This window comes from Dama dama, chromosome 26 (genome assembly GCF_033118175.1).
Source record: "Dama dama isolate Ldn47 chromosome 26, ASM3311817v1, whole genome shotgun sequence".
NCBI lineage: Eukaryota > Metazoa > Chordata > Mammalia > Artiodactyla > Cervidae > Dama > Dama dama.
This window is the reverse complement of record NC_083706.1, coordinates 34,906,006-35,401,934: the sequence shown is the minus strand read 5'-3', so window position 1 is coordinate 35,401,934 and position 495,929 is coordinate 34,906,006. Positions and strand designations below refer to the sequence as shown.

Genomic DNA, 495,929 nt, shown 5'->3' with positions numbered 1-495,929 from the left:
AGATGATTCCAGGTGATAACTTTCTGATGATCAGCAGTCTATCCTTACAAAGTCACATCTGTTCAGTCTCAAAATTTCCTTGTATGAAATCCTAGGTTAATTTTGCTGGAAGAGATGCATGCTCTATTACACACACATTCACTCATTTTCCAAAATACAGTTTTCCACCATCCTATTAGAAATTATATCATTATATTCTGACAAATTTTGAAAAGAAGTATGTGTTCTCTCTATTTTCACTTCAGTTCAGTCGCTCAGTCGTGTCTGACTCTTTGCGACCCCATGAACCACAGCACGCCAGGCCTCCCTGTAAATCACCAACTCCTGGAATCCACCCAAACCCATGTCCATTGAGCCGGTGATGCCATCCAACCATCTCATCCTCTGTCGTCCCCTTCTCCTCCTGCCCTCAATCTTGCCCAGCATCAGGGTCTTTTCAAATGAGTCAGCTCTCCACATCAGGTGGCCAAAGTATTGGAGTTTCAGCTTCAGCATCAGTCCTTCCAATGAACAACCAGGACTGATCTCCTTTAAGATGGACTGGTTGGATCTCCTTGCAGTCCAAGGGACTCTCAAGAGTCTTCTCCAACACCACAGTTCAAAGCATCAATTCTTTGGTGCTCAGCTTTCTTCACAGTCCAACTCTCACATCCATACATGACTACTGGAAAAACCATAGCCTTGACTAGACAGGCCTTTGTTGGCAAAGTAATGTCTTCGCTTTTTATTACGCTCTCTAGGTTGGTCATAATTTTCCTTCCAAGGAGCAAACGTCTTTTAATTTCATGGCTGCAATCACCATCAGCAGTGATTTTGGAGCCCAGAAAAATAAAGTCAGCCACTGTTTCCCCATTTATTTGCCATGGAGTGATGGGACCGGATGCCATGATCTTAGTTTTCTGAATGTTGAGCTTTAAGCCAACTTTTCCACTCTCCTCTTTCAGTTTCATCAAGGGGCTCTTTAGTTCTTCACTTTCTACCATAAGGCATATCTGAGATTATTGATATTTCTCCTGGCAATCTTCATTCCAGCTTCTGCTTCCTCCAGCCCAGTGTTTCTCATGATGCACTCTGCATATAAATTAAATAAGCAGGGTGACAATATACAGCCTTGATGGACTCCTTTTCCTATTTGGAACCAGTCTGTTGTTCCATGTCCAGTTCTAACTGTTGCTTCCTGACCTGTATACAGGTTTCTCAAGAGGCTGGTCAGGTGGTCTGATATTCCCATCTCTTTCAGAATTTTCCACAGTTTGTTGTGATCCACACAGTCAAAGGCTTTGGCATAGTCAATAAAGCAGAAATCGATGTTTTTCTGGAACTCTCTTGCTTTTTTGATGATCTAGCGGATGTTGACAATTTGATCTGTGGTTCCTCTGCCTTTTCTAAAACCAGCTTGAACATCTGGAAGTTCACAGTTCACATATTTCTGAAGCCTGGCTTGGAGAATTTTGAGCATTACTTTATTAGCGTGTGAGATGAGTGCAATTGTGTGGTAGCTTGAGCATTCTTTGGCATTACCTTTGGGATTGGGATGAAAACTGACCTTTTCCAGTCCTGTGGCCACTGCTGAGTTTTCCAAATGTGCTGGCATATTGAGTGCAGCACTTTCACAGCATCATCTTTCAGGATTTGAAATTACATCATTATATTCTGACAAATTTTGGAAAGAAGTATGTGTTCTCCTCTCTACTTTGACATCTGCTTTGGTCTGTTTTTTTTTTTTTTTTTTTTTTTTTAATGTATTCTAGGCATAGATTCCCTAGCAGTTGGCTTCAGCCCTAACCTTAGAAGAGACATTACAATTCATTTTCTACCTTCTCCTATTTAGCTATAGGTTATATGTTGAAGGACCATAAAAGAACATAAATGATGCTACTGAAAATACATTTTAGATAATGATGATACAATTAATTTCTTTCTGTCCTAGTTACCCATATAAAAAACTACATACATACTAGAACAATGAATTGTTTCTTTTTAGAAGGAAATGATATTTTTCTAAACAAGTAAGTTAATGCATCAATTGCTTGTTAAAAAAATGAAACTTGAAAACCAGTGTAATCTCCAAAAATAACAACAAAAATGCTATGGGACAAATAATAGCTGTAAAGTATTAACTCGATAAAACCATATTTTACTAAAATATTTTATTGTAATAAGATTCACTGTGCTCAAAATCAATACAAAGTAAGTTATAGTTATTTACATACAAATAAATGAACCTATGTACAGTAGTTAATAATAGCTGAGTAAAGAGCATCAAGACAATGTTGGCCTCTAAATCAGTATGTAGTTTCCTAATGATTGTTAACAACGGTAAAGAAAAAAATTGCTGATCATAGTTGTTCCTTCTTCTTTTTGGCCGTGTTACGGCATGCAGGATTGTAGATTCCCTAACCAGGGAACAGGGATTGAACCCGTGCCCCCTGCAGGGGAGCATGGAGCCTTAACCACTAGACCACCAGGGAAGTCCTAATCCTAGTTGTTAAATTAACTGATTTCTATTGAAAAAGAAAGTTCTCAACCAGGTATATTTAAGACGAAGTCTTTATCCCTTTGAAGATTAACTGGAGAAAAGTCTGATTCTCTCCTGTATACTGCAGTCCAGTGAACTTTAAGTCTGGTGAACTTTAAATAGCATTTTTTCCAAACTTTATATCTACTTCCCAAACAGATTTTACCTCAGTATTAATGTCGAAGAATAAAGTATTTACATTATTTGACTTGGAACTAATATCCATGATGTAACAAATTATTAACAAGTCTGATATTTGCACTGTATACACTCAGATATGCCCACAAAAACCAGTCTGTTGATGGCTTTAAAAAAATATATTAAGATGCCAAATAAATCTATTTTATTATGAAGACTTTGATTAAGAATATATTTTTATTAGACATTATGGTAACAAATCATTACCCTATATATAGTTGATTTATTCAGTGCATTTTTTTAAAAAAGTAACTGAATCCCATTGTAGCTGTTCTTGAAGGAAAAAAACCAATCATTTCTCCAGTTGTTGAGGAGTACTAAAAGCCTCGTACACATTAGCAGCAAAGTCTTTCACTTGCTCCATCATTAACAGATCCTAGCAAAGACGAGAATAAAACATTACAGTTTGTAAACAGAACAGATAATCTGAATTCATTTCTGCAATCAAGCAACAAATTTAGCTCAAAGTTTTGTGGCATTAAGGCCAAAAAGAAAACCATTTAATGAAAGTAGTTTCTTTTATAATAAATTCCTGGAGATATTTATGAAGTTCTTGTATGAGAGACAGTGGGTATGATAAGCATTCAAGCGTGGCTTGGCAACATGAATCGCTTACTGACGAAGGCAGAGACTTTTATGAAAATGGACAAAGATAAAGTATAAATGCCAGAACTCACAACTTTTCCCCCTCACACTAAGAAGATCCAAAATAGTCTTCAAATGGATCTGCGTGTGAGTGTCAAATGCTGGATAAGAATCTGTTGAATAAATGATTACAACAATATATACACACATACATAACCAACCACACAAATATACCTGAGAACAGGGGTTCTTAAGGGATTTGTTAATGTAGATAAAGAAAAAATTACATCTTTCTTTCATTAACCTTTAACTGAAATCTAGCATTCCTTTCAGTTGTGTATGTAAGCAACAGACAGCAGAATAGAACCTGTGAGTTGGCCTTTAGCAGAATTCAGACATTTTTATATCATAGATAGGTAAGTTGCAGAAGTTCCATCAACTGTCATTTTAAAAAGTATTTTGAAACTGTATGCAGTTGGTTTTCGTTAAAACCTACATATTTTACAGTATACACTTACAGGCATTATTCTGAGGTGTCCACAGGCTTTCCCAGAGAGTGAGGACCCATGGCAACAGAAACCATTATGTGGTTCACGCTGCCTGGTGAGCGGCAGAGAAACAGGAAGTGAACCTATCCTTGATGTTCTTTCTTAAGCATCCGAAAATCCAGGTGAGCTTAGCAAGTTTTCATCTCACAAATTCATAGCTACATTCTCTGAATACTACATGGTACTTTAACCCACAGAAATCATAATTAAAAAATTTGGTGGAAGGCTTGTCAATTAATGGTCTAGTATATAAACAATCTACATGCAATGATACTAAGAAAATGTATTAATACTAAGCACTAGTATCAATGATGTTTGTACCTTTTATTTTCATCCTCAATTATAGACTTTAATATAGTATGTAAATTATTTTAGCACCAAAGCTGGTGTTGTACTGTGTGTGTTAGTCACTCAGTCACGTCCAACTCTGAGATCCCATGGACTGTGGCCCACCAGGCTTTTCTGTCTGTGGAATTCTCCAGGCAAGCATACTGGAGTGGGTAGCCATTCCCTTCTCCAGGTGATCTTCCTGACCCAGGGACTGAACTTGGGTCTCTTGCACGGCAGGCAGATTCTTTACCATCTGAGGCACCATGAAAGCCCTGGTGTATATATTATGCTACTCATCAAGATGAACAGCTTACTGATGAAGCCAGAGATTTTTATGAAAATGGAGAAAGGTAAAGTTAAGATTTAAATGCCAGAAGTTACAACTATTTTTTTTTCTTACACTAATATGCACATAAAAATGAAAAGAAAAAATATTTAAAACTTAAGTGTTCAAAAAATTTTGAGCTAAAATTAAACTTAAAATTAAATTAAGTCACATGTGAAGGACAAACCAATGACACTATACAAGAGAAAGGAAGAATTAGAACCCATAGCCTCATAGCTCTTCACGCTCTCAAGCAGAAAACCATAGAGATACTCTAATTTGAGATAAATATTACTGAGAAGATACTATCTTTACACTAGGCCTAGAGTCTCTCTCTTCTCACTGCACATTATGGCAGTAGTTTGGAATTGAGGTGTATTGCGAGTAATTTATTGCTGGTTATACAGTTTCCAAGTTTGCAAATAACTTGGGAAAAAAGTTTGGATTCAAAGCTGTTCTTTAAGTAAAATCGGTCTTATTCAATGTATTCTATTATAAAATGCTTTCCTAAGAAAGGAGATGGAGTTATAGGGAGACGAGTGAAAAATTTAAATACCCTACTGAGTATGCAGCTTTTAATGAACAGATTATTGGTGCACTATTAACAATTATACTTATTAACTATTTAAATGCTTTACTTTCCTACAAAAATGTTTCATTTTTCCTCAAAATCTGAGGGACTGGTTCACTGATTTGCCTCAAGGCACAGCTTAATGCAAAACATTACCACTGTAAATTCAACTGACCACTAGAATATATCTGGACTAAAATGCAGTCTGTCTAACATGTGTTGTACTATAACATGGAGAAAGGTATTCCCAACCTCGTAAAAGTGCCATGATATTATACTCTCATGGGGCACTCTACTGTACTCTACATGTGGCTTCAAGTTTTTGGTTTCTTTGAACAAATATCATAGAAGAGAAATGTAATTTTATGTTAGACAAACAGGACCACAACCAAAAATACAGTCTGTTTTTAATAATAACCCAAGCGCTCCTCTTACCTGAACAAAATGACTAGGCGTTTCACTGCAAACTGAATGGATCTGTCCATTTATTATGGGAATTATCTTAGCTAAAGGCAGGCTGACACTGGAAAGACTGAAAAATCATCACAGTAATAATTACTTTCTGAAATTATCTTATAGGAATTTAATGTTTAATTATGAAAGAAATAGTCATTGAAAAATACTTGAAAATAAAGACCAAACATAATTTTACCATCTAGAAATAACAATTATAACTGACATCATAGTTAATTTCTTCCAGTAATTTTTTTATACATATCTATACTTTTTGGGTGTTTTTAACACCCAGCTATAACCTCCCAAGCAACACTGTTTTGAATTTTTATTCACATGCTATAATCATTCTTTCCATCTCATTAAAAGTTCTTCCAAAGTATTTGTCTGTTTTTTAATAACTATATAGTAATACATCCTCTAGCTGTGACAACTTATATCATCAGCTCCCTATGGTTGGGCATTGAGTTTTTGCCTAATTTTCCTTAATATAAATAACTCTGTATTTACAGTGAATTAATGAGTCGAAGGGTACGAATGCTTTTAAGCTTTAAAATGTATATTGCCAAATTCCCTCTGCTTCTCTAACAGTATGAGAGGATACCTGCTCTATCATGACTCCTTTCTACATCAAGCATTTCTTAACTCTTCATGTGTCTGATAGCTAAAGATGATTATCTCACAGTTTTTGGTATGTATTTCTCTTAATTACTAGCAACGTCAAATAGTTAAGTATAATAAACACTTGAGTCCTACAGGAGTGATCATGAGTACGACAGGAATTAAGAAAAGATTAAAATGGCTGATACAACTGCAACATAATTTTTCTAATTCTCTAGTGTACAAGATCAAGTATTTATTTTATATAAAAATTCTTATCACCATTCAGTAAATAACTAATACTTTTGCTAGATAGAGATTATAGTGAAATTTTGTTGACTGGAGCACCTTAACTTAAGAGAACTTACTGAGGCTGAATTTTTTTTGAGAATTTAAAGAATTGCTATAAAAGATTTTAGGATGACATTTAAATTGCTTCTGAAAATAAACTTTATGACCCTAAGCATTCCAAATCCTCAATGTTAACTGCAAATTATTCCTTTTTGTATAATAAAGAGTGGTCCCAGAGAAATGGGCAAATAACCTCTTGCTCTATGTATCTGAGAATTAAAACAGGCATTGCACATACATACTGCGTATCAGTTACTGTTATCCCCAATTTTAACAGATAAGTTTATAGTCGGTTAACATTGATTTAGTACCTATTATTTTCTGAATTTAATACAAAAAAACTGTAAAAGAGTGTAAATCCTAATAGATTCAAGGTGCTCATGCTGAGATAATAAGAATAAAATAAAGCCATATGCTATCTTTTGGCAGAGTGAATCCATGACTTAGTAATTATGATTAAAATCACTATCATCTGTACTATCTAAACATTCCTAATCCTACAAAATGGGCTACAGAACTAGGAGATTATTCATCAAATGGGAACCTAGAACAAGAATGTCTGGTTGAATTATGAAGGCCAATTATAGCTTATAGTACTGGAATAATGTAAGAGAAAACGTTAAAACTTAAATAACGTTTTCACGAAGTTTTGTATTCTACAGTGTTAAATTAAAAAAGCCTCAATAAGTGAAACTGGCCTATGGAAAAGTAGTTTCACAAGGTAAGTACTTGTGTATAGTGGCAAAATTTTAGAACAAATAAACATTTTAATACTGAATACTGAAAGAGCTCCTCCTAATGAAGGAGTCATTGGTTTAACAGAGTTTAATTTGTTGAAAAAATAAACATTCACATTTGTCGTCTGAGATTTTTCTTTCTGTTACCTGGAACAAAAAATAAACATATCCAAAAGCACTGTTTTATCAGAAGTCCTTAGACTGGTGACATTCTTACATGTCTTCTCACCTGTTCATGGAGCTACCATGCTGCAGGTCTTGTTCAGTAGGTCGAAAGAACTCTGCCATGTTGTCTAGCAGTCTGCTGAACCCTCGGTTCAGACAGGTATTCAAAACTGTACTAAAATCTGGACTACATAAAACAAGATGATAAATTACCTTTTAGATTTTCAATGGAAAAGGACAAAACTTTAATAACCATGTGGCCACCTTTGACAGCCGTACCACCATTTCTAGTCACAATTTTATAAACTAAAACATTATAAAAATATATCAAGGAGTCCATCTTAAAAGTTAGGCATAAAAAGAGGGCTAATTATGTAACACAACACAGTGAGGATATTTGCCCATTTTGCTAGATTTTCTTACATTATTGGCACTTCATAAACATACTTTTATAAACATCAGTAATCATTACTTCTCTTGAGGAAACTCTTAAAAAGGAATCTTCTTCTAATCACTTTTATACTCTATCCTATCATCCTAATGAGACAGAATATTTTGTTAATGTGTACAGGTGAGGAACTGGACACTTGATGCATGAAGAAATTTGTCCTAAGATATGTAACTAGTAAATATAGAAGCCAGAATTTGAACCCAGGCCTTTCTGACCTTAAAGGTCAAGCTCTTTTTGCTATATTATTACCTCACAGAAACTCTTTGATACAAAGAGTGATTTATATGCTATCAGAGTTAGAAACTGCCTAGTTGAACAGCTTAGTTCTGTCTCTGATGTGTAGAAATCTCAACTCAATGCCTGGCAGCGTGGCTGTGGGGGGCTAGGGCTATAAGTTTGGGAATTATTAACATACAAACAGTAAAGTAATGGGAGTAAATAAAATTGCTTGGGGCAGTTGAGGATGAAAAAAGAACAAATACCAGAGAAACATTAGTATTTAAAGGAAAGATAGGCATAGAGGAACCTAAGAAGGAATGATCTGAGAACTGGGGAAAAAATTGGGAGTCTGTCAAGGCAGCCATAAGAGAAAGAATTTCAAGAAAGCCTTGATTAATAGCGTTATCAGAGAAAGGTCAAGAAAGATGAACGCTACAGGTTGACTGGATTTGACAAAAGGACACTGATGACCTTCTTCTAGGGTTTCATGAAGTGATCTGAATAAGAAAAGAAGTGGAGATCGATATTGTAGAAAGTCAAAGGACTAGAACTTGATGAATTCAGATAATAGCTGAATTAACCTAAAAATTTGCTGGTTTTCCTCAAGATGATGAAAAAAATATTAACAGAGGATATGACCTGCCCAGAAAACAAAACTAGAGAAAATGATCTTAAATTATCTTTAATTAAAAAAAAAATACTGATACTTTAATCACTTAAGATAAAAGAAGATGAACACTAAGATTTCACAATGATAAAACTGCCTCAAAGAGTGTAAGTGGCTCAACCAAGGCTGACCAGCTGATAAACAGCAGGGCCAACCCTGAATCTAGGTCCTCTCATCTTCTAATAGGAGAAGGCAATGGCACCCCACTCCAGTACTCTTGCCTGGAAAATCCCAAGGATGGAGGACCCTGGTAGGCTGCAGTCCATGGGGTCGCTAAGGGTTGGAAAGACTGAGCGACTTCACTTTCACTTTTCACTTTCATGCATTGGAGAAGGAAACGGCAACCCACTCCAGTGTTCTTGCCTGGAGAATCCCAGGGATGGGGGAGCCTAGTGGGCTGCCGTCTATGGGGTCGCACAGAGTCAGACACGACTGAAGCGACTTAGCAGCAGCAGCAGCATCTTCTAATACATAATCTGGGGCTTTCCTCATTTGTAACATTCTGGCTGTCTTCTGGGTAATTTTAAAAAGTTGATACTCTATTGAAGGCAGATGTGAGTTTTTATCACTCAAAGATTTAGTAACATTAGAGGTGAACCCGAAAGGGTTAGGGGAAGTAGTTCTCATAACTGAGTATGTGTGTGTGCATACACATTAGCACGTGTGCACATGTGTGTATACCTGAAGACTAGCTCTGGCTGGCAAAAGCACCTCTTCCCAAGTCAGCACTGAGTGACATCAGGTTGAGAGTCAGCAGAGTCAGCGCTGCTGTGGCTGCAATTTTAGTTTTCGTTTTTTTTTTTCTTTACAGGGCTGGTTGTTAAACATATATCAGAATACTCTGGGCATATAAGAATCACCGTTTAAAGCTTTCCTCAAAATATAAATGCTAACTATCTTCCAGTCCCTTAACTAGTATATCAGAATCTCTAGGCTAGGAAAACAGGTAGAGGCAATCCTGGGTATCTTGGAAAAAAAATCTCTGCTTACCTCCCTACCCTAATAAGACAAGCACGAGCGTAGGTAGGAAATCCTACTAAAAGCAGGGGAATATACTTAAAATTTAATTTTAACAAAATATTACGTTCACTATTTGGTCAAGAAGAACTATAAAATGGTCATGAATACATTTAAAACGGAAGCACATGTTCCTGTTACATGCAGTGTACATACCTTTCCAACATGTCTCTAGTTTCATTGAGTAATTTAATAGTGGTAACATCTCTAGGAGAAAGTCCGCAGGCCTGTGAAATTAAAATGCCACACTTCAGGGTTTCAAATATTAGCATAGGGTTATGATGAAACAAACTCAAGAGTTCAGGAAATCTCAAAGTCTATGGTCTATCAACAATAAAAAAATGTTCAACTCAAAAAAACTATACAGGTTGATGTGCACAGCGAGTAGCATTTAAAACATGAGTCACAACAGGATCTTTATAAGATCTTTATTTACCTGAAGGACATATTAACAAAGAAAAATTAGTCTTCCAGGTTGCAGAGGCCAGAGATATTTTTTTCTATTATTGTTAAGGCATTTTATTAGGATATGTATGTGTCTTTTCTCATCAATCTAGTTTAGTCTGAGGGTTCCAGAGGCTTAAATTCAATCCAGGTAAGATTTGGTCCATCATCCCTCTCATTACCTGTTCTGTTGAATTATTTTCTTTTTAAGTCCACTGTTGAATTTTAAAATTTGGAAATTGCTTTATCATTCCAGAAAGCTTTAAAAATACTATTACTGCATCTCCTTGAGATTCTAATTTTTCTTTTTTTGGAACTGCGCGCAGCGCGGGGCGCGCTCCATATGGAGCGGCCGAGATTCTAATTTTTAAGTAAGTTTTCTCCTGTTTCTCTTGTTAATTCTGACAGGTCTGTTCTGTTCATTCAGTTCAGCTTCCATCCTGCAGGGGTCCATGGGGTTCTCTTAAGTGGGTTACAATATATCTCTGGAGCCTCCGGGGGAGCGGGAGGCAGGCAATGAAAAACATGGTCATCTTTGTTCTAACAGGGCCTTTAGGCTGAGGTGTGGCACAAGGGCCTCTTTGGTCCAAGACTTCTCCAGTTGTGAAGTGAGAAAGATCCTTCTCTCAACTGCAAAGAATGGATGCAATCTGCTTACATGTTAATAAACAGCAATTATTTTAAAAGAGGCCCGTAACCTGTAATCCTTGGTATTTTTATTATTCTTAATCAGTGAGTAACGTAGATCACAACTGTCTGGGACACACCAGGGTATAGCAACACCACGGTTGATAACTGTTAGAACTGGCCTTTGTTTCTCAACTGGATGACTACAACCTCCTTGAGTGCACTCTGATACTGTCATCACTGATTTATCTTCAAAAGCAAACATGATCGTGGTACTGACCTGATCAAAATTCACCTTTGTCTAGAACTAGAAGTTTAGACTCTTTATCTAGGCATACAAAGCTCTTTATGATACTGTCCCCAACTACCAGCTTTATCTTCTGTTACTTGATCTCATACAAATATGCTTTAGCCACTGGAACTGAATTTGTCTTCCAAATTCCCCAGGTTTACTGAGCATGCTTATTCATTTTATATCCCAATCATACATTATAGTGTCTGTCTTATAACTAATATTCAATAAAATCTTGCTGAATATCTAAAATGCTTTCTAACTAGAAATCAATCACATTTATAGTTTGTTTTCTAAATTAATGAGGTTTTATTTAAGTTATTGAAATATATGTCTTTCAATCACTTACCTTTCAAGAGACTCAGAAATCTAAATTTTAAGACATAATGAAAAAAACATTAAAAACAAAGAGCAACTGGTTTGGTTAAATAGCTTTGAATTAAGTACCTGAACTGCTAATGGAGTTTCTTCATCTGGCATCATATAATGGCATAATAAAGATTTGGATCCATCGTTATTAATCCAAGAAGAAGATTTATGCTGCTCAACGAGATCTCTGATTTCTTTTAGTTTTTGCTCCAAGTCCAAAAGGGACAAAGAATGTTTAAGAGAAACACTAGAAACAGAGAAAAGAAAACTGGGATAAAGTGAAACTATACAACACGTCCTATTAATACTCTTTTCCTAACAGGTTACTACTGGAGATCCTGTTTCATCCAGTCAAACCTGAAACTACTGACTATGAAATCATTAGAGGAGATTAAGAAATCAGCCACTGGTTTGTGGCCAAGAAAAACCTTGTTGCAGATTTCACAAGAAAATTCCCACTGTAATTAAAGATACTGCCTGTATGAACAGGAGTTAAAAGCCTCAGAGGCAGATTTTTAAAAGCAGGTCTTCTGTCTCATGACCCAAATATTTTTGGTTTGTTTTGAAATCAATCAATAAACAATGAAACATTAAAGCTTTCCCCTTAGTATCAAAAGGTTGATACTGATGAAGAAAACGGATTCCACAATGTAATACCCCAGGGCTGGGTCTGTATTAGGTTAAAAGAGTTTTGCAGACCACCATTTGTCAAGTCACTAGCTTCATCAGAACTATGCTAATTTTTCTTTTATTCATCAGAATCAGGAAGTTAAGAAAAGGCAAAGCAAAATGCCTTACCTTCCTAAAATCTTTTGCACAGCCTGTTTAATGACAGTGATCAATTCTGTCAGGCCTATAAAAACAAAAATAAATGTAAAAGCCTTATTTACATTTTCAATTCCTCAATAATACAAATGAATGAATTAGAATTTACAGATCATAAATAAGAATCTTACCATCTCCAAGGAGGTGCTGAATACTTGATAAATATTGCTGTTGGACATCTGGGGGGGCAAGAACTGTCTGTATAAAATAGATAGAAGGTACTCAATATTATTAATAAATAATAATGTTTTCATTATAACTTAAGCTGAGATTCTAGGACCTAGAACAATAGGAAACACTACTCTTCAACATAACAAAAAGTCTAGTTTCAAAGTATGAAGAAAAATAATGATTAAAATTTACAATCCCATGAAATATAAAGATATTTATTCTATATAAATTATCATGATAAATAATATTTGGTTACATTTTGAATCTCTTGAAAGATAAGGCAGTATCAATTTAAGTCTATTAAACTTACGGTGCCATTTTTGCCAACTGCTGCATTATCCAAATAAATATATCCACCGATTATGTTTAACTGGACTCGCAAAAGAACCACCAGCATGCAAGTACTGTATACAGCTACGATACTTCTTGTGAAACCTTGGCAGAGAAAAGAAAACCTCTTGGTACTAATTATTAAAACACAAACAAATGTGTAAAATCACAAACCATCCCTATGTTATTTTTTCATAAGACAACTTAAAATATACATTTATAATTATTTCAAGTACAAAAATGTATCAATTCAAAATATTTCATAGTTTATCTGCTTAAAAAATATTTATTGTCAATTAGGAATGATCTCTTAATTGAAACAATAACCAATACAGATAATAATAAATATATTCAGTGAAGAGTTAAAGGACTGGGAAGCATTCAGTTGTAGCCTCAGAACTCTGAGCTGTCCAGGGAGCTCGTTCAGAATCAGAGAAGAGGGCTGAGCATGAAGAGCTCCAGCTGTCATTGGCAGGTAAAAGAAGATAAAGGATAAGCTCACACAGGGATGGAGGAAGGTCGGCTTCACAGGTGCTTAGGACAGTGTTCAAAACAGAGGTAAGAGAAAGGTGTTGACTCTTGCTGAAAGGTCCAATAGGAGGAAAATGTCCAGTGGATTTAGCAACACTACTGATCTTGCGATACCCGCCTGGAGATACAGGAGTGGAAAGCAGGCTCCAGGTGTGCCAGAGAGTGATGGGGAGTGCAGGAGAAAAGAGAGAGGATGTAGTGTTGCACAAGGGGGATGAGAGAGTGCAACAGCTGGAAGGAGATACAGGGCCCTACACACGTTCATTTCATTTTCAAACAGGCGAAGCTTGAGCATGATTTGTGCTTCCCTGGTGGCTCAGTGGTGAAGAATCCACCTGCTAAGCAGCGGACACGGGTTCAATCCCTGGGTCGGGAAGATCCCCTGGAGAAGGAAATGGCAACCCACTCCAGCATTCTTGCCTGGGAAATTCCATGGACAGAGGAGCCTGGGAAGGTGTAGTCCATGGGGTCACAAAGAGTCAGACATGACCAAACAACAACAAGCATGATTCAGTTGATAAGGATTAGCTGAATGGATAGGAAAACACAAGAAAGAGTATGAAGTTCTGAGACATGGAGATACATATATCTATCTGTCCTAGGGAAGCTTTTTGTTTGAAATTTTTATCACTAATGACAGTTTACATACAATATCAAAGTAAAATTACTATTTAGGCTGGAGTAAAAACTTCCTTTATTGTAGCTATCAGTACCTAATATACACACATGTAGTCTAGGATAGGTTTATGTATTATTATAACAAAAATACCACCACCACCACCACTAACATTACTCAGTAGCTTCTACGACCAGACATCAATCTACTTGCTTCGTGAGAATTATTTAATCCTGACGACAACTCCATGTGGTAGGTAAAGAAGAGTCACCCACATAACAGAATACAACAATTTCCCATTAAAAATATTTTAAGGCTATGACTTGAAATATGTAGGCTTACTTATTATCTTCAGATCCTCCCATATTTCTAGCTTGTTTGAAGGCCTAAAGAAAAATATCAGAAAATATGAAAATAATAATCTAGATAATTTAATAGAAAACTTTGAACTTTGCAGTTCAATATTTAATTATATTTTATCACAAGATAACTATAACTGTAGAGACAAAGCCCATAAGCTATACTAAAAAATGACTATAATTTCAGTAACTGATGACAACACCCATTTTCATAAGAGTCAGAGACACGACTTAGCGACTAAACGACTACCATCCCCATTACCTGTGAATGTCCTTCCAGTCTTTCTCCTCCTTCTGAGCACATGCATATGTGTACTACAAAATCATATAGGAAAAGCAGGAATAATATTTATCTTTCCCTTATTTACTATTTTACAAATAATGAAGTAGGTCTATAATCCTTCAATGGTAAGTAATTTTTTTTAATATTATTACAAACACAGGCATTTAAATGTATATTTGATGTGTTTCTAGCCACTGTAGTTGTTACCCTTATTGATGTTCAAACTGCCCATCTTTGACTATTGTGGGGCTATCCAGGTTACTCCCTAAGTTCTTCTGACATGAACCCTTTAGTCTTTGATAGCTTCCTTGCTTTTGGACACAAAAGGTGTCTGGGTTCATTCTGTTCAATTTTTGCTGCAAGCCTGAAATCATCCATTTCTCTGAGAGTCCTGGTTTCCAGTAGCACAAAATGCTAGTCTGAAACTGCAAACTTAATCTAAGGACTTTGATTAAGGATTCACTACCTATGGGGCAGGTCATTATTTCTAAGCCTTTTCAGAAGACTCAGCTAGTATACTATATGTGTGTATTTATTTATTTATATGAACATATATTAAAGGATAAAGTACATCATGAATTCATATTTATACTTCAAATTCAAAATTAGGATCACTTTTTTTTTAATAATCTCATTAATCTTATATCTGTATTTCTTTCTGCCTGCACAAGAAATCAGTGAAACCAATATAATTACAATTTGCCTCATCCCTCACTCTGTGGACAACAGTCTCAGAATAGCAATACTGAAAAGAGTTTAAGTTTTTTGTTTTTTCAATTTTGTATGCTCTAAGAGTATATATCCCACTAAAAATACACAATCAAATTTCCATTTTAAAGTCACTTGGCATAGTTTCTGTTGGGTTTCCCTGATGACTCAGTGGGTGAAGAATCTGCCTGCAATACAGGAGACACAGGAGACATGGGTTTGACTCCTGGGTCGGCAGGGTCCCCTGGTGAAGGGAATGGCGATCTGCTCCAGTATTCTTGCCTGGAAAACCCCATGGACAGAGGAGCCTGGCAGGATCACAAAGAATTGGACATGACTAAGCACGCATGTACAGCACAATTTCTGTTTTTGTGATTGCGACACCAACTAGATACACATTTAGGTTATTTCATTTATTTTACTATCACTTTAGACATTGCTTTTCAAACACTAAACATAATTTATGTTTAGACAACTGGTGAAAAGTGAAAGTGAAGTCGCTCAGTCGTGTCCAATTCTTTGTGACCCCATGGGCTGTAACCTGCTAGGCTCCTCCAACCATGGGATTTTCCAGGCAAGAATACTGGAGTGGGTTGCCATTTCCTTCTCCAGAGGATCTTCCCCACCTAGGGATCGAACCCTGGTCCCCGCACCGCAGGCAGACTCTTTACTGTCTGAGCCACCATAGCATACTATATACACCTTTCCTTTAACTTTTTAAAACTTACAACAGTATATCCTGGAGATCATTCCATAATAGTATATAGATAACAGCCATCATTTTTTTTTTTTTAAACCACAGCATAGGACTCCACTGTACTATGTGGATGGAGTTCACTGCTGTTCAAATCACCTTCACGGTAGAACCAGTATTTTTGGTCTCATATTTCCAATCTGTCACAGATGAACACTTTTGTAAAATACAATAAAAATAAATTGCAAGAAAAATGAAATTTAAAAAATGACAAAAATACAATCCCATATTCTTTATTATTATCATCAGGCATAAATTTACATTTCAATAAGAAGTTGAACTACCATTACAACTGTGGGGTATTACTAGTTTCTTATCTTTCTTTGCCACTGGAGGGACTGCAGAGCTTCAGGTAACCTTTTACTAGATGGCACAAGTTTGATAGCTACATGGAGAAAATCCTACCGGGGCCCTACTGCAGCCTTAGCTACCATTCAAGGCTTGTTGTGGAATACCATATTTTAGTCCTAAATTAAACTGGGAATCAACCATAATTCAAGGATTAGGTATTTTAATGCAGTTAAATCACATCTCTTGAATGTTGCCTAAGATAAATCTCAAAGTGATTCTTACCGAAATTCTAAATGAAATAAGGAAATAGCCGTTCCAAAATTTTAATAAAGTAAGTACTCAACAGCAGCTGGCTATGGAAAGGCAAATTAAGGTTTTCTGTCTTGAAACTGTACTTAGCTGGCACGATTTTGGTGGGACAGGACAGAATTACAGCCGCACAGGACATTTCTTCCTTTTGACATTCACTGCTAACAGACTTAAAAGTAGATTTAGGTGAAAGTGAAATCGGTAGTTACTCAGTCGTGTCCGACTCTGTGAGACCACATGGACTGGAGCCCACCAGGCTCCTCTGTCCGTGGGATTCTCCAGGCAAGAATACTGGAGTGGGTTGCCATGCCCTTCTCCAGGGGATCTTCCTGACCCAGGGATTGCACTCAGGTCTCCCACATTGAGGGCAGATTCTTTACCATTTGAGCTGCCCAGGAAGATTTAATTGAGATGAGACCTAAAGTACAGCATGGTAAATACAGTTAACAATGCTTTTGTATACTTGGAATTTCCTGAGAAGAGATCTTAGGTGTTCTCACCACACGTTAAAAAAATGGTAACCACGTGAAGTGACAGATATATCAACTAGCTTGATGGTGGTGATCATTTTTAATGTATGCGTTTACAAAAAATAAAAAAAAAATTCACCTTATCTTTTTAAAAGATTTTAATTCTGAACCTATGTAACGGGTACTTTCTATGCCAAGATTCCTATCAAATAATTTGTCTAATGGAAATCAACTCCAAGTTAATATGACCAGGCTCTTTAATGTTACCAAAATATATTACCAAATTAAGAATTAAGCTAATCCTTTCTAAGTGTTCTGCCTCTCTTGTGATGAAGGATGTTTAAGATTCTCTGCCACTGAAACTTCATTGCCACCAACTGAATATAACAATTTCAAATCAAAAGAAAGGTAAGAAAAAATAACATGAAAATATTTAAAGAGGAAACAGGCAATGATGAGAACTGTTGTCCATCTTATCCTTCCAAGAATTCTCCTCTCTGTGTGTAAAGAAAAGAGGGCTCATGCCTTTTCTTTAAAGCTGCCCAGGTTTACCCATCAAAATTAATCCCTTTGTTCTCTAGCCTCTCACATTTTCTTCCCACATTTTGCTTTTACTTTTTAACACAGATTAACCACAATAATAGAGATTTGCCAAGAAAACGCACCGGTCACAGCAAACACCTTCTTCAAACAGCACAAGAGAAGACTCTACACACGGACATCACCAGGTGGTTAACAGTGAAATCAGACTGATTATATTCTTTGCAGCCAAAGATGGAGAAGCTCTATACAGTCAGCAAAAACAAGACCGGGAGCTGACTGTGGCTCAGATCATGAACTCCTTATTGCCAAATTCAGACTTAAATTGAAGAAAGTAGGGAAAACCACTAGACCATTCAGGTATGACCTAAATCAAATCCCTTATGACTATACAGTGGAAGTGAGAAATAGATTTAAGGGACTAGATGTGATGGAGTGCCTGATGAACTATGGGTGGAGGTTCGTGACATTGTACAGGAGACAGGGATCAAGACCATCCCCATGGAAAAGAAATGCAAAAAGGCAAAATGGCTGTCTGAGGAGGCCTTACAAATAGCTGTGAAAAGAAGAGAAGTGAAAAGCAAAGGAGAAAAGGAAAGATATACCCATTTGAATGCAGAGTTCCAAAGAATAGCAAGGAGAGATAAGAAAGTCTTCCTCAGAGATCAATGCAAAGAAATAGAGGAAAACAAAAGAATGTGAAAGACTAGAGATCTCTTTAAGAAAATTAGAGTTACCAAGGGAACATTTCATGCAAAGATGGGTTCGATAAAGGACAGAAATGGTATGGACCTAACAGAAGCAGAAGATATTAAGAAGAGGTGGCAAGAAAACACAGAAGAAATGTACAAAAAAGATCTTCATGACCCAGATAATCACAATGGTGTGATCACTCACCTAGAGCCAGACATCCTGGAATGTGAAGTCAAGTGGGCCTTAGAAAGCATCACTACGAGCAAAGCTAGTGGAGGTGATGGAATTCCAGTTGAGCTATTTCAAATCCTGAAAGATGATGCTGTGAAAGTGCTGCACTCAATATGCCAGCAAATTTGGAAAACTCAGCAGTGGCCACAGGACTGGAAAAGGTCAGTTTTCATTCCAATCCCTAAGAAAGGCAATGCCAAAGAATGCTCAAACTACTGCACAATTGCACTCATCTCATACGCTAATAAAGTAATGCTCAAAATTCTCCAAGCCAGGCTTCAGCAATACGTGAATCGTGAAATTTCAGATGTTCAAGCTGGTTTTAGGAAAGGCAGAGGAACCAGAGATCAAATTGCCAACATCCGCTGGATCATCGAAAAAGCAAGAGAGTTCCAGAAAAACATCGATTTCTGCTTTATTGACTATGCCAAAGCCTTTGACTGTGTGGATCACAACAAACTGTGGAAAATTCTGAAGGAGATGGGAATACCAGACCAACTGACCTGCCTCTTGAGAAAGCTGTATGCAGGTCAGGAAGCAACAGCTAGAACTGGACATGGAACAACAGGCTGGTTCCAAATAGGAAAAGGAGTACGTCAAGGCTGTATATTGTCACCCTGCTTATTTAACTTATACGCAGAGTACATCATGAGAAATGCTGGGCTGGAAGAAGCACAAGCTGGAATCAAGACTGCCAGGAGAAATATCAATAACCTCAGATATGCAGATGACACCACCCTTATGGCAGAAAGTGAAGAGGAACTAAAAAGCCTCTTGATGAAAGTGAAAGAGGAGAGTGAAAAAGTTGACTTAAAGCTCAACATTCAGAAAGCTAAGATCATGGCATCTGGTCCCATCACTTCATAGGAAATAGATGGGGAAACAGTGGAAACTGTGTCAGACTTTATTTTTTTGGGCTCCAAAATCACTGCAGATGGTGACTGCAGCCATGAAACTAAAAGACGCTCACTCCTTGGAAGGAAAGTTATGACCAACCTAGACAGCATATTAAAAAGCAGAGACATTACTTTGCCAACAAAGGTCCATCTAGTCAAGGCTATGGTTTTTCCAGTGGTCATGTATGGATGTGAGAGTTGGACTGTGAAGAAAGCTGAGTGCCGAAAAAGTGATGCTTTTGAACTGTGGTGTTGGAGAAGACTCTTGAGAGTCCCTTGGACTGCAAGGAGATCCAACCAGTCCATCCTAAAGGAGATCAGTCCTAGGTGTTCATTGGAAGGACTGATGCTGAAGCTGAAACTCCAGTACTTTGGCCACCTCATGCAAAGATCTGACTCATTGGAAAAGACCCTGATGTTGGGAGGGATTGGGGGAAGGAGGAGAAGGGGACGACAGAGGATGAGATGGCTGGATGGCATCACCAACTCGATGAGCATGAGTTTGAGTAAAGTCCGGGAGTTGGTGATGGACAGGGAGACCTGGTGTGCTGCGATTCATGGGGTCACAAAGAGTCGGACATGACTGAGCGACTGAACTGAACCACAGTAAGTCTTGAATTAAGACAATTTATTTTATCTAATTCCTCCTTTGGATGACAAGGTCTTAAAGGGACAAAGACCTTCTCTTAATTACCTTGAATCCTATGTTTAATCACCAAAAAAGAGTGCTACTGTGTTTGTTGCTACACTTACTGGGTTTGTTGCTACTGATATGCTGCTTTTAATAAAGCGTATTCACTTATTTCATTTGTCTTGTCTTCCCAATAAGACTAAAATTTAAGTCAATTAAAGCCTATTTTTTTCATCTCTACCTTATGTGCATACAGGCAATTAAGTATTTATTTTACTGGGAGCAATCTGCTTGTATGCTTCTTCTTTATATGATTATATGAACTAATTTATAAATTAAACCCTACATCCGTAAGTAGTAAAAGTGTGTCAATCTCTAAGAATCACGAAGTTAGGGAAAAAATTCTTATTGTTAGCATTATACTTTAATCAGATTAAACAATCTGATCAATTGGTTGAAGGAAAGAAGATCCAGGTTCTACCTTTTCTAAAACAGTTAACTCTCAGAACTGTCGGCATGATGTTGATGAGTAGAATCGTAACTCTGCATGGACTATGGATAGTCAATAATATGTACTTAGTTGCACTATTGCAAAATGGGTGTATTATCCAGGTACTCACACTTTTTTGAGGGGATATATTTTCTTTTATTGTTACTTGATTTTTAAACTTTGTTTTAACCCTTTAAAAACTGCTTATGACATAATTTGTCTTAAATCCATTCTAAGCTGTGTATGTTTTCCAATTAAAAAATTATAATTTACACTCTCCAAAAACACTATACAAATCTATTGTATACAAATCCATTTGTGTACCTGAGTACACAAATCCATTGTTATTTTGGAAGGTATGACTTGATTATAGAAAATGTTTTCAAAGGACCTTTCCAGCTTGCTGTATCATCTGCCTGAACACTAAATTCCTATTTGCAAAGTGCAGATGATAGATACTATCTGCCTCACAAGGATATTGCAGAAATTAACTGGGAGTAATGTATCCAGCACAGGGCCCGGCACAGAGAGACACCCCAGAAAGAGCACTTTCTATCCCCTGCCTACTGAAGGATGGTTACAAGGCAGGTGAATATTTTTTGCTAAGGCCCCAATGATTAAAATACATTCAGTGAAACCTTTCTTCACTCCTCGCCCCTACCTTCTTCTTGTCCATTAAAGGAAGAAGCATTTCCTTCTGGAAATCTTTTTAAATTAACACAGCATCACACTAAATTACAGTATTCCAGTACACACTACGGGCTTCCCAGGTGGCTCAGTGGTAATCTGTCTGCCAATGCAGGAGACGTGGGTGTGATCCCTGGATCGGGAAGATTCATGGAGAAGGAAATGGCAACCCGCTCCAGGATTCTTGCCCAGGAAGTCCCATAGAGGGGAGCCTGGTGGACTGCAGTCATGTGGTTGCAAACGAGCCAGATACAAGTTAGCAACTAAACAAAAATAATACACATTATGCTCCATATATAAGGGCCTCTGTGTGAAAGTGTACACAGTACACTGTCGCGGTATGATAAATCATTATCATACGCTCATGTTTTATTTGTACTTCGTCTTACTAATCATATAAGATGTAAGCTCATATGCCTTATTTATTTAAAATGCATGTTCACATGCTGTATCTATTACACCATAAACTCTTTAAGAGACACAATATTTAATGTAACTGGCAGCTTCACAATACCTGGTTCAGCAACACATTCAGTAAGTACTCAAAATTATATTTCTGAATAAGTATCAAAGTGACAGAAGACCTCTTCACGTGAAAACTAGATGCATACAAATACCGTCACCCTAGATACTTTGCACATCAAGGCAGAGCATAAACAAATGGACAAAATATGAATTCAACGATATTGTTAGTAAATATTTTTTCTAAATGTGCCTATTTATCCTAAGCTTTAATTAGACAGAAAAATAAGGAAATTAAAGACTTTTGAAAAGTATTTCAGGTTCAGTCTATAAACTCTCAGCATGCTGCATAAATGAGAATTGCTGTAACTTGCGTTTACCTGGTTTTCAGCAGAGCTGTAAGGCTCTCAGAGTTGAGCTGCTGCATCAAGGCTTCTCTCAGTGTTGGGAGCATGGACAGCACTGTAATACAAACAGAAAATGAGAAAGTTCATGAGTGACAGGACTGCCTTCCCTGAGAAATGCACATTGTTTTGGGCTACATGACAGAGCTAGCAAATAATGAGTGTCAGGAGGGAAGGTGAAGGCTGGAGCTTTCAAATAAATTTTTAATAATAAAAACTAGTTACACACTAATAAATCACTTATCTGCTCACAAGAAGCAAAATTATGCATATACCTATTATGATCACAAGTACATACAGAAAAAAAAATGGAAAGAATTAATTCCCAAATCTTAACAGTGTTGGTCTTTGACCTATGGACTATGGATAATTCTTTATTTTTGCAGATCTTTTTAAAAAAATGTTTATTTCTGGTTTAATAAAATGATATTTTATCTTTAGCTAATCCTTTTGCTTCACATTTTATTTATAATTTTAGAAAACATTTAGTTATTAAAGTTACTACACAGCAATGGGCTTCCCTGGTGGCTCAGTTGGTAAAGAATCTGCCTGCAATGCAGGAGAGAGCTTGCAATGCAGGATACCTGAGTTCGATCCCTGGGTCAGGAAGATCCCCTGGAGAAAGCAATGGCAACCCACTCCAGTATTCTTGCCTGGAAAATCCCATGGGCAGAGGAGACTGGCGGGCTACAGTCCATGGGGTCACAAGAGTTGGACATGACTTAGCGACTAAACCACCAACCACCACCACAAAGCACAGGCATTTGATATAACCTAGACAAAAGTGCATCAGGCTATTAACAGAAACTAAGAACTGCTGAGCTGTAGTTTTGGTTTTGACAATGGCTACTGCCTGTAACTCTGAATACCAACATGAAGATAAAATAAGATGTAATACTCAATGAAAAGAGACTGCATGTAATCTGTGCAAGTTACTTTATTTATGGCTCTATGCATGGTATAAGAAATGTTGTAGAAGTGTAAACACATAAATTTAAAGTGAATGTCTAACACTAAAGAAGCAATGATAACAATATGAAAAAATATCAGAGATTATAAATGCCGTATTCTAAAAGGGAAAACTTTAGTGTATGATTTTTACTTCTGGACTAGGCAGGACGTTAACTATAAAATCCATGTTACTTTTTTTTTCTATAGAAGTTCAGCTTCTGACCTACTCTAATCCTTTACCTCAGCACTGCACTGTGTTGCTTCAGCATGTGTCCTCAAGGCACATGATTAAATCACCTAAGTTGCTGAGACCACTAGCGATAGCAGGAGCTCAGAGTCAATGTAAAATGTGGATTCTTAGTGTCCATGGTATATATATATCTAGCCTAAACATGATATTTTATCCTACCAAGAAAGAGCAGTGCTAGAGTCTTACATTTAGGAAATGTGGTTAGTAAGGAACTTTAAAGATTATGTGGTATGATGACATGATTTAAGAGAAATCTCTTTAGTAATTCTCTCATCTCAGGAGAGATAAGAGCTCCTGACTTTCCACTTGAGCATATTCAACTGAAGACAAGGCTATTCTTCTCTTTCAGCCATCTGTACTAACACTGAACAAATATGTTTCTGTATTGAGTTGAATACAGCTTTCATGTCTTGTTCTAGGCATCTGCCTCCATGATAAACACCCCTAGTGCAACCACAAATCACAGGACAAGCCTTCTCCCGCCTTGAATCTGTGTGACCTTGAGCAAATCATTTAACCCCATGCCTCAGTTTCCTCATCTGTAAACTGAGGGAGACCGTGGATCGACCTTACAGGACTGTGTAAGGGTTAAGGACAAAAGGCATTTAGAACACTGCTTCTTTACACGTGGAAGTGCTCAGTAACTGTTAGCCCTTTTTAATATTAAACTTATTTGGCTTCTTCTGACACATTCCAGTTTGTATCTTCTTAACATGTGAGAGGCAGAAATGGACTTGTGCTCTGACTACCACAGAGCATGTTGTAACTACCTTTTAGTTGAACCACAGACTTTACTACTGCAGTCTAAGATTAAATTAATATTTCCAGAAGTCATATCCTACTCTGTTCATAATAAGCTTATGCTCACCTAGAAGTCCCAGTCTCTTCTCATACATCCTGCTTCTAAGCAAGTTTGGATAATCCTGACTCAGTACAATTCACTTTTAATGCAGAACAATTCTTTTATCCCAGTCTATCACTTAAATGGGACTAGACTATTCTGTATTCCAAAACTTCATTTGTAGTGTCAGTTACACATCCAAGCATTGTGTCATGTATAAATTTAATAGGCACTCTTTCCAAATCTTTAATAAAGATCATGAACATGATAAAGTCAATGGGCAGGGCACAGAGGCATTCCACTAGATGCTATCTTTCAAACTAGGACCAACTTCTTATGTTAAAAAACTAATTATATTTACCTAAAAGCACTAACTTTTTCTAGTATGGTCATTACCTCTTACTCAAAAGAATAGAAATTTAATTATACGATTTGTAACCCCATTATCAATATACACCAGAAAGCTAATTTGGAAATTTTTTCAGTGAAGCTCTATTTTGGCTTTTAGCAACATATTTTAGCTTTAGCTGCCTTGTATCAGCTATTTATTCATCTGAGGGGTGTGATGGTCACGGAAATGTGCTATCCACACACTTTCTGCTGGGAGGAGCCATAAGTGACTGACAGCTCTAGCTGCCACGTCTCGGGGGTCTCCACTGCTCCCAGGGGACAGTTCCTTAGTGAGGACACAAAAGCAGGCCCACTTCTGAGGGACTCCTCTACCAGAACTCTTAGGATCCAGGACTCCTGATTGGCCTGCCAAGATTTCTGAGAACGGGGCTGTAGTCAGAGTCTCTCTCACCCGACCCTCCTTCCTTTGCCCCTTCTAGTCACAGCGTCACAGCTGCACCGCGGGCTGAAGGCGCTCCTGGGGAGCTCTGCTCCCTGCCTTATTCTGCGGGGTGTCCTCCCGGTCAGTCTTCTGTACAGCTAACTGCATCTGAGCTGTGCTTCTCAGAGCACTTAAACTGACACAAGGGTCTGTGTCAAACTGAGATGAATTTTCAGACCCCAGAGGTTAGCTTTTTCCAGTTTTTAAAAATTGGAGTAATAACTAGAAATGAACTATTCTTAAATTAGTCATTACCAGGGGAGAGAGGGAAGAGCAGGAGGGACATTATAACAGTGGAGGGGGGGTGGAAAGGGGAGGGTTATTATGGGATTATATGAAATTATGTGTGTGACCCAGGAAACCAGGTCTGAAAGAGACACGTGTAATCCAATGTTCATTGCAGCACTGTTTATAATAGCCAGGACATGGAAGCAACCTAGATGCCCATCAGCAGATGAATGGATAAGAAAGCTGTGGTACATATACTCAATGGAATATTACTCAGTCATTAAAAAGAATACATTTGAATCAGTTCTAATGAGATGTATGAAACTGGAGCCCATTATACAGAGTGAAGTAAGCCAGAAAGATAAACACCAATACAGTATACTAACACATATATATGGAATTTAGAAAGATGGTAACGATAACCCTATATGCAAGACAGAAAAAGAGACACAGATGTACAGAACAGAATTTTGGATTCTATGGGAGAAGGTGAGGGTGGGATGATCTGAGAGAATAGCATTGAAACATGTATATTATCAAGTGTGAAATAGATCGCCAGCCCAGGTTTGATGCATGAGACAAGTGCTCGGGGCTGGTGCACTGGGAAGACCCAGAGGGATGGGATGGGGAGGGAGGCGGGAGGGGGGATCGGGATGGGGAACACATGTAAATCCATGGCTGATCCATGTCAATGTATGGCAAAAACCACTACAATATTGTAAAGTAATTAGCCTCCAACTAATAAAAATAAACGGAAAAAAAAAAAGAAATTATATGTGTGAAACTTCTGAAAATTGTAAAACACTACAGAATTTAAAGAATCTCTCAGGGACATCCCTGGTGGTCCAGTGGTTAAGACTTCGCCTTCCATTGCAGGGGGTATGGGTTTGATCCCTCGTCGGGGAGCTAGGATCCCACATGCCACGGGGCAACTAAGCCCACAGGCCATAACAAAGACCCAGTACAGCCGAAAATAAAATAAAAATTAAAAAAAAAAAAAAAGAATCTCTCATTCAAGAGATGAGATTTTTTTCCTTAAAAAAAGGAAAGGAAAAACAGACTGTTCTTATTCTCTAAAAATTCATTAAAATGCCCTTGGGAGCACCACTATGTTGAAAGCTAAATACTGATTCAAAGAAACATGTAATTTTAAAAAAGTTGTTCGTTACTGAGCATTTATTACATATCAAGCACTTTATATAAATTATCGCTTCCTCATAAAATATTTATGAAGTGGGTTTTATGACGATCATTTTATAGAGAAAGAACTACAGTTAGATTTGCCTAAAGACACACAGACATCACAAGCAAACCCAGGGATGGAACCAGAACTGCCTCCACCTCGAACCTGTGCTCTCACTTACTTCTTATCTGAGTTGCCATTCTATATAGCATTTATGATTAATTTCTTCTCTACAGACTGAAGTATTATTATTTCAAACATTAAAAACCATTCTATGGCCACAACTAAATGTGTCTCTTAACCTTCTTCATTCCAATCTCTTTATCTATCAAGTGAGACTAAACTAAAAATAAAGTTCTTCCAACCTTGAAAAAAAAAATTCTACTTTTAAATTTTACTTTTGTTAGAACAAAAAGAACCTACCTTTATAAATTTTTTCTTAATTAGTTGTTCTTGAAAGAAAAGGAAGAAAAGGATTAAACTTCAAACAGCAGAAAAAGAAAATCAAGTTTGACAAGAATTTGAGGACTAATTCTTCAAGGAGTTAAGAAAAATTTATCACAACACCTTGCCTCCCTCAAATAGGGGCAGCTGAGTTTGTTACAGCATCCTTCCAGGAGGTTTCTAGCTCTGGAGATTAAAGTATTACCACTGATCCACACTGGTTGAATGTATACTACTGTGCTAGACGGACAGTTCTGCAGATGCCTCAGTAAGTGTAAGAAACTTAGGACTCTTTACCATGGCCCACATGGCCAGAGGGCATCAGGGCACTCCTGCAACCTTATCTCCTATCACACTTCTTCCATTGCTCATGCTCCTCCAGCCACATAGCCTTTCTGCTGTTTCTCAAATATGGGAACAGCCAGGTGTGTTTCCCCCTCAGGCATTCTGCAGGGCTCTCTCCATTGTCCCACTGAATTTCTCCTCAGAGGCAGAGGCCTGATTCTACTGGCTGCCCGACCTTAAACAGCATCCCCACCTCTCACACGGCTCATTCTTCTTATCAACAGTTATCACTGCTTAAAGCTATTTACCTGGTGTTTATCATCATTTTCTCCCACTAGCACATAAACTCTGAATGTCAGGTCTTTTTTTTCCTTCAACTGCTCACCTTATGCTTCTCCAGTCCTGAGTATTTGCTGGATGAATAAAGAAAATGAATAAACTAGCAGTTATGTGGCCTTATTAATTTACATTGATTTTAAAATCCACATTAAATGATGTGTTTCAGTTAAATCATGTAATCACTTGCTAGATTTGTCATTTTTGCCTCTTCCTCTAACTTTGCTCCTGGAGATATGTATATTAATATAAATCATCAAGCAACTTCATACATGTATAAATATTTCTCTGTCTCACCTGTCATGTTGCAAGTCCTCTGGTTACTTTCAAAATGATACTGTCGTCGCGCTTGGGCAATGTATTCCGCAGCCTCCCTTTCTTGTATTTCTCTGATTTTCTTCTGTCCATATTTCCCCAGGATATATACTCCTAAAATTATTTTCAAAAACAAGTTAGTATACTAATCCAGTTTATTAGAGTGTTAAAAATTCCAAACAGTATTTTTAACCCAAGTTTTCCAAATACAGGGCTTATATTAGTGAAAAGCTAAAAATCACAACTTTTAAAAACCTAAATTAAAGAATTATATAAGAATTGCAACCTAAAGAAAAGGAGATTGGCATTTTAAAAGTCAATGGCAGATGGGTACATAAGGATGAAGTCTGAATAAACAGAAAGGAATTAAGCCTACAAAGTCAGGCGATCCCTTTAATAGTGAACTGGGGATATTCTAAGTGTCCCACAAAAGGGAACTGTTTAAATACATTACGGCCTAGCCATACAATGAAATCTTATAGCTATTAAAAACCACATTGCTAAATAGTTCATGACTCAAGGAAATATCCATGTTATATTGTTAGATAATAAAATAAGATCCTGAAAGTTTTGCTTTTTAATGTAAGTAGACATATATGTAACAGATGGATTTTAATTTCTAACATATATTAAACAATGATCACTGCTGAAGAGTGGGATAGTGGGTGATTTTTTTCCTTCTGCTTGCTTCTCTATGGTTTCCATATTTTCTTCAATCAAAATACAGTATTTTTAAAAATATAATAAAAAATGTAAAAGGAAGACTAAAAGAAAGGTAGGTAGTCAGGCAGACATGGAAAACTAGACGAAAAGGGAGGGGGAAGAGGGTACAGAAATTCCTAACTTATAATAGTATAAAAATATAGGTGGGGTCGTGTGCCTGTAATTTACTTTAACACATTTTAGTATAGACAGTGCAACATAAATGGGCACATTTTAGTCATACCCTGTGGGCAATCAATTGTCCTGGCTGGTAAAGTGAACACTGGCATGGTTAGTTAGCATTTGGTCAAAAGCCACATTTCAAGGTGTAAGTACTTTAACTTTTATCAAGCAGAATAAATATCAGAAATGGCTTTTTACAGATTAAATGTTTAAGATACTGGGTTAGCTAAAACATTTTAGTAATATTCATTTGAACAAGAACACACTAACCTAGCAAGTCCTTCACCTTTTAGGGATAGTTCAAAGGATTCTTAGACAAGAGAGTTAACCAAAAGGCCAACAGAATCCTACATCAAGAATATTGTTGCATTTGCTTCCAGTAAATCTTTTACCTGTGGTTCTGCTGCTGCACCAAGAAAGGACACTGGAATTTCAATGAACTTAAAGAACAAGTAATGATACTGTTTTAATCTATGCTTGCTAACAGATGTTTTAACATGTGCCAAGTTTGTTTCATAATAACTTGACAACAAGGTTGCAGGAAGTAACTAATCCTCACCTACCTCCAATTGTCTGTAGCCTTCACTAGGACAAGAAGAACATGAGGATTGTATGTGAGCTCAATAAATGGATTTGATCTGTTTGTCATCAGTGGGGAAGAGAGAGTCCTCTAGGAACATCAAAGTGAATACATATCCTGAATTCTTTTCACTAATGTAAGCAATACAGATGAACTGATATATGTCTTAGAAGTCATAGTTCAGTGAAAGAGTATGTGCTACAAATAATTAGAAACAAAGTGTGATTGCTTTTGTTTGTATGCAAATAAATGTATTATACTCATCTGTAAAGAATAAATAAAAATTCACATAAATGGCTCCAGAGCTACCCTTCTCATAATCCAGCCTCAATAAACTGAGGACAGTGCCCTAGTACTAACAGAATGAAAAAACTGATTTATGTTTCACAAAGTAACTCTTTGACAGGCAACTCTTACATAACAACTTCTCAGTGAATTGCTTTTATTTGCCTGATGGCTAAAAATTTTGTGCAAAATGATTATTATTCCTCAAACAATAATAGTATAAAATGAAATGTTGCAATGACACAACTTGAATAGTTAAGAATTTTCTGGAGTAACAATAAATTTGATTGGTCTATGTGCTTTCCTGAGGAGAAGGTCCACTGCTTTCATTAAAATTTCAAGAGTGTCTGTTAAAAGTCCTTTAGGGACTACAGTTGACCTTTCAACATCTCCAGCATTAGGAGTGCAGAACACTCCCTCCAGAAGTAGAAAATCTGCATGCAACTTTACAGTGGGCCCACTGCAATTCTGCGCCCTTGGATTCAACCAGCTGAGGATCTGCAGTGCTGCACTTCAGTCCAGATCAGCTGCTCACTCGTGTCCGACTCTTTGCGACCCCGTGAACCGCAGCATGCCAGGCCTCCCTGTCTGTGACCAACTCCCGGAGTCCACCCAAAACCATGTCCATGGCGTCAGTGATGCCATCCAACCATCTCATCCTCTGTCGTCCCCTTTTCCTCCTGCCCTCAATCCCTCCCAGCATCAGGGTCTTTTCCAATGAGTCAGTTCTTCACATCAGGTGGCCAAAGTACTGGAGTTTCAGCGTCAGCCTCAGTCCTTCCAATGAACACCCAGGACTGATCTCCTTTAGGATGGACTGGTTGGATCTCCTTGCAGTCCCAGGGACTCTCAAGAGTCTTCTCCAACACCACAGTTCAAAAGCATCAATTCTTCTGCACTCAGCTTTCTTTATAGTCCAACTCTCATATCCATACGTGACCACTGAAAAAACCATAGCCTTGACTAGATGGACCTTTGTTGACAAAGTAATGTCTCTGCTTTTTAATATGCTGTCTAGGTTGGTCATAACCTTTCTTCCAAGGAGTAAGCGTCTTTTAATTTCATGGCTGCAGTCACCATCTGCAGTGATTTTGGAGCCCAGAAAAATAAAGTCAGCCACCATTTCCACTGTTTCCCCATCTATTTGCCATGAAGGGATGGGACCTGGATGCTAGTATTTACTGAAAAAAGTCTGCATGTAAGTGTCCTGCCTGTGTGCATGCATGTTCACTCACTTCAGCTGTGTTTGACACTTTGCGACCCCACGGACCGTAGCCCACCAGGCTCCTCTGTCCATGGTATTTTTCCAGCAAGAATAACACAGTGGGTTGCCATTTCCTTCTCCAGGGGACCTTCCCGACCCAAGGACTGAACCTGTGTCTCCTGCATTGCAGGAGGATTCTTTACTGCTGAGTCACCAGGGAAGCTCCCTATAAAAAGTCTAGCACAGTTCAAACCTGTATTGTTCAAGTTCAGCTAACTGTACTGTCTATTTGGTAACTGTAGTATATGATTACTAAAGATAAAAGAATGAGTTATTATGGATTGAAGAGTGTCCTACCCCAAATTAACACGTTGAAGCCCCAGTATTTCAGGAAATGACACTATTTGGAGATAGGGTCTTTGTAGCGATAATCAAGTGAGAAGGTCATTAGATGGGCCTGATCCAGCATGACTGGTGTTCTTATAAAAGGGGGAAGTCTGGACAGACGTGTGTAGAGGGACAATGGCATGAAGGCACAGGGGGGAGAGAGTTATCTATGAGCCAAGGAGACGGGCCTGAGACAGAGCCTTCTCTTACAGCCCTTAGATGGACTAAACTCTGGCCTCCAGAGCTGTGAGGCAGTAAGTTTCTCTTGCTTAAGCCACTCAGTATGTGGTACACTCTGTTATGGCAGCCCTGGCAAACTAGCACACGGTGTTAGGGTAAAATTCCATAATCCATTCTTTTCCTTGAATTAGCATTAAAGTAAGTTTCTACACAAGGACTAGTTTATCCAGCTTCTCATTCTCAAAATCCATAAATTCTGGGGTTTTTTGGTCAGATTTGGCTCCCTAGGGAAATAAGAATGAAGGCAGAGAATTCATTGCCTAAAATATGCAGCTCAGGATCTATATACCTGACTTGCTGCTCGAATTCTGGTCTGAAAGAGAACAGACACTGATAGCTGAGGCATCAACTAGGTAGGAAACTTTTAAGCATGTGCCATCTTTCTGGGTTTAAATTTCTTCATAAAAATGAAAGGTTGGGATTATAGGAGCTTTAAAATTTCTTCTTTAGTTATGACTTAGTTATAAATAATGAGAAGTCATTAAATATCTCAAAAAATAAATGTAAAATGTTTGGAGGTTTCCTTTCAGAACATGGATGGCAAAGCAAAATGTCTTCTAGTCTTTCTATATCATGAAGTCAAGTGAAAGTCTCTCAGTTGTGTCTGACTCTTTGTGATCCTGTGGACTATACAGTCCATGGAATTCTCCAGGCCAGAATACTGGAGTGGGTAGCCTTTCCCTTCTCCAGGGGATCTTCTTAACCCAGGGATTGAACCCAGGTCTCCCGCATTGCAGGCAGATTCTTTACCAGCTGAGTCACAAGGGAAGCCCTTCTATATCATAAACTTGGCTTTCTAAAATCATTGCTTAGTGTCTTCATGGATGAAAATTCTGCAATATAACTATTTTATTAGGTTAATAATTTCTGTAAGAGTTTGCAAATAATCTGTTAACTTTACTCCCATCCAAAAGACCAGCAAATCCTGCTATTGATTCTTCTCAGAAATAGTTTCTAAATTTTGCCACTTTAGTCCACCCTTGTACCATTATTTTCATTCAGACCCAATCATTAATGCTCTTGAACTGGTTTAACAGTTTCCTAATTCTACTCTTTTGTTTCTGGTCTCTCACCTTTTCAACCCAGGTTTTATAGGCAAAGTGACTTGCTAAAAGTTAAATTTGACTATTCAATTCCCATGTTTAGAATTCTTCAACACCCTGCCATCATTTCTTAATGTGGTTCCCTGTTCCACTTACATCAGAATTACTTATAAGGAAGTTCCTTGAAAACATCCCCAAATGTTTTGTCTTCATAACGACACCCCAATATATAACATTGGTACACAATTGATGCTCAATACATATTTGCTGCTGAACATCCCCTTTCCCGTGTTCCCTTCTCCTTTGTAGCTGTGACTCCAGCTGATTCTTCAGTGGGGCTTGCTGAACACGACTCTCTCTCTATGCTCCCAGACACTCCTCTACCATGGAACTCTGATACTATGACTGCACTACTTTTGTTTATTTCCACTTCTGCTTTCTGGACGCACCATGAGTTCCTCAAAGTCAAAAACTGAGTCTTATTTCTCTGTCACCTGAGTTGAAAACAGGGAGACTAGTCACTCTCATTCAAACATTTGTTGAATGAATGGATGAATAAATGAAAAACTAAAGAGACCAAGAGATTACAGGGATTAAGATAATAAATTACAAATCAACACTTTGATATTTTTATAAATCAGCAAGTGAATACATATGAATTTGGTTGTTTTCTGCAACACTTTCGCTAGCATTAAAGAGAAAAAAGAGAAAGTGCTATTCGCTCAGGCGTGTCTGACTCTTTGGGTTCCCATGGACTGTAGCCCATCAAGCTCCTCTATCTATGGGATTTCCAGGCAAGAATACTGGGGTGGGTTGCCATTTCCTTCTCCAGGGCATCTTCCCAATCCAGGAATCAAACCTGTGTCTCCTGCACTGCAGGTGAATTCTTTATTGTCTGAGTCACCTAGCACAGAGGTTTTCAAAGTATGGCTTGGGCACTCCTGCAGGTGTACAATAACCTTTTGGGGCATCTGTGAGTAAAAATTATTTCTGTAATAACACAAATGCTCTTTGTCTTTTTCACTCTCCTTCTCATATAAGTGAGTGTACAGTGGAGTTTTCTAAAGACTACAGGACAAGTGCGTATTGCAGCTGACTAAATGTGGACAGAGTTATAAGCCACACAGTAAAGAGATCTGTAAAAATGCAAAACAATGCTACTTTTCTCACTTGTTTTCTGAAAATAATATTTATGTTAATATGTGACAGATTTACTATTGTCATTTTAAAATAATTACTATTTCAAAAATACTCTGGTTTTAAATTTTTAATATGGAAACAATTATTATTAGACATACATTTTATAGAGCTCTTTATAGAGTCCTTAAGTGTAAAGGAGACCTCAGGCCAAAAAAAGTTTGAGAAGCACTGCTCTAGTCTTAAGACTGATCAAATTGTACGACTTTCTCTAAAGCAGTTAGTCATCCAAATTCCTACTTAAGAAGGCCCATAACTCAGTTTTTATTGAGTTTGTTCTCCCCCACCATTGGATGGACAAGCTTCTTGCGCAGGAATGTTGATATCTTACCTAATTTGCAAGTCTATCAAAATGTGCCACTTCTTCCATGAAGCCTTTTCCTAACTTTTTTTCCCAACTGCACATGCTATTTGCCAGTTTGATATAATTTTTTCAGCTCTTACTGTTTTGCATACTTGTTGCTATGGCTTGAATGTTTCTATCTCCTCTACATTCATCTGTGGAAATTCTAAGGCCCTATTCCCTGGTGTTGGGAGGATAGAATCTTTAGGAAGTGCTTAGGGCTTGGGTGTGTAGCCCTTAAGAATGAGATTAATGTACTTATTAAAGGGACTTCACTGAGATCCCTAGACCCTTCTGCCATGTGAGGATCTAACTCAGGAGCAGGCCCTCACCAAGCCACGTTTGCTCCCTGATCTTAAGACTTCCAGGCTCCAGAACTGTCAGAAATAAATTTCTGTTATTTATAAGCCAACCAGGCTGTGATATCTTGTTATACCAGCTGGAACAAACTAAGTCATTTGTTTTCATTCCTCTCAGACCATAAAGTTCATGAAGACAGAATGACACAGTGTAGAAAGAGAATGTGCTCTGGATCTAACACATTGGGGTTTGAGTTCTAGCTTCCCTGTTACTAACTCTGGGATCCTTGGCAAGTTTCTTATATTCTTAGCAGTCTGGTTCCCATGTTTTTGAATGCAGATAACAATAGCTATCCTGCCATCATCCCCACTCAACAGAACTTCATATAGGGCCCTCTGGGCACCCCCAAAATGGTAGCTATTACTATTAAAAAATCTCTGTGAATCTTGTATTTCCAATCATATTACTTTCAACACTATGGTAGTGGTTTAGTCAGTAAGTCATGTCCGACTCTTGCAACCCTATGGACTGCAGTCCGCCAGGTTCCTCAGCCCATGGGATTCTCCAGGGAAGAACACTGGAGTGGGTTGCCATTTCCTTCTCCAGGGTATCTTTCTAACCCAGGGATCAAACCCGGAGGTAGATCTTTACTGACTGAGCTACCAGGGAAGCCCTTCAACACTAAAGGCAAGGGATAAATATTTCTTAAATTAGATTAATTGATATGTACCATGTTATAAAACCAACCCTTGAAGCAGAAAAACTATGAGGCTCAAAGAAATGCCAGTCACGGTCATCTACTCTTTTTTCCTTTTAAACTGACATCCCTTTTTGCTATAAAATATTAGGATTACTTTCTTTTCCTGTTCCTCTGAACTTTCCCCCCGCCCCCCACCCTCACTCGCCTTTCTCTTTCCTCTTAATCTGTACCTGTAAAGCTCTTGACAGATTAAAAAAAAAAAAGTATCTTAAATGTACTCTTTTGCTTCTCTTATGATTATTTCTAATACACCATTAGGTTGTTCCACAAATCTGAAGGAGTATGCTATTTTTTCTTAGGTTCTAAAGATACCTTCAGTCATGGCAAAAATATTCTATTTATACTTCTTCCATCACACACAAATCATTAGCTTCTACAAATAAGTGGACTCAGTAGTTTTAGCACAGTTTAAATATACATTAGATATCAGTGGATAAAAACACTGAAAAATACATTTTTATCTGTAAAGAATTTTTCAAATGCCATAAAATTTATACTTGATCATTATTGATTTGTGATAGACCTCAGACAAAAGGAAAACACTCTCCTTGCCTCATTAACAAGAAGCCTGTTTCAAATTTTCAAGAATCAATAGAGCTGAATCACTGATGCTACAGTACTGTCAATTTCAAATTGTTTGGGAGCCATAAAATAGAATCAATAGTAAGAGAAAAACAGCCGAATTCTTTGGGAAACTTTTGCTTTTGCTTCTTACTACTTCTGTAACCAAAGTATGTAGTGACAATATTTCTCAAAACACCCAAATGCTAAAAATCCCCTCTTAACATTCCTGCATTTCTTTCTCCTGTATCATCCAAGACATTTTGTTCTTTCCTTTAGATCTCCACTCATTAGGACATGACTGTCTTATGAGGAAAAGGCTCTCAAGATTGTTATCTGATCTGTTTCTAAATCTCCTCTCAGCCTGGGTAACTTAATTATGTGAATTAGGTGGGAATTCATCCCAGTCTTGAAGATCCTGCTTGCCCAGCATCCTGCAACTACTTTCTTCCTACCTAGTTTACTACATAGTTTGTGTTCTACAAGAGCAGGAATAGAGCTAAAATATTGATCTGTGTTTCTTTGTCTAGCATATACCTTCTAGCACAGTCCTTCAATACAACTGTGCTGTTTTAAAATAAATTCGAATTCACTTTAAACAAGACTCGAAGTGCAAGCTTTAGTTTACTCTCCTCGAATGTTGTGAAACTTCTGTGAAGGATGAACGCCAAATCAAGCACTGGGAGTGGCAAATCTCATGGGAAAACAAGAGAAGACAATAAGAAAAAAAATGTGTAAGAGAACGGTGTCTTGAAACAGAAGAGGAAAAAAAAGAAAGAGAGAAAAGAACCCAAGGAGCAAACAACCCCCTACCCCCCACCAAACACTGAGGTGGGTTATCCCAAAGGCAGTGAGTAAAAGGCGAAAAACACAGAGTAAGGGGCAGTGCCAGGGCAAAGGGCACACATTTCACAACTGCAGAGATGTAAAGAGCCTTGGAGAAGGAAATGGCAACCCACTCCAGTACTCTTGCCTGCAAAACCCCATGGATGGAGGAGGCTGGTAGGGAACAGTCCATGGGGTCGCAAAGGATCGGACACGACTGAGCGACTTCACTTTCTTTCTTTAAAGAGCCTTGGAAGTTTGTCACCCCATACCCCGTATCATGGTTGATCGAATCCTGGGCTGTGGTTTCTCCGCCTCTATTTTAGAAGACAGACATCCCTCTCCCACCCCCTTCTTCCAATGCGCCTTGCCAAGAACGCTGTCACCCACCTCCGAGGACCGTGCCCAGGAAGATGCATTTCTTTTTGTGACGTTTCAGAAAATTCCACGTAGATCTAAGCATTTTCAGGCCCCCGGGGTGCGGGCTGTCTAGAGGGAAGGGATGATGGTCCACCAGGAAATCCTTTTTTTGTCGCCTGGCACGGACGACCGGGCTGGACGGCCGAGTCCTGCTCGGTGCTCTCCAGAAATCACAAAGGCGACTTTCCGCAGACACTGTTACCGGAGCGGGAAGGGGGCGTGGACTAAAGCTGAGCAGTTGCCCTTTTCTGTTGCTGCCGCAGCTCACTGGTCCGGGGCGCCCAGGTCCGTCCAGAATTCACTCCCGAGTGCCTCACCATTCGATTCCCCCGGAAACGACAGCCCGCATCCGCCGCGTTCCGTGGCCTGTGCTCCTATTTCCCCGCGGCCTCTGTAGCTGAGCGAGGCGGACCGGGTGCAGTATGGAGGTGAAGGCGGGGTCCACGGCGGGTACCGATGGCGCGTACTCGGTGTCTGCGGAGGAGACCGAAAAGTGGATGGAGCAGGCGATGCAAATGGTGAGGGGGCCGGGGCGTGGACGCATGGGGTCGGAACTTTCCCCGGCTTATCCCGACCGAACATTTGAGTAAAGGTCCCCGGGGTGCTTTCTGGGTCTCAGTAATCTCGGTGGTGCTCACAATCTCTGGGTAAACAGCTGGTTTTTACTGTCCTGAAATGTTCTTTAGTCCATTCTCACAGTGGCTGTGAGGGAAGGAAGAGAGGAAATACAGAAATTGTTTCTTTTTCACTGGTTTGAAGTAAGCGTCAACATCCCTATTCGGGGCTGCTGGCACGTGCGTGCTGCGTCCCCTTCTTTCCTGCGGACACTGGCAGATCCGCGAGTTTCCATTATTTTGTCTGTATGACCCCTTGAACCTATCTAGGAGAAGGAAGGAGGCTGAGGATGTTTCTGGTAGAGAGCAGGATAAAAACAGCCCCCTGAGCAGATTCCACCATTCATTCATTCATTCGTCCATCCGTCCGCTTGACCTTTGCCCTTTAACTTTCTTCGCTCACTCCCTTCAGGACTCTGATTAAGGAGGGCTCTGATAAGCTTTGTGTACAACCCAAACTTTACCCGTACTTATGTGTGCCAGCGAACTCTTTAATAGGGATAAAAGTGTATTTGGCGTATATGTATAGGTATATAAATCATACACGCACATTTATGCATATTTTTAAAAACTTGTTTCTCATACTTTTTTGAAAGTGGTGGTGGTGGTTTAGTCGCTAAGTCGGGTCCGACTCTTGCGATCCCTTAAACTGTAAGTGACTCACAGTTTAAAAAAAAAAAAATCTATTTTGTGTTACATTCCAGTAAACGCCCAGTATACACATAGGTATAATTGAGACAAAAGTTTTAGAAAATGATGCTTAACCTTCCTAAGCACAGTTTTCCTGGTATTTCTCTTTCATTGCATTTTGGAAAAACAAATGCTGGTCATCATACCTGATTTGATTTCATGATGCAGTCTTTCAGCCCACTTCAAAATTTATTCTCCCCATTAAACTTATAGGACACATAACTTTTTGTTTGATACTTTAATGTTGAAATATGCTTTAAATAATTAATTCCTGAACTCGTTTTATGTTACTAAATTCTTCCAGCTGGAAAAAAGGAGTTTTCATGTGATATCAAAATTTCTCTCCTTCCCCCAAATGATTTCAATAATACATGCTGGGCGGCATAAGTCGTGAGGATGATAGTAAATGCACGTGAAGGTTGAAATGTCTCAAATTAAGCTGCATTTACATCTTTCTATGGATAAGAGACCCGGAGGTCAGGGGATGTGGGAATGCTGAAAAGTTTTGGTCTCTTCCATTTATTTTCATTTGCTCCAGGAACTCTCCTCAGAATATTTATGGGGAGCTTGCATAGATGAAATTTTGAGAGATCCTACCATAGAGGACTCAATAGTGGTTTTAGAAATAGCTAAGTTTATTCAGCCATTGAACTTTTCCCCTTTGTGTATCAGACATGTGTTTTCTTTCTCTCCTTTCGTATCCTCTACACTATTCTCTAGACTTCTGGACTGAACATTTGAGTCTTTTTACTACCTTTTAAAAAAAATTAAACTTTTAATTTTGTATTGGAATATAACCGATTAAGAATGTCATTATTTTAAAAAAAAAAAAAGAATGTCCTGGTAGTTTAGGTGGACAGCAAAGAAACTTAGCCAAAAAAATATATGTATCCTTTCTCCCCCAAACTCCCTCTTATCCAGGCTTCCACATAACATTGAACAGAGTTCCCTGTGCTATACAATAGATCCTTGTTGGTTAACCATTTTAAATGTAGCAGTGTGTACCTATTTGATATGACCTTGGGCAAGTCACTTTATCCCCCTAGAGTATTGCCTCTTACTCTATTAAATGGGATGGTTGAACTCCTAGTAGTCTCTAGGATCTCTCTGGCCTTGACATTTTTGTCTCTTAAAGTATAGTGAAGTCACTCAGTCGTGTCCAACTCTTTGCCATCCCATGGACTGTAGCCTACTAGGCTCCTCCATCCATAGGATTTTCCAGGCAAGAGTCCTGGAGTGGGTTGCCATTTCCTTGTCCAGGGGATCATCCCTACTCAGGGATTGAACCCAGGTCTTCTGCATTGCAGGCAGACGCTTTACCATCTGAGCCACAATTGGACTATAAACTCCTAAGAGTGTGATTACCTAGTTTATCTACACAGGGTCAAGGAGGTCCTTAGTTTGCACTTTTTTCTTTTTGGCCAGTAGTATATGTTTGTTTCCACTCCAGAATTCTTGCCTGGAGAATCCCATGGACAGAGGAGCCTGGCGGGCTACAGTCCACAGGGTCGCAGAGTTGGATACGACTGAGCGACTCACACACACACACACACACACACATGTTTCTTCCAGGTCTTAAACAAAGGGAAAAGAATGCTTGTGATAAATCTTGGACTTTGTCCAACCATCCCCCCCCGCCCCGCCCCACCACCTCCACTAAAGGAACTTCAAATCTTAAACTACTTTGAAGACTTGCTGAAGTAATAGAAAGTGTCCTGTGTACTTCTGAGAAGAGTTTACGATCAGACCAGAAGCATAGCTAGTACCAGATTTTAGAGGTAGCTAATGTGTTCTGAGGAATTTGAAAGTGAGGTGTCCGGTATACATATAATAATAGGGAGGATACTAGCATTCTTGCAGCACCCAGACAGAGTAGACTTATTTATGTGACCGATTCAAGGGGCTAAGTGTTTGTTGGGCGAAGGCCTGGAGGAATTGGAATGGAGATGGATTCTTTAAAGTATATGATGAAAGGCAGAAAACATAAAAGAAGAATGAATTGGTTTTAGTTATATAAATATTGAAGATTTCTACACAGTAAAAAAGTAAGATACAAAGTAACAAAGCAAAGGACAGAGGGAAAATATTTGCAACATAAATAAAAGGACAGGTTTGATATAACCTTGATATATAAAGAAGCTTGGCAAAGAGATATACACCCTAATGTTGCAAAAGTCAAAGGATATGAATGAACATGCTATTTTTAAAAGAAACACAGATAATGAACAAGTTAACAAATGTGTGGTTTCACTAGTGATAGATTACATTCAAATTAAAAAAGAGATATAATTTTTCAGTATTCTTGCCTGGAACGTCACGTGGACAGAGGATCCTGGCAAGCTATGGTCCATAGGGTTACACAGTCAGGCCTGACTGAAGCGACTTAGCATAATTTTTCAGCTGTTAAATTAGCAAAGGTCAAAAACTTGTAATGCTTGTTGTAGATAAGGATGTGTGTGTGAGGAGTTGGTTAGTTGGTTGCTGAAATTGGGGCATCTTTTCTAGAAGGCAACTTTGTTATATACGTATAAAAAAGCCTTAAAACAGCTTTTCCTTTGACCCACTAATATCTTTATGGTATTTTTTTTCCCAAATGAAAATATTTTAATGTTTTCTTTTTCTGATTATATAGATAATTCATAGTCATAATAAATTTATTTTTATAAATTTATTGACATATTTACTTTTATATAAATGGAATTACATATTCTCTTCATGATTTTAAGTATCCTTTTTTCCTAGGTGTAATTATTTCTTATTTTGGTTTATTTTCCTCTCACCCCCATCCCATAGTTCTTTTATTGCTCTGGAATGAATTACCGAACATGGGACATAGGATGTATGTATTTTAAAGCCATTTATCTAGATGTTTTTAGATTGCCTTCTAGAACTATACTGCCTCATGTAGTAGCCACTAGCATTTGTGGCTAGTTATTTCATGAATAAGATGAAATTAAATATTCAGTTCCTCAGTTACGTTAGCCGCTTTTCAAGTGCTCAGTAGCCACACATGGCGAGTGGCAACCATATTGGACAGCACAGATCAAAGGATGTTTCCATTACCATCGACAGTTCTGTTGGATAGCACTGGTCTGAAATGGTCCCAGATCCATCCCCAGTGTATGAGAATGTTCTGTCCTACCCCTGTTCCCACCATCCCTGGAATTATCATGACTGAACATTTGGCAGTGTTTTAGGTGAGAAGTAATATCAGTGTTACATTTCTTGTTGTTCTTTGGTGAAGTTATCAAACTTTAAAAAAAGTTCTCTATATTTTATTATTGTTTTGTAAAATCGCTATTTTTCATGACAGTTTTCTTTTGGAGAGATAGCATATAATAAAGGTCATTGTTTTAATCATCACAGCATATAATTCTAAGGGTGTAGGCTTAGAATCAAATAAAAAAATAATAGCATTGCACTCTTACATCCCAGACACATTGCCATGGGCTGTGTTTCATACTGGCCATATGTATAAGGGCCACAGTAGTTCTGCTCTATGGTGGTTATTATTCAGTCACCACTAGGTCATGTCCAATTCTTTGTGACCCCATGGACTGCAGCATGCCAGGCTCCTCTGCCCTCCACTATCTCTTGGAGTTTGCTCGAATTCATGTCCATTGAGTCAGTGATGCTATCTAACCATCTCATCCTCCATCATCCCCTTCTCCTGCCCTCAATCTTTTCCAGCATCAGGGTCTTTTCCAGTGAGTTGACTCTGCATCAGATGGCCAAAGGATTGGAGCTTCAGCTTCACAACAGTCCTTCCAATGAATATTCAAAGTTGATTTCCTTTAAAAATGAGTGGTTTGATCTCCTTGCTGAACAAGGGACTGCTGAACAAGAGTTTTTTCTAACACCACCATTTGAAAGCATATCAGGTGTGTATTATTACTGTCCTCATTTTCAGATGTGGACATCGAGGTTTAGAGTTAAGTAAGCGTCCCGCAGTTAGGGAACTGGTAAGGACAGAGATATGATTTGAGCCCAGCCACCTGGCTTCACCCCCAGTTTGTCCCGATCTGTGTCTGTTTGTCCACTGCTCCCCGTTGTACTCTGTCGGACCCCTCTGCCTATTTACTTCATTCCCATTGACGACCATGCATTGGGAATCCTAATTAGACATTTGGACTTTTTTCCTCTGTGAATTGCCTAGGTATATTCTCTTTTGCCTAATTTTATTATTAGTTTTACTTTTAAAAAACCACATTGTAGGTGGTCCAGTGGCTAGGACATCTTGCTCCCAGTGCCGGGAGGCTGGATTTGATCCCTGGTCAGGGAACTAGTAAGTAGGTCAAGAAGCAACAGTTAGAACTCGACATGGAACAACTGAGTGGTTCAAAATTGGGAAAGGAGGTATGACAAGGCTTTATATTATCACTCTGCTTATTTAACTTATATGCAGAGTTAGTGACATGGCTCAGTCGTGTCTGACTCTTTGCGACCCCACGGACTGTAGCCTACCAGACTCCTCCGTCCGTGGGATTTTCCAGGCAAGAATACTGGAGTGGGTTGCCATTTCCTTCTCCAGGAGATCTTCCCAACCCAGGGATTGAACCCAGGTCTGGGCAGACGCTTTACCATCTGAGCCACCATGGAAGTCCAACATGCAGAGTACGCCATGTAAAATGCTGGACTGGATGAAGCACAAGCTGAAATCAAGATTGCCCGGAGAAATTTCAACAACCTCAGATGTGCAGATGATACCAGCCTAATGGTAGAAAGTGAAGAGGAATTAAAGAACCTCATGATGAGGGTGAAAGTTGAGAGTGAAAAAGCTAGCTTAAAACTCAACATTAAAAAAACTGAGACCGTGTCATCCAGTCCCATCACTTCATAATAAATAGAAGGGGAAAAAGTGAAAGCACTGACCGATTTTATATTCCTGGGCTCCAAAATCACTGTGGACAGTGACTGCAACTATGAAATTAAAAGACACTTACTCCTTGGAAGAAAAGCTATGACAAACCTAGACAGTGTATTCAAAAGCAGAGACATCACTTTGACAACAACCGTCCCTATAAGCAAAGCTATGGTTTTTCCAGTAGTCCTATATGGATGTGAGAGTTGGATCATAAAGAAGGCTGAGCACCGAGGAGCTGATGCTTTCAAACTGTGGTGCTGGAGGAGACTCTTGAGAGTCGCTTGAACAGCACGGAGATCCAACCAGTCAATCCTAGAGGAAATCAACTCCGAATATTCATTGGAAGGACTGATGCTAAAGCTGAAGCTCCAATACTTTGGCCACCTGATGCAAAGGGCCGACTCATTGGAAAAGACCCTAATGCTGGGAAAAATTGAAGGCAAAAGGAGAAGGGAGCGGCAGAGCATGAGATGGTTAGATGGCATCCCCGACTCAGTGGACATGAATTTGAGCAAACTCCAGGAGGTAGTGGAGGACAGGGGAGCCTGGCATGCTGCAGTCCACGGGGTTGGGAAGAGTCAGACACGACTTAGCGACTCAACAGCAGCAACAACATGGAAGTAGATCCCACGTGCTACAGCTAAACATCCTGTGTGCTGCAGATAAGACCTGGCACTGCCAAATAAGTAAATATTAAAAAAAAATTCTGGTGTGCCTTAAAAAAAAGAAGAATGGTTGAGAACGCTTCATTCTAAAAAAAAAAAAAAAATTACTTTGTAGGAACCCCTTGTATTTTATAGCTATTTCTAGGAATAATTCATAAGGAATCAGTGGAGATATACAGGGAAGTTCTCCATTTGTTTAGAATAGTGAGGAATTTGAAAAATAGCCACATGTGCTAGTCAAACAATAGGGGACCAATTAAGAGAATCATAAATATTCATGCAGAGAAGCACTATGTAGCCTTAAAAGAATCATGTGCTGCGAAAATATTACTCAGCATAGGGAAATGTTTATAATATGTTTCTAGATGAAAAAAGGCAGACTGCTAACGGTATATATAGTGTAAATCTATTTGGCTTTTTAGAAAGCTACAAATATGTATATGCAGGCATAGGAAAAAACCTGAAAAATTTCCTTTACAGAATAATACCAGTGGTCATATTTTGTAGTGTTGGGATTATGAGTGGTTTTTATTTTTTGATGTGTGAATTTTTTTTACCCCCAAGTTTTCTGCCTTGAACATAGTTAGTTTACACTTAGGAAAAAAGAAAGATTGAGTATATAGATATATCATCAGAGAGTCAGAGGGAGGAAAGTTGCAAGGTTTCTGGAATAAATCATGTATTATAGTTGCTTTTTCTGGGCACCTAGTATTAGTATAAGATTATGGCATGTCTGAGGGAAATTCATAAATCAAGCACAGACACATCCATTGTATCAAATGTAGTGTGATTAAATGTGTCTTTGTGTTAGGCCTTGTGCTATGTACTTGGCCTGCAAAGGTGAGCAGAACAGGTTTGCTAGTGCTTGGATCTAGTGCTTCCCCCCAGGAGCATGCTGTTTAATTGATGAAATTAAGCCATGCACAAATGAATAAGTTAATAGTAGCAAGTCCAGGGTCCAAAATAAGAGGCAGACATAAAATGCTATCAGATAATAGGTGACAAAGTCCTGAGCAAGTTAGTTGAGTGAAATTACATGATGCTTTCTTAACTTGAAAAAGGGAAATAGGATGTAGGTGAGTGGAAAAGAAGAGACGGGTTCTCAAGGGGAGGAATCATCAAGATGAACCCAAGGAGTCATCCTTGGGTTGGAGGAATCACCAACCTAAGACTTGGTCTTGGGTTAGGAGGGGATCCACTTATCTGTCTGGAACAGGACTTCCTAACCAGGGCTCAAGTTTTAGGAGGAATCTATAAACTCTGATGCTGTGTGTAAAAATGTCACCTGCTTGTGCCTTTTTCATGGGAGTGTCCGTAACTTTCACCAGATTCTCAGAGGGGCTCCAAGAAGTTTAAGGTCAAAGGACCTGGAAGGATAATGAAAGGTTCGGCTGACTCAGTTGGCTGGTGGGGAGCATGGGTGATGGCTGGGAGGCTCTTGGTGCCAGGTGGAGAAGTTTAGTGTGTTACAGGAGAACAGAGCTTCTCAGAGTTATGAGCAGTAATAGCTCTAGTGTCCTTTGACCTTTTGAACATTATCATTTTCTACCTAAGAGTTGTCCTGGCCAAATTGTCTTTTCCTCCAATTTTCTTTTTTCTTTTGTAGGAGATATACTTGGGTACTCTTCAAGAGTCTATGCCCTCTGACCCCCTCTCCCCTCCTGTTAACCGCCGCATCACTAGGAAGTAGTTTGTAGGAAGGATGGCTTTAGAGAAACTGCAGAGTCTCTTCCGTCCTAGAGTTGTCTTTATCTGTAGCAGGTGGACCCTGCCTAGAGTGCAGGAGATGACATATGAAGAGCAAAAGAAATGACATCAAAGACACTTGGAGTAGGGACCAGTGTTTGAGCCAGTGAGAAGAGAGATTTCATTCTTCAGTTTTGAACCTTGGTAACTTATTAACTTATGAAAGACAAAATCACCATTTTAAATAGTAACTGAGCCTCTCAAAAAAGATGAGGTGGTTGAAAACCTACATAGGTACAATTCAGAGCCGTTTTGCCTAATCTTTTGTGCATTTATAATAAAACGATCAGACTTGGCAGAAGAGGTGGTGGGAATGTTGGAACATACAAGATGGGAGGGATTAAAAAGTCTTTTCAGTGTAATTAAATCTATTTTGAACTTGGCAGCAAAGCAAATATATGTATTTGATATATGCGTATATACACGTGGCTCGGTTCCGTGGGGTTTTGAGGTTGCTCTCACCACCTCCTCGCTCATTCACCATTCCACCTGCTCACCCCACCCCTCACCTTCAGCTTAGGCCATTCCTCATCAACAGCATTATTTGCCCTCTTCAAGTCCTTCTGTCACTCATGCTTTCTCTCTAATTGGGACAGCAGTGGAAGGCATTTTCACTAAAACGAAACAGGAAGATAGCATAGAGTGGGAAGTAGAGTTAAAAGCAGATCATTTTCTTGGAGGAAATGAGAAAATCCGAAGGAAAGAATGAAAGGCCCAAGTCTCATCCCCTCTCTGGGGGCCTGAGTGTGGCCCTGGCTGTTTTCCAGGTGAATAAGTCAGGATGTGGCAGGAACGCCACCGGGCAGCTTGGGTTTGCCTCTGCCTGCCACCTTCTCCCTCCTTCCCTCGGCTCTTGGATCCTCTCCTGCATGTTTGAAATGAACAAGTAGCCTCACGTAGAGAGCTCTTCTGCAGATAGGTTTACAGATAATCTTTGTCACGTGGCCCCCGTGTTTGTTTACTTTGTTTTTCTTTGAACTTTCTATGTCTCACTCTCCTGCTAAACGTCCCCTTTCCTTTAGTCCCTTGAACTAGCGCTGCTAAGAACCCAAGCACCAGTAAAGTAGCTGGTCAGTGGTGACCGGAGTAGACATTAGAGGCAGAGCTGCGGCTAAGAACCCAGGAACCAGGCAGGTGCCCCAGAGAGGTTTGTTGAACAAGTGAGTGGATGGATCCAGATTGCCTGGGCTCTAGGCCCAGCCTCGCACAGGGACTGATCCCGTAACCTTCCCATGGCTCAGTCTCCTCATCTGTAAAATGGGGAAATCACAAACCAGTCGCACAGGGTTATAAAGTACATGAATGAATAAGGTGCCTGAACTAGTCCTACATCAGGGGGAGCTTTTCAACCAGCTCTCAGCTCTTTATTATTTGCAAGCTCAGAATCAGAACACTTGACATACAGACACACCAGTCTGTTGTAATAGAAACTAGAAATGTCACTTACACATAAGCCCCTCTTCAGGCCACTGGTTTTCATTTCCTCCACCCCACCCAAACTGACCCTTCCTTCTTGGCCCAGTATTTTCCTTGGATCTCCTATAACCCCAGACACTCCTGGTTTTCCTCCTGCCTCAGTAGGCATCTCTCCTTAATTGCCCTTGTAAGAACCTTCTGGTTTATTCCACCTTTTCTTTTTTTTTAATGTTTCATTTTAAAATAATTACAAATTCACAGAAAGTTGCAACACAGTATACAGAGAAGGCCCCAATTCCCTTCCCCTAGTTTCCTCTAGTGGTAACATATTGCATAACTGTAGTGAAATATCACAGCCAGGAATATAACATTAACCCAGTCTGCAGCGCTTGTTCACATTTCGTCAGCTTTATGTATGTACACCTGTGTGTGCATCTGTGTATGCATAGTTGAGTGCAGTTTTGTTACCTATTTTGTTTGATCACCACTAGAACTTCTCCATCACCACAAGGCTCCCTTATGCTACCCCTTTATGGTCACCATCCTTTCCACACCCTAAACCCCAGCAGTCACTAATCTGTTCTCCATACCTATACTTTGGTCATTTGGGAATAAGGTATAATTGAATATGTCACCTTTTGGGATTTTTTTTCCCCCACTCAACATAATTTCCTTGAGTCAATTAATAGCTGATTTCTTTTCATTGCTGTGTAGTTTTCCATGGGTGAATGTAATGCACTTTGTTTAACCACACCACCCTTGAAGGGCATTTGGGTCATTTCCAGTTTTGGGCTAAGAGTAAAATTTCATTGAACATTCATGTCTATATATGAAATTGTGTTATTGTATGAACATAAGATTTCATTTCCCTGGGTAAACAAATGCCCAGAGTACAATCATTGGGTCATATGTTAAGTGCATGTTTAGCTCTTTAAGGAACTGCCAAACCATCTCCCAGGGTGGCTCTAACAATTTTACATTCCTGCCAGCAATATATGAGATCCTGTTTCTCTGCTTCACTGGCATCTGTTGTTAATACTTTTTCTTTTAGCCATTCTGGTAAGTGTGTAGTGATATCTCATTGTGGTTTTAATTTGCATTCCCTAATGGTTAATGATGTATCCATCTTTTCATATACTTATTTGCCATCTGTATGCCATCTTTGATAAAATGCTTTTTAATATCTTTTGCCCATTTTCTAACAATTTTTTTAAACTGTTGAATTTTGAGCATTTTTTTTTCATAATCCAGATCTAGACTGTTATTGAATATGTTGTTATTCAGTCACTAAATTGTGTCCGACTCTTTGTGACCCAGCCATGAAATTAAAAGACGCTTGCTCCTTGGAAGAAAAGCTATGACCAGCCTAGAGAGCATATTAAAAAGTAGAGACATTACTTTGCCAACAAAAGTCCGTCTAGTTAAAGCTATGGTTTTTCCAGTACTCACGTATGGATGTGAGAGCTGGACTATAAAGAAAGCTGAGCGCTGAAGAATTGATGCTTTTGAACTGTGGTGTTGGAGAAGATTCTTGAGAGTCCTTTGGACTGCAAGGAGATCCAACCATTCAGTCCTAAAGAAAATCAGTCCTGAATATTCATTGGAAGGACTGATGGTGAAGCTGAAACTCCAATACTTTGGCCACCTGATGCGAAGAACTGACTCATTTGAAAAGACACTGATGCTGGGAAAGACTGAAGGCAGGAGGAGAAGGGGATGACAGAGGATGAGATGGTTGGATGGCATCACTGACTCAGTGGACATGAGTTTGAGTAAACTCCTGGAGTTGGTGATGGACAGGGAAGCCTGGCGTGCTGCAGTCAATGGGGTCGCAAAGAGTCAGACGCAACTGAGCGACTGAACTGAACTTTGTGACTCCGTGGGCTGCCGCACACCAGCCTCCTCTGTCCTTCACTATCTCCTGAAGTTTGCTCAAATTCATGTTACTTGAGTCAGTGATACTATCTAACCAGCTCATCCTCTGTCACTCCCCTTTCCCTTTTGCCTTCAGTCTTTCCCAGCATGCGGGTCTTTTCCGACGAGTGGCCTCTTTGCTTCAGGTGGCCAAAGTATTGGAGCTTCAGCTTCAGCATCAGTCCTTCCAGTGAATATTAGGGTTGATTTCCTTTAGGGTTGACAGGTTTGCTCTCGCTGTCCAAGGGACTCTCAAGAGTCCCCTTAAATATGTGGTTTATAAATACTTTCTTCCTGTTTTAGCTTATCTTTTCTTCCTCTTAACAGGATGTATTAGTTTTCTCTGGCTTCGGTAACAAATGCCCGCACACTTGGTGGCTTAGAGCAGCATAGGTTTATTCTCCTATGGTTCTAGAGGCCAGAAGCCCACTCTTGTTTCACTGCCCCCCAAACCAATGTGTCAGCAGGGCTGTGCGCCTTCTGGAGGCCCTAGAGGAGAATATATTTCCTTGCTTTTTCCAGCTTCTAATGTGACAGTCCTTGCTTGGTTCATGGCTCCTTCCCCCATCTTCAAAGCCAACAGCGTAGCATCTTCAAATCTCTCTGCTTCCATTGTCCCATTGCTTTCTACTTTATGTGTCAAATCTCTCTCCACGTCTCTCATAAGGACAGTTATGATTGCACTTGGGGCCACCTAATAATCCAGGATAACTTTCCTATCTCAAGACCCTCGAGAGATATTTGATGGATGAGCACATGATTTGTCTCTCTTGTGCACCCCAGCTTATGTGTCATCCTGAACTTATTTTAACTTTCATTCTCTGTGTGACGATTGTCTTAACTGTGCTGGTTCTTGCTGTCTCCTCCCTCCCCACATGTCAGTCCTCCTCCCAGCTTTTCTTCCTGTAGTAACCTATGGTGCATTCGTATATTTATTTGTATATATGCACCAAACCTTGGAACTCTGCAGTCATTCAAACTTTGCACAAACTGGGTATGCTTTAACTGTTTTTACAGAACTGGGACAGAACTAGCCCATGGGTAGTACATGACCCAGTTCTGAAGAACGTGGTCTTCCGGCTTCAGATACTGTCTCCTTCCGTCTCTCCTGGCCCCAGCTTTATCCCACTACTTCGGATGCAAGAGAAGTATCACATGCTCCCACAACGTGCCTCTCCTTTCACCACTGTTGGCCAAGTGAAAAGTGTCAGTTGAACATGTTTGAAGCAGCTAAGGAACCCACGCTAGCCCCATGATAGGGTTATTGCTGGGAGCAGGAGGCTAGTGCAGGAGACAGAACACACTGTTTTCAGCAAAGCCTTCAGCTTGGCACTTTATATGCCCTGTGGTAAATGCCTCTGCTTCAATAGGAATGTAGGCTTCTAGGGTGTCTTCCAGGCTGCCCAAACAGGAAATGCTATGCCTTTCTAGAAACAGCTATACTTGGGCTCTTTAAACCATAGTGAGCTGGAAATGACTGCACACTAGTCCATGTTTCAGTTTCTCTCTCACCTGTGGTGTCAGGGCATCCCGAAAGTAACCTGTCTGTTTTTGCTCTCTGCCTGAAGAAGTATTCCTTAGCGGTCCTGGGCCCCAGAACTGCTGGAGCTCCTTCAGCCACCAATGGTGGTTTAATCGCTAAGTCATGTCTGACTCTTTGTGACTCCATGGACTGTAGCCCACCAGGCTCCTCTGCCCATGGGATTCTCCAGGCAAGAATACCAGAGTGGGTTGCCATTTTCATCTCCAGGGGATCTTCCCGACCCAGGAATCAAACCCGCATCTCCTGCATTGCAGGCAGATTCTTTTACTGCTGAGACGGCAGGGAAGCCCATTCCCTCAACCATAGGGCTGGAAGAAAAATGGACAGCTGGTGATGAAGGGGTGACTCTGCAACTATAATGATTGGTTTACCATCCCTGGGATGGTGGCAGAACTGTGCCTAAACTTACTTTTCTCATTTGTATTTTTCAGTTGAGATATATCTCACATGGGTTTCCCTTGTGCCTCAGCAGTAAAGAACCCACTTGCAGTGCGGGAGCCGCGGGTTTGATCCCTGGGTCAGGAAGATCCCCTGGAGGACAGCATGGCAACCCACTCCAGTGTTCTTGCCTGGAGAATCCCATGAACAGAGGAGCCTGGCAGGCTACAGTCCATGGGGTCACACAGAGTCAAACACGACTGAAGTGACTTAGCATGCATGCACGCATACTTCACATACAGTGAGATGCACAGGTCTTAAATGTATTGTTCATTCAGTTCTGAATGATGCAGACATCTATATAAGCCACACCCTTATCACGATAAAGTTTTCACCTCCCCAGATTTCCTTGTGTCCCTTTCCAATCAAGCTACACATCCCTGTTCATGATGGAACCACTGTTGCAATTACTTTCATCATAGTTTAGTGTGTTCTAGTCCTTCCCTTGAAGGGAATCATATAGTGTGTGCGCTTTTGTGTTTGATTTCTTTTACCTTAGCATGTCTGAGATTCATCCACGTTGTTGTCTGTATCAGTAGTTTGTTTCTCTTTCATTGCTGAGTAGTATTCCATGGTTTGTTTACAGTTCTTTTGTTGATGGACATCTCTGCTATTTCCTGTGTTTGGCTATTATGAATCAAGCTGTTATGAACATTCTTTTACAAGGTTTGTTTGTCTCTTTTTGCTGGACACATTCTCTTAAGTAAATACTTAGGAGTGGAATAAACTAGATGTTCATAGGCTCTATGTAGGTTTACTTCTTGGGGTTTTCTAGGTGGTAAACAACCTGCCCACTAGTGCAGGAGATATAAGAGATGCATGTTTGATCCCTGGGTCGGAAAGATCCCATGGAGAAGGAAATAGCAACCCACTCCACTATTCTTGCCCGGAGAATCCCGTGGACTGAGGAGCCTGGAAGGCCATGGTCCATAGGGTTGCAAAGGGTCAGACACGACTGAGGCGACTTTAGCACACATGTGTGTTTACTTCTTAAAGAAACTTCTAAAATGTTTTCCAAAATGGTTGTGCCAGTTTTGTATAGAGTGCTCCAAAGCCATTATTATCTCACTTAGAACAGAGATTGTGGGCACAGGGAGATATGCGGTCTGGTCACCCTGATGCTGTTGGAACTCCAGGGGATGTTTTCTGTGATTTTTAAAGCATCAAAAAGATTAAGCAAGTGGAATTTCAACAAAGAAAGAATTTTAATAAAAGACTTATAAATGTTACTAATTCTTCTACCTGTTTACAAATACATATGTGCTGAGCTGTGCTGATTCGCTTCAGTCATGTCTGACTCTTTGTGACCCTATAGCCCATTAGGCTCCTCTGTCCATGGGGTCCTCCAGGCAAGAATACTGGAGTGAATTGCCATGCCCTCTTCGAGAGGATCTTTCCAACCGAGGGATTGAACCCGCATCTCCTGCATTGGTTGGCAGGCAGCTTCTTTACCACTGTGTCACCTGAGAAGCCTGTACTCTGTCAGAAAAAAGTGCATAGTTCAGTTCAGTTCAATAGCTCAGTCATGTCTGACTCTTTGTGACCCCATGGACTGCAGCACGCCAGGCTTCCCTGTCCATCACCAACTCCCAGAGCTTGCTCAAACTCATGTCCTTTGAGTCAGTGATGCCATCCAACCATCTCATCCTCTGTTGTCCCCTTCTCCTCCTGCCTTCAGTCTTTCCCAGCATCAGGGTCTTTTCCAATGAGCCAGTTCTTCACATCAGGTGGCCAAAGGATTGGAGTTTCAGCTTCAGCATCAGTCCTTCCAATGAATATCTAGAACTGATTTCCTTTAGGATTGACTGGTTTGATCTCCTTGCTGTTCAAGGGACTCTCAAGAGCCTTCTCCAACACCCCTGGCAATAGAAGAACAAGGGTCAAAAGTAGTCTTTGATCAGTTCTGCTTCCAATAAAAGAAAAATTCAGGGAGCTCAGGACCTATGATGGGGATTTGTTCTTGAGTCTCTCTCAATACAGACACAACAGAGAAGAAAGGCACTGAATACTGAAGTATGTTTTAGAAAAGGGAAAACTGAGCTGCGTTTCCTTGCTCTGATGTTTGTTCATGTGTGTACTCCTCAGGCTGCCTGTTTCTCTTGTCTTTTCGAGTATTGAACATCACATGTTAGATTTTCCACTTTGTCTTTCAGGCCAAAGATGCCCTAGACAATACTGAAGTTCCTGTTGGCTGCCTTATGGTCTACAACAATGAAGTTGTGGGGAAGGGGAGAAATGAAGTTAATCAAACCAAAAATGTATGTGAGTTGAATAGTATAATTGCAAACATATGACAGTGATGGTAGACGTGGAATGGATTTCTCGTGGTTAGTGGCAAGATGAATTTGTGTAGAGTTCGGTGACCATCAGTGGAAGGACAGTTTCCTGAAACCTTTTAAAATGTCTTTTTTTTTCTGATTATAAAAAGTGATCCATACTGACTTTCAAATTTTTGGATAATTCAGAAAAATGTAATGAAGCAGTAAATTCTTTGGGTCTGATTTTCCATTTCATAGAGCTTTACTTTAACACGAGTAAAACCCAAGAGGGGTTTTATTACATCAGAGTGTCCATCTCTGATGGACATGAGAAGAAATGAGTCCATCTCCATTTTAAGAAAATGTAATATCTGGAAATTCTACTTTATAAGACATATCAATTTAGCTCATATTGTATCCTTCAGTGAGGCTTCCCTGGTAGCTTAGTTGGTAAAGAATCTGCCTGCAATGCAGGAGACCCCGGTTTGATTCCTGGGTTGGGGTGATCTGCTGGAGAAGGGATAGGCTACCCACTCCAGTATTCTTGGGTGTGTAGTACCTTTAATTATTGTGTTCCTCCTAGTCAATTAAAAAGTCACCCTCAATTGATAGCTGTGGAGATATAAAAGGATTGTATAAAGAAAGCTATTCCTATATCAGGTAATTTGGTGGAGTACAGTCTCCACCACCTGCTGTCTCTGAACCTACAGGTACACGTTAAAAGCTTTCGTGACTTTATTGTGGCTAGGTTGAGAAGTTATGAATTGAGGAAACACTTGTTGAATTGTGGTATCACCACAGCGTGTTACAGTGAGTAGAAATGAAATCTTAAGTTTTAGGATTATAAGAAGTGCCCAGGGGACTCAAGGATAGCTTATAATCTTAACACCTCTCACGTTGACTTTGATCTTACTTGGGAGCCAGAGAACAAGCTGGGGATGCTATGAGGACTCTCAAGTTCATTCATCACACCTATCAACAAGAAAACTCAGATTGAGTGAAACACAAGCAAAACAGGAACCCAAATTTACAAAACAATTGTTAGGTGGACATCAAGATGCCCGTAAGATATGTAATAAGCCATGTTTGTGTATGTGTGTTAGTCACTCAGTCGTTTCCAACTCTTTACAACTGCATGGAATGTAGCCTGCCAGGCTCCTCTATCCATGGAATTCTCCAGGCAAGAATACTGGAGTGAATTGCCCTTTACTTCTCCAGGGGATCTTCCTGACCCAGGGGTCAAACCTGGGTCTCCTGCATTGCTGGCAGATTCTTTACCGTCTGAGCCACGTGGAAAGCCCAATAAGCCATAGTACACCAATTAGTGAATCTACAGATACTTATTCGGGAGTAGAATTTTGTGCTTTAAATAATTGTCGTATCTCCCTATTTTTTCAGTACAGTATCTTTAACATGAGAAAGTCGGATGTCCTAGCAACATCTGTCTAAACCCCCAGTGACCTGAGTTTCTTCCACATCTTGAAATTAACCTGGATTTATTTTTTGTATTCTGTGCTCTATAGAAGGTTACCCTACAATCAGAGTATAGAAAGACTCTTGACCCCAAAAGAGAAGACAAGTCCTACTTTTGGCTCTGCTACCACTAACCTGCCGTCACCACCGCCATCACCTCACCCAGCTGTGTGTCTTTAGTAACCTCCTAACATACCTTACTTAGCTTCTGGTTCTTCAGCAGTAAAAGAGTTGATTGAGATGATTTAGGTCAGTGATTATTTCTTGAGAACTATGAGGACATTTGATTCAGTAATTCTGAACCTGATTTCTAAAAAGCACCCGAGTTGGAGGAACTTTGCTTTATTTTTAAGCTCCCCAGTTCGTTCTGGTATGCAGTCAGGTGGGGGAACCTCTTTGGCAAAGAACCTTCCAGCTCTGAGTTTATCATTCTGGGCCAGCAGGGTTCCCATCTGCCTCTGGCTTCCATGGCCCCTTGGCCACTGTGCCAGCACTTCCCACAGGTAAATGAACACCTTTCTGTTTGCCCCACTGCATTTTATGCTTCTGGAGGACAGAGACTTTTTTCCCCACAGAGTTTAGTTCAGTGGCTTGTACATAGTCGCCACTAAGTGTAAGTTTATTGATAAACATGATTATCATGAATACTATAAATAGTTGCCACATAGCAGAGTACATTTATAGTGTTATGTGTGACTGTGCTGCATATAATTCATATCACTTTATGAGATGTAGATATCAGAATTACATTTGGGGAAACTAAGGCTTGGAAAAGCTATGTAACTTGCCCAAAGCTATACAATTAGTAATGTCACAGTCGGGATTTAGACTGAAGTATGGTTGATTTCAAATTTTATGCATTTCTCCTATACTCTACTGCTCCCATAAGGTATCTGAAACTGACACCAAACCTCTGCTTCTCTCTAGAATCTGCCAGTATATAAGATTTTATCCCAGAGAAAATGTTAAGTGATGATATCCCAGTGATGACATTCTAAATATAGATTTGTTTAGAGTAAGGTGAGTGACAGTCTTGAAAACATATTTGAACCTAAAGCACGTGCTTATGAAAATTTCAGATTCCTTGGAAATATTCAGGAACCACAGACATCTTTTTTTATTTGAGACTTATCTCTCTGGTATTTTAATTGAAAGAGTGTCCCCTAAAGTACTTAGCTACTTAACTAAAAATAGAGCACTAATTCCTGTGACATCTCAGATTAGGTATCTTTTGTCGGCAAGGCTCTGGTACTTGAACTAGGAAATACACTGTCAGCTGCTAAGGGTGTCCTGAAACCTTTATTTGCTGAAATGTTTGCAGAAACCATAGGCCGGCCTCTCATATTTACTTTGGAATATTTGTCAAATACTGTTACATGTAGCCAAGGAGGTCAGTGCAGGCAGCTCTCTTTCCAGGCGACTCGACACGCCGAAATGGTGGCCATTGATCAGGCCCTAGACTGGTGCCGTCGACGCGGCAAGAGTCCTTCCGAAGTGTTTGAACACACGGTGCTGTACGTCACCGTGGAGCCGTGTATCATGTGCGCGGCTGCTCTCCGCCTGATGAGTATCCTTTGACTTCGTACTCGTCTCGGGCTCCCACCAGGGGGCGGAGCTTATATGTATACATCTGAGGGGCGGGAGGGAGGCTCCTCCCACCAGGGGGCGGAGCTTATATGCATACATATAGCTGATTCACGGTGTTGTACGGCAGAAACCACCACAGCCTTATAAAGCAATTATAGTTCAATTAAAAAAAAAAGTCAAAGGCATCAGTGTAAAACAAAAAAGTCCAGACAATGTCAAAAACCAAAAAAGATTCTACTATGTGAACACAGAATTAGGAAACAACTTTTGGAATTTGTACTTTACACAATACAGTGTTCCTTGGCCAAAACATTTTTTAAGAAAGGTTTTTGAATAATGAAGTCTTTTTTTTTTTAATATCAATAAACTATAACAAGTAAGTGAGAGCAAGAAACGCTTCAAGCTAACTTAAACTGTCAGGTAAAGACAGAACATAAATCAGACTCTTTAACAGTGTACATAAGAAAAGACCTGAAGAACACGCACCTATTTTGCCTTTGGTGAACAGATTACAGGTGACTTAAAAATTTCTCTTTCTCTGTTTATAAGTTTTTATTGTTTATTTTTGCCATGAATACCTATTATGTAGAAGGCTTGAAAAATTGTAAGTCAGAAGTAAATACAAAGTGAAAGTACTTATGATACTATGTTGCTGTTCAGTGGCTCAGTCGTGTCTGACTCTTTGAGGCCCCATGGACTGCAGCACGCCAGGCTTCCCTGTCCTTCACTGTCTCCCGGAGTTTGCTCAGACTCTTGTCTGTTGAGTCATTGGTGCCATCCAACCATCTCACCCTCTGTCATCCCCTTCTCCTCCTGCCCTCAATCTTTCCCAGTATCAAGGTCTTTTCTAGTGAGTTAGCTATTCACATCAGGTGGCCAAAGTATTGGAGTTTCAGCTTCACCATCAATTCTTCCAATGAATATTCAGGGTTGGTTTCCTTTAGAATTGACAGATTTGATCGCCTTGCAGTCCAAGGGACTCTCAAAAGGCTTCTCCAGCACCACACTTTGAAAGCATCAATTCTTTGGCGCTCAACCTTCCTTATGGTCCAACTCTCACCTCCATACATGACTATTGGAAAAACCATAGCTTTGATTATATGGACCTTTGACAGCAAAGTGATGTCTCTGTTTTTTAATATGTTGTCTAGGTTCATCATAGCTTTTCTTCCAAGTAGCAAGTGTCTTTTAATTTCATGACTGCAGTCACCATCCGCAGTGATGTTGGACCCCAAGAACTGTAAACGGTTAAATGGGAAGTTGATACAGTTATAGCTCTTCAAATTGTGTCTTTCACAAAATAAGTGACACAAATACTGAATATAGCAAGTTAGCCTCTACAGATCTTTTTAAAACTTGTTTGATAATTCAGCAATTAGCTGTTGACTCTCATGCTAGCATATTCTTATGTATTTATTTTGGTTGTTGCTGTTACGTCACTCAGTCGTGTCTGATTCTTTACGACCCCATGGACTGCAGCACGCCAGGCTTCCCTGTCCTTCACCATCTCCCGGAACTTGCTCAAACTCATGTCCATTTTGGTATGTGGGTGTGAATCATTTAATCACTAAAAATAATAGAGAGGGCTTTGAGTGTGATAGAGTTTCCACTTTGTAAACTCTCTGCCCATCGTGCCATCCAGAGTGGCTCCGTTTTAGTCTGGTTTATTCTGGGCCACTGGAGAAGGAAATGGCAACCCACTCCAGTATTCTTGCCTGGAAAATCCCATGGATGGAGGAGCCTGGTGGACTATAGTCCAAGGGGTCGCAAAGAAACGGACACGACTGAGCGACTTCACTTTCACTCTCATTCTGGGCCACAGTTATATTTGCTTGAGGAAAGAACAGAGGAAAAATCTGTTATTTTGAAGAGGTGAAAATCTCTGGATTAAATTCCTGCCTCCCTTCTGGCTCCAATTCTCTAGTGATTCCAAAATACCTCCTTTAGGAGAGGCCAGAGAGAGCACCAGGCTGCGAGCATTTAGCAAATACACATTCAGTCTCCACTCCATTTGCAGTTGTGAGATGTTAATTTTTAAATCCTTTAAACCTCTTTCTTTTGTGTAACTAGATTGCAAAGTGAAGTGAAAGTTGCTCAGTTGTGTCCAACTCTGTGACCCCATGGACTATCCAGTCCATGGAATTCTCCAGGCCAGAATTCTGGAGTGGGTAGTCTTTCCCTTCTCCAGGGGATCTTCCCAACCCAGGGATTGAACCCAGGTCTCCCACATTGCAGGTGGATTCTTTACCAGATGAGCCACAAGGGAAGTCCAGAATACTGGAGTGGATAGCCTATCCATTCTCCAGCAGATCTTCCCGACCCAGGAATCGAAGCAGGGTCTCCTGCATTGCAGGCAGATTCTTTACCAACTGAGCTATCGGGGAAGCCTAAAACTAAGTTATATTCTAGAAGGAAATTCCTGAATTAAAGGGTGCTTAGACCTAGAGGAAAACCTCTGGTCTGGCATTGGTGAAATTTGAACCCATGACTCTGAAGAGACTGGAGCCTAAATCCAGCACATTAGACTGCTCGGCCACGCTACTTGATTGCAAAACTGAATTTTTAAGACTAAGCCCAAGTTTAATTATTTTTAAGGGTAGCGTGGGTTTCCTCTCTAGGATAGCTGTTATAACCCACCCTGGTTTCGCCACAATATGCACTTGAACTGCCTGTTCTCTGTAGAACCTTAATTCTTTCTCAGGAATCCCGCTGGTTGTCTATGGCTGCCAGAATGAAAGATTTGGTGGTTGTGGCTCTGTTCTGGATATTGCCTCTGCTGATCTACCGAGTACTGGGAAACCATTTCAGGTAACATGAACTGTTATACTTTCTCTTTCTTTCTAATTACTCGTATCTCACCTACGGGCTTGCGGGTAATTAGTGTGTTGTCATTATACCAAGGACCCATGACTAAACCAGGTGGGTGCTGGGAGCCTCTGGTCAAGGTCATGGATGCCTCAGTGTAAGATGCAGGTAATCATTTCCAGGTGGGTACTCAGCTGTGTTAATGAACAGAATCCCTCCAGAAGGAGAGTTCCAGCCTTCCAAGCTCTCCTCTGACAGTCTTCACCAGCATCATTAGCTGTGTGTAAGGACCCTACCACTATGGGCCTCTCCCCTCCACAGGTGTGCCTGGCTCCATGCTGTACCAAATTTGCATGATGCTTCGGCTGTGCTGCTGACTATAGCAGCCATTTACAGTGAATGCACAATATTTTTCACAAAGTCAGTTGTTTTGCTTGATTGCCCTGTACTAATTTTGGCGTCTAACAATCAATACCTGATTTCATTTTTTTTCCCCCTGCCTTTTTGATGTTGAAATTTCCCCCAGGCCCAAGAATCCACTTAGAAATTCTACTTTCTCTTTAACTTTGACGCTTCTCCCAGAGTTTTCATGTTTAAGGCTATGAGCAGAAGGAAGTTGAAATGAGTTTGGTCTCTAGACAAATACCAGTTCTCATAAATTGGTTTGATTTTTTTTCTATCTAAGATATAAGGTTAATCTTAAAAGTATTATGCTTTAAAAAGAAAAGGACTTAACAAATGCTGGACATGGTGGGTAGTTAACAAAGACCTTAGATATTCTTGGGAGAATATTAAGTACCTATGAAGGGCTAAATTTGGTTGAATCCCAATGAGAACAAGTTTTGGAAAACATTCTATTTTGAGTTTTCCCAGCTGAACATTGGCTTTCTCAACAAGCCCTGCACTTTTGAGAACAGATGACTTTTAACATCACATCAGAAAAGAAATCGTCATAGGATGGAGAGTAAGCAGTACAGTTAGCTTGATCATTAAAACAATCTGCAAAGTGATTTGCCTTCTTCCAGTCGCTTCTATCAGTAACTCAGATTTTGCTTACATAACTCTTTGCAAGTGAATTGCTGACTCTGTACTTCGTTTATGAGAAAGATTTGAAGAATTCCTCAAAACTTCTGCGCTGAACAAAGATGAGCCGTTAGATATCAGACATGGGTGGAACATTTCTGTCCAATGTGCCAGTGATGTTGCCAGTGACATTACCAGTGACTGCATCACGTTGTGCACCTTTGAAGGGTCTGCATCAAGTCCAGACTCCTTCAAAGGCCTGTATATTTTGACTTCATTTTATTGCTTTCTTTCCTTGTACTCCCTTAATAATCACCCCACCACTATCAGCTGGTTGTCTTACAACCTAAGCTTATTCCTGCTCTTTTCCTGAGATGATCTGCTCAGTCTCTCTAAATATTCTCTAACATTAAGTTTCATCCTCCTACTGTTATCCCAATTTCTTATTCTTTCACATGTTGATCTTTTCTCTGAAAGAATCAAAGGTAGAAGAAACTGAACACTTAAAAAAAATCCTCTGTAGTAAGGTTCGACTAGTTTTTTCTGTAAAAAGCCTGAGAGGAAATATTTTAGCTTTTGTGAGCCACTAATATCTTTGTCACATTTTTGTTTTAAACCCTTTAAAATATGAAAACCATTCTTAGCTGACCATTTCTAGCTGTGGACTGCCAACGCTAACCCTATAGAATCAAACACTAAATGGGCCCCCTGGTAAAGAACAGCAGATAAAAATAGTGCCCAGTGAGCCCTCACAATATGCCCGGTGTTTTAATTAACAGGGGTTATGTTATCTAATCTCATTTTGTTGTTGTCAGACTTCCCTGTCCTTCACTATCTCCCAGAGCTTGTTCAAACTCATGTCCACTGAATCAGTGATGCCATCCAAGCATCTCATCCTCTGTTGCCCCTTTCTCCTGCCTTCGGTCTTTCCCAGCATCAGGGTCTTTTCCAGTGAGTCATCAGGTAGCGAAAATATTGGAGCTTCAGCTTCAGCATCTGTTCTTCCAATGAATTTATTCAGGGTTGGTTTCCTTTAGGGTTGACTGGTTTGATCTCCTTGCTGTCCAAGGGACTCTCAAGAGTCTTCTCCAGCACCACAGTTCCATAAGATCAGTTCTTCAGTGCCCAGCCTTCTTTATGGTCCAACTCTCACATCTGTACATGACTACTGGAAAAACCATACCTTTGACTATCTAATCTCATTTAATTTTCACAAAATCCTTTTGGGTTAATTGCTATATTTACCTATATTTTACATATGAGGGAACTGAGGCATAGAAAGTTGAAGTATCTTACCCAAGATCCCATAACTAGTAGGTGTACTGGGATCACACAGTTAGTTGATTGAAAAATAATAATGAGTTGGTTAGAGTGATGTTTAATTGAGGTCTTTTTTTTTGAAATATACTTCCTTACTGATTTTCCTAATATCCAGGAGGTGCATTAACATTATCTGAACTATGTTTACATAATGATGTATGTGTTGTCGTTTTTATGGAATACAGCACACATTTTCCTTGGCCTTTGTTCATTCTTAGCTTTCTTATTTCATCAGTGCACCCCTGGATATCGGGCTGAGGAGGCGGTGGAGATGTTAAAAACCTTCTACAAACAAGAAAATCCAAATGGTCAGTTTTCCCCTGCTGTGTGCACGTACTTAATCGGTATGAAGCAAGTCTGCGTGGGCCTACCTCTTCATTTTCTCTTTCTTTTCTATTCTTTTCACAGCACCAAAATCAAAGGTTCGAAAAAAGGAATGTCACAAATCCTGAACTTGTTCTAATGAAAGACTCATGCCCCTGGGACGACATTCTTGGACAGAAAGCTGTTGACATCGTTGAAGCATATGTTTATATATTGTCCATAATTCACAGGAAAATGTTTTCTCATCATTTGCTCTGTTAAGGGAACAAATGAGCACTTTTTAAAAGTCTGACAGTTGCAAACAACTCCCAGATTTTCTACAAGCTGAAAGACCATTTTTAAGAAGGGGAAAAGTTAAAGATTGAGGTTTTAGAAATTAGTAAGCAGTGCCTGTTCTTCATGCCAAAATCATTATGCCTGGTCCAGGAATGCACTGACTTTCAGAGGATGTGTATCCAGACTCAGTTACTTGCTATGTCTGCCTGGAGAGCATCACCCTACACACACTTGCTCCAGGCCTTTCAGACTTGGGCCCTTTGTTCTTGGCAGCCTCCATGTTCTCCCAGGTTGTGTGTGTGTGTGGGAGGGAGACTTCCTTGGAAGTTGTATTAATATATGAATCATATACATATTGGACCATGATTTTGTGGTCCTTAGAAGAGATTTTTGCTTTTATAAAGCATTTAGAGAAAATGCATACTTTTAAAACACATGTTCGTCATTTAACAGCATACTGCTATCATAAAACCTTATTCATGCCTTCTTTGAGGATGAATAGTCTTAAAAATAAAAGAAATGCCTAAGTGGATGACTCTTTCTTTGTTATTGAGCAACTCTACTGTGCCAGGCTCTGTTTGTTCACTGAAGTGAAAGTTACTTGGTCGTGTTCGACTTTGCAACCCCATGGACTGTAGCCCTACAGGCTTCTCTGTCCATGGAATTCTCCAGGCAAGAATACTGGAGTGGGTTGCCATTAGCAAAATGAAGTATCCTGCCCTCAAGGGGCTCCTAGTCTAACAGGAGGAGACAGACAATGATCATAATAGATTATACAGTATGTTCAGTTCAGTTCAGTCGCTCAGTCTTGTCTGACTCTTTGCGACCCCATGAATTGCAGCACGCCAGGCCTCCCTGTCCAGCACCAACTCCCTGAGTTTACTCAAACTCATGTCCATCAAGTCAGTGATGCCATCCAGCCATCTCATCCTCTGTTGTCCCCTTCTCCTCCTGCCCCCAATCCCTCCCAGCATCAGGGTCTTTTCCAATGAGTCAACTCTTCTCATGAGGTGGCCAAAGTACTGGAGTTTCAGCTTTAGCATCAGTCCTTCCTTCCAGTGAACACCCAGGACTGATCTCCTTTAGGATGGACTGGTTGGATCTCCTTGCAGTCCAAGGGACTCTCAAGAGTCTTCTCCAACACCACAGTTCAAAAGCATCACTTTTTCGGCACTCAGCTTTCTTCACAGTCCAACTCTCACATCCATACATGACCACTGGAAAAACCATAGCCTTGACCAGACGGACCTTTGTTGGCAAAGTAATGTCTCTGCTTTTTAATATGCTATCTAGGTTGGTCATAACTTTCCTTCCAAGGAGTAAACGTCTTTTAATTTCATGGCTGCAATCACCATCTGCAGTGATTTTGGAGCCCCCCAAAATAAAGTCTGACACTGTTTCCACTGTTTCCCCATCTATTTGCCATGAAGTGATGGGACCAGATGCCATGATCTTAGTTTTCTGAATGTTGAGCTTTGAGCCAACTTTTTCACTCTCCTCCTTCACTTTCATCAAGAGGCTTTTTAGTTCCTCTTCACTTTCTGCCATAAGGGTGATGTCATCTGCATATCTGAGGTTATTGATATTTCTCCCGGCAATTTTGATTCCAGCTTGTGCTTCTTCCAGCCCAGCGTTTCTTATGATGTACTCTGCATATAAGTTAAATAAGCAGGGTGACAATATACAGCCTTGATGTACTCCTTTTCCTATTTGGAACTAGTCTGTTGTTCCATGTCCAGTTCTAACTGTTGCTTCCTGACCTGCATACAGGTTTCTCAAGAGGCATGAGGGTGATAAGAATTATGGCAAAAAGTAAAAGAACAAGGCAAAGGGGGTGGGCATGCCACTCAGTAGGAGGAATGGTTGCAGAATTAAATAGAATGATTCATTATATCTGAAATCAAGCACAGCTATTTCTCTATGAAAATCCAGATTTAGAATTTAAAATCTAGAATGTAAAAGTGACTTCCCTGGCAATCCAGTGGTTAAGATTCTGAGTTTCCACTGCAGGTAGCAAGGGTCCATCCCTGGTTGGGAAACTAAGATCCCACATGCCATGCAGCATGGCCAAAAGAAAAAAAAAAAAAAATCTGAAATGTCAAAGTGTGAGCACAGCCCTAGAAAGGGTATCCACAACAGGAAGTTCGGATACTCACCTTCCTGACTGTAGCAGGGGTTGCCACTATGAACCTCAGCTTTGCAGAGCCTCTTGGGGATGCTCTGTGTCTGCCCAGAAGGGGGCCTCGCTGTTCCATCAGAAACCCGGCTCCAAGCCTTGGAGGGCAGCTCCTCCTTGGTTGCATTTCTTCAGTGGATTCATTTCTTTGATGCAAAGCATCTGTATTTGTTGGTTCTGCCATTTGAGTGATGCCTCTGACTTGTTTGTTTTGAATTACATTACAGGCTGGAATGTAATTGTGGTGAAAGGATTTTTATATTGCCGAGAGTAGCAGCTAATCACAGTTACATGCTACAGAGGGTTTGTAATGGCATGGTTTTGTACGTGTGTGTTTTTAACTGCATTTGAGAAGTTTTATGGAGAAGAATATGCATGACTTTTAAAATCTGTAATAATTTTGCGTGTACCTTCCATTCAATTTCAGCTACTTTAAAAATGATCTTCTCATTAAATTTTAGTGCTTTGACTAGTTTATACATTTTTGCCATTGGTCATGATTCATTTCTGCTTCTTAGGCTTTTCTGCAAGTGGATTTCATTGTACTTATTGTCTTCATGTCATTTTCTTGGGGATTATTTGCAGACAAAAAACCTGAGAGCTGTTTTTCTGGGGAGTAGCACCCCGTAAGTTCAGCCACACATCTTATGTCAAGTAAGTTCATGGTGTTAGTCCCTCAGTCGTGGCTGACTCTTTGTGACCCCATGGACTGTAGCCTACCAGGCTCCTCTGTCCGTGGAATTCTCCAGGCAAGGATAGTGGCATGGGTTGCCATTTCCTTCTCCAGGGCATCTTCCCTACCCAGAGAGTGAACCTGGATCTCCAGCGTTGCAGGCAGACTCTTTACCGACGGAGCCACCAGGGAAGCTTGAAACCTCTAAGTTATTGGTAAACATTATTAGATAAAATTACTGACTGAAATTTGGGGGAAAATGAATAGTGAGAGTATCTGGGATACAAAGCCAAAGCCGAAAATAGTATCTGGATATTTTAACCCAGAGATAGTCACTACTAAAAGGATCAAGAAAATAATAAAACTATAAATAGGGAAGGATACAAAAGACTTATCAATATACGTATGTTCTTTGCTGTTTTGAAGAATGTATACGTATTCCAAGTTCCTAAGCATCGCTGGAAATTTTAATTTTGGTTATTATCTTTTTGATTCTTTCTCTACCAGCTGAGTTATAGAGTAGTCTCTTCTAAATATTTGGTCTTAGGCATTGCTTTGACCAACAATCAGTTTTAATAACCTACTGAAGATTGGACGTGGGCACCTCCAGCTCCCCCAGCACCACTGTGGGCTCACAGACATGAAGGTTGTGGGATTTTGACAGCAGTTAAGCGGTGATCGTGAGGATGTGTGATAAGGTGGTCCTGCTTCCTCAGTCGCCACACATTCTCTAGCTACATAGACATGGCTTAAAGTATTATTCCATTTCAAAAGATTGAATCTAACTGATTGATACTGATGGAGCATGTCTAAGAGGCCAGCTGAGAGGTTTGCTTTGTGTATGAGATAATTCTGCAAGTTGTGGGATGCAGAAAGGTTTTAGAATCACAGCCTTGTTTAGAGAAATTAGTGGGAAATGTTTGCATCTGAGTTGCTAGAGTATCCAATGGTTACTGCTCCGTACACTGGACTCTGGACACTGGGTGGTGTGTAATGCTTTGGCAGGCTTCAATCACTGATAAAAGATCATGTTAAAATATCTTTGTGCTTTCTTGTGACTTGGCACAAGCATCCCTTTCTGTGTTGTATTTGGAACATCATGGAGAGAAAACAGATAGCCAAAAACTCGAATGTAGGCTAGAACCGTTAATTTTTCTTTAAATGCTATTTGGAAATAATTTCAAACTTAGAGGAAAGTTGTAAAAGTAGCTATATGTCCCTTATTCTTTAAACCTATTAACATTTTGTACTTTTAGCTTTATCATTTGATTTCTATTTTTCTCTTTATAAATATATATATATAATATATAAAACATATATATATAAAACAATATATGTATATATATTTTTTCTGAACCATTTAGTAGAAAGTTACATATATCATATTGATAGACTCCTCTATTGCTTAGCGCTTATTTGCTTTGCTCGGTCATGTCTGACTCTCTGTGACCCCATGGACTGTAGTCTGTCAGGCTCCTGTGTCCATGAAATTTTCCAGGCAAGAATACTGGAGTGGGTTGCCATCTCCTCCTCCAGGGGATCTTCCCCATCCAGGGACTGAACCCACCTCTCTCACGTCTCCTGCATTGGCAGGTGGATTCTTTACCACTGGTGCCACCTGGGAAGCTATATAAAAACTTCTTTTATATATACACTCATATAGTTCTTATATAATCATGGTATAGTTATTGACTTCTGTAAGTTTAACATTGATATAATATTTTTATCTAATATACTATTTGTATTCCAGATTTGGCAGTTGACACCTTAACATTCTTTAGAGACTCTTCCCCACTCCCCTGCAATATCAGATCCATTCTAAGGTCAGATGTTGCATTTGATTGTCAAGTATCTTTAGCTTCTTTTATTCTAGAACCTTCCCACAGCCTTCATCTCTCGTGACATTAAAAAAAAATAATACAGCCCTTCTGCCCCCTACCTCCTTTTTATTTTTTAATATTGGTGTTTCCTCATGATTAGATACAGGTTATGCGTTCTAGGTGATAAGATGTTCTTCTCAGAGTGTCACATCTGGAGGTCCCCAAAGGCCATCTGTCCCTCACTGGTGATGTTAATTTTAGCCACTGGGTGAAAGTGTTATCTGATTTCTTTGCTATATAATTACTCCTCCCCCCAACACACTCCCTTGCAAGGAATATGCAGTCTGGGGAGAGGAACTATTACATTTTTTAAAAGAAAATGTATTTGACACTGATGGAAAGAAAATTAATAATATATATTTCAAAGCAACTGTTAAAATTATTTGATTGTGTTCTTCCTCTTTTAGTATGTCTGCCAAAATTTGTAAAATTCTTCACAAAATTCTTTTCCTAATAGTATTTAAATAGGGATGTCTTAAAAATCAAAAGGCAACCTCAGAAATAAGTTCTTTCCTAATCTTTTCCTCAGCAGAACAAATAGTTCTGTCAATTTAATTCTATATCTGATAAGACCAGACTCTTGGAAAAATAGGTCTAAGATGTTACTGGCTTCACAGATGGCCTACAATGGTCCAAGAGGATCTAGGTAGGTAGCTGTTTGGTCATAAAATGTGAGTTCTCTTGGGTTTCCATAGAGATATCTAGACTTAAAATGTTTTAAGCATTGCTACTTTCAAAATGACTATCAGTAAAAATAGCAAAAGCCAAGGCTCTTTTTGAAAAAAAAAAAAAAAATTAAACATTTTTTAAAGTAGTGAGTTTCCTGTTTAAAAATCCGTGTTGAAGCCAAAGCTTGTCCTTCCCAGTTGTTCTGCCTCAACTGGTCTTGAACAGCCCTGGGGAGACGAGGCATCGGGAATTGCTCTCCCTGCCTTTTGGCAAGGAAATGAGACTACACTGACCTCATCTATGAAGAAAACTGCCAACTATTTTCTTCCTCCGAAAATCGTTAATTGTGTGGTGAGGAAAGGGGTGGTGGGTGACGTTGTTATTTTTGTGGTAAGACTGGCATATGTTCCGGTGAAAGTTTGACATCTTCAGGATCTTTGTTTTTTCAAGTCGAGTTAATAAAAGCAGGCTCATGGGATTATTTCTCACCTTATTTTTAAGTGATCTTTGGGCTCCATACCACGTATCCATGACTACCACTGAGACCTCGTGATGTGGTTGAGGAAGCATGAACTTGGGAGTCTAGAGCAGGAGCCGGAAAACTCAGCCTGCTGTCTGTTTGGGTACCACTCACAAGTCAGAAATGGTTTTAAGTTTTTAAATGGTTGAAATAAAATCAAAAGGAGATTTTAGTGACCCATCAACATATGAAATTCAAATGTCAGTGACCATAAATTCAGTTTTGTTGGGACAGAGTCACACCCATTTGTTTCTCTATTGTCTTGGGCTGCCTCTGTGTGATAGTGGCAGAGTTGAGTAGCTGTGATGGAGACCTGTGGCTCCCACGTCTAAAATATTGTTTCTGGCCCTTTAAAAAAATGTATCCTACCCCCCCTGGTCTAGAGAATATAAAATGTTGAGATTGGATTTCTAGGGTGCTTATTCAAGTTCTGTGACTTTGGAACTGAATCACATGGTTCATTGCACAGCTGTGGTGAATTGCTTCAGTACTGTGATTCATTCTTTTAGTCGGTTTATAAATATGAAAGAGAGATCCAAGACACTAAAGTATAAAATATTTATCTTGGCTTAGAATATTTTGTTTCCTTACATACACTTTAAGAGAGTGTCAAGGAGAAAAGATACTTTATCGTTTTATTTGGGTTTAGAATAAAAAATACATTTTATTCATCATTGTCTTATTAAAAATGTTAGCAAATATTTGTCACGTTTAAGAACTGTGACTATAATTTCAGAAATCTCTTGGACCCTTTTAAAAAGCAAGATTTAAACAAAAGCTATCTCCATACCATTCCCATCACTGCGCTTTCCCTAATTTTCTTGGGGAACAAGCTTGATAGCCCTTTGCTGCTAGAATCTCATATATAGTTTGAGGAAAAGACAAAGTACAAATATTTATTAGGTATTGTGTGTGCATGTTTTGTTTTTACCTAGCTTTGAGTTCAGGACAAAGTCTTATGCATAATAGATGTGTGTATGTGCTCAGTTGCTCACTTGTCTCAGACTCTTTGTGACCCCATGGACTAAAGCCCACCAGGATCCTCTGTCCATGGGATTCTCCCAGCAAGAATACTGGAGTGGGTTGCCATTTCCTCCTCTAGCGGATCTTCCTGACGGGGTCACCAGGGATTGACCCCGCGTCTCCTGTTTTGCAGGCAAATCCTTTAACACTGCGCCCCCTGAGACTCCCAATAGACAGAAACGATGTCAATTCTAAATTGCACAGTGAAGAAGTATTTGAGGCAGACTTCATGGAGAAGGAGGGACACTGACTGTACCCTGAAAGGCAAGTAGGGTTTGAGAACGCAGGGGAGAGGGCGAAGGGCAGCATGTGCAGTATCAGAGTAAGGAAGAGATGGTGGTGTGACAACCCAGGCAAGGGCTGTTTGGACCAAGTTACAAAGGCCCCTACTTGTGAGAAGGAGTTGTTTTTCATTCTGTCTCTGATGCGAGTGATTCCGTGCTCCTTCCTGAGTACGTGTGGTTGGGGGAGATTCTGACCCTCCTGTCCCTGAGGTAAAGCCACTGGACTCTCACATCATGAGGCAAGATCTGAACTGTGGGGATTCAATGTGTCGGAAACAGCTGCTGACGTTTACCTCAAGTATGTGTCAGGCTCTTTTCACATGTTACCTCAGTAAACCTCACATCAACCCTAAGCATTGGTACGGTGATCATCTGCATTTACACCCAGGAAACCAAGGCATGGGGAGGTTCAGACACAGAGCTCTGAGTATTTGTATTGGTCAGAATAGGCTAGTTTATGCCACGGGAACAGCCCTCACATTTCAGTGGCTTAAAGCAAATATTTAACTCTCTCCTGCTTTACTTCAGGTCAGGCCAAGGCCTTGGGCCACCATCTAGGACATGGTCAGTCATGGTGGCAGGGAGATGAGAGGCTGGCAAGCAGTGAAGCAGGGCTTCCCCCTCGACTGTGCATGCGCACAGCCTGGGGAGCTCGTTAATGGCTCACGGTGAATCTGCACTCCTAGCAAGCTTCCGGGTGATCCTCTGCTGCTGGACCGTGGGCCACTCTTGAGTGAGGAGGGCTTACTGGCTTTTGCCCAGAAGAGTCTCATCTCTTCTCACATAGGAGTTAAAGTCACACAGACACACCCAGCTTCAGGGTGGCAGTAAATGTAATCCATCTATCTCAGGAGGAGGAGAATGGTAATATTTGTGAACAGCCCTCATGAAGAATGGGAAGATGTGAAGCTAGGATTTGAGTTCCTGCAGGCTGTCTCCAGAGTGCATGCTTTTTCTTTTCTTTTTTAAAAAAGGCTTCTGTTTTCATGTTTACTTTCCCTGATTTTATCTTACATTTTTTAACCATTTAAAAAAATTGAAGAGTAGTAAATTTACAAGGTTGTGTTAGTTTCAGGTGTATAGCAAAGCGATTCAGATGTATCTATATATCTATTCTTTCCAGATTCTTTATCATTATAGGTTATTACCAGGTATTGAATATAGTTCCCTTTACTGTACAGGATGTCCTCGTTGTTTCCCTGTTTCGTATACAGTAGTGCGTGCTCTTGGTCATCACTCCATATAATCACAGGTGTCGATCCATTCGCTATGGAGAAAGCGCAGAACGGTGGCGGGCGGCCAGGTGGGGCAGCCCTCAAGACCGATCAGTTGCCGTCTACTTGTGTGACAAGTGTCGGGTGTCCCAGGCAGCCTCGTGTCAAAGGCTGCGGCTCTCAAGGTGGTGTCGCAACTCTGTGAAACGTTTCAATCCATTTTTCTTTTCCTTCATAGTGTGCTGACATCTCTGAATTATTTTTGTTCAAAGCATACCTTAGAATGGATGCAAGCCTTTCTTGATGACACTGTCTGTCATCTAATATTCTGCTGTGCTTTCTTGTTTTGGAGAAGGGGTGGGGTTAAAGCCAGCATTCAGGGAATTGTACACGAGCCTGGGAATGCCCACGGGGGTGTGTTCACACACCATTCATCATGTGTGTTTGTGCAAAGTGCTCTGGAGTTGCCGGTCTGGAGGAGTCCTGGGCTTGGGGTCAGCACGACAAATTCAGTTTCCATCTGATGGTGGCTGAGAAGCAGCCTGTCTGAGCCTGCAACCTACCCCCATGCCTAGAAACTTCTGAGATGGTCCTTAAAAATTGGAAATTGTGGGAGTGAGTGGTGGATACCAGCCCACGTTACAGTCTTTATTATTTTTCTTGGTAATCTCCCCATCATTTTTTTAAAAAATTATTTATTTTTAATTGGAGGATAATTGCTTTACAATGGTGTGTTGGTTTCTGCCATACATCAACATGAATCAGCCATAGGGATACATATGTCCCCTCCCTCTTGAACCTCCTCCCTCTCACCTCCCACCCTCTAGGCTGTACCAGAGCACCAGTTTGAGCTGCCTGCATCACACAGCAAATTCCCACTGACTGTCTGCTTTATGTATGGTGATGTATATGTTTCAGTGCTTTTCTCTCAGTGTCCCACTCGCTCCTTCCCCTACTGTGTCCATGAGTCTGTCTCTATTGCTGCCTTGCAAATAGGTTAATCAGTACCATTTTTCTGGACTCCACATACATGCATTAATACATATTTGTTTTTCTAACTTACTTCACTTCACTCTGTGTAACAGGCTCTAGGCTCATCCACCTCATTATAACTCTCTTTGAATGGGGCAAAGAGACCTGGGTTCCTTATGGCACAGAACTGAGTGAACATCACCCCTCCTTTGACCTTCCAGAAAGATCACAGAAAGCCCAGCTCTCATTCCCGCTGCAGCCCAGTTTGCAATCATCTCCCAGGCTGAAGCAGAGATGAACTCTTCAGAAACATCGGTTTCTGCAAGGCCCTGACCACCTTATGGAAAACCTGACCTGCATATGATACTTGTTTCTTCCATCCTCTAATATTGCATATGCTGCCCTTCACCCGCTTCCCTGCTGTCCCAGATCCTACTTGCCTTTCAGAATACAGCCAGTGTCCCTCCTTTTCCATGAAGTCTGCCTCAAATAAAATTTGAACCCCCCCCCAACAAAGGAGATAGAGGTGCATATCAGTTTTATATAATAATTAGAGATGAGATTTCAGAATTAACCCATTACGCTAGTTGATTTCAATCAGCCATCTGAGACAATGGGCCTTGACAGTCTTTCTTTTGGAAAATCAAAATTGCCATGTTGAAAAATGCTTTCACCTCTGCCCACTTTATCTGTCGTTAATCATGGGAAGAACTGAAGGAAGCAGATTGCTTCTCCAGAGGCACCTTTTTCATGTAATGCATGTAGTTCAATTAAAATATGCAGATGAATGCAAAGTTAATAATTAAGGGAACGGAAGAAACAAAGTCTTGCTATTTTTATTAATTACTTAGGCTGAAACCTACAGTATGACTTTTTAAAATTAATGGAACAGAATTCTACTGCTCGATCATTCTAATCCTAGTCCTAAAATGTACTATCAATCATCTTTCTCAGCTGTTAGTGCCCTTTGGCAAAAGGCATATCCCTCCATCAGCTGGAGCTTTCCAGATGGCTCAAAGGTAAAGAATTCACCTGCTGATGAAGGAGATGCAGGAGATGAGGTTTGATCCCTGGATCAAGAAGAGCCCCTTGGAGGAGGAAATGGCAGCCTACTCTAGTATCCTTGCCAAGAAAATCCCATGGACAGAGGAGCCTGGCAGGCTACAGTCCATAGGGGCGCAAAGAGTTGGACAGGCCTGAGTGGCAGAGTGCACACACACTCCTTCAGTAAGGCTGACTTCCCAGGGAAGTCCTTTCAACTTTCAATCTAGTCTCAGCTGACATTGCTAGAAAGCCATTTCTTTCAATGACATTTCTATATTGGAGGCCTCAGTAAGTTAAGGATGTCAGCTTGATTTTTATATTGGCAATGTCCACCATTCTGATTCAACGGCTAAACCATTTCAGGAAAGATGGAACTTCTTCCTGACCTGAGAGGAATTCCATTTTCTTGGTGATGAGCTCTGTGGCCAGAATGGCCCAGGGAACCTTGCAGGCCTGCCACCTTCGCGGTGGGATTTCCTCCTCAGTTGAGCCTGAGACTCCACACAGAGGGTTTTTTTTTTTTCCCCAACCCTCAGCACATTTTATCAACTTCATAATCCTCAAGCATGACTGTACTCTTCCCTTCAAAGTCTTGCAGGCTCCGTGAACGCTTTTCCAACGACTCCAGCCCACAATCACCGTTTTGTTCAAACTCCGATTTAGTGTCACGTAGTTTAATAGTCAATTGACCTCTAATTACAGTAATTAGATTGTAAGCTCCTCAAAAGCAAGGATTTAGCCCGATGCTAGGCCCAGAGGCGGTTTCGGTCAGTGCTGACTGACTGATGGATTTGCAGTTCTGGATGGTTTCCAGCCAGCAGGAAAAAACGGGTGAATTAGCACAGCCGAGAGCGCCCTGTCGGCAGGCTGAGCGCACCCTCCATCTTTTTTGTGCTTTGCCAGAGGCCACTGGTCACTGCCAGGCAGCCCAGAGAGCATCACCTAGAGCCCTGGTGATTTCTTCCAGATCCTTTCTTCTCATTTAGAAACCTACATTTTGAGCTGGGGCTTGCCATTTCCCATTCCCTGTTCTGAGAAGTCAGGAAGAAGCAGCGGGAGAGAGGGGCAGAGAGGTAAACATTTTAAATCTGTTTTGCTAGAACCTTACTTTCCTGTGCAGGCATCACAAATAAAATGAGGACATGTTGCACATTTCAGAGTGAGGAAAATGCTGTGCAGAGATTGATTTATACAATTTTTTTTTTTTTTTGCAAGATTAGTCCAGAAGTTGGATTAATATTTTAATCGTATTCTCTTGAGAGGAAAAGGCAGCTGGTGAAATTGTTGGAGGTGACATGCCAATCTACATAGAAACCAAGTGTGGTTTGGAGACCACCATGGAAATAATAACTTCAGTCATTAAGTGGAGAATGAAAGGAAGAAAGAAACCAGATAAGTTTTCCAGGATCAAGAAGTTATTTTTATTATAAACTAACCTTAAGGAGACCATAGGCTTTATTATTATTTTAACATTTAAATTCAAATACTGATGGCTTTATCTTTTCACTGCTGATTACTCTTGGCAGAGTAAGCCATGGGGGCTATAGAAAATCTTTCATCTTTTTCTTTTTAAGTTACCATTTTAATTGTGTATATAAGCTCAGTTGTGCAGGCAAAGCCTGGCAGGGAGCACAGAGTGTCACAATTTGTGTCTTGATATAGAATTTCTCTCCTCCTATGAACTTGGCTTCCCAAGGCCTGAATTCTAACAGTTGGTACAACTGCACTGGCATCCTGAAATCTGAAGGAAGAGGCCTTTCTCTCTGTCTTTTTGTTTGTCTGTTTGTTTTCTTACAGACTTGGGTAACACAAAATTTTTACAATTGTCTGTAGCTGGCATTAGAACTAAGTGTCTGGAATGTAACGTGTTGGGCTCTGGGAAATGCAGTCTTTTGCTTGGGAACTGCCCTCAGTTGGAAATTGATGTTTAGATTAATACTGGGAATTTGTCTGTGCTTTCGAAATTCATGAAATTAAGGCTGGTACTGTGGTACTGTGATGTTCGGGTGTGTTTTGTTGACTCTTAGATACTTCAGAAAAGAAGAAAATGAGAGCCTTAGGGTTGAAATGATCAAACTTTGAAGGTGTTAAGGCTCTCCTCCAATTACCCTGGCAGATGGCCCAGGGGGCAGCTGGTAACAAAGGATCGCAGATTCCACCCAAAGGCCTGAATACCATCTCTGCTGCCTGGAACTGAGTCAGTAAAAGGAAATAGGGTTGGGCAGAATTTTGGACTGAGATTTCTCTGTAGCAGCAACAGATTGAACTGATAATAGGAGAAAGTTTGTATTGTTAACTTTTACAAGGTGGCAGTCAATTTCGGGAATTTTACAGTGCTGGCATATTGTTTGGGCCGTATTTTCATCTGGTGCTTATTGTCCACCCTGCTTGCTTAGATAGCATAGCTGAGCAGGACCCAAGAGGAGAGAGAATTGAGGCTAACTGTGGCATTGGGGCTAATGCAGTTAATGCCCTGATTGTTTCAGCAGCTTTTGGGGCCACAATGGAGAGGCATTCATAAAATCCCCGAAGAAATAACGTGGCCTACTCTTTGACTCCTGGAGGATACAGAAGAAGAGAATTTAGGAGCCGACGTGGAGGAAGTAGCTCCATGAAGGAGAAGGTAAGCCTTTTTTCGGTTTCCGTCCTGATCTCTCCTTTCCTGTGGAGGTCAGTAACTCTCAGAGTAGACTGTGGCTCCCACGGTTAATTTCACTGGATTAGTAAGAGAAATAGCAAAAAAAAAAAAAAAGGAAGAATGTTGATGTCTAAAAGAAGGTGAGTCACTTGTCTATTCATGTTACTGGTTGGTTAGGCGAAGGGCATTTGATTTGTCTTTGTGCTAATGGACATAGTTATAGGGCAAAGTTAGAAGTCACTTTGGACTCTTTCTCAAAACTCTGAAGGAAGCTAGGTGAGATGGAATGGGACCCGCTGAGAAGCATCAGTGGCTTCAGCCACACTCATGGAAGAGAAGAAGATACAAGTTCTGGAGGTGTGCTCAGTTGTGTTAGACTGTTTGTGACCCAAGGACTGTAGCCCGCCCTCTGTCCCCAGAATTCTTCAGGCAAGAATACTAGAGTGGGGTGCTGTTTCCTACTCCAGGGGATTTTCCTGACCCAGGGAGATTGAACCCAAGTTGCTTGCATCTCCTGCATTGGCAGGCATATTCTTTGCCACGAGCACCACCTGAGAAGCCCCTGTTTACACAGAGTTCAATACTACTATTTTATATCCAGGCCTATTAGGCTCACCTGACTCAGATAGTAGTGTTCTCTGCAATCCAGCCTAGTTAGAAATGGAGCTGACAGAACACAGACTCATCTGTTAGAATAACCAGTGATTGCTGATATTTATTGTCTTTATCATGTGCCGGGCACGGCTGTGAGAGGCTTTGCAGCTATTTTGTGATTCTTGCAGCAACCTTGAAGGTTACTATTCTTTTTCCCACTTAAGGAGTGAGTGAATTTAATGTGCTCAAGATCACAGGGCTAGCAAGGGGCAGAACCAGAATTTAAACTCGAGAGCTCCATTTCCTCACCATCACATTGAACTATTTCAAGAAGATTACCCGAATAGGAAAAGAACCAAAAGGATGAGGATTGTTCATCCTTGCCCAGCCCTCTGCTGGAACAAAAATCTCATAACTCGAGTTTATTCATGAGCCTAGACTTTGGCTTCTGTCAGTAGGTTGTGAATATGAATGTCTTTCCCTACTCTGTGTGTGGGGTTTTTTTTTGTTTGTTTTGTTTTATGTTTTTTAAAAATTTAACAAAGTAAATCTTGTAGAAAGAAAAGAACTGTTTTACTTATAAGAACAGATTTCAGGATACTTACAAGCTTAAAAAATAAAACTGCCTGGTTCTTTGGAAGAAACGACTGGAAGTAAAAACTGGAAGTAAAATTGCATGATTTTGTAAAAAAATTTTTCAATGAGACAGGTTGTGTTCAGGGGGGCTTCCCTGGTAGCTCAGCTGGTAAAGAATCCGCCTGCAATGCAGGAAACCCCGGTTCCATTCCTGAGTCAGGAAGGTCCCCTGAAGAAGGGATAGGCTACCCACTCCAGTATTCTTGGACTTCCCTGGTAAAGCTGGTAAAGAATCCGCCTTCAATGTGGGAGACCTGGGTTTAATCCCTGGGTTGGGAAGATCCCCTGCAGAAGGAAATGGCTACCCACTCCAGTATTCTGGCCTGGAGGATACTTACAAGCTTAAAAAATAAAATTGCCTCGCTCTTTGAAAACTGGAAATAAAATTGCACGATTTTATAAAAAAAACTTTTCAACGCAATAGGTTGTGTTCAGGATCCACAGATGAACTGCCAATACCTTTGCATATTCTGTAACTGTTTCTCCAAAGTAACAATACACATTATTATTTTTATTGTTAGAATCATCATTAGGTTCTGTACTAAGTGATTTACATGTATGTTCTCACATTGACATGTATGTGATAGGTACCCCCATTATGTGTCAGTTGTCTATTGTCACAGCAATGTTATGTAACAAAACCCCACAAAACCTCAGTGGCATATGTAAATAGTTATTTATTGCTTATACTTGCAGGGTGGCAGGGTGACTGGTTAAATCGATCTGCCACCCTTGACTGGACTGGCTCATGACCTGTACGATTTGATTCAGTGAAGACAGATCTAGCCTGACGTTGGCTGGGATAAGTGGGGGCAATTCAGTTCCTCCATTCGCATCCCTTCTTCAGAAGTCTTGGACTGGGTGTGTTCTGTTGTTAACTGCAGAGTGCCAGCTCTGAAAAAGCCTAATTGCATAAGTCCCTTTCAATCTTCTTGCAGCATGTCTGTTAATATCTCATTGGTCAAAACAAGTCACATAGCGTAAGGATGTGGAATAATGCCCTCCATCCCTTTAAAGAGCATTGGAAAACAGCATGGCAAAGTGTACAGACACAGGAAATGCTGAACAACTGGGCCCATTTTTGCAGTCTATTACATATTCTCTTTTTACAAATGGAGAACCTGACAGATAGTAAGTGTCTTGCTTAGGGTCACATAGACATATTAAGTGACAGAGCTTGAATTTAAACCTAGGTTTGTCTTTTCACAAAGCTGGAGCTCTTAATGATGTCAGTTCAGTTCAGTCGCTCAGTCGTGTCCAGCTCTGTGACCCCACGGACTGCACAGGCTTCCCTCTCCATCACTAACTCCCGGAGCTTGCTCAAACTCATGTCCATCAAGTTGGTGATGCCATCTAATCATTTCATCTGTTGTACCCTTCTCCTCCTGCCTTCAATCTTTCCCAGCATCAGGGTCTTTTCCAATTAGTCAGTTCTTCTCATCAGGTGGCCAAAGTATTGGAGTTTCAGCTTCAACATCAGTCCTCCAATGAACACCCAGGACTGATTTCCTTTAGGATGGACTGGTTTGATCTCCTTACAGTCCAAGAGACTCTCAAGAGTCTTCTCCAACACCACAGTTCAAAATGATGTATTATACTATACTTAATGATGTATTATACTATAAATGCAAGATTTAGAATCTATCCCTGCCTCCAACTCCTTTACAGATCTTTTAACTCCATTATTACACATCTTAATCAATGAAGACAAAATGCAGCTGTTGATAATATATCATGAGAATGCTGTGAGGAGTAATAAATGTTAGCAGATTCAATGAAAAAGTACTGGGTATTATGATCAAAGAAATATGCAGACTTTTAAATCACTGCCTGACCTCATTTTACATTTTGTAGTCTTTCAGATCTCTCTCACCAGCCACAGTTGAGAAACACAGTGAGTATAAAATTTCTTAATATTCTCACTCCTACCTCTGTCAAATCATCCTACAAATGCCTCATTCTGCCTATATTGGCAGTAATTATACATGGAAATTATACCCTATACAAATTTATTTTTCAAAGTAATTTGATCGTAATATCTTTAAGATGGTCCAGAAAGTTGTATGTTTTAACACTTGATGAATGTGGACTGTTAACTGATAGAAAATTTAGTTTTTCCATCAACTGCCCTTTTAACAGACATCTCCTAGCCTAGTTTTGCTTTGTAACTTGCGGCTACTGTTGTTATTCTTTTTATTAAGTCAATTTTACAGCAAATGTTTTGAAGAAAGTTGAAAATTTTTATCTACTTCTGTTGACCCTAAAAGCAAACCAGCAGAAGGGCACATTCAGGTGCACTGCTTGCTAACAATGCATTCCTGAAAGAGAAATTTCATGGCATGCACTTTGGCTCTTGGTCTTCTGGTCCTATCCTGGACCACTGACAATATAACAGAGACAACTTTCGGCTTCTCAGAAAAGAAATTTTTTTTTTTTAACAGAGCTCTGAAGACCACTGAGGATCTGTCAGGGTCTTTGTGAGTGCCCTGTGGATCAGAAAGATTTTGAGGATCACCATGGAAATAAAGAATTAGGAGGAGAGACTAGAAAGAAAAGGGAAGTTTTGAAGAGAGGTGATACTCTAAAGATGATGGGATACTGGTTCTGGAGTGAGGGGAATAAGCAAAGCTGATGGGTTGCAATCAATATACAGATGATTAGGGGAGACTGAGAAGTTCAATTCAAATTCTTTGTGAACATAAAAACTTGAGGAACTTGTGTATGGGCTGTATCTCCTCCTTCTAGAACTTACAATATATATGACACTCCCCTGCTCTCCCACAAGACCATAGACTTAGTGAAGGCAGGACTGTGTATGTCCTGAGTGGTGTAATCACAGGATAGCCCAATGCATCGCAATGAGCTTACACTCCACAAATATTTGTTAGTCAGATGTCCCAGAGTCAGCTAGTACTTCTGTTGTTTTCCTCTAGCAAAACATCAAGAACTGCCTTTATCTTGTGTAACAGAAGAATAACCCATGAGTTGGATGTAATGTGGGAATTAAAGAAAACATAATACCAGTCTTTAATTGTGTCCTGAAGGAAATGTTTCTCACTGTGGAAGAGAGAGAAAGAAGGAACATATTGTAAATCCAGAGACCTGTGTTCTCCTGGTAGCTCTGGTCTTGATCTTGGTCACATGACACATCGGCAGCTTTACCGTTTATAAAATAGAAATAACAAATGATGTGTTATGCTTGGAAACATTTCAGAACTGAAAGTAGCAAATCGATACGAGGTACTATCATTGGGTAACACACAGTTTAAACTGGAAAGAAGAACTCCAGATGCATAAGCCGTGTCTTTTGTCTTTTTCATCTTGCACACAACTGCAGGGCCTAATGTGGTTCATGGTCGATAACTGGCACTTGGGCTGTGTTTATGGAATTAACGAATGATCCTAAACTGCAACAAAGAATCATAAAGATGATTTCAGATAGTTATTCTTATTTCTTTGTGCATAGATAGGGATTTTTCACATATGAGTAGTATCATGCAGTTGAATTATTAAAAACTTATGTAAGACATATAGAGTTGTAAGGTGGAGTTTCTGCCCTCAGAAAACTTCCTATCTCATTGGTACACAAGATTTAATTAGTTACTCTTTCCTCAAATTAAACAGTAATGAAAAACAATGGGAGGGACTTCTGGTGGTCCAGTGGTTAAGAATCTGCCTTGCGGTACAGGGGACGGGGATTCCATTCCTGGTTGGGGAACTGAGATCTCACATGCTGCAGAGCAACTACAGCTCACGTTCTGGAGCCCGCCTGCCACAACTAGAGTCCATGTGCTGCAGTGAAAACTCTTGCGTGATGCAGCGAAGATCACAAGTGCCGCAACTAAGACCCATCACAGCCAAATAAATAAATATTTTTTTAGAAAGGCAGTGGGAGAATCCTAGTTAAGTGTGTTTGGATGTAGGGAGCAACATTTACTCTGGTCAAGTGAAGAGAAAAAAAGAGCATGGCTCACAGAAATGAAGAAATTGTGTAAGAACCACACTCAGGAAGACCACATCCTGTACCTCCCAGGATCTAAGGGGTGGGGTTAGGACACAGGTTCAGCAGGATGCTGCAGTCAGGATGGTTTACTTCTATCCACTTTCTCCTTTGGTCACTCCATTCAGGATTCCTATTCCTGGGAGAGAGAATCCAGTTGGCATGATTAGGGAAAGACGCTCACTCCCTGGCCAAGAAAGAGCTGCTGGGCAAGACTGCATGAAGTATGCACTGGGTAGTCCCCCAAACCATCATTTGGGGGCACCTCCGAAATGGAGTGGATCCTGATGGCAGTATTGCAAGAGTTCAGAGAAGGGGGATTCTGGCGAGACTTCGCAGATGAAGAGGGGTTCAAGTGGGACTTTTAAGGATAGGTAGGAATGACAGAAATGAAGAGGAGGGAAGGTTTCAGGTGGGGCTGCCATAGGGCAAAGGTTTAGAGTTAGGACTGAGCCTGTGTGTTCACCAAAGTCAGACATGGCAAGGACAGAGAAGACACAAGTTACTAAAAAGTTCTTGGCTTTGTCTCAGTAGAAAAGTGAGGATAGATGCCAGGTGTAAAGTATAAATCAATGATTTCTGCAGGGAAACATAAGTGTAGCCCTTCTGGGAAAGCATAAGGGAAGACTTTTTTTTCTTTTAAGTTCTCTTGAGGTCCATTTTTGAAGTCTTTATTGAATTTGTTATAATATTGCTTCTGTTTTATGTTTTGATTTTTTTTGGCCCCCGCGGTAGATGGGATCTTAACTCCCCAACCAGGGATCAAACCCCCGACCCCTCCATTGGAAGGTGATGTCTTAACCAATGGATTGCCAGGGAAGTCCCAAAGACTATGGATTTTTGACGGAAAATCAGAAAAATAAATGATACGTTGGAAAGAGCTTTTGGGTATGAGATTGAGAATCCAAATCAAGGGGCGAGTCCTGGAGAAGGAAATTTACTGAGCAGAGGCTGGAGGATAGGAAAGGGCTGGATAAGAATGGAAGTAACAGCACAACGATTTAGATGACACTTGCTCTAAACAGACCAGATCTTAGCACCGTAAGGTAGAGGTCACTGCTGAGTGAAGGGAGCAGTGTTGGATGAGGAGTCAAAGACAAAGATGCTTTGGAATATCCAATATGGTCAGAGTTCTCAGGAATCAACAAGAAGTCAGGGAAAGATTACAGACAGTTAAGCCTCAGTTAGGGTTTTTGAAGTGTCTCCACCTGCCAAAGCAGGAGACCCAGGTTTGATCCCTGGGTTAGGAAGATCCACTGGAGTAGGAAATGGAATATTCCATGGACAGGGGAGCCTGGTGGGCTACAGTCCATGGGGTGGCAAAGTCAGACATGACTGAACACACACACACACACACACACAAGCCTTAGTTAAGGTTAGCATGAATTTGAGTTGCGTTTCCAAATGACTGGCTGGAAATTCTTTGGGGTTAATATTCAAAAGTCAGGGTTTCCAAAACTTTGGGGTTGATTTTAAAGATAAGAAACTTCATTCAGGAATGTTACCTTTGTTCTTAACCTTAAAGGGTTGTTGGAAATATTTGGAAGATAGCAGATTGACATATTTTGTTTGTGGTGGTTTCCCTTGTTTATATAGGGAATAGTTGCCACAGAAGTCTCTTGGTCTTCTATCCTTTTCATAAAATAAATGTATCACTAGCAACACCAGACATTTTCATGTTTGACTTAGCACTGAAACAGCACCAAATAGAATCTGTTTAGCCATTTTCAACCTTCTTCTGTGCTTGCCCACTATTTATGCTGGAGTTATCTCAAAAAAATGGATTAAAGGAGACAGCATGAACCTACAAGCAATCTTGAACCTCAAATATTTGATCTATGTCATCACATTTAAGTAGTTCAGAATCTGCTTAGAAAAGACAAACCGGGGGTCTGGCTTCTCTTCACCTCTTTGAAAGAGCCAACATTTAGGACTTATTAGTGAGCTAGGTTCTCCCCATGCCCAAGTCACCCTGTGGTGGCCTTTTCCCCGTCTGCTTAAGGAAATGTGCCAATAATTGCTTTGTGTCATACATCTAGTTTTACAAAATTAAAAGTAAACCAAAAGCTATTTGCTCCAAAAGAGGCCTAAGAATCATGTTTTGATAAAAAAAAAAAAAAAAAAACACTTTTTATTTATCTATTTTGTCAGTTAAAAAATGTATCTGTGTGTGCTAAGTCACTTCATTGTGTCCAACTCTTTGCCGCCCTACTCTTTGTGACCCTAAGGACTGGAGCCCATCAGGCTCCTTTTTCCATGGGATTCTCCAGACAAGAATACTGGAGTGGGTTGCCATGCCCTCCTCCAAGGAATCTTCCCAACCCAAGAATTGAACCCGTGTCTCCTCCATTGGCAGATGGATTCTTTACCACTAGTGCCACCTGGGAAGCCCCCACAAAATGTATCTACTTGGTCTTAAAGGAGCCCTTTTAGTATACTCAGTGTAATTCTTCACAAGGAATAACCTACTCATTAATATGGCTAACCCTGGGACTTCTCTGGTGGTCCAGTGGTTGAGAATCAGGGGACACAGGTTCAACCCCTCATTGGGAAACTAAAGTCCCACATGCCGAGGGCCTGCTGAGCCTGCCCCCCCTACAATGAAAGATCTTGCATGGCACAGCGAAGACCTGATGCAGCCAAGTAAATAAATAACTAAAAATATATGGCTAATCCTAACAACCATAGTCGCAACTACTGGGACTCCTATTGATTGAGTTTGTACTAAAATTGTTTACAAATACAGTCTATTGAATATCAATAATCATAATGTAGATTGGTATACAGATAATTGCAGCTATGAAATCAGAAGAGATTGTTTCCTAGCAGGAAAGCTATGACAAACCTAGTGTGTTGAAAAACAGAGACATTCCTCTGCTGACAAAGGTCCATATAGTCAAGGCTATGGTCTTCCCAGTGGTCACGTACAGTTGTGAGAGATGGACCATAAAGAAGGTCCATCTTTGGCACCTTTGATGCCAAACAATTGATCCCTTTGAACTGTGGTGCTGGAGAAGACTCCTGAAAGTCCTTTGGACAGCAAGGAGATCAAACCAGTCAATCTTAAGGGAAATCAACCCGAATACTCATTGGAAGGACTGATGCTGAAGCTGAAGCTCCAATATTTTGGTAATCTGATGCGAACAACTGATTCTTTGGAAAAGTCCCTGATGCTGGGAAAGATTGAGGGCAGAAGGAGAAGAGGGCATTAGAGGATGAGATGGCTGGATGTCATTACCAATGCAATCGACATGAACTTGGGCAAACTTCGGGAGATGGTGAGAGACAGGGAAGTCTAGCGTACTGCAGTCCATAGCATCACAAAGAGTCTGACATGACTTAGTGACTGAACAACAACAACAACACAGATCATCATATGAAGTTGGTATTATTATGATGACTCATTAAGATAAATGCCTAATGTGGAAACTGAAGCTTAGGAAGATCAGGTAACTAGGCTAGCATCACACAGTAACTAACAAGGCCAGACTTGAGCACACATCTGGATGGTTCTGAAGCCTACCCTTTCACTATGCATCATAGTTTCTTTACTTAACAAATGTCCCCCTGCGTGACATTATGCTTGGTTCTTGACCAGAAACCTGTGCCCTTACTTGTTTGGCTTTAATATATTTTTAATTAAAAAACTTCAAACTTTTCCTTTTAAGTTAATTTTAGACTTATAAAAAGTTGTACACATGGTATAAAAATTCCTGCATATCCAGATTCCTCAAAAGTTAATCTTGCCTAATACAGTACAATGATCAAAATCAGGAAATTAACATTGATACCATTCTGTTATATAATCTACAGACCTTATTCAAATTTCACCAGCTTTCCCACAACTGTCTAGGATCTAAACCGGGATGACATGTTGTATTTAGTTGTCACATTTCATTGGTTTCCTTCAAGGCCAACCCTGCACTCACACGACCCTGGGAGTGAGTGTCTATGGATTTTGTACTCTAGTTGCATTGCTCGCTTCATCCCAGTCCCTTGAATCTAGAATAGTTCTTCATCTTTCTTTGTTTTTCATACCCTTAACCCTTTAAAAAGTCACTGGACAGTTATTTCTGTTTCAACATTCTTTGGCATTGCCTTTCTTTGGGATTGGAATGCAGACTGATCTTTTCCAAGCCTGTGACCACTGCTGAGATCAAATTGCCAACATCTGTTGGATTATCAAAAAAGCAAGAGAGTTCCAGAAAAACATCTAGTTCTGCTTTATTGACTACACCAAAGCCTTTGACTGTGTGGATCACAACGAACTGTGGAAAATTCTTTAAGAGGTGGGAATACCAGACCACCTTATCTGCCTCCTGAGAAATATGTACGCAGGTCAAGAAGCAACTGGACATGGAAAAACAGACTGGTTCCAAATTGGGAAAGGAGTACATCAAGGCTGTGTATTGTCACCCTACTTATTTAACTTATATGCAGAGTATATCATGAGAAATGCTGGGCTGGATGAAGCACAAGCTGGAATCAAGATTGCCGGGAGAAATATCAATAACCTCAGATATGCAGATGACACCACCCTTATGGCAGGAAGAGAAGAAGAACTAAAGAGCCTCTTGAAAGTGAAAGAGGAGAGTGAAAAATGTGGTTTAAAACTCAACACGCGAAAAACAAAGATCATGGCCTCTGGTCTCATCACTTCATGGCAAATAGATGGGGAAACAATGAGAGACTTTATTTTTTTTGGCTCCAAAATCACTGCAGGTGGTGACTGCAGCCATGAAATTAAAAGACACTTGCTCCTTGGAAGAAAAACTATGACCAACTTAGCATATTAAAAAGCAGAGACATTACTTTGCCAACAAAGTCCTGTCTAGTCAAAGCTATGGTTTTTCCAGTGGTCATGAATGGATGTGAGTGTTGGATCATAAAGAAAGCTGAGTGCCAAAGAATTGATGCTTTTGAACTGTGGTGTTGGAGAAGACTCTTGAGAGTCCCTTGGACTGCAAGGAGATCCAACCAGTCCATCCTGAGGGAGATCAGTCCTGGGTGTTCATTGGAAGGACTGATGCTGAAGCTGAAACTCCAATCCTTTGGCCACCTGATGCGAAGAACTGGCTCATTGGAAAAGACCCTGATGCTGGGAGGGATTGGAGGCAGGAGGAGAAGGGGACAACAGAGGATGAGATAGTTGGATGGCATCACTGACTCAATGGACATGAGTTTGAGCAAGCTCCGGGAGTTGGTGATGGACAGGGAAGCCTGGTGTGCTGCAGTCCATGGAGTTGTAAAGAGTCAGACATGACTGAGCGACTGAACTGAACTGAACTGAACTATTTCTGTAGGTTCCTCAGTTTGGGTTTGTCTGCTGTTTCTTCATGAATAAATTGGTATTGTGCACTAACTGCTATAGAAGTTATGTTTTATCCCTCTTGATGCATCCTACCAAGAGTCATGTTATGTTGATTTGTCACATTGCTTGTGATACTAACTTTGATCATTTGGTTAAGGTAGTATCTGCTAGATTTCCCCACTGTAAACTTACTGTTTTTCCTTTGCTATCAGTAATTGTTTTGCAGGGGAGCTACTTTAAGACTATATAAATGTCCTGTTTCTCATAGTACTTTTGCCACTAATTTTTATCTTTTATTGATCATTCTTGTCTAAGTCAAAGATTATGATGGTGTTTAAAAGTGGTGACATCCTGTTTCCATCACTCTTGTTGTTGTTCAGTCACTAAGTTTTGTCCGACTCACTGCGACCTCATGGACTGCAGCACACCAGGCTTCCCTGTCCTTCACTGTCTCCCGGAGTTTGCTCAAACTCATGTCCATTAAGTCAGTGGTGATATCCAACAGTCTCAGCCTCTGTTGCCCCCTTCTTCTCCTGCCTTCAGTCTTACCCACCATCAGGATCTTTTCCAGTGTCAGCTCTTTACATCAGGTGGCCAAAGTATTGGAGCTTCAGCTTTGGTATTAGTCCTTCCAATGAATCTTCAGGATTGAGTTCCTTTAGGATTGACTGGTTTGATTGCCTTCCATAATTATGTCTACATTTTACATTGGAATTTTATTGTAAGGAAGAGCTTTCTCTGTTTTCTTTTTTTTTTTTTTCAATTATTTACTTATATTAGTATGGATTGATGGATTCTTATTATGTTCTGTGGTTTATAGTCTATTACTTTCATCATTTATTTTGTTTGTTCAAATTTGGCCCAAAACCCCCCTTCATTTTGGCTTCTATATCCTTTTGATGTGTTCCCATCATTTGTTTGAAGTACTTAACTTCTGGACCCCAGGTTGTTTGTTCCAGGCCCATCTTGTGCTTTTGCTGCCCAGCCATGGCCTGAGACATTATTCTAAGGAAGCCTGGTTCCTTCAGTTGGAGATTGGTATTCAGAAACCAAGATCTGGGCAGTATGTGTACCTACTGCTGCTGGAGTATCATTGCTTCTAGTTGCCCTCAGTGGAGAGAGCTAGAAATATATGAGCATACACACACATCTGTATCTATTTGTATATTTGTCTTTCTACATATATATATAATAAAAAATACATATATATATAATAAAATCATCACTTCATAGTGATACCTCCAATTCCATTTGATCACCACAAGGTTTATCCTAAACACTCTATTTATAACCCCTGTCTCTTATTTGCTCTATATTAGAATTCACAGAAAGTAATTTCCCACACCCCGTGAGTACATCTGTGCATGTACTCACAGGGGTGAGTTTTAGTTTTTTATCTTTAGTTGTAGTGAGCATAGTAAAAGCACTTTTTCGAAGTTGGTTGTTTTTTCTCCTTCACTTTTTGTGTGGCTATGTTTTTCATTTGTTATTACTCTGTTAGGTTTATTTCTTGGTTTGTTTTCTCTACCAGTTATCAATTTATTGCTCTTCAGCTCCAAAGTCTCCCTTCATTACTTACTCGACTGTGATGGAGATGGATCCATTAAGCATTTCTGCTTTGCGGTGAGCACCGTGTTCTGAGTTGCCAGTCAAAGGCACCGGGGGGACACTGTAGAGAAAGGGGCTTCCCCTCCTGGCTTCAGGGTGCTGCTCCTTTGTCACCTTCCCACTCCCATCACATGGCCGCGAGGGGCGGGTGGGAGACTCCAGTGCTGCCATCCAGACCACATGGTCCCCGTGAGCTCATCGCCCTGGCACTGGTCCAGTGCCCACCTCACTGTAGCCCTTCCAGCATGGACATCACACTGGGCCTCCTGCTGCTCTGCTGGTGAGAAGGCTTCCGATGACCCAACTCCTTCTGTGTGCCTGTCTGCTAGTCTTGGCCACTTGGACTCCAGAAGACAGCTTTTGGTTTGCTGGCCCTGGCTGCACTTTCCTTCTGCCAGTCTGGCTTGCCTGCACCCCAGAGGGTTATTTCCTGTTTGCCTGGTGACTGTGGGGCAGCTCTGGTCCAAGCAATTCACTAATTTTTAGCATTCACTGACTGTCTCCATCTATCGCACCCGCTCTGATAGGTTCTGAATCTCTTCTTTGGGAAGGAGCCCCTTCCAAGTGTATTCATTCCTTATACTCTCTCTCAGAGTATTTTTGTTGTTGTTGTTAGAGTACTGTTTACACTTTTATGGGGTTACCCTGTGGCTCAGACAGTAAAGAATCTGCCTGCAATGTGGAAGACCTGAGTTTGATCCCTGAGTTGGGAAGCTCCCCTGAAGTAGGAAATAGCAACCCACTCCAGTATTCCTGTGGAAAATTCCATGGACAGAGGAGCCTGACAGGCTATAGTCCATGGGGTTGCAAAGAGTCAGACATGACTGGGCGTGCACGCAAGCATACTATCCCAGCTCACAGAAATCCTATCCCTCTTTTACAGTTGCGTAGTTCTCCATTGTCGGTACTACAGTTTGTTCAGCCGCTCTTTTCTGCATGGTTATTTCAATATGGCTGTTTAACATGCTTATTTTTTTAAGAGCATGGTTGTTTTCAAATAATATTATAATAAATCATCTGCATAAATATATTTTTTTGTATTTTTGGAGCTGTATCTTCAGAATCGGTTCCTAGAAGTGGGATTGCTCGGTTGAGAAGTACCTGAGTCGTTTAGCTAGTCAAGGCCACAAGATCCCCTCTTACAGGTCTGTGCCACTTTGTGTTCCCACCAGCAGTGAGTGAGAACGCCTGTTTTCCTCTTACCTTGCCAACAGGATGTGTTGTGATGCTTTTACATTTTTGCTTATCTGATAACTGAGAGATGGTAGAGTTCTAACTTGCATTTCTTTAATGATAAGTTGTTTGAATATCTTTTCATATGTTTAAATGACATATGTTTTAAAATAAATTTTATGTTCCTACGTTCTTTCTGTTTTTCCTATTGACTTTAGTAATTTCTGCCTCTTAAAGAATTCTTTAAATATTGAGTGTGTTAGCCCCTTGTCTCTGGTACACGTTACAAATATTTTCCCCAGCATGTCAACAGCCTTTTGACTTTGCATGAGGTACTTTTGCCATACAAGTCAATCTATTATTTTCTTTCCTGGATAATGAGTCATGGTTAGAAAGACTTTCCCTGTACCAAAGTTACAGAAGAATGTACCCATGTTTTTTCTTATTCTTGTATAGTTTCAATGTCTATATTCAGATTCATGATTCATTTAGAGTTTATTCTTGTGTTTAGTGTAGATACAGATGATCTTTTTCCAGTTTCCCCTACCCAATTTCCCCTACCGTTGCCCCAGCAATTTGAGATGGCCTTTGTCACACACCAAATTTCCATATGTACTTAAGTCTCTTCAGGGACTTTTTATTCTATTCTACTGATCTGTTTACCTAATCATATGCCAGTACCCAACTGTTTCAGAGATAAAGGCTTCATAGCAGATTTAGAGTTCAGAAAGCCAATTTCCTTTACTGCTGGTTTTTAAAAATTGATCTCCTGACTCTTCTTGTGAATTGATTTTTCCATACTAACATTAATATCAACTTGTCCTTGACATTAATATGATTCAATTATGTGATGCTAAACAGAGGAAGCAGTTCAGGAACTCAGAGGTACATCTGCAACAGCAGTGAATAATTCAGCCAGTGGGAATCAATGACAGAAGAGTTTGGCCCTGGAAGAAGATTGAGGACTATCAGTAGCCTAGATGGAGTGAGAAAAGTCATAAAGGGAGGAGTCAGACCCCAGGTAAGATCCATATCCTGGAAGTCACGGTTGGCTAGAGCATCCAATCAGAAGTTCAGAAGCAGTGGCCAAGCCCAGAAGAAGTTGGGGAATTACAGCCTTACCCAACTGTGGTAAAGAGCCAGCAGGCTCAATGTGGGGGCCTCGAATTCTGAGTTCACGGGTGAAGTGAAGTTAAATGACCCATTGGGTAGGAAAATTCTCAATTCTCTATTCAATTGGCCAACAATGTGGCTTTAGAGTTTCGTTTAAAGGTATTTATGCCTGACATATTTCTGGAGTAAGCTTTATTTCATTTTGTTCCTGGGAAGTCTAAGTTCCTTCTTGCAGAGCTCGATAATTTGAAACTGAAAGTTTTTAAATGCGTCTTAAACAGCCACTTTCCCTCCCCTACCCACACATTTACCAAAATAAACAAGGCCACCCTACAAGCCGCTGTCTGATTTGCATAGCAGTGAGAGCTGATGCAAGTTCTCACATTTGGGGCTATTTCAGTTTCTGGAGATGGAAAGGGTTCCTTTCCTTAAATAATCTTGAGCATGGTATCCTTTCTAAAGCATGGTTACTGTAAAGCGAAAGCATTTGAGGAAATAAAGTGTTCATGATAAAAGAAAAACTTTGGATGGTGTCAGGTTTGATTTTTGCAGTAAGAACACACCACGTGGCCGAGTGGAGAGTTAGAGGTTGGAGACTGCAGGTTGGCTGTGTCTGTGTCTTCCCTCTCACCTGCTCCTTGCCACAGCGGGCTACACCAGTCCTGTCCCACACACACACACGTCACTTCTTCCCTCCCAGAAAAAAGCAGGAACTGAAGCCCTTTTGCAGCCTCTTCTACGTCTTCTCTAAAGCATACAAATGCTACTTGCTGTGTTTCCCTTTTTCCTAAAGTAAATTCAAGAATTGTGTCTTTTTAGCTTAATGCTTGTCAAGAATCCAGCAGGTTGTAGGCTCATAAACAGGTGGAACAGCAAGCCCTGATTTATGCCCCCTGGTGATGAGACTGTGCAGTGAGCTCAGCTTGTCACATCCTCACCCCTTTCTCACACGGCACCGTTTCATCCTGCCCTACTGCCTGGGGCAGCCCACTGTCCCCGGTTCTGTGTTCCCGTTTGTGAATATCATTTTCACACGGGTGGATAATGGCAAATTAACTGTTAAAGTGAATTGGAGGAAAAGGGGAGGGAATTAATATCTATAGAGCCTCTATTTTGGCCAAGGCAAAGTGCTCCAAGTAGCTTGTTTCATCTAATTATTACAGTTCCCCGTGAAGTGGGCAAAAATGAAGCCTCATTTTTCACTGTCATTCATGAGCCAGATTTTCTCTCACCTCTGCCTGACCCAGAGCCAGTGCAGAGTTACAGTGCCTCCTTTTTTTTTTCCAGACTTATTTATTTATAATTTATGTGGCTCTGCCCGGTCTTGGTATCAGCATGCGGGCTGTCTTAGTTGTGGCATACAGGATCTAGTTCCCTGACCAGGGATCGAACCTAGATCCCCTGCATTGGAAGCACAGAGTCTTAGACACTGGACCACCGTTTATGATGCTTTCTGATATACTCAGTGCCTGGGACAGTGTCTGCTGCATTGCAGATACTCTAGAATCTTGAGCTTATTTGTAGCTTAATCGTGGACTTTCAAAGGTTCAAAGCCTGACCCCCTCCCCCCAGTCATTACTTTCAAAGTCATAGGTGCTAGGGAGGCTGCTTTGGAAAATGAAGGTCTTTCCAGTATTATTCTTTCATCTCAGCCACGCTGCTTAGCACACACTGCCTTGTTTGACTTTGAATACAGTTTCTCTAACTCTGATTCTGTATTCTCTTTGTTGTGCCTTTGGCTGACCCCAAATTTAGAAAACCTCATAACATAATTTGGCCCTCTGGATTTTCTGAAAAGTTAAATCTGTACCTAATGACTGATCTTACTCTATTCTGCTAAACTGCCAGCAGGGTCTGACCTCAAAAGTGCTGAGTCTGCTTCTTCCCAACGGAGAATGTCATTCACATGTCTTTTCAAGATTCTTCCCAGCACAGGAAGATACTTCTACTTGCAGTCAAATACATATAACCAGTAAACAAATGTAAACATGCTTGACTCCACTAACCATTGGGGAAATGCTAATTTAGAGAAGGCATTTTTTTTTTTTCCAGCCAGCAGATTATCATGAATTTAAAAGATTGAAAACATCCAAAGTCAGCATAGATGTGGGAAAACTTTCATATATTTTGATGGGAGTGAATATTGAATGGGGCTTCCCAGGTGGCTCAGTGGTAAAGATTCCGCCTGCCAATGCGGGAACCGTGGGAGACCTGGGTTGGGAAGGTCCCCTGGAATAGGAAATGGCAACCCACTCCAGTATTCTTGCCTGGATAATCCTGTGGACAGAGAAGCCTGGCGGGCTACAATCCATGGGGTCACGGAAGTGACTGAGCTTGCATGCATGCATGATTATTAGATATCTTTTGATGTCCAATTAACAGTGTTGATTAAATTTTAAAATGTGCATATTTGCCACTCAGTGTATTTGATTATTTTCTGTTATTTGCCAATTGTTTTTTGAAAATTTTTCTCTCTCTCTTTTTTTTCCTGTGTTAGTCAGGGTTTTCCAGAGAAACAGGGAAACAGGTAGGTAGGTAAGTAGGTAGGTAGGTAGATAAAAGGAAAAAAGAATTGATGAGTTACAGCTATAAATAAGGGAGAAGGTTTATTATAGAAATTTGCTCACACGATTTTGGAGGCCAAGAAATCCCACTATTTGCCATCTGCAAGATGAAGGACCAGCCCTGCCAGTGTAGTTCACATTATGCCTGAAGGCCTGAGAAGCAGGGGTGACAATGATGTAGAATCCATTCCAGGTCTGAAGACCGGAAAACTGGGTACCCTGAGGGCAGGAGGAGACGACTGTCCCATCTCAAGCAAGAAGGGCAAATTGCTTTTTTCTGTCTTTTTGTTCTTCAAAAAGAACAAAAATCTGTTGAAGGCCTTCAACAGATTGAGTGAAGCCCATCCACACTGATGAAGGCAATCTTCTTTACCCAGTCTACAGTCTCAAATACCAATTTCTTCCAGAAACACTCTCACAAAACACTCAGAAAGAATGTTTTACCGGCTATCCGTGCATCCCTTAGCTCGATCATATTGACACTAAAATTAACACATACAGTTTCTTCTTCCTTCCTTCCTTTCTTTTTTTAAAGAAATCTTGCCGAATGATATTTGCTTCCTTAGAAGAGTTTTCTTGTGATGTGTGTCCTTCACTTGATTTCCCCTATGTTCCTTTTATCCTTGATTGTTCAGAGAGAGGAAAGCAGCTGTAACTGGGCTGCTTTTTCCTTAAAGGACTTGGCTGAGAGTCACCCTCATTCTTGGAGGTCAGAAGTAAACGTGAGCTATGTCTTCAAGGAAAGGAGTGAGCAGATATAGGGAGATACCTCAAGCACGGGCCAACTCCTAACCATTCTAGGGGGCGGACCTGGGTTCTACTGGGATTTTCTCCTCATCATCTGTAGTCTGTCCAGCTTCCAGATTTCTTTTCTCTAACTGAAGACCCACTACTGTCACCAGCCCACATGGGGCCCAGTGTGAATTACAAGGAGGCATCATTCTTAGGTCGATGCCTGCCAGCCAATGCTTGGTGAATAGACGCTGTCTTTGGGTGATTTGGGGAAAGGATTTAGCTCTGCTTGCAGGATAGAGCAGGTAAGCAATTGCAGTCCCCTCCCTTCATCCTCTGGACCAGGCATCCTTTTTCAGGGCCCTGTCTGCACAACCTTACCTGAGGCCTTGTGAAGGATGCTGGCTTTGTCTTTCAGATCAAAAGAACATAGGAAAGTACAAGAACCCAAGATGACTGGGAAAGATTTTGCTGGCACAAAAGACAAAGGGAAAAAAAGTGTTTTTGAACAGTACCATATAAGTTTAACAATCTAAATACCTCAGATGTGACATTTGTATGTCACAAGTATGACACGTACTTCAGATCTGACATTTAGGAAACAGGCATTTTACCTGAGCTCTAGAGATACAGACCCCAGCCTCCTTCCCACCTCAGTCAAGGCTTTAGAGTTTGGGGCAGTATGTTCGGCAGTTTTGTTTGGGGCAAGGTCATTTCTTTGTTTCCACAAAGGCAGAGTTTTCTTCTGTGAGTTTTAAGAAAAGAAAGTAAAATAAAATCCCTGCTTCTTCTACCATGTCAACCAGAAGTTTAATTTCAGAAGTTTCACAGTATAACTTATTTGAAATTGTCTTTCATTTTACACTCCTTTTCAGCACTCATTCATAATTTGCTTGTGTTAGTCATGTATACGCTTTGCAGAGAGAATAAGTACTTAGATGGCTAAACTTATACAGTACTGTTCAAAAACTCTTTTTTTCCCTCTACTTTTGTGCCAGCAAAATCTTTCCCAGCCATCCTGGGTTCTTGCACTCTCCTGGGTTCTTTGGCAGTTTTCCGAAGAACACAGCTGTCTGGGAAGGCACACCAAAGGGGTCAGCACTTAGATCATGGAATAATTCACCCATATCCAATAATCAGCACCAAACTGCGCATTAACTGGTTTCAGAATTCCAGTTCACTATGATGGTCATTTTAGCTAAACTCTCAGCTGCTGGCAGGATTGGTGGAATGGTCTGAGTGAGGCTGTGGCTGTAAGTCCACATCAGGCACGGGGAGGAAGGGGAAAAAACAGCTATTTGATTTAGAAAAGCTAGTCTTGGTGAGGATTTTTTTTTTTTTCTTGTTTAAAATTTTTATTTTCCTGGGTTATTCAGTCCAACTGGAAAAAGACCAGTTTACAGTTGTCCAGATGGGAAAAAAGTTGGGTGTGGAAATCCAAATTACCTGGGGCCATAGTTTTTCCTAACTGATTCTGATATCTTAGGGACTGCCACCCTGGGCCACTGGTTTTTTTTTGTTTTTTTTTTGTGGGCAGCCACTTATAAGGAGAGCTCTTGGGCATCTCTTTTTCTCTCCTAAACACTGTATTTTTAGCTTTAGAATAATTACTGGGGTGCACACGATCCTCCTGTGAGTCCACGCCAGTAGGCAGCACCGTGGCTCCTTCTGTTATCCATGGAAGTGTCTCCTACATACTTCCATGTTGTGACCCAGACTCCAGGGTTTGAACAGAATCCCTGTTTGTAAATAGCTTCAAGAGAACAATTCAGTGTCCCCAAGGTTATATTGAGCCATTTCCCCCGCCCCCCCCCCCCCACCCCATTTTGTAACTTTGGTAAGAGGTAGGTTCAGTTCAGTTCAGTTCAATCGCTGAGTCGTGTCCGACTCTTTGCGACCCCATGAATTGCAGCACTCCAGGCCTCCCTGTCCATCACCAATTCCCGGAGTTTACTCAAACTCATGCCCATCGAGTTGGTGATGCCATCCAGCCATCTCATCCTCTGTTGTCCCCTTCTCCTCCTGCCCCCAATCCCTCCCAGCATCAAGGTCTTTTCCAATGAGTCAACTCTTCGCATGAGGTGGCCAAAGTATTGGAGTTTCAGCTTCAGCATCAGTCCTTCCAATGAACACCCAGGACTGATCTCCTTTAGGATGGACTGGTTGGATGTCCTTGCAGGTTAGGGGTAGGGTAATATTTTCCTTGAAAGAGAGTCTTTTCTTATGAAGATTCTTTGTTTTAAAAATAGTATTCTTTGGTTTCCAGTTTGCTTTTTATGAGGAGAAACCATAAAAACATATCCATTTAATTTTCTTTTTTGGGGGGCTGTACTGGGTCTTCATTGCTGGGTGTGGTCTTTCTCTAGTTGCCGAGAGCAGGGGCTACTCTCTAGTTGCGATGCATGGGCTTCTCACTGTGGCGGTTTCTCTTGTTGTGAAGCACAGGGTCTAGACACATGGGCTCAGCAGTTGTGGCTCAAGGACTTAGTTGCTCTGTGGCATGAGGCATCTTCCCAGATCAGAGATCAAACCCGGGTCCCCTGCTTTGGCAGGTGAATTCTTTACCGCTAGACCACCTGGGAAGTTCAACATACTCACTTCTAAGGAAGCATGGCATAAAAGAAATGCATACTTTGACAAAACAGCTGTGACAATGCCTTCTTAGAATCTGCATGCTTCAGCACATTATTTAAAAAAAACAAAAAATCCAGATAGCAAACAAACTACCCTTCAAGGGGGGATGTTGAGAGCAGTGTGTTCAGAAGGTGTCTGGTTTAGGTAGTTAATGTAGAAGAACCAACCTCCCAGTCAGGATTAGTTAATTATTGTGGATAAACCCAGCACTGAGATGGACATCACCTCAAAATGATGTCCTCCCAGGTTGTCCGTAATTTGCACTGAGGTGTAATTGAAGCTATTTTCCAAGATGATCAACGTCTCCTTAGTGTAAAAATCAGGAATACCAGGTGAACTCCTTGGCTGGCTGGGGCTGGATGTTCAGGGCAGGCTGAAGAGAAGAGAATTGAGCTTTGGGGGCATCTGGACTCCTGGGGATCATACACAGCGGAAGAGTTCTGTGTCTTTATATCTTTCAAACAATGCAATCTTAACAGTTACTGCATGTTACATCATAGTCTCTATAGTCTTGCTAAAATTATCGCATTCTTCCTTTTCTTTTTCAAAGCATGATGAATAAGACTTCTTTTTTTTTTTTTTTCTGTTTAAATCAGGAATAGCTTTAAAGCATTGATCGCTGTTCAAGCTGTTGGCAGAATTGGTTCCAGGGCCCATAGGGGCTTGTGAGATCATCCTTTTGAATACTGTGTCTGCTTTTGGTGGGTGTTGGTGCTGTTTACTGTTTTACGGTCTGGGACACCTTCTCAGCACCATCAGGGTCTGGCCTGCCACTGCTGACCCATAGGAGCATCTCTTTCCTTTCCTTCCTTGCTGCTCCCAGGCTTCTGGGCACTGACAAACCCCTCAAACAAGCTTGTCAAAATTGTTAAACCGGACTCTGAGACACCAGCCAAAGCCTGAGAGGACTCAGCCAGCACTACCCTTAGTGTGGACAGAAGAGAGCTGTTTTTGCCTAAAGGTGCCTTTCTTGATTACTTCTAATGTCTGGCTGTTTTGTGTAGATCAGGGTTTGGGGTGGTGGTATAATTCAAGATAGGTTAGGAATCTCTGTGATTCGAAGGAAAAGGGTGAATAAAAGTAGGGTAAAGTTCATATTGTATTTGGAGATTTTGTTCTGACCTCACCACGTTAAGATAGAATCCCCTACAACTGCTTTGACACCCTGTGGCTGAGCCCTAGATGGGTTGTCAGCGAGCCTAGACGATTGAAGAGATTGTAAAACAGAAAAGTGGCTCTGGGTGAATTTTGCAGAAGGAAATGTGACTTCCTGACCTGGTTCTGTTGCTGCTTTGGAAAATTAACTGGCTCTATTTAGGGCTTCCCTGGTGGCGCAGACCCTAACATGCATTGGAAGGACTGATGCTGAAGCTCCAATGCTTTGGCTACCAGATGTGAAGAGCCGACTCACTGGAAGAGACCTTGAAGCTGGGAAGGATTGAAGGCGGAAGGAGAAGGGGATGACAGGATGAGATGGTTGGATGGCATCACTGATTCAACGGACACGAGTTTGAGCAAACTCCAGGAGATGGTGAAGGACAGGGAACCTGGCATGCTGCAGTTCATGGAATCACGAAAAGTCAGACAAGACTCAGTGTCTGAACAACAAATAGATCTTTTTCCTTAATTGTAAGTTGAAAGATTTAAAACTGAAAATAAGAGTCTTCTAGCTTAACATTCTGAGTTACATGTGTATTTCTATTTAAAGTCCTTTAAAATACAGGACCCATGGCAGATGGCCAAATAGTAAGTATCAATCTAGTGCCATTCTGAGATTAGCTATCAGGACAAGAGCAACAGAACACATTACCTGGGTCTCTCTTATCAACCTTGACTTGACAGAACAAGGCAGGCAAGATTGGAGACAGCAACCACTTTTCTGCACGATAACCTTTTAACCAGCATCCATCAGACAATGGAGAACAGGGTGGCTTTTCTGCTGGGGCCCCGGAGGCATCCAGTTGATAAATAAGAATAATTCTGACAAACTCTTGGTTGGTGTTTGCTGAGCTGTCTGAATTTTAAAATCCTCTTCCTTTCTCTAAAAATGTTAAATCTTATTCTGTATATTCCAAGATGATCTTCTTGAATGTTTTTCTACCCCTTTAAAACTTGCTATGTAAAAAAAAAAACAAAACAAAAAAAAACTTGCTATGTATATGCTGATGGGTGAAGAGATATCTCATTTTGAAAGTCTCAAGCAACTTTTGATTTTAACATAACTGCAAAATTCATACATTTTATAAGGAAGGAAAGAGGGGTGGGGAGGCATGTTTTCCTCTCAACGTGTTGTCAGAAATGAGTGAGCTGCAATCTGGAGACAAAATCTTGGCTATGAACTGATGACAAGACACCCATGACTGTGATCTGTCCCAGTGATGAGAACAGACAGATTGGTTCTTCCTGAGGGTCCCGGGGGCTTCCTGAGAATGGCAGCAGGTCTGGAATAAGAGCTGAGATTTCCCCCTCTTGTTTTCAGATTGTGTTTGCAGCATGCTCACAAGACATGTCACAAGACATGGAATCTGGGAAGAGCCGCTGTGAATACTGGACCCAGCCTGTAGAATTCACTGTCTTTTAAATGTGGATATCACTGGGCTTCCCTGGTGGCTCAGCTGGTAAAGAACCTGCCTGCCAGCGCAGGAGGCAGAAGAGATGTGGGTTCGATTCCTGGGTGGGAAAGATCCCCTGGAGGAGGAAATGGCAATCTGCTCCAATTTTCTTGCCTGGAGAATTCCATGGACAGAGGAGCCTGGTGGGCTACCATCCACAGGCTTGGGTCGAGAAGAGTCTGACATGACTGAGCACACATGCACATGTACACACACACACACATGCTTAGGAAATGGAGTATTCATATGTTATTCAGATGCCCATGGTCCAGTATGAATAGCTGTGAAAAGGTACCTGTGTAAGGTATTAGAGTCTCTTATAAAGTCCAAAAGATCTTGTGTGGATCTGTCGACTTTATAGACCCCATGGACACCTCTGATCTCTGGTAAGTCATCCATTCACCCACATCCTCAGTGCTCTGAGAGGTTCTGGGGTTGCCTCAGTCCAGTTCAGTGGCTCAGTTGTGTCCGACTCTTTGCAACCCCATGGACTGCATCATGCCAGGCCTCCCTGTCCATCACCAGCTCCTGAAGCCTGCTCAAACTCATGTCCATCGAGTCAGTGATGCCATCCAACCCATTGCATCCTCTGTTGTCCCCTTCTCCTCCTACCTTCAATCTTTCCCAGCATCAGGGACTTTTCCAGTGAGTCAGCTCTTCGCATCAGGTGGCCAAAGTATTGGAGTTTCAGCTTCAGCATCAGTCCTTCCAATGAATATTCAGGACTGGTTTCCTTTAGGATTGACTGGTATGATCTCCTTGCCATCCAAGGAACTCTCAAGAGTCTTTTCCAACACCACAGTTCAAAGGCATCACTTCTTTGGTGCTCAGCTTTCTTTCTTTACCTAATTGCCTGCTAGGGTCTAATTCACATACTGCATTTACATGTTGAATTATAAGCCTACTGTACCTAAATTCCTGCCTCATTTCCCTACTTGCTATAACAGGAAAGTCAAATTCTTGCTTGAGTTCCAAGGCCCTTCTGATGTGGCCCACACCTGCTACCTCTGCTCCTGTCACTGTCCTGCCCACTCCCTCTCCTTCTCAGCTGCCCTGGACTTCTTCCTGTTCTGAGAGCCCCAGTCTCATTTCCTCAGGGCCGTCACGCTTGCTGCTCTCTCTGCCTGGAATGCACGTCTCACTCTACAAGGCTGGCTCCTGCTTCTTGACATTTATTTAGCTCCCTGACCAAATGCTCAACCTCCTGCATCAAAGGCTCCTCCCTCTCCATCACTTCATCACGTGAGGGTTTTGTTTTTCTTGTCACTCTGAGAATTGATCTGTTTATCCACTTGCTATCTGCCTGTCTCCCAGGCGAGAGGGTGAGCTCCATGGCAGCAGAGACATTGCCAGTGTGGTTTGAGGCCCCCGGGCAGCCCCGAGAAGCAGGCTTGGCCCAGAGGGGAGGCTGGCTCCAAACGTGGGCACTCCACTGGGGGCAGAGTGCCTGCTGTGTCGCTTCAGTCATGTCCACTCTTTGAGACCCCATGGACTGTAACCCACCAGGCTCCTCTGTCCATGGAATTCTCCAGGCAAGAATACTGGAGTAGGTTGCCATTTCCATCTCTAGGGGATCTTCCTGATCCAGGTGTCGAACCCATGGCTCTTAAATCTCCTGAACTGGCAGGTAGGTTCTTTACCACTGAGCCCCCTGGGCTAAGCCCTGCAGAGTGAGGCTCAATGTTCTGAGAGTCAGAACAACAACAACAAACTAAACTAAGAAAATATAAGTTCTTCACAACAGTTGTCCTGACTACGTCATAAATCTGCATTTCCTGTTGGATTGACATCGCTTGCCTTTTTGGACAAATGAAGAAGTACAGTTCTATTACCCCAGAGACTTGTTGTCTGCATCCACCCCTGGCTCCGTGGAACTCACTTGCGCTGCCGGCCACGCTCCCCTGTCTCCTCGAAGGCTGGATTCGCAGCTCCTACTCTAAGGACACCCCTCTCTCCCTCCGCCTGCCTTCTCCCTCCCCGGCACGCCTCAGGCGCTCTTACGTTCACAGGTGTTCTGTGTAAATTCACATTCACCGATATTCTTTTCTAGAAATGGTACTTTATCTTTTGGTGTAGAGGTAACAGGGAGAGAACAGGCAAGGATCCTCTGTAATTCTAATTTCAGTTACTTGAAAGTAAACATTTTTTATTTTTTTTCCCCCCTTTCAAAATTTTTTCCTATGCTATCAACTCATACCAGAAGCGGCCTGGGTCTTCTGGGTTATCATTACCATCTTTCTAAATTCCATATATATGTGTTAGTATGCTGTAATGTTCTGGGTCTTCTGTTAAATGGACCTCCTGTCCTCTTCAGAAAGGGAGTTCATTGCCTGAGAGAAACAATAAAGGCGTGCTTGTCTAAAATTTGCAACACCCAACCTGAGTGTATCCAGTCAGAACGGTCTCCTCCTGTCCGCTGATGACCACGTGTCCATGGTCCCTGACAGCAGGACGGGATGAAGAGCACTCGGTCCTGTGAATCATGGATGGCAGGATTTTGGAGTGTCTGCTCCCCGCCCGGGACAGACTCTGTGAAGCCATCCAGAGCTGTAGGAAAGCCAACAAGTAACGAGGTTACTCATCTCGTCCTCTCTCCTGCCTCAGGGCAGCAACAAAGTGAAGCCACCCTAGTCAAACAGAGGGCTTTTACAGGATTCGCGCACACATTTTCTCTTCAGTGTTTCCAAAGACAAAGCTTCAGTGTGGGGTGTGAAGTGACAACGCAGGAAGTCGGTGGTGGGACCAGAGCAACAGATGGCTCAGTTCTCTCTCCCGGACTCAGAGACCGGCGGCCTTCCCGCGGTTTCCGTGGAGCCGAAACGCTGGTGTGGGTTGTCACCTCCAGGAGGAGCTGCTCATGAGGGGACGGCCATGTCCTTCACGGGTGCCCGGGGGTAAATCCAGTGACTTCACAGCGCAGGGCTGTCCCCCCTCCGCCAGTCTTGACCTGATTTTCTGAACCTTCAAGTTTCATAACTCAACCTGACTCGGAGTGAGGTGTTATTTAATGATGTGATAAAAGAAAGATATGTATTTTACCATGTAGTTATATTGTGAACGACAAAAAAAAAAAAAAAACGTAGGAAAAGAGAAAGGGCCACAGAAATCCTATACATCATTTTCATTTCTCACCACCCCTTTTCCTAAGATTAATTAATGAATGAATTCGGGGCTGGGCTGGGTCTTTGCTCCTGCGCGGGTCTTTCTCTAGTTGCTGTGTGGGGGCTTCTCACTGTGCTGGCTTCTCCTATTGTGGAGCCTGGGCTCTAGGGCATGGGGGCTCAGTTCCTGGGTTCTAGGGCACAAGCTCAATAGTGATGGAGCACGGGCTCATTTACTCCGAGGCATACGGATCCTCCCGGATCAGGGATCGAACCCATGTCTCTTGCACTGGCAGGCAGATTCTTCACACCGAACCACCAGGGGAGCCCACCATCCCGGTTGCTGATACCCAAGCCTTTGTTTCTTCTACCATTTTCTTCTCACTGAGTCCTTACAGCTCAAGTAGAAAACACGGGAAAGAACCCATGGGCAAGATTAAGGAAAAGCATTTCCTGGGCAGTAGGGAACAAGAACAGCTCAGACCTCCTGTGTTGGTCCCACGGGGGCCTCGTGGCTTCTGTCTGGTGGGAATACACCCAGTGCTGGTCTGTAGCTCACATCTGGGAGGATTCACATCCCGAGTCCTCCCCCCGGGATTGGTGGGTCTGTGCGCACGTTGAGTATGTGTGCATGTGTGCTTGTTCAAGGAGCAGCCTGGTGGGATGGGGAAGGTGTGAAAAAGCCTCGAAACATCAGCCTCCAAAGAGGAGTTTTTTTTTTTTCCATGACATTTTTTTTTTTTTTTTCCAGTGGGTTTTGTCATACATTGATATGAATCAGCTATGGATTTACATGTATTCCCAATCCCGATCCCCCCTCCCACCTCCCTCTCCACCCGATTCCTCTGGGTCTTCCCAGTGCACCAGGCCGGAGCACTTGTCTCGTGCATCCCACCTGGGCTGGTGATCTGTTTCACCATAGATAGTATACATGCTGTTCTTTTGAAATATCCCACCCTCACATTCTCCCACAAAGTTCAAAAGTCTGTTCTGTATTTCTGTGTCTCTTTTTCTGTTCTGCATATAGGGTTATCGTTATCACCTTTCTAAATTCCAAAGAGGAGTTTTAAGGGAGTCGCCGCTAAAGAAATCTAGTACAAAGCTAGAGACAAAGGCATCCTGTATCAGAACATATTACCAAGAAACATGTCAAATGCTTATACTTTTCATTCGAACTTAAAGTCAAGTCACACTTAACAGGCCCTTCTAGACTGTTAACAAAAGATCCCAGCCAGGACAATGGGAGGGGAGTTTGGGGGAGAATAGCTACGTGTATATGTATGGCTGAGTCCTTTCGCTATTCACCTAAAACTATCACAACACAGTTAATCAGCTATACCCCGATACAAAATAAAAAGTTTTTTTTTTTTTTTGGAAAAAGATCCCAGCCAGGACAGAATTATCTTGAGCTCCACAAAATTCTTCCATGTGCTGCCTGTCACTGGCTTTAACAAGCCTGGTTCTGCTGATGGTACCATGTCCTGCCTGTCTTTCTGAACTTGTTACAGCCCACGTTTATATTGTCTCTCCATCCCCGTCCCCAAGCAGTTATTGAATCTGAACAGTCCCTCCTGTCTCTTCCTTACAGACAGAAAAGAAGGAGGTATCACCAGTATCCCTTGATGGAGTGTCACAGAATCGTGGCTGTGACATCTTATTAGCTGCACTCCATGACAGGGACAAAGTGGTCCCTGCCTTGCTAAATGACAGGTCAGGATGGGGCACAAGAATGGCTTGCTCTCACCTTCCAGCTGGTCTGTACTTTAATGCATTCTTATTCAGATTACTCAGAATTATTAACATTTTATAGCAGACTAGAAGAGTGATGCCAGGTCATTTTCTGAAGTCTGAGTCTTCCTGCATTTTTCTCAGCTCAGGTTTTGAGCTGGTAGCATAAAACCCTCTCAGTTTTTCCCATTTGAGAAGAGGGGTGAATGAACTGGACCTTCAATGTGCGTTCAAGAAGACATGATTTTTTAAAATATTTTAAAACATTTTTTTCTTATTTGGAGGATAATTGCTTTGCAATATTGTGCTGGCTTCTGCCATACAGCAGTGTGAATCAGCCACAAGTACAGATCTATCCCTTCCCTCTTTTTGAGCCTCTCTGCCGACTCGTCACCTCATCCCACCCCTCTCTGTTGTCGCAGAGTACCATGCTGAGTTCCCTGTGTGATGCAGCAACTTCCCCCTAGTTATCTACTTTACAAATGGTAACATGTTTCAATACTACTGTCAGTTTGCCCCACCCTCTCTTTCCCCCAAGAGGTCCAAAGTCTGTTTTCTATGCCTCAGTCTCCATTGCTGCTCTGCAAATAGGTATTCATTGGTATTTCTTTCTGGAGTCCATATATATGTGTTAATATATGATATTTATTTTTCTTTTTCTGACTTACTTCACTCGGTATAACAGGCTCTGCAGAACAGATTCATCCACCTCACTACAACTGATTTCAAGTACATCCCTTTTTATGGTCAATATTCCATTATATATACGTACCACAGTTTCTCTATCTATTCATCTGTTGATAGATATACAGGTTGCTTCCATGTCCTAGCTACTGTAAATAGTGCTGCTATGAACATTGGGGTGCATGTCTCTTTTTCAATTATGGTTTTCTCAGGGGATATGCCCAGGAGTGGGATTGCTGGGTCATAAGGTAGCTTCATTCCTAGCTTTTTAAAGGATTCTCCATACTGTTTTCCATGATGGCTATATTGACTTACATTCCCACCAACAGTGCAAGAGGGTTCCCTTTTCCCCACACCCTCTCCAGCATTTGTTTATAGATTTTTTTGATGAAAGCCATTCTGACCGGTGTGAGGTGATACCTCACTATAGTTTTCATTTTCATTTCTCTAATAATGAGCTATGTTAAGCATCGTTTCATGTGTTTGTTGGCCATCTGTATAGAAGACATGATTTTTAAAGTCACTTTGAACAGTTAAGAAATGCCCATGATTGTTTCCTTCTATCTCTTGGTTGGTTAGTAGAGAAAAGGATTTCTCCAACCGAGAACTTCTAGAACAGTCATGAGCTCTCTGACTCTGGAGGATGTCTCTCAGTTGTTATTTTTTAAATAAATCTTTAAAAATATTTATTTTTATTTATTTGACTGTGTCAGATCTCAGTTGCAGCACATGGGATCTTTACTGTCACATGTGGGATCTGGTTTACCGAACAAGGGTAGAACCTGGGCCCCTTGCTTTGGGAGCGTGGAGTCTTGGCTACTGGACCACCAGGGAAGTCCCTCAAGGCTAGCTTTAACAGGCAACTCAGGTCTGGGTTGGGATGGATGGCTAAGCCCCACCTTAATTTGCACATGGAACATCATCAAGTCAACAGACATGAATTTGAGCAAACTCTGGAAGATAGTGGAGAACAGAGGGGCCTGGTGTGCTGCTTTCCATGGGGCCACAAAGAGGCAGACACAACTTAGTGACTGAACAACAACAACAATTGTAACATGGAGTTCAAATTACAGCTCCATCACATAGATGTGACCTTGGTCAGTATCTTAACACCATTACAGAGCACAGTGATAAATAACATTGTTACATTATCAGTGGGGCTAACAAAAAATAGCTACTTCATAGGATTATTGTAAGGGTTAAATGAGCCCAACCATTTAGTTATTATTCTGGTGAATAGCAATTGTAGGGTAGAGAGAACAGATTTATTAATCACTGAGAAATTGGGAGCATGAACAGTTTAATGAAATTCAAAAGCTATTGGAAGAAGGCAATTACTTGGTGGAATTAGCATCACATTTGATTTTACAAAATCCCTTTGTGGTTCTTGTAAATGGAGGCAAGTCTCACTATCCTGCCACCTCTGTCACCCCTTGGCTAGACCAAAGGAACATCTCCAAGGACTATAATTTTGTTATTTTAAAATTAAAATGGGGGTCACTTTCACCATATTTAGAACCAACTTAACCCATCTTTGATCTCTTGGATTAAACGTTCATGCATACTAAGTCACTTCAGTTGTTTTCATCTCTTTGCAGTATCATGGACTATAGCCCACCAGTCCAATCAGGACTGAATTGCTGAAGTGAATTGCTATGCCCTCCACCAGAAGATCTTCCTGGCCCTGGGACTGAACTTGCATTTCTTACATCTCTTGAATTGGTAGGCAAGTTTTTTACCACTAGCACCCCCTGGGAAGCCCTGGATAACACTTAACTATTTTCAAAAGCTGAGGGGAAGTTCTTACCCAAAAGGCCTGGCGAATTCTAGAATTACAGAAATTTCTTCCCAAAGTACATCCAAAGAACCCATCATACAGACTGTCAGTTACAAGGTGAATAAAATCTGAAGGTCTAATGTGTAACATGATGACTATAATTGATAACACTGTTATATAATCGAAATTTGCCAAAAGAATAGAACCAAGATGTTCTCACACACACACAAAAGATAAATATGTGAGGTGATGAATGTGGTCATTAACTTCATAGCGGGAATCTTCTCCCAATGAATGTATGTGTGTGTGGGTTGCTCAGTCCCGTCTGATTCTTTGCAACCCCATGGACTGTAGCCCGCCAGGCTCCTCTGTCCATAGAATTCTCCAGGCAAGAATACTGGAGTGGGTTGCCATTCCCTTCTCCAGGGGATCTTCCCAACCCAGAGATAGAACCTGGGTCTCTCACATTGTGGACATATTCTTTACTGTCTGAGCCACCAGACAGTAGACCCTCACAATGGATATGTATGTAAAATCATCAAGTTGTACACTTTGGATTATTCTATAGTTTTATTTGTCAATTATGCTTCCCTGATAGCTCAGTTGGTAAAGAATCCACCTTCAATGCAGGAGACTCCGGTTCAATTCCTGAGTTGGGAAGATCCGCTGGAGAAGGGATAGGCTACCCACTCCAGTATTCTGGCCTGGAGAATTCCATGGGGTCACAAAGAGTTGGACACAACTGAGCAACTTTCACTTTCATACCTCAATAAACCTGGATAGGTAGATAGGTAACAAATAGTTCCACCTCACCTCAATAAGACAAAGATTTTTTCTGGCCAAGAGGAGGGAACTATTTTTTTAGCCTCTCTTCCCAACTCTCAGTTCAGTTCTGTTCAGTTGCTTAGTCCTGTCCGACTCTTTGTGACCACATGGACTGCAGCACACCAGGTTTCCCTGTCCATCACCAGCTCCCAGAGTTTACTCAAACTCATGTCCATTGAGTCGGTGATGCCATCCAACTATCTCATCCTCTGTCATCCCCTTCTCCTGTCCTCAATCTTTCCCAGCATCAGGGTCTTTTCAAATGAGTCAGTTCTTCACATCAGGTGGCCAAAGTATTAGAGTTTCAGCTTCAACATCAGTCTTTCCAATGAATATTCAGGACTGATTTCCTTTAGGATGGACTGGTTGGATCTCCTTGCAGTCCAAGGGACTCTCAAGAGTCTTCTCCAACACCACAGTTCAAAAGCATCAATTCTTTGGCACTCAGCTTTCTTTAAAGTCCAACTCTCACATCCATACATGACCACTGGAAAAACCATAGCCTTGACCAGATGGACCTTTGTTGGCAAAGTAATGTCTCTGCTTTTCATTATGCTGTCTAGGTTGGTCATAACTTTTCTTCCAAGGAGTAAGCATCTTCTAATTTCATGGCTGCAGTCACCATCTGCAGTGATTTTGGAGCCCCTCAAAATAAAGTCTGTCACTATTTCTACTGTTTTCCCATCTATTTGCCATAAAGTGATGGGACCAGATGCCATGATCTTAGTTTTCTGAATGTTGAGCTTCAAGCCAACTTTTTCACTCTCCTCTTTCACTTTCATCAAGAGGCTCTTTAGTTCTTCTTCACTTTCTGTCATAAGGGTGGTGTCATCTGCATATATGAGGTTATTGATATTTCTCCCGGTAATTTTGATTCCAGCTTGTGCTTCTTCCAGCCCAGCGCTTCTCATGATGTACTCTGCATATAAGTTAAATAAGCAGGGTGACAATATACAGCCTTGATGTACTCCTTTTCCTATTTGGAACAAGTCTGTTGTTCCATGTCCAGTTCTAACTGTTGCTTCCTGACCTGCATACAGATTTCTAAAGAGGCAGGTCAGGTGGTCTGGTATTTGCATCTCTTTAAGAATTTTCCACAGTTTGTGGTGGTGCACACAGTTAAAGGCTCTGGCATAGTCAATAAAGCAGAAATAGATGTTTTTCTCGAACTCTCTTGCTTTTTCAACAATCCAACAGATGTTGGCAATTTGATCTCTGCCTTTTCTAAAGTCAGCTTGAACATCATTCATGGTTCACATACTGTTGAAGCCTGGTGTGGAGAATTTTGGGCATTACTTTACTAGCGTGTGAGATGAATGCAATTGTGCAGTAGTTTGAGTATTCTTTGGCATTGCCTTTCTTTGGGATTGGAATGAAAACTGACCTTTTCCATTCCTGTGGCCAATGCTGAGTTTTCCAAATTTGCTGGTATATTGAGTGCAGCACTTTCACAGCATCTTTTAGGATTTGAAAGAGCTCAGCTGGAATTCCATCACCTCCACTAGCTTTGGTAGTGATGCTTCCTAAGGCCCGCTTGACTTTGCATTCCAGGATGTCTGGCTCTAGGAGAGTGATCATACCATCATGATGATCTGGGTAGTGAAGATCTTTTTTATATAGTTCTTCTGTGTATTCTTGCCACCTCTTCTTCATATCTTCTGCTTCTGTTAGATCCATGCCATTTCTGTCCTTTATTGAGCCCATTTTTGCATGAAATGTTCCTTTGGTATCTCTAATTTTCTTGAAGAGATCTCTAGTCTTTCCCTTTCTATTGTTTTCCTCTATTTCTTTGCACTGATCACTGAGGAAGGCTTTCTTATCTCTCCTTGCTATTTTTTGGAACTCTGCATTCAAATGGGCATATCTTTCCTTTTCTCCTTTGCTTTTCACTTCTCTTCTTTTCGCAGCTATTTGTAAGGCCTCCTCAGACAGCCATTTTGCTTTTTTGCATTTCTTTTTCTTGGAGATGGTATTGATCCCTATCTCCTATACAACATCAGGAACCTCCCTCCATAGTTTTTCAGGCACTCTGTCTATCAGATCTAATCCCTTGAATCTATTTCTCACTTCCACAGTATAATCGTAAGAGATTTGATTTAGGTCATACCTGAGTGGTCTAGTGGATTTCCCTACGTTCTTCAATTTAAGTCTGAATTTGGCAATAAGGAGTCGTGATATGAGCCACGGTCAGCTCCCAGTCTTGATTTTGCTGACTGTATAGAGCTTCTCCATCTTTGGCTGCAAAGAATATAATCAATCTGATTTCAGTGTTGACCATCTGGTGATGTCCATGTTTAGAGTCTTCTCTTGTGTTGTTGGAAGAGGGTGTTTGCTATGACCAGTGTTCTCTTGACAAAATTCTATTAGCTTTTGCCCTGCTTTATTCTGTACTCCAAGGCCAAATTTGCCTGTTACTCCAGGTATCTCTTGACTTCCTACTTTTGCATTCCAGTCCCTTATAATGACAAGGACATCTTTTTGGGGTGTTACTTCTAGACGGTCTTGTAGGTCTTCTTAGAACCGTTCAACTTCAGCTTCTTCAGCATTAGTGGTTGGGGCATAGACTTGAATTACCGTGATATTGAATGGTTTGCCTTGGAAATGAACAGAGATCATTCCATCATTTTTGAGATTGCATCCAAGTACTGCATTTCAGACTCTTTTGTTGACTGTGATGGCTACTCCATTTCTTCTAAGGAATTCTTGCCCACAGTAGTACATATAATGGTCATCTGAGTTAAATTCACCCATTCCAGTCCATTTTAGTTCGCTGATTCCTGAAATGTTGACGTTCACTCTTGCCATCTCCTATTTGACCACTTCCAATTTGCCTTGATTCATGAACCTAGCATTCCAGGTTCCTATGCAATATTGCTCTTTACAGCATTGGACTTTTCTTCTATCACCAGTCACATCCACAACTGGGTGTTGTTTTTGCTTTGGCTCTGTCTCTTCATTCTTTCTGGAGTTATTTCTCCACTGATCTCCAGTAGTATATTGAGCACCTACCGACCTGGGGAGTTCGTCTTTCTGTGTCCTATTTTTTTGCCTTTTCATACCATTCACGGGGTTCTCAAGGCAAGAATACTGAAGTGGTTTGCATTCCCTTCTCCAGTGGACCACATTTTGTCAGAACTCAATGCAACCCCAAATCAAGATTATTTAAATTCTCAATTTTACTTAACAGAATAGTCTTCCAAAGTTATAACCAGTCATGCTTCTGTGTTGAAATACAGCCATCACTTTTTGTTTGCCCATTATTGAGCTTCTTTCTCCTCAATCCCTTCAAAAGATGAGAATGAAGTGGGGAACAATGTACCTGCCTGTGAGTTCCCCCATGTCCAAGTTCAGTAGAGGGATGGAAATCTGAGACTTGTCCTGGGGGGCAAAGATGTGAATGTCTCAGCTTGTAGGAAGGTGGTCTGCAGCCCAGAGGAGACAGAGGGTGGTACTGACGTTTTCCTGGCCCTGAGATGGGGGCCAGTGCTTCTTGCTTGCATCATCATGCAGGCTCCAGGAGTGGGCCTGGCCCTGGTACGCTTGCCCTTGCTGTAACTGCCCTTCCTGCACCGCGTTCTCCTCCACATCCCCCTAACCTGGGCTGCCTTCTCTTTCTCCAGTGTGCCCCCTTCTGCCCAGTGGTGACCTTTCTCTCTGCCCTCAATGCAGAAGGGGTAGCACCAGCCTGGTGGTGGGGGTGAACTCAGGACAGGCTTCTCCCCATAATTCTGAATTTCCCAGGTTTTGTCGGTGTAAGCCAGACTCTTAATGCTATTTTAATGCAGTTGTTTTGTGTGTGAATAATATGCTCCTTTTGCCAAACCTCAAGCCTTGGAACTAAGAGCTCATAAAAATGCCTAGAGTCCAAAGCTAATAGCTGTTAGTCAGCTGTTATGGGGTAAGGCAGAAAAAGTTTCAGATGAGTGTTATCCTCACCAGTGCAGTGAGTGATACAAAACTATTGTCGGGGAGGGGGCGGGGGCGGCCAGGGTGAGGCTCCAGATGTCGGGGGTGTTAGAAGTGATGTGTCCCACTGGGATGTCCCTGTTCTTCCCCTCTGCAGCCCTCGTAAGAGCTTCTGCCATTGTGATCCTCAACTCAGTGAATAGCCTCACCTCCCACCCAAGCTGAAAGTTCTGGAAATCACCTTATACCTGTCCCCAACCTCTGTTACATACCGTGCACATCTGATCATCACCAACGTTCACTCATCAGGTACTTATTGGGGGTCTGCTGCATACCTGGCGCTCTGCCGGGTGGGATGATGAATTGATGTCTTGCTTGTAGAGGAAAGGGTGGGTGGGTGCTTAGCCTCTCAGTCGTGTCCAACTCTTTGTGATCCCATGGACTGTAGCCTGCCAGGCTCCTCTGTCCATGGGATTCTCCAGGCAAGAATACTGGAGTGGGTTGCCATGCTCTCCTCCAGGGGAATCTCCCCGACCCAGTGATTGAACCCAGGTCTCCTGTATTGCAGGCACATTCTTTATCATCTGAACCACCAGAGGAGAGTGTAGGGTCATGTTTAAGAGTGTGAACTCTATTGGGAGATATGGGAGACATATATACACTATTGATACTATGTACAAATGGAGAACTAATGAGAACCTACTGTATAGCAGAGAACTCTACTCAAAACTCTGCGGTGACCTAGTGAGTGAGTGATTGTTGCTTAGTGGTGTCTGAGTCTTAGCGACCCCATGGACTGTAGCCTGCCAGGCTCCTCTGTCCATAGAATTCTCCAGGCAAGAATACTGGAGTGGGTTGCCATTTCCTTCTCCAGGGGTGGTAACCTAATTGGAAAGGAAATCCAAAAAAGAGAGGTTATATGTATATGTAGAGCTGATTCACTTCCCTGCGCAGCAGAAACTAACAAAGCGTTGCAAAACAACTATACTTCAATACATTTTTTTTTTTTAAAGAATATAGACTCTGAAGCCAGAGGTCATGGGCTGGCTCTGCCACCATTAGCTCTGTGACCTTGGGCAAGGTCCTTCTGTCTCCCTGTGTAAAATGGGAACCATAATAGCATCTTCATGGTTATTTTTTGACACCTAAATGAATGATAATTTCTAATGCATTCAGTGCCTGGTACATGGTCAAGACCACATAAGCGTTTGCAAAATACAATAATGGGGGAGAGATTGCTATCAAGCCTTCACACAAACAAGTGAAGTGGCAGGTAGGGGAGGGTGGTGGCTCTGCGAGATCCGAAGAGTCCAGGTTGGGATGTGAAGGACGGGTGAGCATCAAAATCCCGTGGGCTCCATCTCCTGCCACTATCCTCGTTCGAGCTACAGTCACCTGTCTCCTGGACCGCAGAAACGTCCCTGTTAAATGGTTTTCTTTCCTGCTCCTCTCCTCCCCAGACCATGGCTAGTGGGTTTTAAAAAAAATCTTAAGTCTGATCGTCTGGTTTCCTAAATGGCTTCAGAGACTCCCAACCCCCCTCAGGTCTATATCCAAGTATCCTCTGTGGGCCTACAAAGCCTCACATCATTTCCCTTCCAGCATCATCTCGGTCCCCTTTCCCTCATCCCTTTAGCCCCTAAGATGCACCCTCACATGCTATACTTCAATCCTGCCGAGTTTCTTTTAGTTCTCTCTGCCGGCCATAGTCCTTCTCCCCTTTGGGCTTTGGCTCTTTAAAAAAAAAATTTTTTTTAATTTATTCATTTGTCTGTACTGGGTCTTCAGTTGCAGCATGTGAGATCTAGTTCCTTGACCAGGGATTGAATCCCTGCATTGGGAGCATGGAGTCTTAGCCACTGGACCACCAGGGGAGTTCCCCTGGGCCTTGGCTCTTTAAGCACCGCCCCCTGGCACACCTCTCTGCTCAGCCCTGCCTTCCCCTGGCAAGCTGCGATCATCCTCCAGACTCAGCCTCAGCTTCTCCTCAGGGAGCAGGCTTCCCCAGTCTTCAGAGCCAGGCCCGGGCTCCTCCTGTGATTTCCCATGGCCTCTCCTAGGGCCCTGTTGCAATGCTGATCACTTTGTCTACTGTGTAACTTTTTCCCTTTAATCTCTGTTTTCCCACCAAGCTCTGGGAGGGTAGAAATTGCCCTTCTTGTTCAAATGTGTCCCCTGAATTCATCACAGTGCAGGGACATGGTAGGCTCATGATACAGGTTATGAGTTGAATTGTGTCCTCCCCCAAATTCACATTTAAAAAAAAAAATTTTTTTTTTGATGTGGACCATTTTTAAAGTCTTATTGAATTTATTACAGTATTATCTTTCGGGTTTTTGGCTGTGAGGCATGTAGGATCTTAGCTCCCTGACCAGAGATCAAACCCACACCCTTTGCGTTAGAAGGTGAAGTCTTAACCACTGGGCCACCGGGGAAATCCCCCCAATTCAACACCAGGTGCTGGTGTTCTAACCTCCAGCCCCTCAGAATGTGACCTTACTTGGAAATAGTGTTGCAGATATAACTAACTAAAACGAGGTCATACTGGTGAAGGGTGGGACTTCCCAAGAACATGCTTACCAATGCAGGAAGCACAAGAGACTTGGGTTTGATCCCTGGGTCCCAGAGGAGGAAATGGCGGCCCACTCTACTATTCTTGCCTAAAAAAAAATCCCATGGACAGAGGAGCCTGGTGGGTTACAGTCCACGGGGTCGTAAGAGTCAGACACAACTGATAGACTGAACACATCGGTGAAGAGAGAGCCCCTGACCCCATCTGGCTGGTGTCCTTAAAAACAAAACCACATGAAGAGAAGGACACATATGTACAGGGAAAATAATGTGAAGATAATCCAGGGAGAGGACATTCACCTGCAAGCCAAGAAAAGCGGCCTGGAGCTGATCCCTCCCTCACAGCCATGAGAAGGAACCACTCCTGCAGAAACCTCGGTCTCGGGCTCTTAGCCTCTGGATCTGAGAGACAAGAAACTGAGTGTGGAAAACACTCAGTGTGTGGCATTTTCATGGCAGCCCTAAAAAACAAAGACAACGTGTTTCTTCACAGACTGGATTCCCGACACTTGTCAGCATGCCCCTGTAAGTAAAGCCTTCGCGTGTGCACAAATATCTCCTAAACAGCTCCGTGTTCCGCAAATAGACGGGTCCACGAGAATGGCAGGCCCAGGTGGCTGTTAGTCATCACAGCAAACAGCCAATTTTAGCGTCCAACGACCCCCCTCTCCCTGGGTATTCCAAGATTTTCACTCTGCTGGCAGGGGAGGCGCCCCCTCTCGGCAAGCCCCCCACAGCAGGGGACATGGGTGCTGACGGGCAGGCAGGTGCTGGTTTTGCTCACCCGCCAGCAGCAGCTGAGAAAGAAGCAGGCTGAGCAAAGCGCAGGGGAGCCGAGAAATGAGAGTAGGCTTGTGGAGCCAGAGCTGGCTCATTCTGGGCTCCAGAACCACACCACCGCCAGGGCAGTGCTGTGTGTAGGCCAGAATGTCAGGGAGGAATTTCCCCCCTTTATAAAGTTCTCCTTCTCCAATTTGATTGCAGCCTCTAATAAGCAATTCTTTCAAATTTCTTCTGACTTAAGAAGTTCAGAGTACGTGGAACTAAAGAAACACCAGGATCCTAATTATGGTTATTATAGGGAGTTGTTGTATGCCCATCACCACAGCATCTGGCTGTAATCACATGCTTAATGGAATGCAAGATGATCCGCTGCTCATAATGGGCACTTTCGGAGCCAGGCAGCCACTCGCGCCCACCCTCCCACTTGGAGGCCCCACAGAACAGATGTTTGTGGAAAGAGAGGAGGCTTGTGCTTGTCTGGAGGGACAGTGAACTCGGGGCCGGGCTCAGGGAGACACATTCCATAACCAGGTCTTGGTTCCGATCAGCCATCAGAGCAATAAGCGGGTTCTCCCCTAACTCTGGGTAGTGGGGAGCTGTTGGGGTCCTGATGGTCATCTTCGATCGAATCTCAGAGATGGTGGAGGGCTGAGACTATGGGAGGTAGACTCATAGTTGCTCCTGGCAACCCCAAGTTCCTGTCCCCATTCTTTAGCAACCAGGATGCCCCAACACACTGAAAAGGCAGAATAACAATCCCTCGAGGCAAATAATTCCTGAGGCATAATCATCTTAGTCGGCCCTGGCTGCCATAATAAAATACCATCGAGTGGGTGGCTTAGATAACAGCATTTGTTTCTCAGGATTCTGGAGATTAGGAAGTCCAAGGTTGAGGTGCTGGCGGATACATGAGTCTTTGTTTCTGGCTTGCAATTGGCCATCTTTGCCTTTTCTCTGGGGCTTTGTTAGTGGTGAAGAACCCGCCTACCAATGCAGGAGACATAAGAGATGCTGCATCGATCCCTGGGTCAGGAAGATCCCCTGGAGAAGGGCATGGTAACCCACTCCAGTATCACTGCCTGGAAAATCGCATGGACAGAGGAGCCTGGCAGCCTACAGTCCATAGGGTCGCAAAGAGGAAAATGCAACTGAAGTGATGTAGCATGCACCTGCCTTCTCCTTATACCCTCTCATGGCAGAGAGAGAGGCTCTGTTGAGTCCTCTTATAAGAATACCCATCCCATCATAGGGGCTCCACCCTCATGAACTCATTTAAACCTCATCACCTTCCCAATACCCCACTTCCTAATGCCATCGCCTTAGGAGTTAGGGCTTCAACATATGAATTTTGGGAGGACAGTCATGTTTTGTCTATGACAATAGTTAAACTTGCTCTCTCTCTTTCATTTGTATGTGTGTTTGCCTCCCCTTTCTTTCTTCACACCTCAGTTTTGAGAGCCAAGAAACCCAGAGGCATATGTCTCTGAGTCAGCCTCAACCCTACATATTGGCCTCTGACTCCTTTTGGCCTCACCCGGCCCCAGCCTACCAGTTCCCCATCCTGGTTGTACCAGGTTTGACTACAGTGTAGTCTCAACTCTTGTCTTCAGGAGGCCTACAGATTGTAGCCTGCCAGGCTCCTCTGTCCATGGGATTCTCCAGTCAAGAATACTAGAGTAGGTTACCATGCCCTCCTCCAGGGGATCTTTCCAACCCAGGGATCAAACCTGCATATCTGATGTCTCCACATTGGCAGGCGGGTTCTTTACTACTAGCGCCACCTGGAAAGTCCAGGAGTCCCTTTAGATGGGTGCTATTAGAAATCCCAAGGCCACTTGATTGTACTGCGCCACACATTCTGGGTCTATTTCATTAACTTCTGCAAACATAAAATTCTATGGTCATTTAGCCTCTCCAATATCTACATGCATCCTACCTACCCCTGTAAGCATATGTCTCTGCTATAGATGAGTTCAGTTGGTGATATCACCTCCTACCCTACTGACTACCCTTCTCCTTCACCCAGCATCCTACCTATCAAATCCTACAGGTTTACTTTCAAAATACTGCATATGTCAGAATAGGAGCCACCATCGTTTCAAACAGAGCCCCCTGGCTTTTTCAGTTGGAAGATAATCTTATCTCAATCATTTTTTTTGAGGGGGAAAATTGAATCAATAGTCAAATGTCTATATTTAAATTATTAATTTAACTACATATACATATTTAAAATAGTACTCAAGATATTAGATATTAATTTAGAAATTAACATCCTTACTCATATTTCCTGAAGGAGTTTTATTCAAGCTTCTCATGTGCAATTTTGACATCAGAGTTTCTTTCATGGCTGGAACCACCTGTAGAAATAACATAGTTTTCTAGAGCAAATCATGGTCAATTCTGTGGTGTTTGAGACACAGCACTTTCAGAATCCAAATGTCTCTGGAAACATTTCCTAAAGTCTCAAGAACCCATCAAACAGCAGGGTTTTTTTCCAACTGTGCATTGTAATCTACAGTATGTAATCACTTAATATATTCATTTGGAAGTAATCTTTCAAACCCTTGTTTATAACACCATGTAACATGTGATTGTGAGGTCATAATCCCAGGAAAAATTACTATTACTGCAGTTTAATTAATTGTCTTTGCTTTTTTCTGACTGAGTAAGTCAGGAGACCTCTCTAACACCCTGGACCAGCACTGATTCAAACCATTTCAGGCCAGTGTGGCTTCTCCAAACATGGGGCTACCATATGTCCAGTTTGGCTGGGAACAGGCCTGTTATCCCTGTGTAACTTTCAATGGGGCCATCTCAGAAGTGTCCCAGTTTGATCATTAATCATATCATCAAGTACTGGTTTGTTGTTCCAACTAAAGTAATTGAAAGAACTCCCTAATAAGGATTTATGAAAATTCGAACATAAAGTTCATTTATCTTTTTTTTTTTTTACATAGGATTATGTGGGAATGGGAAGCATTTTGTCTAGTATTCAGGCATAAGTGGTGTTTCTCATTAACTCTCACTGTAGCTTCCCTGGTAGTTTTTCCACTTTCAGTGAGTCCCCCACAGTCCAGCTTCTACACTGTGTAATGTCTGCCCAGTTTATGACTCCTCACCAACTACGGGATTAGAGTCAAGCTTCTCATGTGGCTTACGACATCCTCTTTCTCTGGATTCCCTTTTGCTTCCTAGATCTCATTTCCCACTTTTCCCTGTGGGATAGACTGAATCATAGCCTCCCAAGTATGTTCACATCCTAATCTGGAAACTGTCAGCATTACCTTACAAAAAGGGACTTTGCAGCTGTGATTACATTGCATCTTGAAATGGGGAGATTGTCCTAAAATTATTTGGGTGGACCTAATCTGCTTACAATGGTCCTCACACGGGGAGGTGAGAAGGTCAATGAGGAAGCCGTGATTGGGAGAGAAGAATCACAGGAAAAGGTAACATGATGACAAAAGCAGAGACTGGAATCATTCACTCTGAGGTGGATGAAGGTGGAGCCACAAGCCAAGGAATGCAGACCAACAGCAGAAGATGAAAAAGACAAAGAAGCAGGTTTTCTCCTAGAGCTTCCGGGAGGGATCAGCCCTGCCAACATCTAGACATTAGCCCTGTGATACTGAGTGTGGACTTCTGACCTCCAAAGTTGTAAAGAGAACACGTCTATGTGGTTTTAAGCCCCTGTGTTTGCGGTGATGTGTCACAGCAGCCACAGGAAAGACTCCATCCTACGATGTTCTAGCAACTCCAGTCTGATGCTCACCACCCACATCCTGCTCTTTATAGCCTCTGCTATTCTGCTGCCATCCCTCCTTCCTGGAATACCCTCCCCCGTGTTTCTTTCTCGCTCCAGCCCCCATTTTCTTGGTCAAATACTATTTCCCATATGATTCAGTGTGGGCAGTCTATCACTGACTTGCATCCACCTAGGTGGGGGTCACTACTCTTCCTCTGGCTCCCATGATTCATTCACATTCCCCTAGCATTTATATTCCCATAGATCCTTAAAATTGCATATCTGATTGTCATCTCCAGCACTTCCAAGAAGAGGACATTGGAAGGGAGTGTATCTTATTTGTTTTTCTATCTCCATGCTTAGTAGGTACTCAATAATTGTTTGGTGAATAATTGGGAAAAAAAGAATTTTATGAATGTAATAACAAATATTTCTTATAAGAAATATTGGATTATCCTTTGCTAGTTTATAAGTGATGTGAGGAAGAGTCACCTATGTTCAATATTCCATTAGGTATCATCTTAGAAGAAACTGTGATTGCTCCCAATTGGGGAGATCCAAGGATTCAAAATGGAAGAGTTCTAGGTCTCTTTAATCCCTCACAGAGATGGCTTTCTGGAATCCTGACTCAAGGTTAGATGTTTAGGGTATCAGAGAAAGTTTCTCCTCAGATGAACCCCTTATCAGGGTTCAGGGGTCCAGGCTCTAAGCTTCACTGGGTAACGAGTGCTTCAGTTCAAGGGGCTGTGTGCTGAAATAATCTCCTCCCACACTTTAGCCCAGAGAGACTGTGCTTCTCCTCAGACAAATCTTTCTTTGCTAAAAAAATTTTTGATTGGAGTATGATTGCTTTACAATGATGTGTTAGTCTCTGCTGTAGACAAAGTGAGCAAGCTATAAGCATACACCTCCTCCCTCGGGGACTTCCCTCCCGTCCCCTCCACCCCCGTCCCACCCTTGTAGGTCATCACCAGGCACCAAGCTGAGCTCCTGGTGCTATATAGCAGGTTCCCGCTAGCTGTCTATTTCACACATGGTAGTGTATATCTATCAATCCTAACCTCCCAATTCATGCCCCCTCTCCTTCCCCTGCTGTGTCCACAGGCCCGTTCTCTATGCCTGCGTCTCTATTCCTGCTCTGCAGATAGGGTCATCAGTATCATCTGTCTAGATTCCACACATATGCATTAATATAAAATATTTGTTTTTCTCTTTCTGACTTACTGCACTCTGTATGGCAGATTTGAGGCTCATCCACATCACTACAAATGACTCAATTTCATGCCTTTTTATGGCTAAGTTACATTCTACTGTATGTATGTCCCACATCTTATTGATTCATTCACCCAGACAGGTCTTTCTGTCTCTACAGGTTTGCCCATCCTTTTTCCTCCTCTTATTAATAGAATGCTCTTCTCTCTCACATTCCATGTTTCCATATTTCAGCCTGCTCATCCATTGAAATTTAGCTTCTAAAATGATTTCCACTCCTACTTGGCCATTTCACAGTTCAGATGAGAGAACATGAATAATTCAGCCCAATCCATCACTACCAAAAAAAGTTGAAGATCAAGTTTCTCCAAGATAGGGTCAACAGCATCTTTCTTTACCAAGGAGAACACATTTTCAGAGGAAAGCAAGCATATCTTTTGAATGGTGGTGAGATCTGCCATCTAGGCCTCTGAGCATCATCATGTGTAGATTTTGTGGCCCATTATGGTAATTTCCTCTCCTCTTTACCTTCCTTCTAACTGAGTGATTATACTGCAGATCCCTGGGTACTATAATTTGCATTGCAATATGAGGCTTCATTTGATGCTTGCAAATTATGGGCCCAGGACTGAAGCTCTGATGTGGGAGTCGCTTCCACATAAGTCAGAAGAAGTTATGTATACATGAGTGCAGCTCTGGGAATAAAGAACCTTTTTTCATAATCACAATTTCATATTTAAAAATAAAATCTCGGTTACAGAAAAATAATAGGAACAGGCCCACCATAAAAGGAAAAGGAGAACTGAAAAGAAGTGCGCTCATAAAAATTTCATAAAATACAACCACACACATACTACACACTTGGGAGAAATGCCATAAAATTTCTCCACACGAAGAGGCAATGTTCCCTCGATCTCCTTTCCTGTTCAACAAGGATTTTGTTCTGAATTCTGAAGTCCCTGCAGGTGAGTGTTCACAGGCATCACAGCATTTCAGAGGAAAAAAGTTATAATCACTGGGTTGGGAAGATGGGAAAAGTGAAACGAGCTCTATCCAGGGAAATCACAGCGTACTGGTATCAGAGGACAAGAATTTTCATATAGATGTGTTCTTCCTAATTCAGCTTTCTCAATAAAACATAGTTCCTGTTTTCATTGAATTCAGGAGAAAGACAGCATGGGGCATTGAGGAAGAGCAGTGTCCCTCATGGTAAGAAGACCTAAGTTCTAGTCTCATTTCATCTCCTAACCCTTTGCAAGACCTTAGTTTCTTCTTCACTTCATCATGGTGACTGAATAAGGATATCTTCAAGGTTCCTTCGACTGTAATATTTTAGTTCTTCTCTTTGAATATTCTATTTCTGTCACTTAGTGCTCACTGGTGTGTGAGGACTAGTTTGGTGAGGGTCACAGTTTATAGCCACCAAGGCAAAATCTTTACCTGGAGAATATTTTTCTAGCATTTATCTACATGAAGGACTTAGTGAGACAGCAGATCCAGAGTCTGTTAATTGACCCTTGTTGGTTTTGTTGGTCTGAGCAAAATGCATTCTCTTCTGCGCCAAAAATCTTCCATGGAGAGTTAATTTCTCTGTAGAAGATGTGTGTGTCTGTCTGTCTGGGAGAGAGATAGAGACAGAGAGAAACAGAGCAAAGAGAGATAGAGTTATGTTCTGGGAAGCACAGTGTTAAAAAAAAAAAAAAAAAAACAACATGCACACCAGTGTTCACTGCAGCCTTATTTACAATAGCCAAGACATGGGAACAAACTAAATGGTCATCAACAGATGAATGGATAAAGAAGATATGATATATATATATATAATGGAATCTAACTCAGCCATTAAAAATAGTGAAATAACGCTATTTGAAGCAACACAGATGGACCTGGAGATTATCATACTAAGGGAAGTAAATCAGACAGAGAAAGAGAAATACCATATGATGTCGCTTATATGCAAAATCTTAAAAAAAATAATGCAAATGAACTTATTTACAAAACAGACTCAAACTTTTAGAGAATGAACTAACAATTCTTTTCCAAAACAGAACTTTCCAAGTCAATATTTACTTATTTAACAATACTTTCAGTCTCTCCTCTCCTTAAAGGAGTAACAAGCCAAAGTAAATTTTGCTTTATTGCCATTTGCTTTCTGTATCATGAACACTCTGGAACTCAAAGAGGTATCTTGAGTTTTACTTTGGTCAATGTTTTCATTATTTATAATAAGAGTTCAAAGACTTCCTGAATGACATTTCACAATAGCGTTACTCCTGAATTTACCTGCCTCCGTGAGGGTCAGAATTGCCATCAATGCTTCAAAAAGTCAATCTCAGCTAAGGACATCTCTCTATCCACCAGCAGACATCCATTCATCAGCAGAAGATCCAAATATTTTATAGAACATGAGCTTTATTTTTTATTATGTAGGACCAAATAGAAAATTTTATTATTAACATTTAAGCTATTTTTTTCCAGCCCAAGATAATGAACTTTATGGGAAGAAAAAAAGGCATGTGGGCTCTAAAATGTTTTAATAGGAAATTATTTGTTTACTGAGTGCCTACTGTGTCCCAGAGTGTAAGTATTGTTGGTGCAAAGACAATTAGCTATATTCTATGCCCTTAAGGAGTGCAGAGTCTAGTGGAATAGACAAGGCTAACTGTGTTAGGGCTAAAGGAATAATTTCCTTCTGAGTATAGTGGACTTTTTTGGACCTCCTTGGAGGAAGGAAGGCCCTCCTTGCTTGTTCTGGTCGGATGGGCACTGTGGGAGGGACCAGACATCCATCCTTGAGGGAGATGGACCAGACATTGAGACTCAAGAGAGGCATTTCCTTACCCACCCTACCTCCCTCTCTCCCTTCCTTCTCTCCTTCCTTTCTCACAAAATATCTCCTCTGCCTACTGCCAAGACTTTCTCCCCATCTGCCCACAGCTGTCTACTCTTTATTTCCTTTCACAAGGGAGGAAAGACTTTTTGTTGGATATTTCGTCCCCAAAGGGAAAGAAAAAGATACCCAAAGTCTCTCTGCTTCTTTAAGGCATTTGGTCTCAAAAGCATTTTTACAACAGCCCTTCCAAGGGCCACTCCTCTGTCTGCTGAAGTTAGGTGATGCTCTGGAGTCAAGATCCCTTTCTTTGCTACAAAAGGGAAGGGGATTGATTGGGCTGAAGGCAGCCCTTCATGCACTTGGAAGGCTGCCATTATGTTTGTTGAGTTTATTGCAAGCCTGCTTCAGGGTGCTGTTGGCTCATTAAACTCAGTTTCTTAATGTACAAGAAACTTGATAAGACCTGATAAGACCATCTGGACTATACTAGGGGCAATGCTAGCTCTTTATACCTCCAAATTACCTACACTTTAAAATAAAATGTTCAGTTTCACTCTGACAAATTAAATCTTATCTCCACCAGGAAATAGGCAGAAGGATTTCTTAGTAGTTTCCTGATCTCCTTTTGTATTGTTTGACTTGAAACATGATAGTATAGATTTTTACATCATATTTTTATACAAAGTAAATTAAATTATGGGCTTCCCTGGTGTCTCACATGGTAAAGAATCTGCCTGCAATGAGAGAGACCGAGGTTCGATCCCTGGGTCGGGAAGATCCCCTGAAGAAGGGATTGACCAGCCACATGGCCAGGAGAATGGCTATTTTTGCCTGGAGAGTTCCATGGACAGAGGAGCCTGGCGATCTACAGTCTATGGGGTTGCAAAGAGTCGGACATAACTGTTAATAAAATCAACCATATACCGATTATCTGGTTTGAGCCATTAGTACATTCTTAACACACTACTGTCATTTTAAACACATCGTTTTCATTTCAAACTACAATCGTGCAAGACAGCTAGTATTGTTCAGTTCAGTTCAGTTCAGTCACTCAGTCGTGTCCGACTCTTTGCGACCCCATGAATCACAGCACGCCAGGCCTCCCTGCCAGCACCAACTCCTGGAGTTTACTCAAACCCATGTCCATCGAGTCAGTGATGCCATCTAACTATCTCATCCTCTGTCGTCCCCTTCTCCTCCAGCCTTCAATCCCTCCCAGCATCAGGGTCTTTTCAAATGAGTCAACTCTTCTCATAAGGTGGCCAAAATACTGGAGTTTCAGCTTCTGCATCAGTCCTTCCAATGAACACCCAGGACTGATCTGCTTTAGGATGGACTGGTTGGATCTCCTTGCAGTCCAAGGGACTCTCAAGAGTCTTCTCCAACACCACAGTTCAAAAGCATCACTTTTTCGGCACTCAGCTTTCTTCACAGTCCAACTCTTACATCCATACATGACCACTGGAAAAAGCATAGCCTTGACCAGACGGACCTTTGTTGGCAAAGTAATGTCTCTGCTTTTTAACATGCTATCTAGGTTGGTCATAACTTTCCTTCCAAGGAGTAAGTGTCTTTTAATTTCATGGCTGCAATCACCATCTGCAGTGATTTTGGAGCCCCCAAAAATAAAGTCTGACACTGTTTCCACTGTCTCCCCATCTATTTCCCATGAAGTTTTGGGGCCAGATGCATGATCTTAGTTTTCTTACTATTTATCAAATGAAAACAAAACAAAACCGAGCATCAGAAAGGTTAAGTATCTTTTCCAAAGTCACTCAGCTAGTAAATGACAAAGCCAAGATTTAAGCATGGATGTGTATAGTCACACTACAAAATGTATTTATTTACATGTCAGTAAATTATATGCTAAATTACCCTCAAGCTGATTTTTTTCAAGAATAGTTGTAATTCAGATACAAGCTTTTCCTTTTCCACCTTAAAAGCTGGTTTTGGGAAAGGTGATGACAGTTGATAATAGATGTCAACAATTTTTAGAACTGAGAAAGGAGGTTAGTTTTATTGGTCATAAAATGTGAATCCTTGATTTTTAATTAATAACAATGTAATAAAACTAGACTAGGATTATAGGAGATAGGCAATATTTGGAGAATTAGAAGTTGTAAGTGTAAGAGGCCTAATTCCTCATTGCCCATAGTAGGAAATCAATAGAAACAAAAATGGGGATATCAAGAGAAAAAAGTTTAAACCTGTGTTAGAAACATGGAGATAAACATCAGAAGACACAGGCAAAAGAGTTGAAAGTAGTCCCTCATGTAGCAGGAGCTGAGAATGCGGAGGACTGGAGCCTTATAGTATACTTGACTTTTAAAATTAAAGTCAAGTCTTATCCTGTTGCAAAATAAAATTAAACAAATGCATTCACACTGTAGCCCTGGAGGAAGGTATGGTAACCCACTCCTGTGTTCCTGCCTGGAGAATCTCACGGACAGAGGAGCTTGGCAGGCTACAGTCCATGGGGTCACAAAGAGTGGGACAGAACTGAAGCCACTTAGCATGCATGCATGCACATTGTAGTTGACTTAGAAAATATACATTAATATAAGAAGAACAAAGATTGTCTCTGAATAATTTCACCACCCAAAGTTAGCCATTAACAGCATGTTGTCCTTCAGCAACTTTTTTTTGTTATAAACTAAATATATTTAAGTATGTTCACACACATATTAAGGAGAATTGTGTTTTTTAATTGTTTTTTGGTTGCACTTGGTCTTCGTGGCTGCGAGTGGGCAGTCTCTGGTTGTGGTGAGTGAGGGCTACTCTTTGTTGCCTAATAAGGTGATAAGGCTTCTTATTACCGTGGCCTCTTTTGTTGCAGTGCACTGGTTCTAGGCACACAGACCTCAGTAGTTGTTGCCGGCAGGCTCCATGGTTGTGGCTCCTGGGCTTTTGAGTGCAGGCTCAGAAGTGGTGGCACATAAGCTTAGTTGCTTTGTAGCATGTAGAATCTTCCTGGACCAGGGATCAAACTCATGACCCCTGTATTGGCAGGTGGAGTCTTTATGCACTGCACCACCAGGGAAATCCAAGAATTGTGCTTTTTAAAGTACTTAATATGAGAGGTAGTCTCTTATTTAATTAAAATTTTTTTGAATTTTTTACATAATATTCAATTATTTGAACTTTATGTAATTAGCCATTTTCTTGCTGTTGAACATTTGGCCTTTAAAATATATTACTTCATTTAGTCATTACTATAGCATTTTGAGTTACTTCTTATTATGTATGCTAAGTGGCTTCAGTCACGCCTGACTCTGCGACCCTATGGACTGCCACCTGCCAGCCTCCTCTGTCCAGGGGATTCTCCAGGCAAGAATACTGGAGTGCGTTGCTGTGCCCTCCTCCAGGGGATCTTCCCGCCCCAGGGATGGAACCCCCATCTCTTATGTGAGGCAGGTTCTTCGCCACTAGTGCCACCTGGGAAGCCCTCTTCTTATTATAATCCTTTTAATTTATAAAAAAAAAAAAGACCTTGAAAAGGTTACATAATGTTAGGTAGACATCTTAACCCTCAGTACCTCAGAATGTGACTGTATTTGGAGATATGGCCTTTAATGAGGTAATCAAATTAAGATGAAGTCACTAGGGTAGGCTCTAGTCCAATATGACTAGTGTCTTTATAAAAGGAAATTAGGACACGAACAGGTGCAGAGGGAAGATGCAGGGAGACACAGGGAGAAGAAGAATCATCATGTGAATACCTCATTCAGAAGAAACCAACTCTGATGACACTTTTTGGGAAATTGATTTTTATTGGGGTTTAGTTGCTTTACAATGCAGTTTGTTTCTGCCCTGAGGCAAAGTCCATTAGCTTTATGCATACATATATCCTCTCTTTTTTGGATTTTCTTTCCAGTTAGGTCACCACAGAGTATTGAGTAGAGTTCCTGTGCTATCCAGTAGGTTCTCATTAGTTATCTATTTTATACATGGTAGTGTATATAGAGGGCTTTCCCTGGTAGCTCCGCTGGTAAAAAAATCCGCCTGCAATGCAGGAGACCCCGGTTCAATTCCTGGGTCAGGGAGATCCCCTGGAGAAGGGATAGGCTACCCACTCCAGTATTCTTGGGCTTCGCTGGTGGCTCAGACAGTAAAGAATCCACCTGCCACGAGGGAGACCTGGGTTTGATCCCTGGGTTGGGAAGATCCCCTGGAGGAGGGCATGGCAACCCACTCCAGTATTCTTGCCTGGAGAATCCGCATGGACAGAAGAGCCTGGTGGGCTGCGGTCCCTGGGGTCACAAAGAGTCGGACACGACTGAGCCAGTGAGCACAGCACAGCAGCAGTGTATCTATGTCAATCCCGACCTCCCAGTTCATCCCACCCCCTTTCCCCACTTGGTGTCCATGGTTTGTTCTCTACATCGGTGTCTCTATTTCCTCTTTGCAAATAAGTTCATCTGTACCGTTTTTCTAGGTTGCACCTATAAGTGTTAAAATACGATATTTGTTTTTCTCTGACTTACTTTACCCTGTATGATAATCTCTAGGTCCATCCACATCTCTGCAAATGCCACAATTTTGCTCCTTTTTAAGCTGAGTAATATTCCATTGTGTATATGTACCATATCTGATGACACTTTCATCTTGGACTTCTAGCCTTTCAGAGCTGTAAGAAAATGCACATACCTGGTTGGTTTGGCTGCCCAGTCTGTGGTGCTTCAGTTTGGCAGCCCTAACAAACACAGATACCTGGGGTACCTATGGTGCCTATGGCCATGTCATCAGAGAAGGTGTTTTGAATCCAAATTTCAGATCACAAGCTCTCTCCTTCATACTCTGCGCGCGTGCACGCACACACACACACACAACTCGTGAACACACATGCATTTGGCTTCCCTGAAAGGCAGGATGTATCTCATTGCACACAAGTTGACGCTGCCATCTCCTCCCTTTGCTATTATTTCCATTCTTCTCTTTGTCTTCTCTTTGTCTCTTCTTATAACATGTCTATTTCATTCTTCTACCTCTTTCCCCTTCTGCTACTCTTTCCATGGAAGTGCATGGGCTGTTTTTCTCACCATAAACATCTGTTTTGGAATAGTTACAGATCTATTTTTTATATCCTGACTTGTAGGTCTGCAATCATCTTACATTCTGTTTCCTTAAATTATTCTTCAAGGCACATCTGGTTGAGAACATGATGTCACCAAAGGCTCTCAGGTGTGAATTGGGATTGATAGAGAAACAAACTCCATGGCATGATGTAATTTGTAACATGAATTGAGATTTGATGTGATCAAAGAAAAAGAATATAGTCATTGGCTTGGGATATTTTTGATTTGCAACTGCCAGGGTTTTTCATAGTTTATCCTTGTCATACTCTCAGGAAATTATTCCGCCCCCCTCTAAAATCCCACCTTCTCCAGGATCCTAAGATCAATGAAAATAAGCAACACTTTTTGTTTAGAGCTATTCTTGTCTTTATTTGAGCAGGTGCTAAATAATTATAAACACGCTTAACATTTAAAGGGTGTGTTTCCTTTTAAGTCCTTAAAGCACATGTTCACATTCATGTTTCCAATCTAGAAAGAAATTTCAAAGAGAAGTAACAAAGAGAACAATAAGATTTGAAACTCTCGAATCTCGACTAGTTCTGGTAAATAGAAATGGGACAAGTAGTTCTACTGTCCAAATCAATATTTCATTTTTGAGAGAATGGAAGTCATTCTGGCTTAGAACCCCTTCAGAAATGATGAGGGCTTTGAGCTCTTCTTTTTTTTCACTGTGCAGATATGAGTTATGTGTATTTTCTGAGGAGTCACAATTGGTAAATGTGTTGACATCCAGAGATTAGTTGTGTCATGCCTCTATTTTCCAAGGCTCACAGATTTAAAATATCTTGACAGTGACAATGAGAGTTGATGATGTAGGTTGCCAGACACTGACTTTTTTGGGAGTTATTGTTTTTATGTCCTAGAATCTACTTTCTTGAGAGTCTTAAAAAATTTGATAACATCTCATATTTCTCCTCTTCTGCCTAAAGGCAGAGAAATAAATTAAGGTGGCCTCTCAAGTCTCCTTTGAGCCCTAACCAGTCGGCATTTGCCACCTGTCCTGCAGGCTGCCAGATGGTGTTAACCATTAACCACAGGAAGCTCTATGGCCCCATGAAAATAGTAACTAATGAGAGGCATACTTAAAGTTGTTACGGGATCTGTTCACCTTTTTTTCCTCAGATGCCTTAAATGTGTTAGAATCAAGTTGAAGGATGTCTATAATATACAGAGAATGGATCTAGCAAAGCTCTAATTAAAGAGGATGTCATTGTTTCTTCATCTCTTCAGTTGTACAATTTCTAGCGAGGGTAAGTCTGTGAAAACTCATTGATGTGGTCTAGAGAGCTATAATTGCAAGAACTTAAACTTCTTTAATGTTGAATTTGAGTGAAAAGCCATCACCAATTTAGAAGAGTGCAATTCTCCTTTTATCTGTGCAGACGAAATGTAACCCAGTAGAATTTCCCTTGGAATACATGTGGATGCCCAGGAAAATATGAAACACCCAAAATGTGCATGGATATATAAAATAATGAACAAGTTTTGATGTATTTCAATTAAATTTTTTCACTCCATGTGTGTGAAAGTAAGATCTGACATAGAAAATATTTCTGGATTGTATTTTCTTTTTTCTGGATTGGTTTTTTTCCTTTTCTGTTAAAGCTCTATCTTTTAAAAAATATGCAACTGTATAAAGACACAGAGAACTGAAATTTGCATTGCAGTAAAATCTGAGCAATTGTATGATTAAACAGTTTCCTCCTTCCCTAAAGACATGTGGATAATAAAAATAGCCCCTGGAATCATTTAATGGAACTTTTTTCCATTCAAGCATTCAGTTGTGGATGAGTTTGCCTTGTTAAAAAATTAGTTATGTTATCCTAATTTTACTGTCACTTTTAACTTCTAAGTATTATATAAAGAATTAAAAGGGTATGGAAGTACTATTAATGAAGTTTGAAGCAAACATCTCTCTTCTAACATTTTTTTTTTCCTTCAATAAAACACTAAGTTGTGTTTCCCAGGTGGTGCTAGTGGTGAAGAACCCACCTGCCAATTTTTAGGAGATGTAAGAGACTCAGGTTCAATCCCTGGGTTGGGAAAATCCCCTGGAGGAGGAAATGGTAACCCACTCCAGTATTCTTGCATTGAGAATCTCATAGGCGGAGGAGCCTGGTGGGCTATGGTCCACAGGGTCGCAAAGAGTGGGATGTGACTGAAGTGACTTACACACACACAAAGTTGTAATAGTTTAATATTTATTCTCTTGTTGCTCTGTTTGCTTTTATTTTTATCCACATGACTTCAAGTCCATGCTGTGTGGGTAAAAGGTAATTCAACATCCTAGGACATTCTGTTTTTGATTTCATATCAGAATGCCAAGGGGGGATATGACGATGTTTAAAGTCCTCTGAAAGTGAAAGTGAAGTCGTGTCTGACTCTTTGTGACCCCATGGACTGTAGCCTACCAGGCTCCTTCATCCATGGGATTTTCCAGGCAAGAATACTGGAGTGGGTTGCCATTTCCTTCTCCCGGAGATCTTCCGGGCCCAGGGATTGAACCTGTGTCTCTCCTGCATTGTAGGCAGACGCTTTACCATCTGAGCCACCAGGGAAGTCATTTTAGAGCCCTCTAGTGCTTATCAACTGCCCAAAATTAATTTTATTCTGAATGTTGTTGGTTTGGATATATTGAGTTTTCAGTTGCCAAAAAAGTGTTGGTAATACTGAAGGTTTTACATTTTTCCATCTCGTCTGATCCAGTTTAGGAAATGGAAGCCTCATAAGTGGAGATGCAGAAGCCTTCAGCTGCTTCTATGTTACTGACACTTTGAGGTAAAACAGCATATATTCTGCCTTTGGTTATGTCCTTTTAAACCCTTGTGTTTCATGTCTGTCAAGCCTTGCCCTCTCCATTGCACTGGAGCATTTGAGGTCAGAGCTCTGCCTCCTATTTCTTTTGTGTTCTCTCTGAGTCCCTAAAGTGAAAGTAAAGTCACTCAGTCATGTCTGACTCCTTGTAGTCCCATAGACTGTAGCCTACAGGCTTCTCCATCCATGGGATTTTCCAGGCAAGAGTACCGGAGTGGGTTGCCATTTCCTTCTCCAGGGGATCTTCCAGACCCAGGGATTGAACCCAGGTCTCCCGCATTGTGGGCAGACGCTTTACCCTCTGAGTCCCTAATTAGTGTCCAAAAATACTTAAGTGAAATGAACTGTTAATGTTTGATGGTAATTACCATTGCCAAACAGTTTGGTATTATAGTTTATGTCATTTCTTTCTTTTTTTTTTTCTTAATTCTTAGAATCAGGATCTACATAAGGTTTATTGCAACTCGTTGATATTTACCTTTTTAAAAATAATTATCTATTTGGCTGCCTTAGGTCTTAGCTGCAGCATGTGGGATCTAGCTCCGTGACCAAGGATTGAACCCGGGTTCCCTGGCACTGGGAGCACAGTCTCAGCCACTGCACTACCAGAGAAGTTCCGTCACTAAGTCATCTCAACCATCTGTATTTCTCCAAAGCAGTTTCTAAAGCCCCAGTGAATTATTTCATGTGGTAAGGCAATTCATTCAGTTGTCCTCAACCACTCACTTTTAGTTTTCTTAATTCAAGTAGAACCTACATTGGTCGTATTTTCTCCTTGCTCACAATTCTTCCCAAACATCTGTCTGTATCTTTGTATACTTCTGTATCTTCCCAAACTTCTCTATCTCAATCTTCTCTGTCTTCCCAAACACCTGAATCTTTGACCTTCAGAAGGTGTTGCCTTCATTCCTCCAAAACAGTACTGTGTGGGTACTGTCTGGCTCATTTGTCTGGGGCTCTTGACCACGGTGAAGCCATTTGCATTTGTTTTGATTGCCCAGCTGCCCAGATATCCATGATTATTACATCTATTCCCACCTGAGTATGGCTTGCTGGGGTGGTGGGAATTGGGAGACCATACAAGTCCTTATGTGTATTCAGTTAAGTCAGAGAAATCACTCCTATACTTAGCCTAACCAAAAAGGAGAAATTATTGACAAAACTCAAGGTGGTTCTCAGAGGAAGAGCTGTGTAAACCAGGAGTCAGGTCAGCTCCTTGAACATGAGGGCTAAGTAACATCAGGTACCCTTTCTTTCCTACATTCCCCCCCATTTCCCTTCTACATCAGTTTAAGTCTTTCCTCCAACATATAGGCTTTTGAGATGTAGTAAAAACACGTGTTAAAAATATGACTGTTCCAGGTTCATATCCTTCCAGTTGTATAAAATAAAAGCCAAGATCTGTTTTTTTTTTTTCCCCTTTAAAGTCAAAACCCAGAGAGGGGGAACTCTAATGACTGAACTTGACCTAGTTGTTCATCTCTGTTCTAATTAGTAGAGTCAGAGGGATGGGTTCTCTCCTAGGCCCTGCCTGGGTCATGTGTTTGTGGTGGGAGAGATTAGTGAGGGAGTGGGAGTTGGTGACGTAGAGGGAGATAAAATTAGAGAGAAGAAGTATAAAATGAAATTAGAGGCTGAAATGAGCTCTTTGAATACTGCGCTAGCCTTCGGTGCCCGCGGGTACACATGGGGGCTGGTTTGCCGGAGCTCTAGCCCAGGGGTTGCAGAACAGCCACCCGCTTCCCCTACCCCTTCACTCACCACTACTTTATTCAAAAGGAAATTCGGGTTAAACAAAATCATCTTCTACACATGTCCATGTGAAATTTCTCTTATCACCCGGTGTTTCTGTTCTGTTAAACTTTTCATCTTTAAAAGATGTCTATAGTTGTTACACTTATTTAAAAATATCTGCTTCTTAACTCTCTGCAGCATAGCTTCTCCCCTTCTCCCTCTGAAACCATCTTGCCAGTCTTTACGATGGCCTCCTAATTATGAATTAGTATGGTTCCTTCTCTAGCTGATCTTCCTTTCATCATCCTTTCTAAGATTTCACACGCTGACTCTTTCCACATTTTTGAAACTCCCTCTTCCTCTGGATTCTGATTAATCACTTTTTTTCGTGGTCCTCTCTCTCTGTGCCTTTGCTGACTCCTTCCTTTTTCCTCTGTTTCCTACAAATATGGACATTGCCAAAGGTCTTCTTGACCTTTCTCCTCTGACATTCTTTAGACTCTACTTGAATAAACTCACCTTCACTCTTTTTAAAAAAATTATTTATTTTTAATTGGAGGATAATTGCTGTATACTATCGTGTTGGTTTCCGCTGTATATCAACGTGAATTAGCCATAGGTATATGTATGTCCCCTCCCTCACACCTCTCAGTCATCTTTACTCTTAAATCACAGTGGTTTCCAAGTATTCACCTCTAGCATATTTCTTGCTTCTGCTCTTCAGACCCATTGTCTTCAACAACCATTATACAGCTCCAATTTTATAGTCTCAAAATGCCTGAAACGCAACATAAGCCAAGCCAAGTGCTTTCTCTTGGTCCCCATTTCTTCCTTCTTTACTCTCTGGCTCAGTGATAGCATCATCAGAGATCAGCTGGAGCAAATCTGCTGTTGTGGCCCGTTGTCTGCTCTGCCCTCCTTCCATAGAAATACAATCCATATTTCTAGCTGACTAGTGGCCACTCAGAATAAAGGCTACTTTCCCAATCTCTCTGTAGCTAAGTTTTGGCCAAAGGAAAATGCACACTGGTGTGCCATGGGGCGGCTTTTGAAAATATCACTAGCATCCTTCCTTTGCCTTTATTTTCTTTATTCCTTCCTCCATCCTGCTGCTGGGAATGTGAGTGTGATGACTGGAGCTTGAGCTGCCATCCTGGACCACAAGGCTGAGGTCACGCCCCGGAAATACTGCATTTTGTGCTGGAAGGAACCTGAGTCTCTGAGGGCTTCAGGGAGCACAGCTGTTCTAATCCTACTTTGCCAACTTCTGGACTTATGCACAAGAAATTAAGCATCAATTTTCTCTAGACTTTGCTATTTTTGTCTTTATTACTCACAGCCAAACCTAGTCCTAACTGATATATCAGCCAAACCAAAACCCTAGAGTAACGTTAGACTGTCCCCTCTTCTCCAAGACCCACATCCAATCAGTCATCAAGTCCTATTGAATCTACCACTCTGGGATCTTTCTTCTTTTAAGCCTTTATTTTTCCAATCCTGTCCTTCATCCTTATCCAATATATGCTCCATACTGCCCTTGGAATGATCTTAGCATTAATCTTTCCTGATTAATTTCCTGCAATTATTGCAGTTATCCCACTGTCTATGATTCTCAGTATGCAAAACTCTTCGTGATCTGTATGTCTCACAATTCATTTCCCACTGCCCCACCATATTTATCATCTCCAAACTACTTACAGGGCTGGACTATTCCACCCCATTTCATACCTCTGTGATTTTACATGTGCTTGTTCTACCATTGGGCATGTCTAGATCTTTTTCTTCTCAACATTCATCTAGAACTTTTATTAAAATTAAAAAAAAAAAACACCACCATTCCTAATTTCCAAAGAGAAGAGGCCTGAGTGCTTCTCTCTGTGTCAGGGCTGAGGCTTTCATGTACATCTGTATGCAGTATTTACTCTCTTCTGTAATTACTTGTTTATGTGTCTCTTTTAGTCTATGTGCTTTTTGATGATAGGAACTATATGTTTTATCTTTTTATCATCAGTACTTAACCCAGTGTCTGGCACATGGTAAGTGCCCAGTGATTAAACTGTCTTTGCTTCCACCTTCACACCCCATCTTTATTAGTTTCTGACTGCCACTCTAACAAATTAGCACAAGTTTAGTGGCTTCGCACAATACAAATTTAATGATCTCATGTTTCTGGAGATGAGAAGTCTAAAATGTGTTGGAAGGCTCCTTGCCCTCTCTAGCTTCTGAGCTGCCGGAATTTCTTGACTCATGAGCCCCTTCCATTTTCAAAGCCAGCAATGACGGTTGCATCTTTGACGTTGCCTCAGTCTTGACTCTGACTATCCTGCCTCCCTCTTCCACTTAAAAGAAGAGCCCTGTGGTTACATGGGGGCACACCCAGATAATCCAGGATAATCTCCCTATTTCTCCCCAGCTGACTAGCAGCCTTAGTTCCATTTGCAACCTGAATTCTCTATTGCCATGTAATATAGCATATTCGAAGTTTCCAAGGATAAGGACATGGACATTACTGGACTTCCCACACCATGTCAACTCTAGTCTTATGACAGCAACCTCAGAGTGGTCAATTAAAAACATATGTTAGATAACATCACAGCTCTGCCTGCAATCAGCCAAAAACTTCTGATCTCATCTGGGTTCCAGGTCTCTGTGATAATACCTCTTGTGTCTTACATCATCTGGCCTTCTTCTTTCTCCCTGATCTCTGGCTTGCTCTGCGCCAGCCAAACCCAGACACACCAAAGAAAAGCTTATCCTGGAGCCTTTTCCTCAGATATCCACATGGCTAACACCCCAACTAACTGCAGAAATCTGATCAGATCTGTTCAGTGAATTTCTTGACAAAATTATATATGATGGCAACTCCCCCTGCTCTGACAATTCCATCACCTGTTCTATTTGATTTTTCCTACAGTCCTTATCTTTACCTACCTATTTACTGCTGTTCTTTTTAATTTTCTGTCTTACCCATGTCAGCTAGGGTGAGAGTAGGATTTGTTGTTGTTGCTCAATGTTACATCTCCAGTTCCTAGAAAAGTACCTGGCACAGAGAGAACTATCATCAATATTTTGTGAATGAAATCAATGGGTGCCTGCATGAAGCTCTCTTATTCTATCCAGGGCTGGAGGGGGTTTATGAGGTGAAGGAAAATGGAAGATCAATGTTAAGGAGAATGCCTGGATTTATCACACATCAATTTATTTATTTATTTGTGTGCCGTGTGACTTGCAGGATCTTAGTTCCCTAACCAAGAATTGAACCTTGGCACTGCAGTGAAAGCTCCAAGTCCAAACCACTGGACTGCCAGGAAATTCCCACAAATTTATTTTATAATGAAAGGAATTCTCTTATTTTTATCTTTAAACAAAGAGGCCCATATCAACCTCTAAGGACAGTCCCTAAATCAACATGACTAGTTTTTGGGGGAGTAGTAAGAATTTGCTCTAAAAATACTTTAGAAGACGAGAGTGTTCTGCAGCACGCAGTATCCTCACGGATGCTCTGCAGAGTTGGGGCCTCAGGGGCCCCACAGACACACTCTGGGAGCCTCAGAGCAAAGACAAGAGAGAACCGTGTCTTAATACTGATAGGTAGGTGTTCCCCCCCTCCCCCACTAGATGGCATGTAGGACCTTGGTTCCCCAACTATGGCTCGAACCCAGGCCCCCTGCACTGGCAGCTCAGTCTTAACACTGGACTGCCAGGGAAATCCCAAATTGATACATTTTAAATGCTCCCCCAATAACTTTTTTTGAACCATTTTCCTTCTTTTTCCTTGAAATCTTGAAAATGGCTTACCTCCCTGGATTAGCACAATAATGTTCCTGACAGAAATCCTATGGAATGCAAGCATTTAAGCGGTAAAATCTATACAATGAAAAAAAACCACAAGAAAGTTTATTGAGAAAATCTTAATCTCAAGTGAAATTCCCAGGGACAATAGGATTTTCCAAGTGTAAGCCTGAGTGAGTGAGTGTTAGTAGCTCAGTCATGTCTGACTCTTTCCAACCCCATGGACTGTAGCCCACCAGGCTCCTCTATCCATGGGATTTCCCCAGTAAGAATACTGGACTGGCTTGCTGTTCCGTTCTCCAGGGGAACTTCCTGACACAAGGATCGAACCCAGGTCTTCTACATTGAAAGTAGATTCTTTACCATCTGAGCCGTCATTTTTTGAAAGTAGTCTGAATTTCATACACGACATGTCTCGAGTTGGTTGACAGCTCTTTCTGGAGGCACAGCGAAGACCCTGGTGCAAAGACTTCCTCTGACTTTTCTGGGCCCCAAGTCATTTCTATATCTGAATCTATCTTATTTCCATCCCTTCTAGAACTTTTACCTCAGCTGTAAGAATCTTTATATAATGTTGAAATTGGAAAGGAAAAAACCCCCAAACACCAAAAAGACGAAAAAGGTGTAAAGTTTTGTTTTTCTGCATTTTTATCCTTGAAGCAGAAAAAGAAACAGCTGATGCAATCTAGTGTCTTTTCATGTTTATGCAGCATCTGTTTTTCAGGTGTGCTAATTTTATGTATAATTTTCAGAGGGTGGATGTGCACACTTTCTTATTATGGTCATGGTTTCAAGGTAGATGCAAATGTCAAAACATCAAAATGTACACTTTTTAGGCATATGCAATTTATTTATTTTTACCAATTATACCTCAATAATGGTATTTAAAAATGTTTTTTAAATGCACACACAGTCATGCATGCATGCTCATACAGTTCTACTTCTAAAGCTACACTTCCAAGAAACCCCTGTGACTATTTCAGTTAAGTAAATTGGAAAAATTTGCAATGCAGGAGACCCGGGTTCCATCCTTGGGTCAGGATGATCCCCTGGAGAAGGAAATGGCAACCCACTCCAGTATTCTTGCCTGGAGAATTCCATGGACAGAAGCGCCTGATGGGCTACAATCCATGGGGTTGCAAAGAGTTGGACATGATCGAGCAACTAACACACAAATTGGAAAAGAATTAGAAATTCAATTCCTTAGTTGTGCTAGCCATATTTCAAGTGCTCAAAAGCCATATATAGCCAGTAGCTCCCACACAAGACAGTGTCAGTGTAAAATACTGCCATCATGGCAGAAAGTTCTACTGGACAGCATTGTTTTAAAGCATTTTCCCAGCCACCCCTCTTTCTCATGCCCACGCCCCACATTTCCGGAGCAGAGGTCTTCTGCTTCTCAGTCTCCACATTGAAACAGGGCCATCTTTCAGAAATGCAAGTCTGCTTGCTACTCTCCTGCTCAAACTTTCTAGACAAAGGGAGTGAGGGAATAAATGTTTTTTGAGGCCTGGCAGATAAAAAGGGAGAAGGAGAGGGCAGGAAATGAAGACGGAGGGTCTTTCTAGAGCTGGATCTGCCAGCACCTTGATCTTAGACTACCCAGCTTCCAGAATTATGAGAAATACATGTTTGCAGATTAAGCCATCCTATCTCTGGTATTTGCTAAAGCAGCCTGAATAAGGTAATTGTGGAGAGAGGTACATGGGGTTGACTAAGACAGTTTATCTATGTACAATGCACTTGCAAGCATGCACACATATGCACACACACACAACTATTGATCCCAAATCTTGAGACACTCCTCTTCCACCATTCATCTTCCTATTTGACTCCCAGAGCACTGGTAGTTAGGCCTTCAGGCAGGAGTTCGAAAGACTCTTCTCAGGGCATCTAATCAGTCAGTGAAGAAAGATCTACAGATGGTGAAACTGGATAGCATCAGGCTGTCCAGATAAAACCTCTAATGGGAAGTGTTGGCTTGATAACCCCTCCCACCTTCTTAGAGACCCAAATTGATTTTTTAGCATCTCTCTTTTAAACATGAATAAACAACCCCAAACTCCCTTGCTTCTGGGGAAAGCTCTAAAGTGGCAGAGAGACACCCAAATAAAAAAAATCAGCAACATGAATCCTCAACATGAGGATTCATGTTGAGGTTTGATAGAAAACAACAAAATTCTATAAAGCAATTATCCTTCAATTAAAAAATAAATTTAAAAAATCAACAAATACAGTGTGTAGTCAACAAAAGCTATGTAGAAAAGGGATAATATATTTAAAACATTAAGAGGCTCAAGAAATGAGAGGAGATTGCATCTAGAAAATAAAAAATAGGATGCTATAAAATAGAAACATATAGCGAGCATAAAAGAGCTTTTGGAAATTAAAAACATGTTCACGTTTGAAAAGCTCAATTGAAGGGCTAGAAGACAAAATGAGGAAATTCCCAAGAAAGCAGAGCAAATAAAAACGCAAAGAGATAAATGATTAGAGAAAAGATTGATGAATTATAGGACCAGTCCAGACTGTCTAACATCTGAATAACAGGATTTCCAGACACAAAGAACAGAGAAAAATGAAGGGAATAAATTACTGATAAATAATTCACAATATTTTCTAGGCCTGAAAAACATTAATCTTTTGATTAAAAGCAACTATCCATGAGAGTTGTCTAAGATAAGGGGGCTGAAGAGCATCGTCATGGCCCTCTTCATAGTGATCTTACTCAGAGCTTCTTCCAATTTTCCCTTTGATAGGATTCCCATAGCCATTAGGGCAGAAGGCTAAGATTCAGGCCAAGTTCAATTGTAGTCACAGACGTTGTCCTGCAAAACCATCTGTAGTTTTCCACTATCTCAGAACTTTAAGGTTAGGAAAGACAGGATGGGAATGGCTGTACATAGGCAGTTTTGATTTCTTAAAGTTAAGCAAACGTTGTGTCCTTTTTAGCATCTCTAATACCTTCCTCGGGGTTTACAAATTTCTCTTGTCTCTTATAATGGCCATTGTCTATAACATCAATCTTTTCCTCAATTATATTTTTACTTATTTTTTTCTTTGTATTTTTGTTTCTTTGATTAGATTGTGAGTTCCTGAAGGGCAGCAAATAGCTGCCACTACTAATGAGTTCTTTAGTTTCTACATTGCATTGAAGAGTAGGACTGTCTTCCCTTCTTGAATCCTTATTATAAGCTAGGTTGAGCCCATTATAACTGTCTGACTGCTCATGTATAGCAGCTCAGTGAGGAAGGGTAGATTATTATCTCCACCCTACAGATGAGAACACTGAGGCTTAGAGAGCTGAATAAAGAGGCCCCCCAGGGGCTTCCCTGGAGGCTCAGATGGGAAGGAATCTGCCTGCAATGCAGGAGACCCAGGTTTGATCCCTGGGGGAAGATCCCCTGGAGGAGGAAATGGCAACCCACTCCAGTATTCTTGCCTGGAGAATCCCATGGACAGAGGAGCCTGGTGGGCTACAGTCCATGGGTTGCAAACAGTCGGACACTGAGCAACTAACATTTTCACTTTTCAGTGGGGCAATGGCCCAGATGGGAACTAAAGCCACGCCTGTCCGATTCTGCAGCTTGAGAGCCCAGGCTTTGCGCGATTGGAGCTCACCATTCATTTCTTTTTTGTTTCAAACAGAATAGTTTCCTTTCAGCCTCAGGAAGGTAAACTCGGGAATTTGTCACAAAAGACCATGAATGCTTTTCTGCCCTTTCTTGTCTGTTACAAGTGTTCCTTTTCACTCACTGAAGGGGCTGTGGAGGGGGCAGTAACAGAATGAGGGGCCACTGAAGGATCTTGGGGAGATCCAGAGTTTGGGGTCTGTGGTAACAATCAATATGCTAATCGCCTAAAAATCCCCAAACAATTTAACAGGAGTACTTCCAGTGTCCTGGGACCCACACTTTCCACTTCTATTCCTACATGGTGGGGGACACAAAGGCACTCTGTTTAGGTTAGCAGGGGGCCTGGCAGAGTTCCAGCCCAGTTCTCCCCACGTCCACACCCTTGTCTCAGGCCCCCCTGCCTGTCATTTCTCTGGATAAAAGGACCAAGCCCTCCAGCGGTGGGGAATGCCCACCACTCCCAGAGGAGGTTATGAAATCTGCTGCCCCAAGCAAGGAGACAGAACGAAAGTTGTTGGAGAGAGGGGCAGGAATGAAGAGAAGGGGCTGAAGGCTGATAAATGGGCAGAAATAATGAGATAAGAAACTGCCTGGCTAGCAAATGGTCAGAAATCTGGGAGAAGGAGGAGGAGGGGTCCCTGTGCAGAATGGGGGCCGTCAGGGGGAGGAAAGGGAGAGGGAATCCATCACAACCATTTCCAAATTATTCTTCCTGTGTCATCATTTTAAATGTCTATATAGTTGATGCCTACCAAAGAGTATGTATGTATCCAAGGTTATTTTAAAGCCATTAGAATGTTTAAATAAAGAGTGAGAAAGCACACAGTAAGTAAAACAGTTTCCCTTTCTGGAAGGCAATGCAAGAAAGGGAGATAATGTCTTTATCGCCACTTACTAGAGTGGAGCATTTAAAAACTGCCCCTTGACTGCTAGAAATAATATACTGCAGGTAAAAAAAAATTATTTTTAGGGAAGTGAACCGCTTTGCCCTGTTTCAGAGCTGTCATTCATATCCCCAACACAGCTGGACTGGAAGAGGATTTACACTGAAACTCTCCTGCAGGGAAACAGTCTTTTCTCTTAGTCGTAGTCTTAACTGATGTTAAAATAAGAGAGCACTCTATGCCCTAAGTAACTCTTCTGAAAGTTAGATGATGTAGCAAGAGGTTAACTCTGGGATATTATTTGCAAAAATCCAGTAACCCCAAAGCTTCAAAGGGCATCTGTCAAGAGTGATCTGCCTGAAAAAGAGCCTGACTAGGATTTAGTCCCACCAGTGGAACCTCATGAATGACAACCCAAGAGTTTTCTGCTTCTGTTTATTGGATTTCTTCTCCTGATTAAGGGACTCCTTGCTCCAGCCCAGATAATGAGGATGGAAGTATGCAGGAAACAGAATAAGAACGTCAAGATCTGGGACTTGCCTGGTGGCTCAGTGGAAAAGAATCCTCCCGCCAGTGCAGGAGACAAGGGTTCAATCCCTGATCAGGGAAGATCCCACATGTCACAGAGCAGCTAAGCCCATGGGTCACAGCTACTGAACCTGTGTTCTACAGCCTGGGAGCCACAACTCCCGAGCCCACGTCCTGCAACTACTGAAGCCTGTGCACCCTAATGCCCATGCTCCGAAACAAGAGAAGGCCACCTCAATGAGAAACCTGTGGACTGCAACTAGAGAATAGCTCCCACTTATCAAAACTGGAGAAAAGCCTATGTAGCAACAAAGACCCAGGACATGCATGTATGCTCAGTTGCCTTAGGGTGGGTCCTCGAGAATGTTCCTGGTCTTCTCTGAGCCTCAGTTCTGGAAGGAGGCGTAGTAAGTACATGGTCATAACTCAGTCTATCTCCAGGACCAGGGCTTTTTCTGTTTCAGGAAGTTCTGTCACCCAGACCCTGTGCCTGACACAGAATACTTTCATGAATGGACATTTACTTTTGCTCAAATTCTTTTCCTGCCTCTATTGAGATTATCATGCCATTTTCTCTTCTATTCAGCTAATATGCTGAATTGATGGCTTTTCATAATGCTAAACAAACCTTGTATTATTGAGATAAACTCCAGTTAATTGTGATGGATTATCTTTTTTACAATTGCTGGATTCAATTTGCTAATGTTCTGTTAAGAATTCTGAGATCTTTAAGATCTTGAGGGATATCATCTGTAGGCTTCTTTTCTGTATGATGCACTTGGTTTGGTATTCGCTAGACTGTGTGAGGCTCCAGGCAATTTTTTTTTTGCCAGGTCTTTGTCTATATAAATAATTTGATTAAAAATGTATTACAAAATCCATGAGTCTATGTGATGCATAGGTAGAAAAGAGATGTTCATGTATTTGTTTATTGTCTTATGGGTGCACAGAAAGTGTCCTTTCTATTATCCAGCTCTTTGAATTTAAGTCCAGGAACCGTTTCTTCCAGTTCTTTATTATCAGACGAGATCGGGCGCATTCAGGGTGGTATGGCCGTAGACTGGTTCTTTATTATCAAATGCATCATTTCTGGTTTATGTCTTGCCTCACTACCAGAAATGAAATAGCAATGCTAGTATTACTCATAAAGCTGGAACCTGTTCGCACTGTTTGCAGAATTACCCCTGCAATTCTATACTACTACCTTTTATTTAATGATGACCACACCATTAACTCACAATGTCACATGACCCATCTACCACCCATGAATACCGGCTTCCAGTGAGACACAATAACAGTTGTTACTATACTTTGTGGATGATGACCACAAATGCAAGTCTCACCCCAAGTATGCAGGGAAATGTGAATGATCTTTCTTTTCTCAGTCGTGCTCAATGTAGGGTTCGGAATTTCAGAGCCTAGATGTAGAAGTCTTTAGACTGTAATCAGTGCATTTTTAGAATGTAATCTTTCCCAGTGTTGACCACACTGCTGTTTTCCAGACATTGCCACTAGCCGGGAAGAGACGTGGGAGCCTGCGGGCAAAGCAAGAAAGGCCATCCCTTGTTGTACAAGGAATGTTCCCTGATTATCTGGCAGGACTAAACCCAGGGGCAGCAGGGCCACACCAGTCAGAGGTGAGAGGGAGAAATCAATCAGAAAGGCAATGGGTGTGCTGAGCAATGATTTCCAAACCCCCAGAGGAGACAGGAGACAGGCACAACCACTTCCAGAGGACTGCCTGTCACATGAAGCCTGCAGAAAGGAGTGGGTGACCAACCCCAAGGCTCGAGAGGGGAGGGCGAGGGGTAGAGAATTCTGCCACCACAGGGCGAGGACACCTGCTTCCTTCAGGGGCTGGACTCGTGAACGACTCAGTTGTCAGAATGTAGGTGGGTGAAAGTCGAGGCATTGGTCCAAATATGCGGCTCAAACCCAAGGGTTGGCAGTGAACTCTTAGTAGCCCAGAGACCTAAACTTGCTATGTGTCTGACATGTGTGCATGCTAAGTCACTTTAGTCGTGACCGACTCTGTGCGACCCCATGGACTGTGGCCCACCAGGCTCCTCTGTCCATGGGATTCTCCAGGCAAGAATGCTGGAGAGGGTTGCCATGCCCACCTCTAAGGGGATCTTCCCGACCCAGGGATCCAATGGGAGTCTCTTGGTTCTTTATCACCAGCGCCACCTGGGAAGCCCGACGTGTCTGACATAAGTCACTCAAAATCAGCATATCAAGGAGCTTCCTGGCGGTCCAGTGGGTAAGACTCCATGCTTCTAATGCACGGGGCATGGGTTCAATCCCTGATTGGGGGAACAAGATGTCACAAGCACAGCCAGAAAAAAATTAGCATATCAGGTCCATTCTGGAGGCCCAATATTTCACGACCCCTCAAAAGCAATATTGTATTAGAAAAGAAGAGCAATCTGCTTGCCAGTCCTCCTTCCTGGAATTGGAACCTTGCCACGGGCTCTTGGAACCTTGCCACGGGCTCTTGGGTTGACCCTATAGGTATGAATCCCATGTGCAAATTTGGCATGTGATTGAGCCCAGGTGAATGGTAGAGAGTCAGGTAAAAAAAAAAACATTGGACCAGGACTTACGAGGGTCCAGGCTCAAGGCACTCTGCCTAGGTGGCACTGCTAGCCTCAACTGATCCCAGACACCAGGGGACTTAGAAAATCTTGAGGAGTGCCCTCCCCTCCCAAAGTGTGGGGCTTCCTGAAGCTTCAGAGCCCAGAGCAAAGACCTGCTTGCTGGCATCTAAGGGCAGTACTGGATGTCAGGGTGATGCTTGCCTACAAGAACGAGATGGTTCCTCCTTCCTCTGTGATCTATAAGTGTTTATACAGGATTGCTATTCTTCTTTAAATGTTTCCTCCCAGTTTTATTGATATATATAATTTTTATATAACATTGTATTAGTTCAAGGTGTATAGTATAATGATGTATGTATATACTGCAGAATAATTAGCATAATAAGTTAATATCCATCATCTCACAGAGTTACAATTTATTTTCTTGTGATAAGAATTTTTAAGATTTACTTTCTCTCAAGCACACAATAGAGCATTGTTAACTACAGTTACAATGTGGTACATTACATTGCCCAGTCTGATTTATCTGATAATTGGAAGTTGGCAACTTTTGACCACTTTCACTCATTTCCTCCATCTTCCACTCCCCACTTCTGGCAATCCCCATTCTGTGAGATCTTGATAGCGGAGATTGTATTATTTCTTAAATGTTTCACATTATTTTCTAGTAAAGAATTAAAGCCTCCTGGGCCTGGAATTATCTTGGTGAGAATTGAATCAGGAATTAAATTTATTCAATTTTTATAGGATATTCAGGTTTTCCATTTCTTCTTGAGTCCATTTGGTAATTTTTGCTTTTCAAGAAATTTGTCTCTTTTACCTCAATTTAAATTATTGGCATAAATTTGCTCATAATATTCTCTAATTACTTTTTTAATGTCTGTATGTTTCCAGTGTAGTGCAAGATTTCCCCCTTTTCACTCCTAATGCTGGTTAATGTTTGTCTTATTTTATTGATCAGTTTATCTAGAAGGTTATCAATTTTACTGATATTTTCAAAGAATCATTTTTTAGTTTCTTTGAATTTCTCTATGCTTGTTCATTTCCTGTTTTGTTCATTTTTTTTCTTCATAGTTCCTTCTGTCTTAGACTTTAGGCTTGTTTTGATTTCTTCTTTTACCTCTTAAGGCAGAATATTAGAGCATTGACTTTAGAACTTTTTTTCCTAAAATAATTATCTGTAGATATGCATTTTCTTCTAAGCACTATTTTAGCTGTAGCACACCTGGGAAGCTTCTATATCCTTACTGATACCTTATTTAACTGTCCTATCAATTACTGAGAGTATTGACATATCCAACTATAATTATGAATTTGCTGATTTATTTTTCAAAACTATGAGGCTTTACCTTACATTTTAAAACAATTGTTAGTTGCACACACATTTACGATTGTTATGTCTTTTTGACGAATTAGCTCTTTTATCATTACATGTTCTGCTTTATTCTTGTTAGTGTTCTTTGTTATGAAGTTTATTTTGTTAGTTATTAATTAAGCTACTTCAGCTTTCTTAGGACTAGTGGTTATTAATTAAGCTACTTCAGCTTTCTTAGGACTAGTGGTGCATGGTGTATCTTTTTAATCCTTTTATTTTTAACCTGTAACTTTATTTTAAAAATTAATTTCTTGTAGGCAGAATATAGTTTGGTCTTACCATGTCTCTCAGTCAGAAGATTCCTATCTCTTATAGAAATACTTAGATTCATGAAATTATTGAAAGGTTGGGTTTAAACCTATAATCTTATTATTTATTTTCTATTTATCCCATCTATTTTATGCTTCTCCCATTTTCTTGTTTTCCATTAGGTTATTTTTATTAACTTTACTGAGAAATGATTTATGTATGATAAACTACATTCTCTGAAAATGTGAATTTGAGCTTTAATACTTGCATACACGTAATGATTCATCCCTACAATCAAGATAAAGAACAGTTTGATAACTGGGCTTTTTAGTATTCCATTTTATCCTTAGGGGCTTCCCTGGTGGCTCAGATGGTAAAGAATCTGCCTGCAATGCAGGAGACCCGGGTTCAATTACCGGAGGGAAGATCCCCTGGAGAAGGGAATGGCAACCCACTCTAGTATTCTTGCCTGGAGAATTCCATGGACAGAGGAGCCTGGCTGGCTTTAGTCCATGAGGTCGCAAAGAGTCAGACACAGTTGAACAACTAACATTTATCCCCACAATTGGATTATTAGCCATGTCTCCCTTTTTTTTTAGCAGTTACCTTCAAATTGCATTTTTAACTGAGAGAGTTTGTCTTCAAAAACACTATACTGATTTCTGAATAATGGAAGCGTCTTACAAAGGTTCCTTGTCCCATCCCTTGTGCTACAAGTTTTCATACATTTTACTACTACATGTGCTTTAAACACCACAACATACTGATTAAAAACGGACTATCTTTTAAAGAGATAATAATATGAGAAAATGGTATTTAACCACAAATTTGTGGCATTTAACCGCAAATTTGCCATTTTTAATGTTTTTCATCCAGTGTGGACACCCAGACTCTCATCTGGTATCACTTGCCTTCTGCCTACACTGCCAGTATAGTGTTGATGGCAGATTTTTTTCAATTTTTGTCTCAAAAATTTTTTTATTTTGCCTTAACTTTGGAAATGTATCTGTCTGGATATGTAACTCTAGGCTGACAATTATTTTCTCTCAGCACTTTAATGATGTTCTTCCATTTCTCTGCACTTGCATAATTTGTGAGAAGAAATCTGTGATTCTTAGATGTAATCTTTCTATGTGATTTGACTTTTTTCTATGGACGGTTTTAAGATTTTCTGTTTATGATATGCTTTCAGTAACACGACTATTATTTCTCTTGATGTGATTTTTTTTTTTTAATCCAGCAAGGGATTTGTTGAGCTTAGATTTGTGACTTTATAGTTTTCAACAAAACTGGAAAATTTTCTGTTATTATTTACTCAAGTATTATTTTCTGCTTCCTCCCCATCTCTTCTTTTCTTCTTTTTTAAAATAAAATTTCAATTATATATTGTTCCACAAGTCACTGAGACTGTTCACCAGCCTCCCCCCCCCACCTTCCTGTTCTCTGCGCTTCAGGATGTAGCATTTCTACTGCGATGCCTTCACATTCACAGATCCTTTTCCTCATACATTCTCTAATCTTCTGTTAATCCCATTCAGTATATTTTTCATACATAAAAGCTTTGCTTTTTTTTTTTTTTGCATCTTCCCTTTGTCTCCCAGTTATGTCAAATTTCTATGTGACTTCTTGACAGATAGAGTATATTTATAATTATGATAAATTTTGTTTGGATTTTTGTTTGTTTCACTCTTGGTTAAAGAGTATTGTGCTTTTTCTCTCAGGCAGTAAAGTTTCTGAGTTTAATAATTTTGAAGTTACTTTTAACACTTTTAAAGAGTGGGACTTGAATAAAATTTATTCAAGGTCTGTGACTCAACCTGACCCCTCAAGCCCCTTCTGTTCAATGAGGTCTATTTGCTCTGGCTAGTGTGAGTACGAATTAGTCCTGGCCTTACACGAGCTCTTGGATTTATTCAGGTTATGTGTCTGTGTGCTCAGTCGCTTCAGTCAAGTCCAACTCTTTGTGACTCTACGGACTATAGCTGCCAGGATCCTCTGTCCATGGGATTCTCCGGGCAAGAATACTAGAGTGGGTTGCCATGGCCTCCTTCAGAGAATCTTCCTGACCCAGGGACTGAACTCACGTCTCTTGCGTCTCCTGCATTGGCAGGTGGGTTCTTTACCACTAGCACCACCTGGGAAGCCCCTATTCAGCTTACAGTTCCTCATTAATTGTTCTTTTTCTCAAACTGTAGAACTTCATTGTGTTCATGTGAAGATTGATGCTCAGTCAAAGACCAGAGGAAACTCTACGCAGATTCCTCGAGCCCCTTCTTTTCAGAGCTCTCTTACGTCCAATACTCTTTCCACAAATTCGAGCCACCTCAGTCTCCTTGAACCCTGGGCTCCTTAGCTTAGTGAGACCGCTGGACTTTGGTTGAGATTCCCCCTCCCAATGCTATAATCTGGGAACTGCCTCCAGGCAGAAAGCCAAGGCTGTCATAGGGCACATATAGTTAATTTCCCTTTCTTTAGGGATCATAGCCTTCAGCAGCTCTGTTCACCAATGTCCGAAAATCAGTACTTTTATTATATTTTAACAATCTTTTCTGGTTTATAGTTGTGGGGGAGATAATTCCAGATGCTATCACTTCCTCATGGCAGGAAGTGCAAATTCCCCAGACACAGCACATTTTCTTTCAACTTTGCCTTAATTTCCTACTTTAAGTGCAGAATATATGCTGCAGATTGCCAGTTTCTCTCACAAGTGCAAACTCTGTTTTTGGACTTCCTCCCTTTATCCCTACCATGCTCAATTCTCAGAAACTTTTATCCTGGACTGTCAACTCGATTCTCAAAATCAGTATAGGACCTCCTAAATTATAATTTAACTACTGCCAAGATTAGAGTCTCAAGTTGAGCGAGTTTAAATGGAAAACTCACAGCCACAATGTTATAGGGGATCTGTCTGTGGAAAACCATTTTGTAATAAAAATTCCAAAATGACGGTGACCATAATACAAAATTTATATATATAAAGAGAGTGGTAAAATGGTGATGAAGGACATTTGTGCTTCCCTGGTAATGCCAACCAGAATCCATGGTTCAAGATAAAACCTGCCAAATGTCTCACCTTTTGAGAACTGCCTTCTTGATGCCAGTCCCACATTTCGAGCTTTGCTGACAGAAGGCCTCCAACAGAATCAAGTTTCTTAGACTCCACTTCTTTGGTCTTTATAGAATAAAGGACACAGGGTGGTCAGGGGTATTAGGTCATCTGAAGGAAGGTTCCTGCAGTGTCAACAATGTCTTTTCCTTCTTTCCCTTACTGGAGAAGCTGGGAGACAGGAAGCAGGGAAATTTCTATTTATTCCTCCCTCTTCTGATGAAATCTGTGTTTCCCAAGTTCCCTTCACCCTCAGCACGAGCAGTGGGGTTGGAGGCAGGGTGGAGTGTCAGAGCATTTGCTGCTTCTGGAGCAGGACAACCTGGGCCCCCACCTTGGCTTGGCCGGTATTGAAGAATGCCTGCCATGGGAGGCAGCTGGGGCGGGACAGAAGCAGAACTTCTGGGTGGGTTGCTTGTCGCCTTGGGACTAGGGGAGCAGAGGACAGAGAACTGGGTGAGGGTGGGCCCTTGCAGAGCCCCCTAAAGGGCTAAGAGTTTCATCGCCACTCAAAGCCCTTAAGCCCCTTGGTGTTAGACTAAGAGGCACAGCAGAGACTTGCCAGCTCTGCTGTCATTTGCTACATAAGCAGAGCCCCTTTCACTCTCCCCCAGCCACAGGGAAAGGCAGGGAGAGAAGTTTTGACTGGATTTCAAAAAGCACAGGATTAAATATTAAACCTCAATAGGACGAAGAAATAAGGTGTCTGGTTCAGGCAGGATAGAGGGTTGAGGGCCCAGGACATTTAGTGCTGCTTGAAAATGAATGAATTTCCTTCTTGCAAATGTCTATGTTGAGACAATTCTATCAAACTTATTAATATGCTTGTGCATGTATATAAAACCAGAGATAGCATTTTAAAAGCTTTTACATTGGGTTTGATTGCACAAGCTTGCAAAATTCCCTTGAAAGAATATTACTGCATGGATTGATTTGACTGAGGCTTTAAAAAAGGTGTATTTTCTTTTCTTTCTTTTTTTCTATTGGCCACGCCATACAGCATGTGGGATCTTAATGTCCCAACCAGGGATAGAACCCGCACCCCCTGCATTGGAAGCATGGAGTCTTAACCACTGGACCACCAGGGAAGTCCTTCAAAATGTACATTTTCAGTGAAGCTTGGACATAAGATGGCTACCTCTCTTCCTGGCAAAACTCCCTGTTGCAAACATAGACATGTGTTACTACTCCAAAATCCTTTGAATTATACTGGAAATCAGGGTCATCTGTCTCAAAAATTTTGCATTGTTTAGTTGATGGGGAGGCAAAGTGTCCAAATGTCTTTGGATGTTTCCATGGGGACGTCTTCAATGTTCCTCAGCATTTCCATTTCAATAAATCAGAGTCTGCATGACTCTGATGGGCTTGTCAGCACTGGGAAATTGGCTTGGCTTAGTGAAGGACAACAGTGTTGGTCATTCAATGATTAGAAAGTCACAAATATGAGTTCTAGCTATTACCATGTGGCTATGACTCTGTGTGGAGAAGGCAATGGCACCCTACTCCAGTACTCTTGCCTGGAAAATCCCATGGATGGAGGAGCCTGGTGGGCTGCAGTCCATGGGGTCGCTAAGAGTCGGACATGACTGGACGACTTCATTTTCACTTTTCACTTTCATACATTGGAGAAGGAAATGGCAACCCACTCCAGTGTTCTTGCCTGGAGAATCCCAGGGACGGGGGAGCCTGGTGGGCTGCCGTCTATGGGGTCGCACAGAGTCGGACATGACTCAAGTGACTTAGTAGCAGCATGACTCTGTGTGTGTGTTTAGCATTGCAAGACTAGCCCACAAAAACATACTAAAGTGCTTAATGATAACATATGATTCTTATAGCTGTTATAAAAAATTATCACAACTTAAATTTACTACCTCACAGTTCTGGAGGTCAGAAGTCCAAAAGTAAAGGTGCTAATAAGGTGGTGGGGAGTGTCTGGGGAAGAGTTTGTTTCCTTGCCTTTTCAAAGCTCCAGAGGCTACCTGTAATCTCTGGCTTGTGGCCCCTTCCTCTCATTACTCCAACTTCTGACACCATCCATGGTCAGATGTCTTGCAGTCACTGTGAGCCTCCTTCCCTCTTACAAGGACTTTTGTAATTACACAAGATACACTGGATAATGGGCTTCCCAGGTGGTGCGAGTGGTAAAGAACCCACCTGCCTATGCAGGAATGCAGAAGACCTGGGTTTGATCCCTGGGTTGGGAAGATCCCCTGGAGGAGGGCATGGCAATCCACTCCAGCATTCTTGCCTGGAGAATTCCATGGACAGAGGAGCCCCAAGGGTTACAGTCTATAGGGTCGCAAAGGGTTGGACATCACTGAAGCGACTTCGATTGCACACACACTAGATAATCCAGGGTATCCCCCGCATCTCAAAATCCTTACCTTGATTTTATGTCAAAGTCCCTTTTGCCATGAAAGGTAAGATATTGAAAGACTCTGGTGATTAGAGGATGTGGATATCTTGGGAGAATGTTATTACTATGTCATATTAACTAAAAAAGCAAAAAATCATATGATCTCATGCACCTGTAAAATGTTAAATTCAAAGTTAATCTATGATCATGACTTCCTATCTATTGCCCTCATTTCCCTGCCTTCCAACCTTATTGAGACTGCCAATTTCTGGGCCACTTTCTGTGTCCCAAAATTGGTCTTTGCTCTTTCTTTCTTCCTCAGTTCCTTCTAGACTCCATGGGTCATCCTTCCAACCATCCTTGCCGATGTTCTTAGCTCTTACCTGCTTGTTTTTTTTTTGTGATACCTTCTCTTCTAAACCAAACTTTTAACTTCTTTATGATGCCTGGCCTGTTGAGGTCTCTTGGAGGAAATTCCCAAACGGTCCTTGTTATCACTAAGGTAAATTCATGATCTTCGGGGGCCCTCAGCGTGGGCTCAAAAGCTTTCTATGTTTTCATAGTCTAGGCCACTCTTTTAGGGTATGTTACAAACTCCAACCCCATTCTCAGTTCTCTCCCTCTCTTCAGACAATTCTTTGAGGAAAAAAATTGCAGCCGTTAAAGCCACTAAAAAGAAGTCCGTGCATTTTGCCCTTGTCCTACAAACTCACTTCCAAGGCCTTTTGTCTCTTATTTTCTCCTAAGGCAATCCTGAATATTCACAAACCAGGAATATCCACAATTGATCTGTATCCCCCTTGTAGACTGTGTTCTATTCAAAATGGCATTCTGGGGAACTCCCTAGTGGTCCAGTAGTTAGGGCTCCATACTTTCACTGCAGGAGGTACAGGTTCAATCCCTAGTCATAAAGGCCCCCAGGGTGGCACCCCAGGCTTCAGGGTATAGCAAAAACAAACAAACAAAAAACGGGGGAGGGGGTCATTCTGTAATTGCTAGCTCTACTTCTTTACCATCCATTAACGTCAATGATTCCTCAAATCTCTGGAATCTAGATTCTGTCCCTACAATTTCACTAAACGAGCACCTGACTTACATACAGAAAAATCCAAAGTCAAGTTCATCACCAAACCCATTCCAGCCTAGCTCACCTCCATGCTTCTTATTTAAGGAAATGGTGCTCTTATTATCCTGATCTCATCTTGGTAAATCTCTCAACTGCCCCACAGTATATCAGCTATGAGACCTGAAGATTCAATTTCTTAATGTATATGTTATATTCAATTTCTTCATATATATGTAATAATCAATTTCCTAAATACATAAATACATTATTGTACATATAATATACATATCATATATAATATATACATACTTTCCCCCATCTCTATTATAGGATCAACTGTTCATATATATTTTCTTATATTTTTATACTTGTTACACTTCATTACTTTATCTGAAATTGTATGTGTTTATGTTTTATGTGTGTTTTTTAAGAGAGAAATCTAGCTTTTTCTTTTTTTTACCAAATAGTTATTCATTTGTTGCAGCACCTTTCAACCATTTATTATGCCCTTCCTGCTTTGAAATGCTACCTTTATTATTTATTAAATGTATATATATATATATATGTATATATATATATATATATACTAGGACCTGTTTCGGGGTTTGCTTTCTGTTTTATTTTTCTCTCTATTCTTGAGCCATACCATGCTGTTTTAATTACTGCATTTTTATAATAATGTTTTAATAGCACACATATGCTTTAAGTATCCTCTTAAAGGTTTTTCAGTGTTTACTTAAGTATTCTTCTGCTAAATGAAAAAAAAAAAAAAAAACTTTGTCAAATTTAGAATGGAGTTACATTGAACTTGAGCATCCCTGGTGGCCCAGTGAACTTATGAATTATTCAGACAAAAAATAATCTTTTTTAAGAATGAAGTCTTCTTTTCCAGAATTTAGTGTATCTTTCCATTTTTACTTGTGTTTTTTTAAAAAGCCCCTCAGGAGAAAAATATACATTATTTTGTCATGAAAAATTATTACTTTACTACAGTAATTATTAGATTTAGGCTGCTAGTATTTTATCTATGATAAGCCAAATTTTGCGCTCTTTTGGTTTATTTTGAGGGGTATATTAAGTCTGAAAAATAATTTGAGAAGCTTTTCATTGTGGTGCATCTTTGGCACAATTTCTTGTTAAGTGTTTACCTATTGATTTGCATTAATTAATTATTATTTCTTGTTTCAGAAGTGGAGCTAAAAGCACATCACTCCTCCCTGCTCCCTCAAGAACATGGATGGCAGATTTGTCTTTAAAAGGCATGCAGGGAAGAAGGTGAAGCATGAAAATCCTTTTGAGCACTGGTGGGGTTAGTTAAGCCATGGATCCAACCAAAGAGAGAAATCACAGGTAATAATTTTTTTCTTCCACTTGGTGATTAGTAGAGCAACTAGTCGAGTCATCCTGATGGATTCTGCTCCAGGGCAAGCCTGAGGTTTCTGTGGAGGGTCAGTGGGTGCACTGGCAGCAACTGGGCTGGGTGGGAGGGTTTTAGCGAATCCCCTGTCTTGGTACAGACAGCCCTGGGCATCCTGCCAGAAGTGTGGCCAGAGTTCAGGGCCTGAGGTTCCCAAAGCAAAAATGATCCACCATGGGAAAACCAAACTTCACCGCAAATCTGATCACAGAATCACATTTCAAACCTGAAAGCGGTGTGTGAATTCAGCGTGCTGCAGAGAAATGAGTTGTATCAGCTTTAGGTCTAAAGCCCCGCAGGTGTCAATTTCTTTAGGTGTGGTTTTGGTGGCAATAGTAGGAAAGTGCTATTTGTTAGAGAAGAGGCATAGTAACAGGGTCCCAGAGGAATTGCCCCAGAAAGCCCTGAGAAGTATTCCGTTCCTTGAGGTTTCTTCATTCTGAGTCAACTGGAGAAATAATTTCTTCTGGTGGTTTTGCTCCTTTCCTGCCTCCTGTTGAACGATATTTAATTTTCCTTTCTGTTAATAATATCAATTCTATAGTTATATAAGCCGTTTTTTAAAAACAAAACTTTTTCACTTTAGGTCAAAATATAACTTTTTTGATGCTGGATGTAGCTCACACAAACATCTCAGAAAAATAACAGTAACACTGTCATGGATATCTTTATCTGGTTTCTGACCTTAAAAGGGAATTTGAGATGACTATTGCTTCTCATAATATGAAATATTTTTATATTACTAATGGTATTATCAGAAAAGGTAAAATTTCTCAACTGCCTCAGAGCAACTATGGAGAGAATCATATGAGTTTTTCCTTTGTGTACTATTGAGACAATTTTTTTTTAAACAAAAATCATAGTATTAAGCCATCCTTGAATTTTTAGAATAAACCTCAGTATTGAAAAATGATTTCTATAAGTGTTGGGTTTATGTTGCTGATATTTTTGTTAAAGCAAGGAAAAAAAATTTCCTTTTGCTATGTTGGCTTTGAGGGTTTTATTAATTTTGAAAAATAATTTGGGAAGTGTTTCATCATTTTGTAACCTTGGAACAATTTAATAAACATGAGAATTGTTACTTGAAAGTTCTTAAGAACTTGCTCATAAAATACTCTGGACCTAATTCCTTTTTTGGAGATAGTTAACTGAACATTAAAAAGAGATCCTTCATGAATTTCAATCCATTACAGCTTTCTAATTCTTATTGAATCCATTTTCCTTGAAAATTGTACATTTCATGGGTTCTAAGAATTTGTTGCCATAGAACTTTAAAACGTATTTTTATAATTAAAAATTTGTTCACATCTGTGCTTATTTTGCCAAGTATTTTGTGTTTCTTTCTTTTCAGTTAGCGTATAAGTAGTTTGCATATTTTAATCCTATTTGTATAGATGAGATACTGCATTTATTAATATATTTATCAGTTCCACTTTGTTTCCTGCTGCCTTACTTAATTTTTGCTTTTATTTTTATTCATTCCTTGCTTATGTTTCTCTAAGATTTAATGTGTTTTCTGCTACCTATTTGGCGTATTATTTAAAAATCATTATGGTCAAAGATTTCTTAAGTTAGCTTTCTTTTTCATGAGTTAGCTTTTTTCTTTTTTGGGTTTATCAGAAAGATCCACATTTTTAAAACAAACGAACAAAAATTATAGGAACTCGAGCTTTCCCGATGGCTCAGTAGATAAAGAATCCAAGTCTCCTGCAATGCAGGAGACACAAGAAATGCAGGTTTGTTCCTGGGTTGGGAAGATGCCCTGAAGAAGGAAATGGTAAGCCACTCCAGTATTCTTGCCTGGAAAATCCCATGGACAGAGGAGCCTGGTGGGTTAGAGTCCAAAGGGTCACAAAGGGTCAGATACGACTGATGACTCAGCACAGCAGATGCTCAGTAAACCCATTTTTCGTGAAGTATTAATAATAGAAACAAAATCGGAAAAGAAACACCAGTGTTGCTAGGGGTTTTGAGATGCACTGTGTAGACACTGGGCTAAGGGTTACTTGCTGTTTATTCAAGTTATAGCTTGCATCTAGGAAATGTTCACAAGGTTAAATCATGAGATCCAAGTACACTCAGGGTTTTCACTAAATCAATGCAATTATTACTAATATTGCCTGTTTAAGGCAATCGTGACATTATTGCAATAGGGAACATCGGCCCCATTTCCTCCAGGCTTATGCTTACGTTACTCAGTATAGGAAAAAAATAAATACACAAATGTCTTGCTTCACATCAGCCCCTTTGATTTTCACATATTTTTCAACAAGAAACACAATAGGATTCTTTTCTTCCTTGAATAAATGGAATTACAATTGCAAAAATTAAAATCCAATGACCAACTTTAGTTGTAAAAACTAGAAGAGTCAGAAAAAAAAAGATGCTATCATCAATAATGATTTTGGAAAGAATTCTTTAAAACACAATTGAGGGGAAGTTATTTTGGAAATATCCATATTCTATTCTTACACATATGTCTCCATAAAAGGTGTTCCCTTCCTTTGGGGCAGGGAGGCAGAGGCTGGTTCCACCATTTTCTTTGAAGCTTCCTCTCCTCCATCAGCGATGCCCAGGGGGTAATGAGTCTTCAGTCGTAGCTCCATTCTGCTCTTCTGTTTAGATTTAGATCTCATTGCAGTTTAGGTTTCTCTTTCTCCTCTTCCATGCCTGGAAATACAGGCAAAGTACTTTATGTGGACATCAGATTCAGCAGGAGTAGGTTTAAAAGAACTCTCATCTCACCACGCTTCTTCCCACCCACCCTTCATGTCCATCCCTTTTCTCCTAGCTAAGAAGGAAAGTCGCTCACAACTTTCTCCAGAAATTTCCTCAGTGACCTCCCTCTCCTTCCTTCCCCCCAAATTGGGACATAACATCTTTGTGGCACACCCAGCTCTTACGGCCTCTGGGAGTCAGGAACACAAGTTCTTGACTCGTTGAGTTTGCACAGAAATCCCAATCGGACTGCCTTGTAACCAGCTTCTAGTAACAGGAGGTGTGGCGCTGATGAGTTTCAGAGACCTCATTTATTTTTATTTTACTCATGACTCTTACCAAAGCAAGGACTCTGGATTTTCAAAAGTCAAATAATTTTTTTGTTTGTTTTGTTTTATTTTTATAAGCTCTCATAGAGAGCTTATTAGCCACAAGAACGATTTATTTCCAGACCCACATGTCCTTAAACTCGAGTTCTCCCTTTATTCAACCCAAGCCTGGTAGAACTATGTTTTTCTTCCTGAGAGACTCATACGTACCGGATTGGTAAGACCTCGCCAGTGGTCTGTAATGAATAGTTAGTGATATTTCATTTTCCTGGAGATGAACATGTTTAGGTCATTCTCATAAATTAAAGTTAAATCTGGCAAATGCTCCCCACTTTTTTTCTTTTTGCTTCTACTTAAACACTTTTCTCCTAACATCAAATTCTCGGAGCCTTTTTACTGGAACAAAAGAACCCCATCTATTGCAGGTTCTGTTGGTATTCTTTTTTTTAAAAAAAAAAAATTGATTTATTTGGCTGCACTGGGTCTTAGTTGTGGCACGTAGGATCTTTTAGGTATGGCCTGTGGGATCCAGTTCCCTGACCAGGGATAGAACCCAGGCCCCCCTGTGTTGGGAGCATGGAGTCTTTCCCGCTGAACCACCAGGCAAGTTCCTGGTATTCTTTTAAGAGTTGCAAGTTCTCTGAGGGCAGAGCACATTATTTTGTTCCTGATTATATCCTGAGCACCTAACACAGTGTCTATCTCATGGTAGGAGCTCAAGTAGCCTTTATGAGATAAGTTAGTACACAATGACTATAGAGACGGTCGAACTAGGGGAAAAGCAGTAGGAGGGAGCCCGGCGGGTGATCACGATGGGGCTTGGACAGGAGAGACACCCCCACCCCTTCTCCCAGCCCCCAGCTGCTAGCGCCACCTGCTTGGGGTCAGGGCGGTAGCGGTGGAATGCGGGTAACATGCTCAGAACAGGTGTCCCGAGACGGTCTTTAAGGTTTGGTTTTCATGACTAAGGACCTGGCAGAGATCTGTAGCACTCTTTCCAAAGTACTTCTCAGAAATCATATTAAGGAAAACTTCAAGTTGAAGAGTAAGGACGTGTGAAGGGAGGAGGGGTCGGGCTGAGGGGGGAGAAGGCAGGAGATGGCTTGGTTGTTGTTGGGTAACCAAGGCAGAGGCAGGAAAACACAGCGCAGATTCTGTTCAAAGAGCGCACATGATTTGGGTCCCGACTCTGTCCCATGCTCCCGCTCCCGTGGAGAAGCTAATCACTGCTTGCTTTTCTTTTCAAAGTCTCTTTCCTCCTAAGTGTTCTCCTGCAGATGGGTTGAGTTGGCAGCAACAGTGGAATCTTCAAAAGCGGGGGTGGAGAACAGGGGCTGTTCATTGACCCAGACGGGGAAAATGGCTCCCCACCTACTTTAGTTTGGCAGCTTTGAGGTGGAGGGAAAAAATTAGACAGCTGTAAATAATATTTGGAAGAAGCAGAGGTATAATTTCCACACAACCAGCAGAAAGAAACCTGTCACGAAGCTGAGGCAGGATGTTCTGTCAGAAACGGAGCGGAAGAGCTGATTGACCTTGAGAGAGTCAGTCACATGTGGTTCCCCCAGGCTGGGAGAGGGGCCCGGAGGGCAGCGGGACCGACCTGGAGGTCTGTGTGGGCCTGTGGGGACATGAGTAGGGTGGAAAACTGGTGGGGGGCGAGGCGGACAAGGTGGCGGTTTCTGTCCCATGGGCCTGGCTCTGACCTCCTCTCCCTTCTCCTCTTGGCCTGCTTTCTCCTCCTTCACCCCAAACTTTCACTTCTGGACATTTTCATTTCTGGTCGTAAAAATTTGACTTTAATAAGACTGGTCACTCCAGTCAGATGCACTGAAATTAAAAGAAAGTTTTAGCTTAAGCACAGAATATTTCAACTGTTGCAGGCTATACTGTGTCCCCCCTCAGATTCCTATGTGGAAGTCCTAAAGCCCAGGACCTCAGAATGTGAGAGAAGGCCAAGCTTGTGTCTGGACAACCATCTGCTAAAGAGATGAGGCATGTGAGTCATGGATCCAATGTACCATTTCAGCAGAAGCCAGGAAAGACCTGTGGGGGACCCTCCTGTCTGATGATTTGGACCCTCATGAAATTACATGGGAGAATTTTGTGTCAGCAGAAACACAGCGAGTCTGGACTGAAAGGGACAGAGACAAGATGAAATGAAGGCTGAATGACTCTGAAGGTGGTTCAGGGGTTCACTCCTCCTTGGCCCAAGAGGGCTGCCTGAGAGGGTGGGGCCACACTCCCCTTCTGATGAGTCCTGAGGATACAGCTTTCAGCCAAAGAGTATTCTCAGGCCTTAAACTCGAATGGAATTTGTCCTGCTACTTTCAAACCTGGTTGAGAACTGCGACCCCCTTTTTCCTTATGATCTTCTTTTTGGAAAGGGGATACATGCTCGATGCCTGTTCCACCACTATATTTTGAAAGTAGATAAATTTCTGTCTGGTTTCACAGGTTCACAGCTGGATAGCAATTTTGCTTCAGGATGAACCATAACCCAGGTCTTACCCATACCTGACATAGATGATATTTAAGATGAGATTTTGGACTTTTAAGAGTTGATGCTGGAAATACTTTGGAGGCTACTAGGAATGCATTTTGCATGAATAAAGGACATGAATTTTGGGGGGCAGAAAGTAGAATGTTATGGGCTGAATTGTGTCTCCCCAAACTTAAACCTTCATATCTCAGGATGTGATTCTATCTGTCGATAGAGATTTTTCTAACATAAAATGAAGTTGTCAGGGTGGCCCTAATCAAATATGGCCAATGTTTTTGTAAAAAGGGAAAATCTGGAGACAGCGCATATAAGGGAAAATGCCATGTGAACATGAAGACAGCCATCTGCAAGTCAAAGAGAGGGGCCTGGGACAGATCCCTCCCTCAGACGCCTCAGAAGCAACCAACCCTACCAATACCTTGATTCTGGACTTCTGGCTTCCAGAACTGTGGGATATTACATTTCTACTGTTTAAGCTGACCAGTCAGTGGTCCTTTGTTGCAGCTGCCCTAGCAAACCAATATAACATCCACAAAGCCACTTTGAGTTATTAATATTTTCTTTTGAAAAGAGCAAAATGTTTCATTGTTAATTTAGCCTGTTTTAAGGGATTTTTTTTCACAGTTCATATCAGTTTTGATCTATTTGTTATTCTGTAAGCTAGGTCCATGATTCTGAGTGAAGTTTCTGAGCTCTCCTGTGTCTGGGTCTCCAGTGGTGACATTCTGATGGTTCTCTAGACAGGAGCACTTGGATTGAATGGTGTTGACTCTGCTATCATCTATTGTGGTGGGTCACTTATTTCTGGGCTCAGCTGCCTCTTAGTTAAAAATAAGATTGGTTTAGATGATTTCTAATCTGATTTTAATTCTAAGACTCTGTAATAATGCAATTTTTATTTTGTAGTTGAAACCAACATAACCAAGTGGAGGAAGCTGACCCATTAAAAATCCCTAATGACGGATCCAAGGAAGGGGGTTCAAATTTGGCATTCTTGCTCCTTGGGGGATTTTGTCTGGGGTGGAGTAAATGCAATCAGGATTGCAACACTGTACTTGATTGTACTCAATTCCTTCTAACACACACACACAGACACACACATGCGTGACTGCTTTTAATCAGCAATTTCAAATTCAACTACCTACAGAACCAGGCAGCTACCATGAAGGAGCAAAACGGCCAGGTGAGAACTAGGGAAAACTTAACAGCCATTGGAAAGGGGGCAACTGATACCCAATTCTAATCCATTGCTGCCAGCAGAGAACAGTGGCCTTGGAGTTGCCAGATCTTAAAATACTTGATTAGCTGAGAAAGCTGGACTTTATGTGAAATCTCCCAACTTTTAAATACTGCTTCAAAAACAAAAATTCTGTGTAGGCCTAACAAAACTTTTTGGCAGGTAAAATTTGGAGGAGGCCATCAGTTTGCAATTGCTTGCATAAACAAAAAAAGATGCCCACTTGACTCAAAACATCTGCCTTTGGGGAATTAACTGGATGGTTCCACGTAGGTAAAATTAATCTCTACATCTGAAATGAGTTACAAAATGTTAGTTGACCTTAACTTGTATCGCTTAAGAGAACAGCACAAATTAAACTGGACAGATCATTAAAAAACAACAACAAAAAAAACCCCTTAGCTTCACTATTTATTTTTCATGTCTAACTCAAAGCTGCTAAAGTGCAATATTCTATTAATCTAGGCTGGCTTCTTTCTCTCCTGGTTTTCAGACCATCCTCTTTTTGAAATAGTAGAACAATGACCAAATGAAGATGGGACTCGAGCTAACAGAGGAGAAGCTGGAACAGAAAGAAGTACTTTCTGAATAACACAGATTGGACACGTTAGCTTAAATTTAAATGTAGCCTTTCTCTCAAGAAGCTGAGAAAAGTTTATATTTTATTCTCAAAATATTTTTGTAAGTTAACTAAATACTTTTATAAGTTATCTAATAGAGAAAGATTACAATTCCCATTGAACAGAGAAGAAAATTATTAAAAGATTAATTTCTGGTCCACCAAGCTGTAGCCTGAACTGAATCCAAATATTTGGCACTTTTCCTAATAGAACACTGCCTAAAATCAAGCCAGCTGCTGAGAAAGGAAACCCTCAAATTCCTCTGGGCCATTTAACACTGGCCAACACCTTGACACATGCAATCTTAGAAGATCCACACACAAAAGAAGTCCAATTCAATGACATGCAATGAATGGGTTTTATTTGTCTAATTAGATCAACCTCTTGGCATAGTATTTGGCACAAAGCAGGAGGCCCGATGTTTGTGGAACAGGGATCATTTACAGGTGACATCTACAATGCTGTGACTGTGTCGGAAGAGCTGCCCAGAGCTCTCTAAGGTCCTCAAACCATCTTCCCTGTGGATGTATTTTCATGCAGGACTCAAATCACTACATCCTGTGCTGTGACTTTTTCCACCTTCCCATTTTTACGTTATCTGACATAGACTTAGGACCAGTTTTGCACAGCTGGGGTAAGGTTACGTGTCTTGCCAAGATGGAGGCTCTGCCATAAACAGAAACAAAAGAGAAATCAAATCATAGGTTAAGAAGGTTTCTGCAGCCATGAAGTATTACCCTTTACTGCCCATTCTTCTCTGCCACCTTCAAGTCTTGAATATGACAGTCACTGTGAATCATTCTTGCCAGAGGCATTCCGGTGCTGCCCAGAGTTTTAGCAGAATGGTGGCAAGACCTCTCGGCAGCCACTGCACCCACGCAGACAATGACGCAAAAAGTGGAGATCTGGGTGATTTCTAATGAGACTGTTTGGTTACATTTAATAATTTATCTATTTCATCGGGGTAGTGGGGAGTCCTTTTAGCTAAGGCAGTATTTTGTTAATCAGAATGAATTTTCTAATTTTCTTTTTCGGCAAACACTACATTTCTCCCTATAAAATTTTATAGACGTGCTTCTTTTCTTTTAGATCTGGATGTTTTACTAGCGAAAATGACACAGTGAGTAATAAACCTTTCAGGTAACTGCCAGCAGCTCTTAAATTAATATTGAAGTTATAAAAATGAAACTCTTCATAAGGGATCCTGTGCTACAGTGGAATTTTCCATCTGTCTCGGCAGCAGTTCTTTTGTTTTATGCCCCCCTGAACAATACTTACTTCTCTGTGTATCCCAGATATAGCTGTTCAGAACTTCTCCCAGCAGGTACAAGAAGTTCATTAAGATGGTTGTAGACCCGAAGAAGAGGATTCTGGCTCCTGGGCCAATGTGTTCCAGGAAAGGGTACACCCACATCCCGGTTACATGATGCACCCAACATACCCTGTAGTGGAGTCGGAAAGGAGACCGAGACAGAAGTTACTCTGATGTCAGATTTCAGAGCTGCCGCTATGGCAAACACAGACCCCCAACTCCAAACAGTCGTTGGCAATATCAGTTGCACCTGACTCTCAGCAGCTACCAGAAACTTTGCTGTTGTTATTTGTTTTGTTTTACTTTTTATTCTAAAATACCGGGTTGGCCAAAAAGTTCACTCTGATTTTTCTATAAGATGTAATGGAAAAAACTGAATGAACATTTTGGCCAACCCAAGAATTTTAGACTCACGGGAAGAGTTGTAAATATGCTACCCAGAGTTCCAGTATGCCCTTCCCTCAGCTTCCCTGCATCTTAGCATCTTATCTAACCATAGGCTTCCCTGTTGGTTCATAGTAAAGAACCCACCTGCCAATGCAGGAGACTCTGTGTTGCTAAGATCCCCTGGAGAAAGAAATGGCAACCCACTCCAGTATTCCTGTCTGGGAAATCTCATGGACAGAGGAGCCTGGTGGGGTACAGTCCATGGGGTTGCAGAAGAGTCAGACATGACTTAGTGACTAAATAACAGGTAACTACGGTACAGTTGCTAAAATGAAGTAATTAACCTGTAGACCTCACTTGAAACTCCCCAGTCTTCCCACCAATGTCCCTTATTGGTCCAGGATCCCATGTTGTTTTTAGCAGTCGTCTCTTTAGTTGCCTCCAATCTTGCACTTTCCCATTCTCTCCTTGCCTCTCCTGACACTTGAAGGGTCTGGTCAAGTGTCTGAAACTGTTATTTTTTTTAAACACAGTTACATAATCGCCTTAATCTCTTCTTTATGCCATGAAACAATACAGCATTAGGCAACCACACTATGGTAACACCCAGGCGAGAATGTTCCAGGAACTCTGCCATGCTGCCTTCCAACTAGGTACCAACAGGCATCCCGTGTGCTGACGGGCCATCCAGTAACCTCGCTGACATCTGGCTTCCCAGCACCTGACCTCTGGAGCACTTTTTGTTTATCTCTTTTTTCACCCTGTTTTACATAATCCTTGCTTGTAATTATTCTACTTGTGTTCTGGAGATATTTTAGGCTCACTGGGAATATATCATTAATCTCCCTTGTTTTTAAAAGTTTAGTAAGAATATCTGCTTCGTTGGTTTAGTCCTGACACAACTGCTGAGAGCTATTTTCCAAAACAGTCTTGGGTTCATTACTTTATCAACCGTTGTTAATTCTGAAGACTAAATAGGATACAGATTACTTTATTGCATGGGTAATAAAAATCACTTGAAACATTTATGTGTTTGGGGGTCATCTTCCATATCATCAATCGCTTCACTCCTCTTTGAGCAGTTGATCTATGTGTATATTGCCTATCTATAAACCTCATCTGAGACAAGAAACCTGCCTTTACCTTAGAGCTTGCAATCTCAATGAGGGTGATGTTACTCCCACCTCAAGGAAGTAAAAATTGGTTCTAGGAAGGTAGCAAAGAAATATTACTCTTTCAATGCACAAAGTAGAGATACATACATACATACATACATATATATATGTATATATATACATATATATATATATATACACATATATATATATATATACTGAACATCAACAGATATAGTTTATCTGTGGTATTAAAGTTTCATAGGCTCAGAAATTCCACTCTGAGGTATATATCTAAAGGAACTGAAGCAGGATACAAAAAGATATTTGGATACCAATGTTTACAGCAGCATTATTCAAAATAGTCAAAAGGTGGAAACATCCCAAGTGTCCATCAGCAGATTAATGGGTGAATAAAATGTACACACACACAATGGAATATTACTCAGCTACAAAGGGGGATAAAATTTTGATGCATGCTACAACATGGATGAACCTTGAAAACACAATGCTAAGTGAAATAAGCCAGACACAGAAGGGCACATATTGTATGATTTCATGTATATGAGATACTAGAATAAGCAAATTTGTAGAGACGGAATGTATGATAGAGGTTACCAGGGACTGGGGGGGTGTTGGATGGGGGGGGGATTATATATGGTACAGAGTTTAAGTTGGGAATAATGAAAATACTTTGGGTGTGGCTAGTGGTGATGATTATGTAACATCATGAATGAATTCAATGACACTCAACGGTACACCTACAGATGGTTAAAATGATAAATATTACATTGTGCATGCTTGCTCAGCCATGTCTGACTCTTTGTGACCCCATGGACTGCTGCTCAAGCTCCTCTGTCCATGGAATTCTCTAGGCAAGCATACTGGTGTGGATTGCCATTCCCTTCTGCAGGGGATCTTCCCAACCCAGGGATTGAAACCATGTCTCCTGCACTGCAGGCAGATTCTTTACTGTCTGGGCCACCAGTGAAGCCCTTCGTCCTCATCTACGGACGTAAAAATCAGAGTTTTTGGAGTAAAATGGGGATATGTCAGAACTGACAATGGAAATGTAAAGTTCTCCAGTTAGGGAAGTGGAGAGCTATTCTGAGAATGGTGCTCTGATATGTAAGCCACTTTATTTAACCATCCCATGAGGTAGAATCATCCCCTTTTTACAAAGAAACAGAGACTGGATTAAACAACTTGTCTTTAAAAATGGCAAAGCCAGGAAAGGAATGTACATCTGATTTCTTTTCTCCTGTGTGGACTTGCTTCCCTGTATGAGATACTCAGAACTGTCTCCAAAGGAAGAGAAGGTTTTCTTTTTTTTTAAACTGGTTTTGACTTAGTAGGTCATCATACTTTCTCAGATATAGAAGTCCTGTCGTGTGGGGCTTCACCTGAATTGGTGTGAATGATGCAGACACTTGTCTTAACAGGTCGTGTGCTTTCACCATTTGTTCCCTTGACATAATCAGGGCTCGTTTTTTCTGCACAAAAACGACTCACGACCTTGCTCATCCATTGGTGGAGAGTTCTCAGTTTTTGGTTGACTTTCCATTTCTATCTCACTTTAAGGCCTTCCTGAACTAGTGCCCAAACAGCTTCTGCTTAAGGTAATGATGCCAATTTGAATTTTAATCTAAACAAATTGATGACAACAGTTTGTGTGTGTGTGTGTGTGTGTGTGAGCGAGTGTGTGCCTGTGCATACATATATATGCATATGCTGTAGTATCACAAGACTTCTGGGATTGACTATTAAATGTCCCTCCAATTTCATTCACTTGAATGTGCAATTAAGAATGACAATTTATTAATGCCTCCTATTTGAGCTGTGTTGCACACCAGGAATACAGAAGCAAAACGAGGCAAAGGTGAGTCTTGTCCCCATGCAATGCAGTCTAACGAGGAATAGAGATACTCATGGAAAAATGACAAGTGTAGTCAGAATTAGGGTAAGTGGAGGTGTGTCATGGGTGCCCATTCTCTGCTTTTTTCGGAACCTGACAGTCACCATCAGGCTTTTTTTCTCTTATGTATTCACCTTTCTTTCAAACTAATTTTTTCATAGCTGATGAATACGCTCACATGCTTTCCATTCAAACACAGTCAAAAAGTTTCCATCAGCTTCATAAGTACTGCTCTGTATCTTTCCTTCTCATCAAAGACAATCTGCTCCACTGAGTTTACATTCATTGACTCTAGCTCCGTACATTGCGCTCTTCTTCCACCAGCAGTCTGGCTTCTTTCCTTGATACTCCACTAAAACACACTGGCTCTTTGACCTCAATCTCTCCTGTTTGCTCTCTATGTTTCTGACTGCTCTTTTTGGTTTTCTTTCTAAGTTCACCCTTTACTCCAGCCATTCAATGTTGAATTTCCTTAGGGGTTGGTTTTTAAACCTTCCTCTCATATCATGTCTTCTTGGCTGATGAGTTTTTTCATGTTCAATGCTGCATGTCTACTACCTACACAGACACTCCACAAATCTATGGAGTCCAGAACAGGTTTCTCCTCTGTTCCGGAACAGTTTATCAAACAGTCCTCAAAACATCTCATTTTACATATCTTAAAGCTACCTCGAAGTCGATTTAGCTACACCCAGAGTCATGCTTTTTCTCCCAGCAAACCTGGTCCTTCTCTGGTATTCCCTTCTGCGAATGGCACTCTCCCTCATTCAGTTTTGTAACTCAAGCCTGGGGGGTCATCTGTGCTGTGTCCATCTCTTTCACCACATGTAGTCAGTCCATTACCTTGTCCTGTCAAGGTTATCTCACACATCTCTCTACTATTATCTCCATGACCAGCATCTGAATTTGTGTTATGCTCATCTCTGCCTGGAGTGGTGTAATGGTTTCTAATTTGTCTCCACATCTACTTCTGCCTCCTTCCAATTTATCCTCACAATTGCCATAGTGAGTGTTTCAAACCAGAAATCTGAACACATTGCATTCCTGCTTCAAACACATCAGTGGCCTTCCAATGTGTTATTTTAAAAAGACTTTGGTTTTTAACAAAGTCTAGAGTGCCGTTCATAGAGTTGGCTTCTACCTGTCTCATACCCCCACCGCCTACCCTGCTTCTCTTACGCTGGCTTTCATTTGGTTCCTTGGTTTTACCACATTCCCTCATGCCACGTGGATTTACACGTGCTTCTGTTTCTGTCTACTGTGTTAGTTACCTGCCCCTTAGACTCATTGTTATATTTCTCCTCTATATCTTATCTCAACTATTATAGCTAACTAGCCATGATGCAGGAAAGTTTTCCTTGATCTACTAGAATAGGTCAGATTTTATTCATTCTTAGAGAACCATGAATCTCTTTTATTTTTAAGCTTTTCTTTTATTAGTATTTAAATCTGAATATCTTTATTTGCATAACATTTCTTCCCCTCTAGCACATCTGAGTTCTGTGAGGTGAGGGACTGTTTCTATTGCTTCATATCATCGCATCCTCAGCACTTACCATAATGCCTGACACATGGTTGGAGAAGGAATAACTGAATAATGTAGCACTGAAGCTGTGATGGGAAGGATGAGTAAGAGTTAGCTGAACAAAGATGGGAGACAAGAATTTTCTAGCCAAATGGAACAGTATGTTCAAAGTCATGAAAACAACAGAGAATTCCCAGATGTTCAAGAAGAAACCATTCTTATTGAAATCAAAGGAGGGGGCATGAGGGGCAGGCAGTTGCCAAACTGTGGGTGGTTTTTTAAGCCAAGGTAAGAATTGTAGACTCTGTCCTAGTGTAGACAACAGGAAGTCTTTGAAGGGTATTAAATAAATGTGAAACAAATCAGATTAACCTGGAAACCAATTGTATCAGAAATGGTGGTAAGCCAGAACTGGAGTGGTCGCGTTGGGAATGAAAATTAGTTAGTAGATTTAAGAGCTATTTAGGCCAGTATCCATCAAAAATGGTAGGTCATAAGCAATTGCATGCTGTATATGGTCAGGAGAGCAGATACTTTAGGATGTTTGCAAGTTTGTCAATTGGTGGCTTAAATTCAACCATGGTGGGAGTAGTCATACTGAAAACTGCCAAGTGCTACACATCAGGGTCCCCTGTGCTTGCCTCCAGAAGAGCTGGTTGTTAAACACTTGCCCGTAACCCACTAGTTACCAGCATTTTAAAAAGCAACAACAGAAGAAAACATAACAGAAAACATTAGAAAGTTGGGCATATAATGACAATGAAAATTGTTTTGTGAAACTTCTGTTCCACTTGTGTGTGTATGTGTGTGTGTGTCTATGGTGAGTGTGTGATTCTGCGTGCTGGTTGGGTCATGATGCAGAAGATGTTTCATTTATTTACAGTAAGATTAGTTTGAAAGGCACTGATGTAGGAAATAGAATTAAGAGAACTTGGTGATGGATTGGATTTAGACAATGAGGGAACTGAGATGAGTTAAGGATTAATCATAGATTCCTGGCTTGATTAACTGGGTGGAGAGTACTGCCATTCCCGGAGATAGGGAACGCTGTCAGGGAGCTGGTTTGAGGGGATAGTGAGTTCAGTTTGGATACGCTGAATCTGAGGCATCTGTAAGACATCCAAGTGGAGATATCCTGAAGGCAGTTACAGGGGTTTGGACTGCAGAGAAAGGACTGATGTGGCAATACAGATATTGGGTTCATTGGCAAAAAGATGGTGGTTGAGGCCATCAGAACAGATTAAGGCAAAATACACAGATGATGGAAGTAAGTCCATAAGAGAGTTCTCAAAAGGATCAGGATTTAAGGGGTAGTTTGAGGAGGATGCAGCTTTTTAAAAAGGATACCAAAAACAGGTAAGCTAGAGACATGGAAGAAAGACAGGAGTGTAGTGTCTTGAAGTCAATGGACAAGTGGTTCTAGAGTTTTTATTGTTTAGTTGCTAAGTTGTGTCCAATTCTTTGTGACCCCATGGACTGCAGCATGCCAGGCTTCCCTGTCCTTCAGTATCTCCCAGAGCTTTCTCAAACTCATGTCCATTGAGTAGGTGATGCCATCCAACTATCTTAGTCTCTGTCGCCCCCTTCTCCTCCTGCCCTCAATCTTGCTCAGCAATAGGATCTTTCTAATTGGTTTTTCTCTTTCCATCAGGTGGCCAAAGTATTGGAACTTCAGCTTCAGCATCAGTCTTTCCAATGAATATTCAGGGTTGATTTCCTTTAGGATGGACTGGGTTGATCTCCTTGCTGTCCAAGGGACTCTCAAGAGTCTTTTCCAATGCCACAGTTTGAAAGCATCAATGTTTCAGCACTCAGCCTTCTTTGGAGAAGGAAATGGCAACCCACTCCAGTATTCTTGCCTGAAAAACCTTGAGAGGGTCAAGAAGCAGAGAAGCAGAGATCCCCACCTGAGCAGTTTAGCTCCTAGCCTGTATGCCAGCACTCTTTGAGTGTTCTGAAGGCTAGGATGCAATGGATGGGAACAGCTGGTAATGTGCTCAGAACCAAAAAAATGACCCCACTTAGAAATTTCTGCATAAATCTTTTTTCTTTTTTTCCCCCCCATTGACTATAAAAGCAACTCAAGTTCAGTGTAGAAAATATGTGAGACACAGACATTTTACAAGAAGTAAGATAAATCAGTTTTGGTGAAGCTTTATCCCCTGGAGATGGAAATGCAACCCATTCCAGTATTCTTGCCTGGGAAATCCCATGGACAGAGGAGCCTGGCAGGCTACAGTCCATGGCGTCACAAAGAACTGGACACGACTTAAGAGACTGAACAACAACAATAATAACACAAGACTGAGTCTCTTAAAAAACTCAGAAATTGAATTTTACAACTTCTCCCAAGGAGAGAAAAGCCACTGCAGGGATAAAGTGATAAACACTTCCTTCAGAGAAGGTTTTGACTTACCCCTTAAGAAAGAGTCACATCACATGTGTAGTTAGCCTACTGGAATTTATGACTGCTTTGCAGGCAATGAGCATGCGCCCCGAGGTGGGGTGAGACAAAGGATGTGCATCAGCTTTTTGCCTAGTGGGTTTCTGTGCCTCTCATGTGGTACCTCCAACCTCATGCTTCTGAAGGACTTTTCAAGGGCAGTTTTGACCTTTGGCTCAAATGCTGACTTTAGAGCTAGGCTCTCTTTAGACCTAACTATCTCATATAGGGTCATTCTAAAGGCCCTTTGGATATCTCCTGAGTATTGACTGCATGGAGACTGGTTCCTGCTACATTTCTGAGAATCTAGATTTCTGAAGGGTTTTGGAGTTTGTGTACTCATTTATCCAACAAAGATTTCTTGAGTCTCTACTGTGTGCCAGTTGGGGTGAGCAGTCATGAGGGTGCAAAGGTGTGCCCTTGAGGAGATCAGGGCGGAATGGGTGCCGAATTTCCCACTGAAAAGGCTGTACATGCCAGGGGACATGACAAAGGTCATACGTTTAGGCGAGAACAGGGCTCGGAAAATGGGGCTCAAAAAACTCTCCTTGGTGATGTGTATGGTAGTGCTAGAGAATTCATGTATCAATTCACAGGCAAATGCCAAATGGAGGCATCTCATTCCAGCAGCATGGAAACATCCTCTCACTCAGTTAACAGAGAGAATTTTAGATGCTAGAGATATAATTAGATAATTCTTCATTTACTGTGGGTTTAAAAGAGCATTCTTAAGACAGTCTTTTAAGGTATAATAAAAATTTAAGACTCATCAAAGTCTTTTCAATTTTCTTATCAGGGCTAGCCTAAATTTACAGGATGTATCTCTACATGGGGCTTCCCTGGAGGCTCAGTGGTAAAGAATCTGCCTGACAATGCAGAAGATGTGGGTTCGATCCCTGGACGGGGAAGATCCCCTGGAAAAGGGAATGGCAACCCACTCCAGTATTCTTGCCTGGAGAATCCCAAGGATAAAGGAGCCTGATGGGCTATAGTCCATGGGCAAGAGAGTCAGACACAACTGAGTGACTAAGCAACAACAACAGTCTCTACATGGGGCAAATTCATGGGTGCAGTCACATGGTGACCTGTGCTCAGAAGGGCCTCACGGTGGGCTTAAGGCTCTGCTGTCACCATCTTGAAAGTCATAATAATTTTTGAACAAGGAGCTCCATGTTTTTATTTTGACCTGGGCCCCACAAATTATATAGCAGGTCCTGTCTATGCAGGTGCGTCATCGAGGTGCATGCGTGCTAAGTTGCCTCAGTCGTGTCCAACTCTTTGCCACCCTATGGATGGTAGCCTGCCAGACTCCTCTGTCCATGGGATTCTCCAGTCAAGAATACTGGAGTGGGTTGTCATGCCCTCCTCCAGGACACCTTCCTGACCCAGGGATTAACTCCGTATCTCGTGTCTCCTGCACTGGAAGGCTGGTTCTTTACCACTAGCACCACCTGGGAAGCCCTACGTCATCTATTCTGCAGATCAACATCCAGTTCATCCACATGGTAGTTAGGTCACCTTGGATATTATTGACAGTATTGCTTCCTTTAGCGATGTAGTCATCAGGTAACATAAAGTTCTCAGAACAGTCAACTTACGTTAGACAAAAAAACAAGCAAACAAAACAAACAAGAAAGCTTTTCACTGTTTCTCTTTAGGCAGAGATGTATAATATTTTCCTGTACTTCTCATACACAAAGATGTTTTCAAGGTTACTTAGTCCCTCCACCCATCTCTAGGGAAAGAGGCAAACTGTGCATGCCTCCCAAAATGAATTTCTGTAATGAGGTAATGAGAGGGTGTGCTTTCTTCCTGATTCTAAATGACAAATATCAGAGCAATTTATCCACAAAAGCAGGCCAATAATCAACTTCAGAATATTCCTTCCACACACAGGTCCTGGCACACGTGTAAACTGGTTTCAAATGACTGGCTTCCTCTGGGTCCCACACTCGACAGCCTACCTGGTCTTATGGTGATGTTTCCCTGAAGAGAATTCAATGTGACTTTCTCTTAATGAAATTCATGAGTGGTTTTGCTTCAGTTGAATCATTTGGACCTTCTCAAAGCATCAAGGTGCCAAACATCAAGTTGACATGCTTCTGAGCACTGTAGGGAACATGTGTTTTTTTCTGGAGGGAGGTGGGGAGTGTGGTCAGCAAGGGATTGTTGTGGCCCAAGCAATCATCAGAATTTGCTGCGGGAGTGAGAAACTTGTGCATTTAAACTGCTGCCTCTGGAAAAGGAGGAGGAAGAACATCCTAAATCCCACAACCGAAAAGCACAGGTTTCCAGGTTTTGCAGACGTGATCTCTAGTGTCTCTCTAGTGCATTTCATGCATCTCTATTTACTAGATTCTTGTTTTTAGGATTACAGACAATGTTCGGGTTATCCCTGCCATGATTACGTCTTCTTTAATCCCATGACCTCCTTGGACCGCCAGTCTCTCTAATTGCCAACTTTCTTTAATAAACAGTAACACTTCCAGACATTTCTTTTTCCCTAAAGAATATCTTTTTACATTTCTTCTAGGTCAGGTTTGCAGACAATGAATTCCCTTAGTTTTTTTTTTTTTTTTTTTTTGGTCTGAGAAAATTTTTATTCTCCCTTTATGTTTGAAGGATAATTTTGCTGGATAAAGAATTCTAGGTTGATGGTTTTTCCTTTCAACAGTTTGTAAACTAAATTAACTCTAAATGAAGCAATAGAAACTATAGATAGGACTTCCCTGGTGGTCCAGTGGTTAAGAATCCACCTGCCAATGCAGAGGACACGGGTTCGATCCTTGGTCTGGGAAGATGCCATGTGCCTTGGAGCAACTAAACCTGTGCACCACAACTACGGAACCTGCGCACTGGAGTCCCAGAGCCACAACTACTGAGCCCATGTGACTAGAACCAGCGAGCTGCAGCAAGAGAGGCCACTGCCTGGAGAAGCCCAAGCACCACAACTAGAGAGTCGCCCCTGCTCGTTGCAGCCAGAGAAAGTCTATGCACAGCAATGAAGACCCAGTACAGTCAAAAATAAAGAAATACATTTGAAAAAGAAACTATAGAAAATGAACACTGACCTCAAAATTTCTTCCATTACAAGACCTTAACTGCCTGCCCCAGCTGCTTCTCCTTCTGGTATTCAGTTTGTTCCCCAGTTTCCAGTCCTGCTGACTCTGACTCTCTCCCTTGACCTCACTCTGGTCTGACCATTGGGAAAGCCCACCTCTCTTCTATCATCCATCCAACTTGTCAAAAGGTCAAAGGATGCCTCCCAACAACTTCAAGCTGGAAACCTTCAGTCCTTGATTGAGCTTAAATTTCTTCTATCTTGATCCTGGGTCCTTTCTATTTCTGTCTTACCAGCTACACTCTTATTTCCTAGTAATTCCTGCTCTCCATCTATCTCATGGAAGTTTTCTTTTTAAAGTATTTTAAAATATATTTAATATCCAACATAATTTTAATGCCTCCATGTATGTTACACTTAACATGAGCCATTTATGATGAAGACGAGAACTACAAGGGAAAGTCTTACAATGCACTGTGGAGATTTCATGGATTAAAGCAGATAAAATTGAAGCACTGAAGTCTTACCAGTTCGTAAACATTTTTGGATCTCCTAGCCTCTGGGAAGGAGAAAAGTGAATTAAATTAAAAGTTACAGTTTTTACTCTCTCCTGAGTAAGTGGCAGAAATGATGTTTGAGGAGGACTGAATAGAAAAATAATGGTAAGGCATAGTAAATTCTGCTTGAATGACTGAGGACCAGTTGACTTCTCTGGGGGTCTCTGTTAGAACAAGCCAGACTGCATCACAGAGCGCTCTTGCTGCTGTGAGCTCCAATAACTGATTCACAACCAATGGGAATGACACTTCCCAGGAACATCTATTTTTCAACAACAGAGACAATGGGAAAATCCAGGTGTTGAGTCCCTACGAAGATGAATACCTACACAAACGCGGCAAAAATCTGAAAGGATTTTCTTTCCTCAATGTTATGCTTTATATGTTAAAAGTTAATTTTTTCATGTTTATTCCAATTTCCAACACAACATTTTCATGGTGGAGGATTCAACTTAATAGGATATCAGTACAGATATATGTCAGTGAAGTATACTTTTTAATGAAAAATTTGGGGGAATTAAAAGATAATTGCTTTTAAAAAACATTTATTTTTTTCTTTCCTAGTTTCACATTGCACTCTTTTTAGGCACAATCACAAACTTGTCTTTTTAAGATTCAGTGATGACTATCCTAGTCATCACTTAAGCTCTATTTGTCTCTAGAGCAATGATATGTGGCCACTGAAGGTCATTAATAGCACAAAGTCCCACTTCTTGGACAGCTGCTTAAAAGAAACCCTGTCCTCCTTGGGTATCACACCCAAAGACCAGCTTCCTGCTCTGCCAGCATTATCAATATTCTATTTCTTTTCATTAAGCAGTGACACGGTGAGTATCTGGTTACTGTCTATATTACAAATGGGAATAACAAAAGAAGGACTGCTACCATGGAAACCCACCTGATGGCCTTTGTGGTGAGCTCCTTGCTACTTGAATACAAGCAAACGCCGCACAATAAAGGGCTGATCAACATTAGGCATAGAGCTTCTATGCAAGAGCACTGATTATTAACTTTAATGAATGCCTTGAACATTGCAATCCAAGGCAGCATTATTCTTGTCCAACCTCATTATTAGAAAAGCACAGGGGAACTTGCATCAAGATATACTTTGGATTGCAAAGCAAGAGTCAATTTAAGGCCATCTCCTACTATTTGTCTCTTGGAAAAACAAGCTACATAGTTTAAAGATGCACGCACTCAGGAATAAACTATTAAAAGCAAACTAAGAAGGTGGACTGTTGCCAGCTATATCTCAATAGATCAATCTCACTTAATTTCTATGTGTCAGATATTGCTTCCTCTATGCAGTGCCTTCCTCAAAGGAAATTAATTCAAAGGCTCTGAGCATACAGTGTTTTAAATGTAGCTATAATTTATATGGGTAGATAAATTTTTTCAAAAGTTCAGGATTTCTTTCTAGTTCATATTTACTATTTTTGGCTGTCCTGGGTCTTTTTTTTTTTTTTTTTTTGCTTCATGAAGGCTTTCTCTAGCTGCAGCAAGTGGGGGCTACTCTCTAGTTGTGATGTATGGAAGTCTCATTGTTGTGGAGCACAGGTTTTAGGTGAGAAGGCTTTAGCAACTACAGCATGCAGGCCCAAGAGCTTGGGCTCAGTAGTTGTCACACGTGTCCGGCCACCCTGAGGCCTGTGGAATTCTCCCAGAACAGGTATCGAACCCGTGTGACCCACATTGGCAGATGGACGCCCAACCACTGGACAACCAGGGAAGTCCTTGGGTAGATATTTTAAAGATGGGTTTCTTTGGCTAAGTTCAGGGAACCCCTATTAACTCAATATGTTAGTAAAATGCTTTATTTTCCATTACTAAAAAAAAAATTAATATCTTGGGGGGAGTATACGTAGTGAAGGGCTTCCCAGGTGGCACAGTGCTAAAGAATCTGCCTGCCAATGCAGGAGACGCAAGAGACACAGGTTTGATCCCTGGGTTGGGAAGATCTCCTGGAGTAGGAGATGGCAACCCACTTCAGTATTCTTGCCTGGAGAATTCCATTGACAAAGAAGCCTGGTGGGCTACAGCCCAGGGGTCACAAAGAGTTGGACATGACTAAGTGAACGTGTGTGAGCATAATAGTGAAAGTTTAACTGAGTTAACCAGAAGAATACAAAATTTGAGTTAACAGAATTGATCGCAGTTGTGGGGGAGCATATCACTAGCAGTTTTCTTTTTCTAGCTTTTATTTGGCCGCACTGCACAGCTTGCCCGATCTTAGGTCCTCTACCAGGGACTTTCCTGGCCCCGGCACTGAAAGCATTGAGTCCTAACCACTAGATCGCCAGGGAATTCCCAGTTTTCTTTCTTTTCAAAAAAGCACTTTCACTCTCTCCAATGTCAGTTAAGAGTATAGTACTCTAATGCCAGATTACATTTGAAATCCCAGCTAGTTTCCTATTCTTTTTACCTGTTTCCACCAGAGAGAATAGCTTCTTGCCACTTTTGATTTATATTCTAGAAACCTTCATTCAAGAATGGAATACCAAAGGTGGACAGAAAGAAAATGGGAGAATCAATGGGCTAATACCGCTAGAGAATTTATTTTCAGCTTTGATGGAAGGCTCGTTCAGAAACACAAAGAAATATTAATCACTCTAGTTCTCACTTATTAAGAGTGCGAAAATTTATCTCTGAGGAATTGCAACCACCAATGTGTTGGAAAGACAGGCACATTACTATCCTGCTCAGATTCTCAGCCTCTTTGACCCTCATGAGTTGATGGTTTTGCACGTATGCATCACTCATTCATTCATTTATTCCTTCAAAATGTATTGAGCCCTGATTAGACACATGTATTGTCTCAGGCACTGGGGGATCACACAGAGAATGTCCTAGTAATTACTGCCCATCAGCCTGGCAGGGATGGAGGGAAGGGACTGCAGGGCAGCACAATATGTGCTTTGATGGGTGATTGGGGGATGCTATGGGAGAACTGGAAAGGGCTGGAAAGTGGCACCATCAGCAACCTAGAGGGTCAGGGATGGCTTCCTGGAGGAAGTGATGTCTGATCTGAGACTCAAAGATATAGTTCTGTATCAGTCTTGTATCTTATGAATTTTATAACATTGTAATCTGTTTATTAAAAAATTTTTAAAAAGATAGAATGGATGAGTGAATGAAGCCTGGAAGAAAATGGTCCCCAGGGAGAGAATGCTGTGAATGCCAGAGGTGAGAGAGACCAAGGGAGGTTCACGGAGCTACAAAAGGTTAGTAGAGCTGGTGTGTGCAGTTCCAGAGAAGAGGCAGAACTCATGTTCAAAGGGTTTTGTAGGCCATAAGATTACATGCCCACACAGAATTATTTTTGGTCTCAATTCAAATGGGCCTTCTCTGTGGCCTGATATCTTTCAGCTTCTTTGTCACCTCTTTTCCCTTTAACTATGTGGATACATTATACCTTTAAACTTCCATCTTCAGCCCCAAAAGTGGAAACAATCCGAAGACGTCCATCAATTGATGCGCGAATAAATGATGTGTGGATAAACGAACTACAGTATACCCAGGCAATGACATGTTATTTGACAATAGGAATGGTTGACGTATCAATTCATATTACACTATGGATGAACCTTGAAATCATGATGATAAGTGAAAGAAGCCAGAATAAAAAGCCATACATTGTATGATTCCATTTACATGAAATATCCAGAATAGGCAATGCATATAGATGGAAAGTGGATGAGCCACTTCCAGGGGCTGGGGGAAGACCGACTGCTTGAAGGTGCAGGGATTCTTCTGGGGGTGATAAAAAATGTTCTGGAATTAGACAGGATAATGCTTGAGCAACTTTGTGTATATGTTAAAAACCACTGAATTGTACACTTTAAAAGGGTGAATGCTATGATATACAAGTTATATCTCTCTCTAAAAAAACAAGGTAGAGGTATAGATGAAACAAGTTTGGCAATATATTGATAACTGTTGGTGCTAAGTGAGGGATGAGGGGGTGTATTTGCTGTTGTTTAGTCACTAAGTTGTGCCTTACTCTTTTTTTGACCCCACAGACTGTAGCCCGCCCCACACCCCGTCCCCTCAGGCTCCTCTGTCCATGGGATTTCCCAGGCAAGAATACTTGAATGCGTTGCCATTTCCTTCTCCAGGGGAATCATCCTGACCCAGGGATTGAACCCAATTTCCTGTAGTGCAGGCGGATTCTTTACCGCTGCACCATGAAGGAAGCCCCCACATGTCACATTATTCTTTCTTAAAAAAATCCAAAAACAAAAAACCCTTTCCACATCACCCATCTTCCTCCTTGCAGTCAGGCAATTTTCTGTCACAAAGAAGATAGAAACCAAGGGCTAACTTAGCTTGTGGTCACCAAACCTTAACATTTGCTTACAGCCGTTCCTCATTCATTCATTTCTGAGTTTGACAAATGCTTTGCACAAACATCCTGCTAGGAGGTGGGGATACAGCAATTAACAGAAGAGGAGTAGTTTTCACCCTCTGGATATCCCCGTTAGGAAGGAAAGCCAGACATGTAAGGAGGTATACCAAATAAGCAAGAAGCAGGAAGAAGAACCAGGGCAGACCTAAACTAGATGGGAATCAGGGAAGATTTCTTGGATGAAGTAATGTTTAACACAAAAAATTGAGGGCAGAAGTTCAGTAGGTACCTATGTTTGGTTTAAACTTCAGTATATCTGGTTGGAGATATTGTGCAACCAAGGAGGCAAGAGGTAGTGTGTCTATGGAAGGGAGTTGGCCTGATCTGATGGTTCTTCAGCCAACTGACAATTTCTCTTGAGCTGTTCATCCCTCCGGGGCCTGATGAGATCTAAACAGAGCCTTAACAATGATTTCTGGATTTCTCTAGAGGCTGGCAAGAATTTATGAATGAACTGTGACTTCTTTCTCGCAGTCTCCCATTACAGCTAAGAACCAGAGCTAATTCCAGCCTTCAGACTCCATTTTCTTTCGTATCCAATGTTTTTCCAGCAGAATATCACGGGGCTAAATTACTCACTCTAGTCACAAAACGATTTGTATTTGTACCTGCAAATTTATGCATTGTTTTAATTTACGTAAGATTTCTGTACGTAATTCTCAGCTTTTAAGGATGACTTAGACATCCTGTTTTTCTACTCTCAGGTGAGAATATCATGGCCCAAGGATACGTCATGGTTGAAGGAAAAATAAAAGTGCTACCAAAAAAGAAAAAAAAAATCCCCCCCCCCCCCCAAATTGGAAACAAAAACAAACTACTGAAGAGTTTTAAACAGGAGGATTGGCAGGATCAGATTTGCATTTTAAAATAATCTCTGGCCAGGAAGCAGAAAGTGGACAAGGAGGCAGCTGAAGAAAGCTTGTTCAGAGGGCTTGAGAGTTAGGGAGCGAGGAGCTGAACAGGGCTGCCAGGGAGGCTGAGAAGGAGAAGCCAAAGAGAGCCTGGCATCTTAGGAAACTGACTGATCGATCGATCAGACAACCAACCAAACAGACAAAAATCCAACTCAGCGAAGAATGCTGTGGAGAGGCAAAATAAAAGCAGTTTTGGTAGGGAGAGGAGAGGTAGCAATTGGAGCTGGGAAAATGTCGATGGTTCCAGGTACACTGACCTATCACTGCTTGACTGTGATTTGCTCTTTCTTGCCTCTAGACTGTCTCCTTGCTCTGCAGGAGACCCCCTTACTTGGGACCTTCTTATGGCTAATTTTTATTCATCCTTCTCAAGGGCCAGCTTACCTGTCACTTCCTTAGGGAAGCCTTCCATGAACCTGTAAGTTTGGGGTAGGGTATGTTCCTGTGGGGGCTTCCCAGGTGGTCCAAGATGGCTAATTTTTATTCATCCTTCTCAAGGGCCAGCTTACCTGTCACTTCCTCAGGGAAGCCTTCCATGAACCTGTAAGTTTGGGGCAGGGTATGTTCCTGTGGGGGCTTCCCAAGTGGTCCAAGTGGTAAGGAACACTCCTGCCAATGCAGGAGACACAAGAAACCTGGTTTTGATCCCTGGGTCAGGAAGATCCCCTGGAGGAGGAAAGGGCAACCCACTGCAGTATTCTTGCCTGGAGAATCCCATGGACAGATGAGCCTGGTCTCTGGTGGGCTACAGTCCATAGGATCACACAGAGTCAGACACGACTGAAGTGCCTTAGCGTACATGAATGCAGGCGTGTTCCTCTGGACTCTGAGAGCTGCTGTATTTCTTCTATTAGGGCCCTTTTAAACTATAGGGCAACTGCTTTTTTTTAAGATTTTTTTTTTAACCTGAATCATTTCTTAGAAATCTTTATTGAATTTGTTACAATATTGCTTCTGTTGTTTATGTTCTGGTTTTCTGGCTGAGAGGTATGTGGGATTTTAACTCCCCAACTAGGGAGTGAACCTGAACTCCCTGCATTGGAAGGCAAAGTCTGAACCACTGGACCACCAGGGAAGTCCCAGGTAATTGCTTTTTAATTTTCCTCTATCCTCTAACAAACCATATGCTCCTGAGAGCAGAGCTGAGATTTATACACTGCTCACCTCCTACACTTAACACGGTGCCTGACACATGGGAGGGACTCAAGAAATACTTGTCTGTGAGAGCTAAGGAGCTTCCTCCCGAATCAACACGGACCTGATGCTTTCAGAACAGAGGAGAAGTAAAGTATGATAATAATAACCAAGATAGTTCCTTCTCTTACTTTGAAAATTATTAAGGAAATAGGTCTACCTTAATGTATAAAGACAGAGTTCTAAACTTTTTTTCAGCAAAAAAAAGTTTTTCGGCTCTTTTTAGCAAATTTGGAAAACACAGCAGTGGCCATGGGACTAGAAAAGGACAGTTTTCACTGTCCCAAAGAAGGGCAATGCCAAAGAATGTTCAAACCACCACACAATTGCACTCATTTCACACGCTAGCAAGGTGATGCTCAGTCCTTCAAGCTAGGCTTCAACAGTATGTGAACCAAGAACTTCCAGACATACAAGCTGGATTCAGGAAAGGCAGAGGAACCACAGATCAAATTGCCAACATCCGTTGGATCAAAGAAAAGCAAGGGAATTCTAGAAAAACATCTACTTCTGCTTCATTGACTATGTTAAAGCCTTTGACTGTGTGGTTCATAACAAACTGCTAAAGAAAACTCTTATAGAGATGGAAATACCAGACCACCTTACCTGCCTCCTGATAAATCTGTATGCAGGTAAGGAAGCAAAAGTTAGAACTGGATATGGAACAACAAACTGGTTCCAAGTTGGGAAAGGAGTACATCAAGGCTGTATACTGTCACCCTGCTTATTTAACTTATATGCAGAATATATCATGTGAAATGCTGGGCTGGATGAAGCTCAAGTTGGAATCAAGGTTGCCAGGAGAAATATCAATAACCTCAGATACACAGATGACACCACCCTTATGGCAGAAAGCAAAGAAGAACTAAAGAGATTCTTGATGAAGGTAAAAGAGGAGAGTGAAAAAGCTGACTTAAAACTCAACATTCAAAAAACGAATATCATGGCATCCAGTCTCATCACTCCATGACAAATAGATGGGGAAAATATGGAAACAGTGACGGGTTTTATTTTCTTGTGCTCCAAAACATTGCAGATGGTGACTGCAGTCATGAAATTAAAAGACGCTTGCTCCTTGGAAGAAAAGCTATGACCAAGCTAAAGTCATTACTTTGCCAACAAAGATCCACAGAGTCAAAGCTATGATTTTTCCAGTATGGATATGAGAGTTGGACCATAAAGAAGGCTGAGCACCAAAGAATTGATGCTTTTGAACTGTGGTGTTGGAGAAGACTCTTGAGAGTCTGTTGGACTGCAAGGTGATCAAATCAATCAATCCTAAAGAAAATCAGTCCTGAATATTCACTGGAAGGACTGATACTAAAGTTGAAGCTCCAATCCTTTGAAAATCTGATGCGAAGAGCCTACTCCCTTGAAAAGACCCTGATGCTGGGAAAGACTGAGGGCAAGAGAAGGGACAGAGGCTGAGATGGTTGGATGGCATCATCGACTCAATGGATATGAGTTTGAGCAAAGTCTGGGAGATAGTGAAGGACAGGGAAGCCTGGCGAGCTGCAGTCCAAGGGGTCACAAAGAGTCAGACACGACTGAGCAACTGAACAACAACAATTTTAGACCAAGTTTTTCTTGATATTTTCATTCTATCTCAAACAAAAGGTCTTTGGGGTTGTAAACTTCTTCGGACTCTTGGGGTATAAGCTCAACTCTGGTGCACATATCTCTTTATCTAATTCATTTATTTTTCAGTTGGTTTTACTTCGTGTTTCCTGGGAGCCCAGTACTGCTGGGTGCTGTGGGAGACCCAGTGTCTGTTTGTTGAGAGCTCGGGAAACTGTGTGCTGAAGACGGGACTGGGCAGGACTGGAATCACCGTAAAGAGATTCACATAATCCCATCCTCGCAGAATATATTCTGAGCCTTCAAAATATTCTCACATTCTCAAAGACATCAAGAAGGCTCTCCTCAGGAAAAGGAGAGGCTATACTTTGGCTTAAAAATGGATCTTTCCTCTTCCTGAAAGTTTTGTATTGCCTGAACTGGGTCATTTCCCTTATAGGATGTCACTCTGGCAAGAAGCACAGTCTGTGAGCTTCTTCCTACAAGTCTATCAGCTTCAGGTGGCAATTTTTTGGTTTATTCATTTTTGCCACACCTCACAGTTTGGGGGTTCCCTGACCAGGGACTGAACCTCCCCTACCTGCAGAGGAAGCACCAGAGTCCTAACCACTGAACCACCAAGGATGTCCTTACAGGTGGCAATTTAAATGAGCCAGGCAGGTGGGAGAAGAGGCAATAAAGCTGAAACTCAACATCAGAGGAAAAGATGGAAAGAGTATTGTAAACACTTTATATGGTTTTTATTGATCTAAGTGTATGATATTGAGCTTACCCTACACTTAGCTCAATAATACTTAAGAGTGTAGCTCAGTTGGTAAAGAATCCAGGTGCAATGCAGGAGACTGGAGACTGCCTGCAATGCCGGAGATCTAGGTTGGATCCCTGGGTTGGGAAGATCCCCTGGAGAAGGAAATAGCAACCCACTTCAATATTCTTGCCTGGAAAATTCCATGGACAGAGGAGTCTAGTAGGCTACAGTCCATGGAGTTGCAAAAGTTGGACATGAATTAGCAAATATAATTTAAAATATTTTCTTACTTTATCTGCTTGTATTTAAAACTCACACACTATCCCAATTTTTCTTATTAAGCAATCGATCTTAAGAATGGCTTCTCTGACACTTTGATTGGCATAATATCTAAAGAGAATGGGTCTGCATAAATCCTTAGAAAACTGTAGATGAGGAAGCACTTTTTATTTTCTTTAAGCCCATTTCAACTGCTTCTTTCTCTTGCTCTTGATAGTGAGAGGAGATCTGGGTAACAGACTTTGAAAAAAAATTAACCAAACAACCACATATCTACAACTGTTTTCCCCTTCCTGGGTAGAAATGAACAGGTGTCTACAATAGAGTACCACGGAGGGGCTGACCCAAGCCTTGGCAATCAGAGAAGGCCTCCCTGAAAAAGAGTTTCACACTGCTGCAAAAGTTCCAGGGCCCACAACTGATTTCCCAACCTTGGGGTCTGGCAGAGTGTCAGAGAATCCCCAGGGAATCTGACTTTGAAGGCCATTTGATTACAGAACTTGCACAGAACTGGGGAAACAGACTCTTGGAGGGCACAAACAAAACTTTGCGTGCACCTGGACCCAGGAGAAAGGAGCAGTGACCTCACAAGAGACTGAGCCAGACGTGCCTGTGAGTGACCTGGAGTCCCCAGCAAAGGCAGGGGTTGACAGTGGTCTACCATGGGGCCAGGGACACTGAATACAACAGCCCTGGGACAAGTCCTTTTGAAGAAGGTGGCCATTACCACCATTACTCCAGGCCACACGACAGGGAGTGAACACAGCCCCACCCATCAACAGAAAATTGGATTAAAGATTCACTGAGCACGGCTCTACCTATCGGAGCAACACCCAGATTCCCCCATAGCCAGTCCCTCCCATCAGGAAGCTGCCACAAGCCTCTTATCCTTATCCATCAGAGGGCAGACAGAATGGAAACCACAATTACAGAAAACTAACCAAACTGATCAACTGGATCACAGCCTTGTCTTACTCAGTGCAACTATGAGCCATGCCGAGTAGGGCCATCCAAGACAGACAGGTCATGGTGGACAGTTCTGACAACACATGGTCCACTGGAGAAGGGAATGGCAAACCACATCAGTACTCTTGCCTTGAGAATCCCATGAACAGTATGAAAAGCAAAAAGATAGGACACTGAAAGATGAACTCTCCAGGTTGGTAGGTGCCCAATATGCTACTGGAGAAGTGTGTGGAGAAACAGTGCCAGAAAGAATGAAGAGGCTGAGCCAAAGCGAAAACAAAGTCCAGTTGTGGATGTGACTGGTGATGGAAGTAAGTCCAATGCTATAAAGAACAATATTTCATAGAAATCTGGAATGTTAGGTCCATGAATCAAGGTAAATTAGAAGTGGTCAAACAGGAGATGGCAAGAGTGAACATTGACATTTTAGGAATCAGGGAACTAAAATGGACCGGAATGGGTGAATTTAATTTAGATAACCATTATATCTACTACTGTGGGCAAGAATCCCTTAGAAGAAATGGAGTAGCCCTCACAGTCAATAAAAGAGTCAGAAATGCAGTACTTGGGTGCACTCTCAAAAATGACAGAATGATCTCTGTTCATTTCCAAGGCAAACTATTCAATATCACAGTAATCCAAGTCTATGCTCCCTCCACTATAGCCGAAGAAGCTGAAGTTGAACGGCTCTATGAAGACCTATAAGACCTTCTAGAACTAACACACCAAAATAATATCCTTTTCATCATAGGGGATTGGAATGCAAAAGTAGGAAGTCAAGAGATACCTGGAGTAACAGGCAAGTTTGGCCTTGGAGTACAAAATGAAGCAGGGAAAAGACTAACAGAACTTTGCCAAGAGAACGTACTGGTTATAGCAAACACCCTCTTCCAAGAACACAAGAGAAAACTCTAAACATGGACATCACCAGATAGTCAACACCGAAATCAGATTGATTATATTCTTTGCAGCCTAAGATGGAGAAGCTCTATACAGTCAACAAAAACAAGACCAGGAGCTGACTGTGGCTCAGATCATGAACTCCTTATTGCAAAATTCAGACTTAAATTGAAGAAAGTAGGGAAAACCACTAGACCACTCAAGTATGACTGAAATACAATCCCTTAAGATTCTGCAGTGGAAGTGACAAATAGATTAAAGGGATCAGATCTGATACACAGACTGCCTGAAGAACTATGTATGGCAGTTTGTAACACTGTATAGAAGGTGGTGATCAAAACCATCCCCAAGAAGAAGAAATGCAAAAAGGCAAAGTGGTTGTCTGAGGAGGCCTTACAAATAGCTGAGAAAACAAGAGAAGTGAAAGGCAAAGGAGAAAAGGAAAGATAAATCCAACTGAATGCAGAGTACCAAAGAACAGCAAGGAGAGGTAAGAAAGCCTTCCTCAGTGATCAATGCAAAGAAATAGAGGAAAACAACAGAATGGGAAAGACTAGAGATCTCTTCGAGAAAATTAGGATACCAAGGGAATATTTCATGCAAAGATGGGCACAATAAAGGATGAAAATGCAATGGAACTAGCAGAAGCAGAAGATATTAACAAGAGGTGGTAAGAAAACACAGAAGAACTATAAGAACTAAATAAAAAAGATCTTCATGAACCAGATAACCACCCAGATAGTGTGATCACTCACCTAGAGCCAGACATCCTGGAGTGCAAAGTCAAATGGGCCTTAGGAAGCATCACTACGAGCAAAGCTAGTGGAGGTGATGGAATTCCAGCTGAGCTCTTTCAAATCCAAAAAGATGATGCTGTCGAAGTGTTCCACTCAATATGCCAGCACATTTGGAAAACTCAGCAGTGGCCACAGGACTGGAAAAGGTCAGTTTTCATTCTAATCCCAAAGAAAGGCAATGGCAAAGAATGTTCAAGCTACTGCACAATTGCACTCATCTCATATGCCAGCAAAGTAATGCTCAAAATTCTCCAAGCTAGTCTTCAACAGTACAGGAACTGAAAACTTCCAGATGTTCACGCTGCATTAAGAAAAGCCAGAGGAACCAGAGATCAAATTGCCAACATCTTTTGGATCATAGAAAAAGCAAGAGAATTCCAGAAAAACATCTGCTTCACTGACTACGTTAAAGCCTTTGACTGTGTGGATCACAACAAACTGGAAAATTCTGAAAGAGGTGGGAATACCAGACTACCTTACCTGCCTCCTGAGAAATCTGTATGCAGGTCAAGAAGGAACAGTTAGAACTGGACATGGAACAATGGACTGATTCCAAACTGGGAAAGGAAAACATCAAGGCTGTATATTATCACCTTGCTTACTTAATATATATGCAGAGTAATGCATGCAAAATGCTGGGCTGGATGAAGCACAAGGTGGAATCAAGATTGCCGGGAGAAATATCAATAATCTCAGACATGCAGATGATGCCACCCTTATGGCAGAAAGTGAAGAGGAACTAAAGAGCCTCTTGATGAAGGAAAGAGGAGAGGGAAAAAGCTGGCTTAAAGCTCAACATTCAAAGAACTAAGAACTCAACATTCAAAGAACTCAACATTCAAAGCTCAATATTCAAAGAACATTCAACATGGCATCCAGTCCCATCACTTCATGGCAAATAGATGGGGAAACAATGGAAATAGTGAGAGACTTTATTTTCTTGGGCTCCAAAATCACTGTGATGGTGACCCCAGCCATGAAATTAAAAGACACTTGCTCCTTGGAAGAAAAATATGACAAACCTAGACAGCATATTAAAAAGCAGAGACATTACTTTGTCAACAAAGGTCTGTCTAGTCAAGGCTATGGTTTTTCCAGTAGTCATGTATGGATGTGAGAGTTAGACTATAAAGAAGTCTGAGTGTTGAAGAATTGATGCTTTTGAACTGTGGTGCTGGAGAGGACTCTTGAGAGTCCCTTGGACAGCAAAGAGATCAAACCAGTCCATCCTAAAGAAAATCAGTCCTGTATATTCACTGGAAGGACTGATGCTGAAGCTGAAACTCCAATCCTTTGGCCACCTGATGGAAGAACTGACTCATTGGAAAAGACCCTGATGGTGGGAAAGATTGAAGGCAGGAGGAGAAGGGGATGACAGAGGATGAGATGGTTGGATGGCATCACTGACTCTATGGACATGGGTTTGAGCAAGCTCTGGAAGTTGGTGATGGACAGGGGGTCTGGTGTGCTCCAGTCCATGTGGTTGCAAAGTGTTGGACATGACTGAGCGACTCACCTGAGCTGAACTGAGACAGAGAGATCCATGACAGATAAGTAAGATCTGGAACTAATATTTATGGGAGACATAACTGAGGGGAGGGTGGGGTTGGATGGGGGTGTGGGGAGTGAAAGCTTTGAAGCTGATAGGTGCATATTGCCCTTGACAATTGGTGTGAAGATCACCATGGCTGGAGCTAAGCAAAGTGAAAGAGAAGGAGGATGAAGATACAGAGGTCAATGGAATCAAACAATGCAGGTCCCCTAGGCCATGTAAAGGAATTTTGGAATTTATCCCTAGACACAATGGGAAGTCATCCACATTCTCTGAGCAATTGAGTGGCATGATCACATGTGTTTTAACAAAAGAACTGAGGCATCCTATATACAGACGAGTAGAGGTGAGGAAATGCCAGCTCTTTGCAGTAGCTCAGGAGAGAGATAATTGCAGCTTGGACCACAATGTTGGCAATGGAGAGGGATCAAAGTGTAAGGATTCTAAAAGGACTTTGGAGGCACAGAAGACAAAAACTGGTGGATGATTCTTTGTAGTGGGTCCAAGAGAGATGGGCAGAGGAGGTTTCATAGTTTTGGGGCATGAAAAACTGAGTGGGTGGCAACGCTCAGGGGATAGAGACTTGGGGGTGTGATTGGGAAAGCACATGAATTAGGTGTGCAGCTGCTAAAGGGGAGAGGTTTGGGAGCAAACATCAAGAGAGAGCTCTGAGCTGGAGATCTGAGACAGTGGCTGCAAAAATGGTGTGTGAGGTAGGTTGTTTCAGTCGTGTCGGGCTTCCCTGGAAGCTGAGACTGTGAAGAATCTGCCTGTAGTGCAGGAGACCCGGGTTCAATCTGGGGTCAGGAAGATCCCCTGAGAAAGGAATAGCAACCCAGTCCATTATTCTTGCCTGGAGAATCCCATGGACAGAGGTCCTGGTGAACTATGGTCCATGGGGTCGCAAAGAGCCGGACATGACTAAGTAACTAACACTAACTATGCACACTAATGATGGGCTTACCTATTGATAAGAGGTGGTTTTAAAAAAAAGAGAGAGAGACCAGGACTTCTCTAGGGGTCCAGTGGTTAAGAATCTACCTTGCAATGCAGGGGACACAGGTTCAATTCCTGGTTGGAGAGCTAGATCCCACATGCCTCAGAGCAAGTAAGCCTGCATGTTGCAACTACAGAGCCAGGGCACCCTGGAGCCTGCACGCTGCAACTAGAGAGTCCTTGTGCCTCAACGAAAGATCCTGTGTCCCACAACGAAGACCTGAGGCAGCCAAATAAATAAAAAAAATATTTTAAAAAAGGAGGACCTACATTACAAGAGTAGATCTCAAGTTAGGTATTCTTGCCATGAAAAAAAATTTAAATAATAAATAAAAAGAGAAGAATACCTGAGTTTCAAAGGACTCCAGCACTGGGTAGAGTGGGAAGAGCCAGTCAGTGATGCTGAGAGAGCAGGGAGGAAATTAGGGTGGTTGTTACATCATCTAAGTCAGGGAGGAGGGTGATTCAGGAAGTGGGGGGATATTTTAGTATCAGAACTGCTGACATGTCAGTTGAGAAGAGGTCTATAAAGCATCCAGTGGGTTTATCAAAATAGAAGTTTCTGGTGACATTAGCAAAGGTTTAACCAAAGTAATGAAGTTTAAGCCACACTGGAGTGGCTTATAATCCCATTCACATAGTACACTCTGTGTTAGATACTGGCCTATAGGCGTCACACGTACTAAAAATTAATCTTTCTTTAGTTATCACAGCAACCTTAGGAGGTAGGCTACTCTTCTTATACCATTCTACAGATGAGGACATGAAGACACAGGGACGCCATGTGATTTGCCCAAGGTCATATGACAGAAGTGGAATCTAGGCTCAGGCAGCCTGCCTCAAAAAAATCCATTTTCTGACGGCTTCCCTCTCCTGTTTCCTAAGTGTGTAAATGGGCCTAGAGACAGTGTAGACAATTCTTTGGTGGGATAGCATGACCGACTCAATGGACATGAACTGAGGCAAACTCCAGGAGATGGTGAGGGCCGGGGGGCCGGGCATGCTGCAGTCCATGGGGTCGCCAAGAACTGGACACAGCTTGGCAACTAAACAACAACAACAGACAACTCTTTGGGGAAACTGGGCTGCAAGTAGGGAGGTAGTACAGTTCAGTCCAGTCCAGTTCAGTTCAGTCACTCAGTCATGTCCGACTCTTTGTGACCCCATGGACTGCAACACACCAGGCTTCCCTGTCCATCACCAACTCCCGGAGTTTACCCAAACTCATGTCCATTGAGTCGATGATGCCATCCAACCATCTCATCCTCTGTCATCCCCTTCTCCTCCAGCCTTCAATCTTTCCCAGCATCAGGGTCTTTTCAAATAAGTCAGTTCTTCGCATCAGGTGGCCAAAGTATTGGAGTTTCAGCGTCAACATCAGTCCTTCCAATGATAGTGCGGTGAAAGTGAAAGTGAAGTCGCTCAGTGGTGTACGGCTCTTTGCGACCCCATGGACTGTAGCCCACCAGGCTCCTCCGTCCATGGGATTCTCCAGGCAAGAATACTGGAGTGGGCTGCCATTTCCTTCTCCAGGGGATCTTCCCAACCCAGGGATCAAACCCGGATTTCCCCTATTGCAGGCAGACACTTTAACCTCTGAGCCACCGATAGTGCGGTAGCTAGGTATAAAAGGGGTTGGGCCAAGAATAATAATTATTTCTTTTTTAGGGTGGAGACAAGGACAGGAATCTGTTCAAGCATTGATGGGAAGGCTCTGGTAGTGAGGCTGGAGTTATAGGAGAAAGAAGTGATGGAGGAAGGGTAGAGAGCTGGGAGGGGATGCAGCCAGAGTACAGAGGGAGGGGCTACTGGTTAGAAGCTGTGGAAACGCTTCCCCCACGGGCATAGGAGACACAGGAAAGGGAGGGTACAGAAAGGATGTTTGCAGGAAGAACTCAAGAGTTCCTGTTCAAAGTTTTTTACTTTCCGTGTGAAATTAAAGACCGGGCCATCTGCCTAGAGAGGAAAGGGCAGAGTGAGAGGGAGGTGGAGGGGGATGGGCAGAGCAGGCTGGAGAAATACAAAGGAAACTTGCCAACAGCATCAAAGGCATGAACAGCGTCCAAATGGTGATTCTGGAAGACGGCAGGGAAAAGAAGTCGTGTTGGTTTGGATGGAGAGTAGGGATGTTGAGGAGTGTGGGAAGGGTCATGACCACATATAAAATGGTCTTGATGAGGGGCCTGCTTAATACATATGGAGAATTCTGGCTCTTCATGTGTATGTCCGAGAACCAGCTGTTGGGGGTAAGAAAAGATGAAACTCAGAATAACAAACACTAAACACTGGGAACTGAGATGGATAATACACAGAAGCCTGTTCTGTCCAGGTGCTGATCTAAAACTCTGATGCTACCAGGACCCACATGGACATTGGAGGAGCCCTGTGCAAGCCACACTCTCACATAGCAAATCCTCAACGTCTACAAAGACTTCTCCTTAGAGGATAAGAAAACAGTAACTACCACTACACGAGGTGTTCATAAAAAACAAATAGATGAGGATAATGGGAAAGCAATGACGCTTTCAATTCTCAGGGGAAAAGCAGAGCTTGGGAAATAACTTAGTATATGAAACATAAGAAATTTTCAGAACACTCTTTGGCCTTCTTAATAGAAGGAGACATAAAACCCATGAGGTGGGCCCAAAATTCTTAACAAGAGCAGAGAATAAAATGAAAATAAGGATGGTGGGGAAAAGAGGAAGAGAGAGAAATGAGAACTTTCCACTGAGACTCAGATACTCAGGACTTTAGTCAACTGGGAAGAAGGAAAGATACTATCATTTCTTGAATGACCAGTATGCTCATTCATTTCTAACGAGAGAGAACATGCAGGCAATGTCTCCTATTTTAAATGTGATAAAAATGAAGCTATGAGATGGTAAGTAATTTGCTCAAAGCTCCTAAGAAGAGGGGATCTGAACAAGGACTGTCTGATTTCAAGGATGCGGACCTCCACCTCGCAGAGTAGCATGACAGGTTAATGAGGGAAAATACATGCAGAAAGGGGCTGAGGGGCTCCCTAAGGACTGAGTGTCCTCGGTGTAAACACAGAACAACAACAATGGGGGCCAGACAGAGTGCCAGTCGCGTGGCAGGCACTTCGTACCCAGTGGCCTTAATGACTAGACACGGCTGCTTCTGATGCACTGCTGCAGAACGGAAGGAAAACTGAAAACCCACTTAGTTCGTTCACCCATAGAGTCACTCTTCACACAGTAACAGGGAGTGGAGAGTAAGGTTCAAGCAGAGACTCTGCAGCCACACCCCAGTGCCTGTACTGGACAGTTGACCCCTCAACAACATGGGTTTGAACTTCGATGGTTCCTTTGTTTATTTAGACACAGATTTTTTTTTTTTCTTGGCTGTGCTGGGTATCTGCTGCGGTTCTTGGGCTTCCCCAGTCGCCGGGTGCAGACTTTGTTGCCTCGGGGCACGTGGCATCTTAGAGCCCCAGCTGGGAACATGCACCCCCTATACTGGAAGGCAGATTCTTAGCCACTGGACAATCAGAAAAACCCCCAGGTTTTCTTTTCAATGCTCACAACGGTACCTGAGATTGGTATATAATCTGAAATTGGGTGAATCTACAGATGTGGAATCTCAGGTACAAAGGAATTGCAGGTAGAGGAGAACCACGTATACGGAGCTGACTGTACAATTACACTCAGATCTACCATTGCAGAGAGGGTTGGCACCCCTCATCCACAGTGTTCAAGGGTCAACAGCAGGTCTGGCAACAACAAAATACAGTCTCTTTTCCTTGGGTTAGCCATATCATCTCTCTCAAGTTTGGTTTCCTAATCTGTAAAACGAGCCAGATAGTGCTTATCTCAAAGGGTTATTTGGGGAACTAAATATGATAATACTTTAAATTGCTTGGCACAGCAGTCAAAATAATGGCATTCATTACATTTCCTGATAATTACAGCTGCATTAGAAACCAAAGGGACTTTTGGTGCTGTGTCCTGCATAAGGGGAAAGGCATGATCTTATTTATTAGGGGGAATTCTCAGTGAGGTGCAGAGAAATGCATGGAGGAGTGATGGTGGAGGTGAGGTGTGAAGAGAGGGAGTTAAGAGCCCACCACCAATGGTCAGGGGATGTCTCTGTCCCAGACTCCTGGGTAAGTGGAAAGACAGGTGGAGATGGGTATGGGAAGGGTCTGGGATGACTTCAGATGCTAAGCCTGGGTTAGACTGAGATGGGGGCTGGGAAATGGAGTCACTGAGTGTGGCTCACTCCATGAGGGAAAGCTCCAATACCCTCTCACTTTCTCAACTCTCAAGATCCAAATCTAGAAAGACTGCAGATTCAGATGGGGAGGGAGACTTGTGAGAACGAGCAGCAAGCTATAATCAGAGCTGAGCAGACAGAGAGGCTGGCCAGGAGCCTTGGACGTATAGCTTCAGCTCAACCACACAGAGGACTGTCAGGGAGATCTGCTTTATAAGTAGCATGTGACAAGAAGAATGGTTTCTTATATTTTGGCACGAGGCTCTGGAATGTCCAGTTCTAACCCTGGTATGCTGTCAAAAGATTTCATATCCTGAACCTTTCGCTGCTGTGTCACTGGTATGTCGTATCTGAGATAGTCTGGGAAGAAGCAAAAGCCAGTACCTTCTGCGATAACAATTAAAATTCTTGGATTTATATAATGTGATATGATGTGAGGGGCATTGTTGAGCTCTTGGCACAGCTATGAATGCCTAAGGCAGAACACCAGAGGAAAAAGTCGACTCTGAGAGCATTCTCAGAACATATCTGGAAGAGTCTTCTGGTTAATGCAGATACGTGTCCAAACAAGCACTGGTTTGCTCAGGAAAGATGCATAGCTGGCAAGTCTCCCTTGGCATGCAGAGCGTGAGTAATGCTTCATTTTAATGAGGGATCTTGGGGGTCTATAATAAAGACTATGTGGTATTTCCCACGTGTCTCTTTGGAATGTGGACTGATTGTACCCGCGGTGGAAGAAAAACCATCAGAAAGTATGCAGTTCCTAAAACCTCTGGGGTGCTACAAGATTCACATAATTTAATGGCATCTAAATGAATTCACAGAAATACACTCAGCATTCCCCAGAGTAAAAATCTTCTCTTACCATAGGTAAGTAAATATGAGCACAAAGTAATGAGACTGTTGGTGGGGGATGGGAGATGGGAAGGGTATTTGATTTTTAAACTAAAGCTATAGGCAGTTCCAGATGAACTGTAAACACTGTAACATCTCTGGAATAACTCTTAGCTTTCTATCATGACTCTTCTGAAAGATAAGATGACCTGGATGGGTGGGATCGGGGCGGGTGGGAGGGAGGTCAAAGCAGGAGGGGAATGTATGTATTACATACAGCTGATTCACTTCATTATACAGCAGAGACTAATACAACATTGTAAAGTAATTATACTCCAATTAAAAAAAAAAAGTCATCTGAACATCAAGTTCCTATGTATAAAGCACATAATCTTCATTTTTAAGACATTATTTCAGAGTCACACTTTAACCTGCGAGTCCAGATCATTTGAACTTTTTCTTTCAGAGAAAGCCAATACTTAATGTTTTGGTTGGAAACAAAACCAACCGACAAAGTGACTAGGAAAACAAACGCTCCCCAGTCCTGAACAGTGAGTGGTCAATGAAGGGGTCCATGGAGCATGACCACATGTTTGTTCTAGGGTCTACTGTCTGGATATCCCCTTAGATCCAGTCATAGGGTGCGCGTGACTTCCCAACAGCAAAGCCCCTTTTGGTTCAGATGTGGAGCCTTATTCAGGCAAAGTATGTGAAGTACTGTACTGACCTTTATTTAATATTTCTGGACTGGCTGGAGCAAAATGCTTCACGAGGACTGGACCTCCCAAAGTGCTCCAGGATCCTGGTGGGATTAAGTACAGTTCTGGGGTGTTTGAAAGGACATGACTCAGTCCCAAAAGTTTACAGGAGGGGATGGTGACCCAGAACTCAGGACAAGAGAGTCCCAAGAGACGGAAGTGCTAGGGGCAGAGACCTCTTTGGCATAGGCTAATATATTAAAGAGGACTTGGAATTACACAGAGAAATAAGAAATTCTCTATGTTAAATAATTTTGAAATGTTAACACATGGTTAGAACTGAAATTAAAGTGAAATAAACTCATCAGGCAAAAAGTCTTACATCAGATAAATGTTGCCACCTCCCACTTGGGATTTATTCATGCCCAGTAGACCAAGTGGAGATTTCCTGTCATTTATTTACCCCAGTTTTTCAAAACAAAGCCATTAAATGCATGCTCAAGGTGACAGTCAGGCTTTAAACTGAATCAGGAAAATGTACATTTTCACTTGTTTCACTTAGAGGGTGGAAGTCACTCCTGGAAGAGGTCATTCCTTCTGTCCTCATTTGCATTTGCTGCAACTCCCTCACTCCCAACAAAAGCAACAACAACAAGAACAACAACAACAACAAAAAACCAAGCAAAAAAAGCAATAAAACTGATGTCCAAGAAAAACATTTAGTTTGAAAAAGTTGAAAAATGCAGCCTTGGGAGAAGAGCTGCTTACATGGGATTGTTCAACAAATTCCTGTTGTGTGAGGTTTGGCATATACTTTCTAAAAATATAAGCATCTGGGGAAATGAGACAGAGCCCAGGTCCTGGACCAAATGAGGCACACAGTGTGAATCTGTTAGTGATTATATCCATAATGAAATATGTGCCCAAATTTAGCAGCACAAAATCTAATACAATACGAAAGCCCAGCAGGCACCATCCTTACCATAATATATAGCCAACAGAGAAGGTACATATGGCGGCCAGTCCGCTGCTCCTGCTGGGATACGCATGGTGTGATGTCCTCATCTCGATTAATATAAAGGGCAACACCGTTGTGTGCTGAAAAAGAACAGAGAGCAGGTGACACAGGTTCTTATCATCACCCCTCAGCAGCTGTTTTGCCATCACTAGGAGAAAGGGTAGTGTCATTTCCAAGCAAAAGTGCCTCAGCAGAGACCAGTATATGGTCTAAGTGGTAGAATGGACATGAACACATGTAGTCCATCAATTGCTCCCCTGTTTTTCCTTCTGTATCATAGTTTTTAAAACTGTATTTTCTTTATTCTCATTACAGGAAATTATAGAAAGATGTAAAGGGAACATTTTAGACTATAATAAAGGAATAAAAACAAGCACTGTTAATATTTTACTATACGTCCTCCCCCCTCTCAACTTTTTGTTCATATTATTTATACACAGTTAAGCTCATACTGTGCCGGCCATTTTATTTGGAATGACAGCATGAGAATTTTTGATTTTCAATTTTCGAAATTCTTTTAGAATATAAACCCTGACCAGAGCTGCTGAAAACTCCGTTTTATGGATGTATCAACATTTATCTATTTATCCATCCATTTATTTTTGACTTTACTCCATGGCTTGCAGGATCTTAGTTTTCTGACAAGGGATGGAACCCAGGCCCCAGGAGTGAAAGCGCTGAGTCCTAACCATTGGATCACCAGGGAATTCTCTATACCAACACTTATTTAACTGATTTTTATTCTTGGTCATTAAGGCGTATAAGGTTTTTCAACTTTTACTTGAATAATTCTAATTTAAATAATTTTAAAGATATTCATTTTAAATTAATATCTTCTGTAGAAATCCTTGTTAAATTACTTTTTAACTGATGTATTGATGATTTACAATATGTTATATTGGTGTCAGGTGTACAACACAGTGATTTATATTATTTTCTTACAGTCAAGTGTTATGATTTTAAGGCTGTTGATACATAATGCCAAATTATGTGTGAACCAGCAGCAGGTTAGAAAAGGAGGCCAAATTAGCTTGCAGAAAGGATGTTCTGGTTTGTACCAGCAGTGCATGGATTTAGATACGATGTTGGACTAGACACTCCAAAGAAGTTGCGTGGAATATTTCCACTTGTTTTTTGAAGCCAGCGGCCACTCTTGATTCTCAGTACAGTGGGCCAGGATAGGGATAAAACTTATCCCCTCCATATGGTAAGAAGAAAGGAAGGTCAAGTACTCCTGACATTGAAATTTGGTGGAAAGATATAAGGGAAAAAGAGCTTCTTAGGTAAAACTGACTCAGGATATAAATTTACCTTCCATCACTGGAGAGTTTTCCAAGAGTAAGAAGATGGTGGAACCGAGAACTGAACCACTAGCAGCTGTGAATTCTATTAAGGATACTCCTTAATGGTCATGAAAGAGTACTTCTTCTGCTCTTGCTGTATAGTTTGCATGTTCCAGGAAAAGGCAGGAAACTGTATGTTATGATTTTCAAACTCTAATAAGTACTGTCACAAAATGGAATCAGGTGACAGGTAGACGGGCAGGAAAAGACACGGTAGGGATAGCGAAGGGAACATCTTTGGAGTAACTTACTGTTTATATTCATAGAAAAAATAGGATATTGTAAGAAATGATAAGACACTGGCAATTCTTTGCTTTAAACTTTCTCTTCTACATAATTATTCCAACTGCCAATACATGGCAATTAGACTATGGTATGCCTATAATGTCAGGTGGGTGACTCCATAGTTGGGTAGCTTTATATTTCCTTATCCTTTGCTTCTCTGTTATTGTTTTAAATAATTAGTATGATTAGCTCTAAAGGGAACCACACAAAATGTACACATGTGTTAATACAGAGATGGTATGTATTTTAAAGACCTATTTCATTGTTGTTGTTTTTTTTCCCCACTATAATTTAGTCACCTCAGATAATGTTGGCCTGGAATTTCACCAACAATTTGAGATGCCAAAAATAGTTCTGCAATAGTGACTTCATGTAAAAAGTCATATATATAGTTAGCAATAAGGCTAAGACTTCTCAGATCCCACATAGAAGAAAAATCCCTGCAAATCAAATATTTGTGCATCAAATATTTGTGATGCACAAGTATCTGTGAATCAAATATTCAGTGCAAATCACCACTGAAGATAATGGTGACTCTAATAGCCTGTGTTGGTTATAAAATGATATTATTTTTGACTTTTTAATATTAAGATATATCTAAGCTCTACTTCTTACTCCATTGTACCACACCGAGTAAAAATTCACTCATTTTTCTATAAATTTGTATAAGTTCCAACAACTAATCTGAATATCTTTACCCAGTTAACATTATTTTACCAACCCTATTTGCTGATCATCAGATGTCAAACCTGGAAAGGTTAGGATGTCCTTTGGTGATGCCAGGCAATTAAAAAAAAAAAAAAATCTCTTTGAAAAACGAAAATCTCTCCAGGTCACTTCATTTCTGGCATCATCGCCACTAAAAAGGAGCTATCTGTTCCATCAGCAAGGACAAAAGATCTTTCTGCGGATAGCTGGGCCCATGCCAGCTTTGACCAGGGGCAAATTCTATATGAGAGTAGGAACAGCTTATTATGTAGAGTTTTCAGGCACTAAAGAATGTATGTCCTCTTTTCTAAAATTTTATAATGCAAATTATGTTTACTGATAAACATTACATATTAACAAAAGTAAAAACAGTGCAAAATATTTACAGCAAATATAAATGTTTCTCTGCATGTAGCTAAAGTCTTATGACTAAAAAAAAGATTTAAAAAAATCTATGAAAGGCCTTGTTGAATCTCTAAGTTACCTTTGGCAGCTAATTGTGACTCAAAATCTGTAGCAGCAAGAGGGGCAATGACTTCAGAACTAGGGGTACAAGAAATTCAGTTCTAATCCACTCCCAGGCAATACTGTTTCAATGACTTAAGAACCAGGAAAGAAATATTCAGCTCCATTTAAGACCAAAGCTGCGCAAGAGTGGTAAGCTTACATTTTGTTCACTGTGGTATTTGGAGCACTTAAAAAAGAGCCTAGCGCACAGGAGGGGCTCAATAAATATTTGTGGAGATCATTTAATCTTTGAAACAACATCCTAAGTGGGAGTTACTAACTTTTTTCTGTAGATGGGATTAACAAAGACTCGGAAAAAGTAACTGTCTTATTAAAAATTATTTATTTATTTGTTGCTTTTGGTTGTGCTGGGTCTTCCTTGCTGTGTGCAGGCTTTATTGAGTTGCAGCGAGCAGGAGCTACGCTCTAGTTATGGTGCGTGGGCTTCTTAACTGCAGTAGCTTCTCCTGTCGCAGAGTACCAACTCTAGAGTGTGTGGGCTTCAGTAGTGGTGGGCCACCAGTTCAGTGGCCATCCCCAACCCCCCACCTCCCGGCAGATGGAATCTTCCTGAACCAGGATCAAACCTGTGTCCCCTGCATTGGCAGGTGAATTCTTAAGCGCTAGACCACCAGAGGAATCCAAAGGCAATAACTGTCGGGCCCTACTAAGTAAGTCTACCGAGTGTTCAAGACCAGTTCTGTCTCCAAATTTCATGCTGTTTCATATATTAGAATTATGTCTTTAAAAGATATCAGAGATAAATCATGTTTGACTCAATAAGCTTCTGGCAGTACATGATTTAAGTTTACTTATGTTGTCTCTCAACAAACCAGAACTATTTTTTTGGTTAAGCCTCAAAATAAACAAAAAGATTTCACTGTGAAAAAACACATTTTACTAAATGAGTTCTTTCCTATGACATTTAGGCACCAGAACAGTATCATGGAGGAAGGACACAAATACAAAGTGCCTACAAAAGTCAAAAGTCCTAATTCAGAGCTGTCGCAGGCTATGTGAGTTTTTAAATAACTTTTTTAGTCAATTCACTGTTTTTTTCTTAAATAAATACATTTAAAGGAAAACTTATGAGGCTTATAAACTCTCCTAAATGGAATATGTTAATAGAAGATAACCACAAAAACAAATACAATGGAAACTAATTGATCTTGATAAATATTCAACAGATGGTTTGCTCGTTTGATTCGGAAGCCTGCTCTATATGTGTTAAGTAGGGGTGTTAGAATTAGAGGGGCCTTAAAGACACGCACATAGAGCTAGACACAACTGAGTGACTTAGTATGCATGTACAAAGACAGGCTAGAATGAAATAGAGACCCTTCTAAATGAAATCAGAAGGACTGAAAGATAATTGAGAGAGAACTACCTTTCCACCAGGTAATTCTATACTATTTAATGCCAGGGCCCCGTGCCCCTAAGTTATCTCAAATACCATCTGAGCCACACATCTATGCTCTGGAACAGATTATCTATAAATTGTACCTGTACCTTCTAAGTGCTGAATTATTTGATTTATGAACAGGTGTGCTTTTGCCAGAAAAAATGGAGAGACAGATGAGTAGGAAGTTTAGGTATGGATGGAGGAACTTAATGGTATTTAACAAGATTTAAAAAATGGATTTATACTATACAAGAAGGGTTTGGACTTGCTATGGGAAAAATACATTCATTATTTGTGATGGCATTTGGTAATCTATAAACTAAAGGGAAGTTTTATAATAAACTTTCTTGCAGAATAAATAGAAGGATTAAAATATATGCTGTGTGATGGTACAAAAGTAGAGCATATGAATTAGGAGACTGCTCAAGATTAAAGTTCTAGCATCTGTGGTTATAGTCAGGATGTGTAATACATAAAATATTAAATGAAATTTGAAGACTTTCACCATCCATTTCTTTGGCCTTTCTCTTGCTTTCCAAAATATATACATATTTAAAGTGAACATTTAAAAAATATTTATTTATTTGGCTGCTCTGGATCTTAGCTGCAGCATACGGGATCCAGTTTTCTGATCAGGGATCCAATCCAGTGCCCCCCTGCATGGGGACCACAGAGTCTTAGCCCACTAGACTACCAAGGAAGTCTCCAAAATATTTTTTTAAATAGAAAGGTACTGCTTCCATACCATATAACACGGATTAAAAATCATTTCAATGGACGTTGAGGTACATTTATCTTTTCAAATAACTAGGACATAGAAACAACTTAAATGTCCATTGATGGAGGAATGGATAAAGAAAATGTGATACGTATATATTATATATACTATGGAATATTGTGCTATGCTTTGCTTAGTCACTCAGTCGTGTCCAACTCTTTCTGACCCCATGGACTTAGCCTGCCAGGCTCCTCTGTCCCTGGGGATTCTCCAGGCAAGACTACTGGAGTGGGTAGCCATTCCCTTCTCCAGGGGATCTTCCAACCCAGGGATTGAACCCAGGTCTCCTGCACTGCAGGTGGATTCTTTACCAGCTAAGCCATCAGGGAAGCCCAAGAATACCAGAGTGGATAACCTATCCCTTCTTCAGGGGAACTTCCTGACCCAGAAATTGAATTGGGGTGTTCTGCATTGCAGGCGGATTCTTTACCAGCTGAGCTACCAGGAAAGTCCATCGCTTAAATATTAGATCTTTAAAAAAAAATGGTACAAATGAACCTATTTACAAAACAGAAATAGAGTCACAGATATAGAAAAAAAACAAAAAACTTATGGTTACCAAAGGGGAAGGGTGAACAGGGATAAACTGGGAGATTGGGATTGACATATACACACTGCTGTGTATAAGACAACTGAGCGACGTGTATAAAACAAATAACTAATAAGACCCTACTGTATGGCACAGGGAACTCTACACAATACTCTGTAATGACCTACATGGGAACAGAATCTAAAAAACTGTGGATATATGTATATGTATTGACATAACTGACTCACTTTGTTGTATACTGGCACAGGACTGGAAAAGGTCAGTGTTCATTCCAATCCCAAAGAAAGGCAGTGCCAAAGAATGCTCAAACTACCACACAGCTGCACTCATCTCACAAGCTAGCAAAGTAATGCTCAAAATTCTCCAAGCCAGGCTTCAACAGTATGTGAACCATGAACTTGCAGATGTTCAAGCTGGATTGAGAATGGGCAGAGGAATCAGAGATCAAATTGCCAACATTCGCTGGATCGTCGAAAAAGCACGAGAGTTCCAGGAAAACATCTAATTCTGCTTTACTGACTATGCCAAAGCCTTTGACTGTATGGATCACAACAAACTGTGGAAAATTCTGAAAGAGATGGGAATACCAGACCACCTTACCTGCCTTTTGAGAAATCTGAATGCAGGTCAAGAAGGAACAGTTAGAACTGGACATGGAAAAACAGACTGGTTCCAAATCAGGAAAGGAGTATATCAAGGCTGTATATTGTCACCTTGCTTATTTAACTTATATGCAGAGTACATCATGGGAAATGCTGGGCTGCATGAAGCACAAGCTGGAATCAAGATTGCTGGGGGATATATCAATAACCTCAGATATGCAGATGACACTACCCTTATGGCAGAAAGCAAAGAAGAACTAAACAGCCTCTTGATGAAAGTGAAAGAGGAGAGTGAAAAAGTTGGCTTGAAGCTCAACATTCAGAAAACTAAGATCATGGCATCTGGTCCCATCACTTCATGGCAACAGATGAGGAAACAATGAAAACAGTGAGAGACTTTCTTATTTGGGACTCCAAAATCACTGCAGTTGGTGACTGCAGCCATGAAATTAAAAGATACTTGCTTCTTGGAAGAAAAGCTATGACCAACCTAGACAGCATATTAAAAAGCAGAGACATTACTTTGTCAACAAAGGTCCGTCTAGTTAAGGCTATGGTTTGTCCAGTAGTCATATATGGATGTGAGAATTGGACTACAAAGAAAGCTGAGAAACCAAGAATTGATGCTTTTGAACTGTGGTGTTGGTGAAGACTCTTGAGAGTCCCTTGGACTGCAAGGAGATCCAACCAGTACATCCTAAAGGAAGTCAGTCCTGAATATTCATTGGAAGGACTGATGCTGAAGCTGAAACTCCAATCCTTTGGCCACCTGATGGGAAGAACTGACTCATTGGAAAAGACCGTGATGCTGGAAAAGATTGATGGCAGGAGGGAAAGGGGATGACAGAGGATGAGATGGTTGGATGGCATCACTGACTCTATGGACATGAGTTCGAGTAAGCTCCGGGAGTTGGTGATGGACAAGGAAGCCTGGTGTGCTGCAGTCCATGGGGTTGCAAAGAGTTGGACATGACTGAATGACTGAACTGATGATGATGCAGAAACCAACACAACATTGTAAATCAACTACATGTCAATATAAGTTTTAAAAAAGATAAAAAGAATAAAAAGGTTTTCTTTCTTGGAAGCCAAAACAGCTTTTGAACATGAGGCATGCCAGACTATCCCCTGCCTACCTGGATAATGAGAGAGCTGGACATCCTCTGTCCACTGATTTGCATCAGTAGGGCACAGGCAGGGGATGTTCTCAAGGTAATGGATACATTAAATCGCCATCTGAGCTAGCTAAAAATGAGACTGCTGGGCATAGCTCCTGGGGATGTCTGGCTTGCTGGATTCCAGTGGAGTAGTGCTCATGGTGGTCCCCGCGTAAGTAGACCACATTTCTTGCCTTCATCACTGTCAGGATAGGTTTTCTTATATTCTATAATAAATTTTGATCATAAAAAAAATTGAAGGATGGTGCGTGCACATGCGTGTGTATGTGTGTGTATGTGGGTGTATTTGGAGCACCTGCATTCTTGTGGGTACTTGGCTGCAGGCAGGGTGAGAGATGTGACCAGACTTGCCTGGGACCATGGGGTGAGGGACAGTCCTTATGATATCCTAGCAATTGGTTGCTTTGGCTATTTAGTCACTCTCTCATGTCTGACTCTGTGACTCCATGGACTGTACCCTGCCCGGCTCTTCTGTCTATGGAATATTCCAAGGCAAGAATACTGGAGTGGGTTGCTATTTCCTACTCCAGGGGATCTTCCCCATCCAGGAATTGAACCTGCATCTCTTGTGTCTCCTGTATTAGCAGACAGATTGTTTACCACTGAACCATCAGGGAAGCCCTCATAAATTATAAATAAAAACAATATAGAAAACAGCTCTAGGATACAGAAAAGCATACACTCCATATTTTAACATGAATATTTTGTTCCTTTGCTCTGCCATCCCTGAACCAGAGCTGGGATTAAAAGTAGAAATTTCTGTGTTGTCATAAAGCAACAAGGAATTTCCAAGTTTGAAGTTAAAGCCCATTGTGTTAGTAAAACATGATCTAAAACGATAGGAAGGGTGATATGAGAAAGACTGGCCAAAAAAAAAAATCAGAAAACACTGACAGATTCTAACCTTTGCAAAGCTTCTGGGCTCTCCAAATAAGGCAAACGTTTGATGAATGCAGAGAAAAGCAGCGCTGGGTGGGGCATGTGCAGAACTGGGGTGGGGCTGCCCCTGGAGCAACCATAAATTCAGAGTCAGTGGATGTCAAACCGGGCCGCTTGGAAACAAAGCTGAGGCAGGCTCTAAAAAACCTGAATTTTAAACTCTGAAAACCCAACCAAATGCTTTCTCCTGCCACCAAAACCTGTCATTATTAACTTTATTAACTGGTCAGCTCAAAATCTGCCACCTTCCCTCACTCTCTTCACAATGGGGATATTTTGGTGTTTTTTTTTTAATCCTCAGTAGTTTCCAGTCTCTAGGAGTCAAATGGAACTTCCTTGTGTCAGGGGCCTCCCTCTCCTGAGAGTTGAGGTGCTGGCTTTAATGTGGTCACACCAGTACAATATGACACAGAATCTCCCCAGAAACACCAGAGCCTTTGAAATTGTGCCTTTTCTGTGTGGAGCTAGATACCTGTCACCACTGGCTCTCAAACTGTCCGAGATACGCTTACACAGGCTTCTCAGAATGAGGTTAGACATGTGACCCAGGGTCAGAAACGTAGATTCAGATGGAACCAATATTTAAGTGTCAGTATGTTCCAGGCACTTCTAAAATGCTTTATGGACTCAATACTAAATTTGGGACTCATCCAGTTCTAACATTAGCCCCAGCAGCTCTTAGGATATGGTTTTAATAATTAGGGCAAATAAACAAAACAGAGTCATGCATTGAACCAAGACACGCGTATCTTTGCAATTAAAAGCAAATGATGCATCACAGAAACAATTAACACGGGGACAGTGGTACCATTTACCAGGCCATGATTTCTGCATTTAAAAAGCACTTTTAATATGACTCGAGGGAAGTTAGTATCTCCTGCTGAGTCTTGCTAGTGAAGGTATCCACAAGGAGCCGAGGCTCTGTGGCATTATTGGGAAGCTCCAGAGTGGTGCCTTCTGTTCAGCCCAGCAGCCTGTGGGCCACTAAAAGGAATTTTGTGAATGTGGTTCCAGAAATAACCCACGTTGTATCTTAAAAGGTAAGAGTGACTTGAAAGTGACCCCAGAGTCACTTGTTCCATGAACATTTCACAATTAGTATCTGTGGTTCGGACAGAATAGCACAGTGAGGATGACTGGTCTGAGACAATCAAGCGATTACAACATCATGCACTACATGCAGATGTGCACACTCTGGACGGTGCAATGATTGGGGTGACCTGGTCTGCTGGGGTGGGTCGAGGGAAAGCTTCACACACCAGGAGACATTTCAATTGGGTGTTAAACTCCAATACTTTGGCCACCTCATGCGAAGAGTTGACTCTTTGGAAAAGACCCTGATGCTGGGAGGGATTGGGGGCAGGAGGAGAAGGGGACGACAGAGGATGAGATGGCTGGATGGCATCGCTGACTCGATGGACATGAGTTTGAGTAAACTCCGGGAGTTGGTGATGGACAGGGAGGCCTGGCGTGCTGCGATTCATAGGGTTGCAAAGAGTCCCACGGACACGACTGAGCGACTGAACTGAACTGAGGGCTTCACAAGTAGAAGAAAGGGCACAGGTAGAAGTTCATTTACTAACCCAAGAAGAAGAAATGATGTAAAGGCACTGTACAGACCACTAAGGAACCATCACCGTGTCACAGGACACAAAAGAGCATGAAGAATGACGTCTGGACAGCTGAGGTGGGCAGAAGCCAAATCATGCAGTATTTTTATATGGACTCTGTTTTGTAAGAAGCAGAGGTAGCTCTGCTTAAACTCCTCAATATAGTTGAAAGTACACAGACGTAGGAGAAGCATATTTGGGTATTGATAGTAGAAAGGGCAATATACTTTGGCCACCTGATCCAAAGAGCTGACTCATTGGAAAAGACCCTGATGCTGGGAAAGATTTGAAGGTAAAAGGAGAAGGGGGTGGCAGTGAATGAGATGGTCAGATGGCATCACCAACTCAATGGACATGCATTTGAGCAAACTCTGGGAGATATTGAAGGACAGGGGAGCCTGGCAGGGTCTCAAAGAGTTGGACATGACTCAGCGACTGAACAGTAATAAAGTAGAAAGGGTGAGCTGGAGGCAGGATGGAGGACAGACTGGACAGAGGAGAGATTTGTCTACAGACACAGTCCTTTCTCCTGCCTTCCCTTTGTCCTGCCCACTCTTTCCTCAAGGCAGGAACCTGACTATCTCCATGACTTTCTTCTAGGTCTTCCTCAGCCTCCTCTCTCCTCTACCTCTCTAGAGCCTCCTCACCTACAATTTCCCCCTCTTTACTTCTCTTTTACTTTAATTATTACTGTACTACTGGAAAACAGTACAGGGGAAAGACTAAAAAAGAAATCTGGTCTTAATTTTATTATTATTTTATTGGAGTGAAATTGTTTTATAAAGTTGTGTTAGTTTCTAATGTGCGTTGAAAAATTCTGGCAAACATATATGATAGGTTAAACAAGCCAATGACTTCATTCATCTGTCTTACGTTGCTTCCCCATCATTCATTATGTGCAGAAACACTGCATATACAGTAATAAGAATGTTTACCGTTTCCTAAGCTTCTAATATAAACTCAATTTTATACACTAAACATTTCCAGTCAGCATTGTATTTAATTCTTAGAGCAACTCTAATGAAACAGATATTTTCATGTCCATTTTATAAATGAAGAAGTGGAGGAACAGAGGGATGAACTTGTCAGAGGTTACGCAGAAGTAGGCAATGGTGTAGCCAGCCTTAGACCTCAGATCTGTGAGTGTGAAAGTCTCTCAGTCATGTCTGACTCTTCGTGACCTCTTGGACTGTAGCCTGCCAGGCTCCTCTGTCCATGGAATTCTCCAGGCAAGAATACTGGCATGGGTAGCCGTTCCCTTCTCCAGGGTATCTTCCCAACTCAGGGATTGAACCCAGGTCTCCTGCATTGCAGGTGGATTCTTTACCAGCTGAGATACCAGGGAAGGTAGTAGACCTCAGATCTACTAGACTCCAAACCTGTGTTTTCTTCCTGAGTGACACACACTGCTCCCCAAACTAGCCTGTTTGTTCATTCACTCAATAAAAGCTTATTGTACTCCTGCCACGTGCAACTCACGATTTCATGTATTTAAATATATTCCAGGATAGAGCAGACAAAGACCATTGCCCCAGTGGATGGCTGTTCTCGGGAATGCATTTCAATTTTGTTGTTGTTCAGTTGCTAAGCTGTGTCTGATTTTTGTGATCTCATGGACCGTATCGCACCAGGCATTTCAATTAGGCAAATACAAATGTGGAGTCTCTCAGCTCAGAAAAGACCAAAGTCATTAGGACTGCATAAGTATTATATGAGATTCTGTAGTAAAAGTGACTTATACAGTACATGCAAAAATAACTGAGAGGGATTTGGGGAGATATTTCACTTAAGACAAATTGCTAAATGATATTGTCTAATATCTACTGCATGCCAGTCCTCTACCTGGATTCAGTTCAGTCGCTCAGTCGTGTCCAACTCTTTGCAACCCCATGGGCTGCAGCACATTAGGCTTCCCTGTCCATCACCAACTCCCAGAGTTTGCTCAAACTCATGTCCGAAGTCATTTATATCTTACAGTGATCCTCTCGGGCATATGTTTACATCAATTCTGTTTTACAAAAATCAAGGCACAGGGAAGTTGATGAAGTTGCTCTGGGTTCACCAACTGGAAGGTGGTGGGTTTGGGCTTAGACTTGGGCAGTTTGGCTTTCAGACTTATTCTTGAACTGTGATGCTCTACTGCCTGTGAAGCCCTTGGGAAAACCTGAGAATTGAGGATGGTCAGTGGAAAAATGGAGACAAGGAAGTGATGCTCTTGGTCTCATGACTGTGCCTGGGAGGAGGAGCCTGGCCCTTCCCTCACCCACCCATTCACCTCAAGGGGCTTCAAGGGCTAAAGGATGAGGGGCCTCTACACCAAGGTTAAAAGGGAGACTATCATAACAGACTTCCCATTCATGTTTGGGGGTAAATCTCACGGGTACCAAGAGCCTCAGGTAGGCAGAGAGACAGGAATAAGAATAACTGCAGTCCACTGACATAGGCAGGCACTGAGATGCTACAGGTGGCTGTTTTTTGTCTTTTCTTTGGCCTCAGTTCAGTTCAGTTCAGTTGCTCAGTTGTGTCCGACTCTTTGTGACCCCATGAACCGCAGCACGCCAGGCCTCCCTGTCCATCACCAACTCCTGGAGCTTACCCAAACTCATGCCCATCGAGTCAGTGATGCCAACCAACCATCTCATCCTCTGTCATCCCCTTCTCTTCCTGCCCTCAATCTTTCCCAGCATCAGGGTCTTTTCAAATGAGTCAGCTCTTCGCATCAGGTGGCCAAAGTATTGGAGTTTCAGCTTCAATATCAGTCTTTCCAATGAACACCCAGGACTGATCTCCTTTAGGATGGACTGGTTGGATAAATGCATTTGGAAAGCATTTTAGTGGCTGGGTTGAAGAGGAATGGAAGGAAGAGTAATGCGAGACATATCAGAGGTAGAAGGCAAGGGAAAGGAGATTTAATCAGGTGTTCCCGTCATCAGGAAAATTTCCAGCACTCTTAAAGCTCATGACACATTGTCAAGCTCAGGGAGCAGGTAGAGAAAAATGAAACTCATTGTGAGGAGCACTCTGAAATTAAAAAGAACAGGCAAAATAGGAAAGTAGGACTTTAATGTCATTCATATGCTTCTCTAAAATTATTTTGAGCTCCAGAGAAATATGCATCCAAGTCCATCAGCATCCTCTACTATTAGGGTTTTATTCTACTATTAGGGTTTGATTCCCTTCTCTGAAACCTTCACACTCTCTTCAGAACAAAGTCCAAGTTTCTTACCACTGCCTTCAGAGACACATCCCATCTACTGGACTCAGCGGGCTTTTCTAGACTAGTCTCACACATTTTGTACTGGCAACTTTACTGTTCCACCAAAAGACCATGGCCAGGCCTTTGCTCCTGCTCTCTTCTCTGATTATAATCCTCTGATATTTGGGAGCTTCTCCTTAGTCCACACTGAAGGCATGGTCATTTTCTGCTTATCAGAGAATCAGCCCTCACAGATCTCTGCTGCTTCACAGTTAAGTCGTGCAGTGGCACTAGTTCTGGTCAATAGGCTATTATTAATGAGAGTGATGTGGACACTTCTAGGTTGATGCTGGTGTGAAGATTCTGAGTATCAATAGGCCACAGGATGCTACAGTCAACACGAAGGAAAGGGAGCACCGTGAGGCATGGGGAACTTCTTTAGGGAGAAGGGACAAGCTTTACTGACCATTGTAGACTTAGCCCCCTCCTCTGTACAGGCAATTTAACAGTGTCTCAACAAACCTTTGTTCGAGGACCATGAAAATATGACTTTCCCCTAGGAATGCCCTGTTTTCCATTAGTTTTAATATTAAAAAGACCTGGCAATTTAAGATGAATAAAAAATAAATTCCTAGATGCCGTACATAAGTGAATTAAAAATACCTTCATCTTGAAGGGACAAAAAATAAAGTTTTCTATTACAGAGAAGAACGGGACTACTTTGCCCCAAATCATATTCATCTGGGACTAAATCGCCTAACTAAAGATAAAGCTGAATAGTCACAAAATACAGAGAGGCATTAATTTTTTGAAGTGAGAAAATAGTAACACATTTCCATCAACTTTGGTAATTTCCCCGCTTTCCTCCATTGCAATGCATAAGCAGATTTCAACCATCCCAAAGAAGCTTCTTCACCAAGTCTTCAAATACAATGATTTCAAATGGTTTTCATTTAGCCTTGTTTATGATAAAATAAATGTTATTCTGATTGATTGGCAAATGTCTACCAGCAGCAATAGGAGCAATTATGTTTGACATGAAGACGTTATAAAATCTATAACCCAAACCTTTAAAGCCTGATTTGAAATGTCAAATTTGACTTATGAGAACCAGTTATAATCCAGCTTCACGCAAAAAGCATTAAGTTAATGCTGGAGCAAAGTACTGTGGCCAAGTGTGCGCTGGCATAATTAATCAGGGATGTTTCAGAAAAGAATCATCTCCAAGAGGTTATTGATTTACTGTCACGACACGTTTTTCTTACGGCTGCGCTGGTGCTCTGGAGCCGGGATGCACTGGCATGCATTTTTCAGTGACTAAGCCTTGATCTGTCCTCCTGGAATCCTGCCATCCTCACTGACATCTGCAAACACTCACATTTGACAGCCTCATGCCTGAGCCTGGTGGCTTCCAAGTTGATTAGGATTAGTTCAGAGGGGTTTTGGACTAGACTGAGTGTAATCGAAAGCAGAGAGCCGTGATTCTCCAGAGGGTGACATGCACCCTGCCAAAGGCATCATGTTAATAGAGACTCTGCATATGCATGCACACACACAAATGCACACACACACATATGCACACACCATAAGGCATATGCAAACCCATCCATGAATACACACATGCATATACCCACACATACCTGCACGCACGCACATACACACACACCCCCATACGAATACACATGCAAAAGCACAGACACAACAACATACTTAAGGAATGGGGAAGATTTCAGTTTTAATCTTTAAATTTATCTCTATTTAAAAAATATATATATTTATTTATTTGGTCGCACCAGGCCTCAGTTGCAGCATGTGGGATCTAGTTTCCTGACCAAGGATCAAACCTGAGCCCCCTGCATTGGGAGCACGGAGTCTTAGCCACTGGACCACCAGGGAAGTCTGGAAATTTGTTTCTATGACCTATTAAACTAAATTCAAGCTTTTGCAGAAGCACTATTTAACAAGTAGCTGTGACTTAGCTCTTTTTCACAATCATTCCATGACATAAGGTAATACTGTCAGAGGAGACTTTACAGCATCAAGTATTTAAACATTCTCCCAAAGATTACAAGGGAAAGTCAAGGGAGAAAGAGGCAATTTAGCTCAGAGCACAAAACGTTTTCTCTGTAGCCTCCTAATTTGACTTTGCAACAGAAAAGGACACACTTTCTACTCAAAGCAATGCTGGTTGTTACAGACTTGTGGGTGGTCAGACAATAGGTACTAGCGGGGAGGGAGGCCTCGAGGAAATGGATAACATCTCTGTTACCCTGGGCGCACAGTACATCAAGTTCACTGCTCCTTCTAGGCCTTTGTTCAAGCAGTCATGCCCTGCACATTCTCGTCTTGCTCAGGCTGTACTGATGATTAAGTAGCCAGCACTGAATCCAGACTAGAGTGGATGCACAGGCTCTGCTTGCTGTGCAGAGATGGAGAGAAGGCAGGACCAGGAAGCCAATCACCAGTAGAGGGCTACATAACTTTGAGCCGACTGGGGTCCCTCTGGACCCCAGGCTCTTCATCTGTAAGAGCCTGCGGCAGTTGAGAGCAGGGATCCTGCGCAGGTCAGGTTCCCTGTGGAGCAGACTCTTGGAGATGGGAACTGGTGTGCAGAGGTTTATTTGGGAGTTTCCGAGGGTCAGTGCCTACAGGCGGAAAAGAAGGGCAATAAGGCAGAGGGTGAGGTATGCTCGTGACGCTCAATGAGGGTCTTGACTGACTCCACTAGGAGATCTGAAGCTGGGTTGGCCTTCAGTGCTGTCCCAAACTGGGGTAAACAGGCCAGGTCTTTACCCCAAGCATGGACTAGTGATGGGATGTGGCTGTCTGGGGAAGGGGGCCTGATCTTTAGCAAGACGGCTCAGTTCAGGTGGGAGTGGCTCCCTGAGAGAACCTCCAGTGAGGGGCTGAAGGGACAGGACCTCCAGCTGCTGGGGAAGTAAGTCCTTTGTTCCCCAAAAGCGACACACCCAGGACATCACAGCACCAGGAGAGCATGCCCATAGTCATTGCGCAGCCAGGTCTAATCTCTGCGTGTGATACTCATCAAGGGAACACAGCAATATATCAATACACTGATGGGTGGTTTTCTGTGCTCTGTTGTGTCTGGCTCTTTGTGACCCTACAAGCTGCAGTCTGCCAGGTTTCTCTGTCCATGGGATTTTCCAAGCAAGAATACTGGAGTGGGTTGCCACTTCTTTCTCCAAGGAAGAGTCCCAGCCCAGGGATCGAACTCACGTCTCTTGCATCTCCTGCATTGACAGGTGGATTCTTCACTACTGCACCACCTGCATGACAGCTCACAATTCACTCCAAGACTATGACTCCCCTGACATCATATGACTGACTGATTTAGGAGACAAGAAACTGGTCCATCTACAGTAAATTCCTCACTCTTGCCTAGTTTGGGATCTATAAAGGCAGCTACCATAATTTCACACATGGTCATGCATGAGTAACAAGCCTCCTTGACATATAACTGGGTTTCTTATTAACCGAGGCACGGCTGGCACTTAATGCTCTTTAAAACTTGCCATCCATCTGTAGCTATACAACAACCTATTCCGCTGAGTAAGGCTGAATCAGGCGCATGCTAGACCATGTAGCTTTGGTCCCTGTGAATCTGAGGCTCCAGGAACAATGCCAGTCATACAGATGTTGTAAAGCTCTAATTCCCCTGTGAGACAGTGTGTTTGGGAAGGGCTGCTGGAGGAAGAAGAATCTTCATGCTCCATATCTAGATCACACAAAAGATCTTCAGTTTTATTTTTCCTTGTGGCCTTAGGTCCTGTTAGTTGCACCCACCGACCAATATTTTAAATGATTTTATCTGCCAAGATGTATATATTCAAGTCCTAATCCTCTCCCATTTTTATATAATTAATCAAAGACGTATTTTTTGGCCAGCTTCAGATCAGTATGAGATCAATGGTATTGCCTACCCAGTGCTCACAGTTCAGCCAAATCAAAGAAACCTGAAGTGTTCATTAGCCTCTCCAGACTAATTAAGGGGAGAGGAACATTTTTGCAAGCTTACACACAGCTTGCGGACTCTTCCCCACGCCTACTTTTGTGGACCCTGTTAAGAGTCAGGTCCCCATTCTGCAAATATCTTAGGTAAATAGAAAAATCCCCAGTGTCTGCAGTGGTGAGTGGAATTTACAACTCTTCACCCAGAGCCTTCCTCATTAGTGGGGAGTGGACTTTTAAGAGCTATTCATCACTTTTTGTCCACAGGTCAATTCCTTGTTCCAGCCAACGTATCTTCCTGACCCAATATTCCTCTCACTTTGATAGCCATAAATCTCAGCTTTATGGGAGCTACTAAAGAAGGAAGCTGGATGAGGTCAGAGCTCACTCGGAGCCTTGAGAATCTTTTCCGTCTCAAGAACTGAAGAGGATGAAGGGAGAACGGATGAGAGAAAGACTGTTCAAAAGGTATCAAATGAGGACCGTTACACGTTGTGTGAACTGGATATGACAGCCAGTTCCCAGAATACTGGGGCTAGGAATAAAGCGGACTGAGGAATATAAAAAGCTGTGTGCTGAACTGTATGAGGAGAAGCAGCTTCTGGGTTATGAAAGTGGAGCGGACTGAAAGTATAAATCGATTCAGTACGTGCTCTGGTAAATTTATGAGTATGATCAATGAAAAATGGATTACTAGGAAAGGCTAGGGTGCGTTAAGAATATCAAGTGTCTTTACAGTTGAAGACAAATACATCCTTCTCCAATATGGCCTCAGGGGACCCTGTCCTCTGGCCTTAACTGACCTGGGGTCTGACCCTTGATGCGGATTGCTTCCATCCAGGGAAACAAGATGGCCCCCAGTGTTTGAGCAAAGATGTTGGAATCCATTAGAATCTTGAGCAGGAAATGTTTTGCAAACGTAGGTGAGGGACAGGGAAGGGAAGGAGAGATAGGCAGGATACTGGCAAGGGTTGGGGCTACGTTTATGAGTCATGTGCATATTGTTTTCTTTTTAATTTTTATTTATTTTATTTTTGGCTGCGTTGGGTCTTTGTTGCTGCACAGGGGCTTTCTTTATTTGAGGTGAGCAGGGGCTATTCTCCAGCTGTTGTGTGTGGGCTTCTCACTGTGGGGGCTTCTTTTGTTGGGGAGCATGGGCTCCAGGATGTGGGCTCAGAAGCTGTGGTACATGGGCTTAGCTGCTCTGCTGCTTGTGGGATCTTCCCAACCCAGGGATCGAACCTGTGTCCCCTGCACTGGCAGGTGGATTCTTAAACACCGGACCGCCAGGGCAGCCCATGCCCATGGTCTGTGAGATCAACTCCTTTGGTTCTAATTGCGCCGGCTCTTGATCATATTATTGTCTTTGATCAGTTCTTGAGATCATCTCTGGTGATTTCCCTTTTAACGCCTGCCATGAATGGGCCAGGGCTTCCCTGACAGCTCAGTTGATAAAGAATCCACCTGTGCAGGTGAACCCAGTTCCATTCTGGGGTCAGGAAGATCTGCTGTAGAAGGGATAGGCTACTCACTCCAGTATTCTTGGGCTTCCCTTCTGATTCAGCTGGGAAAGAATCCACCTGCAATGTGGGAGACCTGGGCTTGATCCCTGGGTTGGGAAGATACCCTGGAGACGGGAAAGGCTACCCACTCCAGTATTCTGGCCTGGAGAATTCCATGGACTGTATAGTTCATGGGGTTGCAAAGAGTTGGACACGACTGAGCGACTTAGGATAGGATGAATGGACCATGTCTTATCTTTAATTCCCTTGAATTTCTCAACCAAGGAGCATTACAGATAAACAGGATTCTGAATCAGAGCAATTAAATGTCACTGGATGATATCTGGATGCCCCTGGTGCAGCTTTAAGGGCTAGAAATGAAGCCAACGCAGTACAGACTGTAAGAAGCTCTGACTTAACAGAAGCCTTGTAGGGACAGCCGGAAAGGAACATGCACACAGGGTTTTCGCATAGTAGGTGCCGAAGCCATTTTTGTGGAATGAGGGAATGGGTAAAGGATTCTGCAGAAATCCTGTGGATGCTGAAGGCATGACCTGGTTACTTTCTGTCATTGAAAGTTTACAGGGAGGATGAAGGGGTCTTTCCGTAAGGGTCTCTCTCACAAAAGCGGTCTCCTCTGAGGTATCCTGTGTCCAGCACTTGCCAAACTTAAATTGCATCCATGTTAAAGAGGAAAAAAGGCTTTAGCACATTCCTTTGGGGGAATGGAAACAATTTATTTTGTTTGTTTCTAATGGAGAGGGTTTGCTCCAGAATCTTACTGTGAGGTCTGAGAATCTGGGTTGAGGACCGCCAGGCAGCCAGAGGCAGGGGGGAGAGGGAGAGAAAGAGTCCCCCAGACCTTATCAGGTGATTGAAACAGCTGGGCTAGCCAATTATAAAGGCAACCCATAAAATGGAGCTCCTGGATCTAGGTTAGGAATACACCTTTAGCTAAGTATTAGATAAACTGGTGTTCTTTCATAATTCTTTATTTTAGTTTTCCTTAAAAATACTTGTTGTGTTTTAAAATTAAAACCTTCCTCTGTTGGTTAGCACAAGCAACTACAGTATCTTTTTGGGGGAGGGGGTGGTGGTGAGGACGGTTTCTGTTTGCTTTCCCCCCTTGATATTCAGAAAATGAAATTGTCAGGCTTCCAGTTCACCCTCCTCGGGAGCAAGAAAGTGGACGGCATGAAAGTGACCTGGATGATAACAAGTCAGGAGCTTTTGGAGAGATTCTCAGATTTCCCAACATCAACTGGATGATGAGAAACACAAACACAATTTCTCATCTGCTGGTGTTCCCTGAAAGCTTATTTTATAATAGAATTTATTTCCAAAGGGTGGACTTAGTCTCCTAACAAGAGTAGAGCATTGTCATTGCCAAGCTGCAAGTGTCAGAACACAGCCTCAAGGTTAACATGGGTGGCATAAATAACAAGGACAACACATCCTCCTCAGAGTTCCCAAGCCTGTAATAAGACCGCTGGCGTGTTCAGTGATATATGAGCTCTTTTTATTTTCAGCAGAGAGCAGTACGCTTTGGGTCTTCGAGATGCTGTTTGATTGCTTTGCAGAAACCAATCAATAACACACAGGTAAAGTTTTCTGCAAGGCACATAAATCCTAGCATGGGGAGACCAGCTGTTGTGAGGGTCTGGATTGGTGCCAGTTTCCAACTGGGGAGTCTCAAGGAAATGATCCTGAATCTGGGGCTTTGTTTGGATTTCAATGGAACATAATCGGGCGACATCTGGTCCCCCACCTTGTGCTGGCTTGGCCACACTCCCTCCACTGTGGCTCTGGGCACCTCCTGCAGGGCTTCCTGTGAGTGCCAAGCACCAGTGCCCTGCCCGTCACCAGCTGCCAATCAGTTTTTCACAGTGGGGGACAGAAAAAGAACCTGGGGCCTCGAAAACGCCTGCTGAGAACGACTCATAAAAATGATCTTAAAATGCAATTTGGGTCCCACTGCCCCACAAGTTACTGGACACGAGACAAAAGAGAATTACAGAATTAACTTTGGGGTTGGAAAAGCGAGCAGAAGGGACTGAGGATAAGCATAAGAAATTAGCATGTGGCTACAAGGTGATGGAAAGAGAAAGAAGGGGTGAAAGACCTAATGCATAAGGGTTAATAATAAGCAAATTCATGGAAATGCATGTACCCTTACTAATAAGCAGTTTCATTCAAAAGAAAACCATTTTCATATATTAAATTAGCAAATCTTTCTTTTAAAATAAGAATACCTAATGTTGCAAGAAGGAGGTGAATAACACACACTCATGAACGCTGGACAAAGAACACATTGCAAATACTGTTTTGAAAGCAAACTGACCTTGTTATCAAGGGCTCCAAACCCTTTCCCAAAGACCGTAATTGAGCTTCTAAGATCTATGCCAAAGAAATAATAATTACCCTGAATAAAACAAATAAACACACCCTTCCGTGGCTTAGTAAAAAAAGACATTTTCCCAAACACTACTTACAATAGTAAAATAATTAAAATATATCTTAATGATCTAAAATGAGGGAACGGTTTTTAAACTAAGCTATAGCTACTCAATGGAATATTATGTAGCCATTAAAACACATTAAGAAAAACACTTACATTATCATATTTAGACATCAAAGAAAATCAAAGACTACCTATACTATCAAACATAGTTTTAGAAAATCTTGTTCATAAAACAATCTAAAAAGAACACATTGCAATGTTAATGGGGACTTCCTTTGAAGAACCAAGAGTCATCTTTCTTGTTTCTACATTTTTCCATTTTTTCAAATGTTCTAATTTTTCAAATGTTCTTTCAAATGTTCTTTCTTGTTTCTACATTTTTCTATTTTTTCAAATGTTCTTTAAATATTTTACTTTACTATTAAAGATAACTTCATTTAAATGTTGAAAAGGATACATTAAAGAGAATGTGACATATGTACAGGAAAATATTAGAATATAGCATTAAAAAAAAGAATTACAAGGGAACAAGGCATGGTTTATAGTATAAAAGCTGTGAAGATGAACAGGAGAAAGGACAAATGAGCAAGTTTCAGATACCAGATATAAAACACAGTGAGGAGGAAGGAGAAACTTCAGTGAGTGATAAGAAAGGAAGAAAACCTGGCAAAAGACCAGGTCACAGAAAAGGAGAAGGAAAAGGTATCAGATAAAAACTGTAGAGGTGAATGGTAGAACCCTTTTGCTTGACTAGAGGACCATTTAAAAATGCTTGCTCACCGTAAGTAACACTGACTTTACAAACAGAAAAGTCAAAGATGGTTGGGCCAAGTGAAGGAGAGGTACTAAGCTGATTTTCCTTGTACACAGTCATGGCCAAGAGTCATGGTGTCTTAGGTTTTCAAGTTTTCAAGTAAGTCTGCTGGGGTCGAAGTGTCCTAACAAATATTCCTGGGGATTAATAACCCCCTGTTTATCTCTGGTGTTAATTTTATGTATAATATTTCAGGATGGCTAAGCAGATTTGTTTGAGGAGGAATGTAAAGGGGACAATATTAGAAAGGATTGCAGTAACAATGCACATTGGAAACTTCTGAAAAACGGACCACGATGTTTAGGCAGAAAAGTGTAAATTGCATGACTCTCATTTGTGGTCCCCCTAATGATTTTCTGTCCCTGGACTGGCCCCCTGGGACATTGGACAGGACAGCATAATTCTACGATCTTCCACTTGCCAGATTGTAAACCTTAAAGAAAAAAATAGCCCTCAGTTTTTAGTTTGTTTGATGTATATTGGCTGCCTCTATCTTTTTCTAATTCTGCATAAAATCCCTTCCTTCATTCTAGAAATCCTTAAGAATCCTATTTCTTAAAACCCACATATGATCAAGTAGTACATTAATGTGATTCTTGGCAGCAGTTTCCTCCATTTGAAAGCCATGGATTCCCAGAATTTCCTTATTTTCTCTACCCCTGCTCCCCTTTTTATGTTGTAGCTTGGAAATATGGTGAGATAAGACAGGACAGTTCTTGTTTTCCAGTGCTACCATAAACTTTAGGCAGGGCTGTTGAGTATGTTAGACTTTCTGCCACAGTGAGTAATTCTTCCAACCTGTTACTGGTGGATGGAGCCTTCTATTTCCTAGAGAAAAAAGTGCCTTGCCAATGATGTCACCCTGTTTTAATAACATAAAGTATTTAATATTTCCTATGCTACTTGGATTATATAAACCCATTTCCCTTCCCCTGGTACAGTTTAAATTTGCAAGTAGGTTTAACATAGAGATGTTTTTGCTAAGCCATAGTATAAAAACACTTCCTTCTGCAAATTCTTAGACTGCCTTCGGTTATTTATTTCACTGACATATCCATGGCTGAGCACAGCAACTGCTGAAAGCCTTTTAGCAGCAGCATCTAGAACCTGTCATCCAATTCTCTTTTCAACAGCAGGGTGAATTAGGTACTCTTACTCTCTCTCATAACTCACATGTTTTCTGAAAGATAATCATTGAGAGCAATTTACCATAAACTAACCATTTGCTTTTCCCAGAGCCCAAGGATTACCAGACAACTTAAATTTGCGCACTAACATCAAGGAGAGAAAATAACTTCAAGAAGTTCCTCAAATTATTGTGAGATTACAGACTTAGAGAGTGAATTTATGGTTCCTGGGGGCAAGGATGGGGGCAGGTGATAGTAAGGGAGTTTGGGATGGACACATACACACTGCTATATTTAAAACGGATAACCAACAAGGATCTACTGTATAGCACATGGAACTCTGCTCAATGTTATTTGGCAGCCTGGGTGCGAGGGGAGTTTGAGGGGAAAAAGGATACATGTATATATACGACTGCTCACTGGAAACTATCACATCGTTAATCAGCTACACCCCAATACAAAATAAAAAGTAAAAAAAAAAAAAATCATTGTGAGGTTAGAGCTGTTTGCTTAGCTCATTGCTCTCTTGGAGATCTTCTGAATTAGATTTCTTTTCTTTTCAGAAGGTTATGATGATTCTAAGTTAATGGAGTTTTCTTTAACTTCCCATTTTTGTGAACTCAACCCACTGTGGGATTAGTTTGGTGGTGATTCTATTTCTCCAGCTGTGTTGAAAAACCTGAGACTCAAGCATTAAAAAAATTTTTTTATATGAAGCAAAGTTAAGGGTTACAATTTGCCTATGTTATTTCATTAGCTTTATTCCCTGCCTCCCACCCCCATTAATTCCGACATTTAACCAAAACTGCTTTTCAGGGGGAAACTTGTCTGCTTAGGTCAAGGCCGCCAGGAGTCACAGTAGACACCCTAGAATCCAGCCTTGCATGAGCTGCAAGATGCCAACTTGAAGAGTAACCCATGCTTTCCTTCATCTTTTTCTGTTTCTCTGCACATGATCCTCCCGGTTTGGATATAGTTAAGATTCTCAGGTCATCTCCAGGGGACTCTCATTTTTAATTTTTCTTCCCTGCCCCTTCAACTAAAGAGAAGTTAAAGAGAAAGGCATGCTTTTTGTTTGTGTGTTAACTTTAATGAGCAAAAGGAAGAATGAGCCAATGGTGGACTTCCTTATGCAAAGTATACCAGTTAGTGAATTAGACGCTTTTGCAAGTGTGGGATGAAAAGTGTAGTGGTTAAGGGAAGTGCTCTCAAGTGAGACCAGGGTGAAATTCTAGCTTTTCACTCACTAGCTTTGTGACCTTGGGGCAGACAGTTAACTTATTTAAACCTCAGTTCACACATCTCTAAAATGGGGTTAAAGAGAATAACTAAATGGTGTTGTGCAGGAGTAAATCTGACAATGTATATATAAGGTACTGTACCTGGCATATTATAAGCACTCAATTAATGTTTGTGTTCAGTTCAGTTCAGTCGCTCAGTCATGTCCGACTCTTTGCGACCCCATGAACCACAGCATGCCAGGCCTCCCTGTCCATCATCAACTCCCGGAATTTACCCAAACTCACGTCCACTGAGTCAGTGATGCCATCCAACCATCTCATCCTCTGTCATCCCCTTCTCCTCCTGACCTCAATCGTTCCCAGCATCACAGTCTTTTCAAATGAGTCAGCTCTTCACATCAGGTGGCCAAAGTATTGGAGTTTCAGCTTCAACATCAGTCCTTCCAATGAACACCTAGGACTGATCTCCTTTAGGATGGACTGGTTGGATCTCCTTGCAGTCCAAGGGACTCTCAAGAGTCTTCTCCAACACCACAGCTCAAAAGCATCAATTCTTCTGCATTCAGCTTTCTTTGTGTTATTGTTATTTAATTGTTCTTGCTATAGTCCTTCCTTGACTATATTCTCCCTTGTGATCACAGTATCCCAAAGGTTTCAGAGTGAACTTGGAATAAAGTGAACTTAACTTGCCCATCCAGATAATCTGTGGCCCTGGATGAATGAATGAACAAATGAATGGTTAAGTTTACTGGTCCCCAAAGATAAGCAGAGGACAGAAGTAAATTCCAACTAATAAACACTGAGTATAATTAAGTATATTGAACTGAAGTATCAGGTGGGGAGAGCTGTCTTTAAGAAGTAGAAGACTCTGTCTCCATTTATTCCCTTCTTCAATATAATTTTGGCCCACATTTATTCTACACAAATTGTTCAGTTGGCCTCCAGGGCACTATATCCAAACTTTACAGAAGTGAAACTTGCTGAAAAGCAGCCAATCCAAAATTAAATTCATCACCAGTCATTTTGCCATGTCATTGCTCTTCTAGAGTTCCCTGTCCATTATACAAACAACAGTGCAAAAAAGACACTGTGTTCGTTCCCAACTTTGGCCATGAGCATGTTAGACAAGAGGAATCTTTACGATGTTCAGGTTCACATGGGTTTAGAGCTTGGAAAAGAATCCTTATTAGCTAGGTGGCAGGTGAAGTTACTGTGTAGACAAGCTCACTTAAGAGAAAGGTATGTATTAAGACCAGAAGAGGGCCTGAGAACAAGTCTGGAAGAACTCCATGCTTGAAGCTGGACGGCACAAGATGAGTCTGCAATGCCTAGTAGAGGAAGGAGCCAGAGAGAGAAAAGGAAAGCCAGAAAAGGTATCATGGAAGCCAAGGGAAGGAAAATAAGAGGATGGAACAGTCAGTTCCATTCAATTCCTCTGAGAAGGCAAAATAGGACCAAAAATGTCCACCAATGTCCTGGAAAATGGATCAGCAGAGACATTAGTAAAGCCGGTGTCAGCAGTTGGTGGGGACAGAAGACAAAAGTGCAGTAGATCCTGAAAACTCATATCATCCAATCTAAGCTCTTGGTTCTAGAATTTAAGACCTTTCCTTCATTGCTCCTCAAATTGTTTTCTTTTCTTTTTAACTAAACTTTATATTGATTTATTTTTTAAAGTAAGAAACTCACTTTATTTTAAAAAATTTTTAATTTGAGAATAATTGCTTTACAACATTCTGTTGGTTTTTGCCCTACAACAACACAAATCAGCCATAATTATATATATATATATATATATTATACATAACCTCCCTCTTGAGTCTCCCTCCCATCCCCCCATTCTACTCCTTTAGGTCATCACAGGGCGCTAGACTGGGCTCCCTAAGAAAACTATTAACTGAAAAAGACACTTGTAACCCAATGTTCACTTTATTTTTTTAAAAAATTTATTTATTTTTCTGACTGAGCTGTGGGGCAAGCAGGATCTTATTTCCCCGGCCAGGGATCAAACCTGTGCCCCCTGCAGTGGAAGCACAGAGTCTTAACCACTGGACCACCAGGGAAGTTCCAAGTTATTTTCAATTTAACCTTTCATTTATAATTTCCAAAGTGTTTCTTTGCCTCAGCTATGCCATTCCCTCTGCAGGTTTCCTTTTTCATTCTGTTTACACGTCCATCTTTGATTCTCTCTGCCAATTACGTCTATGAAATACCTTCATTAGCTAAGAGAGGCTGCAGGGTAAGAAGCATTTGAGAGAAGCAAAATCTTTAAACAAAAGTTTAATGAATTTTGCAAAAGGGTGTGTGCGGAAATGGAATGTTTGATGTTAACAATGTCAAAGAAGAAAACTTTGATGGGGTGACAGGTAATTCAGCATTGCTGAGTCAGCATGAACATTAAGGCTATTGATGACTTGAGTCATAATTTGCCGGTGGTTGTTCATGATTCATGAAGAGGCTGCATGAACACAAACTCATCTGAATTTATTCAGTGTGTTCAATATGCTCCCATTTTGTGACAGATTAAACAAAGGGGAAGACTTTTGTCCTTATTTTCCTGGTGAGGAAACTGAGGGCTTCTCTAGTAATTATATAGAAATGGTTCAGTCTAGTGGGAAACATCTGCCCTTTGACCTTGGAGAAACTTAGATTCAAATATTGTTGATATCAGGGATTAAGCTGGAGGACCTTGGACATCTACCTGGCTTTTCTGACTTGTTAAATGGGAACAGCACAACACTGTCATGAAGATTAGATTATAATAAACCCATAGCTGGCCATAAACAGGCATTCAACAGTTACTCGTTTTCTTTTCCTTCCCTCCTTAATTTTCAAAATCTCCATAGAAAAAGCACCACCAGCAGCACACGGTCATGCTTAATCTTGAGGGCTGGCAGAAAGTGATGATCGGTAAGAGGAACTCAGCCTCTCACCAAAATGTATGCTTTCGGAACTATGTCTCCATCTTTCAGAGACACCACTGGACACAAGTGAAAATTAGAAGTCATGAAGAGGTTATCCTGGCCTATTGGACTGTCTGAGTTTGTGGAGTCAAGGCAGAGGGTGCAGATGTGAGGAGAAGGCCTGAGGCGTATTTCTGTGTCCTCCTGGCCCCTAGCACAGTTCAGAACCTACCAGATTACACTAAGAAATAGAGGGTGGTGTGTTCGCTAGTTAAACCAGCAGATTAAAAAAACATCCTGGCTGAAAAAAGATCTCAATTTAGTTTTGACACAAACTCTGCATGACTTAGGGGCAAATTACATAAAACACTGCAAACTTTTTTCTTTGCCCAGCCATTTAGAGCCAAAATGTTGTGAGAACCAAAACAAAACAAAAAACCCAACCCGAAAGAAACCAAACCAAAGCAAACCAAACTAAACCAAATACAAACAAACAAACAAAAACCAAAAAAGCAAGCATAAAACTTTCTGTCAAAATATAAATGCATAACTATAACATTTCAACACATACATACATGCACGGATTCAGTATGCATTTCCACCGAAAACTCCAAAGATTCACAAGTGTTGCATCTGTACTAATTTCAGAAGTTAATTTGCTTTTTAAGAAACATTTCCTTAAATCTTTGTGAAGGTCAGTGAATGAAGCTTATTAAAAATATTTTTAATTTAAAAATTGGGAATATTCAAACTCTAATAGTAAACAGCCCATTTCAAAGTTCATTTTATTTTAGCAATTCAGGTGTTACTGACTCCAGGAAAGGATGGATGGGACCCCAGGAGCTTGGAGCGCTCCCTAAAAGCCATCAGGCATGGATCAAGGCAGTGAGTTACCAGATGTCTTTGATACTGACACAGTGACTTCAGCAAAAATGACCTGGGGGCTGTGAAGATTCTTTCCAAAATAGCCATTCACCAGAAAGTCATAGGACATCTTATATATTTAGTTTCTATGACTCCAGATGCATGCTTTAGAAGCAAATGAGACCAAAGGTTGAAGATGTTTCCAAAGCCAGTTATATGATGTAGGATTTCCAATCTCCTTCCACCATCACTGTCCTAAATGAGGAAAGGGAAGTGGGTATCACCTTAATTTTCCCATCCACTACTGACATTTTTACAAGAGGTTGCTGTCAGAGGAAAATAACTATGTCCCAGCTGATTAAAAAAAAAAAGACAACTGGGAACATAATTTTCTTTGTTTCTTATAATATTTTAATATAGAGAGAGAATTAAGAAAAGAAAGAAATAATCTGCTCTGGACAGTTGATGAACTGGGAATTCCAAATAGAGCAGACCTGGGATTAGGGAAATATCATATTGATAATACATTTTTTATTTCAGCAGGGCCCCCCACCCCCCCCTTTTTATTTTCTCTCTCAGCTATAAGCTCCATTTTTGTCCATTTGGCATCCATGGAAGATTTTGTCTGGATTTAAAGTTTCCACAAGTGAAAAAAAAAATTGAATACCACTGGGCAAGAAAAATGTCTAAACCTATTAAAATTAAACTAACTGATGGCAAATGAAAATCCAAAGTTCAAGTTTAAAAAGTCGGTGGCACGTATAGTCAATAAAAATAGCCCCAGACATCAACATATGATGGGACCCACATAAAGGTGAAGGCCTATGGGAGAGGGAGAGAAGGCACTGGCTAGGGATAACTATTGGAGTATCAGTCATATCCATTTTCTATTTAAAAAATTCTAATTTCGTAGGTTTTTATCATAGGGCCTATATCCCTACTACTGGTTTTCATGGCTTTCCTCTGCATATTACATAGGCATAAACAACACTGGGGCTTCTCAGGTGCTGCTAGTGGTAAAGAACCCACTTGCCAATGCAGGTAGATGTAAGAGACGCAGGTTTGATCCCTGGGTCAGAAAGATCCCCTGGAGGAGAGCATGGCAACCCACTCCAGTACTCTTGCCTGGAGAATCCCACAGACAGAGGAGCCTGGTGGGCTACAGTCCATGGGGTCGCAAAGAATCAGACATGACTGAAGCAACTTAGCACACACAAACAATACTGCCTACAACTGGGAAGTTCAGCTCTATTTATTTTTGCAGTACTATTCCTATGTCCTAAATTCATAATTGCTTTTTAATTGCTATTTTCTTTAACTTTCTCAGTTGTTTATTTGATTTATAAAACTACATATTTTTCTTAAGCACCTAAGCCATCATTTACAAAAAAAGACACTCTAAGCTGGTCGGTACTGAAAAAATGCAACATCATCATTTTAGTCATCTCAGCAGAATAAGAAAACATGTTCTCCCTAACCTTTCGACAGAGTTAACGATTCATAGCCAAATAAGAATATCTCAAAATCTAGGAAGAATGAAACAACAGGGCTAACAGAATCACAGAATCTTTGTGAAGGATTAGCATATATCATCCCAACTAGAAAAATAATTAGGGAAGTTGATGAAAAGCCGTGTGTCCTATTAGCATTCTTTGAAATTCCCAAGAAAAGCGTGAACTTTCTCCCCAGAAAAAAGCCACAAACACACACACACACAGTTTTCACAAGCTATTTATGACTTCCAATCCACCTATGGACATTACTGGTAACCACATGCTATGGACTGAATTAAGTTCTCCCAAAATTCCCATGTTGAAACCCCAACCCCCATTGTGACTACTTGAAGACAGGATCTTTAAAGAAGTAACTGAGGTTAAATGAAATCATAAGGGTGGAGCCCTAAACCAATAGGACTAGTGTCCGTGTAAGCAGAAGAGACACCAGGGGTGTGATCACAAAAGAGAAAAAGCTATGTGAGGTCACAGTGAGAAGGCAGCCATGAAGAGGCCTCAGGAGAAACCAACCCTGTCAACACCTTGATTGGACTTCCAGCCTCTAGGACTGTGAGTAATAAGTTTCTGGTGTTTAAACTATTCAGTCCATGGTATTTTGTTATGGCAGTCCTAGCACATTAATAGACCCCATGACCAGATATGAAGGAAAATGTGGTTTGATCAGTGTTCTAACTACAGGCCACTGCGGTTTAATGCTGGGACTGTTCTGTATCAGGCAGCAATTTAAGGAGGTATTCTACGTCACTGTGGCTGATGCTCCTACTGATAGTTCACCTAAGATCACATAATCAGAGACTTCTAGAATGGGAAGGACTTACTTTTTAAGTGTCTTACAAGCTATCACAACTCTAGTAGCACCTTCCTGAGAAAACAAAACAGAAACTACTTCATCAGGGTTAAAATTGTACATATGCAAGTCAGCGACTTAAATTGGACAAAATAAAAAAAAGCACAAGCAGAATCAACCCATAACTAGTCCATGAACTCCTGAGTCAATATCTCAGAAAAAGAATAATTCTCAAGAATTTTCAGCTTCAGTGTGTGTTTCCAGATGGAACAAGATGTCCAGGTCATTGTCTCCTGACAGGGTCTAACTGGTAAATGTGTCTCGGGAAGATTCTCATTGAGATAAGTGAAGGTGCTTTAAATTTGGATTTTCCTATGTATGACATCTCTGGAAAGTCCACCTGGGCCAAAATCCCCACCAAAGGATGGGCCACTTTAAACGCCCATCCCCTGCTTCATGCCAACTACAGAAGCTGCAGCACAGCAGAGAATAAGGCATGTTAAATACTTCCTCCTCCAAGTAATACTGCAGAGTGGCTTTCCTTCCACTTCCCCATTTTCTCCTGCTGCTTATTATTATTTTTGTTTATTGCCACTTACACCAACTCACTCACATAAGGCAGGAACCCACTATTTTCAAAGGGCATTTTCTCCCTGCACGGAAGGGAAGAAGCCTTTGAAGAGGAAACAGGGTCAGTGGGAGCTGAGTTCAAAGCACCCCCAATGGCTAAGAAGCAAGAGAAGACTTCAAACAGGGAGAAGGCCAGTCTTTGATGAAGTTGAAAATTCAAAAGAAATTCTTCTGCTGATCTAATGGGGAGAGTCTTCCACCTTGAGCTTCAGGCCGAGGAGGTGGCATCGTTACTAACCCATGAGATTCAGTGTAAACAAACCATGACCAGGAACTTCAGCCTAGGGGCTTCAGTATTGCTTCGGTGGAAGTTTTTGTTTAGTCTAAAGAATATAAAAATGATTTGAAATGCTTTCTTGAATGATACTTTTTGAAAGTCTTTGAAAATGATTTGCTCTCCCTGTTGGAAATGTTCAGATTTTCCATACAAATATTAAGGATGTCAGAGAATGAGTACACCGTAAATGATATATTTATGGTGTACATACATTTACACTGTAAATGTGTCATTGATTATCAGCTTATGGATAAATATTTTGCTTGGGGATCATCTGTTCATATACATAGTGTGAAATACTTGATGAGTTCCTGATGGCAGACGTATAGAACTTCTAACCTCCCTACACGGCTATGCTAAAGATCTGCTAATTGGAGAATTTGTCCCAACACCCCAACCTGACATTTGGAAAGCATATTCTCATGGAATAACAACGGCACAAATAAAATGTAGGTTATTGTAGTTTGGTTAGTGTGCTACTTGGCCCACTCTGAGTAAAATGGCCCTTACCTGGAGGTAAGCCCAGGAATCTAACTCCCTTGTTTCTGTAAGGAAATCCTACTGAATTCTTAGTTCCAGCCAAAAGAAACCAATTTTTGGAACATGACCTTTTCAGAATACTTAAGGAATGTCTATGGTACTTATCAGAAGTGGCAGACAGATTCAAAGATGTCTTTTCATGTCTACGCCCTTGTTGGAAGGTAGGCACTGATTTGCCTTAACCTACAGTATCTGATACAGGTGATGACTGATCACTTCTATGATTTGTTTACATAAGACTGTGAGTTCTGTTTTGCTAGCAGGCTACTTCTCTTGCTGGCTTTGATGAGCCACAGAGCTATGCTGGGGAGGCCCACATGACAAGACCTAAGGGAGCATCCTCGGGCCAACAGCCAGCTAGAAACTGAGGCTCTGAGTCTAGCAGTCAGTGAATAACTGAATCCTGCCAAGAGTCACGCTCTTTGCAAGAGCTCGTTCCCCACTAAGTTCTTCTACTAAGACCCCAGCCCTGGCTGATGATTTGCATCTTGTGAGAAGCCTTTTAGCAAAAGACCCAGCTAAACCACGTGTGGACTGCTGACCTTCAAAAGCTGTGAGATGATAACCGAGTGCCCTTTTAGGTTGCTAAGTTTGTAGTAATTTGCTATTGAGCAATAGGAAAAAAAAAACTAAGAAACCAAGTGTAGATTCATCTAACTATTCTGACCTTCCCATCCAAGTTCAGACTAGCCCACCACCATTTCAACTGGGCCTTCACTGTTGTTTCAAAATAATTTTATTTACCTTCTTAACTTCCTAGCACATTAAGGGTTTTATTACAAAATTTCTCTATGTTTGTTGAAACTCCCAAATTTCTGTTTATTCAATTATCCACTATTTCTTGGGTTCCTATCCTGTAAGTTGTCCCTAAAAGATGCAGTAAGAGAAAGATGAAGTGAATGGTCTGGCAGAAGAGATGGTATTCTCATAAATATATGGTTTCCAAACAGAAATAAGTGATATAGAAAAGGGATAAGGTGGCATGAAAGTTCCAAAGAGGAGAAAGTTCTGTCAGGGGGAGGGGGTGGGTAAACAGAGTTTGATTAAGCTTGAGAGATGGACAGCAGAAATGGAAAGAAGATACATAGGCATGACTCAGATATACTGGCTGTTTGATTCTAGATAACAGTGCAAATACCACAGTAAACTGAGTCACATGCAGTTTTTGGTTTCCCAGTGCAAATTAAAGCTATGTTTACACTGTACTGTAGCCTATTAAGGGTGCAACAGCATTATGTCTAAAAATGTACACACCTTAATTAAAAAATACTTCACTGCTAAAAATGCTATCACCTCAGTCTTCAATGAGTCATAAAAGTAACATCAAAGATGACTGATGGCAGATTACCAAAAAAATACAATAATAATGAAAAAGTCTGAAATACTGTGCAAGTTACAAACACAATAATAAAGAAAAAGCCTGAAATATGACACAGAGACATGAAGTGAGCAAGTGTTGTTAGGAAAATGGAGCCAACAGACTTGTTCAATTTGTCACAAACCTTCAATTTGCAAAAAAAAAAAAAAAAAAAAAAAAAGCATAGTATCTGCACAGGGCAATAAAGCAAAATGCAATAAAACAAGGTCTGTTTGTAATGAGGTTTATTTCAGAAACAATAGTTTGCTTGATTTAAAGGAAACAAAAAGAAGGGCAAGATGTCTTTCTTATCCAGAGTGTCTATGTGGTGCTGAAAAGAAGAACAGTGGAAAGAACTGCAAAAGGCCAGGGGCCAGATTGGGATGAAACAAATGGCTAGAAAAGTCCCATCTTTAAATTGCAGAGCCATCTGAGGTCAGAGGAGTCATCTGGATGCACAGAACCAGTAAAAAATGGATTAGAAGGAAGCCAGAGAATGGTTCGTTTATTCAACAAATAACGCACCTCGAATGAGCACTCTAGTCCTACTCTCACCAAACTTGCAGACCAGCTGCCTCAGCAGACCTAGCTGAGGAGCTATCCTGAACCTACCTCAGGTCACAATCCACTCTAGTTTGCAAACCAATAACTAAGACAGGTCAGCTCTCAAGAAATTCTGGAGGCTTCCATGGAACATTTAAGACAGTATATGTATTAGATTCCTAGGGCTTCTACAAAGAGTACCATAAACTGGATAATTTAAAACAACCGAAGTTTATTTCCTCACAGTCCTAGAGGCTAGAAATCTGAAATGAAAGTGTCGGCAGGGATGCAGTGCTACTAAAGGCTCTGGGGGGCTCTTCCCTTGCTTCTTCCACATCTTAAAGTTGCTGGTATTCCTTGGCTTGTGGCCACATCACTCCAATCTCCACCTCCACGGGCCTGCGGCCACCTCCTCTTCTGTGTTCTGTCTTACCTCCCACTGCCTTTCTCACACAAGGACTCTCACGATCCAGCATAAGCTTCTCCCTTCGGGTCCTTAACTAATCACATCATTTTGCCATAAAAGTTAACAATCATTCTTTTGCCATAATAGGTGGTATTCACAGGTTCTGGAGATTAAGATGTAGACATGTTATTATTATTATTATTTGGTCAAAAATGTTTGCATTTCAACCTAAACTACTCATGGAACTCTTCTGAGATGTACAACTTCCCTAATGTTTGCTGTTCTAGTTAGCCCACACTCAAACCAGAGTAATTAGCAGGAAAGCACTGAAAACAGACAAACCACGTGGTTCTTTCAGGGACAGAGAGGAAGGGAGGAAGACTATAAAGAGCTGCTTCCTATTGGAGAGCTAGCCTGGATGGGAAAGAAGACACAGAGAATCACATTCATGCAGAAGAGCAACTGAACCCCCGGGCTTGAGCTCAGGGCACACAGAGAGCTGGGCCCAAAAGGGGACTGGCCGGGGGCTCAACCAGAGGGATGCAGATGTGACGTGCCTTGTCCTGGAAGTCACAGGGCTTTTGGAGAAGTCCCACCATGCCTGCCATGCTCACAGTTCCCTTTTCCTCAGGGATTTATTATGCAGAGCTTGTCATGCTGTATATCCCATGATTCTCCTTTCCTGGTCAAAGGCAGCTAGATGAAGAACCAGTGGTTGATCCCAAGCCAGCCTTCTGCAGGCAGTCCATTGACCCTTATGGTGACTCGCTTGCTGTGATGTATACCCAATGGAGGTGCATCACATGGGATCATGACTGCTGACCCATCTGTCTTTTAGAGGCTTTAAATGGGAGACACTGAGAGCATCAAGAAACAGTAGGATGGGCTGAAGCCAGAGACACAGGAGGAAGGCAAGAGGCAGAAGCCATAAGAGAGTAGAAGCTCTGTGTAAACAGAAGTGATGGAATGGGAAGGTCACTGGTAGGAGCAGCAGAAACCACAGCTGGCCAGGGAATAGGAAGTCCAACCTGGCAGAGACAGGAGCAGAGATGGAAGAGCTGAGTATTGAACTTGGGAAGCTATTAGAGTTGCTGTCGAGTTTCTAGAACCACCTGCAGATGAAGGAGCTACTGTCCAATCCTGGCCTTAACAGTGACCCATATTCGCTTCTCTGGGAGGCTGCCCACCTGGTTTTATGTCTTCCCTCACTTCTCCATGTAGCCTCCTACCACATCTCTGTGAACTTCAGCAAAAGAACTTGAAACCCAGCCTACATGTCCCACTGGCGTCAACAAATACTTAATAACTAATTATTTCGTCAGGGTGATACTGACAGTGCACTGAGGAAATAGCTTCAAACCAACCCTTGTCCCCAAGAAGGGACGTGAGTCAAAGGACATTTTCATGCCTGGCAGTGGCTTTAGGCTTTCATTCAGTTGTAGGCATTAACATCCAGTGTGAAAACACTTAAAAAAATGGCAATGTATTTGTAAATGACAATTAAATTACTTTGTGGTACACTTGCCCTAATTTTAAAAATATGCACTACTATATAATTAAGGGCTTAACTTTCAATTAACACTAACAGCCCCTCTTACAAACCAAAATTAAATTAAGTGGGGATTGGTCATTTCCCTTCCCTGTAAAGAATGAACCTGCTTTAAATGCTAAAAATGAATATTAGATGATAGATTGCCCTGTTTCATATATTTTGCAAATTTAAGTTTTTCAATGGTGGCATCCTTTTAGCTCTATTACGCTCTTGACATTTGTTGAGCCTAAGAATCTCTGTGGAACTCTAAATTTTTTTAAATTAATTTATTTAGTTTTGGCTGTGCAGGGTCTTCACTGCTTTCATTGCTGTGTGGGCTTTTCTTTAGTTGTGGCGACCAGGGGCTACTCTCTAGTTGCGCTGTGAGGGCTTCTCCCTGCAGGGGCTTCTCTTGTTCCAGAGCACTGGCTCTAGGGAGTATGGGCTCAGTAGTTGTGGCTCCTGGGCTCTAGGGCACAGGGATCAAACCCATGTCCCCTCCACGGGCAGGTGGGTTCTTTACTACTGGGCCACCAGGGAAGTCCTGGAACTTTAAATACATATTGTTGTTGATGTCTTACCCTGGGAGATTCGGATTAATGAGGAATCCAACTAACTGATGGGAATTGTAGGAAGTGGGGGTGGGTTACATGTACTTTTTGCCTTGATTCAAGTTCAATCGACTGAACGCACGTAGCTTGACCCGTAGCCTGGTGACGAGCGGGCCATATACATCACCAAGGTTGACATCGCTGGGTGGGAGAGGCCCGCCCCTTTGGTTTTCATCAGGGATCCCTTTGTTTGCGGTGGTTACTCAGAAAAGCCTTCTCTGAGGGTGATGGGAGTATGGCTGTCCTCCCACTGCTCCCCTCAAAACCCTTCAGGCCTGACAAGCAACTGAGATAGGGTTTGAGAGGAATACGCTTTAGCCTGGGATGTGTAACTACATCCTAAATTTCAGAGTGCTGGAGACATCAAACCGTGACTTGAAGAATACATGAGGAAGCATGCTCTTACATGTGCCACTGTGATGCATATATGCAAACAGGTGGCCCTAGCCCAACTTTCATGAAGACACTCATAGCATATGACTAAAACACCTTCCCTTGGCTTTTCTTACATGTGTATATGGGTCAGTTGGTAAAGAATCTCCTGCCATGCAGGAGACCCAGGTTTGATCCCTGGGTAGGGAAGATCCCCTGAAGAAGGAAATGGCTACCCATTCCAATATTCTTGCCTTGGAAATCCTATGGACAGAGGAGCCTGGTGAGCTACCATCCATGGGGTCACAAAGAATTAGCCTGTAGAAATAACACAGAATTATTAGCTCCATAGATTATATTATTTTTAGGGCTCATAAAAACTCCATTGACTCTTAATAGTCATAAGAGAGTCCCAGGAAACCACGAAGGTGCACTGTCCTCTGAGCCAAGCACTGATGTTCATCACATCTTTATGTACCAGAGAAAGAACCCAGAGAAGGGTGCTAGCAACTTCACCTGCTTTCAGGGGTATAAAAAGCCAAAGAAGAGTCTTTTAGATGGTGGTCAGTGGGGTTCTCATGTTTTTGCAAGGAAAAGTCAGAGGGACATAGAGAGACCAAGAACTTTTGAATCAGACCCACCTAAGTTCAAATTTAAATCCTACCATCTATCAGCAGTCTGATCTCAGTAGTCAGGGAACACAGCAGCAGGCAGTAAGGGGTAATGTTTACAGATTCCAGGGAGAGACTGCCTAGATTTGAATCCTGGCTCAAGTTTCTTAACCTCCCTCCACTTCAGTTTCTTCATCTATGAGATGGAAATACTCACAATGAAGAATAAATCTACCCAAAGAGAGGTCTGGTCTTTGCTCTCAGCTACTAAGAGGTGCTCTCTAGACCCCTGGGATATCCTACCTCTCGGGGAGTGTCTTTGCCTGGGAGCTTTGGCCACCAGCCAATCTAAGAATGTGATTTTATGATGATGGCTTTGGCTCAGTTCAGTTCAGTTCAGTCACTCAGTCGTGTCCGACTCTTTGCGACCCCATGAATCGCAGCATGCCAGGCCTCCCTGTTCATCACCAACTCCCGGAGTTTACTCAAACTCATGCCCATCGAGTCGGTGATGCCATCCAGCCATCTCATCCTCTGTCATCCCCTTCTTCTCCTGCCCCCAAGCCCTCCCAGAATCAGGGTCTTTTCCAATGAATCAACTCTTCACATGAGGTGGCCAAAGTACTGGAGTTTCAGCTTCAGCATCAGTCCTTCCAATGAACACCCAGGACTGATCTCCTTCCAATGAACACCCAGGACTGATCTCCTTTAGGCTTTGGCTCACATGGTAGCAATTCTGTCCCGGGGAAGGACTGGAGACTGAAGGTCAGCCGTGCAGGCAGCATGTGATTTAAGCCCCAGTAAAACTCTGGACACCGAAGGCTCCGGGGAGCTTCCCTGGTTGGCTGTACATTGTGCACAGGGTCACACACCCTCATCAGGAGGAATGAATGCTGTTCAACTGGAAACCACTTGTGGATCTGTCCTGGTCTCCGTTCCCGTGGTCTACCTATTCCCATGGCTGATTTTTATCCCTATCTTATTCCTATGATAAATCATAAGGATGAGCACAGCATCATTCAGTGAGTTCTGTGAGTCCTTCTAGTGGATTTTTGAACCTGAGGATGATTTTGAGGACCCCTGAACTTGCAACTTATGCCAGTAGTGAGGCTAGTCTGGTGTAATCTTGTAGTTGGCTAACTCTCACATGGGCTGACACTTCTGCAATCCCTCCTTTGCATGAGTTTTGACATGCAAAACACGTAGGACAATACATGAAAGTGTAAGTAAGTGAAAGTATTAGTCACTAAGTTGTGTTCGACTCTTGCAACCCTATGGACTGTAGCCTGCCAAGCTCCTCTGTCCATGGGAATTCTCCAGGCAAGAATACTGGAGTGGGTTGCCATTTCCTCCTCCAGGGGATCTTCCAGACCCAGGGATTTAACCCACATCTCCTGTATCTCTTGCACTGGCAGGCGGAATCTTTACCACTGATAAGTTGCTCTGTAAATGCTGGCTATTATTTTATAAACTTTACACACATTTACAAATCATTTTTAAAATGAACACATGCTATAAGCCTGTTTCTGTGTTGAATGGCTCAAGTGGATCATCTCATTTATTACCCAACTAACTCTATGAGGAAACTGAATGACACTTACCTAAGTTAATTCAGTGAGCAGAAGCCAGGACTTAAACCCAGACCTTTGTGCCTTGAGCACAGACCCAGATTTCATGAAAGTCTACCTTACTGGCTGATAGGCTAAACTGCCCCATAAGATACCTCTGTTGAGGGTATTCATGGACTGCATTGCTAGGATTATAGATGATGTTTGCAAGTCCCCAAGCAGACTGATCGAGTGGGACTCATAGCCATCAAGTTCCCACAGTTTGTCCTTCCTGCATAGAAACACACAAATAGTTCTGCAGGAAAAATCTGGAAGAAGAGCCACACTTTTGAAATTGTTTCATTGGCCAACAGCAGAGAATAGCACCCTCATCCCAAACTTGTTATTTCTTTTCCAAGCAATTATCATTTTGTATATTTGTAGCTCTGGGAGGGGCAATCTCTATTCTTGATTGGATTTTGTACTGTCATATGAAATGAACAAACATTTTAAGTTTCTGAATTAGAGTGTATCAAATTCCATTATAGTATCAATAAAATGAAAGAAGCAATAAATTTAGTGTAGAAGCCTCGGGGGAAAATCTAATCACTATGAAATTCTACACACTTAAAATCTCTGGAAGCCGTGTTTCTCTTTCTCACTCCTTTTTTTTAAAACTACTTTTGTATAACTAGATGCCATTTCAGTACACTTTGCTGCTGCATATATCCAAATGTTGTCTAGAAAAAGAACTGGAACTGACAACAAACGCTGCAGCTTCTCTCCTTTCATGGGTCATACGGATGATACATTCACTATTTCACCTCTTCTTGGCAACTAGAACCCTGCCTCTTTCGCCTTTCCAGTCTTGTCCATTTCAACTTCCTTTTTCTTCAGTTTCTTAAAAATTTGACTTTGTTTTTCTTGCTTTCCAAGGTACACTCTGTGCTTATGAAAATGTACTATTAATAGCAATGTTTCAAATTGGGATAATTCCTCAAATTGCATGTTGCCAGGTTGCTGTGGGACCCAGTTTTTTTAATTAGATTCACTTGGTTCATCTTTTGGGTGCCTACTCACCTCGAAAAGTGTTAAAGTGCTCTTAAAAACCCAGGGTAATCCTCCTACGATTTAACTGGTATGGGGTGGGAAAGGACCAATATACCTAACTGTCCCCAAGTTCTCACTGAAGATAATTATTCAATCCTCTGTTTCATTCTGTTTATATACGTATTTGGTAAAAAAAAAATTCAGACCTAGGATAATGGCAATACTTATACTAAAATAAGCTTAATACCTTTCCATCCACCTTAAATGCCATTCAAGGCTGTGTGATAAATGCCATTGTGAGCGTTGAATGATATAACGTGTATCAGAGAAAAGTCCTTTGCCAACTGTCCTTTATAAATGTAGGAGATTATTATAACATTAACTTGGGTAATGAGGCCCGGCTATTCAATATTTTGACAAATAAACTGAAAGCTTTGTTCATTAACTGGATTTTGAGAGGTGTGAACCCCAACTAAATTGATAATGCTTGCTGATCCTTAACGCTGTTAATTTAGTCATAACAATGTTACAGACTGTGTCTTCTTTCAAGGTTGAACTATTTGGCAGATTAATGGCTGAGCATATTTCCTCTATAGTATTTATTTAAATATAATTACTTCTCGGAGAATGAACCTAAGTTTAAGAAAAGGCTTTAGTGGGAACACATGCTATGAGCTTGTGAACCCAAAGCAAATTTATGTATTTGTCAAAAAAAAGAATTAATCTGATCATGTAAAATATCATAAAAGCACTTGAGGAGATGTCCAGGATGCCCAAGCTGTTCACATTTCCCAGCTTGCACAGGAAGTACATTTTCACAATTAAACCCACTCTCCAAGTCAGGACCCCTCGGTGCACAGCGTTCGGTTTGCGGACTTCAGACGGAACTGAGAGTGAAAGCCTTCCTTCCCTTGTGTCTTCTGCCCCTAGAGCATGGTGCATTCTTAGCAGTGATGTTGTGAGTACATGCTCACGTGACATGAGCCTGCAAATGCAAGCTACTCAGTCTGCGCTGAATTCATGGAGCCCTTGTAATAATTCTATGGTCCCCAAGGGGGCCACGTGCTGCAAACTGGAAACTTTCTGCAAGAAAAGTCCTCGACATCTTACTTGGCAATTGGGGAGGGACGGCTCCTGACCTGTGGCTGCCTCCACCCCCACAGCCTTGCCATTCCCCCCACTCGGACCCGAGTGTCACAGATGAAGCTATTCAGAGACCCCCCCCCCCCCCCCCCCCCGTGCCTATCCCATCTCCTGGGAACTGAACTCTCCTCCTTTCTGTCTGACTCATGTTCCTTTCCTCAGGGAAACACCCCGTTAGTTACAGACAGTTACTCTTCCTTCTGTGTTGCCACAACATTGAAATATAATTCTATCATTTCATCTCAAAACACTATAGGTCCCTCCCTGCTGCCAGACCTGTTTCCTGTAACAGCCCGTGAGCTGTCTGAGGTCGGGTGCCATGTTCTCTTCATGTCTGCATCACCACTGTGTGTATGCTCAGTTGCTCAGTCTCGTCCGACTCTTTGTGACCTTATGGACTGTAGCCTGGCAGGCTTCTCTGTCCATGGGATTTTCCTGCTGAGAGTACTGGAGTGGGTTGCCATCTCTCCAGGAGATCTTCCCGACCTAGGGACAGAACCCATGCGCCTTGCGTCTCCTGCATTGCAGGCAGATTCTCTACTGCTGAGCTACTGGGGAAGCTGACCGAGAAAGTAAACAGCCTTCAAGTGCCAGCTGTCACGGCACGAGAGGATCTGCCTGGAGCACTGAGGTGTGGAGGACTGTGATGCCAAATCCTGGCTCGGCAGGAAGAGTGCTATGATTGATTAGCTATGTCTGTGCTGAGAGCAGGCGGGGAGAGCTAAGAGCTTTCCCATAGAGGCGTGAGCGCGACAATGTCTGCGGCATGCATGGAGAATGCTTTCTGGTTCAAACTCAGTAGATATCCAGTCACAGATAAACCTGGCAAGAACAGATGACAAATACTTGTTTATCCCTCTCTTAACCTCAACTCTCTGCGGGAAATCTCCATTTATTGACTCTTCCCCGCCCCCACACCTTCCACCAGCAATTTCTCTTCCTACTTCACCCTCAGTGATAGTATGGCACTGAAAGTGAAAGTTGCTCTGTCATGTCCAACTCTTTGCGACCCCATAGACTCTACAGTCCATGGAATTCTCCAGGCCAGAACACTGGAGTGGGTAGCCTTTCCCTTCTCCAGGGGATTTTCCCAACCCAGGGATCGAACCCGGGTCTCCCACATTGCAGGCGGATTCTTTACCAGCTGAGCCACAAGGGAAGCCCAAGAATACTAGAGTGGGTAGCCTATCCCTTCTGCAGTGGATCTTCCCAACCCAGGAATCGATCCAGGGTGTCCTGCATTGCAGGCGGATTCTTTACCAACTAAGCTAATACTTCTGAACTATAGCCAGGTGGAAATAAGAAAATTACTTCCCTTCTTCAACAAGCTATAGGAAGTCTCCGTCCTTCACTGTCCTGCACCAGTACTTTAATAATACCTATGTCATCAAGTAAAAGGTACAGGTTGATCTGGGGTGACTTAACATCAGACACCTTGAAAGATGAGACTTCACCTGGTCAAAAGATTCCTGGTATTTTGGAATCTAGGATACTTTATCTGGTTATTTATAACTGGGGGTCATTCAAAGAGAGAGAAGACTAAGGCACCAAGCAAGTATATAATTATTAGGATGTACCCTGTCAATTCCAAAAGTGCATGAGCTTTCTTTCTTTCTTTTTGAAATGCCTATCAGTGCTGTTTACACAATTTCACTTGGCATTCTGAGAACATCACTCCTGATGACCCATTCTGGAATGATTTGGCTTTTATTACCTTCTTGAATTGCTTTAGATAAACCATGAGTGTCCAAGCTAGAATTCCAGTTCTGCAGTCAGTAAGGCTTTAGCATCTACGTATGTGACTGTGAATGTTCCCACACAATCAACTGATTGTTTATCACAAAGACTGAGAAGAAGCTGGAATGAAGATTTCTGTAAACGGAAGGGAATAAATTTATACAAGCCCCACGGGGTAATGAAAACACCCACTAGTCTGGTCTCAGGGACCAACTCTATCTGCCAACAAACTCTATGTAGATCTAGGATGGAAATAACCTTGGCAGAACCCCAGACCTCCAGTGGGTCACCCATCCAGGGCATCAGATTGGAGTCAGGCTCAGTAACGCTTCACCTTCCACAGACCACACACGACCCTGTGGAGGGATAGGAGACAGATTCCCCTCGGAGTTTCCATGAGGTTGTTGGGGGCACAAATTCGCAGCCATTGTGTGGGATATTCCTCTTGCTAGGGGCCTAAGATGTTCCACTTCTAGGAAACAGAAGTGTTCTGTCTCCAGTTAATGGGGGGCTATGCTTATCTTTCATGGATTTTTCCAACTGAAAACAAGCAAGCCACTGGTTTAGATTTATCTTCTGAGACGTGGACACACAATGACTACGCAGACAGTGCTGGGAGTCCTCCGCTCCATCCGTCCATGGCATGGGGGGGGTCATGAAATCTGGCAGTGTGGCTGAGCAACAGCAACCTATGATTTGGAGTCAATATATAACCAGAGAGAAATTCTGACCCTACCAGTCAGTAGCTGTGAGAATAACAGCACGTGATTGTATCTCTTTTTCCCTTTATCAACTTTTGCATCTGAAAAATGGGCATAATGCTGTTTTTCTCATAGGACTGCAAAATTAAACAGAGTTACCTACGTAACTTGCCACATAGTGGAGATTCAAAATAGCTAACGCATATGTGGAATCTAGAAAATATATGATCTTATTTGCAAAGCAGAAAACAGAGACACAGACATAGAGAACAAATATATGGATAACAGAGGGGAAAGGGGGAGTGGAAGGAATTGGGTTATTGGAATTGGAATATCAGTGACACATATACACTATTGATACTATGTATAAAATAGATAATAATGAGAATATAATGTAGAGCACAGAAAACCCTACTTAATGCCCTGTGGCGACATAAACAGGAAGGAAGTCCAAAAGGAAGGGATATATGTATCTGTACAGCTGATTCATTTTCTTGTATAGTTGAGACTAACAGCACTGCAAAGCAACTATACTCCAAAATAATAATAATAATAATAACTTAAAAACAAAAAGAAAAACCAAAACAGCATAGCCATTTTCTTATTACCGTTATTGCTACAGATGTATCACCATGTCTTTGATGTGAGCTTGGTTATGATATACATGTGATTTTGGTGCTACTTTCTCATGTTACATCCCAACCCTGCCACTCAGACAAAAGTTTGTTTTCCCTTACAGTGACTAGAATCCCTTTTTGTTATTTCTGAGACATGGCTGCTTTCTCATGCCAGAAGCCTTGTTTCTCCTGGATGGGGCTCACTTCTTCTCACGCTGCTATTACACCCACTTGTTCTAAACTCTCCCCTCTACTTTCCTTCTTGGGCTTCCCTGGTGCCTCAGTGATAAAGAACCTGTCTGCCAAGGCAGGAAACTCAGGCTTGAGCCCTAGGTCTGGAAGATGCCCTGGAGAAGGAAATGGCAACCCACGCTGGTACTCTTGCCTGGGAAATACCATGGATAGAGGAACCTGGCGGGCCATAGTCCCTGCGGTCACAAAGAGTTGGACATGACTAGTGACTAACGACACTTTCCTTTTTACCCTTGATGAGGAGATTCACTGATGTGGATAAAAACCTGACTGTGTGACTTTGAGATATTGCTTAAATGACCTGTGCTTTAGTTCCCTCATTTATAAAATAGGGAGGATGGCAGAACCTCCCTCGTAAGATTGTTTTCAGGAATTTGTTTGCAAATTCCTTAGAATAGGGCCTGAAACACAGTAAGTGCACTGAAAATATTTGTTACACAAAAATAGAAGGAAACGAAATAGAAAGTGGAAATCCTGATAGGAGGTGTAACTGCAGGGCTGCATGGGAATAAGCTCTCTCTACCTGGCTCCTCTCTTTCTGTTTGTCTTTTAACACCCCCATCCCAGAAGTGGGAAGATGGGGACAGCCAAATTTGAGTTTGGACTCAAAGCAAGTTTGACTTGAGTCAGGGGGTACAGGCTGTGAGGTAAACGGTGCCACATAGCCCTCATCTGGCTCAGTCTCACTCCTAAGGACTGGGCTTCATGGGGGATTTGCATTAATTCAGAGTTAAGATGGTCAAGAATCTGCGTCCAGTGCAGGAGACCCAGGTTTGATCCCTGGATCGGAAGGACCCCCTGGAGAAGGGAATGGCAATCCACTCCAGTATCCTTGCCTGGAGAATCTCACAGACAGAGGAGCCCGGTGGGCGATAGTCTGTGAGGTCGCAGAAGAGCTGGACATGACTGAGCAACTAAGCAGGAAGGAAAAATAAAGGACCTAAAGCAGGGTTTCTGAGGACGCCTGTCTCTTTCAGCAGCTCTCCTGAACCTGCTAAACATGACTTTACCTTGTTCCTAGCACAGGCAACTGTAGAGTTTGTGGGGTTCTTGTCTTTGCTTTCTTTCAGATCATTTTTTTCATGGCCTGTGAGGATGGACAGAAGTTCTCTGGGTGGCCTTGACAACATCAGGTCAATCAATGTATGTATAGGAAAATCTAGAGATCTAAGGGATGTTGCCGTGAAGAGCAAACAGAACATAAAACATTTCCACCCAAAGAATAACTAGATCCTCATGGAAGTTCTTTCAACCAGACACTCAGAATGAGGTCTCTGGACCAATGGTGGCTGTTGGTATGGATCCACAGAGATGTAAGCACCAACAAAAACAAGCGCCACACTAGGGAGAAAGGCATGTTCTCCTATGGTTTCCTTTCTGCTCGAGACACAATTATAAGAAAATAATTCTGGAAACAATAGGAACTATCCTGTAACCACAAGGCACCAACTTTCAAGGCCAACATAGTAAGGGCGGCAGTTCAGAAACTTAGAAGGAAACGAGGTCCTTGCTGACATCATTGAGCAACTGAAATAACATCAGAAACACTCCTTCTTTGGCCTCTTTATGTGAAAAAATAAATTCCTAATTTTTCAAGTCATTGGTCATGTTTTCTGTTACTTGAAGTGAAAAGTTTTCTGATTAATTTACTTCTTGACGTTTTTTTTCCTGCTTTTCTCACGAATCTAGACTTACCCCTTTTTTCTTTCCTCACAATTCTAAACCCTAGCTTTCCTGCTAGGGAAAAGGAGTTCAGTCAGAGGAGAGATTCTTTTTCCAGAGCTAAAGGTAACCTTACCTTGTCTCTCGTTAATAGATGAAGGAATCAAGGGAGGGAGAAGTTCAAAGATTTTGCCAGAACATATAGCGACTGGGTGTCGACACCTAGTTCTTCTGATTCCTAATCCTGGAGTTGTAACTCCCTGAGAATTCTGATATATGGGAAATAACTCTGAGTGAAATACATTGAGGGATCATATAATTTTTTATTTTATAGGCCCAGTCACTAGCACAGTGACTAAACACCAGTTCTTACAAAGGTTTGTTAAATAAATAAATGCAGCCCCAACTATATCATAAGCTCCATGAGATGACTTCTCCATAATTGGCTCCTCAGGAACCAGGATGGTGCATGGCACACAGCAGATGCTCAATAAAATATTTGAGGAGATGAATGAAATTGCTAATAAACGTGATGCCGTCTTTAAGGAGTGAGGCAGGACTTCCCTGGTGGTTCAGTAGTAAAGAATCCGCCTGCCAAACAGGGGACATGAGTTTGATCCCTGGTCTGGGAAGATCCCACATGCCCTGGAGCGACTAAGCCCATGCACCACAATGACTCAGCCTGGGAACTGCAACTGTGGAGCCCACGTACGGCAACTACTGAAGCTGTATGCTCCAGAGCCCGTACTCCGCAACAAGAGAAACCACTGCAATGAGCAGGTCATGCACGGAAATGAAGCCCCAGCATAGCCAGAAATAAATAACATAAAATAAAAACAGAGTGAGGGATTAACTAGTCAAAGGCACTGAAATTCAAAGCATTAGATACTTAATACCAAGAACGGGGCAGTGCACACAGAAAGTTAAACTCTTGCACTCAGGAGCTAGTGGGTGGGGTTTAGATTTCAGCATGGTCATTAACTAGCAGAAGAACAGTCACGGACAAGTTACTTCACCTGTCTGAGCCCCAATTTCCTTACAGGCAGACGCAGAAATAGGAACAGTACCTCTTTCATGTTATTTATTTATTTTTTCCTGAGGATAAAATGGAATCATGTAGACCTGAAAGATGTAGCACGGTGCCTGGTATGTAGAAAACATACATTCACTATTATTATTGTCTATGCTTTTGGTGCAAATAATATTTTTTAAAGAGGTGCGAGAAAGGAATACAGTTTAGTTACAGACAAAACAGTACCATCCCTTGACTTGATGTAAATGGGTTATAATGACGGGGTGCTATTTTGGTGTAGGTAGCTCATTTTATTTACAGTTTGAAGAGGGAGAAAGCTAAGCAGATGGCCTGGTGACACAAAGGGCTGCAGCCTACTGTTGCTGGAGCTTGTAGAAATGGAACCCCATGGCTGCCAGCTTGGACGAACTTCAAACAAGTCCCACAAAAAGCGTAACTCACCCACGAGGGGGTAGGAACTTGGTATGAGGCTCTCGAAAGTGCAAAGAACACGATCATTACGCTCGTGGCAGCTTGACTCAGCGCTGGGGTCTGGCCCGAGGCCGGATGGGAAGCTGGTGTCAGAAAACCACAGTCAGACAGCCAGTGCACCCCGTGGAGGGACTCCAGGGATGGAAGTCTTTGAAAACCCCTGACTCCAGAATAACGACAAATTACCAACAGATGGCGTGAGTCACGGAAGCGGAGTCCTAGTGGAGCATCTGCAAGCTCACGGCCAAGGTCCTGCCCTCCTGGGCTGAATGGGCAGACGCGGGTCCCGGCCCAGATGGCCACGAAGGTCACCGGGAGGGACACCAGCCGTCGGGAGGGAGCTGGTTCAGCCTGCAAGGCCCACAGAAGCTTACCAGGGTCAAACACACCCAAATATCCTGGCCAGGTAAACCTGACAGTTTGGGGGGTACTTACTGGTTCAAGAAAAGAAAAATGTATCAGGGGAGGAAGGAAGGAAGATGGAGAGTCTGGGGAGGCATTTAGCAGGAAAAAAAAGCTCCTGGTCATCATTCTGGGAGCTTATGGGAGACACTTTGTTTCTCATACACAGGTTTAGCTTCCAATCAGAATCGTCTTATGGATATGTCTATTTCCTTCTTATTTTCCCTGCCATTATTTTATAAAATAAAACCAAGTGCAAAACCCTATGCAAAAGTATCCAAGTAAATCAGGAGAATTTTTCTCTTTCCAACAACATAGAAACGCATAACGTGTGCCCGGACACAGACATGCAATGATGAAAAGAAAATACGAAATTCTATTTTAAAAAACTCTTGCATGGAATAAAGTCCTCACGGAATTCCATCTGACGACAAAGCCCGTCTTCTGGGGTTCCACCTTGTACATGTTCTACTCCCTTACCTTGTCTGTGACCATTCCCTAACCCACTTCTGCTACTTGAATTTCAGCTCCTCTAAAGTCAGCATCAAACACCACCTACCTAATGTTTAGTGGGTCTTCAATTAGTGACTGATGAGTGAATGGACAAATGCATGCACACAGCACAATGGAGTAATCATTAACTTATTTCCCCAGGAACGGCAGTGCCGTTTTTAAAAGTTTTAACTGGAGGGTAAATGCTTTACAATGTTGTGACAGTTTCTGCCACACATCAACATGAATCAGCCACAGGTTTATGTAAGTCCCCTCCCTCTTGAACCTCCTTCCCACCTCCCTCCCCACCCCACCCCGCTAGGTGGTCATAGGGCACCGGCCTTGGGCTCCCAGCATCATATAGCAAATTCCCACTGGCTATCCATACATATACATGTGTTAATGTATACGTTTCAATGCTATGCTCTCAAATCACCCCACCCTCTCCTTTCCCCACTGTGTTCAAAAGTCTGTGTCTCCTTCGCTGCCCTGCAGATAGAATCATCAGTGTCATCTTTCTAGACTCCACATATTACGCATTAATAATTACACAAGTCTTCCTCTTTCTGACTCACTTCACTATATAACAGGCTCCAGGTTCATCCACCTCATTAGAACTGATGCAAATACATTCCTTTTTATAGCTGAGTAATATTCCATTGTGTATATGTACCACAACTTCTTTATCCATAAATCTGTCGATGGACATCTAAGTTGTTTCCATGTCCTAGCTATTGTAAATAGTGCTGCAGTGAACATTGGGGCACATGTGTCTTTTTCAATGATGGTTTCCTTGGGGTATAAGGGTAGTGCTTTTGAGCTCAGCATGGAATAATCCTTTTCCCAGTTCTCAGCCAATCTGATGGCAACTAATTTCATTTTTATCCCTCAACTATTAAAAGTTTTTGCTGTATGTATCACAGAATACTCACCCCCTGGAGCGAAAGGCCACTTTCCAAATTCACAGTTCAAGTTTTTCTGTTCCACCCTGTTATCACTGGTGTTGGTTTAGGCTCTTGAGTCTAGTTTGGTCTATTCTTCCTTGATTAAAGGATCTTAATTGGGATTTATCTGAGGAATCCTCACTCACCCCAATCAAAAAAGAACATGTGAAAACCTACCTTAAGAGAAAGGAGGATCCTGAGAGGTGACACTAGTTGGATTAATCCTTTTTTTGCCTTCCTGTTATATTTCGCTAGCAATTAATATTCCCCCTCCCCCACCATATAATGGAGAAGGAAATGGTAAACCACTCCAGTATCCTTGCGTGGAAAACCCCATGGAATGAGGAGCCTGGTGGACTGGAGTCCATGGGATCACAAAGAGTCAGGCATGACTGAACAATTATCAGCCCACCAGTTCAGTTCAGTTCAGTCACTCAGCCGTGTCTGACTCTTTGCGACCCCATGGACTGCAGAACGCCAGGCCTCCCTGTCCATTACCAGCTCCCAGAGTTTGCTCAAACTCATGTCCATTGAGTCGATGCAACCATCTCATCCTCTGTCATCCCCTCCTCCTCCAGCCTTCAATTGTTCCCAGCATCAGGGTCTTTTCAAATGAGTCAGTTCTTTGCATCAGGTGGCCAAAGTATTGCAGTTTCAGCTTCAGCATCAGTCCTTCCAATGAATATTCAGGACTGATTTCCTTTAGGATTGACTGGTTGGATCTCTTTACAATCCAACGGACTCTCAAGAGTCTTCTCTAACAACACAGTTCAACACAGTTCAATTCTTCAGCGCTCAGCTTTCTTTATAGTCCAACTGTCATAGCCATACATGACTACTGGAAAAACCACAGCTTTGACTAGATGGACATTTGTTGGCATAGTAATGTCTCTGCTTTTTAATATGCTGTCTAGGGTGGTCATAGCTTTTCTTCCAAGGAGCAAGAGTCTTTTCATTTCATGGCTGCAGCCACCATCTGCAGTGATTTTGGAGCCCCAAAAAATAAAGTCTGTCACTGTTTCCACTGTTTCCCCATCTATTTGCCAAGAAGTGATGGGACCAGATGCTATGATCTTTGTCTTCTGAATGTTGAACTTTAAGCCAACTTTTTCACTCTCCTCTTTCACTTTCATCAAGAGGCTCTTTAGTTCTTCGCTTTCTGCTATAAGGGTGGTGTCATCTGCATATCTGAGGTTATTTCTCCTGGAAACCTTGATTCCAGCTTGTGCTTCATCCAGCATTTTGCATGATGTACTCTGCATGTAAGCTAAATAAGCAGGGTGACAATATACAGCCCTGATGTACTCCTTTTCCAATTTGGAAACAGTCTGTTGTTCCATGTCCAGTTCTAACTTTTGCTTCCTGACCTGCATACAGATTTCTCAGGAGGCAGCAGACGACATGATCCTCTACATAGAAAACCCTAAAGACTCTACCAGAAAACTACTACAGCTAATCAATGAATACAGTAATGTTGCAGGATATAAAATTAACACACAGAAATCCCTTGCATTCCTATATGCTAACAATGAAAAAAACAGAAAGAGAAATTAAGGAAACAATACAATTCACCATTGCAACAAAAAGAATAAAATACTTAGGAGTATATCTACCTAAAGAAATGAAAGACCTATATACAGAAAACTATAAAACACTGATGAAAGAAATCAAAGAGGACACAAATAGATGGAAAAATATACTGTGTTCATGGATTGGAAGACTCAATATTGTGAAAATGGCTATACTACCCAAAGCAATCTACAGATTTCTCAGAAGGCAGATCATTTGGTCTGGTATTCCCATCTCTTGAAAAATTTTCCACAGTTTGTTGTGATCCACACAGTCAAAGGCTTGGGCATAGTCAATAAAGCAGAAGTAGATGTTTTTTCTGGAACTCTCTTGCTTTTTCAATGATCTATCACCACCCCCCCACCCCATATAAAGACAAAACCTCCAGGTCAGCACTCAATCAATATTTTCTTCTCTTTTGAGACAAAGTTCCTGAAAGGTCTCAGAGGCTCCAAAGGAAGTAGGAAAATCTCAAGGATTTTCTCTTTTTTGGGGAGAAACTCCCTTAAGAATACCCACCTGATGATCACTAATCACTCTAATCACCTTTGTAAGAAGACAGTAGTTGACAAAACAACAGGAGTAGCGCGCATGCAGTTTTCTAAAACAGAACTACTCTTTCTTCTTTTTATGAGTGAGCAGAATGTGTGAAGAGATCATAAGGGGGGAGGAGCCAAGATGGCGGAGGAGTAGGACGGGGAGACCACTTTCTCTCCTACAAATTCATCAAAAGAATAACTGAACACAGAGCAAACTTCGCAAAACAACTTCTGATCGCTAGCTGAGGTCATCAGGCGCCCAGAAAAGCAGCCCATTGTCTTCGAAAGGAGGTAGGACAAAATATAAAAGATAAAAAGTGAGACAAAAGAGCTAAGGACGGAGATCCGTCCCGGGAGCTCTTAGGCGGCATTGCTTGGGGTAGGGTCCGGGCCTGAGTGCCCTGAGGACAATCGGAGGGAGCTTCTGTGAGTTGCCAACATGAACTGTGGGAGACCAAAAGAGAGAGAGTAAATTAACCGGCCCGAACACACTGCCGGCCGTTCGCAGAACAAAGAGACCGAGAGGGTCCAGAGAGGAGCTCGCAGGCTGCGGACCGGCCCAGCCCCGCCGGAGGCAGGAGGCAGGGGGGAGGGGAAGGTCGCGGCGAGACGCAGGGCGCAGGCACCCGACCGGCGTGGGCGGGGACTGGGGCTGGGGACGCGGAGGGCAGAAGGCGCGCGCACCCGACTGGCGCCAGCGGAAACTGAGACTGGGTCCGCGGAAGGGAGGGGGCGCGCCACACCCGGGGAGAGTGCGCCCACCAAGCCCCTCGCTGCCTGGACTGCTCTGACGGGGAAGGCACAGAGAGCAGGCGCAGCTTTTCCTTCCACGCTTTTGTGGAACACCCGAGGGCTGGAACCTCGCGCAGCGCGGGGCGCGCTCCATATAGAACAGCCGGGAGCCTGAGCGGCGCAGACGGAGAGGGCAGCGTCGGCCCCTCCCGGCAGCGCCAGCCCGTCCCCGCGGCGCCAGCCCCTCTTCGCAGCACGACGGAACTAGCTACCTGAATAAGAGTCCACCTCCGCCCGCCTGTGTCAGGGCGGAAATGAGGCTCTGAAGAGACCGGCAAACAGAAGCCAAATAAACAAAGGGAACCGCTTCAGAAGGGACTGGTGCAACAGATTAAAATCCCTCTAGGAAACATTGACTACACCGGAGGAGCCTGTAGATATCGAGAAGCGTAAGCTGGAACGAGGAGCTATCTGAAACTGAGCCGAACCCACACTGACCGCAACAGCTCCAGAGAAACTCCTAGATATAATTTTACTTTTTTCTCTTTTTTATTTTTTTTAATTTTTTTTCTTTTTTCTTTTTTCTCTTTTATTTTCCTTTAAAATCCCCTATTACTCCCCCATTACTCCTTAACTTTCATTTCCATAGACTTTTACGATTTTTTAATTAGGGGGAAAAAAAAATTTTTTTTTTTCTTTTTCTTTCTTTTTTTTTTTCTCTTTTTTTTCCTTTTCTTTCTTTTTTTTTTTCTTTCCTTTTTCTCTTCTATTTTCTATTTTTCTTTTTCTCTTATTTCTTTTAAAGTCCTCTAGTACTCCTCTACTACTCCTTAATTTTCATTTTCAATACACTATAACCTTACAAAAAAAAAAAAAAAGAAGAGAAGCCCTATTTTTAAACCTAAGATTATTCTCTCCCAATCTTGACTCTCTGTTTTCTACCTCAGAACACCTCTATTTCCTCCTTTCCCCTTCTCTTCCCAATCCAATTCTGTGAATCTTTGTAGGTGACTGGGCTACGGAGAACATTCTGGGAACAGACAGCTGCGTAGATCTGTCTCTCTCCTCTTGAGTCCCCCTTTTTCTCCTCCTGTTCATCTCTATCTCCCTCCTCCCTCTCCTCTTCTTCATGTGACTCTGTGAACCTCTCTGGGTGTCCCTAACGGGGGAGAATCTTTTAGCCATTAACCTAGAAGTTTTCTTATCAGGGCTGTATAGTTGGAGAAGTCCTGAGACTACAGGAAGAATAAAACTGAAATCCAGAGGCAGGAGACTTAAGCCCAAAACCTGAGAACACCAGAAAACTCCTGACTACAAGGAACTTTAAGTAATAAGTGACTGTCCAAAAGCCTCCATACCTACACTGAAACCAACCACCACACAAGAGCCAATAAGTTTTAGAGCAAGACATACCACGCAAATTCTCCAGCAACGCAGGAACATAGCCCTGAACATCAACATACAGGCTGCCCAAGGTCACACCTAACACATAGACCCATCTCAAAACTCATTACTGGGCACTCCATTGCTCTCCAAAGAGAAGAAATCAAGTTCCATGCACCAGAACACTGACGCAAGCTTCCCTAACCAGGAAATCTCGGCAAGCCAATCGTCTAACCCCACCCACTGGGTTAATCCTCCACAACAAAAAGGAACCACAGACCTCCAGAATACAGAAAGCCCACTCCAGATACAGCAATCTAAACAAGATGAAAAGGCAAAGAAATACCCAACAGGTAAAGGAACATGAAAAATGCCCACCAAGTCAAACAAAAGAGGAGGAGATAGGGAATCTACCTGAAAAAGAATTTAGAATAATGATAATAAAAATGATCCAAAATCTTGAAAACAAAATGGAGTTACAGATAAATAGCCTGGAAACAAAGATTGAAAAGATTCAAGAACTGTTTAATAAAGACCTAGAAGAAATAAAAAAGAGTCAATTACAAATGAATAATGCAATGAATGAGATAAAAAACACTTTGGAGGGAACCAAGAGTAGAATAACGGAGGCAGAAGATAGGATAAGTGAGGTAGAAGATAAAATGGTGGAAATAAATGAAGCAGAGAGGAAAAAAGAAAAAAGGATCAAAAGAAATGAGGACAACCTCAGGGACCTCTGGGACACTGTGAAACGCCCCAACATTCGAATCATAGGAGTTCCAGAAGAAGAAGACAAAAAGAAAGGCCATGAGAAAATACTCGAGGAGATAATAGCTGGAAACTTCCCTAAAATGGGGAAGGAAATAGCCACCCAAGTCCAAGAAACCCAGAGAGTCCCAAACAGGATAAACCCAAGGCGAAACACCCCAAGACACATATTAATCAAATTAACAAAGATCAAACACAAAGAACAAATATTAAAAGCAGCAAGGGAAAAACAACAAATAACACACAAAGGGATTCCCATAAGGATAACAGCTGATCTATCAATAGAAACCCTCCAGGCCAGAAGGGAATGGCAGGACGTACTGAAAGTAATGAAAGAGAATAACCTACAACCTAGATTACTGTATCCAGCAAGGATCTCATTCAGATATGAAGGAGAATTCAAAAGCTTTACAGATAAGCAAAAGCTGAGAGAATTCAGCACCACCAAACCAGCTCTTCAACAAATGCTAAAGGATCTTCTCTAGACAGGAAATGCAGAAAGGTTGTATAAACGTGAACCCAAAACAACAAAGTAAATGGCAACGGGACCACACCTATCAATAATTACCCTAAATGTAAATGGGTTGAATGCCCCAACCAAAAGACAAAGATTGGCTGAATGGATACAAAAACAAGACCCCTATATATGCTGTCTACAAGAGACCCACCTCAAAACAAGAGACACATACAGACTAAAAGTGAAGGGCTGGAAAAAAATATTTCATGCAAACGGAGACCAAAAGAAAGCAGGAGTTGCAATACTCATATCAGATAAAATAGACTTTCAAATAAAGGAAGTGAAAAGAGACAAAGAAGGACACTACATAATGATCAAAGGATCAATCAAAAAAGAAGATATAACAATTATAAATATATATGCACCCAACATAGGAGCACCGCAATATGTACGGCAAACACTAACGAGTATGAAAGAGGAAATTAATAGTAACACAATAATAGTGGGAGACTTTAATACCCCACTCACAACTATGGATAGATCAACTAAACAGAAAATTAACAAGGAAACACAAACCTTAAATGACACAATGGACCAGCTAGACCTAATTGATATCTATAGGACATTTCACCCCAAAACAATCAACTTCACCTTTTTCTCAAGTGCACACGGAACCTTCTCCAGAATAGATCACATCCTGGGCCATAAATCTGGTCTTGGAAAATTCAAAAAAATTGAAATCATTCCAGTCATCTTTTCTGACCACAGTGCAGTAAGATTAGATCTCAATTACAGGGAAAAAATTGTTAAAACTTCAAACATATGGAGGCTAAATAACATGCTTCTGAATAACCAACAAATCATAGAAGAAATCAAAAAAGAAATCAAAATATGTATAGAAATGAATGAAAATGAAAACACAACAACCCAAAACCTATGGGACACTGTAAAAGCAGTGCTAAGGGGAAGGTTCATAGCATTACAGGCTTACATCAAGAAACAGGAAAAAAACCAATTAAATAACCTAACTCTACACCTAAAGCAATTGGAGAAGGAAGAAATGAAGAACCCCAGAGTTAGCAGAAGGAAAGAAATCTTAAAAATCAGGGCAGAAATAAATGCAAAAGAAACTAAAGAGACCATAGCAAAAATCAACAAAGCTAAAAGCTGGTCTTTTGAAAAAATAAACAAAATTGACAAACCATTAGCAAGACTCATTAAGAAACAGAGAGAAAAACCAAATTAACAAAATTAGAAATGAAAATGGAGAGATCACAACAGACAACACTGAAACACAAAGGATCATAAGAGACTACTACCAGCAGCTCTATGCCAATAAAATGGACAACTTGGATGAAATGGACAAATTCTTAGAAAAGTATAACTTTCCAAAACTGAACCAGGAAGAAATAGAAGATCTTAACAGACCCATCACAAGCAAGGAAATCGAAACTGTCATCAAAAATCTTCCAGCAAACAAAAGCCCAGGACCAGATGGCTTCACAGCTGAATTCTACCAAAAATTTAGAGAAGAGCTAACACCTATCTTACTCAAACTCTTCCAGAAAATTGCAGAAGAAGGTAAGCTTCCAAACTCATTCTATGAGGCCACCATCACCCTAATTCCAAAACCAGACAAAGATGCCACAAAAAAAGAAAACTACAGGCCAATATCACTGATGAACATAGATGCAAAAATCCTTAACAAAATTCTAGCAAACAGAATCCAACAACATATTAAAAAAATCATACACCATGACCAAGTGGGCTTTATCCCAGGAATGCAAGGATTCTTTAATATCCGCAAATCAATCAATGTAATACACCAAATTAACAAATTGAAAGATAAAAACCATATGATTATCTCAATAGATGCAGAGAAAGCCTTTGACAAAATTCAACACTCATTTATGATTAAAACTCTCCAAAAAGCAGGAATAGAAGGAACATACCTCAACATAATAAAAGCTATATATGACAAACCCACAGCAAGCATCACCCTCAATGGTGAAAAATTGAAGGCATTTCCCCTGAAATCAGGAACAAGACAAGGGTGCCCACTCTCACCACTACTATTCAACATAGTGTTGGAAGTTCTGGCCACAGCAATCAGAGCAGAAAAAGAAGTAAAAGGAATCCAGATAGGAAAAGAAGAAGTAAAACTCTCACTGTTTGCAGATGACATGATCCTCTACATAGAAAACCCTAAAGACTCTACCAGAAAATTACTAGAGCTAATCAATGAATATAGTAAAGTTGCAGGATATAAAATTAACACACAGAAATCCCTTGCATTCCTATATACTAACAATGAAAAAACAGAAAGAGAAATTAAGGAAACAATACCATTCACCATTGCAACAAAAAGAATAAAATACTTAGGAGTATATCTACCTAAAGAAACAAAGGACCTATACATAGAAAACTATAAAACACTGATGAAAGAAATCAAAGAGGACACAAACAGATGGAGAAACATACCATGTTCATGGATTGGAAGAATTAATATTGTCAAAATGGCTATTCTACCCAAAGCAGTCTATAGATTCAATGCAATCCCTATCAAGCTACCAACGGTATTTTTCACAGAACTAGACCAAAGAATTTCACAATTTGTATGGAAATACAAAAAGCCTCGAATAGCCAAAGTAATCTTGAGAAAGAAGAATGGAGCTGGAGGAATCAACCTGCCTGACTTCAGACTCTACTACAAAGCCACAGTCATCAAGACAGTATGGTACTGGCACAAAGACAGAAATATAGATCAATGGAACAGAATAGAAAGCCCAGAGATAAATCCACGAACCTATGGACACCTTATCTTTGACAAAGGAGGCAAGGATATACAATGGAAAAAAGACAACCTCTTTAACAAGTGGTGCTGGGAAAACTGGTCAACCACTTGTAAAAGAATGAAACTAGAACACTTTCTAACACCATACACAAAAATAAACTCAAAATGGATTAAAGATCTAAATGTAAGACCAGAAACTATAAAACTCCTAGAGGAGAACATAGGCAAAACACTCTCCGACATAAATCAAAGCAAGATCCTCTATGACCCACCTCCCAGAATATTGGAAATAAAAGCAAAACTAAACAAATGGGACCTAATGAAACTTAAAAGCTTTTGCACTACAAAGGAAACTATAAGTAAGGTGAAAAGACAGCCCTCAGATTGGGAGAAAATAATAGCAAATGAAGACACAGACAAAGGATTAATCTCAAAAATATACAAGCAACTCCTGCAGCTCAATTCCAGAAAAATAAATGACCCAATCAAAAAATGGGCCAAAGAACTAAACAGACATTTCTCCAAAGAAGACATACAGATGGCTAACAAACACATGAAAAGATGCTCAACATCACTCATTATTAGAGAAATGCAAATCAAAACCACAATGAGGTACCATTACACGCCAGTCAGGATGGCTGCTATCCAAAAGTCTACAAGCAATAAATGCTGGAGAGGGTGTGGAGAAAAGGGAACCCTCTTACACTGTTGGTGGGAATGCAAACTAGTACAGCCGCTATGGAAAACAGTGTGGAGATTCCTTAAAAAACTGGAAATAGAACTGCCATATGACCCAGCAATCCCACTTCTGGGCATACACACTGAGGAAACCAGATCTGAAAGAGACATGTGCACCCCAATGTTCATCGCAGCACTGTTTATAATAGCCAGGACATGGAAGCAACCTAGATGCCCATCAGCAGATGAATGGATAAGGAAGCTGTGGTACATATACACCATGGAATATTACTCAGCCATTAAAAAGAATTCATTTGAACCAGTCCTAATGAGATGGATGAAGCTGGAGCCCATTATACAGAGTGAAGTAGGCCAGAAAGATAAAGAACATTACAGCATACTGACACATGTATATGGAATTTAGAAAGGTGATAATGATAACCCTATATGCAGAACAGAAAAAGAGACACAGAAATACAGAACAGACTTTTGAACTTTGTGGGAGAATGTGAGGGTGGGATATTTCAAAAGAACAGCATGTATGCTATCTATGGTGAAACAGATCACCAGCCCAGGTGGGATGCACGAGACAAGTGCTCCGGCCTGGTGCACTGGGAAGACCCAGAGGAATCGGGTGGAGAGGGAGGTGGGAGGGGGGATCGGGATTGGGAATACATGTAAATCCATGGCTGATTCATATCAATGTATGACAAAACCCACTGGGAAAAAAAAAATAAATTAAAAAAAAAAAAAAAGGAAAAAAAAAAAAAGACCTACAAGACCCTATGTGGCCTTGTATGACCTGTTCTAGAGAAATCCATGTCCCAATAGCTATGAGAATGAAGCAAAAATAAATGCAAATATCATTCCCTATCAAAAAAAAAAAAAAAGAGATCATAAAAAGAAATCTTTTACCTTTAAAAAGGGGTATTTCCTAGTGTTTTATTTAAGGTAGGAAAGAAAAACTGTCACCTTCACAGCCCAGGTTTTCCTCTCCTCCCTGTTACCCACTTCCACTAAGGCCCTGGCCACACCAGTCCCACAGGACTGGGCAGAGGTGTGTTCTAGGAGGGCTTTGTTGTTGTCAGAACATCATCCCTGTTGCTTGAGCACCATGGACAGATGCCAGGCAGGCAATGGAGCTGGCCTCCAAGCGCATCCAACTCAAAATGCAGATTGTTAGAAAAAGCCTTTTCCAATGATTTACTGACTTAACAAACCATGGATATGATAAGCAACAGCAGTTACTCACAACTGGTCTGGCAAGGCTGAAGAGGTTCCCCAAGTACCTAAACAGGGTTCACTCCCCTCTTCTTCTGTATTATCTCCTCAATTTACTTATCACTCCTCAATTTCTGGGGCTCTCATTTGAGCAAAATTAATCAACCACAGTCATGTAATCCAAGGCCTTGGATTTGAAATTTAAGAAGCTGTACATGTTAAAATTTAGGTTTAAAATACAAGATTTGAGAAACAGCTGCAGTGTCCTGCAGAGTCATTGCTATGGTCCAAACCCCAAGGTGTTATACTGAATGGAGTCAGGCAGACAGAGAAAGACAAATACCATGTGGAATCTAGAAATGGGTACAAATGAACTTACCTACAAATCAAGAATAGAGTGACATTTGTGGATAACAGATTTATGATTACGAGGGGTGGACTGCTGTGCATGCTAAGTCACTACAGTCGTGTCTGACTCCTTTTAACCTCATGGACTGTAGCCCACTAGGCTCCTCTGTCCATGGAATTCTCCAGGCAAGAGTACTTTAGTGGGTTGCCATTTCCTTCTCCAGGGAATCCTCCCCACCCAGGGACTGAACCTGGGTCTCTGGCATTGCAGGCAGACTCTTTACCGACTGAGCCACTAGGGGAGCTGTGGACATGAGGGATCCTTTAAAGGATTTTAAACCTGGAAGTGACACAATCAGGTTGACATTTTAGACTTCCAGAAGCTGATCTTCTAGCCTGAGGGGGAAAGGAAGGATGGGTAGTGGGATGGGGACTCTAGCAAACAGTAAGTTAAGAGAAGTTATGTGAGTTTGGAACCACATTTTTAATTACCTTTAAATAAAATAGACACTAAGTTCATGAAATGTCACGTAGAATCTGATGTAATATCATTTTCTACCTCTGAATGAGGCCCTGTAAATGGGGGCAGGCTGCATATGAATTAGTACCACAATAAGCCAGCAAAGTTCTTCCATGACTATAGTCAAAAGTCATTTTCTTCTGGGAATGCCAATCCCAGAAGCATCCAAATAATGAAACTGTTATAAAAAGATTAAGAAAAAATTAATCAGTGGCATTGGCTTGATCATCTTCTGTGGAGGGTGGTTTGCAGAGATGGTGCTATCTGCTGAAACAAGAATGAAAAGTTGGCAAGGCCATGGTGGCCCAGGCCCTGTGAGCAACCCAATCATTGGCACCATAGCAGTCTCTCTGTGAGACAGGGGTGGTGGGACCGGTGGTCATCTATGTGTTCTGGTGGATTTTAAGGTGCTAACTTGCAAAAGTGAAAGGTATATTACATCACACAATATCTTTTTTCCAACTGCCAACAAGCACCACCTATGTATTTGGGGTAGAACTGCAGAGATGGTGGAAGAGAACTGACACCAGGTTGTGGGAATGCTTTGGTGGGATTCCCAACCTGGGAAACATGACTTGTGGAATGTCTCTTTCGCAGAAAGAGAAAACAAGAGGTGAGGCAAGTGGAACTCAGTTACACCACAAGCAGGTGCCAGTTTGCCGGAGTTAGAACCGGAGTCTCTTCAGACTTGCTCTGTTCTGGAGGCAAAGGTCTTCAAATGTGAGTAGTTAAGTACCAATAGTTTTTAAGCACTTTGTTCAAATTGCAGGAAATAGAGCTGCTGTCTTCACAGCACCTTCTTGCCAAGTCCGAGGGCACTCCTGGAGTCGGGCCTTCACTCCGCTGGAGGTGCTGGGCCCATGGAGGGCCATGTCCAGCTTCCTCTGGCTGAGATCACAGTTCCTCCCCCCTGGTTCCAACCTGGTGTTGGTGTGATCCAACCGCCAGAAATATCTCAGCCTGGTATCCTTTAAAGTAGTGGCCCATGGGGCCACAAAAGCAACTTTTGACTTTTTCCCAGGAATAAGAATTGAACTCTTAAGTTGAGAATGAGTTGGTGTTTTTATACTTGACATGAACACATTTTAAAAAGCTGGCTCCATACCTATACAAAGAGGCAGATGAAAAGTTACCTTTGTTTTTTTTTCACTGCTCCCCAGACCACACCCATCAATTTGGTGACAATCTTTTCTTTATTGGTTTTGAGTTTCCAACAGTTCCCTGAATCCAGAGCCCTCTGAGTCTCTCATCTGTGTAAGGAAACGAGGTTCAGATCCCCGTGATGGCTGCCCAGATTCTTTAGGGTTCCTTAGCTCTTCTTGCCTTCGTGGTGGCCAGTGACTGTTCAATGTTTCCGCCTTCCCACATAATCTGCTGGTTTGGGTGCCAGCAAGACTCCACCCACACCGTGCACTAGAGCGCAGTCATGGTGCCCGCTACACACACAGTCCCTGCCCAGGGCCACCATCTCATCCATCCTTGGTTGGAGGGACAGACCCTCATAGCCACATTTTGCACCACTTAACACCACCCATACCTTGGCCTCAACTGATTGGTTCAAGGATGACCACTTCATTCTAGAACAGTCTGTTCTGTAAATAGGCCTAGTGCAAAAAGTCTTGATACAGCCTATTAGATTCTCTCTTGGGGACCTACAGTGGTTATATTAGGTGATGGGGAAAATTAAACGACGGGACCTAAGGATGGGGGGAGGTCTTAGTGGGAGGGACCACGCCCACACCCACTTTATTTGGAGTATTTCCACTCTCATCAGCTTTAAACACAAGATGCTACTTGCAGACAAGAAAGGTTTTTACTGCTTAAAAGTGTTAGCAAAATCATAAAGAAGAGAAAAAAATAGAACCAAAGAAGCTTAAGGAAGTTAGAAAAGAGTTATCTAACAGGTGAAAGAGGAGGTGGTAGGTCCTGGGAGAAAGACAGAGTCCCATTAATGTAGACCACCGACTCAAGACCCATGCACTTCTGTTTTTCTGGGAACCCCCCAGCTCTGCCTGGATGCCCTGGGGCCCATGCATGTGTATATTTACAGTAAACAGCCATGCCCCCCCTCCACCACTCCCCTACTATCCAATCCCTTCAGGCAGCTGAGTGTTTGATTCTGCATCTGAAGGGCTGTTAAAAGAACCCCTAAAAACCCAAGAGGGTGGTCCACAATGAAAAAGATTTTAACTCAAAGAGATCACAGCTCTTGGCCTATACTTAAAAGGACTTGCTCTCTGCATCATTTTTCAGGTATTTTAGGCCCTAAAGTTGGCCTATTTTTTGTTTTTGTTTTGCTTTTTGTTTGTTTTATTTTACTCCCATAATCTCTTAGGTCAAAAAATTTAGAAGTCTCCAGATCCCAGACTGGAGGAAGCTGATCAGATACCTCTCAGTGTTGCTTTTTAAAGTTCTCCTCCTGATGCCAGGATGGAATAGGACGGAGGTGAAGGAAGGGCCTGGGGCAGAGGTACAGATACTGCCGTGACAGCTCCTTTCCACTAGTCAGCAAGCTCCATGCGACAGGGCAGAGCCTGGCTTCCCTCTGTATGCCAAAACCTAGCTCAGCGCCTGGCATATGGCAAGTACTGAATATATATTTACTGACAGGCTGGCTGACTAATACACATTTACTGACAGGCTGATTGACTGACTGACTCCAGGTAAGATTCCTGCTTTCTGGGACAACCCTCATCCCTCTGAGAAGTAAGTCTATATTATCTTTCTTCAAGAGTCTTAATTCAATGGCAGAAATTCAGACAGTTATTTTTCCATAGGGCACTAGGTTATCTTTGGAAATAGGATGCTTGGTGGCCTGTCCTAATATCCCAGAGTCTCCTCAGAGAGAATGTGAATTAACCACCCCTCTGTAATTCCATTAACTTTTTAATGGTTACCTAAGTTAAGTAGTTTCCACATAATTTTCATAAAATTATGCAAATTCTGAGGCCTAAGCATTTCAAATTCAATGAAAGTTAACTGCCTGTATTTTCATTTCTGAAAACTCACACTGAGATAAAAGTATTGGGTAAAAATATTCACAGCAGTTGGCAGAATTACGTGAGCAATTATTTAATGCAAAGAAAAGGATCTTGAATTAAAAAGTTAATGGAGAATGGAATCGAGAACTGTCATTTTAAGGTAAGCTTGTACAGGTGTGACTTTTTTTTTCACTACACCAGAACACTTTTGAGAGTCAAACAAGTGGATAAATATCAGAATAGAAGTCAAAAACTATGACTGAGCTCCTGTTACCACCATTCCAAGGGGTCTATTTTCAGACAAGCTACTTTTTCTTAAAGAGAATGTGAACAGAAATTAAAAAAAATTTTTTTTGGTGGATAAAACCAATTCTTTCCATTCTTTTAACTACAGATACATGCTTTTATTGACTATAAAATAGTTATACAAACAAATATGCCAAAAGAGACAGTAAAGCCACCTTACCTCAGAGTAGATAAACATTTGCTTCCCAAATTGGGACAGAACAAGGAAAAAGCAAGACAAAACTGTCCCACATATTTTGGAGTGAGGCAGTCAAGAAGATTGATTTTAAGCATTTTACAATGTCCAAGTTGTAAGCAGATACCTGACTTTTACAATATGTATGTGTAAAATTTCCTTCTTTGGCCAAAAGTTTAAAAAAAGTCAAATAATCTCTTTCTGGGCCAATGAGACTAAACGAATCAGTGCGAAGAGTCAGGGGAAAATTATGTGCAGTTTTAGAGTCATTACTGTTACAGACTTAATGGTTTTAATCTCCCAGTTCTTAAAAAAATAGCAAAGTCAATGGGAATCTCTGCCATATCATTTAAGGAACTTTTGATTCACTGAGGAGGCAGTGGCATTATTTAGTTATTGGCAGGGCAAAAGTGACTTTCATTCAGTCACTTATTCATTCAAGTGCATTTACTGAGTTCCTCTTCTGTGCAGATCATCTAAGGGAAAGTAGTCTGAACCAGATATAGCTGCTGCCTCCTCTCCCCGCCCCCTATGTGGGATGCCTAAGGCAGAAACCTTCAATAGAGACAGAAAGCATCTGAGGCTCTAAAATAGAAGGAGCCTGGAAGCAGAGGCATGAGGGAAGACTGGGCAGTTGGAAGATGGTCGGGTTTGCCAAGAACCTGGTATAAATAAAGGATGGTGCTTGGGATTAAGTCTGAACAAACAGACTGGACCCCAAACAGGAAGGCTCTTCAATGCCATGCTGGGGAGTTCTACCTCCATTAGGTGGGCTGTGGGGAAGTTGTTACAGGGTCTTGAGGCAGAGAATGGTTTAAGAGAGGCAGTTCGAGAAGATTCACCTAGCAAAAACAGTATATAGAACACAGCAGAGGGGAGAAACGCCAATCAAGACAGCATTACTATTCTCAGAGACAGGGACCGAGGACAGCTGAGGATACAAGTGAAGGCAGATCCAGAAAACACAGAAGGAAAACGATGGGACGACGGGGAGGGCAAGGGAGTTAGTATTTATAGGGGACACACCACGTGCTACTCTAACACCTAATAACAACACATGACACAGATGAACACGTGTCCTGTTCTTCTTGGCACAGTCTGAGTTTATGCCTTTCTTTCTTTCTCTCTTCATTCTTTCCTTCCCTTCCTCCCTCCTTCTTTCTTTCTTCCCTTCCTACCCTTCCTCCCTCTTTCTTTCTCTCTCATGGAATAATTATTAACAATGGCTTCTTTCATTGTCAATATGTTCTGGTTTGGATGATATGTTACACAACCACGTTTCATATACTTTCCCTTCTTGATTCCTCAAAAGAATTCTCCGGTTTACACATGAAGAAGCTGAAGATTTGAGGAGCTGCCCAAAGGCATGGAGCCAAAAAGTGGTAGAGCCTGGATTTGAACTCAGATCTACACAGTCCCCAAACCCTTGAACTTTCTCCAGTGTCACAAGTTTCCTGCCCCCAACTTGTGACAGGCAGCAGAGGGCAGGGCAGGGGGAGGGGGAGGTTGATTAAAACAAACAGGGACACCAGAAAGAGTCAAAGTCAGGTAAAAGATGACGTGTTCTGGTTTGGCTGTGTGGTCTGTTAGGTCTTTAAGGTGCTGGAAGGATATGGAAGCAGTTGGAGGTATTGGCTGAAATCTGGGAACAAAATCACACTCCAGTTACAGATCTGTGAGCTTTCCAAATCAACAGATGCAGGGCCCTGGGATTGCATGACGTCGCCAAGCAGGAGACTGTGGAGGACAAAGGTCACAGCTCAGATGCCTGCAGGGGCCAGGCAGGTAACACGTGTGAGTGAGGCGGCAGTGGCAGAAAGAGGCATTTGTGAGGATTATTTTAATTTCTTCCAGAAAGTATTTGCAATTTTATAGAAATAATACGATCCTTAAAACAGTAGTCCATTTCTTCATTGAAGTTGGCAACTAGAGCAATTTCTAGTACTTTCATTAAAATCACAATTTATTTATAAAAAAACCAGTAATTTTGTTAACCATAAGACAGAACAGAAAACTATCAATTGTAGTCATTCAATTTTTGTCCACAGTTTTATGCTAGGAGAGGCCTTAAATGAGAGGGTTTTGTTTTTTTTTAAGTGTAGTTAGTTCTTTATCAGAATCACGAGCTACATGCAAGTATGTTAAAACAAACTGCAGTGCATTTTTACCATCCTAAGTAATATAGGAACCTGTGAGTGGGGGTTGGCAAGAGGGAAGAGGAAGATGGGGAGAGAAGAGGGGTGGGGGTAAAGAGTAGAGTGCATTTCAAAAAGCGATATGCCAAGGTTTTCAATTTACATACCAGTTCATTTATATTAGAAAAAGAATGATTAATAAGAAGTTACCAGTCTTGTTATTGCTTCATACCCTTAATTCAAAGCTAACAAGCCCTGTAGCCTTCATGGGCCTCACCCGTGGTTCTCAAACTCTTCCTAGCATGAGATTTCCCTGGACTTGTTTACTGGGAGGACTCATTACAACACAGACTGCTGGGCCACCTCTGAGGATTTCCTGATTCAGTAGCTCTGGGATGGGTCATGAGAGTTTGCATCATGACCAGCTGCAAGGGGATGGTGATGCTGCTGGTCCGAGGACCACACTTTGAGAACCTCCGGTCTGCATACCAGTGAATGTGCTAGACAGAGACTGGCTGGCTTCTGCCCTCTTCAGAATTACCGTGGAGCACAAACATGCACTCAGGCTGTGTTTCTCATGGCACTCTGGAAAATGATTCAACGACATGGCTTCAAACAGAGGTCCAACTTTTTGCCTCATTGTCTGTGTTCTGAATCCAACCTAGTTTAATATTTTGGAAAATGTTACCCTTTTCTGTACTGAGCAAAGTAAATATTTTGTCAGTTGTTAAGGATGAGCTGCAGAGTAAGACCTAAAGATGTATCCAAATTCAGCAGGAAGGCTTGGAGCTGGTTCGGAACTTTCTCCAGATTGTGATTTGTAATGTATTTCAGAAGCCAGCAGAAATACCAACCACTCGATCTATTAAGAAAAGGCTGAATGAACCTTTTCACAGCACATTTTTTTTTTCTTCCACACCAACTCTCATTATGCTTGGCAAAGAAAGGAGAAGGAGAGACAAATGCTTTTCTGCCCATAGGATTTCATCTGAGTATTGTTCTCATATAAAGAACTTTGTAGCAGAGTTTTAGAATTAGAAGAAATTTTTAACAATCCCTTTGCGAAGGTTGAAATAACTAAAGCCCAGGAAACGTAAATGCCATTTGCCCAAGGATCAGACAGCGGTAGAACTGGAGCTGGAATTAAATTCAAAGGCTCTTGATTCCTGGGCCAGCACTTTTCTTATGACAACATGCCACCTCCATGCAGAAGAGTTGTTAAGAAACTGATTTCAAAAACACAATACTACCAATAATGTGTTTTGCACTGCACTTTCCCTGACAACTCCTAAACCAAGTGGTTACTGATGGCTTCACTTATGGTGAGAGGGCTCGGGGGCAGACAGAGGACACCTTGGAGGGTGCTCTTCTCACCTTCCTGAATAAGGATTTCCAGAAGCATCTACCATTACAGTGCTTCCCTGGTAGCTCAGCTGGTAAAGAATCTGCCTGCAATGCAGGAGACCCTGGTTCGATCCCTAGGTCGGGAAGATCCCCTGGAGAAGGGATAGGCTACCCACTCATTTTCTTGGGCTTCCTTGGTGGCTCAGAAGATAAAGAACCTGCCTGCAATGAGGGAGACCTGGGTTTGATTCCTGGTTTGGGAAGATTCTCTGGAAAAGGGAATAGCTACCCACTCCAGTATTCTTGCCTGGAGAATTCCAAGGACAGAGGAGTCTGGCAGGCTACAGTTCATGGGTTTGCAAAGAGTCGGACATGACTGAGTGACTTTCACTTTCATGGCCTAAGAGGGTAGAAATATAGCCATTAACATGGTGACATTCACATTTTGACAAAGAAATATGTTGGGGGAGGGTTACAGAGGGCAAGGGATCTTAGAGATCATCAGGGTCACATATCTCATGTGTAGATGTGAAATCAAAACTCTCAGAACTTGAGGAACTTGCCTGGGTGCTCAGTCTATTAAGCAGCACAGCTACGACTTCCCTGGAGGTCCACTGGTTAAGAGTCCACCTTGCAATGCAGGAGATGAAGGTTCGATCCCTGGTGGGGCAACTAAGATCCCACAGGCTGCCAAGCCACTAAGCCCTCGCGCCACAACTAGAGAATCCATGTGCTGCAATGTCAGACTCCATGGGCTGCAATCAAGACTGGATGTGGCCAAAAAAAAAAAAAAAAAAAAAAGGTACAGCTAACGCCTGACCCCAGATCCCATGCCCTGCATCATGTTGCTATTTCTACTATCAACCTGTCTACTGTGGTACGATGTTTTGATTTAAGTCAGAAAAACATATTCTTCACTGTGAGCCTAGATTCCAAAATACTAAATCTACTCAGGACTAACAAAGGAATATGGTAATTATAATAGCTAACATTTCTACAATGTTATTAGCTATGCCAGGCACTGTTTTGAGAACTTTACATGGATTATTGCATCTAATCAGTCATGTCATTGAGGAAGTTAGAATACCATAGGGTAAGGAATGGAAATGAAGGATGAAATGAAGTAATGAATGTGAAGCAGTTAGCACAGGACCTATGCTGTTTTCCCAGGACACGTGACTGTCTATTAAACGCAATAATCCGAGGTAGGGATTTAGAACAGCTCTTGGCTCACAGAGCACACTAATACTAGCTGCTATTATCACATTTTCTCCTATTTCTTCATATGGAACAGACCAAAGAAATCGGATCTAGATGAAAGTTATGAGCCACGCAAGACTCAAGCACAGGTAATATCCCTGCGAACCAGTTGCCACCAGTGAAGACCACAGAGACCACAGTATAGCTTGGACCAAAATGCTCCTGAAGGCCAAATACTGAAGCCAGAGACCACAAAAGAACAGAATTAAACAGGTTTGCATTGGGCACTGGTTTCAAAGAGTTCAGAGGGTTTACCGCCCACCTCCTCATCAATCTTAACCACACTCAAGTTGGAAGGGAAAGTGAACATAGGATGAAAACCTCTTTCATAGGAAGGCAGTTGCAAAGACAAGATGAATCACTCAAAGCTGGTGGGAAGGACCCAGTTTCCTTAATAAGAATGTACTGATCTACCGGTGAAGGATAAGAATATCACCATTCATTAAGATGAAACAACACTACTCATTAAAGCACTCATGGCAGGTAAGCTGCCTTGTTAATTGCCCACTTGAGAGTGTCTGACATACCAGGTGCTTGTACACTGGCGAGAAACGGAGGGAAATCCAGACAGAGTCCAACTACTGCTACCTACTTCTCTCCACCCTGGCAACCAGAAAGGATATGCATCTGGCTTTGTTACAGAGGGATAAACGAGGATTAGTGAATGGAAGCTGCATGTAGGCAGATTTTAGCTCAAGATAAAAGAGAGAACTTTAAAAAAAAATCCCGAAAAGCATCCAACAATGATCATGCTGCCTGCCGAGGAGGTGTGTGCTCTGTGGGTGACTAAGGGGAGGGAGGCCCAGGAGACACTCACAGGGTGTACTGCTATTGGGACCACAATTTCTTTTGTCCTCGTGATCATTATCTTGTCAGCATGTAGATAAGGGCACTGATTAGAGCCGAAAACGTTTCCACCAAGAGAGGCCAAAAAACAGGTGAGTTGTTCTTGGGCCAAATTTGAGTCTGAACCCAGGTTCTGTTTTTTACTATTAATAAATAGTTATGTGGGTTAATATTATGTGGTTAATTAACCACTTCTGGTTAATTAATTTTGAACAACAATATAGGATCTATATTCAGTGCTTTGCAGTTCACAGAGGTTTCCTCAGAACCCAAAAAGGTGTCCGTTAGGTTGAGGAGTGAAATTTGAGGGAATAAGATTAAAGTAGCAACTTCTGAAAAGATTTTTAAAAGGCTGAATTCCTCTTTCTACCTGAGAAAAAACAAGAACTGACATTGGTAAAAGAGTAAACAGAATCAGGGGTCAGAAAGCACTAGTGGTTTAGGAAAACCAGGAAAGACGTGATTTGCAAAATACTGAGAATGAAAAAGGGATCCTTCAGAACACCTATTTTATAGGAATGACTCCCTGGTGTAAAGGGAACAGTTTATGCCCTGTTTAGACTCAAGTTTTGGTACGCAGAGGGACTACCTGGCTACTTTAAAACACTGGAGGCAGGTTTAGCAGAAGTCAGAAATCTGCAAAGATTTGTAAAGACATGCGTCAGACACCTCCTTCAAGGGCAGGAAGTTGCGCGGGAGAGATGAACTGTGCATGCGGTGAAGTGACTGAGTCACTTCAGTCGTGTCCGAGTCCGTGAGCCTATGGACTGTAGCCTGCCAGGCTCCTCTGTCCATGGAATTCTCCAGGCTAGAATACTGGAGTGGATTGCCATGCCTCCTCCAGGGGATCTTCCTGAGGCATCCCCATAAGAGATCAAACCCACGTCTCTTATGTCTCTTGAATAAGCAAGCAGGTTCTTTACCGTTAGTGCCATCTGGGAAGTCCGGAGATGGGTCAAATAGAGGCACATTTCCTAGCTGGAAGAGGACAGTAACATTGGGAAAACATATTTTATTCCACTTTTGACCATGGAAAGCAACACTGGGATGTAAGAAAAGGTAATTTAAGGTGTGTCCTGGATTGGCTGACAGCAGTCATGGATACAATAGAGGATGAGATGGTTGGATGGCATCATCGACTCAATGGACAAGAGTTTGAGTAAACTCTGGGAATTGGTGATGGACAGGGAGGCCTGGCATGCTGTGGTCCATGGAGTCGCAAAGAATCAGATACGATTGAGTGACTGAACTGAATTGAACTGAGTCAGTTAATGCTGACAGCGAAGGCAAGATGACAAGAAAAGGCTCACAGGCTGCAAATTTTAGAGCTCAAGGTACTCTCAGAAGAAGGCAAATAGGTTCAAAGGAAAGTAAGGATGTTCCAAAAAAGAATCCCACAACTGCATGGAAAGAAAAACATAAAAAGTGAGAAAAGTGAGAACAATACTAAATAGTAAATATGTTACTATCTTCACTCTATATAGAGTTCCTTCAAGTGGCTAAAGTCAGTGAATTCAGAACAAGAAAATGCAATTAGTGAAGACACATGTGAGAAAACGTTCACACTAAAATCACTGTACTTTTGCTGAATGAGTGCTGACAAGGGCGTAGTGAAACTGTGATCTCACACATCACAGGGGGCACTGTAAATCAATACAGCCCTTCTAGAAGAAAAGCACTTTGGCAATGTACCGAGCCATAAACATGGTCATACCATGTGGCTAGTAATCCCGCCCTGGAAATCTCTCTTACATTAAAAAAATATGTGAAAAGCTATATCTGTAAAGGTGTTTGTTGGAATAGTGTTTAAAAACATTACAAACTTAGAATGGGCAAAGGGTTTTAATTCAACAAATTATAACTAAATACTTCTAAGTAGCTGGGTATAATGAAGCGGAATTTCTTCCCTCTAGAGCCTATGATACAGAGTGAAGTGAGTCAAAAGAGAAATATAAATATCGTATACTGATCCATACATATGGAATCTAGAAAGATGGCAATGAAGAATTTATTTGCAGGGCAGCAATGGAGAAACTGACATAGAGAACAGACTTATGGACACGGAGGGAGGGGAGGAGGGAGAAAGGGAGATATATGGAGAGAGTAACATGGAAACTTACATTACCATATGTAAGATAGACAGCCAATGGGAATTTGCTCTATGTCTCAGGGAACTCAGACAGGGGCTCTGTGACAATCTAGAGGGGTGGGATGGAGAGGGAGATGGGAGAGAGGTTCCGGAGGGCTGGGTCTTAGGTGTACCTATGGCTGATTCTTATTGATGTATGAGAGAAAACCACAAAACTCTGTAAAGGAAAAGTCCTTCAATTAAAAAAGTAAAATGGAAACAAAAAAAGAAAAAATATTCACAATCACAACTTAATGCCAAATGTGCGTGATATATTAAAGTTGAGAAGTTGTACACCAGCATTATATTTACCACAATGTTTAGGAGGAAAAAAGCAAATGAAAAAGCCAAGAAGGAAATAAACTAAAATGGGAACAATGATGGAATAATGGGTTTTCTTTTTCTTGACTCTAATGTGGCTATAAAGGACAATTATAAACGAGAAGAGAAACAGAAAAATAAGGTGATGAGTGACTAAAGATGAAGATTAATGAAAAAAAAGTACTAAGTACAGTCAAGAATTTTTATTTATTTAAAAACTGCTTTTAGTTGTACATCTTTAGCAGTTATTAGCACTAATGATTTGTTAGTTCAATAAACTGTTTTATTTTAGTAGAAAAATTATGAGGATTCTAAATCAGGGATTTACGGAATCTTACTCATGGAGGTCTTCAGAATCTCACATAAATAAAAAGTTACTATGAGGCACAAGATAACAAAATTCTGCTACCTAAAAAAACGAGAGGCCAAAATTCACTCCAAAGTGAAGAACAGATAAGATTCTGGTGTCCTAACCAAGGTGGGAGAGGTGGATTTCTCCTGGCAAAAGCTCCTGCAGGCAATGTGGCAGACCAAGGAGGAGAAGCCATGTCTAAGGGTGATGGAGGCTCATGGGGGCAGGGGTCTCCCAAGCATTCTGAGTCCCCAAATAACTGCTCTAGTTCCTTGGGCTCTGTTCTTTCCAGGACTTGAACACACTGAATTCAACTAACACTGTGATTCAAGCCCCACGGCATCAGAACTTGTGGGAATTAAAAAAAAAAAAAAAAAAAAAAAGCTCTGATCTGAGGCTCCAGAAAAATCTTTTTCCATGGCTACTAAAAATTCTTGGATTTTTCTTGAACTTGATTCAAGTCGATTTGGATTTGCACCCAGCATTCTACTTCTCACCTCATGGCCCCTGAACCTGTCAGATCCATTCTGCTCTCCTATGACAATAATAATCCAAAAACTTGCCTTCTCTCCATCACCTGATGCCAGCTGCTCAGGTGAGCGTAGGTGCATTTAATTCATGCCCTGGCCACCGGGTGCCATGAGCTATCGGAATCACATTCCTGTTATCACCCAGGACTTCTCTGCATTTTACCTAATCTAGGTTAGATAAGCAGTTCCCAATTCTTCCTGTTTCCTGAATGCTTCCTGAACCCCACTCCCAGGATCCATTTCCATATCAACCATAGTTCTGGATTGCAGGCAGTTGAAACTGACTCTGATCATCATTAACCGAACAACAACAAAAAGCAATTTTTGGAAGATAATCAGGGGCTCACAGGACTAAATGGAATCTGAAGAATTAGGCTTGTAAAGTGCCAAGAACAAGAGGTCTAGATATGCATGTGGTCACAGGAACGAAGTAAGATCTCACTGACGAGCTGGTTCAAGTTCTATGTTAGAAAGAAATTATGAAAAATTAGTGAAAAGTGTAAAAAGATCTTAGTTAAACATGTGTGAAGTGAAGTGAAAGTAGCTTAATCGTGTCCGACTCCTTGTGACTCCTTGGACTATACAGTCCATGGAATTCTCCAGGCCAGAATACTGGAGTGGGTAGCCATTTCCTTCTCCAGGGGATCTTCCCAACCCAGGGATCAAATCCAGGTCTCCCGCATTGCAGGCAGATTCTTTACCAGCTGAGCCACAAGGGAAGCCCAAGAATACTGGAGTCGATAGCCAGTCTCTTCTCCAGCAGATCTTCCCGACCCAGGAATCAAACTGGGGTCTCCTGCATTGCAGGTGGATTCTTTACCAAATGAGCTATCAGGGAAGGCCATAAATATGTGTAGTATGGTATAATGAAAAAGTCCACTGTTGATGAGTAATTGTGCTGTTCCCACTAATTAGCTGTGTAACACTGCATGAGTTACTTTACATTTCTAGGCCTAATATCATCCTATGCAAAATAAAGAACCAGGTTAGAGGTGGTTTAAACTATGGCTTCCTTCTAGCTTTCATGATCCTTGAGTATATTTCAAGAGAAAGAACTTGTCTGAGCCCCTCCTCTCCTGCTCCCATGCACCTGAGGAGAACCAGTATCAGGGAGGAAGCAGAGACCACTGCTACTAAAACACCAAACAGCCACAGAATCCTTCTCAACACTGCAGACGTCTACTACCCACAGGGTGGAGTCTGCATGGAAGGGAAAATCAATCTGCCATTCCTGGTCTGTAGTATATTGTTCTGCTTTCACAGGGTGAGCTAACCCAGAAAAACCAAGATATCCTAAGAACATCAGACAAAGTCTTTGCTCAAAAGAATCTTCAAGACCAGCTCTTGTCCTGCTGCTAAACATCAGTTCGGCTTGTACGATCTCCCTGGTAACCAAGTATAATACGGTATCATCCTGTCAGCCTGAAAGTTTTGTTGTGTACTTCAAACGTACTTTAGGAGCGCTCAGCACGACATTCCTCATTCAATTCCTATAGGAATTGTCTTGTCCTCCGTTCTCCCTGTCCACACACCTGATGACTGTCCATTTTTATTCCGCTGGAATCCTCTAAATGGAACATAATAAAATTGAGGGAAACCCAGAAAAGCCCTGAGTCCAATTCAGTTGGTCTTTTTAAAAAAAAAATTTTTTTGACTGCACCGCCTGGCATGTGAGATCTTAGTTCCCTGACCAGAGATTGAACCCACGCCCCACCCCCCCACCCCATACTAGAAGTGAGGAGTCTTAACCACTGGACTGCCAGGGAAGTCCCCAGCTGGTCTTAATAATCAAAAGAGTATGGAAACAGCAATGTCAGAACTTTATATAATTCAATCAGGGGAAGGGAATGGAGAAAGTCTTCTGAAAGAAAACATTAGGAAAAAAAAAAATGAAACAAGGGTCATGGCAATTTCTTCCCTCCAAATCAAATGTTTCATCTCACCCAACAGGATGTATTAGTTAAGGTTAGATTTGGCTACACATATCATAAAGACTCAACATCTCAGTGCCTCAGAGCAGGGATTAGCAAGCTCCAATCTATCTAATTGTGTAAACTAGAATTTTATTTGAAGACAGCCACTCATCTGTTGGTGTGTTGTCTAAGGCTGCCCTGGCACTCCAACGGCAAAAGTCAAGCAGCTGTGACAGAGGTTACACGGGCCACAAAACCTAAAACACTTACTATCTGTCCCTTCACAGAAAATGTGTGCCGCCCACTGCTTGCCAGCGTCAATTTAGTTCTCTCTCATGAAAAGAAGCCCACAGGCCAGGGCAGTAGATTAACAGTGTCTTCAGAGAACAAGCCCACTCATGCGAAGAGATGACTCATTGGAAAAGACCCTGATGCTAGGGAAGATTGATGGCAAAAGGGGAAGAAGGCGGCAGAGGATGAGATGGCTGGATGGCATCATCGACTCAATGGACATGAGTTTGAATAAACTCCAGGAGACGGTGAAGGATAGGGAAGCCTGGTTGCAGCCCATGGGGTTTCAAAGGGTTGGACACGACTTAGCCGCTGAACAACAGAGAATGGAGTCTTTCTACCTTTCTACTCTGACAACCTAACTTACATTGTCAAGTGCACCTCATGACCCAAATGGCTTCTGAGACTCTCATGACCATTTCTAAAGTTCAGGCCAGAAGAAAAAGGACAAGCAGAAGGTCAAGGGAGACCCCCTTCCCCTGGTGAGTCACCCCTTATTAAGAATCCTTCCTGGAAGTTCCACGAAACACTTCTGCTTTCATCTTATTTGTCAGAACCTCACCATGTGTCTTATCTAGCTGTAAAGAAGACGGGGAAATAAAGGTTTTGTGCTTTTTAAAAATTTCTGGTGGCCCTGTGTGCAGCTAAAAATAAGAGTATTGGAAAAAAGTGAGAGTGGATGCTTGGACCAACAATGTCCCAAGCATGTTGTGAGGCAATGGCCAAGTGTGATGGTCCCTGGTCCCTGCCTTTGAAAAGTCTGAGTCAGCAAGGGAGACGGATAAGCTCATGGACAGTAGTATTTAAGGGAGAGAAACTTACTAGGGAGGTAGATAATGGCATATCATGAAAAGCACAAGGGAAGGTGTTAAGACTTGAGCTGGATGTTGAGGAACTCACTGGAAGGAATTTGTCAGTGAAGAAGCAGGGTCAAGGGCATTCCCACATGAGGGAGCAGCATGTGTAAAGACATGGAGGAGAGAGAATGAGCATGGTGAGCCTGGCTGAGCAAGGGTGTGCCAGGGGCCAAAGAGGTCAGCTGGGGAGATGGGCACACCTCACCCCCAGAGCAGAAGGGACCTGGGCTCCAAGGTGCTGGGTTTCCTCTGGACAGTGATGAGGAGACACCTTAGGTGTATCATTTAGGAGAGTGATATGATCCTTCTGTGTTTCATAAGATCATTTTGGTCATAGTGAGGATAGATCGGGGTGGGGTGAGGAGGTAGGAAGAGGCAGAAGGCTTCCATTTACATATTTTGTAATTATGCTAGAGTATAATCTTGAATTGATGCATGAGAAGATCCATTCACCCAAAAGCTAATTAATAGATATAGTGGCTAAAAATAAGCCTGTATTTCATTGAGTCCTCGCAGTCCTCCTGTAAAGCCCCACCTTACACAGGAGGTACCTGAGGGTCAGAAAGGTTAACTGGCTTATCTGAAATCTCGGCAGATAGTAAGCAGCAGAGTGGGCCCGGCAGTAAGGACCCAAGTTTAGCGCTCTTTTTACTGCATGTTGAGAGCAACAAGCATTCCAGACTCAACCTGTCACCCCTAAATCCAGGCCAGGCAGAGCTATTTGCATATCTTGGCAGTAACATATCTTAGTGGCATTAAATGTATGAAGACATGGAGGCATTTCCCTTCAGTTACTTTATGAGGCAAGATATCAAGAGGATTTTATTAGGTTTTGGCAAATTCTCTTAATAGGAAAAATCAACTGTATATTTTATTATTCTTTGTTCAGTGCTGTGGCAATTATTCAAACACTCATGAAAGAGCTATGTTGCTCTACAGTTCCAACTTTCTATTTGATTATACCCCATCTTTCCTCATTTATGTGGGGAGCTGTAAGCATTCTTAAAAAAGACTTGTTTAAAGTCTTGAATCAACAAAATTAAACAATTATTTTTGTTTTTTAAATCTGTCTTCTCAGAAGGAATTTTCCAGATACTCTTCTCATACCACACTCTGTCAAGACACTAAAATTCTGCATTGGGACAAGTTTCCTTGTCTTTTTCTCCACTAGACAACAAGAGCCTTGAGATTAGCAACAGGGTATTTATTTTTATGTCTCCAGGCAAGGTAATTGGCACTTGATAGCTCACAATAACTGTTTGTAGATTAATAAAGTAGAGCAATAATGTAATTAAACACATACAATTATATTTAAACTGTATTCTACTACAGTAGAATACTGAGGATCTTAAAAAGATCTATCTTCACTATAATTTTACTGCAAGAAATCAAAAGCTCTAGGCAACACTTCAGGGGTATGGAATTCAGAGGGGATATTTAGGGGGTCTATTTTGCTATTTGTTAAGACTTAGGATCACAGTGCCTTTTAAAAAATTGACCTGGAGATGGCTGCTTCCGGGTTCCTTCCCCCAGACCCTCTATCACACCATCCACACGAAGCCTTGGCTTTACAGATTAAGGCTGCTTTTCTTGGTTTAAAAGCAAAGTCTTTCTGCTTTCTCGAGGTGCTGTCTTAGGAGACCAGATGTTATGATGGGCATATATGCCTTTAAAATTCACTTTAATTTCTATTCTCTGTCTGCTCTCCATGTTGGTACTCTACAGTAGGGAGCCTCTGAAGTTTTGGTCCAAATGGGAGCTAAATCCAAGGAACCTCTTGTCCTAGATGTGTGAGCTCTTCTTCACTCACACAGAGTACCTTCTTTCCACAAGAGCCATAGGGTCCCACGCTTTCATTTCACAATTGAGTTTTGCGGAATGAATAGGTGTAATGGCAAAGTAATGAGGCATTTTCATCAACAGATCACAATTCATCTTCTGGTCGGCCCTTTGCTCGGCACACGCCTGGAAGCCTTCTTTCAGAACTGTGTCAGACCCCGTTCATCTCTGTACCTTCAACCAGCCTCTAACTTTAGAATGGTTCCTTCCATCCGGACCTTTCTCTTTTCCTTCCATTTGCTTTGTTAACCTCATGCTAAGCCGCTTAAGCTGTGCCTGACTCTTTGTGACTCTGTGGACTGCAGGCCTCCAGGCTCCTCTATCCATGGGATTCTCCGTGGCAAGAGTGGGTTGCCATGCCCTCTTCCAGGTGATCTTACCAACCCAGGGATCAAACCCATGACTCTTACATCTCCTGCATTGGCAGATGGCTTCTCTACCACCAGTGCCAACTGGGAAGCCCCAAAGTGCCTCACTGTATAATTAATTTTATCTTTAAAACAGAATTCATAAAGTCTCAGATTTGTTTTTCCCCACCCGGAAGGGAAGAATCACCCTCCAGAGAATGCCAGGAAATACAAAGAACTTCAAAGAGACTAGAATTACATTCACACTTTCTGTGAAAGTAGCCATGATGAGCACTCATTTTTTTTTCATATATGCCAAATTAGGTTACTTCTTGAGGCATGTTGCCCAGTAAAAACCAATGAAACTGGTATCCAACTGCAAGCTATTTTTCCTTTCCTTTTCTCAAAAATTGTTAACCTCAGTTTTCCTATTTTCTTCTGCTCTTGAGCCCTCAAGCATGCACACCTTCAGAACTCAGGGAGGCAGAGGGGAGAGTCTGTGGGGCAGAGTGAGGAGGAAACCCCAAATCAAGCCTTGAGTGGAGCACTGGGGAGCTGAGGGCAGGCTGACCGCCCTCGGTGATGAGGGCCTTCCCATCCTCAGGCAGCAGGTGTGGAGGCTGGGGGATGGCCGGATATAAGAAATGTAACTGCTGAGCTTCTCAGACTGTCCAGGGTTGCTGAGAAGTGACGGTGGTGAGGGGAATGGCCAAAACACTCAGCCAGATAGCTGGTCTTCAAGGACTGGTGGGATCTGAATTACCAGTGCTTCTCAGAAGTGAAGTGAAAGTCGCTCAGTCGTGTCCAACTCTTTGCCACCCCATGGACTATACAGTCCATGGAATTCTCCTGGCCAGAATAGTGGAGTGGGGAGCCTTTCCCTTCTCCAGGGTATCTTCTCAACCCACGTCTCCCGCATTGCAGGCAGATTCTTTACCAGCTGAGCCACAAGGGAAGTCCAAGAATACTACCGATGCTTCTCACCCAGGGCTCTTTCGCTCTCCAGGGGACATTCAGTGATGTCTGAAGACGTTTTTGGTTATCACACTTGGGGGTGGGAGGGGTCATTGCTAAGCATCTGACACAGCACCCCCTCCCCCACAGCCAAGAACTATCTGCCTCAAATATTCAATACTGCTGAGGCTGAGAAACCCTGACCTAGACAAAAGACATTCAGAGGACGTGTCATACTGTAAGAAGGGGGAAAAAAAAAGGTAGAGAATTAACTTACTGTTGGAATTATAAAAAAAATCACTCAGTGTATAAAGTTTACATAAATTTATATAACATGAATGTAAATTGCTAAGAATGTATTTGACTTGCACATTCCTTAATAATCTATTTTCCTTCAAAGAAAAAAAAAAACCCCACAGAGTATCTGCGAAGTGCGATAAAATGAGGCAAACTTGTAAAAAAGAAATCATTCAGATCACATCTCATCCTCCACCTCACCTAACATTTGCAGACGAGGCACTTACAGAGATTTTTTCATTACAAATATTCATTTGCTCTTGGTACAGAGTGTTACTGGCAACCTGCAGTGGATGGCCCCTGGTGCTCCGGGAACTGGGTCTGTCTGCCCTGGTGTTCACGCCTCGGCTTGCTGTGTGGTGGTCTCCTTCACTGGGGATATGCCTCTCCTCCTACAGGGTAAGTCACGTGAGGCCAGGGGCTGATATTTGCCTGTCTATCCCAGGACCCAGCCCAGTGTCTGGTGGGGAGGGTGGGCTGAGGGGCAGCCAAGGAGTGGTCTGGACTCTCAGCTAAGAAAGTGGACTGCCTGGGCTGAAACCCATGCTCCACCACTAACTCACTGTCTGACCCACTTTTGCAAAGACCTTGTCTATAGAAACAGGGCTTCCCAGGTGGGTCAGCTGGTGAAGAATTCGCCTGCAATGCGGGAGATCTGGGTTTGATCCCTGGGTTGGGAAGACCCCCTGGAGAAGGAAATGGCTACCCACTTCAGTATTCTGGCCTGGAGAATTCCATGGACTATAAAGTCCATAGGGTCACAAAGAGTTGGACACGACTGAGTGACTTTCATAGAAAGAGGGATACATGGTACCCACCTCATAGGCAGAATTAAATAATTTAATATTTATGTTAAGTATTAAATCATTTAATATTGAAATCTGACGTTTAAGTGCAGAGTGATTAATATTTATTGATGGGTGAAGCAACAAAAACAAAGATAGGGTTAAAAATCTGCCTGCAGGGTGGGTGGGGGAAGGAGTAAATTAGGAGTTTGGGGTTAAAATATACACATTACTATAGATAAAAAAGATAACCAACAAGTACCTACTCTATAGAATAGGGAACTATACTGAATATCTTATAATAACTTATAATGGAAGAGGATGTAAAAAAGAATATATATATAAATATATCTGTATTTATTTATATATATATACACATGTGGATGGCTCAGATGGTAAAGAATCTGCCTGCAATGCGGGAGACCTGGGTTCAATTCTTGGGTCAGTAAGATTCCCTGGAGAAGGGAACAGTTACCCTCTCCAGTATTCTTGCCTGGACAATTCCATGGACAGAGGAGGCTGGCGGGCTACAGCGCATGGGGTCACAAGAGAGTCGGACATGAATGAGCGACTAATACTTTCACTTTTCATGGTTCAACTGAATCACTGTGCTGTAGACCTAAAACCAACACAATATTGTAAATCAACTACATTTCAATAAAAATTTAAAACAAAGATGTGCCTACAAACCACTAATGAAGAAGATGAAGAAAAGCACATAAAACACCATGGCTTTTATTTTCGGGAGCTTTTAAATGTGAGGTTTTTCTTTTTTGTGATGCAACAAACATGGAACGCACTTTGTTAATATTTACAGGCAAAGGCAGTGAAAGCCTCAGCAGGATATACATTTTTGACATATTGATTTTATTTCACAATGAATGTTCTATCCAGTTTCTCTGCCACATCTAGTTTTTTTTTTTTTTTCACTGTATTTATTGCCATAGGTTAATTTCATTTTCTATTGTCTCCTGATAAAAACTGATTTATAGCACTTTGGTAAGTCAGTCTCGGAAAGGGTTTTAACAGTTTTCTGCGGTTGAACACCACCAGTCTTCTTCCTGTATAAATGCTGCTTCTTTCGACAGTCTTACATTCTTCTGTAACATGGGACTCTCTCCAAACACAGAGGATTTAAATCTTAATTGTTTTGAAATTGATATTTTCTGCTCTCCACATCTACTCTTCCTCTGGGTGTCTGATCCCTCACTACTCTTCAGTTTTCCTTGGTTATTTCTTATGTATGTATCTTGCAGAAGCTCCAGAGAGAGGCATGATTTCTAAGCATCTTTTATATATGCAATCATTCACCAGACACTCAGGAAGCATTTATGGAGCGCCAGTGTATTCCAAGTCCTGCGCTCAGCCTCCTGAGTACAGCTGGGCCAGATAGGCCAGAACACATAGGCCACACCCTGTCCTCCTAGAGGGTACATTCTTGAGCATGAAAGGAGACCAAGAGAAAACAAAGAAGCAAATACAAAAGGTAATTTATGACACAATATAAAGGAAATCAACAGCATAATTGCACTAGTTCTCTATGCCTTCTATAGCAAATTACCATAAACTTGGTGGCTTAAAACAACACAAATTTATTATCTTATAGTTCAGGAGGTCAGAAGTCTGACATGAGTCTCGATGGGCTAAAATCTAGATGTCGTCAGACTGCTGTTCTTCTGAAGGCTCTAGGGGAGAATCTATTTTCTTGCCTTTTCCAGAATCTAGAAGAGGCCCACATTCCTTGGCAGGTGACCCCTTGCTCCATCTTCAGAGTCAGCAGTGGCCAGTTAAGCCTTTCTGAAATCATCTCTCTCTCTGACATTCACTTTTCTGTTTCCCTCTTCCACATTTAAAGGACATTTGCATCTACCTGGATAAACCAAGATAATCTCTTTACCTTAAAGTCCACCAATTAGCCATCTGCACTCTATCTCTATCTACTCTCTTTAACTCTCCACTCTAACATATTCATAGGTTTCTGGGACTAGGATATAGCCTTTTTTTGGGGGGGGCACTAGTGTGCTTAGCATAACCGTATAAGGAGGGACTATAATTTCCATATCCTCTTTTATATCTACATAGAATAGCTGTTTAACAAATTCAATACTTAGTAAATGAATCATAACTATACAAGTTTATTTTTTGTTAAATGAACACAAGACCTGTGTATTCTGTGCTGCAGGACTGAGACATGAGCTGTGTTTTTGGTTTTACTGAATTGAGGTATTGCAGAGGTGAAGGGTGGGTGGTTTCAGTCAACCTTCCGGGTTACCCCAAAGTTATCTCAATGCAGAGAGAGGCTTAGGGGCCCCTGCTACATCAGACACTGGAGGAGAAGCTCCCTCTGCACTTTCCTCACTCTCCTTTGGGGCTTGCCCCTCCTGCATCACTAGTGCAGGACCCCGGGTGGTGATCTTCCTCTCCTCCCAGGGGCCTTCCTTTCTGAAGTTTCCTGAGAGCTCCACCACTTTTATTTCTGTTGGCTGTGGCAATTTTCCTGAATTATAAAATGCATTTTTTTTTTAAAGGATCCTAGGATTCAGTTCCAGGTAAGGAAACTGAATTTTAGAACAGCTGGGGAAAAATCTAAAATGATTTAGAGGGATGTCCCTGGGGAAGCCTGGTGTGCTGCAGTCCATAGGGTCACAAAGAGTAGGACATGACTTAGCGACTGAACAACCACCCTGGTCGTTCAGTGGTTAATACTTCGCCTTCCCATGTAGAGGGTGTGGGTTCAATTCCTGGTTAGGGAGCTAGGAACTGGCCACACACCCTGTGGCCAAAGAAACAAAACAGAAGCAATACTGCAACAAATTCAATAAAGACATTAAAAATGGCTCACATGAAAAAAAATCTTAAAAAAAAATGATTTAGAAAGACTTTTGCTTGGTGGCTGTGAGATGAGACAGTTTTAAGGGTTTGCTTTCAGGCAGAATGGATATGGTGAGTTTAATTTTTAATTTCTGCAGAGTTACTGATTTTATGATGCCACTATTTTGCTGGATGAAGCCAAGGCATGCAATTCTTCCTCCTCACTAAATTATAGCCTTCATTCCTCCAAATGTCTCATAAGAATTAAGCCTTGACAACCTAACAAGACCGTGCATCAGTGACCCTTCCTGCCCCCTGATTATATAACATAGTTGGCTGAACATGTGTCACTTTGATTCTTTTCTTTGTATCCATCTATTTTACTCTGGATTCATGGCTGTATTCTCCATGCAACTGTAAGGTCTCAGCAGGAAGGGAGGAAGTGGTGCATTGCTCTTATTTTGCTTGTCCTTCTACACAACGGCTGCAGAGTTCTGTGGCCAAAAGTTGCTATGGATCATTTTAGTAAAGAGCACTGCTTGAAAATGCTGCAGAAAAATACTAATTTTATTTCCCAGCTAGGTTTTTACCTGTAGAACTGAACACAGGCCACATCTATCAGAAAGATTCTGGAATTCATTCTTCAGAGAAAATCTGTAACGCCAAGCCACATTTGGACACTTTGAGGCCAACCCAACTCCCGTGAAGATAAAAACTCAGCAGTGACTTTCTTAGCATCATTTCTCTAAATGTTCTCATGTCATTTCATGCCGAGTGAGACAGAATTAGAAATGACCATTCATACAGACATTTTTATTTCTCTATAGAACAGTCACTGAAATCCCTGACCTAGAAGATAGTAAAGCAAATGTGGAGTCTCCTAAATTAAAGATATGGTTCTACCAACTGAAAGCCTGACAGCAAAACACCTTTTAGGCAAAATAAATATCATAAGGTTTATGCTGAGCAAAATGAGCTGTGGAAATCAGAATTTTTTTCTTTGTTTCCTATTTTTTATTTTCCTTAAATCTACTCTAATGCTTAAATATCAATGCAAACTCATTTATTTTATATTCTACTCCCACTGAGAATAGAGAGCAGGGAAGAATCCCCCTTGCCATTCAGAATGGCAATCGACCTTTCATTCTGTTACAGAAACCCAAAGAACTAGTTACATCTCAATTGCATGGACAAGAGAATTTAGCCAATTATACTGTGTTTATAACATAAATTGGAAAGTGTGTGTGTGTGTGTGTGTGTGTGTGTGTGTGTGTGTGTGTGTGCTGTAATGGTTTTAGGAAATCTAAACTGAAACTTTGCTACATGGAGCTATAGTGTTCACTTAGACAACTGCTTTTTTGTAAACATAGTTTCTTGCAAAATCTTAGCTCGCTGCTATGGAAGCAATGACATTAACAGAAATAACAGTGGTGCCACAAATCTTCGGGGATTTTTTTTTAATGGAAAGGAAAATTCTAAAACTAAAAATACACTTTTTATTTGCAACTATGGGAATACAAACACCAGAAAAACACAAGAGGACTTTATAATTGGGACATGGGAGGCACTCAATCTGGTGGTTTTAGGGAAAGGACAGTCATGGGATGGAATCTATGTCTTAGGTCGTTACAATTTGGGCAATAGAGAAAAAAAAAATCTGCATTAACCAAAGAGATGACATCTAGAAGGGAGTGACAGTTTCTCCACTCTCCTCTTGCACCACTTTACAGAGTAGGGGAATCCTGCCACAGCGTCTTCTGGGTTTATATTACTTACGACATCCTGAGCCCTGTCCCTTGGAATGTAGTTTTTAAACCCAGATAATCACTCACCAGAGGGGTTCCCTAGTGGCTCAGACGGTGAAGAATCTGCCTGCAGTGCGGGAGATTTGGATTCGGTCCCTGGGTTGGGAAGATCCCCTGGAGGAGAGCATGGCAACCCACTCCAGTATTCTTGCCTGGAGAATCCCCATGGACAGAGGAGCCTGGCGGATTACAGTCCACGGGATCGCAAAGAGTTGGACACGACTGAGCAACGAAGCAGAAGCACAATCACTCACCACAGAGATACCGTCCCCTACTTTAATTTTTAATTCTCCATCTAAATTGATATCTTACAGAATCAACTGCATAAAAAAGTCCAGGTCTAAAAGTATACAAATATAAGAGAAATACTCTCTTCTTTATTTCAGCTATGACCATCAACGGCAGTTGGACTTGTAGGCGTGTTAAGACCAGTGATCTACCTCATTTCAATTGGCTTCTATTAGCACTATTAGCAAACAGCAGGATGGTTTCTGCATGCTTGAACTTAATGATCTTATGATCATATCTGCAAATTATTCGTATCAAAGTGCTGATTCATAAAACTTGCTTACATAAAAACTGTCTTTCCGTTAGGGAGCAAACATACTTTTCCTCATTGGTTTGTTTTCACATTGTTTGCTTTTGTGTGGATCTTAAAAAATTTTAGGGGGTTAAAATGAGGGATAATACCTTCTGTGTTTTACATATGCTGTAAGGCTAGAATAGGTTAACACTAAAAAAGCAAACCTTGCTGTGTTTCTCTTAACAAATTAAATTTGGAAATGATGTGTGTGTGTGTGTGTGTGTGTGTGTGCCCATGCATACGTGCGTGTGCTCACTCGTGGCTGATTCTTTGCGACCCCATGGACCCTAGCCCACCAGGTTCCTCGGTCCATGGGATTCTCCAGGCGAGAATACTGGAGTGGGTTGCCATCTCTTCCTCCAGGGGAAACAACAAAACCCCGGGGTCAAACAAAAGAGCAGAGTTGGATTTATGCCCTCTGTTACAGGCAGGATGCAGCAGCATCTTTATTTATAAAGTGGAAGATATTGTATCTAGAATATTTTTATTCAGTTAAATTTTACTTCAGTTAATTGATTTAGAAAAATACTATTCCAGATTTTTGTGATAAGAAAATATGATAACGACTGAAAACTACCTTGAGAAAGAAAAAGATAGTTGTTACTTATAATAGGTACAGAATGACTCCATGCCAGAGTTACATCAGCTCTGCAGTGAAGAAAGCTGCCTGCTAGCTATTTACAATGAACAGTGAAGAATTCCATTCTAATTTTTGCATTTTGAGCTCTGTTGAACATGTGGCTATGTCAAGTCCTCACTGAAGTTTTGGATCCAACAATAAGGATTATACAAACACTTGAGCAAGTGGAAACATAAAAATAAAGAGAAGTTGTGGAACAATGTAGTCAGATATTTGGGTCATTTAAAAACACATGCAATAAATGAATAGATATAGATAATGTCTAATGATTTAGAGGAATGAAATTATATAACAATTACACTGTATTTCCATTGGCAAGTCCACCAAAAGTTGATTCTTCAAGCACTTTTGCTACCCATAAATTCTCAAGGTTGATTTTTTCTTTTGCCCTGCAATCTGTATTTTATTAAAAACTTTAGTTTGGGGAATTCTTTACTGCTGGCTAAAAGAACTCATGCATGCCTTAGGGTGTTGTAATAACACATTAATGCAATATTACATTAATCAATGGCACCAGAGACATATACTATTTTAAAAAGAAAGCAACAGCAAAATCCACATGTGTGTTGTCTGGGCAAGTGAGATACTGACTTGGCAAAATATTACATTCCAAATTCAGCTATCCTGAAACAAATCCAGTTTGTGGACTTGAACATCAACAACAGCAAACACTGACTGAGCAAAGGTAATGTATTTATGCATCCATCATTTATCACCGGAATATATAATGCGAAAAGAATGAGACACGATGCCAAAGAGAAATACTCCTTTAAAATTAATTAGCAAGCTTCTTAAAAAACTTATTAAAAGGTTACATACAAGCAGACCTGCATCAAACAACCCAATCCAACTGCTGTGTGCATACAATAGGAGCCAAGCCACGACCACTCCCGCTTTGAATACCTGCCAGAATGTCACCCTCATGTGGCTCTGCTCTTTGTCTAGAAGGGGCTTGGTAGAGATTATCTGGATAATTTGTAGAGAGCAGATTTCATGTTTTGTTACACGAGCCTGGGTTCACGGCTAGTCTGCTCTATCCCTTAATAGTGGACTGGGAAGGAAGCCCCAGATGGGCTCGCTTTCCAGGGAGACCAATCTACCTGTCTCACAGCCCTGGACCACAGCAGACTTTGGTGTGTTGGATGAAGATCAATGAAAACATGAGCCCCGAATCCTGCAGTTGGTGGCTTCAGATAGAAGTGTCTGTGATACATGCTTAGTAAAACCAGTGAAGATAAATTACGAGAATGAGGAAACAACCCAGAGGTAATATACAGAGACGGTGGGTGGAAGGTGTCATCTCCATTATGTGAAACTCCTCTTCAACTAGATGGCCTTGGCTTACTTGAATTCCCTGAGAAAAACTCCTTCTACCATCTTGTTTCCATCTCAGAGTTTCTATCTCCATGCCCTGGAATGCTTTTTTTTTTTTTTTAATTTTTTCTTAAACTAATTTTTATTGGACTACAGTTGCTTTGCAATGTTGGTAGTTTCTACTGTACAGCAAAATGAATCAGCCATATGCTCCCTGGAACCCTTATTTCTGGTCCTTGTCACCAAGGCAGACATGTCCCCCTGCTATTCCAAGGAGAACCCTTTCACTTTTGCTGTCAGCTTGAACTCCCCACATGGTTCAGAATACTGAGTCATTTTCTCTATGAGAGATGAAAGAAGGCTATAAATGTTTTTACTATTCCTCTCATTGAGAGGTGGCAGGAAGATCCTTTCCCCTTGAGTATGACCTGGCCTTAGGAACGTGACCGAACAATAGGATACAGCAGAAGGTGATGCTTTAGGCTCCTGGGGCTAGGCTGTAAGAGACCTTGTAGTTTTACCTGGACTTCTGAGAACACTTCTCTGGGAGCATGGAACTGCCATATAAGAAGCTGGACTACCCAGAGACTACGAGGTCATATGCAAATGCCTTTGTCAACAGTCCCAGCAGAACACAGCCTTCCAGCCATCCCTGCCAGGACACAAGACCCGGCCAACTGAATACCACTGAGTGACCTCTGTGCATTCCATGTAGACCAGAAAAACCACCCAACTGAGCGCTGCCTCAATCCCAGAGCTACAAAATCCCAAGATAGAGCATGGTGGTTGTTTAAAGCCACCAAGTTTAGGGGTACTATGCAGCTGCAGATACTAGAACAGAACTTTTAACTTGGAAGTTTTTCATGTTTACCAGTTCATTACCTTCTCCAAGAAACCTGCTCAGTTCTTCCAGTGTTAAAATCTTCCCTCAATCCTATCAGATCATACAATAAAGCGCTGCTTCCCTAAATGGGAACCAGTTCCAAAAGACCAGTCTACTGCTTCCTTGTCCTCTTCCCACTCTTTAAATATACAGCAATCTGGTGATCACAATCTCCATTCTAAAATGGCAAGATTCCAAAGTTGGAAGGGACCTTCAAGACTGCATCAACTGGCCATATGTTCTCTACTGAATTCCCTTCCATAAGCTCCCGTCCTAGCAGTAGGCCTCGTGTTGATGCGCTAACATCTCAAGGGACGTGGTGCCTGGTGACACTCAAGGATTCTCCTTCTGTCCTTGGGTAGCTGAGATTACAAGGAAGTTCCCAGATTCTGCACAGAATTCTGTCTCTTTAGAAGTTTTCACCCAATTTCTAGTTCTCTTGCTCCTCATTATATACAAAAAGCCTCATATCTCTAGTCTGGAGGCACTGGGCAAGCACCAAGGTGAACACATGGATTAGGTAGCAGAGATGGAGAGGACAGTGTGTCTTACACCTCTTCCATCTTAGCATTTATGAAAACGTGTATACATCTCAAAACTGATGTCTAACATCACAGGGTGAGTGTTACAATCACCCTTCAGGTTTCTATCATGTAACTTAATGTAGGTCTTGAGTCATTATTCCACTGAGTTATGGTAAACCTGTAGATAGTACAGAATGATACAGCATAGATACTGGCAGAATCCTGACTGCAGTTCTTTCTTATCTATGTGACCTTGAGTAATTCAGCTACTAAAACCATGGCCACTTCTAGGGATACTCAGTCATGTTCACTTATGTCAATCAGATTCAGAACTTACAGTCAAATTAGGGTTCTGCCCTTCCTTCTCTTTTTCCCTGGGCTAGCATCTACATTCTAAGAAGGCTCATAAGTGCCATGGCATCAAGGAAGAGACATCCAACCCATTAGTTTCCCCCCACCCATCCCTAATCCTGCTAATCTTTCCCCCCACCTCTCCCCACCAACCCCCCACCCAATCCCACCAACTCTGCTAATCTTTTCCTGGGACTCTTCAACCCACAATGCTTCTGCTGTTGATGTTGCTTCTGTTTCCACAGACTCTGAAACGTGGAATCTGCATCAAATATGCTCATTGGTGTTCCTTCCATAAGACACCAAGGCCTTTTGGATCCCCTCCCAGGGAAACCTCCAGGGACACAGGAAATTTTAAGATACTTTCCATGTTGCATGGAGTCTCAACCAGCTGCATCTTCCCCTCCACCACTGTACTGCTGCAAGAGATGCTAATAGGTGTGACTCCCCCTGGAGAGTACATCATGAGAAATGCTGGATTGGATGAAGCATATGCTGGAATCAAGACTGCGAGGAGAAATATCAATAACCTCAGATATACAGATGATACCACCCTTAGGGCAGACAGCAAAGAAGAACTAAAGAGACTCTTGATGACAGTGAAAGAGGAGAGTGAAAAAGTTGGCTTAAAACTCAGCATTCAGAAAATGAAGATCATGGCATCTGGTCCTATCACTTTCTGGCAAATAGATGGGGAAACAGTGGAAACAGTGAGAGACTTTACTTTTTGGGACTCCAAAATCACTACAGGTGGTGACTTGAGCCATGAAATTAAAAGACACTTGCTCCTTGGTGTCTTTTAATATGCTCCTAGACAGCATATTAAAAAGCAGACATTACTTTGCCAACAAAGGTTCATCTAGTCAAAGCTATGGTTTTATAGTAGTCATGTACGGATGTAAGAGTTGGACTCTAAAGAAAGCTGAGTGCCAAAGAATTGATGCTTTTGAACTGTGGTGTTGGAGGAGACTCTTGAGAGCCCCTTGGACTGCAAGGAGATCCAACCAGTCTATCCTAAAGGAAATCAGTCCTGAATATTCATTGGAAGGACTGATGCTGAAGCTGAAACTCCAATACTTTGGCCACCTGATGCAAAGAACTGAGTCATTGGAAAAGAGCCTGATGCTGGGAAAGATGGAAGGCTGAAGGAGAAGGGGATGATAGAGGATGAGATGGTTGGATGGCATCACCGACTTGATGGACATGAGTTTGAGTAAACTCCGGAGTCGGTGATGGACAGGGAGGCCTGGCGTGCTGCAGTCCATGGGGTCAGAAAGGGTCAGACACGACTGAGCAACTGAACTGAACTGAACCCCCTGGAAGGATGGCTGGGATCTCAGCCGGCGCTCTTGTACTGTGGGATTCCCCCAAGTGCTCCTAGGACTCCATTATCTCCCATCTCCAGAGCCACTGGAGTGTGGATCACCTTCTAAGGGTCCTTCAGCATCTCAACTGCAGATTCCTCTCCTGCTAACAACTAAAATGTTATCTCCACTGGGGCACGAAGGTTCTCAGACACCATTCTTTATTCTCTGCAAGCTACCAAATTGTCAGACTTTGGCTCTTGACATGCAAAGCAAACCTTGAAGACATTTTGTTTTGAAGTTTACCTTAAAAAAATTCCATCTTGTAATTAAACAAAACTATCCGTTATGAATATCAAAACTATCCTTTATGAATCAAAAGGCCCAATCTTAGAATTCAGTCACCAAGAATTTGTTTCTTTGTTTTCTGCAATTAGTTTGTGTATGAGGTAAGATGGAATTACCAAGAAGAAAAAAAAATTGGTTAGGCTTTTAAAAGATAATCCTACTACAATAACACTTGATTTGGTAGTGCTTACTTTATTCCTGAAAACTGATATTAAATTAAGATGACAGTATAGTTTACATCAATGGCCATGATACGAATGAGGGGGACATGTAATTCAGAGGTAGTTTAGTTTCTTTGCAGTTTGGTATAACAGAGTGGTTAAGAGGATGCAAGCTTCCGTGATGCTCTAGAAGGGTGGGATGGGGGTGGTGGGAAGGAGGTCCAAGAAGGAGGGGATATATGTATACATATAGATGATTCACTTCGTTGTATAGCAGAAGCTAACACAGCATTGTAAAACAATTACACTCCAATTAAAAAAAAGAGGGTGCAGTTGGAGTCGAATATCCTGAATGTAAGTCCTGGAGTCACATTAGCTGGGTGTCCTTAAGTGATGTATTAAGTTCCTATGCCTCAATTTTCTTATATATTAAACAGTTATAACAATGACAACTAGCTTCTAGGCTGCTGTGAAGATGAGATGAGTTCATACATGTAAAACACTGGCACAGTGTCTGGCACAAAAGAAATACTCAAGGAGTCTTATTTATTGTTACAGGTTGGATGTGGAGGGAGGTGTAGGAAAGAGGTCAGGAAAACTCTACTAACCAGATTTACAACTAATTTTCTAGTCCTGAAGCTGGAATTAGAAGGTTCTCTTTCCTGCAAATGACTGTGCTTTTCCACAGAGAACCTGGAATCATAAAGCAAAGATAAAAAGAAGCTGCGTTTAAGTCCATCTTCTCAAGCCTTAGGTGGGAAAGAGAGAAAAGTGTCCCCAGTTCTTCACCATAGAGGATTAGAGTTACTGTTTTTTACCCCTTGGGGCAGAATAAAGGGTGGTGAAGAGGTCCACAGCCTGCCGATTTCTACTCTGGTTGAGAGAAAGGCATCTCTTGGATGCTTGTCGGGTCCTAGCTACTTATGGAACCCCCTGGGACCAGTCCTGACTAACCAAGTGAGGTCAGCTCAGGGAGCTTGGATGCCCAGTATAAGTAGCCCACGAAATCCTTTAAAATATGTAACTTAAAGTCAGCCACAAGCTTAAAGTTAAACCTAGCACTGGTGCCTGAATCAAACTGCTGTGTTACAATGAAGCTATGTGAGAAAGCTTTATTTTTTTATAGTTTACACACTTTCACTATTTTAGGGAACAGTCTGGGGATCAAAGGGCATTTCATAAAGAGATCGTGTTTGCTTGGGCTTCCTGGTGGAATTGTCCTGTGGATATTATGCAGAAAACGATTCACTTTACCTGCTCGGACAGCAAAGTAGATGGTGGTGATACTGAGATGTACAACAGGTCTGGGAGGGAGGGAGGGGTCCATATTTCAGTCTCAATCTGTTGTGTATAAAACATCTATGAGAAATCCGAGTGGAGATATGAGGTAGGTGTAGGACTCAGATGAGATACCTATGTGAGAGCCTTGCCGATTTTTGGTAAGTAAAACGATGGAACAGGAAGAAACCTCTTTAGGAGAGACTGTAGGAAGAAAAGAGACTTCAGCGTTGGTCCCAAGGCACCAAAATACATAAATGTTCTGGAGAGGAGGTGCAGAAAATGAGAAGCAGCAGCCAAGAGAAAACCAGGGGCCAAGAAGAGAGAGGAAGAGGGAGTGGCTAGTTCAGCCCAAAACTGCTCAGAGAGTCAAGGAAAGTGAGGAGGAAAAGATGTCGGTGGACCTGGTGAATCCAGAGGTGACCGCAAACCCTCTGTGTGGAACTGAAAACGGTTTCAGCAGAGCGGAGCAGCAGGCTCTGGGTTAAAGGGTACATGGAAGTCAGGGATGCAGACATCCTGCGGGGACAACTCTTTGGAGAAGCTTAGACTAAAGGAAAGCAGAGAGATTAAGTAGAGATAAGTGGGCTCTGGGAGGGTGAGAAAGTGCTGAGAACTCAACGGGTGGGAGGGTGCCAGGGGAAGAGGGATAGAGAGGAAGGACACAGATCGTGTTACACCAGAGGCTCATTTTGATTTTGTATCAACTGAAATCATCATGTAGTTTTCACAGCGATGTTGCTGACACAATCACCATCCTTTACTCTAATGAACTAGTCTTTGAAAAAAACATCTTTTTTGCCTGCTCTCTTCAGCAATAAAGTCATTATCTATCCACAGTTTCAACTATCCATTTATTCAGCTGACTACCCCACAAAACCCTCTGTGTACCCCAACACTGTATTTGAAGATAGACACCCAGCATCTCATCAGGGTCTTGAAGACAACATGCAAGCGTGTTCACATCACTTCAGTCTTGTCCAACTCTTTGTGGCCCCGTGAACTATAGCCTGCCAGACGCCTCCATCCATGAGATTCTCCAGGCAAGAATACTGGAGTGGGTTTCCATGCCCTTCTCCAGGGGATCTTCCCAACCCAGGGATCGAACCCACATTTCTTGTGTCTCCTGCCTTTGCAGGCAGGTTCTTTACCACTAGAACCACCTGGGAAGCTCCTCAAAGATAACATGGCTCTATAAAGAACATAAATTTTCTCAGCCAGGTCCTCTTTACTCCCTGATTTCCTTTAATGGGATAGCCAGATACTCAACATTCAAAACTTATATTTCTGTCTTTCCTGTCACCAGGGAACCATCTCACCATCTCTGGCTTGGAGCCTTTCTCTTGGTGGTCCCCTGCCCAGACCATTCTACCCACCACTCCCATCTGCCAAAAGTTTACTCTTGTCTTTAAAGCTTATGATAGCTGATTCAGGAAACTTTAGCCAATCTATCCAAGTTGGTGTGACCACCTAACTTTTAAACCTCTTTGAATACTTCTCTTAAATTAGATTTATCTGAGAGACTGTCTTATCTGCTCAATTAGACTTTAAACTCATGGGCTTTACCTTATTCATTATTGCGTTCCTTGTGTTACTAGATGCAGCAGGCACTCGCCAGAGTTTTGTTTAATTGGCTCAAATTATTAATGAATTCTTTCAATGAAGTGAATTTTTCCAGTTGCATGCATGCAAAATAAATAATAATTCACTGAAAACTTAAGAGTGTACTTAACTGAAGTACAGAAATGAGCTCATATATGAATATCCGGGCACGGCCAAAAACTGCTTTTCTTTCCTGGAACAAGTATTTATTTAACTTTTTATTGTGGTATGGAATATTTCAAATATACATAAAAGTAGAAAGAATAGCATAATGAACCCCCATGAACCCATCATCCAGCTTCAACAACTCATAACATTTTCCCAATCTAATTTCATCTATTCATCAAACTTACTACCATTTATTTTTCCTGGAGTATTTTAAAGCAAACTCCAGACATCATACCATTTCACTTATATATTATTCCACTTATATATCTCTAGCAGATGAGGTTTTGCTTTATAATTCAACCACATGTCAGACCTAATGAAATTCTAATTACCTCACATGATTAACAGCTAGTCTTTGTTCATATGTCCTCCATTTGTTGCAATCATTTGATTCAAAGAATGCTTGATTTAATAGTTATAGCCTATTTTAAACAACTTAGTGCAAGACATTAGCTCTCGATTCTTTTAGCATATGTGCTGGAAGAGGTTAAGGAGGGAGGAGACATTCAATTTCTGAACTATACTTCGTTTGCTTGATTCACTTCCTTCCCTTTTCCAGCCACTGCTGTTTTGGATCCTTCTCATTAGCATGTGTGTCGAAGACTGGGAAAGGAAAGGAGGTGGGGCAAAAGCTGTGACTTGTCCCCTCAAGCTCCTGTCCCTTTTTTCTGTAAGAAAAGAAGCCCTGGCACAAGGCTAAGCCCTTAGGGATGGCATTTCCTAGACTCTCTTGCAGTCCGATCACCATGAGACCAGGCGACTTTTTGAGCAAAAGTGATGTGTGCCATTTCTGGGTCAAACCTTTAACTGGAAACTTGTGCGCGCTCTCCTCTCTTATACCCACTTCTTAAGGGCTTAGATTCAGATGCTGTGTGGTAAACCATGTGCCACCAAGTCAATGAAGAAAAACCCTAGAAGATCCCAAGGCAAGCAGGTGAAAGAGCCTGGGGCCCGAGTTGACCTCATGAGGGACAGCTGGCCTGCCAACTTCCAGACCATCAGCTTTATACTATGGTTATTTTGGTATCTGTTACAATAGCAATTCTGATATCTTAATTAGATAGAAGGTAAAATTCAACAACGTCAGTATTATAATTTTCTAAAAATCTAATGAGAGTTTCTACTGCCAACATCACAGATAATCCAGTATTCTTTGCGTATGTTTTCAATTATTACTAGCTGTCTGTCTTGGAGTATGATGATCGACTGACACTAGTTAACTGAATATACACCATGAAAGTCCAGTGTGGCTGGATTTTGGTTCCAGAGAAACTTTTATTTGAATCCTCCTTGGCTTCTCCCTACCTATAAAGACATTGTTAAAACTATGTGACACTTTTTAAAATGAGAATAACAGAGTTCCCTAGAAGATGAATTATGGCGAATAAATAATGTATATTAAAGGAACGAACGTAGTACTTGGCACACAGAAGTTTCCAGAAAAGGTTAATTCGATTTCTTTTTGTTCTCTGTGCTCATAAGTCAGAAGGATCTAACGATGTTTTGGAATTCTCTATGGCTGCAGCCATTCAGATTGCCAGAACTTGTTCAAAACAGCAAAGTTATCACTGGACACTAATTAGAAACCCTACAACAGTGGAAGAAGTTGTAGGAAAAACTTGTGGATGAAAAATCAAGGATTCTATGAATGCTGAGAAGAAATGTTGATTAGCAGCATGTTAAGAGTAACACGAGCTGATCTAGGACACAAACCTCACATCTCAGAGGGTCTGTCTCCTCTCCAATGGATGTTTCTGGTTGGCAGGGAGGCTCTGCTCCATCTAGTTATTCAATGGGCCAGATTGGCAGAGTCATCAACCAGCCTGATAACAAGTGATGGAAAATAAGGGGGAGGTACTTATGGACCACATCTGGAAGCTGATATATATGATTTGAAGTTGATATATGATTTCTACTGCCCCAAGAGTCTTATGGTCAGACTTAACTGCAGGGGGTGCTGGAAAATGTAGTTGGCTGAGCACCCAGGAAGAAGAGAAATGAATGTGGGGATCAGCCAGCAGCATCTACCATCAGCAGCAGTTAGCCTGAAAGATGATTTACTGAGCTATTATGTTTAGCTTCAACTTAAGTAGTGGGAGAATATCCTTGGAAAATCTTACTCAACACCTCTATTAACAGCGTCTCACAAAAACCCTTCTATGATGTAAGAAACTAATTTAGGAAAGATAGTATTTTAAAGAATTTATCAGAAAAAAAATTTCCTGAAACGTCCAAGGGACTTCAGTAAGTAATAAATATTACTTTAAAAAGTTTTAATGTCAGAAACACTAAATTATTTTAGTTAGAAAAAGACTCAAGCCCTGGATCATTCTCCTTGAGGAAAAAATAAGCACTTTTGTTTAGGGAAGCATTTAAACTTTCAAAGTATTCTCAGAGTCATTAACTTCAAGTTGTCTTTTCCTAAACAATGATGTCCTAGTTACTGAGTCAACAGCACACAGGTGGCCCAGAAACCACACACACATTCATCAGAGCCACTGTCAGAATCTCTGAGATATGTGGTGACACTTGCTAAGAGGCTGCAAACTATTGTGTTTCACGATAATGATCTTTCCAGAAATAAAGGGGATTACACATTAATAGAGCAATGAAACTATGCAGGTAACGATGACAATGGCTGCAAATTCAATAATATTTTATACTCCTGGAAAGTTTTTTTTTTTTCTTTTATTGCCAGAAAGATTAGGGAAATTATGAGAAAGAACTGAAAAGCATTTATGTCTCATCTGAACTATCATACCTCCAAGGATGTCATGGGTATGCTCAGCTCATTCTAACATCAACTTCACAGCAACCTGAAATGCCCCTCCTGGTTCACGACTGCATATTTATCTTGAGAAACGGACAAAGCAAGGAGTCTTAAGTTCAATGTCTTCAAATGACACTGGTCAGCAAACTGTGTCTCCAATTCAGGTCCAATTTTATCTATTTTTTAAAATACATTTCTCATTTTGAATTCTCAGTGAAACAAATGGCTTATCTCTAGTCTTCTGTCCACGGAAATGTCTGAAGGTTGTTAAATATCTGAGTCAAATTTCAGAATATTTTAAAGAAAGACATATAATCTAAATCATTCATCCTTCCAATTAATCAAATTAAGTTTTTGTTTTTCTGGTTTCTGATGTGTTGACAACTGAAACATCACAAATGGGAAGGATTAGAGTTTCTCTTCCCCACCTCTCAAGAAGTGCACAAAACTAGAAAATTCTTTTCATCAAAGGTTCCCATATTCTCCTATGATTCATTCTTATTATGTGTATATATTTTGTACACCTTATTATGTATATACTAGGTGGCGCTAGTGGTCAAGACCCTGCTTGCCAATGCAGGAGATGTAAGAGACGCGGGTTTGATCCCTGGGTCGGGAAGATCCCCTAGAGGAGGAAATGGCTTCCCGCTCCAGTATTCTTCCCTGGAGAATCCCATGGACAGAGGAACCTGGCAGGCATCCACAGGGTCGCCAAGAGTTGGACATAACTGAAGCGACTTAGCATGCATGTATAGATTAACATTGAGATCAATATAGAAAAAACGCTCTGGATGACAATACATTAAGTGGTAGACAAAGACACCAAAAGCCATCATCCTCTAGCTGGGAAAACTGACCCTGCGGTGGGGTCAGAAATAGCACCTCTTTCACCCGGAGGAAGTGGAGGCTCACAACAAGGTGAGGCCAGGAATGGAAAAACTATCTACTCAAATGCTGATCTGCCCTTATTTCTGGCTCCAGAGGAAGACAAAGTGATCCAGCTTCCCTCGCCTAAAGAAATGCTACATGGATAAAAAATGTTTACTGCCTTTTGCATTTCAGGCAGGCTCCTCTTATCTCCATCCTTTGTCCCCTCGTGATCGTTTTGCCACTGTCAGCACCCGTGTGGTTGCTGTCCTTGTCTGATGAGACCTCCATGTGGCCCAGGATGCTGCCCACCTATCATCTCAGGAAGTGCCCGGCAACATCCTGGAAGTGCTTGCCTCTCTTGGTTCTTCATCTCCACCTTCTCCCAGAACTCTCCCTCCACCTCTGTGATGGTGCCTTCTCAGCTTTTCCCCAGTGTGGTGTGGGCATTGGTCAAAGCTCCACTCTCTCTTCTCACCTCCTAAATGCAGGCTGTCCCAATCAATTCTTCTCCCTCAACCCCAAAGAAGGAAGTAACTCCCTGACTCCACTTTCCCTCTGAAATCCTTCAGCCACTCCCCAAAGCCATCAGGATCAAGTTCAGCCTCCTAGGCCAGGGCAGCTGGTGTTTCTGGCTTGGCCCTGGGGGAACTCCTTGCACCTTTTCTGCAGTCAGATTACTCTGCGTGTATCAACATAAGGTGGCATTTCCTGCCTCTGCTGTTCCTCTCGATCAGACACCCTTCCTTTCTTTTCTCATCTTTCCAATGCGTAAACCAAATCATTTTCCTCATGTAAAACTTTGCCCTGCTTCTTGTTTCCTAAGAGATAAAACCAAAACTAGTGTTTGCCCACAACCGAGTCCCTGCTTATTTCTCTAACCAAAGCTCCAGTTATGCCCATATTTTTGACATCACTTTCAAACACATCCAATTACTTCGAGTTCCCGAAGCTCAGCATGAAAGGAAATTTTCCCCAAATCACGGCATCTACTTTCAATGTCAGCTCCTGAAAAGTGGTCCCTGGATCTCTTTCATTCTCCATCCTTTCTTGGAGCTTCAGTTTTTTTCCCATGATTGGCTGCATTCTTTCTCAAGAAGAACAAAATCAGTGCTCAGGACAGTCCCAGGCAACAGAGTGTTGAGCAAATACTCATGAATGGGTTCACCTCTGACTTCTCCTCATTCCCTGAGGAAGCCCCAATAATCCTGCCTCTCCCTCTTTCCAGTGTTTCTTTGTCCTTCTGCTATGAAGCTCCACAGAGGTCCCTGAGGACCTGAGCTGCTGCTCCGGGGGCAAGAATGACTGCAAGAGTCTTGGGGTCACTACCCAGGAGATAAAGAGATCAAGCACCTTTCAGTTTCTCCAGGGATGCTGAGGTGACAGCAGACCTGGGGGCCCATAGAAAAGCAAGAACCAGCCCAGAAGGATACAGAAGACCTTAAGGTTTCTGTCCCTACATTAAACTATATAACTTGAAGCTATCCAAATAAATAAGTGGGTAAAAGAAATTTCTAAGATCAGCATCCCACCAAGTTATGATCTCCTGAGAAGAGAATGTCTCATATATAAAAACAGCCATCTGCACGTGACTTCTTCCTCCCCCAGGGTTAATAGAGCATGGGATGGGTGGTAAGAATAATTCTCTTCTAAATCACATTTCTTCCCGGCCTTCTACATTTGACTGGTCATGCGAGCATGCTAAGTCACCTCTGTCGTGTCTGACTCTTTGCGACCCTATGAACAGTAGCCCGCCAGGCTCCTCTGTCCATGGGATTCTCCAGGCAAGAATACTGGAGTGGTTTGCCATGCCCTCCTCCAGGGGATCTTCCCGACCCAGGGATCAAACCTGTATTTCTTCAGTCTACCTGCCTCAGCAGGTGGGATCTTTAATACTAGTGCCGCCTGGGAAACCCCTGACTGATCATATCTGAAGCAATTTATTGATATTTATCTTATATAATCCTTTCTTCTTCCCCACTCTTTTCTCCCATCTCTTGCTGAATTATCAGGAGAAAGGTTATTTCCCTGTTACCCATTTAAATTCTATAGTCCTCAGTCTCTCCTATAAAATGGGAATAATGATAAAGTTGGGAGGATTGAGTAGACAATATCTATAAAGTGCTCAGCACAGTAGGAGTGGGATGAACACTGGCTGTGATCATTGTCCTTTATATTCCATTTATGAGTGACAAACACAAGACAATGCAGAGACAAGTCTCTATTAAGAAAAGTTAACATATATGGCCACAGCCATCAACTTCTTCAACCTCTTTAAAATAGCCAGAGCTGTCCTTAGGAATTGCTATGATCAGTTAACAACGAATCAACACTTATTTCTCACTCCTAAGTGCAAGGCCCTATTCCAAGTCATGTAGAGGATACCAAAAAAAAAAAAAAAAAAAAAAAAGAAAGAAAAAAGAGCAGTGAGGAATTACAGAAGTCATAACTATTTCTTTTCATTTTGTGTTTCTCAGAAGGACAAGGCAGCTTGCAATGAAACACTCAGGGTGGTGGAAATCCACAGCCGATAAAGAATGAGACAAAAATACAGTGGGAAAAGAGAGAAAACCATCCTGGAAGCCACAGGTGAGCTGGCTAGGGCATGAGAACACAAAGTGTGGCATCAGAGAAGTGGAAATGGCTCACATTAATGAAAAGCACCAGGACAGACAGCACTGTTTCCATTATTAAATTCTAGGAGGGAGATTATTGCAGGGATACCTATATAAAAAATACTGAGTTGAATAATAGGAAATATCTCCAGAGTTATTTTGCAGAACAGGCAGCTGAGACTGATATAAAGTGCCTGCAGTCAGACAGACTTGGTTTGCATCCAGGCTCAGCTGCAGCGCGTCCTACCCTCCTTGACACATTAGCTTCTCTGAATCTCAGAGATGGTGATAATGATCCCTGCCCTTCAGGATCACTCTAGATGAGACAGCGCCAGTAAGTGGCTGGTCCATGGCAAGTATGTGACAAAGATTTATGTTCCCCACCCCCTCTACAGGTATACCCAATATGAGTCATCATTCCTTATAAATATGTATAGACTTCAAAGCTCATATATAAATCTTCATAAAAACAGGTGAATCAAAAGTCATCTATTTGAAAACTTATCTGTCTCTCCTAATAGATTACAAGCTCCACAAGAAAAGAGGTACTTGCTATTTCTTCTTCTGGCACAAGTGGTAAGTATTTAAGCACATACAAATATGTGGTCCACTAGTATTTGCTGCTTCCCTGATAGCTTAACTTCCCTGATGGTTTAGACAGTAAAGTGTCTGCCTGTAATGCAGGATACCTGGGTTCAATCCCTGGGTCAGGAAGATCCCCTGGAGAAGGAAATGGCAACCCACTCCAGTACTCTTGCCTGGAAAATTCCACGGGCTGAGGAGCTTGGTATGCTACAGTCCATGGGGTCGCAAAGAGTCAGACAGGACTGAGTGACTTCACTTTTCACTTTCTGATAGCTTAGTTGGTAAAGAATTCACCTGCAATGCAGGAGATCCCAGTTAAGATCCCTGGGTCAGGAATATCCCCTGGTGAAGAGATAGGCTACCCACTCCCAAGTATTCTTGGGCTTCCTTTATGGCTCAGCTGGTAAAGAATCCGCCTGCAATGTGGGAGACCTGGGTTAGATCCCTAGGTTGGGAAGATCCCCTGGAGAAAGGAAAGACTACCCACTCCAGTATTTTGGCCTGGAGAAGTCCATGGACTGTATGGTCCATGGGATCACAAAGTCAGATATGACTGAGTGACTTTCACTTTCAATATTTGCTACAGGAAGGGAAGAAGGTGTTTTTAGTGAGAATTTACTAATAAGGTCTAACGTGTTGGGTTTTGGTGGAGTATGCGTGGCTGCAGAGACCCTCAAGAGAGAATGATTTCTGCTCCTTTGACTGTCACTCTCAAATATCCATGTTAAATGTTCTGAACATGCTCTTGCTCCTCCAGCTAAACCTGTTTTCCCTATAGCATCAATCAACATTCAAGTGAAAAGCAAAGGCAATTGATTTCATTGCTTTTAAGTTCTTTAGCTGTACATGTTTCCAACAGTATAGCTGACTATTTATTACTGGGAATGCAAAATCAATCAGTTTTCAAACAGAACAAGGAGAGTTTATGAGCTAGCTACAAAAATGAGTTACCACTTATAGAACAAAATCTTCATGTGAAAATATGTTCCCAGTTTCAAATGACTAGCTCATGAATAAACTTCTGAAACCCAAACCCAATTGTACTTCAGGTGGTCTGATAGATACTATGAAAGTTTCACCTGTATAATGCCATGAAATTAAAAAAAGTAATCTAAAATAAAGTATTTTGTACCTTTCCTTCTTTTTCTCCTTCCTCCCTCCATCCCCTCCTTACTTTTTCCATGTTTCCCAAACACAACTCTAAAAAAAATTCCCATATTCCAAGCAGAATTGGCAGAAGCTCCAAAAAAAGTGTTAAGACAGTGTGACTCACCTCATTGTAATTCTCCTTGTAGGATTTATGGGAAAGGAGTGAAATCCAAGAGAATAAAATAAAACTTAAAAAAAATCCCACTGACAAGTAAAAATCCATTTTGTAGGAAATAGAGTTATATAAAAGATTTATATTTTGTTTCATAAAATTCAAAGGAAACTAATATCCCCCGTTAACTGCCATCTCTAATTAGTTACAGACCATTTAACTCCATAAATATTTTCAAGGATTAATGATAATTGACATGTATTATGCTTTTAATCTTTTAAGTAACATTAATATCGGTTCATTTTTCTTAGAATCTTGGGGTGGTGCCAACCGAGGCACCTTGTGACCAATCCATAATGGTTAAGTTGATCCAGTTATGCACGTTTACCTAGGTTTGTCTCTTTGCTATGCCCTCTACTCAGCTCAGCTCCAGTCATCATCACGGTGACGTTTGTCTTTATGTTCTTCCATCAACCACTTTCATCAAGTCCCCAAAAAGCCTAGAGACCCATGGATTCAAGGGTTCTCAAACTTGGCTGTGCCTTGAAACCATCTGCTGCTGCTGCTGCTGCTGCTAAGTCGCTTCAGTTGTGTCCGACCCTGTGCGACCCCACAGACGGCAGCCCACCAGGCTCCCCTTTCCCTGAGATTTTCCAGGCAAGAACACTGGAGTGGGTTGCCATTGCCTTCTCCACAAAACCATGTGAGGGTGCATCAAAAGAAAAAAAAAAAAAATTCAGATGGTGCACATGTCCCACTGCAGACTGAATCAATCAGCATTGACTGGTTGCTCTCTGAGCCTGAGATCTGAGCCAACCTGGTTGACCAACTTTAATGCAATTTTGATGACATGGAAAGAAGGAAGCATTACTCAGACCTCTACACATGGAGTTGTTTCTAAGGGGAAAGAGGAATTTTCAGTGGGGGATCTGTAATGGTTAATTTCATGGGTCAACTTGACTGGATCACAGGGTGTTCAGGTATTTAGTTAAACATTTTTCTGTGTCTGGAGGATGTTTCTTGATGAAATTAACACCAGAAGGCTGAGTAAAGCAGATTACCCTCCCCAGTGGGGGTGGGCCTCATCCAAATCCACTGAAGGCCCAAATGGCCTGGCAGGCTGCAGTCCGTGGGGTCTCAAAGAGGTAGATATGACTGAGCATGCACACATGCACAGAATAAAAGGCTGAATAGGGGAGAACTGGTGCTCTCTGCCTATCTGTCTTCTGGCTGGGACCTTGGTCTTCTCCTGCCTTTGGACTCAGACTTGGACTAGAACCTACACCACCTGCTTTTCGGGTTCTCAAGCCTCTGGATTTGGACTGAAATGATTAATAAATGACTAGCTCTCCTGGGTTTCCAGCTTGTTGACCTCAGATCTTGGGACTCCTCACCCTCCAAAGTTGCGCGAGCCAATTCCTTATTACATTGTTGTTGTTATTTTAGTTGCCAAGTTGTATCTGACTCTTTTGTGACGCCATGGACTGTAGCCCACCAGGCCCACCTGCCCATAGGATTTCCCAGGCAAGAGTACTGGAATGGGTTGCCATTTCCTTCTCCAGGGGCTCTTCCCGACCCAGGGATTGAACTCCATCTCCTGCTGCATTGCAGGTGAATTCTTCACCACTGAGCTACAGAGAAATCCTCTTTATTACATACACACATCCTATTGATTCTGTGTCTCTGAAGAACCCTGGCCAACACAGGATCATAGTTCTTTCAACTGTGTATCCTAGTATAAATATACATGAAGGTACACCAAAAATATTTGAGAGAGATTTTGCAATGAGCACTAAGTGCTCGTTTTTTTTCTTTGTGCAATGAACACAGAGGACAAAGCGCCATCACGTTAGAATAAAGGTTATGAAAATCCCTACCTTCGGAGCAAAGGCCCCTGTTCAACTGAAGGGAGCTATGAGAGAATGCAGAATAAATCAATAAATTTTTCATAAGAAAACTCATTATATTCTATTCACATACACATAAATAATCTCATTTGATGCTAAAAGATAGGATGGTGAGATTGTGAATATAGCTTAAAGGTGAAGGTATTGTCTGACTATATTGAATAATGATAAGCTCCTACTTCCTCAGATCTAAAATGTTTACTGAAAAGATAAATGAAAAATATCATCAGGAGGAGAACAGCAGAGCTGCGTGCTGAATTCAGCAAGACAACAAGGACACAAGATTTCTTAGGGTCAAAAGCTCTTTGGCCTTGACCTTCTCTTTTTAATTCTGGCTCTCTGTCCCTATGGTCTGCGATCTATGATGTGGAATGCCAGAAGTCACAGTGTTCCTTACATTTGATGTTCCCTGCTGCACTTCCCTTTACTTTTATCATTCCTCCTTCAGTCCTTTATTCATTTTTGTCATCCCTACTTTATGTAAGAAGTTGAGAGATGTTTTAGGAAGCACATTAAAAATCAGTCATGTTAATATGAGACAGCATAGGGGTGAGGGCTATTTGGAAAATGATATTCTTTATTTAAAAACTTTGAAAAGTGAAAAAAAAAGTGTAGTAGTTGCAATTTAAAGCAAACTGTTCTAAACACAGACAGATAAAGAAAACAGGATAAGATAATGGAATCTTTCTAAGTTTCCTATGCCAGAACTTTTCAAGCTAACTTTCCAAATACAGGCAACTGGGGAGAAAAAAAAATTCACAAGCAAATAATTTAGCATATGACACTAAGCAAAATCTAATGAAAAATCACCAAACATTGATTTCAATATAAACTGAAATGCAAAAACTGTTTTGCAAATATATTTCTGGTTTTAACATTAGCTGCTGTATAAGATATGTTGCAACTGTTATATTCTATAATTTCCTTTTAGCTCAGTTGCATGGCTTACTTATGTAACTCAACAAAATGATGAGTCTGGAAGGTTTGAGCTTATAAGGAAAAAATGCCTTCATTTTAGTGATTCCAGTTTACACTTGCAGAAATATCAAATTACTTATTGAAAAATCCCAGATGAAGTAAGAAGGAATGTTCTGGGAAGTTGCTGTTGACAGTATGTTGCCCTGATCTTATAGATGTATGTTTCCCAGGATTACTTAGTGAGGATTAGCAGCATTTTAAAAATGAGACTGGCCAGAGGTTTTTTACCATCTCCTCCGAGCATTCTAAAGGAGTTGAATTGATGGTCTTTTCTTCTTTTTTCTTTTTTTTTTTTTTATAGAAATGTAGAATCTGATTTTGCATGAAAGTCTGAGAGCTGACTTCAGAGAAGTCATGAAGAATTAAGAGCATTAATTAACAATGCGTTAAGAGAAATGACTTGTTCCCCAATGCCCTTCCAACAGCCCATCTTGACTGCCCTGCCTTTCGACCGTCCCAACTGTCCCCCGCTGAAGTGAGGTCACAAGAGGAGAAGCTGAAGGGGACCTTTCCAAGTTGTACCCACACAGCAGCTTGATCACTGACTTCCAAATAAGGCGAAAGCACAGCTTCATTTTCCAGATCTGAAATGTCAGCCAACTGCACCAGCATGAGAAGCGCCATCTAGAGACACTGGGCACTAAGATAAACAGATCATTCAGTAAAACAGAAACCATATAGTAACAACTGATGTCAGCATCAGGGACATTTTCAAACAACTACAACAGATGACTATACGGATGTGCACTGAGATCAGAGAAATGCTCCCTGTCTGGAGTCTAAATGCAATGAAATGAAATCCTATCAACTGCGCAGTTTTCAAGCACACAGTTACTTCTTCCTACTGTCTTTTCTCTATTCACCACCTGCATCTTCACCCTTGTTTGCAGGTTATCCTCCATTTTAAGCTCCCATCTCCCTACTTACAATTGGACCTTTTGAGCATCTCCTTTCCTTCAGCAAGTGTTTGAAAGGAAAAAAAAACACCTAAGAAAAACAACAGTAGGAAGCTGATTCTCAACATTACCTAATTTTTCCAACCTGTTACAAACTGCAACTAATAAAATCAAGAGGGAGTATTATTCCTTAAACACTCAGGGTAAACCAATACCAAGTGAAAGGGCCAGGTTTTGACAATGCAGTGAAGACCCTTCTGGAAATGGCTGGTGAAATGGCACTCCTTGAAGGCCCATATTTCACTAACTTGGCAAAACTTCGTTTCAAGGTCATTTCCAAATGTTTGTCTTGTGCAGAGCAGCATGCGTGGAGCTACACTCGCGTGGCACCAGGTCAATCCATTAGTCATTGCTGGAGTGAGCCTTCTGTGGAGAGGCAGCCTGCTTCCCAGTCAGACGGGCTTCGGAAGTGCATGCCAAGAAAACTTTAAGATTTGAAATGTTACAGAAAAGAAGGTCGCAGCATCTTTTAATTGCCTACTATCTGTGCAGACGGTGGCTTTTCATATTTTTATGCAAAGATTACACATTACCCAGTGTGAAAACCGGGTTAAAAAATGTGGTAAGTGAGTCTGTGCATATGTCTTCAATTGAGTACAGTGCTGAGTGCCAAACTTTGACCAAGCTGATCAGACTGGAGGTCTGTGTGAGAGCCTGAAGTGGTGGAATCTAGTTGCTATAGCTGCAAATTAAACAAATAAATGAGACACCGTGGAATGCAGCAAAATAGCTGTGGTCTGATGAGTTCATATTTGCCATATGTGTGAATATTAGCAGTCACATTCTGAGTTTCAGCAAAGTTCTTTTCAAGAAGTGCAACAGAGGGCACATGCTTTAAAATAAAGAAAGAAGACCTGAAGCCTATGTCCAAAGATAAATATTTTACATTTTGTAGGAGCTATTAAGACATATCATTAACTTTTTAGGTTAGGAGTATATACAAATTCTGTGTTGCTATAAATACAAGATTTCCACCCAGGCACTTTCCCTGGAAGCTTTAGATAAAGCTTGACACTAACTTGTTATGTAGCATTTGATAATGAATTAAGATCATTAGCTAAAGAATATTTTCATTTTAATATTTTATCTTATCCCATCCTATTTTTATTTTTTAATTGGAGCATAATTGCTTTACAACGTGACATTACAAGGTGAAGCAGCTACACGTATACATATGTCCCCTCCCTTTTGAGCCTTCCTCCCATTTCACCGGACTTCCCTTGTGGCTCATCCATCAAGAATCTGCCTGCAGTGCAGGAGACCCAGGTTCGAGCCCTGTGTCAGGAAGACACCCTGGAGGAGGGAATGGCTACTCACTCTACACGCCCCCCATCCTTCCCCTCAAAGTCATCACAGAGCACCAAGCTGAGTTCCCTGTGTCATGCAGAACTTCCTGCCAGCCATGTATTTCACATGTGGTAACGTATCTCTCTCAATCTGTCCCACCCTCTCCTTCCCCAACTACGTCCACAAGTCTGCTCCCTACTTCTGCATCTCTTTTCCGGCCCTGAAAATAGGTTCATCAGTACCATTTTTTCTAGATTCCATATATATGCATTAATAAAGAATAGCTTTCCAACTTATTTCACTCTGTATGATAGGCTCTAGGTTCATTCACATCACTACAAATGACCAAATTTTGTTCCTCTTCATGGCTGAGTAATATTCCATCACGTATGTGTACCACATCTCCTTTATCCTCCATCCTGTTTTAGAGGACTTGCATTTGTTTGGCCTGCTGTGTGGTAGGCACTGGGGCTCTTTACTTCCATGGCTACCATCTTATGAATTCCCACAATAAGTTAAACATTCCCTACGAGTGGAACTCAGCAGAGGAATACAGACAGACTGTTGAGCAGAGAATTCTATTCTGACTAGCCTCTTACATTATGTACACTACACTGCAGTGACACTTCTGCATAGTCAAAGCTATGGTTTTCCCAGGAGTTGTGTATGGATGTGAGAGTCAGACCACAGAGAAGGCTGAGTGCTGAACTGATGCCTTCGAACTGTGGTGTTGGAGAAGACTCTTGAGAGTCCCTTTACTGCAAGGAGATCAAACCAGTCCATCCTAAAGGAAATCAACTCTGAATATTCACTGGAAGGACTGATGCTGAAGCTGAAGCTCCAATATTTTGGCCGCCTGATGTGAAGAGCCGACTCATTGGAAAAGACCCTGATTTTGGGAAAGATTGAGGGCAGGAGGAGAACGGAGTGACAGAGGATGAGACAGCTGGATGGCATCACCGACTCAATCACTGACATTTCAATGGACATTTTGAGTTGGTGATGCCATCCAGCCATCTCACATCAGGTGGCAAAAGTTCTGGAGCTTCAGCTTCAGCATCAGTCCTTCCAATGAATATTCAGAGTTGATAAAAGGAATTGATAGAAGGATTGATAAAAGGAATGTTGATAAAACAAATTGATAAAAGGAATGATGATAAAAGGAATTGATAAAAAGATTGATAAAAGGCCTGTTTATCAATCTTTTCACCCCACATATATAGATAGTGCCAATGTGAACAGCAGCACTTGGACATACAAGATAATTAGATCTATTACCAGGTCACATGAATTAATGTATTTGATAAGGATGAAAAAGTTTGCATTAAAAGGAAACGTTTCCACCAACCAGGGCTAATCTTTACACTTGGGTTAAAACATACCTTAATTGGATCATTAATTACAAGCTTCTTCTCTGAATATGGATATGGCAGAACAATGGGGAAAAAAAACACTCTTGCTCGGATGAAAAGGAAAATAATTTAAAATGCTAGATATGTTTACCAGTGTCTTGATGTTTGTGAGCTATAATGACAATGCATGTTGAAAGGCATCTCTTTAACTTGATGTTGACGCTCCATGGGGAGAGGCTCTGGGGCCAGGAAGTGCCATGGGGTCAGGCAGCTCAGCATTCTACCCTCAGCTAGTCCACTCACCAGCGGGGTGAGCTTGGACAAGTGGACATTAATTTCAGTAACAGTTACTGCGGCCTGCTCTTTCATTCTGCCACAGGTATGGCAATTTCATTTAAATAGCTGTCTTGACCTTGGGAATCAACCATTCTCTCCAAGCACAGTTACAATGTGGTTACAATTTACTGCTCTGAAAAATCAATTGCTTTGTTACTGACTGTACTCAGAGTGTTGTCTCCAAGGCAGCTTCAATACAATGGCACAAACTTAGGCACTGCAACTCAGAACGAAGATTCCATCATTTTATTAACTCCCACTATGTCCATTCAATGATCCTCAAGTTCTTAGCCCTGTAGCCTCCCCTATCCTATAGTCATACTGCATTTAACAATAATAACTTTAAATCTTAGCTTAATCACACAGAAGTCAGGTAAGAATGATGTGGAAGTTTTAGTGTAGAGTATACAGTGAAACTGGGCTTCTCTGGTAGCTCAGCGGAAAAGAAGCCACCTGACAATGCAGGTTTGATCCCTGGGTCGGGAAGATCCCCTGGAGAAGGAAATGGCAACCTACTCCAGTACCTGCCTGGGAAATCCCATGGACAGAGGAGCCTGGCAGGTTACAATCCATGGGGCTGCAAAATGGTGGGACACAACTTAGGGACTAAACAACAACAGCAGCAGTGAAACTGCCAAAAAAGTTAATGGAAGCATGGACAACACTACTAAAGGACTCACACGCAAGCACTTGCCAACTCATATAAAACTGTCAAAACAAATGTGGACAAGCAGCAGCCTGGTCAGGGAAGACAGCGTGATAAAGGGCTTGTGTACCTCAATAAACATTAGTTACTGAGTGTGCCCTTCACCTCAGAGCCTATGCGAGATTTTGGAGGAAAGGATGAAATAAAAAAGCTGCTGTCCTTTTTGGCCTCATAGCTCATTGGAGGAGTAAATAAGTAAGTGAACAGTAATCACACAATGTGATGAGAGAAACCACAGGTGTAGGGACAAGTGTTACAAGTACAGTCAGAAGACCCACACAGATGCCAAGCAGCCTCTGGACCACTTCACTCATAGGTGATGTCTGAGAAAGAAATGTATAAAGGGGCTGCAGAAGCTCAGTTCTTCTAGAAAATTAACAATATGGAGAGAGGTGTGGGGAGGAGACAGTGGGGAGGCAGAGAGATGAATTGAGCTCGATGCCTCAGTTCAGCTGATTTGATGATGATGCCTTGAACTAAAGGAAGGATGGTGGAAGCGAGGAGGCTAGAGCAGACTCAGCAGCTTCTTTGGAGGTACGGATGACCCGGCTTGCCAACCTCGTGTGGGGGGTGTGGTAGAAAGAGGAATTTTAGATGCATCTTGCCATTGTTGAGAAGGCAATGCAAGATGCATTACAAGATTTAAAGGAAGGGTTACATGAGGTTGTTTCAACATATTCATTGGTTTAACATAATATATTAATACATTTTTCTCAAGGTCCTCATGTCAAATGCAGAGTGTCATCCCCAATGAGAAGTTGGACCAGGAAGTACAGACTTGGGAACAATCCATGTAGGGCACAGACTGAAGTCATGAGGGACAATGAGATCCTCATGAAAGAGAACACGAGGAGAACAGACAGGACTGGTGTTTCAATCTTGAATAATGGATGAAGGGACTGGGCAGACTGGTACTTGAAAAGAACTGAGTACCTTATGAGAGTTTTTCCTAGGCTGAAGACCCCAGGGTCTTGGTCCATTGTTGAAGTTTCATCACTGGAGATGCTCAAGCAGAGGCTGAATCTGCCAGGTTATTGTTCAAGTGATTTAAATATCACATGCAGTATGGACCAGATGATCTTTACAGTCACTTTCCCCCAAGTCTAAGATTATGGAATTCTGTGCCTCTGTGATAGAAAATGCAGCTTTTTTCCACTTCACTTTCTTTGGCAGCCATCACTGATGCTTGCTGAGGTTGGAGCTTCAATTAAAAGGGAACTGGAAAGGATATAGGGATGGACTTCTGCCAAGGAGTTAGGTCTGTGGCTAATGAATGATCTGTCTGTGGTAGTGAAGAAGGAAGCCAGTTCCTAGGACAATACCTTTCTGCCTGTCTCCACCCCTCCCCCAACAATGAAGCGCTAAGGGCAAATGAATGGGAAACACATGAATGAAGTTTACTTTGAAATATCTATGGATTTAGGGATTAGGGGTAAAAACACTTGAGTAAACCACACGTTGGGTTTTGCTGACCCCAAAATATCTGAATATAATTTATAGACCTTTTGATGAACTCGCACTACTGCTGGGCCTGCTCATCTATTAAAAGTAGCAAGGAAAAGAGTAGGGTATAAGCCAAGTAATATTAGCCTTGCATTCTACCCTTGCATGGAAAATCAGTTCTACAAAGGAATTTGTGATGGCAGGAAGTTGCTTTAAAAAGCATGATCTGACTATTACCCTAGAGAAAAAATAACCAGCACCCAGATAAAAAAGTCAATATATGGAAGAGCTTTTCAATACATTTGATCCAAGCTATTATTTAACTGGCTTATAGCTCTTAAATGTTCCAAAGACCCATGATATGTTCTTCAGACATCAATTCTCCTTTTTCAGGCAGGAGGAACAATATATGTACAACCAACAAGACCCTTGGGGGGAGAGCAGGCCATGCACATAAGATCTGGCTGCAGTGAAAATGAATTTGAAAAGTGAAGTGAAATACAAGTTAGGAATAAAGTAAATGGTTTGGAATCACACTCTGCCAACAATTAAGGAAGGGAAAAGAAAAAGAGTGGGATAAAAGAGAATAAGAGAAAGCATGGACATAGAATATTGATAAAGTTGATTCATTTATGCAACAAATCAGGCACTGTTCTAGGGGCCTGGGATAAACCAGTCCCTGAAACAAAGATCCCTGCCTTTATGGAAATTACATTCTAGCAGAGGGAGACAGACAATAAGCCATAAATACAACAAATAACAAAACCATATAATATGTCAAAAACATTTAATGCCATGAAGGGAATAAACAGCAAGGTTAGGAGGTTCCGGGGGGTTGGGGGCAATTGCAGTGCCTAATAGGCTGCTCAGAGTAAGCCTTACTGAGAAAGTGAGACTGGGCAAAGATTTGAGGGAGGCGAAGAAGTGAGTCAAGCAGATCTCCAAGGGAGAGCATTCTAAGACAAGAAGGGTGTCTGGTGTGTTCAAGGAACAGAACAGAGGCCAGCTCAAACTACCAACATCTGTTGATTCATCAGATGATTGTTGAGTACCTATATTATGCCATGGTGTTGGAGAAGACTCTTGAGAGTCCCTTGGACTGCAAGGAGATCCAACCAGTCCATCCTAAAGGAGATCAGTCTTGGGTGTTCATTGGAAGGACTGATGCTGAAGCTGAAACTCCAGTACTTTGGCCACCTCATGCAAAGAGTTGACTCATTGAAAAGAGCCCTGATGCTGGGAGGGATTGGGGGCAGGAGAAGAAGGGGATGACAGAGGATGAGATGGTTGGATGGCATCACCGACTCGATGGACATGGGTTTGAGAAAACTCCGGGAGTTGGTGATGGACAGGGAGGCCTGGCGTGCTGCGATTCATGGGGTCGCAAAGAGTCGGACACGACTGAGCGACTGAAGTGAACTGAACTGATACTACGCCAAGGGCTATGCCAAGTACTGCAGAGAGAACAATTAATCCCGAAATTCAGAAGCTATGAAGGAGACATGGTATAAAAAACCATGTGATTTGGCCTTGCCACCGTGCCTTCTTTACCTGAGGGTATTTTTAACCCCCTTTCCTGTCTTCCTCTTTCTCATTTCCTTTCTCCATGGCCCCCTTTTCTGCAGCCATTTCTCAGTCACGATGCCCCCTCCTTTCTTTTCTCTTCTCCCTATTCTGCCCCTTCCTCATCCTAGCCTCTGTCTCCTCCTTTCCACTTCTTTCTTGCTTCTTTCAGGATTTTTTTTTTCTTTATCTTTGATTTTCTGTAGTTTAACAATGATACTCCTAGGCATAGTTTTCTTGGCATTTATCCTGCTTAGTGTTCTCTGGGCTTCCTGGATTTGTGGTTTAAGGTCTGAATTTAATTTGAGGGAACTTCTCCATCATATTTCTTCTGTTTCTTTCTCTTTCTTCTCCTTTTGGTAATCCCACCATGCATCTGTTATACCGTTAGTCATTATCCCACAGTCCCTGGACATCTGTTTTTTCAGTCTTTGTTCTCTTGACTTTTTGGTTTCTGGGGATTCTATTGCTACGTCTTCTAGGTCACAGGTTCTTTCCTCAGCTGTGTCTAGTCTACTAATAAGCCCATCAAAAGCATTCTTCATTTCTGTTACAGTGTTTTTATTGCTAGCACTTCTTCTTGGCTCTTTCTGAGGATTTTCATCTCTTGGTTTACACTGCCCATCTGTTCTTGCATGATGCCTACTTTATCCATTAGAATCCTTAGCATATTAATCATAGTTGCTTATTTATTTATTTTAAAATATTCATTCAGCTGTGCTAGGCTTTCGCTGTGGCACCTGGGATCTCCAGGCTTCACTGAAGCATATGGGATCTTTAGTTGGGCATGCAAACTCTTAGGTGTGGCATATGGAATCTTCAAGCTTCACTGCAGCATATGGGATCTTCAGCTAGGCATGTGAACTCATAGTTACGGCATGTGGGATGTAGTTCCCTGACCAGAGATTGAACCTGGGCCCCCTGCCTTGGGAGTGTGGAGTCCACTGGATCACTGGGGAAGTCCCATCATAGTTGTTCTAAATTCCCAGCCTGATAATCTCAATTTCCTTGCCATGTCTGGCTCTGACCCTTGCTTTGTCTCTTCTAATTGTGCTTGTTGTCTTTTGGTATGCTTTGCAATCTTTTTTTTTTTTTTTCTTGATAGGTGAACATGATGTACTGAATAAAAGGAACTGCTTTATAAAAGGCCTTTAGTAATATGGTGGTGAGATGTCAGGGGAGGAGAAATGCTCTATAGCCCTATGATTAGGACTATAGAACACTTCAATCTGTCAGAGAGACTGTGCTTCTGGATCATGAACTTCCCAAGCGTTTCTCAGGCTTCTCCCCTCCTTCCCATAGGCAGGACAAGAAGGCTGCAGCCAGCTGGAGTTGGTTATGGCCCTCCTCCCAGGTCAGTTAGGTTCTGACAATACCCCAGCAGGTTAGTCTCTGGCTAACTAGTTTCCCTGGAGGTCAGACCTTGTCAAGAGCTGAGTGTTCCGGTGTAACTCACAATAGTTCCTTTTCTTTTCCCTCTGCTGGAAGCATGAAGGGATGATTCTCTGAAATTTACCGTGGGAATCTGGTTGAGCTCCTGCTGGTAAATCTCACAATATTGTGGGAACCTCTCTGTGCCCAGGCCACCCTGGATTTTTCCACTCTCAGGTTATCCTCACTGAGCCCCCAGCAATCCATCAACTAGAGCTCAGGTTTTCCTCCCATGGTACCGGTTCCTCTGGTGGTCTCCCCTCAGGGACTCTGCTCCAGTTTATCTGTTATTCTCCGTATCCGATGGTGGTCTCTCTAACCTCGGGGCAGCAGCTGGCTCTATGCTCTTCACTCTCACAAGGATCCAAGAGGAGCTGATGATTTCTCAATCTGTTCAGCTTTTTACTTGTTATGATGGAGTTGCAAATCCCAAGTTCCTCATGCATGGAACCAGAAAAACCTCTGTCTCTCTAACTCACAAACTTGTTTAATGGTCTCAAATATGATTTAAAAGAAGACATTATTCTCAATTTACAATATTTCTGATTGAAATGATACATAATAAAAATAATGACAAAAGCTAAAATTAAATATCTTAAAATCCATTGATGATTGAAAGAGATGGAATAATCAAATCTTCAAGCCAAAATTTAGACTGACAACATCTGACACCCCAAGTCCAATGGCCTGGCAGAACTAATGATCACAAATGAAATTCACAGTGGAAAAAGCTAAAGTCAGTAAAATTGGTTATGAAAAAAGCTTACACACAAAAACAGAATTTAGTAATTCTGTGCCTCTCCTTGCTCTTTGGGGTCTTCATTGTTTTCTTTGGGAGGCCCACTGGGAGCTGTAGAAAGAGGTTCCCAAGAAATTTCTAACCTCTGCTTCAGGTCCCACTGTTATTTTTGAAAATTTCCAGATATCTTCTAGTTACTTTAGAGCATATTGGGAAAATTGAGAAAGGTCAGTTTTTTCATATGAAAAAGAAGGTATTCTTTCAATCAACAACTTATTTTATGAAATATACAATGTCAGGGTGGCAGACTCTATGGGCAATGAAATGCATAATCTTTGTATCCTAGAAATGGAAAATTTCCATAAGCTTTATTATTTACCAAAAGATGAACATCAAATCTGAGTTTCTACAAAACCAATGATCATCCAAGCAGTATTTAATGCTTTCTCTTCTGGGAAAGACAGATGTACAAGAACTTTAGTAATTACTAAATGTCAAAATAATATTGAACAGAATAAACATTTGCCTAAATTAAGGTTCTCTTGAGGATCAGTTACATATAACAAGGACGACTGACAAATCAAGCATGATTCTGTCTCCTGATAAATTATATAGGGAATGAATAACTCCTGCTGTGATGATAAGAGCTTCGAGGTCATGTCTGCTTAAAGATCTGCGGGATAACAATAATATCCCAAACTTTTGCAGTGCTTGACATTCTCAAAGCACTTTATAAACATTAACTAGGTCTTCCATAAGCTAGGAGACTCTCTTATTGTTGCTTTTTCCTATTATAGCATCACTGAGAGTCTGCAATCTTTCTAGAGTTTAAATATTTATTTATTGCTTTTAATGTATATTTGCTCCATTGACAATGCTTTAAAATTGTACTCAGCAAGAGAGAAAGGTTCACGGTTCTACTTTTGCAACCAAGAAATAAGCCAGAATAACAATAGTGCTTCTCCTAGTGTGAGTGAACACAACCTATTGGGGATGCTCTGTTGGTCTGAGAAATGGTTTTCTTCCTTATTAATAAATACCTTCATCCACTTCAAACATGGCTTTCCCATTCTTTAAAATTACATGTGTTTTTCTCATCCGGTAACTACACAGTGCCTACCAGGGTGCTTTGCATGTGGAAAGTTTTCAAATAAATGCTAGCTAGATGGAATTAAACCAAAGACCAGCCATGAAGATCCTACCACAACTGTCTGTGACCACTCTCATTACATTTTGGAAACTCTGATTCATTTGCTGATATCACTTCTGTTTTCTCTTTGTCTGATTATCAGTGGACTGAGAATAAAAGGTGATAGAAAGAAATAAATGTAAACTTGACATTCTTCTAAGTTTCAAAAGCAAATAGACAAACATCTTTTTTATTATTGACACTAAGTGAAGGTCTAATAGGCACTGTGTGCTGTTTGAATTGCTGGGAATTCAAAGGTAAATAGGGTTGCAAGGACAGAAACATTTTTTGATTTTGGATATTGAGATGACTCTATTTAAAAGTGCCATACTTTATATGTTTGTATTTTCAGTTGTAATAAATTAAAATTCTTTGTGTGGTGTGCATGTGTGTGTGCATATACTACTATTTAAATGGGCCTGGAGATAACCTAGTGTTTGCACAGCAAGGGTATATTACCCTTCCAGTCAGCCATTTCCTCTTCTCTTCTGCAAATAAATTCTAGGATTGCTGAGAGCAAACAGAAAGACAATGGAAAGAAAGAGAGAGGATATTTTCCTTTAGTTCTAATCATGTCTAACTTCTGGCAACTTCAGTGAAAATCAAAATTGAAACCCCTGTGAATTTCAGACCCTGTGAGTATTCTCTTATGCCTATTTGAATGCTGCAAATTCGAGACTGACTTGATTCTCCTGAAATGATGCCATGATAGACTTATACACTGCATCTCAGTTCTGTAGTATAGCACTCTGGATCCCTAGAAATGACATTGAGATCCTTCAAACAATGAATGTGATTCTGTCTGTAAGAACACAGTACATTTTTCTCTTGGAATTCTTATAGTTATAACAACCCAAGCAGGCAATAATAGCAAACAGGCCTAGAGGGCTGTGAGCCATTTGCAGAAATATGTGAAAGTTACAAATTAAACTTAGAAAGTATTAAACAAAATATATTCTATCCTCCAACATGATTAGGTATATTTTTTGTAAAACAAAATTGAAAAATATGGTTGCGTAGTAAAATTTAATAATTATAAATATAAATATTCAATGTAGTGCAAATATCCCAAATTTTGTTTTCTTGCTTTTATTTCAGCAAATTTCTGCATGTGTGCTAAGTCACTTCTGTCATGTCCAGCCCTCCGTGACCCCATGGACTGTAGCCCGCCATCCTCTGTCCATAGGATTCTCCAGGCAAGAACACTGGAGGGGGTTGCCATGCCCTTCTTTTTATAATGGAAATTCTCACAAAAGTTGAGCTCTACTGATAGTATTAACAAAACCATCAATTAAAAATAGAATATAACTGTAACTAAAGTGTATACAATTTGAATGTTTTCATCAAAATATGAGCACTAAATAAATGTAAAAATTGTAATGAATTATTTTCATATTTTTATAATTAGATATTCAAAAGTAGTTATTAAAATTAAAGGCAAATACAAACTATAATTAATTAAATATAATTTAAACAAAGCCGAAAATGCTGACTTAATTTTTTGATGTTTCATAAACTGTATTATACATGAATTAAATTATTCATGATTCCAGTATTTAATGTTCATATTTTAACTTCCAAGCCAAAGAATCAGCATCATGTTTTATGTATGTTGTATTTAAAGTTTCATCTATACATATTCAGAGCAATATAAATTGTTTAATATTACAAAATACTCCTTGGCCACCAAATATAACTTCTTTGTTAGCAATTCTTGAACCACGAATTGGAACAAGAAAAAAAACAAGAAATGGTCATGGCTTTTCTGAGACAAAATTCATTGAGAAGAAATCTACTGAGCTCATATTATCTGAAAGGACTTGACATGGTCATTAATCTTTTCCGTTTCCTAAATATTTGTGTCAGTCAAATCGTCCTTGTATTTCTAAGTAGTGTTTCCTCCAAGAGTCAGAATTTTAACCTGTTAAGGTAAGTCAAGGGAAAATTAGGAGCATCCAGCTGAAGTTCTAATAACTGCATACATATTTAACAAACTCGAAACATTAAGTAGCACCAGGATCTGCAGATTGTGATTTATTCTCTGGCTAGAAGGTAACACTGTATAGTTTAGGGATATAGACAACAGGCCAAACTGCCCAGGACTCTATCATACTTCTAAAGCCCTTCTGGTGTTGGAAACTTTCTAAGCTTCAGTTTCTTCATCTATAAAAGGGATAATTTCGTATTCATAGAACCACTGTAAAAATTAAATTATATAGCCTGGCACACAGTAGTTTCTCAAAAAATAGAAACTATTAGTATTTACTGGCAAAGAATTGTGGGGACTGGCTGTACTGAATTAATCATCAATCTAATGAATATGTACTGGTCCTCCTATACGCCAGGTTGCTGGGCAAAGACTCAGGATTCAAAGGCTACCGTTTTGCAGTAACTATAACATTTTTGTGGGGGATACAGATATGTACTATGGAGATATAAAAGTGCCGGGCAAGCCCAGCTAATAGCAGAATGAACTTGGCTTGTGAGAGGAGGTGAAGGCTCCATAAAGAAAACAGTATTCATGCTGGCAACATGAGCAGGAGATTCCCAGCGAAGGACGGGAAGGGCATTGCAGCAGAGGATGGCAACCACTTGGGAGTTTTGAGAGTATTTGCACATTGAAAACAAGCAACACATTAGAGAGAGGCAGAGTAACCATGTCAGGCTCCGGAGACGGTTACACTCAATAGACAAGAAAGCCCCAACTGATTAATTTGTTTGTAACTAGACCTGAGGTCCCATGTTAATCCTTCTACTGTGTGGCTCGAATTGGACTCAAGGAAAATTCCAGTTCTCTGAGATGTGCTACTTTTGAGGAGTTGGCTTACAAAAGGTTTGATCAACGCTCGCTCCTCAGTACAATAATGTTTGTTACTACACACCACTTTTCTCAAAATATACCAAAACTGGGGGGAGAAGGGAAACACTTATTTTGAACCTCAGACACATGACTTCCAGTTCTTCATTCCCCTATAATTTCTGCCATGGGTTTCCCTTTTCACTAGGAGCACCCTGGGACGTATTCTAAAAATTGATGCAATCAAGAAATGTGAGCTTAAGTTAATAAATGAAACAGCACTCAATTCCAGAGATGGATAGGGAGGACAACACAAAATTTCTCTGCAGAAAATATATCCTCAAATTTTGTCAAGTGATGTGCAAACCGCTTCAAGTGTTTGATTTGAAACTCGTGAAGGTAAAGTCTAACGCATTCAAAACAATTAGACTGTGAAGAAGGAAAAGACGTCACAGCCATAGGCAAACACCTGGGATGAATGGACCCCGACAAGACACCTCCAATGTCTGTAGCAGCCCTCCCCGGGAAAGTAACAGCCTGCCACTCCTCCAGGGGAAAATTCTCCAAGTACATTAGCAACTTGCAACACAATCTCACTGATGTGATGTGGAGGAGGCATGGGCTTCCCTGGTAGCTCAGTTGCTAAAGAACTGCCTGCAGTGTGGGAGACCCTGGTTCGATTCCTGGGTTGGGAAGATCCGCTGGAGAAGGGATAGGCTACCCACTCCAGTATTCTTGGGTTTCCCTTGTGGCTCTGCTGGTAAAGAATTCGCCTGCAATGCAGGCAACCTGCGTTCAAGCCCTGGGTTGAGAAGATCCCCTGGAGAAGGGAAAGGCTACCCACTCCAGTATTCTGGCCTGGACAATTCCATGGACTATGGGGTATCCATAGTGGTGCAAGTGGGAATCAATCCTCCATCTCCAATAGAGGACAAGCCTTTGAATGGTACAGAAATGAAATCCATCCTGGAATAAGCCAACTGTATTATAACTAACACAACTGATACCTCTCATAAATTATGGATTTAGTTTCTACAGTTTTAATAGTGACTCAATGTCATGAGAAGACATTTTTTAAATTTACATTCAGTTTTCTTCTCTAACTACAGTCTCATTATAATTTCCATTTCACAGCTACTTAGCTAGATTTTATGGACAGCTTGAATTAGAAAACAGCTCTTTAGTAGATTTTTTTTTTTTAATAAAAAGAAATCATTTGTTTTTGTTCACTTACCATTCCGTGATTCAGCCACCCTGGGATAAAATTATCAAGCAATTTCGGGTAAATCATCTCTCTGTCATAGGCGTAAATGATCCAGAACACCGCTACAACAAACTGGAAGGGAAAAGAAATCCTTTTATTTCAAAGGCACCAACTGTCCACAGCATACACTTGGTTGGTTTTCTACTGTTCAAAGAACCCAACAAAACTTTAATTTACAATGAAAGATAAATCACTAAGCCAGCTAATAACTGGAAAGATCGTTCTAACTTCATCCCATTAGTGGTAACTGCTGGGGTTCTTCCTCTGTCCTTGATCTCCCAACTGTGTTCTCAGGCACAGGACTCTGTTTGCGAGCGAGACAGAGAGATGGTCTGTCTGTCATCTGGAACAGCTCCCTTTCAGGGCTAATTGTGTTGGTTTGATTCCCCTCAAGAGGGTTTAAAAGTTCATTGGTGGTTTTTTGGATCCCATTCCCCACTGTACAGAGTTAGAACACATTCAAGAAGCTGTAGTGTATTTTCCTTGAACCCATCATGTGGTTTAAATTAATCTTCACATTCTCAAGTTTCTGTTTCACCACTAACTGCATTGAAATCACTGCTATAAAATGTCCTAAAGTCACATTTCCAGCAAATGTATTAATTTCTATAGCTTAAAGCAGGGGCTTTAGTGGCACTGAGAAGCCGAGTGTACGGAGAGAAAAGGAAGATTCCTAATTCTCTTGGAATAGCTCATAAATTCATCTGGATTCCAGGGGTTTATTTTGACCCATCAGCAACCTGATCATCAAAAGTGTACTCAATTGATTATTTTACCTTTCCTCAAACTAATGGTGCAAGAAGAAGCTCAGATAAAATAAAGAAACAAATGGCCCAAGGTCTTAACTTTCACCATAGAATTTTTTTTAAAGTGAAGGTTTTGTAAATAGTCTATAAATGTAGCATAGAAAAGAGAATGAACCATCTCAGAGGGAGGTCTCAAAGTCTCTTCAGAGTTATGTCTCAAAATAATAAATATTAAGAATGATAAAATGCAGCATGAATATTAAGTAGGAACAATTTTTTCTCATTTCTCCATAAGACATCCATGCCCTGATATTTTATTAATAATATGTACTTTATTGCCACTTTTTATAAAACTCCCGGTGTTTATAGCTCAAGGTTATAAACCAGAAGGGTTCCAAAGTTTATTTCCAAGTATGTCAGTTATCACATGGATAATCTTAGCTTGAAAAAGTTCACCCTTAAAATCTACAATGTTATGAACATTCACTCTTTCATAAAACACCCTGAATGATAATTACAATAGTAATTGTAGGTGACACATGTAGTTTAATACCAGATTAGGGTCCCTAGTTATTTATCTTGCTTTTGGGGTAACTGTGTTCATTCAGTAGATAAATGCACAAAAGGAAAAAAGAAAAAAAAAAAAACCACATGCATTATTAGCTTAATGCTAATTATCATCAGGATCTTTCCAAGTACAACAAACAATTTTTGAATTATCCACAATTTGGGTTTGTTCACTCCACCACTAACTTCATGTGTACTGAATATCAGGGTCCCCGGTCCTCAGATCTGGGTGGGCACCATGCTTTATAGCTTTGTTGCTCAAAGCGTGGTCCCTGGATCAGCAGCACCCACGCCGCCTGAGAGCTTTTTAGCAGAATGACAGGTCCCAGCCTGATAGGTTCTGATCCTGGATTTTGATAAGATCCTGAGGTCACTCCTGTGCACATAAAAGTTTGAGATGTCCTACTTTGCAAGGCTCTGCTCCAGCCACCTGGAACCTTCTTCTCTCCCCGTGGAGTGAGGCAATCCCAGGTCCACATGGCTGGTCTACCCAGAGCCTGAATGCCCCTCCTTTGCTAAACCACATCCTGGGAAGCCACGATCCTGGAACTTCCTGCCTGAATAGGAACGAGTATGCCTCAGGGCCTGTGTGGGTCTCCTTCTTGAGTCTGACCCTGGAGGGAAGACTGCGCAATAAACGTGTGTACTCTTGACCAGAGAGATGGTTAAGAGGTATTTGTTTCTGTAGGGTGAGAACCAAAGTTTGACAATTGGCCTGGCGATCAATCAGTTCAGTTCAGTTCAGTTCATTCCCTCAGTCATATCCAACTCTTTGCGACCCCATGAATTGCAGCACGCCAGGCCTCCCTGTCCATCACAAACTCCCGGAGTTTACTCAAACTCATGCCCATCGAATCGGTGATGTCATCCAGACATCTCATCCTCTGTCGTCCCCTTCTCCTCCTGCCCCCAATCCCTCCCAGCATCAGGGTCTTTTCCAATGAGTCAACTCTTCGCATGAGGTGGCCACAGTATTGGACTTTCAGCTTCAGCATCAGTCCTTCCAATGAACACCCAGGACTTATCTCCTTCAGGATGGACTGGCTGGATCTCCTTGCAGTCCAAGGGACTATCAAGAGTCTTCTCCAACACCACAGTTCAAAAGCATCAATTCTTCAGTGCTCAGCTTTCTTCACAGTCCAACTCTCACATCCATACATGGCCACTGGAAAAACCACAGCCTTGACCAGACGGACCTTTGTTGGCAAAGTAATGTCTCTGCTTTTTTAAAACGCTATCTAGGTTGGTCATAATGTTCCTTCCAAGGAGTAAGCGTCTTTTAATGTCATGGCTGCAGTCACCATCTGCAGTGATTTTGGAGCCCCCAAAAATAAAGTCTGACACTGTTTCCACTGTCTCCCTATCTATTTCCCATGAGGTGATGGGACCAGATGCCATGATCTTAGCTTTCTGAATGTTGAGCTTTAAGCCAACTTTTTCACTCTCCTCTTTCACTTTCATCAAGAGGCTTTTTAGTTCCTCTTCACTTTCTGCCATAAGGGTGGTGTCATCTGCATATCTGAGGTTATTGATATTTCTCCCAGCAATCTTGATTCCAGCTTGTGCTTCCTCCAGCCCAGCATTTCTCATGATGTACTCTGCATATAAGTTAAATAAGCAGGGTGACAATATACAGCCTTGACGTACTCCTTTTCCTATTTGGAACCAGCCTGTTGTTCCATGTCCAGTTCTAACTGTTGCTTCCTGACCTGCATACAGGTTTCTCAAGAGGCAGGTCAGGTGGTCTGGTATTCCCATCTCCTTCAGAATTTTCCACAGTTTATTGTGATCCACACAGTCGAAGGCTTTGGCATAGTCAATAAAGCAGAAATAGATGTTTTTCTGGAACTCTCTTGCTTTTTCGATGATCCAGCGGATGTTGGCAATTTGATTTCTGGTCCCTCTGCCTTTTCTAAAACCAGCTTGAACATCTGGAAGTTCTCGGTTCATGTATTGCTGAAGCCTGGCTTGGAGAATTTTGAGCATTACTTTACTAGCGTGTGAGATGAGTGCAATTGTGCGGTAGTTCGAGCATTTTTGGGGATTACCTTTCTTAGGGATTGGAATGAAGACGGACCTTTTCTGGTGCTGTGGCCACTGCTGAGTTTTCCAAATTTGCTGGCATATTGAGTGCAGCACTTTCACAGCATCATCTTTCAGGATTTGAAATAGCTCAACTGGAATTCCATCACATCCACTAGCTTTGTTCATAGTGATGCTTTCTAAGACCCCCTTGACTTCACATTCCAGGATGTCTGGCTCTAGGTGAGTGATCACACCATTGTGATTATCTGGGTCATGAAGGTCTTTTTTGTATAGTTCTTCTGTGTATTCTTGCTACCTCTTCTTAATATCTTCTGCTTCTGTTAGGTCCATACCATTTCTGTCCTTTATTGAGCCCATTTTTGCATGAAATGTTCCCTTGGTATCTCTAATCTTCTTGAAGAGATCTCTGGTCTTTCCCATTCTGTTGTTTTCCTCTATTTCTTTGCATTGATCGCTGAGGAAGGCTTTCTTATCTCTCCTGGCTGTTCTTTGGAACTCTGCATTCAAATGGGAATATCTTTCCTTTTCTCCTTTGCTTTTCGCTTCTCTTCTTTTCACAGCTATTTGTAAGGCCTCCTCAGACAACCATTTTGCCTTTTTGCATTTCTTTTCCATGGGAATGGTCTTGATCCCTGTCTTCTGTACAATGTCATGAACCTCTGTCCATAGTTTATCACGCTCTCTGTCTATCAGATCTAGTCCCTTAAATCTATTTCTCACTTCCACTGTATAGTCATAAGGGATTTGATTTAGGTCATATCTGAATAGTCTAGTGGTTATCCCTACTCTCTTCAGTTTAAGTCTGAATTTGGCAATAAGGAGTTCATGATCTGAGCCACAGTCAGCTCCCAGTCTTATTTTTGCTGACTGTATAGAGCTTCTCCATCTGTGGCTGCAAAGAATATAATCAATCTGATTTCGGTGTTGGCCATCTGGTGATGTCCATGTGTAGAGTCTTCTCTTGTGTTGTTGGAAGAGGGTGTTTGCTATGACCAGTGCATTCTCTTGGCAAAACTCTATTAGCCTTTGCCCTGCTTCATTCCGTACTCCAAGGCCAAATTTGCCTGTTACTCTAGGTGTTTCTTGACTTCCTACTTTTGCATTTCAGGCCCCTATAATGAAAAGGACATCTTTTTTGGGTGTTAGTTCTAAAAGGTCTTGTAGGTCTTCATAGAACCGTTCAACTTCGGCTTCTTCAGCGTTACTGGTTGGGGCATGGGCTTGGATTACCGTGATATTGAATGGTTTGCTTTGGAAACGAACAGAGATCATTCTGTCGTTTATGAGATTGCATTCAAGTACTGCATTTCGGACTCTTTTGTTGACTATGATGGCTACTCCATTTCTTCTAAGGGATTCCTGCCCACAGTAGTAGATATAATGGTCATCTGAGTTAAATTCACCCATTCCAGTCCATTTTAGTTCGCTGATTTCTAAAATGTCGACATTCACTCTTGCCATCTCCTGTTTGGCCACTTCCAATTTGCCTTGATTCATGGACCTAACATTCCAGGTTCCTATATTGCTCTTTACAGCATCGGATCTTGCTTCTATCACCACAGAGGCGCAAAACTATTAGAATCCTGGATGGAGTCATAGGTGGAAACTTCTTTACTTTTGCCACATAAGGTAACTTAATTAAGACAGTGACATTCCATCACAGTCACAAGGCCCCTCCCACACGAAAGGAGAGGGGACCATACGGGCCTGTGTAGAACGGAGCACAATTTTGGGGCCATGTTAGACTCCTTAGACTTCCATTTGCTTTTTACTCTTCTTTTCCAAAATTGTTTTGGCTATTTTAAGTCCTTTGCTTTTTCACTTAATTTTTCAGAACCTCAGCTTGTGAATTCATACAAAAACACTGTCCTCAAATTCTGACTAGAACTGTACTGAATCAATATATTCAATATGAAGAGAAATGATGACATCTTAACCGTAATGAGTCTTCTAACCTATGAGCACAATTATGTCTCCATTTATTAAGATTTTTAATTTCTCACTGCTTGTAGTTCTGGGTGTACAGCTCTTGCACATATTTTGTTAAATCTATCACGAAGCATTTCGTGTTTTTTCTGCTATTGTAGATAGCTTTAAACTTCTTTTTTACATTCTTTGTTGGTGGCATATTAAGACCACAGATGATTTTTATATGCTGACATAGTATCCTGTGTCTATTCAAAATTCACTTAGTAATTTGAGTAACTATGTTATAAATTATTTTCAGTTTTTATATGAACATTATCTGCAAATGACAGATTTTTCTTCTTTCTTTGTAATTTGTGTGCCATTTTACTTCTTTTTCTTTTCTTATTGTACAATGTTGACTAGAAGTGATGAAGACTGAGCATCTTTGCCTTCTTCTCTACTTAGGGAAAGTGTTCAGTTTTTCAACATTTCAGTTTGATATTAACTGCAGGTATTTCTTAAGTGTCTTTTATCAAGTTGAGGAAAATCTCTTCTATTCCTAATTTATGCATGTAATGAATGAGTGATGAATTTTTTCAGATAACTTTGCTGCATATTTTCAGGTGACCATATGTTTTTTTTCTCTTTTATTCTGTTAATATGATGGATGATAGCAATTGATTCTTAATGTTAAATCAATCTTTAATTCCTGGTCATTATGTATGATCATTTTTATACATTACTGGATTTGACTTGCTGCTATTTCGTCCATCTTTATTTTTTCCATCTTTATTCATAAAGTATATTGACCTCTAGTTTTTTTTAAAATTTCTCATAATGTCATTTTTAAATTTTGGTTACAGGATAATCCTGGCCCCAAAAAATAAAGTGGAAAAGTGTTCCCTCCTTTATTTTGTGAAGGACTTTGTGCAAGAGTGGTATTATTTCTTCCTTACCTATTTGCTATACTTTCCCAGTGGCATCATCTGGGCTTGTAAGTTTTCTTGTGAGAAGATTTAATTGTGAATTAAATTTCTTTAACAGATACTGATTTTTCTGGTTTTCTAATTTTGTCTTTAGTTATAGTCATTTGTGCCTTTTGTAGAATTTCTCTGTTTCATCTAAAATCTGAACTTAAAAAGTTGCTCTTAATATTCTACCATGGAAATTAGCAAATGCTACAAATGAGATAGTTTATCTTTAGAGAGCCAGTTGAGAATGTTGGCCAGCACACTACTGTGGAGAGCTACTTTCCGTCACCAGGAACGATCATCTGTGGTGTCCCTGCCACATATAAAGCACTGTGGGGTCAGTATTTAATCGGGCAATTTGGCCAGTCCTCTGACCCCCACCATACATTGAGGGAATTATATGGGTTATTAAAAACAAAGTGACTTTTAAGAAAGGGTTAGTCCCCCTCCTCAGTGTAACACTAGAAGGTCAAGAGGTACAGCTAACTGAGTAATCAGCCTTCTAAATAATTCTTGAGATTAAAAACACAGCACAGATGGTAGCTTCCTGGCTTCCTGCACTGACATCCTCTTGATGGTATGGTCATCAGCAAACCCAAAATAAGTTTGAACTCTACTAGCAGGGCATGGATATGAACAAAAATAGGTTCTCTTGGACAGGCTAAGTGATTCTGAAATGTCCTACGGCTGTGAAGCTTCTTCTCCAGCCAGGACCGGTGGCCAGCTCTTCCTCAGCACACACCTGCTGGCGCTCTGCTGCCAGGACCAGAATACTGTATGTGAACCAACAGTGGGAGAAGCACAGTCACTCTCCAGTCCTTCAAGCCTCCCAGACAGGACACTTGTGTTACAGTGGTTCAGAGACCTCATTTGAACCCCTCAGAAGGATTAGAAACCAACACAAAAGAAAACTGGATTCACGCTCTGTCTCCTTTTGGAAGGAATCTCTCAGATGGAGTCCAATAGAAGCTGAAGCGAATCAGTGTTAGTTCACTTCTATGAAGAAGTTTTATTGATCAGTGATCAACGAAAACTGATTAGAGTTTAGTAACACCAATTAGAACGCAAAGGAAGCTGCCGGGGCATTTGCCCTGAGGAGGAGAAAAAGTCACTGATCTGCTCAGTGCAGTTCAGGCGCTCAGTCGTGTCCGACTCTTTGCAACCCCGTGAACCGAAGCATGCCAGGCCTCCCTGTCCATCACCAACTCCTGGAGTTCACCCAAACCCATGTCCACTGAGTCAGTGATGCCATTCAACCATCTCATCCTCTGTCGTTCCCCTTCTCCTCCTGCCCTCAATCTTTCCCAGCATCAGGGTCTTTCCAGATGAGTCAGCTCTTCGCATCAGGTGGCCAAAATATTGGACTTCCAGCTTCAGCATCAGTCCTTCCAATGAATATTCAGGACTGATTTCCTTTAGGATGGACTGATTGGATCTCCTTGCAGTCCAAGGGACTCTCAAGAGTCTTCTGCAACACCACAGTTCAAAAGCATCAATTCTTCGGTGCTCAGCTTTCTTTATAGTCCAACTCTCACATCCATACATGACCGCTGATCAACAGATTGGTTCAAAAAGGCCTTTTAGCATGATCTCAGTTATCCACCATTAAAGAAGGGAAGGAGGAACTAAACGAATGCATCTTTAAGTCTTCAGCTTCAATACGACATGAGCCTATGAAATTGCTTTCCCCCTTAAAACTAATCTATTAGTACTAAGACTTGACCTATTACTGATTGGAAAACATTTAGATTCTCTTTTGGGCTCAACTGCTCTGCTTCTGGGACTTCCCAGGTGGTAAAGAATCTGCCTGACAAGCAGGAGATGAGGGTTTGATCTCTGGGTTGGGAAGATCCCCTGGAGAAGGAAATGGCAACCGACTCCAGTGTTCTTGCCTGGGAAATCCCATGGAGAGAGGAGCCTGGCAGGTTACGGTCCATGGGGTCACGAGAATTGGATACGACTGAGTGAGTGAGCAGCAGCAGCAGCAGCAGCTCTCCTTCTAGATTTCCTTTTCATGATTTTCTTTCCCATTGATTCTTTCCATGGTCATACTGTTGCTGAGTGGTAATATCTAGACATGTTTCCAGTTGTGATTTCTCTTTCCAGAGACACATAGCCTGGGAGTAAATTGTGTGTTCTGGATGATAGCTGGCTTGATCCCTGATGGCCTCCAAGCAGAGAGTGAATGCCTCATTTTGACATGGATCTTATCTTCCTACTTCACACATCTAGGAGGTCCTAGGTGCTCTCTTTCTGCCTGACTTCCCTCAGCCATACCTTTAACTTCAGCAATGCACAGTGAAGTAGAAAGCACTCTGAAATGTTGTAGCATCTTTTGTTTCAGCCTACAGTGTGTTACTAGTACTCATTCCAAGAAGTGTGATAAAGAATTCCTCTACTGTAATGATGAGATTGTGAGTTACCTTATATACATATATATTTTTATGTTATATATTCTGCTCCAATTACTTTAAAACCAGAATCTCCATTTAGAGTTTGTAAAGCACATGTTGACGTTATACCTTCTTCATGGCTTCCATCTTTTTGATAGGATTTATCATTTCTCCATATTTATCCACACTTAGGCCTTAACTAAAGGGCTTCCCAGGTGGTGCTAGTGGTAAAGAACCCACCTGCCAAGTCAGGAGACACCAGAGATGTGGTTGGATCCCTGGATTGGGAAGATCCCCTGGAGGAGGACATGGCAACCCACTCCAGTATGCTTCCTAGAGAATCCCATGGACAGAGGCGGCCAATGGGCTGCAAAGAGGTTGGGCATGACTGAAGTGACTTAGCATAAGACAGCACACAGGCCTTGACTATCTTTTCTGACTGAGTAATTAATGTGAGAATAAAAAACCCCAACTCCTACAAAATCTATGAGTTGATGCCTGCCTTGATCGCCAACCTTCATTTATACCATGTTCTTTCTTTTGCTCCCTAAGCCAACTGGCAATTTGATTGTTCCTAAAATTCATTATGAGTTTCCCTGCCTCAGAGCTGTAGCATTTTCCACTCTATACCAGGAATGTTCTTTCCCTGTTTTCATGCGGCTGGATTCTCTGTTCCATCAGCTTGAGGTAAGCCAGCACCTCTGCATGGAAGCCTCACCACTGTTGCATTATTTTCTGTCAGAGACCCGATAGAAAATAAGCTCCTTTTGCTGTGGTTCAATTGTTCACTGTCTGGATCTTTTATGAGAAAGTGAAGTCTTAGGAAATAGGAACTTCTTTGTTATGTTCACTGCTATTTCCCCCTGCCTGGTACCTAACATGTTAGTGGTAAAAAAAAAAATAAAAAAAGAAATTGTTGAATAAATGAATAAAAATGGGTTGCTGCTTGTATGTATCAGACCACATCTTCCAGGGAAGCAAATACCCTTTTACTCCTTCAATATTCTTACTGACCTAAAATTTCTCTTCTATGTTATCCACAATTTTTGCCCTCCTGTTTGGAGGAGATAAGCCTTTCTTTCCAAGGTTTTTCTTCTAGCCCATCTCTTCTCAGATCTTCTATCTGTTAGCTCCTCTTTACCTGTTTAAGTCTTCTTTTATCTTGAAATAATCTTTCCCTGAACTTCAAGATCAAGATGGAAGACTAAAGGCTCTCTTTCTTGAAATCAACCAAGAATAAGGGGAATGAGAAACAAAGAGACCAATTGGAGAAGGAAACATCCCTAATCCGAACATCACTCTACTCAACCGGCTGCCAAGCATTAGGGATCTTGAACTGGGCCAGGAAGAGACTCTGATGTAAGAAACAAGATCGGAGGACTCTGTGGTCCAGTGAGCAGAACAGAGTGATCCTACAGGTGGCCCACTGTAAGAGACACGCAATGACCTCTGCTGGGAACCCGAGGTCTGAGGTGCAGGGGAGCCCTGGGGAAATGTTCAGGGGTCAGAGGTGATGATGTTCGGTGTGCAAGTAGGCCAGTATGCTCTCTCTGCAAGAAGCAGGATGTGGTCATCTGGAGGTAAACAAGGCAGGATCTGTGATACCCAGCCTGAAGGCAGTGCTCCTGCTTACCTGATGAAGACCAAGCTTCCTATCACCACGCAGCAGGACTGTGAGCAATATGAGTCAAGGAGACAGAAATGACTCCAGCCCAGAAAGCAGCCACTCTCCAGGGGAGAGCAGAGGCGGGAAACAGAAATTCAAGCTGCCTTGTACAAGTTCCTCAGCCTGTCTCCAGTTCTAACTTTTCATAAAAAGCTGGACAGGAAGGACAAACAGATTTAAGGATGAGTAATTATTTTTTAAAAAAATAGCATGAAACATATCCACAGATACCACAAAAAAAAAAAAAAAAAGGAGAGAAATAGAGTTGAATATGACCAAAATGGGGGAGGGGACAACAGAACACTGCAAACCGGAAAATGTATTAATTAATTTATGATCAAATAATTCTCCGTTTAAAAAAAGCAGTCAAAGACGAAAAATTGGGACTTAAAGAAGAGATGGTAGAGCAAGAGGATAAAAGTGAATGGATAGAATTATCGAAAGAAATAAAATATAAAAATTAAAACCACATAAAACTGAAAGTCACATTATAAGCAGTAAAAGGAAAAATTGCCTTTGGTGTAGACAGTGGGGGTTTAGCTCTCCTCGGTTTAGTGGACTAGATACACTGAGAAACCTTCCTGCTGCGAAAAGCTAGGTCCTAAATAAATTATGACAAAGATACTTTCAAATATACTGCTGAGCAGACAAGAAAGGAAGGGAAATCACTAGGAGCCGAAAAACCCATGCAGCCAAAAAAGAACGGGAAAAACCTGAACCGCAGCAAACACAGAAGCTGAGCCTGCCCCGGAGGCAAACGGCAACACTAAAATCTGAGTGTCCGAGAACTGTGGCCACAGAGATGGATGACAACAGCCTTAGGCCCATGCAAGTCTGTGGAGTGGATCCTGAATCCGAAAGGCCTGGCCCACAGAGGGCCCATATCTTCTCTGAAGGGATAGGCTACAGAATGTGCCCTTCATCAGGGTTACATAAATTACTTTCCATTTCTAACTGCTAAGGTTGTTTTCATCACAAAAGCTTCATTTCATTGAATTTTATTCTGCACTGAGATCTTCCATTTGCCTCCTTTATCTTTATAATCATGGAAACTACAGGTGGTAATTAAGCAAGTTCTGCAAAGTCAGAAAACAAATTTTATATTTATGTCAATTAACTGTAGTGGATACTGTAGTACTTCTCCCAGATTCCCTCTTTAGGGCCTGTGCATCCATCCTGCGGATGTTGGGAATATCAGTTGCTGGCTACTGCCAGCGCATCCCTCATTAGAATTGTCCTCAGCTGCAGGGAAAGGTCTTGCCTAAAGCCATGCCCCTTTCCCAGGGGCAGTCTAAACCCAAGGACACAGAGACCCAGCCGCTTCACCTCAATTTAAGGCAACTCTGAAGGGTCATTCCTGCTCCAGAGCTCCCAGGATGTCTGTTACAAGCTGTTCACAGGGAGGCCCATCTAAGACCATGCTTTTCATGTATAAGTGCACAGCCAGACATTTTAAAATATGAAAATACCTATTGTAAATCAATCAGCATACAGAAATGTACAATAATATGTTGCAATCTCACCCTGTACTTTAGTCATTGCCAAAAGGACGGTTATATCCTTCAGGACTTTTTTCCAAGCATGTTAAATGCATTCCATACATTATTTTACAAAATCAGGTCATACTATACCTAGTCTTATGCAATTTAATTTAAAAATATTTTAAAGAGATATCCCATTTTTCTGAAGCACTTCATAGTACCCCACTGGATGCTACGCACCATCATTTATGCAAGTACTAACTAATAAATGGGGCTTCCCTCATAGCTCAGTTGGTAAAGAATCAGCCTGCAATGCAGGAGACCCCAGTTCAATTCCTGGATTAGGAAGATCCACTGGAGAAGGATAGGCTACCCACTCCAGTATTCTTGGGCTTCCCTTGTAGCTCAGCTGGTAAAGAATCTGCCTGCAATGCAGGAGACCTGGGTTTGATCCCTGGGTTGGGAAGATCCCCTGGAGAAGGGAAAGGCTACCCACTCCAGTATTCTGGCCTAGACAATTTACAGTCCATGGGGTTGCAAAGAGTTGGACATGACTGAACAACTTTCAATTTCAACTAATAAACGTGTACATTCATTCTAATTATCACAATTTTGAATAATGTTGCAATGGACATGTTATGTGTATGGTTCTCACACCTACCTAAGAACCTCAGGGGAATAAATGACTAGATGTGAAGCTCTTGGATCCCGTTCACCACTGTCTGTCGAGCTGACTTTCACAAAGGCTCCCGCATCATTTTCCACTCTCAGCACCCTCTGTCTTTATTCCAGATCCAGGCTACCATGTTCCTCTCCTGGACTATTGTGGTTGCCTCTTGTCTTGACCCACTGGCTTCAGTGTCCTCTTAACTCTATTTCTGCTTTATCGTGATCTCAGAATGTTTAAGTTATGAAAACAATTAAGAATTTCCCAGTTTAAAACTTCCAATGGGTCCCCCTTGTTTACAGAAAAAAATAAAAACTCCCTCTGTGATCAGGCCACAAATTCTCCATGCAGTCTCTTTCCAGCTTCTTCCAGAAACCCAATTACCACGCTACATGTTGTTTTCCAAACTCACCACACACCTCCAAGGACCCATTCCTTTGTGCTTTTCATAACCATAGCTTAAAATTCATTACAATTTTTTTTTTCAAAATTCAAGGTCAATTAGTGTTACTCTGATTGTGCAGCTGTTTCCTGCACAGAGTAGGAACTCAGTGAACATTTGGTGAGTAAATACTTTTGGTTAATTACTCTGGAAAAAGGAAGAGAAGAAAGGATCAGAGATGGAGAAAAATTGCCAAAAATCATGGATCTAACACGACATACATATGATTCTATAGGACAGTAGCATGAAACAAGCTGGAAGAATCATTCTTCCCTTCAAAGTTAAGAAGCGCATTCATGGAACTTCAAGCATCTCAACAAGGCTGATGTGACCAGGTACACCTTCTTTCTGGCAAATTCACATCCAGAGGTAGAGAAGCAGTACTGATTTAGAATATTTGCTGGTCCTAACTGATACTTGGGTCTTGTCTTGCTCCCATGGAGCCATGCTACCTTCCCTACTCAAAGTTTAGTTGACAGGCTCTCTTATTCTTATACCATCTTTGAGATGCATGCTTTTCCCTACAACACCAGCTTGTGGGGCTGGGGCCCTGTGACCTAGAGTCTCCAGACTCCCTGTCCAGGGTCATGCCCTGTATACCCCCTGTGCCTACAGGCTGCAATGGCACCAACCACATGGTTCCCTTGATTCTGGCTCTTCCCAGAGACTCAGGCATCTCTGCCTGGCCTGTTTGAAACATGGAAATGATTGGTTTTTTTAATTAAAGTTTGCCTTTCTTTCCCACCAACAGAATCCAAATTGCCTGGGGTGGGCCCCTATTGGTGGCAGTCTTCTTTCGTGAAGAGTGATGTTCGAAGGCTTATTATTGCATTGGATTGAGAGCATCCTAGAGGTGGTGGGCCTGGCAGGAAGGTGGTGTGCACAGTGAGAGGGCAGGGTAGAGAAAACAGGCAGCTCTGCGGGCAGAAACTCTGTGCATCCCACTTTCTGGTCATCTGCCAAACTTAGAGAAAGAGGGACAAAACACAAATCACCTTATCATTGTGAAATCGAATCAGAAATTAAAAATCTTCCCATAAAGAGCAGGAAACAGACATAGATGGATCACTAATGGTCTGTCTCTAGGCTCACGCTCTTTTGATATCTGGTTACCTTATGCCTTACCCAGGTGAGGTGACTCCAGAAAGTGGGTCACTTTAGCATTCTAATAACTAATTCTCTTTTACGGGTTCAAAGTTGTAAATTGATCCATTTTAAACTGAATTCCACATCTAAATAGACTGAGCGAGGGTTCTCTTACTCTCTGTCAAATGATGGTAAATAGAATAATTAAACAATCCAGGAACCTCACACAAGATTACCTTACTATGTTAGAAAACCACTGCCAATCAATTAGCATTGATATGAGTTTCTTTCTTGAAAAACAATTTGGACTTTTTGTCATAAAATCCAACTCTATTGCCATCTCTCTCTTTTTAATAAAAGGGGACTATAGTCTAGTTATCTAATACGATTATATTAAAATGAGTATTCACAGGATAGCTATAAGCACATAAGAGAGACATCCAGCTAACTGCAACTTGAATTTAAAGTTCCACCTGAGGATAAAGAAAAACCTAAAGTAATCTAATTGAATGAAAGTTAATTATGTAAGTAATTAGTGCATCCTTTTGTAGAAGCATCCTAAGTTAGGTGGCTATGCGTCAATGATTACCTATGTTCAGTGCCTCAGGTATAGTATCAGAATGGCCCTACCAGAACACTACTGTAACAGTGGAAGATAAAGCCTGAACAGATTAAAGCTGCCCAAGAAGAATTTGTTAACAGCAGCAAACTGGTCATCATAGTTGGTTAGGCTTATGGGTATTAAAGAAAAGAACTGTCTTCACAGGGCACCCAAAGCCAGTGCTCTTGGACAACCCACATAGAGTGGAAAGGGAGGTGAGAGGCAGGTTAAGGATGAAGGGGGGGACACATATATACCTGTGGCCGATTCATGCTGATGTATGGCAAAAACCATCACAAAACTGTAATTTTCCTCCAATTAAAATAAATTAATTAATAAAAAAAAAACTAAGTTAAAAAAAAAATGACTTGTCTTCACCTCTGTATAGAGGAGGGGGTCCTCTGGCCAACCAGGGCAGCATTCCAGTCTACTTAGCAAGTCAATCCTTGGGATACAAAAGGATGGCTCAGATCATAGTAATTTGACTACCCACCACTATCATCATCCATTTGTCCCCTGTGCCTTGATTTTGAGTTCACCCGGGATTCTTCTGGCTATTCTTTGTTGTCTTCAAAGTTGTTCTGCCCCTAGGAAAAGCTTACAGAGACTCCAGTTGGCCTGGCAACCTTTTTGTAAGTATAAATGACTTAATTATCTTTCTGAGCTACACTTCAGTCTATATTCATTTAGTTAGCCTGAGTTCATTTAGTGAGAGAAGAATTCCTATAAAACAGACTCACAAAATTGAGTGTCTGGGTCTTTGGTCCCTGGCTATCATGGTATTTGAGTACTGTCCCAGCTGGGACACCCACAAATGGCCACACACTGCCTTTGAATTGCTATAGAGATAAGAGAGGGAGGAAGCTAAGGTTTTCTGTGTTTTGCTTATTTTAGATTTACTCATGAACAATGAAAACATGCAGCAAGCTCTATCCACAGTTTGCAATGGGAAAAGACCCTTTGCAGAGGTTGGTGTGTTTGTTTTTTAGTATCATAACAACATGCCAATGTTCCTTCTTTTTCCTGCTATGAACAATTTACCCATTAAATTCAGAGCATGACGATCCTAATGAGAATACATCTGCAAATGAGAACACATGTGCAGTTTTCCTATTACAAAAGCAACAAATGCTTGTTGTGGCAAGTTGTGTGGATTTTCATTTTCGCCTTTAAATCATTCTGTGATGATCTACGCTGTATAAACAAAGAGGAAGGAGTCAAAAAGCAAATCATCTTTGGAACCCAAATGGCTCAAAGATGCTTGCATGCAGCCAGAGCGTCAGCAATCCATCTGCCTGACAGCACTTCACGAGTCTTTTTCTTGGCATTTGGTCTACCTGAACTCCCTGTCATTTGCTAAGGCCCCCCCTTCTAGAACAGCTGACCAATTATGGATTTTTTTTTTTTTTTTTTTTTGGTTCAAGAACCCTTCTCGTCAATTAAGAACCAGGAGGTTCTACTAAACTAATTACTTTGAGGATCAGCATCTCAGGAAGGTGCCAAGACTGGGGAGAAACATCTGTTTTGATGCTGATCTGCTCACAGAGCAAAGAGACCCAAAGAAAATCTACTTCGTATGCATGATCCCCCAGCCTCAGACCTTTCTTTCTTTCTCCTTCTTACTGCCATTTTTGCCTGAGACTCTTCAAGCACACAGCACCAAACATTTCTGACCAGATCCAACACGACAGGCATTATTCTCTAGACAGGACTGCTCAAAGCCAGAAGGGGCTCTGAAGGCCAGCATGGCAGCGGCTTCCCCTCCACGATGCTCCAGTCCTCTTGACGGCACCACAGTCGGTAGGGATGCGGGCGTGGTGACTGTCTACCGCCTCTTGTTTTTATGAGATCCCCTAATAGAGTAACGGCTTCCCAGGTGGCTCAGTGGTAAAGATTCCGCCTAACAATGCAAGAGACACAAGAGACGCAGGTTCAGTTCCTGGGTGGGGAAGATCCCCCCGAGTAGGAAATGGCAACCCACTCCAGTGTTCTTGCCTGGAGAATCCCACGGACAGAGGAGCCTGGCAGGCTACAGTCCAGGGGGTTGCAAAGAGTCAAACATGACTGAGCCCAAAATGCATTTATGCACTAACAGAGTAAGTGAAATCATGTGAGAGCATCTAACATAGTATCTGGTGTATAACACTCAATAAATGTTAACTGAATTTGCCAGAAGATCTAGTTTCTCCCCAATTTGCTAGTTTGCCTCTTTTTTTTTCAAGACAAAGTACATAAGTAAGTTGCTCTGTGTACCCTGCAGCGTAACACAGAAGACGCTTATCCAAATAGGCAAGATGATTCACAGGCGGCCTTTGCTGAAGGCTGTGGAGGCCCAGAAGGCTGGGACACTTTGATGAAGTGATTCGGCTCAGACCATCTCAAATCCTTGTCAAAAACAGGAGGGGGGGATACATCATAAATTTTAAAAAGGAAAGCAGAGTTAACCGAAAGCTCTTGATGAAGCAGAACAAGATGGCTCTTAGGAATCCTTAGTAAAATATTTCACTGAGTAGGCACCGTTGATTTGTTAGGCTACCCATGCAGATGTATTGGATCATTTCTTCTCAAAAATATTCTTTTGCAATTGTGTACCTCTGAACTACGCCTTCTTAGAAACCCAGAGATGGTTTACAGATGATGCTAGATACATTTAATAGTCATTTTTTTTAATTGTAGCTAATTCTACTGACAAAACCTTATTTTCACATATTAAAAACAAGCATATTGGGTAAAATACATGGTGGCTTAAATCTGGGTCCAATTGTTGAAACAAGGAGACAAGGCAGGAAAATGTTCTTTCCTTGCCAAAATTTGTACTTTATAAATTAGCCTGTAAAACCGTATGAAACCATTGGCTTGATGGTGCCAACGAAATAATATATCACAGGGAAACAATAATAAGTACAAATGAATAGGCTTTTGTTAAACAGCCTCAAGGAAAAAGATAAACAGTGACTTCTGAGCCATGTAATGCCTAAGTCCCTTTCTCATTTTTTGATGTATTATCCTAAATGAGATACTGTGACCAGCTTGGAGTTCATGTATATAGCGGAAAGTGTCTATCAGGTGAATGGTAAAAAGCAAGATTGGGTCTGGATTGTCAAAAAACTTAGAGTACTTGCGAAAAGCTTCATGATCGGAGCGCTTGTGTTCAAGCCCAGATCGCACCATTTCCTAGCCATGGACCTCAGGCAAGGGACCTAGGAAATGGGAACCCTGTCGGTCAAGCTGTACTCTTCTGTGGAGTAGGAATGACAGACATTCCTACCTTGGGGAGCTCTGAGGATTAACAGACTATAGCCCTTAGTCTGGTCCACAGCAGGACGTAAGAGAAGCAAGTTCTCATTCAGACTTTTCAGGCTCTTGAGTTGCTATGGGTTTTGTCACTATGGGAAGAAAGATGGCGAGAAGTTTCAGAAGGTAAGCTGTAAATGGACCTGCTGGTCCCCAGCAATTGGAGAGCTGGAAACAAAAAGAAAGGTAACAGTGAATGCCTCTGAGTGTGTGGCAACTTCTTTAGAACTCTAAGGTAATTTGGGAGGGAAAGGGGTACAGGTAGATTTTTTTTTTTTTTTTTTTACTTAATGAAAATGATTTTTTGTGCTTCTCAGGTGGAGCTAGTGGTAAAGAACCTGTCTGCCATGCAGGAGACATAAGGGATATGGGCTTGATTCCTGGGTTAGGAAGATACCATGGAGGAGGAAATGGCATCTCACTCCAATATTCTTGCCTGGAAAATCCCATGGACAGAGGAGCCTGGTGGGTTACAGTCCACGGGGCCACAAGAGTCAGACTTGACTGAGTGACTGAGCGTGGCAGCACAGCACAGAAGATGATTTTACTGTAATGATCACACGTTTATTTCAATGTGCAGCAGAGAAATATACCCAGCACGTCAATTCCCGTCACAGATGTTATGGTTAGGACAAAGCTAACCCTGAGTATTTAAAGCATTTTTTAATGCAAGTTGGTTAAAAGTAAACAATGCAGGTCCCAGCTGAGAAGCTGGTTCATAAGTGATGGAGGTAGGGGAATGCCAGGTTAGGGGCTGTCACCAGCCTGACAGTGCTTTGGGCTTTTGTTGGGGGGCTTGGGACCCTCGGAGGATTCAGGGCAGGTAGATGTGCGGGGACTAGAGAGCAAGAGTGTCAGGAGCAGCATGGGAACCTGAAGGATGCTCTCTGCCCCTTGGACCGCTCTTCCTTCTCTGCCATCTGATTCCCCCCACCCAGCCTGGGCTGCAGCTGTGATTTAGGAGGTATCACGGCCCAGGATGTGACCGTGGGGAGTGGCGGACGAGTCAGACAAAAATGTTTCCATATCAATGATTCTAGGGGCGGTCTTCTTTTGTTGACTCCATGCTAATTTTGACAGCAATCTCCTGGGTGTGAGCACTCGTGTTATTTTCTGGGCATGGGAGCACTGAGGCTGTTTCTGTTAAGTTATTTGTGTTTGTAGGAAGGCAGTCATTCTAATTCTGTAGTTGATTGTGATGGAGAAGGCAATGGCACCCCATCCAGTACTCTAGCCTGGAAAATCCCATGGACGGAAGAACCTGGTAGGCTGCGGTCCATGGGGTCGCTAAGAGTCGGAGACAACTGAGCGACTTCAATTTCACTTTTCACTTTCATGCTTTGGAGAAGGAAATGGCAACCCACTCCAGTGTTCTTGCCTGGAGAATCCCAGGGACGGGGGAGCCTGGTGGGCTTCCGTCTATGGGGTCACACTGAGTCAGACACGACTGAAGCGACTTAGCAGCAGCAGCAGTTGATTGTGAAGGTGAAGAAAGGGAAGGGGCCCTTCTTATGATTAAGAGGTGAGGTGATAAAAATGGGCACAGAAAACTCTTCTCCACATGTGCCTTCCAACCTGGGCACACCACTAATTTATGCTTAGGATTCTTTCCTGTTTCACGTCCCTCCCCAGCCTTCCCTTGGTTAATACCGGACACAGTGGTAGGAACCCAGAGAGGCAGAAGAGCAGATGGGATGGCGGGGCCTTTTCTGGTTCCCTCTGGGTCACAGCTCCCTTCATTTTCCTCATGTTGCACCAAACTTTTGGGGCCACCACAGCCCAAACTCCTGGTACATGTTGGTCCTTATGGGAAAATGAAGCACAGACCTAAGAACAGGGGAAAGGGCCATTCTGAAGAGGGAAACTTCTTGGAAAAGTTTCTTCATAAGTGCTTAGCAGACAGAGGGCAGGGCCACCTGTGAACTGTGGCTACACACAATCTCTCCCCTCACCATCTCTCATCTTCCCACCTGTGTCTCCAGGACACATCCCCCCAAAGCCGGAATCATGCCTCCACTTTTGTTCCCAGGAAAGTTTGAAAAAGGCAGGATGAATGAAAGTCCTATCTGGGACTGGCTCTTTGTGGCAAAATAAGCAAATCATTAGCATGGTAATTGCACAAGGAAAAGTTAATACGTTTTGTGTAGGTGGAACGTCTACTAGCTCCTTCCTTGGGGGGAAATGTTCCTTTTCATATTGGCTGATTTAACCCAGCACATTTTGATCCAGCTAAAACAGGTAAGAGTTACCTCAAAACGCCCACAGGGGCTGTGTAGTAATTTTAGGAACACCCACACAGCAAATTGTTATTTCTTTTTCTACAAACAAGGAGATGGTTCCGAGGCAGAGGATGACGGGAAGAGTAAGAGAGAAACTGAACTAGATGGATAGGGAGGGAGGGAGGGAAATACGCAGAGAAGAAAGACAAAAAATGAAAGTGTTCCTTTTTTCTTTCCTTAAAAAAAAAAAAAATCAACAAATAATACTGCATCTTGTTCTTGGTCTCCCAAACAAGGGCATACAAAAGATCCTGATTTGGGGGGGAGGGGGTCATATTTTTGAGAACAGGAATCATATACAATATTAGTGTTACTGAATTAACATCAATTATGTTAATTATTGGGCTTCCCTAGGGGCTCAGATGGTAAAGAATCTGCCTACAATGCAAGAGACCTGGGTTCAATCCCTGGGTCGGGAAGATCCCCTGGAGAAGGGAATGGCAACCCACTCCAGTATTCTTGCCTGGAGAATTACACGGACAGAGGAGCCTGGCAGGCTACAGTCCATGGGGTCGCAAAGCGTCGGACACAACTGAGCGACTAACACAATGTTAATTATTAGTATAATTAACTAACAATTCTACTTTTTCTCGATCATATATTTCAAATCTATATCTTGCTTATGGATATAAATATGGGGAAAAGATATCTTCATTTTCTGAGATATATCTGTGGCCCTTTTGCCCAGAGAGAGTGGGAACTCTGTGAGCTGGTCTAGAGAACATGATAATTCTCTATAATTTCTAGGGGACTATCATTTCTTTTTAATTTATTTTTAATTGGAGGATAATTGCTTTACAATGCTGTGTTGGTTTCTGCCATACAACAAGGTGAATCGGCCACAATCATACACATGTCCCCTCCGTCCTGATCCTCTCTCCCAACCTCCACTCCATCCTATCCCTCTAGGTTGTCACAGAGTACCAAGCTGGGCTCCCTGTGTTACAGAGCAACTTCCCATTAGCTATTATTAGAGGCAGATTTTACTCACTGAACCTGGTGTCTACATTATCTGAGTTGCTGGACTAAAGCAGGGCTACCTGTGACAAATTTCGTATGGACTTGCAGAAAATGAACATAAGCCATTTAGTCAATCATGTAACATATGTGATCTTCTTTGAGAAGCATTTCAAATGTCAGATTTAGATAGCTGTTCATGATAATACTGCTGAGACTGCACCCAAAAAAATGGTACTGGCAGAGACTGAATGGAAAAAAATCTGCCTTTCTTGGCTCAGAGAATATCCATGATTAGTTGCATTGGTTTTACAGTATCTTTTTATATCAACACAGATAAACAATAAATTACCTGAGATTCTATTAGTTTTTTTACTTATTTTACATGTAGTTATTAGTCTCCACAACGTTATTTCTATTTCTTGAAACTAGCAATTTTGTTTGGGCAGCAGTGTGCCTAACCTATAAGGCACATTAAGATGAATCATAAATGATTTAAGCCCTCATGGTGACCTCATTCCCTGCTTCTCCTCCTTGCTCTCCCAGCATTCCATGCAGCTGGCTCTAGCCACGTGAGAGTCCTCACCAATGAGACCTACGGGGACGCTGGCTGATGGAGCTTCTAAGAAAGGTCTGTTTGCATGACGAAAAGACAAACCTTTTGAGGAGAGCTCCCTTAAGACAGTCTTCCTCTCCCTGCCTTGAACATGGCTGCAAAGGATATGGTATGTGGTGGTCTATCAGCCCTCTAGGGATTGAAAGTAGCAAGTTCAAAGAAAGTCGGCAATCCAGAGATAGAAAAGTAGAAAAGAGAAAACACATACGCGTCAAATGATAATACTGAGCCATACTACCCTAAAACTTCCTGCTTCCAGGCTTCTTCTTTTACGAGACACTGAATATATTTATTGTTTAAACCACAGTTGGTTGGATATTCACTCAAAAAACACTGAATTATTTAGACATTGCTTCTGACGCTTGGGTTACGGCAGTAAACCAAACACACAAGCTCCCTAACCTCACAGAGCACGTACCAAGTCAGAGAAGACAAACCGCAGAAATAAAAGAATAAGCATACAATGTGCCCGGTAGCAGTGATCATGATGGAGAATACAAAGCAAGTTAAGGGGACAGAGAACGACAAGGGCTAATTTATAAAGTTTATTCACGGAAGCTTTTCAGAGGTGAAATAATTCGAGCAGTCTTGAATGATGTGAAAAAGTGAGCCAGGTGAGTATCTGGCGATACTCTCTTACAGCTGAAAGCATCACTAACTTACACATCCAGGAAGTTTTTTTGTCATTATTCAAAACAGAGCTCTGATATCATCATTTCTGGGAGGTCTTTCAGGACTTTCTACTCACTATAAATTCCTTCTTCTTGCAGGCTACTTCTATATCTATGTGTATTGTTATACTCTTCATGTCTTCTTGTAATTCACTTCTTGAGATAACTTATATAAAGTTGCCTTCTCTAGACCGTGAGACCCTGAAGGGCAAGATCAGTCACCACTGTCTTGGCTCCTAGCAATACCTGGGAAGCTCCATATACCCATAAATAACTACTGATTTGAATATAACTTCTGTTCTTTGAATGCTCTGCCTATAAATGAGTGAGTTATAATAAAATGTTGTTAAAAGTGCAGTTATAGTTTGTGTTGAAGGAATTTGTTTTGCAAGCTGACTTTGGTGAGTTAGCATGATTGTATACAGATTAAATAGTTCAACTACACAGAAAATCTTTGGTTTTCATTTAGGAGAGAAGAATGTATAAGATGGTTAAGCAGCAACTCAGTTCCCTATCAGGTAATCTGACTGGTCATATTATGTCCTTGGCCTTTTGAAAAGACTATCAAAAAGGTGATCATAAACAATGAACCTAGGTTAGGTAATGATCATCTTCTGAGCATTTCTCTTGGAATGGGAGGAAAATGCTCCTTTTGCTTACTGATCTTGAATGAATCTTCATCTCTAAACCTTCCCCCTTGCACAACTCAATGCACACTCATTTCAGCACAGGGGTAAAGTCTAAGACTGACTCAATGTCAAAGAACTAGGTTTAACCATAAAATATGACCTAGCAGATATTATATTCTTAACTTCAAAGATGGTGAGATAGGGCATTGGAAGAAACCTAAAACATCAACGAAGGCTTAAAGAAAAAATAGAAAAGAGTTTGGTTTTAGGTACTCGTGTGAAAATTTAATAAAGAGAGGATCAGGAGATATTAAGTGTATTTAATTCCAAGTTTTCCCTTAATATCAAAATAGAAGAAAAGACATTTGCTTTTATTTACAATCTCAAATGGAACCAAATTTCCTTCCTTTGTGTTATGTGAACAGACATTAATATTAATAACTAATATTCATCAATAAGTTTGCTTTCCATTTAAGCCAATCTCCTACCTCTGAAAATCAGAAATGAATATTTTTTTAAATTGTAGAAGTATGGCAATCTAAATTCATATCCATCAAAATTTTTTTCTGAAGGATGGCTTAGTTAGCTAGTGTATCAATAAATGAAGACTTTGAAGAATCTCCTTTTGCACATAATTGCTAGATACTTTTTCTTTGAGTATGCATCTAAAATTCCAATTTCCATTCTCCATGTTTCCCAAAGAAGCAAGTACCACACAGTTCCCATCATAAGCAAAAGTGAGTTTTACAGGGATCTAGACTAGGTTTCTCCATGTCAAATCTTCACAAAATCTTTATAAGAACATGATTATCACACCAGAAAAGGGTTACTTAACAGCTCTGAAACTAAACTCAGATGAAAACCTCAAATTCCAGAAAAGCTCATCCTGGCACATGCTGGCTTGCTCACAATATCTTGGATCCCACCCTAGGTTAGACCAGATTCAAATTTACAGGACTTTCTCAGACGGTTCCCTAATTTTTGAGACTGGTACATCCTCATCATTACCTACCTGCCAAAGTTAGTTAAGCAGCAGCCCCACATCAGGTCTAGAGCTACCTAAGTGAGCCCAGGTCAAAGATGTACCAAGAAGGTGGTGAGAGCAGATTATGTGCATCTTGCCAGCTGAGCAGCTGTGGGTGAATGGGATGCACAGACTTGAACTGATGGAAAATATGACTGTTCTTCATCATTAAACGAGCTGCTTGGGCCTACAGATGGCGACACATTCAGGACTTTTGAAAGAGGCAATTTCATACTCATCAAACTCATTTTTTACTACTCTTATTTTCTTTTTCTTTTTGGTTGAAAGCCTTTAGCCTGTTCTCTTAACTAGAAGAGTATCTGCCAGCATGAAAGTCAACGGAACTCACGGGAGACAAAAGACATTCTTGGTTTGATTGCTCCTAATAAACATCAGTGCTTCCAGACCACATAATGTCATAGAATTATTTGTAATGCTTCTTTAAAAGGGTGACAGGGTTCAGAAATGAACTGCACATGGTAAGATGAGACTCCCAGGGGTTGTCCCTGCAAAAATGAGCTGCAAGGCTTTGGGAGTGGTGGTGGTTTCCGGCCATTAGCATCACTAATCAAGGCCAGCTTTGCATTTATGGGAATCTACACAAATCAGGATGATACATGCTATGTTCACTCAAGCAACCTTGCCTGGTTACTTCAAGTTTATGCTGAAACAAAGCTTCACCTCAATTATCTTGGGTTGGAATGCTTCATTATTTTTATATATCCTTGAGAGAGACAGACTGCATGAAGTAGAGGCATCAGGTCCATGGGTCACAGAAACATACTTAGCGCTTCATGCCCACATAAAGCAATTACTGTCGGCTCTCAATTAACCTCGTTATTAGAGGAAGCATTAGTGGAGAAAACACAAGTCCTAGATAACCTACCCAGGTCTTTCTTGCTGCCACAGTTGCAGCTGAGGTGAGAGAGACAGAAGTGATGGAAATGTCCAGAAAAGCTCAGGGGGCAGAGGTGTCTCTGGGGAGCGCTGAGTAGAGGTAATACATTCAGCTGCCCTTCTGCCCTCTTTCCAGGCCCACTGCCTTTTTGCCTTGTGTGCTAAAAGTCCCTTCAATTTCATGCCCAACTCTTTGGAACCCTATGGACTGCAGGCTGCCAGGATCCTATCCTCTGTCCATGGGATTCTCCAGTCAAGAATACCAGAGTGGTTTGCCATGCCCTTCTCCAAGGGATCTTCTCAACCCAGGAATCGAACGCACGTCTCTTATGTCTTCTGCATTGTCAAGTGGGTTCTTTACCACTACCACCACCAGGGAAGCCCTTTTGCCCTGCACCAAGAAGCAAAAGTGACATTGCTTTCCCCTTCAAACTTGGGGTTGACAAAAGTGTGGAGCTGAGAAAGCCCAGAGAAGGCAGCAGAGAAGGTCCTCTCTGAGGCTGGCAGTCAGAGCCTGGAGGTCCCTGGGGACTGACCACAGACTTCTAAGTGGAGTCTCTGCATCTTCCTTCTTCAGAGGCTCAAGCCACATCCCAGGCTTTCTGGGCACAGGGAAAGTGCTGGGATTTGCCCTTTAGTATTTTACTGTGCCAACCAACATGATACAAGGTGTTCAATTACAAATGTTATAACCAATCATTTGCGTACATAGGCATTCTTACACTACAGATTCCTACAAGTCCTGGGCATCACTGCTATTTCCATTTGTCTGATATAATGAATCCTTTGGGCTGGCTACCTCCCTCTCAGGCCAGGAGCCACAGGAAGAGTAAAGATGACACCTCTTCTAGTGATTCCCAGAGACACTGCTTCAGGAAGGGCTCATATGCTAACAAGGAAGAAAGTCTTAAGTGATAAAACTAATCCAGAATTCCAGATCCTAATGAGCAGCTGAGGGAGACATGGAAGGGCAGGGGAACCTCTGAAGTCACAGCAGAGACTAGGGCTCATCTGAAAGGAAAGCTGGGAAGTAGAGAGAAAGACAAGGGAAATATCATGAAACTGTATGTTTACATGAAAAAAAAAATTGGATAAAGATGATTGTTATTGTTTCGTCGCTCAGTTGTGTCCGATCCTTTGCAACCCCATGAACTGCAGCACGCCAGGCTTCCCTGTCCTTCCCTGTCTCCTGGAGTTTGCTCAAACTCATATCCATTGAGTTTAAAATTATATAAAAATGGTTACAAAGAGTCAAATTCATATCCTCTTTAAATATCACTTTATAATAAAATTAGTGCAATCTAGGAAGAAGGCATTTATCAACCAATTTTTTTTTTTTTTGGCCTCAGAATGAATTCCTGTGTGTTAGAGTGAGAAATCAGGTAAACAGACACAAAAAAATCAAATGACAGAATAAGAAACAATGGAAAATGCAAGGTGATTACAGGCCAGAATTCTTCCTTATATTAAAAAGAGAGACAGAAAGAGAAAAAGAGAGGGGCAGGAGGAGAGGGAGGCTCCATAAAGCTCAGGAAAAGTAGAATGCTAGTGACTATAAAAAGGAAAGTGGCTCATTTTAACAGGGAAAATTATGACCCAAATATTGACTATAAAATATCAGTGGGCAAGAAAAAAATAAGAGAGAAATCAGTGAAACGGCACACTTCTGATTCATTATTTATTCTTTATATTCCTCTGTGAAGTTCATTGGCTAGGAAAGGTGCATACCTTATGTAATGAAAATATGATATTATGATTTTTTGGCTCAAAAAGGAGCATAATAAAGGCATTATGATGTCTCCTCTCTCTTTTAAAACACAGAGAAAACAATAAACATAGTGAAACATGGGGGAAAATATTGGATGTACTCAAATCAAACAAACAAGCAAACAAAAAGACTGCCATTCTTTTTACAAATCACAAAGCATGCATGGACTAAACTCAGGAAGGATACTGAAAGTGGATAAATATCTCAAGTCTCAAGAAGGATAAAATGTTTTAGGCTAAAGTGATGTCATAAATGTCTAGAGGGCATATGCAATGAGCGTTTGATTAGTGTAGCATAACATACAACTTAAGCTCAGAGACACAACCTGACACCACGTAACAGAAGCAGGCAGAGCAAAGAGGAAAGGATAAAATTGTATTTCTATTTGACCTTGTATTGTGTTATAACTGTATTCCTTCTAACCAAGGAGGATCTCCAGAATCACTGACATGCCTATAGAAATTCCAAGGGAGTAAACTGGAAAAGGGAATGCCTACCCACTACAGTATTCTTGCCTGGAGAACTTGGTGGAGAGGTCCATGGGGTTGCAAAGAGTCAGACATGATTGAGTGACTGACACTTTCACTTCAAGCAGGTAAAAAGTAACAGAAAACACACAAACTTGGGTTTTCTAGATAATTCTTTCAAGTAGAAAGTGTAGGTCTTTACAGTTGATGGCAATGGAAATTTTCTCTTAGATAAGTATTCTCATAGAAGGTGTTTAAATTTTATAAGGCAAGTCTAAAGAAGGAAATATTAAATAATATATAAGGTATTTAACCCTGTCATGTTAAGCAACCGAGTTTGAGGTGCCTTTAACCTGAGCATCCATCTAGATTTTCAGAGGGTAAGGATGAATAAGGAGACATATGACCAGATCATACTACTTTCCTGGTCCTGTTGTTAAGAGCGAAGGGTTACTTCATTCCAAGAAGACACAGCTCAGCATGTACAAAATGCAATTCAGTGATAGTCTTGTTGCACACTAACTGGTCTTAGAACAAATGCGTAAATGCTTCAGCCAGGAATAAATGTGGCAAATATGAGTAAGAGCCATTGGAAGGATTTAAAAAGCAACTTTCTGACTTTGCCTACAAAGGCCCTTGGACTTGGTACACGGGTTTCTGTTTCTCCACCTGATTTCTATCAGGTGGCCGATGAAAGTTCTGTATTTGAATGACACAAAACACTCTTACTTGTTATCACAATTTACAAGTGTTCTCTCTTTCTTCTCCTGGCTCTTCACAGGTTAAAATCTATAGAATCTCATGGTGCCCTGGCCCTCTAAGTAGAGATGATGGGTGATTAACAGATCAGTGAAGGAAGTTAAGCTCGGGAGGGAATCTAACTGAAAACAATGGAAATCAATGAAGCCAGAGTAGACCCAAACATTAAGCGGCATTTACTTAAGTGATATTACCTAATGGCTCCACTGAGTAAGTGAAGAAGTATGAGCTATTACTGACTTCCTCTCCCAAGTTCAAAAATATAAGAATGATCACAGACCCATACATTTTAAGTCTGGACTGCTTAAGAAACCATTACAGGTTGAATTGTGTCCCCCTAAACTTCCTATGCTGAAGTCCTAACTCTCAGTATCTTGGAACGTGATCGTATTCAGAGGCAACGTCTTTAACGAGGCAAGTGAGATTAAATGATGTCATTGAGGGCCCCTGATTCAGTATGACTGTGTCCTTCTAAGAAGGGGAGATTGGGACAGTGATACACAGAGGAAAAATCATGTGAAGATATAGGCACAGGAGGCCATTTGCAAGCCAAGGAGAGAGACCTCTGAAGAAATCAACCCTGAGGACACCTGGATATCAGACTTGCAGCCTCTAGAAATGGGAAAAACTAAATTTCTATTGTTTAAGCCACTCAGTCTGTGGTGCTCTGCTATGGCAGCCCCAGTGCAGAAGCCTATAATGAGCCCTGTTTTCCCTCTGAGAAGTCTAATATAAGACCCATTTCTTTTGTGGTTAAATGTGATTTACATCATACTCACAACCCCAACAGGAAAGGCCAATACAGCCAGCATCCAGTCCCGGAGAGAGATGAGCTTCTTGAGCTGTCTTTCCTGTTCTTGGTTCCCACTTCCTCTAGTCAGAAGACTGGAAAGATCAGTCAGCACACAGATGCCAAAAAAGACAGCTTGGATAACCTAGAGGGAGACAATGATTGGTAGTAAGTCAGTAAGACAGAAAGAGACCCAACCTTGAGAACAGCAAACCAGCTATACCTTTGCAACGTGACATAGGGTAAGAGAGGATGAGAAGCACATTTAAAGACCTGGCCCTGAAAAAAGAGTGACTCGGATATTTACAGCTTGCTATCATAGGTGAGAAAATCCATCTTAAAACACTACTTCCATTTTTGCTAAGGACAAATGCAAAACATGCACGGGCAGAAACTGGTATCAGTTCTCAAAATGACATATCCCTTATATTAAAACATCACATCTGTGGTTTAGTAATATTGACTAGTGCAATTTAACAAACATCTAAAAAGTGCAAAGAAAAAGATAAAGAAAAAGATCAATAATAAATGAGACAACTAAGTCTGAATGTGAAGAAACCTTCCTACGATTTAATCTCTTAGGGTCAAAATTTTTTCTACCAAAGGAAGTGGTAGAAAGCTTCTAGTCCTTGAGTCACAGAGAAATCAACTGAATGCAATCATCAAGACTGAAGCAGAGCAATTTTCTGTTGTCAAACTTGAACTAAATGACCTCCGTCTGAGTCTTCAATCTTTATGAAATAAAATCTTTCCAAAGTAAGGTAAACTTAGATACTCACACATTTTCCCCCAAAATGTACAACAACTTGTACATTCCAAAATCAATTACAAATTGAATTACTTACATAGCTATGTTTACTTGGACCATCACAGAGAACATTGAAATGCTAGAGCCCAGATATTTGTGAAATTCCTAAAGTGAGGGTAAAAGTGTTGGTGATCCAGAGCTACGAGTGAAGGCAAGCAGAATACTGTAACATAACTTGGCAGATGGTAACTCTAGTTATGCAAAGGGCAGAAAATATATTCCCTGGGCTCAAATTCATACCCATTTAGCACCAAGAACAGATTCAGGGGAATTTTTCTAGTTCCATTTACAAGAAATAATTTACTGATGATGTATTTGTACAAGATACAATTTTGCTCACTATGGTTAGAAAAACATATCAAAATAATTTTCTCAGTGAATTATCATCTTGGCAGTGGAACAAATCTGTGAAAGTTCTGTTCCTCATTGAGGCACAGGACAAAGTGGGCAGAAGGACCCTCAAAATTACCTGGTTCTATCTCTTGGAAAAGCACAGACACACTCAATTTTGTTAACCATTCTGGTTAAATGTTTATCTAAGTCACGTGAAAAATTCCCAATAATGAAGATTCCATCACCAGGTAATACACTAGGCTCTTTTGAAATCAGCAAACCCTACTGTTATTAGTCATTCTTAGCCAGAATTGTGTTCTATTCTTCTTCATAACGTAGCCTACTTTTGCCTTCAATGACTTAAGATTTCTTGCTTTTCTACAACCAGAAAAACCAGAGTGGGAAAAGCTAAGACTGCCACATTGAACATGGCACAGTGAAAAGTGTTGGCAAGAATCATGCTATGATGACCGGAAATAATTTAAATGACTCAGGGAATAATTTGCCACTTGGGAAAATTTTCCATTGCACATCTTAATGACTTTAGATGTTAGACCTTTCTGTCAACCCTAATGGGCTTTGAGAAATTGGGGAATAATACTGGGGAATAATAATCTCTATTACAATCTGGTGGTGAACATATTAAAAGGTGTCCTCCCTTATCAATAATCAGGGAAATGCAAATTTAGATCACAATGAGATAGCATTTTTCTCATCCATGTAACTATTGACTACTGTAATTTAATTCTGACAGTCCCAAGGGCTATAAGGATGGAGAATAACCAGAATTCTTATGGTAGGAATGAAAATTGGGAAATCCACTTTGAAGAAAAACTGGCAGTGGCTAGTGATCTAAAAATTCATTTACTTTTTCATCTAGTGACTTCACTATGAAGTCACATCTACAAGAAAGTTAATTTCAGCATTCACTGCTTCAATAAATGAACACAATCTAAAATCTCTTAATAGCTGACTAGATAAATCATGCTACAGTCATATAACGGAATTCTAAGCACACATCAATTTTTCACTCTTACAGCAAAATACTAAACAACAAAAAAGGAAACAAAAAAATGCTGCATATTGACACCATTAAAACAAATTTCAAAAAATGCAAAGATAAATTCAAAGATGCATGCATATGAGGTAAAATGTGAAGAAACACATGTGATTAATAAACACTAAAATTAAGTACCTCTACAAGAAGGATGAGATTGAAAGAAGGACACAAGGGCCTCAACTCTGTCAGCATTTTATTTCTTAAGTTGATTATTGGGTATACGGAAGTTTATTATAGTCTTCTCTATATACTTCATTATTATGAAACATTTCCAAAAAACTTTAAGAAGAGTGGTTTTCTTACTTTTGGAATATAGTTAACTAGTTTCTTTCAATTCCCTTCTTTCCAAATCAGTTTTGTCTAGTTTTAAAGATCAGCTAATAGTAGCAGAATTTAGTGAGCTCCAACTCAAGTGAATTAGATGAATTTTAAAATTCCATGGTCAAGTAACAGGTACCATGTTTGTCTCCTACCATAAACTAGACATTTGTACTAAATATAGAAATCAATTTTTCATATATTGGGCTTTTCCCCTCTGTAATCAGCCAGAGAAACCTGTTTTTTTTTTTTTTCCATTTATTTTTATTAGTTGGAAGCTAATTACCTTACAATATTGTAGTGGTTTTTGCCATACATTGACATGAATCAGCCATGGATTTACATGTGTTCCCCATCCCCATCCCCCCTCTCGCCTCCCTCTCCATCCCATCCCTCTGGGTCTTCCCAGTGCACCAGCCCTGAGCACTTGTCTCATGCATCCCACCTGGGCTGGTGATCTGTTTCACCCTTGATAGTATACTTGTTTCAATGCTGTTCTCTCAGAATATCCCACCCTCGCCTTCTCCCACAGAGTCCAAAAGTCTGTTCTTTTTAAAGGGCTCACATGATGAGATCAGGCCCACTGTGAATAATTCTCCTTGGCCATATAAAGTAATATAATTAAAGGAGTGATCATACTCACAGGATCTTCCAAAACCCTGTGGGAGGAGATTATGCAGATGTGAGTATCACTGAGGGTCATTTAAGAATTCTACCCCCCATAAACACATTCTCAAGAGCCCAATTAGGATATATAGGTATTCAAGTTCTGACCAAACAGAGAGGCCTTATAGACTACAACAGGCCTTCAGTAGAGACCCAAGACACTTAATACTTAAACAGTGCTAAGATGGCCCTGGAATAAAAGTGACTCTAGATCTAACCCAACAATACTTAAAAACAAGCCTCAAAGAAAAAACAATCAGGCTGATCTATGAATAACTTAAACACTTGCAAATATAAAATTCTATACTCCTTAAAGGAGGAGAACAAAATCGAAACATTTAACAATATCCAGCATCCAATCAAAAATTACTAGACATGCCAAGAAACAGAAAGTCCTTTAACCAGGAGAAAATGAATTAAATAAAAATAGGTACAGAAATGACAGAAATATTGGAATTAGAATACAAGAACATTAAACAACTAAATTAAATAAAGTCAAGAAGTTAAATGAAAACCATGAGAGAAAAAAATGTAAAGAATCAAACTGAACATTAAGAGTGAAGAAGATATTACCTGAAATTAAAAAGTCACTGCATGGGAATAATAGAAGATTAGCCACTACAGAAGAGAAGATTTAAAATTGAATACACAGTGAAAATAAACTATCCAAAATTAATCAAAAGAAAGAAAAAAAAGACTTTAAAAATTAACAGAACCTCACTGAACTGTGAGAAAATATCAAGCAATCTAATATACATGTATTGGAGCCCTGAAGAAGCAAAAGGTCACGTAAAAAGAATCTGTGAAGAAATACTGGCTGATGTTTTTCCAAATTTATTGAAAACTATAAACCCACACGTACAAGAACCTACAATGGAGCCCATACAAAGAAAACTACATAAGCATAGTGCAGTAAAATGCTGAAAATCTGTGAAAAAGAGGCAATCTTAACAGTCACTACAGAAAATGGCATCGTATACAGAAAAATAAAGATTAAAAATATCTCAGACTTCTAAAACAAAAAAAGCCAGAAAACAGTAAAATTATAGCTTTAAAGTTCTTAAGGGGGAAAAACCATCAAAGGTGAAAGATTTTTTTCAGACAAATAGACAAATGGTGACAACAGACTTTCACTAAAAGAAATGTAAAAGGAATTGAGACTATGATACCAAATATAACTTCAAATTTCAACTAAGCAATGACAATTGCTAAAATAGTAAATATGTGGATAAACATAAAAGATTTATCTTCTGATTTGTTTTATTTTTAAAGATAAATGACTACTTAAGGCAAAAATATAACAATATATTGTGAGGTTTTAAACATATTTGGAAATAAAATTATGACCATCAAAGCTCAAAAGATAAGAAGGGAGGAACAGAAGGCATGCTGCTGTTGAATTCTTAGTTACATATAAAGTGGTATAATATTATTTGACAGAAGACAGTGACAAGTTAAAGATGCATATTATAAACCCTAGAGCAACCACTCAAAGACTGAAATGGAGATCTTTAGCTAGTGTATTGGTTTTCTGTGCTGAAAGACAAATAACCACAGACTTTAGTAGCTTAACACACAAATTATTCGTTTACGGTTCTTTAGGTCACAAGTCCAGGTGCATTTGTCTGGCTTCTATGTTCAGGGTACCACAATAGCAAACGTACAGTGCTGACCAAGTTGGGCTCTTATTTGGAGGTTCAAGAAAAGGATCTACTTTCAAGCCTTGAGTCTTAGCTCTTTTACACTATAAAACCGAAATTCACATTCTCTTGTTAGCTGCCAGCCAGAGTCACTCTCAGCTCCTTCTGTCTGCTCTCCGATCCATGTACAATGGCTCCCTCCATACTCAAATCCAGAATATCAATTACTCTTTATGCTTTAGATCTTTCTAAATCTCTCTTCTGTTTTCCTCTTCTGGCCTGAAAAAGCTTTCTAATTTTAAGGGCTCATGTGAAAGGCCCACATGGATAATATTCTTTCTTCAGGTCAACTGTTTGTATACCATAGTGTAATCAGAGGAGTTGTAGCTCATTCATTCACAGGTTCCCAGGATTAGAGTGGGACATCTTTGGGGGCCAATTTAGAAATTCTATCTACTGTAAATAATAAACAAATACTAGAAATAAAATGGAATATTAACAATATTAAAGTAATCCAAAAGAAGTCAGAAACTGGGAAAAAGAAACAAAGAACAGATGACACAGAGAAAAAAATGTAAGATAGCAGACTTTAATCCAACAATGCCTATAATTACATTAAATACAAATGGTTTAAAGTTTCCAATTAAAAGGCAGAGATTGACAGATTGCAATTAAAAAACAAACAGCACTTCAAGTATAAAGATGTGGATTTGTTAAAAGTAAATGGATATGAACACTAATCATAAGAAAGATGGAGCAGCTATATTAATATCAAAATAAGGTTTCAAGATAAGTGATATTACCAAAAATAAATCATGATAAAGGGATCAATTCACTAAGAAGGCATAATGAAAAAAAAAATAAAAAAAAAAAAAAGAAGGCATAATGATCTTAAATGTGTACTACCATAGTTGAGCTTCAAAATGGAGGGAGCAAAAATTGATTTAACAAAGGCTTAAATTGCTCAATAAGCTTTTTTAAAATAAATAAATGATTCACTTGTTCTTGGATAACAGATGCTTTTATGAAGATTTAAAGTGCAAATGAAAGGAGAGAAATAGAATCTCATATTCCAGAAGAGAAAAACAAAAGTTCTGCAAATATAAATGTAATAGTCTAAACATGCTGCCAAATTTAGAAGATTAATGGTATTATGAACCCTCATACACCTCTACAGCTGATTCCTCTTCTTAACCACTGGTGTTGTGTAACATAGCGGCCCTCTCGTCATTACCTGGTGGCTACCCCGTCACTGTCTGTAGGTCTCTCCAGTGGCTCTCCCCTGCTTATGATCACAATACGGCTGCCATGCCTTAACTGCTGTGAAGACTTCCCCAACGAATGTGGAAATCAAAGAGAGGAGATACCACAAAACAATTTTCTCCCAATTTCCAAACAAGGGGAGACACAGAGGGATGTTGGGTATTGCTATCTTTTTTTTAACTTACACTGGTTAATACTCAAAAGATAATACCTAAAAATTATGGAACAGTCCATCATTTCCTGCAGAGAAGCAAGGACTGACTTTTGGTTATCTGTTCATTTAAGAAGCAGTTAGTCAATACTGTTAAACCATTTATATTTCTGCCACTTTGTTAAAATCTGACTTGCGCTGACAGCTAACAAATCACATTAGAGACATTTCACTCTGCTGCCTATATGTATCATGCTGTCCACTGCAACTTAAAATTCATGAAGTTAAGAATATAAAAGTCACATGAAGATGCACAAGTGAATCTTAAGTAGGATTCCCTTGAAGCATTATTCAGCTCCAGCCATTCTGCAGAGCTGGCATTTTCAAACCATCAGCTCAGCATGACATACATATACACCATCTGGCTTTGAGTTCTTAGCAGGCTGCTTGATCTTATTATTTTGTATCATGTGTAGAAATGAAGTGGTCAAATGTACCATATCTCTCCAAGAAATATAAATAGAAATCTATCAGAATGGGAAAAAAAATCCCAAGATATTTTGCAGTCATTCCAGCATTTATTCCTCTAGAATGTTCTCTACTGTTTAATTCGTTCTGCATCTTCTGTCCAACCCCTCAACTCTCCCTGGCAGGAAATCACAACTTATTTACTGAGTTATTTCATGTTTAGGATTCACTTCCACAAGTGTGGAAATGTACCCAAATTCCACTCATGTCTTCATCTTTCTTGACATGAGTATCTTTATTAAATTAACATTATTTTCCTTTTTCTCTGGAATGCACTAAACTATTACAATTCTGTTTGTACTAGAGGGCAAATTCATTAGACTTCTAACATTTATTCCCAAACATATAGGACACAGTTTATTGAGAATGGATTTTATTTCATTTCACTAGGTCAACTTCAATATCCCCAGTTACATGTAATTGCACCAAAGCTACAGTCTCTATATCAGGTTATGTTATTACTTCAGTTGCTAATTTTTACATTTCTGAATAATTGGCCAAACTCAGGCAAGAACCAAGGATGCACCAAAATAGGAAAAGTATAATTAAGAAATGGAATCATTATTTGTATGAACTTTAAGACCAGTAAAGGTGTCTTGACCTTTGGGAATAAGATTCCTTGTAAATCAGCGTACTGCATTTTGCTCATATTTTACTTTCATAAGATTAATGCAAAGAGTACCATAATGCTTGTTTTGAATATTTTGCTTAAAGTTAATTTTTAGACACAGCAGACAGAGGAAACAAGAAGATGGAACTCTGAGGGGTGGCAATGAAATTGGAGTGATGTGGATCATGGAATGAAGGAAAACTGTTGAGAGAACAGATGGAGAGAAGGCAGTGAGATTTATAGGTGTCATAAGGGAAGGCCTGGAGGAGTCCTCTATATGAGGACAAGAGCATTAATTAAAGGGGAGATGATAAAGAAGAAATGAAAAATCTATCTAAGCTCTTCAGTAATCAGAGAATAACATTATGTACATTCTAGTAATCCAGGAAAGAATGGAATAGATAGACAGATGGAACATGCCTATATAACATACATGGCATGTGTTGTTTGTGTAATTTCTCCTATGCAGAAGGGTGAATAACACATTTGGAGAAGTGGTGTGAGCTGAAGGCCTTTCAGTTTCTTATACATCATGTGGTACTGTATAGTGAATAGTGAAAGTCGCTCAGTCATGTCCGACTCTTTGCGACACCATGGACTATACCGTCCATGGAATTCTCTACGCCAGAATACTGGAGTGGGTAGCCTTTCCCTTCTCCAGGGGATCTTCCCAACCCAGGAATCAAACCCAGGTCTCCTGCACTGCAAGCAGATTCTTTACCAGCTGAGCCACAAGGGAAACCCAAGAATACTGGAATGGGTAGCCTCTCCTTTCTCCAGGGGATCTTCCTGATCCAGAATCGAACCAGGGTCTCCCGCATTGCAGGTGGATTCTTTACCAACTGAGCTATCAGGGAAGCCATGGCACTGTATAGCATAAACAGTTATTTTGTTTTTGGTTCATAAAACTTTCAGTGTAGTTCTCGCTCAAAACCAATCAATGGCAATAAATGTTTTCAATGAAGAGTGAATCTGAAGGAGTGAAATACCATGTTGAAAGAATATAAGAGCTACAAAATAGCAGTACCATAAAACACAATCTTCTAAGGGACTCCCCCTTCATTCCACAAATGTCTCACTTTTTAATAGTGCATAACTCCTTCTTATTATCAAGATCGAGAGTGAATACCAACAGTAGTTTGGCACCAAGGGACAGTGACTCAGTATGAAATCAGATGAGTGAATTCTGCAAGGATTTCTTCACATGTGCCTCCAGTGGAGACATCTGAACATCTCTGGCAATTCTACAGAATGGAGCCCATCGGTTACATGGAAGCCATCATTAGTTACAGGTTTGAATGCTACTCTGTAGAGAAACCAATGCATTAAAAAGTACCACAAGCTCTCTCTGCCTCCTCCATCCTCTGAGACTATCCATCAGACGTAATGCCTGGTGAATATTCTGCCACTACCCTTGGAGAGAGTTAGCCTGAACAAGCCCAGATGTTCCTCTTACTCTAATGACTGTAACTCTTATTTTTCTAAATCCGCCATTTAAGAGATGTGCTTCAAGCTCAAGTATTTTCAAGGAATCTTCACCACAAACATTTTTGAGGAGATGGATTCATGGCATCATCAAGCCCGTGGTTTTCAGAATGTGATTTAGAGTCCTTGCCCATGTACACAGACATTTACCTCATACTGCTCTATCTCATTACTGAAAATCGATGAAATCAGCCATAAGTCACCACTGGCAAGCAATCTATTCAGATAGAAAGAAAAATAAGCTTTTCCATCAGAAATAATGCACTTAGATAAGCTTCTTTGGAAAGGAAATCTTGTCCACAAAATTTGTTTACAAACATCACAGAATTGTTTTCAATAAGTAGCAAGGAGAGCAGTCATCTAAAGAAAGCATTGCATGCGCTTCACACAGTAATGGGTGCAATCATTCCATGTTCTAGCAATATCCTGATAAGAGCACTGCAGAGTTCCTTCTGGGGCTTCCATTCTAATCTGCAAATAATGACAGAAAATTCCCCTTGAGTATTTTCTGTGCTCCACTGACATTAGAAGCTACCCCAAACTTTTTACAGGTTTAAAGATTTTTTTCAACTATTAATATTAGCATGAATCCTTTTTAATACTGGATTAAACACACTATTGATTCATTTAACAAATATTTATTGATTAACTACTACATACAAAACACTTAGTAAACTACTAATGCAGCAACACAGACTATTAAATGATCGTATGCTGTGAGGCAAATGTGATTGTACCTAGAAGTGTCTAACCTCTAACTTAGTGGCATCTGCATTTACTAAATGCACAGTAATAGTGGTGAACAATTATTAAAGAAAAAATATGTATCTTTAATAACACCAATTTCTTTCAAAGTGCATTAATTTGCTAACACTGTAAAATTGGCTTTATTCAAATAAATGTTTACTTGTGCAGCAAAAATTATTTAAGTGCCAAACATCAGTTCAGTTCAGTCGCTCAGTCTGAACTCTTTGAGACCTCATGAATCGCAGCACGCCAGGCCTCCCTGTCCATCACCAACTCCCGGAGTTTACTCAAACTCATGCCGATCGAGTCGGTGATGCCATCCAGCCATCTCATCCTCTGTCGTCCCTTTCTCCTCCTGCCCCCAATCCCTCCCAGCATCAGGGTCTTTTCAAATCAGTCAGCTCTTCGCATCAGATGTCCAAAGTATTGGAGTTTCAGCTTCAACATCAGTCCTATTGATGAACACCCAGGACTGATCTCCTTTAGGATGGACTGGTTGGATCTCCTTGCAGTCCAAGGGACTCTCAAGAGTCTTCTCCAACACCACAGTTCAAAAGCATCAATTCTTCGGCGCTCAGCTTTCTTTATAGTCCAACTCTCACATCCATACATGACCACTGGAAAAACCATAGCCTTGACTAGACGGACCTTTGTTGACAAATAATGTCTCTGCTTTTCAATATGCTGTCTAGGTTGGTCATAACCTTCCTTCCAAGGAGCAAACATCTTCTAATTTCATGGCTGCAATCACCATCTGAAGTGATTTTGGAGCCCAGAAAAATAAAGTCAGCTACTGTTTCCACTGTTTCCCCATCTATTTGCCATGAGGCGATGGGACCGGATGCCATGATCTTAGTTTTCTGAATGTTGAGCTTTAAGCCAACTTTTTCACTGTCCTCTTTCACTTTCATAGAGGCTCTTTAGTTCTTCTGTGTGGATAACAATAAACTCTGGAAAATTCTGAAAGAGATGGGAATACCAGACCACCTGAGCTGCCTCTTGAGAAACCTGTATGCAGGTCAGGAAGCAACAGTTAGAACTGGACATGGAACAACAGACTGGTTCTAACTAGGAAAAGGAGTACGTCAAGGCTGTATATTGTCACCCTGCTTATTTAACTTATATGCAGAGTACATCATGAGAAATGCTGGGCTGGAGGAAGCACAAGCTGGAATCAAGATTGCTGGGAGAAATATCAATAACCTCAGATATGCAGATGACACCACCCTTATGGCAGAAAGTGAAGAAGAACTAAAGAGCCTTGTGATGAAAGTGAAAGAGGTGAGTGAAAAAGTTTACCTCTTTGTTAAGAGTATTATAAAACCCCTGGGTTCATGTAGCTTGAGACGGTATGAAGCTAGTGCTGGAAGGGTCCTACCAGCAATTAACTTAAGTGACAATGTAAAATCCCAGAAAAAAATGAAAGGTCCCTGAGACATTTTATTTATTTATTTATTTTTCCTGAGACATTTTAAAATTTCATTAATCATACAGAAAAATCTGACAATACCAAGTGAGGAAGATGGTGTGGAACAATGCTAAAGGGAGTATACTTTGGTTCAATTACTTTGGAAATAATGGCATTATCTAGTAAAGCTGAGGATGCATACACATTTTAGTGGTCTTATGCCTGGCTCCTGGTACCTAGAGTATGTAACATGAAATGAGATTGTTGTTTTAGGTATATGCTTCTGTCCTTTAATGAGTACGAAATTTTTAAAAAGTCTGAAATGGTACTGTAATTTATTACATTAAGAAACTAAGAAGTACCTTGCAGTTCTCAATTACTCAGGTAACAAATTAAATACAACCATTACTTTCTTCACAAAGTTATCACCTTAAGTTTCTATTAGGAAACAAGATATTCTTATGCTTAAAAATAGAGTTGACCCTTGAACAGCACAGGTTTGAACTGCATGGTTCCACGTATACAAGGATTTTTTTCAGTAGTAAATATCATGCTGCTACATGATCTGTGGTTGGGTGTGCCCACAGATGAGGAACCTCAGATGCGAAGGGCCGGCTATAAAATTATACACAGGTTTTTCTACTGCATGAGGGTCTCTAACTCCCACCTATTCAAGAGCCAACAGTAACTTAATGGACACAATTTTGAGTCATAACTAAATTGGAACATGATTTTCTTGTACTTAGAAACTGGTGATAGAGCAGCTTCTCAGCAGGTATCTGTTTTACACATGGCAGCGTACACGTATCAATGCCACTTTCCCCATTCGTCCCACTTGCCCCATTTGTCCCACTTGCCCCATTCGTCCCACTTTCCCCATCGTCCCACTTTCTCCTTCCCCCATTGTGTCCACAAGCTCATATTCTGTATCTGCATCTTCATTCCTTCCTTGCAAATAGGCTCATCAATTCCATTTTTCTAGATTCCATATATATGCGTTAATATACGATATTTGTTTTTCTCTTTCTGACTTACTTCACTCTGTATAACAGCCTCTAGATTCAACCACATCATTAGAACTGATTCAAATGCTATATACCACAGGGAGCAAAGCCTGGTGCTCTGTGATGACCTAGAGGGGTGGGATGGGGGCAGGGGAGGGACTCAAGAGAGAACTGATGTATGTATAATTACAGCTGAACTGCATTGTTTAACAGCAGAAACCAACACAACATTGTAAAGCAACTGTCCTCCAATTAAAGAATAAATAATAAAAAATAACTAAATAAACCGGGACTTTAGATCATGCATTAAAAAAAAAGAAAAAAAATGGTGACATTACACATTGGATGTGTAAGTTTATGCTAGGTTTTAGATTTCATTGATTTTTTTTTAAGCAGGGTACATTTAATACAAAGATTGATTAGGTTATCATAGGAGAGTAAGTATTACATGTACAGAGGACACTAGATGGTGCCCTGGGGCTCACGGAGAGCAGCCAAGGAAAGGAGAACTTGGAAGAAGTCCCCTACCCAAGGATGGGCCTCAGACCTCACTGAAGACAGTGTGCTGGCGGTCAGGGAGATGATGGAGGTACAGGTGAGCCTCTGCAAATGGGCAGGTGCACAGACGAGGTGAGTGACCACTGTGGGCAGGAGACCCGGAGCAGGTGGTGGGTGCCCAGGTCGGGGGGAGGGGCTGCAGGGCCTGCACATCCCCTGCCTGTAGCTGGGGCCGAGCAATACTAAATGTTCTTCTACCCACACGGCTGACCACTGGGACAGCAGCTGGAACCGGTAAGTGCCGCCCCATCCTTCTGCAATGTCCCTTCAGTGTCCTTACTGAGTAAGCTCAACATCATCTTCAGTGTAAAGGAGATATGCTTATGTCTTTTTTTTAGGAGTAGGAGGATTTTATTTTTTTATTTTTTCTTTTCCATTTATTTTTATTAGTTGGAGGCTAATTACTTTACAATCTTGTAGTGGTTTTTGCCACACTGACATGAATCAGCCATGGATTTACATGTGCTCCCCTTCCCGATCCCCCCTCCCGCCTCCCTCCCCATCCCATCCCTCTGGGTCTTCCCAGTGCACCAGCCCTGAGCACCTGTCTCATGCATCCAACCTGGGCTGGTGATCTGTTTCACCCTTGATAGTATACTTGTTTCAATGCTATTCTCTCAGAACATCCCACCCTCGCCTTCTCCCACAGAGTCCAAAAGTCTGTTCTGTACATCTGTGTCTCTTTTTCTGTTTTGCATACAGGGTTATCGTTACCATCTTTTAAAATTCCATATATATGCATTAGTATACTGTATTGGTCTTTATCTTTCTGGCTTACTTCACTCTGTATAATGGGCTCCAGTTTCATCCATCTCATTAGAACTGATTCAAATTAATTCTTTTTAACGGCTGAGTAATATTCCATGGTGTATATGCACCACAGCTTCCTTATCCGTTCGTCTGCTGATGGGCATCTAGGTTGCTTTCATGTCCTGGCTATTATAAACAGTGCTGCGATGAACACTGGGGTACATGTGTCTCTTTCAGATCTGGTTTCCTCAGTGTGTATGCCCAGGAGTGGGATTGCTGGGTCATATGGCAGTTCTAGTTCCAGTTTTTTACGGAATCTCCACACTGTTCTCCATAGTGGCTGTACTAGTTTGCATTCCCACCAACAGTGTAAGAGGGTTCCCTTTTAGGAGGTATGCTTAAAAGGTTATGGAAGAGCAGGTGTTACAGGGTGAAATTCGGAGCTGAGAGACAACAGCTATCTCGTTTAGCTCACCATGACTTGACTGATATTTTAAGAGCACTGCTGACAATACCGTAATTACTCTAATGAAATACTGAGAATGAGGGAAGGACATTTGCTTTTAGTTATTCAGACAGTCTGACCTGTCTCTTGACTTTGGGTCATTTAATTATTTTATGCCACCTTCTGCAGATGGTATATCAGGGAAAGATGATGGAGATATTATCATAACATTTTAAATATGATGCAACATTCAAAGTGGTCAAATTTGCTGCTACTTTGTGGTTGCTATTGTTTAGTCACTCAGTTGTGTCTGATTCTTTGCAACCCCACGGACTGTAGCCAACCAGGCTCCTCTGTCCATGGGATTTCCCAGGCAAGAAAACTAGAGTGGGTTGTCAATTTCCTTCTCCATGGTATCTTCCTGACCCAGGAATCAAATCCTCATCTCCTGCATTGGCAGGCAGATTCTTTACCACTGAGGCACCAGGGAAGCCCAATTTATGGCACTTGTGTTAGATAGATAAGGCTGCAGTGAAAGACCTAAACTAAAATTTGCATGCATATTGAAAATTAACCAATCTTTATCATACCTTTCCTGATCGTATCTGAATTGTTTAAAATAACAGAAAGTACAAACCAATCCAAATGTGCACAAACCAGACTCAACCATGGATAAACAGAGGTATAAAAGAATAACATGCAGCAGGGAAAATAATGTACCTAGAGTTACAGAGATTAACACAGATGATCACACAAGTATAACACCGAAAAATAAAAGCAAGTCTTAGAAGACCAAAAAAGTATCACACCATTTAAATAAAGTTCTAAAAGAAAGGAAAAAAGAACCCACAACATCAGTCCAGGGACACACATGTGGTAAAACCATAAGGAAAAGCAAGACAATAATAATAAAATGCTACCTAGAGCCAAGTTCGAGTCTCCTTCTCCCTACCCCAGTATGCATTTTAGGTTATCTTTTGTTCTTTCCCCCTGGATTCAAATGTAATAAAATCATCATTAGTGCTGCTATTTTATAAATGCCTAACTCTCTTGCAGGCACATGGGGGCAGAGTATGGTTTTTGTTCGATACTGTATCTCTAGAGATTGGCACAACATCTGGGGTGTAGTATTAACACACATCTACATTACAGAATTAATTCCATCTAATTACAGAATTAATCACAGCGGCAAAGACAGCTGAGTAGAGAAGGAGGGCTGGCAGGAGGATGGCCAGAAGATGCAGAGGGCCCTGTTAAGAAGATGACTGTGTAGCTATATTTCAACTGATCTGCACTATAGAGCAGCTTTCCCCACTCTCCAACAGTAGGGCATTCCTATGAAACCCTTCACAAGCTGAAAAGGGTAAAGCAGAGAAGCAATGACCTTAGGACACATCACACTAACAGATGCACAAAATAAACTGACATAAAGTGTTAAGCCACCACAGTTTTAAGCTGAGTGTGGTTCCCAAGGAAGGCGCTTGGTGACATCCCTGTCACTACTCTGAAGCACATACGTTTCGCTATAAAGCAGAAGCTGAACTCTATCTCTTCATCTTTTTTTTTTTTCCATGTAAAAGTGAAAATCCTCTAGGGATTTCTTTCGCTTAGCAAAAAGATACTAATATAGGTCTTTTATAATAAAAGCCAAGTGGTACACAGCAAGCTCTGGAAAATTGGGGGGTGAGGGAGGGGTACCTGCATTTGTTTCCAGTCGTGCTCAGCGCCCTAGTGAAGGGCATGCAGATAGATCTCGTGGGTATGAGGGTCAGCAGGGAAAACCCACAAGGTGCTTGCTAGGACAGTGACGGTGTCCGGAGGTGAGTAACTAAAAAGCTAGATCACGGGGTTTAGAGTGGTTAGAGAAAAACACGGAGCGAGGAGAGTGACAGAGCATGAGGGTTTTTTGGGGGGCGGGGTGGTCACAGATCTAGTGGGAGCAAATAAACTGAATGGTGGGAGCCTGCGGTCCATGAATGACCTAGAGGTCAAGCTGTTCTCAGTGACCGTGAGATCCAATGGCAAGCAGCTCCTGCGAGGTGGTGATAAAAGTCAGCAGAGTTGAAGAGAAAAAAATACCATGAGGAGTGAATTTCATGTACTAATGTGATTGTAAACTTCTGGGGCAAAAAAGAAAAAAAAAAAAAGAAATTGGAACCAAAAATACAAAGAAGCATAGGTTCTAAAAAACTATCACAGATACTTTAGAAACCTGTCAATTAAGTATATCAATATATGTTTATAAACAATGAGAGGTAACTGAGTGCCTTACATCAATAGAAATACAAAGAATGGCACTTTTCCTTTCACTTACATTAAAGTAATTCATCTTCTTTTGATCCTGCCACATTTCTGTTCTCATAGACACACAAAGTGTTTTAAAAGCCAATAAACAGCTCACACACACACACACACACACAAACCCAATGCAGTACATGGACAGAACAATTAAAAAATGTTAAATATATTCCACAAAGGGATAAATCTCACCACTTTTATTATGGGTAGAATAAGGAAGGAAAACCAAAAATCCTGTGGAGTTCCAGCAGATAATCATTTAAAATATTCATTTCTTCTTCAAAATACTATTCATCCAGGAACTTCTAAGAGACTCTAATTCAATACTATCCATTAAGAAATCAAAACACATTTAAAAGTATAAACTCAAGAAGAAATAACCTAAGAGTTCTAGAACCTCAGAAAATAAAAAAATACATACTTTATGTTGCTTCATAAGGTACATTAACTTTGAAAGCTAGCAATAATTTTCTCACCAGGATAACAAATAAATGAAAATAATCTGTTGTTGGTTAGAAATCAGAAAGTGAACTAACTTTTATATTAGGAAGCATACTAAAATTTATATCAAATTTTAAAGACAGCTAGGAAAGTCAACATTATGAAAAACTGTCTTGCCCAGGGTATAATAGACTAAATTTAGTAAAAAAAAAAAAAATTTTTTTAAACTATAAATTTCTAAGTGATTCCAAATAAGATTTTTCTGAGGAGTAGCTTTCAAAAATCAGAACCACTAAAAATAACTCCATTTGAAATAAATACCACAGGTTTTAGAAAAATAAAATGTTTACTTATGTTTCTAAGAGTTAAAACATGAATACAGCTTCAGCCACTTGCCAGTGAGAAAGCCCAAACTGTGGACCACACCAGAGTTGATCCTAAGAAAGTGGTTTTAATAGCTTCTCCAATAACTAGTTGTTTAGTCACTAAGTCGTGTCCGGCTCTTTTGCGACCCCATGGACTGGAGCCCACCAGGCTTCTCTGTCCATGGGATTTCCCAGGCAAGAATACTGGAGTGGGTTGCCATTAGTGATATTTTAATGGCAATTCTGGTAGGTGAAGAAGGAAGAAAATATGGGGTGGGGGAAGAAGGGAGGAAAATAAAGAATGTTAAATGATCTTTGGAAGAAAAGATTCATGGAATGTTGTTTCTGTTTGGGCTCTGTAATAGAAGCACCATACACTGGGTGGCTTATAAAGTGAAATTCACTTCTTACAGTTCTACAGGCTGGGAAGTCCAAGATCAAGGTGCTGGTGGATCTGGTGTCTGGTGAAGCCCCGCCTTCTGGTTCACAGACGGCGGTCTTTTTGCTGTGCTGTTAGAAGGCAGAAGGGTCAAGAGACTTCTGTGGGGTCTCTTTTGTAAGGGTATGATCTCATTCACTAGGGTTCCACTATCATGACCTAATCACCTCCCAAGGACTCCACCTCTTAATACCATCATCACATTGAAGATTTTAACATATGGATTTGGCTGGAGCGGGGCACGGAACACAAAAATTTACTCCATAGAAAACGTAAAGTTGTAATAAGCGCACATATTCTGGAGGAAAAGTTTATATATACACTTCAACCTTAATATTACATGGATGTCAAACTTAGAGTCAATAACTCTCTTGATCAGGATGCAGCAGCTGAAGGTTAATGTTTCAAACTAGTAAATGCTAGAAGAAATGACGCAGTTGAGAATATGGGGTGGGCAAAGAAGGCCTAATCTAGCCATCTCTTCCATCCTAATTGACATCAGATGCTACAAGTGAACTGGTATCTAGAGATGTTCATCAGATTATCTCAAATTTGTAGACTGATCATGAGAAAGCTTATACACACACACACATAATATTTGCCTCAGCTATTGTTTCAAAAATCCATTACTGAGTCCAGGACAAATGTTTTGGTCAATACACTTTTGTGACATCAAAATATCCTGAATCAAATCTCCCCAAATGCTGGATCGAAAACTCTTCCTTTTTAGCGGCCTTCTCTTCCTTCCTTATGCTGTGATGGTGTGAATCGCACGCATCAGTGCACTGAGTAGGGTTTACGGAAAGGGATGAAGGTTTCTGCCCAAGACCCTTTATCCAGGGAGAAGTCCCAGATCCCAAACACTGGAGGAAGAAGGGATAAGCCACTCAGATAACTAAGTTCGAAGTGTTCCTGAGCTACTGCAAACACTTAACTGCTTAGCTCTTTATCTTAAGTGAAGGCTCCACAGTTCTGGAAACCCTACCTTCCATTGGGAGTATAAGAGGTATAGGGCTTTAGCATCATTCTCTTCCATCCACAGCATGTGTATCTATTATGATATGGACCAGCTGCCTGTGTGTTTTAGGTCCAGTGGCTGTTACCCATGCACAGAAGTGGGCTTTATTCCACTTAAGTGCTGTCCTAGACACAGATACCTCTTGAGAGTGTAGCATATTATGAAAATTATTCCCTACTTTTGAACTGCTTAGTCTTCAAAACTCTTTGATTTAAACATATATGTGGCAAAGTTTATGATGTGTTTGATATTTAAACTGAGCACATCTGGGAAAATATCTTAATGTCTTCTGATAGCCAGAATGCTTCCAGACATGAAGCATTAGAGATGTGCTAGTAACTGATAAAGACAAAGGGCTATGAAAACTCTTTCTTGGGAACACTCTCTAGAAGTTTCCTATAGAAGCACCTTTGGCAATGTTTTTACTTAGGTCTCTCAATTCCCTCTTTGTTGTAAACTCATAACAGAATATTATGATTCAGTTACTTATTAATGTAAAGCAACATAAATGATAGATCTTAGGCTATGTCATTAAATTCGTTTCTTTGTTTAATTCATTTTTATTTTATTGTAGTAAGAACACTTAACATGAACTCTACCCTCATCAAATTTTAAGGGTACCATACAGTATTATTAACTACAGGTACAATGGTATAAAACAGGTCTCTAGAATTTATTCACTTTACGTAACTGAAACTTCATAACTGCTGATTAGCAACTCCTCATTCCCCTCTGCCCACCCACTAGCAACCACCATTCTATTCTGTTCTCTGAGTCTGATTATTTTAGAAAGCTTGTATAAGTGGAATCATGCAATATTTGCCCTTCTGTAACTGGCTTTATTTCACTTAGCATAATGTGTTAAACTACTAAATTCTTTAAATTGAATAAATCTAGTCAGATGTGAAAAAGCTCTCTACAGATACATGATGATAGAAGGCTGTTTACACAACCATTTTCTGGAAGGTGTCATTAACGTAGAAAAATTGGTCCCTGTTTTAAGTCCATCAACAGGTCTGTCTTACCTTAATTTTGAAAGCACATTGTAAATAATGTATATCTCTATTTTAGTAATACTGTAATTGTGGACCCAAATCCTTTGGTGTTTTTCCAAATCACTGTGTTTTTAGGTTGTAAACTTAGAGGCTAAGGGGACTATGTCTACTTGCACATTATCACGAAATATTCTGCACAGGGTTGCACGTAATCAGCTCCAGTGATGCCCAAATCATCTTCGTGCCTGAATCAATCCCCAATAAGAAAATTCTTTAAATCTTTCAGGCCATGGGGACAACGTTTAGTGAAAAAAATGTTTTTGGTAGTCACCACAGTGTATAGGGTATAAAGGCTATACATGAAATATACCCCAATCAAATTATGCATCAAAATCATGATATATTGCATTTTTCCAAAAGTATGTTATAGCAATGATCATCCAGTCTAGGACTTCTCTGGTGACTCAGCAGTAAAAATAGTCCACCTGCCAATACAGGAGATGTGGGTTCGATCCCTGGGTTGAGAAGATCCCCTGGAGAAGGAAATGGCAACGCACTCCAGTACTCTTGCCGGGGAAATTCCATGGACAGAGGAGCCTGGCGGGCTACAGTCTATGGAATCACAAAAGAGTTCGACACAACTTAACAGCTAAACAACATATGGTAGTCTACGACATGTAATGTGCGTTTATGTAGTTGTTCTGCAAGTTGGCTTTCCCCTCTTCCCACTGAATATTCCTTCTCTGTCTCTTTGCTGGTTCCTTCCTGCCCTCTCAGCCTCTAAACTCTGCATACTCCAGGGCTCAGACATTGGAGTGCATCTGTTTTCCAGCTGCATTCACCACCTTGAAGATCTGATCCAGTCTCCTGACTTTGGATACTATCTCTGTGATAAGAGCTCATGTTTACATGGACATCTCTAACCCAGACCTTTCCCTTGAATTCCAGCTATCTATTCAACATCCTCATTTGAACATTTCAGATAGGAATCTCCAACTTCACAGGTCCAGCACAGACCTTCTTGCACTCCCTGCCAAATCTGCTCCTCTCAGTCATCCTCATCTCCATGGATGGAAATTCTGACTTTATAGTCATGCGTCCCCTAGGTCCGCTTGTGCCATTCATGAGCAGATCCTGATGGCTTTATGTCTAAAAATCATGTCCAGAATCTGACACTTTGTACCACTTCTACTGCTCCCTCCGTGGTCCGAGTCACCACCAACTTTCCCCTGGGTTGCTGGCAAAGCCTCCTGCCTGACCGGCTGGCTTTTCTGCTTGACTCCACTCTGTTTTCTATGCAGCAGCCAGAGTGAGGCTATGAAAAGTCAGATCACGTCACTCTGCTCAGCGCCCTTCAAAAGCTTCCTGTCTCATGTGCAATAAAAGCCAAGAGCTCTGAGCACCACATGCCAAGAGGCTCTTTGCTGTTTCTGCCACTGTCCCCCTAGCTTGCCCTACCCCAGCCCCACTGGTCTTCTGTTTGGGGCCTCTAAATTAGCTGTTTTCTTAAACTACTTTTCCACTGTCTTCATGCAAACCTTAGCTTGTAGGGGAGGCTCCTCCCCACTGATACTCCCTAGCTCCTATACTGCCTTTTTTCCCTTCCCAAGCAACATGTTAAAATATACTTATTCATTTTTAATTGGAGGATAATTGATTTACAATTTTGTGTTGGTTTCTGTCATGCATCAACACGAATTGCCCATAGGTATACATATGTCTGCTCCTTTTTGAACCTCCCCCCACCTCCCATCCCACCCCACCCCTCGAGGCGAGACAGAACACTGGTTGAGCTCCCTGCGGCATACAGCCAATTCCCACTGGCGACCTATTTTACACATGGGAATGTGTGTGTTTCCATGCTACTCTCTCAATTCTTCCCACTCTCTCCTTCCCTCTGTGTCCACAAATCTATTCTCTATTTCTGCATCTCCATTACTGCCCTTCAAATAGGTTCATGGAGAGCAGATTTTAGTGGGAGAAAGGAGAGGATTAAAAAAAAAATGTTGCTCCTTCACAAGCAACATTTTTTATATCCTACCCTTTCTCCCACTAGAATCTGATCTCTATGAGGCTGGTATTTGCAGTATAAGTTATTCACTGGTGATTCCCTGGTGCTCAACAAATACTTGCCAAATGAATGAATGAATGATCAAATTTTACCTCTTTTTGTCTTCTCACTTAGAAGACAGGAGCCTGCCCTGCTCAAAATCATTCAACAAGTATGTTTTGAAGGCTGACTGTCAACCCAGGTCTTTTGATGAAAAGCCCATCCTCTTTCTACCAAGACTTGCTAACTAACTTGTAATATGACTTTCCTGGTGGCTCAGATAGTAAAGAGTCTGCCCGCAATGCAGGAGACCTGGGTTCAGTCCCTGGGTTGGAAAGATCCCCTTGAGAAGGGAATAGCTACCCACTCCAGTATTCTTGCCTGGAGAATTTCATGGACAGCGGAGCCTGGCAAGCTACAGTTTATGGGGCTGCAAAGAGTCAGACACGTGTCAGTGACTAACCCTTTACCACAGTCTTATCATCTCAGGGATAAGGAGTACCACCTCAGGCTTGGTTTTCTTACTACTTAATCCCAAATAGCTACCAGTTCATGTCCCAATGGAAGAGCATTAAAAAATGTTCACTAAAAAGTACAGAGAAGAATTTTACCCAAAAAGGATGGTAACCACTTCCTGTCTAGATTGTGAAGCCATCACGGACAAAGATTCTATTTTATTCATTCCCCAATCACCAGTGCTTGGTTCAGAGTTTAGAACGAGGCTGGAGCTAAACCTATGTTCAGTCGAGGAAGAGAACCATATTAAGCTAACCCTAACCAGGACCACTGAAGTGGTCGACAGTGAACATGCTGACGCTGAAGCTGACAGGGGTCATGGAATTCTGCCCGCTGCTCATTCGTGGAGTAGCCAGAGCGCCTGATGGGAACTCTACTGCTTTATGAATGAGGCAATAAATGAGGAAGGCTGAAGGCATGTTCTTCAGCAGAAATTATATTCTTGGTCAATAACACTGTGGTCAACCACAGGTGCTTACTTTGTGCCAAGACCTTTGCCTGGTGCTTAACAATCTTATTTAACCATCACAAGAGCCCTTTAAGATAGGATTGCATCACCATTTTACAAACTATAACTAAATAAATATGGGAGGTAGAGTGACTTCCTCAAGCTTGTATACATTCCCGTATTATTCGGTCTTGGCATTAGACCTCTTGACTTCTATACAATGCTTTTATTTATACACACAAAAAAGCTTTTATCTATACAAAAGCTTCTTTTAAATATGAAAGATAATAGACATTATATTTGCCTTGCCTTCCATGGTATAAATGAATGCAAATATTCTGATTCTGAAACTCACAGCCTTCTATTACATTTCCCTACATTCTTTTTCATTTACTTAATTCTTATTTCAACACTGTAATAGAAATGGGGAGTTCCAAACAGATACAATCTTTCAGGGATATAATTTGAACAGATGAATCAAAAGTTTTTCAAATTCTTTTAGAAATGCATCTTACTGGCTCACAGAAACTTACAGACAAGAACGTTTATTTCACTGCAGTCCATATATTAACAATCTGGAAATGGTTAACCTGATCCAAATGACATATTTAAACCTTGAAGGAATGGGGGGATGTTTCTATATCCTTGAAATGTCATGTCTTTGAACAACAGTGAACAACTTGAGAAAATACTCATATAATCAAGTGTGAAAAACAAGTAACAGAAAGTAACCAGAGATGACGATAGTTAGTAATACTGTATGGCTTATCTGAAAGTTGCTAAGAGAAGGATCTCAAAAAAATTCTCATGGCACACACACAAAGTAACCACAACCCCAAGAGCAACACTGATATAAATGAACACTGACTGAGTGCCAGGCCCTGAGCTGAACTCCCTCCTGACCCATCTCATTTAATCCTTTCGAAAACCCCAGAAGCCAGACTCCAACAAACTTGATTTTACAGATTAAAGAATACTGGCCCAGAAAACCTATATAGAGAGCATGATCTCAGTTTATGTAAAACATACAAAGAAATAATGACCTAAAAATATAGTTTTTAGCCAGGATACTTGAAGCAGTTGATGGACATTTGATGTCCATTGATGGACACTACAAGGGTATACAAGTACACTGGGATACTATGTTCTAGTGATTGATAACCAGTAAGCTGACATCAGTTGAAAATTATATCATATCAAAATTATATCATATCAAAATTATATCATAGTGTAACCAGCTTTTTCAAGTGGAAAAATACACACTTACAACCTGAACATTTTATTCAAATTATAACTCACTATGTCTAATCAGTAATAAAATAAAAACAGTGCTGGCTTCCTATTTGCTTGTATTCTCTTTCCCTCCCTGCCACCACTTCCAATTTTGTGCATTTTCTTTCCCACATATTTTAAAGTGGAGTCAGAAAAGTTTTTTCCATTCATATTTCTGAGAACTTGCTGAAAACTTTTCAAGAAAACAGCAAGCTAAAGTGTAAACAAGCATTAATATGTCAAAATTTCTTGAAGTATTTCCCCTTAGGAATTACCTACCATTGTTTTATACTACTTTTGCTGTTTTCCAGGAGGAAAAAACAAGCATTAAATTTACTATCCCTAGAAGAGTTTTGAAAATGATATGTTTTGATCATTTAGTTTGAAAATAAACTTTCTATGAACTTTCCTGCTATTCAGGGCCATGAAGTGGGTGAAGCAGTTACCTGTGTGTTTGGGTTAGTTGTTAAGCTGAGATCTTGTTTGTATCTAGATTAGGTTAGGAAAATGTTTACAGTGGGGTCTCTGTCCTAAGAGAACTTACAGAATCAACAAGTCCTAAGTACATATAGTGTGAAGGACACACATAGTGAATTCTTCAAAAAAGAAAAAAAGGCATTTAAAATTGTGGCTACTGTATAGCCTGGACTACTACTTTCTGGAAGGAAACTGTAGATTTGTTAATATGTGGAAACACATAGGGTAGAACCTGATTCTCCCACTTACCTCTTTCTGAAAGCTTGATATTTATTTATGTGCTCACTGTTTCAAACCGCTGTCATTTCATCACAAGCAGAAAACTAGCTCACATCTATGTCTTGTAAATGCTTTTCCATCAACCTGGTATGCTTTTTAATTCCAGTCCACCAAGTCAACTATTATTCATCTTTTGAGACCCAGCTCCTCTCTCTCCTTGACAAAATTCAGCTGGAGGAAAGATATACACATTGATACTGAGATTTTATATTGCTTATTGGTCTATCCTTGCATTTATGTCACTGAATTTAAGTGTCTGTTTCTATCTGGCTGCCCAAAAAGACTGTGAGCTTAAGACTGGGAGCATAATGTTCTATCCATTTTTAGATCTTAGGTTCAGTTCACCTGCTTGAGTATTCAGTTGCCCTTAGGAAAGTACTTTTTACACTCAGAACTTGTTTTCTCTTCTGTAAAATGGTCATAAGAATATATACCACACAGATTTCTGTGAAGACTCAGTGAGATCTTGCACATGGAAGTGACTGCAACCTAGGCTGTGATGACTGCTGACTTGAATCTGAACCACTCCATCAGTTCAGCTCAGTTCAGCTGAGTCACTCAGTCATGTCTGACTCTTTGTGACCCCATGGACTGCAGCACACCAGGCCTCCCTGTCCATCACCAACTCCAGGAGCTTACTCAAATTCACGTCCATTGAACTGGTGATGTCATCCAACCATCGCATCCTCTATTGTCCCCTTCTCCTCCCGCCTTCAATCTTTCCCACCATTCCATGCATCGCTGCAACACATGTCAAAAGAGTAAGTCAGCAGGCAGCAAAATGCCCAAGACCTAGATCCTCAATACATGATTACCAAATGAATAAATATAATGAACAGAAACCAAAGGGTGTAGACCAGTGGTTCTTTTGAGTTACAAGAACTTCAAGGATATGATGAAAGCTATGGCCTTTCTCCCACTATGCACACATGCTCAGTTTTATGTGTAATTTCAGGGCCTCTCCAAACCTCCTGAAGTTTAGTCAGGGCCCCTCAAGTCTATAGGCATCAGTACAAGGCACTATCGTACACAATCCTGTATACAGGCTAGATTACCCTGGTCCAGATGAATTCAGCTTCCTTCTCTGATGGCTAGTGTGAGTTCACCCTGAACTACATGAGGCTCTGGTCATTACCCTCAGGTCTGGAAGAACACCTATGGAACACTCAGCCATGAAGTGTCCTCTCCTGGGATGTGGATGCAGGGAAACTAAAATGTAAAGATCCTGCTTTGCTGGATTGTTTTCTGGGATTTAACAGTATATCCGAAAAAAGAACCAGATGGAACCTTCCAAGGCTTTAGGTTTTTCTCATTCACTGTCAAGGCAAACGTTTACAAAGTCAGGGTGGACTTCTACCTTAAGCAGGGTTAGGGTTTTGGTCAGAGAGTTCATGAGCACACAAAATAAGATGCTGATTCTTTCAAGTCTCCACTAATCTTAATGCATATACCTCTCCAATCAAAATACAGCTGAATGCATAGATCTCTGCATACAAACCTCATAATGTCTATTTACATATTTCACTATCAACTGCAAATATTTTAACTCCCATATAGTCCTCTTCATCTGGAGACCCGAGGGAATACTCTAGGAGAGCAACTGGTAACACAGGCAGCAGGAATTTTCGTGGAGATGATCTTTACTCAGCGGACTATTTCTGCACATATGATTTCTCTAGAGATCCCTTGTGTACACTTTAATAGAACGCTCTCGGATCCAGAATCAGGTGCTGCTTCTTCCTTGTTTTAAAAACACCTGTAACATGGTACACATCAAATCACACTGTAACTATCTGCTGATGTTTCTATTTCTCCTTCTCTACTGGGGGAGCCCCATGGGCAGAGATAATGTCTTACTCATCTGGGCACCCCCAGGGCCTAACACAGTGCTCATTTGTAAAAGCAGCTGTGGAGGAGGAGCACACATGTGAAAGTCATGTTCCTTGCCCTCAAGAAGTTCACAGTGGGGTGACCCAAATAGATCATCACGATGTAATCTTAACAGAGTCCAGACTGGCAGGGAACAATGAGATAAGGTCTCCCTAGAGTGTGTCCTATCTTGAGTTCTGGAGAATGAGTAGGAGGCGGTCCCCAGGAGGAGGGCAATGCATGAGGACAGGGCAGAAGCAGCAGTGAGTCACAGAAGGAACTGCAAGCAATTCTGGAGAACAAACATCAAGAGATAAGATAAGAGAAGCAGAAAGGAGCTCCAGTATGACCAGGTTTAGAACACCATACCCAGAGGAATTGGGTGGAGAGGGAGGTGGGAGGGGGGATCGGGATGGGGAATACGTGTAACTCTATGGCTGATTCATATCAGTGTATGACAAAACCCACTGAAATGTTGTGAAGTAATTAGCCTCCAACTAATTAAAAAAAAAAAAAAAAAGAACACCATGGTGAAGAGTTCGGCCTTTATGTCAAAGGAGAAACAGCGCCACTGTACAATTTTCAATAGGTGAGCAAGAGAGCAGATAACAGACTAAAGAGTCAGAATACTAAAGGCAGAGGAGCCCGTAAGGAGGCTGTTTAGGAAGGCCACATGTGAGCAAAATGTACAGAAAAGTAGTTGTTAATAACATTGAAGAGGCTTCCCAGGTGGCACTGAGCTTAGTCGCTTCAGTCGTGTCCAACTCTTCATGACCCCATGGACTATAAGGTCCATGGAATTCTCCAGGCCAGAATACGGGAGTGCGTAGCCTTTCCCTTCTCCAGGGGATCTTCCCAACCCAGGGATCAAACCCAGGTCTCCTGTATTGCAGGTGGATTCTTTACCAGCTGGGCCACAAGGGAAGCCCAAGAACGCGAGTGGGTAGCCTATCCCTTCTCCGGGGGATCTCCCCGACCCAGGAATCCAACTGGGTTCTCTTGCATTGCAGGAGGATTCTTTTCCAACTGAGCTATCAGGGAAGCCGGCCGTGTGCAAAACTAGCATTTATGGGACAAAGAGAGCCTGGAAAATGGCCCGAGGAAGAGTGTCAGAGAGGGAGGAGAAAGACCAGGCAAGGATGATGGGCATCAAGGAAGTCATGACAGAATAGTTCCACAGAGAAGGAGTATTTCAATAACCTCAAATGTTTAAAAGAAGCTGGAGGAGCACAAATGTTTTCACTGAATCTGACAATGAGGAGGTTTTGGGTCTTGATGAAAACAGTAATTTCAACGGACTTCAGGAATCGGGAACCAGTGTGAGAAGTGAGCTGGAGTTGAGACACTGAAGTCAGTGAAAAAGAAATATTCTTTCCCAAACAGTGTCTGGGAAAGGGAAGAAAAATAGATGAATAATTAGAGGGACTCTAAGAGACTTCAACTCTGAAACAGTATGCTTTCACTGACTCATGGATGATTTATGAAATTTTGAAGTATTTTTTTATTTAATGGGAAATCTACTTGATGGTAAATCCAATGAATTTATCCCTTACTCAGTCACCTGAATAATATTTTGACCATTAATGGTAAAATGTTTAATCTCTGGCAATTGGTGAAGGGAAGTCAAAGATTTAGGAAGGAAGGTCCAGGATGTAATTTATTTGTTTAGAATGGGCCTTTGTTTAATGTCAATGAATGTGGTTCAGATACTTAAAATACACATTGGTTTGTTCATTCAACTATGCAATTACCCAAGGCAGTAAGTCAGTATGCTTTTCAATTCTCTGTCATTCTTCCCACACCCATCTGCTGCTTTTAAGATTTCCAGAGACTCCATCTGGACAAGACATACTGCATCTCACCTACCTCAAACCACCACCCAAAAAAACCCCACACCTCCTCTTCAAGGCACAAGGGCACTTCCTCTCTTCAGCTTCAAAATAGTTTCTACATAACATTTTGCTTAAGGTTGTGAGTCTAAAGGAAGATTTTGCTTTTATACAAATTAAAGGCAGCTCTCAAACTACAAAGAAGGCACATTACTGGAAAAAAGCTAAAGAAAGATGTGTAAGACCACCACATAGAAAACCACAAAACTTAACAGAGATAAGGTTAAAAGGAGCCCTTAAGAAATGGAGGCATATACTATGCTCCCGGAAGGTACAATATTGCAAAATGTGAATTCTCCCTAAATTGATAGCACTCAATGTTATTTCAATTAACAACCTATTTTTTTGTGTATAAAAACTGGCAAGCTGATTCTAAAATTAAACGGAAATGCAAAAGGCCAAGAGGAATAAAAACAACCTTTAAGGATAAAGTTGGAGGACTTATAGTATCAGATATCAAGATTTAATTTATAACTACTGTAATTATAAGTGTGTGGCAAGGACAGATAAATAGACCAATAAGACAGGAGAGAATCCAGACACAGACCAATACATAAACAGTCATCTAATATAGAAAGCTGCCACTGACATTGTTTGGGTGAAAGAACAGACATCCATGTGAGAGAGAAGACTCCTACCTCACACCACACACAAAACTCACTACCAGATGGATCATAACTGTGAGCTGTCAAATAACAAAACTAGAATATAGCATAGGGGAATATCTTCATGATCTTGGATTACATAGCTATTTCTTAAAAGGGCAAAAGTAATCATGTACAGTAGTGGAACAGATTAATAAAACGGCTTTGCTGAAAATAAGAATTTTTTCTTTAATTGGAGACTAATTACTTTACAATATTGTAGTGGTTTTTGCCACATATTGACATGAATCAGCCATGGGTGTACATGTTTCAGTTGCTCAAAAGATGCAATGTAGAGTGACGAAAAGCTACATTTTAAAATATATATTTGTAATACATATACTTCTGAAATAGTATCAATTCAGATTAGTCAGTCGCTTAGTTGTGTCCAACTCTTTGTGACCCCATGGACTGCAGTACATATGCCAGGCTTCTCTATCCATTACCAACTTACTCAAACTCATGTCCATTGAGTCTGTGATGCCATTCAACCATCTCGTCCTCTGTCATCCCCTTCTCCTCCCACCTTCAATGTTTCCCAACATGAGGCTCTTTTCCAGTGAGTCAGTTCTTCATATCAGGTGGCCAAAGGATCGGAGTTTCAGCTTCAGCATCAGCCCTTCCAATGAATATTCAGGACTGGTTTCCTTTAGGATGGACTGGTTGGATCCCCTCGCTTTCCAAGGGACTCTCGAGAATCTTCTCAAACACCACAGTTCAAAAGCATCAATTTTTCGGTGCTCAGCTTTCTTCACAGTCCAACTCTCACATCCATACATGACTACTGGAAAAACCATAGCTTTGAATAGATGGACTTTTGTTGGCAAAGTAAAGTCTCTGCTTTTTAATATGCTGTCTAGGTTGGTCATAACTTTTCTTCCAAGGAGCAAGCATCTTTTCATTTCATGGCTGCAGTCACCATCTGCAGTGATTTTGGAGCTCCCCAAAAGAAAGTCTCTCACTGTTTCCATTGTTTCCCCACTGATGTGCCATGAAGTGATGGGACTGGATGCCATGATCTTCATTTTCTGAATGTTGAGTTTTAAGCCAAACTTTTTCACTCTCTTTTTTCACTTTCATCAAGAGGCTCTTTAGTTCTTTTTTGCCTTTTGCCATTAGGGTGGTGTCATCTGCATATCTGAGGTTATTGATATTTCTCCCAGCATTCTTGATTCCAGCTTGTGCTTCATCCAGCCCAGCATTTCGCATGATGTACTCTGCATATAAGTTACATAAGCAGGGTGACAATATACAGACTTGACGTACTCCTTTTTCCCATTTGGAACCAGTCTGTTGTTCCATGTCCAGTTCTAAATGTTGCTTCTTGACCTGTATACAGATTTCTCAGGAGGCAGGTCAGGTGGTCTGGTATGCCCATCTCTTTCAGAATTTTCCACAGTTTGTTGTGATTCACACAGTCGAAGGCTTTGGCATAGTCAGTAAAGCAGTAGATGTGTTTTTGGAACTCTCTTGCTTTTTCAATGATCCAACAGATGTTGGCAATTTGATCTCTGGTTCCTCTGACTTTTCTAAATCCAGCTTGAACATCTGGAAGCTCACAGTTCACGTACTGTTGAAGCCTGGCTTGGAGAATTTTGAGCATTACTTTGCTAGCATGTGAGATGATTGCAATTGTGTAGCAGTTCGAACATTCTTTGGCATTGCCTTTCTTAGGGACTGGAATGAAAACTGACCTTTTCCAGTCCTGTGGCCACTGCTGAGTTTTCCAAAGTTTTGCTGGTATATTGAGTGCAGCACTTTCACAGCATCATCTTTTAGGATTTGAAATAGCTCAACTGGAATTCCATCACATCCACTAGCTCTGTTCATATTGATGATTCCTAAGGCCCATGAAACTTCACATTCCAGGATGTCTGGCTCTAATGATCATACCATTGTGGTTTTCTAGATCATGAAGATCTTTTTTGTAAAGTTCTTCTGTGCATTCTTGCCACCTCTTCTTCATATCTTCACCTTCTGTTAGGTCCAAACCATTTCTGTCCTTTATTGTGCCCATCTTTGCATGAAATGTTCCCTTGGTATCTCTAATTTTCTTCATGAGATCTCTAGTCTTTCCCATTCTATTGTTTTCCTCTATTTCTTTGCACTGATCACTGAGGAAGGCTTTCTTATCTTTCCTTGCTATTCTTTGAAACTCTGCATTCAGATGGGTATATCTTTCCTTTTTTCCTCTGCCTTTCACTTCTCTTCTTTTCTCAATTATCTGTAAGGCCTCCTCAGACAACCATTTTGCCTTTTTGCATTTCTTTTTCTTGGGGATGGTCTTGATCACTGCCTCCTGTAAAATGTCACAAACCTCCATCCACTTCAGGCACTCTATCAGATCTAATCCCTTGAATCTATTTCTCACTTCCACTGTATAATCGTAAGGGGTTTGATTTAGGTCATACCGAAGGGGTCTAGTAGTTTTCCCTACTTTCTTCAATTTCAGTCTCAATTTGTCAATAAGGAGTTCATGATCGGAGCCACAGTCAGCTTCTGGTCTTGTTTTTGCTGACTTTATAGAGCTTCTCCATCTTTGGCTGCAAAGAATATAATCAATCTGATTTTGATATTGACCATCTGGTGATGTCCATGTGTAGTTGTCTCTTGTGTTGTTGGAAAAGGGTGTTTGCTATGACCAGTGTGTTCTCTTGGCAAAACTCTGTTAGCATTTGACCTGCTTCGTTTTGTACTCCAAGGCCAAATTTGCCTGTTACTCCAGGTTATCTCTTGACTTCCTACTTTTGCATTCCAGTCCCCTATAATGAAAAGGACATCTTTTTTGGGTGTTAGTTCTAGAAGGTCTTGTAGGTCTTCATAGAACCGTTCAACTTCAGCTTCTTCAGCATTACTGGTCAGGCCATAGACTTGGATTACTGTGATACTGAATGGTTTGCCTTGGAAACGAACAGAGATCATTCTGTCATTTTTGAGACTGCATTCAAGTACTGCATTTTGGACTCTTTTGTTGATTATGATGGCTACTCCATTTCTTCTAAGGGATTCCTGCCCACAGTAGTAGATATAATGGTCATCTGAGTTAGATTCAACCCTTCTAGTCCATTTTAGTTCACTGATTCCTAAAACGTTGATGTTCACTCTTGCCATCTCCTGTTTGACCACTTCCAATTTGCCTTGATTCATGGACCTAACATTCAAAGTTCCTACGCAATATTGTTCCTTACAGCATCAGACTTTACTTCCATCACCAGTCACATCCACAGCTGGGTGTTGTTTTTGCTTTGACTCCATCTCTTCATTCTTTCTGGAGTTATTTCGCCACTGATCTCCAGCAGTATACTGGGCACCTACCGACCTGGGGAGTTCAACTTTCAGTATCCTATCATTTTGCCTTTTCATGCTGTTCATGAAGTTCTCAAGGCAAGAATACTGAAGTGGTTTGCCATTCCCTTCTCCAATGGACCATGTTTTGTGAGAACCCTCCACCATGACCAGTCTGTCTTGGGTGGCCCTACATGGCATGGCTCACAGTTTCAGTGAGTTAGACAATGAAATGGATATATACATATATTTTTTAAGCTTCCTACAAATCAGAAGAGAGAGACTACCCAAATTTTTTTAATGGCAAAGGACTTCAACAGACATTCCATAAAAAAGGCTAGTGAAATCGTCAATAAGCAAATAAAAAAACTTAACATTATTGATTAGAGAAAATACATTAAAACATAATGAAGTATTAATCATAATCCCTAGAATAGCTAAATTAAAATAATAAAATTTTAAAAATTGACTCTATAAAGCGTTGGTAAAAAGTGGAAGTGAAAATGCGCTCAGTTGTGTCTGACTCTTTGAGACTCCATGGGCTATATAAACAGTCCATGGAATTCTCCAGGCCAGAATACTGGAGTGGGTGGCCTTTCCCTTCTCCAGGGGCCTTCCCAACCCAAGGAAGGTCTCCGGCATTGTGAGCGGATTCTTTACCAGCTGAGCCACAAGGGAAGCCCAAGAACATTGGAATGGGTAGCCTATCCCTTCTCCAGGAGATCTTCCCGACCCAGGAATTGAACCAGGGTTTCCTGCATTGCAGGCAGATTCTTTACCAACTGAGCTATCAGGGATGCCCTAAGTGTGGGTGAAGACACAGAATAACTGGAACTTTTAAACACTGATGGCAGGAATGTAAACTTTTAAAGCCACTCTGGAAAACTGTTAGGCAGTACCTACTAAGCTAAACATGGGTGCCTTAACAGTTGATGCTAACCGAGCAATTCTACTCCTGGGCAAACACACTCATGCAACAAACACATGCACCAGCCTGTGCACTGATGCATTATTCCTAATAGCTTAAGACGGAAACTAACCCCAAAGGGCATCAGCAACAGAATGGAAAGTAAACTTTAAAATACCTAAAACAGAATCCTACACAGAAATGAAAAAGAAGAAATCACTGCTACATGTAAGCACATGGATGAATCATGTAGATTACAATATGAGCAAGAAAAGCTAGGCCAAAACCTTAGCACAAACGCATGATTCCATTTCCATAGAAGCCAAGAAGAGGCAGCACTCGTCTAGTCCATAGTGACAGAGGCCATGATAGTGGTCACCTCTGAGGAGGTGATGACATGGAGGGGACACAGGCAACTTTGGACTGCTATCTGAGATCCTGATCTGGGCACTGTTACACAGACGTGTTCGCTTTGCAAAAGTTCTCTGAGGTACTCACATAAGATCTGTGCATTTCTCAGTATACCTGTTTATAAAACAAATAAATGAGTGAGTTAGCGAGTGTGTGAGTTAATGAGTGAGTGAATAAATATATAAATAAATGGGATATATTAAGGAGGTGTGGTCAAATGTATGGAATCATAGCATTCCACGCTAATACATCTATGTGTGTTAGTCGCTCAGTCGTGTCTGATTTTTTGTGGCTGCACGGACTGTAGCCCGTCAGGCTTCTCTGTCTGTGGAATTCTCCAGGCAAGAATACTGGAGTGGATTGCCATTCTCTTCTCCAGAGAATACATCTATAGCCCAGGGGTTTAAAAGGCATCTAATGGTAAATGCCTTAGAAAGTTAAATATCTATGAATGTACCACATGGTGAGTCCCAGATGGCACTAGAGGTTTAAAAAAAACAAAAACTCATCTGCTAATGCAGGAAACATAAGAGATGCAGGTTTGATCCGTGGGTCAGGAAATCTGCTGGAGGAGGACATGACAACCCACTCCAGTATTCTTGCCTGGCAGATCCCATGGACAGAGGAGCCCGGTGGGCTACAGTCCATAGCGTGCGAGGAGTTGGACACGACTGAGTGACTTAGCACACTTAGCACACACATACACACCACATACATGTGTCTGAAACTGGCAAAGGCAAGTGTTAATATCCTCACATACAGTTAAAAGTGTAATTTTATACCCTAGAGCCAGGCTCTAGGTCCCACCCAGCTGAAGTTGTTAAGTGAGAATTCTCTGAGCTGCCCTTCTAGTTGGTATTTCTAGAAACAGAGGTTAGATCAGTGAAAAGGGAAAGCAAGGACTTCTATTTCACTTGTTGTGCTGTCAAATAGACACCACAAATGCCCATCACAGTCAGAAGATGTTTTTCCTTCCAAGTTCTTTTGCTTGATCTTAGGTTTCTCAAGATACTGTCTTAAATTGAGTAAATTTTTCTTAAATGCTGCATAGTAAGTAGGAAATCTTGCAGAAAATTTTTATCTTAACCACTTTTGGTAGAGTAAATCTGAAATGTTTTTAAACTAGATCTGAGTCTAGAGCCTCTAATTCACATTACAATAATCTTATCCAGTAAATACTGTAGACAAAAACCTCCATGGAGTCACCTGTGACCACATGGGATATGATCTTCCCTGTAATCTGAAAAAGTTTTTTACTTAACTGTAAACTGAGAGACACAATTCAGCATGAAAGTTTTTGTGCAGCCATTCTGACAAGTCCAAACATTTAGCAAAATATATTTCTCTAGCTAATACAACAATAACTCATGCAGATGCATTTTCAGAGGGAAGTTTTCTGTAAAAAACCATGTTGTCCAACATCTATATAACCGGACCATGAATCTAATGAAAGTATTTGTTCTCTGTTTTCCTCCATTAGAAGAAATACAACTAAACAAACACAAAGAACCACAGAAACCAAAACACACAAAAGATGTTAAGTTAGAAACATTTCCAGCTTATCATGATGCAAGGATATTTTAGCGAGTCCCAAGTTTTCAGAAAACATTTGTAACTCAGGAGTTCTAAGAACCAATATCACAGAAAGTATATGCCTCTGAATCAGAATTCTTCTCCCCTTCCCTGTGTCCTTCTGAGTCATCTCGTACCCTCAGAGTCTTCAGTAAACCTCCTTCCCTTCCCTGAAACAAAGGTTCAGTGCTAAGTAGATGGACACTGAGGTGTCTGCACATGCCCAGCTGGCATAGTGTCATTGCTTGCACTTGGAAGCAGGCAAGGTTTCCAGTTTATTCTTCAGGACCTGCATTTTCACTTCTAGTTTGAAAATATCTCAGTTCACTCACACATCATTAGAAATCCGTATAGCCAGTTCCCACAATCTAGATGATAGATGTCTAGTCTATGGCAAAGTTTTAGATAAGCTATCACTTTTGCTCCGTCTAGATAAATTGTCCATGCAGGTTATTTACTGATGACACATCTCTACAATGTGTAGGCATCTTTATGCTGAAATGAATCTTTGACTTTATTTGTACATCAATAAAAAAAACAACAACTGCTTTTTCCCCTCAAAAAAATCTTGACTGAATGTTTGACACAACCTATACAAATTTTATCATAAAGGAAGGCCTTCCTGTTGTTCAGTCACCAAGTTGCGTCTGACTCTTCGAGACCCCATGGACTGTAGCATGCCAGGACCCCCTGTCCCCCACCATCTCCCAGAGTTTTCCCAAGTCACTGAGCTACCAGGGAAGCTACAGAAACTATAAAAATTGACATATTTAACTTTTAAAATAGAAAAATGCCTGAATTAAGTGCAGGAGTAGGCTCTGAGGAGAAGCAGCAGCAATGAAAAGAAGCCACTCTGAACCTAAGCCAATGTAAAAAATCACTAAACAGGAATAAGTTCGAGAATTAGGAGAACAGAATAATTCCTTTCCTAATTGAGAATTATCCAAATGCTTATCAGTAAGAACCAGTATATTTATTTATATATTCAATAAATACTTCAGGCTTCTCTGGTGGCTCAGGTGAAATCCTGGGTTTGATTCCTGGGTGGGGAAGATCCCCTGGAGAAGGAAATGGCAACCCACTGCAGTATCCTTGTCTGAGAAATCCCATGGACAGAGGAGCCTGATGGGCTGCCGTCCACGAGACTGCAGAGAGTCAGACACAGTGACTAAACTGCCATCACTACCAAGAGTGCTGCTAGACACCGTGTTATGGGATGAGGTTTTGGAAATGGCCAGGTTGTAGTCCCTGACCTCAATGAACGCAGGGTGAATTGGAAAAGACAGACAAGAAACAATAAAACATCTACTCATCTTCTAGTACTGAAAACAGAATGGCTTAAACAGCAGAAATATATTGTCTCACAGTCCTGAAGGCTAGAAGTCCGAGCTTAAGGTGTCAGCAGACTGGTTCCTCCTGAGGCCTGTGAGAGGAAAACCATACCATGCGTCTCCCCAACTCACGGTGGTGTCCTGGCCATCTCTGGCCTTCTTTGGCTGTAGTGGCATCACCCCAGTCTCTGCCCTCATCTCCAGAGTGCTCTCCCCATGAGTGTGTTCAGGCAAAATTCTCCCTGTTTACAAGGATGCCGATCATGTGGGATGAGGGGCCCACCCTATTCTGTCAGGATCTCAATGAATTACATCTTGTTTTTCAGTCACTCAGTCATGTCCAACTCTTTGCTACCCCATGGACTGCAGCACTCCAGGCTCCTCAGTCCTTCACCATCTCATGAATTTTGCTCAAATTCATGTCCACTGAGTCAGTGATGCCATCCAACCACCTTATTCTCTGTCGTCCCCTTCTCCTCCTGCCCTCAATCTTTCCCAGCATCACAGTCTTTTCCGATGAGTGGAATCAGGTGGCCGAAGTACTGAAGCTTCAGCTTCGGCAACAGATTTCCAATGAATATTCAGAGCTGATTTCCTTTAGGGCTGACTGGTTTGATCTCCTTGCTGTCTGGTTTCATTCTTAGGTACTGGATGTTAGGACTTCAACATAAGAATTTGTGGGGCATGCTAAGTCGCTTCAGTCATGTCCAACTCTGTGTGACCCTACGAACTGTAGCCCACCAGGCTCCTCTGTCCAAGGGATTCTCCAAGCAATGAGAATTTAGGGGCAGGGGGCACAATTCAGTCCATCCTTGTACAGAAAGAAAAGGCATTCAGTTTCACTGTACTGCCCTATCGGACAAGGGGATCCTTGTAGAAAGGCTACCATTTGCTCAATGGCCTCCATTCCTACCACCTTTCCCCAAAAGTCAATCTCCTGTTCCCACCATCTGCCCTGCTTGGAGGCTGGCTGCCCGTAGAGCTAAATTCTCAGGAATGACAACTACTGCGGCTGAGTGTGCCCAAGAACTGGGAAGCTGGGCGAAGGTCCTCATGTTCTATTGCACTTCCAAAGCAAAGCCCTGCGTCTGAACCCAGGCTACTGAAGTTTCAGAAAACAAATCAGAGAACTCAATAACACATTCCTCTACAGTAAATGATCCATTTCACTTGCGATGCCAATTCAAGGGTAGAATTGTGCTTGTGCACATGTTTTTTCTCTGGAGCTGTGGAAAGGATATTGACATGGTTTGACACGTTTTTCTCAGTAAAACTTATGCTTCATAGTGTTTGTGGTCAACTAGAGGAAGCATTCCAGCTATCAACTCCTAAGCAAGTATTTTAGATTTAAGGAGGTGAGTGGTATTAAAATTATGATACTCAACAGGTAGCTGTTCTTCCTGGTTTTTTTCTCTGAAGGTCTATACTCTGATCGCTCACCATTCATAGCTTTATCACTACCTTCACCTTGAACATGACACACGCCATGCCTCTTCTGAATGGCATGGAGGGCTCTGTCTTTCCCCCTCAAGTGCTGCTCAGTACCTCTCACTCGCCATGTTATCTTGAATCTTCTCTTTGGGCAACCAAATTCCTTAAATTTACCTGGCCTGACCACACCCTCAGTATTCTGCTATAGTCCTGTTGATCTGTGCCATGGACTCTTACTTTAAATTTAATTTTATAAAAAATAAAACTACAGAATGGAATATTACTCAGCCATAAAAAGGAATGGAACTGGGTCATTGGTAGTGATGTGGATGAACCTAGAGTCAAGTAAGAGTGAAGTAAGTCAGAAAGAGAAAAACAAATAGCATATATTAATGTATATATATGTAGAATCTAGAAAAACGGTACTGATGAACCTATTTGCAGGGCATTAATAAGAGAGAAGAGATGCAGATGTAGAGAACAAACTTGTAGACACAAGTGGGGATAGGAGAGGAATGAACTGAGAGAGTTGCGCTAACAATACACTGCTGTGTGTAAAATCGATAGCTAACAGAAACCTGTATATTGTCAGCCTGCTTATTTAACTTATATGCAGAGTACATCATGAGAAATACTGGACTGGATGTAGCACAAGTTGGAATCAAGATTGCCGGGAGAAATATCAATAACCTCAGATATGAAGATGACACCACTCTTATAGCAGAAAGCGAAGAAGAAGTAAAGAGCCTCTTGATGACAGTGAAAGAGGAGAGTGAAAAAGTTGGCTTAAAACTCAACATTCAGAAAACTAAGATCATGGCATCTGGTCCCATCATTTCATGACAAATAGATGGTGAAACAGTGGAAACAGTGACAGACTTTATTTGGGGGGGCTCCAAAATCACTGCAGATGGTGACTGCAGCCATGAAATGAAAAGACACTTGCTCCTGGGAAGAAAAGTTATGACCAACCTAGACAGCATATTAAAAAGCAGAGACTTTACTTTGCCAACAAAAGTCCATCTATTCAAAGCTATGGTTTTTCCAGTAGTCATGTATGGATGTGAGAGTTGGACTGTGAAGAAAGCTGAGTGACAAAAAATTGATGCTTTTGAACTGTGGTGTTGGAAAAGACTCCTAAGAGTCCCTTGGACAGCAAGGAGATCCAACTAGTCCATCCTAAAGGAAACCAGTCCTGAATATTCACTGGAAGGACTGATGCTGAAGCTGAAACTACAATTCTTTGGCCACCTGATGCAAAGAACTGACTCATTTGAAAAGACCCTGATGCTGGGAAAGACTGAAGGTGGGATAAGAAAGGACTACAGAGGATGAGATGGTTGGACGACATCAACCATGCCATCATGACATGAGTTTGAGTAAACTCCAGGAGTTGGTGATGGACAGGGAGGCCTGGCATGCTGCAGTCCATGGGGTCACAACGAATTGGACACGACTGAGCGACTGAACTGAACTAAACTGAACTGAACAGAAACCTCCTATATAACAGAGGGAGCTCAGCTTGGTGCCCTGTGATGACACAGAGGGACAGAAGCATGGGGGGTGTCGAGGGAGGGGACACATGTTTACTATGTATACTTACAGCTGATTCATGCTGTTGTGCAGCAGAAACTAACAGAACATTGTAAAGCAATTATCCCTCAACTTAAAAAAGTTTTAAAAATATAGAAATGTGGCCACGAGTTGAGAGGTACTGTAAGAATCCTATCTCTGCTGAGCTAAACTGCTAATATGCCATTTTTCTGCTCAGGATAAACATCCCTAGTTCCGGAGCTGACTTTCAGCTTACAAGCTGGAGCTGTGGGACACACTCAGGAGCTTCTACAGCTTCTCTGGTTTTCTCTCTGATGCCGCACAGAAAACCATAAACAGAAGGGCTCAAACCTCGGAAGGGCTAAGAGGTCTATGGTGAACCAAACGTCACACACTCCGAGGCCTTTACAAGTACAGGGCACCCAGCTGAGACAAAGGACCACTATGCTGCTGCAGAGATGACATCTTCAGGATGGGAACAGAGGCCTCCATGGAGGAGAGCCCCTCACTAAGATGAGGTCAGAGCGAAGCTCCGCCCTCAACATTAAGAGAACACCAGAGTCCGACATTTATTACTGTGAAGGGAATAGAGGAATACAAGGTCAAGGGCTGTAAGTGCCATGAGTGTTCAGTGTTAGTACTTTTTATGTTGGAATCCTGTTTGTTTCCATGGAATGATTAGTTGTAAAACTCTTAAAAAACAATTCTAAGGCGGCACTAGAAAGGCAGCAAAGAGGATTCTCAGAAATCACCATAGACCAACCCTTAACTCCACGTTTGCTTATCTCGTAGCTTCTCAGGAACACCTCTGGGGTTGATTAAAGTAACAATTGATTCACTTCACTGTACAGCAGAAATTAACACAACACTGTAAAGCAAATATTCCCCAATTTAAAAAAATGCATTCCAATACACATTAGGTACAGACGAATACTGCTGGATTTCACTTATATAAGGTACCTAGAAGAGTCAGACTCAGCATCAGAATGTACACTGCTGGATGCCAGGGGCTGTGGAGGTGGGTGCTGGGGGTGGGGAGGGGAGATGGGGAGTTAGTGTTTAATGGGAACACTTTCAGTTTAGGAAGGTGAAAACGTCGGAAGATGGATGATGGTGAGAGTTGCATGACTATGTGAGTGTACTTCGTGGCACCCAACTATACAGGAAAATATGGTTAAAATAGTACCTGTTATTTTTACCACAATAAAAAAAAAACCCATCTCTTTCCATCTTACCCACAACTGTCATCACCAGCAGCAGCAGTAGCAACAACAACAATCAGAAATACTGTCAATTCCTTCCTCGGAGGGCAGAAAGGGCTGGCAAAATCTTTTGATGGGGCAAGTACTTTTCATTCAGTTTTTCCTAAGAATCCTGGCTCATGACCAAACCCCCTTCCATGGCCCTAGTAAATCTCCTTTAGTGAATAATTTTGGGTTTGAACTTACCAGGAAAAAAAGGAGGTTCAGCAAATTGTTTTTGAAGGCTTCTATATTTATCATATATCCCCTGTCTCCCATAGAGACCTCAATTCGCTAAAACAGTGAACTTTTAAATACAGTCATAGACTTGACCAGGCAAAGGAAGAATCAGTATATACTGTCTACCAAGCACTGGGGTTCCAGATGTTGGTGGACTTAACTTGACTAACCAGGGTCACCTTAGAAGCCAACCAAGATGGTAAGGAGTAGAGCTTTCAATCATTCATAAGATCCTGTACATCTCTCCCTCACAATTCTTCTACACTGTTTTATAAGTGTTTGGGTCTGATGCCCCTGTTACACAGCAACATTTCTGAAGGCAAAGGCTGGGTGTTATTTATCATTGTATTACCACAACTTATCAGAACAACACATAGTAGGTGTTCAGGAAGTGTCTGTAGGGTCAGTCAGTCCACTAATAAAAATGGCCAGTTTTCACTGCCTTTGTGTTGATTTTAAATGTACACTCCAGCAGCACCCTCCAAAAGTACAGATTCACTGCTAATGGTCCAAGTCCTATTTGAATACTAGATACTTGTGCCTAAAGTGTACACAAATCTTTAGGACCTTGGTCAGGACTTTGGGACATTATAAAAGATAAAGTGGTGATCAGATGTATGGGATTTGGGGTTTGTTTCTTTTTTTAGTTTGGATTTGGCTTTGATGAAAATATCAATGATGACTTCAGCATGTCTACACCTGTCTCTGCTGCTAAGAAACTTTTGGATTCTACTAAGTCAGTTATCTGTTAACTAGAACAGGAAGTTAAGATGTATGACGTGGTGAAAGACATTAAATATCTTAATATCAAGCAATAATATTATTTTGCCTAGGACGCTTTTACATGCAGGAATCCGAATGCTAACATGAATGCAATGATGAGCAACTAATGTAATTACCCATTGGGTATGTTCTGTGTATGAGCTTTAAAAAATATCCAGAGAGACTTGAAATAATGACATTTTCATTTAACATGTCCTGGTTGTTTTAAGTCATTCTTCTGACTGTAAATGTTTCAGTTCAGTTTAGTTGCTGACTTGTGTCTGACTCTTTGCACCCCATGGACTGCAGCACGCCAGGCTTCCCTGTCCATCACCAGCTCCCGGAGATTGCTCAAACTCATGTCCATTGAGTCGGTGACGCCAACCAACCATCTCATCCTCTGTCATCCCCTTCTCTTCCTGCCTACAATCTTTCCCAGCATTAGGGTCTTTTCCAATGAGTTGGTTCTTCACATCAGGTGGCCAAAGGATTGGAGCTTCAGCATTAGTCCTTCCAATGAAAATCCTGGGTTGACTTCCTTTAGGACTGACTGGCTTGATCTCCTTTCTGTCCAAGGGTTTGCTCAGACACTAATTAGGAAGTCACAGTAGATGATTTCTATGGTGATCTTGTCTGACAATCCACTCTAGATTCGTTCTTCCTGATTTTCGGGGCCCCACCCTTCAAGTGACTTCTAACAGATACCAGCCCATACAGACCTCTCCTATTCCAGGCTCCATTCATGTCCTTAAACAAGATCTTCCTCTCCCCAACCCTTCCTACCTGCTCCTCTTTCCTCTAACCAACAATTCCCTAGAAATTAGACTAAGAGACTGGAATGCAAACAATGTGATCACCTAATTAGAGTAATTCACACGATGTTGTCCATAATTGATCTGTACCACCCTTTGGGCCACTTGTACTTTAACTGATAAAATGTGCTCCCTGGGATTTTTGAGCACGGGGTTCAGCGGTCTCCCAGCTGCCTCCATTTGTGCTATCTCACTATCATACTTTCTCATCTTATTCCACTGAAATAAAACTTGCAGAATGAAAGCCATCAACTCAGCATCTCATTTTTATAAACTTTAACTATGTCTCCTACTTAAAGCAGTTTGACAACAGTACAAGTAAAAAGAGTTCTAAGAAAAACAAAACCTTCTCAGATATGCATACAAAAGTGATACAAAATAAAATTCAAGCTTTTAAACCAGCAAGCTTAAATTAATTATTTAAGGTATTAAATTTCACTATGACCATACTATTCTACTCCCCATTTGTTGTTGTTGTTTAGTCTCTAAGTTGTGTCCGACACTTTTGCAATCCTGAGGACTGTAGCCCACCAGGCTCCTCTGTCCATGGGATTTCCCAAGCAAGAATACTAGAGCGGGTTGCCACTTCCATCTCCAGGGGATCTTCCCGACCCAGGGATCAAACTCACATCTCCTGCCTCTCCTGCACTGGCAGGTGGATTCTTTACCACTGAGCCATCTCAGGAGCCCTATTCTCCGTTAGCATCTTATAAAATCTTAGTATAGGGGTATGTATATATCACTTGCCTTTTAAAACAAAGTTTTTAAAAGATCAGAATATTAAGGGAGCCGTTTTAAAATTAGGAAGCTTTAACTAACACATTTTTCTAATACTGGCTCCTGCTATTTCCTAAAGTAAATGAAAGCTTTTTTTTATTGTGAAAATTAAAGTTACATCCAACTTCAAGTTTCTTCTTTTTTTGCTTTCTTTATAAAAATAATTGATAGCATTTTCTATCCTAATCACATTGAGACAAACACTGAATTCAAAAGAGTATTTTTAATGAAAACAAAACTCCAAGGGTCTCTGAGACCAAGGTAAACAACCCGGCTCAATGAGCAGTACACGTTGTTTCCTAAGCAAAAAGGGAAAAGACATCTTTACGGAAATCTTATGGTTCAGAGGCTCCACTTGGCAGTTGACGTTGGAAGAACAGAAAGGCCTCGCATGAGCAGTGGTAAAAGCCAAGCTAGTGTAGTCAATGAGTGGGTGACATCAGGCCTCATGGGTTATATTCAGGCGTGCTCAAAGTTTCAACATTGCTGATCGAAACTATAGGAAAGATAAATCCATTTTAAAATCAGTCTGATACCACTGGCAAACAAAGAAAATTGTACTTGAATGGAATTCAACTTTGGCTGAATTTTCTTAAAAAGCTGGCCACAGGGCTGCGCTTGACGTGCATGTTTCAGTTTGGCACTGGGCCTCCCAAACAACAAAGCAGGTGAAATTCCTCAAATATATGCATCTAATAAATCATTCTGTCAGTTAGACAGTAACATTTACATATAACCCTTCCAATTCCTAACTGGCTAATCAGTTGCAAGGCCAAATTACACAGTACTGAGGCAATAAGAAACACAGGCATGTAAACAACATCACAATGGCTCATTGTCCTGTCGAGTTTACCCTACTTAAACATGCCATTTCTATTTAGATGAAGAGAGCCTCCACAATGACACCATTTTTATAAACGTCTTAATCAAGCAAAACTAACCAACACAATATATTGTTTAGGAGTACATACTATCTTTTAAAAAGAAGGAATTATAAACACAAAATTAGGGATAGCAGCTACCCCTCGGCAGGAGGCAGAAATATGGGATGGGAAAGGAACATGACATAGGAAGCAACAATAGCAAAATCAATTTTACAACAGTACTTAATAACTTTTGCACAGACCTATTATACCACTTTATGTTTGCCATTTTTTCCCATGACTGACTTTCGAAAAGTCTCTATCTTTCCTGGAATGTGGAGTCCTCTATGTAAGACAGCAGAGGATGATAGCATCACCGACTCAATGGACATGAATTTGAGCAAACTCCAGGAGATAGTGGAGGACAGGGAGACCCGGCATGCTGCAGTCCATGGGGTCGCAAAGAGTCAGACACAACTTAGCGACTGAACAACAACATGGAAGACAGCATTGCAAGCCCAGACTATGCAGAGTACTTGTATTTACTGTTAGCTAGAAAGTCCTTTGAAAGTTCCTTGATCTTTCCAATATTTCCAGCTGAAAAGCAAAATTTTCTGCAATCGTAGCAGCATATAAGGACCTCTCTGGTGGCTCAGTAGTGGAAACAGCGTGCCAATGCAGGAGACGCGAGTTCAACCCCGGGTTTGGGAAGATCCCCTAGGAAGGAAATGGCAACCCACTCCAGAGTGCCGGGGAAATCCCATGGACAGAGGAGCCTGGTGGGCTACAGTCCATGGGGTCACAGAGAGTAGGACAGCAACAACAGAACAGCATATAAGAAGAGCTAATGACGCGCGTTTAGTTCTTTGATATTTACCACTTCTTTCTAAATTAGGACTTTAATTTTTGTAATTTTTATTTTATATTGGAGTATGAAGTGAAGTGAAAGTTGCTCAGTCATGTCTGAGTCTTTGTGACCATGGACTACACAGTCCATGGAATTCTCCAGGCCAGAATACTGAAGTGGGCAGCCTTTCCCTTCTCCAGGGGATCTTTCCAACCCAGGGATTGAATCCAGGTCTCCCACATTGCAGGCAGATTATTAACCAGCTGAGACACCAGGGACGCCCACACCGGAGTACAGTTGATTGACAATGTTGTGTTAGTTTCAGACGTACAGCAAAGTGATTCAGTTATACATACACATGTATCTACTCTGTTTTAAATTCTTTTCCCATTTAGGATATTATTCAATATTGAGCACAATATTCCCTGTGCCATACAGTAGGTCCCTGTTGGTTATCTATTTTAAATATAAAGGTGTGTACATGTCAATCGTAAACTCCTAATCTATCCCTGCCCTCACTCATGCTCCCCAGTAATCATAAGTTCATTCTCTAAGTCTCTGACTCTGTTTCTGTCTTGTAAATAAGTTCATTCTTATCATTTTTCTTAGATTCCACATATAAGTGATATATGATATTTGTTTCTGACTTACTTCATGTAGTATGATAACCATATGATAATCACCAGGATCATCAATGTTGCTGCAAACAGCATTATTTCATTCTTTTTTTTTTTTTTCATTCTTTTAAATGGCTGAGTAATAGTCCATTACACATATGTATCACATCTTCCTTACCATTCATCAATCAATGGATATTTAGGTTGCTTCCATGTCTTGGCTATTATAAACAGTGCTGCAATGAAGGGGGTTCATGGATCCTTTCAAATCATGTTTTTCTCAGAATATATTATGCCCAGGAGTAGGATTACTGGATCATATGGCAGCTCTATTTTTAGTTTTTTAAGGAACCTCCACACTGTTCTTCACAGTGGCTACACCAATTTACATTCCCACCAACAGTGTAGGAGGGTTCCTTTTTTTCCACACCCTCTGCAGCATTAATTATCTGTAGATTTATTGGTGATGGCCATTCTGATTGGTGTGAGGTCATACCTCATAGTTTTGATCTGCATTTCTCTAATAATTAGTGATGTTGAGGATCTTTTCATGTGCCTCTTGGCCATCTAATGTCTTCTGAAAATTGAACTCCCCAGAGCAGTAGGTGCCCAATATGCTACTGGAGATCAGTGGAGAAATAACTCCAGGAAGAATGAAGAGATGGAGTCAAAGCAAAAACAACAACCAGTTGTGGATGTGACTGGTGATGGAAGTAAAGTCCAATGCTGTAAACAGCAATACTGCATAGGAACCTGGAATGTTAGGTCCATGAATCAAGGCAAATTAGAAGTGGTCAAACAGGAAATGGCAAGAGTGAACATCGACATTTTAGGAATCAGTGAACTAAAATGGACTAGAGTGGGTGAATCTAACTCAGATGACCATTATATCTACAACTGTGGGCAAGAATTCCTTAGAAGAAATGGAGTAATCCAAGCCTATCCCCCAACCAGTAACACTGAAGAAGCTGAAGTTGAACAGTTCTATGAAGACCTACAAGACCTTTTAGAACTAACACCCAAAAAAGATGTCTTTTCATTATGGGGAGACTGGAATGCAAAAATAGGAAGTCAAGAGATACCTGGAGTAATAGGCAAACTTGGCCTTGGAATACGGAATGAAGCAGAGCAAAGGCTAATAGAGTTTTGCCAAGAGAATGCACTGGTCATAGGAAACACCCTCGTCCAACAACACAAGAGAAGACTCTACACATGGACATCACCAAATGGTCAACACCGAAATTGGACTGATTATATTCTTGCAGCCAAAGACCAGAAACTGTGGTTCAGATCATGAACTCATTATTGCCAAATTCAGACTTAAACTGAAGAAAGCCGGGAAAACCATTAGACCATTCAGGTATGACCTAAATCAAATCCCTTATGACTATATAGTGGAAGTGAGAAATAGATTTAAGGGACTAGATCTGATAGACAGAGAGCCTGATGAACTATGCACAGAGGTTCGTGACATTGTACAGGAGACAGGGATCAAGACCATCCCCATGGAAATGAAATGCAAAAAGGCAAAATGGTTGTCTGAGGAGGCCTTACAAATAGCTGCGAAAAGAAGAAGTGAAAAGCAATGGAGAAAAGGAAAGATATTCCCATTTGAATGCAAAGTTCCAAAGAACAGCCAGGAGAGATAAGAAAGCCTTCCTCAGCGATCAGTGCAAAGAAATAGAGGAAAACAACAGAATGGGAAAGACTAGAGATCTCATCAAGAAAATTAGAGATATCAAAGGAACATTTCAGGCAAAGATGGGTTCGATAAAGGACAGAAATGGTATGGACCTAACAGAAGCAGAAGATATTAAGAAGAGGTAGCAAGAATACACAGAAGAGCTGAACAAAAAAAATCTTCATGAGCCAGATAATCACAATGGTGTGATCACTCACCTAGAGCCAGACATCCTGGAATGTGAAGTCAAGTAGGCCTTAGAAAGCATCACTATGAACAAAGCTAGTGGAGGTGATGGAATTCCAGTTTAGCTATTTCAAATTCTGAAAGATGATGCTGTCAAAGTGCTGCACTCAATATGCCAGCAAATTTGGAAAACTCAGCAGTGGCCACAGGGCTGGAAAAGGTCAGTTTTCATTCCAATCCCTAAGAAAGGCAATGCCAAAGAATGCTCAAATGACTGTACAATTGCACTCATCTCACACGCTAGTAAAGTAATGCTAAAAATTCTCCACGCCAGGCTTCAGCAATACATGAACTGAGAACTTCCAGATGTTCAAGCTGGTTTTAGAAAAGGCAGAGGGACCAGAGATCAATTTGCCAATATCCGCTGGATCATCGAAAAAGCAAGAGAGTTCCAGAAAAACATCTATTTCTGCTTTATTGACTACACCAAACCCTTCAACTGTGTGAATCACAACAAACTGTGGAAAATTCTGAAACAGATGGGAATACCAGACCACCTGACCTGCCTCTTGAGAAACCTGTATGCAGGTCAGGAAGCAACAGTTAGAACTGGACATGGAACAACAGGCTGGTTCCAAATAGGAAAAGGAGTACGTCAAGGCTGTATATTGTCACCCTGCTTATTTAACTTATATGCAGAGTACATCATGAGAAATGCTGGGCTCGAGGAAGCACAAGCTGGAATCAAGATTGCTGGGAGAAATATCAATAACCTCAGATATGCAGATGACACCACCCTTATGGCAAAAAGTGAAGAGGAACTAAAAAGCCTCTTGATGAAAGTGAAAGAGGAGAGTGAAAAAGTTGGCTTAAAGCTCAGCATTCAGAAAACTAAGATCATGGCATCTGGTCCCATCACCTCATGGGAAATAGATGGGGAGACAGTGGAAACAGTGTCAGACTTTATTTTTTGGGCTCCAAAATCACTGTGGATGGTGACTGCAGCCATGAAATTAAAAGATGCTTACTCCTTGGAAGGAAAGTTATGACCAACCTAGACAACATATTAAAAAGCAGAGACATTACTTTGCCAACAAAGATCTGTCTAGCCAAGGCTATGGTTTTTCTAGTGGTCATGTATGGATGTGAGAGTTGGACTGTGAAGAAAGCTGAGCACCAAAAAGTTGATGCTTTTGAACTGTGGTGTTGGAGAAGACTCTTGATAGTCCCTTGGACTGCAAGGAGATCCAACCAGTCCATCCTAGGGGAGATCAGTCCTGGGTGTTCATTGGACGGACTGATGCTGAAGCTGAAACTCCAATACTTTGGCCACCTCATGCAAAGTGTTGACTCATTGGAAAAGACCCTGATGCTGGGAGGGATTGGGGGCAGGAGGAGAAGGGAATGACAGAAGATGAGATGGCTGGATGGCATCACCGACATGATGGACATGGGTTTGGGTAGACTCTGGGAGCTGGTGATGGACAGGGAGGCCTGGTGTGCTGTGGTTCATGAGGTCGCAAAGAGTCGGACACGACTGAGTGACTGAACTGAACTGAATGTAAATGGCATTTTTAAATTTCAAATTCCATTTGTTTATTGCTAGTATACAGGAAAGTGAGTATATCTTGCAATCTTGCTATAATCACTTATTAGTTTCAGGATTTTTTTTTGGTCTGTTTTTTCAGATTTTCTACAGAATATTTACCTCATTTTAGTCAAAAACAACCATGGCCATCTTTGGTCAAATAAAAAAAATGATTTATGGTTATTTCTCTAAACACTATGTAAAAACTGATTTTTTTCAGCTTTATTGAGGTACAATTTACAAAACTGTATATATTTAAGATTTATCACTTATATTTGATATATGTATATACTGTGAAATGACTACCACAAACAAGCTAATTAACATATCCATCACTTCACAGAGTTATCATTTTCTTTCCCTTCCTCCTTTACTCCCTTTCTCTTTCTTTCAAGATACTCAAGATCTGCCTTCTTAGAAAATTTTAGGTGTACAATATAATACTGCTCCAGAACTTATTAATCTTGCATAAATGAAACTTTTCATCCTTTAATAATCTCCCTCTTTTCCCCTTCACCCAGTTTCTGGCAAGCACCCCTCTAGTCTCCGCTTCTTTAAGTTTGACTATTTTGGATATCCCATATTAGTGCGATCATTAAGTATTTGTCTTTCTGTGTCTGGTTTATTTCACTTAGCATAATTTTCTCTAGGTTCATTCCAGTTGCTGCTAATGGTAGGATTGTCTTCTTTTTTAAGGATGAATAATGTTCTCTATCTATCTCATTTCCTTAATTTGGTCATCAAATGACAGATATTTAGGTTGCTTTCATATATTGCCAGCTGTGAATAATGCTGCAATGAACATGGGAATGCAGGCATCTCTTTAAGATAGTAAATTCATTTCCTTTGGACATATATCCAGGAGTGTAATTGCTGGGTCATATGGGTAACTCAAACAGTAAAGAATATGCCTGCAGTGCAGGAGACCTGGGTTCAATCCATGGGTCAGCAAGATCCCCTGGGGAAGCACATGGCAACCCACTCCAGTATTCTAGCCTGGAGAACCCCATGGACAGAGGAGCCTGGCAAGCTATAGTCTGTAGGGTCACAAAGAGTCGGACACAAGTGAAATAACAGCATGCACAAATGACAGTTCTATTTTTAATTTTTTAGAAACCTCCATAATGTCTTCTATTATGGCTACTTGAATTGACATTCTCACCAACAGTGTCCAAGCACTCCTTTTCCTCCACATCCTTGCCAATTCTCGTCATTGCTTGTCTTTTTAACAATATCCATCCTAATAGGTGTGAGGTAATATTTCACTGTGCTTTTGATTTGCATTTCCCTTATGATTAGTGATGTTCTCAACCTGATGAGAAGTGAGTTATTTGAAAAGACCCTGATGCTGGGAAAGACTGAAGGCGGGAGGAGAAGGGGGATGACAGAGAATGAGGTGGTTGGATGGCATCACCGACTCAATGGACATGGGTTTGGGTGAACTCCATGAGTTGCTTATGGACAGGGAGGCCTGGAGTGCTGCAGTTCATGGGGTTGAAATGAGTGAGACATGACTGAGTGACTGAACTGAACTGAACTGAACTGAAACTTTTCATATAACTGGCTATTTATATGTCTTTTTTTAAGAAATGTCTATTCAGGTCCTTTACCCATGTTTTTAAAAAATTTCATAGAATTCTTAAAGGTTACTTTCCATTTACAGTTACCTTAATTTTTATAATATTTGCTACTTCCCTAAGAACTAGGTTAAAAACTGATTCTTTTTTAAAAAATCAAAAACCCTTCGCTAAAAAATCTCCAAGACCTAAAACTGGTTAAAGATTTTTTGGCATTATTTGTGTGCTTTGGCCAGTATGAAGATTATTCCCTGATTTACAGCAATTTCTCCAACCAAGGTATATTAGTTAGCAATTTTCATCATACTATTAGTATAGCAGCTGCTCGGTTCAGTTCAGTTCAGTTGAGTCGCTCAGTCATGTCTGACTCTCTGCGACCCCATGAACCGCAGCACACCAGGCCTCCCTGTCCATCACCAACTCCCAGATTTCACCCAAACCCATGTCCATTGAGTCGGTGATGCCATCCAACCATCTCATTCTCTGTGGTCCCCTTCTCTTCCTGCCCTCAATCTTTCCCAGCATCAGGGTCTTTTCAAATGAGTCAGCTCTTCACATCAGGTGGCCAAAGTATTCGAGTTTCAGCTTCAACATCAGTCCTACCAATGAACACCCAGGACTGATTTCCTTTAGGATGGACTGGTTGGATCTCCTTGCAGTCCAGGGGACTCTTAAGAGTCTTCTCCAACACCACAGTTCAAAAGCATCAATTCTTCGGCGCTCAGCTTTCTTTATAGTCCAACTCTTACATCCAAACATGACCATTGGAAAAACCATAGCCTTGACTAGACAGACTTTGTTGGCAAAGTAATGTCTCTGTTTTTTAATATGCTGTCTAGGTAGGTCATTACTTTCCTTCCAAGGAGTAAGTGTCTTTTTTAATTTCATGGCTGCAATCACCATCTGCAGTAGGTTGAAAATTTCAAGAGCTAGATACTGATGCTCAATTGTTTACATATTTAAGCCCATTATAAATGAGATGCCCATTGGGGAAAACATACAGAAGACGCAAATAAAAATTCACTTAATTCACAAGAACAACGTAACCTGGATTTTTACAACACTGCAGTCCTGGGTGATGGTAATAATTATTGAAATAGGGAACAATCAGGTAAACACAGGTTTGGAAGGTGAAACCAGTAATTGTTTTTGAACATAGTTTGAAATGTATATTAATGTTCTAAGCAGAGACAGAAAGCAGGCAGTTGGATATAAGAATAAGGTGCTCAGAAGAGACTGGGGCTCAAAATATAAATCTGGAGGATCATCAATAGAATGTATTTAACATCACAATATTAGATGGGGCTCAAAATATAAATCTGGAGGATCATCAGTAGAATGTATTTAACATCACAATGAGTTCCCCCAGGGAATGAATATGGAGTAGACAGGAAAGAGAATCTAGGGCTGATTTCTGCAGCATCTGAAATTGAAAGTTTAAGGAGAAAGAGAATTAAGAAAGGAAGACTGAGAAGAAACAGTCAGAAATGAAGGTGGAAGGTCAGGAGAATGTACTTCCCCAGCAGCCAAGTGTTAAGAAATTGTCTCCAGGAAGAGAAAGTGACTGGCTGGAACAAATGTTCTTCAGAGTTTAAGTTAACTGAAGGCTCAGAATTATTATTGCTACTGTATTTGTCAATGAGGTGGTCACTGGTGACCTTACTCAGAATGGAGTTGGTATAAGAGACAATGGCTAACCCTGTATGCAAGACACAGATGTATAGAACAGTCTTTTGGACTCTGTGGGAGAGGGCAAGGGTGGGATGATTTGAGAGAATAGCATTGAAACATGTATATTATCATATGTGAAACGAATCGCCAGTCCAGGTTCTATGCATGAGACAGGGTGCTCAGGGCTGGTGCACTGGGATGACCCTGAGGGATGGGATGGGGGGGGAGGTGGGGGGGGGGGTTCAGGATGGGGACACATGGACACCCGTGGAGGATTCATGTCAGTGTGTGGCAAAACCAATACCATATTGTAAAGTAATTAGCCTCCAATTAAAATAAATAAATTTAAAAAAGAGAGAGAGAGAGAGAGACAATGGCGAAGAGGAAGAGGAAACTGGAAGCATAGACAGTTCTTTCAAAGAGTTTTGCTGGAAATGGAACAAGAGACAGGTTAGCATAAAAGATTAAAGGCCGAGATAAATTTTATTTGTTTTGTTTATGATAAGAGATAGCAAATGTTTGTAGATTGATGGAAATGAAGAAGCTGAAATGGAAAAACGAATAAAACAGGAAGGAGAGGAAATAATCTCAGTAATGGAATGCTCAAGTAGGCAAGAAGTTTTGGAGTCCAGGACACACATGGAAGAGTTGTTCTTAGAAGTCCGGGCAGTTCATCCATCCTAACAGGAGGGAACACGCAGTACCGGTTCAGATGAAGGTGGATTGGCAGATCTGATGGTGGGAGAATGAAGAGGTTTCTTCTGGTTGCTTTGGCTTCCTAACTGAAACAAACAGTAAGTTCACCATGCTCTTTGGCCAGTATGAAGACTGTTCTCTGAGTGAGAGGATCAGAGAAAGGGTGCCCAAGACTTGAGGACAAAAGAACACAGGGGAAAGAGGTGCTGTGAGAACAGAGAATCAAATGATCAGGGAAATGCATTGTCGGGCAGTACTGAGAGCCCACAGGATATCTGTGGTCACACATACGAAGGAAGACCAAAGAGCATGCTTCCGTGAGTTACTTTAATCGTGCTCAACTGCTCAGGGGCAAGAATGAGTACGTAGGTGGTTGAGTTTAATCAGAATTACAGATTTTCTAGGCGAACAAGACTGAAGGCAGAAAAGGATATAGTAGCTAATGGTTCACAAGGGTGTGATTACAATGTTGGACCACAGAATCTATGCTAAAAAATGAGGAAAGGAGGCGGGCATAAGGACTGGAAAAGATGCTACAGAAGAATGTCTCCGAGAAATGATCCCACTGCAAAGTAACAGAGCAATCCCAAGTTCAGCACAAAGCAAGGGATGTTACCTCCGACAGGCATTCCCCTAGAAAAAAAAAAGTCTCACTTTTCCTTTATAATTTAGATATTCAGGAACAGTGCTGCTACCCTTTCTATTTATGCCTGAGGTCACTGATGGCAATTTTTAAAATATCAAATGAGGTCACATCATAAATGGCTCCCTGTGGCACACAGAAAGTGGCTCAGATGTGTTTATTACAGTCAAGAGTTTAACTTCTTTAATGTATGAAGAAATTTTAAATATTAGAAGGAAAAATTTATTTAAAATGAGAATTCTAGGTTGCCCTTCAGTAAAAATGTAAAGCAGGAATGAAGCAATTGTAACTGTCTTATAGTATCTATGATATAGGGCTTTCCAGGTGACATAGTGGTAAGGAATCTGCCTGACCATGCAGGAGACGTGAGCTCAACTCCTGGATTGATAAAATTCCCTGGAGAAGGAAATAGCAACCCATGCCACTCTTCTTGCCTAACAAAATCCTATGGACAGAGGCACCTGGCAGGCTGCAGTCCATGAGGTTGCAAAGAGTCAGAAATGACTGAGCACACATGAATGCATGTAATATACCCCTATTAATTTCTAACTTATATTTGATAGAGACAATGTGTAGATTGAAGGATATTCCTTTTTTAAAGTTACTTTTTGAAGACAGGGAAGTCATTAAGAAAACTTCCAATCAATTATTATTATATAGTATTTGTTAACCATTATATACTATTTATAGCACTATGATAGTATACACATAGGTGAAATCTTAGTCCAAGGAAATTTATATGGTGAGGTTTCAAGATTAAGTTTCACTTACAGTGACAATACAAGGATCTTCTTTTTTTGTTTGTTTTTTAATTCATTTGAAATCAGAATTTAAGAGTAAAGAGAGGAGCAATCTGGACAACAGAGGTCTCTCATTTTAGACTGACTGCCTGCAATGCGGGAGACCCGGGTTCGATCCCTGGGTCGGGAAGATCCCCTGGAGAAGGAAATGGCAACCCACTCCAGTATTCTTGCCTGGAGAATCCCCTGGATGGAGGAGCCTGGTGGGCTACATTAGTCCATGGGGTCGCAAAAAGAGTCAGACACTACTGAGCAACTTCACTTCAAAGAAGACTATACTTATTTGCCTTTGAAACTGACCAATGATGAAAGCATTCTAAAGGTTTGGAAAAGGTGATTTAGCCAGTTTAGGTATATCAATTTACATTTATTTGCATAAACTGCAGTGGAAGCAGCAAAACCAACACGGCTCAGTTTAGCACTTTCAGGAGCTAATTACAATTTGGATATACTCATTAAAGTAGTCTCTCTGCTTGGAAGTATTTGTCCAGATTAGTTCTTGTCACTCCAATCAAGAAAACAGCATTAGAGGGACTTTCTTGGTGGCAAAGACTTCGCCTTCCAGTGCCTGGGGTGCAAGTCTGAACCCTGGTCTGGAAGCTAAGATCCCACATGCCTCGTGGTCAAAAAACCAAAACACAAAACAGAAGCAGTGTTGTAAAATAATCCAGTAAAGATTTTTAAATGGTCCACATAAAAAAAAATCTTGAAAAATACTTCAAAAAACAGCATTATAAAAAATATATAACTCAGACTTCACTAACTTCAGCTAGATTACTGGCCAACAGTTTCTCTTAGTGACATTTTAGCTTTTAACTATTCCACTACTCCTTGCTACCTTAGAAAACCTAACAAATTTTTTACTTTATAATTCATCATTTTCAAGGACAAATTTTATACTGTGCCTATTTCATTCCTGAATTTTACATTTTCAATCCCTCCCTCAGCTTGTTCAGTGAAAAGGCAGCAATAAATAGAATTTAAAAAACAAGAAGAGGTAAATAGGGGTGGCATTTTATGATATCTGACATAACTGATAATAAATATCAACTGCCCAAACTTGAAAAGGTAACTTGGTTGAACATGAAATTTTATATCACATCATTTTCTCCTCAAAATTCTGTAGGTGTTTCTCTGTTACTTTCTTTAATCTGCAGTCTAAATGACAGATGCTAAATTTAAATGATTCAGAGTATCATAATATTTGCTCCATAGCAGGTAACTTGTTAAAAGTACTCTTCATATTTTGTTTTTCACGCATGGAGACTTACATGATAGTTAAAAACTATCTTGAATCACAAACTTTGCCAGGATGAGTTCAGGTGTGTGTCGTTTCTTATTTATTTTGCTTGAGAGATATGAACGTTTCAATCCATATGCTCAGACCTTTTTTCCCTCAGCTCTGGGAATTTTTTTTCTATTTTGCTTTATTATTTCTGTCCTAATTGCTGTGGTTTATTTTTCAGAAATAATAATTGTTATTGAATTTCCATTCTTTGTACCTTATAGCTTCATTTTCGTTATTTTAGTTCCTTTTCCTTTTTCTTTTGAATTCTGGGAGAATTTCTTTAGCTTGTTCTCCACCACACTGATCTGATTTTCTAGAGTATCAATTTTAGTTAGTACTGCCCCCACTGTAAATCTATTTTTGCCACTGCATTTTTAGAGTCTTGCAATTAATGTTCTGTCACCACCTTCCTTTTCATTTCTCCATTCTCAACTTTGGATCGTGTACTCTGTTTCTTAGATGCTATTCATTCCAATGAGTCTGAGGATTTTGAACAGTTTTCTATTAACCACATTTTTTGGTTTCCTAGTGTAAATAATCTTTATTAGCGTGCTCTTCTTGTGAGTTTTTAGGATGATATTCTGTTTCCTGAGGGCTTCCCTGATAGCTCAGTTAGTAAAGAATCTGCTTGCAATGCAGGAGATCCCAGTTTGATTCCTGGGCCGGGAAGATCTGCTGGAGAAGGGATAGGATACCCACTCCGGTATTCCTGGGCTTCCCTTGTGGCTCAGGTGGTAAAGAACCCGCCCGCAATGTGGGAGACCTGGGTTCAATGCCTGGGTTGGGAAGATCCCCTGGAGAAGGGAAAGGCTACCCACTCCAGTATTCTGGCCTGGGGAATTCCAGGGACTGCGGTCCGTGGGGTTGCAAAGTCCCTGACACGACTGAGCAACTTTCGCTTTCACTTCTGTTTCCAGTGTTATGCAGTAATTTTCAAGGGTGTATATAAGTAGGTTTTGTTTCTCTATTTACTCAGTTTGGAACAACAACAAAAAGATTTACCTAAGACTAATATTTTTCCAACAGATAATACATGTAGATTGATCTGCGGGTCACTCTTTTACTTCAGTGCTCCTCTAGCCCCAGAATTATGGTCAAATAATAACGTATAATTATTATTGTATTGATCCAACCAGTCGATCCTAAAGGAAATCAGTCCTGAATATTCATTGGAAGGACTGATGCTGAAGCTGAAACTCCAATACTTTGGCCACCTGATGCGAAGAACAACTGACTCATTGGAAGAGACCCTGATGCTGGGAAAGACTGAAGGCAGGAGGAGAAGAGGACGACAGAGGATGAGATGGTTGGATGGCATCACCAACTCGATAGACATGAGTTTGAGTAAGCTCTGGGAGCTGGTGACGGACAGGGAAGCCTGGAGTGCTGCAGTCCATGGGGTCACAAAGAGTCGAACATGACTGAGCGACTGAACTGAACTGAATAATGTATATGTATAATTTTAGCTCAATTCAGTAGTATTTTAAAAGCCTTCCAAGTAGTGAGCATTTGCCCGTTGAGAAGGCATTTTGCCACACTTCATGGGTTGATTCTCTATCACTCTGAAGTAATGGAGTTCATGAAAAAGAAGCTGTAAATCCAAGAGTACACTACTGCTTATTAGTTGAAACCTACACCACTTGGTTTGTGTATACGATATTTCTCAGAATGCAATGCACTTCTGTTAGTCCTTTTCCTACTTCCTTCTTGCCTACTTGTTTTCTGGGTTTTACAAACACCAGTTAGGCATCACTTTGGACGCCTTTCAGATCCACGTCACTGGAATAAAGAAGAAGTCCTTCCACGGTGATCTCAAAATATTACAAACTGTATGCTTCCATTTATATTACATTTTGGAAAGGGTAAAAATACAGTGATGGAGAATGGAACAGCAGTTAGGAATTGGGGGAGGGTGGACTTCAAATAAATAGCATGATGGAGTTTATGGGACGATGGAAGTGTTCTATATCTTGATCACAATGGCAGTTACACAAATCTATGCATGTGTTAAAACAGAACTATATACACAAAAAATCAAATTTAACGTATGTTAATCAAAAACAAAATAGAAAAAAAATGAATAAAAAAAGAGAAGTCTTTCCAGACACCTTTATCCCTGAATCAGAAACAGGAAAACAGCTTCAGTACTATCATCTGAGGTTTTACACCAACAGATATGGAGGGCTATTGACTACATATTGGGAGATAATTTCACTAGCTTTCACGGGACTTACCCATTCAGACTGTGAAACCAGGCTGACTGTTAATTCTAAATTTTTTATATGATTATACAATATATATACATCATCCTCAATTTTCTGATGATCCTTAATTTTATATTATTATATAATATATAATCCTCCACTTTCTGATGAAGAAACGAGGTCACCAAACGTGGCTTCTCCAAGGAAAGACTCAGGGGCAGGACTAGGCTGCTGACCCAAGAGATTTTACTCTAGAGCCTAGGCACTTAATCACTAAATTATCTATTCTTTCCAAATGCTAAATTAAACAATTAGTGACAGATTTTATTTTCTTGGGCTCCAAAATCAGTGTGGAATTTTGGACTGCAGTGATGAAATTAAAAGACACTTGCTCATTGGAAGAAAAGCTATGAAAAACCTAGACATATTAAAAACCAGCAACATCACTTTGCTGACAAAGGTCCATACAGTCAAAGCTACGGTTTTCCCAGTAGTCATGTACATATGTGAGAGTTGGATCATAAAGAAGGTTGAGCACTGAAAAATGGATGCCTTTGAACTGTGGTGCTGGAGAAGACTCTTAAGAGTCCCTTTGGACTGCAAAGAGATCAAACCAATCAAGCCTAAAGGAAATCAACTCTGAATATTCATTGGAAGGACTGTTGCTGAAGCTGAGGCTCCAATACTTTGACCACCTGATGCAAAGAGCTGACTCACTGGAAAAGACCCTGATGCTGGGAAAGATTGAAGGCAAAAAAGAAAAGGGGGCGGCAGAGGATTAGGTGGTTAGGTAGCATCACTGACTCAACTGACATGAATTTGAGCAAACTCTGGGAGATGGTGAAGGACAGGGGAGCCTGGTGTGCTGCAGTCCTTGGGGTCCCAAGGAGTCAGACACAACTTAGTGACTGAACAACAAGAAGATAACATTTATTAACTAACTGATATGTGCCAGGCATTGGGTTGTGCAATTAACAAACATTAATACATTTAATACTCACAACTCTATGTGATGGATACTATTATCATTCCCATTTAATAAATTAAAAGTAACAGCAATAACAACATTAGGCCTTAGAGATGGGAATAAATTGACCCAGAGTCAGATAACTGGCAGATGAAAAGGTTGGGATTCAAATTCAATCTGACTTCTATAAACAAGCACTCACCTCTTATGCTATAACACCTCTATTTAATAGGTATAATATGTTGCATATACTCCAGTAAATGTATAGTGTATTTTGCTAAAAATTTATATGTCAAGAATGATCATTTTCTATATTCAACTATAAATTAATACCTTCTGAGACAAAAATTTTCCTTCATTAAATACAAAAGGTTACAAATTAACCAGACATCTGAATGCACTTGCGGTAGGGGGTTTAAATTCCATAATTTTTCCTATATGCACCCTGGTAGATAGCATCAAGAGGCTTTCTCACCCTTCGACTTCCTGTAATGTTTAACTGACAAAGAGTACTGGCAGAAAATCAGACAGAGATAGAAAAAGAAGCTTGAGATGTTTGTTCTGTTTTGCAGGCTGGATGAGGAACAAAGGTCACCTCTCAGGCCTTGCAGTGGTAACCTACCCTTATTACTAGGCCACAAGTTCTGTGCTGTTTCGTGTGACTTCGCTACACCCTGTCCATCCTTGTAAATCATTCCTCCCCTAAATTCATTTAAATTACTCAGTTTAAGTGTCCCATCTCTCTTCTCTGTAGTGCCTAGGCTCATACATAAGTTATCTATTCTGGCATAAAACAATGCTTTAATATTCTAGAAGAGGATACTTTCCCATTCTATATGAATTCTTAATGTTCATATAGGGCTTCCCTGTGGCTCAGATGGCAAAGAATCTCCTACAATGCAGTAGACCCAAGTTTGATCCCTGGGTCAGGAAGAATCCCTGGAGAAGAGAATGGCAACCCACTCTAGTATTTTTGCCTGGAGAATTCCATGGACAGAGGAGCCTGGTGAGCTACACAGTCCCTGGGGTTGCAGAGTCAGACAGGAATGTTTACATGTCTTTTTAGAAATAGTAACATTGTGTAAGTATAATTACAAAGAAAAAGATGGGTAATGCTACAGCAAACACACTTTCCTCCAACTCCTTATGTTGACTTTTCAATCTGAATCTAATAAATCATTCATGACTCAGCTAAAGTACAATTTCAATGCAAGATGAATAGAATGCACAAGCAAACCCATGATTACAGTGTATAGAAAGCTTTATTATTCACTTCAGCCATGTCAATTCCATCCTAATTATGACAGAATCTTTAGGCACTTAAAGATTTATATTTTCCTTAAGCATTTATAAGCCCATATTAAATGTGTCTAATACCACTGGGTTTTATAAACAGTCAAAGACAACTATTCACTTATATTTATGAGATAATGGTCAGGAAGCAACAGTTAGAACTGGACATGGATCAACAGACTGGTTCCAAATAGGAAAAGGAGGACGTCAAGGCTGTATATTGTCACCCTGCTTATTTAACTTATATGCAGAGTACATCATGAGAAATGCTGGGCTGGAAGAAGCACAAGCTGGAATCAAGATTGCCAGGAGAAATATCAATAACGTCAGATATGTAGATGACACCACCCTTATGGCAGAAAGTGAAGAAGAACTAAAGGGCCTCTTGATGAAAGTGAAAGAGGACAGTGAAAAAGTTGGCTTAAAACTCAACATTCAGAAAACTAAGATCATGGCATCTGGTCCCATCACCTCATGGCAAATAGATGGGAAAACAGTGGAAACAGTGGCTCACTTTATTTTTCTGGGCTCCAAAATCACTGCAGATGGTGACTGCAGCAATGAAATTAAAAGATGCTTACTCCTAAGGTAAGTTATGACCAATCTAGACAGCTTATTAAAAAGCAGAGACATTACTTTGCCAACAAAGTTCCATCCAGTCAAGGCTACGGTTTTTCCAGTGGTCATGTATGCATGTGAGAGTTGGACTATAAAGAAAGCTGAGCGCAGAAGAATGGATGCTTTTGAACTATGGTGTTGGAGAAGATTCTTGAGAGTCCCTTGGACTGCAAGGAGATCCAACCAGTCCATCCTAAAGGAGATCAGTCCTGGGTGTTCATTGGAAGGACTGATGTTGAAGCTGAAACTCCAATACTTTGGCCATCTGATGAGAAGAGCTGACTCATCTGAAAAGACCCTGATGCTGGGAAGGATTGGGGGCAGGAGGAGAAGGGGACGACAGAGGATGAGATGGTTGGATGGCATCACTGACTCGATGGACATGGGTTTGGGTGAACTCCAGGAGTTGGTGATGGACAGGGAGGCCTGGTGTGCTGTGGTTCATGGGGGTCGCAGAAAGTCAGACACGAATGAGTGACTGAACTGAACTGATGAAATATTTGCAGAGCATCTCCTGGACAGGAAACTGTGGGACTGAAGTACCTCGAGTGATCACTGACATATTTCTATTCATAAAAAATGTGTGAGTATTAATAGAGAAATAAATAAATATTGGACAGACTATAACTTGATTGACCTAAAGTTAAGATACTCTTTTAAGGACTTTGCAAATCAACTCTGCCTCTAAGAATTTATCCTAAGAAAATAATCACAGATGTGTGTTAAGATTTATCTATCCATATATTCACTAAGACAATCAGTAATATAAACTCCCAGAGGAAGGAATATGCAGTCATTAAAAATGATGTTATGGAAGAATATATGATGATATAGAATTATGTCAAAATATTCTAGGTGGGAAACAGGTAATAAAATGATATATAAGCTGTTTCTGGTGTCAGCCAAGATGAAGAAAGCTGATTGCAGCCCATCATTCCCACTGAGTACAACTAAAACTCCTAACAAAATACAAAAACCAACTACCTGAAGACTTTGAAAAGTACACATACCAGGTGTATCAAGAATTAGAGGGAAAACTTAAATAAAGACCCATAATGTGTGACATTCATGGAGTTTTACTGTCCTTTCTCCCCTAGAATTAACTTGAGGGTAAGTCGAATCCTGGAATTATGCAGCAAGCACAGACAGCCAGAACTCCAGGAGAATCGCCTTTTTCCCAGCCAGAGGTCTGGGTAAATGACTCTTGTGTGCTGGAGACTCTGAATATTTTTTTTCCACCTTTTATTTCACTCTCAGCTTTGCCCTGAAGCCAGGCCCCAGATAGAGAGCTTCACTGGCAACAGCACAGGTACCTGAAACCCCAAGAAAAGCCCATCTTTCCAGCCAGAGGAACTGGGAAAAGACCTTCTTACAAAGGGTTCTCCTGCTGCTTGTCTATAAGAAAGCTCCAATTGTGTAGGCTGCACAATGGCATGGGAGGCTAAAATTCTGAGAGGACTCCATCCTTCTGACCAGAGGAACCAAGAAAAAGAGCACGTGAGAGTTGTAGAGCGTGGGAGAACTCATGGAGAGAAGACAGATGAAAAGAAGCAATTCCTAAGTCTGTGTTATGAACTAACATAAGGCCTGGACCTGACCAGAACAAACCTAAAGAGGCTCAGCAGAGGTGTCAAGACATAAACTACCCTAGAGACCATTACACTAGATCTAGACTAACTCCTGAGCGGTATAAGCTCCAGTAAGATCCAAAAATCCTGGCATGGTATTTGAAATTTCAGCTGACATCAGAACCACTATGAGACAGAATATGAAGTTTGAACCTAAATTGATTGATTGCCTCCTAAACAATCAAACAGAAAACCATTTTCCAAAGGACATTAATCTGATCAATATTCAAGGCAAAAGACAATTAACAAATACTTATTCCAGGTTGGCAGAGATGTTGGAATTATCAAGCAAGGACTTTAGAGCAGCTCTTCAACAGTCGTCAATAAGGTAAAGGTGAACATTGTTTAAAAGAATAAAAGATAGAGATGCTTAATTGAGAAGTAGAAGCTATGAAGAAAAGAAATTTTAGAGCTGAAAAAGACAAAAGCTGAAATTTAAAAACTCACTGGATGTTTTTAGTAGCAGAATGTAGACAACAAAGGAAACAGTCACTGAATTTGGAGATAAATCAATAGAAAACACAGAACCTAAAGAACAGAGAGGAAAAAAAGATGGGGCGGCGGGGGGGAAACCCAAGTCCTCAGAAACCTGTGGGACAATAATCAAAACGTATGATCTTCATATCAATGGAGTCTGAGAAGAAGAAATAAAAGAGACAGATGGATGCAGAAAGAATATTTGAAGAAATAATGATTGAAAACTTTTCAAACTGGGTTAAAGATTGCAGATTCAAGAGGTTCAGTTACGTTTAGTTCAGTCGCTCAGTCGTGTCCGACTCTCTGCGACCCCACGAAACGCAGCACACCAGGCCTCCCTGTCCATCACCAACTCCCGGAGTCCACCCAAATCCATGTCCATTGAGTTGGTGATGCCATCCAACCATCTCATCCTCTGTCGTCCCCTTCTCCTCCTGCCCTCAAGCGTTCCCAGCATCAGGGTCTTTTCAAATCAGTCAGCTCTTCGCATCAGGTGGCCAAAGTACTGGCGTTTCAGCTTCAACATCAGTCCTTCCAATAAACACCCAGGACTGATCTCCATTAGGATGGACTGGTTGGATCTCCTTGCAGTCCAAGGGACTCTCAAGAGTCTTCTCCAACACCACAGTTCAAAAGCATCAATTCTGCAGTGTGCAGCTTTCTTTATAGTCCAACTCTCACGTCCATACACGCATGTTAGCCACTCAGTCATGTCCGACTCTTTGCGACGCCATGGACTAAACCCTCCAGGCTTCTCGGTCCATGGAATTCTCCAGGCAAGAATACTGGAATGGGTTGCCATTTCCTAATCCAGGGGATCTTTCCAACCCAGGGATCAAACCCGGGTCTCCCATGTTGCAGGCAGATTCTTTACCATCTGAGCTACCAGGGAAGCCCATACATGACTACTGGAAAAACCACAGCCTTGACTAGATGGATCTTCATTGACAAAGTAATGTCTCTGCTTTTCAATATGCTGTCTAGGTTGGTCATAACTTTCCTTCCAAGGAGTAAGTGTCTTTTAATTTCATGGCTGCAGTCACCATCTGCAGCGATTTTGGAGCCCAGAAAAATAAAGTGAGCCACTGTTTCCACTGTTTCCCATGAAGTGATGGGACCAGATGCCATGATCTTAGTTTTCTGAATGTTGAGTTTTAAGCCAACTTTTTCACTCTCCCCTTTCACTTTGATCAAGAGGCTCTTCAGCAAATCCCCAATAGGGTAAACTCATTAAAACATGGCCAGACACATTATAATCAAACTGTTGAAAATTAAAGATAAAGGGAAAAAACTTAAAGCAAGCCAAAGGAAAATAACCCATTACATTCAAGGGAGCAATGGTTTGGGTGACTGCAGACTTCACATCAGAAATCACAGAAGCCAGAAGACCGTGGCACAACATCTTTCAAGTGATAAAAGAACAATTAAATAGAATTTTATATCCAGTGAGAATATCTTTTGGGACTGAAAACAAAACTAGGTGGAACTCTCTGATTAAGGAAAACTAAAATATATAATTTGTTCCCAGTAGAAGCAATATTAAGGAGATACTAAAAAAAAATTCTCAGGCTTACAGGAAATGACATCAGAAAGAAATATGGACACAAGGGCTGAAAGAAGAACAATAGAAATGGTAAATATCTGGGTCAATAAACAGACTGTTTTGCCTAACCAAGTTATTTAAAACGTTTGACTTGAGAGCAAAACTTATAACACTGTCTGTGGATTTCTCAAGTTATATGGGTGTACTTAATATGACAACCAAGTGGGGAGAGTGAAGCTGTAAGGTTTGAATGTTTTAATTGAAATGGTAAACAGTTCACTCTAGAGTATGTAAAGTAAGTTGTGTGTTCAGTAATCCAAAGAACAGCAACTATAATAATACAAAGAGATGATCCAAATAGCCAATAGTGAAGTTAAAATGAATGCTAAAAAATAAACCAGTAGAAGGCAGGAAATGGGAAATGAGGGGAAAAAAGGGTAAGAAAAAGAAAATAATAAATGACAGATCTAAATCTAACCATTTCAATAATTAAATTAAATGTACGTGGTATCTACTAAAGTATAGAGATTATCAAATTAAATTTAAAAATAAGACTCAATATGTTGTCAACAAAACAATCCACTTGAAATATATCACTATAATCACCAGCCCAGGGGGGATGCATGAGACAAGTGCTCGGGCCTGGTGCACTGGGAAGACCCAGAGGAATCGGGTGGAGAGGGAGGTGGGAGGGGGGATCGGGATGGGGAATAACCTATGGCTGATTCATATCAATGTATGACAAAACCCACTGAAATGTTGTGAAGTAATTAGCCTCCAACTAATAAAAAAAAAATAAAATAAAAATAAATTAAAAAAATAAATATGTCACTATAGATAAAAAAGTAAAAGGATGAAAAAATATACAACCCAACATTTATCAAAAGAAAATCGGGAAAGTTATGTTAGTATCAGGCAAAGCAAACTTTGGAACAAGGAAAATTATCAAGGAAAAAGAAGAATATTTATAATCATGAAATAAATAATTCATCAAAATATACAGCATTGCTAAATGTGTATGTACTTAACAAAATATATGCCCCAAAATATGTGAAGTAAAACCGATAAAACTGAACAAGAAGTAGACAAACCCAAAACTACACTCAGAGACTTCAGGGTTCCTCTCTCAGGTAAAAAGAGAGTGAAAGTGAAGTCGCTCGTCGTGTCCGACTCTCTGCGACCCTGTGGACTGTAGCCCACCAGGCTCCTCCATCCACGGGATTCTCCAGGCAAGAATACTGGAGTGGGTTGCCATTTCCTCCTCCAGGGGATCTTTCCGACCCAGGGATCGAACTCAGGTCTCCTGCATTGCAGGCAGATGGTTTAACCTCTGAGCCACACAGAAAATCAGAAAGATATAGGGGACCCGATCAACATTATTCACTAACTTAATGTAATTGACATTCAAGTGTACATAGAATATTTAACATGACAGTCCATATTCTAGGCCATAAAAACAAACTTAACAAATTTAAAAAGAAGTGAAATCATGCAGAAAATGATTTCTGATCAGAATGAAATTAAACTAGAAAAATGACAGAAACATATCTGAGATATAGCCAAAAATGTATAAATTAAACAGCACGTGTTTAAATAACCCATTGTAAAATAGAAAGACTCTGGTGAGGGCAAGGGGTATATAGGAAACCTCCCTACATTCCCTCAATTTTGCTGTGAACCTAAAACTGCTCTAAAAAAAAGAAGTCTTAATAACTTTTTTAATTTCAAAGGAAATATTAAAATATTTTTAAATGAATGAGAATGAAAATAAAGTGTATTAAAATTTGTAAGATGAAACTAAAGCAGTATTAAATATTACAAAAGAAAAAGAACTCAATTTAATAAATAATCTGTTTCCACATTAGAAAACTAATAAAAGAAAAAACAATTAAACCCAAAACAAACAGAAGGGAGAAAGTAATAAAGTTTAAAAGCAGAAATCAGTGAAACTGAAAAAAAGAAAAACAATAGAACAAAGCCAATAAAACCAAAATTTGATCTTGGAAAAAATACACAAAACTGAGAAGTCCTTAGCCATACTAATGAAGAAAAAAGATACAGATTCCCAGTAACAGGAATGAACTTTGATTATCACTACAGACCCTAAAGACAATGAAAGAAAAGGAGAGAATGTCGATATTAGATGAAATGGATCAATTCCCTGAAAGATATAAACTACCACGTCTCAAAACAAATAACCTGGATAGTCCTATGTCTTGAAATCAACCAAATTGAATTTTCAACAAAGAAAACTTCAGGCTCAGTGATTTTCTCTTGTAAATTCTATCACAAATTTCAGGAGGAAGTAATACCAAATTTACTCAGTCTTCTTCCAGAACATCAAGGAGGAATAAGGCTAAACCATTGCAGTACTATCAAAGTCAGGCCAAAAAAAAAAAACCAAAAACCCCAAAACTACAGACAAATATTCCTCATTAACAGAGAGGTAAAATCAACAAAATGCAAGCAAATCAAATTCAGCAATATATAAAAAGGACAATATACCACAATCAAGTGCATTCACCCTGGGAAAGCAAGATCAACTTAATGTCCAAAAATCAATCAATGTTAAGAGGAAAAAAGTCATATGAACATATCAATAGATGCAGTTAAAGTCACATGACAAAATTCAACATCCATTTATGATATTTTTTAAAAAAGCTTCTCAGTAAACAAGAAATAGAAGGAATTGTGCTCAAAGTGATAAAGGGGGTATGCAAAAAATCTATAGCTAATATTATACTTAAGTGCAAAAAATGTCCCCCTAAAAGTGAAATGACAAGACTATCCACTCTCAATGCATATGATAAATATCATATTAGAAGTCTTAAACCAGGCAATAAAACATGAAAAAGAAATAAAAGGCATGATGATTAGAAAGGAAGAAAACTGTCCCTATTAGCGGATGATATGATTGTCTACATTAAAAAAAAAAAAAACTCCCAAGAAATTCACAACAAAGCTCATAGAATGAATAAGTAAGTTAGCAAAGTCACAGGATATAAGGTCAGTATGTAAAAATCAATTATATCTCTATATACTAACGATAAACAACCAGAAAGTAAAATTTAACAAAAGAATACTATTTGTTTCACTAAAGAGGATATACACATGGCAAGTAAGACAGGAAAAGATGTTCAAGATTATTAGCCACTTGAGAAATGCAAATTATAACCACAATGAGAGGGCACTACACATCAGTTAAAATGGCCAAAATTTCAAAATATTGACACCACCATATAACTGGCAAGATGCGGGGAAACTGTATCACTCGCACATTGCTGGTGGAAATGTAAAATGGTATAGCTATTCTGTGGTCCTGGATAGTTTCTTTTAAAACTAAAATTGCAGCCATGATAAAACCCAGAAATTGCCCTCTTGGACATGTATGCCAAAGAAATAAAAACTTATGTTCACACAAAAACCTGTACATGAGTGTTCATAGCAGCTTTATTCATAATAGCTCGAAAGTAGAAACAAGCCAGATTACTTTCAATGGATGAATGATTAAAGAAAGTGTGGTGCACCCATACCATGACAAACTCATGGTAAGGTGAAAATATTGCCTTAGCTGAAAAAGCATTTAATATGCACAACCTATCAAACATCATAGCTGAGCCTAGCCTGCCTTAAACGTGCTCACGATACTTACATTAGCCTACAGTTGGGAAATAAGCTAACCCAAAGCTTATTTTATAATAAAGTGTTGAACGTCTCATGTAATTTATTGGATAATCTTCTGAAAGTGAAAAATTGAATGGCTGTGTGGATACAGAATGGTTTTAAGTGTATCAGTTGTTTGCCTTCCTGATCCCATGGCTGACGGGGAGCTAAGGCTTGCTAGCTACCCTGCCCAGCATCACAAGAGCATATCGTACTACGTATCACTAACCCAGGAAGAGATCAAAACTGACAACTGGAATTACAATTTCTACTGAATGTGTAACATCTCATTTAATCTTGCACGCATCCTTTGAGAAAGGCACAATCCCATGTTTATAAACAAAGCAAGGGTCAGCATAGTAAAGCATCTTGCCCTGGCTTCTGCTGTCAACGCAGACAGGACGTGAATGCTGGCTTCCTGACTCTGCTCCTAGATGTTAACTACCTGCGTCCTGTCCCAACCAACGCAGGGCTCTGAGCCCCTCAGGCTTGCTTGTATTTCCAAGTGGCCTCACATCCAGAATGGAGGGGTTCACATCCAGAATGGCAGGGTTCACATCCAGAATGGTGGGGTTCACATCCAGAATGGTGGGGTTCACATCCAGAATGGTGGGATTCACGCTGGTGATATCCACCTCTGTATGAGTGTTCCTTTCCTTTCTTCCCTTTTGCTTAAGCAAACGAAGCTGCTAGAGGAGAGTCTGAGCCCTTGATCACCCATAACTGCTCACTTGTAAGTAAAATGAGGGCTTCCTTTGCGGCTCAGCTGGTAAAGAACCTGCCAACAATGCGGGAGACCTGGGTTCAATCCCTGGGTTGGGAAGATCCCCTGGAGAAGGGAACAGCTACCCATTCCAGTATTCTGGCCTGGAGAATTCCATGGACTGTATAGTCCATGGGGTCACAAAGAGTCGGACACGACTGAGCAACTTTCACTTTCACTGAATGTGCAATGCTTTCATACCATCAAAAAACCATAAAGTTGAACCAATGTAAATTGGGGACTGTCTCTACTAACAAAATGTAAAGATAGCTCCAGAGAGCGAGAAAATGTTCGCAAATTACATATTTGACAAAGAACTTCTATTTAGCATACACAAAAACCCTCTAAGCTTAACAATAATAAAACAATTTTTTCTTAAAATGGGCAAAAGATTTGAACAAGTACTTGGAAAGAAGATATATATATGATAAGGATGTACAGAAAAGAGGCTTAACATCATTAGTCATGTGGTGGTGGTAGTGGAGTCGCTCAGTTGTGTCCGACTCTTTGCGACCCCATAGACTGTAGCCCACCAGGCTCCGCCGTCCATGGGATTTTTCCAGGCAAGAGTACTGGAGTGGGCTGCCATTTCCTTCACCACGGGATGTTCCCGACCCAGGGATCGAACCCAGGTCTCCCGCATTGTAGACAGATGCTTTACTGTCTGAGCCACCAGGGAAGTCCCCAGGAAGATGCAAATTAAAGCCACAATGAGATAACACTGCACACCAATTAGAACAGCTAAAGTAGAAGACATCTGACAAGGCCATACACAGACGAGGACACAGAGCAACGGGAACTCTCATAAACTGCTGAAGGCAGTGCAACAGGACGCAACCACTCTGGAAAACGTTTGGCAGTTTCTCATCAAGCTACACATATCATTGCTTTATAACCAAGTGACTCCACTCCCAGAAAAAATGAAAACTCATGTTCATACAAAACTTGCGCAAATATTTATAGCAGCTTTTCTTACAATCACTCCAAACTAGGGGGAAAAAACTCAAATGCACTTCAGTTTATCAGTGAATCAACAAAGCAATATATCAATGCCATGAAATACTACTCAGCATTAAAATGGAACAAACTATGGATACACACAGCAATGTGAATGAATCTGAAATGCATTATGCTAAATGAAAAGAGCCAGATTCAAAGGCTATATACCATATGCTTTATATATGTTTATATATATGTGTGTGTATTTCTAGAAAAAGCAAAACTATAAGGATAGAAAAAAAAAAAAAACCTGTGGTTGTTAAGATTCAGGAGGAGGGTTTGACTATAAGGGGGTATCACAGGAAAATATTTTAATATTTTTAAGTGATTGTGGTGGTGACTACATGATCCCCAGGTGGCTCAATGGTCCACCTGCCAAGGCAGGAGCCACAGGAGACATGGGTTCAACCTCTGGGTTGGGAAGATTCCCTGGAAGAGGAAATGGCAACCCACTCCAGTATTCTTGGTGGGATAATCCCATAAACAGAGGAGACTGGTGGGCTACAGTCTATGGGGTTGCAAAGAGTTGAACACGACTGAACAAGCACGCAGGCTATGGAATTCTATGCAACAGAATTGTACAAATTTTCTGGAATTCTTTGTGTTGATTTTAAATTAAATTGTTAAGTTATAACACATCCTGACAGGTCTAAATATAAAGTCAACACGAAGGGGCTAAACTATTATCTCAATGAGTTTTTAGAATTTCATGCTTCTAAAGCATTGTCTTGAACACATGCCATTTGCTCAAGATTCAAAATGACAGCATTCTTGCCACCTGGTGAATTCCAGCAATTTCTCTGGTGATTCTCCATCAGCCTATTTGACCCAGCCTACCGAAGCAGCATCCCATATCTTGCTGGCCTCCATGATGGATCTGCTCCAGGGGTCTTCTCATGTGCATCGAGAGAGCCCTGCACTCACTCTCCTCTGGCAGGACTACCAGGCAGAGGAGACAGGGGCCCTTTAACTGTCTAGCCACAGACTGCTAGACACAAAGCTATGCTGTTATGGAATCCTAAGCAGTAAGATTTTTCCAAGTGTGCTTGGATCACGGGAATATCTGATTCAATATGGAAAACTGTACTATTGTTCACACTTCCACAGAAACATGTGACATTTCAGGGGAACACAGAGAAACAAATGAAAGCCTCAAGAGCAGCTACCAATTTTGCTAAATGTTATACCAGACACGGGGAATGGCAGAGATGGGAAAAGAAGTGACCTCAGCATGGTCAGATGACTCTGTAATTTCAATAACATTTGCAACTAAGAAAGGGAATGAGTGATTATATCATCAACTATTTCCCCGACTCTGACAAACCCAGGCCCCTATTTTATGTTTGATCCAAAAGAAACACTTTGAAAGAGAGGGAAGAGAACTCTGTACAAAGTATCCTACTCAAAATTCTTCCCCCAGGTTAGGAAAAAGCATTCTTTAATCCTTGACGTTTATATGCATTTAGGGTCAAGTCTGATTGCACTGAAAAAAAAAAAATTGCAGTTTCACCCTCTTCGTATAATATTGAACAAAACAAACCTGCCTAATTTTGTTCAGACTACTCAATGAACTACTGGCCTTCAGATGGCACTCCGTGGTTTTGACTGGCAAAGCTAAATATCATAGTTACATAATGGTATATAGACTCTCCTCTCAAGATATTTTATTTCCTATTTGAAATTAAGCCATGGACTACAGTCAAGAATATTTTCTTACAAGTATATAAGAAAATGTAAGACAAACTCAAATGCATCCTTTAGTATACTTATGCTGTTTATTCTCCCTTTTAAATATTTTTAAAGGTCAAAAATTTTTAGCATGTCTAAAAGAAAAAAATGTATCCTCCAGGTATACTTGACCATTTCCTGTTCTTTGAACACCCCCAAGCTTTCCCACATCTGAGCTCTTATTTATCCTGCTCACTCTGTGGTTTTCTTAAATTCTTTTGCAAAACAGATTTAGATAACAAAAATAAGTACCCAGATTGTATTACCTCAAACCTCTGCAAAAATGCCTTCACCCAGTCAAAACAGAAGACCATGCCTTTGGCTTTCATAAAATTATAATATTAAAAAAAATAAACTATAAGAATATTTCCATAGATAATCTGCTAGAAAATAATCAAAGGCATTATCTGCTATGCTACCCAAGGTTATTTATATGACTAGCTGAGTGGTAAAGAACCTTGCAAAGTCAGTTGTCTGGAAAGAATTCTATTTTTCCTGATAAACTGTTATGCTTCCTTTATTCCAACAGTAGAGACAATGCAATCAAACATGTATTCTTTTTCACTTGGTTTCCCTGAAGATTAGCCAAATTTGTTTCTCAGTTGCAACAAACAACCTGTCCTTGATGCCAAATACATATTTTTCTCTTTCTCTTAAAGTTGGCATTTTTTTTACAACAGCGTTTTAACCATGTCACAATAAAAGTGACATAATTAAATATATTTTGAAGTATGCTTAAATGTTTTAAATACAGTAGGCAGAATTAATATATGAAGGCTGTTTTCTACAAGTTATTCCATAGTAAATGCAAAACAGAAACAGTGTGGCCTAGAGCAGTATTTTTCAAACTGGAATGTGCAAAAGAATCACAGAATGATCTTATTAACAGGTAAATGCTTATTCAGAAAGACTGGGGTAGAGCCGGAGGTTCCACATTTCTAGGAGGGTCCCAGATAAAATCACTTCTGGTCCTCAGACCACACTTCGAGGAGGTAGGGCCTCACCAATATTCTGCCTGTGCATGAATGGAAAGTCAGTACAGGAGAAATGAGTAGAATGGACCCCTAAGACATGACGGGGCTTCCCAGGTGGTTCAGTGAGAAAGAATCCACCCGCCACTGCAACAGACGCAGCAGGTATGGGTTTGATCCCTAGGTCAGGTAGATCCCCTGGAGTAGGAAATGGCAAACCCACTCCAGTATTCTTAGTCCACCGGGTCACAAAGAGTTGGACACAACTGAGCAAGCACACACCCAAGACATGATAACCCTCCAAACGGTGAGAACCAAGAACTAGAGCAAATGGGATCAGATCATCACATTTCTGTTTCAATTTTTAAAAATCAAAGCGTCTTAAATCCAAAGTATATAATAATTTTTTATAACAAATGCCCAGTTCATGTTTTTCAAAGAAGTGGATTCTCATTCATGGTTTAGACATTCTATCATATAGAACTCAATAAAATTCTGATTGATATATTTCCAAAAATCCACAGTATTTTGAATGGTTATAGGAGGACACACACGGAAAGAATACTTACTGAACACGTGGAAAGATTCCATCTATTCAGATGTTTACTAACCACTCCCCCCACCCCCGCTCCCATTGTATTCCAGTACTACTCTGAGCCTCACCATCTGGTTTCTCTTTTCTTTTATTTATGTTGGTTTGATTCTGATTCTTCATTTCTATCATGTGGAGGGTCAATTATTATATAACTTGGGAAATTTCTTGATTAGTGAATAAGTGAATGAATCTACATCATTTGGAGAAAATTCATCAGCTGTAATACTGGTTAAGAAAATATATGAAGAGTAGTCAGTTCAATATTTTTTTCTTTCCAGTTTATTTCCAGTTAAGAGTATTCCTCCTTGCATGGCATGTTGCACAATGATAATTCCTAAAATACTTCACAGTAAAGAAAAGGCCTAGCTTTTCCGAAGCTTTTCCACTTTTACAGATTCTCATATTGCCCGTTGTCACATGTATGTCTCCCCAGCGCAGTTTCATGAATGTAGAAGGGAAAAACCTGTATTTTGGTTAAAACTAAAATTAACCAGTTGTCTAATATACATAAAGAACTATTTAAGTCACCGCATAAGTACAATAACATTTAAGGCTTTTTTTAGGTCACAGACTTTAGAGCCAAGTGTATGAGCTTTCTATTGCTGCTGCAACAAATTACCCTAAGTTTAGTGGTTTAAATGCAGATTTATTCTTTTATGGTTCTGGAGGTCAGAAGTCCAAAATGGGTTTCACAGGACTAAAATCAGGGTGTCAGCAGAGCTGTGTTCCTTCTGGTGTCTCTGGGACAGAGGTAATTTCCTTGCCCTTTACAGCCTGTAGACACCTCCCACATTCCTTGGCTCTTGGCCCCTTCCTCTATCTTCAAAGCCAGCAATGTTGTATCTCTCTGTGACTTTCTTCCACTGTCACATCTTCCTCCAACTCATTCATCTCTTCTGCCTCCCTTCACTCTTAAGAAACCTTGCAGTAACGTAGATAAACTGAGCAAATCTCCCTTTGAAGGTCAGTTGATTAGGAATCTTAATTCTTTTGCCATGTAACTCACATATTTACAGGAAGGATTAGGATGCAGACTCTTTTTTTTTTTTGGGGGGGGGGTGGTCTATTATTCTGCCTGTCATGCCAAGTGTTCCATTTCCATTTACTAACTTGAATTTTCCTGAAGCATGTTTAGTTCTCTCACTGTTCCTTGATTCTAGGAAACGAAGCTCTCAGGGAGTAACGATAACAGGGTAAGATTACTGATAGCAATAACATGCATTTCAGTTTTTAACCACGAGCTCTGATTCTATTGGGATGACTCCCATACTCAAAGAAAGATACAGATATGGCTGGAATGACCACTGCTACATAACCATATTCTCCCAGATCCATGTTGCCTGAAATTTCTGAGCTACTGATGCCACACATCATGGAATCAGAGTGTGACCACCAGGACAAATGTCTTGATTCTCTGTGATCTAAGTTGGCTACAAAAAGGACCTTTTCCTTGAAGTTTTAAGAAGCTAAATCTTCTTCCAAAACTGCTTTAATGAGTTTAGAATCATTAAAAATGTCCAAAGCACTGAAGTAATAATGTTTATTATTTTCTTAAACACACAAAAAAAATGGGAAATTAAAAAAGTAAGTTATAGTAGCCTAACCTTTTCATGCCATTACTAAGGATTGACAGGCTGGTTGTTTAAACAGCTGTACAATGCTTAAGCGCCAAAGACTCTAAATCTCTAATAACAAAAAGAGTAACACTTTGCATGAGTGTTTCTTTGAATATATTCTAGATTATACTTTCTCACAGGAACCCTCGACTAAGGATTTATTATATTTCAATCCAAAGCCACAGAGATAAGAGTTCGAATGATTGGCTGAAGGCCCTATGCAAACTGAATCTAAACGTGAAACAAAGTAAAAGTTTCAATTTTGAATTCATGGCCTGAATTCTCATAGACCAAAACATGTTTGTGGTGATTATCATTATTTAAAACAGGCAGGTCCAATCGCCAAATGCTAAAATACAAACTGTATGACAGTTTAAGCAGAGTCAGATGGGCTCTACTAAAGTTTCATGTCACACAAAGGTTGTGAGAGATATATTGTTTCTTGTGAGTCTTCTGTAACACACAGTGTGAGAAGCTGTCATCTCTTGCGCGGGTTAATGACACCCTCAATATCTACCCCTCTCACCGGCTGATCTTCTCTCCTGTGCCCTCAAAATTACATCTAACACTTCTGAGAACTGTTCACAGCTCCTATGGTTCTGGTGGGGTTTTCATCAGTGTATCAACTCAATGCAGTTCCTTGGGCCAGCTCTAAGCGAGATCAAGAACAGGATAAGGTAGTGATCCGACAGATTTTCTTCATACAGCCAGCAAAAAAGAATTCTGAAAATCTTTGCACGTATTTTTAAATAACATCTAAATGTTTTTAACCTAAGTTTGCACAGTTGAAAGGGGACATGATTTCTAATGCTCTGGTCCATATTTATTAGAACCTCAGGACTGCACGTTTCACTGAGTCTATGGAAAATTAGAAAAGGTAGGGCCCGTGGATGAGCTAATCAACCCAAAACCACTTTCTGTCGAGACAAGTCTGACTTCGTTTTTCAAGCAAATACGAAGATAGTTCTAGTGACGCCAGTCTATCTTCTGAAAGCTAAAAGGAACAGATAAATACAGCACAGAACCTTGTCACGTGCTTGGGCCTTGGATGAATGGGGCAGAAGAAAGGAGAACTAGCAGGCAATAGCCATGTTCAGAGGCAGACCAGTTTCAAGAAAGAGCTGGAAGTTGAGGAACTGAAAATTGAAACCCCTGATACACTATGTCCTGAGCAGTCCTGGTGCCCAGTTTGGAGAGTGCTGAGAAAAAAATGACTTACTCTCAGAACGTATCTAACAAGACACAGATTTAAAATGGTATTTCTACACAAAACTCCCGCTGACTGCATTTCTCTCAAGGATCCTCAGCTTTTGGAAGTATCTCAAAACAGGTATCAAGTTCTCTTCATCAAAATGAAGGGTCAACAACAAGAGATTACAATCTCGTTTGTGCAGCTAACCTGTGTAGCTAGTTCTGGCGACCGATTACTGGGTTCTACATTTTCTCTAGTCCTTAGAACTTCTCGCTTTTGTTTTCTCTGTTCGTAACTTGACCGTCTTTTAGTGTGCGTTTGAGCTCGTCTTAGTCACCTGTCACCTTGAAGTTCCTAGGTTCCACCCCATGTCCTTATTGAGTCTTATGCTCAGGTTGATTCTCTGGCTCTTTTAGTGCCAGAAGTGGTAAGCTGTTGGGGGGGAAAAAAAAAAAAAGGGAACAAACGACAACTTCCAAGGCCATGATGTTATGCCAACAGAGGAGCTGCTTATGCAAACTACTGTGTACTTTTACACGGTAAGATAGGCAGAAGTGTAGCGTCACACCAAGAATACGTTTGGAAAATCTTTCTCTTCTAACGTTTCTGAGGACAAAGTTTGGAAGAAAATTAGTGACAAGGGGCAAAAAGACAGATACAAGGAAGACAACTTTATTGGGCGATTTCTCTTCTTTCTGAGGAGCTTTCTCTTCTTTGTGAGGAGGACTCTGGTCCTTTCAGAGGAAGCTCCAAGTCATTCGAAGATATCCAGTGTCTTCCAGGTGCTGCAAACTGATCCCACGGTGGGTGCTCTGGAGAGCATCCTGGGGGTCGAAGGGGTCTCAGGCCGCTCCTCATCAAGGTCGTCCGATCCATTTGCTAAGAGGAGACTCTTCCCAAGGCACCTCTTAGAAGCAGGTGTGTGTTCCCCTCCAAAGAGCCCACCACCTGGCTGCGACCCATCTGCGCTCGTGCCCCAGCTAACAGGTAACGCTGGGTGCTGCCGAAGGTGCTGCTGCGGGGGGCAGCGGGGCCTTTGAGACGCAGTCACTGGGGAAGAAGCGAGAACGCGGCTGGATGCCGGCGGCACGCGCGCAGATGCCGGCGCACCCACAAACACACGCCGGTTCCGGGTGCGGGGAGGACGGGGCAGGGGCGGGGGGCGGCCTTACCAGATCAATGAACGTCAGGAATTTCCAGCTCCCTCCGTAGGTCTGATGCGAGGGCATTTCGATGGCCTTGTAGTTGCAGAGGATAGAGCAGTAGGACAGCAGGATGGCCACCCGCAGCACCTGGCAGGGGACAAGCGCCATGTTCGCCAAAGGCCTGGGCGGCGGGGAGGGCGGCGCCGGGCGCGGGCGGGCGCCGTGGGAACCCCGGGCGGGGCGGGCCGGGAGGAGGCGGCGCGCGCCCCGCGGGACCGGCGCGAGCGCGAGCGCGCGGGCCACCGCGCGGGCGGGGCGGCGTGTGCGGGCTCCGGCGGCGGCCGGGCGGGCGGCGTGGCGTCAGCTCTTTCGTCATCTCCGTCATCCTGCTGCTGCCTTCGCCAGCCCCGGAGACCCGGCCGGGGGCACCCCCTCGGAGTCCCGGGAGCGGGTGGGCGGCCTCCGAGGGCGGCCGGGGCTCGGGGAGCGCGCACGCGGCCCTGGGAACCGCGGCCCGCGGCGTCTGCCGGGCGTCTGCCGGGCTGCCCGGGCGCGGGGCCGGGCACCGGGGCCTGGAAACCGGCTTTGGAGGGAGGGGACCCCAGTGTGGACCAAAGGTCCGGCTCGGGGACTTGCTGACCGAGTGGCACCGTCGGAGGCGTGCACGTGGGGTGTAAACCCTCGCGCACCGCGCATCCCACCCGCCCCCTGTGACTTGCTTGCGTTTGGACCCAGATGGAATTTTAGTGTTAGACTACCGTTAATGATTGTGAAATTCCCTTGTTAACTCTATTCCAGTGGGGAGACTGCCCTGCACTTTTCCACTGAAGGTTTATATTAATAAATAGCCTGTCAATATATAGCAAGACAGACTGGACAAAACGTTTATAAATAAAGTGTTATAAAGCAAGCATTGTCAGACAACAGTTTATGCATTAAGGGCAAATCATACTGAGTCTGGATGTAAAATTCCTGTATGTAATTTAATACTAATCTTATGAGAATTAAACTGGTTTTGCCCTTTTCCTTATTTATTTTCTCTTATGCTACAATGCCAGGTCTTAATAGAAGGAAAATAAATATAAACTGGATTTCCTCCGCCTTCCAGTAAATGCTGTCACACTGAAGTTGCTTCAGTCCGTGGGCAGCGTCACATTTCAGCTAACCAGATGCAGCGGCAGATTATGAAAAGACAACATAGGTATTTCCTGTTGGTACATTTAAAACAGGTGTCCTCTGCAAATAGTCTCTGAGTCAGAGAATGTGGAGTCTGGGCAGGGTGAGCAGAGTGCTGGAGGTGAAGTAGCAACTCATGAATATCTTCCTGAATTTTTCCAACCGAGCTCTTAACCAAAATAGAGAAACCCAGTATATATTTTTAATTGGCCTTATAATTACGTTAATAGAAATTATAGTGTCCCCCAAATCAAGATAATTCCAGGAAGATTCTACTAGCATAAAACTATTCATTATTGACAAAGCCTGATTAGATCTTCATGTAGAAGTTGGGTGCATTTTTTAAAAATTGTGTGTCCACGTGCCATGGTCATAAAATTGCAAAATTAAAAAGCAGATCTACTGAAAATCTAAGTAAGTCCCTAATAAAGATTTTTAATCACTATAAATACACTGTAATGACTGCATATTTAGTTGAGAAAGCCACTTATCAGGGATTATTTGTAGCTCAAAAACAAAAGAAATCACCCTTTGGCAAAATAATGTTTATATTTGTTCACATACATTTGTTTATTATGGACTGAGTTTTCAAGGAGAGCTCTTTTGCTCTAGAGGGCAATTGGGAAGATTAAGAAGCAGGTAAAAATCACTCCTTTTCCCAATAATTGATGCTTATTACAGATTTTTTTAAAAAATTGCTTTAGATATGAAATATAGTGCCAGTGCCTTTCATTAGCCAGACACTTTTTTTGCTATTAACCAGGAAGGGTTGTTACTTACAGGCCAAAAGAGCAGCAGGAACTATCCGCTGTGCTGATGTAGCTGATGGAAACAGTTATTTTCAGGTTTAAAAATGGACTCTATTTGCTATAGAGAGCTCTACAAAGTTATGAGATTTCTGAACATCCAAGGGAGTCACTGAAAAGCTTCAGAAAGCGTCGTGTTGAGATTAGGCACAAGTCACTGGCTAAATCTCACGCAGATCTGAAGCACCCCCTCATTCCTGGAGATCTGTCGGTAAATTTGCCAAAGCTGCTCATCTTGCCAGGAATGCTCTCGATGTGAATGTATCCAGACCAGCACATCTGGCAGCACATCCACCTTCCCAGTCCCTCTTCATCATGTAAGATGTCATTTTCCTGCTCTCAGCAATCCATGCAGATGGCTCAGTGGCAATTCACATTCTACCTGTGCTCCTTATTTCCTTCTCAAAAACTGCCCCCTCTGCAATGTCCCCACTGTCTGGAAGCATCACCAGTGTACTGTGTTAGAAGAACCAGATGGCCTGGGGGTGCCAGTCTCTTTGCTGTTATTTAGTTGCTACATCGTATCCAGCTCTTTTGTGACCCTATGGCCTGTAGCCCGCCAGGCTCCTCTGTCCATGGAATTCTCCAGGCAAGAATACTAGAGTGGATTGTCACTTCCTTCTCCAGGGGAACCTTCCCAACTCAGAGATGGAACCCACATCTCCTTCATTGCAGGCAGATTCTTTACCACTGATTCACCAGGGAAGCCCACAGTCTCTTAATGGTGCCAAAATATCCCTGGAAGTGTGGTACGGTGAAGGTGATCCACTTTCCAGAATTGTCGTCGCAGAGGAAACTGTGTTGTTAGAAGAAACATTCTTATAAACTGCTTTGATGGATGGGTGAATGAATGGTAAGAGAACCTTCTAAACGCATTTTAGAATGACAGCAAATCATTGCTAAATTTCCTCTCCCCAGTGGGTGTCAGGGTAATTGCAGAGCTTTTATTTTGCCGAGTGGACCATATACAGGAGTTTGGAACTCGAAGTCTCTTGCTCTGGGCAGTAGAGAAGAGGCCGACCTCCATCACCAAGGGGTCTTTCCCCCCCTCCACAGTCTTCAGCCTCTAGTCTAAATAAATGTTCAACAGATATTTTTAAAATATTTCAGAGGTTTTAAACCCAAATCATTCAGAGACCAGGCATATATATAAGTAAAGCTAGGTGTAAGATAATAGGGTAAAGTTGGATCTATGAAAAATGAGTAAAATGGCGTACGTGGGAGCATTTTACTTCAAATTTTTGAAAGTTAAGTCAGCTAAAGCAACACCACCATCACCACACTGGTATGGTGACCGTTTTCTAGGGTCACTCAGCTGTAGTCAGCTAGAAGCCTGCAGTTTGGGACTTTGAAAGAAGGCCATGCTCACATCTTACCTAGGATATCCAAAGAACTCTCTCAAGCCTGCTTTAGAATCATACCCCATCTGCCTCCTCCTCTGTAAGGGTTGAGATTGCTTTGGCAACCCTATTCCTTGAAGTAGGATGAAGGAAAACATGAAGTCAGGTCAAAAGGACATATGTATGCTGTCGGTTAAAGAATGTTTACAGAAGAAGCTCCCACATCACACTTCACCTTCATATCACTGGCCAGTGCACTTCCATGTGGCCAAAGCTCGGAAAAGCAGCCTCCAATATGGGTCTTTTTAAAAATATTAAAAAAAAATTTTTATACTGACTTTTTAAAATTTACAAATGAAAGACACTGTTAAAAAAGAAAAGACAGTGAGTTGAAGCCTTGTTTTTGTCCAGCTGGGCTTGCCTTGCCCTGGAGCCCTATCCGTCACTCAGCCCTTCGCTGCTTTCCTGCCCCTGAGTGGCCCCCGCTTATCCTCCATGGCAGCTGTCAGCCTCCCCTTGTCGGTCAGGTGAGATTAGAACTGCTGATCTGGCCTCAAGGTCAAGAATGGCTGCACCAGCTTGCTTGGGTTGGACGCCTGATGAAACGAGATATACAACTCTCCACCCAGAAAAGCAGCCTCCATCTGGGTCAGGCCCCACATCAGGGTTCCATTTGTAAGGAAGGGGTGGGGGAATGTTACAGGTTGAAATATGTCCTCCAAGAAAATATGTGAAAGCTCTAATCTCCTGGACCTTGAAAAGTGGCCTTCTTTGGGAATAGAGTCATTGCAGATGTCATTAGTTAAGGTGACATCATCCTAGTGGATCCTTAATCCAACATGGTGTCCTTATAAGGAGACAGAGACACACGGAGAATGTCACTGGAAGATGGAGACAGAGATTGGAGTCGTGACAAACCAGGGAATACCAGGGACTGCAGATTGGCGCCAGAAAGTGGGAGAGGCTCAGAACCAGTTGTGCCCACAGATCTCAGAAGGAACCAGCCCTGCTGACACCTCCATTTCTAGCCTCCAGACTCTGAGACAGTAAATTTGTTAACTGTTTTAAGCCATCCAGTTTGTGGTCCTTTGTCAATGACACCTCCAGAACACTAATATAAGGAGAAAACAGACATGTTGGGGGACCACTAATGGTTCCTTCCCCACCCAACATCCAACCAGTAGTCAAATTACAGGAATCCATTATCTGCCACATTTCTCAATTCTGAGCCTTTGTTTTTATTTCTACTGCTGTTGCCTTAGCGCGTAAGCTCTGTGATTGTTCTTCCTACCACCATCTTTGCACCTTCAGTACCCCTTATCACAGCCGCTAGAATTATCTTCTTGGAATGATAGCTTCAATTATTTCATTCCTTGCCTCAGAAATAGTCAGTGGCTCCCCTTGGCCTATAAGCAACCGACTCCCTTGACTTGGTGTTCTGTGTCTTCCATTTATCTGACCTTAACCCAGTGTTTCAACTTCCATTACTGCACCTTTTATTTATTTTTTTACTGCACCTTTTAAAACAATTATGTATTTCGTTATCATAGGAATACCCCCCAAAACTCAACATTTGCTCTTCCTTGCCCCTTAAGCACTAATGATTCACATCATTTTCTCCATCTCTCAAATTCCTACTCATCTCTCAAGGCCCAGCTCTGGCAAAAATTCTCTAATAATGCCTATATTTGCAAACATTTTGCCAACTAGGGAGCACTTTCACGTTAAACTAAAGGGCATCTTTTCCTGATGGGGCAGCCTATGAGCCTCCAAAACAAGCACCATTACCCTCATAAGGATGTTGCCTTGAGATGCCCTTCATGTGGAAGTAACCAACCTGAAGGGGACCTAGTTGCCAGAGAACACTCCCTGTCTTTTGTAAGATGGAAAACATGTTTCCCAGTAGTTTGAAATTATGTGAAGCAGCTAATTAAACTATAAACTTGGGTCCCAGACTCTTTGTCCATAGAAGGTAAGACATTGGTCAAGCTGGTAGCGTCTGCAGGAAGGCAATATCACAGAAATGTGGAATTCAGGGATGGTGGGATGGATCATTCTTCTTACCGTATTAAGGAACTTTTCCCCAGAGTTAAGGGCAGTTAAATGTTTGCAGTCCATTTACTAACCCTCTGTGTTAGTTATCCTCAGAGCTAGTTAAAAGTTCATTTTAGAGCCTAGTGTAATAAACATCCAACACTAAAGAGGAGTTAGACAAAATTAAACAATTTTGTTTTCATTTTGTTTTCAGGAAACATATGATTTACCATGAGAGATGGCAGTGTCAAGCTTGCCAAGCGCCAGAAGCCAGTTTAAATTATCTGTGAAACTGGCCAATTGAGAGCAGAGAGAAGCCTGGCTTCCCTTGTCCCAAGGGAAGACTGGTAGCCAGGCAGACACGCTGGAACCCAGGCTAGTTTGGACACCTCATCTCCCATACCAGGAGCTGAGCAGCCACTTGCCTTCCTCTCAAAACTTCATGTGTCCGGACTTCCCCGGCTTAACCAGGGGTGTGGTTAAGACTTCACCAGTGGGTGTGGGTTCTATCCCTGGTTGGAGAGCTATGATTCCACATGCCCTGGGGCCAAAAACCCAAAACATAAAACAGAAGCAATATTGTAATAAATTCAAGAAAATACTTTTAAAAATGGTCCACATTAAAAAAAAAAAAAAAACTTTAATAAAAAAATTTCATTTGTCAAAAAAAGCTGGTGAATTACTCACTTCACTGACAGCTGGACTCTGAACACAGAAGAACACACCCAAAAGGGTGTTTGGAAATTCACCTGGGAATGCAGTGATGTATCTGGACCAAGTCATGATTCTATGGAAAGTCGGAATCTGCTGAAAGGACTTTTGAGAAATAATGTAATGGTACAGCTCCTACCACTGCCATCCCTATTTTTCCTGTTTTACTGTGTATAGAATGATTAAAGCTTCAGTAACCACTTTGTAAGCTCAAAGAAAAGAAGCAGAGAAGCTCAGAACTCTTTGCCCTGACATCTTTAACCTACTGAACCTATGCCAAGTGTGGCCTCCTTCCAGACTTCTTGTGATGGGAGAAAAATAACTCCCTGTATTTGTTTAAAGCAATGTAGAAAAGTGTTCTGTTAGAGGCAGCTAAACGATGATATCAGGAGATACTCGTGATTTCCTGGCAGGCTTCAAAAAGTGCTGAGTCATCGGATAGTAGGCTAGCCCTAAAGAGACCGGGGTTCAAATGCATCTATTTTTTATTTAATAAACACTCACATAAACTTACTGTGGGCCAGGCTCTGCTCTAAGAACTTTGTAAACATTAACTCTTCTTATCCTCACTGAGAAGGGTTACTATTATTGTCTGCATTTTACATAAAAAGAAATGGAGACATAGAGAAAATTAGGTAAACTGCCCGAAGTCACACAACCAGAGAATGGCAGAGCTGGGGAATAAAAACAGGAGTTTGGGGTTTTTAATCTCAACACCACACCGATGCTGCCAGTCGGTGACCCCGGGTGTAAGTCCTCTTCTGATACCGACGAGCCATGTAATTTGGGTTGTATTTTCTCGTGTTGCAGTTCCCACCACCCCTCACAGGCAGCTGCCTGCTCCACCCACACTAACATCTGATGGAGACATATCATATGAGGCAGAAACAACATCTGTATCTCAGCATCTTTGTGAACCTTATTGTCTGATTCATGATGATGAGAAATTTTTAGGTAAGAATTTCCTGAGCCACAAATCATTTTATAATAATTTTCATAGGTTGCATTAGTGACCGTCTTTTAGTTATCATTTCATGGCACCTGAGTCATTTGAAGTTATCCTTTAAAAACTTGAGCTATTTTATTTAAATGAATGCATTTCTCCATTATCCCTTTCCTATAAACTACATTTCATCACCAGATTCATCCAATAATTATATTATTTCTTTTATTTTTCAGAATTGCATAATGATATTCCTTTACCTTTTGCTTAAACTGATGGATTATCATGGATTATCTTTTTCAACATACTGTTTTATTCCACCTTAGTATGTATTGGAAAATAGTATAAAGATTCCTCAAAAAAAAAATTATGATGTGATCCAGCAACTACACATCTGAGTATTTATCTGAAGAAAACAGAAACATTAACTGCAAAAGTATGCACCTCTGTTTTCACTACAGCATTATTTACAATAGGCAAGATATGGAAGCAACCTAAGTATCCATCAACAGATGAATGGATAAAGAGGATGGAATACTACTCAGCAGTAGAAAAGAATAAGACTTTTCCTTTTTTTTTTTTTTATTAGTTGAAGGCTAATTACTTGACAACATTTCAGTGGGTTTTGTCATACATTGACATGAATCAGCCATGGATTTACACGTATTCCCCATCCCGATCCCTCCTCCCACCTCCCTCTCCACCCGATTCCTCTGGGTCTTCCCAGTGCACCAGGCCCGAGCACTTGTCTCATGCATCCCACCTGGGCTGGTGATCTGTTTCACTTTAGATAATATACATGCTGTTCTCTCGAAACATCCCACCCTCACCTTCTCCCACAGAGTCCAAAAGTCTGTTCTGTATTTCTGTGTCTCTTTTTCTGTTTTGCATATAGGGTTATCATTACCATCTTTCTAAATTCCATATATATGTGTTAGTATGCTGTAATGTTCTTTATCTTTCTGGCTTACTTCATTCTGTATAAGGGGCTCCAGTTTCATCCATCTCATTAGAACTGATTCAAATGAATTCTTTTTAATGGCTGAGTAATATTCCATGGTGTATATGTACCACAGCTTCCTTATCCATTCGTCTGCTGATGGGCATCTAGGTTGCTTCCATGTCCTGGCTATTATAAACAGACTTTTCCATTTGTGACAACATGGATGAACCTGAAGATTATCATAGTAAACCAAGTAAATCAGACAAAGACAAACATCATATGATACTATATATAGAATCTAAAGAAAAAACAAATCAAGTGAACAAGTATAACAAAACAGAAATAGTTATAGATACAGCAAACAAAGAGATGATTGCTAGACAGGAGAGAGGTCAGGAAAAGGAAGGAAATAGGTGAGAGAGATTAAGTACAAACTTCTGTTTATCAAATAAATTGGTCAGAGATATGAAATGTACACTGGGAAATATAGTCAATAATTATGTAATATCTTTGTATGATGTCATAATTATACATCATAACTAGACATTATGGTGATTGGTTTGAAACATATAGAAATGTTGAATCACTGTGTTGTGAGACAGGAACCAATATAGGGTTGTAGGTCAATTATTCTTCAAAAACAAACTCATTTATAGCAAAAGAGGTCAGATTTATGGTTAGCAGAGGTGGGGGTTTGGGGGAGGGAAATTGAAGATGGTCAAAAAGTAGAGATCTCCAGTAATAAGAGTAATAATCACTGATGATATGATATGCAGCATGATAAATATAATTAATACTGCTGTATGTTATACATGAAAGTTGTGAAAAGAGTAAACTCTAAGAGTTCTCATTAGAAGAAAAAAATTTTTTCTCCAATTCTTTATTTTTATATCTTTATGAGATGATGGATGTTCACTGAACTTATTGTAATAATCACTTTGTGATGTATGTAAATCAAATAATGGTACTGTACGTCCTAAACTTACATAGTGCTAATGTCAATTATATCTCAATAAAACTGAAAGAAAAAATATATATAGTGGCAGACAGACATCTTTATATTGACAGTCAGAATGATGGTATCTTCTGTTCGGAGGAAAAGGTAGAGATCAGCTAGTCTAAGCCCCTTATTTCATAGATGAGGGAACTGAAGCTGAGGAGGGTTAAATGACTTTTTTAGTGTATTTTTTTTTCTTTTTCTTTTGTTTAACTGAATAGATTTTATTTCTTAGAGAAGTTTCAGGTTTACAGAAAAATGGAGCAGGAAACAGAGAATTCTAATATACTCCCTCTCTTCTACCACATAATTCTCCTATTACTAATATCTTGCATTAGCTAAGTATATTTGTTACAATGGATCATTATTCCTAATAAAAGCCCATAGCTAAATTAGGAATCACTTTTTGTGTTGTCTAGTTTTATGGGTTTGACAAATGTATGATGTCATATGTATATCCAGTGTTGAAAATATGTAAGTGTAATGTTAGTAGATGCTAAAAGGACAAGTCCAAAAGTCTTAACATTCTTTCTTTTTTTAATATTTAATTATTTGCCTTATAATTTATTTATTTGGCTAATATTTATTTATTGTATGCCAGGTCTTAGTTGCATCAAGTGGGATCTAGTTCCCTGACCAGGGATTGAATCGAGTCCCCCTTGCATTGGGAGCATGGACCAGGGAAGACCCTCGACATTACTTCTGATTAAAATTCTTAGTGAGCTATGAAAGAAACAAGGTTTCTTAACCCAATAAGGAGTATTTTTCAGAAATCCAGAACAAATATAATACTTAGTAATTAAATATAAAAAATAATTACATTGAAATCATAAATTAATCTTTCTGATAACACCACCATTGGCCAACAATATTTTGGAACTTTTAACCAATGAAAGAATATAAGAAAAAGAAATGAGGTAAGCATATTGGGTGAAAGTATACCATCACTTAACAAAAATTATATAACCTCCTTGGAGCAAAACCAAGAAAATTATTTGATGCATTAGTAACAACAGGAAGTAAAGACAGGAAAACAGTCAATTCAAGAGAAATATACAAAAAATTAATAACAAGTTAGAAAATGAACGGAGAAAGAAGACTCCTTAATAACACTAATAAACATACTTGGAAATAAATTCAACAAGAAAGACACAAGGCTTTAATGAAATACAATGAAATACAAAAAGCAGACTAAAATAAAGAATATACATAACCATATTGGGGAAAGAGTATAAGGTGATAAATTTTAATAAAGTTACTGCAACTGCAATTGAAAACTAAATGTAGCATTTTCAGAACCTTGAAAAATTATTTTTAAATTTCATTTGGAAAAGAATAAGTAAATTAAAAGAGCCAAGAAAAATATGTAAAGGATTAATGAAGCTTAGACCTGTAGTTTATTAGAACATATTACAAAAGTAATAAATGTCCAAGGAGAAAATAATTTTTATGTGAGGAACACCTTGATAGAAACATCATGATAGAAACCATAAAGAAAAAGATGAACAGAAAGGACTATATAAACAAAGATAAAAGACAAATGACAAAGGAGGGAACTATAGCAGTCACAAATCCATGAGATAAAGGAAAACACCACTATGGAAAATATTCAAAAAATATGAACATAAAATACACGAACTCAGATGGGGCTTCCCTGGTGGCTCAATGGTAAAGAATCTGCCTGCCAGTGCAGGGGGCGTGGGTTCAATCCCTGGTCTGGGAAGATCCCACATACAGCAGAGTAACTAAACCCATGCACAACTGTTGGGTCTGTGCTCTAGAGCCCAGGAACTGCAACTACGGAACCCACATGCCGCAGCTACTGAACTCTGCGTGCCCGAGAGCTCATGCCCTGCAGCAAGAAAAGCCACCTCAGTGAGAAGCCCATGCACCCACAACTAGAGAGGAGCCTCCTCTTGCTACAACTAGAGAATGCCCGAGTGTAGCAAGGAAGACCCAGCACAGACAAAAATAAAATTATTTTTTAAAAAAAGAACTCAGATGATGATTGAACATTTTTTAAAGGCTACCCATGCTCATTTCTAAAAGTAAATTTCAACTAGGCTGGCAAAGAATAAAAAAGATGAAAACCTTACAGTATTAGGTATGACCATAAGAAAATAAAAGTTTTCATACATTCTTTATTTGTTGTTCAGTTGATCAGTCATGTCCAACCCTTTGCGACCCCATAGACTGAAGCATGCCAGGTTTCCCTGTCCTTCACGATCAGCTGGAGCTTGCTCAAACTCATGTGCATTGAGTTGGTGATAACATCCAACCATCTTGTCTTCTGTTGTCCCCTTCTCCTCCTGCCTTCAATCTTTCCCAACATCAGGATCTTTTCTAATGAGTCGGCTCTTTGCATCACGTGGCCAAAGTATTGGAGCTTCAGCATCAGTCCTTCCAATGAATATTCAGGATTGATTTCCTTTAGGATTGACTGGTTTGATCTCTTTGCAATCCAAGGGACTCCCAAGAGTCTTCTCCAGCACCACAGTTCAAAAGGATCAGTTCTTTGGCACTCAACCTTCTTGATGATCCAACTCTTACATCCATACACGACCACTGGAAAAACGATAGCTTTGACTATATGGACATTTGTTGGCAAAGTAATGTCTCTGCTTTTTAATACGCAATCTAAGTTTTCCATAGCTTTTCTTCCAAGGAGCAAGTGTCTTTTAATTTCATGCCTGCAGTCACCATCTGCTGTGTAGAAAAGTATAAATTGAAATTATAAATTTCAATTTATAATTGAAGTATAAATGGAAAGCTATAATATTTCACCTTAGTAATTTCTTTTCTAGGAATTTATCCTGCAGAAATACTGTCCAAAGTAATCACAGGTATATGAATAATGCTGTTACCTTCAGCAAAAATATAATCTAAATGTACATGATTGAGGGAGTGGTTAAATAAGTGATAAGATAACTTCATATAACAGAATACTATGCAGCAAATGAAAAGAATGGGATGGTTCAGTGTGTATTGTATAGAAAGATGCCCAATGTGTATTGATAAGTTAAAAAGTAAGTGCAAGTCACACAGAATATGATGTATTTTGGGGTAGCATAAACAGTTAAAAAACTGGAAGGATATATACCAAGTGCCATTAGTAGTTTTTTCTAAGGAGTAGGGTACAGATTTTCACTATTTTATTCATTTTAAATTATTTTTTAAAATGATACCTATATTATTTGAGGCTTCCCTCGTGGCTCAAACATAAAGAATCTGCCTGCAATGCATGAGACGCGGATTCAATCCCTTGATCGGGAAGATCCCCTGGGGAAGGGAATGGCAACCCCCTCCAGGATTCTTGCCTTGAAATCCCATGGACAGAGGAGCCTGGTGGGCTACAGTCTATGGGGTGGCAAAGAGTCGGACACAGCTGAGTGACTAAGCACTCACTCACTCATGTTTTTTGTAGTTAGAAAATATAAAAGAGAACATGAAAATTAAGGGATCTATGGTACAAATGGGAACGCAAAGCTAAATTTGTGCTTTAGGTGTAAATACCTGGAGGGAAGAAATTTTGGAGGAAAATTGCTTATACTAGTCCTAAACCTCTGGAATCAGATAGGTTTTGCAAAAGTGTTTACCTTGCTTTTTTCACTGATTTCTCTGGGTATGATCTGCTGCGCTGATTGACGGAGAGTCCGAAGGGATTTGCCTGTGAGCAGGACACCAGTGTGTGGCGCCAGAGAGTCACCTAGCCCCAAACCAAACTCAAGCACCAGAGCAGGGTAGGGTCTCCCATCAACAAAACCAGAAACCCACGCCTGCTGAACCACTAATCTGACCTATCCAGCCATTCTTTTAAACGTCTCTAAATACTCTTCCATTGTTCCAGTCACCGTCACTGAAAGCCAAGTAGGATGATAGCAATCACTCTCAGGTAAAACCATCTGAGGCAACTGCTATTTGGGCAGAAGTGCCCAGAGGACATGAAAACATATCTTTCATGAAGCAGGACATTGACTCGTAGGAAATAAAGAGAATATTAGAAATTAACTTGGGTAGCTCTTCTGGAACACAGACCATTTGTTACAGAAGCAGAAATTCCCTCCGACAAGCTTACAGCAAATAGACCATAGCTACAAAATAGGGAACAGCCCAGAATATATAACTGAGTATGCCTTTCTGAACAAGTAACTATATATCTTTACAGCATCACCTTCAAGGCTAATAACTTTCATCTACTTTACATCTAGATAACTCTTTGGCAAGACAACTTAAAAAACAATACCACTCTTTATACTATTAAAATTTCAGCCCATATTTGTACTTGTAAGAAAGGTTTAGATAAGAGGGAAATCCACATGGTTGTAAGTTAATTTTATAAATTATTAACTAGCTGATAGTTTCATCTAAGTAAGAGAATCATGAATTTTTCTTAGCATTTCCTTTTAGACAGATAATAAAGTTAGGCTGTAAAAAGATTCACAGCATCCTGCTGGAACAATAGATGACAAAGTCCAGGCAAATAGTTAGTGGCCCAAGCCTGTCTTCTTACAGGGAGGGAAATTTCAAGAGTACTCTGCAAACAAAGTAATTTTTATAGAGTGAAGGCAATACTGTGCAATAACATGTGCATTTGATTGGAAGGTAGATTGCTGGAATTAGGCCCAGTTCTGCTACTTATTGGGTTTCCCTAGTGGCTCAGATGATAAAGAATCTGCTGCTTGCAATGCAGAAGACCCGGGTTCAATCTCTGGGCCGAGAAAATCCCCTGGAGAAAGGAATGGCTATCCACTTCAGTATTCTTGCCTGGAGAATCCCATGGACAGAAGAGCCTGGTGAGCTACAGTCCATGGGGTTGCAAACAGTTGGACACGACTGAGCTGCTGATACAGACTGCTACTTATTAATCTGTGGAATTACATAGCTCAGCTTAGCCAAACTCTCCAAACCCTAAACCTCAAGTTTTTAATCAAAAGATGGGATTGAACTAGATGTTTATAGTTATCAAATATAATTGCAGATTTTAACAAAATACTTTAGGGTATATATATCCAGATTACTATTTCACAGGGAGTTGCTAAATAATGTTAGAACATAGAGAGATCCAAAGAAGACTTATCTAAATAAGGATTTCAAACCTAGTAAAATGAAAAATAAAGAAACTAGGCATGAGAGAAAGAAGGAACACAAGGAGGGAGAAGGGGAAAGAAAAAGGAAAGTGAGAGATGAAGGAAAGAAGGAAAGAGATGAAGAAGCCAAATTTAGAAAGATTTCAAGTTTTAATCTAAAAATTCATCTTTGTTAACAGATGTTGATTCTGTTTTTCAACGATACTGTTCTTAAAATGTGTTTCTTCCAAATATGTTTTTTTCAAATGAATTATTACACTTGAAGTCACAGTATGTTTGTTCTTAAAATGATACACAAAGTAGCATGTAGGCAAATAGACTAGCTTTTGTATATGAAAAACACAAAATATGTACATGCATATCATATTACTGGGAAGATATTCTGAGTTGTAAAATAACAAAAACATCCCAATCAAATTAATTAGAAATGCTGTTTTCTCACTGAACAGGAAAAATGTTTACAAGAAAGAGAGAAAAAAGAAGAGGAAGATGATGAGAAGCCTGATTTTTTTTTTAATGAAACTTTTATTTTTATTTTTCAATTGTTTCAGATTTAAAGAAAAGTTTCAAAGATAGTACAAAGTTTGCTAGATACCCTGGACCCAGGTTCTCTTATGGTTGACCTCCACACCTTTGTAACAAATGCATAATATTGATACATTGTAATTAACTTAAGTCCATAAGTTATTCAGATTGTTGTTATTCAGTTGCCAAGTCATGTCCAGCTCTTTTTGACCCCATGGTCTGCAGCACGCCAGGCTTCCCTGTCCTTCACTATTTCCTAGAGTTTACTCAAACTCATGTCCATTGAGTTGGTGAGGCCATCCAACCATCTCATCTTCTGTTGTCCCCTTCTCCTCCTGCCTTCAATCTTTCCCAGCATCAGAGTCTTTTCCACTGAGTCGGGTCTTTGCATCAGTTGGCCAAAAGATTGGAGCTTCAGCTTCGGTATCAGTCCTTCCAATGAATATTCAGATTGCCTTCATTTTTACCCAAGGATCTTTTTTGGTCCCAAGATCCCATTCAGGTTGCCACGTTATGTTTAGTCACATCTGCAAATTTGAGCTTCCTGTGTTTCCTGGTTCCCCACAGTCAGCCTCTTGCCTTCGCATTTTGTAGAGCAACTCCAGCCCTACGTCAGGTGGCAATTAATCTGCTCTGGTCCGTCAGAAAGACGCCTTCTCCTAAAATCCCATCATCATCAAATTAACCCCATACAAACAGCTCCTGATGAGGTACCAGATCAGTCCTAAAGCTCTCCATGGTGCTCTGTTCCAGCATCTGATTTGCTGAGACCAAGACCCTTTGGCATTTATTCAGTCTGGTATAAGGTGTCTCTAGCTGAATTTTGACTTCTGCATACATGCCCTAGTCATAATCTCCCTTGGGTGCCATGTTCTTCAAAGGTGGTCTTGTACCCCTACCCACTCTGGCTAGGTGCCTCTGAGTCTACACAACTGTAGCCCAAAGGCTTCTGCTTTAATTCAGTTCAAGACCTTTGTTAAATGATATATCTGGATACTTGCAGAAAATAAGTAACCTGTTTCATTCCAGGCAGATGCTCTACCAGATGTTGGCCTCTTGTTCCTGAAGCCCAGTACACCCAGGACACCTGAATCTCCTGCAAGTGGGACCCCCTACTTTCATTGAGACATGGGTATTGTGTCGTGGATCTCCACTCTCAGCCCTAGGCTGTAACACATAAGCCAAGGACTCCCTAAATGAAACTAATGATTGTGAGTTGTTCCTGATACTGAGAATGTACTCAGTTCTCTCTGAGTAAGCACCCATGAGCTTAAACCCAAGGATATAAGTCTTAGATGCTGCTCAGCTTTCCCAGTGGAGAGAATGGGCCCCTCTGTCATATCAGGCTCCTCACTGCCTGCCTTGTCCCACTGTAAGTCATTTTCCAAACTGTCCAAATAAAATTTTCTTTTGACTGAACAACTCAGCAAAAAGGGGAAACAGTTTTTTTGTGTTAAATTGTGTTAACACAGTTCAGTTCAGTTCAGTCGCTCAGTTGTGTCTGATTCTTTGCAACCCCAGGAACCTCAGCACGCCAGGCCTCCCTGTCCATCACCAACTCCCAGAGTTTACTCAAACCCATGTCCATTGAGTCGGTGGTGCCATCCAACCATCTAATCCTCTGTTGTCCCCTTCTCCTCCTGCCCTCAATCTTTCCCAGCATCAGGGTCTTTTCAGATCAGTTAGCTCTTCACATCTGGTGGCCAAAGTATTGGAGTTTCAGCTTCAACATCAGTCCTTCCAGTGAACACCCAGGACTGATCTCCTTTAGGATGGACTGGTTGGACCTCCTTGCAGTCCAAGGGACTCTCAAGAGTCTTCTCCAACACCACAGTTCAAAAGCATCAATTCTTCGGCACTCAGCTTTCTTCATAGTCCAACTCTCACATCCATACATGACCACTGGAAAAACCATAGCCTTGACTAGATGGACCTTTGTTGACAAAGTAATGTCTCTTACTTTGTACAGAGTAAAAAGTAAAGCTTTTTAATATGCTGTCTAGGTTAGTCATAACTTTCCTTCCAAGGAGTAAGCGTCTTCTAATTTTATGGCTGCAATCACCATCTGCAGTGATTTTGGAGCCCAAAAAATAAAGTCAGCCTCTGTTTCCACTGTTTCTCCATCTATTTGCCATGAAGTGATGGGACCGGATGGCATGATCTTAGTTTTCTGAATGTTGAGCTTTAAGCCAACTTTTTCACTCTCCTCTTTCACTTTCATCAAGAGGCTCTTTAGTTCTTCTTCACTTTCTGCCCTAAGTGTGGTGTCATCTGCATATCTGAGGTTATTGATATTTCTCTTGGCAATCTTGATTCCAGCTTGTGCTTCATCCAGCCCAGCATTTCTCATGATGTACTCTGCATAAAATTTAAATAAGCAGGGTGACAATATACAGCCTTGACGTACTCCTTTTCCTATTTGGAAGAAATTATGTATTAAATTCTACACAGCATTTTGTGATTTTTACTAATCAAAATTATTATAATAGCTATTGTCTTTAACAGTGATCTTTCCTTATTTAAGGCTACACAAGTCATGATTGGTAGATTTGATCAAAGTAAACTATTTGCTTTAGTTCTTTTTTTTAGACATGAAATTGATGTAAGAAAAATTTGAAAATCAAATAAAAATACCGGGAAACACCAAAACCACGGGTTATGTAAATTAAGAATTCTACTTATATGAGTGATCCTTTTTCTAGCAAGTATGTTTATCTGAAAAATCTAAACAAGTATTTTTTTCATCTAATTTACAAAACCAGATTCAGCAGGTAACGAAAACCTTAATTCCTTGAACAGTTTCACAGAATAGGCTGTGTCAATAAGCACAATCTAGAAGGTATTTTTCCTTATATTCCATTCATTTTACTTTATAATTAATGTCTAGTATTATCCAACAAAGTTATTCTCTATTTGTAATTATTGACACCTTTGCATTTGAGTGTTTCTGCAGTCTAGACAGGATACACTTATCTGTATGATAAATAATAGATAAATGATTAGTGTGCCATTTGCTGTTAATGTGATTGATGGATTCCCCACTACACTACTTCTCTGTTCTTATTTTAGCTCTGATGCCAGTGGCCTCTGTCACTGTACAATGCCTATAATGCCTGCATAAAAATGAATGGCTCTACTCATGTTTCTTAAATCTGTTCTTTTTGTTTTGTTATTCCACAAACATGGTGTTAAAAATGGAATAGTACAAAATGGGACTTCGAATCAGGGTGTATTTTGCTCAGCTGCCACTTTGCTATATAAAATTTCTTTTTTCAGAGGCAGAATCTTGGGGCTCTTTAGTGGGAGGTGTGAAGAAAGGACAGAAGTGCCTTTTCATGGCTGGGTTTACTGAGCTGATGAAGAATGGCAGAGCGGACAGTCCCCTTCCTCCTGTGCAAGTTCACAAGCCTTGTAAACTTCAGATGGACCTCAGTAAGGCTGAAAAGGCCTCTGCTGCCAGCGATCAAATATCTGTGTATCACCCTTGCGTGCGTGCTCAGTCGTGTCTGATTCTTTCTGACCCCATGGACTGTAGCCCACCAGGTTCCTCAGTTCCTGGGATTCCCAGGCAAGAATATTGGAGTGGGTTGCCATTTCCTATTCCAATGGATCTTCCTGACACAGATATCAAGCTCTGTTTCCTGCATTGAAAGGCAGATATTTTACCACTGAGCCTCCTGGGAAGCCCTGTACCATCCCTATTCATGTTAAAATTAGAAGAAACCTAATGCATGTTTGGAAAAATCCTTTATTTCTATCAAAAATGGGACACAGAGAATTAGCTTAAATTGAACACATATATATATATATATAATGAGAAGAAAATTAAAACTGAAGAAAATATATTCATTGATTATAAGATGAAAGTCCTAAACAAACCCAGTGTCCAGAGCCAGGTTTCCAATTCTCCAAAAGAAGAAACCAGACTTTTTGGAGAATAGGTTGAGTCCACGACTGAGGCAGGCAACATACAAGATAAGCCTGAAGCATTTTGTGGTGTCACGAAGTAAGGAAGTGTTCAATGACAATAACAAAACCAAAGATGGAATTATGCAAGAGGAAATGGGAACCAACAGAAAGAGCTCCCAGTGGCCAAAACTGGAACCATTTGAACAAGAAAAGATATAATAAAGTATTGCATTACAACCCAAAGTGTTTAACAAACATCCGTGAGTTTCTCACTGGCACAAATGAATGAATGAATGAATAACTAAGCCATATGGAAGGACCCAAAACAGTTTATGTAGGTTGTTGTTCAGTCACTCAATTGTGTCCAACTCTTTGCAAGGCCATGGACTGCAGCACACCAGGCTTCCCTGTCCTTCACTGTCTCCTGGAGCTTGCTCAAACTCATGTCCATTGAGTTGGTGATGCCATTTAACCATCTCATCCTCTGTCACCCCCTTCTCTTGCCCTCGATTTTTCCCAGCATCAGGGTCTTTTCCAATGCGTTAGCTCTTTGCATCAGGTGGCCAAAGTATTGGACCTTCAGCGTCAGTCCTTCCAATGAATATTCAGGGTTGATTTCCTTTAGGATTGACTTGTTTGGTCTTGTAGTCCAAGGGACGCTCAGGAGTCTTCCCTAGCACCACAATTTGATCTTGAGCATAACCTTACTAGCATGTGAAATGAATGCATTACGGTGGTATGAACATTCTTTGTCACTGCCTTTCTTTGGGATTGGAATGAAAACTGACCTTTTCCAGTCCTGTGGCCACTGCTGCATTTTCCAAATATGCTGATATATTGAGTGCAGCATTTTAACAGCATCATCTTTTAGGATTTTAAATAGCCCAGCTGGAATTCCATCACCTCCACTAGCTTTGTTTGCAGTAATGCTTCCTAAGGCCCATTTGACTTCATACTCCAGGATGTCTGGCTCTGGGGGGGTGACCACACCATTTTGGTTATCCTGGTCATTAAGACCTTTTTGTATAGTTTTTCTGTGTATTCTTGCCACCTCTTTTTTTCTGCTTCTGTTAGGTCTTTACCGTTTCTGCCCTTTATCATGCCCTTCCTTGTATGAAATGTTCCCTTGATATTTCCATTTTTCTTGAAGAGACCTCTATTCTTTCCCATTCTATCATTTTCCTCTGCTTCTTTGCATTGTTCATTTAAGAAAGCCTTATCTCTCCTTGGTGTTCTCTGTAACTCTGCATTCAGTTGGGTATATCTTTCCCTTTTTCCTTTGCCTTTCTCTGTTCTTCTTTCCTCAGTTATTTGCAAAGTCCTCTCAGATAACCACTTGGCCTTCTTGCATTTCTTTTTCTTTGGGATGTCTTTGGTCACTGCCTCCTGTGCAATGTTGTGAACCTCTGTCCATACTTCTTCAGGCACTCTATCAGATCTAATCTCTTAAATCTATTTGTCACCTCCACTGTATAATCAGATGATATTTGATTTAGGTCATACTTGAATGGACAACAGATGATGAGATGGTTGGATGGCATCATGGATGGACATGAGTTTGAGCAAGCTCCAAGAGTTTTTGATGGACAGGGAAGCCTGGCATGCTGTAGCCTAAGCGGTCACAGAGAGTCGGATATGACTGAATGACTAAACTGAACTGAATTGGTTGGCCTAGTGGTTTTCTCTACTTCCTTCAATTTAAGCCTGCATTTTGCAATAAGGAGCTGATGATCAGAGCCACAGTCAGCTTCAGGTCTTGTTTTGGCTGACAGTGAAGAGCTTCTCCATCTTCGGCTGCAAAGAATATAATCAATCTAATTTCGGTATTGACGACTTGGTGATGTCCACATGTAGAGTTTTCTCTTGTGTTGTTGGAAAAGGGTGTTTGCTATGACCAATATGTTCTCTTGACAAAACTGTTAGACTTTGCCCTACTTCATTTTGTACTCCAAGGCCAAACTTGCCTGTTACTCCAAGTGTCTCTTGATTTCCTACTTTTGCATTCTAATCCCCTGAGATGAAATGGACATCTCTTTTGGTGTTAGTTCTAGAAGATCTTGTTGGTCTTCAAGAACCATGCAACTTTAGCTTCTTCAGCATCAGTGGTTGGGTCATAGACTTGGATTACTGTGATATTGAATGGTTTGCCTTGGAAACAAACCAAGATCATGCTTTGTTTCTGAGACAGCACCAAGTTCAGTTCAGTTCAGTTCAGTTGCTCAGTCGTGTCCGACTCTTTGCGACCCCATGGACTGCAGCATGCCAGGCCTCCCTGTCCATCACCAACCCCCAGAGTTTACTCAAACTCATGTCCATTGAGTCAGTGATGCCACCCAACCATCTCATCCTCTGTCATCCCCTTCTCCTCCCGCCTTCAATCTTTCCCAGCATCAGGGTCTTTTCAAATGAGTCAGCTCTTCGCATCAGAGGGCCAAAGTATAGGAGTGTCAGCTTCAACATCAGTCCTTCCAATTGACACTCAGGACTGATCTCCTTTAGGATGGACTGGTTGGATCTCCTTGCAGTCCAAGGGACTCTCAAGAGTCTTCTCCAACACCATAGTTCAAAAGCATCAATTCTTCAGCACTCAGCTTTCTTTATAGTACAACTCTCACATCCATACATGACTACTGGAAAAACCATAGCCTTGACTAGACAGACCTTTGTTGATAAGGAAACGCCTCTGCTTTTTGATATGCTGTCTAGGCTGGTCATAACTTTTCTCCCAAGAAGTAAGCATCTTTTAATTTCATGGCTGCAGTCACCATCCACAGTGATTTTGGGGCCCTCCAAAATAAAAGTCTGCCACTGTTTCCACTGTTTCTCCATATATTTGCCATGAAGTGATGGGACTGGATGCCATGATCTTAGTTTTCTAAATGTTGAGCTTTAAGCCAACTTTTTCACTCTCCTCTTTCACTTTCATCAAGAGGCTCTTTAGTTCTTCACTTTCTGCATCTGCATATGTCATCTGCATATCTGAGGTTATTGATATTTCTCTTGGCAATCTTGATTCCAACTTGTGCTTCTTCCAGCCCAGTGTTTCTCATGATGTACTCTGCATATAAGTTAAATAAGCAGGGTGACAATATACAGCCTTGACAGACTCCTTTTCCTATTTGGAACGAGTCTGTTGTTCCATGTCCAGTTCTAACTGTTGCTTCCTGACCTGCATACAGATTTCACAAGAGGCAGCTCAGGTGGTCTGGTATTCCCATCTCTTTCAGAATTTTCCACAGTTTATTGTGATCCATACAGTCAAAGGCTTTGGCATAGTCAATAAAGCAGAAATAGATGTTTTTCTGGAATTCTCTTGCTTTTTTGATGATCCAGTGGATGTTGGCAATTTGATCTCTGGTTCCTCTGCCTTTTCTAAATCCAGCTTGAACATCTTGGAAGTTCACAGTTCATGTATTGCTGAAGCCTGGCTTGGAGAATTTTGAGCATTACATTACTAGCATGTGAGATGAGTGCAATTGTGCGGTTGTTTGAGTATTCTTTGGCATTGCCTTTCTTAGGGATTGGAATGAGAACTGACGTTTCCCAGTCCTGTGGCCACTGCTGAGTTTTCCAAATTTGCTGGCATATTGGGTGCATACTCGACACCTGCCAAGCTGGGGCTTGTTTTCTGGTGTCATATCTTTTTGACTTTTCATACTGCTCGTGGTGTTCTTGCGGCAAGAATACTGGAGTGGCTTGCCATTCCCTCCTCAAGTGGGCAACATTTTGTCAGAACTCTTCACTATGACCTGTCTTGGGTGGCCCTGCATGGCATGACTCATAGCTTCATTGAGTTTTGCAAGCCCCTTTGCCATGACAAGGCTGTGATTCATGAAGGCGAGTTTATATAGACACTGCCCCCTCAAGGAAGTGAGAATAACATTCACCCCTTAAAAGTATGGGCTACTCATAGTGACACCCTTCCAAAGAGTCGAATGGGAAGTGGGGAAAAGAGTGATCCCAGAGTGGAGAAGGCTGAAGAACACTACCTTGGACAAGTGATCAAACTTAACGTTATTAGTTATAACGTCTATTGATAGCATCTTTCTTTGAATATGAGGTGATGAAAATAATATTCCACCTCTGTGTTCTTCCTCCTGCAAATTCTTAACCCTTGTCTAATCATAAGGAAAAAAGTCATACAAGTACAAACTGCGGGATATTTTACAAAGTACTTGACCAGTATTCCTCAGAACCATTAAGACCATGAAAAACAAGGCAAGTCTGAGAAAGTGCCACAGTCTTTCCTAAAAGGATCCTTAGGAGACATGTTAATACATGATATTCTAGATAGGATCCTGGAACAGAAAAAAGACAATAGGTAAAAATCTAAGAATATATGAATAATGTATGGACTTTAGTAAATAATAATGTCTTGATATTGACTCATTAGTTGTGACAGATGTTCTCTACTAGTGTCAAGTGTTGACAATTGGAGAAACTGGGTGCAAGGTTTATGGGGAGCCTTCTTAGATCTTTGCAATTTTCCTATAAATCTAAAACTATTCTAGAATAAAAAGTTCATTTAAAAATAAAATATTTAAAATGTTTTAACTTAAAAAAGTATTAGACTGCAACATCAAAGTAGATAGAAGTCTTCATTCATTGAATAATAATCCAAGATTAAGACTAAAAAGTACACCTAAAGCTGTTCAAAAAAAATTAATTGAGATAGCAAAAAGGGAAAATTGAGGAAGATAAGAATAAAATCATCATACTAGGCAGCCATTTGGTGTCGATTTTTTAAAGTAACAGTGGCATGGGAAAATGTATATGAAATAATTTTAAATGAAAAGACAATGTAAAATTATATATAAAATATGAGCAACACATATAACAAAAATACTCAGATAAATAGAATACAGTTGGGCAAAAAAATTGTAATGATAAAGGAGATACATTTAAACCTATTTTTCCAATTAATTTAAAATTATTTTAATTTATTTTTAACTGGAAGATAATGGCTTGACAGCAATATGTTAGTATTTGCTGTTCAGCAAGGTACATCAGCCGTATGTGTATATATATCCCCTCTCTCTTGAGCCTCCCTCCCACCCTCCTCCGTCCCACCCCTCCAGGTCATCTCAGAGCACCAGACTGGGTTCCCTGTGCTATACAGTTCCCACTAGCTATCTATTTTACACATGGTAGTGCAAATGTATCAGTGCTACTCTCTGAAACTATTTTTAAAAATAAAAAAGACAAAAAATATAGGGCAACTGATATTCTCCAGCATTGTTGGTGGGAATGTATTTTGGTCTAAGCTTTCAGTAAGGTGTGGTGCAGTGGGTTTTAGCATTGTTTTTAAAAACTTCAAATAGGCATACCATAGGTTACAAACCCTGAGCCCGATTCCAAATATTGACTCCTGTTCCTGCCTTTCCCTATTACAGAGTCAGGAATCGGGAAAGCAAAAATAATCACCTATCCTGGTAGCAAGGGATGTGCTATGATGGAGTACAGGTAGATGTCCCTGAGTAGGTCCTTCCCAAACAAATGATGAAGGTCCACATGGAGAAATTCTGTGCTTTTCCTTCTTTGAATCAGCATTACTAACACATCCCTGTAAGTGCAACAGCTGTCTTGCAATACAGGGATGCAAGCCAAATGCCAAATATGGCAAAGCTGAAAACCTGAAAAAGACAAGTTTTCTGATGATATCCCTGAGCATCTATATTAGGGTGACCTTGACTCCTGGTTTTTTGTGGCCTGAGACAACTGGAACTTCCTACTTTTGAAAACCACTGTGGTCAGACTTTTCAGTTGCCTGTCACCAGATGCAATTGTAATAGTTATAACAAAGAGATAGGGAAACAGACAGTGCTTGAAGGGTATAACTTGAAGCCGACTTTTTACAGGCAATGTAGAGATGTGTGGCAAAATCTTTTAAACTTTATTACGTATTTTACCTATTTGTATTTATTCTATAACAAAAATATGACTATGCATAAAGATTCAAATATATGAACATTATTTGACCACTGTCAATAGTATAAAAAAAAGGCTCTATGTCCCAACAATGTGTTATTTACCTAAGTATTATAAAATATTTACATAAATTATGGTATAATTATCCAAAAGAACATTTCACAGTTATTAAAAGTTGTATAAGTTCACAGGTAAAGTTTCATAATAAATGTAAGAAGGAGTTTTTGTCAAAGAAGTAGGCGCCAACTGGTTTTTAAGTAAAATAATGATTATTGTTTAATTAATATTGTGTTGTGTGTTAGTCGCTCAGTCGTGTCTGACTCTGCAACTCCATAGACTGTAGCCCACCAGGCTCCTCTGTCCATGGGGGTTCTCCAGGCAAGAGTACTAGAGTGGATTGCCATTCCCTTCTCCAAAATAAAATAATAATTATTCTTTAATTAATATTAATAGTGTATAATAATAGATGGAGTAGATGGGGCTTCCCTGGGGGTGCAGTGGTAAAGAATCTGATTGTTAATGCAGGAGACACAAGAGACATGGGTTCAATCCCTTGGTTGGGAAGATCCCCTGGAGAAGGAAATGACAACCCACTCTAGTATCCTTGCCTGGAAAACCCATGGACAGAGGAACCTGGCAGGCTACAGTTCATGGGGTCGCAAAAGAGTTGGTCGCAAAAGAGCTTCTAAACAACAACAACAAATAACAATAGATACTAATATAAATTCTAGAATATGTTGATAAGTACCACATGTGTATTATTATTATATATAATCTATGTAATTGTAAAAATAAGTGTAATTTTATAATATAAAATATGTAAAAGTATAATTATATTTACATGAACAGAAAAGTTTTGGGTGGATATCATATTGCAATACTTAAGTGCATCAAATCACTATGCTCTACTCTTTAAAATTACACATTGGCATATGTCAGTTATACTTCAATTAAAAAAAGAAAGAAAAAAATTGGGGGATTTATTAGCTGAAATAATAATGGTTGTCTTTAACAGTGATTTTTATTTTTATTACGTTACACTTCACATTTTTTACATTACATTTTTCCTACATTTTCAACATTTACATTGTTCCTATATTACTTTTTAAATCAGAAAAAATGCATATGATTTTTTAAAAATTAAATCATGCTTAAAAATAGGCTGTGATACAAATGTAAATTCAATAAAGTCATTTTCAAATGGTTAATTTAGCCTTACTCCTCATTAAATGCATTCCTCCATGAGAAGAATTACTGTGCCTTGATCTTTATAGTCTAGAAAGCTGCAATTTGGTGTAACTATGAAGCTGAATCTTGCATGTGTTAATACACCTTTCTTCGTGTTCCATAAAGTAGAGAGACAGTAGAGTTTTAAACATAGCCCTTGGAAAATCTGGAAATTTGAGTTCTAACTTTGGATTATTTACGTCTTCAATTGTGTTTCCACTAAGTCTCTCCACTCTCTGGGAATTATACCTTCCTTCATGTAAAAGGACACCTTCTGTTATTAAATCAGGAAGCATTCTGGGAAAATGACATGTTTAGAGGCACTCTACTCCTGGCAAACGGTGAGCTGAAGTGCTTCCCTTTCGGTTTAACACACATGACGTCATTCATGTCCACAACCTCCTAGAAGGCCGAGAAGCCATAGATGTTACCGTTACCAAGGATCATCAGATGAAGGAGCGAACAGGCACAGTGAGGGGAGGATAAGTTGATTTGCAGACCACGTGGGAGGAGACGCTTTCAGAGCCAAGGATGAATCCGGGGTTACAGTGTCAGGTGAAAATGCGCTTGTTTAACATTCCAGAGAGGGAGGTCCTCTAGAGCTGCCTGACTTCTTCAGGATATTCAAGGCCAACTTCTGGGGTGGAATGAGGGACAGCAGCTCACCTAACTACCCTATGAAGTAGAAAATGGCATGCTACATGGAGGGAAACCCAGGAAAAGACCCACATTAGCACACTCTAATAGCAAACACTCATTAGCACACTCTAATTAGCACACTCATTAGCATACACTCGGTCCCCTTATAGGTTTCTTAGGCTTTCCCACATAAAAACAGTTGCTATCAATGCAATTCAAGGGCCTAGTGAGTTCTTTATACTTGACATGGCTAAGTTAACTCCAGTCTGACTGGCAAGGGGATAGAGCAGATTCCTTCTATCTCTACTTAAAAAAAAAAGTATTTCAAGAAAAACATTTGACTATAGGAAAAATACGGAAATGTAGAAAGGGATACCATGTACAAAAGATGTCAGGACTGTTTCCTTTCTATTTATGCCAACCGGGGTGGTAAACTGTGGCAGCACACACTTTCTGAGGGTTTTTTCCCTTTCTTTTTTTTTTGGTTTTGTCCCTTTTTATAAAAGCCTGGAATTTTCCCTTTGTAGGTTCAAGATGTGGACTACTCTTCAAGTATTGGGATAATAGTTACATGCTAATCATATCAATTTTTCACTCGTGTTGAAAAGATATGAAATGAAGGTTGAAGACTTATTAAAAATTCAGAAGAGTCATTTTGAAAACTGAATTTACCAAGTGAAATGGCTCAGTTGATAGTCATGTCTTTAAAATTGTGTTTGAATTTCGCCTTTTCACAGAAATCCCAATGGAAAATGTCTTTTAGTGCCTCAATCCCATTTCTCAGTGCAGAAGAGACTGAAGTTACTATTTTGCATTCCCGCATAGACTGCTTATTGAACTTCACTCAGAGCTCAGCCAGACTGTCTTCTTGTGAGTTATTCCCTAACTAGTAAGTTATTTGGGACATCAAGTGGCTCATGCATTGATGCTTTAAGCTTAGTTCTTCTTTGCCGTGCTCTGGACCCAGAATTTTATGATGACTCAAATATTAGCCCCATAGTCCTGGTTATGACCCATGTTTGTGGTGCTCTGTGTGGCACTAGAAAGATCTTGAATGGCAATTTCACACCTTCCCCGTGCCATTATCACCTTCTGACTCCAGTATCAGTTTGATAGTATGTAAAATCCCAAGGTATGTTTCACTGGCAAAACTGACAGCCAAAACAATTTTGAATTTAAAGCCAATCACTTGATGAAAATGCAAGCTTCTGCATGTCTTTTTTCATCTTTCTATTACCAGCCATTACTCACACTGTTTCCCAGACTCATATTTAAGACTGATTAAAGAGGTGGGATATGAGCTTTCATTTTTATTACTAAGAGGGCAGAGCTCCACAGAGAAATGTCTGACTCCAGGACTAAGACCAGAAAAAGAGCAAGATAAATATTTTGTGGTACCAGGTAATAAAGAAGGTGCTTAAAAGTAATAAGTATGGGCTTCCCAGGTGGCTCAGTGGTAAAGAATCTGCCTGCTGAGCAGGAGACACGAGTTCGATCCCTGGGTCAGAAAGATTCCCCGGAGAAGGAAATTACAACCCATTCCAATATTCTTGCCTGGAACATCCTATGAACAGAGGAGTCTGGCAGACTAGTCTGCAGACTACGGTCCATGGAGTCTCAAAAGAGTCGGACACCACTTAGCGACTAAACAACAGCAAAAGTGATGAGAAAGTGTCAAAAATACACAGGAGTCAATTTGAGTGGAATTCCAATGGCCACGTCTGGACAATGTGAGCAAAAAGCAGATGAATTAATAATGATAATAATAAATTAAAATCCAGAGGCTAGAACAACAAGCCGTGAGTGCATACTGATGTAAACAGATAATTGAAACAAATAAGTGGAAAGTGGAAAGCTCTTCCTCATGATAGAGTTCTAACAAATAGAGAAGGAGGGGTGAAAACAGAAAATCATCACTTGGCAACAAACACAGTAGCAATTGTTTCAGGCAAGAATCACCAACAGATGGCAAAAGTACTGGATGAAAAATACCACGAGGAATGGGATACTTATGGTCTTAAAGCATCCCTCTGTAAGTTACCTATTGATTAAAACAGGGAAAATAGTAACTACAGTAAAGAAACCTAGAAGATATCACCTTAAGCAACTGAAATTAACATTACCAGTAACGAGATGATGGTCAAAGCAGGCACACCCTGATGTGCCACACTGAAGAGGACACAATCTCGTTTTTGTGGAATTTTTACCCAAAATGAGTAACCAGAGTTTAATCAGGAGAAAATATCAGATAACCTTAAATTTAGGAACATGGCTCAAAATACCTGGCCAACCCTCTTCCAAAGTGTCAAAGATGTGAAAGATGAAGAAAAGATTGAGGGACAGTTCCAGATTAAAGGAAACTAAACATATGTGGGAACTAAATGTAACGCGTGATCATGAATTGGATGCTGGATGAGAAAAACGACAATCAATGGATAATTCATAAAAATGTGAATAAGAGCCAGTGATTGTGCTGAACAATATTAGTCTCTTTATTTTGATTATTTGGTTATGCAAGATGTTAACTTTTGGGGAATTTGGGTGAAGTGGTATGGGGAATGCTATCATATATAAATCTGAAATTATATGAAAATCAAGTAAACATTTTTTCAAAAAACATAAAAATGGATTGAAGTACAATCTCACAAACAGTTCGAAGTACTTTTGGAGTAACAATCCTCTGAGGCATTATCCACATTTTAAAGAAAAAGTTAAGGAAGTTGAAGTCATTTGCTGTAAGATCACAGGATTAGTGAATGTGGACTTTAAGACCTGACATACAAGCCTTAAAAGATAAGTGGCATGTTCAATTTCATCATATAATTATGCCAGTGTTATTTTGCTTTAAAAATCATCTTTATTGAGAAATAGTTTACATACAATAGTATGCACCTAATTTAAGGGTGGGATTCCCAGGTGGTACAATAGTAAAGAACCCACCTGCTAATGCAGGAGATGTAAGAGATGTGGGTTCCTGTGTCAGGAAGGTCTCTTGGAGGAGGATATGACGACTCCTTCCAGTATTCTTCCCTGGAAAACCCCATGGACAGAGAAGCCTGGCAGGCTACAGTCCACGGGATCACAAAGAATTCGACACAACTGAGTGACTGAGCCCACTGCACACACTTTAAAGGTATAGTTTGGTGAGATTTGAAAGATATAGGTAGCCATGCAACCACCACCACAATCAAGATATAGAACTTTCTGTCAACCTCCCAAATTCCCTTATGTACCTTTCTAGTCATTTGCTACCACTCTCCCCATCCCAAAGAGTCATACCTGTTCTCTGTCTGTTTAAATTGAATATGTCATTTTAGGGTCTCATATAAATGGAATCATTTGGTGTAAATTCTTTTCTTTCTGACTTCTTTTGCTTAGGATCATGTTTTGAAACTCATTCTTTTTGTTGATGATGTCAGTAATTTGTTATTTTTTAATCGTTGTAGTCCTTTATGCACAGTTCAGTTCAGTTCAGTTGCTCAGTCGTGTCCAACTCTTTGTGACCCCATGAATCGCAGCACACCAGGCCTCCCTGTCCATCACCAACCCCCGGAGTTTACTCACTCATGCCCATTGAGTCAGTGATGCCATCGAGCCATCTCATCCTCTGTCGTCCCCTTCTCCTCCTGCCCCCAATCCCTCCCAGCATCAGGGTCTTTTCCAATGAGTCAACTCTTCGCGTGAGGTGGCCAAAGTACTGGAGTTTCAGCTTCAGCATCAGTCGTTCCAATGAACACCCAGGACTGATCTCCTTTAGGATGGACTGGTTGGATCTCCTTGCAGTCCAAGGAACTCTCAAGAGACTTCTCCAACACCACAGTTCAAAAGCATCAATTTTTTGGTGCTCAGCTTTCTTCACAGTCCAACTCTCACATTCATACATAGCTACTGGAAAAACCATAGCCTTGACCAGATGGACCTTTGTTGGCAAAGTAATGTCTCTGCTTTTTAATATGCTATCTAGCTTGGTCATAACTTTCCTTCCAAGGAGTAAGCGTCTTTTAATTTCATGGCTGCAGTTACCATCTGCAGTGATTTTGGAGCCCAAAAAATTAAAGTCTGACACTGCTTCCACTGTCTCCCCATCTATTTCCCATGAGGTGATGGGACTGGATGCCATGATCTTAGTTTTCTGAATGTTGAGCTTTAAGCCAACTTTTTCACTCTCCTCTTCCACTTTCATGTGTGTGGATCACAATAAACTGTGGAAAATTCTGAAAGAGATGGGAATACCAGACCACCTGACCTGCCTCTTGAGAAACCTGTATGCAGGTCAGGAAGCAACAGTTAGAACTGGACATGGAACAACAGACTGGTTCCAAATAGGAAAAGGAGTCCGTCAAGGCTGTATATTGTCACCCTGCTTATTTAACTTATATGCAGAGTACATCATGAGAAACGCTGGGCTGGAAGAAGTGCAAGCTGGAATCAAGATTGCCGGGAGAAATATCAATAACCTCAGATATACAGATGACACCACCCTTATGGCAGAAAGTGAAGAGGAACTAAAAAAAAAAAGCCTTTATGCACATCTGTATATAAATAACGTGTTTACCCATTCACCACTTATTGATGAACATTTGAGTTGTTTACAACTCTGGCTATTATAAATAAAATTGCTGTGACATTAATATACAAGTCTTTTGTGGACATGTGTTTTCATTTCTTTGTGTAAATATCTAGAAATGGGACTGCTTGGTTGTATGGTAAGCTATGTTAACTTTACAAGAAAGTGTCAAGTGTTTTTCCACAAAGGTGTACAAGTTTGCATTCTATCCGCAATGAATGGAAGTTCCAGTTACTAGTCCACACCCTCACCAACATGGAATATAATCTATCTGGATGTATATATATTGTGTTTTTAAATTTTAAATTTTAATGTTTATTAATTTTTTAAATCACAAAATAGTGTTCTAATCATAGAACATTTATAAAAAGTTGAAATACATAAATAACAAAAACAGCCAAAACCCCTTGATCCCAACCTGTTGGACACAAGCACTTTTATAATCTGGGGATTTTCAGTTTTTTATTTTTCTATATATACTATATTATATATATAATAAAACAGGATCATATTGTGTAAAAGTCTTTATATCCATATATATTTCCACCAACTATATTTTCTTAGCTCTTATTTCTCTAGTAGTTTGGAAGGTCCAATTACAGTTTTACTATTAGTGAGTATCTTTTTGTTGTTAAGTGCAGTTTGAAATGTTTCTTATTAAGCCTAAGAATGTAATGGTATCTAATTATTATCATCTGTATAAAATGAGAAATCTTTCAGGCTTTTGCTGTCCTTGCTGTCTCTCTCCCACTTCACAATTTTGATTGATGTAATCTGGAATTTAGATCTAAATTATTATTATCTTACATTGTTAACTTTTCTCTGAAGACATTTTTGAAATTTTCATCAAATTTACAACATTTTAGTTCATTATTTCCTCAAATAATCTTACCTTTTCCCCAATACTCAAATAATGTTAAACCAACTGGTATTGTTCCACAGGTCACTGATGCTTGAACCACAGTTTTAAAAAAGTTGTTTTTATCAGAGATCACAGACATGCAGACATCTAGAAACATTTGTTTCATTTGCTTGACAAACATTTGTTTGTCCAGTGTTCTACCAGTTTATGGTGGGAAAGTGAATCTGGGTTCTGTTACTCCATTAAGACAGAATACAGAGGTCTTATATTTTTCTTTTGATTTGCTGTTACATCTCACAAAGTCACCGTTTTCTAAACCCAGTTTCCCCCAGATTGATCTGTGTTTCAAAGGCTGCAAAGGGCTTACTGCTTCACTTTTATGATTCAGTTCTTTAGAGTAGGACATAAAACAAGCACTGAGACCACATCAAGCTCATGAAATAATGAATAAAACATTTAAATGCTTTCAAGGTCAAGGTGATGTTAGATAAGGATAAAGATGGGCTGCACCTTGATAGCCCAACAGCAGGATCTTTTCCTACAAGGGAATGCTTTCCTTTCATCAAGAAAATTTTATGAGTGCTCATTAGGCACTTGGTGGGGGAGAGTAAACTAAACAAGAAATGGCTCTGAATCATTTTTAACTGCCAAGTGTTTTAGTATCAATAAAGTCATACCTAAAGATAATAATAGCCAAATTAAATAAATAATATCCTAACATTCCATGCCAGAAAAAAATAGCTCACATATAATGTAGAGACCATTATGACTTTGTGTGTTTATTTCAGTGTATGATTGATGACCTTCTATAATTCCCCCAGTTCCTCAAGATGATTGGAATGTAGACTCTTTAGTATCTGTCTGAGTTCTATTTTTCTAGACTCCTCTTATTTTCCAGCTTTATTGAGATATTATTGACATATAGCATGTATGTTTAAGATGCAAAATGTGATGATTTGATACATATGTATATTATGAAACAATTATCACAATAAAGTTAGTTAACACGTGTATCCTCACGTACCATTATCATTTTTTGGTGGTTATAATATTTAAGATTCACTCTCTTGACAACTTTCCAGTATACAGTATGATATCGATAACGATAGTCACTATACTGTGTATTAGATCTGTGGAGCTTATTCATCTTATAGCTGGGAGTTTGTACCCTTTGACCACATGTGTTGACAGGGAAAGGAAAGATATCTGTTCTATCAATACATCTTTTACACCAAACCAGTCATGTATTTCTTAGAATGTAAAAAGGAACATCTGTAATTGTTATATTACTATGTATCAATAGTTACCTTGATGAGCACATTGACAAGCTTTAAATTCTTTAGAAATTTAACAAAAACAAATTTAAAGTATCTTAATATAGCTTTCTACCATATTCAGATTTCTCCTCTGTCTCAACCCCAAATGCCTCTTCATATTTGGGGAGTGGGGTACATTTTATTCATTTTTTAATTGGCGAAAAACCGCTTTACGATTCTGTGTTGGTTTCCCTTCCCTCCTGAGTAGAAATCCTTCCTCCCATCCCATTTGTCTACATCAGCGCAGAGCACCAGGCTTGGCTCCCTGGGTTTTATAGCAGCTTCCCACTGTTTCACACATGCTTGTGTGCTAGGTCACTTCAGTTGTGTCCAACTCTGTGCGACCCTATGGACTATAGTCTGCCAGGCTCCTCTGTTCATGGGATTCTCCAGGCAAGAATACTGGAGTGCGTTGCCATGCCCTCCTCCAGGGGAGCTTCCCCACCCAGGGATCGAACCTGTGTTTCTTATATCTTTTGCATTGGCATGCGGTTTCTTTACCACTGGTGGCACCTGGGAAGTCCACACATGATACTGCCTATATGTCAATTCAACTTTCCCAATTTGTCCCACCCTCACCATCCCCCACTGTGTCTACAAGTTCTCTGCTAGGTTCATTGGTGCCATTTTTATAGCTTCTATATATATGCATTAATATACAGTGACCCCAAATACTTTTTCATATTAAGTCTAAATAGAAATACAGGTTTTCTAGAATATTAATTTATAAATATGATAGAAAAAAAATAAAACACACATCCCAATGATTTCAATATTGTGGCTAACATGTTGAGTTTTTAAAATATTTTTTAATGTTTCTAAAAGAGAAGAAACTCCGTTATGGAAACTCAGTTACATACATATGTAAATATATATATGACAAATATCCACCTCTAATTATATAAACAAAGCACAGCATCACACAATTTTGCATTAAAAGCACTAGGGAAATTTGCTGTTCTCTGATCAAACTTTACATAGTTATCACACATTGTGACTTTATATCTTGTCTGAATTAGGTACAGTTTTCACCTAGAATGAAGAAGTGGATATTTTTGAGCTGAATGATTACCATTCATTGACTATGACAGGAGTTGGTGAGTTTCTTGGCCATAAAATAGCAGAAACAGCAGGTGTGAGTAAAGAAAAGAGCTTGAGTGAGGAAAGGAGTCTGTTAGTAATCTGAAACTTCTCACATGACATCAGGAACTTTATAGGATTAGACAGCAAACTAAAATGGACTCTTCGGTCAGCACGTCCAGCTACAACTGCTCACAGTCAAAACGCAATTCAGCAGTCAGGGCCGAAACTGGGGAAATGCAGAAAGTAACATCCAAATGCCAAGATCGTATTTAAGAATAAAATCTTTATTGAAAGTACTTATGATAGTGATTGATACAGAGTAGAAATTTAATATATGTTGGCTCAACTTTTGGAAAATAGGAACTATCTCATAGGAGTTACATGGCCTTTGGCCAGCTTGTATTTTCTTGAGCAAGTCACTTAAACCCTTTGATCTTTAATTTTTTATGTAAAATTTACACAGTGAGAGACCTTTAATGCTAAGATATCTACAATACAAAGCACTACACTTTCTAAACACTACAGATGAGCAATGAAGTACAATTCTCAAGAGTGATTGAAAGATATCTAGATAGGCTGTTTGTGTTTTCCTTTGAGAATTCAAGTTGATCGTCATAAAGCACTGTGTTGCAGGAGTTTCAAGATGAACAGGACACAATCTCTCCTCCTACAGAGAAACTTCTTGAGAATAAGATCAAATTTATTAGGCACTTCTGTTATTCCAGGCCCTGGACAACATTATTTTATTTCATTATATTCTTACAGCAACCCAATGCTTAAGTTACTAGCATCACAACAGTGAAGAATCCATTCAGAAAAGTTGAAGATGACTATGGTCATCCCTTATGTATAATACAGACCACAAGCACTTCACCAAGGCAGCAGTGTCTTTTTCTCAGGCACTGGTTTAAGGCAGAAAGTGATCATTACTAAACTGCTCCTCTAGAAAAATGCTCGAGTCCATGAAAAAGAAAGGAAGACTTCTTTCATTTTAAAGTAGCACTAGATTTGGAGTTGTTACATGAGTAGTGATGTCAAAAAAGTTCCATGTCCAAATAGCTTGATCAGAGTGACTGTAACAATATGTTGTATATCTGCCATCACAGGCCCAGGAAGAAAACCAGATCCACTCGATGGGGACAGATAGTCTCTAGGGGAACCAGGTTGAGTGGTTCATAGACAAAAATTGGGGACATGATGCAAAACCCTAGGTCTAGTGATTGGTCCCCCATTTCTGAGGCTAGCAGGGAAATGGTTCTAAACCACACTTAGAACCGCTTAGTCAGGGAGCTTTTGCTGTTTGACATTTTATGGTGAGTCAGAACTGTACCTCCTTGCTTTTGAAAGTGTTTTTGCCTCTGCTTAGAATGCACCTCCTCTTTGGTTGTTATTGTTAATCCTACCCACCTGATGTAACCATGGAGTTTTTTCCTATGTACTTCCTCACCCCAGGTCTTTCTCATCCCAACCTCCAGACTGTTTCTTTATTATTATTATTATTTGACTCTACTGGGTTTCTGTTGCTGTGTGGACTTTCCTCTAGTTGCTGCGAGTGAGGACTACTCTCTAGTTGTGGTGTGCAGGCTTCTCATTGTGGTGGCCTCTTGTTGCAGAGCACAGACCCTAGGGCCTGTGGGCTTCAGTCTTTGCGGCTCCAGGGCTCTAGAGCAAAGGCTCAATAATTGTGGCCCACGGTCTTAGCTGCTCTGTGGCATGTGGGATCTTCCCGGATCAGGGATCGAACCCATGTCTCCTGCACTGGCAGGTGGATTCTTTACCACTGAGCCACCAGGAACGCCCTCTCCAGACAGCCTAAATTTTTTTTTTAATGATTTTAGATTTTCAGAAAAATTGCAAAGACACTACAGAGGAGGCCTATAGGCTGCTCACTCAGCTGTTAACTCTTAAATAACAATAGCCTTATTTGTCCAAACTGGTAAAATAACAAGGGTACAATACTATCAGCTAAATCACAGACTTTATTCAAATTTCACTGGCTTTTCCACTAACGTGCATTTCTATTCCAGGATTCAACCCAGGATACCACACTGCACTTAGTTTCTACATCTTTAAAATCTTATACTATTGTCTCTGACTCATTTATCACTCTTTACCTTGCATTTCAGTGATTTGTAGATATTTATCTATCTACTAGAGTGGAACCACCTTGAAGGCAGGATTCATGGCAAGTCTGATTCATTTTGTTACCCAGAAGTGACTTGCACTAATCATATGCTTAGTAAATATCTATTAATTATATATAAAATGTGTAATTGAGGATATATCATTTCTTCACATTCCTGGATTTTCTTCACCTTTGTTGCCCCTTCATGTGCCAGTTGTCTCTCCACTTACCCACTTCTAAATGATTGCCTGCCCAGATCTCAGACTTTGGGCCACTTCCCTGTTTTTTGTCTACACTTAGATGACAGGTAGGTTATCCCATCCAGTCTTGAGGTATTAAATGCTCCCAATATGCTAAGGGTTCCAAAATTGTACCTCTAGCCCAGACTATTCTCCTGGTATCTAGACCTCTATACTAAACTGCCTTGCTGACCTCTACCTTTGCATGTCTGATGGGAATCATGAAATTAACACATCTAACATGTAGTTGCCAACCTTCTCCCCATCTCACACCTACTACTCCAATGCTCATGTTATCTCAGTAAACATAACTCTGTTTACTCAAATCAAATACTTGAGAATCTCTCTTTTCCTTTCTTTTACAGCCCACACTGAGCCTCTCAGAAAGCACGTGGGGTTTAATGCTTTTAATGATTTTCCCAAAAGTCACAGAGTGGCACGAGTTGTTGTTCAGTTGCTAAGTTGTTTCCAGCTCTTTGCGATCCCATGGACTGCAACACACCAGGCTTCCCTGTCCTTCACTGTCTCCTGGAGTTCACTCAAATTCATGTCCACTAAGTGGGTGATGTCATCCAACCATCTCATCCTCTGTCATCCCCGTCTCCTCTTGCCGTCAATCTTTCCCAGCATCAGGGTCTTTTCTAATGAGTTGGCTCTTCACATCAGGTGGTGTTGGAGCTTCAGCTTCAGCGTCAGTCCTTCCCATGAATATTCAGGGTTTGATTTCCTTTAGAAATGACTGGTTTGATCTTGCTATCCAACGGACTCTCAAGAGTCTTCTCCACACAGCACCACAGTTCAAAAGCATTAACTCTTTGCCACTCAAACCTTCTTTATGGTCCAGTTGTCATATCCATATATGACTACTGGGAAAACCATAGCTTTGTCTTTATGGACCTTTGTTGGCAAAGTGATGTCTCTGCTTTTTAATACACTGTCTAGGTTTGTCATAGCTTTTCTTCCAAGGAGCAAGCATCTTTTGATTTCATGGCTGCAGTCACTGTCTGCAATGATTTTGGAGCCCAAGAATGGGATCAGATGCCATGATCTTAGTTTTTTGGATGTTGAGTTTTCAGCCAGCTTTTGAAGAGGCTCTTTAGTTCCTCTTCACTTTCTGCCATTAAGGTCATCTGCATATCTGAGTGGCAGGAGAATTGGACTTAAATCCAGACTCATCTGTTTATTCCACAGCTGCCTTGACCATGAGAAGCCACAGCAAGAAATGAAGTGTACATCTGGGTCAAGGTAGGGCCATTGGGCAGGGAGAATACTAGAGTTGGCCACAGGACACATGTCAAGTGGAAGCACCATGGTAGGAGGACATGAACACCAGATGGTAGTGTACACATGGAGGAGGCTTTGTTATGTCCTGGAAGAGTGTTTGTGTTTTATTCTCAGGGCAAAGTGAGCCATGATCTAACGCTAAATGTATAAGGAATGTATGTTACTTTATTGACATTTTGCAACTTGAGCAGAACATCTGGTTGAAGTGGGGAATAGAGGAGCTGAACTAGATCTTACTGCTAACTAGGATACCTAACTGTAAAAAGTCATGAAAGAGAGAACTAATGATAGTTCAGAGAGAACTGATGATAGTTCAGTCTCCCTTTATCCAGCAGAGAAGTTAATTTCAGCAGAATCTTATTTTAATTTTCAAATCATAACAAAGAACCAGACTTAAAGTTCCATTCTTTAGTGGTGATATTTACCATTGGTAATGTGGCTAACATTTACTTTGTAAATACTGGCAAATAAATACTTTATACATTCTTTTTAAATGGATACATGAAAGTAATTAGCTAACCTTACAAGAAGAAATCACACTTTATTCTACTATGATGGTTGGAAGGTACCATGAAAGTCAAGACAAAGTAACTTAGACGTCTGCTCTAAACTGGTGACCACATGCAATATACTTAAACTGCTAGCCTCTCTGTCTTTCTCTTTTTCTCTCTCTCCCTCTCTCCCCTGGTCTCCTTCTCTATTAGTCCTTCAGTGAAACTGAGTCTTATAAAGCTGAAATACCAACCTGCGCTTGTCACAGATTTGAATTCTGGAAACAAGAAACCTAGAAGGCAACACTCCATAGCAGACTTATTTCACTGCTGCTTTAAGAACGCTGCTTCAAATTACTCACATTTCAATATCTTCGTTTTCTCTTCAGTTTGCAATTACCATTAGGATTCTATCAACAACAAAATTTTTGCCAATTATGCTACTGAGTGATGTACTTTAAAAAAAGCAGTTACAGATGGCAATCTACTTGGCAAATCTCTTTAGTAGAAATAAAATAATTCGTTAAGTTGGCTTGCTGGTCAGACAAAAAATTAAGGCAAAGGAGTTTGGGGTTTGTTTCTTATTTAGCATGGGTCAGTTGTGCACAAGAAAACTGTCAGCAAACACTGCAGTACTTTCCATTTTGTGAAGGGAGCCAAGTAGAGTCAACTTATTTTCAGAATAACTTCGAAAACATTCTTCTGGTTTTCAGCAAATATCATTTTGCTGAAAAGATTTTGGCTTTTAATTGGGGTCTTTCATCAAATGTCTTTGCTTTTTTCCTGTTTCATTTTAGGGATTATGGTCTTTTTATAAAAATGTGATAAAAATCTCAGCTTCTACCAGAGATCAGCATATACACAGCCACTTGATTCTATAAAGGATCTGACTCAGCAGGAAGAACAGAAATACGACACAGTTGTCATCTGGAAGGCCCATTGAAAACAACATCGTCCACATCTCTACAAGTTTTCTTCTAGGAGCTCATTGTTACTTTCGATCCAAAATTGTTCTTCAAAAGATTCATAAAGGGAAAATGAACAAAACAAGCTGAATGAAGGAGCAGCATGTAGTAGGCTTGGAACATCCAGATCATGTAGGACCATATTTAAACAGTACCTTGTTGGAAGTTGTGTTTGTGTGCACATGTGTGCTTGTGGGTGTGCAAATACTCCAATTTTGTGTGTTTATTAATTCACAGTCATAAAGTAGAGTGGACCTGAAGGGGGACACCAGTCATCATTTACCCAAATAGAGCCGAAAAGAACTATCCTTGAGATAACATAATTTGGTATGGTTATAACAAATCAGTTACTGACAGACTGGGACATTTAAAATTGTAATACTAATTTTCTGTAACTAAACAAAATTTTAAAACTACTTATGGATCAGGCGACACATTGAATTTAAGAATTTCGGCAATCCCCGGTAATTTAATCAACACTCCTTGATCAATGAGAGCCATATTCTCCGGGCTGAGACATTGATGTGAAAATGAATGCTTCCCATCCCTTGTTCTAAGTCACGTGAGGGTTCCATTTCAGGTGGAGGTGTTCAGTAATAGTGTGAGAAGATTTTAAATGAACACCAAAAGCATTATTTGTTTTTAAAAAGTCAAACTGAAGTTTGTGGAGGAAAAATCAGTCCGCATTTAATGGATGGAACAGAGAGTGGAAACATCTGACAGAGCAGTAGGAAACTTTGTACCGTTTTGAATGCCTCACTACTCCTAACACCATCTGTCATGCATTTGTCATGAAATAAACAATTTTCGGAAATGTTTTGTCCAGGAAAGAGACATTTGACATTTTATGGATTTATTTATTCCACGTGGACTTAATGTAGGGGCGTGTAGGAAGATCACTTGTGAAGGACGTACTGTTTTGCTAATGGCTACTAGTTCTTTTAGTTACGGAGAGTGTGAGATGTGGATACAATTAGAATAGATAGATCAAATAGGAAATGTGGGGGGTGGCCTGAAAAGAGAGGCAGTGCTGCCAAGAGCAAACGCTGAATTTCCTGCTGTTTTTATTTCCCCAAATCAGAGTTTCTGAGAAAGGTCTGGCTGGAAGAAAGAACTGGGGGGAAGGGAGAGGAAAGACGACTCCTCTCCAGGAGTTGAGGAGGGGGGCGGGTCTCTCCTTTATAAAATTCTTGAACTGTCGCCCCAATCTGGCCATCTTTTTCTGCCAGAGGAAACATGACAGTCTCTTCATTATTTACAATTTTCATACTATGTCTCAGTTGATTACAAAGTCTCTTCCCACCTCTCCATATGTGAAAATTACATTTTATTAAATAGCTCCTGTTTCCTTAATAGTTCAATGACTGTGACCCTTGGCTCGACTTTGACTTATTAGAATATTTTTAACACCATCTCCTTAAGATTTTTTCTACTTAAGAATTTTCAGCTTCAGCTTTTCTCCTTTTGTTTCTCCTATTCTACAAATGCCGTTTTTTCTGTTTCGAGGAGACACATGTTGTGATAGGAGACTCTGAACACAGTCTCAGCTTCAATGGAGCTGTATGTTCTTGGACAAGTTATTTAACCTCCTGCTTTTTGGATCCTAAAAGGGCCATGGTGACTCCTCAAGACTGTGGTGAAGGTTGCATAAAATAATGTGTTTAGAGCATCTGGTTCATATCAGGAAATAAATGCTTATTCCCTCCCGACACGTATTCCTTCTGTCTCTTTCACCATTATTCCCACTACTGTATCCGTCTTTCATCCACCAGGTTCTCCCACTCCTCTGTGTTCATGGCACCACTTTTGGCTTTCTCAGGGATGAATGACAAGACAGAGGCGCCGCGGGCTGAAACCGTGCTCTCTCCCCATCTATTATGCTATGTTCAAAATAATTTTGAGGCTCCACAATTCATACTTCATAGAGCAATAAAAAGTAGCAGGAGTTCTAGAAAGACCAGAACAGTTCTGGCTTTTCCTCATGCTTTTCAAATTTATCTCTCACCTCCATACTTCTGAGGTCCAGACACATTCTGTTGCTTTTTTTCCTCCTACTCTCTATTTCTCTTGGTAATTTCATTGTTGTTTTGCTTTCTGTTAACCTTTGCCCCTCCTTTTGCACTATCATTTAATTGGGTATCTGCTTGAGATGAACAGTGATTTCTTCTGGTTAAATCCAGCAGCCTTGCATCTCTGACTTAGTTGCCCTGTACTGGCCTTAACACTAATGACCGGCCTTAATGCTAATAACTTACCTTGCTATTTCATCTGTTCTTCTGTAGAAGCACTGATTTCCTCACATCTCTCACATACTTCCTCATTTTCACACGTGGTGTAGCTTCAAATAACAGTACCTCCTTATCTAAAATATCTTTTTCTTTTTTTTTTTCCATTTATCTATGGTGAAACAGATCACCAGCCCAGGTTGGATGCATGAGACAAGTGCTCGGGCCTGGTGCACTGGGAAGACCCAGAGGCATCGGGTAGAGAGGGAGGTGGGAGGGGGGATCGGGATGGGGAATACGTGTAAATCCATGGCTGATTCATGTCAGTGTATGACAAAAACCACTACAATATTGTACATATACACCATGGAATATTACTCAGTCATTAAAAAGAATACATTTGAATCAGTTCTAATGAGATGGATGAAACTGAAGCCCATTATACGGAGTGAAGTAAGCCAGAAAGATAAAGACCATTACAACACATATATATGGAATTTAGAAAGATGGTAATGATAACCCTATATGCAAAATAAAATATCTTTATAACCACTTTTTATTTCCCCCTTTTCCAGGCACTAAAAAGAACTGAAAGTCTGCCTATTTTCCATTTTATTTGCCATGATGATTGTTAGGGATCTCCAGAGAAACAGAGCCAACAGGATAGACAGATAGACAGACAGATAAAAGAGATTTATTATAGGATTTGGCTTACATGACTATGGAGGCTGACGAGGCTCCCAACCCGCCGTCTGCAGGCAGAGGTACCAGGAGAGCAGGGGGTGTGATCAATCTGAGTCAGAAAGTCTGAGAAGCAGGGAGGCTGCTGCTATAAATCCTGAAGTCTGAAGGCCTGAGAACCAGGAGCTCCAATGTCTATGGGCAGGAAAAAATGGGTGTCCCAGTTCGAGAAGAGTCAGAGAATTCAGCCTACCTTTGCCTTTTTGCCCCGTTCACACTCTCGATGAATTGAAAGGTGCCTGCCTCCAGCACTGGTGAGGATGCATCTTTACTCAGCATTCCAAACCACATGCTGGTCTCTACCAGAAACACCTCACAGACCTACCCAGAAATGTGTTGGCTATTACCTTGAATGCTTATAAGTCCTGTGGAAGTGGGGCCAGTGAGATACTTGAATTTTTGTCAATGTCACCGTTCTTCAGTTGAAAGCATTCAATGGTGAACCCACCCTACTTCGCAGGAGAGATCTTCTCTTCCAGGATTTTGGCTGCAATTGAAAAAGTTTATGATCTTTGAGACTCTGCCATGTCTTCTTTTTGTGATACCTATTTTGTGATGCTACCTTTATGATTCCAAAGCAAAAGTCATGAATAATGTAAGCTACATACACAAAGTTTCAAAAAAAATCAATAAAATACACAAACCAACACAGGAGAGAGGTAAGAGAAAAATAATTTATAATAGATTAGCATGAACTTCATTATGTAAATGATTAAGACTAAGCATTCTAGAAGATACAATAGTGTAGTCATGATTGCACCTAGGTACCAAATCAACTTGTGACAAACACAGAGGCAGATGGTTAGAGGTATGTTTATTTGGAGACTCACATAGCACACGTAAGTGGTGCTACTGTCAAAATATGATCTTCAGAAATAGTGGTAAAGTCCAAACAATACAAAATACAATCTTTCCCATGAAAAAATAATAGTGTTGTTATATAAAATGGAATTAGCTTCTAGACTCAGATAATATTAAACAGGTTTTTAACTTATATGAATATTTTGTGGGACAATGATAAGTTATGTATGATGCTATTAATAGATTTTATTGTCTGGATTGTCTCATGTATTCCAGGACACCTAGTATTCCTGGACCCTGCCTACAGATCTAGTGAAAACCAGTAGCATATTCACTGTGGGGACAACTCAAAATTGTTCCTCCCCCCATTTATAAACTGCCACCAAGAAGATGAGAGCATTCCCATTGAGAATCACTGCTTTAAGTTATCCATCTGCCAGGGAATGTGAGCAGGGAGAAAGGCAGAGTATGTCAACGTTCATGGGGGTGTGAATTATAATTTATTACACACCTACCAGGGTTTTCCAGGTGGCATTAGTGGTGAAGAACCCTCCTGCCAATGCAGGAGACCTGGGTTCAATCCCTGGGTTGGGATGAGCCCCTGGAAGAGGTCATGGCATACTCTAGTATTCTTACCTGGAGAATCCCATGGACTCAGAAGCCTGGAAGGCTATAGTCCATAGGGTCTCACAGAGTAGGACACCACCAAAGCAACTTAGAATGCACACATGCACACACCTACTAATGGCAGAAAAGAACTAAAGAGCTTCTTGATGAAGGTGAAAGAGGAGAGTGAAAAAACTGGCTTAAAACTCAACATTCAAAAGATAAAATCATAGCATCTAGGACCACTACTTCATGGCAAAGAGATGGGGGAAAGGTGGAAACAGTAGCAGATTTTATTTTCTTGGACTCAAAAGTCACTGCAGATGGTGATTGCAGCCACAAGATTAAAAGATGCTTGTTCCTTGGAAGAAAATCTATGACAAACCTAGAGAGCATATTAAAAAGCACAAACATCATTTTGCAGATGAAAGTCATAGCTATGATTTTTCCTGTAGTCATGTATGGATGTGAGAGTTAGACCATAAAGAAGGCTGAGCACCAAAAAATTGATGCTTTCACACTGTGTTGCTAGAGAAGACTCTTAAGAGTTCCTTGGACTGCAAAGAGATAGAAACAGTCCATCCTAAAGGAAATCAGTCCTGAATATTCATTGGAAGGACTGATGCTGAAGCTGATGCTCCAATACTGTGGCCACCTGATGCGAAGAGCTGACTCACTGGAAAAGACTCTGATGCTGGAAAAGATTGAGGGCACGAGGAGAAGAGGGCAACAGAGAATGCAATGGTTGGATGGCATCACTGACTCAATGGACGTAAGTTTGAGCAAACTCCGGGAGATAGTGAAGGACAGGGAACCTGATGTGCTGCAGTCCGTGGTGTTGCAAAGAGTCGGACACAACTTGGTGACGGAAAAATGATGAACAGCAATAACACATCTACTAGGTTGCAATGTCTATGAAAGTATCTCACATGTTTTGAAGCTTTATCTTGAAAATCAATCTTTGAGGTAGGCACCCTGGAGAGGTTAAATGACTTACTCAAAAAGTCACACAGCTAAGAAGCAGTGATCTAAATGGAGCTTGGTTTCAATGCTGGTAGCATTTTTGGCGCTCTGGTTGTGCAGAAAACTAAGAAATGGTCAATATCACACACACAGCAGGAGAGGCCCCTTCATGGAAATTTCAACGGGGTTCCCAGCTGAGCCATGCCAGATGCATGAAAGCCCAGGCCAGGAAGAGAATGTCAATCAAGCTATGCACAAGCTCCAGCTGAGTAAGGTCCGACCCACCGCTGTGCCGCAGAGTCTAAACCTTGGCCCAAGACCCAGCCCTGGAACAATGCTGCTCTCTGTGAGATTTTCCTTTTTTTCTTTCAAAAAAAAAAAAAAAAAAGATTAAATTACATTGTTTTCCTTCTTATAATAGAGATAATAGATGCTCATTGTAAAACGTTCCTACAATTCAGAGATCTATAAAACAGGAAGTGAAAATTCTATAATCTCATCCCTCAGAGATAATTGTTGCTACCCAAATGGTATACATCCTTTAGAACTTTTTGTCTAGAGTGTATAAAAACAGTAATTTTAAGTGAGATCACATCATACATAATATTTTAACTTACTTTTTTTATTTAACAATATATTGTGGGCCTTATCAATATGCAGGAAACAATCTCTTATTTTTAGTGGTTACATAATATAGACTTGTTTACTCTTTCTTGAACTAGATCCATAAGGAACCTTTGCTGAGGGAAAATAGACCACAAAAAGTAATTTTTAAAACTTTTCTGCTGTCACAAACAATGCTATAATGGGCATCACTGAGCATATATAACTTTGCACAAGGGTATAACTACTCCCACAGGATAAATTCCTAGAAATTGAATTGTCAAATTGCCCTCTAGAAGGCTCTACCAATTTACAATTATACTAGTGGTACATGAAAATCTCAATTCTCTACACCCCAGCAAATTCTAGTTGTTAACAATTTTTTTTTCTACTGATTTTGGGAAATAGTGCATGTTCCTTATTTTAAAAATACAGTTAAGCATATGAAAAACTAATAACCCTTGAAATCACACCCTTCAAGAATTTCTATTGAAGTACTGAGTTGGCCAAAAATTTTGTTCATTTGTTGCATAAGATCTCATGGAAAAACCAGAACGAACTTGCGGCCAATGCAATATTTCACCACACCTCTGTAGTGTGTTGATAGGTGCTGCCACAAAGGTAGGTTCACCAGGACCTTGCTAATGTAACTTACTAACATATGGAGAAAGATATCTATAGAAGTACTTGTATTAGTCAGAGTTCCTCAGAGAAACAGAACTAGTGGGATATACAGGGAGATAGATAAGAGGAGACTTACAGGAACTGGCTCATGCAACTATGGAGTCCAAGGAGTCCCACAGTCTGGAACACCAAGCTGGTAGCATAATTCAGTCGCAGTCTGTCGGCCTGAGAATCAGGAGAGCTGATGATGTAACCCCTACTTCAAGGCCCAAAGCCTCAGAATTACTTGGTCTGAAAGCTGGAGGACCAGGAGCCCTGTGTCATAGCAGGAGGTGTGAATGTCCCATCTCCCTCTCTCTCTTTTTCAATCAGGATCTTTTCAGGCACATTTTCTCAATCTTCACAAGAACCACACAGGGTGATTGTCACACTTCCCCTGCCTTTTTGTTCTATGTGAGCCCTCAGTGGACTGGATTGGATTTGACTGTATTGAATGATGCCCATCCACACTGGGGAGGCAAGCCTTCTTTCTCAGTCTACTGATTCTCTTTCAGAAACACTCCCACAGACATATCCAGAAGTACTGTTTACCAACTATCTGGGCATCCCTTTAGCCCAGTAAAGTTGACACAAAATATTAACCATCACAGGACTTTGTTCCTCTTCATGGTCATATCAGTTCTTCATTCCCTTTTATTGTTGAATAATACTTAATTGCATGGATACACCACTTTTGTTTACCCATTCATCTACACTCAGATTGTTTCCATTTTGGGGTTATTATGGATAATACTGCTATAAACACACATGTACAAGTTATTGTATAGACATATGTTTTTGATTCATTTGGCTATATAAGTAAGAGTGGAATTGCTGAGTCATATGGTTATCCTATGTTTAAGTTTTTGAGGAACTGCCAAACTTTTCCACAGCAGCTGCACCATTTTACCTTCCCACTAGCAATTTATGAAGATTCCAGTTTCTCCATATCCTCCCTAATACTTTTTAAAAAAAAATTTATCTTTTAAATTATGAAGTTATGATAACACATTTACAGGAGACTTGGAAAATAAAGAACAACGTTACACGTCATTCCACTATATATTACAATAATTTTTAAAGTAGATAAACCTAGATTTTTAGTTGGAGTTTCAATATCAAACTCAGAAATTAATAGAATGAAAAGACAGAAAAGTAGAAGGATATAGTAGACCTGATAAGCACCATGAACCAATTCAACATAATTAAGATTTAATTATAGTTAGCCTAGTGGGTATGAAGTGGCATCTCGTTGTGGCTTTGACTTCTATTTCCTTAATGAATAATGTTTTGAGCACATAATCACTTATAATGCTTCAGAATAGTCCATTGTATGTATATACCCTGGTTTATTACATAATTTATTCAAGCAGTTTCCTACTGAGAGGCATGCAGAACTTTCCAAAATCTTTTCAGTATTATAAGCAATTTTGCAGTATATCTATTCACTTTGCCCAGTAAATAAAGTTCTTCCGTGTAAAGTCCTAGGATTAAGATTGCTAGTCAAAAAAGTGCTCATTTTTTATTTTAATATGTATTAACAAGTGGCTCTCTCGAATAGTTTCTGCTCATTTTCCAGTGGTGCCTCTTTTCCCACATGCTGGTTAACCATGTCGCAACTAAGCCACTGAGACTTGGTGCAGAAGAAATGTCATATTCCCTTATTTACTAAAAAATTTTTAAATTAGATTTGGTGGTCTATCCTCTTGACGTGAGAAAAGGGATTAGATTACAACCTTAACTGCGGATCTCCTCCAAGCCTCTTCCAACGAAGCCACAAGGTCTTGCAAAACCTGGGGATTCTTAAAACTACTCCAGTGCAGCAGAGAGCTTCCTGAAGCCTTCTGTCCATGAGGTTACAACAGGCATGCTTATCCTCCAAGGCTCATGTCCCCTGGCATTTGATGACTCTGCTGTTTCCATGCCATACTTGGGGAGCTTTAAAAAGCTGTAAACCTAGAGCTGGTCCCCAGACTCCCCAGGCTGCTGCCCCTGGGAACAGCGTAAGCCCTGCTGCCCTCAGGACCTTTGAATCTCAACTTTCTTTTTCCCTGTAAATCACCCTCTGTCTTCCTCTGTCTCTGTCTCTCTCTTTCTACCTTCTCCCCACCTATCTATGAAACCAGACAATTTGGTCAATGAGTTCAGTTGTGTACAAATAAATGATAGGCAAAGCCAGGTAGATTTTGTCTGCCAAAGCAGGAAAAATCCATGAGGTAAGAAAACAGAAAGGCTGGAGGTAGAACATGCTTACAGGAAGAACAAACACAGATTATTCACTGTATTCTACTTCATTGTGTCTTTTCCTTCTCTGTTAATCTGATATACAAAAGTTGTTATTCTTTTCTTGGCTCATTCTTCTCTTGAGGTGTTTCTTGTCTTGCACATTGATTAGAAATCTTTTTAATCTTTGTGAACCTAATAGGTATTAGATTATATTTTACTTTGTTTGAACTTCTGTGTATTTTATTTAGTGACATTGGTTACCTTCTCCCATGTTTTTCTTCATTTATAAGTCTATTCTGTGAATCCCTTTTTCATTTTCTTTGCTTATTTCCTAATGAATGATTTTTTTCTTATTGATGTGTAAGCATTCCTTTTTTCTGAATTGGAGTAAGTTGATTTACAATGTTATGTTAGTTTCAGATGTACAGCAAAGTAAATCAATTATACATCTACATATATCCACTCTTTTTGTTAGATTCTTTTCCCATGGGCTCCGGTGGTAACTCCGACTGTAAAGAATCTGCCTGCAATGCAGGAGACCTGGGTTCGATCCCTGGGTTGGGAAGATCCTCTAGAGAAGGGAATGGCTACCCACTCCAGTATCCTGGCCTGGAGAATTCCATAGACAGAGGAGCCTGGCAGGCTACAGTCCATGGAGTCACAAAGAGTTGGACACAACTGAGCGACTTTCACTTTCCCATGTGTGGTCACTATTTATAACAAAACTATTCAACCTTCAAATGTATCACAAGTATTTCCTCTTAGTGTGTTATTTACTGGCCAAGTTTTCTATGATATTTAAGTTTCTAATTTTATATAATCAGCTGTCAATATTTTCCTTTTCAGTTTTTGTATTTTTTTCCGAGTGTCACAATAGGCTTTTCTACACCATGAACGATTTTTGTTTTGGTACTATATTTTGTTTTGGTGCTCTTGTATTTTATTCTTTATATTCTTTATTTGCATATTTAAACCATCTGGATTGTGGGTGCATTGTATGAAGAAAGAATATAATTTTTTCCTATTTTGACTAGCAAATTCTTCCAAACTATTGATTAATCTGTCGGTTATTCACTGATTTGAATTGCTTCCTTTTCTTCATTATATTTTCTGATTATTATTGCTTATGTATATAGTTAATTCTACATATTTTCCTTATTTCTAACTATCTTACTGAATTTTAATGTTAAACTATCAGTTACTTCTTTGAGTTTTCTTTTTTTTATTTTCTTTGAGTTTTCTATATGTAAGAATACTAGAATCATCAAAGAGAGATTTAATATTTTTAGTCCTCATATAAACATCAATAAATTTATACAGTTTTCTTCATAGGAGTTTTAGGTATTTCTTGCTAAATTTAGTTCTTATTACTGTTGGGAATAGAGTATGTAGGTGAATGTGGGTCTGTGTGTCTTATTGCATAAGTAAGAGATCTTGAACAATATCAAATAATAGAGCTTTCTTTAAAATTTTTTGCTGCTAGTGAATATCCAGGTGGCACTGTGATAAAGAATTCATCTGCCAAGGCAGGAGACATGGGTTCAATCCCTGGGTTGGGGAGAAGCCCTGGAGGAGGAAATGGCAACCCTCTCCAGTATTCTTACCTGGAAAATCCCACAGACAGAGGAGCCTGGTGGGCTACAGTCCATGGGATCATAAAAGAGTGGATACAACTGAGCAACTGAACACACATGCATGCTAGTGAATGCACATTTAAAACATTTGAGAGAATTGTCAAGTTTCCCTCTTAAAATTTATATTCCCACTCAAGTATCTAAGACCTACTATCCATATTGAAAAAGAGTCATAATGTGTAATAATTCATCTGGGCATAAAATGAACATGGTCCTTGAAGCAGTAAATTAGATCCATCCTAGCAATAACCTGTCATATTTCTCTCCTATTCTTGCTTTCCCAGTGCACCAACCGTGGGCTCAAATTCTTTGCTTTGCTGCTGGCACTTTCTCCACTCAGCTCACAGCCTCCTATCTCACCTCTATCTTGGCTCTAACTGAGCTGTTCCTCCCTCTTGTTTGGTTTGCTAACTCATCCCTACATGTAGGAGATGGAGTTGGCCTGGTAAGGCAGATACTGGCCAAGTGGAGCAGAATGTGTCAAAGACTGGGTTTCCCAGGGATTGGAGCTGGAACCCAGTCAAAGTCCAGAGGTTGAAAAGCAGAAGTTACTCTGTACAAACAAAACGAGGACCAAATGCAAACACTGGACTCGAGCTTTGAAACCCAGACACGGCTCACTGCTGAGCTTATCAGCCTCTCTCTGACTTGGACCTAGGAAGAAATCTTTGTGCTGATTTCAAAGCTTAAATGAAAATGAAAATGAGTGCCAAGTGAAGGTGTTACTATAATCATATATTAATATACGGTGAAAATTCATTTTTTTCCTGAGTGAATGTGCAGAAATGGTATTCTAAGGCTGGTAGCATGACTTTGTTCTACAAAGTCTTCAGGGACCTAGACTATTTGCAGCTTTCCACTTGACCGTGCCTTTTCCTCAAGAACCAAAATGGAACTTTAGTTATCAAATCCATGTTCCAAAAGTGGACTGAAAGAAAAGAAGGGTCAAAGAGGGGGTCTTTATGTTGGCCTAGGGCTTCCCTGGTGGCTCAGAGGTTAAAGCATCTGCCTGCAATGCGGGAGACCTGGGTTCAATCCCTGGGTTGGGAAGATCCCCTGGAGAAGGAAATGACAACCCACTTCAGTATTCTTGCCTGGAGAATCCCATGGACAGAGGAGCCTGGTAGGCTATACTCCACCGGGCAGCAAAGAGTCAGACACGACTGAGCGATTTTACTTTTCTTTCTTTTATGTTGGCCTAAGGTGCTGGCCAGGTTACTATATTCTGTTCATTAAGACAGCTGCCCCTGACATAGAGAATAGGATGGAGGGATGGACTGAGAGTTTGGGGTTAGCAGATAAAAACTGTTGTATATAGAAAACAGAAGAAATTAACACAACATTGTAAATCAACTATACCTCAATTAAAAAAGAAAACAGATCACCTGCCCCCAATGAAGCTTCTTGAATGCTGGCCCAGGACACTTTCGTTAGATTCATTTTCATTTGGTCAGAATTCAGTCACTTAACCACACCAAGTTGCAACGGAGATTGAAAATGTAGACTTTATTCTGGGTGGCCATGTGCCAAGCTAGCAGTTCTATTACTGTGGAAGACGAGAGGATGGATATTGATGAGGCGTTAGCAATTGTTGCCACAAAAGTCTACTACATTAGGGAATGAATTAGGCCTCACGGCTTAACAGAGGAAGACAAACATGTAAATGAACAAATGTAATAAATTCTTATATTACAGCTGTAATTGGGTGAAGTATACAAGAGGAAGCTGGGGTACAAAGGACAAGTTGATCAGTTCTACCGGGAAGGGAGATGATGGGGAGGTTTTATAGAAGATGCTTCAACCAAGTCTTTGAAGTTTAGTAGGTTTTCACCAGGTGCTCTATAAGCTAGGATGTTTGAAATTATAGGAGCAGCTTAAGCATAGAACAGAAAATTATGAGGTGCCTTCAAATATATGGAAGTGTTTCCATCTAGCTGATAAGTACAAGATAAATGGGTAGTACAGGTAAACATTAGTCTGGAGAATGAAGCAGGTCCAAAAAATGAATAGCCATGTATACCCTGCTTAAGAGTTTGGACTTTAATGTCTAAGTAATAGGGAGACTATTTGAGTTATAGAAGTATGAAATCAGATCTGATAGTTATTTTGAAAAATAACTGGAAAGGAGTATGACTGGATGAAAGCTGTATGGAGAATGTGTTGAGGAAGTCTTGTAGGTTCTTAGTATGGATGTCTAGATGTCTAGGGCATCACTTTCAGATTGTTCAAAGAAACAGAAATAGTCGGATGGTGGGGTGCTGGCTAGTCTGGAGTCGGTAGGGAAGACTGGCAGGCTAGATACTCTCAATTAGGAGCTGAGCTGATGCTGCTATCTTCAGGCCTAATATCGTCTTCCCCAGGAAAGCCTCAATTTTGCTTTGCAACTGACTGGTGAGATTTACTCAGATTATAAAGATATTCTCCTTTACTTAAAGTCAACTGATTGTAGACGTTAAACACATCTACAGAATACTTTCTCAGCAAGACCTAGATTAGTGTTTATTGGATAACCGGGTACTCCAGCCTAGGCAAATCGACATGTAAAACATTATAGGGACTTCACGTTTGGTTTGGTGGCTAAGGCTCTGCGCTCCCAATGCGGGTGGCTCAGGTTCTATCCCTGGTCAGGGAACTATATACCATATGCTTCAACTAAGGGTTTGTATACAGCAACTCAAGATTTCGCAAGCTGCAACTAAGACCCAGCATGGCCAAATACATAAATATTTTTTTAAAACCTGACCACTATGGATGGTGACATATTAATTGTATAGAGACTACAGGAGAAGCAAATTTGGTGGCTAATGAAAAAAAAAAAAATCTGTTTGGTTTTGGATACTCTGAGACTCAGGAACCTACAGTCCCTCTAGTGGGAATGGAGATACCATAGGGCATTTGAGAAAATGTTCTCGATTAGCACTTTCGAGTAAGGTAGTTGAAACCACAAGTGTGGGTGAGACTCCACGGGATGAGTTCAAGGGGTCGGTCATGGAAGTGAGTTAAGGGGATGGGCCAGAGATTCAAGGCAGCAGGGAGTGGTGAGAACTACAGCTAATAATTAGCTATGCAGAAATGTTGGTCTAGAGTTGTCAAATACCTCTATGTTTTAAAAGAACCTGGAAAATCCAAATGAATAAGTGAAAAATTCTATTTTTAAATACTGTTTCTTAAATTTGCCTGAAATACTGTTGAGCCCAAATTGAACATATCTGTGGACTGTATCCAGTTTGTAGGCTCCTACTTTGAGAATTCTGAAGAAGTGTGAAGCCAGAAAACAGTGGATAAAACTCTGGGAGCTCCAATACTTAAGGGTCAATATGAGAAGATGTCAACTGCTTGATGTAAGGAAGGTCTAAAATGAGGTTATAAAATATGACCATTGAAAGTCAGTTGGTGAATTAGCCTTGAATTGTTGTAATAGTAGAGTGGAAGTAAAAGTTGGATTATACATGTTGAAGAACATTGAGACTATTTTTTGGAGACCAGCCTCATAAGTATTTTTTTTCATAGAAGCAAGTTAGTAACTGCTACCTCACTTTTAGCTTTTGAGAACGCAGTGTACATTTCTTGCTCTCTTCATGGGTCTGTGCTCAAACTGAGGGAAAATATGATTCTATGGTCCTCAAACACTTTGATCTTCCTGCTTCTTAGAGTTGAAGGGGTGCAAACAAAAACTATCAAATAAATGATAAGCATAATTTATTTCTACCAATTATGTTAAGTTTATGCAAAGCAATCAATAAAAAGAATACATTGCAACAATTTATGAACACTGCCCAGACAGAATCACTGCAACTTCACATATTCAGCAAAAGAATAAAATTTACACAAAACAGTCATTCTTCCTAAGACTCTCTAAGACCTCTAGAGAGGAAGCTCATCAAAGGCCAAGAAAGCTGAAGTTTGTAGCATCTATACTTGTCAACTGACAATTCAGTAATTAATCATCAGTCACACCTGTATTTTTGTATGTTCTAAAGCCAGAAAGATGAAAGAGTGTCCAATGCAATTGAAATTGTTTTTGCCTATGAATGGGGAAGAAATGCTGCTTTGTGTGTGTGTTTGTGTGTGTGTATACACATGAATGAAAAACTTTATTTCCTCATGGGTTTATGCCAATCAGCAGGACTCTGCAAGCTGCTTTCATGGTCCACTAACAAAGCTGCATTCTCAGCGTCAAGCTTAGATGGCAGTCAGAAGTAACTCTTCTCTGGAAATAAACGCAGAGTTTCTAGGGACTCACCCAAGCCAAAACGGGGGGGAGGGGGAAGCTTCCCATGTGAGTAGAAAGCTAAAGGAATGAAGAAAAGTCTGTTGCCCATAGATGTCTCCACCCTGTAACCAAAACCCCCTTTAAATTCCATGTGGACTGGACTGTGTGCTCAGTCATATCCGACTCTTTGCGACCCCATGGAGCCTGCCAGGCTCCTCTGTCCATGGAATTTTCCAGGCAAGAACACTAGAGTGGGTTGCCATTTCCTTCTCCAGGGGATTTTCCTGATCCAGGGATCAAACCTACGTCTCCTGCATTGGCAGGCAAATTCTTTACCACTAGGCCACTTGGGAAGCCCCCCCCTAAACTTCATGGGATTTCACTAACTGTAGATGAATATAGGTTAACAAGCTTAAAATGCAAAATCCCAGTCAGGAAAAAGCAATGATTCACACTTCGAGTTTGACTAGGTGGTTTTTCTGTTTATACTTCTTTGAGATCAGCAGATATGAGAAAATGTGAGTTTGATGGAAAAGGAAACTGGAGAAAAAACAGTGATCATCTTGGAAGTGGGGAGACTTCAGAGGAGGCAGGGAGAAGTCAGTCAGCAGAGAAGACAGCAGACTCCTGGGGAGCAGGGAAGGGACGATCTGGGTAAGAATGAGAAGAGGGTTAGGAGACAGAGGATGAGAACCAAGAAACTGGAGTGAAATGCTGAGTAGTGAAAATGAATTTTATTTATGATCCATTGCCACGTGATTCTCTTTGTGATTAGGTGATGAAGTGCTTTTCCTGGTGGCAATTTAACTGGAGCTGCCTGGGTTGGGGTGGGGCAGAGTGAGGATAGGAGAGGAGACTGATTGATCCCAGCCAGAGAAGCTGGGCTAAAGTGAAAGTGAGGAAGAATCCAATTAAAATATCTCAAATTAATGAAGAGATAATGGTAGTTGAAGGATGAATTATCAGAGCACTTCCACAGAAGTCATTTCTTTTTTTTAATTTTATTTTTAAAATTTTATTTTTAATTGAAGGGTAATTGCTTTACAGTATTGTTTTGGTTTCTACCAAACTTCAACATGAATCAGCCGTAGGTTTATCATTTCTAACATCTTCACTGGCGAGGGATGTTTCTCAGATCTGATTTCTCCATTTGACTAAACGTAAATTAAAACTCTGTATGTGTTGTTGCTATTCAATTGTTCATCCATGTTTGACTCTTTATGACCCTATGTACTGCAGCACGCCAGCCTTCCCTGTCCTTCACTGTCTTCTGGAGTTTGCTCAAACTCACGTCCATTGAGTCGATGATGGCATCCAACTATCTCATCCTCTGTTGCCCCCTTCTCCTGCTCTCAATCTTTCCCAGCATCAGGGTCTTTTCTAATGAGTCAGCTCTTCACATCAGGTGGCCAAGGTATTAGAGCTTCAGCTTCAATATCAGTCCTTCCAATGAATATTCAGGACTGATTTGATCTCCTTGCACTCCAAGGGAGTCTCAAGAGTTTTCTCCAACACCACAGTTCAAAAGCATCAATTCTTGGGCACTCAGCATTCTTTTATGGTCCAACTCTCACATCCATACATTACGACTGGAAAAACCATAGCTTTGACTGTGTGACTCTGTGTATGTACATCCATTCATATAAATATAAATATATATATATATATAATTATGATAGCTAGTACAATGTAATTGTACAATTACTCTTGTAACTTGACTTTAATTTATCAGAGGTTATTTTTTATAGGTGACTATAGTTGTGTTAGTTCTTGGATTTGAAATGTATTTACTATAATTTTTATGTCAGGGAAGGAGTTGAAAACTGGTGCTCAATTATCTTTAATATCTTATATTCACATACAGATTTACAGTGCTTTTTTAAAAAGCTGAACAGTGAAAGGACATTTTAATCTTTCAATCTTTACAAATTCCCAGAGAAAGATATTAATATTTCTATTTTACTAAGAGAAAAAGAAACTGAGGATCAGATAAATTGAATAACTAGGTTGCCTAACCCCAAGTGCAAAGCTAGCCTCTGAGCCAAAAATCTGGGCACCGGTATCAGGATATCTTTTTTTTTTTTTTTTAATCATTGACATAGTACAACATTTATTTGACTAGAAATAATTTTTTAACAATGAGAACAATTCGTAGACTTTTACAAATAAGCAGTTTTCTCCTTGATCACTGGTAGACTCAAGTCCATCAGGATATCTTTTTGTTGGGCTTCAGGATCATTCTCATCACTGTAGAAAGGGAAGAACAACTTCTCTCTCCACCCTGTTTGTGACTCTGTTTGAGCTATTTATTCCCATGAGATGTTCAGAGGGCACCCAGAGGAGGCAAGCAATTAGTAAATAGTCTTATTAAGGTAAACAAATACCATATAAAAGGCCCAGAATTTGATTAAAATTATAACAACTGGGACTTTCCTGGTGGTCCAGTGGTTGAAACTTCACCTTCCAATACAAGGGATGTGATTTTGGTCCCAGGAATGTAGCTAAGACCCCACACACCTTGTGGCCAAAAAAACAAAATGTTAAAAAAAAAAAAAAAAAAAGAAGCAATATTGTAACACATTCAACAAGGACTTTAAAAATGGTCCACATCAAGAAAAATCTTCTAAAAGAATAAAATTATAACCATTTACTTGTAAAAGAGTAAAGTAGAACCCTAGATTTCTGACAAGTTGGTTATCCACCTGTTTCTGTAGTACCTATGGCTGAGACCTGGCAAATCTTATCTTCATATTTGTTGTGAAAGAGAAAATTCAGCTCACAGTCTTGCTTTGAAGATTCAGTAAAATCAAGTGAAGTAAAGAGTGTGACTAAATATGATAAAAATGGAAGAACTCTGTTGCAGATATGAAAACTCGAGGAGACCCATGATATTCTTACATTGCTGTTTCTCTTAAGCTTCTCAGGGCATGCTAAATTTTTGCAAAAAAAGTCAGGAGGTTTAGAAACCACACAGAGAAACATTCCTTGGAAAGAGGAACTCTTCAATGGTCTAAGATTACAGATCCTTGAATTGGAATGGTATGCAGTTGAGTTTTCCATTCACAGTTCCAGGAAAAAATGGGATTTTTTTCCCATTAAGAATACTGTTATTTAGTTATTTTGAAGTATACAGTACATACATGCTTTTTTCTAAAACCACTAGATTTCACAAGAAGCACACATTTGAGTATTTCAAACCTTCTCTGTTGACTTTAGATTAGACCTGAGACTCAACTGTAGAAAAAATTTCAAGTACAGAACAGAAGCACATCCATCATATGGCTCATAAAGTGCTTAAATTTACTATTTACTTCTTGAGAATGACTCAGCATTCATATTTACAATAAAAAATGCTACACAAGACCTGCCAATAAATATTGGAAAGGCTGAACTTTCTAGATACAGTTCAGTAATTATTCTATCCTGAGGAAACTTTTCTTCAGTTTTGATATCAAAGAGGAAAGTGCTTTACAACTTTAAAAGAATCTTAATTAAATAAAAATTAATTAGAGCACTGCCCTTTAAATCAATTTTCTTTTTGTTCTACCCAAGTGAGTTGCTTAAGTTCTCTAAACCTCAGTTTGCTAAGTTGTGTCCAACACTTTGGCGACCCCACGGATGGTAGCTTGACAGGCTCCTCTGTCCATGGGATTTCCCAGGCAAGAATACTGGAATGGGTTGCCATTTCCTTCTCCAGGCGATCTTCCTGACCCAGGGATCAAACTTGTGCCTCTTGCTTGGCAGGCGGATTCTTTACCACTGAGCCATCTGGGAAGGAATCTGGTAACAGCCCAACCAAAAGCACATTCAGTTGCAAATAAAAATTACTCAGCTCAAAATGGCAAAAGGGGACAAAAAGAATGCATTGACCCTCCAGGATTAGCCTTGCATTGGTGTGTCTGGATTCTGGTTTAAATGTTGTCACTACTACAGACTAAAAGTTTCTGTCCACCCCCCGCCCCCCCCCCCCGGCCCAAAACTCACATGTTGAAATTTAACTCTCAAGGTGATGGTATTGGAGGTGCGGTTTGGGGGAGGTGAATAGATCATGAAAATCAAGATGTGACCTCATAAAAGAGACTGCAGAGAGCTCCCCTGCCCTTCCTTCCAAGTAAGGACACATCAAGGAAATGACGTCCATGAACCAGGAAGCAGGCTCTCACCAGAGAGCAACTGGCCAGGCAACTTGATCTTGGACTTCCCATCCTCAAGAACTAAGAGAAAATTAATTTCTGTTGTTTATAAGCTACCCAGTTTATGGTATTCTGCTATAGCAGCCCAAATAGACCAAGAGACTATGCCAAGACTAATGCCTTGACTCTGCTTTCTCCTGCTAGACTCACTTCTCAGGCAGGTTCTCCTCATGGGGTGAGATGGCCTCCAACAACTCCAGCTTATATCCAGTGAACTTCAGAAACAGAAGGTCTGTTTCTCAATTGTTGCAACAGTTGTCAAATCATCCATTGGCAATGACTCTGATTAGTATGATTCGGATGTTGTGATTGTTTCTGAACCACTCCTTGCAATAAAGAGTTTTGAAGTGTTATTGGCCGGGCCTAGGCCATATGCCCTTCCCATAAATTAGAGGTAGAGCCAACTCCACCCAGCAGTTCCTCATAGAAAATCTGGATGGTATGATGACACATGGAGAGAATAAATTAAGTGACGGTGATGATAACATAATATATGTACATAGATATTTTGTAAACATAAGGATATTTATTGTGCCAGATGTTGATATCTCTAACAGACTGTTTATTGTTCAATAACGACATTTGAGGTTTTGTAACTTGAAACATCTGAGTTCTACATCTCTTAAAGTTCTGTTTCAATTTGCCAAATTCTCCCCTGTAATTATGGTGGCAAATTCTCATAGAGATGAGAAAGGAGGAAAGAACCACTAAGTAGTATTACCTTTTGCATAAGGATCTGAATTTCTCCAGAAGAATTAGCAAGCTTTTGGCATCCATGTAACGAAGTGTCTTAAATGAGTAGGAGAAAATAGTATGATCTTATTTTGCAGTTACAAAATACTGTAAATGATTCATTCTTTGATCAGTAAATCTGCGTGGAAGCATAAATGCTGATGATTAGTATTGTATATGTATTTATGCCGTTACCTGAAAACTAGCTGTCTGATTGTGACTTGTTGTAGAGACTGGCTAGGTGGCCCTCAATCTTCGTTCCCATTTCTAGGCAGACATAGGATCAGATTTAACAGCCTCTTTGCATTGGGCTGAGACCACGTGATTCTGTTTATCAATGGAATGTGGGCAGAGGCGATTTAATCTGCTTCTAGGCCTAATCCTTAAAATATCTTGAGCAACTCTTCAGCCCTATCATCAAATGTGACACCCTCAGAAGCCATATCTCTAAGATAACCGATTTTTAAGATTGTAGGAGCCTGAATCATTGAGCTAGCAGGAGCTCTGACGAGGGGAAACCACTAGATCAACTTTGAAATGTTTCAAAAGACAGTGAATTTTTATCGTATTGAGTCTATGATTTGGAGTTTTTTCTTTCTTTTTTTTTTTTAACAACTAGCTTAATAGAATGAGCAAGTCTAGAAAAAAAAAGTCAGTGTCACTAATAATAACACTGCTTCATATCCAGCAAATTTATGTAGAGGTACATGAATTTACAACAGCAGCAATTGATTCAGCCTTCTCCAGACCTTAGAGGAAGCTTTCCTTGCCTTCTATCTTCAGAATGAAAACAGCTGCAGAAATCATTACCAAATTTGACTCCTTTATTTATGCATTTTTTAAGTCATAAAAATACTATGCACCAAGGTTTTGCCAAAAACTGACACTGCACCTACAAACTCTCAAATACAAGATATGCAAATTGAATCCATTATCTTTCCCTATACCTTTGAAGGATATCATCGTCTATCTAATCAGCCAGGCCCAAAATATAGGATCATTCTTGATTTTTATTTCTCTTTAACTGGGCCCTGTAGACCTTGTTGGTGTTGTTTAGCCGCTCAGTCATGTCTGACTCATTTGCGACCCCATGGGCTGTAGCCCATCAGGCTCCTCTGTCCACGGAATTCTCCAGTTAAGAATGCTGGAATGTGTACCCATTCCCTTCTCCTGGGGAATCTTCCCAGACCCAGGGGGAGTCTCCAAGTCTCCTGCGTTGTAGGCAGATTCTTTACTGTCTGAGTCACCAAGGAAGCTCTCCATAATTCTCTAATCTGTATATTTCTCTCCCTTCTCATCACCACTCTTTGGAAACCTTTGTGACTTTGGATTAGACAAGGATTTCTTAGATATGACAAAGGCATTATCCATGAAAGAAGAAATGCAAACATTGAACTTCATCAAAAGAGAAAGAAAAACAAGCCAGAGATAGATAGAAAATATCTGTAAATCAGATAACTGATAAAAATTCTATCCAGAATATTTAAAGAACTCTCAAAACTCAACAATAAGAAATCACTTTTTTTGTAAATGGATCAAAGTTCTCAACAGACACTTTACAGCTAATCAGCATATGAAATGATGCTCAGAGACATAATTCACTAGAGAAATGGAAGTTAAAACCACAATAGTGTGCCACTACAGACCTATTACAATGGTTAAAATTAAAGGACTGACCATACCCAGTGTTGTCAAGGATGTGGCAGAATAGCAATTCTCATAAACTGATAATGGGAATGTAAAATATTTGGAAAATATTTTGACAGTTTCTTAAGAAGGTAAATGTATACCAACCACACAATCCAGACATTTTAGTCCTAAGTATTTACTCAAGAGAAATAATATCATGTATTTCTTCCAAAACCTCTACATGAATGTTCATAGAAGCTTTATTTGTAATAAATCAAAAACTGCAAACCATTTAAATGTCCATTAACAGGTGAATGGGTAAAAATGAAAATACAATCAGCATTGACAAATAATGAACTACTGATGTATGTGACAACACAAAACAATGTTTATATCCATGGAAAATGCTTTACAGTTTGCTAACAGTCTGAATCTCCTAAATATATGATGCTGTGGACTGAATATATCCTTGTCAACATTCATGTTGAGGCTTAATTACGAATGTGGTGGTATTTGGAGGTAAGCGTCTTTGGGAGGCAATCAGGTCAAGAGGGTAGAGCCTCTATGAATGGTATTAGTGCCTATATACGAAAAGACACAAAAGAGATGACCTCTCTCTCTGTCGTGTGAGGCTAAAGTAAGAAGGCATCCTTTGCAAACCAGGAACAGGATGGAGCCAGGAACTGAATCAGGCAGCACCTTGATCTTGGACTTCCCAGCTTCCAAAACTGAAAATAAATTTCTGTTTTAAGTCATCCAATCTATGGAATTTTTGTTGCAGCAGCTGGAATTGATTAAGATATATGGATAGACCCATCTCATGATAATATCACTGTCATTTTGTAATGCTTACACAGTCTAGACCAGGGGATGACAACCTCTCTAGATGAAGGGCTAGAGGGAAAATGTTTTAGGCTCAGAAGACCAGACTGTTGCTGTCACAGCTATTCAGCTCTGACCTTCCAGCACACAGGCAGCCACAGACAATACCTAAATGAATGGGGGTGGCAGGGACCCCAAAAATCTTTATTTACAAAAACAGACAGTGAGTGGATTTGGCCCTCTGGTTTAGATTATTAGCACTGATGTGAGCCTTTGAAAGTTCCCCTTCCTTGATGGGCTGGGTCCTACTGGCCATTTGCCTGACATTGATCCTGGGCGTCCAGAATGACATCAGTGGATCTCAGCCATCTCTGTGGTGCCAAGAAGCCTGACTTATCTGGGGACTTTTCCAGTGTCAGTGAACAGGTTCTTTATCTCACAAGATGCCAAAAGTCCATGAGAAGTATGGTGGATTAAATGTGACTGCAATTTTCTTTGTCACCACCATGGACTGCTCCTCTTGAATCTGAGCTGGCCCTGTGACCACTTTAGCCAGTAGAATGTGATGAAAGTGATACTGTACCAGTTCTCTGCCTAAACCATAAGAGGACATAGGAATATTCTGATTTGGTAATTTGGGAGCCCTGAGTCACTATGTAAGTCACCTTTTTAGCCTATGAAGATACCATAAGGTGAGATCACATGGTAAACACATGTGAAGAGCTAGAAGTCCTGAGACTGGATGGAGAGAGAGACACACACAACCATCCTAGCATCCAAAGTTAAGTTCAGGTTTCATCCATCCCAATCGAGACATCAGAGTGGGGCGTCTGGGGTGTGCTAGCCAAGTCAAGCCACAGGTAACTGCAGACTTAGCTAACATTATGTGGAACAGAACTGCCCAGATTATCCCAGTCAACCAAAATAATAAAACAAAAAGCTACTAAGTTTAATTAGCTGAAACAAGGGGATAAAAACACTGCATGGGACTTCCACCTGAATGAAAGAATTAGAGCAGTTTAGTGACTCTTGAAGTGGATTCTGTAAGATGCCTATAGGTGTCCACAAAATAAGAGCATAAGCAATTCATGTTCAAATAAGATTGAAAACCACTTTGGGCATCAAAATTAAATGTTTTTTTTTTTTAATTGCAGAACTTCTCAGAGGTTTTTAAAGGGCACATTTAATAATAAACACCATGAAACTCCAAGAGGAGGATGTAAAATCTCCCTGTGACTTTTTAAAGGCTTACTTATTCACATCCTGAGGGCTTCCCTAATAGCTCAGTTGGTAAAGAATCTGCATGCAATGGAGGAGACCCTGGTTTGATTCCGGGGTCGGGAAGATCCACTGGAGAAAGGATAGGCTACCCACTCCAGTATTCTTGGACTTCCCTTGTGGCACAGCTGGTAAAGAAACTACCTGCAATGCGGAAGACCTAGGTTTGTCCCCTGAGTTGGGAAGATCCCCTGGAGAAGGGAAAGGCTACCCATTCCCCTATTCCAGCCTGGAGAATTCCATGGACAGTAAAGACCATGGTGTTGCAAAGAGTTGGACATGACTGAGCAACTTTCACTTTATTCACATCCTGAGGAAGAATTCCCAGAACATATGACGTCTAAGCTGTGTCCTGACCAATAAAGACTGGACCATGCTGGACAAGATAGTCTCAGCTTATTTCCAGCTCCAAAATGTCATTATCTAGGTTCCCTTATGCAATGGTCTCTTAGCGTTCTTAGAGCTCTAATACAAGCTTGCAGTAGAGTGAGCTCATGGAGTTCCTGATGGATAGCCTCTCACACAGTCTTCACTGAGATCCACTCATTATAGACAAAGGCTTCTGCTTGAAGCCATTCTAATACTTTTGCCCTCCAATCTTAATCAATGCCTTGGAATGAAAATATGGTCACCTAGGATAGAAGATAAAACCCAAGTCATGATCTAAGGTGTGAGACTTCAGTAAAAACTTTATACAAACTAATTTTTCTCATTTCCTATCATATTTCAATGACTCAGATGGTAAAGAATCTGCCTGCAATGTGAGAGACCTGGGTTTGATCCCTGGATGGGGAAGATCCCCTGGAGAAGGGAATGGCAACCCACTCCAGTATTCTTGCCTGGAGAATTCCATGGACAGAGGCTACAGTTCATGTGGTTGCAAAGAGTTGGACATGACTGAGTGACTAACACTTTCACACTTTCAAAATAATATCTCTCCAATGACTCTGGTCCCTCAATTTGAAAATAGGCTCAATTGGCTTTTATTTTTTGAACAAATAAAACAAAGATGAAAACAACATAATATTATCCAATCTCATTTACCTGTTAGGATATTCTCTTACCTGCTTTACTCAACATCTCAGCGTGGCGACTTCCCTGGTGGTCCAGTGGTTAAGAATCCTCCTTCCAATGCAGCAGATGGGAGCTAGACCCCTAGTGGGGAAATTAAGATCCTACACACCGCAGGTCAACTAAGGCCACCACTAGAGAGAAGGCTGTGCGCCACAAGGAAAGATCCTGCATGCTGCAACTAAGACCCAACGCAGCCAAAAAAAAAAAAAAAAATCTCACCACCAAGTTTTTTGAGTTAGTTGTCCACACAGTTTGCATGTGTCTTCTCTCTTCCCATTTATTCCACAACCTACTACAATCTGGCCCTCTCATCTCATTTTCAGCTACTTTAAAAAATGGCACTTGTTCTCAGGTGAGTTCATCCAGTTTAAAGATTTCAACTCTTACCTACTAGAGCAATGAGTGTTCATATTATCTATACTCCATATTGTCTATAGTATATCTATCTATACTTCATATTATCTATACTCCACTGCCTACCCATACCAGAAGCCCAATGCTCACACTCCAAACCTATATTGTCAACTATTTATTTCTACCTGAATATTACACAGCTATAAAGAAACTTCTCCATCCCCAACAACCACATCAAACCTGTTCAAGTACTTATTCACTGATTCAACTAACATTTTCTGAGCATTACTCAGATGGTAAAGAATCTGCCTGCAGTGTAGGAGACCTAGGTTCAGTCCCTGGGTCAGGAAGATCTCCTGGAAAAGGAAATGGCAACCCACTCCAGTATTCATGCCTGGAGAATTCCATGGACAGAGGAGACTGGCAGGTTACAGTCCATGCAGAAGCAAAGAGTTGGACATGACTGAGTGACAACCACGCACATATTGTGAGTGAGAAACTTTGCTGGATGTTAGATTCTGGCTGTGAGCAGGACTCTATCCCTGGGGAGCTTATAGTCCAGTGGTGGAGGGAGATAAATTGTGACTGTTGTTCACTCACTAAGTTGTGTTCCACTCTTCATGACCCCATGGACTGCAGCACACCAGCCTTCCCTGTCCTCTACTATCTTCCGGAGTTTGCTCAAGTTCATATCCACTGAGTTGGTGACACTATCTAACCATCTCATCCTCTGCCACCCTCTTCTCTTTTTGCTTGCAATCCTTCCTAGCATCAGGGTCTTTTCCAATGAGTCCGCTCTTCACATTAGTTGGCCAAAGTACTGGAGGTTCAGTATCACTCCTTCCAATGAATACTGAGGGTTGATCTCCTTTAGAATTGACTGGTTTGATCTTCTTGCAGTTCAAGGGACTCTCAGGAGTCTTCTCCAGCACCACAATTCAAAAACATCTATTCTTTGACTCTCAGCCTTCTTTATGGTCCAGTTCTCACATCCATATCTCACCACTGGAAAAACCATAGTTTTGACTAGACGGGCTTTTGTCAGCAAAGTGATATCTTTGTTTTTTAATATGCTGTTCAGGTTTGTCACTGATAAATAACCAAGTTTTCCCCTTATAGGGAAAAACATGGTTTTCTATATGAGCACCAAGGAGGGACCTTTCATTCAGCTTGGAGGGTGATTGTGGGGGGACTAGAGATGGGTGATATAAAGGCCTTCCAGGGATGAAAATAATTCTCATCTCTGAGGATAGATAGGGCAGATACAGAAGAGAAGAGCAGCTATCCAGAGGAAGGATCTTGTAGGCAGAATTGCAGGGAAGAGGCTAAGTCACATACTCATGGAGCAGCAAGTCGTTCTGCATGGCTGGATCAGTGAATGATGGTGGTGAGAAGCCAGACAGGGCGTTCAGGTGGAGGGTTAACTGCCTTTGCAGAACCCCAAGTCACTGACTGCCTTGGTACTGCGCGGCAACTACACGTTTTGTGTTTGTGTTTTCCTTCTAGATGGAATATTTTAAACACACATGCATGCTTTTAATAAAGTTAAATAGGCTTCTATCCTGTGACCCAGCAATTCTACTCTCAGGTATTTACTCAAGAGAAAGGAAAACATATTATGTCCACATAAACACTTGTACAAGACTGTTCAAGGCAACCTTATTCATAATGGCCCTAAACTGGAAAGAACTCAAACGTCTGTCAATGTGAGAATAAATAAACAAATTGTGGTATGTTTATGTAATGGAATCATAGTCAGTCATAAAACAGAGCAAATTACCAAGACATACAACATGGTCGATTCTCAGAATCACTATGCTGAACAAAGTAAGACAGACACAGACTGCATTTATATAAAGTCCAAGAACAGACAACATATATTATGATGACAGAAATCAGAAAATGATTGCTCTGGGTGTCAGGGTGAATGGGAAAGGGAAAATTGATAGGAAAGAGACAAAGGGAATTTCCTGGGGTGATGGATACATTCTTCCTCCTGTTTTAGGTGGTGGTTACATGCGCTTATTGAAAACTCGCTGAGCTAAACACTATGATCTGTGCTTTCTACTGAATGGTAATTATACTTCTATTTTTTAAAAAATGCAAACCAGACTAATTATTTCAAAAGTTTAAGAGTAACAACACTGTTTGCTCATAGAAAAGCTGCTCAAGTCTTGCAGTGTGGCTCATTACAATGTAACGACACTAAAATAAAATTTCAAAAGTCTGGAAGAGAAATATAAATACAAACAAGGTGCCAAAAGTTTATCCAAACAGATGAAAAAGCATAAATACTTCATTCTACCTGAAATCTGATAGACATTTTGGAAATTTTCAACTAAAAAAATCTGAGAAATCAATGACTTTTGATACGGACATACAGGAAGAGTACTTCTTTTGTCACCTATGAATTAATTTATTAAAGCACTGAGAAAAAAATCCAGGTGAAAATTAATGGACTATAAAATAAAACTGAGTAATAAAATCAATAAAAATTCTTTTGTCATCAAGAAGTGAATTATAACAAAAACATTTTTCAGATAATAGAGAGAGTAATAATTCTTTAAGAAGAGACAGGTTTTAAAGAAGCTCTTTATTCTTTGAAAATCTAATGACTGAAGAGGAGTGAATCACTTGAACTCATTGGAAAAATATTTAAATGTCTTTCAAATTAGATACATAATACTGGCATTGTTGGAGTGGAAATCAAATTCACAATATACCATTGCAAAAAGGACACGAATGACTAGCTGATTCACAAGTATCATCAACTGAAAGAGTATTTAAAATTATTCATTTATAGGAAAATTTGCAGTGCCTTGAAATCTTATAGCTCTTACAGTTTATTTAAGAAGGAAACTTGATTGAGATTTTTCTCTATTTGACAACAATTCTGAAAATTTACTTTTAATTATGACTAAGTTGTGAACCAGAAAGAAAACAAATTTTGATCAAGATTATTAGAGGAATGCATACCACAGGAACTATTATTCTATTCTTTTGATGGGAAATGATTTAAAAAAATTCTTGTTGTGGTCAACAATATGCAACCAATATGTAGGACAAATAGAATTACAGATATGAATCACACAGTTAATTAAAAACAGTTTTTTTCCCTAGATTTTGTGATGGTTCTGGAATTTGTTGGAATTTTAAGACTTGTAATTTGTTGTGGCTTCTTTTCTCTCTGAAATACATATTCACTTTCATTCTTAATTTTGTATTTGTAGTTATGGATTCTTTGTCTTAAAATGCAGATCCAAAATTACACTAGCAGAACTCCCCACCACACCTGGGCTCACTTGCTGTTTTTAGACTGTGTTATTCAAGGTCATGGGCTGTGATCTGTTTCTCTTTGTATTCCTGGCACAGTGCCTGATAAAAAGTAGGAACATAACAAATATATGTGCAACTAAATGCAACAGGGCACATAAGCTGATAGCTTAGTATAAAGCAAAATATCAGTGATGAACAGGGCACTGCAGATATATCAGATCCCAACCCACAGTGTCTCCAAGGAACAAATATCCTTTTACTTCTTGAAATAGTGGCCTGGAAGACTGAAATTCTAATTAGGTTTATTCAGTCCAGCCCTCCTACCACTTCACCCACCCCCCAAGTACTACTCAGTTAAAATTAAAAATTGAATACAGGATTCTGTACATTGTCTTATCCCTAACTTCTTTTTTTTTTTTTGTCTTATCCCTAACTTCTTTGTAAGGACATAAACTCAGTACCTTTCTGGTTTTGTAATGTTTGGGGAAAATATTACAAACAGGTAAGTAAGGTTTGAACCTTCGCTATAGATTCAACTGTATGCGTGTGTTTGAGTGTTCAGCTGTGTCTGACTCTTTGCAACCCTTTGGACTGCAGCCTGTCCGGCTCCTCTGTACGTGGGATTTTTCAGGCAAGAATCCTGGGTGGGTTCCCATTTCCTTCTCCACTGGATCTTCCTTATCCAGAGATCAAACCTGAATCTCCTGTGTCTCCTGCATGGTGAGCAGATTCTTTACCTGCTGAGCCCTCAGGGAAGCCCAAATTCAACTATATACTGAATAATTTAGCTATCTAGTGTTGCGTAGCAAAACCCAATGAAAACAATTTTGTAACACAATTAAAACGATAGACACTGTAAGTCCCAGTAAGATAGGTGGACTGAAGTTATTTGTTACTTCTCAACAATCAGAAATAGAAACGGTAGAATAACCAGCCTCTGGGTTTGCCTGAGAAGCTGTGCAGTCAAGCAGTACCACCATTATTCCATTCCCACCAGATGTGATCCTATTTTTAAAGACTTCTGGGAAAGGGAGATTCCCTCACCTCCCTTAGCAACCCGTTCCGATGTTTAATAACACTTGCTACCAGGGGTGCTGGTTCCCTAAGCCTAACTGGAGTATTTTTAAGTTTCTATGTGTTGGTGTTTTTCCCTATTCCCATTTCCTCCTTCAGTATTTATTTTATCCCCTCCCTTCTTTGCCTTTTTTCCACTAATTTCCCCTGTAGATTTCTCTCTCTCTTTTTTTTTTTTTTGCAAATAAAAGTGAAATTGAAAATTGCCAAAAACCTAAAATAAAAGCAAAGCAGGTAAAATATTAATTTAGATGTCACACATTCTTGGGATGAAAATGAGTTTTTGCTTAAACTTTATACAAGTACTACATAGGCATTTGATAGTCTCTGCATCTATCAGACACCTGTGAACTTGGCTGAGTTGGGGACATATACCATTTTATTGAAACACATTACATTTTGGTAGCTTTGATCCCATGGAGTAGGAAATGGTAACCTGCTGCAGTATTCTTGCCAGGAAAATTCCACGTACAGAAGGAGCCTTGTGGGCTATAGTCCATGGGGTTGCAAAGAGTCAAACACAACTGAGCAACTAAAAGCACACAACACAAACATTTAAACATATGTACAATTTTGTTTTGGTCTTTAGTCTCTTTTGAATGCTCTCCAAATTTCCATATTTTTCCTTTTGTTGATGAGCTCTGAACTGGATATGAAACTCTAAGGTTTGGCTAGTGCTAAGCATCTTGGGCAGAACACCTTTCATTTCTACCTTGTTAATTTACAGTTTTTACCTGTGAATTTCATCAATACATGTAGTATGCAGCTGATCAATAGTGCTTAAACATCGAGCTGGTTGAGTCTCATAGGAAAAATGTGAACTGACAGATGTCAGGAAAATACTGTTGTTTTGAAACAGTTTGCATTATCTGATACCTGACTACTTGAAATTCCACTGACTGTGGTTTATTTGATTGCAACTGTTTCTCTGAGGGCTCATTGAAAAATGGAAGACTTCCTAGAATTGTAAGACTTTAATCAATTTAGACCAAGAAATCAGCACCTGACCAGAAACACTGGGTGTCTGGTAGATGACTGGAGTGGGGAGAAGAGAGAAGGTGACCAAACCTCCCAGTTGACCCTGGACTGCCTTGGTTCATGCCAATCGCCAAGACTTATTTATTCACAGCTTCTTTCACTCTCAAATGTACAGTCACCTCTGTAGGGTAAACCAAAGGTGGGATATGGTTACTAAATGCATTTGTGAGGAGTCTGGGGCATAACTTTCAGAGAAGGCAATGGCACCCCACTCCAGTACTCTTGCCTGGAGAATCCCATGGATGGAGGAGCCTGGTAGGCTGCAGTCCATGGGGTCGCTAAGAGTCAGACACAACTGAGCGACTTCACTTTCACTTTTCACTTTCATGCATTGAAGAAGGAAATGGCAACCCACTCCAGTGTTCTTGCCTGGAGAATCCCAGGGACGGGGGAGCCTGGTGGGCTGCTGTCTATGGGGTCGCACAGAGTCAGACACAACTGAAGCGACTTAGCAGCAGCAGCAGCCGAAGCAACAGAGGGGCATGACTTTAGAGCCCTTAGCCCTGGACTTGAATCTCTTACCTGATGACTGGGTGATCACGGGAAGACTATTTAACCTCCCTTCCACTCAGCCTCCACATAGACCAACTAAGACTTAATATCAATTATCTTTTGGATACAGCTAGTAATGAATGCTGCATACACTAGAATTGGAAACTCCTGTTTTTCCCAGGCTTGGCATTTCCACACTAGTCAAACCTACTAAGATAGATAGTACTCAAACCAAATTTTCAACTCTAGAGGCACTAGCTATCTTGCTTTTGCATTTCATTTCTAATCATTTTCCTAAATTTTACCTTCTTAAATGTTCTTTTATACATACCAAATAACTGATTACACTGATAATATGTACCATTGTGCTTAGCACTATCACGTTCATCTATGTAATTGGCTGTGGTTCTATGTATGACTTCCCAGGTGGTTCAGTGGGTAAAGAATCTGCCTGCAATGCAGGAAACACAGAAGACATGATTTGATCTCTGGGTCAGCAAGATCCTTTGGAGTGGGAAATGACAACCCACTACAGTATTCTCGCCTGGAGAATCCCATGGACAGAGGAGCCTGTCAGGCTACAGTCCATAGCGTCACAAAGAGACACGACTAAAGTGACTGAGCATGTATGCAAGCACTATGTGTGTTTACTCTGTCCTTCCTCCCTTATTTTAAGTTTCTTGAAAGCAGCAAAATTCATCTAGCCTTTTCCCAGAACCTAGGACAATATGAAGAACAATAAGGAACAGCCAGATTCGTGGGTTTCATTGAGTTAAAACCCTAGGCTATACAGCACTCTTAGCTTCAGCCTCAATTTTAGCTGAGGATGAAAAGCATTAAAATGATGACCATCTTGTAAACGGTGCCTAATAGCTTAAAAGAGGCCCAAATATTCTTAAAAAGTGTAGGGACTGCATCCTTCAAGATTGAGATTAAAAATAAAAACAGCTTTGATAGTGATAGCTTCTTTGCAACATAAGCTAAGAAAATGAGTCTGCCTGAAAAAGAGGAAACTTCTACAGAGTTTGAGCTGTGTCTACATGGTTCAGTGGGTTCTTAGCCTCCTCACTGGGCCTGCCAATCAGGACTCTTAGCAGAGAGCTTTTTTGGCAGACAAGCCCTGACTACTTGCAATGAGGCAGACATCACCGGGGCATCTCAGAGGCCAGACACCAGATGGTAATAATACATTTCAACTATTAGAAGTTTAGATCAGAAAGCTAAAGGTGAAGGCCTTATCTCATTTGTCAAATGATGTAATTCATTATTAAATCAGGACAAACCAGTTAACATCTGAAGTATAATTTTGGTTGCTATTTATAATGCACTCACCAGTTCATTTGCCTGAACCAGCTTATTTAATTGTGTGTAGCTTTTCACAAAAAGGTTAGGGTGACTGAGGAAATGACCTATGCAAATCATAGTTCAGATAAATCCAAACTTTTCTTCAAGTGCCAATGAAATGTTAGCATGTTTGAGTTATTTTATGAAATTATGTTTTATTTAAAATTATTTGAAGAGGAAACTCTTCAAGTAAATTTACTGAACTCTGATAATAAGTGTAGAATTTTGGTGCTAGAGTTTTCTACAACGAAAGTACACACAAAAAGTACCCATTTTCAGACTCACAAAAAGAGAGGGTGGTGATAAGTGAGTCAATTAATTTTTTAAAACATTATTACTAAATGAAAAAAAATTAAGATGCTAGCAGATCAGGGTATCTGTCCTGGAAAATCTCTACCAATGTTTCATTGAGAAGCAAGTAAGTTTAGTTTTGAAGAACCTTTAGAGGATAAAATCTTAGTAACTCTGGCATTGACTCTGGAAAGAAGAGATCATATAATCAACCAAACACTAAATGTTTTAGAACTACCACACTATTTACCAGTGGAGTTATCATCATCATTATCACCACCATGGCTAACATGTATGTGCCAGGCAATGTTCTAAGAATTTCTGTCAATTTATTTTATCCTCTCAAAAATTCTGTGAGGGAGGTGCTCTTACTATGCCCATTACGAAGATGAGGAAACTGATACCATATAGATAATAAGAATTATCAAGTATCAGAGTTAAAAGGAAACCTAGGGCTCACATTGTTCAACTCTCAGTTTATAAACTAGAATACTTAGACCCAAAGATTAATGTCTTGCTCAGAGTCATATAAAAATTTAGTGTCCAAGCCACAGATATTTATACAAATAACCAGCACATAGGAAGTGCTTGTTGTACGCCACTTACCTGTTGCAGTAACACTGAAATAAATACTATTGTCCCAATTTTGCAGGAGAATTTGCTCTCAATCAGGAAGAATCTTTCGGTTTGTTCCACATAAAACAAAATCTCCATAATCATGGAAAATTCAATCATATAGCTTCATGCTTTCAGATATTTTGATATTTAAAATCATGCAAATTTTCTTCATTTCTGCTTTCATTTAGGCTTTTTTGGGAGTACATTTTCCAAACACTGTTATTAATACTTACATAAATGAACCTGGTGATGAAATGTCTTATGGAGAACTTCGACTCAAAGGTAAGTTATCTCGATTTTTTTCCATCCTCAAATTTCACCCTGACCATGAAATTAATGTTTACCATCATGTATACTTCACAGTTTTTGCTTTTTAGTAACATCATGGTTAAAAAGGGATGTTTTAAAGGTGATAATTGGCTATTTGTTTTCAGTATATATCTGTTTCTACATAGTTGGATCAGTAAATATTAGAAATTCTTTTTAAAATGAGAAATATATAGCTTACTAAAGAGAAGATAAACATGCATGTGTATAAGTATATACATATATGTAACATATATATATATATATATACCTGAGATTTTACATAATCATTTACTTTTTCTAATTACATGCACATGAAAATGTTGGTTTTCTAAGCTACCTAGCCAAATATCACATTTTTCTGTGTAAAGGGGAAAAATGGAAAACTTAGATTTTTAAGAGCAAAGTGAATTTGGGAGTTGCTTCATTAACATGGAGACGTGATTTGAACTTAAGTATCCACTAATAAGAGAAAGCTACCCTTAATAGATATTCAGAAGGCTATTATTTTTACTCATCTACTCTGATAACACAATGCATGTTCTGAGACAAGCTGGGGGTGGTAACCAAGGGCTTCATTTATCTGAAATTAGAAGTGCCCATAATGGGTTGGCAGGGCGGTGGGCAGCACTGTGTGTTTCCCAGTCCTCTCTAATTAGCCATAGAAAAATGTGAAGAACAGCACCCACATTATCCAAATTCTCTTTAGGATTTGCCACCTTAAAAACTATTTTCCTTTTGTTACATTCAACATGTATAATTACGCTTTCACAAAGTCCTCTGCTTTGGAATTCTTTCCTCACTGACCTGCCATCCAGTTGCAAGTCATCTCTAGCAGCCACTACTTATTTACTGAAGGTTCTTTGTAGGAAAAGTTTTTACAGTTAATTAATAGAGTATATCAGATACATATTTTTAAACTCCAAGGTCTCCCTCCTTGTTCAAGTCACTTACGCCATAGAGGCATGTTACTCTGGCTCCTGGTTGCTTCCCTCACATTGTTTCTCAGGACTTTCTCCCTGACTCCCCACCTCCCAAGTCCAGCCACTCTTGGACCAGTTCCTCTTGGTACTGAACTCCTTCTTGTCTCAGGGATTCTACACCTTCAGTTCTCTCTTCTTGGGGCTGTCTTTCCCTGCTCCTCAGTCAGTTCCCAGCCCAAATGGTACCTGGGCAGAGACTCCCCACCCCCATCCAACACTTCTCAACCTTACCTATCTATTGTCTATCAATTACCTTGATCCATGTTTCATGACTTTTTTCATGATTTGGCCTATCTTGTTAACGTGCCTCTGATCAGGTCCCCAACCAGAATGTGAGCCCCACAGAGCCCAGAGGCCTCACCTGCTGTCTTTATTCCTGTGTCTCCTGCTACCAAACAGTGTGCACCACACGGGCACTCAATAATTAATTTTTGGAACAAAAAAATAGATAGAAGGATAGATGATAGATGTCTTTGCTCAAAAACTAATCTATGGAGATGGAAGTTAGAATGCTGATTACTTCAGGGGTCCATTCACTGGGAAGAGTCATAAGTGAGCATCTTGGAGTGTTAAAAATATTCTCCACTGTGGTCAGGGTTAGGGTTATACACACACACACACACCTATATATATGGGCTTCCCAGGTGGCTTAGTGGTATAGAAGCAGCCTGCCAATGCAGGAGACACAGGAGACATGAATTCCATCCCTGGGTCAGGAAGCTCTTCTGGAGAAGGAAATGGCAATCCATTCCAATATTCTTGCCTTAGAAATTCCATGGACAGAGAAACCTGGTGGGCTACAATCCATAGCGTTGCAAAAAGTCAGACATGACTTAAGCAACTGAGCACGTGTATCTATCTATCTATCCATATAGACTCACATATGCATATATGTTGGGCTTCCCTGGTGACTCAGACACTAAAGAATCCGCCCTCAATGCAGGAGACGTGGGGTTGGGAAGATCCTCTGCAGAAGGGAACAGCTACCCACTCCAGTATTCTGACCTGGAGAATTCCGTGCACAGAGGAGCCTGGCAGGCTAAAGTCCATGGGGTTGCCAAGAGTTGGACATGACTGAGTGACTAAGCACAACATATATATATATATATATATATATGCAAAAAGCAATGACACAATTTGTTCATTTTGTGTACCTAAATTTAAAAAATAATACTGACTGTTGTATCAGTCCTTCAAGGTCTGGTCTATGTGCATGGCATTCAGTAGCCCTGGTGCTTTGTTGGGCATCCCTAATATCCAGCACAGAATCTTTAATTGCTGGAAAGTAATAATTGCCTTAAAGAACAGATCTAAGATCAACATCAGAACAGGCTGCTTCCCCAAAGCACATACAGTTCTTTTGAATGTAGATTTGTTTTAATCTGACCCTGTCTGTGTCATTATATGAGATTTTATTTAGCTAAGGCTGTGCCATGGCTTGTATGCAGCGACCAGGAAAAGTAAGATAAAACACTAACTTCAAAATTCATTGTATTTATTCACCCCAATGCATAGTTGACACAGTCTCAGCTAATTGAGGATTCCACAATCTAGATTAGGAGAAATGATTAGAAAACAATGACAGGTAAAACGAGAGGCCACTCTGGGGACATGAAGAACGTCAGTTTGCTGGGACAGAGCCTTCTGACATATTCTTGTACATGGGTAGGAATGTCAATGGAAAATGACATACTAAATAAATACTCCTCCATAAAATTTTTTTAAAAGATATAAACCAAATATTTAGCTTTGTAATACTGCTATACCATATGAACAATCAATGAGAATGGTCTTACCTATATACACGGACTTTTCAAATAATGGAATCAATCCTCTTAGACACAAAATATTTAAAAAATGATTTTAATTTTCTCTCGTGGAAACCCTTCTAAATGGTCCTGAATGTCTTCCTTCCCTTACACAAAATGTATTGCTATGACACGCTTCCCTCCGTGGTTTGAGTTCATCAAGCATGTTGATGGTTGTGTGAGACCATCTCAGGGGGTACCCCCACACTGTGTTGTGAGCAACGCTACATCTTGGTGGATCCCTTTGCTGCACATCTATGTAATTTGAGAGTATTCTCCCTTGGGTTTCAGATAATAACCTCTACTAGCACATAGTCTCTTTGACATAATGCTTTTTAACCTTATTTTACATAAAATTTCTAGATAAGGGCCTGAGTTACTACACAAGGTTTGTGACAACTATTTGACTTCTATTTGTCCTCTTAACTCAGATTCCAAGCTATAAAAAAGAGAGTTAGATCTGATCAGCAAATAGATTCGGAGTGGGTCAAGTCGTTATTTTCAGAAATCGCCAAAGTGTAAGGATTCAGATATCAATAAAAGACTTCATTGCACTTTCCTGGTGGCTCAGTGGTAAAGAATCTGCCTGCCAATGCAGGAGATGTGGGTTCAATCCCTGGTAGGACAGATCCTCTGGAGGAGGAAATGGCAACTCACTCCAGTATTCTTGCCTGTAAAACCCCATGGACAGAGGAGCCTGGTGGGCTACAGTCCTTGGGGTCCCAAAGAGTTGGACACAACTGAGTGACTGAAAAACAACAAACAACAAAAGACTTCACTGGATAAATTCAAGAAAAATACTTTTTTTCCCTAACACGTCTTAAGGTTGATAATGGGAAACAGTTCTCATATCTGGGCATACAGCACAATGAATTTATATAGCATCGGTTTAACCCGCAGTCTCTGTCCCCTCATCCTTACCCATTATTTATCCATCCTCCCAAATATGTCCATTTCTTTAGAATTGGAAATTGAGGTTTTCTCCTAAGAAACTACTCATGAGCTTTTGAAGAATGCAATGGTCCTTAGTAGGCTCTCTCCCCTATTTTTCTCCTTTCTGCTGCCCTCCCCTCCTGTTCCCTCCCTTCAGGCCCTACTGGATTGTCAGGAGTTCAGAACTGTCAGAATCTGTGCTTAGAAGGGGATCTCCTTGTTGTTTGGATCAGGAAGTGGAGGCCTGGAGAGGGAAGGCAACTTTCCCTTGAGCTCAAGGTCAGAAGGGGACCTACACTCTAGACTGCTGGAGCCACCCACTTCCCTCCTGCCTGAGAAGCCCAGATCATCACGGCCCACTTCATAGACCCTGAGCAGAGGCATATTCAGTGGGTACCAAAGACCTCGTTCTGCTTTGCCTGTCTCTCATTTCATATTTCTACACCCTTTCCCCCATAGCAGTCCTGCCCAAGCTTTGACCTCTTTGTCTTATCCCCCTCCTCATACCATATCCATCTTAGGCTTTATCAAGATAAATCAGTGTGAACCCTGAGCTAGCTGTCACTTTGGAAAGGCAATTTAATAAATAAATCTCTCATAAGAAGTTAATGACCTATTAAGAGCTTAGGATAGTAAGAGCTCACTACTTGTATCTGGCTTGTAATGGAAGATTTCGATAGATGCAAAGACTTAACCTCAAGTAATGACTGTTGAGTGAAGGAATTTCAGTTATAATTTATTTTGGAGTGGCAGGAGCTGATGGAAGAGAGTAGAATGGGAAAAGGCTAATGTGGGTTTCCCAGGTGGCGCTAGTGGGAAAGAATCCTCCTGCCAGCATAAGAGACCAAAGAGATGTGGTTTGATCCCTGAGTCAGAAAGATCCCCTGGAGAAGAGAATGGCAACCCACTCCAGTATTCTTGCCTGGAGAAGACCATGGACAGAGGAGCCTAGCAGGTTACAGCCCATGGGGTTGTAAAGAGCTGGACACGATTGAGCGTCTGAGCACCAATGTGATGTGGGTAAATTATTAGTGAGGTATTAATTAAGTCTCTTTGTCCCTATATCTAAGGTGCATTTGGATTTCAGTAATCCTGGTACTGACTGTTTCCTAATCTGAGTTTTTGTTCTTTATTCTTCAAGAAGGTTTTCCACGAGAGGCCGCTGAAACCGTCTTCCTCAGGAAAAAGACCAGATGTGCATATTCCCTGAGTGCTCTCAAGAATGAATAAGTTAGTCTTCTTAGCAGCATGGACTGCTGAAATGCACAGTACCCTTCCAGACACTGTGGTCAATGATTGGTTCTGGTGCAAGGACCTGACTATAAGGCTGCCTGAGCTATCTGGGAAGGTCTTTTCCTGCTGCAGTTGCTAACCTAGGAAAACAGTCATCTGGGACTGCGGCCAGCACACCACATAGCATCAGTCTGAAGAGGGAAATGAAACAGAGAGACAGAGAGCTGAGAGAGGGGAAATGACTGAACCAGGGTAACATCATCCGAGCCTCAGGGTCCCACTGAATTGGAATTTAGTCCTTGATATTCTAGTTGTGTGAATCAACGAAGTCCCTTTTATTAAGCTAGTTTGAGTTGAGGATTGCAACTTGCCCACTGCAAACGTCCTGATTAATAACATGGCCTTGCCTGCTTTATGTACAAATAGCTCCTGGTACTCAGTTCACCTGGGTGTATCAGTCACTGTGTTTTGTGGCAGTATGACTCAAGATTTAGAATGGATAAGTATAAAAAACTTATAAAAATGCAGATTCCTGGGTCCACAAAGATTCAGATTAAGTGGGATTGGGTGGCAATGCAATAAATGCCCTTTGTCAAGCTTTTTTTTTTTTTTCCTGAATGAGAGAAGTCCTTACAGTGGCCTGGGAGGCTGTTTAATTCACAGGCAGTTACATTCTGACTGTTTCTCTTAAGGTCCACAAAC

At 40.9% G+C, this 495,929-nt stretch overlaps 3 protein-coding genes, 1 long non-coding RNA gene and 1 other non-coding gene across 22 annotated transcripts; 2 read left to right on the top strand and 3 right to left on the bottom strand.

Moving 5' to 3' along the window:
• Nucleotides 1-2,874: 2,874 nt before the first annotated feature.
• PEX3 (peroxisomal biogenesis factor 3) lies at nucleotides 2,875-37,069 on the bottom strand. Its single transcript, XM_061130344.1, has 12 exons — nucleotides 36,814-37,069; nucleotides 27,796-27,927; nucleotides 22,125-22,206; nucleotides 14,283-14,326; nucleotides 12,774-12,898; nucleotides 12,424-12,490; nucleotides 12,266-12,320; nucleotides 11,546-11,714; nucleotides 9,892-9,962; nucleotides 7,446-7,568; nucleotides 5,511-5,607; nucleotides 2,875-3,092 (listed from the first exon to the last, which is right to left on the bottom strand). Exons 1-12 carry the CDS (start codon nucleotides 36,884-36,886, stop codon nucleotides 3,009-3,011), a joined length of 1,122 nt encoding a protein of 373 aa, XP_060986327.1. The 5' UTR covers nucleotides 36,887-37,069; the 3' UTR covers nucleotides 2,875-3,008.
• A 56-nt stretch (nucleotides 37,070-37,125) lies between these two features.
• On the top strand, nucleotides 37,126-89,855 carry ADAT2 (adenosine deaminase tRNA specific 2). Of its 11 annotated transcripts, none has more exons than XR_009690692.1 (8): nucleotides 37,126-37,361; nucleotides 52,887-52,991; nucleotides 55,881-56,031; nucleotides 58,753-58,859; nucleotides 61,435-61,543; nucleotides 74,741-74,877; nucleotides 77,977-78,016; nucleotides 84,035-85,406. XR_009690692.1 is itself a non-coding variant. In XM_061130354.1 (6 exons), exons 1-6 carry the CDS (start codon nucleotides 37,266-37,268, stop codon nucleotides 61,649-61,651), a joined length of 576 nt encoding a protein of 191 aa, XP_060986337.1. In that variant the 5' UTR covers nucleotides 37,126-37,265; the 3' UTR covers nucleotides 61,652-62,327. The 11 variants fall into 11 exon arrangements, 2 of the variants coding, with proteins under 2 accessions (XP_060986337.1, XP_060986338.1); XR_009690691.1 differs by lacking the exon at nucleotides 84,035-85,406 and adding an exon at nucleotides 78,564-79,697; XR_009690698.1 differs by lacking the exons at nucleotides 77,977-78,016; nucleotides 84,035-85,406 and adding exons at nucleotides 41,838-42,028; nucleotides 68,874-69,004 and having other exon boundaries at nucleotides 37,236-37,361; nucleotides 74,744-74,866.
• Nucleotides 89,856-127,224: 37,369 nt separating this feature from the next.
• On the top strand, nucleotides 127,225-153,667 carry LOC133047240 (uncharacterized). The gene is made up of 4 exons (XR_009690699.1): nucleotides 127,225-127,359; nucleotides 128,816-128,887; nucleotides 129,437-129,613; nucleotides 151,434-153,667. It is a non-coding gene; the product is annotated as an uncharacterized LOC133047240 (long non-coding RNA).
• On the bottom strand, nucleotides 153,659-418,112 carry AIG1 (androgen induced 1). 8 transcript variants are annotated; one of them, XM_061130345.1, is made up of 6 exons: nucleotides 417,905-418,107; nucleotides 340,911-341,066; nucleotides 312,167-312,268; nucleotides 192,464-192,579; nucleotides 160,348-160,511; nucleotides 153,659-154,332 (listed from the first exon to the last, which is right to left on the bottom strand). In XM_061130345.1, the coding sequence occupies exons 1-6, from the start codon at nucleotides 418,043-418,045 to the stop codon at nucleotides 154,295-154,297; spliced, it is 717 nt and encodes a 238-aa protein (XP_060986328.1). In that variant the 5' UTR covers nucleotides 418,046-418,107; the 3' UTR covers nucleotides 153,659-154,294. The 8 variants fall into 8 exon arrangements, with proteins under 8 accessions (XP_060986328.1, XP_060986333.1, XP_060986331.1 ...); XM_061130346.1 differs by lacking the exon at nucleotides 153,659-154,332 and adding an exon at nucleotides 159,409-159,735 and having other exon boundaries at nucleotides 417,905-418,108; XM_061130350.1 differs by lacking the exon at nucleotides 340,911-341,066 and having other exon boundaries at nucleotides 417,905-418,112.
• TRNAG-UCC (transfer RNA glycine (anticodon UCC)) lies at nucleotides 218,702-218,774 on the bottom strand. The gene has a single exon. It is a non-coding gene; the product is annotated as a tRNA-Gly (tRNA).
• Nucleotides 418,113-495,929: the final 77,817 nt, after the last annotated feature.

What these genes read in the sequence shown, in the direction of transcription:
- PEX3 (XM_061130344.1), bottom strand. Translation starts at nt 36,886, where the DNA reads ATGCTTAGATCTACGTGGAATTTTCTGAAACGTCACAAAAAGAAATGC. An exon ending in CAGTTGGCAAAAATGGCACC is followed by an intron (nt 12,491 to 12,773) that starts GTAAGTTTAATA and finishes TATTTTATACAG; the next exon opens with ACAGTTCTTGCCCCCCCAGA. An exon ending in CATGGTAGCTCCATGAACAG is followed by an intron (nt 5,608 to 7,445) that starts GTGAGAAGACAT and finishes ATGATTTTTCAG; the next exon opens with TCTTTCCAGTGTCAGCCTGC.
- ADAT2 (XM_061130354.1), top strand. Translation starts at nt 37,266, where the DNA reads ATGGAGGTGAAGGCGGGGTCCACGGCGGGTACCGATGGCGCGTACTCG. An exon ending in AAGTTAATCAAACCAAAAAT is followed by an intron (nt 52,992 to 55,880) that starts GTATGTGAGTTG and finishes CTCTCTTTCCAG; the next exon opens with GCGACTCGACACGCCGAAAT. An exon ending in CAAACAAGAAAATCCAAATG is followed by an intron (nt 61,508 to 61,607) that starts GTCAGTTTTCCC and finishes TTCTTTTCACAG; the next exon opens with CACCAAAATCAAAGGTTCGA.
- AIG1 (XM_061130345.1), bottom strand. Translation starts at nt 418,045, where the DNA reads ATGGCGCTTGTCCCCTGCCAGGTGCTGCGGGTGGCCATCCTGCTGTCC. An exon ending in TCCTGACGTTCATTGATCTG is followed by an intron (nt 341,067 to 417,904) that starts GTAAGGCCGCCC and finishes GTCTCCCTCTAG; the next exon opens with GTTATCCAAGCTGTCTTTTT. An exon ending in GGTGGCTGAATCACGGAATG is followed by an intron (nt 192,580 to 312,166) that starts GTAAGTGAACAA and finishes GTTCTTTTTCAG; the next exon opens with CACACAACGGTGTTGCCCTT.